Raw genomic sequence first — 460,278 nt, 5'->3', positions numbered from 1 at the left:
TTATTTCATTTTAATTTGGGACAAAAATAGTGAATATCGCTTTTGCAGTTTGAGTTGCGTATCTGGAGACTTTATTTGCTCCTCTGTAACTTTATTGGCTCCTCACCACAATCTGGTGAGTGATTCCTGTTTAACTCCAGGGCCCACTGTGATGTTGAGAAGCTTAGGCAGGCTGAAAGGAACAGAGTAGGATTTTCCCCATGGATGTCTCCGCATAGGGTTTCTGCCCATCCCACTCATGTCCTCCCTAGGATTCTAACCACCTGATGCCCCCAGTCATCACTCACAGTCCAGTCCACAGTATAGACTACCAACCAGAGACTCATATAGCTGTGGCCACACCTAGGAGGAGATAGTCATGTCTATCGCCAAACCCTGAGCAGTAGTGTGCAGGTCTATCATATAGCATTACTGGAGCACCAAGAGAACCTATTATAAAGGAAACCTTAAACCCAGTCTTTCTCTTAGCTCCAGGCTGAGTATAGAAAAAAATAAATAAACTGCAACATAAATGGAAGTTTTGAACAGGTGCTGAGCACAAGAAAGTGTCAACAAACCAATTCACATTCAGGGAATAAATTATCCCTTAGATAATTTCCCTCTCACTGTAATTTCCGGGGCAGGTGGACAGTCTCCTCACCCAATTGGTCAACAGGGATATCAAGGAATCAAGGTGCCAAGACTCTTTCTGTGAGAATGACCATGAAATCTCTGTTGGACCTCAGTCAGTCATTTCCTCTTCTGAAAATAACAAAGACCTTTCTCTCCTGAGGTTATAGGGCATGGCTTTAATTCTCATCAAGCATCACAAGATTATTACCAAAGACGTGAGAGAAAAGAAGATTTCAGGTACCTATTTGCCATACTTTAAACACATATTGCATTCAGACAACATGACTCCCCACATGCAAGGTGGTAGTACATTTAAACAGTGGTTATTTTCGACACTTACCAGACCCTTTGGCACTCAAATTTCAGGGAAAATAAAAATGCATCTTGGATGACTTAATCACTTAAAAGAAACAGCATGAAGTATCCTCAAAATCTCTGAAATTAAAAAGTTCATTTCATTGAGTTTTTCATAGGTTGAATTTTCTGTGGAAGACAATTTAGTGAAGTTTTAACTTAGTTCCAATTTATTGTTCATAATTTCACAAATGGAGAATTATTACTGTTTTAAGGTATTTAATTAATAATGGAGAAGTTGACTACTTCTATTGTTTGTATCTCTAAAGGGGTTTAAGGATTTTCACAGACCGTATAATTAATCCAATGTCTTTCTATTATATATGAAGGTAAATATTCCTATTGTAAACATATTTCAAGAGAAGAAAACTAAAAATCAGAAAATGCCAAAATCTCTTATGTCCACATTTAAATCTGAAATATTTGAAGATGACCTAGTCCAACCTATTTATTGTAAGGTCTCAAAGCATCTAAGTGACTTACCCTAGTCACGAAGATTATTAGTGACAAATCTGGTATCTAGTCCCAGCGCTTCGGGATTCCAGCCTAGAATTCTTTGCTGTGTAATTTGTTAGTTGCCTTCCTAAATCCAACCTCATCAAATGCCAAAGAAAATTCAAGAAAAAGAAAAATCATCCAAGAATTTATATAGTCATTTGTTATAATTGAGGTGTGGAATGCAAACCCTAAACTCTCAGCCAGTATTGGCATCCTATTTGCTCTATTATTTCATTTACTGATCAAACAGTAATAATACACAGGGAGAAATCCATAAATGTTACTGACTCTGGGCCAGCTAAACCAAAAATATCAGGTCTTTTATACAGTTAATGATACAAATGAAATAGACTACAGTTATCAGTAGAAGTTTTCTCATTCTTTTATATCTCCCTATGCAATGAACCATCTTCAGAATACTCCTAATCACCTTGAAAAAAATCCTTTTACCTCTTTGGAGATAATAGATTTTATGTATATCCATCTTTTCTCTGTCAACCACAACTGAGGTTGGAAACATGGTGACGCTGAGGCAGTATGCAATCTAAGGCAAGATCAGTCTAGACAGGATGAAGCTGTCTTCCCCTATTTAAGCTGATCTTGCCAAGATTTTGTGGCTCATCTTTAGCAAAGTTTGTCACTGCATGTGGGAGACACTTGGGAGAGATGTTCACAGTGATTACTCTAAGTGGACCCTGAAGGAGCAACTAAAGTAAGTGCCTCTTTGCTGGGTAATTGGCTGTCATTGGTGTTCATACAAAGGCCAGTTCAGACTTCTGATCCAAATGTATCTAAAAGGGTGTAAACCTGAGCAGAAGGCAGGACCAAGTCTCTCTCCCAGTTCCAAGAATCTGGGGCAGTGCAGACCCATGTACAGGTGCTCAGAATAATGTGTTCACACATATGGACTAAGCGTAGAGTGTCAGGCAGGCAGTTAGCATTTATAGACTGTCTTCCTTGGAAGACTAGAGGCATGGAGCAAATGTCTCTGTGCTCCCCTGCATAAACCACTCCCCCCCAACAAAGCTGTCCCCCTCACTGTCCATCACTCACATTTTGGCTCCCCTACCAAGCTATCTTCCCTTCCCCATCCCCATATTTTCTCTCCCTATCCAATCCCACCCAGATCTAACTCCATCTCCTCTATCAAGCCTTTCTGACTCCTTAGAGGGAAACAGTCACTCTGTGCTGAATCCCTGTCACATTCTTGGATTCCTTCACCATGCTTTAGTGGTAATAACATGGGCTTTGGAGTCTTTACAGACCCAATCCGGAAACCTACTGGTTGTGTGACTTTGGATGAGTCTCTTAACCTCTCCAGGACTTAATTATAGTAATGATAAGACTTACCTCATTATCATGGTATCTAATACATTAAGGGCGCTTAGCAATATTTTATTTCCTCTTCCCCCAATTTGGCACCTATTTACATATATATGTTCTTCTGTATTAATTAGCACTCAGAGAACAGGCTAGATATTTCTCTATTACCTACTACCTATGAAAATTCCTGGAACATAACTGGCACTTAACACGTAATTGTTGATTAAGTGACTGATTAGATTTGTTGGAGAGGTGAGTGAGTTTGTTATTAAAAGGCGTGTCAAACAGTCCTAATTTCACTAAACAGCATGATATACTTGGAAGAAACAGTAAACTAACTAGTTCACAAATAGCTTTGAGACCTGACTCTGTTATGTAAGTAGCTGTGTGAATTTGTGTACATCTCATAATGTCTCTGAATCCAACTTTTTAAATCTATAGAATGGAAACAATAATGTCTACCTTTGGGATTTTTCTTTGGACTAATTCAGATGATGCATATGAATCCATTTTAGAAACCATGTTAGTTGTTATTATGGATGGGTCATCAATAGATACAATTATACAGACAAATTCTACCTTGGCAGCATTAAGCCCAAGTAGATTATCACTTTTCCAACAAATAAAAGATACATAAACAAAAAATTCCCTTCCTGTGATGTTAATGATACATTACCATTTAGGAATAAATGTGTATGTTGGGTCAAAGGCTAAATTGCTATAATGAAGAGACCCAAATATGTGGTGGCTTAATTTTTTTTCTTTCACTCAACAGTCTGAAGGTGTGCCTGAGTGGTGGGGTAGTTTCAAACTGGTGGGGTAGCCTTGCTCCATTAATTCAGTAAGGGACACAGGTTCCTCACAAGTCAATAATTCTTGATCTCCTAGGCTGTTATTCTCTTCACCATAATGAAAGTTGCCACAACCTCTCCGTTTCACCTTGTAGGAAGGGAAGAGACAGAAGCCTAGGGAAAGCAATTTATTTTAAGTAAGTGAGACAGAAGTTGCACCCACAAGTTATCACATTCTACTGGCAAACATTTCATTACATTGCCCCATCTAGCTGCAAGGGAAGCTGGGGAATGTAGTCAAGCTGGGAAATCATAGGTACAGAAAAAAGGGAGAATAAAATTTTGGAAAAAATTAACAAGGGGCTGGCCCAGTGGCGTAGCAGTTAAGTGTGCACTCTCTGCTGCTGGCGGTCTGGGTTTGGATCCCGGGTGCGCATCAACACACTGCTTGTCAAGCCATGCTGTGGCGGCATCCCACATAAAATGGGGGAAGATGGGCACAGATGTTAGCCCAGGGCCAGTCTTCCTCAGCAAAATGAGGAGGATTGGCAGATGTTAGCTCAGGGCTGATCTTCCCCACCAAAAAAAAAAAAAAAATTAACAATTGCCACAGATATGCAAGAGGAAACTAAAGATAGGAGATTACGAAAAGACTGGCAGTCAGAGGAAATTCTATCCCTAGAATAGAGATTCAAAAAAGAAAAGGGGAATGACTATACAGCTATACGGGAAGGAGGGAAAGGTCGAGGGAAGGTGAAAGAAGTAGAGAGGCTCACGATCAACATTGAAAGTTAAAAGATGAAAGTAAGGAAATTAATTTAAGAGTTCTAATATCCTTATGCAGTATCCAGATAGAGTCCTAAAGTGGTGGGACTCTGAAAATTTATGCATAACTCCAAAAAGATGCCATCTGATAGAGAAGAGTGCCAAGCAGAGGTGTGGCATGACTGAAAGAAAGTAGTATCTATGCTGTGAGACTTAGCAGACAGGAGAGGCCTTCTGGCAAGGAGGTGCTTGGAAACTTGTACAATTTAGGGATCTAGAGAAAGTCATGAGGAGTCCTGCCTGGGCAATACCATTGCCCACATTTTCCAGGCTTAAGCCCTAACCTCAGCTAGGACCAGCGATTAAAACAATCCAATTAGTTATATCTGGTTGACCCCTTATCACCCAGCTGTAGCCCTGAGCACACATCATACGTGTCACGTTCTTCCCCTTCTACTTCTCCCTCACACTCAAATGTTGGCCTTGCCTCCTACCTTCCTGAGAAGAGAAATACTATCCTATTGGAGCTCCTCAACTTCATTCCTCTGCAACTCAGTCTGTCTACATCTTTATCCTCAGTCTGTAGAATCCTGTCTTCTGTGCAGGTTCTATGAGACACCAGCAGAAGAACCAGGAAATGCTCATTTTTCCCTAAAACAAACTGTTGAACATTGCTATTTGCTTTAAGATGTCCACAGAATCTTAAAAATAATTCCCCACACCAGGCATTATTTGCATACCAGACATTGAAAGAAGTAGGAAAAATTACCCATAGTGAGAAAAATGAATCAAAACCATCTCAGAGATTGGTGTCAAGATGGCGGCATAGGCAGACTCTGAACTCACCTCCTCCCATGGACACAACAGACTTACAACTACTCTTGGACAATTACCACTGAGAGAGAATTAAAAACTGGATAAGAGGAACCCCTGCAACAAATGACAGTCCTGACTGAGGCGGAAGAGGCAGAAAGAGAGAAAAAAAGCCGCCTTAGCAAGCCACAACACTTCATGGCCACCCAGGAACAATCCAAAGGTCCACAGCCTTCCCTGGAGGAGTGGGGGAGCAGGGGAGCATTGCTGCTATAAGCATTTTTTTGGAACCAGCACAACCAAGACAAGTGTCATAATATCTGGCTTTGCTGGCTACTAACAACAATGGGGAATAACCCCAGAAAAGCTATAGGACATAAGGGAATAAAAGCCAGCTCTTAAAGGGCCAACACACAAATTCACCTATTTTGGAAAGCAACCCAGAATAACCAGAAAAAAGGTGCACAGTCCTTTGGTGGAAAGAGAATCACCTGATAGACTCTGGGTGCATCTTGGTGAGAGGTGAGAACTCTCCAGGGACTGGGACATTGGCAGCAGCCATTGTTGTGACCTGGTGCAGGTGTGCTGACACAGATACTGGCATACACCATTGGAGTTCTCCCTCTGTCAGGCTAGCCCAGGGTCTGCCCCACCCACTAGAGTGCTGATTTAATCTAGCTCAGCCAGGGCAAGCAGCCCACCCTAGGGACTTGCCCCATCCACAAACAAGTGCTCAGGGAACTTGTGAGCTGGCATAGGCTAGATGCCTGGATTACTCTGTAGCTGGGCAAGTCTGTCCACCTCTGTGGGGCAGGGCATGTGCAAGGAGCAGGTGGAGTGTGTTGGGCATCCATCGTGGGGTGACTGGGTCCACTTCAGGGGGTCGGGGCATGTGCTTGGGGCAGGACTCTATTGATGGTGTGTGTGGCCCTGTGGGCAGTGGGGCTTGTCAGCTGCAGAAGACTTGTGCTTCTCAAACAGCCACATAGGGGATTGGCCCCACCTTCCAAAGCCTGAAACAATTAAGTGCTCTCGAGCCTGGGGCCAGCCCCATCCAGCTGCAATACTCAGAGAGCTGATAAGAGCCTTATAGGCCAGAGGCCTACAGGAATTGTAAGCCTCTGAGCCTACCAGCCATGCTGGGGGCCTACTCACTTAACAGAAAAACTGCAACAGGGATGTGCTATTAGACCTTGCAGCCAACTGTGCTTGGGCCCTCCACATCCAATAAAGAGACTGAAGGGTGCACAGCAGCCACATGCAGCTGAGCATTACAGCTCACCAGCCAGGGGAACAGCTCAGCCTACCTGGCACCTATGGCAAGAGCAACCCTGCCACAACAGAAGGACACATGTAGCCCACATGGGGGTCACTCCTGGAACATTTGGAACTGGTGATGAGAGGGAAGCACACTGCTGCACCACAGAAGGCATCACATATATAAGGTCAACCTCTCCAAGAACAGGAGATGTAGCTGGCCTACCTAATACACAGATACAAGCACAGAGAAAGAGGCAATATGAGGAGGCAAAAGAATATGTTCCAAGTAAGGGAACAGGACAAAACCCCAGAAAAAGAACTAAATGAAACTGAAATGAGCAATCTACCTGACAAAGAGTTCAAACAAAGAGTCATAAGGATGCTCACTGATCTTGGGAAAAGAATCGATGAACTCAGTGAGAACATCAACAAAAAAATGGAAAATAAAAAAAAAAAGAACCAATTAGAAACGAAGAATACAATACTGGAAATGAAAATTCACTAGAAGGACTCAAAAGCGGAATGGAAGATACAGAAGAATGGATCAGCAAACTGGACAAAAGACTAGAGGAAATCACCCAAGCTGAACAGATAAAAGTAAAAAGAATTAAAAAGAATGAAGACAGTCTAAGGGACCTCTGGGACAACATCAAGTGCACTAACATCATGTTATAGGTGTCCCAGAAGGAGAAGAGAGAGACAAACGGGCAGAGAATTTGAAGAAATAATAGCTGAAAACTTCCCTAACCTAAGGAAGGAAACAGATATCCAGGTACAGGAAGCACATAGAGCACCAAAAAATATAAACCCAAAGAGGCCCACGCCAAGGCACATCATAATAAAAATGCCCAGAATTAAAGATAAAGAGAGAATCCTAAAAGCCGCAAGAGAAAGACAAGTTACATACAAAGGAAACCCCATAAGGCTATCAGCTGACATCTCAGCAGAAACCTTACATGCTTGAAGAGAGAGGCATGAAATACTTAAAGAACTAAAAGGAAAAAATCTACAGCCAAGGATACTCTACCTGGCAAGATTATCATTTGGAATGGTAGGAGAGATAAATAGTTTCCCAAACAAGGGAAAATTAAAGGAGTTTATCACTAAGAAACCAGTCCTTCAAGTAATGCTAAAGGGACTTACTTAAGGAGGAAAGAGAACACCACAAATAGGAAAAAATTACCTATTTCCATGATAAGAGGGTAATGGATACAAATGCACAAAAAAGAGGTTAAATGTGATATCAGAAACATAAAATCTAGGAGGAGGGGAGTAAAAGAGTAGAGCCTTTAGAAAGAGGTCAAACTAAAGAGACCATCAACTTAATATAGATTGCTTTATATGTAGGTTATTATACATAAACCTTGCAGTAATCACAAACCAGGAACTTATAATAAATACACAAAAAACTAAGAGAAAGGAAGGCAAACACAATATAAGAAGAGCTATCAAACCACAAGGGAAGAGAGCAAGAGAAGAAGAAAGGAACAAGGAAGAACTACTAAAACACCCAGAAAAAAAGTAAGAAAAAAAAGGCAATAAGTACACACTTATCAATAGCTGCTTTAAATGTCAGTGCACTAAATGCTCCAATAAAAAGGCCTAGAGCAGGCGCTGGCCCGGAGGCTCAGCGGTTAAGTGCACACGCTCCGCTTCGGCAGCCTGGGGTTGGCCAGGTAGGATCCCGGGCGCGCACGATGCACTGCTTGTTAAGCCATGCTGTAGCTTAATGATGTGTGTCCCATATAAAGTAGAGGAAGATGGGCACAGATGTTAGCCCAGGGCCAGTCTTCCTCAGCAAAAAGAGGAGGATTGGCATCGAATGTTAGCTCAGGGCTGATCTTCCTCACACACACACACACACACACACACACACACAGTCCTAGGGTTGCTGATTGGATAAAAAAACAAGATCCATATATATGCTGCATACAAGAGACATACTTCAGACCTAAAGACACTCACAAACTGAAAGTGAAGGGATGGAAAATGATACTCTGTGCAAATGGCAATGAAAAGAAAGCTGGGGTAGCAATAGTTATATCAGACAAAATAGACTTTAAAACAAAAACTGTAACAAGACACAAAGAAGGACATTACATAATGATTAGGGAACAATCCAAGAAGAGGATAGAACACGTGTAAATATCTACGCATGCAACATAGGAGCATCTAACTATATAAAGCAATCATTAACAGACATGAAAGGAGAAATATACAGTAACACAATAACAGCAGGGGACATTAACACTCCACTTACACCAATGGATAGATCATCCAAACAGAAGATCAATAAGGAAATAGTGGCACACTAGACCAGATTGACTTAGTAGACATATACAGAACATTCTATCCAAAATCCGAAGAATACACATTATTTTCAAGTGCACATGGAACATTCTCCAGGATTGATCACGTTTTAGGCCAAAAAACAAGTCTCAATAAATTTAAGAAGACGAAATAATACCGAGCATCTTTTCTGACTACAATGATATTAAACTAGAACTCAACTACAGGAAGAAAATCAAAAAAGCCACAAATATGTGGAGATTTAAAAAAATGCTACTGGACAACAATTGGGTCAATGAAGAAATCATCTGCTATCGCCATTCACAAAAATTAACTCAAAATGGATCAAAGACCTGAAGGTGAGACCTGAAACTATAAAACTCATAGAAGAAAATATAGGCAACACACTATTTGACATTGGTTTTAAAGGAATCTTTTCGGATGACATGCCTACCCAGACTAGGGAAACTAAGGAAAAAATAAACAAGTGGGACTTTATCAGATTAAAGAGCTTTTATAAGACAAATGAAACCAGAATCAAGATGAACAAACAACCAACCAGCTGGGAGAGAATATTTGCAAAACATACATCTGACAAGGGGTTGATCTCCATAATATATAAAGAACTCACACAATTGAACAACAAAAAAACAAACAACCCGATCAAAAAATGGGCAGAGGAAATGAACAGACACTTCTCCAAGGAAGATATACAGATGGCCAATAGGCACATGAAAAGATGCTCAACATCACTAATCATCAGGGAAATGCAAATCAAAACAACACTAAGATACCACCTCACGCCCGTTAGAATGGCTATCTAACCAAGACAAAAAACAACAAATGTTGGAGAGGATGTGGAGAAACAGGAACCCTCATACACAGCTGGTGGGAATGCAAATTGGTGCAGCCTCTATGGAAAACGGTATGGAGATTCCTCAAAGAATTAAAAATAGAGATGCCCTATGATCCAGCCATCCCACTACTGGGAATCTATCCAACGCACCTGAAGTCAACAATCCAAAGAGGCTTATGCACCCCTATGTTCATTGCAGCATTATTCACCATAGCCAAGAAGTGGAAGCAACCTAAGTGTCCCTCGACTGACGACTGGATTAAGAAAATGTGGTATATATATACAATGGAATACTACTCAGCCATAAAAAAAGACAAAATCGTCCCATTTGCAACAACATGGATGGGCCTGGAGCGTATTATGTTAAGTGAAGTAAGCCAGAAGGAGAAAGACAAACACTGTATGATCTCACTCATATGTGGAATATAAACCAACACATGGACAGAGAAAACTGAACTGTGGTTACCAGGGCAGTGGGGGTGGGGGGTGGGCACAAGGGATGAAGGGAGTCATATATGTGGTGATGGACAAACAAAAATGTACAACCCAAAATTTCACAATGTTAGAAACCATTAAAACATCAAAAAAAAATACCTGGATACAAATGAAAATGAAAATACAACTTGCCAGAATTTATGGGATATGGTAAAAGGGGTTTTAAGAGGGAAGTTTATAGCAATACAGGCTTACCTCAACAAATAAGAAAAATCTCAAATAAACAATCTAACAGTGCACCTAAAGGAACTGGAAAAAGAAGAACAAACAAAGCCTCAAATCAGTAGAAGGAAGAAAATAATAAAAATCAGAGCAGAAATAAATGAAATAGAGACTAAAAAAGCAAGAGAAAAATATCAATGAAACCAAGAGCTGGTTCCTTGAAAAGATAAACAAAATTGACAAACCTTTAGCTAGGCTCACCAAGAAAAAAAGAGAGAAGGCTCAAATAAATAAAATCAGAAACGAGAGAGGAGAAATTACAACAGACGGCTCAGAAATACAAAAGATTATAGGAGAATACTATGAAAAGCTATATGCCAACAAATTGGATAATCTAGAAGAAATCGATAAATTCTTAGAATCATACAACCTTCCAAACCTGAATCAAGAAGAAATAGAGAATTTGAATAGACCAATCACCAATAAGGAGATCAAAACAGTAATCAAAAACCTCTCAAATAATAAAAGCCCAGGACCAGACGGCTTGCCTGGTGAATTCTACCAAACATTCAAACAAGACTTATTACGTATCCTTCTTAAACTCTTCCAAAATGTTGAAGAGGAGGGAAGCTTCCTAATTCATTCTATGAAACCAACATTAGCCTGATACCAAAACCAGACAAGGACAACACAAAAAAAGAAAATTACAGGCCAATATCACTGATGAACATTGATGCAAAAATCCTCAACAAAATATTAGAAAATCGCATACAACAATACATTAAAATGATTATACACCACGATCAGGTGGGATTTATTCCAGGGAAGCAGGGATGGTTCAACATTCACAAATCAATCAACGTGATACACCACATTAATGAAATGAAGAATAAAAATCACATGATCATCTCAATAGATGCACAGAAAGCATTTGACAAGATACAGCATCCATTTATGATAAAAACTCTGAATAAAATGGGTATAGAAGGAAAGTACCTCAACATAATAAAGGTCATATGTGACAAAACCATAGCTAATATCATCCTCAATGGTGAAAAACTGAAAGCTATCCGTCTAAGGACAGGAACCAGACAAGGATGCCCACTTTCCGCACTCTTATTTAACATAATATTGGAAGTCCTAGCCAGAGCAATCAGGCAAGAAAAAGAAATAAAAGGGATCCATATTGGAAAGGAAGAAGTGAAACTGTCACTATTTGCAGATGACATGATTTTATATATAGAAAACCCTAAAGAATCCACCAAAAATCTTTTAGAAATAATAAATGAATACAGTGAAGTTGTAGGATACAAAATCAACATACAACAATCAGTTGTGTTTCTATACACTAAAAACGAAGTAGCAGAAAGAGAAATTAGGAATACAATCCCATTTACAATTGCAACAAAAAGAATAAAATACCTAGGAATAAACTTCACCAAAGAGGTGAAATATCTGTACACTGAAAACTACAAATCATTGTTGAAAGAAATTGAAGAAGACACAAAGAAATGGAAAGGTATTCCATGCTCTTGGATTGGAAGAATTAACATAGTTAAAATGTCCATACTTGCTAAAGCAATCCATAGATTCAATGCAATCCCTATCAAAGTTCCAACAACATTTTTCACAGAAATAGAACAAAGAATCCTAAAATTCATATGAAACAACAAATACCCCGAATACCCAAAGGAATCCTGAGAAAAAAGAACAAAGCTGAAGGTATCACACTCCCTGACTTCAAAATATCCTACAAAGCTATCATAACCAAAACAGCATGGTACTGGCACAAAAAACAGACACACAGATCAATGGAACAGAATCAAGAGCCCAGAAATAAACCCACACATCTATGGACAGCTAATTTTTGACAAGGGAGCCAAGAACATGCAATGAAGAAAGAAAATTTTCTTCAATAACTGGTGTTGGGAAAACAGGACTGCCACATGCAAAAAAATAAAAGTAGACCATTATCTTACACCGTACACAAAAATTAACTCAAAATGCATTAAAGACGTGAATGTAAGACCTGAAACCATGAAAATTCTAGAAGAAAATATAGGCAATCCACTCTTCGACATCAGTCTTAGCAACATATTTTCAAGTACCGTGTCTGACCGGGCAAGGGAAACAATAGAAAAAAATAAACATATGGGACTACATCAAACTAAAAAGCTTCTGCACAGCAAAGGAAACCATCAACAAAATGAAAAGACAACCTAACAACTAGGAGAATATATTTGCAAACCATATATCTGATAAGGGTTAATATCCAAAATATATAAAGAACTCACACATCCCAACAACAACAAAAACTAACCCAATTAAAAAATGGGCAAAAGGGGCCGGCCCAGTGGCATAGCAGTTAAGTGCGCACGCTACACTTCAGCAGCCCGGGATTTGCAGGTTTGGATCCCAGGTGCGCACCAATGCACTGCTTGTCGAGCCATGCTGTGGCAGTGTCCCATATAAAAAATAGAGGAAGACAGGAACAGATGTTAGTTTAGGGCCAATCTTCCTCAGCAAAAAGAGGAGGATTGGCATTGGGTGTTAGCTCAGGGCTAATCTTCCTCACACACATACACAAAAAATGGGCCAAAGACCTGAACAGACATTTCTCCAAAGAAGAGATACACATGGCCAACAGGCACATGAAAAGATGTTTAACATCATTAACTATCAGGGAAATGCAAATCAAAACTACAATGAGATATCACCTCACTCCCATCAGAATGGCTATAATTAACAACACAGGAAACAACAAGTGTTGGAGAGGATGTGAAGAGAAGGGAACTCTCATACACTGCTTGTGGGAGTGCAAACTGGTGCAGCCACTATGGAAAACAGTATGGAGATTCCTCAAAAAATTAAGGATAGAACTACCACACGATCCAGCTATTCCACCGCTGGGTATTTATCCAAAGAACATGAAAACACGAATGTGTAAAGATACATGCACCCCTGTGTTCATTGCAGCATTATTCACAATATCCAAGACTTGGAAGCAACCTAAGTGCCCATCAGTGGATGAATGAATAAAGAAGATGTGGTATATATACACAATGGAATACTACTCAGCCATAAGAAATGATGAAATCCAACCATTTGTAACAACATGGATGGACATTGAGGGTATTATGCTAAGCGAAATAAGTCAGAGGGAGAAGGGCAAATACCATATGATCTCACTCATAAGTAGAAGATAAAAACAACAACAAACAAACACTTAGAGGCAGAGATTGGAGCGGTGGTTACCAGAGGGGAAGGGAGGAAGAAGGAGGGTAAAAAGGATGATTAGGCACATGTGTGTGTTGATGGATTGTAATTATTCTTTGGGTGGTGAACATGATGTAATCTATGCAGAAATAGAAGTATAATGATGTACACCTGAAATTTATACAATGTTATAAACCAATGTTACTGCAGTAAAAAAATAAATAAATAAAGATTAATCAGTGAAAGGGATACTACAATAAGCTACCTTGTGCAAATATAAGCCCACAAAAATATAAATTAAATAAGATATAAATAACTAAAATAAATAAAAAATAAATAAACTTGTGGAAACCTAAATTAACAACACATTACCATTTACAATAACTCCAAAGGAAATGAAATACTTAGATATAAATCTAACAATATTTGTACATAATCTATATGTGGAAAACTACAAAACTGTAATGAAGGAAACTACAGAAGCCTAAAAAGATAGGGAAACATACAGTGTTCATGAGTTGGAAGACTCAACATGGCAAGGATGTCAGTTCTCCCCAAACTGATCAACAGCTTTCATGCAGTTTCTAATAAAATCCCAGCAAAGTTTTTGTAGACATAGATAAGCTTATTCTAAAATTTATGTGGAAAGGCATAGGTCCTATGATAGATTTTTAAAATCTTGAAAATATAAAAAGAAAGTAGGAGGAATTCTATTCAATATTAAGTCTTAATATGTAGTTAAAGTAATCAAGACAGTGTGGTATGAGTGGAAGGATAAACACATAGATCAATGGAAAAGAATAGATAAACCAGAAATAGACCTATACGGTTATACCTACCTGATTTTTGACAAAGTTACAAAAGGAATTCGATGGAGGAAAGATAACTTTTTCAACAAATGGTGCTGGAGCAATGAGACATCCATAGGCAAAGAAAGAAAGAAAAGAAAACCCCAATCTAAATCCAACAATTTATACAAAAACTAACTCAAAATGGATCACAGACTTAAACATAAAACATAAACTATAAAAATTTTTAGGAAAAAAACAAGAGGAAATCTTCAGGATTTAGGGCTAGGCAAGATTTATTAGATTTAACACCAAAAGTATAATCCATAAAAAGAAAAACGGGTGAATTAGAACTCAACAAAATTAATAACTTTTGCTCTGAGAAAGTCTGTGTGAAGAGGATTAGAAGACAAGCTATGGACTGGGAGAAAGTATTTGCAACCCACATTTCTGACAAAAGACTAATATCTATAATACAAAAAGAACTCTCAAAACTCAACAGCAAAAAAAAAATCCATTTGGATTATGGGCAAAAGACTTGAATAGACATTTCACCTAAAAGGATCTACAAATGCCACAAAAGCAAATGAAAGATGTTCAACATCATTAGTCACCAGGGAAATGCAAATTAAAACAACAATGAGATATCACTATACACTTAATAGAATGGCTAAAAAAATAATGATAACACCAAAGTTTTTGAGGATGCAGAGAAACTGAATCCCCCATGTATTGCTGGTGGGAATATAAAATGAGACAGGCACTCTCAAAAGCTGTTTGCCAGTTTCTTATAAAACTAAACATGAAACTACCATAAAACCCAACAATTGCAGTCTTGGGTGTTTATCCCAAAGAAATGAAAACCTATGTTCACACAAAAGCCTCTACATAGACATGAATGTTCATGGCAGCTTTATTTGTAATAGGCAAAAACTGGAATCAGCCCACATGTCCTTTACCAAGTGAACGGGTAAACACACCATACCATCCCACCAGTGCATACAGCTCAGCAGTAAAAAGGAATGAAATATTGATATGTTCAATAGTTTAGTTGAATCACAAGGGAATGGTGCTAAGTAATGGAAAAAACCCTCAAAGATTACATATTGTATGATTCCATTTGTATAACAGTTTTGAAATGAGAACATTTTAGAAATGGAGGACAAAATGGTAGTTGCTCCGGGGTAGGAGGTTGGGAGGGTGAAGTGAGTGTAGCTATAAAAGGCAACAGGAGGGATCTTGGAGGTGTTGGAACTGTCCAGTGTCTTGTCTGTCATGGTAAATATACGAACCTAGACATCTGATAAAATTGTGGAGAGGTAAACACACGCACGAGTACAAGTAAAACTGGAAGAGTCTGAAAAAGATCAGAGGATTGTCTTAGTCAATATCCTGATTGTGATATCACACTGTAGTTTTGCAGAATGTTACCATTAGTGTAAAATAGGCAAAATGTATACACGTTTCCCTATTTCTTACAATTGCATGTGAATCTACAATTATTTCAATAAAAATTTCAATTAAAAAAAGATAGTTTGAGAGGTTTCAGTGATGAGTTTCATAAAAAGTAGTACATTCCTGATCTTTAAAAAATGGATGTTTAATTTCTAATTGTAGTGAAACAAAAATAGTAGCTCGAAATGCTAACGAGAACGCAACGAAACTGGGTCACATACGCATTGTTAATGGGAATGTAAAATGGTACAGCCACTCTGGAAAACAGTTTGTCAGATTCTTGTGAAACTAAACATACAATTACCATACAACCCAGCAATTGCCTTCTTAGCTATTTATCCCAGAGAAATGAAATCTTATGTTCATACAAAAATCTGTACACGAGGGTTTAGAGAAGCTTTATTTGTGATAGCTAAAAACTGGAAACAGGATGTCAGCAAGAGGGCAGAATAGGACATAGCTGACTTTCCATCCTCCCACAGACCCACTGAATAAACAGCTACACACAGATCAATTCCCTCTCAAAAAAATCCAGAAACTAGCTGAAAGACTCCTACATACCAGGCAACTGAGAAAATAGCCACGTTGAAATGGGTAGGAAAAGCTGAGCTGCACTCTCACGATAAACCCTACCCCCAGTACAGCACCTTACAATCAGGAGGGAAACCCCAACTCCCAGATTTTCCCTGAGGAGCAAAGGGTTTCGATCACACATTACCCCAACTTATAGGGTTGTCACTGGAGGAATTGGCTCCTAACTTGCCTATTTCTAGGAGCTGACAAGGCCCAGCATTTGCTAGTCCCACGTACACTAAAATCAAAGAGCCAGTATTAATGGGCACCCAGCACTTCCCACAGCTACTCCTCCTGGATCAGCATAGAGTGAGCAGGCAAAAACACCCAGCTCTCAGCTTCTCCCTGGAAGGGGTTAGACTGCACATCTGAAGTCCCAACTTTTCCAGCTGCTATCTGAGTGTCTGGCTTGTAAGTAGCCTGCATCTGGGAGCTGACAGACAGGAAATCATTCCTCTGCTGGGAGTCTGAATGAGCAAGTAGGCACTTCTGCAGTTCCTTCTCCCCGTCTTGTTCCACAGGTAGAACCAAGCCTCCACTAACCTGCCTGTTTCTGAGAGCCAGTGCCCCCTAGCATTCATTAGGCCCTCGGGGGCAACAGAGAGTAAAGCAACGGTTTTAAAGAGTGTGAGGTCTGAATGAGAGTGAGGACATTTGCCACAGATTCTCTTCCCAACTCAGTGCAGAGGGAGTAGGTGATAGACTCCAGCTCTCTGCTTCTCCCAGAGGAGACAAGGAATTGGACCACACATCTAGCATCCCAACTTTTCCAGCTGCAACTAGAGGGATTGACTCTATCTCACTGGTCTCAAGGCACTAACAGGACTTGGCACTAACAGGACTTGGCTCATCTTAGTCTCCTGGGGAACACTAAGAACTAAGACAGCAGTTCGGACAAGCACAAAGGTTTGAGAGGTTCCAGAATCTCTGGCTGGGCTGACTGGTGGGGTCTATCTCCTGCACTAGTCTGGTTCACAAGGCCAGGCTGTGAAGACTGGCAGAGGTGGCTGTTGTACCTAATGCACAGAAACCAACACAGAGAACCCTCAGGAGTTCCCTACCTTTAGATTAGGCTCAGAAATTATCTCCCTAACTTCTTGTTTGGAGAAAGGAGGGACATAGACACAGCTGTCCTTGGAAGACCATAACCCCCAGGACAGTGTATAAACATACCATCCCCAGACATAAAAGTCTAAATCACCTGGCACTCTTTTGACAGTGTAAAATTCTTCCTAACCGGATTATGCCTTAAATATAATTAATTCTCAAATCAAACAGGAAAGGAAAATATGCACTCAAATCAGACATACAAAAAATCAATACACACCATGCACATGCTGTGTCAGACATGACAGGACCTACTTCCTACTAAGGCCCATGGTCTTCAAGTGGGAGCCACAACCTCAGTGAAAGCTGTAAACACCATATCTGATTCAATTCTAATCCACTTTTTTATTATTAATGCACTCATTTTCCTTGCAAACTTTTCTAATTATGACTTCTGTTAGTTTTTGCTGCATAAAACGTCAACCAAAATTTAGCTCAACCTGGAAGACACTGGCAGCTCCTACACCTAAAGTCACATGAAGAGAAAAAATCTCTTATGTGGAAGGAGAAAATTTGATACTGGGATCACCTACCTTTCAGCAACCTCTTTGGTCCAGGGCTTGGCAACATCAATTACAGAAAAAAAGCGCATAAATTTAAAAGTTCTGCATTTTGTTTATGTTTCAAGAAAGAGTTAAGGGCAGTTTTATTAATCACATTTGGTACAGCTGGAAGATGATAAAGTGAAAGTGCCCATCTTAACCACCTGGAGTTATACTGAGCTATATGTACCTCTAAAATCAACAGACTCAAAGAGAGAACTTAGTGAGCTTACTGCTGATTTCTTTATATAAACAGATGCAATTAATGAAATACTATTAATTTTCATAAGGCTACTGTATGATGACTTTATATAATTTTCAGAAACAATTTGTTTCTGAAATTCCAAACTTCGAATAAAGAAAATGGTAAAGAAGGATTGCCATCTACTTTTCTTATGTATCAGAAAATTCCAGCATAACGATGTGTCATGAACAGCAATTATTAAATGTGATTGGCAACTTTTTTATTCTTAGCTTAAAGTCTTTGTATTATTTATGTATACTAGGCTTTCCATAAATGTTGTTTGAATTGAATTCATACAAGATCAAATGAGTAGAAAAATCAAAGAAGATATTCCTTAGCACAAGGTAGGTAACTAATACGAGTTTTCAAATAGTGGAAGGTATTGAGTTGCAAAATAAGATAGTACCCATCGAGCTGAAAATTACCGTAAACTAGACCACCATATGCAGAGAGTCTGTAGAGGAAATTGAACTAGAAGAGCAAGAAGATCCATTTACCCTCCAAAGCTCTATGATTCTATTTCTGCAGTCTCACCCTGGACTGAGTGACCCTCAGAGCCTGGTGGACCTGCTTGTTCCGCAGAGTGTAGATGACAGGGTTCAGCAGCGGGGTCACCGCCGTGTTCACAAGGGCAGCCTCCCTGGTGGAGTCCAGCCTGTTCGTTTGCTTTGGTTTCACATGTATAAAGACACAGCTGCCATAGGTCAGAGCGAGGACAATGAGGTGAGGTGAGCAGGTGGAGAAAGCTTTCTGTCACTCCTTGGCTGACGGGAGATGCACGATCGTGACTACTGTCTTGCTGTACGCAATGAGGGTTATGATGAGGGATGTCAAAAGGATACGTAAAGCGAGGACAAAGGCCAACATTTCAACACATCTGGTGTCAGAACAGGAGAGATGAATCAGGGGGCCAAGGTCACAGAAGAAGTGAGGGATGACATGGGGGCCACAGAAGGAAAACTGGGAAACCTGGACCACCAGTCCAGTGGTGAAGATGAAGGACAAGGTACAGCAAAAGAAAACCAGAAGGAAACTAACCCTCAGGTTTATGATGGTCGGATAGTGCAGAGGCTTCCAAATAGCCAGGTATCCATCCAAGGACATCACAGCCATGAGGAAGAAAATTACTGACCCAAGAAATAGGAAAGAAAAGGCTTGCGTGAGATAAGAAGTAAAGGGAATTGTCTGCCTTCCTGAAAGAAAGATGGACAGCAGTTTAGGAATCACTGTGGTGATAAAACAGCATTCACAGGAGGAGAAAAGTGGCAGGTAAAATATACATTGAAGTCTAGAGGCGATGATCAACCCAGGTGATGACGATTTTCACCATGTTTCCCGTGATGGAGGCCAGGGGCCAGCAGATGCACCAGGAAAAGAACGTTCCCCAGGTACTGGAGGGCAGGAAACCCCTCCAGAATGAACTCCGGAATTGTCGTCTCATTCCTCACCTCCAGAGTTATTTCTGTTTTTCTGTCTGTCATCAACTGCTTGATCTGTGAAGCAGAAAATACTATCACCAAAGAATAAAGAATTTAATTGAAAAATTATTTAAAAAACACTACTTGCAGCTAGAATTCTGAATGAGGAATCATTTTATATTTTTAAAATATTTTATTATAAATGATTTTGAATTTTTCCCATTATTAAACTGTAAAAATTGAAGGTTTATTTCTTGTTTTTGAAAATAATTTTTAATGTTCAACTTAACTCTTCTGAAATAATATCTTTGAATAATAATCCATAAGGTAAACAATGCAAAATGAAAATGATTGTTTTCAGACAACATATACAACTAACAGATAACAATGAAGGCTGTCATCCTACAGAAAATATTTTTTAATGGGTCACAGTGTTAATTTCTCTACTTCAGATATGATATGCAATGTATGAAGCCCTCCTAAGCACTAACTTTAGCCCTCTGGAAATAGAAGGTATGAAAAAGCCATTTGCAAAAGCCATGTTCCAAAGCAGTTATTTTCCTGAAGTACATTCAGCCTGAGTTCTTTACCCAAGACCCTAGAGTGAGAAGGAAAGTTAGTATATCATAGTATCTCATAACTACTCAGTCCATGGGTTTAAGAGCATCCATGTCTAAAGATGGGGAAAAAGTGGTTACATGACTTGGTTGTTCGGACTCAATGAATAAACATTTAATGGGTGAATCAGTATCCCTCTCACTATACCAGCCTAGCAGAATGAAAGTGTTTCATTCTCCTATTAGTCATAAATTATCCTTCAACATTCTTTTTTCTGGGAATATTTTTGTTACATTGGAAGATTTTGGTGTGGTGGAATTACACCTGTATTCCCATTGCAATCACTAGAGGAAAATTCATTTATTTCTAAAAAATGCCAATGCCTTACTAGAAACCAGATGAATTGATACATAATCTTTGAGGAAGGAGTTTTGGCATCTGTTGGATATCAGTGCTCTAGTCAATAAGTCACCAAAATTAATTTGTATTTTACTTAATTTTTTGACTTGGCCAATCCTATTACGTTAACTATGCATGATCCACAATACAAAATTAAACATAGCCAGTCTCTGGTTTTAATATTAGATCACAAGTCATCCCCATGATCAAGTGCTCACCAAGAAGCAGCTCACAGGAAACAGAGATTCTTTGATAAGTGCTTCTCTTTTCTTCTAACAAACCAGGATCTTTCTCTCAGGCTAAAGGAAAAGGAAAAAAAGAACACTTTTAATTGAGATGTACCTTTCTTCGACCTATTAAAAAGTCAATGGATTCCTTATGTCTTAAATTAGTAGGAAATTATTAAGGCTAATTTTTTTCAAGGAAGACAGAGATGTCCAAACTCTCTAGGATTAACAGTCATAGTTTTCTCCACGACAATCTGACTGATAAATCCTAAACCATTAAGAAAATACAGACTACCCCAAATATGCACTGGCATTTGCTGATGTCACTATTTACAATTCCTGAACACATTTATATCCATTCTACTGGACACAATGACACAGTCCATCATGAACATCACTGGTTGGTTGTGCCTCTATCCCAGAAGGGAATCAGAAAGAAGAGAAAACAGAGGCTAATTTCCTTGTTCGTGGACCTTGTTGTTATCCAATTTCCCATCAGCCAGTTTCTCTCCACCTCTCAGAGTAGGTGAGAATCATTGCCGTCATAAATGAGAACACATTCAAATGTCCTTATGATATATTTACCACAGGCTTATTTACCACCACCAATGAGGACACACAAGGTCCAAAAGGACAAACTTCTGGAACATTCAGAGTTCATTAGAGGAGAATGAAACAAGGGAGCAGGAACGAAAAGCACAGCAGAGTCCCAAGGAACATTTAATTGTTCGTATTTGGAAATAGAGAATTTCAGCCGAAATATATCATAATTAGCATTTCACTGCATATGGTAACATACTGCCATCATTCTCAATAGTCTACACAGTCTTCTGTGAAAGTCTTCAAAGGTAGATTTGGCATGACTGCCCTAGAGTTGTAAAATTTACCAAATCCTGAATTATATATGTCAAGAAATACTGGCTTAAGCAACAGAAACACATTTTACAATTAAATTCTTTGCTTTTTCTTTCTTTTTAACCTGGTATTTTCTTTACTGAGGTATAATTTCCATACTGTAAAGTGCACAAATTTTAATTGTACAGGTCAATAACTTTTTACATATATACATAGCCATGTAACCACTATACAAATCAAACAACAAACATTTCCATCTCATCATGTTTCCTTGTGCCCCTTACCAGTGAATAGCCCACACCAAAAGAAAACAACTATTTTGATTTATATCATCAAAATTTACTTTTGCAAGTTCTAGAAATTCATATAAATGGAATACAGCATGTGTTATTTTTGTCTGGCTTTTTTTTCTCTCAATATGTTTCCCAGAGTTATCCAAGCTGTTTCATGTATCAATAATTTATTCTTTTATATTGCATTGTAGTATCCATTATATATGTACACTACAATTTTCCATTCTTCCTTTGAAGGACATTCATGTCCTTTCCAGTTCAGGGCTAATATGAATAAAGCTGCTGTGAATATTCTTGTATAAGTGTTTTTGAAGACATAGCATTCATTTCTCCTGAGTATATAACTTGGAGTGAAAGTACTGGATTAACTATAGGATAGGTCTTAACACTACAAGAAATTGCAAAACAGTTTCCAAAATTGGATTTAGCAGTAATGCCTGAGAATTCAAAATGTTCCACATTCTCACCAACATTTAGTCTTGTAAGTCATTTTTAATTGGAGGCATTCTCTGTAAATTTGTTTTGCCACTATGGAAAACAATGTGGAGTTTCCTCAAAAAATTAAAAATAGAACCACCATATGATCCTGCAATTTCACTTCTGGGTATATACTCAAAGGAAATGAAAACAGGGTATCGAAGAGGTATCTGCACTTCTGTGTTTATCACAGCATTATTCACAACAGTCAAGATATAGAAACAACTGATGAGTGGATAAAGAAGATGTTGTGTATATATATATATTACAATGGAATATTATTCAGCCACGAGAAAGAAGGAAATCTTGTCATTTGCAACAACGTGGATGGTTCTAGAGGACAGTATGCTAAGTGAAATAACTCAGAGAAAGACAAATACTGTATGATATCTTTTTTCTTGATCAGTCTTGCTAAGAGTGTAACAATTTTATGAGTCATTCAAAGAACTAAAGTTTGCGTTGTTAATTTATTTTATTTGCTTTTGATTTCATTGATTCATATATATGTGCTTTCATATTTATATGCATTCATATTTATATGCGTACTTTGAGTATAATTTCCTTTTTTTTGCTACCCTCTAAAGTTGGAAACTTAAATGATTAATTTTATACCTTTGTTTTGTTCTAATATAAGCATTAATGCTATAAATTTCCCTCTAAGCATGGCTTTAGGATGCATTCCGCAAATTTTAATATGTTGTGCTTTCATTTTTGTGTGTCAAAAATATTTTCAAATTTCTGTAGTGATATTTTCTATAATCCAAGAGTTTTTTAGATATATGTTGTTTATATCCAAATATTGAGAAATTTTCTAGATAAATTATTGTTTTTGCTTTCTTATTTAATTCAATTGTGGTTGGAGAACATATTTTGTATATTTTCAGTCTTTTGAAATGTTTTGAGATTTATGATCAAGCATAAAATCAATCTTGGTGAGATTTCCATGTGCACATGAAAAGAATGTGCATTCTGCAGATGCTAAATGTAATAATCTGTAATTATCAATTAAGTCCATATAGTTGATACAGTCATACAAATCTTCTACATGCTTAGTGATTTTTTTTTTGGTCTTTTTGCTCTATTAATTACTGAAATTATGGTGTTAAAATATCCAACTATTGTTGTGGATTTTTAAAATTTCTCCTTTTAGTTCTTTCACATATTTTTAATCTCTATCATATATGTAAAATTATGACTTCTTCATGATTTCATCCCCTTATCACTATAAATTTACCTCTTTATCTCTGAAAATACACTTCGCTATGAGTCTATTTTTTTTATATATTACTATAGTCACACAAGCTTGATGTTTGTTTGAAATTTCTACTCTGTCTGTGTATTTAAATGTTATTCTTATAACCAGCTCATAGTAAGATCTTCCTTTTTACCCACTGTATTAATATCTCTCCTTTTTAATTTGAGTGCTGAGTCCATTTACATTCAATGTCATTATTGTAAAGTTAGGTTTAACTCTACAATCTTTATGTTTCCTGCTATTCATCTCCACCATCATATATTCCTTATTTTCTCCTTTCTTCTTTTGAATTAATCAAGCATTTTTAATATTCCGTTGTAATCAGCTCTCTTGTCTTTTTTTTTTATTGATGTTTTAATAGTTTTTAACATTGTGAAATTTGGGGTTGTACATTTTTGTTTGTCCATCACCATATATATGACTCCCTTCACCCCTTATGCCCACCCCCCTTGGCTCTGGTAACCACAGTCCAGTTTTCTCTGTCCATGTGTTAGTTTATATTCCACATATGAGTGAGATCATACAGTGTTTGTCTTTCTCTTTCTGGTTTATTTCACTTAACATAATACGCTCCAGCCCCATCCATGTTGTTGCAAATGGGACGATTTTGTCTTTTTTTATGGCTGAGTAGTATTCCATTGTATATATATACCACATTTTCTTAATCCAATCGTCAGTCGAGGGACACTTAGGTTGCTTCCACTTCTTGGCTATGGTGAATAATGCTGCAATGAACATAGGGGTGCATAAGCCTCTTTGGATTCTTGATTTCAGGTTCATTGGATAGATTCCCAGTAGTGGGATGGCTGGATCATAGGGCATCTCTATTTTTAATTCTTTGAGGAATCTCCATACCGTTTTCCATAGAGGTTGCACCATAAACAGCTTTATTCAGGTATCATTGATACACAATAAAATGGACATATTTAAAGTGTACAATTTGATAAGTTTTGACATATTTAAACACTGTAAAATCACCACCACAATGACCATAATGAAAATATCCATCAGCCCAAAAGTTTCCTACTGCCCGATTGTGATGACTCCATTTTATGCCCTTTGTTAGGTTCTTAGCTATAACTCTGATTTTTATTTCAGTGGTTGGCTTAGGGTTTACAGTATACATCTTTAACTTCATTGTCTAGCTTTAAGCGATATTCTACCACTTCGCTTATAAGAAACTTACAATAGTCTACTTCCTTTTCTACCCCCTCAGCCTGTATGCTATTCTTGTCATACGTTTTCCTTATACATACATTATAAACCCCACAGTGAATTGTTACTATTTTTGTTGAAAGAAATTTACATAATTAAAAAATATCTTATATACCTACCTACATAGGGCTCTTCATTCCTTTGCATAGATCCATATTTCCATCTGGTATAATTTTCTTTCTCTTGGGAGGACTGACTTTACCAATTATTATTATCTAGATTTGCTTTTATCTTTTATCTTTCGTATGATTTCATTTTTGAAAGTTATTTTCATGAGTATAGAATTCTAGGTTGGCAGATTTTTATTTACAGTCCCTTAAAAATTGTGCCATTGTATTCTCATTTACTTATTTTCATAGAGAAATCTTTGTTAGCTTTATAGTTATTCCTCTGTATGAAATGTGTCTTTCTTTCTTCTGGCTGCTTTGAAGATTTTCTCTTTACCACTGGCTTTGAACAATTTGATTATTATGTGCCTTGGTATGGATTTTTTCATGTTTCTAGTGCTTGAGTTATGCTGAGGTTTTTGGTTCTGTTTTCATGAAATTCAGAAAAATTTTGGCCATTATTTCCTTAAGTCTTTTTTGTCCTCTCCCCTCCACACATACACTTCTCTGTCAGAAATCTAACTATATGCATGTTGGGTTGCTTGAAGTTGTCCCATACCACACTGATGCTCTTTTCAGTTTTAGATGGGTTATCTTTTTCTTTGTGTGTTTTTAAAAGTTTCTATAACTATATCTTCAAATTTACTAATCTTTAATCTACAATGTCTAATATTCTATTCATCCCATCCAATAAAGTTTTCATCTGAGACATGTAGTTTTGACTCAGAGAAGTGCAATTTGCTTTTTAAAATTTGCTTTATTGAGGTTTGGCTGACATATAAAAAGCTGTACATATTTAATGCCTTCAACTTGATGAGATTGAGATAAGTATACACTCATCAAACCATCATCACAATCAAGGCCATAAACTTATATGTAACCTCCAAAGGTTTCCTCCAATCTCTTTACTTTTGTGTTCTTTTGTGGAAAGAGCATGTAACATAAGATCTACCCTCTTAGCAAAATCTTAACTATATAATATGGTATTGTAACAATAGGCTCTATGTTGTACAGAAGATCTCCAGAACTTATTCATCCTGCCTTACTGAAACTTTGCATAGTCTGATTGACACCTCCCCCTTTCTGTCTGCCCCCAGCCCCTGGTAACCACTATTCTACTCTCTGGTCCTATGAGTTTGAATATTTTAGATTCCTCATAAAAGTGAGATCATGTAGTATTTGTCTTTCAGTGTCTGGCTTATTTCACCTACTACAATGTCCTCCAGGTCCATCCATGTTGTCACATATTTTAAGATGTCCTTTGTTTTTAAGGATCAAAACATTCCATTGATGTATATACCACATTTTCTTTATCCATTCATCCATCAATAGACACTTAGGTTGTTTCTATATCTTGGCTATTGTGAATAATGCTGCAATGAACATGGGAGTGCAGACATCTCTTCAATATCTGGACTTCAATCCATTTGGATATATACCCTGAAGTGGGATTGTTGGATCATATGGTAGTTCTATTTTTAATTTTTTGATGACCAGCCATACTATTTTCCCTAGTGGCTGCACCAATTTACATTCTCATCAACAGTGTACAAAGGTTCCCTTTTCTCCATATCCTCATCAACACTTCTTGTCTTTTGATTTTTTGATAATAGCCATTCTAATAGATGTGAAATGATATCTCATTGTGGTTTTTATTTGCATTTCCCTGATGATTAACCATGTTGAACATCTTTTCATGTACCTATTGGCTGTTTGTATGTCTTTGGAAAATGTCTATTCAGGTTCTTTGCCCATTATTTTATTTGCATAATTTTGGCTTTTTAGTCATTGATTTGTATGGGTTCTTTATATATTTTGGATATTAACAGCTGCATGTGAGCCCAGATTCAGCCCTGACTCCTGTCACTAGCCTGCACAACTGGCCTCACCTTCAGCAAAACCCCCCAGCTGTGCACCTGCATGTCCCCAGGCCAGCTGCTGTCACCAGCCTCCACTGCCATGTGCACTCCTATGCAGAGAGCCTGCTGCCAATAACCACACAGTTTATTGGTCATTCTGGGAAAAAATCATTGACAATATAATACCGTGAACAAAGAGAATATCCCAAATGTCAGAAAAAGAGACAAGCCTACACAAAAAAATCTATGGAAATTTTTATACATGGATAGGGTGGACAAAATGTGTTCTGTTAGTTGGGTAAAGTCTAGTCTCCTAATTCTTACATAACTACGTGCCCCAAATCTTCACAACACAGTCATTTATCATCCCTGCAATCACAGAATAATGTGGTCAGAGCAAAGCACAGTAATAGCCATTAACCAACAATGCCAAGAACACTCCAGCCCCAAGGTTTTTTCTCACAGTATTTTGTCTCCAAATCTATCATTTCCTATCAAAATCTTGAATAACTAAATTACAGTTGTAATTTTTCCATTAAAACATCCCATCACCTTCTCTCTGCCTGGCTCAAATTATTACTATGTGCCTCATGTGTCATATTAGGTAGCAATAGTGTGATTAGTACCAACAATGGACACCCAGAAGTTATCACACCAAGCCTCTCATTCTACAAATGAAGATACTTGTTTATAGATTCATTTGAAGAGACTTTACAGTCACAATAAGTCTTCTTTCTACCTCTGATTAGATACCCCCAAATTTCTTTAAATTTTTTTTGTAGTAGGGAAACAATCTTAACTATTCAATTCCTTATTCCAGAAATTATAGTGCCTCTCTTCCTGTGGTACTTCATTTTCAGATGTTTGGTACTGAAATCAACCTGGCAAACCAGTTAAACCAATGGCAATGTTCAATTTCAACTAGAGATATTTATACGTTTTCATCATAGTGGGAACTAGATTTAAAGATTTATATTCTATTTATATACAGAATAGTCCAAACAATTGTATTGCATTATTTTAACTAATTTTATTAACATCATAACAGATGTGTCCTTCAAAACTCAATATAGTGACCACGTTACATCTATCTTGAACCAATTTGATATTCCTAATACTTGTGAATTTCATTCTCCATCCTCTTGTGCTTACCACAAGTAGACACTTGAAACCACATCTTCCCAATTTTGTGATTCCACGTGCATCAAACAAAATCATATATATGAGGCTCTTCATTAAAATGTGTTGGATGCTATTGATCTGAAACTAGTGAATAGAAGATCTAGGAAGACATTTTCATCTCAGTCTAAAGAAGAATATTAGAGCTTTCAAACAGTGGAATATATTAGATTGTAAGATAAATTAGCCCCTAGTCTAAAAATAAAAAAAGCTGAACCTTTAAAAACACATTTGTAAAGTCCATATAGGAGATTCCAGAAATAGGAGGGAGATTGCTTTAGATGAAGAAGGTATATTCTCCTTCTGAGAATCTGTAGTTCTACTTCTACACTCTAACCCTGGACAGAGCATCCCTCAGAACCTGGTGAACTTGCTTGTTTCATAGAGTATAGACAACAGGGTTCAGCAGCGGGGTCACCACTGTGTTCACAAGAGCAGCCTCTCTGTTGGAGTCCAGCCAGTTTGATTCCTTTGGTTTCACATATATAAAGACACAGCTGCTGTACATCAGAGACGGGACAATGAGGTGAGGTGAGCAAGTGAAGAAAGCTTTCTGTCGCTCCTTGGCTGTTGGGAGATGCAGGATTGTGACTACTATGTTGCTGTACGCAATGATGGTTACGATAAGGGATGTCAAAAGGATAAACAAATCAAGGCCAAAGGCCAACATTTCAATAGATCTGGTGTCAGAACAGGAGAGACTAGTCAAGGGCCCAAAATCACAGAAGAAGTGAGGGATGACATGGGGGACACAGAAGGATGACTGGGAAAGCAATATAACTGGAACCACCATGAGGAGGAATCCCAAAGCCAAGCAGGCAGTGACCAGGAGGAAACACATCCTTGGCTTCATGATGGTTGGGAAATACAGAGGTTTGCAAATGGCCAGGTACCGATCCAGGGCTAATACAGCCATAAGGAAGAAAATCTTTGCCCCCAGGAAAAGAAAAACAAAGGCTTGTGTGAAGCAGGCAGCAAAGGAAATTGATTTCCTCCCTGACAGAAAGATGGCCAGCAACTTAGGAATAACAGTAGTTACAAAACAGCACTCAAAAAAGGAGAAACTGCTGAGGAAGAAGTACATAGGTGTCTGGAGGCGATGGTCGGCCCAGGTGATGGTGATAATGAGTGTGTTTCCCATGATGGAGGCCAGGTATGCCAGCAGATGCACCAGGAAGAGAACCTTCCCAAAGGGCTGGACAGTGGGAAACCCCTCCAGGGTGAATTCCTGGACTGCTGTCCTATTTCTTGCATCCCCCATCATTGAATTTTCCATTTTTTCAATCAACTTTCTTTGAGATATTTTGCAGTGTCATGACTGAAAAATGAAGAACTCTGTGTAGGCATGGTGACTGGATTTGTTTATTATCTTAAACATTATATTTTATGTGTAGCTTTTGCCCATTATCAAGTAAAAATAAGTGATTTTAATCTTTGAATACGTTTACGTTAAATACAGCCTAAAATCCTGGATAAATAAGAACTGTGCTCGTGGCTCCAAGTTTTCATAAAGGATAATGTAATTTTAACAGTGCTAGTTATTTTCGTATATAGTCTATTGCCAAGCAGGAAACAAGTCCTTCTTTTAGTTATATATCTGATCATGAAACACATTCCTGGTAAGGTACTACTCGTATCAGGCGTCCAAAGGTGAATATTGCAAAACGAAAATTGTAGCCTTCAAAAAAAATTTATAGTCATGGAGTCTGTCATCTCACACACACAAAATATTCCTCCATGATGTCTTTAGGATTTCTCATCCATATTTGAAGTCATAACATCACTTGTAGGAAAACTTCCTGTGGCTCCCGTTGCAGCCCTCTAAAGTGAGTTAGATTAGAAGAGTAGAAGACGGACTCTAATCAGATTGTTGGAGACACAGCCCAAGCCATTTTCTACAGAGCTTGAGACCAGTGAGTAGGAGAGGAGAGTTTTCCTTTGCCTCTGTGACAAGTGGTCAGTCTAGTGGAGAATCTCTATCTTTTGACTCTTTCAGTCCATATATTTAGGGAACATCAGCCTGAGGATAGAAAGAAGGATTGCATGCCTTGACTTTAGTGATTGTTTTCTGATTCATTCTCTCTCCTATTTTCCACCTAAATAAAATATTATCTTTCACTCTTTAAATCCATAAACTTCTCTTATGTAAGCCTTCGTCACTCTGGTCAACTAGCGTTCATCTCAGGTCCCTGAATTAGCTGTCTGATTTAGCCAAACCCTCACTCTTAGTGTGTGAGATCAGCTTGAAGAGGAGCAGACTCTGCTTCAGTTTACAATAGATGAATAGCAAAATGATCCAATCACACTAAGGCCATGTACTCACCCAGATGCAGCTGTGGGAGATCAAGATTTGGCCACCCTGAAATACATCTCTTTACCTTGATTGTTTTCTCTGAGGGACATTTGACCTCCCCCACTAATTGCCTAAAGAATTTGACATGGTGGCTCCTTCCTGGAACAGATCTTCTATCATGATGGCTGTAAAGATAATGTAGGATAGAGGTTACAATAGGAAAGGCACCAAGCCCCTTTTATCAAACACTCTGTCTCTCCCTGACCACATTACCTATAGATGACCCTGAAAAGAATTATCTTCCTGCCCTCTGAAGTCCCAGGCCACTACCCACCCCCAACACGCTCCTCGCCTTTAGCTGCAATACTTAAGCAAGCAGCTTAGACAGAGGGACGAGTTGCTCATTTCTGAGTTTCTCCCATGTATACATGTTGTTAAACTTGGTATTATTTTCTCCTGCTAACCTGTCTTGTTGATTATTTGGCCAGCCATAAGAACCTTAAGGAAAAGGGCAGAGGGAGATTCTCCCTCGTCCCCCGACAGTTTTAGCATAGTCGCCAGGAGCCACACTGGCTGGCAAGTTGCCTTCTCTGGCTGGAAGACCTGCCTTCTCCCTGGACTACTGCAGATGATGAGATATGGGAACGCCTGACGAAAGCCGGCAAAAGGTAAGACTTCTTACCACGTCAGCCTCCCGGAATCTCTATCTGTGGGGTCCGGCAGAAGGAAGTGGTGAGAATTTTTTCTCTTTCTAAATTTAGATTGGCAGGAGAAAATATTTGGGAAACTAGTTTCTTGTGCTTTTAGTGACTCTTGGTTTAAATTTGGTAGAGTACTCTTGGTTTTGATCTTGATCCCTTTTCCTCCCAGAGTAGTCTCTGTCTTGTTCTGTGTCCTGAGAAAACTTGGCTTTGTGACCAGTGAGAATATTCTCCCTGGTCTCCACCATATGGAAGGTGCATTTACCGGAGTGCACCTTGGTGGTCAGTCGAGTAGACTGGGGTTCCGAACTATCTCTTTGTCCGGCTGTGCCAAGCTCTCAGGGGAGTATGTCATAAAAGGCCCAGTCCATGAGGGCTTTTGTTGTCTTAACCTTCGTTGCTTGTTAGTGCTGGAAAAATCCCATTCCAGTATCGCCTGCCCGGTGTCACAGATTAGCGGGTCTGTGACTGGAGGCGTCCCACACTATTGTGGGAGACTGGAGACACCATCCTTACCGCCTGTGCAACGAAGGTCTTTACTTTCTCTGAATATCTTTGGGAGTGAATTCTGTGGATCATGGGGGCTACATCATCTGCGCCCTCACCAGGGACACCTCTTGCGTCCATGGTAAAGATTTATTCTAAGCATGGAAAGTTACCTCTGGGTTTTTCCTTAAAAAGGCTTATTGGATTGAGTCACTATTGGAATAAATATACAAATGAAGATCCTACTCGTCAATGGCCAGACGACGGATCCTTTGAATTGGGAAAACTTCTAAATTGGGGGAAAAAAATTGTTTTGAGAGCTCTCACATAATTGTTTAATTGGTACCTAAGAAGAGGCCAGAAAAAGGAAGGGAAAAATTTGACTAGCTTTAAGACCTTGACTCAGGTTACAATTGAATTCAGAACATGTAAAAGTGTAAGTGTTGATAAGATTATAAAGGTTGGAATGTTTGAGCTAATTTTATGTAAAGAGGTTACATCAACTTTGCCTGAGTATGTTTTAAAACGTCTGACTGGGAATGCTTCCCTTGTCAAAAATTAGAAGACCAAGACCTATTGATAAAAATCTTAATGATAACTATGTTTAAAGGTATAAGAGGTGATGAAATTTACATGAAATTTTGTAGGAAAAAACTGATGTTATTTCTATTACAGAACTGGTTAACAAAAATAGTAATTTAAATGATGGCTAATTTTATCTAATGTCTTATGAAGTCTTGTAGGCAATCTAAATAATTATTGGGAATAAGTAACTAAATAGTTGTGAAAAAGATGAATGTTGGATAAACTTTACACAATAATTATGTGTTATGGTGGTTACAGCTTCCAAACTCTTTTTGGTGACTTAAACCTTTAGAGTTTTGCTAAATTTTATGATAAAAATTCTCTGAGTATCATCATTTCCAAATAACATAAGATATTAGACATTGATTGCTAAATGTACGTTTGTCTACTTTTGGCTTTTCATTACAGGAAAACTAAAAGGTGTTTTGGGTCTATTGGTAAACATGTGTTTTATTAAAAGATTGTACTATAAAGTAACATATTTCTAGAAGTTATGAAGTGTTTATAAATTTATCAAGCCACAAGATGCTAATGTAAAAAAAAGTTGATAATTGTTTACTTAGTTTTTACTTACAAATTAAGGTTTATAAGGGTTAAAATTTCTAATTAGTATATGTGATTGAAGCTACTAAAAATTAAGAAAAATATGTCTGTGTACAAGGAAAGTAAGATATATTAAAAAAAATACAAAAAATGAAAATATTTTGTTTGATTAAGAAAGATAAATTTGTCCTCAAGTACTGGAAGGGAAAAGAAAGACATGGGACAAATTCTGAATGTAAAAAGAAAGTTATACGTTTGTGGAAGAGGAATTCTGGAAAAGGAGTTTTGCATGGTCAAGTTGGCTAAGATTGAAATGAATTTAATTAAGTAAATGAGTTTTAATAGCAGAAGTAAGCTGGTGCAAAATTAAAATTTGGTCTTCTGTCTCTTAAAAGGATAATTTGCTTAAACTTGATAAAGAAGTTACAAAAGATTTTTCTTTACCTTTGAGTAAGTCTACCTAAAAGACAGAAAATCTATGTTTTGTTAAAATAATTTCCTGTGTTCAAAAGACTGAGGTCTCTCTATTAAGGCTTTTTGGACTGTTAGTGCTCTGGTTGCATTGACTTGACTGTTTATATTTTTGACAAGCTGCCCCAAAATTCATATCTTAAATAAAGTCTTTTTTTTACTTTTTTTCTTTGAGAATTTTCAAAGGGCGCTGGAACTTCTCAAAGAAATTTGCTCTCTTCCTATAAGGAGAAAGATACTTAATGTATTAGGCTTATTCAGTAGGTTAAATTACATGGAAAGCATTGCCAGACAAGTGATGATAAGCCTGCTTAGGTGGTATTTTGTGGGTAAATGTTATTGATATAGGTGTTTTAAAATTGTATAACATTACTAGAATTCTGATCTCTCCTGGTTATCAGTCATAATTCTGGTTATTATTTTAAAATGTTGTATGTCACAAAATTAACCAAATTTCTCTGTCAATTGCCATTTTGAGGTCTTGTTGTTCACACACTTATTTCTTTGCTCTAATGCTTTTGCAAAATATGTTTCAACTTCAGAAAAATTCATGGAAAGGACTCTGACATTTACACTGGAACACAGGTTTCTGACAAACTTTCTGAGCATAAAACTGAACTGGGTAAGAAATTACAGAAATCTGATGGAGAGACTGATAACTTCATGAAGCTGCTAACAAAAAGATTGGGATCAGGGATGGATTACACAGGACTGAATGAACTGATAAGGAAGATTATAATTTTTATGATTTTTCATTTGAAGTATTGCTGAATTTTTAATGTTTTGTTTTTTTCAGATTTAAGGAAAACTTTTTCTCTTTTCTCCCGAGCTAGCTATGACTTATAGCAATTTGGTAAATGATACTTTTGTAAGCAAAATTGAAATATCTATCTTTTTCTCTCTACCTGATCCCTCCAGGATTTAGAAACTCTCAGTAAGTGAATATTGTTGTTTTCATGGCAATATAGTTATTTGCATAAGTTCAATAAGAATCTGTTCTCCTTATAACAGGACACAATTGGAAACACTGGTTATATTACCAAGATCGTGACTGGAACATCATATTTGCAATATAACCATACAGCTTTTGAGGAATGAAGATTGGACTTTATGGAATAAAGCCACGTGGAAATATTGGCCTGGTACCTTATGTTCCAAGCAGCACTTACCAGGATAAGTAAAGAATGTCACTTATCTGGCAGGCACAAGGAACCTTGAAATATTGTGGGGGAACCTCAGAAGAGAGGAATTCACCCAAATCTGTAGGTATTACAGGCAAAGTCTGATGACAAAAGCCTTGGCTTGGCTTTCTTGGCCTGGAGAGGCCTTTAAAGTTCAATTTGAGATTCCTTATAAAAAGTTCCAGCAAAGCAGATTTAAAAGAGCCTATGTGATCAATTGCTATTCTTGCTGTATTTATGTAAATAATTGGGCCAACTCTATTGGAACTAGACTTATTTTGCAAACTAGTTAGTTTTAATTTGGCTATCTTAATGAAAATGAGGGTGATTTTAGAGAGAAAAATTATATTTCAGTAAAAACTATAGTATACATTTGCAGATATTAGATCCTAGTTTTATTAATTGTCTTTTGAGGTTTTTGTTTTATATCTGTTGACTGGACTGGATCCTGATTTCTTCTAGTCTCCTGAAATATCTGGCTACAGATATCCAAACTAACGTTTTTGATTTTTTCCATCATTTTCATTTGGAATCACTGAGAACTGAACCTGCCCTTTTTCCTGAAGCCTTATAAACTGAAGCCAATGGACTTGATATAAACCGGAGAGATTACCTGATGACATCATCAGGGACATTTAAACTGCAAAAGATACTTTGACACTGACATCTAAAATTCTTCTTAACTGGCTGTCCTCTGAACTCAGAAACTCGTTTACAATTTGCTCCAACCATTAACCTTGTTTTTCTTTTGTTTACCTAGAAATGCTTCCATTAAATACTTGATTGCTTGCTTCCACAATATAGGCGTAATCTTGAGAGCCCACCTGCATCACCACCTTCTGAAATGAACTTAATTGAACTGATCTATTATCAGGACTAAGAAATGTGTTCAGTGAGATGAAACAATCTACCAACTCAGCTTCTGGACTATGAAACTTCTTTAAGTTTCAAAAGGACTGTGAAACTTTTAGTTTCAAAGGCAGGACTGTGTGAGATCAAGATTTGGCCACCCTGAAATATATCTCTTTACCTTGATTGTTTTCTCTGAGGGACATTTGACCTCCCCCATTAATTGCCTAAAGAATTTGACATGGCAGCTCCTTCCTGGAACAGATCTTCTATCATGATGGCTGTAAAGATAATGTAGGATAGAGGTTACAATAGGAAAGGCACCAAGCCCCTTTTATCAAACACTCTGTCTCTCCCTGACCACATTACCTATAGATGACCCTGAAAAGAATTATCTTCCTGCCCTCTGAAGTCCCAGGCCACTACCCACCCCCAACACTCTCCTCGCCTTTAGCTGCAATACTTAAGCAAGCAGCTTAGACAGAGGGACGAGTTGCTCATTTCTGAGTTTCTCCCACGTATACATGTTGTTAAACTTGGTATTATTTTCTCCTGCTAACCTGTCTTGTTAATTATTTGGCCAGCCATAAGAATCTTAAGGAAAAGGGCAGAGGGAGATTCTCCCTTTTCCCCTGACACAACTCACAGTAACCAGAGCTCTGTTCCCTGATCTTTCGCTCTTCCAACAAACCAAGATGTTGGGCTAGGCAGTTAGAGATGTTAAAAAAAAGAAAGATAGAAAGAAACTCTTGCATTTGAGATGACCCTAATTTGTCCCAGAGACAAGTTCAACATGTGCACCATATCTGCTAAGCACCCTTCTTCATAAGAATGCAGAGCTTTCCAAAATTGAGATAAACCAAAGTGATAGCTCCATGGCAATCTTGCCTGATGAACTCCTGGGAAAGAAAGGAGAGCACACACTGCCTACATGTTCTATTGGAATCTTGGAGTGAGTTTACTTGGAATTCCAAAAAGCTTTCATACCCTCGTTGCAGCCTCCAGGGTCCCCAGACTCCCAGTCTACTCCTGCATGAGCCACCACCAGCAAGAGATCCTGCTTGCTAGGCAAATGCCTCAGGGCATGGTAGGAGATGATAGCCTCCTCACTCAAACTGGTCACTTGTACACAGTCTTTTTCTAAAATGCATTCCAGGGCAGGTAAAATGCATTACCACTTCCCCACCTCTCCAGATTGAGAGGAATACACATGTCACTGAGAGAAGGGATGAAAGTGAAATTAATTTTCCCCAGAATATACTTCATATTTGACTGTCTCTTGACACCAATCAGGATCCACTGGGACCAGTGGGCCGACATCAGACACACCAGACCTCATTAGAAGAAGATAAAACAAGACCTTCTAGAGATCAATTTCCCTGGATCCCTGGTGGCTGCAAATTGGGCACTGTCAGAAATAGAAAATTATAATACAAACATCACAGTTACTCTTTCATTATGTATGAAAATATAGTAATATGGACTCCCAAATGTCTGAGTTGTCCTCCATGAAAATCTTCAAAGTGGAGTATATATAATCCTCCCAGAGTTTATAAAGTCTCAAATTGCATTATGTTACTAAGGTGGAGTTGACAGGTCAAGTGGGGAACTTACCTACCTGGTGGTAATAAGGTGAAGCTCTCCCTTATTCTGCCAAAGCAGTGTCAAAGAACACCAGATAAAGCACAGAGTTTAAGTACAGGCTAGAGTCTCATAACATAATATCCAAAATGTTCAGGTTTCAGTTGATAATAGCTTGTCATACCAAGAACAAGGAAGATCTCAACTTGAGTGAAAAAAGACAATCAACCAATCACCAACATCAAGATGATAGATATTAGAATGATATGACAAAAGTTTAAAGCAGCCATCATAAAAATACTTCAATAAGCAATTATGAACATACCAGAAACAAATTTTAAAAGTAGAACTTCTCAGTCAAGAAATAGAAGACATAAAGAAGAATCAAATGGAATTTTGGAGCTGAAAAATACAATAACTAAAATTTTAAGAAAATTAATGGATGGGCTCAATTTTAAAAAAATTAATGGATGAGCATAATGGAGGGGATAGAGGGAAAAATCAATGAACTAGATGATAAAACAATAGAAAGTACCCAGTATGAACAAGAAAAAGAAAACAGACTGAAAAAATAAATAAATACAGACTCGTGGACCTGTGGAAGTATAACAAAAGATCTAACATTCATGTCACTGGAGTCTGAAAAAGAGGAGAAACAGAGTGAGGCTGAAAAAGGACTTGAAGAAACAAAGGCTGAAAACTTCTCAAATTTGGCAAAAAACATAACATACAGATTCAAGAAACTGAGAAAATTACAAATAAGAAAAATCCAAAGAAGTCCACATCAACAAACACCATATTCAAACTTCTGGTAATTAAAGACAAAGAAAAAATTTTGAAAGCAGCAAGAAAGACACAACACATTACCCGTGGGAAAGAAAAATTCAAATGACAGTACATTTCTCATCAGAAACTGTGGAGGCCAGAAAGAAGTAGCATAATATTTTTTAAATGCTGAAAGGGAAGAATTGTCAATATCTAGAATCCTATATCTAGAATCCTATATCCAGTGAAAATATCCTTCAGGAATGAAGAGGAGATAAAGACATTCTCAGATGAAGGAAACCCAAGAGAATTTGTCACCAGCATACCTATCCTAAAAGAATGGGCAAAGGAAGTTCTCTAAACAGAAAGAAAATTATATCTAGAGCAACCACTAAAAACGCTATACAAAGAGATACACTCAAAAGCATTATAGATAAATCAAAATGGAATTACAAAAAAAGTTCAAGTAACTGACATGAAGGCAGGAAAAAAGAAAACAGAGAAGTAGAAAACAAAACATAAAATGGCAGACTTAAGCCCTAAGTCATAAAAAATTACATTGTTAGAATAAATGTAAATGGTCTAGAGACACCGATTAAAAGACATTGATAAAGTGGATTAAAAAATACAATCCAAGGCCTGGCTCCATGGCTGAGTGGTTCAAGTTCCATGCTCTCTGCTTTGGTGGCCCAGGTTCACAGGTTTGGATCGTGGGCGTGGACCTACTCCACTCACCAGCCATGTTGTGGCAGTGTCCCACATACAAAAAAAATAGAGGAAGAAAGGCACAGATGTTAGCTCAGGGCTAATCTTCCTCAAGCAAAAAAAGAGGAGGATTGGCAACAGATATTAGCTCAGGGTGAATCTTCCTCAGCAAAAAAATAATAATAATCTGACAATGCAATGTCTACAAACACTCACTTTGAATATAACAATATAGGCAGTTTGAAAGTCAAAAGATGGGAAAATATTTTTCATGCAAATTTTTATCAGGCGAGGACAGGGGTGGCTATATTAATGTCAGATAAAGTAGACTACAGAGCAAAGAAAATTACCAAAGTCAGAGAGGGACATTATACAATGATGAAAGGATCAATCCACCAAGAATACTTAGCAATCCTAAATGTGTGCACCAAATAACAGAGCTGCAAAATACGTAAAGCAAAAACTGATAGGACTGAAAGGAGAAAAAGACAAATCAACAATTATATTTGGAGACTTCACCATCATTCTCTCAACAATTGATAGAACAAGTAGACAGAAAATCAGTAAGTAGAAGAATTCAACAATACAATCAACCCAAGGTCCTAAGCAACAATTATAGAACACTCCACCCAACAACAAAGAATTTACATTCTTTTCACGTGCATATAAAATATATACTGATCACACTGATTGTGCTCGGATTCTGGTGAGAGCTCCCTTCCTGGCTTGCAGATGGCTACCTTCTCCCTATGTCCTCATGTGGTAGAGAGAGATAACTCTGGTGTCTCTACCTCTTCTTATATGGGCATTAGTTCTATTTAATCAAGGCTCTACCCTTATGATCTCATTTAATCTTAATGACCTCCTTAAATGCCCTATATCCAATATAGACATGTGGGGTGTCAAGGCTTCAACATATGAATTTTGGGGAGACATAATTTAGTTCATATTGTGCCAGGATACCAAAACCAGACAAAGACAGTACATAAAGAAAATTACAGGTTAATGTCCTTCGTGAATATAGATGCAAAAATCCTTAACACAACATTAACAAAAAGAATTCAGCCATATATACAAAGAATTCTACACCATGACAAAGTGAGGTTTATTCCAGAGATGGAAGGCTGGTTCAATATTTGAAAACCAATCTATGTAATCTCCCATATTAAGAGGCTAAAGAAGAAAATTCACATGATCATATCATTTACGCAGAAAACTATTTGTCAAAATTCAACACCTATTAAAACTCTCAGAAAAATAAGAACACAACATAACTTACTCAACTTGCTAAGAAGCATCTATAAAAAACCCACAGCTAACATACTTAATAGTAAAACATTGAATGTTTTTCCCCTGAGATTACGAACAACACAAGAATATACATTCACTACTCTTATTCGATAGAGTACTGGAAGTCTAGCCAGTGCAATAAGACAAGAAAAGGAAATAAAAGACATGCAGATAAAAAGATTTTCTTAGATCAAAGGAAAAATGAAACTGCCCCTATTTGCAGATGACATGATTATCTGGAAAATCCCAAGAAACTTACCAAAAAAAAAAAATTTAACTCCTGGGATGATTAAGTGAGTTCAGCAAGGTTGCAGGATACAAGATCAACATACAAAAAATTAATTGCATTTCTATATACTAGCAATGAACACATGGATGTTGAAACTAAAAGTACAATACCATTTAAAGTTACTCAATAAAAATGAAATGCTTCAGTATGAATCTAACAAAACATGTACAGAGCTTGTATGCTGAAAACTACAAAATACTAGTCAAAGAAATCAAAGAAGATCTAAATAATAGAGAGATATACCATGTTCATGCATTTGAAGACTTGATATAGTAAAGGTGTCAATTCTTCCCAGATCAATATGCAAGTTTAATGCAGTTCTTATCAAAATTCCATGAAGATTTTTATAAATATAGAAGATTATTCTAAAATTTATATGGAAAGGCGTAGGATCCATAATAGTTAAAATAATTTGAAAAAGAAGAATTAGGTGGGAGGATTTCATTTCAAGACATTGTATAGCTACAGTAAGCAAGACTGTGTGATATTAGTGGATGGATGGACACACAGATCAATGGAACAGAATAGAGAACCCAGAAATAGACCCACACAATGTGCTCAACTGATTTTTGACAAAGATGCAAAAGTAATTCAATGGAAGAAAGAGCTTTTTCGACAAATGGTGCAGGTGTATTGAACTTCCAAAGGCAAAAAAAAAAAAAAAAAAAATTAATCTCCACCTAAGTCTCACACTTGATACAAAAATTAATTCAAAATATGAGAAAATCTTCAGGATTTATGGCTAGACAAGGAGTTCTTAGAAGACACCAACAGCACAATCCATAAAAGGAAAAACTGATAAACTAAACTTCATCAAAATAAATAACTTTTGGTCTGTGAAAGATCTTGTTAAGAGCATTAAAAGAAAAGCTACAGATTGGGCGAAAATGTTTGGAAATCACATATCTGACAAAGGATTAGTATCTAGAATAGATAAAATACTCTCAAAACTAATGAATAAAAAATAATCTAATTAGAAAAAGAAGAGACAATTCACTGAAGAGGATATACGTATATCAGACAAGCACATGAAAAGATGTTCATCATTGGCTAACAGGGAAATGGAAATTCAGACCACAATGAGATAACAGCTACACATCTATCAAATTGACTAAAATAGAAAATAGCAACAAAACCAACAGCTGATGAGGATGTAGAGACACTGGATCTATCATAAATCACAGGTAGGGATGTAAAAGAATGTAAGGTGGTACAGACACTTTAGAAAACATTTTGGCAGCATCTTTAAAAACTAACCATGCAACTCTCATACAACCCAGCAATTGTTCTCCTGGGCATTTATTCCAGAGAAATGAAAACCTATGTTGCAACAGAAAGTTGTACACAAATGTTTACAGAAGGTTTATTTGTAATAACTAAAAACTGGAAGGAACCCAGATGACCTTCAATGGGTGAATGGGGTTAAACAAACTATGGTACATCCATACCATGAAATACTACTTAGCAATAAAAAGGAATGAATTATTGATAACACAGAACTTGCATAAGTCCCCAGAGAGTATGCTGAGTAAAAAAATATATGCCATTCCCCAAAGCTTATATATTGTTTGATTCTTCTTATATAACATTCTTGAAATGATCAAATCATAGAAATGGCGAACAGATTAGTGGTCGACAGTGTTTTAGGAGGGGGTAGGGTGAGAAAGAAGTGGGAATGACTATAAAAGTGCAACATGAGGGATCCCTGTGTTTGGAAATGTTCTGTATCTTGACTCTATCAATGTCAGTATCTTGGTTGTGATATTGTACTGTAGTTTTCAAGCTCTTACTATTGGAGGAAACTAGATAAAGGGTATATGGCATCTATCTGTACTATTTCTTACAATTGCATATGAATCTATAAACAGAAGTTTTACGCCAAAATAAAATTTTAATTTAAAAATCGCAGATAATTAATGTATTTGTAATATATTTTACTGTATATTCCTCCTACCCTTTCTTTTATATTGAAATAAAAATAAATTCATTCCCCCTAGCATATACTCTTAAAAGTCCAGGAATCGTTCTATAACATATCACTTAGCATCTTTGGCTGCTAACAAACCAGCCCAAATTTTAATGGCATGAAAACAAAATCAATTACTTATTACTTTTATTTCTCATTGTTCTGGGAGTTAACTGGGATCAGCTGAGTGGTTCCCACTCAGGGTCTCTCATGCAATTGCAGTTAGACAATGGCTGGGGCTAGAGTCATTCACAGGTTTCCTTACTCACATGTCTGGTGCTTGAGCTAAAAGATTCAAAGAGCTGGGGGTTCCTTAAGTATCTCTCTCTGTCTCTGTGCAGTTCCTCTAGGGATCTCTCACTATAGGGGCTTCAGAGCAGCTTCAAAGTGAACTTCCCAAGAGAGGGAACCAGGTGGAGGCTATGTTGCTTTTTTTCACCTAGACTTGGATATCATGCCACATCACTTCCACCATATTCTATTCTTTCTCTTTCTCTGTCTTTGATTATCTTTCTTTTTCATAGCCCTTTTCTCACCCCACTCAAGATTCCCTCTTCCATCCACTAGCAAACAACCAAATTCCTCTTATATTCCTAGACAAAGAATTCACTTTTTTCATTTATTCTTTGTGGATTTCACTTGGGGCAAAGGCAGAGGAGCTAGGAGGCAGCATTCACTTTGCACAACCCAAAGAGTGTTATCGTGGCAGATCAGAATACTGTTCCCAATTCTTTACTTCTTCCCTGTAATAATTATGCATCCATGCCCTTTGCTGTGTGACATTGCAGTGCTTGTCACTAAAATAAGCCGAGTATGTTTCCCCACCCCGCTGATGTTGGGCTTGGCCAATGGAATGTTAGTAAACATCATACAAGCAGAGGCTTTAAACGGATTTGGGTGGTTTGGCTTAGTTTCTCACACGACCTCCATCAGCCATCAGAAGATCATGCCCCAGTTAGCCACAGATCCCTGAATGAGAAGACATGAGGAGCAGACCTGCAGCTAATCTTCAGTCAGAGTCACAGCCATTCAATTCTAGCACATCCCAGCTTATCCACCAACTGTGAGTGAGGAAAAGATGTATTTGTTCTCAAAAGAAATTCTCTCTGCTGAATTAGGGGATTGGTATGCAGCATTATCAAAGAAAAAAATTACCAAAAACCATGATAACTGTGGGGCTGTAACTCCTCTAAATGCAAAAGAGGATGGATCAGTTTGTGTTTAAATTAGCATTTTTTCCCGTTTGTGGGTAAAAAGTTAACAAAATCCTTTTCTTTTATGCTTGATGATTTGAACTTCTGATTACTTTCTTGCTCTGCCTCCCTGGAAATCTGATAAATATGGAAAGCCCATCCTGAGTGGATCACAAATAATGAGAAACAATTAATACCCAATAAGAAGCCATAATTTGAGGCTTCCCTTACCTTAGAAGTCGCCTGTATTAGTTTGCGAGGGCTGACATAACAAATTACCACAAACTAGGTGACTTAAAACAACAGAAATTTATTTTCTCATAGTTCTGGATTTGAACTATGAGAAAATTTGAAATCAAGGTGGAATCAGAGCCACGCTCTCTCTGAAGGCTCTAGGGGAGGATCCTTCCTAATGCCTTTTATAACTTGTGGTAGTTGCTGGCAATCCCTGGCCTTCCTTGTCTTGTATATGCATCCTCTACTGTCTGCCTCTGACTTCATATGGTCTTCTTAGACTCTGTGTGTCTCAATATCTGTGTGTCATCTTTTCTTACAAGGACACCAGTAATATCGGATTAAGGGCCCACCCTACTCCAATATCATCTTGTCTTAACTAATTACATCTGCAACAACCCTGTTTCCAAATAAGGTCACATTTGAGGTTCCAGGATGAACATGAATTTTGAGAAGACACTATATAAGAAATATTGGCCTTTGTGGGACATAGGACTTTTAAGCCAAGGTGTATGCCAAGATGTGGATCCGCCTGAGATGTCACCTGGGGAGCCAAAGATAAGAGCTCCTGAATAACTATGTAGACTATTGCAAGGATAACTCCCACTAAAGAGGGATGCCTAATACTGTCCTTCAAGTAAGTTGTGGTTCCTGTTATGTCCTCTAGGTGGATTCAGCCAATGGTCTCGATGCCTAGTGAGTCCTAGTTGAGGGCTTATTTGGGCACTGTTATGTCCTTAACTTAACAATATCAGTAAATTTCCATTTTGCCTTCAGTGGTCCAATGTCCAAATTGATCACAGACCAATTTAAGGGTATATATGTTGGGAATGCATTGGTGAGAGGTTGAGTGTGGACCACAGTAATATAGAAAACCAATTCTATTTACAGAGAAGTAACAATCAACTCAAATTTTGTGTTTTTCTCTTAAGAGGCCACATATCTGAATATAAGAACAAGACATCATTATAGATTGGCCTTATTTGATTGCACTTCATGGATAGTGTTAGAACATATTCATCCTCCATGGGTAAAGGAAATATAACTTGCATGGTAAAATGATATCCCGATATGTACACACACACATAGACACAAAAAGAGAGAAAGAGATCATCAGTTATGAGAGCATCATTTATTCATTTACATTTGAGAGGCCCAAGAGTATCCACCATGTAAAAGCTCCAAGTGATCATCAGTAAGACAGAGACTGGGCTCCAATGCCATCAACAAAAATAAATATGATTAATAAATGAAATGCTTTCCTTTGCTGGTAAATTGCAGATGCAAGCATTCTTTTTTTTTTTTTTTCTTTTTTGTAGTTGTCAGGGATATAATACATTTTCCAAATGAGTAAGGAAGGAAACAGGTGAAATATATGCCTCCCAATATTCATTGCATAAAACTGTTGGTGATGGTCATTTTTCCACCATTTTCATCTGTATATTGATTTTTTATCCTGCAACTTTACTGATTTTGTTTATTAGTTCTAACAGTTTTTTGGTGGAGTCTTTAGGGTTTTCTATATATAATATCATGTCATTTGTAAATAGAAAAATTTTTATTTCTTCCTTTCCACTTTTGATACATTTTATTTCTTTTTCTTGCCTAATGGCTTTGGCTAGGATTTCCAGTACTATGTTAAATAGGAGTGGTGAGAGTGGGCACCCTTGTCTTGTTCCTGATCTTAGAAGAAAAGTTTTCATCTCTTCACCACTGAGTATAATGTTAGCTGCGTGCTTGTTAGAAATGGCCTTTACTATGTTGAGGTATGTTCCCTCTGTACCCACTGTGTTGAGAGTTTTTATCATAAAAGGATGTTAAATTTTGTCAAATGCCTTTTCTGCATCTATTGAGATGATCATATGATTTTTATCCTTCATTTTGTTAATGTGCTGTATCATGTTGATTGATTTGCGAATGTTGAACCATCCTTGCATCCCTAGAATAAATCCCATCTAATCATGGTGTATAATCCCTTTACTGTGCTGTGGAATTCTGTTTGCTAATAGTTTGTTGAGGATTTTTACATCTCTGTTCATCAAGGATATTGGCCTATAATTTTCTTTTCTCGTAGTCTTCTTGCTTGGTTTTCATATCAAGGTAATGCTGGCCTCATAAAATGAATTTGGAAGTATTCCCTTCTCTTTAATTTTTTGGAAGAGTTTGAGAAGGATTGGTGTTATTTCTTCTTTAAATGTTTGGTAGAATTTACTAGTGAAGCCATCTGATCCTGAACTTTTCTTTGTTGGGAGGTTTTTAATTATTGATTCAACCTCCTTACTAGTAGTAATTGGTATGTTCAGATTTTCTGTTTCTTCATGATTCAGTCTCAGTTAAGTTGTGTGTTTCTATGACTCTATCCATTTCTTCTAGGTGGTCCATTTGTTGGTGTATAATTGTTCATAGTAGTATCTTATGATCCTTTGTATTTCTATGGTATCAGTTGTAATGTCACCTCTTTCATTTATAATTTTATTTGAGTCCTCTCTTTTGCTTGGTAAGTCTAGCTAAACGTTCATCTATTTTGTTTATCTTTCCAAAAAACCAACACTTAGTTTCATTGATCTTTTCTATTGTCTTTTTATCCTCTATTTCATTTTTTTCTTCTATAATCTTTGTTATTTCCTTCTTCTACTAACTTAGGGCTTAGTTTGTTCTTCTTTTTCTAGTTCCTTGAGGTGTAGCTAGGCTATTTATTTGAAATCTTTCTTTTTTTAAATATAGGTGTTTATCACTATAAACTTTCCTCTAGACCTGCTTTTGCTGCATCCTATAATATCCAGATATTTGTGAATTTTCCAGTTTTCTTCTTGTAATTGATTTCCACTTTTATACCATTGTGGTCAGAAAAGATGCTTGATATGACTTCAATCTTCTTAAATTTATTAAGACTTGTTTTATGGCATAACATACAATCTACCCTGAAGAATGCTATATGTGTGCTTGAGAAGAATGTGTATTCTGCTGCTGTTGGATGGAATGTTTTATATGTGTCTGTTAGGTCCATCTTTTAAAATATGTAGTTTAAGTCTAATGTTTCCTTATTGATTTTCTGTCTGGATGATCTATTCATTGTTGAAAATGGGGTATGGAAGTTCCCTACTGTTATTGTATTGCTGTCTATTTCTCCCTTCAGATCTGTTAATACTTACTTTATATATTTAGGTGCTGCTATGTTTGGTGTATAGATATTTAAAAATATCATATCTTTTTGATGGATTGACTCCTTATTATTATACAATGACCTTCTTTGTCTCTTCTTACAGCCTTTGGCTTAAAGTCTACTTTGATATAAGTATAGCTATGCCTGCTTTCTTTCAGTTTCTATTTGCATGGAATATCTTTCTATTCCTTCAAACTCAGTCTATTTGTGTCCTTGACATTGAAGGAGTCTCTTATAGGTAGCATATAGATGGGTTTTGTTTTATTCCATTCATCTACTCTATGTCTTTTGATTGGAAAATTTATTCCATTTACATTTAAAGTAATTATTGACAGATGTGGACTTACTATTGCCATTGTGTTCATTGTTTTCTGGTATTCTGTAATTCCTTTGTTCCTTTCTTCCTCTCTTACTCTCTTCCTTTGTGATTTGATGGATTTCTGTAGTGGTATGATTACATTCCCTTCTCTTTATCTTTTATGTATCTACTACAGGTTTTTGCTTTGTGGTTACCTTGTGGCTTACATAAAACATATTTATAAAAGTCTAATCTAAGCTGATAACAACTTAACTTTGAACACATACAACACTTTTACTCTCCCACACACACGTTTTATGTTTTTGCTGTCACATTTAGCATCTTTTCATATCATGTATCCAATTAATAAAGTATTGAAGTTATAGTTATTTTTAATACTCTTGACTTTTAACCTTCATACTAGAGTATAAGTGATTTATCCACTACTATTACAATATCAGAGTTTTCTAAATTTAACTATATATTAACTTTTATCAGTGAGTTTTATATTTTCATATATTTTCCATATTTTCCTATTGCTAATTAGCATCTTTTAGTTTCACATTGAATAGCTCCTTTTAACATTTCTTGTAAGGCCAGTCCAGTGATAATGAACTCCTCCAGTTTTTGTCTGTCCAGGAAATTTTTTTTCTCCTTCAATTCTGAAGGACAACTTTGCTGGGTAGAGTATTCTTGAGTGGCAGTTTTTTTTCTTTCAGCACTTTGAATATATCATGCCACTCTCTGGCCTGCAAAGTTTCTGCTGAAAACTTTTCTATAGTCTTATGGGGGTTGCCTTGTACATAACAAGTTGTCATTCTCTTGTTGCTTTTAAGATTCTCTGTTTGTCTTTAACTTTTGACAATTTATTTATAATGTACTTCAGTATGGGTCTCTTTGGATTCATCTTATTTGGAACTTTTGGAGCTTCCTGGGTCTGGATAACTGTTTATTTTTCCAGGTTAGGGATTTTTTCATCCATTATTTCTTTGAATAATCTTTCTGCCCTTTTCTCTCTCTCTTCTGGTTCTAAAACCTTTATAATATGTGTGTTGTCTGCTTGATGGTGTCCCCTAAGTCCTTTAAGCTATCGTCACTCTTTTTCATTTTTTTTCTTTTTGCTCTCTGTTTAGATGAATTCCATGCCCTGTCTTTGAGTTCACTGATCCTTTATTCCACTTGATCTAGTCTGCTGTGGAACTCTTCCATTGAATTTTTCAGTTCAGTTATTATATTCTTCAGCTCTCTGTTTTCTGTTTGGTACTTTTTAATATTTTGTATCTCTTTGTTGAAATTCTCACTTTGCTCATGCGTTTGTCTCCTGACCTCAGTGAGCATCTTTAGGACCATTATTTTGAACACTCTCTCAGGTAAATCACTTATCTCCATTTCATTAAGGTCTGATTCTGATTATTTACCTTGTTCTTTTGTTTGGAACATATTCCTTTGTTTTTTCATTTTCCTTGACTCTCTGTTGATTTCTGCACATTAGATAAAACAGCCACTTCTCCCAGTCGTGACAGTGTGGTCTCTTGTGGAAGATAACTTTTTCAATCACTGTGCCCAAGCTTCTGGTTGTCTCTCAAACCTTTGTGATTGTCCAAGTCACCTTCTTTGTTCTTAGTGGCTCCCAGTAGTGGAAAGTGTGCCAAGACCCACCCGTGTCCCAAACAGGAGGATTGCAGTCAGCACCAAGATGCAAGCTGATTTGACCCTCACATAGCAGCTGAAAAGTATGTAGTTAACACCCTCCAGGGAGAAACTGGAAGACAGGCATTTTTGCCTGCTCCCTCTGTGCTGAGCTCAGGTGTATAGCTATGGGGAGGGTGCAGGAGTATTTGTTTAAACACTGCTTCTTTGTTTGCTATAGTCCTGTGGGACTCATGAACGCAAACCCTGTTGGGTATTAGAGCCAGGCAATCCAGGGTCCATCCCTTATGCAGCAACCAACAGGTAAGGTGCCGGACATGTGTACAAACTCCTCCCAGGGAGATACTGGAAATTTGGTTTTATTGCTGGAGCAGGCCATAGGAAGAAGGCAGAGGAAGAGTCTTCCAGCTTCCCCAGTCTCTGGGGAGATCACAGCCAGCCCCTAGATGTGTGCCAAAATTAGAAGCTAGACCCCCAGAAAGCAGATTATAATGTATGCAGTTAGACCCCTTTCAGAGAAAGACTGCAAAATGGGCCCTTTTGCCTGCTCTGTATGCACTGAGCCCTGAAGGGGTAGTCACAGAAATGGCACATGAACCCATTAAGAAATGCTTCTTGGTTTGCTATAGTCTGTAGGACTCACGGACACAAGCTCTATTGGCTTTCAGAGCTCTTGGATGGAAGTCTTAAAAGTTGGGAACTAGATGTACAATCCAAACCTTTCTCATCAGGGAGAAGCTGGGAGTTGGAGATTCTCCCCCAATTATATGGCACTGTGCTCTTGGTGGGGTTTATGGTGAGAGGATGTCTTAGCCGTTCCCACATGTTTTGCTGTGGGTATTGGCTCAATGTGTAGGAGTCATGCAGCTAGTTTCTGGATTTCTTTCAGAGGGAATTGCTCCATGAGTAGCTGTACATTCAGTGTGTCCATGGGAGGAGGTAATTCAGGAGCCTTCTGTGTCACCATCTTGGTCAACTTCCACCATTTTTAATCTGGACCATTCTTATTTCTTTCAATTGGTCCTATGTGCCACACTCACTCTTGCCCCAATGCTCTTGCCAGAAATCTCTAAGCCTAGAACTCTCTCCTTTCCTCACTCCCACTCAAAATTAGCCTATCTCCTCCTTATCCTTTAGATATGAACCAAAATGACCCTATCTTAGATCTTTTTGACCCCCCCCCCAAGTAAGTGAGGTTCCCTTGCTGCAGGTGTGCTCCTCCATGATGACATTTTATTTTCGTTACTTGTTAAATTGCCTTCCCAACTAGATGGTAGGACAATTTTTACCTGTCTTGCTCACCTTCTGCTCCTCAGCAGGTATTACAGGGATTGATGAAGGCAGCATAATTATCTAGGGTAAGAGGGAAAGAAAGAACAGAAATCTACAAGGAGATAGTTAGAACTGAGATAATGATCTGGTAGATCCTGGCCAAATAGTCATACCAGCAGGAAAATAATATTTTCAGGAGTAAATTTTGTAGGCTTTGTAACATATATTGATCCCATTAATAGGTTAATGTCTTGTCTTACTTTCATTTTGTTTATACACACTGCATTGTAATCTCTGAGTCCTCTCAAAGCTATAATTAGCCTCCATCAATATGAGGACAATGGCCCTCAGTCTTTGACTAGAGAGGTGACTAAGAGCATTGATGTGTGATCATGTAACTGGACCTCAAGATCCAAGAAAGCTGGTGTGTATACCCACCTTAGGAACTCTGATGTATTAGGAAGGGGTGGGATTGAATGAGTTTTACAGGGGTCCTTAGGACCTCCAGAAAGGATAATGAAAGGGACTTTAATGCACAAAGGACCCCTAAAATGTACATGCTTAGATTTCCAAACACCAAGATAATTATGTCTATAAAGGCTCCTCTCCCTAAACTCAGTGGGAGGCACACTAGGAAAGCAAGGACGTTCATCCTGAGATGGGAGAATAGGCTATAAGCACTGCTCTGAAACCAAGAATCGGGTCAGGAGAGAAAGTTTTCTAGAGCAATCAGAGAGATTCCTTTCCAGCCCAGTGGCACAATGAGAAACATGTTAGCCTCTTTTTAAAAAGGATCCTATAAATCTGGAAAGGGATGTCTGAAAGAATGTTTACCTTTTATAGAAGACATGATCTAAGGTCATCAGAAATGTCAACAAACTCAGAATTGTGGTCTCCTCGCTCCTGGGGCAGAACGTGCTCTGGCCCTTGACAGGCATAGATTCAACCAGTTGTCACTGCCTGAGACAGAAATAGATGCAACAGGGCTTAGATCTATCAAAGCTCTCCTACTGGAGAACACAGGAGCAGCAGCAGCAGCATTAAACCAAAGACCCATTGAAGGGAGCCTGCATCCATCAGTGTCCAGGAAGGAAAAGAGAAACCACCTCACACATCTTAGAGAGAATTCAATGTAGAAATTGATTAGATAAGTCTTGGAGGACTGTAAGGGCATGAAGGGAATGCTGAGGTGATACAGAGACAGAAAGTACAGAAAACACCTTCATCTTCTGGAACTGGAGGAACAAAGAGAGCTTGAGGCCACTGTAACTGAGAAGCCCAGAGAAGGGGCTCCACTGATCTGGGTCAGAGATGGGGGTGTCCTTACCGGGAAGCCCAGGTCTTCCTGAGTGTGAAGAGACACCACAGAGCTAGGGCTCGGGCCTCTGAGGAACACACACTGCCAAACGGGTGCTGCTTCCTCAGGATCTTGGAGGGGAGCCCCTGCTGGGCTGGGATTCAAACCTCTGAGTAGGCAATACTGATGACCACATGCTGACGTCTCTGATAGGCCCAATGAGGCTGGCCCTGCAAGTGTGAAAACTGCATCCAGTTGCTGCCACTGGCCCCAATCACTGCTGCAAAGTTAAAGAACAACACTGGGCGATGCTGACAGAAGCAGGAAGCAAGTGAGACAGAGCACGTCCCAGCTCCCTCCTCCAGTCCTTCAGTCTCCCTCTAGGGCCACCTCTGGGCAGAGACTAACAGAAATCCAACTGCAAAGGCAAAATATGGTTTGCAGAACCCCAGGCCCAGAGTTCCAGAGCTGGGTTTGGAGCTGAGAGACAACAGGTTAATAATGAGCCGGTTGCTACCCACTCCATCCAGACTAGCTCTGGTAGCTACTCCAGCACAGAGAGAAGCAGGAGAATGTGGTGTGCTCCCTAACAAGCAGATCCACACAAAAGTTATGCTGGGCAGCTTAATTAGCATCCCAGGGAATCTAAGTAGAGGTTGGATTATAATTTGGGCTCTGAGTTTTCCCACTGTCCAATATAGGAAACAGGAGTGACAGTTCTGTCTTAAAAAGCACACGTTTATGGTGCTACCTAATCACATCTGTTGATTATAATTGATCATAATTCAGAAAAATGAAGCATTCTGATCGGTCTCATTCTTCTGATTAGTCTATCACAGTCTGAATCCAAGTGTTTAAGAAGGAAAAGACAGCATATGGGAGTACACAAAGGCAGATCAACTCCGTATCATACTACCAACAGGTTCAGACTCAGGTACAGGGAATCCAAGCCTACCAAGACATGAGGCTTGCTTACCCCCCAAGAAGGACAAAGCAAGACCAAATCACAATTTAGTTCTTGAATGTGACGTAGGGCTAGTGTTAAAGAGACATCCTCAAGAGTCCAGGCTCCCTCCTCATCAACAACATGTTTTTCTAGAGAATGTCAGGAGCGCTCTCTAGCTACAGGACCCAGCTGCAGCGCCTGGCTATTGGGTACAGCTCTCATCCAAGGAGGTTATGGGGCTCACCCAAGTTAGTGGTGGAGGACTAAGAAATCCACATCTGGGATTTGGTTGGGTCTCCCATCTCTGTTAATTAAGTAGCAGACATTATTGCACCAATTCAGTAGCTCTAACAAAAGTTAGTAGGATCTAAATCTTGTGTTCTCTGCTGAGGCCAGTGTAACACTTTCAAACCACTTTCGTATAGATCCCTCTTCCAGACCCACTGGTCAGATTGGGCCGGAGCAGCAGTGGGCTTACAGCTTGTTAACAAAGTCCCTTGTTGTCCAACCATGGACAGCACCAGAAGCTGGAGTGTGTGACAGACTATAACATACTTTGGTGGTTAAGAGCTTATTCTCTGGATTCATAGAGCTTCCATTCAAACCCTACCTCTACCTCCCACTCATTGTGTGACTTGGAGACATTACGTAGCCTCTTGCAGTGTTACTGGGAAACTAGAGACAAATCGTGGGAGTACTTAGTCCCAGACTTGACATATAGAAGCTCTCCTGTTAGCTGGAGCCCCTAGTTATAGTGGCAAAAGTGGCACAACAAAAACCTCTAATCCTTCCAAATGTGAGGCCATCTCTGGTTTGTTGTAGTTCAGTGGTTCTCATCCAGGGACGATTTTCCTCCCCCTGAAGATATTTGGCTATGTCTGGAGACATTCTTGGTTGTCACCACTCAGGTGGTCCTACTGGCATCTAGTTGGTAGAGGCCAAGGATGCTGCTAAGTATCCTACAATGCACAGGACAGCTCCCACAACAATGGCCCAGCCCAAATGTCAATAGTGTTGAGGTTGACAAACCCAAGGATTAACTCCTAAACTGAAGAAAAAAGAAAGCCAATATAAAACACAGGCATACAACTACCTTATTTTCCAGGACCAAAGGACAAGAATGTGGCTAAGACTTCAGTTCTTGAAGACTTCAGTTCACAGAAAGGGAACTGGATGCACCACAGGCTCATGTCTTATCTGTATCAGCCAGATTCTTTATTGTATGGCTGCTGGTGCTGGCAGACCAATCTGGTTCTGTCCATGTACAGGAGGTCGGCTTGAGCCAGAGAGGCCAATAGGGTAAGACCTGTGGTTGGAGAATCATTTGAAGAAAGGATGTGCTTTCCTTGACTGATATACATTATCAAAGACAAAAAGCAGGGAAATAGGGGAAGAGGAAGTTCTATCAGTTCCTCTCTGTGGCTCTTCAAAATATTGATAATGTGAAGTCATAGTCAGCCAGTCATAGAAAGGGCTTCCTGGTGGGCGCTTGTGGAGGTCATGAGTTTGTCTGCGTTAAATCACAAGGACTAATTTTAAGAGATAACATTATGAGGAAGCAAGTGCTGCTTCTCTGTCTCAGCTAAGGAAGCCAAATTTGTGCCAGTTCCTGCGAAAGCAGCCACAAAAAGAACAAAGTCTCAGTTGTCAGGTTAGTTAAAGGAAAAAAAGGCATTTGTTCATGAGAAGGAAAACCCAAAACAAGACGGAACCCCGGAGCCAGCCCTGATGGCCCAGTGGTTAAATTTCGGCACCCTCCGTTTAGGCGGCCTGGGTTCTCTTCCCGTGTGCGGAACCACACCATTTGTCTGTCGGTAGCAATGCTGTGGTGGTGGCTCATGTAGAAGAAGTAGAAGAATTTACAACTATACACAACTACATACTGGGGCTTTGGTGGGGGAGGAAGAAAAAGGAGGAAGGTTGGCAACAGATGTTAGCTTAGGGTGAATCTTCCCCTTAAAAAAAAAAAAACTCTCCATGTTTAGGCAGGCTACAAGCTACCTCTTGGATACCTTTAAAAAAGGTTAAAAAAAAAAGACGCACCGCAGCAAGGAGGGATGCTCTACCTGGACCAAGAGGGCTACAGAACCAAGGACCAGCTGCTCATATAGGGCTCAAAGGGACAAGACGTTAGAGCCTGAGATGGGGCTCAACTGAACAGGGAAAAAAAGAAGTGATCTGAGAACTAAAATGGCCCTGTATGAGTTTGAAGAGCAGGAAACAAGTGTTGGGCCTGAAAGAAGATGGGGTTTGGGGAGCTGAGAGAGAATCTAGGATTAAGGAAAGGTTGACGGTCCATCTCTGTCAGGAAACTCCCTTATGTGGCCTTTCCTGCGTAGAGATGGTGTCACTCATGAGCCTGAAGCTTCCTGAGATAAACAGGATCCACTTTACATCAGGGACCATCGAAAAATGGTTTCTCATTTACCCATACCAATTGCTTCTCCTTGCTAGGTCATTTTAGAGAATCGAATCCACAACAGCCCCTTTCAGTGTGGTCCCACGCCACTTGGCCCTAACTTCCCCTTTCCAGCTAACCACCGCAAACAGCACCCTGGAGCCAGGCAGCGGTGAGGGGCTGTGACATCCAGGCTTCCTCGGCTGCTCCTGTCCTCAGTGATCACTCACCAATAGTAACATCTTAAACTTACACAGCACTTGATATCACTGTCTTCAGTTCTCTCTTTCAATCTTGGCAACATCTCTAGGTTGATTTATTGTCCTCGTTATACTTAGAATGAAACTAGAGCTCAAGTGGGTTGAGTGCTCTGAAAGAGTCTGAATTTGAACCCAGATCTTCTCCCCCCACCCTCACTTCAGGCACTGCACACATCTCTGTGCATCCACAACACAATGACACCACATCCTACAACACAGCACTCTTCATGCCTTTTCTTTTTTTATTCATCATCACGGGTTTTAGTGTCTTCTCCACTGGATTCCCAGTTTTCTAAGAACAGAGGTCAAGTCTCATATTTCTGTTTTGTCAAATGCATAAAGCTCTCTAAAACACTTAATATTCATCTAAATATTCTTAATTTTTTTAAAAAATCCATTACAAAATGTAGAAGATATAAAATTATAAGAAATCAATATGAATATAGTAATACAATATACGCTCTTCCTGGCATATTGAAAATCTATTAGTAATCATACTGATTCATTAGTGGTAGTTTTCAAAGACTTATTCATCGGGAAGTCTCTGAGACCACTGGGAGCTTCAACTAGTTATTTGGGTGTCAAAATTCTGTTAGAAAAGACTAGATGTGGTCCATACCAACCTATGTGAAACCAGTCACCCTATGGTTCATCAAATTCTTGAATTTCATACCCAAAATCAATGTGTTTTTGATGAATGATAATGAGAATACTGAATGAAGAACCATGGACCATTCATCCCTTCTAAATCAATATCAAACTCTATTCTCAGCTTCCATCTCAAGAGCAAACAATATGTTTTTATTCAACCCCAAAGATTCAGTTAAACATTCACAACTTGCTTCTGTCATCTTTAACAGATCATGATAAAGATAATCGATTTTCCAGTCTAGTTTTCTAACAGCACAGAGCCAAGTTCAAGACCTGTCTTCATTAGACATGGAGGGTTTGTCCATCTGGTTGTATTCTGAAACAGTGGGAGGGTAGCATTGCCTTCTTATAATGCTGTACAACTTTTACAGCTAAATCAGAGCAGCTGTCCCCATTCCAGGTCAATGAGGTAGTCAGATCCTCATGGCCTGAGGACAAAGTAAAGGAGGAGTGAGAAATCTCAGGCACTGTCTAGAGGCACAGTCCATGCATCAAGTGTTAAAGCTGAAATTTCTACATGCAAAACAAAGTGGTGATTGCGTATGTCCATAGCCATCAAACTGTACACATTAACTATGTGCAGTTTTTTGTATATCAATTATACCTCAATAAAGCTGTTAAAACAAATAAAGTGGTGATCCTAATAATATATTTTACCTTGAGTGTTAGTGATAAGAAAAGAAAAAAACAGAAACAACTGTTTTCATTGCATTCAGAACTATTTTTGAAGTCTAAGTGGCTCGAGAGAAAAAACACTTGAGGTAAAATAGTAGGAATAGAAGTTTCTTCAGGGGACAGTGGTCACCTTAAAGCAATACTTCCATCTGGCAATCATCCAAGAGTTGTAAGGTCCACATATCCTGCCTAACTCTTTTCAGGCCCACACACCGAAATTCTAGGTGTGATTTCAGGATTTACATGCTGAACGTTGTACATACAAAAGTAAAAGGAAACAGGAAAACATTTTCATACAGCTGTAAGTCTAAAACACAAGAATATTTTCTTCTCCTAGAAAGCTTTGTTTCCCTGACAACTCAGCACTGACATTACTTTGGAGTCAGACCGTGAGACCCCATGTCTCAGAGGCTCACGTCCAACCACAATCCTCACATCAGCCAGCCTCAGGGCACCAGAGTTCCAAACTCATCCATGCAGACATTCTGCTGGGTAGAAGATAGGTTTACTTACCTTCAGAAAATTGCTCATCAGACCCTTCACAGAAAGGTCAATTCCAACCAAAACTGTAGTTTCCAAGAAGAGTTTCAGAAGACATAAATTAATTTCTAAAGAAAGGGTAAAGATTCCCGAGGGCTGCTTTGATGTCCTTGTTTCTCAAAGTATAGATGAGGGGGTTGAGAGTAGGTCTGAACAGACTGTACAGCATGCCAGCCGACTTGCTCTTCTCTGAACTATAGCTGGAGATAGGGCTTATGTAGGCATAGAAGACAGCAGTGCAATACATGCATGCCACAATAAGGTGGGAAGAGCGGGTGGAAAAGGCTTTCTTCCTCCCCTCCGCAGTCTGCATCTTTAGGATGCTAGAGATGATAAAGCCATATGACACGATGGTCATCAGGAAGTTCATTATGCCATAAAAGGCAGAAGCCAGGACAATCGTGATGCCGTTCACATAAGTGGAGCTACAGTAGAGAAGTAACAGTGGAGAAACCTCACGGAAGAAATGGATAATGACATTGGGGCCACAGAAATGCAAGCATCAGCCCAGTGTGGATGGCCGTGTTGAAGGTGCAGAGCACCCACACACCTGCAGCCAGCATGCTCTGCAGAATGTCTTGCTCATTATGGTGCTGTAATGCAGGGGGTGGCACATAGCTGCATACCTGTCATAGGCCATGACTGTGAGGAGGAACAGCTCAGAGGAAGCAGCCCATGTGAGGAAATAAAGCTGGACCATGCAGCCCCCATAGGAGATGGAGCTTTCCTCTGATACCAGACCCTCCCCTGCTTTGGGCATGATGAAGGAGGTGCAGATGATGTCCACAGTAGCCAAGTTGAAGAGAAAAAAGTACATGGGGGTGTGCAGCCCGGGATTGAAGGTGATGGCCAAAATGATGAGGATATTACCTGTGAAGGCCACAGAGCAGAGGGAGAGGAAACAGTGGAACAAGAGCACACAGTGTTCTGGGTGCTCCAAAAAGCCCTGCAGGATAAATTCTGTTAACAGAGTCTGGTTACTCATGGCCCTCAGGGCGAGAGTGGTTTCTGGGACTATCAGGTGACTCTCCACCCACTGCTGCATGTCATTTCAGGGCTAGAGAGGGAAACGAGAGGTGTCCTAAGGAAAGCTGCTACCATGTTTCATTCATTCCTGACATCATGGCACCAGCAATATTATATAGATGCACTAGGACTTATAATCAAGATAAACACACACACATATGACAATAGGAAGAGAGTATGAACACTCAGTTCATAAAAAGGAGGTATAAATGGAACATCCTCAACCTCAGTCAAAGAAATGCAAGTTAAATCCATGATCCATTCTATCAGCCACAAGTTGGCAAAGTTAGAAATGCATGATATTGACTAATGTTAGCATGGGTGCCAAGGTGCAGGTCTTTTAAAATTCGTATTCCATTTGAGCCAGAACTTGCACTTCTCAGAATTTATCCTACGAAAATAATTAAGAGCATCTTCAAGGTGTCATCACAGTGTTATTTATGACAGTGAAAATTTAAAAGCAACCTATACTCTTAAAAGTAAGTATATTATGATATATTGATATAATATAATGCTGCGTACTTATCAAAATGATGCTTTAGAAGTATTTGACTGATGATTATGAAAACAGAATGAAAAAGTTTCAAAAGTAGTCTGCACAATAGGATCTCATTTTGAGTTAAAAAAAAAAAAAAAAGCATATTTGCGTATGGACCTGTGGAAAAACAACTGAAGCGTGACAGACCAGAATTTGGGGATGGATTATAGATGATTTCGTTTTCTTGTTTTAGCTGCTCTGTGTTTTCTGGTTTTCCCATTTAACAACCTTTCTAAAAGGCAGATCTCTCATGTAAGTCTCCTGACAAGTCTTCCGCGGCTCCCCACAGCTGACAGAACAGGGGCTTCCAGCTGCTGCTCCTGGATCCACCTCCTCTCCGGCCAATGTCTTCCCACTCATCTTACCCCTCAAAGCCAGAGCTCCAGACACACTCAGAACTCCCCGTCTGGCCAACAGGCGAGCCACGCCAGGGTTTCGTGGTTTTGTTCTCGCAGCCCCTCAGCCTGGAATGCCCTCCTTCTCAAGAACCAGGTTGATCGTCAGCCCCCTCTTTTTCTAACTCCCCCTCCCTAGAGAGACAGGACCACTCTGTCCTTTGTGGCCCCACAGGATTCTGTACTGACTTCTATCCTAGAACCCATTACACGTCACATCATGATCATGGTACCCAACCGTCTCCCCTAAGGTTGGTATGTTTGCCTCGTTCATGTCTGGGCATCTCTTCTTGGCATCCAGCCCTGTGCCTGGCATGGAACAGGTGGGGCCTCAAATATGTTTGTTGAAATAATGCTAAAAAACAGTCTAGTACAAATAAAAGCAGAGTGCTTTCTATTCTCAAGACAGTGGTCTTTGTGTATTATTTCACATAACATCAGCATGGTACCACATTTGCTTTTTCCTTCTTTTCAATTCTTTATTCATTCAAAGAAGATGCTCATTTTCAATTAAGAATTCTGTTTTTTCTCAAACTTCAATAAATGTATTTACCACTGAAGCACTAAAAGGTTTATGCAAAATGACTAAACATCATCTATGATCAGGTCATATCACCATTTTATAAGGTGAAGACTGTTCTTTGAAGAGAAAAGCATAAGATTCCTCTGACTCGGAGCAATAGGCTGTGTTAGTGTGGAGTCTGACCAGAGCTGATGCAAGCGATGGAGTTCCATCTCTATCTTCCAGGCAACAAGGTATCAGTTCAACTCAGTCACTTTGGTGCATATAATAAATACAATATGCTCTAGCTTATTTCCCTTTTGTTTGGGACAAAAATAGTGAGTATTGCTTTTGCAGTTTGAGTTGGGTATCTAGAGACTTTATTTGCTCCTCTGTAACTTTATTGGCTCCTCACCACAATCTGGTGAGTGATTCCTGTTTAACTCCAGGGACCACTGTGAGGCTGAGAAGCTGAGACAGGATGAAAGGAACAGAGTAGAATTTTCCCCATGGATGTCTCCACGTAGGGTTTCTGCCCTTCCCACTCATGTCCTCCCTAGGATTCTAACCACCTGATGCCCCCAATCATCACTCACAGTCCAGTCCACTGTATAGACTACAAACCAGAGATTCCTAATGCTGCAGCCGCACCTAGGAGGAGACAGACACATCCATCACCAAACCCTGAGCAGTAGTGTGCAGGTCTATCATATAGCATTACTGGAGCAACAAGGGAAGCTACTATAAGGGAAATCTTAAACTGAGTCTTTCTCTTAACTCAGCTCCAGAGTGAGGATAGAAAATATAAATAAACTGCAACGTAAATGGAAGGTTTGAACAGATGCTGAGCACAAGGAAGTGTCAACAAACCAATTCACATCCAGGGAATGAATTATCCCTCAGATAATTACCCTCTCACTGTAATTTCCAGGGCAGGTGGACAGTCTCCTCGTCCAACTGGTTGACAGGGATATCAAGGAATCAAGGTGCCAAGACTCTTTCTGTGAGAATGACCATGAAATCTCTGTTGGACCTCAGCCAGTCATTTCCTCTTCTGAAAATAACAAAGATATTTCTCTCCTGAGGTTCACAGAGCATGGCTTTAATTCCCATCAAGCATCATAAGATTATTACCAAAGATGTGAAGGAAAAGAAAAAGATTTCAGGTAGCTATTTCCCATACTTTAAACACATGTTGCATTCAGACAACACAACTCCCCACATGCAAGGTGGTAGGACATTTAAACAGTGTTTATTTTCCACACTTACCAGACCCTTTGGAACTCAAGTTTCAGGGAAAATAAAAATGATCTTGGATGAATTAATCACTTAAAAGAAAGAGCATAAAGTGTCCTCAAAATTTCTGAAATTAAAAAGTTCATTTCATTGAGTTTTTCATAAAGATAGGCTGAATTTTCTATGAAAGACAATTTACTTTAGTGAAGTTTTATCTTAGTTCCAATTTATTGTTCATAACTTCACAAATGGAGAATTATTACCGTTTTACAGTATATAATTAATAATGGAGAAGTTGATTACTTCCATTGTTTTTATCACTAAAGGGGTTTGAGGATTTTCATAGACACCACATAATTAATCCAATGTCCTTCTATTACATATGAAGGTAAATATTCCTATTGTAAACATATTTCAAGAGAAGAAAACTAAAAATCAGAAAATGCCAAAATCTCTTATGTCCAGGTTTAATTCTGAAAGATACTTTGAAGATGAGCTAGTCCAACCTATTTATTGTAAAGTCAGAAGATGCCTAAGTGACTCACCCTAGTCACAAAGAATATTAGTGACAAGGCTGGTATCTAGTCCAAGGGCTTTGGGATTCCAGCCTAGAATTCCTTGCTGTGTACTTTGTTCATTGCCTCCCTAAATCCAACCTCGTCAAATGTCAAAGAAAAGTCAAGAAAAAGAAAAATCAACCAAGAATTTATGTGGTCATTTATTATGATTGAGGTGTGGAATGCAAACCCTAAACTCGCAGCCAGTTTGGGCACCCTATTTGCTCTATTATTTCATTTACTGATCAAACAGCAATAATACACAGTGAGAAATCCACAAATGTCACTGACTCTGGGTCAGCTAAACAAAAAATAGCAGGTCTTTTACACAGTTAATGATCCAAATTAAGCAGATTTACAGTTATGAGTAGAATTTTTCTCATTCTTTTATATCACCCTATGCAATGAACCATCTTCAGAGTACTCCTAATCACCTTGAAGAAAATCCTTTCACCTTTGTAGAGATAATAGATTTTATGTATATCCGTCCTTTCTCTGTCAACCACAACTGAAGTTGGAAACATGGTGACATTGAGGCAGTATGCAATCTAAGACAAGATAGTCTAGATGGGATGAAGCTTTCTTCCCCTATTTAATCTGATCTTGCCAAGATTTTGTGGCTCATCTTTAGCAAAGATGTCACTGCATGTGGGAGACACTTGGGAGAGATGTTCACAGTGATTACTCTAAGTGGACCCTGAAGGAGCAAGTAAAGTAAGTGCCTCTTTGCTGGGTACTTGGCTGTCATTGGTGTTCATACAAAGGCCAGTTCAGACTTCTGATCCAAATGTACCTAAAAGGGTGTAAGCCTGAGTAGAAGGCAGGACCGAACCTCTCTCATAGTTCCTGGAATCTGGGGCAGCACAGACCCAGGTACAGGTGCTTAGAATTATGTGCTCACACACATAGACTGAGGAGAGTGTGTCAGGCAGGCAGTTAGCATTTATAGACTGTCTTCCTTGGAAGACTAGAGTCATGGAGCAAACGTCCCCATGCTCTCCTGCATAAACCATCCCCATCAACAGAGCTGGCCCCCTCACCATCCCTCACTCACAGGTTGGGTCACTTACCAAGCTATCTTCCCTTCCCCATCCCCATATTTTCTCTCCCTATCCAAATCCCACCCAGATCTAACTCCATCTCCTCTATCAAGCCTTTCTGACTCCTTGGAGGGAAATGATCACTCTCTGCTGAATCCCTGTCACATTCAGGGGTTCCCCCACCATGCTTTAGTGGTAATAACATGGGCTTTGGAGTTTTTACAGACCCAGGGTCAAATCCCAACTCCAAAATCTACTGGTTGTGTGACTTTGGGTGAGTCTCTTAACCTCTCCAGGACTTAGTTATAATAATGATAAGACTTACCTCATTATCACAGGACCTAATACATGAAAAGGGCTTAGCAATACTTTATTTCCTCTTCCCTAAGTTTGGCAACTATTTACATATATATCTTCTTCTGTATTAGTTAGCACTCAGAGAACAGGCTAGATATTTCTCTATTACCTACTACTCTATGAAAATGCCTTGAACATAACTGGCACTTAAAACATAATTGTTGAGTAAGTGACTGATTAGTTTTGTTGGAGAGTTAAGTGAGTTTGTTATTAAAAGACACTTAAAACAGTCCTAATTTCACTAAGCAGCATTATATACTTGGAACAAGCAATAAACCAAATAGTTCACAAATGGCTTTGAGACCTGACTCTGTTATGTAAGTAGCTGTGTGGATTTGTGTACATCTCATAATCTCTCTGAATCTAATTTTTTTAATCTATAGAATGAAAATAATAATATCTACTTTTGTGATTTTTCTTTGGACTAAATAAATGATGTATATGAATCCATTTTAGAAACCATGTTAGTTGTTTTTATGGATGGTTCATCAATAGAAACAATTACACAGAAAAATTCTACCTTGGGAGCATTAAGCCCAAGCAGATTATCTACTTTCCAACAAAATAAAAGATACATAAACAAAGAATTCCCTTCCTGTGATGTTAATGATACATCATCATTTAGGAATAAATGTGTACATTAGGTTGAAGGCTAAACTGCTATAATGAAGAGACCCAAATATGTAGTGGCTTAATATTTTTTCTTTCACTCAGTAGTCTGAATGTGTGCACGAATGGGGGGGGTAGTTTCAGACTGACGGAGTAGCCTAGCTCCATTAAATCATTAAGGGATCCAGCTTTCTCGCAAATCAAAAATTCTTTTTTTTTTAAGAGTTTGATAGCTTTATTAAGTCTATATATGTTAGACATACATTTTGGCAGGATTGAATTCGATACAGAATAGAGTTATTTGTCAATAAGGATATAGGTAGTCTCCTAAATGGGGCATTTGAATATCCTTTTTCCTCCCGAAAACTTTAAAATAAGGTGGTCACCCAGCCAGGTTGCCTTAAACGAGACCTTCTCTAAATGTTGAGCGATGTTCTCAGCCTTCCTTCTAAGGGTTTAAAAGTGGCATCGAACCTGATTCCCACTTATGGCTTCTTTTTTTTTTTTTTTTCTAATTTCAATATTTATTATAAAACTAATCAAGACAATGGAAGATTAGCAAAAAATAGATATGTAGATCAATAGAACAAAATAATCCTGAAACAGATCCATAAAGGTATGGTCAATTGATATTTTCATATAATTATTTCTTTTTTTTTCCCAGTATTTTTTTGTTTTGTTTTGTTTATTGCAGTAATCTTGGTTTATAACATTGTATAAATTTCAGGTATACATCATTATACTTCTTTTTCTGCATGGATTACATCATGTTCTCATGTTCACCACCCAAATACTAATTACAATCCATCACCACACACATGTGTCTAAACATCCCTTTCGCCCTCTTCCCTCCCTCCTTCCCCTCTGGTAACCACCAATCCAATCTCTGTCTCTATGTGTTTGTTTGTTGTTGTTATTATCTACTACTTAATGAGTGAGATCATAAGATATTTGACCTTCTCCCTCTGACTTATTTCGTTTAGCATAATACCCTCAACGTCCATCCATGTTGTTACAAATGGTTGGATTTCATCATTTCTTATGGCTGAGTAGTATTCCATTGTGTATACATACCACATCTTCTTTATTCATTCATCCGCTGATGGGAACTTAGGTTGCTTCCAAGTCTTGGATATTGTGAATACTGCTGCAATGAACACAGGGGTGCAAGTATCTTTACACATTCGTGTTTTCATGTTCTTTGGATAAATACCCAGTGGTGGAATAGCTGGATCGTATGGTAGTTCTATCCTTAATTTTTTGAGGCATCTCCATACTGTTTTCCATAGTGGCTGCACCAGTTTGCACTCCCACCAGCAGTGTATGAGAGTTCCCTTCTCTTCACATCCTCTCCAACACTTGTTATTTCCCATGTTGTTAATTATAGCCATTCTGATGGCGTGAGGTGATATCTCATTGTAGTTTTGATTTGCATTTCCCTGGTAGATAATGATGTTAAACATCTTTTCATGTGCCTGTTGGCCATCTGTATCTCTTCTTTGGAGAAATGTCTGTTTAGGTTTTTTGCTCATTTTTTATTTTTTTTTATTTTTTTATTTTTTATTTTTATTTTATTTTTTTTAAATTTTTGTTTATTGCAGTAACATTGGTTTATAACATTGTAAAAATTTCAGGTGTACATCATTGTACTTCTATTTCTGCATAGATTACATCATGTTCACCACCAAAATACTAATTACAACCCATCACCACACACATGTACCAAATTATCCCTTTCACCCTCCTCCCTCCCCCCTTCCCCTCTGGTAACCACCAATCCAATCTCTGTCCCTATGTGTTTGTTTATTGTTGTTATTATCTACTACTTAATGAAGGAAATCATACGGTATTTGACCTTCTCCCTCTGACTTATTTCACTTTGCATTATACCCTCAATGTCCATCCATGTTGTCACATGGGTGGATTTCATCGTTTCTTATGGCTGAGTAGTATTCCATTGTGTATATATACCACATCTTCTTTATCCATTCGTCCCTTGATGGGCACTTAGGTTGCTTCCAAGTCTTGGCTATTGTGAATAACGCTGCAATGAACACAGGGGTGCATGTACCTTTGCAAATTGGTGTTTTCAAGTTCTTTGGATAAATACCCAATAGTGGAATAGCTGGATCATATGGTAGTTCTATCCTTGATTTTTTGAGGAATCTCCATACTGTTTTCCATAGTGGCTGCACCAGTTTGCACTCCCACCAACAGTGTATGAGAGTTCCCTTCTCTCCACATCCTCTACAACACATGTTGTTTCCTGTCTTGTTAATTATAGCCATTCTGACGGGCGTGAGGTGATATCTCATTGTAGTTTTGATTTGCATTTCCCTGATAGTTAGTGATTTTGAACATCTTTTCATGTGTCTGTCGGCCATCTGTATATCTTCTTTGGAGAAATGTCTGTTCAGGTCTTTGGCCCATTTTTTAATTGGGTTGTTAGTTTTTTTGTTGTTGAGATGCATGAGTTCTTTATATATTTTGGAGATTAAGCCCTTATCAGATGTATGGTTTGCAAATATTTTCTCCCAATTGTTAGGTTGTCTTTTTGTTTTGTTGATGGTTTCCTTTGCTGTGCAGAAGCTTTTTAGTTTGATGTAGTCCCATTTGTTTATTTTTTCTATTGCTTCTCTTGCCCAGTCAGACATGGTGCTTGAAAAGATGTTGCTAAGACCGATGTCGAAGAGCATACTGCCTATGTTTTCTTCTAGAAGTTTCATAGTTTCAGGTCTTACATTCAAGTCTTTAATCCATTTGGAGTTAATTTTTGTGTATGGTGTAAGGTAAGGGTCTACTTTCATTTTTTTGCATGTGGCTATCCAGTTTTCCCAACACCATTTGTTGAAGAGACTTTCTTTTCCCCATTGTATGTTTTTGGCTCCTTTGTCAAAGATTAGCTGTCCATAGATGTGTGGGTTTAATTCTGGGCTTTCGATTCTATTCCATTGACCTGTGTGTCTGTTTTTGTGCCAGTACCATGCTGTTTTGGTTACTATAGCTTTGTAGTATATTTTGAAATCAGGGAGTGTGATACCTCCAGCTTTGTTCTTTTTTCTCAGGATTCCTTTAGCTATTCGGGGTCTTTTGTTGTTCCATATAAATTTTAGGATTCTTTGTTCTATTTCTGTGAAAAATGTTGTTGGAACTTTGATAGGGATTGCATTGAATCTATAGATGGCTTTAGGAAGTATGGACATCTTAACTATGTTAATTCTTCCAATCCAAGAGCACGGAATATCTTTCCATTTCTTTGTGTCTTCTTCAATTTCTTTCAACAATGTTTTATAGTTTTTGGTGTACAGATCTTTCACCTCTTTGGTTAAGTTTATTCCTAGGTATTTTATTCTTTTTGTTGCAATTGTAAATGGGATGGTATTCTTAATTTCTCTTTCTGCTACTTCGTTGTTAGTGTACAGAAATGCAACTGATTTTTGTATGTTGATTTTGTATCCTGCAACTTTACCATATTAGTTTATTACTTCTAAAAGTTTTCTGGTGGATTCTTTAGGGTTTTCTATATATAAAATCATGTCGTCTGCAAATAGTGACAGTTTCACTTCTTCCTTTCCAATTTGGATCCCTTTTATTTCTTTCTCTTGCCTGATTGCTCTGGATAGGACTTCCAATACTATGTTAAATAGGAGTGGTGACAGTGGGCATCCTTGTCTGGTTCCTGTTCTTAGAGGGATAGCTTTCAGTTTTTCACCATTGAGGATGATATTAGCTGTGGGTTTCTCATATATGGTCTTTATTATGTTGAGGTACTTTCCTTCTATACCCATTTTATTCAGAGTTTTTATCATAAATGGATGCTGTATCTTGTCAAATGCTTTCTCTGCATCTATTGAGATGATCATGTGATTTTTGTTCTTCATTTTATTAATGTGGTGTATTACGTTGATTGGTTTGCGAATGTTAAACCATCCCTGCATATCTGGAATAAATCCCACTTGACCATGGTGTATAATCTTTTTAACGTATTGTTGTATGCGATTTGCTAGTATTTTGTTGAGGATTTTCACATCAATGTTCATCAGTGATATTGGCCTGTAATTTTCTTTTTTTGTGTTGTCCTTGTCTGGTTTTGGTATCAGGGTAATGTCAGCTTCGTAGAATGAGTTAGGGAGCTTCCCCCACTCCTCAATTTTTTGGAAGAGTTTGAGAAGGATCGGTATTAAGTCTTCTTTGAATGTTTGGTAGAATTCACCAGGGAAGCCGTCTGGTCCTGGACTTTTATTTTTGGGGAGGTTTTTGATTACTGTTTCGATCTCCTTACTGGTGATTTGTCTATTCAAATTCTCTACTTCTTCTTGATCCAGTTTTGGAAGGTTGTATGATTCTAAGAATTTATCCATTTCTTCCAGATTGTCGAATTGGTTGGCATATAGCTTTTCATAGTATTCTCTTATAATCTTTTGTATTTCTGAGGTGTCTGTTGTAACCTCTCTTCTTTCATTTCTGATTTTACTTATTTGTGCCTTCTCTCTTTTTTTCCTGGTGAGTCTAGCTAAAGGTTTGTCAATTTTGTTGATCTTTTCAAAGAACCAGCTCTTGGTTTTATTAATTTTTTCTATTGTTTTTTTAGTCTCTATTTCATTTATTTCTGCTCTGATTTTTATTATTTCCCTTCTTCTACTGATTTTGGGCTTGGTTTGTTCTTCTTTTTCCAGTTCCTTTAGGTGCATTGTTAGATTGTTTATTTGAGATTTTTCTTGTTTGTTGAGATAGGCCTGTATCGCTATAAACTTCCCTCTTAGAACTGCTTTTGCTGTATCCCATAGATTCTGGCATGTCGTATTTTCATTTTCATTTGTCTCCAGGTATTTTTTGATTTCTTCTTTGATTTCTTCATTAACCCAGTCGTTGTTCAGTAGCATTTTGTTTAATCTCCATGTATTTGTGGCTTGTCTGATTTTCTTCCTATAGTTGATTTCTAGTTTCATACCGTTGTGGTCAGAAAAGATGCTTGGTATTATTTCAATCTTCTTAAATTTATGGAGACTTGTTTTGTGGCCTAATATGTGATCAATCCTGGAGAATGTTCCATGTGCATTTGAAAAGAACGTGTATTCTTCGGTTTTTGGATGGAATGCTCTGTATATATCTACTAGGTCCATCTGTTCTAGTGTGTCATTTAAGGCCAATGTTTCCTTATTGATCTTCTGTTTGGATGATCTATCCATTGGTGTAAGTGGAGTGTTAAAGTCCCCTACTATTATTGTGTTACTGTCTATTTCTGTTTTTATGTCTGTTAATAATTGCTTTTTATTTTCGGTGCTCCTACGTCAGGTGCATAGATATTCACAAGTGTTATATCCTCTCGTTGGTTTGTTCCCTTGATCATTATGTAGTGCCCTTCTTTGTCTCTTGTTACAGTTTTTGTTTTAAAGTCTTTTTTGTCTGATATGAGTATTGCTACCCCAGCTTTCTTTTCATTGCCATTTGCATGGAGTATCTTTTTCCATCCCTTCACTTTCAGTTTATGGGTGTCTTTAGGTCTGAAGTGTGTCTGTTGTATGCAGCATATATATGGGTCTTGTTTTTTTATCCATTCAGCCACCCTATGCCTTTTAATTGGAGCATTTAGTCCATTGATGTTTAAAGTAGCTATTGAGAAGTATGTTCTTACTGCCATTTTTTTAACCTTTTTTTCTCAGTGTTGTAGTAGTTTTTCTCTGTTACTTTCTCCTTATCTTGATCTCTTCCCTTGTGGTTTGATGGCTTTCTTTAGTATTATGTTTGGGTTCCTTTCTCATAGTTTTTTGTGTATTTATTACAAGTTTGCGGTTTGTGATTAGCATGAGGTCCATATACAGTAACCTATGTATACTGGAATCTATATTAAGTTAATGGTCTCTTTAGTTTGACCTCTGAATGCTCTACTCTTTAACTCCGCTCCTCCCACATTTTATGTTTTTTTTTTTTTAAAGTACTCCTTATTTTATTTCATTTTTTTGTGAGGAAGCTCTGAACCAGCCCCGAGCTAACATCCATGCCAATCCTCCTCTTTTTGCTGAAGAAGACTGGCCCTGAGCTAACATCTGTTCCCATCTTCCTCCACTTTATGTGGGATGCTGGGATGCCGCCACAGCATGGCTTGACAAGTGGTATGTAGGTGCGTGCCCGGGATCCAAACCCCGGACACCAGCAGTGGAGTGCTCCCACTTAACTGCTATGCCATGGGCCCGGCCCCCACATTTTATGTTTTTGATATCACATCTAACCTCTTTTTTGTGCATTTGTATCCATTACCTTCTTATCATGAAATAGATAATTTTTCCTATTTGTGGTCTTCTCTTTTCCCCTTAAATAAGTCCCTTTAGCATTTCTCATAGTACTGGTTTCTTGGTGACAAACTCCTTTAATTTTTCCTTGTCTGGGAAACTTTTTATCTCTCTTTTCATTTTGAATGATAACCTTGCTGGGTAGAGTATTTTTGGCTGTAGGTGTTTTTCCTTTTAGCACTTTAAATATATCGTGCCAATCTCTTCTAGCCTGTAAGGTTTCTGCTGAGAAGTCAGCTGATAGCCTTATGGGGTTTCCTTTGTATGTAACTTGTCTTTCTCTTGTGGCTTTTAGGACTCTCTCTTTATCTTTAATTCTGGACATTTTAATTATGATGTGTCTTGTTGTGGGCCTCTTTGGGTTTATATTTTTTGGTGCTCTCTGTGATTCCTGTACCAGGATGTCTGTTTCCTTCCTTAAGTTAGGGAAGTTTTCATCTATTATTTCTTCAAATAGATTCTCTGCCCCTTTGTCTTGCTCTTCTCCTTCTGGGACACCTGTAACATGGATGTTAGTGCACTTGATGTTGTCCCAGAGGTCCCTTAGACTGTCCTCACTCTTTTTAATTCTTTTTTCTTTTACTTGGTCAACTTGGGTGATTTCTTCTAGTCTTTCGTCCAGCTCGCAGATCTGTTCTTCTGTATCTTCTACTCTGCTTTTGAGTCCCTCTAGTGAATTTTTCATTTCCAGTATTGTATTCTTCATTTCTGATTGGTTCTTTTTTATATCTTCCATTTCTTTGTTGACGTTATCACTGAGTTCATCCAGTCTTCTCCAAAGATCAGTGAGCATCCTTAACACTCTTTGGTTCAACTCTCTGTTGGGTAAGTTGCTCATTTCTGTTTCACTTAGTTCCTTTTCTGGGGTTTTGTCCTGTTCCCTTACTTGGAATGTATTCCTTTGCCTTCTCATTTTGCCTCTTTCTCTGTGCTTGTCTATGTATTACATAGGTCAGCTACGTCTCCTGCTCTTGGAGAGGTGACTTTATATAAGTGATGACTTATGAGGCCCCACAGTGTGCTTCCCTCAGTTCTGAATGATCCAGGAGTGACCCCTATGTGGGCTACGTGTGTCCTTCTGTTGTGGCGTGGTTGCTGTCCCTGTAGGTGCCCAGGGAGGCTGAGCTATGCCCCTGGCCAGCTGTGGTAATGCTTAGCTGCTTGTAGTTGTTGTAGGCCCTTCAGTATCTTTATCGGGTGTGGGGTGCCCCAGCACCGTTGGCTGCAAGTTCTAATAGCACATTTTTGTTGCAGTATTTCTTTTAAGTGAGTAGGCCCCCACCGTGGCAGGTTGTTAGGCTCAGGGGCTTACAATTGCTATAAGCCTCCAGCCTTCAGGTTTCTTGTCAGCTCTCTGAGGACTGCAGCTTGGTGGAGCTGGCCTCAAGCGTGGGAGCACCCAATTTTTTCAGGCTTTGGAAGGTGGGGCAAACCCCCTATGTGGGTCTTTGAGAAGCACAAGTCTGTGGCTGACAAGCCCTGCTGACCACAGGTCCACACACACAGTCAACACAGTCCTGCCCTGTGTGCGCGCCCCAACCTCCTGAAGTGGACCCAGTCTCTCCAAGGTAGGAGCCCCACACACTCCACCACTGCCCCACACTCTCCACCGGCTCCTTGTGCATGCCCTGCCCCACTGAATTCGGCTCAGTTGCCAGGCTGCTGAGAATCCAGTCACCAATCTATGCAAGCCCACAAGTTGCTGAGGGCTTGTTGTTGGGTGGGGCCAGTCCCTAGGGTGGGCTGCCTGCCCTGGCTGAGCTGGATTAAATCAGTGGTCTAGTGGATGGGGCAGACCCTAGGCTAGCAGGCCCCAGGGAGAACTCCAATGATGTCTGCCAGTGTCTATGTTAGCACGCCCACACCAGGCCACAACAATGGCTGCCGCCAATGTCCCAGTCCCTTGATAGGTCTCACCTCTCACTGAGATGCACTCAGAGCCTATCAGGTGAGTCTCTTTTCACCAAAGCACTGTGCACCTTTCTGGTGATTTTAGGTTGCTTTCTGAAACGGGTGAATTTGTGCATGGGCCCTTTAAGAGCTGGTTTTAATTTCTTTGTGAACCAGCTTTTCTAGGGGTACTCCCCAATGTTTTAGTAGCAAGCAAAGTCAGATCTTATGCCACTCATCTCAGTTGTGCTGGGTCCAAAACATGCCTATAGTGGGAGTGCTTCCTGGCTCAGGGCCCCACTCCTCCAGGGAGGTCTGTGTACCTTTGGGGTGCTCCCAGGTGGCCGTGAAGCGCTGCAGCTTGTGAAGGTGGCATTTTTCCTCTCCAGAAGGGAATTTCTGCATCTTCCACCTCAATTAGGATTGCCATTTGTTGCAGGAGTTCCTCTTATCTAGTTTTTAGTTCTGTCTCAGGGGTAATTTTTCCAAGAGTAGTTGTAAATTGGCTGTGTCCATGGGAGGAGGTGAGTTCAGAGTCTGCCTACACCACAATCTTGACTTCTCTCCAAAAATTCTTGATCTCCTAGGCTGTTATAGTCTTCATCACAATGAAAGTTGCTACAACCTCTACATTTCAGCTTATAGAAAGGGAGGAGACAGGAAGCCCAGGGAAAGCAAATTATTTTAAGCAAGTGAGGCAGATGTTGCACATACAACTTCTCACATTTTACTGGCAACAATTTCATTACACTACCTCATCTAGCTGCAAGGGAAGCTGGGGAATCTAGTCAAGCTGGGAAGTCATAGGTACAGGATACATTTTTGGAAAAAATTAACAATTGCCACAGAGATGCAAGAGGAAACTAAAGATAGGAGATTACAAAATAGACTGGCAGTCAGAATGAATTTTACATGTTACTCCTTAGAATAGAGTCTCAATAAAGAAAAGGGGAACGATTATACAGCTATACAGGAAGGAGGGAAAGGTGAAGGGAAGGTGAAAGAAGTAGAGAGGCTAATGATCAACACTGAAAGTTAAAAGATGAAAGTAAAAAAATTAATTTAAGAATTCTAATATCCTTATGCAGTATCCAGAAAGAGTACCAAAATTGTGGGACTCTGAAAAGTTATGCATAACCCCAAAAAGGTGCAATCTGAGAAAGAACAGTGCCAAGCAGAGGTGTGGCATGACTGACTGAAAGAAAGTATTATCTGTCCTGTTAGACTTGCACACAGAGAAGGCCTTCTGTCCAAGGAGATGTTTGGAAACTTGTGCAACTTTAGGGATGTACAGAATGTCATGAGGAGTCCTGCCTGGACAATATCACTGCCCACATTTTCCAGGACTAAGCCCTAACCTCACCTAGGACCAGCTTTTAAAACAATCCAATTATTGAGTTTTGGTTGATTCCTTATCACCCAGCTATAGCCCTGAGCACATTTCTTACTCTTCAAGTCCTTTCCCTTCTACTTTTCCCTCACACTCAACTATTGGCCTTGCCTCCTACCTTCCCAAGAAGAGAAATACTATCCTATTGGAGCTCCTCAGCTTCATTCCTCCCCATCTCAATCTTTCTGCATCTTTACCCTCTGTCTTTTTTGAATCCTGTCCTCTGATCTGGTTCTATGAGAAACCAGCAGGAAAAACAGGAAAGGCTCATTTTTCCCTAGAACAAACTGTTGAACATTCTTATTTTCTTTAAGATGTCCACAGAATCTTAAAAATAATTCACATTCCAGGAATTATTTGCATACCAGACTTGCAAAGAAGTAGGAAAATATACCCTTAGTGAGAAAAATGAATCAAAACCTACTCAGAAATGACAAAAATAATAGAATTAGTAGACAAGGATATTAAAAGTCATCATAACGATATTCCATATGTTCAAGAAGCTAAAGAGAAGTATAACAAATGTACACAAAGAAGATAAAAAAAGATTCAAACTGAATTTCTAGAGATGTAAGTTACAATATCTGAAATTAATAATATACTGGGTGCAAATAACAGCAGATTAGACAATGCAGAAAAAAAGATTAGTGAGTTTGCACAGTAGCCCATGTGACTGTGAGTGAAGGTGAGGGTGGCCTGGCCTGCATGCATGAATGCTTGTGGCCCCACCCATGCAATGGTCAGCAGAGTGTTGGCAGCAGCAACAGCCTGATCCACACAACTTGCAAGCAGTCAGGGCAGGAGCAGAGAAAAAAACACTGCCCCTGCCCAGAGATAGCATGTGGAACCTGTGACCAGAAGCATCAGAAACCACAACAGAAATGATGACTCAGCCCTCAATGGCAGCACCGCCTACAACAGCTCTGCCAGCAGTTTGGGCCACAGGCCCCCATCAATGACAGTAAAACTTGTATACCCAGCACCCCTGGCAGTGATGCAACCAGCACCCCAGACAACCCAGGAACAGCAACACACGTGGTGCATAGGACAGAAGCATCCAAACCCACAGAGAAGCAGTGGAGGAACACGAGACCCAGGTGACCCTAGGAGCAGAAGAAGTGCCCACAGCCTGGTGACCCTGGTAGGATCATCTGAGACTGTGCAACATCTAAGAAGCAAGGCACCAGCAACCCAGGGGCACAAGCAGCACAAGGAGGGCACTGATGATGCTTCTGGCAGAGGCAGTGGAGGGTGGAAAGTGCAGGCTGTCAAATATAATCAGAAGCAGCTCAGAACCAAAGTAACAAAAACCATAACCAAATAAGAAAAGGTGATTACTACAACAAATGTGCTGGCAGAGGACCAATTCATTGAAAACCATGAAGAACTACAGTAACACTGCAGAACAGAAGGAAAATGACAACTCTCCAGAAATCAGACCTGAAGTCACAGAAGATTACAATCTAACTGACAGAGAATTCAAAATAGCTGTCATAGGGTCGGCCCCGTGGCTTAACGGTTAAGTGCATGCGCTCCACTGCTGGCAGCCCGGGTTCAGATCCCGTGCGTGCACCGATGCACCGCTTGTCCAGCCATGCTGAGGCCACGTCCCACATACAGCAACTAGAAGGATGTGCAGCTATGACATACAACTATCTACTGGGGCTTTGGGGGGAAAATATAAATAAATAAACAAAATAGCTGTCATAAAGAAACTCAACGAGTTACAAGAAAAAATAAAAATACAGTTCAATGAGTTCAGGAATAAAATTAATGAACAGAAAGAATATTTCACCAAAGAGATTGAAGCTCTAAAGAAAAACCAAACAGAAATTCTGGAGTTGAGGAACACAATTAATGAGATAAAGAATAATGTAGAAAGCATTAAACACAGAGCAGACTTGATGGAAAAGAGAATTAGTGAGCTTGAAGACAGAAACCTAGAAGTGATTCAGGTGGAGGAGGAGAGAGAACTAAAATTTTTTAAAAATTAAAAAAGTATTTGATAAACATCCAACTCAATAAGGAAAAGTAACATAAAGATCATAGGTATCCCAGAGGGAGAAGAGAGGAAGAAAGGAGCAGAGAGATCATTCAAAGAAATAATAGCTGAAAACTTCCCAAACCTAGGGAAAGAACTGAACATGCAAGTACATAAAGCTAATAAACTCCTAATTACCTCAATGCAAAAAGACCTTCTCCAAGGCATATAATATTAAAACTGTCAAAAGTCATTGACAAAGAATAAATATTAAAGGCAGCAAGAGAGAAGAAAATAACCTACAAAGGAACTCTCATCAGCCTTTCAATGGATTTCTCAGCATCATTCTCAGCATCATCTCTTACAGGCTAGGAGAGAATGGAATGATATATTCAAAATACTGAAATACAAAAACAATCAGGCAAGAATAATCTATCCAGTGAAGTGATCCTTTGGATATTTTGCAGAAATAAAAGCTTTCCAAGACAAACAAAACCTGAGGGAGTTCATCGCTACTAGACCTTTCTTAAAAGAAATGTTGAAGAGGGCCCTCCTACCTGAAACAAAAAGGCAAAAGTTTACAAAGCTTTGAGCAAGGAGATAAATAGACAGACAAAATCAGAAAATTGCAACTGTCTATCAGAATAGGTTAGCAAACAATTATAACATAAAGGATAAAGGGAAAGAAAGCACCAAACATACACATAATCACTTCATTTTGGTCAGAAACTCACAACACACAAAAAATAATTTGTGACAACAAAAACATAGAAGGTGAAGAAGAAAGGGATGGAACCTGCTTAGGCTAATGGAGATGAGAGGCTGTCAGAAAAAGGACTATCTCATCTATGAGATCTTTTATATAAACCTTATGGTAACCACAAAACAAAAAATCAGAGAAGAGTCACAAATCGTAAATAAAGAGAAAATAATCACAGAAAACCACCAAACTAAAATGGCAGTCAGAAACACAAGGGGAAAGAAACAATGGAAATATGGAACAACTGGAAAACAAAAGATTAAATGGCATTATTAAGTCTTCATATATCAATAATCACTCTAAATGTAAATGGACTGAATTCACCAATCAAAAGACACAGAGTGGCTGGATGGATTACAAAACAAGACCCAACAATGTGCTGTATCCAGGAAACACATCTCAGCTCTCAAGACAAACATAGGCTCAGAGTGAAGGGATGGAAGATGATACTTTTCAAGCAAATGGTGAGAAAAAGGAAGAAAGTATAGCCATACTTATATCAGATGAAGCAGACTTCAAGATAAAAAAGACAGAGGCCTGCCTGGTAGTGTAGTGGTTAAGTTCAGCATGCTCAGAGTCAGCAGCCTGGGTTCACAGGTTTGGATCCTGGTCACGGACCAACACCACTCATCAAGCCATGCTGTGGTGGCATCCCACATACATTATAGAGGAAGATGGGAACAGATGTTAGTTCAGGGCCACTCTTCCTCAAGCAAAGGAGGAAGATTGGCAACAGGTATTAGCTCAGGGCCAATCTTCCTCAGCAAAAAAATAATAATAATAATGAGAGACAAAGATGGGCATTATTTAATGATAAAAGGGACATTCCACCAAGAAGACATAACACGTATTAATATAGGTACACCTAACACAGGAGCATGAAAGTATATAAACCAATGATTAATAGATCTAAAGGGAGAAATTGACAGCAACACAACAATAGTAGGGGACCTTAACACCCCACATACCCCAATGGATAGATCATCCAAACAGAAAGTCAACAAGGAAACAGCAGCCTTAAATGAAACTGTAGACCAGATGGACTTCATATAAATATATCTATAAAACATTCCATCCAAAAACAACAGAATACACATTCTTCTCAAGTGCACATGGAACACTCTCAAACATAGACCATATGTTGGGAAACAATTCAAACCTCAATAAGTTTAAAGATTTAAATCATAACAGGCATCTTTTTCAACTGCAGTGCTGGGAAACTAGAAATCAACTGCAAGAAAAAAAGCTGGAAAAGTCACAAATATGTGGAGACCAAACAACATACTAGTAAACACCTATTAGATCAATGAAGAAATCAAAGTAGAAATCAAAAACTACCTGGAGACAAATGAAAATGAAAACACAACATACCAAAACTTATGGGATGCAGCAAAAGCAGTAGTAAGAGGGACATTTATAGCAATACAGGCCTACCTCAAAAATAAGAAGAATCTCATATAAATAAGCTTTCACTGTACATAAAAGAACTAGAAAGAGAAAAACAAACCCAAAAGTCAGTAGAAAGAAGGAAATAATAAGAATCAGAGCAGAAATAAATGAAATAGAGACTAAGAAAACAATTGAAAGGATTAATGAAACTAAGAGCTGGTTCTTTGAGAAGTTAAACCAAATTGACAAACTCTTTGCCAGAATCACTGAGAAAAAAAGATAGGAGATTCAAATAAATAAAATTAGAATTGAAAGAGGAGAAATTATAGCGGACACTACAGAAATACAAAAGATTATAAGAGAATACTATGAAAATGCCAACAAACTTGAAAACCTAGAAGAAATGGATACAATCTTAGTATATTACAACCTCCCAAAACCGAATCAAGAAGAAACAGAATCTGAATAGACCAATAACAAGCAAAGAGATTGAAACAGGAAACAAAAACTTCCCCAAACCCAAAAGTCCAGGACCAGACACATTCTCTGGTGAATTCTGACAAACGTTCAAAGAAGATTTAATTCCTATCCTCAAATTATTCCAAAAAATTGAAAAGGATGGACACTTCCTAACTCATTTTACAAAGGCAACACTACCCTGATATGAAAACCATAAAAAGGACAACACAAGAGGAAAAATACAAGCCAATACTGCTGATGAACATAGATGCAAAAGTCCTCAACAAAATGTTAGCAAATTGAATACAATACATTAAAAGGACCACACACCACAATCGAGTGGGATTTATTCCAGAGATGCAGGGATAGTTCAACATCCACAAATCGATCAATGTGATACACCACATTAACAAAATGAAGAATAAAAATCACATGAACATCTCAATAGATGCAAAGAAAGCATTTGAAAATATCCAACGTCGATTTATGATAATAACTCTCAATAAGACGAGTATAGAAGGAAACTACCTCAACATAATAAAGGCCATATATGACAAAGCCACAGCCAACATCATACTCAATGGACAGAAACTGAAAGCCATTCCTCTGAGAACAGGAACAAGGCAAGGATGCCCACTCTTGCCACTCCTATTGAACACAGTACTGGAAGTTTTAGCCAGAGCAATCAGGCAAGGAAAAGAAATAAAAGGGATTCAAAATGGAAAGGAAGAAGTAAAACTCTCAGTATTTGCAGATAACATGGTCCTATATATAGAAAACCCTAAAGAATCCCCTAAAAGAACTATAAGAAATTATCAACAAATACAGCTAAGTTGCAGAGTACATAGTCAACATACAAAAATCAGCATTTCTGTACACCAATAACAAACTAGCAGAGAGTGAAGTCAAGAATAGAATCCCATTTACAACCTTAACAAAAAGGATAAAATACCTAGGAATAAATTTAACCAAGGATGTGAAAGACCTATACACTGAAAACTAGAAGACATTATTCAAAGAAATCGAAGAAGACATAAAGAAATGGAAAGATATTCCCTGCTCATGGATTGGAAGAATAAATATAGTTAAAATGTCCATATGAGCTAAAGCAACCTACAGATTCAGTGCAATCCCAATCAGAATCTCAATGACATTCTTCATGGAAATAGAACAAGGAATGCTAAAATTTATATGGAACAACAAAAGACCCTGAATAGCCAAAGCAATCCTGAGAAAAAAGAACAAAGTTGGAGTTATCACACTCCCTAAATTCAAAATATACTACAAATCTATAGTAATCAAAACAGCATGATATTGGCAGGAAAACAGACACACAGACCAGTGAAACAGAACTGAGAGCCAAGAAATAAAACCACTCCTCTATGGACAGCTGATCTTTGACAAAGGAACCACGAACATACAATGGAGAAAGGAAAGTCTCCTCAATAAATGGTGTTTGGACAGCCACGTCCAAAAGAATGAAAGTAGGCAATTATATTACACCACACACAAAAATTAACTCAAAGTGGATTAAAGACATGAATGTAAGACCTGAAACCATAAAACTTCTAGAAGAAAATATAGGCAGTACACTCTTTGACATTGGTCTTAGTAGTACCTTTTCAAATGCCATGTTTACTCAGGCAAGGGAAATGAAAGAAAAAATAAACAAATGGGACTACATTAGTTTAAAAAGCTTCTGTATAGCAAAGGAAATCATTAACAAAAAAGAAAAGACAACCCACCCACTGGGAGAAAATATTTGCAAATCATATATCTGACAAGGGGTTAATTTCCAAAAAATATAAAGAATGCACACAACTCAAAAACAACAAAATGAACAACCTAAACAAAAAGTGAGCAGAGGATATGAAGACATTTTTCCAAAGAAGATATACAGATGGGCAAATGGCACATGAAAAGATGTTCAAAATCACTAATTATTAAGGAAATGCAAATCAAAATCCCAATGAGATATCACCTCACACTCGTCAGAATGGCTATAATTAACAAGACAAGGAATACAAAGTGTTGGAGAGGATGTGGAAAAAAGGGAACTCTCATACACTGCTGGTGGGAACGCAAACTGGTGCAGCCACTCTGGAAAACAGTATGGAGATTTCTCAAAAAATCAAAAATAGAAATACCATATGATCCATCTATTCCACTACTGGATATTTATCCATAGAACATGAAATCAACAATTCAAAGAGATTTATGCATCCCTACATTCACTGCAGCATTATTCACAATAGCTGAGATGTAGAAGGAACCCAGGTGCCCATCAGTGGATGAGTGGATAAAGAAGATGTGGTATATATACACAACGGAAGACTACTCAGCCATAATAACATAAAAAAGACAGAATTGTGCCATTTGCAACAACATGGATGGATCTTGAGGGTATTAAGCTAAATGAAAGAAGTCATACAGAGAAAGACAAATACCATACGGTTTCACTCATATGTGGAAGATAAACAAACATATAGATAAGGAGAACAGATTAGTGGTTACCAGAGGGGAAGGAGATGGGGGTAAAGTGAAAAGGATAAAGGGGCACATATGTATGGTGACAGATAAAAACTAGACAATTGGTAGGGAACGCGACACAGTCTATTCATAAACTGAAATATAATAATACACACCTGAAATTTATACATTGTTATAAGCCAATATGACCTCAATAAAAAAAAGATTAGCAAGTTTGAAAAATACAATAGAGCCTAACAAATGAAACATAGACGAAAAACCGAAAAACATAATACTGCATCAGTGAACTATAAAACACCTTCAAATAGCCTAATGTATGTGTGATATATGTGTAATTTATATTTGTGTAATTAAATATATGAGTATTTATATGTGTAATTAAACCCCTTAAGTAGACAAGGAGTGGTGGTAGAACAGAAAAAAAATTCAAATGAATAATGGCTAAAATTCTTTCAAATTTAAGGAAAAATACAAACTCACAGGTCTAATAAGTTCAATAAACCCCAAGCACAATAACCAATGAGAAAACCACACCAAGACACATGCTTAAAAGCAGTGATAAAGAGAAAATCTTTGAAACAGCCATAGTAAAATAGACACATTAAATATAGAGAATGGAAGATAAGAATTATAGAACACTTTCTATAGAATCGATGCAAACAAGATGACAGTGAAGAAATATTTTTAAAGGATTGAAAGAAAAAAAACTGTCTAGGTAGAATTCTATATCTGATAAAAATTTTTTCAAAAATAAAAGTGAAAAAATATTTCAGAAATATAAAAGTTAAAGGAATTCATCACCAGTAGACATGCACAACAAGAAATATTAAAGTAAATCTTCATTGAGAAGAAAAATTATACCAGATGGAATTCCAGATTTACTCAAAGGAATGAAGGGCACTAGAAATGGTAACTCTAGGAACAAAAGTAATACTGTTTCTTATTATTTAAATCTCTTTAAAAGATAACAAACTATTATTAAACTATATTTTACAAAAATAATAGCAATGTATTAAGGTGTTTATATATATTCAAAAGTAAAATAAACAATAACAATTATACATAGGCCACCTGGGAAGAAATGCAATTATGCTACTGCAACTTCTTATGCTATATAAGAAATGGTACAATATCACTTTAGGTACATTGTGGTAAGTTAAAGTTGAATATTATAAACCCAAAAGCAACCACTAAATTTACTTAAACATAGAGTTACAGTTAACAAGCCAAAATAGGTAATCAAATGAAATAATAAAAAATACTCTATTAATACAAAAGAAAGCAGAAAAAGAGAATAACAGGAACAAAAAATAGATGAGACAAAACAAATAGCAAAATAGTAAATTTAAATCCAACCAACTTTAAAACTAGTAGAGCAGTCTCAAGAACAGTGGTTGTTGTGGTGAAAGGCAATTGAGAGTAGATTTGTGGATATAATGAAGATATAGCGGAGATTGTATGACATCTAATTCACAAGGGAGAACAAGGAATAAGACAGCTGGGAGGACCTCTCCTGGGGTCATAACAAATATCAAATATAGACCTCACAAACTATTGCTTCCAAGGAGCCTCAACTTCGCTCAATCAGTGTGTGGGAGCACTTATGCCCTGGGGCATTGTTGAAAACAATACAGCAATCAGCTTACAACTAATGAAGTTCAACAGCTGGGTATGTTTAGGGAAAGAGTGGAAGAGAAAACTACCTGTACCACTGTCATCCCAGAGTAACAGTGGGCATACTCAAAGCTGTGCCTCCCTGAGGCTTATATCAGAGACTCACCACTGTGGGTAGGAAATAGACTTCACTAAAGTGATCCAGCCAGTCACCAAATAAATAAACAAGCAAGCAATAATAACAATCCCTGGTGGGGGAATCAGTACCCAGAGTTGATATAAAATATTATCTAAAATTTCGGTTTCAAACCAGAAATTACTAGTCATGTAAAGAAAAAAGAAAGCATGACACACTAACCAGAAAAAAAAGTAGGCAACAGAAACTACCTGCAAGAGCAACCAGATGTCAGATTTAATGGAAAAAGATTTCAAAGTAGCCATTACAAATATGTTCACAGGACTAAAGGAAAACATAACTAAATAAGTAAAGAAAGGCATGATGGCAATGTTGCACCAAATAGAGAATATCAATAAAGGGATAGGAACTATTAAAAAAACCAAGTGGAGGCAGTGATGTCAGAAAGATGATGTACTAGGAAGTTCCAGGTCCTTGTTCTCCCATCGAGACACTGAATAAACAACAGTATATGAACCAAAACGACTCTTTGAGAACTCTAGAAACCAGTTAAGAACCTGCAGCAGCCAAGCAAACACACAGCCAAGAAAGAAAACTGCACAAAAAGGGTAGGAAAGTTCATAGCATTTTGCTCCCCTTTGCCCCTCCCCCTATCCATCACAGTGTGGTACAATCAGGAGGAAACCTCCCAATTTTCACCTTGTCATGTGGGATGGAAAGAAAAGAGTGGAACTTGTGTTCAAAGTTTTTCTTGTCAGGGAGCTGCCTGAAGGACTGGTTTCTGTCTTCTCTGATTTGCAGTGCTGATGAGAATAGATTGGATACCAGGTTAGAAGCCACCTAAAACAGAGATGATTAACATGGCACATTAGAGCAACAGGGAGTCTACAGTTCCACAGACAGAAGCCAGAGGAGCAAGAAATTACGGGCAGAGGAATACAACAGAAATCAAAACTGAAATCTCCTGAGAAGAAGCTGGGGCAAGGATATTCAGGAAATTAAGACAGATAAAAGCAGTCATATATATTTTGGAAGAAAAGCACAGAAAAAATCCCACAGAAAATACATCCCTAGAAAAAGACTGAGAGGTCCTAGAACCTCAAAGTGGACCGATTGGTGGTCTTCCTCACACAGACACAATCCATAAAGAATGAAAGATGTAGTTGTTTTTTTTTTAAATGCCTAAATATCAACCAAAGATCACAAAGGATACAGGGAAATATGGTCCAATCAAAAGAACTAAATAAATCTCCAGGAACTGACCCTAAAAAACCCAAAGGTCTCTGAATTATCTGACAGAGAGTTTAAAGTAATTGTCTTAAAGATGCACAATGAGCTAAAAGAGAAACAGACAGACAACTAAATGAAATCAGGCAAACAATGTATGAATAAAATGAGAGTAACAATAAAGAGAGAAAAACTATAAAAAAGAAACAAACAAAAATTCTAGGGCTTAAAAAATACAAGAACTGAATTTAAAAATTTGCTACAGAAGTTCAGCAACAAACTTGATCAGGCAGAAGAAAGAATCAGTGAACTTGAAGACAAGTCATTTGAAATTATCAAGTCAGAACAAGAACAACAATAAAAAGAATGAACAAAAGTGAAGAGAGCCTAAGGGACTTATAAGACACCATCAAGCAGACCAACAAAGGCATTAAGAGAGTCCCAGAAAGATAGAGAGAGAGATAAAGGGGCAGAGAGCATATTTAGAGAAATAATGGATGAAAACTTCCCAGTTGCAAGGAAAGAAATGGCATAAAAATTCCAGAAGCTCAACAAATTCTAACTGGGATAAACTCAAAGAGACCCACATCAAGACACATTATAATCAAACCGTCAAAAATTAAAGACGAAGAGAGAATCTTGAATGCAGCAAGAAAAAAATGACTTGTCACGTATCAGGGAGCATCTATAAGATTATCAGTGGATTTTGTCAGCAGAAACCCTGTAGGCCAAAAGGCAGTGGGATGATATATTCAAAGTACTGAAAGAAGAAAACCTATCAACAAAGAATACTATATCAAGCAAAGCTGTCCTTCACAATAAAGGAGAAATTAAGGCTTTCCCAGATAAAGTAAAGCTGAGGGAGTTCATTACCACTACACATACTCTACAAAAATGCTAAAGGGAATCCTTCAAGTTGAGAGAAATGGATACTACACAGCAACATACGGCCATGTGAATATATAAAGTCCTCCAGTAAAGGTAAATATATGGATATTTAGAGACCTGTATTATATAATTTTGGTACATAAATACACTTTTATTTCTTGTATAGAATTTAAAATTAAAAATCATAAAAATAACTGTAAATGGCTAATGGCTAACGGATTTACAATATACCAAGATGTAATTTGTGACATCAGTAACATAAAGGGGGAGGGGCAGAGCTGTAAAGGAGTAGACCCTTTGTATGCAATTGAATTAAAGTCGTTATAAGTTTAAAATAGATTGTTAATACTTGAAGATGTTTTACATAATCCCCACAGTAACCACAAAGACCTTATCTGTAGAATATGCACATGGAGACACAAAGGGCATCAATTCATGTCATTACAAAAAAAAAATCAATAAAACACAAAAGAAGGCAGTAAGAGAAAAAAAGAGGGTAAAAAAAATTATAAGAAAATAAGTAATAAAATGGCAAAAGTAAGTCTTTCCCTGTCAGTAATTACTTTAAATGTAAATGAGTTAAACTCTCCAATCAAAAGATATAGATTGAAAAATGGATTTAAAAAATAAGATCAAACTTTATGCTGTGAATGATAGATTCTATTTAGATCGAAGGAAACACATAGGCTGAAATGAAAGAATGGAAAAACATATTCCATGCAAATGGGAAAAAAAAGAGAGCAGACTGGCTACACTACTATCAGACAAAATAGATGTAAAGTTAAACACAGCACAAGAGACAAAGAAAGACATTATACAATGATAAAAGGCCAATTCACCAGCAAGATATAACTATTCTAGTATATATGCAGCCAACATCAGAATTCCTAAATACATGAAAGGAATATTGACAAAACTGAAGGGAAAAACAGACAGCAACACAATAATGATAGGAAACTTCAGCACCTCACTTTCAACAATGAATAGAACAACCAGACAGGATATCAATAAGGAAATGTAGGACTTGAACAACAATATAGACCAATTGACCTAACAGACATATACAGAACACTCCACCCAACAAGAGCAGAATACACAGTCTTCTTAAGTGCACACACTGAAGGACAGACCGCATGCTAGACCACAAAATAAGTCTTAACAAATTCAAGAAGATTGAAACCATACAAAGTATCTTTTCTGATTACAATAATGCAAACCTATATATCAATAGCAAAATGGAAACTGGTAAATCCCCAAATATGTGGAAATTAAACAAACATAATCTTAAAGACCTAATGGGTCAAAAAAATCACAAGGGAAATTCGAAAATATCTTAAGACAAAGAAAAATGAAAATACAACATCCCCAAAATTATAGGATGCAGTGAAAGCAGTGCTAAGAGGGAAGTTTATAGCTGTAAATGTGTACATTAAAAAAGAAGAAAGATCTTAAATCATCAACCTAATTTTAAACCTCAAGAAACTACAAAAAACAAACTAGCTAACTAAACACAAAGCTAACTGAAGGAAGAAAATACTAAAGGTTAGAGCAGATATAAATGAAATATAGAATAGAAAAACAATAGGAAAAAATTTAAAAAAATAGAAGTGAGTTTTTTTAAAGAAAGAACAACAAAATTGACATATTCTTAGCTAGATTAACTAAGGGAAAAAACTCAAATAACTAAAATCATTAATGAAAGAGAGAACATTACAACTGACGCCACAGAAATAAAAAGGATCATAAGAGAATATTATGAACAATTGCATGCCAACAAATTGGATAATATAGAAAAAATGGATAAATTCCTAGAAACACAAAACCTACCAAGACTGAGTCATGAAGAAATAGAAAATCTGAAACAGACCTATAACAAGTAAGGAGATTAAGTAATCAAAAACCTCCTAACAAAGGAAAACCAAAAGCTTCCTGACAAAAATAAGCCCAGATGGCTTCACTGGAGAATATTACCAAACATTTAAAGAATAATTAACACCAATCCTCTTCAAACTCATCCAAAAAATTGAAGAGAAAGGAACATTTTCAAACTCATTTTTGAGGCCTGCATTACTCTGATACCAAAGCCAGACAAAGACTTTACAAGAAAAGAAAATTACAGACCTGATGAATATTGATGCAAAAATCCTCAACAAAATACTAGCAAACTGAATTCAACAGCACATTAAAAAGATTATACACCATGACCAAGATGAGCTTATTCCTATAATAAAAGGAGGGTTCAACATGTGAAAACCAATCAATGTAATACACTGCACTAGTAGAATGATGGACAAAAACTATATGATCATTTACAGTAATGCAGAAAAAACATTTGACAAAATTCAACACCCTTTCACAATTAAAAAAAAAAGCACTGAACAAACTAGGAATAGAAGAAAAATACCTCAACATAATGGCCATATATTAAAAGCCCACAGCTAACATCATAGTCAATGCTGAAAGACTGAAAGTTTTTCCTCTAAGATCAGGAACAAGATCAGGATGCCTGCTCACACCATTTCTATCTAACATAGTACTCGAGGTCCTAAGAAGAGCAAGTAGGTGAGGAAAACGAATAAAGGACATCCAAATTGGAAAGGAAGAAGTAAAATTATCTCTGTTTGCAGATGATATCTTATAAACTCTGAAGACTCCAATAAAAAAAAGTTAGAATTAATCAACAAATTCAGCAAAGTTGCAGGATACAAAATCAACACATAAAAATCATTTGCATTTCAATACACTAACAACAAACAGTCCAAAAGGAAATTAAGAAAACAATTCCATTTACAATAATATCAAAAGAATAAACTACTTTGGGATAAACTTAACCAAGGAGACAAAATACTTGTACACTGAGAACTACAAAACAATGCTGAAAGAAGATACAAGTAAATGGAATGACATCCTATGTTCATGGATTGGAAGATTTAATATTGTTAAGATGTCAGTACTACCCAAAGCAATCTATAGATTCAATGTAAACACAATAAAAATCCTAATAATATTTCTTTGGAGAAATAGAAAAACTCATCCTAAAATTTATATTATAGCTCAAGAGACCGTGAATAGCCAAAAAATCTTGGAAAAAAAACAGAGTTAGAAATCCCACACTTCTTGATTTCAAAACATATTACAAAACTACATTAATTAAAACAGTGTGGTACTGGCATAAAGACAGACATATAGACCAATGGAATAGAATAGAGAATCCAGAAATAAAACCTGGCATATGTGGTGAAATGATCTTTGACATGCATGTCAAGACCACTCAGTGGAGGAAGGATAGTCTCTTCAATAAAGGCGTTGGGAACACTGGATATCTACATGCAAAAGAAGGAATTTGGTATTTTACCTTGCACCAAATAGAAAAATTAAGTCAAATTGATCAAAGAGAGGCCAGCCCCGTGGCTTAGCGGTTAAGTGCGTGCGCTCCACTACTGGCGGCCCGGGTTCAGATCCCGGGCGGGCACTGATGCACCACTTCCCCAGCCATGCTGAGGCTGCATCCCACATACAGCAACTAGAAGGATGTGCAACTATGACATACAACTATCTACTGGGGCTTTGGGGAAAAATAAAGGAGGAGGATTGGCAATAGATGTTATCTCAGAGCCAGTCTTCCTCAGCAAAAAGAAGAGGATTAGCATGGATGTTAGCTCAGGGCTGATCTTCCTCCCACACACACACAAAAAATAGATCAAAGATCTAAATGTAAGATCCAAAACTATAAAACTCTTAGAAGAAAATATAGAGATAAATCTTCACAACATTGGATGTAGTAATGATTTCTTGGATATGACACCAAAAGCACAGGCAAAAGAAGCAAAAATAGACAAATGGGACATCAAACTTAAAAAATTTTATGCATCAAAGGATACAATAACAGAGTGAAAAGGCAACCTACAAAATGGGAAAAATATTTACAAATCATATATCTAATAAAGGATTAATATCCAGTATATGTAAAGAATTCTTACAACTCAACAACAAAAAAGGATAACCTGATTAAAAAAATGGGCAAAGGGCTTAAATAGACATTTCTCTAAAGATGATATACAAATGCCCATATGAAATGCATATGAAAAGATGCTCAACATTACTAATCATCAAAGATATACAAATCAAAACCACAAGGAGACATCACCTCACACATTAGGATGGCTACTATTAAAAAAAAAAAATTGGGGCTGGCCTGGTGGCACAGTGGTTAAGTGTGTGTGCTCTGCTTCAGTGGCCCAGGGTTCGCAGGTTCAGATCCCGGGCATGCACCAACACACCTTTTGTCAAGCCATGCTGTGGCAGGGTCCCATATAAAGTAGAGGAAGATGGGCATGGATGTTAGCCCAGGGCCAATCTTCCTCAGCAAAAAAAGAGGAGGATTGGCATCAGATGTTAGCTCAGGGCTGATCTTCCTCACACACACACACACAAAAATGGAAAATAAGTGTTGACAAGGATATGAAAAAAATGGAAACCTTGAGCATTATTGATGGGAATGAAAAATGGTGCAGCCACTATGGAAAAGATCATGGCAGTTCCTAAAAAAACTTAAAAATAGAATTACCATATGATCCAGCAATCCCACTTCTAGGTATATAACCAAAAGAATTGAAAGCTGAATCTTGAACAGATATTTGCACTCTATGTTCATTACAACTTATTCACAATAGCCAAAACATAGAAGTTCCTCAAATGTCCCTCAACAGATGAATAGATAAACAAAATATGGTATATACATACAATGGAATGTTATATAGTCTTAAAAAGGAAGGGAATCCCGTCACATGCTACAACATGGATGAACCTTGAGGATATTATGTTATGTGAAATAAGCCAGTCACAAGAAGACAAATACTGCTTGATTACACTTATATGAGTTATCTAAAGTAGTCAAATTCATAGAAGCAGAAGTAGAATGGTGTTTGCCAGGTGCTGGGGGGACACAGAAATAAGGAGTTGTTTAAGGGGTATAGAGTTTAAATTTTGCAAGACAAAAAAGTTCTGGATATCTGTTGCACAACAACTTGAATACACTTAAGACTACTAAACTGTACACTTTAAAACGGTTAAGACAACAAATTTTGTTATGTATTTTTACCAGAAGTAAAGTTTAATAAAAGAAGTGGAAATTCTGGAGCTTAAAAATGTAATAACTAAAAAAAAAATTCACTAAATGGACTGAACATATATTTAAATGGATAGAAGAAAGAATTAAACTTGAAGATAGATCAATACAGATTATGCAAGACAATGAACAGAGAGCAAAAGAATGAAGAAAAATGAACAGAGCTTCAAAGAAATGTGGGACAATATTTACACATAATGGGAGTACTAGAAGTAGATGAAACAGAGAAAAGAGAAGAAAAATTATTTGAAGAAATAATGGTTAAAAATATTGCAAACTTATTGAAAAACAATACCCTACATATCTAGGAGGCCCAACAAACTCCAAGTAGACTCACAAACAGACAAAGCATAGTAAAAATGCTGAAAGTCAATGATAAGGAAAAAATCTTGAAAGCAACAAGAGAAAAAGAACTCATTACTTACAAGGGATTAATAAGATTAAGAGCTGACATCTCATCAGAAACAAGCAGGCCAGAACATGATGAGATAACAGATTCAAAGTGCTCAAAGAAAAAAACTCTCAACCAAGGATCCTATATCCAGCAAAGGATATTTCAAAAATGAAGGTGAAATACTTTTCTAGATAAACAAAAACTAAGAGAATTGGTTGCTAGCAAACAGATTAAAAGCAAGTGACCCCAGATAATAATGAAAATCCACATGAAAATAAACAAAGAGCACTGGTAAAAGTAATTATATAATTATAAAAGACGATAGAGATGCATTTTTCTCCTTTCATCCCTTAACTGATTTTAAAAAACAACTGTATAAAGTTATGTGTATAATTTTCTCATATATTGTTATATACATAGCATGCATATAATTTAGTATTGGGCCTATAACATTCAATAATGTGATACATGGTTAATATAATTGGTAATAGCACAAAGGAGGTAAGTGGGAGCAAAGCTGTAATGGGCTAAGGAAATGATTACAGATGGTAAAGTAATAATTAAAACAACATATTATTGAGTTTGTAGCACTAATACATGTAATGTGTATAACAATAACCACAAAAGGGTGAGGGAAGGAATAGAGTTACAAAGGAGTATCATTTCTATATATTACTAGAATTAAGCTAGTATGAATCTGAAGCTGATACTGCTAAGTTAGGGTGGATATGATAAATCTAGAGCAACTCCTAAAAAATTCAAAAATATAGTAAAAAAATCACTAATGAAATTAAAATGCTTCATTAAAAATATTCACTCAATGAAAAATAAAGAAGCAAAGAAGGAATAGAAAAACAAAAAAAAGACAAGATACATGCAGAAAACATAAGTAAAATTTACAGCCATAAATCCAAATATATCAATACTAATATTAAATATGAATGGAACAAACAATCAAAAGACAGAGAAGTTAGGCTAGATAAGAAAACATAACCCAACTGTATGTTGTCTACAGAAGACACCCTAGAGCCCAAGACACAAATAGATTGAAAGTAAAAGGATGAAAAAGATGTATTTTTAAACAGCGACCACAAGAAAATTTGAGTGGTTATACTGATATCAGACAAAATAAACTTTAAAACAAAAAATGTTACTTGAGATAAAGAGGGACATTTTATAATGATAAAAGAGTCAATCCATTAGGAAGATATAACAATTATAAACATATATGCGGCTAGTAACAGAACACCAAAATAAATGAAGCAAACATTGACCCAAATAAAGGGAGAAATAGACAAGTCAACAATAATAGTTGGAGACTTCAATACCCCACTTTCAACAATGGATAGAAAAACTAGACTGTAAGATTAATAAGAAAATAGAAGACTTGAATAACATTATAAACAAAAAAGACCTAAAACACACCATAGCACATTCCACTCAACAGTAATAGAATATACATTCATCTCAAGTGTACATGGAACATTCTATGGGTTAAACTATATACGAGACCATAAAACAAACCTCAATAATTTTAAAAGAATATAAATAATACAAAGAATGTTCTTTGATAAAAATGGAATGAAACTAGAAATCAACAACAGGGAGAAATTTGTGAAACTAACAAATACATGGAAATTAAAAAACATACTCTAAAACAACCAAAAGGAAAATCAGAATATACTTTGAGCTGAATAATAATGAAGACACAATATATCAAAACATATGGGACACAGCTAAAGAGGTGCTTAGAGTGAAATTAGTATTTCTAAATAGCTATATTAAGAAAGAAGAAAGATCTCTAATCAATAACGTAAGATTCCATCTTAAGACACTGAAAAAACATCAAACTAAACTTAAGTAAGCATAAGGAGGAAATAAATAATTACAGCAAAAATTAATGACATAAATAATAGAAAACAATGAATCCAAAAGCTGATTCTTTGAAAAAGTGGACAAACTTTTTTTGACAAAATGGACAAACTTTTATCTGGTTTCACCAAGAAAAAAATAGAGAAGACTCAAATTATAGAATCAGGAATGAAATAAGGGACATTACTCCTGAATTTACAGAAATAAAAAAGGATTATACAATTGCACACCAACAAATTAGATAGTTTAGATGAAATGGACAAATTTTCCTAGAAAGACACAACCACAAAAACTGACTCAAGAGGAAATAGACAGTCTGAATAGATCTAAAACAAATTATGAGATTGAATCAGCAATCAAAAAACTACACACAAAGAAAAGCCTAGGCCAGATGGCTTCACTGGTGAATTTTACCAAATGTTCAATAATTAATACTAATTCTTCACAAATTCTGTCAAGAAAAAGATGAGGAGAGAACATTTCCCAATTCATTTTATGAGGCCAACATTACCCTGACACCAAAACCAGACAAAGATAACACAAGAAAAGAAAACTACAAACCAATATCTCTTATAAATACGGGCTCAAAAATCCTCAACAAAATACTAACAAACCAAATCTAGCAATATTTAAAAAGAATTATACACCATGACCAAGTGAGATTTATCCAACAGATACAAGGTTGGTTTCACATCCAGGAATCAACTAATGTAATACATCATATCAATAGAATAAAGGACAAAAACCACATGATCGTCTCAACAGACACAGAAAACATATTTGGCAAAATTCACCCTTTCATGATAAAAACGCTGAGCAAACTAGGAATACAAGGAAATTTTCTTAACATAATAAAGGGGTTTTCAAAATAACCACAGCTAACATCATACTCTATGTTGAAAGACTGGAATCTTTACCCCTAAAATCTGAAACAAGGAAAGGATTCTCCTTTTCATGACTGCTATTCAACATTGTACTGTAAGTCCTAGCCAGAGCACATAGTCAACAAAAAGATATAAAAATCATATATATCTGAAAGGAAGAATTAAAATTACCTCCATTTGCGAATGACATGATTCTATATATAGAACACCCCAAAGAATCCATCAAAAAACTACTAGAGTTAATAAACAAATTCAGCAAAGTTGCAGGGTACAATATCAGCACAGAAAAATCAGTTCTGTTTCTATACACCACAGTGAACAATCTGAAAAGGAAATTAAGAGAACCATTCCATTTACAATAGCATCCAAAAGGGTAAAATTTCAGAAGTAAATTTAACCAAGGAAGTAAAAGACTTGTAGACTGAAAACTATAAAATACTCCTGAAGAAGACCTAATTAAATAGAACAATTCCGTGTTCATGTATTGGAAGATTTAAAATTGTTAAGATGGTGAACTTTTCCAAAGATATCTATAGATTCCATGTGATCTCTATCAAAATCCCAATGGCCTTTTTTGCAGAAATGGAAAAGTCAATCCTCAAATTCATATGTAATTGCAAAGGGTTCCAAATAGTAAGAACAATATTGAAAAAGAAAAACAACATTGAAGGACTCATCCAATTTCAAACTTACAACAATGCAGTCCTAATCAAGACAGTGTGGAACTGGCAGAAGGATAGATATATAAACCAATGGAATATAATTGAGAGTCCAGAAATAAACCAAGACATCTATGGCTAATTAATCTTTGACAAGCGTTCCAAGACCATTCAAGGAGGAAAGAAGAGACTCTTCAACAATTGGAGCTGGAACAACTGGATAACCACATGCAAAGAATGAGGTTGGGCCCCTACCTCACTCCATATACAAAAATATACTCAGAATAGATCAACAACCTAAATATAAGAGCTAAAACTAAAAAACTCTTACAAGAAAACAGAGGAAAATCTTCACAACATTGGATTTGGCAATAGATGCTTAGATTTGACACCAAAAACATGGGTAACAAAAGAAAAAACAAATTAAAAAATTTAAAATATTTGTGCTTCAAAAGAAATTATCAAGAATGTGAAAAGACAACCTAAGGAATGGGAGAAAATACTTGTGAATCATACATCCGATAGGAGTTTAATATCCAGAATATATAAGGACTCATAACTCAACAACAAAAAAACAAACAATGAAATTTTTGAAATGGGCAAAGGACTTGAATAGATATTTCTCCAAAGAAGATATACAAATGGCCAACAAGAACATGAAAAGATGTTCGACATCATTAGTCATTAAAGAAATGCAAATCAAAACCACAATGAGATACCACTTCACACAACTGGGATGGCTAGAATCAAATAGTGAAACAACGAGTGTTGGCAAAGAGGTAGAGAAAACGGCACCATCACACGTTGCTGGTGAGAATGTAAAATGGTGCAACTGCTTAGGAAAACAGTTGAGCAGTTCCTCAAAAAGTTAAACATAAAATTATCATATGACACAGAAATTACAGTCTTAGATATATAACCAAAATAAATAAAACATATGTCCATACAGAAACTTGTACATGAATATTTATAACAGCATTGTTCAGAATATCCAAAAACAATATGTGATATGTCCATCCAACGGAATATTATTCAGACAAAAAAAAAGAATGAAGTACTACACACGCTACAACATGGATGAACCTTGAAAACATTATGCTAAGTGAAATAAGCCAGTCATAAAAGACCACACAGTATATGATTCCATTCACATTAAAGTCCAGAATAGGGAAAACAATAGAGACAGGAAGTAAAGAGTACTTGTTCGGGGCTGGGGGTGGAGGCAGAGCAGGTAACGGGGATGTAGGAGAGTAATAGCTAAAAGGTACAGAATTCCTTTCTGAAGTGATGAAGATGTTTTAAAATAGTGGTGATGGTTACACATATCTCTGAATATACTAAAAACTATTGAACTGTACATTTTATGTGCGTGAATTGTACAGTATGCAAATTATATCTCAATAAAGGTAATAAAAAATTTAAACCCAACCACATTAACAGTCATCTTAGCTATAATAGGTCTAAACACACTATTAAGAGGCAGACTGACATATTGGGGAAAAAAGGGAAGACCCAACTACTTGCTGCCTACAATAAATGCACTTTAAATACTAAGATAAAAGTAAAAGGGTAGAAAAAGATCTGTTGTGCTAAAACTGATCAAAAGAATTCTTGAGTGGCTATATTAATATCAAAGTAGATTTCAGGGCAGAGAATAATACCAGGGATAAAGTGGTCATTTCATAATGTTAAAGTGGTCAGTTAATCAAGAGGACATAAAAATTCTAAATCTTTATCTATGTAATAAAAGAGCTACAAAATACATGAAGAAAAAACTGATAGAACTGCGAGGAGAAACAGACAAACCAGAATAATAGTCAAAGATTTCAACAACCCTCTTTCAGCAATTGATAAATCACGAAGACAGAAAAAGAGTAAACATCCTTGTGACCCAACTTGACCTAACCGACAATTTCATAACACTCCAAGCAAAAACAGCAAAATAGACCTTGTTCTAAAGTGCACATCATGTTTACCCAGACAGTTCAGAGTGTAGGCTTCAAAACAAGTCTCAATAAATTTTTTTTAAAAAATCAAATAATACAAGTAGGTTATCTGACCACAGGGAATTAAATTAGAAATCAATAATAGAAAAATATCTGGAAAATTCTCAAATATTTGAAAGTGAAAAAAAATTTTTTAATTTAATTAATTTTTACTGAGGTAACATTGTCTACTTCTGTGTAGACTACATTGTGTTCACCACCCAAAGTCTAATTGCCATCTATCACCATATAAATGTGCCCCTTTACCCTTTACACCCTCCTCCCTTCCCACTTCCCCTCTGGGAACCACTGATCTGTTCTCTGAGTCTACATATTTGTTTGTTGTTTTCTCATCTTCCACATATGAGTGAAATCATACAGTGTTTGGCTTTCTATGTCTGACTTATTTCACTTAGCATAATACCCTCAAGGTTCATCCATGTTGTCGCAAATGGCAAGATTCTATCTTTTTTATGGCTGAGTAGTATTCCATTGTGTGTGTGTATATATATATATATATCACATCTTCTTTACCCATTCATCCACTGATAGGCCTTTAGGTTGTTTCCAAGTCTTGGCTATTGTGAATAATGCTGCCATGGACATAGGGGTGCATAAGTCTCTCTGGATTGTTGATTTCAAGTCCTTTGGATAAATACCCAGTAGTGGGATAGCTGGGTCATATGGTATTTCTATTTTTAATTTCTTGAGGGATCTCCATACTGTTTTCCATAGAGGCTGCACCAGTTTGCATTCCCAGCAGTGTATGAGGGTTCCCTTTTCTCCACAACCTCTCCAACATTTGTTATTTTTTATCTTGGTGATTATAGCCATACTAACGAGTGTATGGTGATATCTTAGTGTAGTTTTGATTTGCATTTCCCTGATGATTAGTAATGTTGAACATGTTTTCATGTGCCTTTGGCCATCTGTATATCTTCTCTGGAAAAATGTCTGCTCAGATCCTCTGCCCAATTTTTGATTGGGTTTTTTGTTTTTCTGTTGTTGTTCAGTTGTGTGAGTTCTTTATATATTATGGAGATTAACCCCTTGTCGGATTTTTGATTCGCAAATATTTTCTCCCAGCTGGTGGGTTGTCTTTTCATTTTGATCCTAGTTTCCTTTGCCTTGTAGAAGCTCTTTAGTGTGATGAAGTCCCACTTGTTTATTTTGTTTGTTTGTTTTCCTTGTCCAAGTAGACATGGAATTCAAAAAGATCCCTCTAAGACTGATGTCAAAGAGTGTACGGCCTATATTTTCTTCTAGGAGTTTTACAGTTTCAGGTCTTACCTTGAAGTCTTTGATCCATTTTGAGTTAATTTTTGTGTATGGCAAAAGATAATGGTCTACTTTAATACTGTTGCATATGGCCATCCAGTTTTCCCAGCACCACTTATTGAAGAGACTTTCCTTTCTCCATTGTATGTTCTTAGCTCTTTTGTCAAAGCTTAGCTGTCCATAGATGTGTGGTTTTATTTCCAGGCTTTCAATTCTGTTACATTGATCTCCATGTCTGTTTTTGTACCAGTACCATGCTGTTTTGATTACTATTGCTTTGTAGTATATTTTTGAAGTGAGGGATTGTGATGCTTCCAGCTTTGCTCTTTTTTCTCAGAATTGCCTTAGTTATTTGTGGTCTTTTGTTGCCCCATATGAATTTTAGGATTCTTTGTTCTATTTCCGTGAAGAATGTCATTGGGATTCTGAATGGGATTGCACTGAAGCTGTAGATTGCTTTAGATAGTATGGAAGTTTTAACTGTGTTTATTCTTCCAATTCATGTGCATGGGATCTCTTTCCATTTCTTTATGCCATCATTGATTTCTTTCAATAATGTCTTATAGTTTTCATTGTATAGGTCTTTCACCTCCTTGGTTAAATTTATTCCTAGATATTTTATTCTTTTTGTTGCAGTTGTAAATGGGATTGTATTCTTGAGCTCTCTTTCTGTTAGATCATTATTAGAGTATAGAAATGCAACTGATTTTTCTAAGTTGGTTTTGTACCCTGCAAATTTGATGTAGTTATTGATTATTTCTAATAGTTCTCCAATGGATTCTTTAGGGTTTTCTATATATAAAATCATGTCATCTGCAAGCAGCGAGAGTTTCACTTCTTCATTGCCTGTTTGGATTCCTTTTATTTCTTTTTCTTGCCGAATTGTTCCAGCCAAAACCTCCAGTACTACTTTCAATAAGAGTGGTGAGAGAGCAGGCACCCTTGTCTTGTTCCTGTTCTCAGAGGGATGGCTTTCAGATTTTCCCCATTGAGTGTGATGTTGCCTGTGGGTTTGTCATATATGGCCTGTATTATGTTGAGGTACTTTACTTCTATACCCATTTTTTTTGAGAGTTTTTATCATAAATGGATGTTGGGTCGTGTCAAATGCCTTCTCTGCATCTATTGAAATGATCATGTGGTTTTTATTCCTCATTTTGTTAATGTGGTGTATCACATTGATTTATTTGCATACGTTGAACCATCCCTCTGTCCCTGGTATAAATCCCACTTGATCGTGGTGTATGATCTTTTTAATGCATTGCTATATTTGGTTTGCCAATATTTTGTTGAGTATTTTTATGTCTATGTTCATTAGGAATATTGGCCTGTAATTTTCCTTCTTTGTATTGTTCTTGTCTAGCTTTGGTATCAGGGTGATGTTGGCCTCATAGAATGTGTTAGGAAGTGTTCCATCTTCCTCTATTTTTTGGAATAGTTTGAGAAGCATGGGTACTAACTCTTCTCTGAATGTTTGCTAAAATTCTCCAGAGAAGCCATCTGGTCCTTGACTTTTATTTTTTGGGAAGTTTCTGATTACTGTTTCAATCTCTTTACTTGTGATTTGTCTATTCAAATTCTCTATTTCTTCTTGATTCAGTTTTGGGAGGTTGTATGAGTTTAAGAATTTATCAACTTCTTCTAGATTGTCCAATTTGTTGGCATACAGTTTTTCATAGTATTCTCTTATAATCCTTTGTATTTCTGTGGTTTCCAATGTAATTTATCCTCTTTCATTTCTAATTTTATTTATTTGAGCCTTGTCTCTTTTTTTTATTAGTGAGTCTGGCTTAGGGTTTGTCAATTTTATCTTCTCAAAGAACCAGCTCTTATTTTCATTGATCCTTTCTAGTGTTTTTTTGGTTTCAATTTCATTTATTTCTGCTCTAATTTTTATTATTTCCCTCCTTTTGCTGACTTTGGGCTTTGTTTGTTCTTCTTTTTCTAATTCTGTTAGGCATAGTTTAAGATTCCTTATTTGAGATTTTTCTTGTTTGTTAAGTTGGGCCTGTATTGCTATGAATTTCCCTCTCAGGACTGCTTTTGCTGAATCCCACATGAGTTGGTACGGTGTATTTTCATTTTCATTTGTCTCCAGATATTTTTTGATTTCTCCTTTTATTTCTTCAATGGTCTGTTAGTTATTCAGTAGCATGTTGTTTAGTCTCCACATCTTTGTCAGTTTCCCAGTTTTTTTCTCGTAGTTGATTTCTAGTGTCATAGCATTATGGTTGGAAAAGATGCTTGTTATGATTTTGATCTTCTTAAATTTATGGATGCTTGCCTCGTTTCCCAACATATGGTCTATCTTTGATAACATTCAATGCTCACTTGAGACTAATGTGTATTCTGCTGTGTTTGGATGGAGTGCTCTCTATATATCAAGTCCATCTTGTCTAGTTTTTCATTTAAGTCCACTATTTCCTTGTTAACTTTCTGTCTGGATGATCTATCCATTGATGTAAGTGGGGTGTTAAGCTCCCCTACTATTATTGTGTTGTTCTTAATGTCTCCTTTTAGGTTTGTTAATAGTTGCTTTATATACTTTGGTGCTCCTGTGTTGGGTGCATACATATTTATAAGTGTTATGTCTTCTTGGTGGAATGTCCCTTTTATCATTATGTATTGCCCTTCTTTGTCTCTCATTACCTATTATATCTTAAAGTCTACTTTGTCTGATATAGGTATGGCAACACCTGCTTTCTTTCGTTTGCCATTAGCTTGGAGTATTGTCTTCCATTCTTTCACTCTGAGCCTGTGTTTGCCTTTAGAGCTGAGATGTGTTTCCTGGAGGCAGTATACTGTTGGGTCTTGTTTTTTAATCCATCCCAGCACTCTGTGTCATTTGATTGGAGAATTCAGTCCATTTACAATTAGACAGTTATTGATATATGAAGGCTGAATGCTGCCATTTTATCACACAATTTCTGGTTCTTCTGCATTTCCTTTGTTTCTCATCCTGTGTGTTTCAGATTACCAATTCACTTTAGTAGTTCTCTATGATGGATTTCTTAGTTTTCTCTTTATGTATCATTTGTGTCTCTCTTCTGATTATTTGTTTAGTGGTTACAATGAGGCTTGTATAAAAAATCTGATAGATGAGATAGTCCATTTTCTGATAGCCTCTTATTTCCTTAGACTAAGTCAATTCCATCCCTCTCCTCTTCCCCTTCTAAATTATCATTGTCACTACTTATTCCATCTTGTGAGTTTGTGGTTAAAATGATGAGGTTATATTTATTTTTGGTGTTTTCCTTCCCTTTATCTTTGATGTTATAATTATGTGTTTGCTAACATGTTCCAAGAGAGAGCTGCAATTTTTCTGATTTTGTCTGCCTATTTTTCTCCTTGCTCAAGGCTTTGTATCCCCTTTCTCTCTCTCTCTCTCTTTTTTTTTTTTTTAGGTATGAAGGCCGTCTTGAGCATTTCTTGTAGTGGGGGTCTTGTGGCGATGAAGTATCTTAGCTTTTGTTTATCTGGGAAAGTTTTTATTTCTCCATCATATCTGAAGGATATTTTCACTGGGTAGAGTATTCTTAGCTGAAAATTTTTGTCTTTCAGAATTTCAAATGTATCATTCCACTCTCTCCCAGCCTGTAAGGTTTCTGCTAAGAAATCCAGTGAAAGTCTGATAAGAGTTCCTTTGTATCTTATTTTCTTCTGCCTTGCTGCCCTTAATATTTTCTCTTTGTCATCGACTTTTCCAAGGTTTACTACTATATGCCATGGAGAGGGTCTTTTTACGTTGATATAGTTAGGAGATCTACTGGCTTCATTCACTTGTATTTCCAGCTCCTTCCCCCGGTTTGGGAAGTTCTCAGTTATTATGTCTTTGAACAAGCTCTCTGCTCCTTTTTCCCTCTCTTCTCCCTCTGGAACACCTATAATCCTTATGTTGCATTTCCTAATTGAGTCAGATATTTCTTGTAGAATATATTCATTTCTTTTTAGTCTTAGGTCTCTCTCCTCCTCCATTTGGACCATTTCTGCATTCCTGTCCTCTAGATTTCTAATTATATCCTCCATATTGTCAGCTCTGTTATTTAAAGAATCCAGGTTTTTCTTTGTCTCCTCCATTGTATTTTTCATCTCAACATTTCTGATTGGCTTTTCTTTATAGTTTCAATCTCTTTCGTGAAGATGTTCCTGATTTTAAGGAACTGTCTATCTGTATTTTTCTTGTAACTTGTTGATCTCTTTTATGCTGGTTATTTTGAATTCTCTGTCATTTAGATTATAAATTTCTGTGCCTTCAGATTGATTTCTAGATGTTTGTCATTTTCCTTCTGGTCTGGAGATTTAATATATTTTTTCAAACTGTTCCATGGCTTGGATTTGTGTCTCCACATAGTGATAGTATCTAGACGCAGCCTTCACCTGCCGCCACTGGGTGGGGGTCAAGAGCTGTGTATTCTGAGCCCACTGCAGGGTGGGAGTCAAGAGCTGTGTATTCTGAGCCCACTGCAATCTCCGGCCTCTGTAGTTGCTGCTTTTCTAAGGAATGCATGGGTGCTCTGGCTGGAGTGCCGGGCAGGGGGAGGGGCACTTTCTTTCACTTGCCCAATCCCAGGGGCTTCTCACTCTTCCCTCAATATCTGCCATCCTTGGGTGCTAACTTGATGAAGACACCCCCACAATAGTTCAGTCATCTCTGTGTGGGGCTTTCCCCTGGGCTGTGAGGGAACTAGAAGAGGAACAGTGTTCCCATGGAGGGCCACCCTTCCACCCCTCCTCTCAGAGCCATGCATGTGGTCCCAGCGTCACTGTCAGGGAGGGAAAGGAGCTCTCCTTACCTCCTTCCACTTCTTCTGGAGGCTACAGCACCTCCACTTTCAGATGTATGGCTGCGTGGGTCTCTCAGATGTCTTTTGTGTTGTGTGAATGTCCTCCATCAGTACATGAATGTCCTTTTGGTTGTATCTTAGTGGGGAGAGTCTAAGGGGAGAACTCACTCCGCCATGATGCTGATGTCACTCTCAAAATAACAAATTTTTAAGTAACACATGAAGAAAGAAGAAACCAAAGGGAAACTAGAAAGTATTTTAACTTAACGAATGTGAAATAAACTATATCAAAAGTCTAAAATGCAAATTCAAACAATACTTAAAGGAATATTTATAGCAATAAATGCATATATTATAAAAGAAGAAAGGTCTCAAATCAATTATTTCAGTCTCATTTTTTTAGAACTAGCAAAAGGAGCAAATTAAATCCAAAGTAACCAGAAGAAAGGAAATTATTATTAAAGATCAGAGCAAAAATCAATAAAATCAAAACCAAAAAATAGAGAAAAATCCATTAGACAAAAACGTTTGATTGAAAAAAATCAATAAAGTTGATAATTCTCTCATCAAATTAATTAGGAGAAAAGAGAGAAAACACAAATTTCAAACAAAAGGAATGAAAGAGGGGTATCACCACAATGTCTAGAGATATTAAAAGGATAATGAAGGAATAGAGTGAAAATTTTATGCCAATAAATTTGACAACTTAGATGAAAAGGACAAACTCCTTGAAAGATACAAACTTCCAAAGTTCATTCAAGAAGAAATAGAAAAGCTGAATAGTCTGATGTATACTAAATAAATTGAATTTGGAGATTAAAAACTGTGCCACAAAAAACTCCAAACCCAGAAATCTTCACTGGTAAATTCTATCAAACATTTAAGGAAAAAATAATGCCAATTCATTAAAAACTTTAGGAAATTGAACATGAAGGGATATTTTCTAACTCATTGTATGAAACTAGCATTACCCTAGTATCAAAGTTGGATGAAGCCATTATAAAAAAAATTCCCTACTATTATCCTTCATGACGATAGACACAAAAATTCTAAATAAAAACTTGGTCAATCAAATCCCAACAATATATAAAAAGGATAATATATTATGACCAGGCAGGGTTTATCTCGGGAATGCAGGGTTGCTTTAACATATGAAAATTAATCAACTGTCATTGACCATATAAACAAACTTAAAAAGAAAAACTATATAATCATCTCAATAGATGCAGGAAAAAAATTGACAACATGCAACATCCATTGGTGATGAAAACCCCCAGCAAACCAGGAACAGAAGGAAACGCCTTCATCCTGACAAGGTGCTTCTGTGAAAACAAACGGCTAACATCATACTTCTTGGTGAAAGTCTGAATGCTTTCCTCTGAAAATCAGGAAAAAGACAAGGATGTACGTGCTTTCATAGACAACTTGATTGTATATGCAAACAAGACTATGGATTTAAAAAAAAAAAAACAAAAAACAAGCTGCTAGAACAAATAAGTGACTTTAGGGCCTGGCAGGTACAAGATCAATATATAAAAATCAATTTTATTCCTACATGCTAACCATGAACAATTAGAAATTGAAATTACAAATTTAGGGGCTGGCCCCGTGGTGTAGTGGTTAAGTGTCTGAGCTCCGCTGCTGGTGGCCCGGGTTTGGATCCTGGGTGTGCACTTATGCACTGCTTGTCAGGCCATGCTGTGGCGGCATCCCACATAAAGTGGAGGAAGATGGGCACAGATGTTAGCCTAGGGCCAGTCTTCCTCAGCAAAAAGAGGAGGATTGACATGGATGTTAGCTTAGGGCTGATCTTCCTCACAAAAAGAAAAGAAAAAGAAATTACAAATTTATTCCTAAATATATAAAGTATTTAAAATATATATATATAAATATATAAAATATTTAGGAATAAATATGACAAAAGATGTGCAATATACGTACCCCCAAAACTACAAAATATTGGTAAAAGAAATAAATAAGATCTAACAAAACGAGGAGATATGCTATGTTTGTGGATTAAGAGACTCAATAGTGTTGAGATGTCAATTCTCTCCAAATTGATCTATAGATTAAAGTAAACCCAATCAAAAGCCCAGCAGATTTTTTTGTAGATATTGCTAAACTAGGTCTAAAATTTATATGAATATGCAAAAGACCTAGAATTCCCAAAAGAACTTTGAAAAAGAAGAAAGTTGGAGGACTACCAGTACCTTACTTCAAGACTTATTATAAAGCTTCCATAAGCTTCCATAAGTCTTGGTGAAAAGACAGGTACATACATCAATGGAATGGAACAGTTAGTCCATAAGAAGATCTATTTACATATAATCTATTGATTTTGGACAATGTGCAAAGGCAGTTTAGTGGAGAAAGGATAGTCTTTTCAAGCAAATGGTGTTGGAAAAATTGGACATCCAAATGCAAAGAAATGAACTTTGATTCACACCATATACTATACAAAAATTGACTCAAAATGAATCCTAGACATAAATGTGAAAAAACCTAAAACTATACAATTTCTAGAAGAAAACATAGGAAAATAGTTTTTTTTACTAGTGCTAGGCAAAGATTTCTTGTATGCAATACCTAATAGAAGAAAAAAATAATAAATTGTACATCATCAAAATTATAAAGTTCTACTCTTCAAAAGAAAACCATTAAAGACAAATCCCAGACTGTGATAAAACATGTGCAAATCACATACCTGATAAAGGACTTTTATATAGAACATAAAAGAATACTAAAATCTCAATAATAAGAAAGCAAACTATCCAATTCAAAAAAATGAGCAAGAGATGGGGCCGGCCTGGTGGCATAAGCGGTTAAGTGCACGTGCTCCGCTGCAGTGGCCCGGGGTTGCCAGTTCGGATCCTGGGCACGCAGGGACGCACTGCTTGTCAGGCCATGCTGTGGCGGCATCCCGTATAAAGTGGAGGAAGATGGGCATGGATGTTAGCCCACGGCCAGTCTTCCTCAGCAAAAAGAGGAGGATTGGCACACATGTTAGCTCAGGGCCGATCTTCCTCACCAAAAAAAAAAAAATGAGCAAGAGATTTGATCAGATACTTCACCAAAGAAAGTATACAAATCACAAATGAGCACTTAAATTAGGAAAATGCAGATTAAAACCACAATGAGACACCAATACACACATAAATGGCTAAGATGAAAACAATTATACTAAGTGTGGAGGACAAGTGGAGCGCTCGGAACTCTCACACATTGCTGGCAGGAATGTAAATGGTATCACCACCCTGGAAGACAGCTCGTCAGTTTCTTAAACAGACACTGACCGTCTGACCCAGCCATTCTACTCCTGGGCATTTACTCAAGAGAAATGAAAATGTATGTCCTTACAAAGACTTGTATGTAAATGTTCATACAGCTTTATTTTAATAGCCCAAAACTGGAAAAAACTGAAATGTTCATCAACAAGTGACTGGATAAACTAACAGTGATATACTCATACCATTAAGCAGTTCTCAAAAATAAAAAGAATGAACAATTGATACATGCAGTAACGTGGATGAATCTCAAAGTAACTACCCTGAGTGAAGAAAAACTCCAGAAAAAAGGAGACATACGATATGATTCCATTTAAGCAAAATTTCTAGAACATGTATACTAATCCGTAGTGACAGAAAGCAGATCAGCGGTTGTCTGGGGAAGGCAGGGGGAGTGATTATGAAAAACCATGAGGAAACTTTTGAGAGGGACGAATATGTTTGTTAATTGTCTTGATTGTGGTGACGATTCCACACGTGCCCAAACTTTTCATATCGTACACTTTAAACATGTGCAATTTGCTGTATGTCAATTATATCTCAATACAGTTGTTAAAAATTTATTTTTAAGCAAAAAAAAAAATTCCTACCTGACAGCAAATTGCAGTCATTTAAAAGATGAATCAAAACAAATGGCTCAGAATGAAGAAGGTGTGGTAAAAAAAATACTGATAGTAAGCTTTGACTCCATTTAAATATAGAACCATCACTAAGCAACGGTGGAATTTATGGTTACAGGACAGAACAAACATAGTGATATAAGGTCTAGAACTGAAAACACTGTGACAAGGAATTTTGATAAATATTGCCTAATTGCCAACCAAAGAAATGTTTTTACAACCACACCCGTACTCTTTTGGCGTTTCATCTTTGCAAAGTGAAAAACACGTTCTTGTTTTATATTTTACTTCTTTAACTAGAGAAGTCGAACAGCTTTTCATACATATTAAATTTCCATGATTACTCCTTCCTCAATTATTTGCATGGGTTCTTGCCATATTAAGAAATTATTTCTTCATCTACCACACATTACAAATAGCTTTTGTTTCATGTGCGTATCTATGTGTGTGTCTGTGTGTGCAGAAATTTTGAATTTTTATGTAGTCAAATTAATAAGTCTTTCTTGTGATGGGTTTTGGCTTTCTGTCTTGCTAAGAAAAGCCTTCTTTATAATGTTAAAAATATGTAGTGTTTTTACTTAGTAATTTAAGGTCTAATATTTTATACCTAAAACTATGAATCAGCAGTTCCTCAAAAATTTAACAAAGGATTATCATATGATTCAGTAATTCCAGTTCTGGGTATATACTCAAAAGAATCGAAAGCAGGCACTCGAACAGATATTTGCACACACATGTTCATAGCAGCATTATTCGCAATAGCCAAAAAATGAAAGCATCCCAAGTGTCAACGGATAAACATCTGGTGCAGACATACAGTGGAATATTATTCAGTTGTAAAAAGGAAGGAAATTCTGGCACATGCTACAGCATGCATCAACCTTAAAGACATTATACTGAGTCAAATAAGCCAGTCATGAAAGGACAAATATTGTATGATTCCACTTATATGAGGTACCTAGAGTAGCCAAATACATAAAGATAGAAAGGAAAATAGTGGTTATTAAGTTCTGAGGGAAGAGGGGAATGAGGAGTTATAGTTTAACAGGTATGGAGTTTCAGATTTGGAAAATGAAAAAGTTCTGCAGATGGATGGTGATGATGGTGGTACAGCACTGTGAATGAACTTAATATGACTGAACTGTACACTTAAAAATGGTTAAGATGATAAATTTTGTTATGTATATTTTACTACAATAAAAATTAACTCTGATTCATTTGGTAAATATTAAGATTGGAAGAGGGCAGCCATTGTTCTAACTCATTTATTGAAAAATCTCCTTTTCACAACTGCTTTGAAATGCAGTATTTATCTTACTTCACATTCCCACAGTTACTTGAATCTATTTTGAGACTCTCAATTCGTGTCTGCCTGTTCCTGCTTCATTACCAAACTCTTTTAATTATTGTAGCTAAATGATGTTTTAGTATAGTTTCCAGAACTTTTTTGACTATTACCTTATCTTTACCCCAAGTGAACCTTAATATCAGCTTGTACAGTTCCAAAATAACCTTGGTATCTTTACTGATATTATATTGACTTATGGATTAATTTATGAGGATTAGACATTTTTACAATATTTATCCTCCTCTCTAAGAGTCAGCCATGTCTTTCCATTTTAATGTCTTGTTTCATAATTCTAGCAAAAGATCAAAAATTTTTTACATATAAATCTTGCACATATGTTACTAGGTATATTTCTAGTTATTTTATCCCTTTTTTGGCTCTTATAAACAGGTCTTTACTATCGTATTTGTTTAATTTTGCAAAGATTTACATCTCTTAATTTTTCTATTGTTTCTAATAGAAATTAGTTAAACTTATTTGTTTATTTGTGCCTATATTTCTTGCAGTTTTTGCCTTATGAAATTTGGTGTTATATTAGCATGTTGTATTATTCAGCTAGGGCTACCACACAAAATGCCATAGACTGGGTGGCTTAAACAACAGAAGTTTATTTTCTCACAGTTCTGGAGTCTGGGAAGTCCAAGGTCAGAGTGCCAGTCAATTCCGTTTCTGGTGAGAATGCTCTTCTTGGCTTGCAGATGGCCCCCTTCTCAGTGTGTCCACACATGGCAGGGAGAGAGAGAGATCTTTCCTCTTCTTATAAGGTCACAGTCCTATCGGATTAGGGCCCGACTCTTGTAACATCATTTAACCTTAATTACCTCCTAAAGACCATATTTCTCGATACAGACACATTGGGAGTTAGGGCTTCAACATATGAATTTGGGGGGGACACAATTCAGTCCATAGCATACATCAAGCTTCAAAAATGTTAGATCTTCAATGTTGATTATACTCCTTATAATCCAAACGGTGATAATATGCCAATTTTATGAGTTTTCTCATACTTTTTTATTTTCAATATGAGAATAATAATAGTAGTGTTATTATTAGGATTAAATACAATAATTACTGTAAGTAAAAATAGCAAACCCAAAACAATGAATTTTCAGGGGAAAACAGCATAAGACTAATGTAAAAATTTCAGTCAGAATATTAAGGAAAAGGACATAGTGTACAAAAGATATATTTAAATATTTTGAAAGAAGTTTCATTCTAGGCACAAAAGAAAGTTTTTGACAAAAAATTGTAAAGAAATATAAACTCTACGAAACCACACATCAGAGAATATATTCAAGAGATCAAAGAAGGAATAATAAAACTGTGTTACAAGAGAAAAAAGGAGCCAACAAACATAAGGAGAATTTTTAAAAAATAAAGCCATGCAGATCCTAATTAAGAAGCAGTAAGGAGTAGAATTGCCATACAGAAAAGTGAAGGAGTGACATGGAGAACAACCTTGAGAAAAATGTGAAGAATGTGGTTGAGATTATCAAAGAAATGAAATTTATTAGAAAAGTGACTGACATAGGGAAGAAACAATGGAGATCCAATATGTGAATACTTGGTGTTCCTGAAAAAGGAACCAAGGGGAAGAGAACAAATTTAAAGACATTATTGAAGAAAAATTTCAAGAATCAAAAGAATACCCAAATCTTTAGCCTAAAAATGTTTGTCAAGTCCAAACTTGGTGGTAGGCATCTCTCCAATAACTTCAGATGCTAGAAGATAATGGAGCGAGGTCCACAGAGTTTTGACTCAGGAATTTAATACATAGCCAAGTTATTACTCAAAGATAAAGGTAACATAAAAACAGTCTCCGTTATTCAAAAACTAGTAATGGCATCCAATTACCCTTACACAGAGTATATGCTTACATACATAACAGACTAAATAAAAAACAAAAATAAATTTTAAAATCTCATGGATAAGGAAATCAAGTTGGGAAAGAGCTGACTATGAGCATGAGATGAATTCATTTAGACATGGACTTATATTTAAAAAACAATTACAATTCAAAATGCAATTCTAATAATTCTTAACAAAACGTCATAATTTAAAACATTATAATAAACTAGCAGACAGGGGAAAGATCATTCAGTGTCTAGTAAGTCATTTTAAAGATTTTGCACTTTACACCAAAGGAATGGTGAAAACTTTGCAGCATTTTAAGCAGAAAGAGTTGGTGGTGGGGGTGATGAGGTAACATAATGAGATTCTCGTGTTTAGAAGATCAATCTGGCTGCAGTTGGAAGAATGGATTAGAAGGAGCCAAGAACAGCACGGTGGTCTCGTTAAAAATGGTGGATTTCGGGGGCCACCCGGTTGTGTAGTGGTTAAGTTCGCATGCACCACTTTGGCGACCCCGGTTCTCGGGTTCAGATCCAGGGCCCCGACCTACACACTGCTCATCAAGCCATGCTGTGGCGGCATCCTATATACAAAATAGAGGAAGATGGGCACGGATGTTAGCTCAGGGCTAATCATCCTCAGCAAAAAGAGGAAGATTGGCAGTGGGTGTTACCGCAGGGCTAATCTTTCTAACCAAAAAAAAAAAAAAAAAAATGGTGGAGTTGTAGCAGTAGGGATGAAGGGACATGGGCAATTTTGAGCATTATTTAGGAAGTGGAATCAACCATCATTGGTGACTGATTGAATATAGTAGGCAGGATGGGACAGGCAGAATGTTAGGTTTACTCACATAATTCTGGCTTGAGCACCTGAGCACCTGTGTAAGTGTTGGTGACTTGTATTGAGATAAGACAGGATGGAGAAGTTGATGTGGGGACAAAGATCATGAGTCTAATTTGAGCATGTTGAGTTTGAGATGCTTCAAAGACATCTAAATAAAAATGACAAAGATGTCATGCATTACACACAGACAAAACACACTAATTAATATGAATGCAACATCTCAATAAAATTAGCAAATAAAACTGCTTTGTAGTACAGGATTTCAAATAAGCTTCAAAATTAGGAAAGCTATTAATAAAATTCACCATTTTAATCACCTAAAGGAAACCTCCTTTATATAACCTCCATAAATTTACAAAAGTTATTTGCTAATATTTAACAAGACTCGATTTTAAATATTTACTAAAATGCACGAATATACATTTTTCTTTAACATTGTTACAAATAATATGTGGAAATGATATGTATTATAAAAGTACATAATTTATATTATATTTGATGATAGCATGCTCTTCTGCCACCACTTTTTCTCTTTCCTATAAGAGTATCAATGTCCAAGATAAAGAATGCTCCTTTAGCCCATATTCCAAAGTAAAAAGGATGTGGAGCAGAGCTGTGGCCAATCTGTTGCCAACATGTAAAATGAATGAGAAATCATCTTTTGTTATCATATGCCATTGAGATTTTAGGCTTGTCTGTTGCCACAGCATAACCCATGAAAGCTGACTAATATCGACGTTGTTACCTAAAAATGCAATGCTGCACAAGAGCAAGAACAACAATGACAACTGCCTAGGCATCAGCTCTAGGAGTGAGCAATGAGGAGACCGTTGTTGGAGACTGGAATGATGGAAACCCCTGTTCTGCAGTGGTAAACATAATTGGGAAGGCAAATAATGCACTCAAGATTCTGTACTTTCAGGTGAAGAATTAGGGGAACAGACTGTTAAAAGTGTGCCTCGAGTGCTGTGGGTGCATCTTAAACAAAGTACTACAGGAAAGAAACAAGCTTAAGAAACAATTGACCAGGTTGGCAGTGGGGTGAAAAGGAATAGAGGGAATCCAGCAATTCCAGGGCTTGCAGTGTTGAAAGTTGCAACAATCTCTCATTTGCAACCAGGAAAAGATGAAACTTAGAAGAGCTGTGAGCAACAAAGTCGCCTTAAAACCAAGTCTCATGTGAAGTGCCAAGTTAAGGGGCAGCTGTGACATTTTGTTAAATTCTGAATTAAAGAGTCACCCAACAAATCCTTTCAGTTGGACAAAATGGCTCAGAGAAAAAGACCAAGGATAGAGAACCTGATTCACTCAAGACACTCGTAATTAAGTCTAGATGGGAGGCATGTCTCAATGAAGTGTTTGTGGCTACAAGCATGAGTCTGACATATCAAATAAATTAAAAGCTGACTAAACTTTTGAGAGATTTGTACTGCAAAAATATTCCATTAGCCTCGACTAAAAGAGTCTGTGATTATTTGAGGTTTGAAACAACCCTTAAGTCTCCAACCCTCTATGGGCAAAAAACACAGGCTGAAAAAGCTGCTCATCCCCCAAGGAGGTCATACTTTCTAATGAACAGAAGACTTAAACACCACTGCATGGTTCCCACAAATTGTATCCTGTCAGGAAAATAGTAGTGTTCCAGATAAGGCTGCTCCTTCAGCCTCGATCCCAGACTGAAGAGGACACAGACCAGAGCCGTAGACCATCTGCAGGTGAGGTAGCCCCTAGGTAAAATATCAGAGTTTTTAGACAAGATTAAATGAGAGGTGAGAAAATGCAGAATAATCAAAGGAGAGAGGGGTTTGCCTGATTACAAAAATCAGGACTTAAACAAGTAGAAAATTCACCGATTCAACATGTATTAGGCATCTACCAAGTGTAAATCCTAGTGCTGAGCACCGAGAGGTTGGTGATGGAGTCAGCCTCCTCTCAAAAGGCAGGAAGCCTCAGAGACATTTCTGACACCTCGCAGAGGGATCTGCTTGGTGAGGAAACCTGGTGGCCCATGACACTCTAGATTCACCTTCCACATTCTGCCCCTTTTGCTACCACCACTTGGGGGCCTACTACTGAGATGAAAACCAGGAGGATTCCTCTTCCTAATCTCGTTCTTCCCTCCCCCTCCCCACTCACTCTGGAGCAGCTCTTCACTTTGCCACCAGCCCAGCACTGTAGGGCCCTGACTACATCAGCCTTCCAAGGCCAAAGAAGTAAACTGTTTGTCCCCAAAGCTGGGTGAGGAAAAGGGTGTGCCCCCCCTTATCCACTTCCTCCCACCTCAGGCTTCCCTTTTCCCCTCTCCAAGCAGGACTTTTAGATCCAGACTTTGCTGCAGGGCAGCTGGCATCTGGTGTCTAGTCCCACCAGCCTCCAGTCCTGGACAGGTGAGAAAATGAAAAAGAGCCATCGTGGCTACCTCATGGAATACACTTACTGGGCAAGTCACTTCACCTTTCTGAGCTTCTCTTTCCCAACTGTCGGCTGAGAATAACAACACTCACCTCTCCTGCCTCCCAAAGCCATCGTGAGAAGCACAACGAAGTCATGTGCAAGAAAATGCTTTGTAATGTACGAAGTGCTACGCAAATGTTTGTTGATACTATCATCATTAGTCTCGTGGATCAAAAAGGATTAAAATCTAAGAAGTGGGGGCCGGCCCGGTGGCGCAGGCGGTTGGGTGCGCGCGCTCCGCTGCGGCGGCCCGGGGTTCGCTGGTTCGGATCCCGGGTGCGCACCGAAGTACTGCTTGGTGGGCCATGCTGTGGCGGCGTCCCATATAAAGTGGAGGAGGATGGGCACCGATGTTAGCCCAGGGCCGTCTTCCTCAGCAAAAAAAGAGGAGGATTGGCGGATGTTAGCTCAGGGCTGATCTCCTCACAAAAAAAAAAAAAAAAAAAAAAAAAAAAATCTAAGAAGTGGCTTTTTTTCAGTCATTTTACAAATCAGGCCTCCCTTCTCCCCCGCATCTTTGGTTAAGAGCTAGGGCCCTGAAGTTAGACTGCCAAGATTCAAGTCCCAGCTCCACCACTTACTAGCTATGTGACCTCGAGAATGTTACCTGGTCCCTCTTTACCTCAGTTTCTCCATTTGTAAAATGAGGGTCAGAATAGTACCTGCCCAGATAAGATGCTCGCTACAGTGCCTGGCAGTAGGAAGCCCCCAGTAAAGGTTGGCTAAAATCACACGCATAATTGACATTTTCGGGTATTGCATTTTTATCATACTGGAGCATTTTTCTTCTCTAAGATTTATTCACTCTAAGTGGCACTTCCTTGGATACTGATTGCAGTTCTCACATACTGGAAACATTTAACGACACACACGACACACACACGCACATAGACACACACAATGCCATTCAGATGTTTGAACTTGGTCTTCCTTCTCTGTAAAACTGAGTAACAATGTTTACTTCCTGGGGGTGTTGTAAGAATAAATGAGACAGACTATGTAAAGTTTCTTAGCACAGAGGGTCTAAAAAATTACTAGCTCCCTTTCTCCCCACCTTCGTGTCCCCTCAAATCCTTGTTGTGGGGACCACACACGTGAAAGTGAACGGAACTGGCAAGATCTCACAGTGCTCAGCCTCTAGCGGGAGATAGACAGCAAACAAGGAAAGACACAGGACAATGTCAGGTAGCGTGAAGAAAGCTTACTCGACTGAAGGGGGAGAGAACAACAGGGGCCCTTTCAGACGGGAGTTAGGGCAGGCTTCTTGGAGGACCGAAGAAGATGCTCAGACCCCTTGGAGTGACTATTTCTCTTGTGCTTTTTCAATCAGAGCTCGTAGAAATCATTTCTTGTGATTATATAGTCTTGGGATGAAAAATGTCAAATGGGTTTCAGTCTGAGCATGGGAATTGTTTTCCATTTTGAAAAAAAACACTAATAACAAATATAACAAGTCTATTTGAATCTTGTCCTTCATGGATCGAAAAGTGCCTGTGTACTCAGTCAAGAAATTCCAAAGGGAAGAACACGCGTTAGCTTTGTCTTCCTCAGTAAAAGAGAGTAGTTGAATTGAGCTCCAGATGGCAAACCTTCCTGGGTCTTAGAAGAGCATAAACCAAGGTAAGGTAGGGTGGGGTGCCCTGCCCAATTTCATATGTAACAGCCTTGAGAAAGGGGAGAGGGACCAACTGCAAAAGTCTGGTCTTATTCTGAAAGCACAGAGGAGGAGAAGGTGCGGGGAGGGGAGGTGCTCATCCAAAAGTGTCTGAGCTCTGACCACAGACTGAAGAAGCTGCAGCAGTTCTTTCATCATTGTCCTCTCAGCAGGATCCGTACAAAGATATGCAAACATCTTAAGATTTAGTCTTATTTCTCTTATTCTCCCTGGATGGGACAAATGGCAGCTAAACAAGTAATGGGGCTAGAAGGGTCTGGTAACATCCACCTGAGGACTATGAAGTCATCTAGGCTAGGGCAGGCGTGGGGAGATGGGGTTCCGGACAATTGATTACTTTTTCTTTCTCTAAATTCCCAATGAATGAGCATTTCTTTTTACTGCTCAGGGGTAGACAGTGCTTAATTTTGTTTAACTATGCAAATGGGACAGGAGAAACTGAAATGAGCTATAAATGCTTGGAGCTGGCCAAAAGAAGCAGTGGTCCTACAAAACACCTTCCAGAGGAAAATGACTACTTAGAAAGACCTGTCCCCAGTCACTTCCCTGGCCAGCTGTGTTGTCCTGCTGGAGGGGCACACTTCTTCTACTGCAGTTGTGAGTGCAGTGGCTGCAAGGCTTCCTGTGGACATGTCACAAGTTCCACTTTATGAGTCAGGGACATGCGACCAGCTAGAGGGGAAGTTAGAGCTGCTCTCATGAGCTTGGGCTCATGCTGCCTGTCTGCTTTGCCAAACACAAAAGCCATACTTGCCTAGCAAGTTGCAGGCTCTCTAGTAACTCAACCTATCTGGGATTTATTTACAGCTTCTCTGTGCCTGGCATTGTGCTAGAGACCAAGAGATGAATAAGATACAGTCCCTGCCCTCAAGTACTTCAGAATACGTTGGGGGACATGGAGACAGAAGCAAATACTGATGGGACAGAGTGGAAATGTGCCAAAACACAGGCGTGAGCAAAAGTTGTGGGAACTCAGAAGAGGTGCAACTAATTCTGCCTGGGGGAGTCAAGGAGGGTTCCCTGGAAGAAGCAACATTTGTACAGGTTTTTAGAGGAGGAGATCAGGAGACAGAGATGGAGGATAGGAATACTCCAGACCAAGGGTAGGAAATATGCCAAGATTTCACAGGAATGAGAAGATGTGGAGTGTTCGGGAGAAAGCACAGTAGACGAAGCGTGGTGTGATGGTCAGTTTCAAGTGTGAACTTGGTTAGGCTACAGTACCCAGTTATTCAATCAAACATTGATCTAGGTGTTGCTGTGAAGATATTTTATAGATGTGATTAATATCTACAATCAGTTGACTTTATGTAACAGAGGTTATCCTGGATTGTCTGGGTGGGCCTGATCTAATCAACTGAAAGGCTTTAAGAACAAAACTGAGTTTTTCCCTGAGGAAGAAGAAATTCCTCCTGTGGACAGTAGCATCAGCTCCTACCTGCGAGTTTCCAGCCTGCCCTTCCTGATAACCTGACCTACAGATTTCAGACTTGCTTTCCCAACTCCCACAATCACATAAGTCAATCCTTGCAATAAATCTCTTCACGTGTACACATATACTTCTGGTTCTGTTTCTCTAATGGAACCCTGACTTATACACAGGGTAAGGGTGGAGGAGTGAGTGGATGAGAGCAGAAAGGGCAAGACTGTGAAGGGCCAGTGCACAGAGTGAGTGTTTCATCCTAAAGGCAAGTGATTCTCAACAGTTTCCACCTGTATCAAGGTCTTGGGGGCTAGGGATGACAGCTGGGGATGAAACAAGAACATCCAGTCAATCAATACTTCCAGCCCCTGCATTAGTTCACTTTATGTTTAACAGGAGCATCTCCACTTTTATGTGCTTCCTTTCATTTGAAAAAAAGGATTCACTCTTCAGGTGTTAGGAAGCAATAACGCAAGAAGCATTTCCAGAATGATGGCATGAGGAGCTCCACACACATTCTTCAGAGTGAAACAACCATAACTGGTGAAAATTAAAAACAAAAGAAAAAACATTAATGTGAGTGGAAATCGTCCTAAAAGCATACAGCAAATGAAGAAACATTTACCCAATAAAATCTACTAATCTCAGTAAGAACAGTGAGAGTTTGTGGCATTTAAGCCTTGACCCACTCCCGCCCTCCCCTCTACCCAGCTCAGGGCAATAGAAACTCTTCTCTGGAGATGTGCAGCCAAGAAGATAGGGCTCCCTTGTCCCCCAGTTCCCAGTCTACAGCTATAGTTTCTCCCTGGATGGGGCAGACCAACACCATTTCTCATCTCATCTGGCTCTATGTTGCAGAAGCTCTATTCCAGGCAAGCTTGGCCAAGAGGTCTAAAGCTCCTTTCTGCCACCAGCCTCCACTCTTAGGGCACAAGTTCTATCCCAGGTGCAGCAAGCTGAGAATACTGGACCCCAAGTGCTTTCACCTCGGACCACTCATAGGGTAGAAATTCCATGTCAAGAGAGGAGGTTCCATGCCAAGAGAGAGGCAGAAGAACAGAGGCTACCCAATTCATAGAGAAGGGAAGTCATCTTAGAAAAGCATGCCACTGTCTCCAACGAATCTCCAGAGCAGTGGCAGGGAACACCTGCCCAGGGAGAGGGGCAGGCCATAAGAAAATAGCTCCATAGTTACCCCTGAGGGGACTGACTTTATTTGGAAGAGAGCATGGGGAAATTCAACCTTAAGGGTATTGTCAAAAACAGTGGAGATTTTGGTGGTAAGCAATTAGGAAGAGATGGAAGCTTAATGAGAGCAACCATTTAAACCATAAACCAACTAGAAGTATACAACAGAAACCAAAGAAGTCTCAGCTAAGAAGAGCCTTCCTAGGTTAAAACAATCTTCAATCACAGGTCTCAAAGACTACTCCTGTAAAGAGTCCAAATTTATTTGGATCAGACTATGGAGCAATTTATGCCCCAGGGAACTGTCAAAAACAACACAGCAATCAGCCAGCAACTAGTGGAGGCTAGTAGTGGGGTGTGATGCCAAAAGAGGCAGAAAACGTAACAGATCAGGGAAAGAGACAATCGAAGAGAGCACTGCTAAAACCCTTGTCATACCAGCTTGAGAATACACATGCCCAAGCCTGTGCCCCTGAGGAGTGACATCAGAGGCCCCCCACATTGCAGGGGAATAGACTTCACTATATAGTGCAGTCACATCAATAAAAAATAATCAAATAACAACAAGCTTGGGGGGGCGGAGGCAGGGAGCAGGCAGAAATGCACATCCAGAGTTGCTAAAAAATATAATCTAAAACATCCAGTTCAGAACAAAAAATTATGAGACACACAGAGAAACAGAAAAGTGTGACCCATACAGAAGAAAAAAGGCAAGCAACAGAAACCACCTTTGAAAGAGTCCAGATGTGAGACATAGCACAAAAACTTCAAAGCAACTGTTTTAAATATGTTCAAAAAACTAAATGAAACCCTGCTTAAAGAGTAAAAGAAAGTACAATGAAATGTCTTGTCAATTAGAGAGTATCAATAAAGACAGAAAATATTTTTTAAAAATCTACAATAACCAAATGAAAATTCTGAAATTAAAAAGTACAATAGCCAAATAAAAATTTCACTAGAGGGGATCAAAAGTAGACTTGAGCTAGCAGAAGAAATAATGAAAGAACTTGAAGACAGATTGATAGAGACTGCGCAATCTTAAGAACAGAAAGAAAAAAATAATGAAGAAAAATGAACAGAACCTCAAAGTAATATTGGAAATCATTAAGCACACCAGCACACACCTAATGGGAGCATTAGAGGAGAGGAGAGAGAGAGAAATGTACAGGAAAAAAAAAATTCAATGACATAATGGCTGAAGGCCCCCAAATTTGATGATAAATATTAATCTGTACATCCAAGAACCTTAATGAAATCCCAGTAGGATAAACACAAAAGAAATCCACACCCAGACACGTCATGGTCAAAATGTTAAAAGACAAAGAGAAAATGTTGAAAACAGCAAGAGAAAAGAATTCTTTCTGTCATACAAAAGGAAACCTCAATAAAGTTACAATTGACTTCTCGCTAGAAACAATAGAGGCCAGGAGGCAGTGAGATGGAAATTCAAAGAAATGAGAGGAAATAACTGTCCACCAAGAATCTTATATCCATTAAATGGATATAAGATTAATGGATATAAGATTAAATGGATATAAGATACTTTCTAGCTGAAGTAATTAGGCAAGAAAAAGAAATAGAAGGCATCCAAATTGGAAAGGAAGTAGTAAAAGTATCTCTGTTCACAGAGGACATGATTCAATATGTAGAAAATCCTAAAGATTCCACACACAAAAAAAACTGTTAGAATAAACAAATTCAGCAAAGTTATAGGGTACAAAATCAACACACAGAAATCAGCTGCCCATCTATACAGCAATAACAAACAATATGAAAAGGAAATTAAGAAAACAATTCCATTTACAATAGCATCAAAAAGAATAAAATACTTTTAGAATAAACAAGCAAGAAGACAAAAGGCTTGTACAAAGAAAACTACAAAACATTGCTGGAAAAAAAATTAGAGACACCCTGGGGCTGGCCTGGTGGCATAGTGGTTAAGTTTGCATGCTCCACTTCAGTGGCCTGGGGTTCGCTGTTTCGGATCCCAGATGCGGACCTACACACTGCTCATCAAGCCATGCTATGGCAGCGTCCCACATACAAAATAGAAGAAGAAGGGAACAGATGTTAGCTCAGGGCCACTCTTACTCAGCAAAAAGAGGAAGATTGGCAACGGATGTTAGGTCGGGGCTAATCTTCCTCACACACACACAAAAGAATTAAAGACGCCAATAAATGAAATGACATCTCTTGTTAATGGGTTAGAAAACTTAATATTGTTAAGATATCAATACTACCAAAAACAGTGTACAGATTCAATGCAATCCCTATCAAAAGCCCAACAATGTTTTTTGCAGAAATAGAAAGTCCATCCCAAAATTCGTATGGAATGGCAAGGAACCTTGAATAGCAAAATAATCTTGAAAAAAGAAAAACAAAGCTGGAGGCATCACACTTCCTGATTTTAAAACTTACTATAAAGCTATAGCAATCAAAATAGTGTGGTCCTGGCATAAAGACAGACATATAAACCAATGGAATAGAATAGAGAGCTGAGAAATAAACTCTCACATATATGGTCAGATGATTTTTAACAAGTGTGCCAAGACCATTCAATGAAGAAAGAAGAGTCTATTCAACAAATGGTGCTGGGAAAACTGGATATCCACATGCAAAAGAATGAAGTTAAACACTTATCTTACATCATATACAAAAATTAACTCAAAATGGATCAAAGACCAGAACTCAAGACTTAAAACTATAAAACTTTTGTAAGAAAACGGGAAAATCTTCATGACATTGGATTTGACAATAATTTCTTGAATATGATACCAAAAGCAAAGGCAATAAAAGAAAAACAGGTAAACTGGACTTGATCAAAATTCAAAACCTCTATTTTGTGCACAAAACGTTTGTGAATTAAAGAACACTGTCAACATAGTGAAGAGACAACCCATGAAATGGGAGAAAATACTTATGCATCATATATATAATAAGGGATTAATATCCAGATTATATGAAGAACTCCTACAACTTACAACAAAAAAATTAACAACAATTCAAAATTGGGCAAAGGACTTAAATAGAAATTTCTCCCAACAAAATATACAGATGGCTAATAAGTATCTGAAAAGATACATCAGCAACCACTAGGGAAATGCAAATCAAAACCACAATGAGATACCACTTCACACCCCTTAGGATGGCTATTATCAAAACAAAATAAAATAACAATATTGGTGAGGATCTGGAGAAATCAGAACCCTTGTGCATTGCTGGTGAAAATGTACAATGTTGCAGTCATTGTGGAAAACAGTATGGCGATTCCTCAAAAAATTCAACATAGAATTGCCATATGGTCCAGGCATTCTAGTTCTGGCTATACACCCCAAAAAATTAAAAGCAGAGACTTAGATATTTTACACCAACGTTCATAGCAGCATTATTTACAATAACCAAAAGACAAAAATAGCCCAAATGTTCATCAATGGATAAATGGGGTAAACAAAATGTGGTATATACATACAATGGAATATTATTCAGACTTAAAAATGAATAAAACAACAAATGCTATAACATAGATGAAACATGTTAAACATTATGCTAAGTGAAATAAGCCAGACACAAAAGGACAAATATTATGATTCACATATATGAGGTACCTAGAGTAGTTAAATTCATAAAGACAAAAAATAAATTGGTGCATATATGTTTACAATATATGTTTATAATATATGTTTACAATATATGTTTGTAAACCCCATAGCAACCACTAAGAAAATAACTCAAAATATAGCAAAAAAAATCATTAAAAGAATTAAAATATTACATTAGAAAACATTCACTTAATGGAAAAGAAAGCAGTGAAGGAGGAAGAGAAAAACAAAAAAGACATGAGACTTACAGGAAATAAGGAGTAAAATGGCAGACATAAATCCAACCACACCAGTGATGACATTAAAAGTGAATAGATTAGACAATCCCATCAAAAGGAAGAGACTGTCAGACTAGATTTAAAAAAAAAAAAAACAAGATCAAACTATATGCTTTCTACAAGAGACACAATTAGATTCAAAAATACAAATAGCTTGAAAGTAAAAGGCTGAAAAGAGATATAACACGCAAACAGCAACTATAAGAGAGCTGGAATGGCTATGCTAGTATCAGACAAAATAGACTTTATGACAGAAACAAATAGTGTTAGAGATAAACAGGGACATTTTATAACGGTAAAAAGGTCAATCCATCAAGAAGATAACAATTATAAACATATATATACTTAAGGCAGAATCTCAAGATACATAAAGCAAAAACTGAAAGAATTAAACAAAGAAATAGACAATTCGACAGTAAAATTTATAGAATTTAATACTTTCAATAATGGATAGAATACCAGGCAACAGATCAACAAGGATATAGAATACTTGAAAAATAGTATAAAACAACTGGACATAATGCACATCTCCAGAACAATCCACCCAACAACAGCAGAATACATATTTTTCTCAAAAGCATATTAAACTTTCCCCAAGATAGACCATATGCTCAGCCATAAAACAAGCCTCAAAAAACTTAAATGGATGAAATCGTACAAAGTATGTTCTCCAACCACAACGGAATGAAATTGGAAATCAATAACAGAAAGAAATTTGGGGAATTCACAAATACGTGGAAGTTAAACACATTCCTAAATAACCAATAGGTCAAAGAAGAAATCACAAGGGTAATTAAAAAAATAGTCTGAGCTGAATGAAAATAATGACACATAATACCAAAACTTACGAGATGCAGCTAAAGCACTACTTAGAGGGAATTTTACAGCTATAAACACCTATATTAAAAATGAAGAAAGCTCTGAAGCAAAAAAACTAAACTTCACCTTAAGACACTAGCAAAAGAAAACTAACCTAAAACAACAGAAGGAAGGAAATAAAAGTCAAGTGGAAATGAATGAAATAGAGGGTGAAAATTAATAGAGAAAATTAATTAAACCAAAAGTTGATCTTTGAAAAGATCAACACAACTGAAAAACTTTAGCTAGAATAATGAGAGACTGATTGATTGAGGGGGTTGAGGGAGAGAGTAAACTCAAATGTCTAAAATCAGGAATGAAAGAGGGACATCAGTACTGATCTTACAAAAATAAAAATGATTATAAGTAAATACTATGAACAACTGTATGCCAACAAATTATATAAGTTGGAAGAAATGGACAAATTCCTAGAAAACCACAAACCACCAAAACTGACTCAAGAAGAAATAGACACACACTCTGAATAGATCTATAACAAATTAACAGATTGAATAAATAAAAAAAAAAACTACCCACATATGACCCAGCCATCCCATTACTGGGAATCTATCCAACGAACCTGAAATCAACAATCCAAAGAGGCTTATGCACCCCTATGTTCATTGCAGCATTATTCACCATAGCCAAGAAGTGGAAGCAACCTAAGTGTCCCTCGACTGACGACTGGATTAAGAAAATGTGGTATATAATACAATGGAATACTACTCAGCCATAAAAAAAGACAAAATCGTCCCATTTGCAACAACATGGATGGGCCTGGAGCGTATTATGTTAAGTGAAATAAGCCAGAAAGAGAAAGACAAACACTGTATGATCTCACTCATATGTGGAATATAAACCAACACATGGACAGAGAAAACTGTACTGTGGTTACCAGGGGCAGTGGGGGTAGGGGGTGGGCACAAGGGGGAAGGGAGTCATATATATATGGTGATGGACAAACAAAAATGCACAGCCCAAAATTTCACAATGTTAAAAACCATTAAAACATCAATTAAAAAAAAAAAAAAAAACTACCCACAAAGAAAAGCCCAACCAGGAGACTTCACCACTGAATACTACCAAACATTCAAAGAAGTATTAACATCAATTCTTTACAAACTTTTCCAAAAAATAGAAGTGAAGGAACATTTCCCAACTCATTTCATGAGGCTGGTATTACCCTGATACCAAACCAGAAAAAGACATAATAGGAAAGCTAAAGATCAATATCTCTTATGAATATAGACACAAACATTCTCAGCAAAATACTAGCACTGAATGCAGCAAGATAAAAAAAAAAAAGTAGTATACACCATGATCAAGTGGGCTTTCTCTAGGATTGGAAGGTCCACTTAACTGAAAATCAGTTAAAGTAATACTCCATATTAATAGAATATAGGAGAAAAACTGCATGATATCTCAACTGATGCAGAAAAAAGGCATTTAATAAACTCCAACACCATTTCATGATAAAAACACTAAAAAAGCTACAGGAATAAGAGGAACTTTCTCAATTTGGTAAAGGGTGCCTATGAAAAATCCACAGCTAACATCATACTTAATGATGAAAGAATAAATGTTTACCCCTTAAATCAGGAACAAGACAAGGATGCCTGCTTTCACCACGTCTATTCAACCTTGTACTGGAGGTTCTGGTCAAGGCAATTAGGCAAGAAAAAGAAATCAAGGCATCCAGATAGACGAATAAGAAGCAAAACTATCCCTATTTTCACATGATATGATCTTGCATAAAATGAATACACACACACACACTCACATGCAAAACCATTAGAATTAGTAAATGAGTTTAGCAAGTTTGCAGGTTATAAAATTAAGAAATCAAATGTTTTCCTATACACTATCAATGAACAATTTGAAATTGAAACTAAGAAAACAATTCCATTTACAGTAGCATCAAAAAGAATGAAATGCCTAGAAATAAATTTAACCTGGGAGGTAAAAGATATGTACACTGAAAACTATAAGATAATGATGAAAGAAGTTAAAGACACAAAAAAATGGAAAGATATCCCACGTCCTTGGATTGGAAGAATTAATATTGTGAAAATGTCCATACAACCCAAAGTGATCTACAGAGTCACTGCAATCCCCATCAAAATTCCAGGACCATTTTTCATGAGAATATAAAAATAATCCTAAAATTTGTAGAGAACCATGAATAGTCAAAATGATCTTGAGAAAGAAGAACAAAGATGGAGTCATCACACCTCCTGACATCAAACTATATTACAAAGCTCTAGTAATCAAAACAGTATGGTACTGGCACAAAAATAGACACACAGACCAATGAACAGAATAGAGAGTCCAAAAACAAACCCACGTATATACAGACAGATAATCTATGACAAAGGTGCCAAGAATACACAACGGGGAAAGAAAAATGTCTTCAATAAATGATGTTGGGAAAACTGGATATCCACAGCAAAAGAATGAAATTAGACCTTTATCTTACACCATTTACAAAATCAACTCAAAATGGATTAAAGACTGAAACATAGACCTGAAACTGTAAAATTCCTAGAAGAAAACATAGGGTAAAAGATCCTTGACATTGGTCTTGGCAATGATTTTTTGATATGATGCCAAAAGCACAAGCAACAAAAGCAAAAATAAACAAGTGGGACTACACCAAACTAAAAAGCTTCTGCACAGCAAAGGAAACAATCAACAAAATGAAAAGGCAACCTACTAAATGGAAGAAAATATTTGCAAACCATATATCTGATAAAGGTTTAATATCCAAAATATATGAGGAACTCATACAACCCAATAGCAAAAACACAAATAAACCAGTTAAAAAATGGGCAAAGGATCTGAATAGAGAGTTTTCCAAAGAAGACATACAAACGGCCAACAGGTACATGAGAAGGTGCTCAACATCACTAATCATTGGGGATGCAAATCAAAACCATAATGAAATATCACCTCATGCTGTTAGGATGGTTATTATCAAAAAGACAAGAGGTAACAAGTGTTGGCCAGCGTGCAGAGAAAAAGAAGCCCTTATGTACTGCTGGTGGGAATGTAAACTGGTGCAGCAACTATGGAAAACAGTATGGAGGTTCCTCAAAAAATTAAAAATAGAACAACCATGTGATCCAGCAATCCCATTTCTGGGTATATATCTAAAGGAAATGAAATCAGGATCTTGAAGAGGTATCTGCATTCTGATGCTCATTGCAGTATTATTCACAATAACCAAGATATGGAAACAACCCACACGTCTGTCAATGGATAAGGGAAAAGGGTGTATCTATAACACATGCACATACGTATGTATATGTGATATAGATACACACACACAATGAAATACTATTCAGCCATAAAAAGAAAGAAATCCTGCCATTTGCAACAGCATGGCTAGACCTGGAGGACATTATGCTAAGTGAAATAAGCCAGACACAGAAATTAAATACTGTATGATCTCACTTATATGTGGAACCTAAAACAGTCGAACTCAGAACCAGAGAGTAGAGTTTACCAGGAGCTGGTGGTGAGGAGAATCGGGAGATGTTGGTCAAAGGGTACAAACTTTCGGTTATAAGATGAATACGTTCTGGGGATCTAATGCACAGCTATAGTTGTTCATTATATAGTTAATAGCTATAATATAATAATAATAATACAGTTATAGTTATTAACTATAGCTGTACAAGTATTGTACACTTGAAACTTGCTAATAGAGTAGATCTTAAATGTTCTCATCACACCAAAAAAAAAAAAAAGGTAACTACGTGAGGTGATGGATGTGTTAATTGGCTTGATGTGTTAATTGGCTTGATTGTGGTAATCATGTCAGAGTGTATTCGTATATCAAATCCTCATGTTGTACACTTTAAATATACACAATTTTTATTTGTCAATTATACCCTAATCTGGGGTGAGGGGAAACCAAAAATAAATAAATAGCTTTCCTTCAAAAAACAGGATAAAATATTTAGGAATAAATTTAACAAAAAAAAAGTGTACTGTAAACTACAAAACATTATTGAAATAAATTTTAAAAGATTTAAATAAATTGAAACATATCCTACATTCCTGGTTCAGAACACTTAATATTATTAAGATAGCAATACTCCCCAAATTGATCTACAGTGCAATCCCTATCAAAAGTCCAGCTTGCTTTTTTTGTTGCAGAAATTGACAAGTTGATCCTATAATTTATATAAAATATATATAGCCAAACATTTTTGAAATATAGCCAAAACATTCTTGAAAAATAAAGAACAAAGGCAGATTCACACTTTCCAATTTCAAAACTTACCAAAAAGTTACAGTAATCAAGACAGTGTGGCACTGACATATGACACACATATTGGTCAAGGGAATAGAATTGGAAGTCCAGAAATAAACACTTACATTGATGGTGAATTAATTTTTTTCTAAGTTGCTAAGATAATTCGATGGAGAAAGAATTGTCTTTTCAACAAATTATCCTGGGACAACTAAATATTCACATGCAAAAGAATGAATTTTTTTAATGGATCCCTACATCACCCCACACATAAAAATTAGTAAAATGGATCATAGGTCTTAATGAAGAACTAAAACTATAAAATTCTTAGAAGAAAACATAGGAGTAAATTCTTGTGATCTTAGCATAGGCAACAGTCTCTTAGATATGCTATTAAAATCCTAAGTGACAAAAGAAAAAAATACATAAATTGGGCTTACTCAAATTAAAAACTTATGTGCTTCGGGCCAGCCCCCTGGCTTAGAGGTTAAGTGGGCGTGCTCCGCTGCTGGCGGCCCGGGGTTCGGATCCCGGGCGCGCACCAACGCACCGCTCTTCCGGCCATGCTGAGGCTGCGTCCCACATACAGCAACTAGAAGTATGTGCAACTACGACACGCAACTATCTACTGGGGCTTTGGGGAGAAAAAAAGAGGAGGAGGATTGGCAATGGATGTTAGCTCAGAGCCGGTCTTCCTCAGCAAAAAGAGGAGGATTAGCACGGATGTTAGCTCAGGGCTGAGCTTCCTCACAAAAAAAAAAAAAAAAAAAAAAGAAGTGAATCTTAAAAAAAACTTATGTGCTTCAAACATAACCATCAAAAAAGTGAAAAGACAAGCCACAGAAGCAACAAAATATTTTTAAACAATACAGTTGATAAGAGACTTCTATCCAGGATGTATGAACACTTACAACTCAATAATAAAAAGAAAAATAAGCTAATTTTTTAAATGGGTCAAAGATCTGAATACATATTTCTCCTAAGAAGATATACGAATGGCCAATAAGCATCTGAAAAGATGCTCAGCATCCTTAGCCATTAGGGAAGTGCAAATCAAAACCACAATGAGATACCACTTCACAGAGAATATAATGTGTTGGCAGATGTAGAGAAAATGGAAACTTATATATTGCTGATGAAAACATAAAATGGTACAGCCACTTTTGAAAACAATCTGGCATTTCCTCAAAATGCTAAACATAGAGTTACCATGTGATCCAGCAATTCCAGTCCTAGTTATCTCCCCAAAAGAAATGAAAACATACATCTACACAAAAATGTATGCATGAATGTTCATAAAAGCCCCAAAGTGGAAACAATTCAAATTTCCATCGTCTGAGGAATGGATAAAGACAATGTGGTATATCCATAAAATGGAATATTATTCAGGAACAAAAGAAATAAAGTACTGATACATGCTGCAATATGGATGAATCTTGAAAATATTATGCTATGTGAAAGAAGCCCATCACAAAAGGTCATATATTATATGATTCCATTCATATGAAATGTCCAGAATAGGTTAATCTATAAAGACAGAAAGCAGATTAGTGTTTGCCCTGGCTGGAAAGATGAGGGGGATAATGAGGTGACAAAAATGTTCCAAAATTGATTGTGGCAATGGTCTCACAACTCGCTGAATATTACTAAACACCACCGAATTGAATACTTCAAATGAATGAATTGTATGGTACGCTAATTACATCTCAATGAAGCTGTACAAAGGAAGGGAGGAAGGAAGGAAACCAATGATGGCCATTAAGGAAGGCAGTGAGATGATCCCATCTATGTTACAGGGAAATAACTCTGATTAGACAATTGGAGGGGGAGGGGGCAGTTAGACTAAAGGTAGAGGGATTAGTAGGAAGCTGTTGTTAACAATCCATACAGCAGATGCTGAAAGCCTGAACCAGGAGAGAGACAGTGAGGACAAGATGTAGAGATATCTTGGAAACTATCTCATGATGACAAAGTTTCTATAAAACGAACATTCCATTTTCTGCATGAGAGTAAAAGGCATGAGTATAAATTACTACAGTCCTTGGAAAAGTAGCTTAACAACATGTTACAAAGGTCTCAAAATGTTCACACGTTTTGGCCTATTTCTAAGTCCTTATCTTAAGAAAAACTTTTTTAAACTTTTTAAGCACAAGATACATACTATATAGCAGTATTTATGAAGGAAAGCAACCTAACTGCCCAATAATAGTGGACTACTTAAGGAAATGGTGGTATATCTATATAATTGAATACTTTGCAGTCATTAAAATATTTAAAAAATGAAATTACATAGAAAAGATATGTTATAATATTAAGAAAAATAGAAATATGACATGAAATTGCACGTACAATGTGCTTTTAATGGTGTAAAACTGTCTAATGTAATGAATTTTCACTAATTGCTTTTTCTGCATGTTGTTATGAATTTGGTTTCTATATAAAATTCTATATTTTCTACATTTTCTACAATGATAGCTCACTACTTTTGTCAAAAGAAATATACTGTATTTTCTTTTTTAAAGAAAAACAATAGCCATTTTATTCTTAGATTTAAAGGACAAATCCATAGCCATCCTTTACACCTCCTCCAAGGTTTCCTGGAGCACATATCTTGCCTGGCAGGGGTCAGGTCCCACTTTTGTGCTATCTTCATCCCCCCATCTCAGCTGTGCCCCCATCTCAACATATCTTTCATGTTCTACAATTTGACTCCCAGAGAATCCCTTTGGTGCCTGTCTTTTGGTGAATAAAGCCAGTCCTACTGAAATCTGCCCTTGTCTCCCACCTGTAGAGGTGGAATGGCAGGTACCCTCTCTCTGCACAGAGTGGTGGTCCTGTCAGGCAGAGGAGGAAGCAGGATTTGCCATCAGGTGGAGCCCAGGCTCCCAGAAATGGGGAGCCTTCCCTTGGCCTGCCTCTGCCCATCACCAAAAGTGAGGGTACAAGGCAGGTGTCTTGACATACCCACCACCTCACACGGAATGAACTTATTTTTTAATTTTAGTTCAGCTCATTACTGAATGTGCACCACAGTCTGACCCAGTTCCGAAGTTGGGGGGTGGGAGGGTGTGGGGAAGGTGTAAGCGAATACAGAAGACTTTTGAGATCAGGTCGCAGCAGTGGGAAGCTTCCCTCTGGCGCACAACGCCTTCCACTAACATCCCTTCCAGACCTCTGCCCACTACAAGTTAGAAAGCCCAATGATTACTCTGCCAGGCAGCCCGTTCCCCAGGTACCGGCTCTAACTCCTGGAACGTACTTGCTGTGAAGTCCGTCTTCTTCCCTAGGACTTCCAGCCATTGGTCCACTCCCATGAGCTACCTCAAACATGCCTGACTCCTTTCCCACCACACGTGCAGCCTTCCCGCCCCCGACTTTCTTCAGCCCCTCGCCTCCCTAACCGCACTGACCTCTTCCAGACAACCTCTAGGTGTCCAGACCTGGGTTTCCTTGTCGTGGCCTCCCTCTCTCTGGGTGCCCTGCCTCCCACTCTACACTACCAATCTCACGACCCGAGCGTGGCTGGCATCTGACTCAACTCGGTGCCCCCCTGCGTCCGGGCCAGAGTGACATTCAGCCAACTTGTGGAAGAAGCCAATGCTGACAGAAGTCTCTGCGTTCCAGCTTCCACCCTCAGTGGCCTCCTCCAGGAAGCCTTCCTGACTCCCCAGGTGGGTTTCTCTTCCAGCCATAGACTCCCAGAGCACCCCTGCTCTAAGTAACCACAGCATGGGTAATTGTCCTGGTCGCGCGTCCTCCCCTCACACTGGGAACTTGGTGAGAGCAGGGACTATGTTTTATTTTCTAGGCGTCCTGGGAGCCCAACCCCGGCGCCCTACAGGAGCCTGGCACCGAGGGAAGCCAAGGCAGGAACGAAGGGTGAAGAGTGATAACAACGAATGAGAGACTGAGTGAATGAATGAATGGATGGATGGATGAGGGCATGACAGCTGAGGTTGCCCAGGTCCCCTGACACCAAGCCGAGGAGGTGAGACTCAGGAATAGGTGACACCTACCGCGTCAGAGGCGGGTCCCGAGCGGTCAGAGAGGCAGCGGGGCGGGGGCGAGGGCGGGGCCGGGAGGGTGGGAGTGGGGCCTGGGCCGGGGTGGGGGCGGGGCCGGGGCCCGGGGGGAAGAAGGGGGCGGGGCGGGGGGCCGGGGGCCGGGCCCGGGCGGCAGGAGGAAGCGGCAGCCTGGTCCGGCGAGGTGCGGACGCGCGCGGACCGGCGCCGAGGCTCCCGGCACTGGCTGCACCCACGGCCCGTGGCGCTTGCTGCCCGCCGCCATGCCCTCCTACACCGTCACCGTGGCCACCGGCAGCCAGTGGTTCGCTGGCACCGACGACTACATCTACCTCAGCCTCGTGGGCTCCGCGGGCTGCAGCGAGAAGCACCTGCTGGACAAGCCCTTCTACAACGACTTCGAGCGCGGCGCGGTGAGGGCGCGCGGCCGGGCCGGGGGCGCCTGGGACCCGTCGGGCGGCAGGGGCCCGGCTGGGGGAGCGCCCGGGATCCCCTCTTGGCGGCCGGGACCGGGTGGGGCGTGTCCAGGACCCTACCCGGACGGAGGGACCCAAGGTCGGGGGCGAGGGGCGTCCAGGGTTAGGTCTGCAAGGGGGCCGCGCTTCTCCCCCGGGAGCAGGAGAAGGTGCAAAATTTGCTCTCATTTCACAGATGGGGACCCGAGGCTCTGAGAGGCCTCTTAACTGGGCTAGTGCTGTGGGCAGCATTACTTGTGGCCCACTTCGTAGGGCTCCTTGTGCGGGTCGTCGGGGTGGAGGGATGTGCTCACGGACCCTGCGGGCCCTTGCCCTGCTGTGAAGCACATAGGGCAGCGCGGAGCAGCTGCGAGCTGTGGGGAGAAAGCGCAGGTCTGGGAGTCCAGAGGCCTGCGTTCCATCTGGGCCTGGCCCCTAGCTCACTCTGTTCCCTCTCTGGGCCTGAGTTTCCCCAAATGTGAAATGGAAGTGTTGGCTTCAGGCTGGCCCAGGAGTCCTGGGTGAGCCCAAGGCCAGCTGGTGGCCCAGAGTGGCACTAGCCGATTCTTCTCACCTGGGTAGCTCACATTCTCAGGACAGAGGAATTTAGAGCGAAAGAACAAGTGAACCTGCAGACCTGGAGGTTGTCACTGCCTGGCAGCAGAGTGCACACCAGGGAACACTTGCACCCGAGGTGTGAGGGCTCAGTGGATGAAGAAGAGGGAGGAGGGCTTCTCCTCTTCCCCTCCTCACTAGAGGCCCTGGAGCTGTGAGAGTTCAGGGAGCCAAGGAAGCCAGTGTTTATCACACTTCTAGTCTGTGGTGCCAGGTGCTGTGTGAGGCCATGCACAAGTGGCCCCATCTCCTGCTGGTGACCTGGCTGTGAATTCCAGCCCCATGGCTTTCTCCATGAACATGGCAGGTCATGGGTCCTCACCGAGCGTTCTGTGACGTGCCCAGCCCAGTGGCAAGCATATAGGAAGGGCTCATTAAATGACTATTGTAATAGTCCCAACATGATGCAGGTGCCCAGGGAATATCTGTTCCCTTCTACCACCTCCAGCCCCTGAACTGGACCAAAAAGATTTAGACTTTACAAAGCTGTCTTCTCACCACTTAGTTGATTATTAGATCGAACCATATGAAATTGTTCATAGTTGACTTTGACAAAGAAAACTGGCAACTTCATATGGTTCAATCGAATACCTCTTGGATAAATTTCAGGAAGTGTGTTTTAGGTCTGCAGAGCCTAAAGTAAGTAAATAATAGGAACTTTTAAAAGTAAATAATAGGAATTTTACAAACTCAAAGTGGGTTTGATCCCTACTCAGAAGCCTCATAATCTTGCTGTAAGCTGACCTGGCACTTAGCCAAGCTCAGCATATTGACTCGGCCTGAGCTCCCTTCTCTTCAAGGGAGTCAGGTGTTGAGTCTAAGAATATATTGTTTGGTTCCCCAGTCAGGGAACTGGCCCTGAGGACCGCCGTGCAGGAGGCCTAATGAGTCTTCCATTTGGGATGATGACAACGCCTGCCATTTCTGAAGCACCTTCATTTATTTCCGTCATTTCATGGACTCCCTCCACACCTCGGGGAGGAGGACAGGGTACAGACTACTTCCCCTTTATAAGTGGGCCCCAGTGGGCCCTGTTCTTCTCCACACACCACACAGGCTGGGCTCGCGCTGGGCAGCACAGGGCACCCCACGTGTGGCTTCTCCCCAGAGGAGACAGAGTGGTGTGGCCCTAACAAGTCGTTGGAGGAGGGGTGAGGCACTGTTCTGTTAATTATTCCCTCCCTCTGTTCTGGCTTCTGCACCCTGAGAATTCATTCAAATGCCACTGTGATTAAACACCTCAGTGAGAGTCCCAGAAGCAAATTTCAGGAGAGATTTGCATGTCACATTTCCATTGGGGTGAGAGAGGGCAAGTCAGGAGGGGCTGCTGCGCTGCAGAGGAATCAGCCAGCTCCCAAAGGCTCTTTGGAAAACCCAGCTTTTGAGAAAGTTCCTGTTGATGCAAAGTTACTCCACACTTTGTCTTGCACATCCCAGAGCTACTTCCTCATTGTCTAGCTAGTGCCTCTTAAAGGACAATCTGTCTCTTTTGGATAAAGGTGAAAAAGAAACCTTAGAGGAAATACTTGGTAAGAAAATAGGGCTATTTCATTTTACAGTCATGCGCGGCATAATGTTTCGGTCAAAGACGGCATAAACACAGTGGTCGCATAAAATTGGTACCATATAGCCTAGGTGTGTAGTAGGCGATACCATCTAGGTTTGTGTAAGTACACTCTATGATGTTCACACGACAACGAAATTGTCTAACAACCCATTTCTCAGAACATATGCCTGTCCTTAAGAGATGCATGACTGTACTCAGAGAAGTGTTACAATCAATATGATTAACAACAGTAACAGTAGCAACAATAAAGACTATTTCCAGGCAACCAATTCAATCATTTCCAGGTCATTGGCAGGTCAACACCCCTACTCCTCCATGCACAATTCAGTCAAATAATGCACAGGACTGATTTTTTCTCAATAAATTGGTCACAGATCCCTGATTATTCTCATCCGAGTTCTGCATAGTGATTCAGGACGGGACTAGGAATCAGAATCCCTCACAGGTGAGATTCCCCTGCAGATGGTCACCCTTCATTGCCTCCCCACTGTCTGCTGGGGAAAGTCCAGACTGTGGACCCGAATAGCCCAGAGACCAGCCCAAGTCTAGGCACGTTTGACAAACTGATTTGTTTCTTTAACTCGGTCAATTTAAAGTTATTCAAGTTGGATGGGATGACTTTAACAGAGCTGAAGATTTCTGGGAAATCTTACTTGACCCATTTTCATTCCATGACAGCACTCTTAGGAAAGCTAAAGGCAATAGAGTGATGTTTAATAAATTGTCCTTGAATATATTCAGTCAGTGTAAACAAGTCTTATAACTGTATATACTTCTTAAATATATTCAGTGAATATTCTTATAATATATTCATGAAGAATACATTCCTGAATACCTCCTTCTCAAGAATAAGAATATATTAATGAAGAATAAATATTTCCTTATGACTCTCAATCTCTCTCTCTATTCCCATCTTCCCTCTCTGTCCCATCTCTTCCCTGCATTCTGCCTCCTCTTCCTTCCTCTACTCCGTATTCCCCACAGTCCCCGAATGTCCCCCATTTCTCTCTGCTTTTCTGCTCCAGTTTCCTCCTGCCACTCTGTCTTCCAGTCTCCCCCAGGTCCCCCTCTCTGCTCCCTCAATCCCCAGGTCTCTGTCCCACATTTTCCCCTCTCTGTCCCTAAGTCTCTCTAACAGCTGCCCCCTTTTTCCCTCTCTCTGCCCCTTGGTCTCCCCTGTTCTTCCCCTTAGTCTCCCCTCTCTCTGCCCCACTCTCTCCCTTGTCCATCCCTTAATCTCCCTCTTTCTCTACTCTACAGCCTCCTCCTCTCCCCTCCCACCGCCCATCAGCCCCCATCAGTCCCCTCCAAGACGGACAGCCCAGGCTGGGCCACATCATGACTCTCCTCTGTCCTTGCTCCAGCAGAGAGGTCCCTCTCCCTGTCCCAGCAACAGCAGGGATCTGGGGCAGAGACAAATGAAACCTTTCTTAAAATGCTGATATAAAGATCAAATGAAAATTGACCAGCTAACACTTTGCTGAAATATTCAAAAGCCTTAAAACCATATATCCAATGTAGAATTGAGAGCAACAAGCAAAACCAGCAAACTAGCCCTTCTATGAAATGAGGCTGGTGAATTGCGTGTTTCCCTGGCTCCATGTCTCTCTCTAGCATCTGACCACTGCACTGGCCACCTCTGCCCCAAGGAACTCCATGCTCCAGCCACCTCCTCCCCTGTGTGAATTCCCCACCTGAGGGAACTGCTAAGTTCCCTTCATCTGAAATGCTCTGCCGACCCTCTCTTCTCTGCACTCACCTCACCTGTGAAATCTTACCAGCTCGCATGTCAGCTGCGTCACACACCATCTGTTATGAAGCTTTTCCATGTCCTTCCACCCCACCCCATGATGCCCTTTCATACTCTATCAAGAGGTTGAACCAGGACTCAAAGCCGGGTCATCTAGCTCCTAGTCCAGGGCTTTTCCCACGATGTGGCCACGAGGAACAGTGCAAGGAACCAGGGCTGGACCCTCACGCAGGTGTGGATTCTAATTGTGGGTCCACCAATTGCTCACTAGCACAGTAGCTGCCTGAACTCTCTGGGCCTTGGTTTCCATCTGTAAAATAGGATAATCATCCACTCGGCCACGCACATGTACTGTGTTTATTGTGGGCCTGTTATGGGCCATTCACTGTTGATACTGTCCACCGTGCAGAATGGACATGAGAATTCAACATGTCACAGCAAGTGGGCAACAGATACAGCATTTTCCCAGCATACTGGCCCACAGAGAGGCAGGACGGAGGTCGTCATGCCTTGTAGCTGGTGTACCTTCCTAAGACCTCACTTTGCTGTTTAATGTATGTGACCCTGAGATCTTCCTGGAGGCCTTTCTCAATCCTCTGTGACTCTCCAGTAATGGCTCCTTTGGATGCCAGAGCCACAGTTACCAGACTTTGTCCCTAAGACTTCCTGAATTGAGTTGGACTGAACTCCTCCAGGCATGGTTCACCTCCTATAGCAGCGGGCCTGAAGCCAGGGAGAGCCAGAGACAAGCCAGACTGGCAGGCCTGTCCCTCTCTTCCTGCTGAAGACCCCGTCAGGTGGCATATTGAGTCCCTGTAAGTCTGTCCAGTCTGTTCATCTTAGGTGAAACTCCAGTGTCCTCTGCCAGGTTCCTGCAGGGGTGGGTGGGGAAGGGGGACCTGGAGCATCCCATTCTCCTGTGACTGCATCACAGTCCTGTGACTGCACACACACTCCTGTGTGCCGAAGGGGGACCCCACTGTCCCATTCCCTCAGAGAAGTTGCTTCATCTCGTCCTTGTCAGTCACCACCCCCCACTGCACATCTGACCCTCCCTCTGAGAATCGCCCAGTCTTGGCTCGCTTAGCCCCATCCCTCTTCCCTTTGTATTCTCAGGTGCTGGGCTCCTCCCTTCCATAAGAATGTCCACCTCATATGCTCATGGCAGTTGTTACTCTAGAATGATTGTCCTCTCCCCGCTTGCCACAGCCTTCCTGGCATCAACCCCTGGGCACCAGCAGCCCCTCCAGCCTCTCAGAACCACAGGAAAGCCACTTCCCCTGGGGCAGCCACCCCCAGCCCAGGCCCAGGCCTCACCACACACTGACTTCCCTTTGTGCAACCTGCACTGCCAGCACCAAAAGTGCCCACCCCACCCCCCTCAGGGCCTCTTCTCCACCCTCACAGGAATTCCCTCCAGGTTTTGAGAGAAGAAGTTTGAGCTCATGGGCTCAGTTTCTTTCTCCCACATCTTCTTCTGGCTACTCAATTTGGCAGATGTAGTCAAGGATGGACTACAGTGCAGGGACCCGTGCTAGCTCACGGCTGCTCTCAGGCAGTGTGGGGCCTGATGCCCTGTGACCCCCAGGAGTCAGGGAGGGAGGACCACTTGGTTCTGATAAACATAGTAGCTGGTGGCCTGTGCCATTGGAGAAAGGAGGCCGCTCAGGCATCATGTCATTTGTATTTCTCAATGGTCCTGCAAGCTAGGCATTATCTCCCCTTGATAGATGAAGAAGCAGAGCCTCAGGGAATGAGGCTATTTTCCCAGGCCCATGGTCAGTCACTTTGGTGCTGGGATGTGAATTCAGAGCCCCTGAGGCTGGCAGAGCTGTCCTGACACTGGGCTCACCTTGTCCTCTGCCTCTCACTGCTCTCTCCCCACACTCCTGGGTGGGAATCTCTGTCTTGGCTCCACGGAGGGCCGAGGTCTCTGCAGATCCCCATGGCAGGCGAGGCCCAGAGTGGGGTGGGCCCTACAGTTATCCAGTCGTAGGCTACCCAGTCTGCACTCTGCTTTTCCAGATGGACATTGGGCCTCTTGTCTCGTCAGAACCTTCCTGTCCTGGCCCACTGATGCCTCAGCTCAGGGGTCTCCCTTCTCTCTCTGCCCCCAGAAGCTACCCAATAGGAGTTGCATCCTTCCTTTCCTCCCCCTCCTCCCAGCTCCTCAGGTTGTCCACCCCTCACGGGGGCTCCTCTCCCAACTCTGCATCTCGGGGCCTGCTGGCTTCTCCCCAAGGGTCAGCACCCCACGATACAGACAGGCCCCCTGCCAGAGGTCCCCTAGGCGCTGGGGGTCACTACTCTGAGGCTTCACCTGGCCTCACCTCACTGCTCTCCTGCAAGACAGGCTGTGGGGCAGGAAGGTGCTTTCATCCGGCTGGACGGGGCATTCTGGCAGGACAGATGTGCTTGCACACTTGTTAGAGCCAGCACAGGACGGGCTCCTCGGTCCTCAGAAACTGTTCCTAACTGAGGACCCAGGCCCAGACCACAGAGCACAGGAAGGAGGTTTCCGCTTTCTACCCACAGTGTCTGGCATCTTCGGCAACCACAACATGCAAGCTGCTCACCGTGCTCAGAGCCAAGAGGTTTGCTGAAATATGCAACTTCCCACTCCTCTTATGAAGCCCTCCCAGGGGTTGTTCTGGCAGGTTGGCGGGAGAGGGATGGAAATACAGATGCATGGGGTCACGTGCAGGATGACCACCCTTCCCCTCCATTTACTTCACTATCATGCTGAGAACTCTGGGTTCTGCTACAAGGAAAAAGTTCAAGGATTTGTGAAACCTGGCTTAGAAATTGCCTTGGGAGGGCATTGAGTCCAGGGCTTCTCAAACCTGCTTGTCTTTGGAACAGCCAAGGCAATGCTTGAGCCCTCATCCTTTCTTCCCACCTGCCATTGAGAGCTGCAGACACACAGATCTTCCAGAAGCCACGGGGCAGGGAGGGTTGCCCAGCACTGCCACTGTACTCGCCCATCTTCTGGAGGCAAGAGCGTGGCAGCACAGGGTGCTGAGCAGCTCCGTCCCAGGGGCCTGAGGGGCAGTGCTGCACATGGCCTGCGGTGGCGCCTTTTAGCAACAAGGCCAGCCTCTACCCACGGCCGTGCCACAGACGTAGGGGGAACTGATTGGTCTGAATTTCTCGGCATCACTGTGGCTCGAGGAACTGCAGATGCCCCAGGAGGACTTGAATCTGTGTGACTTCACTTGTACCTGAGCCTCCCCATTTTCACTCAGTTATTCACCCCACTGAGAACAAGAGAGAGATGAAGTGGCTGTGCTGGAATTCCAGCTCTGCCAATTAATAGCTGACATGAGACTTATTGAGCCTCACTATCTTCATCTGTGACACAAGTCATAACTCCCAAAGTTGTTGTGGGGAGCCATAGCAATTTTCAGCAAGCCCTTTGCAAGTTGTAATGGGCTGCCCCTGTGTGTGAGGGCCAGTTTGCCCCTCCAGCCTGGCAGGGTGGAAAGGCCAGCAGCCTACTGCCCTCATTGTGAGTGGAGGCAGCTGAAAAGGACCCTCACTGCACGGCCTAGCAGAGGGAACTCCTGCCTGGAGTCTCCACCTCCTCCAGCCTGAGCCACATGCAGACAGCAGAATGTCCCTCTCTGAGCAGTGCCATCCCTTACTCACTAGACTTCCATCTCTGTCACCCACGGCCCAGGACTTGTCCATCCATGTCACCCAGGGCACAGCACAGTGCCTTGCTAAGTGAACTAAGGGGTGATACAAAGGCTCATGGGACCCCAGATGGTCTGATTTGCCTTTTCTCCTTCTCAGGTTGATTCTTACGATGTGACAGTGGATGAAGAACTGGGCGACATCCAGCTGGTCAAAATCGAGAAGCGCAAGTACTGGCTCCATGATGACTGGTACCTGAAGTACATCACGCTGAAGACGCCCTCCGGAGATTACATGGAGTTCCCCTGCTACCGCTGGATCACCGGCAACGGCGAGATCGTCCTGAGAGATGGACGAGGTGAGCTGCTCAGGCCCCTTCCACTCCCTGGGCTTCCCAGGAACTGAGAGGGCTTGCAGACCCCCTTCCTCAAAGAACTGTATTCACAGGAATAATGATAATGCCATCGTGGGTTGAGCACCTGCTCTGTGCCTCGATGAACCTGCAGGAGGCATGACCTTCCTCAGGGTACTAAAAAGCCCCAGGCTCAGAGGGTGGAGTGAGAGGCCCCAGGCACATGGCCAGCCACATCTTCCCTCTGTGCTATGGTCCTTCTTGGGGATGATTATGACCCCCTTTTTGTGAGAAGATAACTAGGGTGCCTAGTAGCAAATACCCCTGGGATGTACCCCTAGATGGGCAGTGCTCTAGCTGTCAAGGTTGTGGCATCACTGTCCGGATTCACAGACACTCAGGCCCTGACTGCCCTCTGTGAGGTCACAGTATGGCTTGGGCTCCAGGGCACCCCATGCAGAGGGGCCATGGGCAGGCCTGAGGTTCACAGTCACCAGTTGTTAACCTGAAGTCCCACTTTTTGCTGAAAGAGAAAAAAACCTAAAACCTGCCCTCTTACACAAGACCCTCAAACATGCAGAATCCCATCTGGCCCTTCCTCAGGAGGCCATTCTTCGTAAGAGACACACAGCTGGCCTGGTATGGAAGAGGAGAGAAGAAGCAGACGGCAGAGATCAGCCGAGGCTGCTCTCCCTCTGAATAACTCCCCCTTGCACACTAACCGCTGAACGTGCATGAGTCACATCCAAGCCTTGGCAAAATTCTACCTTACTTCAAGTAAGGTAATCTTTTAATCTGCTCACACTCTCACCCTGGAAGGATGCATCTTCAGATGTCACGCATCCAGCAGAATAATGAGGAGGAGCACAGCTGCTTCTACCAGTGACACCACTGAACACTTCCTAGTTGACAGCGCATTCCCTATCGCTAGCCCATTGGTTCTTCACAGAATGTCGGTGGGGTAGGTAAAATGAGAATGATTATTACCCTCATTTTTTAGCTAAGAAAACAGAGACCAAGAACGGAAAAGTTCTTCTCTACCTGCTTTTCCTAAACTATCAGGCCACATCCCATTGTTTCTGACATGGAATTTAACTTAAGAAACCAAGTTCCAAGAATATTTCTGAACTGAATGATTGAGGCTAGAAGGAGTTTTGTCCCCTGACCTCATGGCAGGAAAAAGATCACAAAATTCACTCTGTCTTGTGGTGGCCAGAATGTGGAAGGTTGTAGATGGGGCACTTTTCCTTTTCCAGTGGTTGGGAAAATACTAGCCCCAAATCTCCCTCCTGGCTCCCTCACCCACAGTCTCGGTTCTGTAATCCTCCTTCCCACAGGCCGTGAATCTCTTTCCAGCAAAAACATATGGCACATTCAAATTGGGATATTTAGAAAGATGTGGGCCAGTGTGCACAGGTATATACCAGTGTGCAGGGCCATTAGCACTGCTAGTCCTGGTTGGGAGAGAGAGAATGCCAGAATAATCCAGAAGGAGAATGTCCTGGAGACAGAGCTCCCTTAGGAGGAGCTCTGGCCCTTGGCAGAGATGCAGACAGCCTAGGGAGACACTGCAGAGAGGAGCTGGGGAATGAATGTCCTCTTCTCACTCTCCTCATGCCACTCTCTGCCCGGGGTTCTCAGTGGCTGAACCCAACATGAAGCCCATTGATGCAGTTCGTTCTAATCGAGGACAAGATCAGGGACAGGGACAGGATAAGGTGAAGGGTGGGTCTGGAGAGGGGCACATGAAAGCTACCAGCATGTTCCACTTACCTATTGCTATGTAACTATCTTAGTAGCTTTAAACACCATTTTATTTTGCCTGTGATCTTATGGGTCAGGAATGTGGGAAAAGCTCAGCTGGGCAGTTCATCTGTGCGCCATGGGGCATTAGCTGGGGGGTGCGGTTAGGGCTAGAGGATTCACTTCTAGGCTGGTTCTTCTCTCACATGTCTAGCGCCTCCGAGCTCCTTGGCCTCTCTCTCTCCACATGGCATCTCATTCTTTAAGGCTGCTCCATGGAGCTTAGGCTCCTCCCAGCTGGTCGGCCTCAGGGTCGTTGCACTTCTTATGTGGCAGCTGGCTTCCAAGAGCAAGCATTCCAAGGGACAGGAAGTGGAAGCTGCCAGTTTCTTCATGCTTGGGCCTGGAAACTGGCACAGTGTAACTTCCACCATATTCTATTGGTCCAGGCAGTCACAGAGGCCACCCCGACTCAAGGAGGACATAGACCCCACCTCTGAATGGAAGGAATGTCAAAGAATTTGTGGCCATCTTTAATCCACCACATGGCACAACACCCAGTCCTTTAGACAACCTGGAAATAAGGGGGCCCAGCCCACAAGTGATTCAATCACTCACCACATGGTAACCTCTGAAATCTAATATTTCACCACTGCACCTTGGGTGAACATAAAAGTCAGAGGCTGTCACTGTGGTCCCAGGGATTCAGAGCATCTCTGTGAAGGGACAGCTTCATTAAGGCACTTGTATCATTCTTTTGGAATCTGCCCCCCTGAGCCCTCCTGCAGTCAGTCCAGGCTGTGTCACCTGCCATGTTCCTGTAAGTTCCATCAGTCACTGGAGTAGAATGTTCCAACACCCTCAGGGCCAGAAGAAACAGAACCATACGCCTTTTGAAACTTGGCATGTTGCAGTTCCGCATGTTCTGACTTGTTCATATCACTGAAGCTGAAGAGATTCAGCTCCTCAGAGCCAATGTGCCTGAGCAATAGGCCAGTTCTTAGAGGTGACACATGTCGAGTGCCTGCAACAGCGCCTCCTATGGCCAATGATAGCCGTTGTTGCAATTAATACTCATCTTGCCTTCAGGGGCCTCAGGCCTCCCCTACTGGTTGGTTTTATGCAGAGGTGCCCCATTAATCTTCCTCTTTGGGCCCCAGTTCCAAGCCTGGGACTGGAGCTGCCTCAGCCAGAGGGTGCTGTGGGCCAGAGTGCTCTGAGTGTGGGCTGAGAACTGTTGGGTGCTGGTCTGCGGTGAGGTAAGTACAGAGATTGAGAGTAGACATTTACAAACTTTTGTAGCAACTTGCTGGAATAATTCTATGACTGTTGCATCTGATAATAAAAACAGGGCCTATATTTTGAATGTCTTTTGATTGTTTTTCATTTCATTTTTCTAGTAGTTAATTTTAATCATATTTTACAAAAATATCAATCTGTGATGGAATAGAAGTTTTCAAAACCTGGCTCTTCACCACAGAGAGCTGGAGAAGCACTGTTACAGGCCCCCTTTTCAGGAGATGCTCTAGAGTCCTGCTGCTCAGGTCTCTGTCGACTCTGTTCGCTGCTTCCCCTTAAATAATAGTATAAAGGGTAATCATGAACCAAGCTCCCCTGTTCTAAAGACCCTGAGAAGCACGACCCTGCCCTTAGCCACCTGCCCTCTCCTGAAATGAGAGATGAGATGCCTTCGAAGTCTGGGCTTAGAAGGAGGAAGAGGAAGCTCAGGTCCGTTATGGTTATAAGGACAAAAATGATAACGGTTGTTCTCATTTATTGGGCACTTACTGGGTGCCAAGCACTGTGTGGGGTGCTCTACTGCATTCTCTCACTAAATCCCCACCATGACCCTAGAAATAGGCGTTATTGTCTCCATTTTACTTGTGGGGAAGCTAAGGCAACTTGCTCAAGGTCACACAGCTTTAAATGACACCGCCCAAGTCCACTCCCAAACCCAGGCCTGTCTCTTCTGAAGCCCACACTCTAGGAGACCACACTTTGTTTTAGAATCAAGCTTGGTTCTCAATCCTCTGTGTAGGCACCACAGGGAACTGGACAGTGTCAGCATCTGTATGTGGGATCTTAAGTCACACATTTCTCCAGGAAGTAACTAGTTGGACTTAGAAGCACCAGAGCTGTGAGTCGCTACTGCTCTCTTGGGCAGTATGGAAGCCTGCAGTCAGCTGCCATTTCTGCTCTGCATGAGTGTTGCGGGGGAAGAGGAATGATCTACTCTGCAGTGGCTTGAAGAAATCCACCAAGGACCACGAAATGCCTTTCCTCTGGAGTGGAAAGGCAGCTCTGTACCAGGGGCCCTGGGATTGTTGGCAGAGGCAGTGTCCTGGGGGACCGAGTCAAAAGTTAGAGCCCCCAACTGGAAATCCATAGGCAGGCCAGAGATGGGGATGCACTGTGCCTGCCAGAGAGAGGCAGAGAATTGTTGGTCTGCCCCCGTAAAGCCCGATGAGAAGCAAGCCTGGCTCATGTATCTGGATGTGATTCTCAGGGCCCTGAGGTGCAGAGCTCCCAGGCTTGCTGAGTGAGCAGGCAGGAGGAGGAGAAACTGGATTGTCTTTTATAAAGAGAGTGGCTAAGAGCATGGGATTTGAATCTTGTGTTGAAAATCCACTAATTAGGTATGTGACCTTGGGTGAAGTTCAAGGGCAAAGCCATTCAACCTCCCTAAGCACCAGTTTCCTGGGAATGTGCTGAGGCTTAAATGAGATGATGCATGTAAAGTACTGGGCATGGGCAGAGTGTCTGAGGGGCAACTGAATATTGGATGTTGTTATTGTTCTTCCTCAGGCTCTTCTCACACTTGTCCTTTCCTCACAGCAAAATTGGCCCGTGATGACCAAATTCACATCCTCAAGCAGCACAGACGTAAAGAACTGGAAACGCGGCAAAAACAGTATCGGTGAGTTATAACATCAGACCAAATGGCCATAGGGCCATGGTTTCTTCTATCTCAGGGGCATGGTATGAAATAAACCTGCCCACAGCTTCTGGCCCATCACTGCTGGTAAATGATGACCAAGGAACCAGCTCTCTGTGGTGCGCTCCCCCAGGATCCACCAGACTACCACTCCAGGCGACATGGTGAAGAGAGTTATGGAAAAAACTTGGGATCAACCATATTGGCATTTAGGAGGAATGGGACAGTAAAAGCTTAGGTTTACCTTAATGTTCTCCCACCTCCCATTGTAGGGATTACCCCTCACTTTTTATGTCTTCAGATAATTTGGTTATAAAAGTGATATGTAATCTACAAAAAAATTGACAAATCTTTAGCTAACAGACCAAGAAAAAAGAATGAGAGGACTCAAATTATTAAAATTAGAAATGAGAGGGAACATCAATACCAACCCCACAGAAATTAAAATGAATAAAAGACTATCCTATGAACAACTGTATACCAACCAATTAGACAACTTAGGTGAAACGGACAAATTCCTAGAAAGATAGAAACTGCCAGAACTGACTCAAGAAATAATCTGAATAGACCAATCACAAGCAGAGAGATTGAATTAGTAATTTTAAAACTTCCCACAAAGAAAAGCCCAGGCCCAGATAGCTTCACTGGTGAATTCTACCAAACATTTAAAGAATTCGTACATAGACTCTTGCAAAAAACAGAAGAGGAGGGAACATGTCCCAATTCATTTTATGATACCAGTATTATATGAAAACCAGATAAAGACATCATAAGAAAACTACACACCAATATCTCTTATGAGTATAGATGCAAACATTTTCAACAAAATACTAGGAAACCAAATTCAGCAACACATAAAAGGCATTATACAATGTGACCAGGTGGGATTTATCCCAAGTATGCAAGGTTGATTTAACATCCAAAATCAATTAATGTAATACACCATATCAATAGAGTAAAGAACAAAAAAAAAAACAGATCATCTCAATAGACACACAAGAAAGCATTTGACAAAATCCAATACACTTTCATGATTGAAAAACACTCAAAAAATAGGAATTGAGGAAATTTCCTCCACCTGATAAAAAGCATCTACAAAAAACTCACAGTTAACGTCATACTTAATGGGGAAAGACTGCATGCTTTCCTCCTAAGGTCTAGGTGAAAGATAAGGATGTCAGCTTTTGCCACTTCTATTCAGCATTGTACTAGAGGTTCTAACCAGGGCAATTAGGCAAGAGGAAAAAAATGGCACCCACGTTAGAGAACAATAAGTAAAACCATCACCATTCACAGATGACATGATCTTGTATATAGAAAATCCTAAGAAATGCACCAAAAAACTATGGGAACTAATAAACCAGCCAGGTTGCAGGATACAAGATCACTATACAAACTTCATTTGTTTTCCTGTATGCTAGTAATCAACCATCTGAAATGAAAATAAGAAAACAATTCCATTTACAATAGCACCAAAAGGAATAAAATATTTATGAATTTAACAACAGAAGTCCAAGACTTGTACAATGAAAACTACAAAACATTGTTGAAATTTAATTTTATTAATTAAAGAAGATCTAAATAAGGTGAAAGACATCTCATGTTCATGGACCAGAGGACTTCATGTTGTTAAAACAGCAATACTCCCCAATGCAATGTACAAACTCAACACAATCCCTATCAAAATCCCAGCTGACTTTTTTGCAGAAATTGACCAGCTGATCCTAAAAGTCATATGGAAATGCAAGGAACACAGAATAGTCAAGACAATCTTGAAAAAAAAAAAGTTGGAGGACTCACACTTCCCAATATCAAAATTACTACATTGCTGCAGTAATCAAGACAATGTGGTATTGGCATAAGGATGGATATACAGATCAATGAAATAGAACTGAAAGTCCAGAAATAAGCCCTTACATCTATGGTCAATTAATTTTCAACAAAGGCAGCAAGATAATTCAATGGAGAAAGAATAGTCTTTTCAACAAATGGTGTTGGGACAACTGAATAACTACATGCAAAGAATGAAATTGGACCCTTACCTCACACCACATATATAAATTAAAGTAAAATCGATCAAATATGTAAATGTAAGAGCTAAAACTATAAAACTTTGAAGACGACAAGAGTAAACCTTCATGACCTTGGATTTGGCATAGGATTTTTACATATGACAACAAAAGCATAAGCAACAAAAGAAAAATAGATAAATTGATGTCATCAAGTTTAAAAACTTTTGTGCTTCAAAGGATACCATCAAGAAAGTGAGACGACAACCCACAGAATGGGATCAACTATTTGCAAATCATATATCTGATAACGGACTTGTATCCAGAATTTATAAAGAACTCTTACAACTCAATAATAAAAGACAAATAATCCAATTTAAAAATGGACAAGGACCTGAATAGACATTTTTCCAAGGAAGATATACAAATAGTCAATAAGCACATGAAAAGATGTTTAACATCATTATTCATCAGGGAAATGCAAATCAACACCGCAATGAGATACTACTTCACACTCACTAGGATGGCTAGAATCAAAAAGTCAGATAATAACAACCATTGGCAAGGATGTAGAAAACTTAAAACCTCCTTACACTGCTGGTGGGAATGTAAAATGGTGCGGCTGCTTTTGAAAACAGTCTAGTAGGTTCCTCAAACTGTTAAATAGAGAGTTACCATATGATCCAGCAATACCACACCTAGGCATATACCCAAGAGAAATGAAAATACATGTTCACACAAAAACTTGTACATGAATGTTTATAGCAGCACTATCCATAATAACCAAAAGGTGAATACAACCCAAATGTCCATTAACTAATGAGTATATAAATAAAATGTGGTATATCTATACATTGGAGTATATTTCAGCCATAAAAAGGAATGAATAAACAGTTCTCCAGAGAAAATATATGAATGGCAATAAGCACATAAAAAGATGCTCAACACCATTAGTCATCAGGAAAATGCAAATCAAAACCACAAGGAGATACCACTTCACACCCACTAGGATGGCTAGCACCAAAAAGACAGATAATAACAAGTCCTGCCAAGGATGTGGAGAAACTGGAGCACTCATACATTGCTGGTGGAATGTAAAATGATGCAACCACTTTGGAAAACAATTTAGTAGTTCCTCAAAATCTTAAACAGAGTTACCTACTGGCAGTTTTACTCCCAGATATCTACATAAGAGTAATGAAAATATGTCTTGTACAAAAAATTTGTACACATATATTCATAGCAACATTATTCATAACAGCCAAAAAGTGGAAACAACCTAAATTCCATTAACTGATGAATGGATAAACAAAATGTGGTGTATGCATACAATGGAACACTATTTGGCATTAAAAAGGAATGAGCTATGGATTCATGCTAAACCATGGATGAACCTCAAAAAACATTATGCTAAATGAAAAAGTGATTTGCAAAAGACCACATATTGTATGATCCTATTAGATGAAAAGTCCAGAGTAGGCAAGTCTATGGACACAGATTAGTAGATTACTGGTTGCCTATCGCTGGAAGTTGGCAATGGGGCATAGGGAATGACTATTAATAGGTAAAAGGTTTCTACTTGGGGTGAAAATATTCCAAAATTAGATTATGGTGATGCCTGAACAACTCTGTAAATATACTAAAAACCTTTGAATTGGATACTTTTAAGGGGTGAATTTTATTGTATGTAAATTATATCTCGATATAGCTGTTTTTAAAAATAATACATGATCTAGACTGCTCATCTGGAAACTGGTGGTCAGTGGGCTGTATCCAGCCTCTACATATGTTTGATGGGTCATTGTGGAGTTCTGAGTCAACAGAGCTTTTATTCTCCGGGTGTCCCCTGTCCAACAGCTGTCTGTTGTCCATATGAAGGCTTCTTTCATTTCCTACTTTGGCCCCTGGAGACATTTGAGTTGGAGACTTCTTCCAAGGGAAAGAGTTGAAAGGAATCATGCTAAACAGTCAGCATGGTTACCTGGGCTGTGGAGGGTTTTGGGGGAGGGATGACTGTTACACTTTTCCACATCTTTCTCTATAGTTTAACTGCTTACAAGGGATACGTAGTATGTCAGGGTTTTTTTAATCTAATAAAGCAGAAGAAGAGAAATAATGTAGAAGGAGAAAAATACCTGTAATTCATCCATTTTAACTTTTACTTCTTTGGGATTAAGCTGTATATGCAACTTGGCATTCTCCTTCTTTTTCCCCCTTAGAAGTATAGCAGAATCATTTCCCCATATTTTAAAAATCTCATCACAAAAATATTATCACATTATTCTACTTTTTATAGCACCATAATTGTCAAACACCAGCCTGACTAGACATTTAGGAGGTTTCTAATTTTTTATTCTTATAAACAGTGTGAAAACCTTTGTGTGAAACTTTTTGTGCATTCTTAAGTATTTCCTTAGGATAGGTGCCCAGAAATGAAATTACTAAAGCAAATAGTATAAGTTATTCATAATAGTATAAGTATATATTGACAAATTTCTCTTCAAAAACCTTTAAGCAGTTTTCACGAGAAGTGTATGGGTACCCACTTCACCAGCACTTACCATACCTGGGAAGTATCTTTTTTTTTTTTAACTTTTCTGATTTGTTAAGGCGTCTGTCATCTCTCAGTTCCTTCTCCTTTCCCCCACTCTCAGGGACCCACTGCTGTCAGGTGGTTGAGAAATCCCCACTGAGACCACTGATCACCCCAGCCTCAAAACTATCTTTAGCTCTATCTTCCTTTCCATCAAAAACTTACATTATCATGAAACAGAATGAATAAATGAGAAACAGAGCCATACACACATGGATACTTGATATATTACAGAGGGCACCAATGATGAGCAGTGCCGGGGCCGAGAGGCATCTGTACAGAAGTGGGAGAGAGAGGAGGACAAGAAGAAATTGGACTCTACTTCATGTCATTCAGAAAACTCAGTTTTAGGTTGATTAGACTTAAATTTTAAAGGCAAAACTATAAAGCTTTTAGACCTAAACTTTTAGGAGATTACTCTTCATGGCCTCAAGGAAAGAAAGATGTTTCAAACAAGACTCAAAATGCACTAACCATAAAGGAAAAGAGTTAAGTTCACCTACCTCAAAATGAGGAACTTCTGTTCACTATGAGACACCACAAAGAGAGTGACAAGACAATTCACAGAGTTATGGACAAGAATTATTATTCATAATATACCAAAGACCCCTACACATCTATACGAAGAAGCTTGTCAGTTCACTAGAAAAATGGGCAAGGGATTTGAGAACAAAAAAGATGCTCAGCTTCATTCGTAATCAGGGAAACCAAAAGTTAGATCACAATGAACTACCGCTGTTACTACACACACACACACCAAAGTGTTAAAGAAGGTGTTGAAGGGTAGGAAAGCTCACGCACTGCTGTATAAATTGATACAACCTCTGTAGAAAACAATTTTGCAATATCTAGTAAAACTGAAGCTATGTTACAATCTATGACCCAGAAATTCTATTCTGGATCCAAATCTGTGTGCATGTGCCTCTGGATACATGTGCACAGCTGTTCACAACAGCAGTATTTATGAGAGCCAAAATATGGGAACCACACAATGTCCATCGACAGTAGAACAGATAGATAAATTGTGATGATCCTACCCTGCAAGGAAAATCAGCAAACTGCAGCCTCACAGAGCAGCATGGATGAACCTCACAAATACAGAGTTGAAGAACAGAAGCCCGACACAACATGTCTGGCCAATCCCTAAAGTTTGGAATTACGTTGTTTAGGGAAACTTATATAGCAGTGGACAATAAACAATAGCAAAGAAGTGATTATCATAGAAGTGAGGATGGTGATTGGGTAGCTTGAGTGGGAAGAAGAGTCTGAGGGTACTGGTAATGTTTTGCCTCTTGATCTGCATGTTGGTTATACAGATGTTTTGTGCATTTTTCTGCGTGTGTGTGTGTGCATATATACATGTACAAACATACATAGATTTATATGTTCTACTTCATAATAAACATTTAAAAGTAAAACTTTTATGTGTTTATACCAGGTGGGGGAGAGTAATCTGATCACGCTGTGGGCAGTGTTAAGGATTTATGAATTTGTGATTTGTTTTAGAATATTTGTGTGTGAGCCTCTCAGCTCAGGCAACATACAGTGCACAAGGCATCACCTGAGAGCTCTGCACCACCCTTTCCCATCCTAAAGAGAAGTTGTTCCCACGCTCCTTCCTCAGCTTTCCTCCCCACTCCACCCACCTGTGGTAAAGCCTGCTCAGTGAGCACTCCACGTGCTTCTGGCCTTGTGGAAGGAAGGAGCCCTACATCCCCGTGGTGATAGGAAACAGCTTCCAGAGAATCAGGCTAGTTCGTGTCCTGTTAGGTGAGTGGACAGCAAGTATTATCAGTTCCACACTAATTCAGACTAAGATGTTAATGGCTGATAAATTAGTCTTATAGACATTTTGTCTTAGCCCAGTATTTTCCAAAGTGTGCCCTGGAGCATTGGTCCCAAAACTTTCTCCCCAGAAAAGGGTCCCATGGTAAAACAAGTTTGGGAAACCGTTTGTCACATCTCCCTCCTGGAGGTTCACAATGCACATAAACACTGAGGATTCTGAGAAGGTCTGTGGTAATGGACCACAGTTAACTTTTTTTTTAACCCAGTGTTTCCCAAGAGAATTGAACATATGACTCTTAACGTCCTGCAGAGCAGGTGCTCTGTGGAACACCCTTTGGGAAACACACCTTTATCAGGGACAAGTAGTGTGTTTGTTTCACAGGGATGTGGCTTTGGGCAGAGCCTAGGGAGAGGGGCAGAGGGCTTTTCTCGTGCGATAATTTGCCCCTTTCTGAGATCTAATCATCATCTTTTCTTCCTCCTTCTACTTATTTATCCTTTTCAGACCCCCTCCTCTGCTTCCGTTCAGGAAACGCTGAACTTTGCACTGTCTGCATAATCTTGGAGAGTTCCTCTTTTGCATGAACTCTCAGGCTTCCAGATTAAGGTTTAGAAATAAAGTAACAACTAAGAATATCTCCAATATGTCAGAAAGCCAACAAGTCCAGCGGGCCCTTGTCACTCAATCAGCCAGGCAGAGAGATGGAGAAGTCAACACAGGTCATAACCCACCATCCATGTTCTCTCACTGTGACTGCATATCCTGTGTGACACACACACACAGAGAAACATATAGTGTAGTGGTTTCTAGTCTACATCATTCAATCTAATCACTCTGTGACTTGCTTTTTTCCACTCATCATTCTGTTTTGAAGAGCAACCACTTGACACAGACAGATGTCGTCCATTATTTTAGCTTCTGTACAGCGCACCATCTATGAATCTGCCATGTTCACCCACTCTCCTGCTGATGGGCACGGGAGCCATCTTTCATTTCTAGCTCTTAGAAGCCACACCATGCCGCAATGAGCTTCCTCATAGGTCTCCAGGTGCTCTCATGGAAGAGTTACTCCAGGGAACATTCCTAGAAGTAGATTGCAGCGTTGCAGACCACATTTTAAGTTTTCTAGATATTGTTGATTGTTTTCCAAAAGGGTTCTGCCGATTCTCACCCCAGCAGCTGTTTCTGAGAGTTGCCATTTCCCTACATCATCAACACACTTTGCATCTTGAGACGTTTCATTCTTGTCGATCTAAGGTGTGTGAAACAGTATCTCTTTGTTTCCTCTTTCTTAAATTGCCACGTATCTCTTGCTTTATGTGAATGTACCATAACTTATTCAACCATTCTCCTGTTGATGGACGTTTAGCCTGGTTCCCACTTGTGTGTTTGGTTGGTTTTGGTATTACAAACAGGGCTGCAAGAAGCAGCGTTGTGCAAACATCTTGATATGCTGGTGCGGTAATTCCCGTCAGATGAATTTCCAGAGTTAAACTCCTCTGCGTTGCCTATTCTTTGAATTGCCTATTTATATGCTCTATTTTTCTGTGTTTTTTATTATTAATCTAAAGGAGCTCTTTATATATTAGGATAGTATCCGTTTGTGATATGTATAACATATATCATTTGTCTTCTGTTGCTTTTGTCACAGAAGACTTTGGTTCTTTGTTTTCTCAACTATATGTATTGTCTTTCCTTTATAACTTTTGGGTTTCCTGCTTTGCTTAAGAAGGCCCTCCCCACCCTGATGTTACATAAATACTCTTATATTTTTGTCTAATACTCTTATAACTTTGTTTTTAACTTTAGGCCTTTAATTCATCTGCCATCTATTTTTATACACGATGTGAAGTAGTGGTCAAACATCCCGGGATCATTCATTAAATAATACGCTCCTTCCTACCGCCTTGGGATGACACCCCCAGCACCCAGAGCTGGCACAGGATGGCACCCAGAGCTGGCACAGGATGGCAGTCATATGCACGGGCTGAAGCTAGTGCCTGGGCTCAGCTCTCACTCACTGCCACTTACTCTGTGTCCTGCGAAAGTTGTTTCGTTTCTCTGTGCTTCAATGCCCTCATCTGTAAAATGGGGGAAATATTAGTGCTACCTCATAGGGGTTTTGAGAGAATTAAATAGGTGAAACCGTGAAAACGCATAGACCGGTATTTGGCACAGAGAAAGCACTCAGTAGGTATTAGCCAGTTTTTTATTATATTCACATTATCTTCTTGGGTCTGTTTCTGGACTTTGTGTGTTAGTGTGTTTTTCTACTCCACGGCCCAGCGCCATCGTCTGATTATCAGAACTTTTTAGTAAATGTGAATAGCTATTTTGTTATCTCACTGTTCTTTTTTAAGTTTTTCATGATGAGAACTGCTTTGAATTACATATAAATATGCTATGGACTGGCATTTTAATGACATTCGGTCTTTCCATCCAAGAACACAGTGTGTCTTTCCACCCATCCAGATCCTGTGTAATGTCCTGCAGTAGAATTTCCAGTTTTCTTCCATGCAGGCCTTTCACCTTCCTGGTTACTTTGTACCAAGGGAAATTAGGTTTTGCCATTCTGGGTGGGATATTTTTTCATTTGTAAATAAATATTGCTGGGGTAAAGATAAATTACTCATTTTTTTAAATATTTACTTTGTATTGACACTTTACTAAATTTTTTTATTGGATCTAATCATTTTTTAAGTGAGTCTTTTTAGTTACCTAGTTATTTGATCATGTTATCCAAATGGTAATAATTTTATCTCTTTTTTTATGTTATTTACATCACTGATATTTTTTCTCTTATTGCCCAAAAAAGTAACAGTAGCAATGATGAACATCCTCTCTGGATCTTGATTTTTGAGAAAATGCCTTTGATATTTTTGTTTGCTTAAAATTATACTTGTTATTGTTTTCTGATAAATGCTCTTTACTGTGTTTGGGAACATCTTGGTTCATTCTAATTTCATTTTTGTTTGGCTGAACTTGTTCAGTTAATTTCATCAGAAAGGTTATGTGGGTAATCTGAGTCCGTGCTTGTCCCTGCCCTCCCCCCCAAAAAATTCTCCTGCCCTCCTCGATTACTTGACTTGGTATAAGAGGCTTAGATGATGATATAAAAAAAGTCTATAAACACTTTACCCTGTCTCCCCATTTTCAGTATGGCAAATGAGAAAAACCTAATGATAATTTGATTATTTTTCTCTTCCCAGAAGCTCATGAGCTTGGGAAGCATCTCTCTCTTCTCTCTCTCCCTTCGTCCCTCCCTTTCTCCCTTCTCCTTTCCCCCCATCTCTCTCTCACATCTCCTCTCTCTTCGACATTTTAAAATTTAATCAGTATATATCTAGGTATGCCTTTTCTCTTTTTTTTATGCCTAGGATTTACTCAGAAAATTGAGGTCTTTTCAGCTTAAGCAAGTTTTTCATTATTTCTTTGATTTTTACTTCTCCATATATTCCTCTCTCTCCTTTTGGAACTCATACCCTCTGCATATTTTAAATCTTTTGTATCTGGCTTTCATGTCTCCCATGTTTTCATTCATGGCTTCCATGTCTTTGTGTTTTTGCTCTGTATCTGTGTTACATTTTCTTCCATTTTGCACAGAGCAGTGCCTGGCATGTAACGGGAACTCAATGATTAGTTATTGCATGAATACATTTTGTCTTCCTGGGGACCAATCAGATCCCATGGTGACCATTCTCTTTTTCCACTTCTATATTGAGTTTTCAATTCAGAGATAATGTTTTGTGGTTGCAGAAAGCCTTTTTACATTATAACTGTGTCTCCTTAAGCCTTCTCTCTCTTTATTTTTTTTAAGAAATTAAATGTCTTTTCTGCTTCTTCTGTCTTTCTGCCTGGTTGTTCAACTTGGTCTTCCTCATTGGAGTATGATTTTCTCTTTGCCTGTTTATCTGTGAGTATAAAGGCCTCTGGCCCCTGACTGTCAGGTCTCTCAGGCAACAGTGACCTGCTGTGGAAGGGACATGTGTGTTTGGTTTCAGGTGCCAGTAGCAAGTTAGCTGGCAAACTGTCCTATCTCCATGCACTGAGAGGTCATCATCTCCTGAACACCCGAGGTGGGGCGTTTCTGCCCATCAGTGCTGCCAAGGGGTTATGGGGTCCTTTCTGTGCAGAGGAAACGTGCCCATATCTCTCCAAGTAAACTCTACACTTCAGAAAATGTGAATGCATTTGCTAGCACATTCTCCTCATTGGGCTCAATGTTTACAGACTAAAAGAATCCAGCTCCACTGAGCTCTTAAAATTATTTAGAGGCCTTGGACTTCCCAGTGGCATGGAGAAAGTGGTTAGCAATATTTAAATTGATATGACTAATGATAGTTAACTAATTGATGTTAATACCAGTGGGGCTACCAGATAACTGCCTCAATTTTAGACATATATTGGAGATGCCTTGAATGATTTTCTAAAAGAAAGAAAAAAATCAATACATTAGTTGATGTTTGTACACCTGTCCACATTTTTATCCTTGTTAATGTACCAGCATTGGTGTTAATATGAACAACAAAGTAGAAGGTTTTCTTAAAGTCTAGGAAAATAGAATATTGTAAGTAAACTGATAGTGAGAAATGCAAGGTGCTATGTAACAGAAAACGCTTTTCAAAATGCATTTGCTCTAAGAGTGATCATATCCAATCCCTGTTCACCTCTTCTGCTCCTGATGAGAGGCTCACTGGGCCAACAGAACACCACAAAAAACAGTGTGGATTTTTGTGACAGTAGAAGCACAAGATGATATTAAAGAGACTCAAGACTTTTTAATCACCTAAAATCTCAATCTTTTACTTTCCTCTTATAAAGGAGATTTAAAGGGAAGGAGAACTAGGAATACAAAGGGAAAAGCTGAAATCCTAGAATGTAAATTTTGGTTTTTAAACAACTGTAAGATCTTTCTCCCTGCCCTAAAGAAACTAACAGGGTTTTGTTTTGTTTTGTTTTTGGAGTAAACAAAAGAAAAGTAAAATTAAAAAAAAAAAAAAAACATAAATACCCAGACTTGCAGGATAAGTTTCAAGGACACCAAGATCTACAGATTTTGGCTGCATAGAGTACATGGCCTGTCTGTGCAGAGAGCTAGTTTTATTATAACAATTTCTAAACTTGCTACTGGCAGTGGTCTCTGCCTGGAGATCCTCACCCAACCACCCTGCTGCCTTGTACACCCTACTGAGAAGGCATGACCACTGTCCCCTTTCCCCCGACCACCACACACAATACAGGGGCATGTTGACTGAGCCGCTGCAACACTGGACATCCAGGTCGGGTGTGGTGGGGCAGCCTCAACACTTCTACCTCCAGTGACCAGCAAGGCAGCTCTATGCCGGGGAGTCATTGCCATTGAGTGTTGCCTCAAATAACCGAGGCCTTCTGCTGCTTCCTTTCCAACTTCTTGTTACGCACTGGTGCACACCTACCATTTGCTCCCTCTCGGCTATAAGCCCAGTGTCTGGTGCAAGGGGCCTCAGGCCTCCCACTGTGATGCTCAGGCTACAGCAAAGTTGGCCGCCACTGGACCTTGGGAGGGATCCCTGAACCTCGCTAGATGCACGCTCAGCTCTAACGTGTTGACCTGGTGGGGGGCACATCCTCAGACCACGTGGGCAGCCTTCAGCCTGAGGGGACCAACCCAAAGGCCAGACATTTAACCCAGTTTTCTTCTCCTTCTTTTTCATGCTCAGATGGATGGAGTGGAACCCTGGCTTCCCCTTGAGTATCGATGCCAAATGTCACAAGGATTTACCCCGAGATATCCAGTTTGATAGTGAGAAAGGAGTGGACTTCGTTCTGAACTACTCCAAAGCGTAAGTTTACGAGAACTTAGGGACACTGGGCAGCCCCTCAGTGGCTGGGGCTGGAGGTGGGACCCTTACTCCTTTCCTCTTGGGGGCCTTGGGCTGGGGGAGCACCTCAGCTGAGCAACTCATCCCAAATTGTTTGATTATATCTTGGCCATAGAGTGACTCCTCAATGTACAATCACAGGACAACCTGTATCTAAACAAAGTTACAACCTGGAGGATTCCAGACACCAAAGCTGTTTCCAGCCCAAAGTAGTGGTCTTTACTTGGAATGCCCCGTCCCCACCCACATCTTATCCCCTCTATGGCCAATTCAAGGGTAGACAGGCTGTCACCTAGATGGCAGGGCTCTGCAGTAATAATGGCCAGCATGCCTGTGCTGATCCCTGGCATGCATTCCTGTCCCCATTCGTCCATCACAACAACCCATGAGGTAGGCACAGTCATTATCCCCATTTTGCAGTTGAGGAACCTGAGGAATACGGAAGTCAGATATCTTGCTCAAGGCCCCTGCTAATAAATGGCAGAGACCCCAGTTCTGTGCTCCCTCTTTGTGGTTAAATTACTGCAGAGTTTTTAAAGCTCACTGCACCCTGAGACTCTCTGGGTGCTTGTTAAAAATGTGGAGCCTCAGGGGGCCGGCCCGGTGGCGTAGTGGTTAAGTTCTTGTGCTCCGCTTCGGCGGCCCAGGGTTCGTGGGTTCGGATTCCGGGCGCAGACCTTCGCACACCTTATCAAGCCATGCTGTGGCAGGCATCCCACATATAAAGTGGAGGAAGATGGGCACTGATGTTAGCCCAGGGCCAATCTTCCTCAGGAAAAAGTGGAGGATTGGCAACAGATTTTAGCTCAGGGCTAATCTTCCTTGCCAAAAAAAAAAAAAACTAGAGCCTCAGCCCCACCCCAGGCCTCATGGGGGGGCCTTTGAATCGGCACCTTGACACTTCAGGGAATTCTCACAATCATGCAAAGCTGGAAAACCCTAAATACGTGATTCTGAAATCTGACAGAGCCTTAGAATGCCTTGAGGAACTTCAGCACCTCCGGGTGCCAGGCGACCCCACAGCCAGGATGAGGGTCTCCCAGGGTGGGACCCTAGGCCCAGGTGGGCATATCCAGGAACCAGATGGATGGGGTGGTGAACCACCAACCCAGTCAGTTTCTGTGGCAACATTTGCTTAGTTGCGTAGCTGCTTCCCTCAAGAAAGGCACGTCATTTGGTCGAACTTGTGAAAGGTAAGTGCAAGAAGCCACACACCCAGGCCTGAGCCAAGGCCTTCCTCCTTTGGACATTTTAGAAGAACTGTATACACACACACAGCCTCACAATCAGCCTCCACATCAGAACCACCATATGCATTTGTCTCCCTGAGGCTGCCTCTGAGTGAGAGGGAGGAAATAGTAATTGCCTGACACTCATCAAGCCTCTGCTAAGTGCCAGCTCACTAGGCGTGGGTGCTTTTACATAGACTCATCTATTTAACCTTCACAGCAATGCTGGGAGGCAAGTACCGTGTTTGAGGCTTTAATGGAGCCAGGTCGAGGAATTGGCAAAACCAGGATTTGAATCCAGGTCTATTTGGGTCCAAAGCTGGGGATTTTTTTTCCCTGCTACAATCAGGATCAACTGGAGAGAAAAATTGAAACCAAACATCTGGATTAGTAACACAGCAGTACCCAACATCTGGCTCCCTGGAAACATCATGGCAATTAAATGTCTCACTTCCCACCCAGGTATTGGCATTGTTGAATGAAAGGCATGTGGCTTTAGTAGGGCAGAGCCCATACCAGGATGGGACAGGTAGGATAGAAGGCCCTTGTAAGAGGGGCAGCTGAAGAGAAAATGATAAGGATGGCGAGGCAGTGAGGTCAGAGGAGATGATACTGCTCTGGGGAGTAGCACCACCTCTGCTTAGTGATGGTGGAGGGGTGGATGGATGGTGGGTGGATGGATGGATGGTGGGTGGATGGATGGATGGTGGGCAGGTGAATTGATGGGTAGATGGATGGATGGTGGGATGGATAGTGGAGTGAAGGCCAGGCTGTGCCTTTCTTGTGTCTGTTCAGTGTTCCTTAATTTTGTTGTCATCTTTGTATCTCAGGAGCCTAGAACAGCAGCTACCACAGAATAGGTGCTCCATAAAGTCTGTCACAATGAATTGAATGTGTCCCAGCTGGCCCCTCAGGGGCCTTTGTTGCCACCTCACTGGCTCTCACTTTACACACACACATTCTCTCTCACACACACACACACACACACACACACACAATTACCTTTTCCTTCTCATGTATCCCTGTCTTGGGTAACAGCAGTGTAGATCAGTGGTTCTCAATCCTGGCTGTGTGTTTAATATTACAGATTCCATGGCACCTCACCCCACCCCACCCTGCCCTGCTCAAACTGTTAAACCAGCATCTGCAGTCCAGGCACGCATATATTTTAAAAGCTTTCTGGGGTTGAAACCACTGGCCTAGATGACTCCCTTGGGCTCATCCTCCACCCAGTTGCATGTGGGGTCACGTCCATCTCCTGGGGTCTCAGGGTGCGTGTCCTCCTCTCCCAGCTCCACTTTCTCTCCCTGGGACGCCACCTCTCTACCTGCTCCCCCAGGCTCCATCTCACACAGCAATTGGAAGCTCATTCTCAAGTGCACGTATAGTTTGCTGGAGGCTCCTACTACAAAGGCACATATAATTCTTTTACTCTCCTATGTAAAATCCTTTGGCAATTGCCCCAACCGCAGGTGAGAGCCCAGGCACCTGCACAGCTCCCTAGCCGCCTCTCTTGCCCCCACATGCAGAGGACACTCCAGCCATGTGCATGCAGAACTAGTTTGCACAGCATCTTCGTGCCTCCTTGTCTTTGCATGTGCTGTTTCCTCTGCCTCAAAAGCCCTTCTTCCCTTCTTTGCCTGGCTAAGTCCAACTCATCATTTTTCAAGACTTGAGTGAGGTGCCCCTTCTCCCAGAAGCTCTTAGAAGCCCCTGGGCCTGAGTGAGGTCTCCTCCCTCTGCTCCCTGGGACTGGCCACACAGACCACCATCTCTCCAGTGACACTATCGCTCATCTTTGTCCATATCTTCCATGTCACTTGGCCCCTTGAGCTATGGACTGTTTGGTAGGAACAGAGCAAAGAAATCCTGAAATGGGCCCTCAGCCCCTCTTGGCACAGCACAGCTGGACGGTTAGCTGAGCACCACCTCTGTTGGCACAGTGAGCTGAGGACCGTGAGGTTCTAAGAAGGAGATAAGAGAGGCAGCCCCTGCACTTGAGAAGGTGCAGCCTGAGTCAAAGCGACTGGACCACATGGAGGCAGCTCAGAGGGACCCCACCCCGAGAGATGGAGGGGTACATGGGAGATGGCTCTGGGCCAGTGGAACGTGATCCTAGGGAAGACGTCTAACTTCTCTGAACCTCAGTGTCTTCTCCTGAAAAATGAGACCACAGCTCCTACTCAGGGTTGTTGTGAGAATATAACAGGCCACATATGTCAACCCTGCGCAGAGAAGTTTCTCCCTAAAGACAGCATTAGTCTTCATCCATTCTTGGTAATGGGGTCAGGCCAGCCAGGACCCACTCCTCCACCATCACACAACTGCTGAGCACCAGCCCCCTCAGATCAGCCCATGCCCTCAAGGGCTCCCAGAGGGACTCCCACTCTGTCTGGTGTTATCTCATTATGGGGTCCAGGAAGCCTTCAGATCAGAAGGGTATCTGGCCTGGCCTTGCTGCTGCCCAGGCAGACACAAGTGGGGGCCTAGAGAAGTGGGGCAAGGATGCTCTGGCAGCACGAGCATCATATACAAAGGTCGGACGTGGCTGGGCCTGTCACAGAAACAGACAAGTTGCGGAATTTCCTGGTGGATCAGAGGAGGAGCAGCTGAGTGTCTACTCCCCACTCCCTATCTGCAGATGAAACTGGACTGCAGAAGGTCAGCAGGGCTGATAAGGGAATATCCTCTTTAAAGGAAATTGAGAAAGAGAGCTTCCTTCCCAGTAGAGTAGAAAAGTGCAGAAATGTGACTGATTTCTGGGAGAGGGGACCGGCCTCGCGCAAGGACCAGGGTGCTTGGACCTTCACCCTCTACACATTTCCCATGAGATGAGATCCGATTGGGGCAGCTCCTTGAAGGGACATCCTTCTCCCCACAGGGGCTCCTCACCGGTACCAAAGACGTCTTCGTGGGATGGCAGCATCAGAAATGCTGCCATGACCCACAGTCAACCACTGTGGGTCTGGATTTGCAGTGTTCAGTGAGAAATGGGGAGATGTGAGAGAAATCAGAGCTGCATTGCAGAAGCTTGACGTGGCAGCCTTTGAAGGTCAGACAAGAGAGCCCAGAGGTGGGGTAGAAGCTGAATGAAGACAGGGAACGGGAAAGTAGGGAAGACTCGGGATGTGGTATAGATGGACCTGGGATCCGCTTGGAATTCAGGTAACAGTAGGGAGTGGCTGAGGGGAGAAGCCAAGGCATCCCTGACGTTTTGCATCTGGCTTGTAGGGAAAGGGGGGTGGTCATTAAAAAGGGAAGCTGGGGAAGAAGAGGTTTGGAGGGGAAGATGAATCCAGTTTGGGGGCATGTTGAGGTTAAGAGCCCTGTGCAGCCAGCCTCTGGTGGTGAGGCCCAGTGGGCAGTGGGACATGCAGCTCAGGGCTAAGCAGGAGCCCTGCAAGGGACACAGGAGGGGGTTCAAGGGTCAGATAGAGGCTTTGTTGGAGGGGAGGGAGAGGAGTGTGGTCTGACAGCAATAACTCCCCCCTCCTCTGCTCCCAGCCACACAGACTGGCCGCCTGATGCATGTTTGAGGTTGAGCAAAATTATGTATCTGGCAGCTCCCTGAAAGGAGTTGGTGGTGAAGCGAAGGAAAGAGCAGACCCCCGAGATGAAAGGCAGGAGCCCAGAGAGAAGAGATGGCATCACAATGGATGGGGCAGATTCTAGCGGGGGAAGGAAGAGACTACGAAGCAGCCCGGTTCCCAGTGATGCTGGGGCGGGGCCCTCGGAGGCTGGGAAGGAGCAAGAGAGGGTAAGAGGAAGGGGTGGAGAGGAGGGAAGTTGAGAGAGCCCATTCTCTTGGCTTGGAAACCAAAGCCATGGGTTTTGAGCGGGAAGAAGACCCCACACCCTCATATTGCCACCCAGCTCAGAAAGAAGTTGGCTCCACCTCACCAAAGCACTCATAGAAAATAGGATTCTCCCCCTTAACTTCACAAGTGCTACCCAAAAGCCCCCAATCTTCATGGAAATTTTAAAAGTCATCTCTTCCTTCTTCTAACTGATGCATATATGTCTGTATATCAATCCCATTTAGCTCTATTGAATTTTGTTATAAAATCAGAGATATGTCCCATTGGAAGATAAATTTGCTGGGAAAATGTAAGGGAAAAAAATCCCACCTAAAAGTTAGGCAAACGTGGAAAATTTTAATTATATTTACTAAAATAGCATTTTGTTGTTGTTGTTAAAAATGGGTCATAAGGGGCCAGCCCTGTGGTGTAGTGGTTAAGTTCGCACAGTCCCCTTCAGCAGCCCGGGGTTCACAGGTTCAGATCCTGGGCGCGGACCTGTACACCACATATCAAGCCATGCTGTGGCAGGCGTCCCACATATAGAGTAGAGGAAGATGGGGACGAATGTTAGCCCAGGGCCAATCTTCCTCAGCAAAAAGAAGAGGATTGGCAACAGATGTTCACTCGGGGCTAATCTTCCTCACCGAAAAAAAAAAAAAAAGGTCATAAAATAAGAGATAGTTAGGGGCTGGCCTGGTGGCATAGTGGTTAGGTTCGTCTGCTCCACTTCAGTGGCCTGGGGTTTATGGGTTTGGATCCTGGGCACAAACCTACACACCGCTCATCGAACCATGCTGTGGTAGTGACCCACATACAAAAAATAGAGGAGGATTGGCACAGGTGTTAGCTCAGGGATAATCTTCCTCAAGCAAAAAGAGGAAGATTGGCAACAGATGTTAGCTCCGGGCCAATCTTCCTCATCAAAAAAAAATAAATAAATAAGACATAGTTAACACAAAGCATAAAGTAGTGTTTCTCTAAAAAATGGTTTGTTCTATAGTCAAATCAATTTGGAAAACACTGCAACCTCTTCAGCAGTAGTTCTCAAACTATACGTTGCATCAGAATCCCTTGGAGGGCTTGTTCAAATCTGGATATCTGGACCCACCTCCAGAGTGTCTGGTTCAGGAGACCTGAGGGGGGGCCTGGGAATCTCATCTCTAACAAGGTCCCAGGGGCGCTGGTGCTGCTGGTCTGGGGACCACACTGAGGACCCCTGCTCTACGGGATTGTAAGGGCTTGAGAAACCCTACATAAGGAAATCTGCTTAATGTCGCTGCCCCGTGCTCTCCAGACTCCTCAGCTTGGCTTGCCTTTGGGGTCTGGAGGCCCCTCCCAGAGCAGGTGACCCTCAGGGCACAGGCGGGAGAACAGGGTTAAAGGTGCCTTTACCTTTTCCCCCTTCTTATTTTCCTCTCTTCCTCGTGTCTTTCTCTGCTCTTCAGTTTAGCTCAGCCGGCATTTATGGAGTGCCTACTGTAACCCTGGCCCCAGGGCTGTTCTAGGTACCAGCAATCTTGCCTTTTCTTTTCCTGTGCCCCTCCCCCACGTCTGCCTTAAGCCTGCCCTGGGACTAGAAAAAGAAAATGCTGATTCCCACCATGAAACAAACTCAGTAAAGGAAGGTGTGGTTTTAACTTAATGTGGCTATTTTTTCGAGGCCCATTCTAGGGCAGCTGGGCTCCTCCGGGACACTGGGCAGCTGCCCCAGGCCATTCTTACCTAGGGCAGCAAGGACAAGCAGCCAGGCTTCCCGGTGAGGGGATGTGGGTCCAGACAGCATCTCTCAAACATTCCCGTGCAGTTGGGTTACTGTTCACACAGGTTGTGATCAGTGGGTCCGAGCGGAGTAAGGGCCTGCATTCCCACCCAGTCCCCAGGTGACGCTGCTGCTGCTGGTCCTCAGACCACACTCGGAGGAGCGAGGTTATACTTTGCTTTCCTGGAAAAAAAAATCTACTAATCTGTTAAAATTATAGCAACAAGAATCAACTCGTGTCTAATTACCCTTTATAAGCAAAAGTTTGCCTTATTTAGAGACTGGTCGGCTGGAGGTTGATTCTAACTCTAGCTGCGCCCTCATGGGAGAGTTGTTTTCTGACCCCTAGTTTCCTTTAAAATGAGGCTGAAGATGCCCAACTGCTAGAATTGCTATGAGATTTACAAGAAGTTGTGTGTGCAATGCCCCGTGGTGATGTGCGGCACACCCTGGGTGAGCTCCTCTAGGCTCTCCGTTCTGGGAGGGCTTTCTCCTCATTCCTGAGCCCAAGGAAGGAGACCGGCCAGAGAACTGCCTTCTCAGGCATGGTCACTGCCTGTTTGCTGGCTCTTCTGGGCTCCCACCGCCCCTATGGAAGCAGGCCCAGAGCAGACCACCTGCTGCTCCACTCCTCTTTTCACAAATGCTTATGGAGCTCCTAGGGGCTGGGGACCCTAGATGAATCAAAACTGGCCCCTTGGTCCCAGCCCCAAGCAGCTCACAGTCTAGTAGGGACCGAGCTGTGGATAGCTCATCACAATAGCAAGTGGTAGATATTCCTTAGGAAAGGAGCCCTGGGGGAACTTGAGGCAGGGGAGAAAGTAAGTCTGGGGAGACAGCATCAGAAAAAAGCTTTCTAAGAGAGAGAAGAAGCCCAACCTGGGTCTTGAAGGATGCATAGGAGTTCACCATGTTGATTGGAGGAGCAGAGGGGATGGCATTCTGGGCTGTGAGAACTCCAGTGATCCAGGAGGACCAGAGTGGGGGCCTGAGAGGGAAGTAGGGCTGAGGCTGCCAATGCAGGGAAATGGGCAAGGAGCCCAGCCTTCACCTGGGGATGGGGGAAGAAGCATGGGGGTTTGAAGCAGGGATGAGATCCAAGGGCCTTGGCATTTTAGCGTCAAGGAGAAAGGGGTTGGTTGTCAGATGTGTCAGAGAGATCAGAGGAGTTTAAGGCTGACCAGGGCCCTTGGGATGCAGCCACTCAGAAGTCACTGGTGCCCTGGGTGGGAGCACTTTTTGGGGGCAGAGAAGAGAGGAAGTAAAGAGGAGTCAGAGGGTGAAGATTCTTCCATGAAGTGGATATGAAGGAAGAAAGGGGATGAGTGACTAGAAGGCCCCGGGGAAAGGGAGAGGGCAGAGTGCTGTGCCGTAGACTGATGATGAACTTGCCCACTGGTCCCCCAGAACACCGTGGCCTAAGGCTGCAGACCTGAATGTTAACACTGAGTGGTCATCATGGTGCTAGTCGCTAATATTTGTTGAACTCTTTTTACGTAATAATGCTTCCTATACATCATGTCAGCCCTGTGAGGCAGGGACAATTATGCCCATTTCATGGATGAGGAAACTGAGGCACAGCAAGGTTAGGGACTTGCCCAAGGCCACATGGCTGGGAAGCGATGGGGCTGGGATTTTAGGACAGGCCCGCAACACTCTGTGCTCACCAGCACCCGTCTCAGCTGCCCTCTCTCGCCTTGGCCTGGGCCTGCATGTGGACTCCCAGGCCCACCCAGGATTCTTGTGTCCAGACCCCAGCACATGGGTGGGGGCTCCGAGACCCTCTGGTCCAGCCCCCTAGTGGTCTGATGAGGAAACGGCGCTCGCCTCATGCCTGGCAGCCCGCTCTGCACTGCTGGTCCCTGATAGACAGGGAGATCCCACAGACCCAGGGCCTGGCCTGCGCCTCTGCAGCTCACGCCGTAGCAGTGCCACTGTGCCCGTGGCTAAACCAGTCCTGCCTGTGGAAAACTGAAATTCAGGCTGAGGTCACCAAAGGGGCCTTCCCCATCAAACCTCTGGCTCCAGGCCGCTCGGTTTCCACGCCACTTCTGGGTAACTCTGATGACTGGTTTCCTCCCAGCCACCTGCTCTGCCTGGAATGGGGCCAGCCCTCCTCAGTAAGCTTTGTCCCCCACTCCAAACAGCGAAACATGAAACGGAAAATGGAGAAGCTGTTAAAAGAAAGAAAGTGGCAGGGGAAGCAGAGGACACAAGCTCTCCTGCCTCTCCCGCCTCAGGGCCAGCAGCTCAGCGTGGGTTCCTGTCTGTGTTGTTACCTGACTGTGTGACCTTGAACGAGCCAGGTGCCCTCTCTGGGCTGCAGGTTCCGCTTTGTGCAATGACAGATCTTGGAAGTCCCTAATACCGTATTCTGGTTGTCTGTAGGTACAGTCACACATCGCTTAACGACAGGGATATGTTCTGAGAAATGTGTCATTAGGTGATGTCATTGTTGTGCGAACATCATGGAGTCGCTTACACAAACCTAGATGGTATAGCCTACTACACACCTAGGCTGTATGTACTAATCTTTTGGGACCACCGTCGTATACGTGGTCTGTCATTGATCAAAACGTCGTTATGCAGTGCATGGCTGTATGTAGAAATATTTTGCCTCTAGATAACATGCAAATATTTTCCTCCTAACCCCACTTCCTCCTGGATCTGTGGCTTCCTCTGAGTACTGCCACATCCTGTTTTTGGTGCCAACCTCCTGTTTGAGGTCAAAGAGACCCAGCTGGTGAGACGGACCCACGTGGGGCTGTGACTCACTCCCAGGTCCCCACAAGATCCCCCAGGGTCCAGGACCTCTTTCCTAGGCACCATCTGGTGCTGAGCCATCCTCAGGTCTGTGAGAATTGTACAGGCCTGGGAAGGCCTCTCTGTCCCAGAAATAAGTCCTTTCCACACCCAGCTGACACTAGAGGTCACGGTGAGGTTTACTCCTCTAGCTTAATAAGGGTTTCTGCCCAGGATACTCGCCTACCAAGGGAGGTGGAGGAGGAGGGCCGCAGATGCTGAGTGAGGAAGGAGGTAACAAGGCTGGAAGAAGCTTAGCTGGGGGCATTCCTAGGCCCTGGCCGCCTGCCCAACAGTGGTGAGGCTGCTACAAGCATGTGTGTAAAACAAGCATGTGTGTAAAAGCTCTTCCTTCCCCGTGAGGGGCTGGGATAAAAATGATGAAGATACCAACCAGAGACTGGAGGATGACACCAGCGTTATTCTCCAGCTCCCAGGTGCTGAGTGCCTACCATGTGCGGTCACCACTGCCCAGGCTGTGCTCCAGAACCTTCCAGGCATTACAGCCTCTCAGTAACCTGCAGGCAGCTGGTTCATCCAGCTCACGGAGGAGAAGTCGAGGCTCAGAGAGGTCACTGGCCTCGTGGCCCCAGGACCCTCTCCCAAGCAACGTGGGCTCCTAGGGGTCCCAGGGTGGCCAGTACAAAGGAGAGAAGCATTTGCTAAACTGAGGCGGAATCCAAAGGGGAGTCTGCAAGCCTGTGTCAAGTTCTGCCTCGGTGTCTTTCCCATGTCTGGCAGAGCAGGAGGGGCCCCAGGGTCTCTTGCTTCTCTGTCCAATTCCCACCTTCAGTCACTTGGACTTGCCACCCTCATGCATGCTCACAGGTGGCTCCCCAGGATGACAGAGCCCTCTGTCCCCATCAGCCAGGTTCACTCTGGACAAAACACCGAAACTTCAGTCCTTTGACTCTGCTGGCTCCGGAGGGCATGAGGAGGCTTCAGGATTCCCAGACCTTCCAGTGACAGTGCTCAGCCAAAACCAGTCCACTGCCCCCAGGAGTGAGTGCAAGGCGGGCACTGGGCCCTCCCTGTTAGGGCTGCTTCCTGGGGAGGGGCTCGGCCCTGCCCAGCACATGTGGTGGGGGAGGGCCGGAAGGGGAGCCCTCTGGAGGAGCATGATGGGCATGGTTCCCCGCCCCAGGTGTCTGCACTCCCCCCTCAGACAGTGGTGGAAGCTTCCTGAGCCCCTCTAGAACCTGGAGGCCTGGGCTCAGCGTGAGCATTGCAGACGCTCTTGCCCTCCTGTGCTTAAGGCAGAGGCAGGTATTCACACAAATGGGTCTGCACTTGATCTGCCTGCAGCGCTGCGGAGACAGCATCGCGGGGCCAGCCTGGTCTGGGATGGGGTGGCTTCCCTCAGATGGAAGGAGGAGTGAGGGTACGCTAGATGGGCCCACCAGATACACTCACCCTGTATGCTCAGGAGGAGAAGAAAGAGAGGTGCAGGGCATTCCAGGCTGAGGGAACCACGCATGCAAAGGCCCGGAGTCAGGCCTACAAGAAACAGAGCAGGTGGGGAGGCATGAACTTGGGAGGAGTGGGCAGCAAGTGCTGACAGTGGGGACAGGATAACTGCTCCTGACAGTCAGCCGTGCATGTGCCAGAGAGGGAAACTGAGGCAGCATGTGTCACGGTGAGCACTGGCCAGAATTCCCACACTTCTCTCCTGCACCTTGCCTGGGTTATGTAGGGAAGCCAGGGAAGCCTCTCCGCTTCTTCTCCACCTTTTCCAGAACCATCCCACACCCACCTCCTCCAGGAAGCCCCAGGGATTGCCCAGGCCCTTCAGACCTCACCCCTTACTGCCTGCAGCCCGCATTGGGGGTTCAGTGAGCTCCTGTCCCCGGTTACTTTGCTGTCCTGTGTAAGGAGCATTTGGAAACTGTGTCCCCAGCACCCGGCATAGAGCCAGGGTTAGGCAGAAAGTAAATAAGAAATAAAATCAGTGGGCTTGCTCACCGCCCCCCAATCCAGGAGACTCCATGGAGCAGCTGCAGAGGAGATAGGGTGCTCTGTCCCTGAAAGCCTGAGCAGGACCTGGCCCACTGAGTGGGGGCAGCAGAAGTTTGATGAATGAATGAATGCACTCACGGACGAAAGCATGCAGGAACGGGATTAGAGGCACCCCAGACTGTTCTCGAGGGCAGGCGGCCGGTCTTTTTCATGGGAGGGTGCAGTGGGAAGAGCATCGGGCGTGGGTCCTGGTTCCACAAGGCCCTCAGCTGCCCCCTCGGAGCTGCCCTGGGTTCAAGTCCCCGCTGCCCGGGGGTGTCTAGAGGCTCCGTCAGACCACTTTGTGAGGGGCTTTGCAGAGGGAGGCGAGGCCAGAACACGTGTGAGGGCTGACGCTGTCTCCTGGTCTGCAGGATGGAAAACCTGTTCATCAACCGCTTCATGCACATGTTCCAGTCTTCCTGGAGTGACTTCGCCGACTTTGAGAAAATCTTCGTCAAGATCAGCAACACTATTTCTGGTGAGTGTGCCTCTGGGGGCTCACTGACAGGGGCGACGCTTTCCTGTCAGAGATTTGCCAGGAATTGGAAAGGGCCACCCCACCCACTCCAGCACAGGGGCCGGCCCGCCAGGCCGAGCTACCCAGGCCTCCCCATCACCCAGGCAGGCACCCCTGCACCCCACGCAGTTTGCTTCACTGAGGGTCACCTCCTCCTGGGACATTCAAGGTTGGGCACCTTCAACCTCATTTCATCATCAAAAGTCTCAAAAATATCAGAACTTTTTGTTAATATACGTCAATCATTTATGATGTTTCTGAACAGAGTAAAGGCAGAACCTAGCTTGTTTGTTAAGCATTTACGTAAAAGCAACACTGGGTTCTTTTGGACGGGGATGTGTTTGGTAGAGCAAGAGCATGGTGATTGCCAGGGGTGGCACAGGAGGGACAAAACTGCAACGGAAAGACAAGGAGCCAGGAGTGATGGGACGAAGAATAGGTATTGAAATAGGCACCTGGGCGAAAACTGCCTTTGAACGCCTCTCCGGGGTGCCCTCCACTCCCCTTCTCCCTCCATCCTGGGCAAAAGCACTTGAGTTCTCTTTTTTTTTTTTTTTTTTTTTGCTATAGGTATGATGTTTTACAGCAGCTCTCTAGAACTTTTTCATCTTGCTTAACTGAAACTTTATGCTCATAGATAATAACTTCCCATTTCCCCCTCCCCTAGCCCCTAACAGCCACCATTCCACTCTTTGATTCTGAGTTTGACTATTTTAGAGACCTGATATAAGTGGAATCATGCAGTATTTGTCTTTCTGTGTCTGGCTTATTTCACTTGGCATGATGTCCTCCAGGTACATCCGTGTTGTCACATATTGCAGAATGTCCTTCTTTTGTGTGTATATACCACATTTTCTTTATCCATTCCTCTGTAGATGGACATTTAGGTTGTTTCCACACCTTGGCTCTTATGAATTGTGCTGCAATGAACATGGGAGTGCAAATATCTCTTCTAGATTTCAACTCTTGTGGATAAATACCCAGAAGTGAGATTCCTGGATCATATGGTAGTTCTATTTTTAATTTTGGGGGAACCTCCATACTGTCTTCCATAGCGGCTGCACATTTTGCATTCCTACCAACAGTGTACAAGGGTTCCAATTTCTCCTCATCCTCGCCAAAATTTATCCTTTTTTTTTTTTAATAATAGCCATCCTGACAGGTGTGAGGTGATATCACATTATCGTTTTAATTTGCATTTCCCTGGTGATTAGTGATGTTGAGCATTTTTCCTTATACCTGTTGGCCACTGGTATGTCTTCTTTGGAGAAATGTCTGTTCAAGTCCTTGGCCCACTTTTTAATTGGGTTATTAGTTTTTTTTGCTATTGAATTGTAGACGTTCCTTATATATTTTGGACATTAGCCCCTTATCAGATATATGATTTGCAAATATTTTCTCCCATTCTGTAGGTTGCCTTTTCACTCTGTTGATTATTTCCTTTGCTGTGCAGAAGCTTTTTAGTTTGATGCAATCCCACTTGTCTATTTTTGTTTTTGTACTTGAGAAAGGGGTTTCCCAGGAACCTTCTGAGCCACTAAAGGCCAGCTCAGGGAGGATGGGATGGTGCCATGGCCCGACGCAATTGTCAAGCAGTTGGGCACAGTGGGTGGAACCAGTGGTCAGCTAGCTGTCAGGTGAATGCCTGGAAGAGGGAACCCAGCAGGCACTCTGGCCCTTGGCCAGCATCAGGAGGGCGATGGCCCAGGCTGCCCCCACTCCGAGCTCAGGCTGGGCTGCGATTCTCTTCCCTGTAGAGCGAGTTATGAATCACTGGCAGGAAGACCTCATGTTCGGCTACCAGTTCCTGAATGGCTGCAACCCCGTGTTGATCCAGCGCTGCACGAAGCTGCCCGAGAAGCTCCCAGTGACCACGGAGATGGTGGAGTGCAGCCTGGAGCGGCAGCTCACCTTAGAGCAGGAGATTGAGGTAGGACCTGGTTGGCTGGGGATGGTGGCCCAGGCCGGAGGCCCAGCTCAAATGGCCCAGCTCAGACAACCAAGTCACCCTCTACTGGGCGGAAACCACTTCCTGCTGGCCAGTGCTTGCTGTCCCCAGGCCGCTCTCTCCAGGCTTGTTTGTCTGGCTGATGGTGAGATCAGCTGCCCTCAGTGAAGCAGCCTCTTCCTTTTCCTGGCATTTGTGAAGACTGTCTTGTCCACTGCAGGAGGAGGAATTGAGGGTGATATTTCCCCATGATGCTCGGGTCTGGAGCAGAATCTCAACATGTTCAATATCAATAATTGAAAGAGCTCCCTCTGACTAGGGCCTGGTATGGGCCAGGCATTGTGAGAGGTGCTTTACACACACAGCCATCAAATTGTCCTCACCTCTGCAAGGTGAGGAAACCATAGGGAGAAGCAAGCCTTGCCTCAGAAGAAAAAAATGGGAGAAAACTGATGGAATTTTTGACTTTCTAATTAGAAATGTTCGTGTCATCACTTCTGCTCTCCCCCCTCCCCCTTCTCTCGGCCTCACCTGCAGGGTCAGCCCTCTCCAGGTCCAGGACAAACCTCGTCTTGAGACAGAAAGGGTTCAGACCACCTGTGCCGTGGACCTGGTGGGACTCGGTGTCAGACCCCTTCCATGCCAGGGACTGGAGGCCCTGGGAACGGCCCTTTGTCTCCCATCAGTTGGCCTCTTCCCACCAGAGCTGGGATGACTGGGCCTCCTGCCACCTTCCCCCAGGTGTCTTGGTGGCCTTCTGCTGTTTCCAGTCACCTTAGCTCACCTTGGGGCCCCAGCCGGAGAGGGACGGTCAGTGCCATCTGTGGACAGACTTCCCATCCCCCACACCCTGCCCACCTGACTCTGAAGGGCCACCTGCCCAGCGGAAGTCCCAGGACAGGCAGTCCTGGCCCCTCCTCACGGACCTGCCCAGGCCCCAGGACACTACCTGATCATGTAGACAGCTTACACCACCACCCACGCAGGCACGCTCACAAGCACGCACACACGGCAGTATTCCTCTGTGGATTCTGTTCCTGGATGTATTACCATTGATTCTGTGGCTGTAGGTTTCCAACTTCAAATCAGAAAATCAGAGAAACTTAAAAGCCACAGAATCCTAGAATTGGAAGGGACTGAGCAGCCATCTGTGCACCCAACCACCTGGGCAGTGTGACAGCCTCTGCTCAGAAGTCCTTGCCACCTCCAGGACTGGTGGGTTATGGGCATCTTTGTCACAGCGGTCATCTTTCCTTTGAGTGATGGTCTTCATGCTCAGCTGTGGTTTTGGTCGTGAAGCAACAATCCATCAATGCCATTGACTGGACTCTCAAACACACACTGCCCCATCTCTCACACACACACCGCCCCATCTCTCACACACACCCCTCTCCATCTCTTACACACACTCCACCTCATCTTTTACACACTGCCCCATCTCTTACACACACATACATTGCCCCATCTCTTACACACACACTGCCCCATCTCTTAGACACACACACACTGCCCCATCTCTTACACACACACCACTCCATCTCTTACACACCACCCTATCTCTTACACACACATACATTGCCCCATCTCTTACACACACACTACCCCATCTCTTACACATCACCCCATCTCTCACACACCACCCCATCTCTTACACACACATACATTGCCCCATCTCTTACACACACACCACCCCATCTCTTACACACACATACATTGCCCCATCTCTTACACACACTGCCCCATCTCTTACACATACATCACCCCATCTCCTACACCCACCAGCACAACTCTTAATTCCCACAGTCACTTGTGCTACCTCTCTTTGGCAGCATCTTAGTGATCTATGTGAAACTTGTGGCCTACTAAAACTTCTACGCTTTTTTCTTTGTCTTCACCTGTGCAGTTTATTTTTTTAAGGAAATTCTATCCCTATTGGTTTTGATTCACTGTTTTAACTCTTCAAGACTGTTTTACTTCATAGCCTTATATTAAGAGTTTTTGGTTTGAAGTCACAAATATCAGCTCCATCTGGCTTACTGGAAGAAATGCACTGGCTCAGGCAATAGTAGGAAGCAGAGCTGACAGCTCAGGCAGAGCTCAGTCCAGGGCTCGGATGACCCACTGGCATCACATCTCCATTTCTCAGTTCTCTGCCTCTGTTGGATTTTGTTTCTCAGGAGGGTCTCCTTATGTGGAGATAAAGATGACCACCAACAGCTTCAGACTTACCTTCCACCAATTTAGCAAACACCACCCGCTCCCAGAAAGGAAGTCCCTATTTCCTACACTTCCAGCAAGCGTCAAGGGCCTAGCTTGAGTGGTGAGATAATTCCCTGAAGCGGTCGCTATGGCCAGGAGAATGGAGCATGCTGACCAAAAGGAGAGGACAGGTACACCAGACAAGCAGGAACACCAGTGTCTACTACAGACTCCTGCACTGTCAGAACTGAGAGACAGGGTTGACCCCCTCACTTTCCACAAGGATGAAACTGAGACCCAGAGAGAGGAGATAGCCGGGAATAACAGAGAAATGCCCCAGACGCAGGCTCAAATCGCAGGCCTCTTGGTTCCCAGGCTTGGGTTCCCAGGCCTCCCATTAGCCCGTCATTCATCACATTAACTAACCTGGGTTGTCTCAAAATTTGATTGGCAGCCATTCCTTCTGCACAGTAGTCACTGATGGTCATGTCCACTGTGAAAGTGCAGTTATCCAGCCCATCACGGAAGCCCAATCAACCATGACCCAACAGTCCCAACACTCCACCTTCTTGACAAGGTGTCCCAACGGGCCCTGTCACAGCTCTCCTGGCACCAGCCTCTCCCCACCCTCCCTCTGCCCTGGCCAGCTGGGACAATCCTTCAGTCCCCACCCCTGCCCCACACACATCGCAGTCAGACTGCTCAGAGTTCATCACTGGTATCAGACCACTGCCAGGGTCCTCCACGTCTGAAAAGGAGGAACATGGAGGCCAGGCTCTGAGCTCCTCTCTCATCTGTGGTCCCCCTCAGCCCAGGTTCGAGAAGCGCGTCCACAGTTGCCACAGCACGCCCTCTGCAGGCAGAGTTGTGGGCACGCATCTCACCTGAGCACCTGTTGACCCGTCTCTGCCACATCGCAGACCCGCACCCCTCCCCAGCCAGGCCACGCCCCTGCCTCCATTACTCACTGAAAACGAGAAAGGCCTCAGAAGAAGCGCTGCTTGCCCTCTACCCGAACTCCAAATTCTGACCTGAGCAGGCCCCATCCTTGTGAAAGGAGCCCTTGCTGAGCTGAGGTAGGGCTCCCTCTAGAGGACTCAAGAGTAGTCTGAAAAGGACAGACTTTCTATCTTCCCCAAATCCCAGGCACATCCGTTTTGTATTGAAGTATGACTACAGAAAAAGGCAAGAATCAGGAGTGTCAGCAAGCTCAGCGAATTTGCACCAAGTGACCCCACCTTGCCACCAGCCTCAGACCAGGAGGGACATTCCACTCTTGTGGACCACCCCCAGCCCTTGCAGACCCCCTCACCCCTGAAGATCCCCCAAAGACCTCCGCCAGCCTTGCTGACCACCTCATGACCCTGTAGACCCTTGCCTCTGTAGACCCCTGCCTCTGTAGACCCCACCCCTGCAGACCCCCCTGCAGACCTCCCACCCCTGCGGACCCCCACCCCTGCAGACACCACCTGCAGACTACCCCCCTGCAGACCTCCCTGCTGCCCTCCATCTCTCCCAAAAAGTGATGCTTGTCCTGACCCTGACAGGGTTTTCCCAGTTTTGAACATGATGTCAGTGGAGTCCTGCAGCATCACTCTTTGATATTTGACATCTCTCGTCTATTTCATCTAAACATTGTCTCCTTTCTTCTTACTAAACTGCCACTCTGGGTGGTTTTTCACCATCTTTCATGAGGGTCAAGCAGATTTCCGGTACAACAAATGCGGAATTGGCCACTGCCATCCCTTCACCTTACCGAAAAAACACAGCCTGTGAAAACTCTTGATGTGAATCAGCCTTGGAGTCAGAGGACAAGAGAACTATAAATTCTGAACTCACTGAGTTGCCAGGGGCCTCCAGAGCCAGCTATCCCTCCCTCTGGGACTGACTCTTGGGTCCCTCTCTGGCTGAAACTGATTTGGACCTATTTCCTCTTGCCTCCTGAAGCAAGGGAACATTTTCATCGTGGACTTTGAGCTGCTGGATGGCATCGATGCCAACAAAACAGACCCCTGCACACTGCAGTTCCTGGCCGCGCCTATCTGCCTGCTGTACAAGAATCTGGCCAACAAGATTGTCCCCATTGCCATCCAGGTAGGTGGCCCAGCCCTGCTCCTTTTCTGGGTGGCTCCACCCAGACCTCCAGGAGGAGGCAGCTCTGCTCGCATCTCCTAAGGAGAGTGCTGAAAGCTGGACAACAAGAACTTAGGGCTTCCTGCCAGCCGGAGGAGGGTTGTCCATGAGGGAAAGGGCTCCACTCCTCGAGACACAGTTGAGAAGTCCCTGGCAGGCCGAGGCACTCGCAGAGCACCTGCCCTGGGATGATATGTTGTGCCCCCCAGGCCAGCATCCTGACCAGGGCCCCAAATCAAAACGCCAGCAGGGGCCAGGCCGGTGAAGCTGTGAGATGAGCTGCAGGCTGAGGCAGCATGGTGGAGAGGCACCGTGGGGGTTGGCGTCGGGAACCAGGCCAGCCCTGGGATGCTGCCTTCACGTGCCCACGGGCTCTTGTTTCCACCAACGACAGTGGAGAAGGAGAGAGGGGAGCACTTTAGGGACCAGGCAGGCAGAGCTTCATCTCCTCCCAATTCCTGGCTGCCCTCTGCTTCCTCAAAGCACCAGGCCACTGACACACTGTGGGATCTGGTACACAGACAGCAGGACACGACCAGGTGTAGGTCCATGAAAGGGAGGGGCTCTGCACAGAGAGGGGCCTCCATGGGGACAGGCAGACAAGCATTCCACAAACATTACTGGGAGCCAGCCGTAAACTAGGCATTGGGCGCTGTGGGCATAATAGCAGCTGGTTTTGGCAGATGCTAACCACATGCAAGACCATCCTAAGGCTTAACCTGCACAGTCCACAATCCCTTACCACCAATTCTGAAATCTAAAAAATTCTAACACTGCTAGGTTTTTCAAAAATTTGCAGCAAATTCATTGGCAGCAACACTTTCTCTGATCCAATAGGAGAGGCTGTTTGGAGGTTCTGCCCCATTCACTGTGATAGGCATGTGTATCACTGCAGAAATACTAATACATCTGATTGTAAGATACTACGTTGCCCCAGACGCAGGGCGGGGAGAGAGGCATCACATAATGAAGTATACACACTGCTAAAATCCTTAAAATCCTGGATTCTGAAACATTTGGCCATCAGGGTTTCAGACTAGGACTTGCCTTTATTCATGTGATTGTCACTACAACCTTCTGAGGTAGGGGGGCACTGCTAATATCATTTTACACAGATAAGGAAACTGAGCCACAGGTGCACATAGACAGCGGCAGAGCTGGGATTCACGCCAGGCTGTCTGGCTCCAGAGTTCATACCCGCCCCACCCCATCTCCACCCCTGTCTCCCAGCCTCTGGGGCTTGTCTCCCCCAGGGACGTTCCCAGCCTGTTATCAAGGGAAGCTCTGTGCTATGCTTAAGACACTGAAGCAAAAGGTAAAGGGACAGGTGGTGTGAGGGAAGTCAACAGAGCTAGGAGACCCAAGGGGAGGAGCCATTTACCACTGGCGGGGGCCTCTGAAGCAGCCTGTCCCCCAGAGACCTCCTGGAGTGGCCTAGAGTCAGGGCCTGGCTGAAATCCCAGCCCTGCCACCTGCTAGCAGGCTGTGGGACCTTGGGCCAGCCACGGAATGTTCCTGAATCTCTTCCTTCTCCTGAAAATGGAAACTTTGCAAACTGTAAAGAACCGTGCAAATGAAAGCCAGAGGATAATAATCCAAAATCGGGTCCAAGAAAATAAATAACCCTCTCGTGAGGCTGATGAAAGAAAAAAAGAGCAAAAATATGCAAGATTAGGAATAAGAAAGAAGACATAATCACAGATTTTAAAAAAATAATAATGTGGCAACAATCTGAAAAGCTAGTGGAAATGGATAAAAACGTAGCAAAATATAAATTCTAAGAAGAAATTATAGAAAATAGGTCAATTTCCATATCAGAGGTTGGAAAGCTGATTAAATGTCTAGACTGTTGAGAGGCCCATATGATGAACAGCTGAGTTTTAGCCAATCTTAGCAGACGTTTCCAGAGCTCTGTAAGGTCTGTCGGCCCATGAATTCATTCTATGAAGTTGGCATAACCTTAGTGCTGAAACCCAATACAGGCAGGCTCCAAACGAAAGCTGAAGACCAAACCAAGTTACAAATATCGATTGTAAAAGAAATCTAAAAATAACATTAGCAAAGTGAATGCAGCAGGGTAATAAATGACTAATATGTTGTAACCAAGTAGGGTTTATTCCAGATGTTTCAATATCAAGAAAACTATGAGCGTAATTCATTACACCAATAAGGAAACATCTTCTGATTCTATCAATCGACACTAAAAGTGAATTTAATAATATTTAATAGGCACAATTAATAAAAATTAAAATAGTAATAGAAGCAGTAATGCTTACGTATGATAAAAATGGGAAATATCATTCAAAAATGGCAACTCTAGGGGCACAGCCTGGTGGCGTAGCAGTTAAGTTTGCATGTTCCCCTTCGGTGGCCTGGGGTTTGCTGGTTTGGATTCTGGGCGCAGACCTACTCACCACTTATCAAGCCATGCTGAGGTGGCATCCCACATAGAACAACTAGAAGGACCTACGAGTAGGATATACAACTATGTACTGGGGCTTTGGAAAGAAAAAAGAAAAAAGAGGAAGATTGGCAACAAATGTTAGCTCAGGGCCAATCTTTCTCAAAAAAAAAAAAAAAGCATTAAAAAAAGAAAAAAGACCTAGCTTTAAAAAAAAGAAAAAATAGCAACTCTAAAGCCATTTCTGTTAAAGTCATAAACAAAAATGCTAATATCATGATTGTTTTTTCGACATTGTCCTGGGGGTCCTAGCACGTGTGATAAACAGGAAAATAAAATAATCAATAAACATGTAAAAAAACGGAGAAGACTATCTTTTGGTAATGATATGATGGTGGATCTAAAAAACCTAAGAGACTCTAATTTTTTAAAAAAGTACTAGAATTAATAAGTGTATTTAGCAGTGTCGATAAATATACTCCTCAAAAACACCATTAGCTTTTCTCCATGCTAACAATAACACATAATATTCATATAAAGAAAAACTATAAAATTAAAGGAGGTAAAATGAAATCTTAACAAGTGCTTTGATATTGAATGAGAAAACTTTGTATCATAAAAATGTCAGTTCTACCAAATTTTATCCTAAAACCTTAGTGCACTTTCAGTTAAAATTTCAATCAGGGGGCCGGCCCGGTGGCATAGCGGTTAAGTGTGCATGCTCTGCTTCTACGGCCCAGGGTCCGCGGGTTTGGATCCCAGGCTCGCACCAGTACACAGCTTGTCAAGCCATGCTGTGGCGGCATCCCATATAAAGTAGAGGAAGATGGGCACAGATGTTAGCCCAGGGCCAGTCTTCCCCAGAAAAAAAAAGAAGAAGAACAGAGAGGAGGATTGGCGTCGGATGTTAGCTCAGGGCTAATTTTCCTCACACACACAAAAAATTTTCAATCAGATTTTCTCTCTTTTGGGGGGGGGCAGTGGGGAAGAACAGGAAGGTGAGAAAACTGAATAAAAGAGTTTAAAGAGTCGTATAGGAGAAGAAATGTTCAAGGATAGCCAAAATTTTTTTGAAAAAGAAAAAACAGGGAAGAGTTTCTTTGCTGGTTGTTAGGAGTACCTTGTCACTGTTCAAAGCAGATGCTGCACATGAGAACAGACAGTGTACAAATAAAGAGTCCAGAAACAGCCCCCTATACACAAGAATTCAGTGTATGACAACGGTGGCTTTTCAACTCAGTGGAAAGGGATGGAATTTTAGTGGTGCCATCACGACTGCCTTTGCATAAGCAAAAAATTAAATTGGACCCTTATGTCATACTATTTACAAAAATTAATTTCAGATAAAGATTAAAATATAAAAAAAGAGAATTTAAGAGAACAATGTATAACGTGGGTGCTAATGAGACTTTTTAAAGTAAAAAACAGGAAATCAAGAAGTTATAAAGAAGATAGGCATCTTTGATTCTATAATGTTTTAAAAATTGAATGGTGAAATATACCATAAACAAAGCCAAAAGGCAAATGATATATTGGGGAAAATAACTGCGACATAGTGACAGATAAAAGATGAATATCTGGGGCCAGCCCCGTGGTGTAGCAGTTAAGTTCACATGTTCTGCTTCGTTGGTCTGGGGTTCACGGCTTCGGATCCTGGGCTCGGACCTATGCACTACTCATCAAGCCATGCTGAGGCGGCATCCTGTGTAGAAGAGCTACAACTTTACAACTGTGAGACACAACTATGTACTGGGGCTTTGGGGAGAAAAAAGAAAAAGGGGAAGATTGGCAACAGATGTTAGCGCAGGGCCAATCTCCCTCGAAAAAAAAACGATGAATATCTATAATATACAAATAGCTCCTTCAAATTGATAAGGAAAAGACATATCCCAACAGAAAAATGGGCACGGACTATGAATAGGCAGTTGATAGAAGAGGGATGATATCTATCAACAGATGGAAAATTCTCCACCTCACCAGTAGTTAAGGAAATGCAAATTAAAGTTACAGTGAGCTGTCACTTCTGACCCATCAGGTTGGAGGAAAAAAAGTGGTAACACCCAACCTCCAGCAAGGACGGCGCCCCCACGCGCCAGCCTGAGTTGTTGCAGCTGTCATGGTGTGGGGTATGTGCACACTCTCGTAACTGGGCGGACCGGGCCATCAGTACCTGGGCCTGCACCTGAGCAGGTCCCACAGCACCTGCCACACCAGGTGTGCCTCTGGAGGTTCGGGATTGCAGAGTGGGTGGTTGGAGGGTCCTGGGGGCGGGGCTGGCGTGGCCAGTGCGATAGGAAGGACACTTGGGGGCTCCCAGCCATGACTTTACCGTTTAAGTGTTCTGACAACCAGTACCGCTGAAGCGGTGCATCCCAGCTGAAGGAGCCGGGCAGTAGGGCGCCGTCTACTCACGTAGCACATCGGCATCCCTGCGGCTCAGCAGGCTCCCTGGTGCCCAGTCGGGAGAGATGAAAGCACAAATACGCACGGGCGAGGATGGCTGTGCAGCGGTGTTTGTGGTGGGGAAAGCAAACCTGAAGCCAGTCTGAAGGCAGTAGAGGATTGATTGAATGAAGCCTTCGTGTCCGAACATGAAACGTGATGCTACCTTTAAAGCAAATGAATTAGGTCTATCCCAGCTGACCTGGAGGGCTTTCCACAATGAGTTAAAGCAGAAAGCAAGATACAGGGGAGAGATTATATGATCTCTTCCATGTAAACCGAATGCAAGGACGTGACCAGATACTCGTGTGGGCATGGGGAAGTGCAGAAGGACACAGGTCACTGGGTTGGGAACATTGGGATGGACTGGTTGGGACACAAGTTAGCAAAAGAAGGAAGAGACAGACATTCATTACAATACTGTTCAATCTAAGGAAAATCAAACAGATAATATGCACATGTGAAAAGAAGCTGGATTATGAAATGATGTTTTCTTTCTTATGATCTTCCGTAATGACTGGAATTTTTTTTTTTACAATAAGTACATATTATTTTCTAATCAAAAACTAAAAGCTACTTCCTTACCCAAAAAACAAATTGAAAAAACAAGAACACAAAGCTGTTCAGGGCACGTTCTGGAGTTTCATGGTGTCACTAAGAGCCTGGACAGGAGTGGGGAGGATGTGAAGGATGGGTAGAAGGGGGGGCCCAAATTGGAGTGGCCTGTGAGGCCTGTGTAAGAGTTCAAGGCAGAGAGCAAGTGAGCGTCTGGACTAGGCAGTGGGAGTCGAGAGAAAGGCCCAGGATGCTGCTGGGGAATGGGCAGAGCACTGGGTCCTATACCAGCTCAGCTCTACCCACTGTGTGACTTGGGAGAGCTGCTTAACCTCTCTGAGCCTCAGTTTCCCCCTCTGTAAATTGGGAATGGCAAGGAACCTGCTTTGCAGGGTGATGGTAAGGATTAAATGAGATAGTACAAGTAGAGCCCCTAGCACGCAGCAGAGCATGTCCCAGAGGGCGGCAGGCATCCCATGTGCTCTGGGAGGCACAAGATGTGGAGCTAGGCAGTTAGTGCAAATGAGTGAAGCACGGGAGATGAGGAGAGGAAGGGCAGTGGGAGGGGTAGGGTATTGGGAGGGGTGGGGATGGTGGAAGGGGTAGGGTGGTCGGAGGGGTAGGGTATTGGGAAAGGTGGGGACAGTGGGAGGGGCGGGGTAGTGGGGAGCCTGAGAGCTGGGCCTGGAGGGAAGGAGTGTATTTCTATGAGAATATGGGTGCAGAGTTCACAGACCTAAGTTTTCAGGAAAAGCTAGTAATCCAAATTTTTATGTGAAATTATCTGATATTTAAAGGTTGACAACTAATTGCATTAATAAACAAATAACGAGAATATTGTGAAAGTCAAACCCTGCTCTCCCCTCCTCCCTGCACTGGTCCACCCTGAGTGAGCACACTGGGGCTGGCTGTCTAGAGCAGCTCCGCTAGTGCTGGAGCCACTGGCCACTCGTGGCTCTAGAACACTTGAGATGCGGTTAGTCCAAACTGAGGTGGGCTGTAGTGCAAAATACACATCTGACTTCAAAGACCCGTAAAGAGAAAAAAAAGAGTGTAAAATATCTCAATAATTTTACATTATTTTCATGGTGAAATGATAATATTTTGGATATACTGGGTAAAATAAAATTATATGTTAACGTAAAATTCACCTGTTTCTTTTTACTCTTATTACTGTGGCTACCTAAAAATTTAAAATTCTGTGTATGGCTTGCATTATATTTCTACTGGACGGCACTGTTTTCGAGGGAGAGACAGGGAAATTACCTTCTGGAACACTCAGCCTGACCTTGAGGAGCCCACTGGGTCTGGCCCCTCCTTGTAGCTCTTGTGTCCTTGATCACTCTGCTCCGGCTACACTGGTCTCAAGGGAGCCTAACGCCCAGCCCAGCCCCAGCCCTCACCCGCAGTTCCACTCTTCTCTGGTCTGGACAATTGGTCTGGAAAGTGCTGGAGACCAAAAGCAGCAGTGAGAGAAGTGGGTGGAAACCAGCAGGGAGGGAGCAAGGCACCGAAGGCAGGAGGGAAGATGGGGCGGGGATGGGAGACCTCAGCAACAACCCTACGCACCTGGTCTCATCCTTAAATGTTCACCCTCCAAGGCTCTGTGGCCTCCTCTGAAAGCTGGGATGATGACAGCACCTACCTTGCAGGCTCATGTGCCATCACGCTGTGGGTCCTGAAGCTGTGCCGGCGCCATGAATGCGAGTGGCTGTTGTCATGGGCCAAGTGAGGGACCAGGGGCTTGGTGGGCAGGGAGGGTCAACGTAGGGATTCACTGTCAGCATCCAGATCACGGAGCGTGGGGGCTTTATTTTCTGGTATTAAGAGGTGACTGAGCGTTTTTAAAGAGGGGATTGATTTGACATGATTTGCATTTTAGAAAAAAGTGTCCAGTGTTGAGTTGAAACTGGAAAGGGGAAGACAAGCCTGGCCTCTACTGAGGAGGCACCTGGCTGCAGGTCTGGGCCAAGGGACAGTGACCTGGGACACTGCATCCTGAGGGCCCTGGAGCCCTGGGAACTGGCGGAGCAAAACTAGGGCAAGAAGGGAAGTCAAGAGCACCAAGGCAGAGCCTGGGGAACAGCAGCATTTAAGGGAAGAGCAGAGGGAGGGAAAGTGCTGGAGACCAAAAGCAGCAGTGAGAGAAGTGGGTGGAAACCAGCAGGGAGGGAGCAAGGCACCGAAGGCAGGAGGGAAGATGGGGCGGGGATGGGAGACCTCAGCAACAACCCTACGCACCTAACGGTGCTCACTCCGTGCTGGTACTCCATGCTCTCATATTCACTTCCCTGAAGCACTCTGTGAGGGGAGGAACTATCTTCCCCTTATTCCAGGTGGTGAATCTGAAGCTCAGAGAGGCTTAGAAAGTTGTCCAGGGTCCCACAGGTAGTCGTGATGTAGCTGGAATGAGAAACACAAACCTTGGACCCTCTCCCCTCCTCCATGATCCTCTCATGATTCATGAGTCGCTGTTTAAGAAGTTTGGATTCTTCTGGAATTTCCTGAGAGGCCAGGCTCTCCTATAGCTATAGTCTGGAACAAAATATTGCAATGTATTTTCTTTCTCCAATGTATCAGCTCAACCAAGTCCCAGGAGAGGAGAACCCCATTTTTCTCCCTTCGGATGCAAAATATGACTGGCTTCTGGCCAAAATCTGGGTGCGCTCCAGTGACTTCCACGTCCACCAGACCATCACCCACCTTCTGCGCACACACCTGGTGTCTGAGGTGTTTGGCATCGCCATGTACCGCCAGCTGCCTGCCGTGCACCCCATTTTCAAGGTACAGCAAGCTGCTGCCCCACCTGGTGAGGGAGGACATCCGGATATGGGGAGGGGAGAGAAGGGAGGGAAAAGGGGCACTGACATCCTCACGGGGAGTGGCCAGCAGAGAGGAACCCCTGGAGAGATGCTCAGGGGCTGTAATACCCCTGAGGAGAAAGCAGCTCGGAGCCTGTTGCTTCCTCAGGACGCAGGGCCTGGGCCTGACAAGTTTGAAGAGGCGAATGAGTTCAGTGTGACCCTTGTCTGATCCCAGGTGGCAGCCACCACGATCACTGCCATCCTCTCTTCCCGAATCCTACAGGCACTGGCTGCTGGGGTGACCGTAGGCGAAAAATACCTTTATGTGCCTCAGTTTCTTCATCTGTAAAACAGAGATCAAATAGTACACCTGCCTTATAGGATTGCTGTCAAGATTAGAGTAGTTAATAAATTCAGAGAGGTTAAAACAGAGCCTAGCACATGGTCAAGCTCTAGACAAGCCTAGACTATATCATTTTTATCATTATCCTTATGGCTAAGCATCCAAGCCGCTCCCCCAGGCCTCCAGCAACTACACAGCATTGGAGGTCAGCACACCCACCTTCGCTTCCTCCCGGAGCCCTAGCATCGCCCCTCCACGCTGGGCCGGGGTGGGGGTGTTGAGGGTCCCTGGGGCACCTCAGGAGGTTCAGACCTGGCCAGGAGGCCCTGCCCGGGCCTTCTCTGAGGTCTTCTCCTGCTCCACCCAGCTCCTGGTGGCACACGTGCGGTTCACCATCGCTATCAACACCAAGGCGCGCGAGCAGCTCATCTGCGAGTATGGCCTCTTTGACAAGGTGGGTGCCTCCCGCCCTCTCCGTGCAGGGAAGAGCACAGCCCGGCAGGCACCCACTTCTCAGAACCTCAGTGGCCTCCCCCCGCAACCTGAGGTCCAGGTTTCCTCTCAGGAGACCAGGCCCCTGGCGCCGCAGGGATGGAGGCCTGGGAAGGGCGGGATGCTGGAGGTGCTCAGTGTGAAGACTCCCCAGGTTCTCTGGCCAGTGTCTGGCCCCTCCCACCCAGCCCCTGGGCGAGCTCTCCGCTTCTGAGCATTGCCTGCTGCTCACCAACAGTTCTTCCTCCTCCCCTTTGACTCCCTGTCACCTCCTCCCGCCCCTCCCCTGCCCCACCCTCTGGCATGTGGGTGTTTACCCTGCCTCCTGGCACCCACTCCTCACCTGTTACACACTAGGGACCTGCATCTCCTCTCCTACTCTGCTGCCCATCACTCTGAGCATAGCCTCCCACCCTCTGCCCTTCCAGGCCCTCAGTACTCCTAGCCCACTTCCCCTCAGCAGGGCCTCAGGTCCCTGCCCCCTCCTCATACTCTCTCAGACAGCACCCCACCCGTTTTGACCGCTCTGTAGCCTTACCACGCCTGGTCCTCACAGCAGTCCTCACCCTTGACCTTGCTGCTTCCCCACCTCCCATTAGTGAGCTGCCAGATGATCACGAAGGTTGAGCCGCTATTTGGGTTGCAAACGAAAAAACCCAACTGAAACCAGATGCAGCTGGGAAGGAAATGTATTCTTTCATCTGCCTGGACATAACAGGAGTGAGGGCGCCTCAGACCAAAACAGACCAGGGACTCAGATAATGTGCCCAGGGTACAAGCACACTGGTTCCCAGCCTTGCTTTAAACCATGTTGGCCTCATTCTCCCAGACAGGCTCTGCAGACACGCTTTCCCCCATGGGAGGGGGACGGGACCTCGTCACAGCAAGCTCCAGACTCATGTTCCTCCCAGTGACCATCATCTCCCATCCAAATAGAAAGTACTAGGGAGCACCTCTGATTGGTCCTGCTTGGGTCCAGCAACCACCATGGACCAGTGTCTGGCACCCCAGCACCCAAGTCCTTCCTTTAAGATTCTGTGTCCTGACTGCCAGCCGTGCACGGCATGTGCCCGTGCATGCCTGCGAGCATGTGTGTCTGCCTCTCAGCTGCTGGGATGAGGACCAGGGTCCCTCCTTGAGCATCTCTCCAGCCCTCACCTAAGCACACAACAGGCCCTCAGCGGAGTTGTGTGGGTCCTGGGGGCTGGCATCTGCCCCTGTCTTCAGCCCAAAGATCAGGTCACCAAGAGCAGTGCTTGGACCCTGGGCAGCCTGTGCTCAGAACTAGAGCAGGCCCGAGGGCTGCCCCCGCCCAGGCCCCACACTGCCAGCTGTCCCTGCTGTGTTCCTCGGGTTGGGAGCTCGCCCCTCCCTCCTGCAGCTGCCCCCAGTCTCTGCATAGAGCCCTCCACTTCAGCCCCTTGCATTAGATGGGGCAGAGGCTCCTCCCTGTAACCTCCTCATTGGGCCGCCCTTGGCATTCTCTGAGTTAACCTTCCCTCCTAGCCTGCCTCACAGGACATAGGTTTGCCCCTCTGCATGCCTGGCGGTGACCCCACTGCCGCTCACAGGTTCTCATAGTAAGCTCTGGGGCTAGAAGGCTGGAGAGGAGGAGCCAGCTTCAGCTCATAGCACTCTTTCCCCTCTCACTCAAGGCCAATGCCACAGGGGGCGGTGGGCACGTGCAGATGGTGCAGAAGGCCATGCAGGACCTGACCTACCCCTCCCTGTGCTTCCCTGAGGCTATCAAGGCCCGGGGCATGGACAGCACAGAGGACATTCCCTATTACTTCTACCGAGACGACGGGCTCCTGGTGTGGGAGGCCATCAAGACGTGAGTGCACGTGGGCTGTGGGACGTGCTCTGCGCAGCAGGAGCAGAGGTCCTGGAGGAGTGGACGTGGGCATTGATGGACCAGGCCCAATGCCTAGATAGCTGACGCAGTGGCCAGGGGCCTGGCTGCGTTGTCAGGGCACTGATGGAGGAAGGGGGGTTTGTGGGGGGAGGTGGGTGTGTGACTTGAATATGGACATTAAAGAGTAAGCAACAGGGTCACCAATGGGGCCCTGCCCTGGGGCCCAGGGCTCGGCTCTGCAGACCCTGGCTGGATCAGCCACTCCCAGCTGGGCCCGTCCTCCTGAGCCAGGTTCACGGCCGAGGTGGTGGGCATCTACTACGAGAGCGACCAGGTGGTGGTGGAGGACCAGGAGCTGCAGGACTTCGTGAGGGACGTGTATGTGTACGGCATGCGGGGCAGGAAGGCCTCAGGTAGGGCCTGGCCCAATTCTCCTCCCGGCCTCTTCTGCTCTTCCCTGGACCTCTGACTTTCCCTGTGCAGCGCTGGCCTGTGGCCTCCACTTTAGCACCGGGGCTGGAGCTGGAGCCCCCAAGGGACCCCTGCCCACCAGTATGCCTCATGGGAACATCTCAGAGGCTGTCTGCGGCTCTTGAGAGGCTGGGTCAGAAATATCCGGAACACTAGGCCAAGCTGCTCTCCCCTCCCAGTGTGTCTTGCAGATACCTAGGCCCTCCAGCACTTGTGTGGGGAACCCAGGGACGAGGTAGGGGTGGAGTGGGTGTCTGCTGGTCAGGGGTCCCTCCCTGGCGGTGGGCCCTCAGCCAGCCCGTGGCTCTGCCTCAGGCTTCCCCAAGTCCATCAAGACCCGGGAGCAGCTGTGTGAGTACCTGACGGTGGTGATCTTCACAGCCTCAGCCCAGCACGCAGCCGTGAACTTCAGCCAGGTGGGCAAGGCCAGGGTGAGCCCTGCTGGCGGGAAACTGCCAGGGTCACCTTGACCGCTCCTGATGGCCGGGTCCGACCCTCTTCCTAGTCTTCCTGGGGGGTTGTGCTGGGGGGACCTTGGCAGCCTCAGGGCCAGGAACTGGGTGTTCCCGGGACAGTTCTGCCCACAGAGCCGAGGGCTTTGGCCGCGGAGAGGGGGCTGTGGCCAGACTGCCCGGGCCCTGCTGCGGCGGGAGGAGGGGACAGAAGGAGGAGACGCGGGTGGCCTGGGCTGCTGCCCTCCCCGTCGGGCAGGTGCGGGCATGGCCGGCTGCAGTGGGCGGCAGCTGGCTGAGGAGGGGCCCCACGTGTCTGTGGCTGTCCCCACAGTACGACTGGTGCTCCTGGATCCCCAATGCCCCCCCAACCATGCGGGCCCCGCCGCCCACAGCCAAGGGTGTCGTCACTGTCGAGCAGATTGTGGACATGCTGCCGGACCGTGGCCGCTCCTGCTGGCACCTGGGCGCAGTGTGGGCGCTGAGCCAGTTCCAGGAAAATGAGGTGAGGCCGAGAGGCGATTCTGCCTCCTCTGGCGGGCAGGTCACCCCGGTTTAACCCATTCCTCAACCTCAGGGGTTTGTGATGCGGGCTCAGACTAGACACTTGCCAGCCAGGAATCCTGACTTCCAAGGCTGGTGGGGCCCAGGAGGTCCTCAGGCCTGAGCCTGGACAGAGCTCAGGGTGGGTGGGGCAGGAGAGCACAGGGGACTCTGTTCCACTGGTGACATTTCCCACAAGGGCACACCCACCCCTCCCCAGCTATTGACAAATCTGTTTCATGTGAGTTCCTCCCTGACACCCCAGAGGTAATGACTAAGAGTTTCCTGGGTGTCCTTCCAGGCATTCCATACACATACATCTTGTTTAACCTAATCCCGAAGCGGGTATCCCAGTAGACACAACCCCATGGCATTATGTCAGTGCTGCACAGAATGACTGTGCCAGTCCAACCAGCCCCAGACCCGTGGGCATTTCAGTGGGTGTTTAAGCTGCTTTAGGGCCTTTGCTAATGTGTTGGTCCCTCACTAACATCTTTGTATATGTGTTCAATAGGACCAGAGGATACATTCCTAGTAGAGGAATTTCTTGGTCAAAGAATGTTGAAACTGAACTGCCCTCCACAAGCTACATCCAAAAATCCCATCAATAGCATATGTTTCTCCCACCCTTTCCAGCCCTGGGTATGAAACTTTCCGATTCTAACAATCCAACAGCTTTTTAAAAGATATGTCTAGTTTTAATTTGCAGACATTTGTGCGAGTGTGCAAATGAGCACACCACCCAGGGCCTGGCCGTGGCTGTTCTGGGCTGGAGAGAAGGCCAGCACTGGCCCCTGAGCCCCTGTTACCTGGAGCCCAGATGGGAAGGCAGGATACTGTGTAGGATGGGGCCGAGCAGGACTCCACAACCACGTGCCCCCTACAGCCAGGACCACCACCAACCTCCACATTCCCCTGCACCATTACACGTCCTTATAGCCACCCTGCAGTGGGGCAGTCATTTTTCCCATTTATCTGTAAGGCCCCAGCCCAGGAGCATTCCCAGGGCACTCTCAGCAGGCAGCAGAGGGTGGAGATGGGAAAATGAGCATATACTCCTTCCCTCGCTTCCCAAGAGATGGTCTCTAGGCATGCTCAAGGCCTGTCTGTTGGTGTTTGGGCCCTCAGCTGTTCCTGGGCATGTACCCAGAGGAGCATTTCATCGAGAAGCCTGTGAAGGAGGCCATGGCCCGATTCCGCAAGAACCTCAACGCCATTGTCAGTGTGATCGCCGAGCGCAACAAGAACAAGAAGCTGCCATATTACTACATGTCCCCAGACCGGATTCCCAACAGTGTGGCCATCTGAGTGGCTGTCTGAGCCAGTCTCACTTTATGACAGCCAGCTGCTCAAGGCTGGGCTGGGCACCCAGACTCCAGCCTGCCTGGGGCCAGCGGGCTCACAGGGCGGCCACAGGGCAGGCCCCCTGGCAGCTTGCTCCTCCGAGGCCCGCCAGGATTCCTGGGAATTGAACCCTCAGGCCCCAGGCTGACTGGCTTCAAACCAAAGGCTGCCCCGTGTTGGGCCACGTTATAGCTAAGCTTTGGTGCATTTTCCTGTTTGTTCCTCAGTCTTTAGTGAATCTCATTCTTTGATGAAAGTGTGTAAACACTGCAGAGACTCCTCCTACACAGGGCAGGACTGGGTAGCTTCCTGCCCCATGCCCAGCTCAGCACTTCCACACCAGGCAGCTACAGCAAATCAGGATAACTGATAGATGTTTGTTCTTGTTGGAGATGTGGAATGATTATGTTCTGTTCCTTTTCTGCTTAGTCCAATTTATTGCATATGGTAGGTGCCCAAATAGATTTATATTAAATGACTTAAGAATTGGTTGTCATAAAAATAAAGGAGTGCTTTTCAAACAGATCTCCTTCCACATGCTACATTCCACTCACCTCAGACAGCTCACATCCCCTCCCCTCCACAAAAAAAAGCCATAATCATTGTGATTCCATCTAGGCAAAAGTCCCTCCCTGCCCAGTCTGGATATAAGGTGCTTTTCTCCTTTTCTTTGCCCAGAAAGCTCCTACTCTTTCTTCAGGGGAAGGGGGAGGGGGAGGAGGAGAAGGAGAGGGTGGGGAAGGAAGAGGTAGAAGAAAGAAGGAAGAATGAGGAGGGGAGGAGGAGGGGAAGAACCACTACCAAATGGAAATTCTAGAAGTACAAAATATCTGGAAAAAAAAATAACTGAATGGGCTTAATGACAGAACAGAGATGACAGAGCAAAGAGACAGTGAACTTGAAGATAGATCAATAGAAATGATCCGATCTGAAGTACAGAGAGAGTTTTTTTGTTGTTGTTGTTTTGCATGAACAGAGCCTCAGAGATCTGTAGGCAATATCAAAAAGTTTAACATACATGTAATTGGAGTCCTAGAAGGTAAGGGGAGGTGAAAGAGAATGAGACAGAACAAATATTTGAAGAAATAAAGGCCAAAAAATTCCCAAATTTGATGAAAAACATAAATTTTTAGCTTCAAGAAGTTCAGCCAAACCCAAGCAGAATAAATACAAAGAAAACCATACTTCAGAGCCAAACTCCTCAAAACCAGAGTTAAAGAGAAAATCTTGAAAGCAGTGACACATAACATATAATGGAATGATTTGAATTATAGATGACTTTTCATCAGAAACTGTGGGGGCCAGAAGACAATGGAAAAACTTTTTAAAGCGTTGAAAGAAAACAATCACCAACACAGAATTCTGTAATCAGCAAAAATGTCCTTCAAATATGAAAACAAAATACAGAAATTTTCAGGTAAAATAAAACTAAGACAATCTATCACCAGAAGACCCACACTACAAGAAATGCTAAAGAAAATTCTTCAGGCTGAGGGGAAATGACTCTAGAGGGAGACTCAGATCCTCAAGAAGGATAGAAGACTGTCATAAATGGTAAATATTTGGTAAATTAAGAGTCTCCCCCCTTAATTCCTTTAAAACATATATGATTATTTAAAGCAAATATTATAACATTGTCATGTGGCATTTATAATACATGAGCCTAATACATATGAAGATAGTATAAAAGACAATGGGTATTAAATGGACTTTCTCAGTCTAATGGTTTCTACATCTTATATCAAGTGGTACAATATTAATTCTAAGCAGTTGGTGAAAATTTAAGTAGATAGATTATAATCCCTAGAGCAAGCACTAAAAATAATGTAAAGAAGTATAGCTAAAAACCAATAGATGACTTAAAATGGAATTCTAAAAATACATAAATAATTAAAAGAAAATAGGAAAAGAGGAACAAAGAAACAAAAACAGAGGGAACAAACAAATCAAATAATAAAATGATAGACACAGAACCAACCATATCGATAATTACATCAAATGTTAATGGAGTAAAAAATCCAACTAAAAGGCAGAGATTATCAGAATAGATGTAAAAAATCAATACCCAACAATATGCTTTATACAATTAAATACTTTAAATACACAGCAGGGTCAGCAAATTTTTTCTGTAAAATATTTAGATTTGGTAGGCTGCATATAACCTGTTGCATTTTTTAAAACAACCTTTTAAAACTGTAAAACACATTCCTAGTTCAAGGGCCTTACAAAAATAGACCATGGGCTGGATTTGGCCTGTGGGCTGTAGTTTGCCAGCCCCTGGTGTAAAGAGACAGATAAGAAGATTTGTGAATGGCAAACAAGCACATAAGATGTACATAAATAGATGCTCAACATCATTAGTCATTAGGAAAATGCAAATTAAAACCACAGTGAACTACAACTACACATCTATGAGGATAGATAAAATTCTTGTATTTTATGTTGGTGACTGACAACACCAAATGTTGGCAAGGATATGAAAGAACTGGATATGAAAGAACCCTCGGAGCCAGCCCCATGGCCTGGTGGTTAAGTTTGGCATTCTCTGCTTTGGCAGCCCAGGTTCGGTTCCTGGGCGTGGACCTACACCACTTGTCAGCACCCATGCTGTGGCGGTGACCCACGTACAAAATAGAGGAAGATTGGCACAAGTGTTAGCTCAGGGCAAATCTTCCTCAGCAAAAAAAAAAAGAACCCTCACACATTGTTGGTGGGGCTATAAAATGGTACACTTGCTTTGGAAAAACATCTGTTTAGTTTCCTATAAAACTAAACATATCCCTACCCTCTCTGAAACAGCATTCCACTCCTAGGTATTTACCAAAGAGAAATGAAAACATATGTCCACAAAAATTTTCTTAGCAGTTCTATTCATAATAGCTAAAAACTGGAAACAGCTCAAGTATCCAGCAGTAAAAAAATGGATGAAGAGACTGGTATATTCATACAATGGAATACTATTCAACAATAAAAAGGAATGAGCTAAATGATAAAATAGCATAAATGAAACTCAAAAACATTCTGCTGACTGAAAGAACCCTTACACAAAATAGTGTATAATGTATGACTCCGTTAAAATTAAGTTTTAGGGCAAGGCTAAAACCAAAAATTGAGAACAATGTTTGCTTTGGGAGATATGGGACAGGGGTAGACTGGAAAGAGGTATAAGAATTTTCAGGATTGAGATAATGTTCTATATTTAATAGGGGTTTGGGTTACATAAGTGGATACCTTTGTCAAAAGTCATCAAATGGTACACTTAAGATGTGTGGATTTCACTATATGTAAATTTTACCTAAGAACAAAAAGAACCGAAAACAGATAATCTAGGTGATGATGCACAGACTGAAGTGGTTGGGGTGAAGTATACTTACTGCTCCCATTTACTCTGAAATGCATGAAAAACAAGAAAGTTGATAGATGGATGATAGAGTGATGAACAGAAGGAGATGTTTAGTAAAGCATATATAGCAAAATGTTAATTGCAGAATCTAGGATATATGTGTTCTCACTGTACAATTAGTTAAACTTTTAGTCAATTATCTCTCAATAAGAAAGATAAAAATTAAAATAGTAGCTGCCATTTGTGGAGAGCCTACTATGGGCCAGGAACTTGATGGATATTCCTTTATTTGATCCTAACAACAACCTTTCAGGATTGAGATTATCATTCCTAATTTTTTTTCTATTTTTAATTTTTTTTATTGTGAATTTTTTGTTGTACATTATTGTTTGTCAATCACCATATAAATGCATCCCTTCACCCCTTGTGCCCACCTCCCCACTCCCCTAGCCCCTGGTAACCACCAAACAGTTCTATCTGTCCGTGTGTTGGTTTATCTTCCACGTATGAGTGAAATCATGCAGTGTTTGTCTTTCTCTCTCTGGCTTATTTCGCTTAACATAACACCCTCCAAGTGGATCCATGTTGTTGAAAATGGGACGATTTTGTCTTTTTTTATGACTGAGGAGTTTTCCATTGTGTGTATATATATATCTATACACACCACTTTTTCTTTATCCAATCATCAGTCAAGGGACACTTGGGTTGCTTCCATGTCTTGGCTATGTGAATAATGCTGCAATGAACATAGGGGTGCATAAGCCAATTTGGGTTGTTGATTTCAGGTTCGTTGGGTAAATACCCAGTAGTGGGATAGCTGGATCATAAGGTATTCCTATTTTTTTTAATTTTTTGAGGAGTCTCCATACTGTTTTCTATAGAGGCTGCACCAGTTTGCATTCCCACCAGCAGTGAATTAGAGTTGCCCTTTCTCCACAACCTCTCCAGCATTTGTTGTTTTTTGTCTTGGTGATTATAGCCATTCTAACAGGTGTAAGATGATATCTTAGTGTGGTTTTGATTTGCATTTCCCTGATGATTAGTGATATTGAGCATCTTTTTATGTGCCTATTGGTCATCTGTATATCTTCTTTGGAGAAGTGTCTGTTCATTTCCTCTGCCCATTTTTTGATTGGGTTGTTTATTTTTTTTGTTATTGAGTTGTGTGAGTTCTTTATATATTATGGAGATTAATCCCTTGTCAGATATGTGGTTTGCAAATATTTTTTCCCAGCTGGTGGGTTGCCTATTCATTTTGATCCTGGTTTCATTTGCCTTGTAGAAACTTTAATCTGATGAAGTCCCACTTGTTTATTTTTTCTTTTGTTTCCCTTGTCTGAGTAGACATGGAATTTGAAAAGATCCCTTTATGGCCGATGACAAATAGTGTACTACCTATATTTTCCTCCAGGAGTTTTATAGTTTCAGGTTTCACCTTCAGGTCTTTGATCCATTTTGAGTTAATTTTTGTGTATGGCGAAAGAAGATGGTCTACTTTCATTCTTTTGCATGTGGCTGTCCAGTTTTCCCAGCACCATTTATTGAAGAGACTTTCCTTTCTCCATTGTATGTTCTTAGCTCCTTTGTCAAAGATTAGCTGTCCAGAGATGTGAGGTTTTATTTCTGGGCTTTCAATTCTGTTCCATTGATCTGTGTGTCTGTTTTTGTACCAGTACCATGCTGTTTTGATTACTATCACTTTGTAGTGTGTTTTGAAGTCAGGGATTGTGATGCCTCCAGCTTTGTTCTTTTTTCTCAGGATTGCTTTAGCTATTTGGGGTCTTTTTTGCCCCATATGAATTTTAGTATTCTTTGTTCTATTTCCATGAAGAATGTCCTTGGGATTCTGATTGGGATTGCTGTGAATCTGTAAATTGCTTTAGGTAGTGTGGACATTTTAACTATGTTTATTCTTCCAATTCAAGTGCATGAAATCTTCTTCCATTTCACTATGTCATCATTAATGTCACTCAATAATGTCTTATAGTTTTCATTGTATAGTTCTTTCACTTCCTTGGTTAAATTTATTCCTAGATATTTTACTCTTTTTGCTGCAATTGTAAATGGGATTGTCTTCTTGAGTTCTCTTTCTGTTAATTCATTGTTGGTATATAGAAATGCAACTGATTTCTGTAAGTTGATTTTGTAGCCTGCAACTTTGCTATAGTTGTTGATTACTTCTAATCGTTTTCCAATGGATTCTTTATGGTTTTCTATATATAAGATCATGTCATCTGCAAACAGCAAGAGTTTCTTCTTCATTGCCTACTTGTATTCCTTTTATTCCTTTTTCTTGCCTAATTGCTCTGGCCAGAACCTCCAATACTGTGTTGAATAAGAGTGGTGGGAGTGGGCACCCTTGTCTTATTCCTGTTTTCAGAGGGATGGCCTTCAGGTTTTCCCATACTCCTTTTGAGTATGATATTGGCTGTGGGTTTATCATATATGGCCTGTGTTATGTTAAGGTACTTTCCTTCTATACCCATTTTGTTGAGAATTTTTATCATAAATGGATGTTGGATCTTGTCAAATGCCTTCTCTGCATCTATTGAGATGATCATATGGTTTTTATTCCTTGTTAATGTGGTGTATCACATTGATTGATTTGCGGATGTTGAACCATCCCTGTGTCCCTGGTATAAATCCCACTTAATCATGGTGTATGATCTTTTTAATGTATTTCTGTATTTGGTTTGCCAATATTTTGTTGAGGATTTTTGCATCTATGTTCATCAGGGATATTGGTGTGTAGTTTGCCTTCTTAGTATTGTCTTTGTCTGGTTTTGGTATCAGGGTGATGTCGCCCTCATAGAATGTGTTGGGAAGAGTTCTATCTTCCTCTATTTTTGGAATAGTTTGAGAAGGATAGGTATTAAATCTTCTTTGAATGTTTGATAAAATTCTCCAGAGAAGCCATCTGGTCCTGGACTTTTATTTTTTGGGAGGTTTTTGATTACTGTTTCAATCTCTCTGCTTGTGATTGGTCTATTCAGGTTCTCTATTTCTTCTTGATTCAGTTTTGGGAGGTTGTATGAGTCTAAGAATTTATCCATTTCTTCTAGATTTTCCAATTTGTGGGCATATAGTTTTTCATAGTATTCTCTTATAATCTTTTGTATTTCTGTGGTATCTGTTGTAATTTCTCCTTTTTCATTTCTAATTTTATTTATTTGAGCCTTCTCTCTTTTTTTCTTGGTGAGTCTGGCTAAGGGTTTGTCAATTTTGTTTATCTTCTCAAAGAACCAGCTCTTTGTTTCATTGATCCTTTCTACTGTATTTTTTTTTAATTTAAATTTCATTTATTTCTGCTCTTATTTTTATTATTTCCCTCCTTCTGCTGACTTTAGGCTTTGTTTGTTCTTCTTTTTCTCATTCTGTTAGGCGTAGTTTGAGGTTGCTTATTTGGGCTTTTTCTTGTTTGTTAAGGTGGGCCTGTATTGCTATGAGTTTCCCTCTCAGGACTGCTTTTGCTGCATCCCATATAAGTTAGTATGGTGTATTTTTGTTTTCATTTGTCTCCAGATATGATTTGATTTCTCCTTTAATTTCATCATGATCCATTGGTTGTTTAGTAGCAGGTTGTTGAGTCTCTACAACTTTGTCACTTTCCTGGTTTTTTTCTTGTAGTTGATTTCTAGCTTCATGGCGTTATGGTTGGAAAAGATGCTTGTTATGATTTCAATCTTTTTAAATTTATAGAAGCATGCCTTGCCTCCCAACATATGGTCTATTCTTGAGAATGTTCCATGCACACTTGAGAATAATGTGTAATCTGCTGTGTTTGGATGGAGTGCTCTCTATATATCTAAGTCCATCTTGTCAAGTTTTTCACTTAAATCCATTATTTCTTTATTGACTTTCTGTCTGGATGATCTATCCATTGATGAAAGTGGGGTGTTAAGATCCCCTACTATTATTGTGTTGTTGTTAATATCTCCTTTTAGGTTTGTTAATAGTTGCTTTATGTACCTTGGTGCTCCTGTGCTGGGTGCATATATGTTTAAAAGTGATATGTCTTCTTGGTGGAGTGTCCCTTTTATCATTATATATTGCCCTTCTTTGTCTTTCATTACCTGTTTTATCTCGAAGTCAACTTTGTCTGATATAAGTATGGCAACACCTGCTTTCTTTTGTTTGCCATTAGCTTGGAGTATTATCTTCCATCCTTTCACTCAGAGCCTGTGTTTGTCTTTAGAGCTGAGATGTGTTTCTTGGAGGCAGCATATTGTTGGGTCTTGTTTTTTAATCCATCCCACCACTCTGTGTCTTTTGATTGGAGAGTTCAGTCCCTTTACATTTAGGGTAATTATTGATATATGAGAGCTTATTGTTGCTATTTTATCACTCATTTTCTGGTTCTTTTGCATTTCTTTTGTTTCTCGTCTCATGTGTTTCGGACTACCAATTCAGTTTGGTCGTTCTGTGTGGGGGTTCTCTTAGTTTTCTCTTTATTTATCGTGTGTGACTCTGTTCTGATTATTTGGCTAGTGGTTACCATAAAGTTTGTATAAAAAATCTTGTGGATGTGCTAGTCCATTTTTTGGTGGCCTCTTATTCTCTTAGACTAAGTTGATTTGATCCCTTTCCTCTTCCCCTTCTAAGTTATTGTTGTCACATCTTATTCCTTCTTGTGTTGTGAGCTTGTGTTTAAAGTGATGAGGTTGTATTTATTTTTGGTGTTTTCCTTCCCTTGATCTTTGGCTTTATAATTAAGTGTTTGCTAATCTATTCTGATAGCTGCAATTTTTCTGGTTTTGTCAACCTATTTTCCTCCTTGTTCAAAACTTCAAATCCTCTTTCTCTTTTTTTTCTCAGGCACGAAGAACTTCTTGAGCACTTCTTGTAGTGGGGGTTTTATGGCAATGAACTCCCTTAGCTTTTGTTTATCAGGGATAGTTATTATTTCTCCATCATATCTGAAGGATATTTTTGCTGGGTAGAGTATTCTTGGCTGAAAGGTTTTGTCCTTCAGAATTTTGAATAGATCATTCAATCTCTCCTATCCTGTAAAGTTTCTGTTGAGAAATCAGCTGACAGCCTGATAGGAATTCCTTTGTATGTTATTATTATTATTATTATTATTATTTGTCTAGCTGCCATTAATATTTTTTCTTTGTCATTGACTTTTTCCAGCTTTACTACTATATGCCTTGGAGAGGGTCTTTTCATGTTGATATATTTAGGAGATCTACTTATTTCATTCACTGGTATTTCCAGTTCCTTCCCCAGGTTTGGGAAGTTCTCAGCTATTATTTTTTTGAGAAAGTTCTCTGCTCCTTTTTCCCTCTCTTTTCCCTCTGGAATACCTATAATCCTTACATTGGATTTCCTAATTGAGTCAGATATTTCTCGGAGAGTTTCTTCATTTCTTTTTAGTCTTAGTTCTCTTTCCTCCTCCACCTGGAGCATTTCTGCATTGCTGTCCTCAATATTGCTAATTCTTTCCTCCATATTGTCAGCCCTGATGCTTAAGGCTTCCAGATTTGTCTTCATCTCCTCTATTGTGTTTTTCACCTAAGATTTCTGATTGCTTTTCTTTATAGTTTCAATCTTTTTTGTGAAGAAATTCTTGATTTCATTGAATTGTCTGTGTTTTCTTGTATTTCATTGAGCTTTTTTATGATGGCTATTTTGAATTCTCTGTCATTAAGGTTATACATTTCTGTGCTTTCCGAGGTTGACTTCTGGGCACTTTTTTCCTTTTGGTCTGGAGATTTAATATATTTTTGCATAGTGCCTGTCAGTGTTGGCTTATTTTTCCTCGTAGTGAAAACATCTGGTCACAGTTTCCTCTTGCCACCTCTGGTGGGGGATCAAGGGCTGTGTATTCTGTGCCTGCCTTGATCTGCGGGTGCTCTGGTCAGCCCCTGGCTGAGCTGAGGTGCAGCTGAGCTGAAGTGCCACTGATCTGAAGCACAGCTGAGCAGAGGCTCTTGGGGGTGAAGAGTGGGAACAGCTGGAACTGGAACATGGGAACAGCTGGGACTGGAGTGCAGCTAGGCTGAAGCAGCTGGGGCTCAGTTGCAGGTGGGTTGAAGCAGCCACAGCTGAAGTGTGGCTGGGCTGAAGAAGCAGGAGCTGGAGTACCACTGGGCCAAAGAAGCTGGAACTGGAGTGCAGCTGGGCCAAAGTTGCTGGTGCCAAGTCAGCTGGAGCCTGAGTGCAGCCCAGCCAAAGCAGCTGGGGCCAGGGGATGGTAGAGCCAAAGGAGTTGGGAGTGGGGCATGGTTGAGCTGATGCAGCTGGGGCTGGGGCACAGTTGAGCCAAAGGAGCTGGGGCTGTGGTGCGGTCAAGCCAGAGAAGCTGGGGCTGTGGCACTGTGGGGCTTGAGCTGCCACCACCTCTGGTGTAGGGGCATGGGCATGCCCCACCACTGGTGGGGCCGGGGCACTGTGGGGTCACTGAGCTGGGAGGTTACTGCCGCTGGTGCCTGGGCACTGGGGGCCTGCCACCTCTGGGGCCTGGGCGCAGGCGCACTGTTGCAGCCACTGGTGCCCGGGCACCTGGGGGCCACTGCCTCTGGAGCCAGGATTTGGGTGCACTGCCGCCACAGGTGCCGGTGCTTTGGGGAGCTGCCACCTCTGGAGCTGGGGCCGAGCTGAAGCACCGCTGTACCGAGGCTGCAGGGCTACTGTGCTGAAGCGCCGGGTGGGCAGGTGGGTGAGGGGCACTTACTTTTGCCTCCTCGATCTCAGAGGTTTCTCACCTCACTGTCAGTGTCTGCTCTCCTGAGGGGCTAGCTTGTTGAAAGTACCCTTGACACAGTGCTGCTCCTTCCATAGGGGGATTCCCCACCGGCTGTGAGGGGTCTTGGAGAGTGCTGGTTTTCCCGCTGAGAGCCCCCCTCTACCCCGCCGAGAGCCGCGTGGTCTCAATCTCAGGGTTGCAGTCCTTGGGGAAGGAAGGGAGCTCCTCTTACCTCCTTCCACTTACTCTGGGGATTCCAGCACCTCAGTCCTCAGGTGTATGGCTGCCTGGGTGCCTCAGATGTCTCCTGTGTTGTGTGACTAGCTTCTTTTGGAATATGAATGTCCTTTTTGTTGTGTTTTAGAGGGGGAGAGTTCAGTGGGGGGAACTCACTCTGCCATGATGCTGACATCACTCCTATCGTTCCTAATTTTTGAATAAGAAAAATCGGACTGAGAGAGAGATTAAGTAAATTGCCTGAGTTCATCCAGCTGGTAAATAGCTGAGGCTGGATTTAAACCTAATATGACAGGAATGTTGAAAGACTGAAAAATATGCCTGGATTTGTTTTTATCTACAATGAAAATAGATCTATTGTGGGTTTTTTAGAAATTAAAAAAACTTTATTTTTAAAGCAAAAAAACATTTTAAAATTTTCATAATGTTGAAAAAACTCATGAACTGCACTTATTATTTGCCACTTATATAAAAACAAAGAGTTAATGTTCTTATATCATAAAAAGCACCTATGATTAATGTAAAAATACCTAGAAAATATAAGAGAAATGGTCAGCGCATGGAAATTCACTAAACAGACATGGCCAGTAAACAAAAGATGCTCAATCTCATCTATCTGAGAAATGCAAAGTAAAACATCAATGAGATATGAAGGAATGACAATCATTTTAATAACAATTTAAAAAATAACAGCCACATGAGGCAGTGTAAGGACAGACATTCATGTTCTCACAGTGGGAAGATAAGTGAATAATTCTGCAAGTCAGTTTTGCAACTTCAAAGTTAAAATGTCTCTACCCCTTTTTTCTACTTCTAGGAATTTATCTTCAGAACTACCCCTCCCTCCTACCCACACACCCCCAAGTGTGCAAAGATAAATATCTTGGTTGTGGATTTCAGCCTTGTTTCTAATACCAAAAATTAGTAAGCAACTTAAAAATCTATATCAATAAGAATTTAGTAAACTAAACTCTGCATTAGTTAGAATAAGGTCAATACGTATGTTCTGTCACAGAAAAATATTAGACCAGTTGTTAGGTGAAAAAAGCAAACTGCGAAGTGGTGTGTCATGTGTCTGCAGCACGCATCGTGCTTCATTTATATACAAAAATACACGATGCCTCAACTACCTGACTGTGGCTCAGAACCCCCTGCCTGGGCCCTCATCTGCGCCCTGCCCACCCAGCAGGGACCCAGCGCTGCTCCTGCTCAGGGCCTTCCCCCTAGAAAGGGACTGAGTTTGATTTCCTTCCTCTTTTGCTTTTATTATGCTGACAGCTTTGACTGTTATATGCCTTCCCCTCCCCTCTTAGTGTTTACTCAGACATTTCATCTTTTCCAAAGAGAGGCCAGCCACCCCTGGCCGTCTGGTCAGCTCGATTTTAGCCCCGGGGTCTTCCTCCTCCCACCAGCCTGACACCCCAAGTAGCGAGGAGCAGTGAGTGCATCCTTGGCAGAGCCAAGGGCAGAGTCACCCTGAGCCCCCGGTCCCTGGGCCCTCGGTCCCCTCTTACATCCATCTGGCCTGCTGTCCTTCCAGGCCTGGAGGAAGGAACATTGAGTAGATCCTTTAACAAGGGAACCATGGAGACTTATTAGCACTGCCTTGATCTCTAAAAGCTACCCTCGAAGGGGCACAGCAGGGCTGGTCAGCCCCATTCCACAGATGAGGACACCGAATGAAGCTCAGCAAAGATCAAGAACTCATGAGAGGCTGCCAGCCTGAGGGGAGCTGGGCCCACCAGGCCAACCTGAGGCTCTCCTGCAATACCTCCGGGTGAACCCGCACCAGAGGACCTTTCATCTCCAACATTTTAAGAATCTACCTCAAGTGCCTCTGAAGCAGTGAAGCCTTTGCCACCAGGTCTCTGTGGGGCAGGACTGCAACAGAACAGGAGTTGGTCAGGTAGCTGCTAATTCAACCCAGCGGGCAGCACTGCTCCCAGGAACTCAACATCTTCCTCCACTTCCTCCATCTTAAATGGTGGGATGAGCCCAGAGATGCCAACACTGATCCTTGGGCCTGGGCCTCTGCAGGGCTGAATCAGAGGGGGTGGGAGAACTGGAAATTGGCTGCATTTCCTCCCAGACACCTCAGAAACTGGCTGAGATCTCGAGGGTGGGTTGGGAGGAGAGCCCTGAGTCAGAGCATGACTAGAGCAATGCCCTCGCTGGGCCTCAGTTTCCCAGCTACATGCAGGGGTCAGACTAGTGTAGCTGTTCTTAGTGTTGGGTGAGAGATGTCGAGGGGAAGCACAGACCACTTTGAAAATCAGATAAAAGCTATGGGCATTTCCTCAGGAGCGTAATACAGCACTCACACGGTCCTTGGGGGACCGCACACTTCCTGTGGCTGAGGAAAGAGCGCCTGCTCCAGGGTGCCCAGAAGACTGGATTTTATGGGCCAGAAAAGTTTAGAAAAAAAATCTTGAGGCACCTTGTGGGTTACCAAGTTTTTGTTGGTAAGAACCAAGCAATCAACAAAAAACATTCCCACCAAGGGCTCCATCTACTATCATCACTACTTCATAACAGGACATTTTAACAACAGAAAAAAGAATAATACAATTAATGGACAACTCAACTCTTTCTCGCATACAACCTATGTTGCCTTTTTTCCTATCTCCCCCTGGACCCCTGCCAACTATGCCACAGCAGTGCTGGGAACCACACCCAAGCCAGCTCATTTCAGGGGGAGTGCCTGATACTATGCATCTCGCCTAGAGATGGAAGGTGGAACAGGAGGACCAAAGTGGAGCCCAGGCTTGGCTCCCTGAACCTCTGGACTTCCAGACCCCTCCCCTCACGTGCAAGTGACAGAGGTCACACCAGCAGAGTCTGGATTCTGCTCCTTTCATTTTGGCTTCAAAAGGCAGCTTGGGAGAGGCAGGGCAGACATGGGCTTCTCTGATGGCTGAGGGGCTGGGCCCTGCCACCGCAGAGGAACTTTCAGCTCAGGAAAGCATGCTCTTCCCCTCTTCCTCTTACCCTCCTGAACTGCCCCTCTCAGCTCCTTCCAGACCCAGCAATGTAGAGGTGTAGCAGGACTCCTGGTCACTGTGGCACTTCTGAGCCTGCAAACAAGGACAGGCCTTGGAAAGGGGCTCATCTACACCTCTGACACCACACGGCCATGCACCAGGAACTCTAGGGGCACCATTCACACAGACCAAGGGTTGGCAAACTTTTTCTACAAAGGGCCACAAACATTTCAGGCTTTGCAGGCCATATGGCCTGTCCCTCTATTCAGGTTTGCCATTGTAAAAGGAAATCAGCTGAATACAATAGGAAAATGAATGGCGAAGGCTGTATGCCCGTAAGTTGACTTGCAAAACAGGAGGCTGGCCTGCAAGCAGTAGTTTGCCACCCCCTGACACAGAGGATTGAAAGTGCCCCCTAGAGGTGTGCCATGCAGCAGCCCTACAACACCATCACTTTGTGGCCAGTGCCAAAGGGCAGAAAGGGCTGGGGGCAGCATTGTCTTAAGCCTGCCTGCAACAAGACCGCATTTGATGTCCCTTTAGCCAAACTCATTAAATTTATTGGGTCCCCAAAGCACAGAAGCTCCTCTCCGGAGCCCCCCACTTCACTTTCTTACAGAAGCCGGTTCCCCTTTCGGCTCCACCCTCCTCACCACTCCCTCCGACAGTTGAGCACCCGAGCTCAGGGCGCATCCTAGCTTCCCTCCTTCCTAGATGCACGCGCCTAAGCAGGTTCAGCTGCTCTGTGGTCACGTCCTCCTCTAGGAGCGTCAACAGCTCCACTCAGTTCTGGGGACCTTTTCCCTGCAGAAGGCAGGCAAGGGGACACTTGGCAAACTACCCTCCTGCTTAGCTCTCAAGTCTCCTGGCAGCCTACCGTGGTGCCCTTAGCTTGTGGATAGATTCTCCTGGTTCATCAAGGGCACAGTGTGTCCCAGGACAATCCTGGCCTCCCTCTTTCCACTCATGCACAGGTGAGGCTGTGTGCCCACCCTCAGCACTCAAAGCCTGTGAGTGGTTTGCAGTCTTGAGACCAGAGGATCAATGGCCCTAGCATTACTCAGGGAAGCCTGTCAGGAGCCAGAAGATGCAGCCAGGCAATCCTGCTAGTCCTCCCTGCTTCTCTCTCAGCTGGGCTGTGGTTCAGTAAACGTTTCAACAGATAAGGCTAGTTAAGCAATCGACTATTCCAACGGTCACGCTGCCATACATACCCTGAACTTGAGTCTGGCTTCTCTCAGGGCAGTGAGTCCAAGCAAAGCCTGGATGTTTGAAATAAGCATACCTGGGGCCGGCGCCGTGGCTTAGCGGTTAAGTGCGCGCTCCACTGCTGGTGGCCCGGGTTTGGATCCCGGGCGCGCACTGGCGCACTGCTTGTCCGGCCATGCTGAGGCGGCGTCTCACATACAGCAACTAGAAGGATGTGCAACTATGACATACAACTATCTACTGGGGCTTTGGGGAGAAAAAGGGAAAAAAGGAGGAGCATTGGCAATAGATGTTAGCTCAGAGCCAGTCTTCCCCAGCAAAAAGAGGAGGATTGGCATGGATGTTAGCTCAGGGCTGATCTTCCTCACAAAAGAAAAAAATAAGCATACCTGTGTGAGCTGCTTCAGTTTTCACTCTCACGCCCACACCCCCTCCAGAACCCTCCCTCCCCACCAACCACCTGGGGGATCCTCCCTCCCTTACAGGGACAGACTGAGGAAGACACCCCTCCAGAGGTGGCATGATTTTCTTCCCTGATGTGCAGGCCAGAGGAACCTGGGAGGGGATCAAGACCACTGGAGTGCCTGCCCATGGTCCCAGCCTCCCTGCAGGAAAACGCTTACATGGCGAAACTTCTTTTTAAAGAAATGCTTTATTGCTGCAATTAGACACCCCATGTACAGCACAAATGACCCCCCAGTACAGAGAATTATTCAAGTGGTAATACTGAGAAACAGTGAGCATACACAAAAGGATAGAAAACTAGACATTTAGGTAACTAGAAACTTCCTAAGAAAAACTTCAAATGTGAAGTGCCTTTTAGAAACTACACCACACATGCCAGTGTAAATTTGGTTTTTATTAACAATCAACTTTCTATAAACATTGCATCTAAATAGGTGATGAGCCACACAACTTAATTACTTCCACAACAAGGATAAATGCTTTTACTTCCCTAGGTTTCAGTCTTTCCTTGAGCTAGAGATAGAAGCTGCATATTTCAAATCAGATCCAAAGGGGAAATTATTTCAAAAGTGTACTTGCATCAGGCCAAATCCACTGCATTGTGGACCCTCACCCTGCTGTTCCTGGCCTCCTCCACCCTGCAGTCTCCCACTGGGCAGCGGACACAGCTCCAACCCTGTGGCGTTACCTGAGGTCCTGGAACCAGCCCAACTGCCTGGGGCCTGCATGTCTGTAGCCAGGTAGGGCACACCCACAAGTGGGGAAACTAAACCCATAAGATTGAAAAGAGTAGACTGAAGCAAAAAAGGAAGAGACACTAGAAGCCTGGAGTAGGAAGAGACCTTTTACAGTTTCCAAGAAAATCTTAAACAAGGGCACAAAAACCAAATTACTGCTGGCAGCCAAAGTCAGAAGCCCTTGAGTTGTACTGTAACTTTTGGGGGAGTAAAGGCCAAATCAGAGAGGGCTGGCTGGTGACACTCCAAGGCTGCCTGCCTCCCTCTCCCCCTTGCCTGGCCCACAAGTACCAGCCCTCCTGGCCCTGAGACGGGCAAGCTCATCTCACGTTCCTATGTGGTTCAGCCAAGTGCCATCCTCCCACTAAAGCCAGGTGAAAAATGAAGAGAAACTGGGGAATAATTAACCCCCAAAAGAACCTAGAGGGCAAGGTGACACAGACTAAAGGAACATCTGGCACATCCGCTGCTCCCACTAGGTGGCAGGACAGCACTACCTTGCCAGGGCTTCATGCTCCAGTCAGTCCCTGGAGGGTAGAGGTTAGAGCTGGGGCTGAGAATGCGGTCAGAGGTGCTCAACTAGAAACTGCAAGAAAAGAGAAAGGCAGGGGGACAGCTGTATGCCGTTCCAGGAGAGGAAAGAAGGCCATGAGACAGACTGTCCACAGGCAGAGGGCTTTTAGGAGCTCAGCTGGAGGTGATAAGATGGTGTTAGGCCTTCATGGAAAGCCGTGAGAGGGCTTCACAGGAGCATCTCATTGGGTGTGGGGGCAACAGAATAGTCGTGGTTGTAAAGGCACCTTTGCCATCAAGGGTGGGCTGCCCAGGTGCTACCCCTCCCTAAGCACGCTTTCCTCTCCAGAGAAGGTCTCAGAGCTTTTCAAGTTCAGCATAACGGATTCCATTGGGGGAAGGGGAAGGATTCCCATTTAAAACTTGATCCCAGTCTTCACTTGACCACTCACCTGCTGTTAGAGGGTGGCAGGGACAAGGGGGCCTTGTCTGATTCAGCTCCCCTAAGTGGACAGTCTGTAGCTGCCAGGTGTCGTCAGGCTGAGAAGGGGTGTGGGTAATTGCACTTTGGGGCACAGTGGACACAGGCACGGGGCTGGATGTGGCCTGAAAGACAGAGCGAAGGCAGGCTGACCTATTTTCAGGGGTTGGCTGTGGCTGGACAGTGCCTGCCTGGCCAGAGGAAGGCCACGGCAGAGCAGTTCCTTACACTAGACAGTGATCCTGATGAGTCAGACTCGGGGTGGGAGGAGATGGTAGAGGAGCCCGCTACCACATGCCCTGCCCCCACAGCTTAGAGACCCTGCAGCCTCGTCCTGGTTTTCAAAACAAACCACAGGGTTTCCACTGTGAAAGGCAAAGGAACTATCTTGTGTTTGCTTCCTCCTCTTCACAGGGGGTGGATGAAGCACCTAAGGCTCAGGGGACAGAGGACAGGACCCTCAGGAATCTCGCTCCCTAGAGGAGGCTCTGCAGGTGTAGAGTTGCCCGAAAGTAAGGATCTGGGCATACTCATGTTACACTGCAGACCCTCCTGGCCTATTTTCCTGGAATAGACTCTTACGTGCCTAGTGCAATGAAACTGGTTTTTAAAACAGAATTTTTGAGCAGACTTTTTAAAGGGACAAAGGCCATTTGATGGTGGTGATTTTGGTTTTGTTTGTTTTATGAAAAATAGTACAGGAGATAATCCCTGATGACAGAACAGACTAATAGCAGGGCCAAGGGCCCCCTAAAGGATCCTCTCTGTTCAGTCCAGTTAAGGCGACAAATGGGTGGGGGTGTGGCTGGGGGCAGTGACACAGGGGACCACAGCAGTTTGCTGCTCACTCCTGGCCCTTGTCTCAGAGCCGGACTGTCTGCCTCTCTGCCCTGGGTAATGATCCACAGACTCTCCCAGGAGCAGAAGCTGGCCAAGGTGGTGGGCACCCTGGAGCACCACAGTGTGCACACCCCAGAGCAGGGCAGTGCACACTCACTCTCAGCATGAAGCCAGCACACCCTGGAGAGGTTTGTCTGTAAAGGAGTAGGTTTTAAATATTCAATTTTGTTCTAATTACTCTTTTCCTTTTGTTTAGTTCTCATAAACCCATCTTTTTCAGTGGCGACAAAAAAGAAACTTTGAGGGCAAGCCTATGACATAAAAACTTATAACACAGGCTGGAAACCACTGGAATTATGCTTAAATTGCCACTTAGCATCCATTAATTCCCATGAAATGTTATGAAAAAGCCTCACATCTGTTTGTCCTGCTCTATACTCACAAGTCCCTTTTATGGCCACAGAGTGGATATAGACTATATAAGGCAAAAAGGTTTTAGATCTATTATAATGTAAAAGAGATAATCAGGGTCATGAAGGGAAGGTTTCTAAACGAGACGTTCTTTTAAGTGTCAATCCCACTGGACACACATATTACAAAATAAAGATTCTCTTTTCGTAAAGTGCTGTTTGCTTAGTGAATCACTTGCCACCATGCACAGAGCACCACGGCCCGTCTGCTCGGGAGAACTGTCGGCGGCAACATCAGCAGAGGAAGCTCATCTCCCTGGGCTCTCCTCAGGGAGGAGGTAAATCGTCTCATCATGACCAGACACTCCCGAACACTCCGCTCCAGGGTGGGGACTGCTGCCAAGTGGAAGAGGCTGTGCGTCAGGGCCTGGGTGCCACCTTGCTCCTGTTCTTCCCTCAGGTTTGGCATTTTATTCTCTCATTCTGCTCAAGACCACAGGCCAGAACCCAGCCAGCTCCCCATCATGGTGTCATGGGGTCTTCCACCTTCCCTTCCCACAGACATGCTGGCAGAAGTGGAAGCTAGCTGTGCACAGCTGATGTGAGGGCTTGCCAGGAGATTCACTAAGGAGGGTTTAGAAAAAGAGAAGACATTAAAAATAGTCACCTGCGCAGTCTATGCTATTAAAGGACATAAGAAAAGGTACACAGTTGGCAGTAAACAATTTCCTTCAGCTATTCATGGATGTCCAGGAAAACTACACCCTTCACACAATCAGATGTGAATGATTTCTGCTCCAGTGTCTTCAGGGTCTGTGCAAGAAGAGCTTGTGTCGGAATGACAGACTCCACGTCCATCTTTATTTTCAAAGTTGGGCTCTGTTAGTGCAGATTTTTCAAAAGTACTCCTTTTGCTTGTGTCTGGACAGTTTTGAACATAGATTACTCTGTTATAAGCCTTGAGTCTCTTCCATAATTGTACATACACTTTGCACTGAACATACATAAAAAGAAGTCCGCCGGTAAAGCCGATGGCCACGACCACCAATTTAGTCCAAAAGGGCCACTCTAGGATTCCTGGAAGGGAAAAAACCTGGTTAGCCTATGAGCAGATCTTATTTAAGACCTAAAGTAAATAAAACACAACTTCTGAACTTCCCATAACCAGCGTATTCCTAACTCATCGCATCTTGCTTCGTCATAGGAGGGATGGAAGAGGGTGTCTGCTCCCTCTTATCCTGCTCTTCTAGAAGGCAGTCTGTGGCGAGTCTCACTCCCCATGGTTTGATCCCTTCTGACTGGGCTTTAAAAACTACCACCACAGTAAGAGAAACATCCAAAAAGGATGCCTGGTGCCTCATAATTGATGCCTCCCTCCAGAAACCCAGACAGTTGAGGTCTGACTTGAAAATCAATCTGGAATATTGTTCCAATCCTAAGACCCCAGTGTGTTACCCAGGACATCTGTGCTGAGCTCACCTTTCATTCTGAGCACATACCTGTTGCATGCCCCTGCTTGATCTCCTCAACGGTGCGGTCGATGAGCACGTACAAAGACCAGACCACACAGATGATGGCGATGACATGAAATATCACTGAGCACATGATCTTCCTACGCTCACTGCCCGTCATCTGCAAGTTCTCCCACTGGAAAGACAACACGCAGAGCGTGAGGTGCAGGCTCACAGACGTTAAGGGCTACAATGGGGTGAGAGCACTGTAGATGAGTAAGATTGGCTTTCCTCCCCCTCCCCCTTTCCCGGACGATTCCCCAAATACTCAAAGTTGTTCTCTTTAAACCACTTGGCTTCAACCAGGTACCAGGCACTGGTATTCTGTCAACAGCCAACTTTCTATGCAATGAAAAGAAGCTGGGACTGAGATGAGCTATGAACTACCACCAGCAATGCCCTTGTCTGCTTATTCTTGCAAGCAGACATCAAACAGCTTGATAAAGGATTCTGTGGTTTCAGTCCTGATGAAAACAGCTTGTTGGCCCAAGACCCAGGTGGCACATTTTAAATCTCCCTGACTTGCTGACTGGCATGGGCAGGGCAACAGAAGGGTTGATGACGCCACAACACACTAGCAGATGGGTCACACTACATCGTGAAGGTGATGGCGGAAGGCGCTCACTCTTTGGTCCTCTGCTACTTTGGGAGCAACAGCTTGAAATCAATGCTAAGAGTTCCTGGTACAAGCAGTCTCTGCCAGTCCCATCTCCTCTAGGAGCTCATTAATTTACTCCAAATAGCCACTTTTTCTTTTTCATTTACTGGTTTCGGAATCAGAAGAAAACACATAAAGGTAGAGAAAAAGAACAAAGTGTAAACACTCTGCATATCCTATGCCAGCCCTAGTCACAGCCTCTTTCCAGATGGTTCTATGCAGGATAAGCTGAAAGCAGAGTCTCATGGATTATCTATATTGGCCAAAGTGCCATAAGACTCATTTGAGAGACCAGCATAGAGTAGGTACCAAATAAATTATAAGGCTTTTATGGGGCAAAACATTTTTTAAGTAGTTTGCGCCTGCCTTCTCTAACACCCAGATTGCTTTCTGCTATGGTTTCATACCGTATCTTCATTTGGCTTCCTTCCTAAAACGCTCCCCTGCTCCCTGATTTCCTGCTATTTCCTAAGACACCTTAGTTCCAGCCCTTTACACTCCCTGATATGCTCACCCTGGCCTTTTTGGTGGACGCTTTTCTCTAGACTAGACAATCTAACCTCTCTAAACTCCTTTCACTTCACCTCCACATCCTGCTGATCCTGCAAGAACTGCTTCAACACCCAAACACCTTATGATGCTACCACCACTCTACTTCCCCAGCACTCCAGCCCACACTGAATATTCCTTCTCTGAATGTCTGACATGCTCTACTGCCAGGTAAGTTAGCAGGTAATTGGCATTGTCACGTGCTATTATCTAATTATGTGATTCCTTTTGCAATTTACATATTAAAGTTTTGAGATAAGAACAAGTCTTTTATTCTTCCAAACAAAACCTTATGTGCTGGGCATAGAGAGAGAGACATTACATGAACAGTTAATATTTACAAAGGAGGTAAGTGCAGGACGAGGCTCCTCTCAGGAGCAATGACATGGGGCCTGATGACAGTTGTGTTTCCCCTAATGCCTGAGGTTCTTTTCCTCTCCCATCCACCTCCCATCGTCCCATCCAGCAAATACTTATCACAGGTATATACAAATAAATCTACTATGTTATGCTGTGCTTTGTGCTGAGGAGAGAAACTAACCTCTAATATACAGTCCTAATGAGACGCAAGACATGAACAGTTAATAAATATAAAGTAATAGGCTGACTGAGATTTCACAAGAGTCTGTGGTCAAGGGGCAAATGACTGACAGACAAGCAAGCAGTCTAGTTTGAAGAAGGAAGAAAACATTATGACTGAATGGTCAGAAAGAGTTTCTTCCTGAGAAGAGGGACCTGGAAATCGGCACCAGAAACAACAATCTCTACAACATGAACATATGCACCAGCCCCTACTTCTTCAAGAACTACACACAGGCACACCATGGCTGCATCCAGTCCAAGGAGCTAACTCTGGCAGGGACTCTCATCTCGGCAAGGTGGAAGCACTTCCAGGGAGTCCCTACACGTACTTTCCTCAGGGGCTTCAGCTTGGTCTCCATGATGAACTCGTACTTGCACAGCTCGCAGCAGCGCGTGTCAGAGCTCTTGATCCACTGCTGTAGGCAGGCCTGGTGCACGAAGTGGAGGCTCCCCGTGCAGTGGCAGGGGGTGATCAAAGGGCTCTCATCATCCCCTTCACAGTGACAGATCCTACAGCGGGAGGAAAGCCAGTCATTACGAGGAGGGCCACACAGCAGGGAAGATGACGCTTCAGTGGAAGGTCCATCTCCCCAAAGAAAACTTTCAGAAACAGACATCACAGAAATGACTACAAGCACAAAAACACACAAACACAAATGAGAACAATTACTACAAACTAAAAGTGTCTATCTTACCGTACCAACATGGAAAGTCTGGATGGCATTTGGCATCAGAAAGGAAAAAATGATATAAGAAATGACAAAAGACTCATTTTTGGTAAAACTTAAGAACTTCATTGATAGATGAATTTAAGGCAACATGGAAGCATCTTTCAGAACTTAAGAAATTAAAATAACCAGAGGAAAAATTTCTGTGTGAAACAAAACCAGTATTCTCCTTCCAAAAATACCAGTGACTTAAAAAGACGATGAAATTTGCTTTTTGGCTATAATCACTGACCTCACCTTCACACACCACAACTACACATTTCTGTCCTCTCTCAGAGAGTAAACATAGAAATCACAGGACCTCTCCTGGGCCTAAGAAAACCAGTATAAGGTGCTGCAATTTCATTTCTTTTTTCAGGACCACTTATAGCAATAAGTAAGAATTTTAAATCATTCATTATTTCTAAGGGTGCATGCAACAGGATATAACTGCAAACCACAAGGAACATAATAGACTTCTGAGAAACAGAAAGGTCTTTTCCAGCAGCTGGAGAGGAGGTAAGAACATCTGGCCTGAAAGGAGCTGGGCTCTGGCCCTGGCCAGGTTCTCAGCTGTCTGTTTCTATGAGAGGGATTTCTGAGCCAATTGCTAGGAATGACAGCTGGCCTGAGGAGGGACGACAGGGGAAAGGTTAAAATGGGGAAGGCATAAGACAAAAAGTGAATTCTGAAAGATTCTGGAGGCCAGATAAGGATGCTACATACAGGAAAATAAAGGTGGGAAGTGGAGTTAAGATCTGGGTAGGAGTGGCTGTATCCAAGATAAAAAGAAGGACAGAAGGAGCTGCTGAAGCACAGCCTCTCCCCACGCACATCATGTTGCAGGTGGAGCAAGGGGTAAAAATAAGGCCGAAAGGGGCAGCCAATGCTTAAAATCTAGACCGTCAAACTGGAAAACTGGAGACACTATTTTCTTTCTTCCAATTTCTTTATGTCAAGTCTACTTATTTTTAGTTGAAAAGAGTAAGCTTGGCCTTTAATATGTGTAGCTTCTTCTTCTTTTATCATCTGTGAAACTAACTTGGGACCCACGTCCTAAAAAATGATTTTTCAAATTATATCAATACTTTATTCTTCTGGAGAAAATTATTAACCCGTAATTGTCTACAACTGCCTATTACTTCATTTTCCTGAAACTTCACATATTAAAGCAAGATGAGGCTATGGAGGTATGATGCAGAGATGGCCAGAATGGTGGTTCTTGGCAAACCAACCTGCAGGCATCCCCTGACGTGGACACAGGAGAAATGGGAGGGCATTTTTCAGAGAGGGGAGAAGGACAATCCAGGTCACTGTCCTTCTCCACTGAGCAGAGGGGCGCCCGCAGGACCCTGCTCTTCAATTTTGCAGAAGTGCTGTCCTCAAAGACATCGTCATCTCCCATTTCGTCGGAGCAGAAGCCCACGCTCCCTGCCAGCCCGCTGGAGGACTTGGCAGTGTGCAGGTGAGCGGCACAACCCTCCAACTCGTGGAACCTGTGCAGGCTGCTGGCACTTGAGCCGTGCGAGAGTGAGAACAAGTACCGGAGCAGTCGTCGGCCTCTGGACACAGCCTCGCCATCTGCTTTCTCTTCCAAAAGCGGGACGTGCATACCCCTCTTGCCAGCTTCCACCTCTGAGGCAGTTGAATGAATGGCAGAAAGGGATGAAACACAAGAATGTTTGGAATTGCCAAGAGGTTTGCAATTCAGTGTTCTTTTTTCTTTATGATGGAACCTGTTAATTTTGAGACACAGATCCTGGGGGAGTATCAGTTTCCCTTCAGAGCAAGTTCTTCCCACATAGTCAAAACTTTTCAAAGTATCCTGGGCCTTTTCACCCACATCATTTAGAGATTTTGAGAACTTCAGTGTTCTTCTGGCTTTGGTATTCTTAGCAGGCTTCAAGGCCTGGACCCATTCTGAACCACAGGAATTTCTCTTTGATGCCTGTAACGTGTCTTTACAGATAACTGTCACAGTGAGCCCTTGTGTCAGAGAATTCTGGCATTGAGGAGTTTTCAAGACAACAGCAGACTGCATAGGACTGTGGTGACAACACTCAGAAAACACTGCACTGGAACTGCATGCAGAGAACAGTGGAATAAAAGCACAGAAAGTAAAAACAATTTTACAAGAGAATAGACATCGAAGTGAAGAAATGAGACTCGTGTGGTAAATTGGTGAGCAAACAGCACATAAAACTGGGTCAACTGTTTAGAGCAAAGGCATACTGACCACGCAAATGGGAAACTGAGAACCTACAGACACTAAGGCCTATTTCTGGGAATCACATGAACCATCGTAGCGTCTGAAGCAGCGTGTTACCTGCAGATGTCCTGATGGGATGGCGTGACAGAAGTGCGAGGGAAGATGGACCCTGGAGCTGACGCCAGCGGAGGACCCCCAGCCTGCAATGACACACGTCCAGTCAGTTTTCAGGTAAGAGTCAAGGGGACCATGAACACCATCTCCTTCTGAATGGCAGTGGGTAGAGAATCTAAGAATGTCTGCTATTTCCTATTGCTCAGTGAGTAACAGTATTAGGTCCCTACAAGCCGAGGTAAAGACAAATCAAACAGCATTCTTCTTTTCTTATTTGAGGTGAAAGTGTAGCCAAGAAATATTTGAGACTCTGGAACAGCACCACCAATCTGCAGATTCAGTGGTCATTTATTTCCTAAGCATCTAAATTTAATTAGTTCACATATAAGTCAAGAAACCAAGGATTTACAAGGTGTATGCAAATACAAAAGAAATGTGAGGTACCATCCCTGCCAGCACTTGCTTGCCCAACCCAGCACTCTTTAACCTGGTTCCTGGGATAATCCTAACCAAGGCTGGCAGAAGGTGAGAGCTCCCTCCTACTCACACCTCATGCTGGTCCACAAAACCTAGCTACCCTCCCAGAGCTCTTCATACAAAAGGGAGACTATCTGACCACAGGGCCGCCAATCCATAGCTACCCAGGGCCCAGGAGAGGGCTGAGCACAGAATGCTCCCACAAGTTCTAATCTCGGGCTTGTGAATTAAGAAAACAATCAAGAAAGTGTAAATTTGAAAGAAAGTATAGCAAGAGGTCATGAGATAGAGTAGGGGCTCTGAGGGGTCGTGAACAAGCCAAAATTAGAGAAAAGATCTAGAAGGGTGAGGAAGCACCATGGTGGGAAGAGAAGAGGATGGAGAGAAACAGGAACAGGGAGTACAGCTGACCTGAGGATGTAAAACCACCACTAGTGGGTCCCCCAGCCTCCCACTCCAGCCTCTGTGGGACCCTTGCTATGTCTTGTCAAGACTCAGATTCCTGCGTTTCCATGGCCCTCACAGACCCATGCATATTCACATAAATGTGTTCTTCCCGCCTTAGGACAGTCAGCCTGAGTGAGTACCTGCTCCATGCAACCCAAACAGCCACATGACAACAGTGCTATGAGTCTGTTATCTCTTAAGAGCAAACCCACATCACCTCCCCCTCTTCCCCAGGCCCACTCAAGTGGCCCTTAGTCCTACTCCTTGATTCGGGGAAGCCCCACTCTGGTCCATAACTCCTCAGCTTAGGCCTAGCCCCAGCTCTTGCTAAGTGCCACCTACTCCCATCCTTGACCCCCATGCCCCAGGATGGCATACTCCCATCCTGCACTCCAGCTACGGGACCCCTGACACGGGTCAGCCACCAGGACAGGTAGCACCACTGTCCAGAAACTCTCCCCATCTTCTGCCTCCAGCAAATGCACCAGCCTAGAGAGAGCCAGGAACGGCAGTCTGATTGAGGTGTTCATTGGACTGTTCTTCCTGCTTCCCAGCACGGGGATTAAATAGCATTTTAAATCCAACTCAACCTAAAGAAACCTGATCTAATAGGTTACACGTTATCATGTCACATGTGTATACTAAAATCATGCTGCATTACTCAATCAGCACATCTTCTGAGTTACCAAAGAATCCACATTTATTTTCTAACTGAATGTGCATACAAACACATTCTTTTCTTTGAAAGCATTACAGGTCAAAGTTCTTAAGAATCTAAAGTTTAATTTATTTGGAGACATGAAAATGACATCCCCAGGGGCTGGCCCCATGGCATAGTGGTTAAGTTCAGTGCGTTCTGCTTCGGTGGCTCAGGTGTGGATCCCAGGCGCGGACCTACACCACTTGTCAGCCATGCTGTGGCGGCGAACCACACGCAACGTAGAGGAAGACTGGCACAGATGTTAGCTCAGGACCAATCTTCCTCAGGAAAAAAAAAAGGACATCCCCAAAATGATCTGTCACTACTTTGTCACGATTCTTCCTAAATTTTAACAAAATGAGAGGGCTCTTGCGACTCACATGGACATTATGCTGTTACATTCCCAATGCATGAGCACCCTCATCCTGGGCACCCATCACAGGCTCTACCCCTGAGGGCTCCTCTGCCCCAGCCTGGCCAGAGTTCTGCTGTCTAGACTCCTGAGATGAGCACACAGGGCCTTTACTGTTAATCACTACAGGAAAGCAGGCTGAGGGTCGCCACACTATGGTCCCAAACTCCTACACTCTGCCTGTTCTCTGATATTCAGTTCTATCCCCATTCTGAGATAGAAAGGGTTCTTGAACTTCTTTCTCCCATCTTTTACTGCTGAAGGTGACCAGCTCTGTTCAGCATCTGTAGGCAAGGTCAAAAATGTATCACGAAGACCACAAGCTGGTCATGGTGTACTGTAGAGAAATGTGAGTTGTCACCATGCCTCCCCAAGTAGACCCTGGAGGAAGGGAGGACAAGAGTGTCCACCTATCTTCATATCCTTGCCCCCCTCTATGAGCTATGAGGTCAGCTCTCCTTTCTGTATGTTGCTGGGTCAAGTTTAGTGGCTCAGACTGAGGTACAGAAGGAAGCCACCTCCCCACACAAAGGATAGAAAAGTGCACTGCTCATGCAGAAGACAGGGGGAATTACCTAGTTATCTCCCTCCCTATTATCTTTGTAAGGACATGATCCTCCTGAAACCATGCATACTTGCCTGTATTCTAAAGGGAAGGCAAACCCTATGGGAGGAAAGTGGGGTCTTATCTGAAGAATGAGGCCCTCTCAAGGTCAGAGTCCTGGGAGGAGGGAGGTCTCAGAAGGGAAGCTAAAATCAAGACAAAACAGCCTCTCACTCCTTGAACTTGAAGTAATCCACGTCAAAAAGGGAAGTCTGGGGTAACAAAAACATTATCACACGCCTGTGATGGGGGGATCGCTCAGAGGTAGGAGGGAAGAGCCTCAGAGCAGAAAAAGCCTACATTGAGGAAGCAGCCAGACTGTCCACACACATGACAGGTCTTGTGATCATGTCCCCACAAAATTTCCCATCTCAGGTGTATCATGGGGAACTCACACACAGTCGTGTCTGTACTTGCAGCAGAGCATCAAGCCTGCGAGACAGTGGCAGCAGCCCCAAGCCCCTGCTCTCTGTTGATTTAACAGGAACAATGTCAGCATCCTCTATCTACATTCCTGTTCTCATTTCATCCTCTCCAATCTCACAAAAAACATCACGAGACACTCTCAGCAGGTAATGTCCAAGCCTCAATAAGCCTCCCAATAACAGATAAAAAGTCTCTCTTCTTCTTAGATTATAAGGTTTCAAGGAAATTTTAAAAATCTACTTACTGTTGTTTTACATAAATACAAACGAACAAATGCCTTATCCTGGCTGACTCCTTTTCCAATAAGAGAAAGCAAGCAAGATTCATGGGGCCATCACAGCTCCCAGAAGAGGCTCCTTCTGTCACCAGCTAAAGAGGACCACATGTTCCAAAGTTCAGAACCAGTTCACATGTACAGGATTTAGGGCTGGCCTGATCAATAGCAGCAAAGACAAAATGAAGCGAATAGCTTCAAATACAGTTCCAGGGTCCAACTGGGGAAGTTAAGGTAAGTCAAGGGGCCGGCAGGTCCCTCTCAGAGGTTCAGAGCAGCAGACAGCTCTCCCGCTCTTCCTGACAGCAGTGGGCAGGGTGGGATGGGGAAGGCCATGGGGCAGTACTAGCCTCAAGGGAAAAGGAGACTCCGTGCCACACAAAACTACGGAGAACACCCTCTCCCCACCAAAAGGGTCAGACCACACAGGACTGTTACTGATAGAAAGTGTAAATGTTTATAATGAGAAAATTCAAATGTATGGAGAGATCTTAAGCCCTCTGTTTCTTAAGTTCTTTGTTGGTTCTCAAACAAGAGACTTTCCGGTCATGAAAAGGAATGTAAGGCAATCTCACTACAAAAAAATTTTCCTAAAAATCCCCTCTTCTTAAGATGTTGTAATCAATTATGCCAAATAAACCTCTGGATTGTGTCTAGGCCTAAATCCCAGTTGCTCTCATTTCTTAAGAATGACAAATACTTTTAGGCAATTTCTTTTGCTGTACTCAAGTCACTTAGTGGTTGCCTTTCCTATCAGATTCATTGTTTTAAATAATTTTATCAAGGCTGCCAAAAATATATAAGGAAAAGAAAACTTTTCATTTATCCTTGGTAGAATTTGGCATTCACCCTTTTTTTATTTCCTTTTAAGAGAACTTACTGCTGTTGGAAGGGCTATCATAACAGACTCATCAAGTAGATTCCTCAGGAACTTGCCAATTTTCCATCTTCTATTTACATTTTACCTCAGAGGGACTTTCTCATTGCAGGACACCAGCTGTACCTTCCTGACTTACTTTCTGCTTCACTTCCTTCCCTTGCTCCTTCCACTTGGTTACTTCCCAACTTCTCTCTCTACCACCTCCTCCTTCTTCTCTGCTGCAAACCTCCACTGGGCCTTCTTTTCATTTACCAGCAAAGGTACTTTTCAAACATTTTGCTCTCTCACAAAATTTGCCCATCTGATTTATATCAACAGGTGCAGGGCCACAAGAAATGGTTTGGTTGGGTTCATTTGCTTTTAAGCCAAGAGGAATTTGAGGAAGGACTAGATAAGGAGAGCAAGATGCAAGTAGGGCTCATGTTTACAACTGACCTCAAATTATAGTATATCAAATCAATGACAAAAGAAAAAATGGAAAAGGAAGTACAGATGGCTCTTAAAATATGAAAAGATGCTTAACCTCTCTCACAATGAGAAATATAAATTAAAACTACGAGATGCACTATTATCAACAAAAATTTTTATTTAAAGAAATCAAATAATACCTGTGTTGGCAAAAGCATGGGGAAACAGTGATGCTTACACACTGCTGGTGGGAAGGAAACTGTAAACTCCTATAGAATACAATTTGGAATTTCTCTCAGAATTACAAATGCACATACACTTTGTCTCAGCAATTCTTCTTTTAGGAATTCATCCTCACCCATATGCACAAAGAGCTTTGTACAGCATTGTTTGTGAGGGCAAAGGGCTGGCATAACCTCAATGCCCATGGGCTTGGAGCTGACTGAGTCAATACTGGTACACCAGCAGAAGGGAACACCAGGCAATCATTAAAAGAAGGGAAAGCTCATTAGGCCCTGTAACGGGTACTTGGAAGGAACAGGCAGAGGGGAGAGCCATGTCACGCACGCTGGTATGAGGAGACTATCACTGGAAGAGTACACACTTCCAAGTCCTAATAGTGGTTTCTTCTGAAACATGGAAGGAGAGCAGGGACCTTGGGCGAGAGGGACACTGACTTTTCATGGAGACTCTTCCCAACCATTACACCACTTTTATCATGAACAAGTATTTCCTAAACGTAAATTCACTTTAAAATAACATGTAACTGAAAGTTTAAGTAAAATAAAACTACAGAAGCACAACCAACTGTAACGATTTTCCAACTCTGGGAAAACTGGTAAAGAAATTGATGTAACCGGTCATGACCTACATTTAAAAAAAGAAGAAAGAAAATAGAAGATGTCAGCGTGCATCTGACATAATGAGGATTAAGTCTTTTGGGGGGAATTTCTTCTTTCTGTTGTGTGTGTGTGAGTGAACTGAATTTAGACGTAAAAACTATTTCTTACAAAGGGTCATGGTCAAAATAATTTGAAAGTCATTGCACTACTGTATTTCTACAAAGAAAATAAAAAATATCAAAATAAGTAAAAGAAGAAGATGGCTAAATCAAGAAAGCACAATACATTGTCAGCACAGAGATTTCAGAAGTGAAGAGTTCTGACAGCTCCCAAGAGAAAAGGTTCTTCCTCTACATAGATAGCATTTGCCACCTGTATTCGATTTCTATTGATGTGTAACAAATTACCACAAACTTAGTGGCTTGAAACTACACAAATTTATCATCTGATGCACAGTGTGACAGGATCCTCTGCTCAGGGTTTCCCTCCTTTCTGGAGGCTCTGAGGAAGAATACACACTCATTCAGGTTGTTGGCAGAATGCAGTTCCTTGCAGCTTTAGGAATGAGGACCCCATTTCCTTGCTGGCTGTCAGCAGGGGGGGCTGCCTGCATTCCCCACCGATCTCTCCTCATGTTCAAGTCCATTCTTTCTTCCAATCTCACATCCTCTTCTGCCACGAGCCAGAGAAAGCTCTCTGCTTTTAAGAGCTCATGTGATTCCATTCATGCAATATAACATGATCATAGGGGCAATATCTCATCATATTCACAAGTTCTGGGCATTAGGGTGAGATATCTTTGGAGGGTCACTTTAGAAATTCTGCTTACCAGACCACCTTACATTCACTTCCTGCTCAGGTTACTAAATGCTACTGCACTCCTACTCCCAAACCAAAAGAGAGTGATCCGCTCCTTACTGCCAGCTCAGCAGGCCTGACTTCATATAATAAAGCCAAACAAAGTCTCACTTGGTGTTTAGACACTGCAATGTACAGATCGACATTGCATTTCAGCAAACTTTCTGCTTAGCACAGAAGTTACTCTGTGAAAACAAATGCTTCCTTATGAGAGACTCTGATTTCTATAAATAAACACCCAGTTGTATTCAACTTCAAAAATGAGCTACAATTAAAGGAGGAGAAGCCATTTCTGTGGCTGCTCTGATAAATACATGTTGACTCTTGATGAAGGGCTGTGCCAAGAACGAGCTTTCACAACAGCAATTAATTAAAACTGACCATTAAAAAAGTCAATATAGAATATACACAATATAAGATTCATGAAGAGTGTGCACTAAAACTACTGAAGTTCTAAAATGATTTCCATTATAAATGACTCTCAGCATTGCCTAGCAAGTAGCACTAACACGAATTCTTTGGTGGCCTTTTAGAGAGTTAGAACAACATGAATAGTAACAGATCCCCAGCAAAACAAGGGGCATACATCACCGCACTGCTAGAGGCAAGGCAACAGCTCAAAAGACCTTCTCATGGCTTATCTTCCAAAGCAGGTCTTTAAGCTCCTGTTGGGGATCTTGCAAATATAACTAGTTTTCAATAAGTTACTCTGAAGGCAATAATTTCTGAGCAAAGATGGCTTCACGTTCCTAGAAACTACAAGTGTAATCATATAAAGATCCAAAATCACCAAAAATAACATGGCGAAAGGGCTGTTTCTGAGTTATTTACCACTCAAAAGAACTCTTTACTACTATAGACTTCCTTCAAATGTTTAACTTTTCAAATATAATCGAAATGTACTTTCATTTCCAAGAATTCTTTGAGAAAACTCTGGGGTGGTGGCAAAAGCACTAGCTTTTGACTCCAAAGTCCTCATTCTGTGTTCTGGGGCCACTCCACTGAGCGCACACCACCTCCCAAGGGCTTACCCTCTTGGAAGAGGAGTTTAATCATTTAAAAATCAGGTCAGTAATCCACAGGGCTGCTGCAAGGATCAAATAAAATCAGAGGAGATGCATAAATGCAACACACACCATTCCAAGAACACCTCCACTGTGAAGCAAGGCTACCATGTGAACTACTACTACAGGATGATCTGCAGAGTAAACCTGCAGGTATCTCTACTATGAAATGCCCTAATTTCAAGAGAGGTTACCACTGTCCACTCAACTTGGGATGAAAAGAGTTTCTGCCCAGGCTACTCATCTGGCGGGTAAACCTAGAGCCTAGGAGAATGCAACTGACAGGAACACAGGAGACAAGAAGGATGACCCCAAACTTAATGTTAAGGCTCCTCCTCTAAAGCCAAATGAGTTAGAAGGTGACAAATGAAATCAGTAATCTTTTTAGGCACACGTCCTCTCCCTACAATCTAAAAGAAGGTTCAGAGATCTGCTTGAAACCCCTTCGAAGGCCCCAACACTCCAGCTGGGCCACCCTCTCTGCTCTGCCACGTGCTGTTGGTCACTCTGCAGTCCACACCCTATTGCTCCTCCTGGGGATGTTCCCACACCCCACCCAGCACAACTGGCCCTTTCTAAGGTTTCTCCTCAAAAAGGGCTTTTTATTCCTATTATTCACTGTCCTCATACCTTGTTCATTTTTTTTCATAGCACTTAGCAAGGTTTATGAAAAGATGTTTCTGAAACAATATGTTAACTCAGAAGTTGCTGCTGTTTAGCCTAGCATAGTGCCTGGCATACAGTAGGTGCTCAGTGAACACTTGTTGAATGAATAAAACAAGTACACTCTGGAGGGACTATCTCTCTATTAACAGATCTAAAACAGAGGCTCTCAAACTTGTTGGTCTCAGGACCCCTTTACACTCTAAAAAATTATTGAGGCCCCCAAAGAACTTGTGTTTATGTGGGTTACATCGATCAAACTTCACTATATTAGAAAATTTCAAAACACAAGACCACCAGCACACATTCCATTAGCGTCAGAGAGAAGATGGGGTCTCGTATGTCACTTAGCCCCTGGAAACTCCACTGCATACTCGTGAGAGAATGAGAGTGTAAAAGGCAAATAATGTCTTAGTATTATTGTGAAACTGGTTTTAATCTTGCCTCCCAACTCCAAGAGAGACTGAGAACCAAATTTTGAAAACTGCTGGTCTAAAGCTTTAACCAAAAACTAAACTGTAACCAGTAAGAAGAAAAAATATACGAAAATATAGTCAAACTTGGCAAAAGGGGAGCCAAACAGCCAAATATTTCCCATGGTGCTCCATTAGGATCCAAAGTGAGGCTACATAGTGTTGGCGACACGCATGAAGCTGGCTGTCACTACTTGATGCCATTCAACTTCTCCAATTCATTCCCTTTGTTTCTGTCATATATAAATAAGTATCCCGTCTTTAGGACAGTTATTTTCTTCAGTATAAATTAAGAAAGGCACATTTTGCCTTATACTTAACCCATAAGCCTGAGTAAACTAAGTGTGTCACTGGTCAACTTTGTATTCAGAAACAGAAAGAAGCAGACCCTGGTCTTGACAACCCCGCCAGGGTGTGTGGCCAGCAAGCCTCCCTCCTAAGGCTGCATTTACATCTGACATGTGACATTCTGCTGTATCTCATTCCTATCTAATGGCAACAGTAATTAGAAAATACTCAAGAGATCTAAGAGAGTGAATGCTCAAATTCATTGAGATTTGCCTGCCAAACAACAGAGCAGCAATAATTTTAAGTACTCATTAAACATGTCCAGTCTGACTTCTACCCAGGAATATTTGATTAACCAGAGGCACATAATGCTTATGGTATCTGAATAAAATTATGCAGAGCTCTAAAATATCCTACCAGGTAAGAGCCTTCAGCAATTAATGGAGCCTGATGAGCCTGCTGGCTGCAGGGAGGAGGGCACCCATGCCTCAGGCTTCATGATGGATGTCTAGCCTACCACTGCCGTATTCCTGGGGTAAGTGCTGCCAGGGAGTGCTTACTCGAATTTGCTCAAGAAACTGTGTCACCTAGACCAAGTGTAATCCCCAGGGTTGAACGAAAATGCTTTCCTCATTTCCTCAGTTTACATGGTATAAATTAACACCGTGTCTGTTTGCCGTCCCTTCCTGCACATAATCCTCCCGAGAGGCATCAGCAGAGGCTTTAGAAAGCCCAGCCCTTACGATGAGCCTAGCCTAGGCCAATTCCTGGTATCTAAAAAAATTTCAGTGGAATGGAGTGAGTTCAAGCTTCCTCAGGGAATTCCAATCTTCCTCTAAAGGACTTTAGGCCAAAGTACAGTGGTCCTCACTGGAATGGCCCCAGCCAACACAGTCCCACAGTTTGCAGGCACCCTGGCACCCTGCAATCCCACAGCTGTGACAGCCATCACTTCCACTGACTAAGTCTGCAAATATCTGCCTTTCCTCTCTAAGTATTGGATTTCCCAAGGAAGTGACAGTTTTCTACTATAGTTTAACCCCATCCTGGCTGGCTCCTTTTCACCTTTTTATATCCTGCTTTAAGTTTCCCCTCCTCAGCCACACCTCTCCTGAGTAGCCCTTCTAACTTTGGTTCTTTGTATTTCTTGACCTCCGCCCCCCATCTTTTACCTTCATAGTAATTCTTTCCATCTGCGGGTGTTTTATGGAGGTCTGCTTACTCCTCTCTTCTCTGTTTGGTTCAGCATTCAAAGCACAATGTCTGGCACACAGTTAAGTGTTAGACAAAATCCAAACTCATGCAATCCTCATAAACACTGCACTGGGCCTCCTTGTCTACATTTCAGACGAGGATTCCTCGTGCCGAGCAATGAGACAGCCTGTAGGTGGGGGGCAGCGGTGGTACAATCCCCTGGACAGGGAGTCACCTCACCTTATCCTAATGTGGTGGGCCTTCCATAAGCAGCCTCCGTGATCACCTGAAGTCCACCCTGAGGCCGTGCTCAGTACCTCACTGCATTCCCCTCACCAGCCCATGCTCCAAGTCACCCTGGGAGTGATGGCCACCTCACAGCCAGAGGCTGTACATCACACTCTTACAGCAGAGACCCTCACCTCCACCCCTCCCTTCTCTCTACCGCACAGCCTCCCAAATCCCCTTGCCTATCAGAGCCCTAGTTCACAAAGGGCAATATCAGGACCAGTGGTGGGTGACAGAATAAGAGTTTAGAGGACGTACTGAAGAACAAATTTTTTAAGTTATGTTGTAATTTCATGTCAGCAAACTAGCAAATCAAAAATGTGATTTCAGATAAATGATATAAAATTTTTGTTGCAAACAAATTTGTTTAATTAAATATAGTGAGTTGGTTTAAAGAAAACGATTGAGCAAACAGCAGCATGGGTAGTGCATGGGGTGAGGGTGGGGTGTAGATGGCTCACATCTGGGGAACACTGCTCCAGGATGGCTCTGCTGGCCCACATGATCAAGGACCCCTCAGCAAGGGAAAGGGCAGAGCAGGGCTGCACAGCAAGCTGTATTCAAATGCCCATCTTTCTGCAAGCATGCCCCCTGTGGGTTTCATCCTTCCTCAAACAGCTTCTCCAGGCACTCAGTCAACACAACAGGTCTTTTCCTAGGGGACAATTCTGCTACTTCTTAAAAAAAAAAAAGGTTTTCTACACATCGCTACAAGATCATTATAAACTGTAACAGGTGCTATAAATGGATGAAGTTACAACTGGCCAGGACCAGATCATCTTAGATCTGGCACATTGAGGTAGGGAGTTGGAATCTTATTCTAAATATGATGAGAAGCCAGTGAAGGCTTAACAAGAGAAGCATTAGGATTCTATTTACCTGGTTGCTGGGGTGGAGCATGATTTGGAAGGCGGTAAGAATGTAGGCCGATTCTTGGAAAGCTACTGCAGTAGCTGAGAAGGCTTGAGCCCAGGAGGTGGCTATGACAATGAAGAGGAACAACGGGCTGGATATAAAGCATCTAGCACAACACCATGAAAACACTGGCTCAACAGACACGTACTGACCACCTCCAGAGCTAGATTCTACTCCTGGCTCTGAAGATTTAAGGGTAAACAAGACACAATTCTGTGCTCATGGAGTATACATATGGGGTGAAGGGCCAACAGAAAAAATTCAATAAGAACTCAGGCAATTACAAGTGCTCTGTTGAAAACAAAACAGGAAAAGGTGACCAGGGGACCACTTAGGTGGTCAGGATGGGCCACTAGGAAGAGGTGACAAATTTCATGAAACTTTGCTCTTGTAACAGAGGCTCAATAAATGATCATTACTATTAATAAAAACAGTACCGAGTGAAGACCTGGTCATCAGAATTGCTTAAATGTCCCAATATGCTTCCTTTATTAACTCTCCAAGAGGATCACACCTGACCCCATTTTAAAGACAGGTAAGCCACCACATCTAGCAGCCTCTTGCACATCCCATCAAATTGGCTGAAAGGGAGTATGGTTTTTGAGGCTAAAATGAAACATGGGGAGCCTCCAATAAACACTGAACCACTCCATCATTTTGTAACGAAATCTAGCTGCAACACTATGAGAGAGACTGAAGGTTTACTTTTACCCGTTCTCAACCTCTAACTTCATGAGTGGGAACCACTAAGTGGGAAACTGCAGGAGCATAATGCAGACTGCAGTTGACTGACTGACATGAGCACAGACCAGCTCTGAACCCAGCTGGAGGCTGAGTCAGCAGAAAAAGTCTCCTGACAGAGACAACAGAGATTTCAGGTAGCTTAAAACATGTCTGTGGTCTGACCTTTCTTTGTATTTTTGATCTCAAGGGTATGGAAGCATCTGCTTAAGTATGTCTGCTACACCGAAGACAGAGTTTTACATGTCATGGCCTAAAAGTGGCTTCCAACAACAGGCTCATTTTATAAATACTGCAATAAAGAACTGTATTTTCAAAAACACAGTTACCTTTCACAGTAGTGATTTAACTAGTTCATGCCTGACAACTCCATATTATACTAACTTTCCTACTTATGGAGGGGTACATTTTTGCAACAAATTTCATGCTGATGGGTTCACTGAGAAGTGATGTGAGCACATGCCACTCCTGATATTTTTCCTCTGATCCCAGTTAAGTGCACAGGAACTCCTGCTTTGAAAATGGAAGAGGCCCAAATCTTTTTGGCCCTGCTCTGAGGCAGAAAGCTTTGAGGCTTCACAGTTCCCCTGCTCCTAAGAGGGTTAGAGTGTGGAGATAAAACTGCTGTTTAAGAAAATTCCAACGCTGCCCACAGGAAAGCTCCACATCAGCGGCCATGTTTGTTTTGCTCTTCACTTTAGGCCAGTGCCTAGCTCAGTGCCCGGCACAAAGAACACGCGATAAAGATGTGTGCAAGAAGGAAGGAAGGAGAGGCCAAAGTTTTGATCAGATTTCTTCATTTTCACCCCCAGGTGATATTTATTTTAAAGCACATAGTTCTGCCTTTGATCAGTAATCAAAGAGTAACAGCTACTGTCAAGGACTAGCCTGACCTAGTCAACCTAAGACCATCAGAGTTCCACAAAGGTTGACAAGAGTCCGTTTACTGACTGACTGAAGGAGCTGACCCACGGCTCCTTGCAAACATCATCCCTAAGACTCACAACAACCCTGAAGGCTGTAAAATTACCCTACTTTACTCATCAAGAAATTAAAGCTCAGAGAAGTGTCTTTCCTCAAAGTTACATGGCTAATAAATCCTTGTCCATCTAGCCCCCAAACCCTCACAGAGCAACTCGGAACACCCACGCCCCAGGCCTGCGCCAAGCCCATAAAATGTTCCTCTAGATACTGTAAGCCAGTGGTTTAGAAACTTTTTTTTTTTTTTAACTATAAGAGGAAACTTTCCTTCAGATAAAATCTGATTAAAAGCATAAACAAACAGACACGTATCTGAGGCATAGGACGATGCCCTCCTTCAGAACTGCCCTCAGCCACTGGAGCAAAGCAATGAGTGCCACCGCGTGCTTTCAAAATATTGAGTTCAACTCAACCAGTCACGCCATCTGGCTCTACATCTCCTCACTTTTCTTGGTGCTTAAATGTTGGATAGCTCCTTCAAAAGGTGGTAGGGCAAAACCGGACATGTTACTCAAACAGTAATGACCTACCACTGCACAGTTCTATAGCTTCAGCTCCATGCCTGGCTGAAGGAACAGCAAAAGAAAAGAAATGGAGGTTGGAACAGATGGGAGCATTCAGTAAAAGGTATTTATATGAAGTGGCCGATGCCCATGGCTTGAAGGACTGGTCTGGGGGGAGATCAAGTCAGGAATGAACTGAGTAGCACTCTGTAAACGGCCTTCAATGTTATAACTGAGCACTGTGGACTTTTCTTTTTATGCAAAATCAAGTGGAAGAATGATATGATTAGATCATAAATATGCCTAAGAACAGACTGATTAATGTCTTAGAGGATTTGCTCTTGATTCAAAAAGAAAGGGTGATAGGAATGAAAATATCTGTGTAGTTGGTAAATTAAAACGGCATAAAATATGACTGTTTGTTTCAGAGTACTTAGGAGGCCTGAGACAGCAGGACAGGTTTTGTCACGTTGTTCAGATCTTCCTGTCAGGATTTGTGTCAGTGTTTGGCCAGCTGACAGAGACATGGGGAGAAGGTCCATCTCTGCAAGAAACCTGCATGGACATACCAGCATGGACAAGGGGTTGACCAGAGCCTGTGTCTGGGCTGAGAGATGAGCAGTGCATGGGAACAAGCTTACCGAATGTGAGACACTGCCTGCTGCCCCCTGGGTCACCCCTAGCAGCTGACATGCTCCTGGCAGGCTACTCAACTGACTATACCACAGGTCTATCAGGTGCTGTTGGATGGCCAATTCACCCCCTCAGCTCTCCTCTTCCTGGCCACCTTCTAGCCGGAGGTGGCCTTGTAATCCAGTTCCGGACAGTGAGATGTAAGCACAAGTCAGGCGGCTGGGTGGGGCTTCTGGGAAAGCTTTTGCCTTCCTGTTGTAAAGGGTCACTCAGCTGATGGACCACTCCATCCTTTATCATTCTTCTTATTCCTGCCAAGGCCACAGCCATGGTGCCTAGAGGTCTAGCTCCCACCTTGAGACCATAAGGTGCTAAGCATGAGGATAACAACATGCTAAGGAAGGTGACACAGAGAAAACAGAAAGTGCCTGGGTCCCTGGCAACATCTGTGAGCAACTGCATCAGCTTTGAACCACCTACCTCCAGATATCTTGTCATCGGAACCACATAAAATCCAGAATTATTTAAGTCACTAGAGTTGGCTTTTTGTTACTGTCAGTCAAATGAGTTCATAATTGAGGTGACAGTTTCTCTGGTGACTCTCTGAGATTTCTTTTACCTGAAAGTAAATTACTTCTACTGGAAGCAATGGGGTTTTCTCCTATTAGTCACCCCCTCAACACACTCAGAATTGCCTCACTAGAAAAACATAACTGCCATACACCTCATTGTATTGGTCCCAGAGCAGATTAAAGAAGTGTATCATGAACTGTATGTCTTTAAAAGAAAAGACTATAAACACATGCAAGGTATAAGAATATAAAAACCCCAAGCTACAAAAATAACATATTTCAGTGGCACTCTACCTTAGAAACGTTACTTGAATGACTCATGGAACGTCCCAAAGTCTTCTCATTCTGTAAGAAAACCAAGCAGGTGTTAAGTATCAAGCTTTAATTAAAATGTGCAAAGAAGTAATTGATCATAACAATCCTACTGACAAATCATTCTGTCAACTAGAATTTGCTGAGCACAAACTACTATGTACTGGGCCAGCTATTAGATACTGGAGAATTTGGCAAAGATGAATAAAACAATAGTTCTTGCCCTAAATGAACTTAAGTTAACAAGAAGAGAACAGGAATTTGGAATTAACTGTAAAAATAAGAGGGTAAAAAGTGTCTTAAGACACATTCAAGCGGAGGTTCAGAGGTGAGAAATTGCATGTTCAGTTATATGTCGTGTGGTCCACGCTGTGAGGAGCCACTGAAGAATGCGGAAGGAGAAAAAAGGACAGCTGACCCCATCCAGGTCATTTGGCTGCAAAGTGTTGACTACTCAGCAGGCACATCACACAGCTCACATCTACTCCCTCAAGCCTGTTTCTCCTCCTGGATCAGAGAAATCTGAGAGTCATGCTAGCCTCCTCCCTCTCACACCCTTCCGTCTTCAGTCACCAGGTCTTGTATCAAATTCTTTCTCCTTAATGTCTCTGAATCTCAAATCTCATCTCCATTTCTATCATCAATGCCTTAGTTTAGGTTCTCTTCCTTTCTTACTTGGAATTCTTGAATAACTTTCTACCTGGTCTCTCTGCTTTTAAGTTGACCTCCTTGATACATAATTGTTATGGACTGAATTGTGTCCCCTCAGAATTCATATATTGAAGTCCTAATCCCCAGTACTCAGAATGTGACTATATTTGGAGATGGTGTCTTGAAGGTAATTATGTTAAAATGAGGTCTTTAGGGTGGGCCCTAATCCAATATGAATGGTGTACTTTTAAGAAGAGGCTATTAAGACACAGACAAGCACAGAGGAAAGATACAGGGAGAAGATGGCCCTCTACATGCCAAGAAGAGAGGCCTCAGGAGAAACCAAACTTGCTGACACCTTGATCTAGGACTTCTCCCTTTAGAACTGTGAGAAAATAAATTCCTGTTGTTTTAACCACCCAGTCTGTGGCACTTTGTTATGGTAGCCCTAGCAAACGAATACAATAATCTTCCACACTTTAACTTTCTAAAAAAAGTGAATGTTCCAAATGTAAATCTGATTTTTAAAAAGAAGAAAGTAACGTTTCTTGAACCCATTCATCCTTGCTCTAAACCAAATGAATAAAAAAAACTATTACAAATGGAAAAGATGATATTTTAAAGATTACCTATTCTCTATTCAGTTCACATGCCATGTGATAATCATGAGGAAGACCAAAGAAGGCTGAGATGTAATTAGGAGGTAAAATTCGTTGGTCAATGAGAAGTACAAGTAGAGCTAGTGGATCATTTAAGAACTCCCTTGAGGAAGAGTTGATTCCATTCCACCAAGGCTCTCCTTAAAGAAAGCTAGCCATCAAGAAAGTTTTATTTTCTACTTCCCCTCAACCCACCAAATTACAGACTGCCTTGACTTTTGTATACTTGGCTTTTGAACACCTGATATCCCTAAAATGCTGATGAAGAAATGTTTCAAGATCTCCTAGGTGGCCTGCCAGCCAGCACTTGTTTTGGCAATGTTGTCTTCTTTGTCTTTATAGCAATGCTGTTTGTGCAATTTTTTGAATATTTTTATTATATTCTCACCTTATTTTATAAGTCTAAGTAGAAATAAAAATTCAGGTCTCTTAAGTGTTATTAAGTGTTCAGTCTCAATGGAATGTCTCTTGGTCTTAAGCTAGTCAATTAGACAGTTAAAAAGGAAAAGAATAAAATTATAAAGTATGCTCAAAGTGTTGGCAATATATCATCAAAGACTGTTTCTAAAAGACCAGATTTAATTAGGCATTTCATTCAATCACCTTATTCACAAACTGACTCACTGGGAATGGAGAGTTCCCCTGTCCACACAACAGATAAATCTATTACCATTCAGGTTTCATTCATGAGTCAAGAATGTATTATGGCTAAACACAGGGTACTGCTATGAATCCAGGCTTAAAGGCTTACCTACACGAGATTTACTACTAAACTTTAAATTAATCTACTAAATTAAAACAAAGTACCATATGCCTTGGATTATTTGTACAGAAAACCAATTATAACCACTATCATATTACCTGCTACCTTACAAGAAATGGCCAGTTGAACACCATCTGGAAATCTACAAAAAAGTTCTGAGGTACTAAGAGCAGCAATAATTCACATCCTAGATCTTTCTGACATTCATTATTTCATAGAGAATGAATATTGGGGTGGAGAGAGGCCTACCCGCTAAACTCGATAACATTATAAATCCTGACTGGGATCTAAAAGTTGCTCTTTACCTTACTTATGAACTTGAGAAATAAATTTAATGCTGTAAGCCTTTATTCTGTTTCCCTTGTTAGAACAATTCAATATTGTACATTGGTAAAATCAAACAAATAACTAGCCCCAGAAGATACAGATGTTTTAAAGCCTGAAACCTGTCAATATTTAGGATTGCTTCTCCACTACCTGGTAGGAAGTTAACAATTCAGTTCCAACAGACCATGTTTTGTTTTGTTTTATTCCGTACATACTGCTGCTTATCTGAACTTACTGAAAAATCCAAGAAGTTCAGCACCATAACAGATCTACTTTTCAGGAAGCAAATCCCAGGGTTCATTCAAATCAGTTACTCATTCATTGCATACTTATTTACTATGCAGCTACCATAGGCAAACAACTGTTATCAGGCACAAAATATGGACAAAAATAAATCTGACTCCTAGGCCTGTGGCAATGATAATGTTACCTCAGAACTGCTTTGAAATAGTGTTTTGATGAGGAATGTACCTCTAGGGAAAAGTTGAAGAATGACATAAAAAACCACATACATAAATTATATCAGGGTAGAGTGGGTGATACCATTCTCTCCTACAGTCAGAACAGCATGTTTCTGAATGAGAAAAAGGAAAGTTTACCAATGGTGGTTTATCAAACACCAATGTCAAGAACTGGAATTAGGAATACCAAAGAGAAAAAGAGTTCCATTCCAGTTCAAGCTGAAACTAAGCTTCAATGCCCAAGTGATAAAAACTTTGGCAAATTATTTTCATATAATCTTTAATACATTCAGTCACTGCTTAATGGGGGCCACCATCTTGTAGCCCTGGGAGAGATGAAAGCCTCACTGCATCCTCTGTCCTCAGAGAAGGCATCGGGGGATGTCACAGTGTGCTACCACACACTTCCCTAGCTTGCTCTCATCTCTTTGGTGGGCTCTTTTTGTCTACATTGAACATGAGAGTTCCTCAGAACACAGCCCCATGCCCTCTTCTCCTTTGTTGTCTCCCTTAGACCACTGCTTCTGAAACTTTGTGCCCTTGAATCATTTAGGGATGTTGCTAAAATGCAGTCTGTGATTTGTTAGTAGATTGACAAGTAGACTGAGATTCTGAAATAGATTGAGATTCTGCATTTCCAATAAGCTCCCAGGTGACTCCCACGCTGCTGGTTCCCAGACCATACTTTAAGATGCAAATTTCATTCCCAATCCTGGGCCAGAATAATCCATAAAGGCTATGACTCATTTTTTAAAAAGCAAATCATGACTACTGTAAAAGTAAATTTCTGGGTCAAAGATGGCAGTGAGCTCACAATTGAGTTACTACAAATAAATCCATCAGGAAACTGGTATGTAGATTGGGAAAGAGTGAGGGTGTGAGAAAGAAAAGTTTTGTTAATGTAAGAAGTTACCAAGTCACAAAGATAAAGAGAAGCTCTGTGGAACAATAAGGGACGTTTCACAATTCAATCTTGTCAATGATGTTTTGCAAGTCCATGTGTGGCTCCAATAGATTGTACCTCAGGGGTAGAACCAAGATGCAGAGCCCACAGAGACCAAACACACTCTGGAAAGTAGAAGCCAAGAATTAACAGGAAGACAATGAGGTGAGATGTCTAAGCAAGTTTCTGGGATTCTGTATAAAGGAATCAAACAACAGAACTTCATATGGGAGTTTCCTTGAAACTCTGACCAGGACTGGTCATTAAAAACAAACAAACAAAAAAAAAACCTATGCGTAACAGACATAGCTAACTGTCTACCCAATATCCATCCTTACCAACATAACTTCAACTTTGTTCTGAGCAGCAATGGATCCAACTAAAAGTTCTCACTTTCTCACACTATTTTGCAGTTAAGGGTAAATATGTAAGAAAGTTTTCTTTAAAAAAATTAGCCTTGAGGTTTTCTGGGAAAACATTTTGCTTTCCTGATATAGCCATGGCTGCTTTCTCCAGTATTCTTCCTTCCCTCATCTACCCTGGAATATAGATGTCATTCCAGGAGGTACAGCAGTCACATTGGGACCATGAGGAGAAAAAGCATACGCAAAGAAGTCTCAAACTGTTTGGTCTCAAGACTCCTTTACAATGTAAAAAATTATTGAGGACTCCCCAAACTTTTTGTTTATGTGGGTTATATCTATTGATATTTTCCATATTAGAAATTAAAATTGACAATTTTAAGAATACAAATCTCAGGGCCAGCCTAGTAGCATAGTGGGTTAAGTTCGTGTGTTCTGCTTCGGCGGCCCACGGTTTGCAGGTTTGGACCCCGGGTGCAGACCTACGCACTGCTCATCAAGCCATGCTCTGGTGGCATCCCACATACAAAAAAAAAAAAAAAAAAAAAGAGGAAAGTTGGCACAGATGTTAGCTCATGGCCAATCTTCCTCACCAAAAAAAAAGAATATAAATCTCTTAATTCATTTAGACTTACCAATAATAAACCCAGTTAATATAAATAACACTTCTATGAAAAATAAATATTTTTCCAAACAAAAAATATAAGTGATCACAGTAGCATGGTATTACATTTTTGTAAAGCTTGTTAATGTCTAATTAGTAGAAGACAGGTGGATTGTCATATCTGCTTGTACATTCAATCTCCTCTGATATGTTGTTTTGATTGAAGTAAATGAAGAAAATTTGGCTTTATATAGTTAAGTAGTTAGAAAAGGAACACATATTTTAATAACCATTTGAGACAATTGTGAATATTATTCTTTGTACTACACAAAAACTCAACAAGTAATTAGCTGATGTGGACTCGAAATGATATTAATAAACTTTTAATACTCTATTAAAATCAACTGGCCCATCTTTTACTTTGAATTGATCTCTTAACCAGGCATGACTTTATAACATCACATCTTGGCCATTTAAAAATTACTGGCTCATTGACCTATGCAAATTGCCCAAGATTGACATATTCCATTATGCAATATCAAACAAAGCCACACTCATTAATATGACCACCAATTGAATCAGAAGAGACTTTAATTATTGAAAAGCTAACAAGCACACAATGGAGGATACAAGTTTTCCAAAATTCTAATTTTTGCTTAGAAACCTCAAATTTTATCATGGGCAATAAAAACTGTTACTTGCTTTCCTTGAAGTGAAAGATCATTAGCTCACTCATTCAATTTTGAGAAAATGTCTGCCAAATATCCAAGTCAGAATAACTATAGTTTGACTGTCAGTCATTCTTTCAAGTAAAAATTATATCCCATTTGAAAAAAAAGTGACTAGTTCAGCTAGCAACTCAATCATAAAGTGCTTTGCCCTGAGGCAACCACTGAACTTCGGTATGCAGTAGAAATGATTTATACCAGATATGCAAAGAAGGAATAACACATAATCTATAATGAGGAGAAGAGTCAATTAAAACTGAAACACATGTTAAAATTAGCAGAAAAGGACATCAAAATATTATTATGACTGTCTTCCAAGTGTTGAAAAAGTTAGAGACATAGGATATAAAAAACATTCAAATTAAACTCCCAATGATAAGCAAGCACTAAAACAGCTATTCAAAGAGATACACTCATTAACATCATAGATAAAACAAAAAGGAATTCTTAAAAAGTGTTCAAGTAGCCCACAGGAAGGCAAGAGAGAGGGGGAGAGACAGCGGGGGAGAGAGGGAGAGAACAAAACAGAAAACAAAAAGTAAAATGGCACACTTAATTCCTAAGATATCAGAAACTATCCTAAAGGCATACAGCAAATGGAGAAACATTCATTCAGGAAAATCTACTATATCTCGGTAAGAATAGTGAGAATCTGTGCCATAGCCCAGTCCCTCCTCACTTCTCCCCACTTCAGGTTGATAGAAGCTCTACTCTGGGCAGATGGCGCCAAGAAAAAACGGCCCTTTCGCCCCAGCTCTCAAGAAAATAGAACAGGATTTCTCAGAGAGGGGCAGGCCTCAAGAATTACACATCCCACTCCCCTAGCTCCATGTTGTAGAAGGCATGTTCCAGGTAAAAGTGACTTAGAAGTAGGTCTGAGCTCTCTTCTTCTGCATGGTGCCTACTAGCAGGGCAGAAGCTCTACCCCAGGCCTGTCAGATGAAGAGTAATAGGGCCCCAATTGTGCTCGACTGAATATGCTGATAGGGTGGAGGTCCCACACCAAGAGAGGTGAGCCAAGAAAACTACAGGCTACTGCCCTGCCAGCATACTGCTCATAAAGCAGGTGTGTCACTCCAAAAGAAGAGGGCCACTGTACCTGTCCCCACCTCTGGAGAACAGGTTCCGATTCTACGAAGGTGTAAAGGCAGGCCAAAAGAACAGAGAGCTCCCAAGCTCTCTCAAGGAAACTAACATTATTTGGAACAGAGTATATAGAAGTTCAAGCTTAAGGGTACTGTCAAAAATGATGGTATTTTAGGGGCTGGCCTGGTGGCTTAGTGGTTAAGTTCGGCGCACTCTGCTTCAGCGGCCCAGGGTTCAGTTCCTGGGCACCGACCTACACCACTCATTGGCGGCCATGCTGTGGTGGCAATCTACGTAAAAAAGAGAGGAATACTGGCACAGATGTTAGCTCAGGGCGAATCTTCCTCAGCAAAAAGGAAAGAAAAAAAAATGATGGTGTTTTAGTGGTAAGCAATTAAGAATAGGCTGATAGCTCGTAGAACAAGCTAAACCATAAAACAACTAGAAAGATAGCACAGAAAACCAGGGACAGAGACAGTTAAGAAAGTCCTCTGAGGTTAGAAAGAACCTCAAACATTGGCCTCAAAGACAAATACAGTAAAGGAATCTGAATTTACTTGGATCAGACCATGGGCATTTTATGGCAAAGAGAACTATCCAAAATAGCAGAGCAATCAACTACCAGTTAGTGGACGCTAAAAACTAAGGGTGAAATCAACAGAGACAAGAAAGCTTCGCAGAGAGATCAGGGAAAGATACAGTCAAAAAAAGCACTGCTAAAAACACAGTCATCCCAGCTTGAGAGTGTGCATGCCCAATGTTGCCCCTCTGAGAAGCAACATCAGAGGCTATACGTCGTGAAGAAAACAGACTTCACTACATAGTCCAGCCAAGTCTCTAAACAAAGAAAAACCCCCAGGGGGTGGGGGATGAAAGAATCATAATTCAGAGTTGCTCAAAAGTATTATTTAAAATGTATAGTACTGAACAAAAAAAAATTACAAGAGATGCAGAGAAACAGGAAAGGATGGCCCACACATAGGAAAAAAGGCAGGCAATAGAAACTGCCGTTGAGAAGGTCCAGAAATTGTACTTAGTAGACAAAGGCTTCAGAGTAGTCATTATAAATATGTTCATAGAACTAAAGGAAGCCTTACTTAAAGAGGCAAAGGAAAATATGATGACAATATCTTATCCAATAGACAATAGCAATAAAGAGACAGAAACTGTAAAAAATGAACAACATGGAAAATGTGGAATTGAAAAGTACAATAATGGAAATGAAAAATTCATTATAGGTACCAACAGATTTGAGCTGGCAGAGGAAAGAATCAGTGAACTTGAAGATAGATCATAAGAGATTATGCAATCTCGGAAGAACAGAGATCAAAAAGAATAAAGAAAACTAAAGAGAATCTTAGAGAAATGTGGAATATGACTAAGTGCACCAATACATGCATAATGGGAGTACCGGGAGAAAAGAAGAGAAAAAATATTCGAAGAAATAATGCTGAAAACTCCCCAAATTTGATGGCGACATTAAGATACGTATCCAAGAAGCTAAATTAAATTGTAGTATAATAAAAGCAAAGGAATCCACACTCAGACATCAAGTTAACATGTTGAAATATAAAGACAAAGAGAAAATCTTGAAAGCAGCAAGAGAAAAATAACTTGTCTAGTATAAACGAACTCCAAAAAGATTAACAGCTGACTTCTCATCAGAAACCATGGAGGCCAGAAGACTGAGGGAGGATATATTTAGAGAACAGAAAGAAAAAGAATGTCAACCAAGAATATTAAATCCAGCAAATCTATCTTCAATAAAGAAGGTGAAATGAAGATATTCCCAGAAAAACAAAAACTCAGAGAATTCACTGCTAGCAGATATACCTTCAAAAAAATATTAAAGAGAAGTTCTTCAGGCTGAAAGCAAGTAACACCAAATAATAACTATAAACCATATGATAAAAACAAAGAATGCCAGTAACACTAACTATATAACTATAAAAGACAATATACATATATATTTCTGCTCTTAAATGATTTTAAAAGGAATTACGTATAAAAAATATGTAATTGTATTGTTGGACCTATAACGTAGAGAAATGTAATATATTTGACAATGACAAACAAAAGAGGTGGGTGGGTACAAAGCTGTACTAGCAAAAGGAAGTGACACCAGATGGCAACTCGAATCCACAGAAATATATGAAGAGAAAGAGAAATGGTAAATAACTTTAAAATAATACAAACTCTATAAATATATACATGCTCTCTTTTACTTCTTTAAAAGATAGATTTATATAAAGTAGTAACTGCAACCATGTATTTGTTGGGTTTGTAACATAAATAGATGTAAAACGTATAACAAAATTAGCAAAGAAGGGGAATTAGCATTCCCCTTAGAATTAGCCATAGAATTCCCCATAGAATTAGCAAAGAAGTACATGAGAGGAATTTTTTATATCTTACTGGAATTAAATTAATATGAATCTAAAGTAGTTTCTGTTAGGAAAAAATGTCTATTGTAAAACCTTGAGCAAACACTAAGAAAATAACTTAAAAAAATCAGTGCAAAAGAAAGCAGTAAAGGAGAAACAGAGAAAAAAGACATAAGACATATAGAAAACAAAAAATGAAATGGCATACAAACCAAACCATATCAATAGCTAAATATTAACAATACAATCAAAAGAAGAGTTGTCACAGCGGACAAAAACAACAAATCAACAAAACCTAAAGTTAGTTCTTTGACAAGATTAAAAACAAAAAATCAACAAACCTTTATCTAGCTTTACCAAGTGAAAAAAGAAATACAACTCAAAATTAGGAATAAAAGAGTATTACTAACCTTACAGAAATAGAAAGGATTACAAAGAAATACTACAAACAATTTTAACCAAGAAATTAGATAACTAAAATAAAAGAGGAAAATTCCCAGAGAGATCCAAACTACCAAAAAATGATTCAAGAAGAAATTCTGAATAAATTAGTAATTAGACTGAATTCAGCTAGTAATTCAATTAGATTGAATTAGTAATCTAAAAACTTCCCACAAAGAAAACACCAGGCCCAGACGGCATCACTGGTTAATTCCACCAAACATTTAAAGAAGAATAAATATCAATGCTTCATAAGCTCTTCCAAAAAAAAAAATAAGAGGAGGGAACACTTTCCAACTCATTCAATGAGACCAGTATTACTCTGAAAACAAAACCAGACAAAGATATCACAAGAATAGAAAACTACATACCAATATTCCTTACATAGGCTCAGGAATTTTCAACAAAATACTAGCAAACCAAATCCAGCAACAGATAAAAAGGATATACACTATGACCAAGTGGGATTTATACCATGAATGCAACGCAGTTGCAACTCAATATAATACACAAGATCAACTGAATTCAAACAAGACACAGAATAAACATTTAACAAAATCTAATATCTTTCCTGATAAAAACACTCAACATCCTTTAGCTTTGTAAGATGTTATCATTGTATATTAGTAAGTAAGGGTACATGAGATCTCTCTGTATCATTTTTTAAAAATGTGTATGACTGTACAATTACCTCATAATATAAAAGTTTAACTATATATAAACATACATGTGTAGTATTTATATGCGTGTGAGTATGTGTGTGTGATGGGTACAGTTTAAACAACCTAATTAAAAGGCAGAAATTTTCAGATTGGATATAAGACCAAGATAAAACTACATGCTGCCTATAAGAAAACAAGAAAAACATTTTAGAGAGATATATATATAAACTTTATATAAATATATAAACTTATATAAATATTATTATTAAAAATAAAAGATAAGGGACTGGCCCAGTGGCGCAGTGGTTAAGTTCACATGCTCCGCTTTGGCGGCCCAGGGTTAGCAGGTTCAGATCTCAGAGAGAGACAGGGAGAGAGAGAGAGAGAGCGAGGGAGGGAGGGAGGGAGGAAGGGAGGGAAAGAAAGAAAGAAAGAAAGAAAGGATGGGACAACAACACTAATAACAAAATGCTCTGGCAAAGACTTAATGACTATAAAATAAAAATACTCAATGAGCAATCACATCACTCTTGAAACAAAACCAGAAAATGGACTCGATGGCACAGAGATGACAGGAGAAAAGAATCAAGAACTTGACAGAAAAATAAAAAGTATTCAATCTAAACAACAGAAGAAAAAAGATTTTTAAAAAATATGGACAGAATCTCAGGGACCCGTGCAGCAAAAACAAACAGTCTAACAATCATGTTGCTGGAATCCAAAAAGTAGAGTACAGTGCTGAAAAATACTTGAAGAAATATTTGCTAAAATTTTCCCAAGTTTGGAGAAAGACATAAACCTACAGACTGAAGAAGCTGAGTGAACTCCAAACAGGATAAACTAAAAAAAAATCCATGCCCAGACACATCATAATCAAACTGCTAAAAACTAAAGACAAAGAAATCTTGAAAGCAGCCAGAGAAAAATGCATTTTTTAGGGGAACAATGATTCAAATGACTGTGGGTTGCTCATCAGGAACCACAGAGGCCAGTAGGAAGTAACATGAAGTTTTCAAGTGCTGACAGAAAAGAATTTAGAATTGGATATCTGGTGAAAATATCCTTCAGGAAATAAAGATATTGACAATAAAGAATAACTAAGAGGATTAACAGCCAACAGATCTACTCTAAAATAACTGCTTAAAGGAAGCTCTTCATATGGAAGGAAAATGATACCAGAAGAAAATGTGGAACATCAGCAATAAAAGAAGGACAACAGAAAGGCTAAGTATTGGGGTAAAAACAATTGACTATTATTCTTCTCTTGATTTCTTTAAAACATGTTTGATAGTTGAAAGCAAAAAATACAACACTCTATGAGGGGTTTTCAAAGTATGTATACGTAATACATAAGATAACTATAACATAAAAGGGGAAGGTAAAAGTTGTGGTATATTTTCTATACTGTGGTAAAGTTTCTACATTCTAAATGAAGTAGCAAAATATTGATTCTAAATAGACTCTGAAAAGTATGTATTTTGTAAATCCTAAAAAAAAAAATACAAAGAGATAGTCAAAATCAAAACAGAGAAACACGGCAATAATTACATTAAGTGCACATCTTGTAAACAAAACAAACATCAATGTGCAAAACTGATTTTTTTTTAAATGACCCAATTATATGCTGTCTACAGGAAATTCATTTCAATGATACAGGTAGGTTAAAAATAAAGGAATGGAAAAAGACATACCATGCAAACACAAGTCAAAATATCCAAAATGTAGAAACTACCCAAAAGTCCATTAATGGATGAATGGGTACACAAAACATAGTATATCCATACTATGGAACACTATTTAGTCATAAAAAGTAATGAAGTACTGATACATTCTACAATATGGATAAACTTTGAAAACATTATGCTAAGAGAAAGAAGGCAGACACAAAAGGGTACATATTGTATGATTCCATTTATATGAAATGTCCAGAACAGATAAAACTACAGAGTTAGAAAGTGGTTGCCAAGGGCTGGGGGAAGGGAAGATTGAGGAGTGAGTGCTAATGACAACATGCACTTACATCCTGAGTGCAGGAGCTTCTGTTCCTGTGGAGTTGGGGTGTGCCACCCTCCTGGCACGTGGATGTGTTCACCAACTCGGAAGCTCCTCAAACCCTGTTCTTAGAGGTTTTTTATCAGTTTCATTATATAGGCACGATTGATGAAATCACTGGCCATTGGTGACTGACTCAATCCCCAGCCCCTCTCAACTCCCTGAAGGCGAGGGAATGAGGCTAAAAGTCCCAACCTTCTATTCATGTGGTTGGTTTTTCTGGTGACCAGCCCCCATCCTGAAGCTATCTAACAGCCCACCAAGAGTCATCCCATTAGCATAAATTTAGGTATAGTGAAAGGGACTCGTTATGAATAACAATAGACACTCCTATCACTCAAGAAATTCAATTTTAGGAGCTCTGTGCCAGGAACAGGGTACAAAGACCAAATATTTACTTTTTATTATACCATACATGGCAGAAAAAATGGAGCACAGCCTGTGATCTGAAATGCAGAGTGTAGAAAGTGCATCATAAAAAGAAGGAAGAGTAATGTAAAGAAAAAAAAGAAAAGACAAGGACTGCCTAATCAAGTAATAGCTTTCCATTTCCAGACGTCCAAGCAGAGGTTCACAACTCTCTATCATGGATGCTGAAGAACAGATCCCTGTATTTGGTAGACTAGACTGCTGGGATTTTTGCAAATCTAAAGGGCTATACTATCGCTACAGTCTCTAGATCAGTGACTCCTAGACTTTTGGATTTCATGGACCAATCAAATTTCAAAAAACATTCGGGAATGGACATAAGAATGACAACTTTTACTCTGCCAAATTAGGACAATAAAAAATAAGCATCACCGTGTCAAAAAAGGAAAAGAGATTTCATTTCCCCACAAAAAGACATCAATTAAAAGCTACATGAAAAATTATTTTAGTGATCTGATTTTTCTCATTTTACATTGGACTGGCACCACTCTGCGGACTGCCACTTGGGAACCCTCCTCAGAAAGCTCACAGTACCTAGATTCTTCGAGATTCATTCAAATCCCACTGAATAAAAAGAAATCCACATCTTTATAGCTGACTTCACAGTTTCATCCAATGAACTGTAGAAATAATGGAAAGGAGATTTCTGAGTGTGGAAGAGGACTTGATCCATTTAGCTCAGAGAGTTGTATTTGGGAAAGAGTACAAGAACATTCAAGTTTAACATTTTACTTAGAATATTTGCATAAGGGGAATATTACGAAGTCCTGATATTTGCTTTCATCTAGACACCTTTGCCTTACTTTAGCTTTGGGTCTCCATTTATCAGTATACTTATCTGCTTCTGGTCAATTCCTTGGACTAGTAGACAGCCTGATCTTTAAGTCTGGGCATTTCTGTCTCTTGGCATCAAATTGCCAGGTTGTACACATACTTACAGCCCTTTAACTGCTTCCAGCCCCAGGCAGAGGGCATCAAAAACTGCCTCATGAACTCTCATCCTGGTCCCCAGGTCATGTGCACAATGAGAATGACTGCCCCTCTGTCAGGCAAATGGGGACCTAACCAGAGGTCCCTGGGAGATTTGGGGGTGGAGAGGAAGGTGGCTAGGCTTTCACAGGGCCCCAATCATACTTCCCTGCCTTTGTGCAAACCTTGCTTTGGAGCAGATAATTTAGTTATTCCAGCTCTGCAAAGCTCTGGATCCCTGGATTACAGAAAATGAGATTTTCTTAGCAAATCCATATTTCCCCTCTCTCCCCCATTCGGACAAGGTTTCAGGATTAGTTTCTCTCTCTTTTTTTTTCTGAGGAAGATTAGCCCTGAGCTAACATCTCTTGCCAATCCTCCTCTTTTTGCTGAGGAAGACTGGCCCTGGGCTAACATCCGTGCCCATCTTCCTCCACTTTATATGGGATGCCGCCACAGCATGGCTTGACAAGTGGTGTGTCTGTGCGCGCCAGGATCCGGCCCCGGGCTACTGCAGCAGAGCGCGCACTTAACCGCCACGCCACCGGCTGGGCTCTATCTCTCTTTTTACAGGCTCAGTGAAGAGTGCAAGCTGTATACAAGATAATCTAATACCTTGAAGTCTTCTTAACAAGTCCTGTAATGCTACAGTTTTGACTGGCAAATGAGCCAACATAAGGTGCAACAGGAGACAGCCCCCCAACCATCTCACAGCAGCATAACAAGGACTACCAACCTGACAGCCCAGAGCCAGAGACGGGCCTCAACGGCTCCCTCCATAGCTCAGTATCTCCATTTTACAAATCAGACTCTCCAACATCCGTTCTCTCCTTTTCCTTTCCACAAGAGCCCTGAATTTCCCAGCTTGCCCTTCAGTAGTATTGGGTCCCTCTCTCAGCTCCAGGGGTGAGGGCTAACTGGCATAAAACAATCACTGTGACAAGAGACTATCACCACTTATACCCATTTGGTCAATTCCACAATTGCACACACATACAACTCCTCAGTTCCTGGTGCCAAATTCTGTTGCAGTTAAATTGCTATCTATTTATTTGTTTCTAATCAACGCCACAGGCTAGTAACTAATGCCAGGTATCTGGTCTAGCCACTGTCTGAGCCAGGAAACTTCTGTTTCCTAGCAACATTCTGTCCCTCCTCCTTGCCACAGTGATTGGCTGAAGGACAGGATAACATTAATTGCTTTAGGCCAATCAAAGCCATCTCTTACAGCCATCCTTTTCAAACCACATGGTTCTATCCTATTCAAATTTCTTCACTGGGCAGAAGAAAAGATCATTGGAGTCTTGAGAAAAGATCACGGCATTGAGAAGCCAAGGTATTGAAAAAATCATTTATGAGGATAAAGAAATCTCTAAGAATTATGAGAGGATTAATGTTGAGGGGAGTGATAAATTAGGTGCTAAATTCTTCACGGAATAAGAAAGAATTACACAGGGGTATGGAGAAGTCTTGAACAAAGAGAGTTGGTAAGAAGGGCTGGGACTAGGGTGAGGCTGATGACTCAATCGCCTCAAGCACAAAATTTAAGGGGGTGCCAAAAACCTCAATCAACAAGATGAATAACATTTTAATACTATATTATAAAAAATAAAAAATTATGCAAAAAATCCATGACATATAAAGTATCAAAATTTAAAATTACGATAGGATCATAGTAGGTAGAATATTCTGATGATTTGAGATTCAAAGATCACGAATTTAGCTACCACCTCTATCTGAGATTTCTTCCCTAAATTATTCAAATGTGTACTCATCTCTCCATTTGTATGTTTAATGGGCATCTCCATATGTAAGTGTATGTGTATCCCTATCTATCTATCTATCTATCTATCTACCTATCTATCTATCTATCTATCTATCTATCTATCTATCTATCTATCTATCTATCTATCTATCTCCTGGCTGGGAAGCTTGAGATCTGCTTAGAAGGGGGAGAACTTTTTGTTCTGTACTACATTTGTTTTGGTTTGTTTACCTCTGATATATTATTCTCCAATGGGAAATTGGTTTTATGGTCTCACCATTTTTATAACCTCTATACTTTCTGTAAATGGGTAAATGGGTGAGAGACTACAGATAATCTAGTTTGTTAGTCTTCTCTGTTTGTTCTGAGCTCAAATCAAATTAAAATTCTCTTTGGGATTTCCCAGAGGGCCCTGAAAAAAATCACAAAGATTTGGATCTTTTCATCCTGTAAAAGGAGAGATACTGGAAATAACTAGGTTTACTTGATTTGTTACTATTTATGAACTGTATGGGAAGAGTTATGAAACGAGAAGAGATTTGTCAGTACTCTCGCTGTCATGATACATTTCTATTTATCAGAGTCCTGATGATGCTCTGCACTCTATAGTTATCAGTCATGAGTTGTTATTTTCTTTTAATGTTAACTTGGTCACAAATTTACTTTTAAAATTTGAATCTAGCATCTTCTAGATCAATGATTTTAAATTAAGGATTCACGTCATTTACTAATGAGTTACATTAATATACAGAAGTTTAGGACCTATTCCAGACTTACTGAATCTCTTGATAGTCCTGATATTTTCTTGGTATATTCATGGTACACTAATGTCTCAGGATTATTATATCTCAAGATTTTTTCTCTGCAAAGTTTATGCTCGTCCATTTTTATAAATCAGATGTAATATTCATTGAATTCTTTGACTAAGGAGTTAATTATTATGTTTATAATTATTTTGTCTAAAACTTTCTTGGACTGACTTTATTATCTTATTTTGCATGTCATAGAAACAACCAAATTTCTCTGTCATTTTTCTTGAAATAAACTCTCATCAGATCTTTCATTTTTTACAATTATCACTAATAAATTAACCACAGCCATTTTAAGTCTTTTGTCATCTACAGATATGTTCTGTTTAAGTCTGTTGCTTCCCTGAAAGCTCTTGCAATCAGCTACAGGCCAGAGGGCTGTGTCAGAGCCCCACGGAAAAGGACTATGCCAGGTACTTTTGGGTATAGGCTTCCGACGGTGTGCTTTAAACAACTTTAAGACCACACCAGTGGACTAGGTCAGGATTTCCAGAACTCCTATCAAGATCCAGTGGAATCAGAATTAACTAAAGAAGGCTAAATGAACTGATGAGGGATGTTTGTAGGTTTTGTTTGGAATACTGGTGACATTGTTTGAATGTTCTATTTTCTAAATATGTAAGGAAGCCCTTTCTTTTTCCTCTTAAAGCTATCTGTAACAATTTAGTAGACTCTGCTTTCGTAAACTGAAATGACACCCTTGTAAATGATATCTTATTCTCCCTGCCTGAGCCCTCCAGCATTCAGAAACTCTTATTGAACATTCTTATTTTCATAGCAATAAAGTTATCTGCATAGGTTCACTAAGAATCTGTCCTCTTTTTTACTACGACATAATTGGAAACATTGGTTTGCAACCAAGCTCACATTTGAGAATGGTGTTCATTCAATCAGATGGGACCCAATATTAGAAACTTAGGTTGACTTTTCAGAGTCATGCTTGCAAAGCCTTCTTGGGAAAAGTGGCTTACAGGGGTCCCAGCCTTACAGACAAGTAAGGAAAGCTACTTCCTGGCAGGCCCAGGAAACTTAAAATATTTTGGGGACCTCAAGAAATTAGGAATTCTTATAGGTCCTACAGGTGAAATTTGATAGCAAGTTCTTGGCTTGGCTTCCTAGCCTTAGGACCACAAATAACAAGAGGCTTTTAAAAACCCAATCTGAGATTCCTTATAAAAACTTCCATCAAAGCAAACTCAAGAAGGCCCATAGGAAATTAACACCCTTGCTGTGCCTACGTAAATAATTGGGCCAAATCTAATAGGGACTTATTTTGCAATCAAGAATAATTTTTCTATGAGATTATTTCTGATCAAGAGAGGAGACTATAGGAAAAAAAAACACTTTGGGTTTCAATGGAAAATTATGAGCTATGTGCAATTCTTTGTAACTTGTAGATACTTGATAGATATATAAATGATGTTCTGTCTGAGAATGATTTTAATTGACTTCCGCCCCCCACATACCCACCTCTCCTAGTTTTAGCTCCATTTGCAACTGTCTCAACAGTCCTTTACATAAATTGGTGCTGTTTGACTGTTCCCTTGAACATGTTCAACATCTGCTTAGTTCTCTCATACCACATGAGTAAAATCAATTCCTTAATATTTGTTCATGAGAATCATGATTTTACCTTTTCCTGAAAATTGTCGTGTATTATTTTTCTGGTTGTAAGCTTGTCTTTTTTGTTTTTCCTTGTGGTAAAACACGCATAACATAAAACTTACCATTTCAACCATTTTAAAGTGTACAATTCAATGACATATAGTACACTTAACAATGTTGGGCAACCATCATCACTATCTAGTTCCAGAACATTTTCATCATCCTAAAATGAAACACCATACCCAATAGCAGTCATCCCCATTCCACTCTTCCAAGCCCCTGGCAACCACTAATCTGCTTTCTGTCTCTATATTTCACATAAATGGAATCATATAAAATGTGGCCTTTTGTGTCTGGCTTCTTTCATTATCATAATGTTTCCAAGATTCACTGATGCTGCAGCATGCATCAGTACTTCATTCCTTTTTACGGCTGAATAATATTCTATTGTATGGATTTACCACATTTTGCTTATCCAGTCATCCACTGATGGACATTTGGGTTGTTTGCACCTTTTGGCTATTGTGAATAGTACTGTGATGAACACTCATGTACAAGTTTTTGCTCGAACACCTGTTTTTAGTACTTTGGGGTATACACTTAGGAACAGAACTGCTGGGTCATATGGTAGTTCTATGTTTAACTTACTGAGGCACTGCCTATTTTCCACAGCAGCTGCACTATTTTACATCCCACCAGCAATGTAAAGGTCCCAATTTTTCCATATCCTCACCAACATTTGTTATTTTGATTTTACCCATCTTAATAGGTTTGAATTGGTATCTCATCGTGATTTTTTGATTTGCATTTCCCTAATGACTAACAATGTTGGGCATCTTTTCATATGTGTTTGTTGGCTATGAAAATTATCTTTTAACACATGAATGTTGGAGAACTAGCCAGCCATTTCCCTTGCAGGAAGTGTAATCTTCAATTGTAAAAAGCAGAAACCTAAACTCAGAGAAATTCAGTAATTTCCCAAGATCCCCCAGCTAGTAAATGGTAGACTTGGAATTCAAACACAGTTGTGTCAAATTTCAGGCCTATGCTTTCTTCTGGGACAACTCTAACTGGATGCTACCTGTAACCACTGATTCTGAGCAGGACAGACTGAACACCTCTATAATCCCGACTTGAGGAGTGAGGTAGGGAGAAGATGGAATAGGAAAGAGTAGTACAGCTTCTCAAATTTTTAAATAAATTTCAACACAGCGAGCGGAGGGAGAGGTTCAAAACTAGAACTGTTCTGTTTACAGATGCTTTACATAACTTGGAACTTTATGCTTGAATTATTTAAAACTTTATTTGATTGAAAAAGATGAAACCAAAAAAAGTATTAGAAAGATTACTTTAAAAAATATTGCCTTGGTTGGTGCTATGGGCTGAACTGTGTACCACCAAAATTCATATGTTGAAGCCTTAATCCCCAATGTGACTGTATTTGGAGATAGAGCATTAAGAAGTAATTAAGGTTAAATGAGGTCATCACGGTGGGACTCTCATCTGATAGGATTGGTGGCCTTATGAGAAGTGGAAGAGAGAGAGATATCTGTTTCCATACACATACCATTTTGTTATGGCAGCCAAAGCTGACTAATACAATCAGATTCAGAAAAATTATGAAACAATCTACATCTATCTCAAAAATAAAAGCAAAACCCAGGTAGTTTTAAGGAATAACAAAACTGGCACAAAATATAATTTTACAAGAAGCTCAAATTAGGAATAAAATTTAGGGCACATTTAGTCATTACAACTTTAACTTAGGAAAAGAAAACAATTGTATCACAAAAGTTTAAGGGGAAAAGCCTACAATTCATAAAACTGTATTTCAACAAATGGACTAAGGCAATTTATTTAAAGTAATGCAAATGCATCAATAATTGTCTTCAGTAAAACAGTATAGTCCAAATTTATAGTAATGTGATTATCTGCTTCATTTTTTTTAGCTTTAATATGGCAATAATGAAGTGACAAGCAACTAGAAAACAGACGAACAAGCATAAGACCATAACAGCTAACCATTTGCTCTTGGCCATTCATCTATATTCTCCGGATTTCAGTTTTGTCCTTTATAAAGTGGGCTTGTGTGAAGGGGGGCGAGTATTTAAGAGATGACTCCTTTGGTTTCTCTGAGCTCTAAAATGTGGTGTATCGATGGGGAATATGTTGCCATGCTTAGTTCCACTCAGCACTACACATATTGTAGTTTTAAATTTACCCCGAAGTTATGAAAAAGGAATTTATAGTTCCAAAAACCCTTCTGACAGACTGATAAATGAAACATGTTTTAAAATGCTACCTGTAACATGGTATGATTAGAATGATAATCTTAAGTAATGTATTAATGAATACAATTGATAATCTTAAGTAATGTATTAATGAATACAATCTTTTTCAAATGTGTTTTCCATTAAGTAATTTTCATTTTTTGAATATGAAATAAAGTTATGCTGAAAAAATTAAAGGTCTTTGTATATATTCACTGTTGATTTTTTAAAAACTTTAATTATACAAACAGTAAAATGAACAGATTTTAATTTCTGCCATTTTAAAACTCTTTATATATTCAATAAATACATAAACCCTTGAAGTTAGCTGAAAAATCTTTATCAATACAAATCAGAACACATTTGTTATAAAAGTTATTATAGAAACTGTAACACTGTAAATACTTCCTATAGTGCTGTATAAGCAAGTGACCTTTGTAAAAAGACTATTCAATTTCTTTACTATACCATGTATTCATTCAGGGAACACATTTATTGACTACTTACTATGTGCCAGGTACTGTTCTAGGCCCTTGGGAATAATGATTGAACAAAACAAAGATCCCTTCTCTTAAGGAGCTTAAGAAAATGGTGCAGAAGGAGACTGCTAGTCTTCTATGGTTGTCCTAGAGCTCAGAGTGTATGTGTTCAAGGGTGTTTGTTTACTTAAGAGTTTCAAAACTATAAATGATATTTCATGATGAAATATGTATATCCAATATGGCCCAGATCCCTCGAGGCTCTGATTCTTTTCATCTTTACTATTTTTGTCCCTACAGCTCAAGAGCATCTCACAACCTCAGCAAAGTTAACAGAAACAGCACCCATACAAAATAAGACACGCAAATAACAACATTAGAATGTCCCTGCCAAATGAAATTACACGTCTGACTTAGACACACACACACACACACACACACACACACACACACACAGTAAATAACACCAACAAAGAGAACAAAGACCTTTGCTACTGTTCCATTTTTTATGCATTTTTCCATCCTACGAGAAGCTAAAAGATCTTCCCAGAATGAGTGCTCCAGCAGAAGGATCCAAGGTGCCTTCTAAAAACAATACTTCCTCTAGAAAATACAATGGAGCCTGCAGCTGTGTTCATTCAAATTATAAACTAAGTTGTCTTTCTTAGAATTTTTCAGAGCTATAATTCCATGATTTAAAATTATATGGGCAATATTACATCAATAAAAAAGATTTTTTTTACACCAACAGCAGGAGGATATCATTAAAAAATATGCTATAATTTATATACTTACATACTTATTTGGCTTAAGAATACTTCTCACAATTTCAAGGAACAATTTTGTTAGACGCAAAGTACATCCTTGAAAATGGAATTAAACCACTAACCTTCTCTGGTTTGGAACCTCAGTAGTGAGGCACCCCTGAAGAACTCCAGTTCTATATATATTTGTTCCATAAGGCCTAATGGCATCCCTAAAATCAATGAGAAATCCAGCCACTGCTGACAGGGCACTTCTCCTACCTGAAGCTTCATTTTCGAGCAAGATGCATCGGTGAGTCTTCAGCGCAGCTAGCCCCAGCAGCATGTTCCTAGGTTCTGCATACACAGTAGCTGCCGCCCTATAGCAGCCAGCAGAAGCACATCCTGGCCACTGGACTTGTAAGGGCGTGCTGGAGCCCTTAGCATACCACTCTTGTGATCAAACTGGATTAACTACTTCCTCCAGCTGATTTCCAAGGAACCAGGTAGTGAATGAGTAATTCATAAGTCCATTCCAGCAACCAATTTCTGCTCTATGGTTTACTCCCCACAGCAATTTGCAATGTAGATTCTAAACCATACTTGCTGGCATGCAAGGAATGAAACTTCAATTTTCTAGGCAATGACAATAAATGTTAGTGGATCTTTTTGCTCTTCTTTCATGCTAACTTATCACCCAGACCTACTTGAGACATTTAAAAAAATGTAGGAAAGGTAAATGATTAACCACAGATGTCTAACAGAACAAAAAAAATTTTTTTCTCCATAAAACCTATCCTACAAAGTGGGTTCTGGATGTAGGAAAAGCAGCAAAGTGCTTGCCCTGAGACCAGCAGGTCAGTTGTTACATATAGCAAAAGACCAGTTCCTGCAAAGCACAGAAAATCATCAAGTGGTGGGGGAGGGGAGCTTTCAGTATCAATGCCAGGAAACAAATGGCTTCAAAGGGGAATTTTCCTGGTCTCGCAGGCTATAAATAAAACTTTCATCTCATTGGTATTCTTCTAGGAAAAAAATGAACATTCATTTTAACCAATATGTCAATGCTTACATATTTCCAAATGAGTGATGTCTAAAGTAGTCAATTCTCTACAACCAAAACATACTTCCGAAAGGAACTTGAACAAAAAAACGGAAGGCCCATACATCTACTATCTCAGCTCTGCCTCCAGGAAGTCCAATCCTACACCTAGCATTTTTACCTAACTGCTTCAATCTTTCTTTCTTTTTCTTCTGCACTCACTATGAATATCTCAAGCTTGTGCTCTGTTAGTAAGTTATTTTTTCAGCCAACAGAATAGAACTATTCTGTTCCTAGCTGTTTCTAATTTATCCATTCTCCAAACTGGTTCCCTATGTGTCTCCTTGGCCCTGTATTTTTCCCTTTTCACTTAATTCTGTTATTTTATAATATCCTTTCTGGGCCTGTGTTTTATGAAACTCAGGTTCTTAATAGCTTACTCCTTAATAGCTTCCTTGGGAATACTCTTCTTTTTCGAAGGGAAATGATTATTTCTTCCAGAATAGACTCTGTATCCTTCTTCCGCACACAGCGTGCCTTTCCCTCCATTTGTCGTGTGTGCAGGGTCCTCATCATATCTTCTCATTGACTTATGCTTCAAAGGGACATTCTGTGGAGTGCCTCCATGTGTAGTCTAGGGGAACTCTTCCCCATCCAGCTACATTCTAAGCTGGTGCTGCATTCTAGCAGCTTTGTGTAGGTGTGTTGAAGGAGGGAGGTTCATGGAGTGTGAAAAAGGGAAAAGAGAACCAGCTTATCTGGGGTTAAGGTTACAAGCAGTCTTAACTCTGCTCTCTTCTCCTGGAGATATATTCTTTTCCTCCCCAACATTTTTTCATTCCCTCAATGCTTGTGAGATTTCACTTCCATCAGAAAGAGTCAGACCAGGTTGTTCCTTTCCTCCTTTGCAGTCATTCCTTTTCCTCCAAATCCTGACTACCCATTCCCCACCTCCACCCAACCCAGGAGTGAGAGATAAGGGAGCCCTGTCACCTGCAGCTCACTATGTGCCCCTTCTTCCACTTACTGCTCTCCAAAGAGACTTGCTTTATAGACGTTCCCTTCCCTCAGGTGTTCTGCTAACTCCCAGTTTACGAATAAAGAGCATCAGCTCTAGGGTTTATTGCTATCCTAACTTTCTTCTCTACTTCTTTCCCAGTTTGGACATAGAATGGTGATCTTCAGTATGCTTTTCTTTGTCACATGAGAGAAGCATTCAGGGAAGGGCTTCCAATCACCTGGAATTCCCAGTGCTCCTACAGGACTGCCTATATCCACCCACTCTCCTGCCACAGCGATTAGGGATTTTTCAGTATTTTGCTCACCATCCTTTTCTCTCATAGAGCCTTTTAGCTCTCTTGGGTTAAGAATGACTCTGAGCCAAATCCTCTGAATTCTTGGAAACTTTTGGGGAAATTAACGAAAGAAACTTTAACTAAATTGGAGTGTAGAAGGCCTGTAGGGGGAGCTCTCACACCCTTTCACACATCGTCAATTACACAAACAGGAAGAGACACACACTTACATCTTGGACAGGAAGTATGACTACTTTACTGTTGAAGGAAGATTTCTCTTACCACCTGGCAACAGCCCAGCCAATGAGAAATGCCGCCCTGAACTATTCTTTTCCCCCAATGGACTTGCATTTAGAACAGTTCCTCTCTACTCCCCCTTTTCTTCTATAAAGGCAGCTCCTCTTCTTTGTATTCTGGATTTGCCTACGGTTTGCCACAGCATGCACATCCTGAACTGCAATTCTTTTGGCTATTCCGAATAAACTCATTTTGAGGATAAAATAACAGGTGAATTTGCTTTTTAAGTTGACACTTTCATTTCTCTCACTGACCATCAGATGTTTTCTTTGAATCTGCTGTTGGTATCTTTCTGCCAGTTTTTATTCATTTGCTGTTCATATTATTAAGTCTAAAAGGATGGATATTTCGAAATTTGACTTCACTCTGCCATCTTAAAACAGAAATTACACTACTTAAAAAAAAACTCTGATATAACCACATCAAAAATAGTTCTAACTCAAAACATTTACAGCAAAATAGACACCAAAACAGTAGCATTATAACAAAACAACTACAGTGGATATTGCTGGTTACCTTCCCTTCTTCCTCTTCCTTAGCAGAACTCTGATTCTCTTCAGTATTCCCCTCTCCCCAGAGTTACCACATATCTCAGGATGCTGACCTCACCCTTGCTCTCTGGAGTAGGTTGACTAGCAAGAGCCCACTTCTGGCTCATGAGGTGAGATCTGCTGGAGGCATTCTCACCCTTAGGGAGCGACAAGCTTCTCTTTCTCTCGTGCAAAAGGCCATGTACAGCCCTGAATGCTACTGACAACCACTTACAACGGTAGAGGGACTCTGCCTTGAGATGAAACAAACCCAATGAATGGTAGAGCGGAAAGAGAGAAAGAAGCTGGGTCCTTGAGTATGCCTCTGATATGCTGGATCAACCACCCCTGAAGCTGATCCCTCCTTTTTATATGGACCTCCTTTCATATGAGCTAGTAAAGCTTTTCCTTATTTAAGCAAGGTTGGGTTGGTTGGTCTGTTACTTGCAGTTGAAAGCATCCTAACAGATGGCATTTGGACTATTTATTTACAATATTAAACCCTCTTATGTTAGCATGTGCATTTTTAAAATTAACATAGAACTTCACACTGATTATTAAGAATCAAGTGTGGCTGAGGATGCTCAAAAAAATCAATGATTCTCAGAATTAACAGAGACATAAAGATCATCTAGTCCAACCCAATCCAGAGCCTGAATCTTTGTATAATATTGCAGCTCTGGCTGTTTTTCCTCAACACTCCTAGTAACAGAGAGCTCTCTAGCCGCCTCCCGAGGCAGCCAATTCTATTCATTCTGCTGAAAAACGTATCCTTCTTACTATCAGGCTCATCCTGTGGCCTGAGGTGTCTATGGGAACACTGGATTTTAAGAAGAAATTAAAAGGAGGGCAGGCAGTTTGGCACAATGGTGGCAGCAGCAGCAGAGCAATGATGAACAGGGCACACTACGGACACCAATTTTCCCTGGAGTATGTTAGCTGGCAGCAGAATTGTGAATCCATTAGCACTTAACCAGGTTATTAAAACTCTTTCTTATGAACTATACACATGCACAATTCTACCCTGTGTTTTAGGGCCTCCTTCCAGTCCCCACTCTGAGAATGATAATAGGAATATAATGTAAAAGGAGAACCTCTTCTATAAGAAGGGTTTATAACTGTTGTAAGCAACAAACTTTACAAGGGAATATTTTGGACCATAGTGTCATTCACATTTTCCTGTATTCTCCATGTCCTCCTTAGCCGACTGAAGTTTGGGTGAACATATCTTAATAATATAAACAGGCAAAGGTTTTCAACTTTTTTTCCCATGACAAACCATCAGAGAAGTATAAGGATTGCTGGGTAATACATCAATTCTAAGTGATAAACTAATTCTCCAATTTTAAGATAATCACCACCTTAGTCACCAATCTATTGCTTTTTATATATTTTAGATTATAATTGAAATTTGAGTTATCACTTTGTTTTTTTCTTACTGTCTCTCAACTATTGTCATCTATTCTTTGACTCACATCCTTTTTTCAAGTATCTGTGTGCTCTAGGTTTAAAATTCCTACTCATAGAACCATTCTTGAGGACCTTAAAACCTATATACATACTGGTAAAGGTATTTCTCCAAAGAGTAGCCTCCCTGGCAGCTGACACAACAGGTGATGGACTCACACCATATTCCAAGCGTCTCATAAAGAATTCTGATTCCTTCTGCGTGTCTGAGGTGAAAGGCCTGATTATGGAGGGCCAGGTTTTCCTAAGAATTCTGAAATAGGGCAAGGCAATGGTTGTCTGGCAAGTTCTTCCAACTTTCATAAAAACTCTGCATCAAAGTTGGACTGCCCTAGAGTACTTCTGATTCTATGATCACAGTGCCACATGAAATGCAGAGAAGAGAGGCCCAAGTAAGACAGAATGCAGAGTTTGCAGCTTGATTCCATGTGTACTCTCCCCATTGCTAACGTTCCAACCAAGACCTTTAAACTCTTAAGACAGCTGCAATGACATGTCCCTGAGGCAGCAGAAAGTATAAAAGGAAAGTACCAATAACCCTGCCTGCCTACAGTCAACACTCATTCGTGAATTTTCTCTGCCACTGCCACTGCTCTAAAGACCCTGACCTGATGAACTCTTGCTTCCCATGATCTTAAAATCTCCTCCCTCAAATGTTGCCCAATACTCTAGATGAGACATCTGGTTTGCTATGACCTTTACTGTATGCTTGTTTGGGCCTTTCAGGAGGACGAGCCTTCCTCAGCTACTAAAAGATTGCCCAAGGAAGCACCTTGTGGGGACCTATCAACCCTTTCCACATTATTTATGTAATGCCAGTCCTGGCCTAGTCTGCTAATCCCAGCTCAGCAGCAAACCGTGCCCTCAGACACTGGTATAGTTTTCTACCTAGAACCCTCTTCTCACTCATATGCCACATTCAAGAGCACTCCTGAAGCTACCAGTATCATATCATCGGTTTAGACCAGAATGCTTCTAATAAAGCATGCATCATACAGTAACTAAAATGACTTAGCTTTCAAACCACTGTACTTGTCAGAGGACCTGGGGATCTTGCCAGTTTTATAACAGAAGCATTGAGGATCCCACAGCTATAGAAGCTCTAACAGATACGCTGGAAGGGAGTTTGAACAAGAAAATTTTTGCCAGACTTTTTCAACTGCCACCTTATACTTTTTTGACCTGCTCTTAAAAGGAAAATATAAATATTTGAGTAAGAATTACAATAATCATTTACAAAAGATTGAGTGTGTCTTCATTCAAACATGGATAGCTTCATCCTATATGCTACAAGGGAGTTCTGTTGATGAGTAAAATATTATCCCTATCCGTAAGGAATTCATACTCTATTATGGGATATAAACAAGTAAACAACTAACAGGTAACAACTATGTGGTAGAATTAAATAAATGCCACATTAGAGATACAGATGATAGTTTCTTGCTCTCTTTCACATATCCACCCACTACCACCCACTCATAGAGGAAGAGAATGGAGATGGAGAGGAAGAATGGATTTCCTAATGGACATATAAGTTAGAAGTATAATTTATAAATACCTTATGTGGATCTACTTTAAATATAGGAAAAACATAGTATTCACAATAACAATATTCTTAAACATTTAAGCAATCCTTGAATACTTGACATAATACAGAGCATAGTTAATCTAAAGTATAATCAGATTAAATTCCTTCAATGATGGAAAAATTAATGCTGAAGTAGTGTTGGCCAGGATAAAAATTACAAATGAAGATAAGTGTGGTTTGGGCAAAGCAAAGTCAGACTTAAGACTAAGATTGGGACTGGGGTAAAACAGATGTCAAGTAGGATTCTGGCCTGGGCCAGTCACCAGGTTTCAGGGAACTCAATCATGTGCTTTTGTTATGTTCTAAATACTTATATAGGCTATGAATTCCATTCCACCACACAGAGAGGATGTGAAGCAAATACCAAGGTAAGATTACCAAAACCTACTGAAATTACTATACTGCTAAAAACAAATTAGTCTGGCAGCAAGAAAATATTTTCATTTTTTATTAGTAGGAAGTAGAAAATACAAAATATTTTATGAGGATTAAATATAAGTGAAATAAATATTCATGATATGATTCAATAAAAAGAGGCATTAACTACTTTGTTGAATGATACACATTTTATCTGAAAGAAATCACAAAATATTTTTGTCCTCATATTTCACCTGGAATATCTTGAAAAATTGTATAGTCCAGGAAAATATTCCAATCACATTTGAAACAATCAGCTTCACTAAGAAGTACTACTTCAGCTGTTCAAAGATGCATTACTCTATAGCTAATGACCCATCCTAGCAACTGAGAATAGGTGAAAAATGAGCTTATCTTTAAATATGTTACTTTTTTTCAAGCCATCTTGATCACTTGAAACTTACTTTGCTTTGCTCTCAAAGGTTTCCCCCTCAAAAGTTCTTCTGGAAGAGGTGAAGTCACTTGTATCAATCTATATATAATATATATGAATTTAGAACGTGTAATCACAGGCCAACATACCCTAGTTCTGAAGCCTCAGAAATACAGTTTGAATAAGACAGGAAAAGATAAACTGCCTGGGCAGGTATACAGTGATTTGATTATTTCTTAAAAGAAGATTTCCCAAAACCAGTAATGCCAATTGCCCCTTTGTTTTATGACCTGAGATTTTTATTCCTAGTACAATGCAGCAGAGTAAAATTAAGGGGCAAGTCTTTCTTCTTCAGAGTAGAAGGAGAGCTACTGTGAGAGGAGATGCAGGTGGACAACTTGTAGAAGCAGTTTGAGGCTCAAGTATACCTGGAAGGGGAGGATCTGAAAGCAGATTCCCTTAAGCCCACCCATGTTTGCATACCCTTTGGAAAGTCTGCACATAACCTCCCAGACACGGGTCCACCAGCTTGAAGACTATTCTTTAATATATCAGAGAAGAAAGGCCAAAGAAAGACAGAGTAAGCCACCCATTTGAGAACACCTGAAGTATAGATATTTGATACACAACATGCAAAAACCTAAACAAAGGAAGAAAATCTCCTAAAATACAACATAGACAAAACCTAATCTAATCACACTTTTATTTTGGATTTTCTGCTACTGTGATGGGGAAGGAATATCATCAATGATCAACAAATAACCACACTTTAAAAACAGAACTCTTTATTTTAACAATTGAGCATAAACATCGACCAATGTTGCATAATCCTAAGAAATCATAAAAAATTTGGAATCAGATTTAAAAATATATGAATACCTAGGAACATTTCATAAGATAACTCACCCATTGGCCTTCAAATTGTTTACAGCTGTTTACTATTTATCATTGTTTACTGCAAAGTCAGCTTTACCTCACATCAGACAACAGCATATTCTTTTATTTCCCAAAACTTTTTATTTTGAAAATTTTTAAATCTACAGGAAAGCTGAAAGAATAGTACAATGGATACCCTATGTCCTTCACCTAGACGCATCAACCGTAAAATATGTCAAATTTGCCAAATCTGTCTCTTTCTCTGATACACACACACACACACACATATATTTTTCTTTTCCTTGTTATTTTTCTTTTCCTGCCTGAACCATTTGAAAATAAGTTGCAGACATTATGCATGTTACCCTAAATATTTCTGTATGCATTTTCTAAGAATAAGGACATTCCCCTATATAACTATGGTGTCATTTTCACATCTAAGAAAATTAACCAAAGTACTGACATTATCCTGCTGAAAGAAAATCTTGTGTTGATCATTTTTGATTTTGCCTTTATGAGGGTAAAATAACGACAGATTGACATGGACAATTCTGAGAAAAAAGAAAAAAAAATAAGAAAATTAACCATAACTCTGTAATCATCTAATACACAGATGATATTCAAATTTCCCAGTTGTCTCAAAAGCACAGTTTATAGCTGCTTATTTTTCCTAGCAGGTTCCATCAAGGTTTACATATTACATTTGGTTGTTATGCCTGTTTAACTCTAAAAGAGTCCCCCCCCATTTTTCTGTTTTTCACAGCGAACAATTTTTTTAAGTGAGGGGTTCAAAGTTCAAATTTTCCTTGAAAAACTCTTAGTATTATCCTGATTTAATGGAATAATTTTTTCAAAGGTATTATCAAAGTTCACTAGGTAAAAGATTCTAGTCTCTGTGCCTGTGAGTTAGATTTGGGACGACAATGGCTATCAGAGGTACGGGAGGGCCTCTGAGGCCAAGAAAGGAGGATGGTGACTCACTGAGTGGCCACAAGAACTATGCTGGTAAGCAGAATCCTAAGTCACACAGCTATTTGAAAAGAAGACCTTTGCTCTTGGAGAACAGACATCAATGAATCTTGGGGTATGAATCACTTGAGCGTGTCTTTCACAAATTGGGTGTGTGACTCTACTTACAAGTGCTAATTACACAGCCAATCATACACAAGCATTATAGCTTAGTCGGCCTAAGCCTAATTCAAAACCAAAGCCCTGAAGCCAAGGATATTATTAAGACTCCTTGTAACTGCAACCACTACTAGTTATTCACATATTACCTGAATACTGTGAATCCAACAGCAGTTCCCTGCTATGTAAAAAAGATAGGCTTCTTAAATGTGATAAACTGAGTTTTCGTAAGCAAACACAAAAAGACGCACAATCTCAGCACTAGGATGACCGAGGGGTGATATTTCATCACCTATGCAAAAGTGACATGGAAGATAGATATAAAATATTCCAAAATACAGCAAGCACCAAAAGTAACTGTCAGCATGGGGTGCTTGCTGTCATGATAAGGGGTGTCTATGAGACAGTGACTTGAGATGGTGACTCCTTTTCCTCAGTGTCCTGTCTCACATACCTTTTTCTTCTCAGGCTATTCATTCTGACAATTTTATCTATTCCTAGGGCCTCTTTTACTATCTATATGCTACCAACTCCAAAATTTCTATCTTTCTATCTCTAGCTTAGACAGACTTCTCTCTAGAGATTCAGATACAACTGAATTCTGGACATCTCCAGCTGGGCCACCCACAAGTATCTCACACTTGCATGTCCACCACCAGTCTCACCATTTTTCCCGCTAACCTGTCACCCCTCTTCTGTCGAAGAGAATGATGTCACTCTGTTGTCTAGGCCAGACCTCACCTATCCTTGACCACTACAATCCATTTTAAGTAGCCACCAGCACTGTCATCAATCCCACCTCCTGTCCATCTCCCTGCAATCTGCTCGTTTCTCTCATCCCCAACACCACCTCTGTGGTCCAGGCCATCACCAAGCAGACTGTTGCAACAGCCTTCTAAGTGGTCTCCTCTCCGACTCCCCTCAACAAACCACAAAGTGACCTTGGTAAAATAGAGCTCCAACTGTGTAATACCTGCTCTACATCTTCATTGATGTCTCAGTGCCCTTAGCATCAATGTGACTGCTCCTGGCCTCATCTCACTATTCCTACCTGCACACTTCAAGTTCCAGCATAAGGAGTTTTTTTCAGTACCTCAAACATACCATGTACTCTTCTCTTCCCTAGGAATTTTTGCCTTGTACTATTCTCTCTGCCCCAACACTCTCCTCCTCTATCTTCACCTAACTCCTACTTCTTAAGGACTCATCTTTGACATCTCTTCTTCCAGAAAACCTTCCCTGTCCCCATCAGACAGGGTCAGGGCACTTCTCTGGACCACGGCACTTAACAAACTGAACTGTATAATTTTCTATTTTCCCTGCCAGCAGTGCACAGAGCAGGAAGAAGGAGATGGAAGCAAGGAGACCAATATGTAGGCTGCTGCAGCAGCAGAGATGATGAGGGCCTGCCCTACTGTTGCAGTGTGGGGACTTACAGAAGCACATGGCCTGGGAGAGATTTAGGCAGCACAGAGGGTTATGCCACATTTATGCTTGATGCCTGACACAGCACCCATCATGTAATAGGTGCTTAATAAATATTTGTTCAAAGAATGAATATATTAATGAAGACACAAGATAAAGACATAAGGAAGCAAAAAGAAGAACATTTGAATCCAGCTCAGTATAGACTCACTAAGGGCTGCGGGAAAATGCAGACACAGAGGGAGTGGAGCTGGGCGAGGTTCATTAGGAGGGACATGTCATTTGAAGAGATAGAGCCCAGTGGCTGGCTGAGCAGCCTGCAAAGAGCAAGCAAGTAAAGAGCACGTGTGCAGGTTGGGTCTGAATAACAGTTCTACCACTCACCAACCGCCAACTGGGGAAACCTGGGCAACTCACCCAAATTTTCTGTGCCTCACCTATAAAACAAAGATGACAATGATAGTACCAACCTCATAATGCTCATATGAGGATCAAATGAATTCATTGAGTTAATATTTGTAAAGCCCTTAGAAGAACAGTGACTTGCATAGAGTAAATATAAGTATATGCTATGTTAAATTAAACAAAATCCTCAGTGGTAGCTAAAAAAATGGCCACATGTAAAGTGAATAATTAATGGAAGACTGCATACCTTTACTCACTAGAGGGAGATGTATCGAGCACATTTATTGCAAAATGCGAAAAATGTTCATATCTAGAGTTTTACGTAATATTTACAACAGAATTGTTTTTATACATATACACACAATTCATAGTAGACTGGGAAAACTGGAACTTCTGAGCTGCGTCAAACAATGCAACACCTCACTCCCATCTCCAAACACATAAAAATACTGGATAAAACATAGCAAAATAATTTTTAATATATAGCCAAGCTCAAAAGGAAGAAAGAAAAATTCCTAGGGGCCAAGAGCAAGAAAAAAATTTAAAATCAGAGCATTAAACAAGAGGCTAAAGCTAAAGGAAAGAAAACTTGAATTATATGTTCAGAGATAGAAGGAAAAATTTAAAAACATAATGTGAAGACAGGAAATTATGGAAAAAAATTTATGCAATGAAAATATGTAGACATTAAAATCTCAATGACAGGACTAGACCTGGCTGAGGAGAGAGTTAGTGAATAGAAAGAGAACCCTGAAGAAATCACCCTGAGTGCAGCACAGAGAAAAGACAGAAAGCATGGCAGAAGACAGAATGAGCTTTATGCCCAGAGAGGGAGAATGAAGAGAATGGGGGAGAGAAGATATTTGAGGAAATAATGGGTGAGAATTTTCCAAAAGTAAAGAAAGGTGTGGATCCTCAAATTCAAAAATTGAAACAGACCACCTAAATCCAAAGCAGAAATGAGATAAACAAACACAAAAGCATAACTAACCACATCATAGATCAAAAAAGTTCTGGTTGCAATACACTGGGGAGGCTGCCATCAGAGCATTCACTGTGGTCTGTGACATGGCCCTTTCCTGTCTCCCTGCTACATTACAGGCTCCTTGAGGGCAGGAATCTTTCCAGTACATAATACAGTTAATATCTGTTTGATGCATAAATGAATGAAAGAATAAATGTGTACATTTATATTCATGTGAAAGCATTTTTTAAGAGGAAACAAAATATTATGGAAAAAATATCACACAAATTCAAGTGATCATGGGTAAAGCATTTCTCTTTGGACTTGTTTCTTCATTTGTGTAAAATAAAGGAGCCATCTTGATGACGTCAAATATAAAGCCACTAACAATTATTATAGCATACTATGACTATAGTATTCTTTTTTGGAATCTCTGCATTAAAAAACAAATTTGGGTGGTTTTCTGCCTCCTAGTTGTTTAATTCACATTGAACAGCTGTAAGAGAATAGTGACAACCAACAAACCATAATCACTGAGTCCTGTAGTGGGACCAAGACAAATGTATTCATGCACCACCTTCACTTGATTTATATTCAACATACTAAAGCCAACTGCAAATGCTTTACTTACCATGTAACCAAACTAGACTCTTGGTTTTACCCACATCACATGGACTCCTATCTAGCAAACTCTCACTAGACCAACATCACAAAGGTCAGCTACATTCTGTGCATTCTTCCATCACCGTACCTTAAATAAGTAAACAGCAAACGGTTACCAGTGCAAGACTTATGTGAGAATTGGTTGGGAAACGTAAGCTGCTAATATATAAAACAGCCAGAACCAATACTGTTGGCTTTTGACTAAGAATATTTAAAATGGCAGAACCTCCAAGTCGTATATAATTTTATCCGCATTTAAGCTTCAAAATCTATGTATGCAAAAGAAAATGTAGCAGTTCAAACTGATCAACTTGTATTTAATGTTTGATAATAGCATGCTCTTTTTTTTTTATCTCTAGAAAAACATCTAAGCTTATTTCTTCATTCTCAAAAAAAACAAGCCTTACAAGGCAGAAAATAACCATTTAGAAAAGAATTAGTCATATTTGGTTCTTAAACAGCAAGCACGCTACAACTTTCTATGTGTGCGTGAGCAAAATAGGAAAAGCTCCCCGTATATTACAGTGATAGATTTGATTACCAGACAGGAAAAACATGCTTAGAAGCAAGTCTGAAAAAAATCACTCCAGAGACTAAGGAAAGGTAAACAAATGACAAAAGAAATCCTGGTTTCTAGGTATAATAATATTAATCTCTCGGCACTCTCACAGGTGAAGTAGATGGGTGATTCAAGAAGCCATACGAATGATCTCACGGAGGATGACGCCTAACCAAAGACAGTAATTTGGGATAGGTATATTTTAAAGACGCATATTCGTCTCTTCATTTAAACATACTTCTATGAAGAAACTAGGAATGGTCTAAAAGAGAACAACCAGAATGCTGAGAGACTCAAATTTGTAATACACAAACAAGGGATTTTTATACTGCAGAATAAGACTGACAGTTTCTAGAAGAAAAAAGTAGGACTGTCAGTAAGTGAAAGCTACAGTTTGTTCTTATACTGGATCTCAAATCTGATAACCCCCCAAAAAACAGAAGTGCCTTTGGAAGTAATGGGTCAGCACCATGGGAGGTGCCCTCACGGGCCCCTAAGAACAAGCTAGCCATGATGATACACAGCAGGGTCAAGCATTAAACTGGGAATTGGGCTATATGGCTCTGGAGATTCTGGGATGTTAAAATACAGATTGTTTTCTCTTATGTTAGGTTTTTATTATTTAAAAGGGAATAATTTATCTAGTAGAGAAAAGAGAATACTTATTAAGAGGTAAAAGTGTGGTGGTTATGCCTTCAAAATACTGTTATCACTTAAACAATTGTGAGGCCATCTTTTCAGAAGATGTCAGTTAAAGATGAGTCAAGTATTAGCTGCCAACATTCATATATTTTCATAGCAAATACAAATGTGTTTAGATGATCATCATCCTGATGGTTCATGGTAAAATCCCCTTATTGACCTCAGAAGCAAGATGGTGAAGCGAATAGGGCCAGAAACAGGACTGTTTGTAAATATATAAAAGAAAATACCACTTTCATTTTCCATGGAGCTTACTGTTTAAATGTAAGCTAATCACTAAATTACCTTTTTGTTTATCGTCAAGGGACACCACAATGTAGACTGGTTCTTTCAGTATCCACACAAATTTCATTTTAAAGGAGTAGAGGGAGAAGGTTAAAAAATGCATTTTCTGGATAACTTTGCAACTTGGGTTCCAAGTATAATTAGGTTGCACTAATGCAATGCATTCACACACAAAGCTTTCATTTGGAGATGAGGCATGGGGAGAACAGCAGAGAGCAGAGCATCCACCTTGCTTATCCAGATAATGGCAAAAGCGATGTGGTTTTAGAGCCAGCAGCATCTTCCTAATTTAGCAAAGTCTGTAGCAGCAGTGCCAGCTTTTCCAACCATGGTAAAGATAGTGATTTTTTTCAGCAAAAGTGGCAATAGCAACTTTCTGATTTGTCACCTCCTGATCTTAGCAGAGCAGTCCAGGGGCGCTAGGAGTTAGACATTCCTGGAAACTCAGTGAAGGCCTGCTCCTCCAGCTCTTCCAATTACTTTGGAAGTATCCACTTCCTTGCATTAAATTCTTCTCCTCAAACTAAATGGAAATGATCGTGCTGCTTACAGTGGACCCTGGAACCCTGTTATTAACAGAGTTCACCTGTTAATAACAGGGTGAAATGGACATTATTCTGAGACGGAAAGTAATTTATAAATATTGTCAAATGAAATGTGGATTTCTATATACTAATTTGATGGCCAAATACAAAATTGTCTTTTACACTTTTTTAAATACACTTAATTCTACTTAAGTGCACAGAAGGATGTTTTAAAATAGGCCTAAGGATTAGCAAAGACATCAAACAATGGGGAAAGAGGACAGAAGAATATAAGAAAAATACAGATTAAAAAAATGTTGAAATTGTGTGAAAAAGAAAAGAGAACTGGGAAACAAATGAAAAAAATCTCAGGATAATCAAATGGAAACATTTAAGATACTACAACCATGCTGAAATTAAAAAAAAAAAAAAATCTACAAAGATACCCATACCAATTGGTATCTTAAGTCAGTTTTATTTTTAAATAAATTTTTAGAAGTTCAATTTGGATCTTATGATCAAAAGTTGAATAGAGATATGGAAGATATAAAAAAAGGATCCAAATTAAATTTCCAGAGATGAAAACTATACCACGTCTGAGATAAAAAAAAAAAAAATACACTAGATGGAATTAATGGTAGATTAGACATTGAAAAATAAAAGATTAACGAACTTATAAACATAGCAACTAGAATTATCCAAAAGAAAACACAGAAAGAAAAAATAAAATTAAAAATAATTACAAACACAACACTGGACAACTTCAAGCCAGTTAATGTGTATAATGGAGTCCCCAAAGAAGGGAGCAGACAGACAAAATATTTGAAAAATACTCCAAATTCAATGAAAACTGTAAACCCACAGATCCACAAAGCTCAACAAACCCCAGACACAAGAAATGAAGGGGAAAAAAAAAAAGAAAAAACCTAAAGCTGAAACAAGTCATTACTAGTCAACTCGCACCACAAGAAATGTTAAAGGAAGTCCTTCCTTTCCAGAAGGAAAATGACAGACGGAAATATAGGTCTACTCTAACAGATGAAGAACACCAGAAATGGTAGTTACATAGGTAAACAGATATAATTCTTATTATTTTAATCTTTTTAAAAGGAAAAGTGTTTTAAAAATAATTATATTGTATTCTGGGGTTTACAACATATATATAAGAAAAATATATGACAACAATAGTATAAAGGCCAGAAGGGGAGAAGCGAAAGTGTACTATTGTAAGGTTCTTAAAGTATACTTAAGTAGTATAATATCACTTGAAGGTAGATTGACAAGTTAAAGATGTATACTACAAACCCTAAAACAATAAAATTAATAAAATTAAAAAAAACACTAAAATAAAAAACCACTGAAACAGTTATAGCTTATAAACCAAGAAAGAAGAAAAAAATTAAATCTTAAAAAATTCTCAATTTTTAAAAAAGCTGAAAAGGGGAAAATAGAACAGATGGGACAAATAGAAAACAAATAGGAAGACTTAACCTAAGCATATCAATAATCTCATTAGATATAAATGGTCTAAATATCTAAATAAAGAGCAGATATTGTCAGACTGGATAAAAAGGACCTAACCATATGCTGCTTACATGAAGAGCACTTTAAATATAAAAGACACAAATAGGTTAAAAGTAGAAAGATGGAAGGGGTGATACCATACTAACACTAATCAAAAGAAAGCTGTAGTGCCTATATTATTATCAAAGTAGACTTTAGAGCAAAGAATATCATCACCAGGGATAAAGATAATCATATCATAATAATAAGGGGGTTAATTTATCAAGAAGACCAAACATTCCCAAATGTTTATGCACCTAATAACAGAGCATCAAATACATGTAGCAAAATTGGTATAACTATAAGGAGAAACAGACAAATCCACAATTATAGTCAGCAACTTCACTATCACTCTTTCAACTGGACTACAAGGATATAGTAGACTTGAAAAACACTATCAATCAACTAGACCTGATTGACATTTATAGAACACTCCATTCAACAATAGCAGAATACACATTCTTCTAAAGTGCACACAGAACATTTACCAAAAGACCACATTCTGCACCATGAAACAAACTTTGATAAATTTAAAAGGATTTAAGTTATTCAAAATATGTTTTCAGACCAAAATGCAATTAAATTAGAAATCAGTAAGAGCAAGATATCTGGAAAGTCCCAAAATTTTGGAAATTAAATAACACACTTAAAAATAACCCACGGATGAAAGAAGAAATCAAAAGGGAAATTAGAAAGTATTTTGAACTGAATGAAAATGAAACTCAACATAGCAGAATTTGTGGGACGCCACGAAAGCAGAACTTGGGAAATTTATAATCACTAAATACCTAAGTTAGAAAATAAGAAAGGTCTCAAATAAATAACCTTGGCTTCTACCTTAAGAAGCTAGAAAAAGAAGAGCAAATTACACTCAAAGGAAACAGAGAAAAGGAAATAAATACGAAAGGAGAAACCAAAGAAATAGAAAATAGAATGACAATAGAGAAAATCTATGAAACCAAAAGAACTCTTTTAGAAGATCAGTAAAACTGATAAACCTCTGGTCAAATGATCAGGAAATTAAAAAAAAGAGAAGACATAAATTACCAGTATCAAGAATGAAACTGATGTCATCACAACAGATTCTAAAGATATTAAAAGGCTAATAAGTGCTATCGGCTGAATGTTTGTGTCCCCCCAAAATTCACATTCATATGTTGAAATCCTAATGCCCAATGTGTGGTATTAGGAGGTGGGGCATTAGGGAGGTGATTAGGTCATGAGGGTAGAGCCCTCTCGAATGGATTAACATCCCTATAAAAGAGGCCCTAGAGATATCCCTCACCCCTTCCGTCATGTGAGGATGCAATGAGATGTCTTCAACCCAGTAGAGGGCCCTCACCCCATCTTGCCGGCACCCTGTTCTGGGACTTCCAGCCTTCAGAACCGTTAGAAATAAATTTTTGTTGTTTATAAGCTATCTAGTCTGAGGTATTTTGTTATAGCAGCCCGGAACGGACTAAGACAATAAAGGAACATTACAAACAATTTATGCCAATAAATTCAACAATGAACCAACCAAGTCCATGAACAAACTATCAAAGTGCATTCAAGAAGAAACAGATCACTTGAATAGCCTTACATTAATTAAAGATATTGAAATTGTAGTTAAAAACCTTTTCACAAAGCATTTCCAGACCCAAATGGCTTCAACGGTTGATTCTACCACACCTTAAGGAAGAAATAATAATACCAATTCTATGTAAACTCTCCTAAAATATTGAAGAGGAAATAATTCCCTAATCATTGATTGAGGGCCTTATAACATTATCCTTATAACAAAATCAGACAAAGGCATTATAATCAAAGAAAACTATGGACCAATATCCCTTTTGAACATAGATTCAAAAATTCGAGACAAAATTTTAGCAATTCAAATCCAACCATATACAAAAAGAATAATACAGGGCCAGCCTGGTGGTGTAGTGATTAAGTTCCTGCGCTCTGCTTTGGCAGCCCAGGGTTCACGAGTCTGGATGTCAGGCGCAGACCTACACACCACTCATCAAGCCATGCTGTGGCAGCGTCCCACATACAAAATAGAGGAAGACCGGCACAGATGTTAGCTCAGCGACAATCTTCCTCAAGCAAAAAGAGGAAAATTGGCAACAGATGTTAGCTCTGGGCTAATCTTCCACACCAAAAAAAAAAAAAAAAAAGATAATACATCATAACCAAGTGTGGTTTATACCAGAAATGTAGGGTTGGTTTAATATTCAAAAAAATCAACCAGCGTACTTCACTACACTAACAAAGTGTGATGGTTAATTTTAAGTGTCAACTTGACTAGGCTAATGATGCCCAGAGAGCTGGTAAAACATTATTTCTGGGTGTGTCTGTGAGTGTTTCCAGAACATATTAGCATTTAAATCAAAAGAAGATAACCCTCACCAATGCAAGTGGGCATCATCCAATCCACTGAGGGCCTGAATAGAACAAAAAGGTGGAGGAAGGGTGAACTTGCCCTCTTTGCTTGAGCTGGGACATCCATCTTCTATTGCCCTTGGATATCAGTGCTCCTGGTTTTCAGGCTTTCAAACTTGGGCCTTTGGAACCAAACTGGGACTTATATCATCAGCTTCCCTGGTTCTTAGGCCTTTGGATTTGGACTGAATTACACCACCGGCATTCCTGGTTTTCCTGCTTGCATATAGCAGGTGGTAGGATTTCTTAGCCTCCATAATCCATGAGCCAATTCCTATAACAAATCTCCTCATCCATCTATCTATATATCTATCTATCTATATGTATAAAGATATGTAGAGAGATCCTATTGGTTCTGTTTCTCTGGAGATCCCTAACACACAAAACAAAAAATAAAAACCATATGATCATCTCAATAGACTGAAAACTGCAAGAACTCTTGGCACATAATGACTCCATCCAAACCCCTGCACTAAGAGACTTCAACACACACTAGCATAGTTTCTAACTTCTCACAGCTATGTTCCTAGGATGATGACTCCAACGCTCCTAAGTTCCTGTCTGGGAAAATTCAAAGTTGCCAAAAAAAATTTACTGTTTGTTCTAGTCAACATGTGAAGATAGAACCCCTGTCTCCCAATCTCTGTGGGAGAGTAGGAGCCTAACTTCAATAAGCACCAGTTAGCAAACCCAGGTGGCTTAATCACACTAACCAAATTCCTTTCCAGCTTCTTATAAATTTCTACTTTGCTGACTCTGCTCAAGCCCCTACTCATTTCCCCATTTGTTCTTCCTCCCTGCTCCCTCATTCTCCTTTTAAAACATCCAGTCACCTCTACACAAAAAGAAGCAGAGTTCAGTTCACACTGCACTCTCTTCCCTATTGCAATATTTATTACTGAATAAAATCTGTTCTTATTGCTCTAACTAGTCTACAGCTTTCTCTTTGACAAAACACAGAAAAAGCATTTGACAAAACCCATGATCCATTCCTGATAAAACTCTCAGAAAACCAGAAACAGAAGGGAACTTTCTCAACCTGATAAAGGGTATCTACAAAAAACATACAGCTACCATCATACTTAATGTTGAAAGAATGAATGCTTTCCCTCTAAGGTCAGGAACAGCACAAGGATGTCTGTTCTCACCACTTCTATTCAATATAGTACTGGAGTCTTCACTGGGACAAGAAAGAGGGAAGGAGGCATCCAGATAGAAAAGGACAGCATAAAACTATCCTTATTCACAGATGACACAATCACCTATGTAGAAAATTCAATAGAATCTACAAAAAAGCTATTAGAACTAATAAGTAAGTTTGGCAAAATTGCAAGATACAAGATCAATACACAAAAGTCAATTTTATTTCTACGTACTAGCAATGAACAATATGAAATTAAAATTTTAAAAACAATATCATTTACAACAGTATCAAAAATACAAAATACTTAGGGATAAATCTGATAAAAGGAATGTAAGACTTATACACTGAAATCTACAAAACACTGTTGAAAGAAATTAAATAAGACTTAAAGAGGAGACATACCTTGTTCATGGGTCAAGACCCAATATTGTTAAAATGCCAGTTGTCCCCCAAATTGAACTATAGATTCAACAATTCAAATAAAAATTCCAGACTTTTTTTGTGTAGAAACTGACAATCTGATTCTTAAATTCATACAGAAATGCAAAAAACTAAAATAGGCAAAACAAGTTTGAAGAGGAATGCTACCTGATTTTCAAGACTTATTATAAAGCTAGAGTCTTCATGACAGTGTGGTATTGATGTAAAGATGGGCAAATAGATCAATGGAACAGAAGAGAGAGTCCAAAAATAAGCACACACAGTATATGGCCAAGTGATTTAAGGTAATGCAGCGGAGAAATGACAGCCTATTCAACAAATGTTACTGGAACAATTGAATATTCATATACACGCAAAAAAATGACACTGGATATATACTTCACACAACATACAAAAATTAATTCAAAATAGATCATAGACATACACATAAAACCAAAACTATAAAATTTTTAGACTAAAACATAGAAGATATTAGCTGCAGCCTTAGGTTAGGCAAAGATTTCTTAATAGAACACCAAAAGTACAATGCATAAAAGAAAAAATGGATAAATTCGACTTCAAACTTAAAAACTTCTGGTCTTTGAAAGACACTGGCAGGAGCATGAAAAGACAATCCAGACACTAGGAGAAAACAGACACAAAACATATATCTGATAAAGGACTTTTATCTCAAACATATAGCAAATGCTCAAAACTCAACAATAAGAAAACAAACCACCAATTTTTTTAAATGGACAAAAGATTTGAACAGTCACTTTACAAAAAAGATACATGGATGTTAAATAACCACGTGAAAAGATGCTCAACACCATTACTCACGAGGGAACTGCAAATTAAAACAACAATAAGATACTAACATATACCTATTGGATGGCTAAAATTAAAAGGCTTGACTATACCAAGTGTCAATGGGCATGCAGAAGAATTACAACTCTCATATTCCAGGTAGGAATGTAAAATGGTGTAATCACTTTGGAAAACAGTTTGCCAGTATCTTAAAAAGTTACACATACATCTACCACATGGTTCCACTCCGAAGTATTTGCCTAAGGAAAAGGAAATACATGTCCATACAAGGGCTTGTACAAATGTTCACAGCAGCCTTATTTGTCACAGCCAAAAAACTGGAAATAATCCAAATGTCCATCAACAGAAGAATGGATAAACAAATTGCAGTATGTCCATGGATACTTCACAGCAAGAAAAGGAGTGAACTATTGATACACACATCTTGGATGAATCTCAAAAGAATTAAGCTGTGTGAAAAAAACTGGACAAAAAAGAGTAGAGAATGTAAGATTTCATCTATATAAAACTCTAGAAAATGCAAACTAATCTATTGTGAAAGAAAGCAGATCAATGATTGCTTGAGGAAAGGGTTGAAGAGGGGTGGGAGGGAGGGATTACAAAGAGGCAAGAGGAAACTTTTGGGAGTGATGGAAACCTTTACAACCTTGATTGTGGAGACAGTTTCATGTATGTACATATACGTCATAACCTACCAAATTGTACATTTTAAATATGTATTGTTTATTGTATGTCAATTATACCTCAATAAAGCTGTTTAAAAACAAAATAAAACATAACAAAAAATAATCTTGAAAAATATAAAGGGACTTATCAAACCACAAGACAAAGAATATGTCCAGATAAGAAATTAATCAAAAAGCAATCAGGATGGCAATAGATCAATTAAGAATCTCCTTGGGGGTCGGCCCTGTGGCTTGGTGGTTAAGTGCGCGCGCTGCGATGCTGGTGGCCCGGGTTCGGATCCCGGGTGCGCATCGAGGCACCACTTCTCCGTTCATCCTGAGGCCGAGTCCCACATACAGCAACTAGAAGGATGTGCAGCTACGACATACAACTATCCACTGGGGCTTTGGGGGGAAAAAATAAAATAAATAAAAAAAAAAATCTTTAAAAAAAAAAAAAGAATCTCCTTGGACATAGAAAGATGCAAAAATCAGCAGTGTTGAGTCAGCAAAATAGGGCAATTTGGAAAAGGTCAATCCCAAAGGACCACAGCATAGAAATAAGGGAACAAATCTGAGAAAATACAATAGCCCAGAGAATATGGAAATTTAACCTCCAGCAGCAATCCCTGATAACCAGAGTACAGAGTTCATCATTAAAGGTAGAAGAAAAGGTTTCAGAATTGAAAGAAGATTGAAAAGCTCAAAAACCTCCCACAAAAAACAAAGAAAGCCACCAAGAATAGCAAGACATTAACCAATAAATCCTTAAACTATAAGGAAAAAGAAAATATTCTCCAAAAAAACTATAAAGAATACATTTCTTTTGAAAGAATGCAAATAACCACCACATCAGATTTCTAAATGCACACCAGAGTCTGGAAGGCAATGGATCAATACTTATAAAACGCTAAGAAAAAAAAAAAAGCTGGGGCTGGCCCCCTGGCCTAGTGGCTAAGTTGGTCACGCTCCGCTCTGACAGCCCAGGTTCGGTTCCTGGGTGCAGACCACCACCACTCATCCTCAGTGGCCATGCTGTGGCGGCGACCCACAAACAAAACAGAGGAAGGCTGGCACAGATGTTAGCTCAGGGCAAATCTTCTTCAAAAAAAAAGCTCTTCAAGAAACACTTACCCAGTTCATGAGCAACAGCAGAAATCCTTTTATGGATTACAAAACATTCCTCTTACCTCCACAGTGGTCTCCATACCACTAAAACTGAATTAATTCATTTATTTATCAACTGTACTGAATACTGTGTAAAAGTCATTAACTCTCCTTAGAACTACAGATATGGGCTCCTGCAATGGGTGCTAGAGAGAATCATGCATCTGATAAGCGTAGGTAAAACTGCATCAATATTAATGGTTGAAATATTTGATTCTGAGGAAACCGTAACACTTCTCTCTTCTTACAAGATTCAGAAGGAAAAAAATTCTTATCAATATAATGAACCGTCTCATGTTATCCAGAGGTTGTGAGATAAATTTCACCTTTGCAGTTTTGAGAACAGTGGATGATGGGATGGAAGGAAGGATGCCCCTGCATAGCTTCTCTTTCCCTCCTCTCCTGCTCTCCCAAGCACAGGAAGATCAGAAATCATACCAACGGATTTTGTTTTGAACTCACTGTGCCAGGGAAACTGGATAAAAGAAAACAGCCTCCACTGAACAAAAATTTACCTTCCAAACAAATTCTGACACTACATTTCAGGGCCTAGAAACCTACAACAACCATTTTCAGCACTGTGCCAGCTGCTGCCAAAACTCTTATGGGGCCCTTCAAACTCCTGTCTCAGCAGTCGCTTTTTCAATACCTGCTGCCCCGCCTTGGTGCCACCATTCCCAGAACTGTCACACCGCCATCAGGTCTTCAAACTATTCCCCACACTAAGGTAGGACAGGATGATTCCTCTTCCCAATACCAATTAAAATCCCAATTCCATGAATATAGCTGTTTAATGATACTTATTTAAACCTTAAAAGCCCCATCAAATAGATCAATTCAATAAGTATTTATTGACTACCCACCTATAATGAATCCACAAGTAGGGTTTTATATCAAAAAGAATCTCTCTTCCTGGCCTAAAATGTTGGACATCTTCCTTTCAATATTCCAAAGAAGTAAGTACAGCTTCCTCATATACATACCAAGAAATTCTTGCCATCTGGTGTACGAATTCAACACTTCAATGAATATGGAACTAGCAGCCTCAAATTGGTATAGGCAAGTACCCTAGACTAAGGAAATGTTCTATTTAGAGATCTTGAAAAATATATCTAGGCTAAGAAGGATTACAAGAAAAAACTATTAATTTAAATGAATCTTAAATGAAGACTATTAACTTAAATAAAATTGATAGAATATGAAAATGATATTTTGGGGTATTCCCCCATTCCCAGCAAGTTGAGGAAAAACTAAAATACTGAAAATACTACATCCAGAAACCATCTACCCTACCAACAGCCCTAGTCGGCCTTTCAACACTGGCCACGCCTCTCCTCCCAAGAGCTCAGCAAAATAGAAAGGGTGCAGATTGACAACACAAACAACTAAAAAAAGGAAAACACCAACTAAGAATATGGACACCTCTTTTAATTTATATGACACCTTTTCATTTTCCATAGTCCATGTATTTCAAGAACTATGATATGATAGATTTCTTTTTTTAAATTCTTTATGTAACAATGGAAAGAATGGTGTCCCATCAAGTATAATGATTCAACTTCAAACAAGACACACGGATTCTTGATTTAACAAAGATTCTTTAGAGTCTTGGGCAAAGATTAAGTTTGACTATAAAATAGGAATGCTATGAGAACTAATGAGCAAACGTTTGTAAAGCACATTGTAAAGGCACGGAAGAAAGCAGGAGTCACCCTGGTTCCTCCCCGTTCCTCTGTACACTCCATCATCAAGCCCAGTGGATTAATAAACTAAATACCTCTCTATCCCCATTACCCCTATCCTAGATGAAGTCACCATCACCTTTTCTCTAGGCCAGGGATTGGCAAACTACAGCATACAGGCCAAATCTGGCCTGTCACCTGTTTTCGTAAATAAAGTTTTATTGAAACAGAGTCATGCCCATTCATTTATATACTGTCTTTGGCTGTTTTCTTGCTACAAATGGCAGAGTTGAGGAGGTGTGACTGTTATGCTTGCAAGGTCTAAAATATTTATTATCTGGCCCTTTACAGAAAAAGTTTGCCAAACCTGGCCCAAGTAGGCTATTGAATGATCCTCTAACTAGTCTCCCTACCACCCATTCAACTCACTCTCCAAACCGCAGCATGAGTGAAAGCTTTAAGAACACAAATCTGATCAATCATTATTCTGCAAAGATAAACCCAAGCTCCTTAAGGTAACTCCTCTAACTTTTCCATCCTCCTAACTTCCCACTACTCAATTCGATCTTTATGTTCCAGTTATTCTATTTTAAGCTCTTCAAACTCACCTTGCTCTAACCTTTGGGCTTTCAGCATGCAATATTTCCTCCAACTGGGACACTCTACTTTCTCCTAACTAACTCTGGGTCACCATTTGGATTCTCCATGTAAATGTCATTTTCTCCAGGAAGCCATTCCTGACCACTTGGGCTGGGATTCGGTGGTCCTGAACTTCCTCCATCTCTGATCTTACTAGATTTTAATGCATATTTGTCAGGCCAGATCAAGAACCACGTGAGGGCAGAGACAGGCTCTATGATGTTAACTATGATAACTTTGCAGCAAGCAGAGACTAGTATGTAAGAGGCATACATACATTTTTGTTCAAATAAAGTTATCCTTTGCATTATGTTGTGAGAATCCACAGAACTTTTTCTCAGCAATTTACCAGAAATAATCAGGTAGATTTAACCAATGAAGATAAATAAGTCATGTATGACCACGGCAGAATAAGTAGATACCAAAATGTGAAAACTAAGAAACCTACAAAAAGACAACTTGTTCTGAATACAGCTATTTACAACATTTACTTTTTAGTACATTACTAGAGAAAATCTTGATCTTCAGAGCTTATCATTCTAAACCATATTTAATGAAAACAATAAAAAAATAATGAAACTAAAAAGGGTATTTCTCATTACCTGCTCTTCCCTCTCCTTTTCTTTGGTCTTATTTCTGTAGACTCTAGCAGAGGTGGCATCCTGGGATGGAATGGCAGAGATCTGATGCAGTGGCATGCTCATCCCAGCCTCCTGTCTGGTCTTCTTCTTTACGGAAGAGAGTCTCCAGTGGTAGAGTCATTTTGGGCCATGGACTTGAAGCTGAGAGAGAGAAAAGAAGTCAAGACATAACTGAGCTAAAACACTTCTCAAATTTCCAACAGTGAGGATTAGTATTTTACATTTATATTCATATTTATATTCAAATAAGTTATAATGTCTGACATAAACACTTGGTCTTAAAAGATGATAGAAGATAAATGTCTATGAGGGAAATTGTAACATTTTTCTCATGTAGTAAGATGGCAGCACCTGAAGAAGGCTGGTGGATCAGGGACATGTATAATCAGATATTAATTTTCCATTGGCTACTTAGGTTTTAAACATAGTACTGTCATCCTTTATTATAAGAATATTTTTGAAGTTAAACTTTTTTTCTTGAACAAGCATTCATCCTAATATAAGCTGTGATCTTTCCTTAAAACTGCTGCCCTTGAGTTCACATAACGGTAAGATTAAAGGTTAAGAAGTCTAAAATAAATTTAAGGTATCTATGATCCATGCTTAACCTTCCAAAAGTCTAGATTCTCTAGACCAGTTGTTGGCAAACTTTTCCTGTAAAAGGCCAGATAGTAAATATTTTAGGCATCCTGCGCCATATTTGTTACAACTACTCAACTCTGCCCCTGTAGCATGAAAGCAGCCACAGTGAGTATATAAACGAATGAGAATGGTTATGTTCTAAAAAAACTTTACTTACAAAAACAGGTGGCAGGCTAAATTTGGCCCATGGGCCTGTAGTTTACTAACCCTTGCTCTAAAGGATCTCCCAGGGAAGATGAGGGTCATCATGGACATTCCTGGGACCATGAAAATGCTGAGCTTAAGTAAAATAATAGTGTCTGAATAAGCTATATTCAATGATTCCAGGCATCCCTGCCTTTTTTCTGCTTTTCTCCTACATCCCCCAAAGTGCCTAGTAATTGAATTGTTCTCTGCCTCTCTCCCCCTACCTCCACTGAGATCTATCAAACTCTGTATACAAAACCAATTAAATATAAATTATCCAAATTATCTACAAGATTTAATGTAGTAATGTTTTATGCTGTTCGAATTTTAACAAAGGATGGAAGCCTTAAACCAAAAGAACAAATCTCTAATTTGGGGATTTTCACTTATTAACCATGCATTTGGGAGATGGGATGGTAGGCAGGGAGGGTAAACAACAGGGCCTGACAACCCTAAGGTCACATTTGACAAGCAGCCATTTATTCCACCTCTACCAAAATTCTGCTCTGGACCAAAGGTAGGTGTTTGTGTGGCTGGTCCCACCTCTGACAGTGTTACTAACCAAACTAAGAGCAACAGGACGCACAAAATGGATTTCTCTCTGATCAACAAGCAACAGGAAGGAACAAGAAACTGGAAGAGATCAACACATATAAGAAAAGGAGCTCAAAGAACATTCTGTTTTAAAACGTCTAGTTTTATGATAGGTGGGTGATCACTGATAACCAATAAACCAGGAAAAGGGAGTAGGTGATATTAGTGTCTAGATATAATCAATAAAAAATAAAATGTTAGTGTCTAGATATTATATACATCATCCACTCTACTTCAAGCCTTTGATGAGGATGACACAAGATGGGGCACTGTGCCCAATAAATGGTCTAAATACTTGTGTTCACATTACATAAGACAAGAGGCACGCACTTACTGCTGAGTTGTCTTACACTCTCTGGGAGATCACAATAGTCACTGGCAAGCAGTTTTTTCATCACTATCACGTTAAAGTCCTCTGTCACAGATGACAAATTCCATGTGGTCTCTTGGAATACTTAATCAAACTAACCATGCCCAGAGTCCCACCACATATCATGCCAATAGCTGCCTTTGGTGCTTCTGGTATAATCATCATTATTACATCATTGGTACAGGACCATGACAAGCATGAGGAGGACTATTTATGCCAGAGAAACACAAATCTGAGAGAGTTTTAAATTTTTTGCAGAATTTTAAAGGACCTCCCTCATTACAGCCATTTAAGCTACTCTTCGGATATGCAGCCCCCATCTCCAGGTAAACGACCTGAAAGTTTGCCTGAAGGAATCCCTGTCCTACATTAGACATATTTAGGATAAAAGTGATCATTTTAAAAACCAAACTACAAAACAGACCATGCCACTTTTTATGTGAAGGCTCATATGAAAAGCATAAAGCAGTATTACTCATACAATTTTCTTTGCATAATTTCTAAATATCTGTTTTATATCAATTCAATTCATCTTTAATCAAGAGCAAAAGTTAAACCTCTACACTACGCCTGCCAATCCAGGCATGAGGTCTTCAATTCCACTAATGCTAACTTACAAAATACAACACACCTAATATGAACATCCATATTAGAAGAACTAGACTGACAAAGCTGGTTGTTTAAGAGTATGGAAATGGACACGCCATGTTCATGGATCAGAAGACTTACTATAGTTAACATGGCAATTCTCCCAAAATTGATCTACAGATAAAGAAATCTCTATCAAAAACCAGGCTGACTTCCTTGTAGAAATTGAATAAGCTGATCCTAAAATTCATATGGAAATTAAAGGGATCCAAAATATCCAAAAGAATCTTGAAAAGGAACAAAGTTGGAGAACTCACACTTTCCAATTTCAAAACTTACTACAAAGCAATAGTAATCAAGACAGTGTGGAACTGGAATAAGGACAGATACATGGATCAATAGAATAGAATTCAGAGTCAAGAAATAGACCCATGTATCTACGGTCAACTGATTTTTCAACAAGGGTTCCAAGACCATTCAACGGGGAAAGAAGTCTTTTCAACAAACGGTGGGGACAACTGGATAGCCACATGCAAGAGAATGAATTTAGATCTCTACCTCACACAAATAAAAAAAAAATTTTTTTGAACCTAAATAGCATCAAAATAAACTTTTGAGATTCAATAGATGCCACGAAAAAAGTGAAAAGACAACCATAGAACAGAATAAATTTTTTGGCAAATCATATAATAATAAGAGACGTATCTAGAATATATAAAGGACTGTTACAATTCAATAACAAAAAGACAGATAACTCAATGAAAAATGGGTTGCTCAACATCATTACCCAACAGGAGAATGCAAACCAAAACCATGACATATCACTTTAATTATGGCTATAATTAAAGACAGATAAGTGTTGGCAACAATGTGGAGAAACTGAAACCCTCACACACTGCTGGTGGGAATGTATGCAGCTGCTTTGGAAAACAGTCTGGCTCTTTCCCAAAATGTGGAAATAACTCCAATGTCCATAAATTGATGAATGGATAAATAAAATGTGTCATCTATACAATGGAATATTATTCAGCAATAAAAAAGGAATGAAATATGAATACACACTATAACACGGATGGCCCTTGAAAACATTATACTAAGTGAAAGAAGGACCACATATTGTATCATTACATTTCTATGAAGTGTCCAGAGTATACAAATCCATAGAGATAGAAAGTAGATTAGTGACTGCCAAGGCCAGGGCCAGGGACGGGGAGGGCAGTGACAGCTAAAAGGATTTGTTTTTAGGGTAATGAATATGTTCTAAAATTTATTATGGTGATGGTTGCATAACTTTTAAGTATACTGAAAGTCATAGAATTGCACATTTCAAATGAGTAAACTGTAATGCGTATGAATTATATCACAATAAATCTGTTTAAAAAAAGAATACGGAAATAAGTAATATGGATTAAGATAGATAAAATTTTATTTTTCCTTTGTGCTATCCCTAATGTAATTTATCCAGGTGACAAGGAGATAGGATATTACCCTATCACTCTTCCAGTTTTGGGAAAGGTAATAAGGAAGAGTGCAAAACCAGCAATCAGAAATCTAAGGTTCAGGGCCGGCCCGGTGGCGCAAGTGGTCAAGTGCATGTGCTCTGCTGCGGCAGCCCGGGGTTCGCAGGTTCAGCTCCCAGGTGTGCACTGACGCACCACTTGTCAAGCCATGCTGTGGCGGCGTCCTATATAAAGTAGAGGAAGATGGGCATGGATGTTAGCCCAGGGCCAGTCTTCCTCAGCAAAAAAAAAGAGGAGGATTGGCAGATGTTAGCTCAAGGTCGATCTTCCCCACCAAAAAAAAAAAAAAAAAAAAAACTGTAAAATAAATTTCCATTATTAAAAAAAAAAAAAATCTAAGGTTCAAGTCTTGACTCTACTAAACACTAACAGTGTGATGTTGGGCAAAGTGATGAATTTCAAAGATTCTGTTTCTTCGTTTGTAAAACAGAAAGGTAATAACAGTCATGCACCACATAACGATGTTTCAGTCAACGATGAACCACATATATGACAGTGGTCCCATAAGATTAGTACCATATAGCCTACGTGTGTAGTAGGCTATTCCATCTAGGTTTGTGTAAAGCATACTCAATGATGTTTGCACAACGACAAAATCCCCTAACGATGTACTTCTCAGAACATGTCCCCATTGTTACAAGACACATGACTGTAATCTCTACTCAGTTCACCAGGTTATTGTGAAGACCAAATAAGATTGTGGCCCATATGCACAAATGTAAGGATTCTTAACATCAGCACATTTTCCAGCCTGCTTTTTCAGGAATCTGCAATGATTCCTCTCACCGCCTTACAAAGGCCTGTTTGTTTGCTGCGTCTTTCCAGCACCGTTTTCTCTCCTCCTATGCCTCGGTCTGACACATGATTTACGCAACTGGGACCTCAAATACTTTCTGATATTTATTTAGTACCTCTAGCAGCATGACTCTGAGGGGAAGCAAGGCTGACAATGCTATCCCCATAAGGGGAGAGATAAGTAGGTCCGATCCAGAAGACAACCAGCATGGCTTAACAATCAAGCTGTTCTATGTGCTTTCCAGATGGTCAAGATAAATGAAGGATTCTGCCCATTCCAACACAATGCTAGGGATAAATACAGACGACAAAGAGGCAGCCAGCAGAAGACAAAGATGCTAGTTGCAGCCTCCCTGAGGGACAGTCACCCCGGGTCTGCATGCCTCCCTGCACCCTTGCTCACAGGGTGCCAGGCTCCAGCAGCACCCTGCTCCTCCCCATTGTGAGTTGTTGAATCGTAACGTCTTGACTGGCAGTCAGAAGAAACAACTTTAAGTTAAGCCTGTTTTTATCAGAAGCACATTTCATACAAAAAATGAGAAGCCTGTGCACAGCAGCTAGCAGATAACAAAAAGAAAAAAAGCAGGAGGAGGAGCGAGGAGACCAGTTGTAATACACAGCACTGAATGATCAAGGCCAGAATTACAGCAGTGAACGTGGAGAGAGGAGAGAGACCATTTGAAAAAGGAGGACTGACATAATCTAGTGAGGGGTCTAAAGCGTCCCCTGATTTCTGGCTGTGTATTCACAAGACCAGGATGCACAGAGGAGTGGGGGATAAGAGGAGACTCGCCATGGGCACACTGAGCTTGACATGCCTGTGGGAAACCCAAGACTGTGCGCACTGGGAGTCACCAGCATACTGTGACACCTGAACACACAGGAACAGAATCAGTTTTCCAAGGAAAACCTGCAGAATCAGTCGTTTACATCGTTAGATGCTATAAACAAAGGATAAAACTCAACATCAATAGAGAATTTTAAAACCTTTTAGAAAACAGCAATGCAGAAAAAAAACAACTATCTCAACCAAAATTAACATTACACTAACACAGTAAAACTCTTAGAGGCATTCTAATTAAACTAAAAAGCAAAATAAGCACATAACCCCTGCTATTACTTAACATATAGTTAGATTTTTCCTGCTAATGTGCTAAGACAAAAATAAAAAGAGAACTTCATAGAATGATGGAAGAGCTCAAGTTCACAGGAATTTTCTAAGAACTGGAATCAGTTAAAAACACTTGTATAAAACTGGTAATGTATTCTAGTGTAATAAACAAGTATATAAACATATTAATGTCACCAACATTCCTCTACACCAACAAAACAAAAAGCATGAAATAATTAGAGATAAATGATACAAAAGCTACTTAATAACTTTTAATGAAAAACATTTAGTGATTTTAGAGTATATTTGAATACATTAATAAGTTCTGTTCTCCCCAATTACAGCATATATTTAAAATGTAATCCCAAAGTCTAAACGAGATTTTTTTACTTGACAAAATGATTCTAAAATTATACATACAAATAAATGAGATGATCAAATAAAAATGATGGAGAAGAAGCAATTGAGAGATAAGTCCTCTAAAATATTAAAACATTGTAAGGTAATAATTATTATTGAACAGCAAGGTACAGGTACAAGACTGAAAAGACAGTTCAGAAACTGACTGAATTATAGAGAAGAGTATAATAGCCATTAGAAGAAGCAGCCCAAAATTATAAGAAAGGGACAAGTTACTCAATAAGTGGTGCTGGGATAACTCTGGTTAACAATTTGGAAAAAAAAAATCAATTAAGACACACTTCACTCATCAAAACAAATTCTGATGGATATAAAAGTTAAATGTAAAAAGAAACCACATAAAAACATAATAAAATACAATTGCAAATGAATATATTAAGGAACTAAAGGGAGACTAACTTTCTAAAACTAGAATTAACAAGAAAAAAATCACAAAAGAAAAAGGTTTGTAGATATGACTCTATCATTAAAAGCAAAGATAAATAAAGAGGCAAAAAAGACTAAAAAAATATTTGTAGCATATAGGACAAAGAGTTAGTATCTTTTTTATACAAAGAAGTTAATACAAATAGCTTTAAAAAAAATATTAAAATCCCCATAGATAAATGGGCAGGATTAGGAAGAGTTGATTCACAAATGAGGCCATAGGATGGGTCCTCATTTAACATTTTAATAATCAAGGAAAGGCAACAGCTCAGGGAACCATTTTTTTTCCCTTTACAAAACTCTACAAAAATATGGCAAAACCTATCATTGGCCAATATGTGCTGAGCCTGTGTTCTCATGATCCTCCAGTAGCATCATAAACTCAGAAGGCCCATCGAGAAACTGTGGAGCAACAGGGCTCCGGAAACTGCAAGAGCTTATCTTTGGGAAGCTTAGCCTGAAAAAATAGGCAAAACTCTACAAGCTCCAAGACTTTCCAACATAACATTATTTACAACAAAGGAAAACAGAAAGTACCCTTAATTTCTCCAAACTGGGGAAAAGCAAAGTAAACTGTGGTACTAATACAATCAAAAGAATATTATATGGGTATTAGAAGCAAGAAAAACATGACTGTGATAAAAAGCAGGTAAAAATTATACACACATTATAATTACAACTATGTTAATATATACACACACAAAAATCCTAGGAAGGAATTCATAAAAATGCTAATAGCAGTTTAATGATGTGGCAATATAAATGATTTTTCATTTCTCTATTTTCTAAACCTTTAGTAACAATATATTACTTTTATAGTTTAAATATATATTTTTAAAGAGCTAAAATTAAAAGCTCAAGTCATTCCACATAGATTGGTAATAGAATTTTATGTTATCAATGAATATACAACCATAAAAGGACTAATTTTCTGTGAGGAGTACATTTCTGAAGCCTCACAGAATTCAAGTCTAATTTTCCTACAGGAATAAAGTACAGGGATGCATTCTCAGGACACAGATGTTTACAACTATCACAGTGTTTGTTTTATGCTCCTTTTTAAGTTTTTTCAGTATTTCTTCTAATATTTTGTTTAGCGCTCTCCCTCAAAAAACAGCACAGCGCACCAAAAGAATAGTTCGCCTTTCTTCATGGTGTTTTATTACATCTGACTTTCATTCCAAAGTTACTGATTTTGGAGACTGCATTACTTCATATTTTACACAGAGTAAGATTTTATTAATATTTTCATGTCATATTATTTCCAGTTTGCATACTTTCTACAAAATACGACTGCACTGGAATGGTCTTTACACACCAGCAGAAATGGAGGCTCAGAACACGAACTTCTAGCAAACAGGAATATAGCATTATAACATCGCGGACAAGGGAAAGTTTGTACTTGTCCACTATCAATAAATCTCAGCATCTGCCCAGCGCTTAGAAGGCTGTCTGTTGCTTACACCACTTTTTTTCAGTATATGTTTGTTCCTGTTATTATGGCAGAAACAGATCTATGGCAGGAACTATTATCTTTCACAGAACACAGAAAAGAATAATAAACATGAGCTATTAGTAAATTTTTTTTCTTTTAATCATGGTTATAAAAGAAATCTCTTATTCCAAAATAGCAAAAGTCTTCTTTCCACCAGAGGAGAGCGGACTGTTCTCTCTTAACGACAGATTTCCTTGTACGAAAGAAGCCCACGTGCCCAGGATCTGACCATGCGATCAGGCACTTCCACTATTTAAATGATATTTACTGTAAAAGTTTCTCAATTTCCTGCCACCAATCATATAAACTTGCCCACAGCCCCCAACTCTTTCATGAATTATGTAAATTATATTACACAGTTCAGAGGAAGAGATGACCTCAGTTCTAGGAGTGTATCTGGGCTCTTTGCCCTCCTCCTCACCTGCCTATTCAGGGTCCTCACTCTATGAGCCATCCTCCTACCCTATATTTTCACCCTCTCCTTCCTATAGACTCCTTCACATCAACAAAATAATAGAATCATTTCCAAGGAAAATGCATAGAATAAGTAGTTATATCACTAAATATAAAAAATTATAAAATTCCACACTGATACAGAACTTTAAATGTCTCTCATCTTTAAAAACAAAAATAAAAATGCTTTCAATGCTCCTATCCTCTTTTCCTCTATAACCAAATTTTCTGAGTTGTCTACAATGTTCTTCACTTTCTTGCCTTTCACAACTCAATTCAATGAAATTTCCCCATTTTACAGAAACTATTCTTGGCCTTTCTTATTTACTGATCAAATTTAGGAGAAGAGCTCCAAATGAAAGGAACCAAAATAATACATCAAAAAAAGGAAAACTAGGGGAAATAAAGATAATTTTCTAAACTTTTTTCAACTCTTTAAAGTCAACCAACATCCTCTTAGATGTACAGATGATATACCATTCATAAAGCCAAAATATGATAATATTAAATAGAAAAAAAAGCACTCTTGAAAATTACAAATTATAAGTAAAATTAGAAATTCAACAGAAGGGTTAGAAAATTAAGTCACAGAACTTGCCAAGAAAGTAGTACAAAAATATGCAACAGAAAATAAGAGATAGGGCCGGCCCGGTGGCTTAGTGGTTAAGTGCGTGCGCTCCGCTGCTGGGGGCCCGGGTTCGGATCCTGGGCGTGGGCCAACGCACCACTTCTCCGGCCATGCTGAGGCCGTGTCCCACATACAGCAACTAGAAGGATGTGCAACTATGACATACGACTATCTACTGGGGCTTTGGGGGAAAAAAAAAAAGGTGGAGGATTGGCAATAGATGTTAGCTCAGAGCCGGTCTTCCTCAGCAAAAAGAGGAGGATTAGCTCGGATGTTATCTCAGGGCTGATTTTCCTCACAAGAAAAAAAAAAAGAAAGAAAGAAAATAAGAGAGAGAAGATAGAAGGATTTGAGGATATAAGACTACCTGTAGATCAGTTCAGGAATTCCAACATATGTCCCAAAAGGAGTTCTGGAGAGAAGGAGCAGAGAACACAGAAGGAGGAAAATAATAAAAGAAACGATACAAGAAATTCCCCAAAACTGAAAGACACAAGTCCCCAAATTGAAATGGCCCAGTAAGCACCTAGCATAATGCATTTTTAAAAAAAACTTAAAAAGGTCCACACCAAAGCATATTCATTATCATAAAATCCTAGGACATCAAGGACAAAGAAAAAATCTGAAAAAGAAAATGTCCGAGCTGGGGGTGGGGTGGGGTAGGGTGGAAGCATTACATTGCAAAGGGATATAGAAATCAAAATGGAATTAGACTTCTCAACAGCACCAGTACGAATGGATCCAAATGACAGAGGCACAACGCCTTCAAAATTCTGAGAGAATATTTTGAGATGGAACTTCATACCCAACTAAACTATCAAACAAATGAGAAGGGAGAATAATGGTATCTTGGGGGCATGACTGAAGTCAGAAAATAAATTTCCCATGCACCTTTTTAAAGAAAACTCTCGGAAGATGCACTCTAGAAAAATAAAGGACTAAATAAAGGAAGAGAAAAACACACACTGCACGAAACGGTCATTATAACAGGAGAGGCACAAAGTGAAGTTCCAGGATTGTAGCTGCACAGCAGGCCTAGAGAGTACTGGTACAGAATGGAGGAGATGTATGGAACACTTCCAGGGGCAGGTTTCCAGAACACGAGAAGTCTCAACAGGGAAGATGGAGGAACAGATAATATCATGGACATCTTAGAAGAACTAAGGATAAGCATAATAAAAATCATACAAGTGAATATATAAAGTAATTAACAACAACGAGAAAAGCATAGCAGAAAGAAAATGTAATCATTTGGCTCTAAAATGAACAATATTTCAATACTGATAATGGAGTCAACATTATAATGATATAAGCAACATTGTGACATAACCGAATTAGGAGGATGGGGAGAAGAAAGGGAGGGTATAAATGGAAGTCAATAGATAATGTCCAATATTTATAAGTCAAGAAATAGTATAAGCATATCATTTGAAAACATGGAGGCAACTATCACAAGACACAACTATGAAATATATGCAGCTGCCCCTATGGAGCAGGACAAGCGTGGAGGGGTGGAGCAAAGGACTGCTGTTTTTCATTACAGGACTTTAGGTAATACAATCTCCTATCCACAGCTCTAAAATTCAAAAAACTACCAAAACAAAACAACAACAACAAAAACCCTAGTTTTTCTTTACTTATATCTAACAATAAGACCTGATCTTACATGAACACTTTGTGGGCCACAACCTGACCTAAACTGACAGAAAGCTATTCATAGTATTCACTTATGCGACTTAGTGTAAATATTATCTTCAATGTAGAAATATTAATGTGTTTGATTAAGCAGTGTTACCCCAATGGGGGTAATTCAATAATACATACTATGTATAGATTACCTTTATAAATCTGAAAATTTCTAAAGTCAAAAATATTTCTGACCTAAGGGTTTTGGATAAGAGAATTTGGGCCTGCATTTCATTTTTCAAAAAGCTATGTGCATTAATTACTTTTTTTTTTTAATTTTGAAAACATTTTGAAGAAATAAATGGAAAGAAAGTATAAAGAGAATAATAGGCAGGAGACTCACGAGACCTTAAACAGATCAATACCTATTCCACATATTTTCCAAAAGTGGCATTATATCTGGGTCACTTTTTAGGTGCTGAATAAGGAAATTCCCTTGTCTCATTAAAATTTTTAAAAAGAAAGGGAGAAAACTTCACTTGATTCCTCATTCATCTCCTGGGATTGTTCCATCTATCCTGCTTTTCTAAAGCAAGACAGAGCTACTTGCTACTCTAGAGCTCTTCTACGCTCACCTTTGACATTTCTTCACTTTCCACACACATTTCATCTCACTGCAATCTGCGTTCTGTACAGTAAGGTCAACAATGCTCTCCATGCTGTAAAGCCTAAAGGACATTTTCTAGTCCTCATGTTATTTGACTTGACACATTTATTCTCTTTCTAGTTTTCAAATATTTCCTTCTTCTGACTTCCACGATACTACATTCTCCTAGTTTTCCTCCTACTTCTCTTTTATCTTTGCAGATCTGTCTCCTCTGGCACGACATTAAATGTTAGGATTCCTCAAAGCTCCATTTTACCCTCTCTGCTTCTCGTTCGGTATTCCCTTTCCCTGGGTTATCTAATCCATAACTTTGGTTTCAATGACCACCTTTGAGCACGTTACTCAAAAAGAAAATATTGATAAATCAGACGATCAAATTTAAGACCTTTGTGCTTTAAAAGACATTATTAAGAAACTGAAAAAACAGACTGGGAAAAATATATTTGACAATCATGTATCTGAAAAAAGACTTGTATCCAGAATACATACAGAACTACAACTTAAGAAGACACACAACCCAATCTAAAAATAGGCAAAAGATTTTAAGAGACATTTCACCAAAGAAAATATATGAATAGTTAATAAGCTCGTGAAATGATCTGCAAATTAAGACCACAATGAGATAACACTATATCCCCACTAGAATGGCTATCATCAAAAAGACAGTCAATATCAACCGTAGGATGTGGAGAAATTAGACCTATCATGTATTGCCGAAGAGAATATATAGTGGTATAGACACCTTGGAAAACAGTTTGGCAGTTTCTTAAAAAGTTAAATATAAACTTATCATATGATCCAGCAATTCTACTCCTCGGAATTGACCCAAGAGAAAGAAAATATAAGTTCACATAAAGACACATATAAGCATATTCATAGCAGCATTATTTCAGCAAAAACTGGAAACACGCCAAATGTCCATCAACCGATAGATAAAATGTGGCACATCCATACAATAAAATTGTACAGGAATTGAAAAGGAACAAACCAATGATACATGCTACAACATGGATGAACCTTAAAAACATTATGCAAAGTGAAAGAAGTCAGATGCAAAAGATTACAAATTGTATGATTCTATTTTCATGAAGTTTCTTGAAAAGGCAAATTTATAGGGACAGAAAGCAGATCAGTGGTTGCCTAGCATTGGGGGTAGGGGCAGGCACTAACTGCAAATGGGCACAAGGGATTTTGGGGGCCAACGGAAATGTCTCAAAAAGAGTGCACAACTCTAAATTTTTAACCTCACTGAAATGTACACTTAGAATGGATATTTAAATTATACCTTAAGATGCTCGTGTAACAAAGCCTACATGGCCCTATGTGGTTTGACCCCTATTTATCTATCCAATCTCATTTTGTACCACCGTCTCCCTCTACAGTCCAGCAACAGTGGCCTTCTTTCAGTCCCCTCAGACTTCTCAGCTCTTTGTTACTACCAGGGCCTTTACACATGATGTTCTCTGCCTGCAATGCTCTTCCTTCCCCTCATGATCTAATTAACATCTGACCATCCTCAGGAAATCCCACATTTACAGGTCTTTATGGCATCAGTGAAGAACCTCTACTTCATTAACAATTATCCCAGCTGGAATTTTACATTTGTAAAATTCTTTAATTAATGACTTTCTCCCTTATTGGGCTCTTAGCTTCCCAAAGGCTGAGATCCTATCTCATTTTGCTTACCTTTGTGTCTCTTCTCTCTAGCCAATGCCTATCACATAAAATCCATTCAATAAATGTTGGTTGGATCAATCTCTCTCAGACAGGAGCCAGAACTGGCTGGGAATTTTATTTGTAACTCAAACTATAACCAACACTGTTTACTGCCTCAAATGCTGATCAAATACCATAGCGGAAATTTAGAAAACACTAACAAAAATTCAGTATTTTTCATTCGGGTACAATTCATATCAATTGGGAAGAAACAATTGATTTTTAAATATCTGCAGCAGTCTGATAACATCAGACTAAGTTCAAAATTGTAATGGAATTCAAATATAATGAAATGTGATCCAAGTTTCTCTAAGAATAATTCTAAAAGGCCATAATTATAAGTTGTTAAGAATTATTGATAAAAGCTCTTTTAAGACAGAGGAAAAGTTTCATAAGTTACAGATGAGAAATTTCAATCTTTGAGTCAAATCCAATGAGGAATAGGTAGTAAGTTAACTGAAGACATATCTACACAGTCAAATAAGGGCACAAAACATGCCATCACACTAACAGTATCACTTCAAAGCCTTATTCCCTTCACTCAGCCAGGGAAGAAAGCTCTTCCACAAGCAGCCCACATCTGGGCCACTGTCTCACCCTCACTAAGCCACTGTATAGCAAGGCACAAACCTTAAGATATAAAGTTTACCCCACTCCTACCCTTTACTGAAATGAAGACCAAAGTTAACTTCAAAGTTATGAGAATTTTAGAGAAGATGGTAGAGCTACACCACAAGGTCTCCATATGCCACACACCAAAAAAGAAGTCTGAGACAAAGCTTTGTTATTTAGACTTGGCCTGTTAACACTATGCATTTCAAGAACAATGAGCTTATTAAAAAATATCAAAATGAATTAAAAATTTTAAATGCAACAGGATAAAGCAATAACTACCAGAAAATACATATGCAATTCCCAAAAGTGAAGAAATCATAAAACACACAAACATATCCTCAGACTAGATAAAGTTTACGCAGAAACAAATAAAACACTACAGTTTGTGAGTCCCCTAGAATAATTCAGAGCATGACTAAAGGTAATACAGAGTAAAATCAATGTTACATAAAAGAATAAGAAATAAGCAATGCTGGAGATAAGTAGAAAATGAAATCCAAAGTATAAATGGTTTAAACAGATGACAAAGCAAAAGAACTAAACTGAAAAGTATAGAAATACCACTTGTGAATAAGAATGCTGGAGGAAAGAGAGCAACAAATGAAAGCATCTGCAAGTCCTAAGTGCTCTACACGCATTATCTCATTTAATTCTCACAGCAGTGCCAGGAGGTAGAGAAACTGCTTTATCTCCATTTCACACATGGCTTAGAGAAGTTAAAGAACTTGCCAAAGGTTTCATAGCCATATTTCACTAAACGTGGTAGCCTGTGGCAACTTACAAAGTGAACCTAAAATATATAGGTTTTTTTCTTTTTTATCTCACTGTGACACTGCTGTTGGAAACACAAAGATAAAACCTGGTGTGTTGCTGGCTTTGTTATGTAAAGAAGAGTTATTAAAATCACCATGGATACAGAAGGTAACATGGAATCCACATTTGAAGTATTAAATAGTAAAATGCTTTTTACTGCACTGTTGTCTATATGGAGGGACAACTGACCAACGTAATAGATATACTTGCTAAAAATTTGAGAAAGATAATAATTTAGATATTTCAAAAATGGATATTTTAAGGCAGTAAGATGTGCCTCAAATAGTTGGGTCCAATTTATAACAGATATTTTAACTTTATCATTTTGAGTTCACTTGCAAATTTATATCACAAGCCACAGAAAAATATTGCATTTTAAAACCATAATCCATAACCTTAAACTATTATAACTATATAAAACTATAGCCATATCTTTAAACTATTCAAAATTATTCAAGGTAAGTTTCCAACATGCAAACTCAAAGGTTGGAGCCAAGAAGAGGGGCAGAGGAGACTCCAGGTATGCCCAACAATGCTGCCCAGTGGGAGGAGAATGGCCCCTAAAGAACTGATGGAGCCTTATGCTAGAAGTCCTTAGCCAAATCCAAGTGCTTCACCAGGAGAGAGGAGACGTGCTGCAGACTGAAGGCCAGTGTGTGCAATTTAGAATCCCAAAAAGCAGAGCAACAGAGAGGAGCCAAGGCAGATCACAAGTGAATGAGAAGATAATTCAGGGCAGGAGGGACTCAGCATGAGACAGTGTATGGCATCCTTGACTTCTCCATTGACTCGGGGAAACCTCAGTAGAATCACTCCACTATGTGTGTGAATTAGGTGAACCAGGCATGATTACTTGGAAAAGAGCGGGGTCTAACATCTAGATTTTCTAGAAGATTCTGAACCTGAGGAAAGTTAAGGAATAGCCATGTGTATTCCTTGCTAACAGGACAAATACAAGAATACTGAAAATATCAGAGTCAACAAAACGGAGAGAGGAGATTTGTTGGTGTTCTTTCAGCATTTCACTCCTGAGAAAGAGCAGTGTGAGTCTGACTAAACTTAGAGACGGAAAACACCTTTAATGAGGTACAGAAATAGTCTACTTTCTTTAGTTCCTCCAAGTGCTCTTCAATGCTTTCCTGCAGACAACAGTGTCTGATTCTTACAGAAGAGGACAGGAGAACGGAGGAGAGGTCAAGGCCGCAGCAGCCCAGGGGTCTTCCTGGGCATTCACCACACTGTAACAAAGTGACCTGCATACATTTCTCCCTCCCTCACAGGACTGTGGGCTCCTTGAGGGTTTAGTAATGAGGCCATGATTAGAATTACAGGCATAGATTCCAGCCATTTATCACAGGACATTTCCGTTTGCTATTGCTGGGTAAGAAACTTCCCGAACCTGAGTTGCTTAAACATCAAGAATTTCTTATTTCTCACAATTCCATGGGTTGGCTGGGCAGTTCTTCTGCTTCTCTTATCTCACTTACTCATGCTGCTCCACTGGGCCCAGGTCAGCTGGGGGGATGGGCTTAGTGGGGAAGGCTGGGCCTCCCTTTCCATGTGGCCTTCCTCCCAGGCTTCTTCACATAGTGGCAGCAGCTTGCTGAGAGGTGAAGTCACATGACAAAGCCCAGAGTCAAGGGTGGGGAAACAGACTCTACCATTTGATGGGAGAAACAAGCAGAGTCACATTGCAAAGGGACAGAGACATGGGGAGGTGATTCATTAGGGGTCATTTTGTACCAATTTACCACACATTGTTTTCGCTATTTTTCTCTCTGATAATAATTATTATATTTATTGGTAGAGTTTTTTTTTATTATAAAGTGTTATTACACTTATTACATCTAAAAAATTAATTATTTCTTTAATTTGTAATGTGAAAAAAAGTTACTACACTCTATTTCTAATTCAGAATAATGGACCTAAAAATATTTCAAGACTTAGAGACGAGAAATTACTTATGGCAGCAATTTACACCATTTGAAGATCTCATGTTTGTTCACAAACACATGGATCTTTTGAAGCAGCTTTACTAAGGTGATAGAGGAAGGAACTTGGGCCACATTTTATAATAGAAAAATCTAAGTAATTATATTTCATTTAAGTGCTTCCTACAAAAGGAATTCTCGGCACATAACACTATATAATGTAGCATATAATGCTGGTAGTGCAGACAGCCCTGTGCCAACCCAGTCATCCCAGGCTGGAGCAAGCATCTTCTCTACTTACTGCAGTCAAGCGGAGAAACAGAATGGGGCTTCCCTCACCTACTACCTCCCTCACTGTCCGAGATATGACTGTTCAGCCAGGACAAATCTCAACGACCCCTGTACATGCCATGGTCAACTCTACCCTTGTTCATTTTTCCACCCTCTTGGGATGCTCTCCACACTCTGCCCACCAGACCAAAACCTCCCTGGGCCTTAAGAGCACATCTCAAAGTTTATCTCCTCTTCAAGCAAATAAACAGCAAGACAAGTTCCCCCTCCCCTTTCTTACCACCCATAGCACTTACCCAATATTCTTTACAGTTTAATCACATACAAAATGGTCCTTCAATATATGAGATGGCTAATTTTATGTGTCAAGTTGACTAGGCAGCAGTATCCAGATATTTGGTCAAACATTATCTAGGTGTTTCTGTGAAGGTATATTTTTAGATGTGATTAACATTTAAATCAGTAGACTCTGAGTAGAGCAGATTACTTCCATAACATGGGTAAGCCTCATCTAATCATTTGAAGGCCTTAATAAAAAAAGACTAACCACCCCTGGAAGAAGAAAGAATTCTGCCAGCAGACTGTCTTGAGACTCAAACTCAGGAGTCAACCCTTTTCTGGGTTCCCAGCCTGCCAGCCTATCCTACAGATCTTGGACTTGCCAGCCTCCAAAATTGCATGAGCCAATTTCTTAAAATCAATCATCAAAATCCCTCTCTCTCTCTCCACGTATATATAGATAGATACATAAATATAGATAGATAAATAGATATCTTATTGGTTCTGTTTCTTTGGAGATCCCTGAACTAATACAATATACCATATTTTTTAGATTATTCCCTGCAGCATATACAGCTTGGTCTACTTAAAAGGCTGAATTCTCTTTGGACCATTACATATTTCTTTAGGATTCCCCACAATGTTCTGGATCATCATATATTTCTTTAGTGTTCCCTACAGTGTTCTATATAGAGCAGGGGTGAAATATTTCTGGAACTTTACTTGGTGTTTCTTTATGACAAAACTTTGCTTCCTTCCAGTTTCCTAACCTTTCTGCCCCACTGATTGTGATATGCAGAGAAATGCATAACAAAGCAGTAAATTGAAAGAAAGCAACACTAGCCCCATTTTCTTATGGATAAATCCCAAAGGTAGTTAAAGTCTATTAAGAATTGGCAATTTTAATATTATATTAATTTGACCATGGGTGGTAAATGTGACAAAACTTTGGTTTATTGTTTGCTCTATAATCCTGGAACCCATTCTTTTTAGTTTTTTTCCCTCTAGATAGCACTCTCTAGTGAAAAAGCTATAGTTACAGAAAAAATATTTCAGTCAATCATCAAAATAATAACCCAAGACCTAATTTAAAAGTAATATAAATGCAAATCAGGAAATAGTTATTTGTTTTTAAAGTCAGCTATCACTTCTCAGAGATTTTTAGCTCACTGTAAATCCCTTCTCTTTGGGAAGACATAAAATATATGAATCAATTAATCTAATCAAACAAATGGACAGGCATCTATTTTCATAAAGATAAGAAAGCCAGTCTGACTCAAACATTTGAAATGGCTCATCCAACATTTTCTGAGCACCTTCTAAACGCCAGGCTCCTATGGGGAACTGGGAAGTTTTAGAAGGACACTGATGCTATCCATTCCCTCCCTAAAACATATTAGCTAATGCCCAGGACATATAGAACGCTCACATTTAGTAAGCTACTCTCAGCGATGAGTACATTTCTGCTCCCACCAATTGACTTACGTGCACATCAAAAATCTACTGTTTATACCTGTTAAAAGTATCCAGATTAGGCCCAAGATGGACTTTCTCATGCTAAACCCCACATCAACAAACCAAAACTGAACGAAGTTTCTATGCTTAAGTCTCCCAGAAAGGAAGGCCTAGAGGTCAACCAATCAGCACTTGCCTCATCAGCAGTTACCTTATCTGGCTCCAAGACTTCCCTTTGCTCCAAGACTTCCCTCTGCTCCATATATGGAAAGTAACCCTGCTTCAACTAATCAGCAAATGCCCAGTATAATTTCCTTATTCCTGCTCACTTTGGTCTATAAAAATCTCTCCTGCCTTGTACAGTGTTCAGAGCACTCTTATATCTGCTAGATTGGATGCTGCCCAATTCATGAATTGTTGAATAAAAGCCTACTAGGTCAGTAAATTGTCTGTGGAAAATTTTCTTTTAATATACCCAAATCCATTTATGTCAGTTGTACCCGTTACTGCAATTGTATAATTTAATACTATGCTACCCAATCACAAATGAGTAAAAATGTGGCTACAAAAAGAAAAAGTTGTTATTTTTATAAAAACTAAGTTGACTACTTCGGAAATTATCCATAAAGGCATATTATTTTCCTTAAAATTTTTTGACAAATTGGTTATAAGTAAAACAACTACAAAAGACTAGGAAAAAAAATCCCAAAACACTAGAATTCTGTGCTCAGATTGCTTCAAAAGTTTCTCAAGTTTCAATCTACTTTGAAGAAACTGAAATTATAAAATATCAAAGTTACTGTATGGATATAGTTTATACAAGAACAATAATCTGGAACTCTAATCAGTGGACCCACACTCAAAGAAGACTCCTACCCTAGGTCAAAAGATTGGCTTCTCACATTCCCCACTACTACCAGAACAATCCACCAGTAGAAGTAACCTTGAATCTGAATGCTTCCTAAAGTCAAGTTATTCTACTTAAAACCAAAACCCCCTTGAAGGGTGGCAAAATTTCAAAAAAATATATATGTACCAACTACTTACTACAGCACTATGTGTAACAGCAAGAGACTAAAAACAACCTAAATGTCTATCAATATAGGACTGGATGAATAAACTACAGTACACTCACACAATGGAATGTGATATAGCTGCCAAAAAAGCACAAAGAATGACTCTATATACTTGTGTTGCGTGATCTCCAAGAAATAATAGGAAGAGTAAAAGCAAGGAGAGAAAATTATATATATTGTGCTACCATTCAACTAAGATGGGGTTGGGAGGCAGCAACAAATATGTACTTGTGCATGCACATGCGTGCACGCCCACTTGCTTATGTGTTTTAAATGAAGTAAGGGGGAGAGAGGAACAGAATGGAGGGAACAAGGATCTAAACTAGCCTTTTTTGATTCTGCCTTGTCCTGCAGACTTGGCTCTGGGACATGTACATGTTTTCCACAATTATTAACAAAAATTTAAAAATCAGAAAACTTTTTAATCTCTAAAATTTAAAAGCAAAATGAAACAAACCTAAATATTTATTGAATCCGGTGGTGTAACCACGCAAAAAGGAATTATTTCAAATGACTTAAAACACAAGTTCACCAGGCCGTCCCGGTGGCACAAGCGGTTAAGTGCGTGCACTCTGCTGCGGCAGCCCCGGGGTTCACCGGTTCAGATCCCGGGCACGCACGGACGCACTGCTGGGCAAGCCATGCTGTGGTGGTGTCCCATATAAAGTGGAGGAAGATGGGCATGGATGTTAGCCCAGGGTCAGTCTTCCTCAGCAAAAAAGAGGATTGGCAGATGTTAGCACAGGGCTGATCTCCTCACAAAAGAAAAAAAAACAGATGTTCACCATATATCCCTAGAGGAATCTCTCCTAAGAATAAAAAGAATTAATTGGAGAAAAATGTTTTTTAATTATTAAACCATTTTCAGTAATCATATTGTTACTAACAGTACTGATAAATAAGTATGGTATCAATATTGCTAGGAATCAAGACTTTTAGCATGAGATACAAATATGAAATCAAAGAAGTTCAATAAAATCCTTTATCCTAAATTTGAAATGGAAAAATCAGTATGAAACTCATGAAGTGTTTTCTTTTAAAAACAACATATTTCCTAGCTCTGTCCACTCAAAAAGCCAAGAAGCAACGAGCAACCTGTGGTATCCTAACTGTGGTCTCTAAACACAACTTCCACTAAAAGGAACCAGGGCTCATTGAAGAAAAGGCTGAAACCTAGATCTACACTTGGAAATGTATAAGATGAGCCTGGACATCTTGTCACACCAGAAAGCAAGAAGCCATCAGAGGCGTTCATGTCAAAAAGACCCAAGAGCCAACCTGAGGGTGCTCTCACTGGCCAAAGAAGGGACAACTTGTTCATCAATAAAAATAACTGTGATGGACTTAAAGAAAATAATCAAATATGTTAAAATTCATGTGTTCATAATGATATTTTTAAAAATAAAGAAAAAAATCATTGGCCATCTTTGGAGATATTAAGGACCCTCCAAGAGTTATAAATAACAGCAAAGAATCACTAACTTAACCTGTTTTCGCTATATGAACTGTACCTCCGGGTAATCAAATAATTGATAAAGAGAAACTTCTCTACAAAAGTATTACAGCTAATAAATGAAGAAGGAATGATGAAATTAGGATAGCAACATCTTACAAACCTTTGATTAAATAATGACTTTATGCAAATTATGTGGCCACTAATATCACGAAGAAAAAAACAATCAGACATTATGTGCTATTGGAAACCCACCCTCTATGAAATATTCTTGCAACAAAAATGAACCTAAATCAAATCAAACCTCCAAAATTAACATTCAGTTTACAGGAGACATGGGGTGAGGCTGGAGGATAAACAAGTTAAATGACACCACTGGGATGCATTCAGCAAAAATTCATAGTATGGGCAACTCCACAAGATAAATGACAAGATTTCTTCAGCAAATACATCTGAAGAACAAAGAAAATAACTAACAAGGGGAACCTACATGTTAAAAGAAAACATAGTAACTGAATGTAATATGTGGATGGACCTTGTTTAGATCCTGATTCAAAAAATCATCTGCCAAAAAAAAGGTATGGAATAACTTCCGGGTGATAGTGGTATTGCGATCAATTTTAAGAAAACAGCTCTTATCTTTCAGTGAAAGTACTGAAATATTTAGATAAAATGATATAATAACTAGAATTTGCTTCAAAGATGCAGCGTGAGGGGGGGTATTAAGGAAACAAAGGAGGCTGTGAGTGGACACCAGCTGGGGGATGGACACAGAGCAGTTCATTGCACTATTCCTCTACTTTTGCATATATTTTCAATTTTTCCTAATTAAGTTTTAAAAATTCGATGAACGACTTTACATCTATATGCTTTAAGTTAATAATAACATGTTCATGATATACACAGTTTTCCCATTCTACAGTTCTTTCAGTGTAAGTGGCAATACTTGTACTCTTTCATCTGTCCTCTGGGGCACATGCCCCTTATTTCTCTAAACTATAAAATAAAAGCACAGAGCCTGCTACACAGGAGGTGCTCAATAAATGTTAAAATGAATAAATTCTGTTTGCTATACATCACCCGTGCTCTGGTAAACCTTCCAATAACGCTAATCTGTTGATTCAGTTTGTGGTAAACAATGAGTAAATAGAACCAAGTATAAAAAAATAAGGTAAAAAATCCAAAACCCTGTACTTAACCTTTAAATCTATATTCCACAAACGATGCTTATTCTTTTTTTTTTTTATTGTGGTAAAAAACACATAACAGATCAAATTAACCATTTTTAGGTGTACAGTTCAGTAGTTTTCACAGTGCTGTGAAAAGATCTCCAGAACTTTTTCAACTTTGAAAACTGAAACTCTATACCCATTAAACAAAAGATGCTTATTCTTAATACTTCCTACTCATTGCCTATTCTATCCTATACATCCCTCTAGCTACCAGAACAGCTTTTAAAGTATAATCCTTCTGACAATAAACTTTATGGATCACTAGCACAATAATAGCATATTTACAAAAAAACAGGTGGCTAGCTCGGTGGCGTAGTGGTCAAGTTTGCACGCTCTGCTTCGGCAGCCTGGGGTTTGCAGGTTCGGATCCCGGGCATGGACCCCCACACCACTTATCAAGCCATGCTGAGGCAGGGGTCCCACATATAAAATAGAGGGAGATGGGCATAGCTGTTTGCTCAAGGCCAATCTTCCTCCGGAAAAAGAGGAGGACTGGCAACGGATATTAGCTCAGGGCTAATCTTCCTCACCAAAAAAAAACAAAACAAAAAACAAAAAAACAAAAACTAGTCCTTAAAGGAAATGGGAGAGGTCAGAAGTATGACGGTCAGAAGATCCATATGAATTCCTGTGCAGAGAAGAGTACAGGGCTGGAATGTGGCTTCAGGGTCACTCTGAATGGGAGTGAGGGGCCAGAAGAGGCAAGCCCACAGCTAAGAGAAGTCAAACGAGGCAGCACTGCTTACAGAAGTAGTAGTCCTTTCGTGGATACATTACCACTCCTCCAGCTCCTCCACAACAAGGATGGCAAGACCATTGATAAGTACAAGGCACCAATCTAACAGATGCTTTACATCGTGTACTTAGGAAAGCACTGTGCCAAGCCTCATTGAATAGACTTTTAGTTAAATACCCCTTCAGGCCCACAAGAGAAATAAATAATAATAATGACTTGGCTATAAATTTGGTAACAATCACCAACCATGGTGTAAATATTTAACAAATATGTAAGGAAAAAGATCACTGATACTTTTCTGCCTGTTACTACAGTTTTAATTAACTTTGGTATTTCTATCTTACAAAAATGAATCCTGAGTCAATCACTACCTCTGAAAATCACTTTCATACAACATTATTCTTCTGAAGCACAACTCCCAGCTCAGCTGCACTGGGACCACTCCAGGAAAGACAGAGAAATTCTGCACATGACTGAGGATATTCGCAGGGTCAGACCTGACAAAGGCTGGTTTACAAAAAAAGACCAAGAAATCTCCAGTGGCGGGAGGGGGGAGGTTACGATTCACCCTAAAGCAAGAGTCCGGGTTTAATCCAAAGAAAGTCATAGAACATGGGAACAGGGTAGTGGCTTGGAGGACAACATGGTGTCCGTCACTCACACTACGCTGCTTAAAACAAGGGAACTGTAAACAGATTTAGACACATCTCAAAAAGGCTCTCCATAACAACAAAATTTCCAGGAATCAGCAGCACAGGAAGTATCAGCTGTTAGCCACAAAACTGATAGTAGCATGGGTGATAATGACCATCCTGGTGGCCCAGCCACGGCGGTTGCCCTGTCAACACAACTACGTTTGCACTGGAAACAGAGGCACAGGGGTGGAAGCTCTCAGTTCAGCCTCCAGCACCAGCAGGCTGTGTGCGGGTGTGTGTGTACACACAAACACACATATGTATATGTGTGTCTAACACCCAATTATTAACAGTGCCGCTGGAAAGCATCCAGGGAGAAAATGGGGGTGGAATCACAAGGGAACTTTCACTTTCGCTATATTGACTGTTTTTTACAATTATGTAGTACCACAAATAAAACTTATATTTTGAAGAAATCAAATCTACATAAAGTAGAGCATTTTGATGCCTAAAGGGAAGAAAATATGTAGTAAAATTTAATACAGAATTTATAATCAATCCCCATTTGTGCTTTGACAATTCCTGACTTTTTAAATCAAATAAATATTCCAAGCGAATATACCTTACAAAAGGTGTGGTTTAAAAAGTAATAATTTCCTGGCAATTTCAGTTATTCAGGAAGAACCTAAATTTTAGGAAAATAATGAATAACTTTAGCCTTGTTCTAATCATCTGGAAATTGGAAGTTAGTAAACGTCTCATAAAGTTAATAGGCCCTTGGAGGCAGCACAATATAAAAGTACAAGGTTCAGAGTCAGGGAACCTAGTCTGAGACCTGGGTTTGCCACCACTGCTGGTGAGCCTGTGCCAGAACAAACATTAACAGAGAGTGTACTGCGCCACAGGCTGGTTCCACACACTTTACATATATAGTAGTCCCCATCTTATCCAGGAGGGATATGTTCCAACATCCCCAGTGAATGCAAACCCTACATATACTATGTTTTTTCCTATACATACTTGCCTATGATAGAGTTTAATTTATGATAGAGTTTAATTTATAAATTAGGCACAGTAAGAGATTAACAACAACAACTTCTCTTTGGCATATCCAAATTGCCAGCATCACTACTCTTGCGCTTTGGGGCCATTAGTAAGTAAAATAAGGGTTACTTGAACACAAGCATTGCGATACCATGACAGTCGATGTCATAACCCAGAGGGCTACTAAGTGACTAATAGACGGGTAGTGTATACAATGTGGATATGCTGGACAAAGAGATGATTCATGTCCTGGGTAGGATGGAGCAGGAGGGCGCAAGATTTGATCACGCTACTCAGAACAGCAAGCAATTTAAAACTTACAAATTGTTTATTTCTGGAATTTTCCATTTAATATTTTCGGGACTGTGGTTGACCACACGTACCAAAGCACAGAAAGTGAAACTGTGGATAAGGGGGGACTACGGTACTAACTATATCAATCCTCACAACTCTATGAGACAGATCCTATAATTATCTCCATTTTATCCCTGGGGAAACTGAGACACAGAAGAGTGGACTGGCGTGCTCAAGGTCCCTCAGCTGGAGAGGGCTAGTCTAGATGGCATCAGCGAGCTAGCCCCAGAGTCTGTGCTCTGAATCAGTGAACTGTGAAGACTGGCCCAGGCCTTTCATAGTTTCCTCATTTAGCAGGGATCCTCATGTCCCTTTGCCTTTATGCATTTTAACTTATGGCTCTTAAAAAGAATGAATTACATAACAAATGTGGATAGTGTTTTGCAAATTGTACAGTGGTATAAAGATGATAGTTAAATGTCTACCATCCACAAACATGCTATGATTTTTCATTTGACTTTGTATTATAGAACACAATATAAAGGATTTTTAAGAAATAAAATAGTCCCTAAAGCCATTTCTTGCATTACTGATTCAAACACATAAAAATTTGTTTTCATTTAATTGGAGATGCTCTTATGGATAATGATATTTCAATAAACATGAACATTAAATCTCTGAGATTAACACCTCCATAAATATGACTGGAAATCTGAATTTCTTCCTTGGCTAAAATCTCAAAAGCAAAAAAATTCCAAGTGTGCATTACATTCACCACAGTTCTCACATGAGAATAAACAGGATAGGAATTTTTAATTCGCCAAATTTATTTCTGCAACAGGATCATTAGTTTTCTAGGTTAGAGAGCTTTTATTTTTATATTCTTCATGGTTCCAAAAAGAATTTTAAACAGCTTAGAAGGATACAGGCTAGACATGTCATCAGGGCACCCAGCTGAGGGAGGGGCCATAGGCAATCAGGGTTTGATCACATGAGCCTTCCTTCCTCCAACACACAGATCAGGCCCCAGGGATAACCATTATGCTGGCTGGGGAGAGGCTAGTTAGGTAAGCTGGCATGTGGAATCTGGACACATGGGGCCAGAATCCATACTAGGAATTAGGCACTTAATAAAAGGAATTGAAGCTGAAAGGATACATGGAGTAAGGGAAGATCCTCAAAGATTCACAAGCAAGGCCAAGGTCAGCTGAGTTGAGAACTGTGAACAAACGATATGAAATAGAGAAAAGATACCACAGAGGATGAGGAAGCCTTCTAGGCTCAAGGAAAAAATGAAGCAGACACGAAGAGAACAGAAGAGATGCAATGAGCTACTAAACGTATCTGTCCCTAGAATTATGTCAGATCCTGATAGCCCTTCGCTCTAGTTTCCTTGTGGCCTTTAACACTTTTTTTAAAAAACACTTAAGTGAGAGTCTATTCATTAAAATCAAAAAAGCCTTATACACAATGCATACAATGATAAGATATATTTAAATACGCAAGGGAAATGAGGCAAGGAGAAAAAGGAATAAGAAAAAAGTAACATAGTCCCTTTCCTAGTTCTTTATGATAAAACTGTCTTCTGCACACACAGGAAAGCATTCCAAATTTCTATGATGGCAGGGCATTTTTCCAGCTCATTCAAAAATGGTAACAAATAACTAGAGAATATGTTTAGAACAAGGGAAACAAAAATTTCATCTTTTATTTATTTAAATAGTTCATATGTAGTTACTCTTTGATTAGACGAGATTAGAGAAGACCCTCACTCTTTAGATAGTATGACAGTACAGGCTTAATTTGAGCATTTTGCCAAGAGTTAGTAATACAAAGTCTGGTTCAATTACTTATAGTTTCAATTCCATGCTGCTTAATTTCATCATCATATCATAATGTCATTTCTGTCAGGACAGTTGAAATTACATTAATGAGCTATCTACTTAAATGTATTGATTTCATAGAAGCGCTATCTAGTATGTGAAGAAGGTAGTCTTCATTCATGACATCATCAGTAATTAATTCAGAATATAAAAATCAATATATCGGGAGAATGAGAAGACAAGCCTGGGAGAAAATATTTGTAAAAGACACATCTGATAATGGACAATTATCTAACATACACAACTCAACAATAAGAAAACAACCAACCTGATTAAAACACAGGCCGAAGACCTTAACAGACACCTCACCAAAGAAGATATATGGATGGCAAATAAGCACAGGAAAAGATGTTTCACATCATATGTCACCAGGGAAATACAAATGAAAACAACAATGGGATACCACTACACACCTATTAGAATGGCAGAAGTCAAGAACACTGACAACACCAAATGCTGGTGAGTACGTGGAGCAACAAAAACTCTCATTCAATGCTAGTGGTAATGCAAAATGGTACAACCACATCAGAAGACAGTTTGGAGGTTTCTCACAAAAGTAAATTTACTCTTACCATATGATCCAGCAATTGCATTCCTTGGTATTTACCCAAATGAATTGAAAACTTATGGCCACACAAAAACCTACACATGGATGTTTATAGCAGCTTTATTCATAATTGCCCAAACTTAGAAGAGACCAAAATGTCCTTCAGGAGGTAAGTGGATAAATAAACTGCGGTATATCCAGACAATAGAGCAGGGCTATGAATAGTAACTAATTTAGCAGGCCCCAAAATGCTGAATTCTAAGCTGGCAGTGGGGAAGCCATGAGACAGCTAATTCATACTGTAATACTCCTGCAAAAGGCTGAGGAACTGACAACATTAGGTAGTTCCAGAAGGATTGGGGGCTTAAGGTAAAGTTAGAATCAGGAGGATAATGGATAAACTAATCAAGAAGTTGTTAGTACCCCTTCCCACTCACAAGGCCAGGTGAATAAAATGTACCTGTAATGAGTACTAAGTACTGGTACTCTGAAAAGTAGATGACGTCATCCAGGACAAAAGTGCTCCCTACTTCCTAGCAGAATTCACATTCAAATGGTCGCTTGAGGAAAATATCTCCAATTGACATCCTTTGGACTTTCCCAGACTAAATCTGAAAAAAAAAAGCTCATGATCAAAATTTACCATATACACAAAGAAATATGTCTCTATGAGTGAGAGACAGCAGAAACAACAAACAACAGAAACAATATCTGAAGAGATAAGAGCTGAGAATTTTCAAAAACAGATGAAAGACTTGGATCAAGATTCAAGAAACATAATATATACCAAGTAGCAAAAATACAAAGAACTCAACACCTAGACACATTGTAGTAAAATTACAAAATAAAGCCAAAGATTTTAAAACAACCAGAGAGAAAGGATAGATTACTACAATTAGATTTGGCTAGAGAATTCTCATCAGCCACAACAAAAGCCAGAAGACAGTAGGATATCATCTTCAAACTACAGAGAAAACATTAACTGTCATCTAGCATTGTATGCCCAGCAAAACTATACTTCAAGAATGCAAATGAAATAAAAACATTTCCAAATAAACAATAACAGAGAGAGTTTATTACCAGCAAACCTTCACTAAAAAAAACTTTGAAAGAATATACTGCAGAAAATGGAAAACTATCTCAGAAAGGAGATATGAGATGCCAGAAGAAATAATATACAAGTACTGGTAAACATGCAAGCAAATGTAAACAAATATTTCCCAGGCTAAAAACAATAACAGTTCGCAAGTTATGTGTTTAAACAAAAAAGAGAAAACAGAAATCTGAAAAACCAAAGTGTTTAAGTAAAGGCATGAGGGAGGAGAGGTCATTTGAGTTAAAATATTTTAAAGTCTTTACATTTTCTTGGAGGACAATTAAGATATTGATAACTTTCAGTTTTGTTAACTTAAAACTCTATGGTAATATTTCAACAATAAACCATGAAAAAACTCTCAAATCAATACAGAGGGAAAACACCATAAGAAAAGTGCAAAAATCTTTTTTTAAAGGAGAACAAACAAGAAAAGAGAAAAAAGAGACACAGAAAAGTGCAAACAGCATAAAATAAAATGGCAGGTATCACTGCACTGCACGGTTATATCAATAATCATAATATACATAAATGAATTAAAATTGCCAATTAAAAGATTATAACGTTACTTTATAAAATATAAACAGCTCCAGTTATATACTACCTATATAAGACATACCCAATGAATAGTAACACAAGAAGCTGAAAGTAAAGGATTAAACATGTCAACCAGCTATTAATCAAAAGAACCAGAACAGCTATAATATTACCAAAAAAAATAGGCTTATCTCAGCCGTTACCCACTGTAAGTGAGAGATAGTTGACAAAACGTGGTCTTAATGAGTGGAAATCTCAACCAAGAAATGAAAATTATGAAATAGAACCAAATGGAAATCCTAGAACTGAAAAGAATAAAAATTAAAATAAAAAACTCACTGGATGATATTAACAACAGATTGAAGATGATAGAAGAGTCAGTGAACTAGCAGACAAACCAAAAGAAATTATCCAAACTGAAAAATGGAGGAAAAAAATTGGAGAAAAATGAACTCTCACAAACCTGTCCATATAACTGAAGACACAGATGGCAAAGAGAGCAAAACAAGAGCAGAAAAAATATTTGAAGATACAACAGCCAAAAACTTTCCAAATTTGATTAAAAAAACACTGATTTACAAATCCAAGAAACTCAACGAACACTAAGTAGGATCAATATAAACAGAATTGTACCTGAGCATATCATAAACTGCTGAAAACCAAAAATAAAGATAAAAACTTCGAAAGCACCTAGGAAGAAACAACAATTACAATAACAGTAACAACAATATGAATGACAGCTGCCTTTTTATCAGAAAAAAAGCCAAAAAAAAACAATGAAACAACAGCTATAATGCTGAAAGAAAAAACTGTCAGCCCAGAATTCCACATGCAACAAAAATATCCTTCAAAAACTGAGGCAAAATAAAGATGTTCAGATAAACAAAAACTAAGGAAATTCATCTCCAGCAAATGAAACCTGATAAAAACTAGGATCTACAAAAAGGAATGAAGGGTACCAGAAAAGTAAATACGTGGGTAAATATAAAGAACTATCTTTCCTTTTCTCCTCTTAATTTTTTTAGAAGACACTGGTTGTTTAATGCAAGAAGTATAACACTGGGGCTTATAATGTAGGTATATGTAAAACATACGACAACAATAGTACAATGAATGAGGCATCAGTGGAATTATATTGCTTCAAGGTTCTTATATTTTATGAGAAGTGTATAATATTAACTCTAAGAGTAGGATAGACTGGGATAAGTTAAGGATGCATGCTGCAATTGCAAATGCAACCACTAAAAAAATGCTGTTAAATGGAATACTAAAAAATAGTCAACCCTATAGAGGAAAAGAGTAACAGAAAAACAAAAGAAAAAAAAAAGAGATCTAAACCCAACTACAGTCAATTCTCATTATTTCCAGTAGTCATATTCTATAAAGTCATCACGAACACTCAATGAAGACAGAACCACTGCTCCTAGGGGAAATAAAGGGTTAGGTTCCTGCGAGGCTCTGGTCACAACACTTTAGTCAACCAATCAATACATAACCTTGTTTTATGTTTGCTTCTGTTTAAAGACACCTTATTTAGCAAATGTACATTGTTGATTAATTAACACTGAACTCATGACCAATAGCATCATAACTCATGCCTGAAGAAAGTTTATCTAACAAGCCTATCTTCTCCATAAGGCACATCACAGTGTTCTTGAACTGAGGAAGACCAGACAGCACCTCAGCACTATGCTTAGGGGCAATTTTAAAGAGTGAAATCATCAACAAAAAAAGTATAAAAATGTGAAAAACAAGGCACTAAATAGACCACAGAAAAGACACGTTTACAGTATGAGAGCTGAAACAAGAAAGCAGAGTATGGATTTGTTCAACCTCACCCAGGGGTGTGCATGTCAGATGACTCAAATTTTTCACTGCTCTCTGCATGTCTGTGAATGACCACGAGAGCACCACAGGAGTATTGATTTTCAGGTTACAAAAAAACTTTAGGAAGCAGGCAAAGTTGCAGATATAGAATCCATGAAGAATGAGGATCAACTGTGTATTGATAAGTATATTAAATATAAAGGTACTAAACAGTCCAATGAAAACACAGAGACTGTCAGACTGGGGAGAAAGAAAAAACAAAAACAAAAAAACCAAGACCCAAAAAAAAAAAAAAACCAAGACCCAACTATATCGTGTCTACAAGAGATACACTTTGGATAGAAAGACACATGTTAAAAGTAAGAGGATGGAAAAAGATATACCATATAAACACCAATGATAAGGAAAACACAACTGACACAAGATGAAACTTTAAAAATCGGAATAGCCATATTTCTATTAGATAAATTGAACTGGTTGCCCTACCCTTTCGCAAAAAGAAAACTTAAAGCTCATATGGTTTCACTGGTGAATTCTATCAAACATATGAGGAAGAAAATAAAGGAGGAAACACCTCCCAATTCATTCTAGATGCTTTGCATAAACCTATTAGCAAAACCTAAAAAAAATGACAGAAAAACTACATATCATGAACATAGTTTTTGAAACCAGATGAAAACATCCTTGGCAAACTAATGGAAAAATCAAAATCAGTAACTTAAAAAAGAGTAATATAGGGGGCAGGCCTGGTGGCGCTGCAGTTAAGTTCGCGCGCTCTGCTTCGGCGGCCCAGAGTTCGCAGGTTCGGATCCTGGGTGCACACCGAGGCACTGCTTGCCAAGCCATGCTGTGGCTGTGTCCCATATAAAGTAGAGGAAGGTGGCACAGATGTTAGCCCAGGGCCAATCTTCCTCAGCAAAAAGAGGAGGATTGGCAATGGATGATAGCTCAGGGCTGATCTTCCTCACACACACACACACAAAAAGAGTAATATATCACAACCAAGTGGGGTTTACCCCAGGAATATAAAATTAGATTAACATGTGAAAGTCAATGTCATTTAACATAGTAACAGATACAACAAAAGCACTTGACAAAAATCAACACCCATTCAAGGTTTTAAAGAAACTCTCAGCACACTAGAAACAGAAAGAAATTTCCTCAATCATATAAACTTACAGCAAATAACATATTTAATAATGAAATCCTGAGGATTTTCCCTCTATGACTGGCAACAAGGCAAGGATGCCCACTCTTACTACTACTACTCAACAAAATACAGAATATCCTAGCCAGTGTAATATGGCAGGGAAAAGAAATACAAGGCATAAAAATTGGAAAAGATGTTTCTTTTCACAGGCTACATAATTGCTAACAAAGGAATTCCTAAGAAATCTAAGTCAGTTTAGCAAGATTAATCTAAGTCAATTTAGCAAGGTTACAGGATGCAAGGTCAATATACAAAATTTAAATGTATTTCTAGAAACTAGCACCAAAAAGAAAATGAAACTCTAAAAACTTATCTTAATGTCAAAAAGCAGAGTAATTATGAATAATTTTAACAAAAGACATACATGTCCCATATACTGAAAACTATAAAACACTGCTGAAAGAAATTAAATATCTCAATAAATGGAGATATACACGTTCTTTGAAATTTGGAAGATTCAATACAGTAAAGATGTTGATTCTGCCCAAATCAGAATTCCATTCATATTCCTACTAGGTATTTTTATAGAAATTGGCTATTTGATTCTAAAATTTATATGGAAATGCAAAGGATCTAGAACAGCCAAAACAATCTTGAAAAGGAATAAAGTTGAAGGCCTTACAGTATTTGACCTTGAGACTTATGAAGCTACAGTAATCATCAAAGTATAGTCCTGGCCTAAGGACAGACAAATAGATCAGAATAGAGTGTCCAGCAAGAGACCCACACTTACACGATCAATTGATTTTCAAAAGAGGCACCAAAGCAATTCAAAAGAGAATGGAAAGCCTTTTCAACAAATGGTGCTGGAGCAACTGGATATCCATATAGAAAACAAGATGAACTTCAATTCCTATTTCACCATAAACAAAAAATAATTTGAGATGGATCACAAATCTAAACCTAAAAGTATAAAACTCCTAAAAATAAAAACTATAAAACTCCTAAAAATAAACGTAGAATATCTTTGCACCATGAGTGTAAACAAGATGCAAAAGCATCTGACAAAATTCCACATGAGGAGGGACACTAGAATGTATCCCCATGGTGTTGGATTAACATTGGTAACATATGAAATCACAGTTTTTAATACATACATATGTATATACACAGATGTATAAGTAAAAACAAAGGTGTGTGTGTGTGTGTAGGCACACAACAGGAACAGAGCTCCTCGGAGAAAAGTTGATTCAAGGGTTGAGGCACCAAAAGGAGCCCAGAGCATCCTGTTGCACCTGAAAGCAAATAAGTGCTCAAAGAATTGTGGAGACATAAAAAGGACTTGAGAGCCAGCTTGAAAAGGTTCACATGGACCAAGTCTTGGACAATTTGAGTATCAAAATAATTAGAATAATGAATTACAGGCCACTAAATAAGAATATATCTATGAAACACTCAAAAAAATAAATGGAGGGAGAGGGGGGAGGAAAGCTCTTCTCTAGAGCAGAATCTCAATAAATATAGAAGGACATACGGAGCTGGAAAATTATCATTGGATGCTAAAACCAGTGAGTGAAAGTTTGATGAGGAACAGGATATTTATATAGGATCAATACTTATTAACTTCAAAGGGAAAAATTCTATCTTGGCAGTAGAGAAATCTGGCAGGTAGCAACTTAACCAAGTGTCCAATGTTATCATCAATATTGGAACTATTATCAGATGGCTCCTAAATGTTGTACTGAGAAAAATAAAAATCACTTTTGTGTTATCCCTGTCTAAAATGCATAATCTGAATCTAACCATGAGGAAACTTCAGACAAGCACAAATTGAGAGAAATCCTAGAAAATAACTGGCCTGTACTTTTCAAAAATGTCAGTGTCAAAAATGACAAAGACACATTGAAGAACTATTCCAGATTAAAGGAAACTAAAGAAACACGAGCTCCCCTTGTCTGTTATTCACCATCCCATTTTCCCGCAAGGTCGGTAACTCAGCTGTCTCACAGTCTTCATTCAGAGAGCTTCACTTGTCAATTACCAATTATATCACAGCTCATTTTATTAACTATACCAACTTGGTATTTTTACATCATCCAAATAGAGACAGCATGTGGCCATGCTGTAAAGATAAGAGTTTGTGATCTCCACCCATTCCAGATGGTTGCGTTAGTTTGGCACACGGTCACATAATTCTTGACAAAGGCAATAAAAATGATGCATGCAGAGCAAAAAAAAAATTCAGCGTAATTCTGTACAAGTACCGTGCACTAACCAACTGTGCCACTGGAGCTCCCTCGGTGTGATTCTGGATTGGAAACTGAACAGGGGAAACTGAAGAGCAATAAAGGACACTACAGGGACAATTGTTGAAAATGCACTGTGAACTGTGAATTAGATAACAATACTCTATCAATTATTAAATTTCCTGGCAAATAATTTTACTGTGATTATATAAGAAAATGCCCCGGCTCTTAGGAAATATACAACTTAGACTCAAATGAATCAGAAAAAAAATGCATTTATATATATGCATAGAGAGTGTATGATAAAGCTAATGGGGTAAAATATAAACAACTGGTGAATCTTAGTAAAGGATATGTGGTAATTCTTTGTATTCCTCTTATACTTTTTCTGTAAGTTTGAAATCATATCAAAATTAAAAGTTACACATAAGGCAAAAGACATAATTGAAAAACTGGAAAAGTGTTTCTGACAAATATGACAGACAAAAGGTTACTTCCTTTAATATATAAAGAAACTATATAAAGGAATCAGAAAAAAAAGGCGGTAACACCCCAAAAGATTAATGAGAAAAGGACATGAACAGTCAATTTACAAAAGAAACTAATGAACTTTTAAAGGAAAAAGAAAAACAACAAAATATCAACTTCACTCATAATTTAAACAGGCAAAGACAGACAACAATGAGATGTTTTCCACCTGTTAAATCAGTTTTCTATTTTAAAAACACCCAACATTGGCAAGGATGCCCTAAAATGGCCACTTACCACCCTGCTAATGGGCATGTTAATTAGAACCTTTCAGTAAGGCAGTTCAGGAACCAAAATATCCACACCATCTCACCCAGTGATTCTAGTTCATGACACTATCCTAAAATAAATCATCCAAACTGTAGATTAAAATGTATGACCAAAGATATTCATTCATTAAAGAATATTGACAGTAGCAAAATTCTTTAAAATCAGATATATGTTAAACAACAGGGAAATAGTTAAGTAAACTATGATATAATCAAATGCAATATGCAGTCATGAAAAGTTATTAAAAATGGGAAATGTTATGCAATAAATGTTAAGAGAATAAAGCTTATAAAAACAGGCATTCTGGATGACCTTGACTAGGTAAAAAACAATTCATAAAGCCCAGAATAAAAGTACTAATAACGAACATTGATTGTTTGAAAAAGGATACAAAAAAGGACTGTGAACACCTGTTCCAAGACTTGACTTTATCTATGAGATCTCTCCTCGCCCACCTCGCACCACCTGCCCCCACCCAAGACACAGCTACCATTGCTTACGTGGTGGTATCATTCGCATTTACCTGCCTTGCTCTCTCAGCACTCTGAGCATTTCTTGAGGACATGGCACCATCCCCAGCTACACTCATTAAACATTTGCTGCTTATATTTACAAATTTTCCCACCTCATTTCATACATGTAAAAAAATCATTGACTCTATCTAGCTACTAAAGGCAACCCAAAAATGAAATCTAAATTGAACACAGAAGTTCATCAAGGAGTTTCTCTTCTTTTTTTTGCTTCTTTCAAATAAAAACATTAAGGAGAAAACATCCCTGGGGCTTTCTTTCAAAACCTCAGACTCTCAAGGTAGGTTTCAGACAACATGAAGATGGCACATACCTGATTAGTGTTGTATCCTAGGACCACCAGTGTCATTGCCAGCTCACTTGCATGTGAAAGAACATTTGTTTTTAAGTCTAATCATTAGCTGCCACCAAAAAACACACCCATCTGTGTGCTGCAGTGCTCAGCCACTACCCAGGGCCACACCTGACTCCAGCTCTGCCCTATTCCCCATCGACTCCACCTTCTACTTGGCAACTTTCCACCTAATTAGCTCAGCAGAGTACAGTCAGGGGGAGGAGGTTGTGAGCAAGGCTGCCAACATGGAGAAACCAGATGGGAGGAGGATGATAACTACGGCAGAGGGCTGGCTCAGAGGCATCCATAAGTTAGTGGTTCTCAACTGAGGTGATTTTGCCGCCCAGCGGACTTTTTGCAATGTCTTGGAGAAATTTTTGGTTGCCATAACTGGGGGGGTGCTACTGGCATCTAGTGGGAAGAGGCCAGGGATGCTGCTAAGCATCCTACAATGCACAAGACAGCCCCCACAACAAAGAATTACCCAGCCCCAAATGTCAATAGTGCCAAGGTTGAGAAGCCTGCCATCCACTGATTTGTCCACTAGTACAGCAGAGTCTAATCCCAACCCAGCAGAAACAGGACACCCAGTGAGTAAAGGAGACCTGAGGTAGTTTAGGAAATGTAAACACACACACATACACACACAACCTCCTCAACCAGATGCTAAGGCAGCGTGAGAGAACTGCTCCTTTGGTGACTAAAATTCTACCTCAGGAATTGGGGAAAAAAGCATTATAATTTAATAAAAGTAATAAGAATACCTTTTTCCCCAAGGGCTTGCTCCCCACATATCACATATTTCTTCAAAGACTGCTTCACAGCAGAAACTGTAAGAAGATAATATTATCAAAACTGCCCAGACTGGTAAACATCTCCAAAGAAGTTGGCAATGTACCCACAGTCGATGACAAATTTAGCTGCATATCGCAACAGGACCTAAGAACCCAAACTCACAGTTTACAGCTTAGCTTAAAAGAAAAGTGGCAAGCATTCAAAGATCACGCAAAACAAAGAAAATAATAGTGCTGCTTTTCTCAGATGAATCATCAAAAACTACACAAGACTTAAGAGGAACAACATTTTCAAAACTGAGAACAAATAGTACTCAGTCTGCACTTCAACCAAAAAAAAGAAATTGCAGATAAAAAAGAATTTAGTATATGAATCGTCATTATTATAATTTAGTTAAAGTCAGTGACCACTTTGCCACACTATAATATGTTTTTTCTTGATTATTTTAACAACTTTATCACGTCATGATATCCACTCACGGGAGGCCAGAAAGTTAGAGAAGTCATCCAGCACCATCCCTGGCTGAGGCTTAAATAACTTCAACCTGACTCTGAAGCATCATTTGCCATGTTAGGAAGTATCCAGCACTTAAGGTGGCTCATTTCAATGTTGGACAGGAGTAACTGTTAGAAATGTGTCCATTATGCCAAGTCAAGAGTGTCTCTCTTCCAACTGTGTTAGTTTTTCCCCAGATTATAATCACGTGAAACAAACCTAATTATTCTCCATGTATCAGCCCTTAACATTTCTGTAAGATTATCATGCCCTCCCCATCCCAAGCCTTTTTCCTCTCCAGATTGTAAAATGTGCTCTCCTCATGAACTGTCATAGCTAGCTCAACTATGATTCAGTGCGAGACCAAAAGCCAGAATGGAAGAACTAGAAGGAATCTTAGAGATCACCCAGTTCAAACCCAGCCCCACTTTTATAGGTGACTAACACAAGGCAGAGAGAAAAGAAGCAAGGCTGGTCAAGCAGCTACTCAGGCAAGTCGGGAGTAGAACTCAGGTTTCCTAACTCTTAAGTCTAATGCCCTCAGAGCTATACCAAGTTGTATAAGATGCTGTTTAAGTAACAGAATTGACAATATTTTAAGTCTTATGAAAAAAAGGAAAAATATTTTCAGTTTTAACAAGTAAGAAAAAACCTTACATCATCACAACCACTCTACGAAGTAGTGTAATTGTTATCATTCCCACCAGGCCCAAGGTCATACAGCAAGCACTGAAGCTGGCTCCAGAGCCCATAATCTTAACTACTATCTACCTGGGTAAGTACTAGAACATACCTAACATTATCAAAACTGAATTAACAAACTTAAGACTTACAGTAATGCTTTAAAATTTTAATGCTTTGATAGAATCTAATATACAAGTTATCCTTCCTAAGGATAAATTTAAATTATTTTTTAACAAATCAAGATAAATTTAAAGATTTACAGTACGTAGCCTCCTGGCATAAAATAAAAGCTCATTTTAACTTAAAAATCAAGTTATAGTATTAAAGTATCATCTTCTACATCAACTACTCTGAAGAAATTCACCTAAAAGCAATCTAATCTTTCTGGGAGTAACACAGAAAGAACTCATTTATGGCATGGAGCTTTTACAGAAACCTTAGTCAAGCAGAGTTTCACGCTCTCAATCATTTCCAACAGGCTCTTCCACTTAAGATTATGTGCCATGAACAAAACAAGCACTAAGCAAATAAAATATTTAATCGGCCTAATTCATACAAATGTAATAAAACATTAAGAAGTAATAATGGTGTGGACTGAACACTTAAGTTTAGTTCCTCTTCCACCAAGACTCTATTAAAATGATAGTAGAAGGATTTTTTAAAAAGAAGCAGGTTAAATTTCAGGGAAGATGGAGTAAATGTACTTTTCCCTATTTGTCCAATTAAGTACAACTAATGACTCTGGACATTATATGTACAACAAATATAAGACCCTTGAAGGCAGAGAGAAGAAGGAAGACCATCTAGGGACCTCAGGATTCAAAGAATGACATGGTGTTGAGTTCCTGGATTTTCTTTTTGCTTCATATAACCCAAACTTGGAGCTGAAGAACTGGTAACCCAGAAACACCACGGGGTGCAGACAAAAAAAAGTTCCAAGAAAAGCCTGCTCTTTCTAACCAAAGGACTAGGAAAGGGTTAGCCTAGAAAGACAAAAAACTTTTAGACAATAAAACTTTTAGACACCCTACTCCAGCCAAACATCACAGAAAAAACTGTGGCCACACCCCCACTCACGCCAGCAAAGACCAAGAGTAGACTAGACTTCTACTCTCACCAAGATGTAACAAAGCATCCCAACATCCCCATCAGGTTGGCATCAGCGAAGGGCAAGTAGGTAGCTGGGGCTTTCATCCCCATTGCTGCTGTGTTTTGGTAAAAAAAAATAGAAAGTCTCAGCAAAGAAATATAAGATATAAAGAAGAACCAAAAGGAAATTACAGAACTGAAAAATACAATTACCAAAATACAAAAATCAATAGATGGCTCAGCATCAGAATGGTGGGGACAGAGAAAAGAATCAGTGAACCAGAAGACAGAACAACAGAAACCACCCAATCTGAATGACAGAAAACAGAGCCTTAGGGACTTGTGGGATTATAACTAAAGATCTAATATTCATGTCATCGGAGAGGGCTAGGCTGAAAAAGTACTTGAAATAACAGCTGAAAATGCCCACATCTGGCAAAAGATATATACACTTAGAGACTCAAGATTCTGAGCAAACCCCAAACAGAATAAACTCCAAGAAATCCTCACCAAGACATGTCAGAGCCAAACTTATGAACACTAAAGACGAAGAAAACATCCTCAAAGCAGAGAGAGACAAAGAAAACCTTACCCATAAGGGAAAAATCATTTAAATGTCAGCCAATATTTCATCAGAAATCACAGAGGCCAGAAGGAAGAGACATCATACCTTTCAAGGACTGAAAGAAAAGAACTATCAACTCAGAACCCTATATGCAACAAAATATCCTTCATAGAGGAAGGAAAAATCAAGATATTCTGAGATAAAAGTAAACTAAGAGACTGTGTCACCAGCAGATGTAAAACCTAAAAGAATGGAATGCCTACAGGAAGTTCTCTAAACAGAAAAGAAAAAAGAATCATTAACAAAGTATTAGCAAATATAACTCGGCAAATAGAAAAAGAATTATAAACCATGCCCAAGTGAGGTTTATTCCAAGGATGTATGGTTTGTTCAATTTCTGAAAATTAAACAATGTAATCTACAATGTTAAGAGTCTAATGAATAAAATCATGTGATCATATCAATGGATGCAGAAAAAGTATTTGACAAAATTCAATACCCATTCATGATAAAAACTCTCAGAAAGATAGGAATAAAAAAGAACTTCCTTAACTTGATAAAGTGCATCTGCAAAATAGACCCTACACTTAACATACTCAATGGTGAGGGACTAATTGCTTTCCCTCTAAGATTGGGAAAAAGGCAACTCTTATTTACCATAGTGCTGGAAGTTTTAGCCAGTGCAATAAAACAAGAAAAGGAAATAAAAGACATGCAGATTGGAAAGAAAAAAATAGACCTGTACCTATTTGCAGCTGACATGATTGTCTATAAAGTCCCAAAGAATCCACCCAAAAACTCCCAGAATAAATGAGTTCAACAAAGTTGCAGGATATAAGATAAACATACTAACATTAGTTGTACTCCTATATACTCGCAATGAAAACAAGGACATGAAAATTAAAAATAAAACACCATTTTCAATCCTAAAAAAGGGGCATACTTAGGTGTAAATCTAACAAGGGTCTTTTATGCTGAAAAGTATAAAATGCTAGTGAAAGAAATCAGAGAATAAATTAAATAAATTAAGATGCATACTGTGTTCATGGACTGGAATACTCAATAAAGTAAAGATGTCTATTCTTCCCTTATTAATATACAAGTGTAACAAGAATCCCACCAAAATTTCATAAAGATTTTTTGTAGATATAGACAAGATTGTTTTTAAATGTATATGGAAAGACACAGGACCTACCATAGCTAAAACACTTTTGAAAAAGAAGAAGAGAATGGGAGGAATCAGTTTACTGATTTCCAGACTTATTATAGAGTTATCATAATCAAGACTGCGTGGTATTTGGCAAAGGGAGACATAAAAATCAATGGAACAGAATAGAGGACCCGTAAATAGACCCACACAAATATGTCCAAATGATTTCTGATAAAGCAATTCAATGGAGGAAAGACAGCTTTTCAACAAATGGTGCCAGAGCAATAGGAAAAAAATGAACGTCAACCTACATTTCACACCTTTTACAAAAATTAACTCAATAGTTCACGGATTTAAATGTATAACCTAAAACTATAAAACTTTTAGGGAAAAAAAAGCATAGGAGAAAATATCTAGGATCTAGGGCTAGGCAAAGACTTCTTAAATTTGACATCAAAGGCATAATCCCCAAATGGAAAAATTTATAAAATGGACTTCATAAATATAAAACCTTTTGCTCTGCAAAGGATGAAAAGACAAGCTACATACTGGGAGAAAATATATGCAAACCACATATGAGACAAAGGACTAGTATCTAGAATATACAAAGAACTCTTGAAACTCAACAATAAAAAAATCCAATTAGAAAAAACAACAAATGTTGGAGAAGATGTGGAGAAACAGGAACCCTCATACACAGCTGGTGGGAATGCAAACTGATGCAGCCTCTATGGAAAACGGTATGGAGATTCCTCAAAGAATTAAAAATAGAGATGCCCTATGATCCAGCCATCCCACTACTGGGAATCTATCCAACGAACCTGAAATCAACAATCCAAAGAGGCTTATGCACCCCTATGTTCATTGCAGCATTATTCACCATAGCCAAGAAGTGGAAGCAACCTAAGTGTCCCTCGACTGACGATTGGATCAAGAAAATGTGGTATATATATACAATGGAATACTACTCAGCCATAAAAAAAGACAAAATCGTCCCATTTGCAACAACATGGATGGGCCTAGAGGGTATTATGTTAAGTGAAACAAGCCAGAAGGAGAAAGACAAACACTGTATGATCTCACTCATATGTGGAATATAAACCAACACATGGACAGAGAAAACTGTACTGTGGTTACCAGGGGCAATGGGGGTGGGGGGTGGGCATAAGGGGTGAAGGGAGTCATATATATGGTGATGGACAAACAAAAATGTACAACCCAAAATTTCACAATGTTAAAAACTATTAAAACATCAATAAAATAAAATGATTTGGAAGAATTATCCAAAGGGAGTACCCCATTTCAAATTATGTGCAGTATTTTTTAGTGTTTGCTAGAGTCTCCTCTAAAAAAAAAAAAAATCCAATTAGAAAATGGGCAAAAGACATAAAGAGACTTTCACTGAGAGGATATACAGGCGCCAAATAGCACATGAAAAGATGTCCATCTTCATTAGCCATTAGGGAAATCCAAATTAAAGTCACAATGAGATACCACTACATATCTATCAGAATGACTAAAATAAAAAATGGTGCCAACACCAAATTTGTGAGCAAGGATAAGGAGAAACCGGATCACCCTGACATTATTGGTTGGAAGGTAAAATGGTACATCCACTCTGGAAAACACTTTGGCAATTTCTTAAAAAACTAAACACATGAATATCATATGACCCAGCAATTGCACTCCACGACATGTATCCCAGAGAAATCAAGTCATACGGTCACACAAAAACCTGCACACAAATGTCTGTAATAGCTTTATTCAACTAGGCATCCTTCAGTAGGTGAATGATTAAACAAATTTTGGTACATCCATACCACGGAATACCACTCAGCAATAAAAAAGGAATAAAAAGGAACTATCTGGACATGCAACAACCAGGATGAATCTCCAGAGAATTATGCTGAGTAAAAGAAGCCAATCCAAAAACGTCACATAATGTATGATTCCATTTATATAACATCCTTGAAAAGACAAAATTATAGAAATGAGGGAACAGATTAATGGTTTCCAGAGGTTAAGAAGGCAGTGGGTGCAGGGAGAAGCGGGTGTGGCTATAAAAGGGGAACATGAGGGATCCCTGTGGTGACAGAAATATTCCGCATCTTGACTATAACAATGTTAGTGTCAGTGTCCTGGTCTTGATATTGTACTTTAATTTTGCAAGATGTTAACTTTGGGGGAAACTGGATAAAGCTTAAACAGGATCCCTCTGCATTATTTCTTACAACTGCATATGAACCTACAGTTATCTAAAAATGGAAAATTTAATTTAAAAAAAAAAGGAAAGAAAACAGATATAAATCACAAGGCCACAAATGAGAAAGGGCACCCAAGCAGACAAAAATGATTTCAACATGTTTTTTGAAGAGAGAAAATATGAAAATAGTAATTAATTTAGCAAGGTGGAGAAACCGACAATAGAAAATACACGAAATGAGGAATTAAGATACAAAACGAGCTAATTTGCCTACAGGACACCAAGGGGCTCAGGCCTCAGGTTATGAGTAGTAGTAAACTTCTGGCTAAAAAACAGACATAAAAGTCTACGAATAAAACAACTGGTCTCTTGTCCACCTCCTCAAGCAGAAACTGCTACCAGAAGTGAGGTGCTGTCATAAAAAAAACCTGAACAAGTTGCATTTGCTTGGTCATCACTCTGTAGGCAATGAGGAACTTTATATTAAGCGAACGAAAAGATGATGATCCACTTTATGCAGTGGAAAATAATTAGAAAATCTGCTGATGGCTCCAATTCAGAAGGCAAACCACACACCTGATGAACTAGGATTTACGGGGGAAAAAAACTGGAAAGTGAAACTTTATAGTAGTGTGTGTTGGTTACTACTAGCTGTTTCTAGCAAAGTATTAAAAGAAAAGAAATAAGCTCCGAGAAGATCAGATTATAGTGTGACTTTATAGATGGCTTCCACTGAGACAAGACAGAGGTGCAGGATCAAGAAAGCAGAAGAGTAAAGCAGATTTGAGAACTACGTCTCAAAAATAAGTTTGGTTATTAGCACTCTGAATTGACTGGAAGCAAATGGATAAGAAGTCTGCTAATTCTAATACATTTCTGAAGCAAATGTATTGGCAGAAAAACCATGAGCGGAGATTAAGAATGTCTGACTGTTCAAGACTAAAAACAATCTCTGGGAGTCCAACCTTCCACAAATAGGCAAACTTCACAGTACCCAAGGAGAGCATGCTCTCGACATCAATTTTGGATGTGGGATGTGGCCAAATAAGACAATGGAAAAAGAAGAACCTCCTAGAGGTTGGTCCCTGGGGCCATGGAGAAGAAAGGATGTGAAAGTTTCTCCCAAGGAAAAAATCAGAGTCTAATCAACAAACATTCTTTCCTTCCAGAGAGGGGAACCTTCCTTTAGTCTGTCCATAAAGATTAAAGAACTGCTACAGAAGAGTGACTACTGTGTCTCTATGCTTCACCTTCCAAATGAGATTGTTTACTAGTCATGTTTCGTTCTTATTATAATACTGGGGGGTGGGGGATACATAATGTGTCTTCTTAGTTCACTGGAACAAGAAAGGCTGATGTGGACCTGATAGACATCCAGGCATCACTCAGAGATCCTGTACTTTGAACTGAAGGCAATGACTGAATACATAGGGGGTTAGTGTCCTCTAGATGTAGAAAGAAGAATGAAACAGTTTGGGGATCAGAATGGCCAGCTGAAGCAGAATCAGTGCTACTTATCCACTATACAGTTTCCTGTTCCTGGGCAAATCAGAAGACTGTATTTTCCAGCCTCTTGCAATTATGTTAGAGGCCATGTGACTAATTCCTGGCCAATATAATATGGGGAGAGTAAAGTCAGACACTTGCAGGCCTGTTCTTTAAAAACACTCACTGAGATCCTCCTAACAGCTCTCTCTTCCGCTGCCATCTTGGAGGCCAGATGGCATGGCTACAGATGGAGGAGTTACATCCACTTGTGTCAGATTTTGCATGACAATAAATATTTTGTTGTTGCTATTGTTGTTGTTACCACAGCACAGCACAGCGCAGTGCTTTCAAAATTTGGGGTGCATATAAATCATCTTGTTCTGATACAGGAGGTCTGGGATGTGGCCTGAGATTCTACATTTCTAACAAGCACCAAGACGATACCAATGTGGCTGGCCTATGGAATACACTTTGAGCAGCAAGAGCCTAAACTACCAAGCCTAATACACAGTGGGAGAACAGATGATTCTTTGGAGAAACTTAATGGCCCAGAGAAAAGGTCTTCCACACACTGAGCAGCAAGTCTAGAGAATTCAGGTTCACATTAAAGCAGGATGATGGAAAGCTCTAGGAGGAAGGACCTGCAGAAAAACATAGAGATTGATAGAAAAGATAATATTGTAGACAACATCGCAAAACTGAATAAAGGAAACCTCATTAAAATGGAGTGAGGAGGCCAGAAGGGGGAGCTCTCTGGGAGTACCCAGCACTACCACTTGAAGTCAATTACAGGAAAGATCATCAATTACAGACGCCAACTGAAGAGATGTACACTATATGCCCAACAAGAAATGGACTACCCCTGCAACTCAGCCAATGAGAAACCATCACTGCCCTGAACTCGCACTTTCCACCAATGGACTTTTGTTCAAAACAACCCCTCCCAACTTCCTCCTTTTTCTCTATAAAATAACACTCCTTTGCTTATGGGATTTGCCTATAGCTTTTGCTATAGCTTGCTTGTCCCGAATTGCAATTTCTCTGCTACTCCCGAATAAAACCATTTTGCTGGTAAAGTAATTGGCTGTTTTATTTATTTAAGACAACATTACAATAGACCATCTGGTAAAAATTAAGAATTTGTATATGAAAAGTTATATAGGTGAAAAAATGAGGTAATTTAACTTTAAAAAGACACATAAGAAAGGAAACGTAGTCACAGACTACTACTTGGCCCTGTCGTTGAACAACAGTTAAATGGTCACTGACTAAATACTCATTATTGATTTCAAAGAAAACAAGGCTATAACCATAGCTGGAACGGAGAAAAGGTAAGTGGGGAGTTTAAGACGCCCAAATCCTCAAAACAGGAAGACAATGCAATAACATCTAAAGTGGATAAATCAGTCATAGTGGTAGAAGCATTAAGTTTTAGAACTACGGATGTAACTACCATAAGAAATAAGAAAAGAGAAGTTGTGTCTGTTTTTCATTACAAGCCTTTATGTTCACTATTTAAAATTGTGAACACAGTACTATCCAAGTACTATTTTGATAAAAACTTAAACATTAATTTTAAAATACAGAAAAATAGAGATTGGTAATAGATAATACGGGCAAGGGAATGGAAGAAAGCATACCTAAACATTATTAGAAGTGTGGATTGTAATAAAAATTGGGACAACAATTGCCACTACCTGATTTAAATCCCCTGTGACCAGATAATTCTACTTTTAGGACTCCATACTATACTAATTTTCCCACAAATTGCTCAAAGACATATATACAAGATCAGTCACTGCAACACTGTTAGAGAAAAACCAGAGCACACTAAATATCCACTAGTAGGGGAAGAGCTGAATGAGTTATGAATATACGTGCACACCTGATTTCAGCCTTCTAAGACCCAGAGCAGGTAACACAGGCAAACCTACCACACTTCTGACCTATAGAACTATGAGATAATAAATTTGTGTTGTTTTAAGCCTCTAACTTTGCGGTAATTTGTTACAGAGCAATAGAAAATAAATACTTGAAAAGTTGAAGAAATGCATAACCCTACAACTCAGCAGCTATACTCCTAACTATATACCCAGTATTTACTATATTTATTTATAGTGTAATTTTGGCAAGTTTTCACAAAAGTATATGTAGTGTAACCACTATCCAATCAAAACTCACACAGAACATTTCCATCACCACAAAAAGTTCCCTCTTGCCCCTCTGCAGCCTATTCGCCCCACCTCTGACCCCAGGCGATCATAATCTGCTTTATTATAGGTTAGTTTTGTTGGCTCTGGGATGAATGTGAATGGAATTATACAGTATGTATTCTTTTGCGTCTGGCTTCTTTTGCTCAGTATAATGTTTTTTAATTTCATGCCATGACATTATTCACTGCTGAGTAGTTCCACTGTATACTTGCTGACAGACATTTGGGCTATTTCCCATTTTGATCTCTGAACATTGGGGTATAAGTCATTTGTGACGTAAGTTTTTATTTTATAATCAGGGATGGAATTGCTGGGTCATAAAGTAAGTGTATGTTTAAGTTAACAGGAAAATGCCAAACTGTTTTCCAAAGTGTCTGTATCATTAATAGACTCCTACTAGCAGTTTATGTAAGTTCTGGTTGCTCTACATCCTCACCAACACTTGATATTGTCAATCTTTTCAATTTTAACCATTCTTATAGGCAAAGAGTTGTTTATAATTTTGATTTACATTTCTCTAAATGATTAAATTCGTTGATAACTTTAAATGTGCCTACTGAAAATTCAAATATCTTCTTTTGTGAAGTGTCTGTCCAAATCTTTTATCAATTTTGTAATTTGGGTTCTCTGCCTTCTTATTAATGATTTATAAAGGTTCTTTGTATACACTGGATAAAGGTCCTTTGTCAGATATATGAATTGCAAATATTTGTTCCCAATCTGTAGCATATCTTTTCTTTTTCTTAACAGTGCCTTTTAAAGTGCACAAGTTTTACATTTTTATTAAGTCTAATTTAAGGTTTTAACTATTTTACAATTAGTGCTTTTTGTATCATGTATAAGACTGAATGCCTTCCCCCTCAGACTGGGAACAAAACATGAATGTCTGCTTACCATTTCTGTCATAACAGTGGATTTGAGGTCCTAAGCCGTCCAGTAAGGGAAAGAAAGGAAGGAAGGAAAGAAAAAGGAGGGACAGAGGGCAAGTGGATGAGCAGAAGGAAAGAAAGCACAGAGGGAACGAAGAGAGGGCATACCGATTAGAAAGAACTACAATTGTCTTTATTCAATGGTTGTATGTGTAGAAAATCCAAAAAAACTAACCAAAAGACTATTAGAAGTAATAAGTGAATTTAGAAAGGCTACAAGATACAAAGGTAATATACATAATCAACTGTATGTCCACATATTAACAATGAACAAGTAGAAAACAATTTTTTTTGGTGGGGAAGATTGGCCCTGAGCTAACATTCGTCGCCAATCTTCCTCTTTTTGCTTGAGGAAGATTGTCCCTGAGCTAATATCTGTGCCAGTCTTCCTCTATCTTATATGTGGGGCGCAGACGAACCCCAGGCCGCTGAAGCAGAGCGTGCAAACTTAACCACTACGCAACCAGGCCAGCCCCAGAAAGTGATTTTTTACATCCCATTTATAATAACATCAAAAAACATAAAATATTAAAATATAAATTTGACAAAATATGTGTAGGACCTGTACACTACACAACTAAAAAAACATGTTGCAAAAAATTAAAGAATTAAATAAATGGAGAGATAGATCTCATTCACAGATTGCAAGATTCAGTGTTAAGAAAGCAATTTTCCACAAATTGATCTAGAGGATCAAGGCAATCCAAATTGAAATCCCAATAAGTTTTCTGAAACTAAAAAGCTGATTTTAAACTATTTATGAAAATACAAAGGACCTTTGAAAATAAAGAACAAAGTTGGAGGATTTATACTAACCAATTTCAAACCATGTATAAAGCTACAGTAAGAAAGACAGTATGGTACTGACATAAGGATAGACATACAAATTAACAGAAGAAAAAGTCCAGAAATAGACCCACACATTTATCACAGTTGATTTCCAACAAAAATGCTAAGTAATTCAATGGGCAAAGGATAGAAAAAGGACAAGAAATTCAATAGGGAGAGGATAATCTTTCAATAAATGAGACCAAAATAACTGTGCATCCAAAAAGGAAAATAATGAACCTAAACCCATACCTCACCCCACACACCCTATGAGCCCCTAACACTAGATCATAGACCTAAATATGAGAACCTAAAGTATAAAACTTTTATAAAACACAGGAGGAAACTTCTATGGTTTGCTTTTTTCATACAACAATATTTTGGATATCTTTGTTAATATATATACATCTTTTGCATTTTTTAAAAAGGTAAGAAAAAGGACAGAGACAACTCTTAAAACTTTTGAAACAAGTCTTCATTTTTAAAATCAAATTTCAAAACTGTCAGTTCATTATCCATACAGTTATACAATCTTTCTTCAAACAAAATAAAGAAATATTCAAAGGAAAAGAACAAAAATCTTTTTTAACCTCCTTTCATATGGTTTCAGTAAGAGGAGGCTGCCTTCTAGGGAACTGCAGTTTGCCTCAATAATTATTTGTTTTTTGTTTTCTTTCCTGAGGAAGATTCACTCTGAGCTAACATCTGTGCCTATCTTCCTCTATTCTGTATGTGGGCTACCACCAGAGCATGGCTGACGAGTGGTGTAGGTCCACGCCTGGGATCCGAACCCACGAACCCTGGCCACCAAAGCAGAGCATGCCAAACTTACCCACTATGCCACAGGGCCGGCCCTCAATAATTATTTTTGAGTGCCTTTGCTAAAGCCATAAAAAATAAATAAATCTGCCTAAGATATATTATAATAACAACTTTATTATAATAACAACCTAATTATAAGTGTAAAAAGTCATAGAAAAAAATCCACATAGCATGATGCCATTTATATAAAGTTCAAAAACATGCAAAAGTAAACAATGTTTTTTGGGGATGTATACATATAAAGTAAGATTATCAAGAAAAGCAAAGAAATGGTAGACGTATAATTCAGTATGGTGGTTACTTCTGAGGGGAAGGATGGGGAGTCTAATCAGGAAGGGGCACACAAGTTTCAATGGTATGGGTAATATTCTATTTTTTGAGCTTTATATATGCAAATTACACATTTTTGTACATGTGAAGTATTTTATAAACGTTTTTGCAAAGAGCTACACTGACATCTGAAGGTGTTTCTAATATACACACTGAAGTTGTTCCAGCCCAATATAATTAACACAGATGAGAAGCATCATAGTGAACCAAAAACTACATGGAAACAATATTATCAACCATTTCTAACCCAAGAAAGCATATGCTTTGTAGAACTGAGAATATGGATTGTCTGACCTTTCCTGCTTCTTCCCACCTTTCTGTAAACCTGGCTTCCTGACACCACCTTTACCACTATGATCTGGATTAAATACCACTACCTCCAAAACATTCTGCCACTCAATCTGTCAACTTGATGGGCACTCATCCTCCTCTCAATTTCCACAACATTCGTATCACTTCCAGACCCTCATCACATCCTTGCATTGCACGTGATTTAACTCCTCTATCAGAGATAAGCATGTGAAGAACTACAACACTGATCACATCAGCCTGGCTCACAGAAGGCACTCAGTTTTGCTGACTACTGAATGAACAAATGAATTAGAAAATTCAGGCAATTCAGAGTGAGTTAAGAAACTGGATCTGGCCTAGTTAAAAAAAATTCTCCAAAATGAGGAATTAGAAATTATACTCCTTGAAAAAGAATTTCAACATTGAAACTCTTCAAAATATAGCAAAGACATGATTGATAACAGTCAGTTAAAATATAAAACATTACAGTGCACACACTGATCGTTTTCCATATTCACAGGGGGCTGAATCAAAAGGCATAAGAACTTTCTGAAAGATTATTTACCATAAGAACAGTCCACTGCTTTAGAAAATGTCTTGAAGTCAATCACAAAACTGGAGAACAAGTAGGGTTGTAAAGTAACTTTTATTGGGGGAAAAAAAGTGTATGCCATTTCAAGACTGAAATGTATTACTTTTAGAAATTTGGGCAACTTCTATTTTTTTTGCTTTCAGATATTTAAATTGCTAACCACCAAAAGTACAAATCTAAGCATTGTGATTATGGCAGAAAAGGAACTGCTACATGGGGGTGGGGGGGGTGGGCACAGAGAGAGATCACTATTCCTCAAGAACTAGACACTACTACTGATAACAAATAGGGGGGCCTGACCTGTTGAATCAATTCATTCCCATCTATGCATCTATAATTTCATCCTAGAGCTAATTTAAAGGAGACAAAATGTTGGAGCTAGGGTTGCCAGATATAGCAATAAAATACAGCAAGCCCAGTTAAACTTGAATTTCAGATAAACAATTTTTTTTAGTAAAGCATGCCCTACGCAATATTTATACTAAAAACGTATTCACTGTTTATATGAAATTCCAGTTTAACTGGATGTCCTGTATTTTACTTGGCAACCCTAACTGAAGCCAAAAGATGGAGCAGTAATCAATCCAATTTCCTCACTTTGTAGCAGAAACAGAGACGCGAGGAAGGGAAGTGACTTGCCCAAACCTAAACCAAAGATCAAGGAAGCGAGTTTGTTTTGAAAAGAGAAAATATATTCCACTAGGTCACCTTGGGTTCCACTCATAGTTCATTCAACCTCCAATTATGGCTCACCTTACAGAAGCACCAAGCGGACAACCTATAAAAGGGTATAGTTTTCCTCTTTAAATATCAAACTTGAAGTTTCAGAAAATCTCTGATCTACTCTGGTCTTCAAAAACAACAAATTAGGAAAATAAGCATTTCTCTTAACTTGAAAAAAAAAAATCCTCCTGATAATTTTTTTGGCCTACACACCAGCACCTCATTCTGCTTATATGTCCACTCACTATGTGAAACAGGACCTCCTTTTCTCCTAAACCCAGTTCTCTCAAAATCCAAAATTCTCTTGCTTCAGAATCTGGCGGACGTTCACATTACTCCATGACCCTAAAGATTTAGTTCATACTCTCTCCCCACTCTCATATTTTTCAGAGGAAATGTCCTAATCCACTCAGTTGGTCTCAAATAAAAGTCTTGCAACAAGTCTTCCACTGTCATTCTGTGCCTGAGCAACTGAACAGCCCTGAGGCATGTGGTCTCGCTGCTATCAACATACTCGTAGTTCCCCTGGGACTGGGGTGCAAGAAAAGATGAAAAGAGAAAGGTCTTTATAGGAAATTTGGGAGCCTTTTTCCAGTACATATGAGAAATATAGTAAATGTCTAACTGCATGACATACAATCGGACAAAATCAAAGGAAAAATATAGAAAATTCTACATACGCAAAGGATGCATATTCCGAATCTCACCAAATTAACACACAAAACACGTCCTCAACTCCATAACACCACTTCCCAACCTGTGCTCTCTGCGGGCCCTTAAGGGTAAGCGGGGAGGGGGCCAGATAAAGGTTTCGTTTTTCTCTTTTTTTACAAAGCGGGCTTCCAGATAAGGTTTTAAGAAAAAAGGTTCCGATGCATTTAAAAAGCCTGAAAAAACAGGAATGGAAACCATTATGACTCTCTCTACTATGTTTTCTATTAAAAACTTCACCCCGGGGAACAAGAATCCAAATCGTGTCAGATGAAGAGACACACAGAAACTTGGCAATTAAGATACAATCTCTACCTATGCTTTCCCTGCTGCAGCTCCAGTGTCTGCAGATCTCTCTCGAGATCAGCCACGTCAGAAGTGGAAGGTCCTCGCAGGTCACCCAGTCCCGACTGTCATTTTACAGAAGCGGAAACTCAGGCCACGGGCGAGGGCTGACTGGCCCAAGGTCTCGCAGCCCGAGAGGGCAGGATTCGACGGGGACTCCACGCCGGCCGCCCAGGGCCCTCAGCGCCCAACGGAGGCTGCTGCGGCCCCGGGGGTGGCCCAGCTCCAAGAGCAGCCTGGAGCACCGGGGCGGACGGGCCCACGGCCCGGGGTCGCTGCCGCTTTTCGGCCGGCTCCGCGCCGGGCCCCCGGCCCAGGGCGGAGCGGAACCCGGGCCTCGGCGGCCGCCCCCGCCCAGCCCACCTGTCGCGGACCGCAAGCCAGCAGCCACACCCCCGGCCGGGGGCTCGGGGGGCTTCGGCGGCGGCCGGCGACAGCGGCTGCGCGCGGCGTGGGGACCGCCCGTCCCGAGGCCGCAGGAGTTACCTCAGGTGGGCGCGGAGCTCGCGGCTTGGCCGCCCCGGCCCGCCGGGCGCATGCCGGAGACGCGGACGCAGCAGGGCCGCAGCTCCGCCGCCGTGGAGCCTGTTTGCGCCCTCCGCCAGATGAAGCTGACTGGCCCGTCACGTGACGCGCGCGTCACGTGCTCGCTCGGGGGTTGGGCGGAGGCGTTGCCCTGCGACGACGGCGCGCTAGGGGAGGGACCGCGGCGGCGCGGCGGGGACCCTCTGCGCTCACACGTCTCGGCGGTGCGGAAGGAAGAGTCGCCGCAGCCTGCCCAATCTGGGTGAGGAAGGGGAAAGCCTCCCGCCACCCCGGCTTCGTCCATTAGTGACCGCCGAGTCTGACCGCATATATTATTAGGGGTTTGGAAGCAGAAGGGAACTTGGTGTGGCCTTGCGATGTTGAACTTGGAGGAAAAAAATGGGAAATACTTCGTTACCGAAAGCTAGCACACGAAGGGAGAGCAGGTGAATAAGCAATAATAGTTTGTTTGCCTTAACGAACACTTTTGTTTGCTGTAGCTCTCTAATCTGGAGTGAATGGCTGTGGCCACAGCCTACCTCCGCATCCACATCCCACTGTGAGGAAGGACTTCCAACTTTTCTTTTAAATTATATTTTATTATAATTTGCAAGGAGATTAGTCTTTGTACGTATAAATACAAACAAATCTAAGTGAATATTTGATTCAGCGTCCAGCTTTTGTCCACATCAAACTTTCCTGATCATAGCTCTGTCACTTTGTTTTTAATGACTATTTCCTCCAAGTCCAGTTTTCCTAGATCAAACTTTGCAGAAGTAAAGATTCAACCACTGCCAATTTCTCCCATAATATTCATTATAAATTGCTTAAAAGACTAATAGTTTGTATTATTTGTTAGTAAATTCATGAGTGAATTGTGAGCAAATACCCTCAAATATTCCAGAATTGTTCTGTTGTCCAGGAGTGATGTGTTGGATAATAAAGTTCCTCCATACAATTCTGATCACTTTGCATACTTGGCTAAGAGCAAATTGACAAGGTCAAAATAGTGGGTTGAAAATATCCTCCAGGACATTTTTTTTTTCATTTCTATAACACACCTAGAATGCAACATTACAAAGAGTAAAAAATACAGTGATACTTTTGTCCATTCTCATCTTTTACTATGGAAAATAGGCAAGGTAAGTTGCCACAACCTAATTGACTTTTTCTGCTGCTTCTGGCAGCAGATGTTTCATGAAGGCAAGAACAATATCTTCCGTTGGTATACCTTATGCCTAGACCATGCCTGGGAAGCTAAAAAGTTGGTTGATCTGTGGATGTGGAATCCTGCCATCCTTCTGTGGGAAGTGGCAAAGACCTTTGGTAGATCCAGAGGGATCTGTGAGTTAGTCAGTACTCATGGAGGCAATGCTAGAGTGAGGCCTGGCTCAGCCATTACTATCTAGGCAATTTACTTAACCTTTCTGAGCCTCTTTCTTCATCTATCTAAAAGAAATATCTGCTTAATAGAATAGTTATGAAGATGAAATGAAATAATGCTGGCACAACACTTTAAAGTGCCCAACACACACAGTGCTCAATAAATGTTAACCATATATGGCCTTTGGCAAGAGGGTATTGGAGATGTTTCAGGTTCAGTTCCAGACAACTGCAATAAAGTGAATATTGCAATAAAACAAGTCACACAAATTTTTTGGTTTCCCACTGCATATAAAAGTTATGTTTATACTATACTATAGTCTATTAAGTGTGCAATAGTGTTATGTCTAACAAAAACAATATACATACTTTAATTAAAAAATACTTTATTGCTAAAAAATGCAAACCACCGTCTGAGCCTTCAGTGAGTTGTTATCTATCTGTTGGTGGAGGGTCTTGTAAAAAACACAATATCTGGGAAACGCAATAAAGTGAAGAGCAATGAGACAAACTAGGCCTGTGGTAGTCTAGGAGTTCAGAGTCCTGAGGGAAAGGGAGCTGACAAGTCGAATGTGTCCAGGTCCTGGATCTGGATTCTGGCCACCTGGACTGGAGTTGAGGGTAGGACTGCCGGCAAGGAAGCTAAGCACAACTGGGAAGTCTTTGCCTTTAGAATGGAAGGCTGCTAATAAGGGAATTGCTCATAGGTGACCAGCTGCTCACTCCAAGGGGAGTACTAGCCTTGTGGCAGCAGGTTAATTCCAAACCCTGTTTGTGGTGATGAGGACTCCTAATATACTACCTTTCCATTGCCTCAGCCCACGTAAGGAAATTGCTTGCCCTCTCCTAGAGTTTGTGGGAAAGAAAGAAGTCAGGCCTGAGCCAAGTGACCAGTGTTACCCCAAGAGCCATTCAAACCTGACTGTCCACCAAATGCCTGAACATATCTAACCATTTCTAGTTTTTTTGTTTGGGTTTCACTGCAAACAACAAAATGTATTGGTATGTATGAGAAGATATACTGCAAATGTATAGAACTCTATAATGGCATTCCATCTAACAGTGGATGTACTAGTGTTCCCACTAGAATGATGAATGTTAGGAATAATGCGGGACCTGCAAACAAAAAAAGAGGTGAACAATAGCCTACTAAGGTGCTGCAAAGCTATGATGTGGTAGAGCCAGCTTTGAATGTATGTTTTCTGATTCTAAGTCTAAGTACTTTTTCCTTTTTATTAATAATCATAAAAATGTGGTTTCACTATATTTCTTTATTCTTTCTTGATTTTGGCCTTCCTGTGGTATTAGTGCTGACAATTTTCCTTCACATAGTGTTTGGTATATTTCAAAAGTAGAGCCAACAGGATTTGCAGATTGATTAGAGGTGGATGTGAAAGAACAGAGTGCAGGATGACTGTGAGGTTTTGGCCTATACAACCAAAAGAATGGAATTGTCATTCAGATGGAGAAGAAGGAATATATAGTATATTTTGGGGGGGGGGGGGAAATCAAGAATTTGATTTTGGACGTGCTAAATTCTATATGCCTATTAGATATCCAAATGAAGATGTATAGTTAGCAACTGGATGGAAGACACTGGAATTTCGAGGAGAGAGATAGAGATATACATTGATTAGCCATTGGTATTTAAAGCCATAGGATCTCTGAGGTCACACAGAGCAGTAACTTTCATAGCTCTGACCTCAACCCAGGACAAAATACGTTTTACACACTGACCAAATACATGTACATAACTTTAAAGTTTCAAGAAGCAGATTTACCCTGCTTGTGTGTAATGCTCTATTTCCTCTTCTCTTCTATTTTGTTGCCTTTTTAAAAACTTCTCCTCCCAACTCAATTGATTTTTTAACCGAGTAATGGTTGTGACCTACAGTTCGAAAATCACTGAAAGTCACTGACCTAGGACATGAATTGCATAATTGCAGGGGTAAAAAAAGATCCAAAGGCTAGTCATGTGGCACTGTAGAGTAAGACTAGCAAAGAAAATTTAGTAGAAGCAGTGAGAGGTAAGAGCAGAAACAAAACAGAAGAGTCCTAAAAGCTAAGGGAAGAAAATGTTTCAGGGAGAAGGAAATGCCTAAGCGTGTCATTTGCTACTGAGATGTGGAGTAAAATGAGAATCCACCTTTGGATTCAGCAGCGTACACATCACTGAGACCTTGAGAACAGAGCAATTAAAATAAAGTGGTAGGGATGCAAGCCTGAGCGTAGAGATAATAGATGGTGACAGCAAGTAGATCTATTTCCTTTTGCTGTGAAGAGGAGCAGAGGAATGGGACAACAACAGGCAAGAGGGGGTTTCAGGTTTTCTGTTTAAATATTTACACGCTAATAGAGATGCTCCGGTGATGAGGAAATACCGATGCAGAAGAGAGTGACAACTGTAGGAAGGACATCCTTGATTGGCTGGTGGGTCATCCATAGGGAGGTGAATAAGGGGAGGGGGCAGGCAGAGACACAGCTGGCTTGGCAGATTTGTTGTTAGATGCATGTGGAATTTCTTTTCTGATTGTTCATAGTTTAATAAAATAAGAAGGTGAGAGTGAGGAGAGGGTTTGAGGAGAGAGGGGGTGAAGATCATTCAGGAGAGTGCTACATTCCAGCCCCAGCTCCAGCCCCAGGATTTCCCACATGGGTGATTGTGTGCACATCTTTCTGTCTCCAGACTTCCATTCTTGCCTCCTACAGTCTTTTTTCTACACAATCACCAGAGTGATTTTTCAAAACTTAAGTATGAAAATGTAAACCCCCAATATTTTCCCAATTCAGAATAAAACCCCAAGTTCCTGCTTATGAAGTCCTCGATGATGTAGCCCCTTATTTCCCCTTGTGCCCCTCACGTGCTTTGCTCCAGCCACCTGGTTTCTTTGCTATTTCTTGGTTTTTTCGGGCATAGAACACTTTCTCCCAGGTCCTCACTTCCTTTGTGACTTTACTTACATGTAACTTTCTCATAGTGGCTGTCTTTGACCACCCTTTCTGAAACAACCCTTCTATCTCTGTCACCCTACTCTGCTTGGTTTTTGTTCTTAGCACTTATTACCATCTGTGGCAGAGACATTTACAGCTCATTAAACATCCATTCCCCACCCCGATAACTGTTGCACGTGACTAGCTCTGACCGATGGGCTGTGAGCAGAAGGGCGCATATACACTTCTAAGCAAAAGCATTTAAGAGCCAAAATGCAACCCTTCAGCTCTCTCTTCCCCTGCTGCAGCAATCTTGGAGACCACATGTTGCATTGGCAAATCCACACCATGGAAATAGCCTGAATCACTGAGTTGTCCCATCAGGCAGCTGCCATGGGAAGTTGCCTGGCCTACTGGATTTTGCATGAGTGAGGAATAAACTTTATTGTGTTAAACCACTGAGCTTTTGTGGTTAATTTGTTACCATAGCATAATATAGCATTTGTTATGGTCTGAATTATGTCTCCCAAAAATTTATATGTTGAAATCCAAAGCCCCAGTACCTCAAAATGTGACTGTTTTGGAGATAGGCCCTTTAAAAAGGTAATTAATGGGGCCAGCCTGGTGGCGTAGTGCTTAAGTTTCCATGTGTCTTGACATGAGTGCAGCCATGTTTGGCCGTTCCATTAACCTACAGCCACCAGCACACAAAGAAATATAAAGCTGCTTTCTGTGTGGTGGGAACTGGCCTTTTTCCTGGGAACTGGCCTTTCTCCCACAGAGATAGTTACAATTTGTAAAAATTTCAAGGTCCTTTGGGCGTCATAGCCTGGGACAGACTGGCCATCTGTGCCGGGCTGGGACGATAACCAGGGTAAACAATGCACGTACACAACTACTGGGCTGGGGCGATAGCCAGGGGTCTCAGTGCAGATACGCCACTGATAACCATTTGTGCATGGGAACACCGAATGCTTGCTCTGTAAACTCTGTGACTGCTTATATAAACTGCTGGAAACTGAGGCCTGGTGAGAGTTCCACTTGTGGAAGGGACACCTTGCCCAGGACGTGTGATCCCAGCTGTGTTGATTGACAGGACTCTCCCAGCAGTGGGGCATGGATGTTGTGAGTAACCGATCTGATGTGTTCTCTTTTCAGTCAACCTGGTGTTTCTCTTTTCAGTTGATTTGTGTCATTTCCCTTCAGTCGATCTAGTGTTTCCCTTTCCGATCGATCTGATGTTTTTCCCTCTTATTATATGACCTATTTGAATCTTCCACTATCTCAGCCGATCTGGTGTTTCCCTTTCCGATGGAGCTGGTGTTTTTCCCTCTTATTATTTGAGCTATTCGGATCTGTTTGGGGACTATCACCTTTACTATCCTCTATATAATAAAATATACCTTCAGTCCATTTGTTTGGAGTGGAAAGTTTCTTTTACGTCTCTGATCGAATCCTTGAACCTCTCATAACAGTGTGCTCCACTTTGGCGGCCTGGGGTTCTCGGGTTTGGACCCCGGGCACGGACCGATGCACCACTCATCAAGCCATGCTGTGGCAGCATCTCGTATGCAAAATAGAGGAAGATGGGCATAGATGTTAGCTCAGGGCTAATCCTCCTCAGCAAAAAGAGGAGGATTGGCAATGGATGTTAGCTCAGAGCCAGTCTTCCTCACACACACACACACACACACACACAAAAAGGTGATTAAGGTAAAATGAGATCATTAGGGTGGGCTCTAATCCAATATGATTGATGTTTCAGGATAAGTGCAATTTTATACAATTTCCAATATTCACTATTTTTCTTTTCTTGATTTCCATTTTCTCTTTTCTTTTGGTTTTCTGAGTTCTTTTCCCACGTTTTAGATTAGATATAGTTTGTTTTTTTCTCTTTCTTGGTAACATAGACATTTCTGCCTTAAGTTATTTCTAGAAAAAAGAATATAGCACTATTTTCTAGTAATTACAGCTTTGACTGTGTTGTGAAAATTTTAATAATTACTGTTTATAAGTGTTAGTGTGCAAAATAATATATTCTAGGATTTTTAAATTTAAGTATGAAGAAGTTATTAGTCTTCAATTATTGTTACAATTTAATGACAGCATTTTACAATACAGTAGTTCTAAGAATGTAGTGTTTAAATTTTCTTTTTCTATTTTACATGGATTTTCTTGCTCCTAAAGTGAAATTTTTATAGAAGAATCACATACTTGAGAAAATATATATTCCCTATTATTTGTCCCATTTTATTCTCTACAAAAATGTTAAATCCATCTTGTTTTTCACTGTTGACTTCTCCTGTTATGTCTAGTTAAGGCATTTACTACCTAGTCTATTACACTTCTTTTTGCATATATCTTTTTAAAGTTTTTTTTTACATAAACTATTTTTTGGAATTGTTATAGATTTAGATTTTTAATCTAAATAGTTTTAGATTTTGCATAAGATTTGCAGGTACTACAGAGTTCCCATATATGTCACACCCAGTTTCCCCTATGAATATTTTACTATAGTATATTAATATCCATGCTTTATTCAGATTTCCTTAGTTTTTACCTAATATCCCTTTTCTGTTCCACGATCCCATCCAGGATACATTACATTTAGTCATCACATGTCCTTAGGCTCCTCTTGGCTGTGATAGTTTCTCAGACTTTGTTTTTGATGACCTTGACAGTTTTGAGTACAAGTCAGCTATTTTGTAGAATGTCCCTCAGCTGGGAATTGTCTAATGTTTTTCTCATGGTTAGGGGTTGTGGGATTTTGAGAGGAAAATCACAGAGGTAAAGTGCCATTCTCACTACATCATATCAAGAGTACGTACTATCAGCATGACATATCACTGTTGATGTTGACCTTGATCACCTGGCTGAGATAGTGTTTGTCAGGTTTCTCCACTGTAAAATTACTTTTTCCCCCTTTTCCATACTATACTCATTGGAAGGAAGTCACTAAGCACAGACCACAGTTGAGGCATGGGGAGTTATGCCCCTCCTCCCTGAGGAAGGATTATCTACAGAATTCTTCTGCATGAAAGACACGTCTCTTCTCTGTCATTTTTAAATTGATTTAATCATTTATATAAGTATAGACTCAGATATTTATTTTGTATTTTGAGTTATAACCCAATACTACTTTATTTTAGTGCTCAAATTGTTCCAGGTTTGCCCATTGGAAGCTCTTTCAGTTGCCTGCCCTGTCCTTCTGACATATCCCACTATTTTATCTGACATATCTCACTATTTTAGATTTTCGGTGTGGGCTTTTGGGTTTTTTAGTACTTCTTTAATTTCTGGCTCTACAAGAAGTCTTATATATTTCCTGTCCCAGTCCTAGAATCAGCCATTTCTCCAAGGAAATATGGTATTGTCCTTTTATTGAAGTATGGTATTAGAAATCAAGATCTGGGTGCTAGTGTGCTCTTTGCTACTAGAATGTTGTTGCTTCTAGGTCCTCTCAGCTGACACAGCAATGAAATAAATCCATACAATTAAATATTATTCAGCAATAAAAAGAGATGAGCTAAAAGTGAAAGATTGGTGTAATATTTGTGTATATCTTTCTACTTCAGGTGTTTCCTACACAGCAAGATGTTGGATTTAATTTTTTGATTCTACCTGTAACTTTCTTTTCATGACTTGTCTATTAGTATTCATTCCCTCCTTTATCAACCCTTTTCTTCCCTTAATGTCTTTGTTTTAAACATCTACTATAAGTACTTCTATAGGCAAACATTGGTTTTGGTAAAATAGGACTGAATATATTTAAATATTAAGAATGTGATTATAGGGGCCGGCCAGGTGGCGCAAGAGGTTAAGTGTGGGTGCTCTGCTGCAGCAGCCCTGGATTCGCCAGTTCGGATCCTGGGCATGCGCCAACGCACCGACTGGCAAGCCACGCTGTGGTGGCGTCCCATATAAAGTGGAGGAAGGTGGGCACGGATGTTAGCCCAGGGCCAGTCTTCCTCAGCAAAAAAAAGAGGAGGATTGGCAGATGTTAGCACAGGGCTGATCTCCTCACCAAAAAAAAAAAACAAAAAAAAACAAAAGAGAGAATGTGATTATAACAAAAAAAAGCTATATAGACTAAAATCTCAACCTTATTGTTTATTTCCTATTCTATGTATATAATAAAATGTTTGATTCTCTTCCTGAGCAGATATGAGCTTTTGGTCTGATCTACTATCCCTGCATTCTCTTCATTAGGATTTTGTCCTTTACATTTTCCTTCCACCCCAATAAACCTTAAATTCTCATCTCTTTTGGAATCTAATCATTCTTTTCAGCAGACACTATAGGTAGTGGACCCAATCTCCATTTCCAACCTTTTTCTTCCTTGCTTTAAACTGTTATAATGAAAAGGCTAAAACCTTGATCTCCCTGTTACTCTTGTAATAGGGTTCTGGTCAAAGTGTCTGAGCAGGGAATCCCTTCCTAAATAAAGAGGTAAAGCCCAACTGGGAAAAAATACATACGTATTTTCTCCTAGGCATCTCTCTCATCATTTCCCCCATGTTCCTACTAATTACCACTTGTTACTCTTTGAGAGGTTTCAACTTAAAGAGCAGTGGAGTAGATCAGGTGCCTCTGTTGCATACTTGCATAGCTCCACGTACTTTTCCTTTATAATATTTATCAAAATTATAATTAAATAATGACATGGTTAGTTGTTTCAAGTCTACCTGCATTGCAATGTAATCTCCATCTGTCTAGTTCACCTGTATTCCAAACAACTAATTACAATTCCTTGCACATGGGAGGCATTCAATAAATATTTGAATGAATGATTTTGCAAAAGAGGATTACCTGATAAAGCACTATCACCAAGTACACAGAAATTAAGCAATACTTCTACTTTTATCCTTGGCCCCTACCCACGCTAATCAGTCACATCTTTACTTCATAGCCATGTACAAAATCATCAAATATTTGAAGAAAATCAGCAGCACAAAAGAAAGAGGTTAAGAGTGAAAAATCCAAGAAAATGACTTGAAAAAAATTCAATTAAAAACAAAAATTTCAGTTTCCAGAAATAAAGCTGACTAGGTTGTTTGAGCCACTCCTCAAGCTGAAACTGCTGGATAAGAATTTTAAAATATGTATTCTTAAAGAATCAAAGAACTGGCAAGATGCTCAGGAATCACTGGGCTAAAATCTAAGTGAAAGCACACATCCAAAGAGATAAGCAGAGCCCTGAAATCCTGTCTGTACTAAGTGCATGTGCCAAAGTGATGGCTTGGCAGGGCCAGGGAGGCAGAAGTCCAAGCTCAGTGTCATCCAAGGGAGACCCACTCCTCCCCAAAGCTGGGATCTTACTCCACCCTCTCCCCAACCCCTAAAGCTTCAAAGAAAAGTACCTTGGAGCTGGCGGGGAAGAAGCTGAGGAGGGCATGAACATGAGAGAAGTTGTCAACTAAAGCCAGTCACTGGAATGACTCAAGTAGAGATAGTAAGCACTGGTAAAGACATGAAACAGAGGAGGACTCGCAAACTGTTATGGGTAGAGATAAGTTGGTAAAAATCACTTTGGAAAATTTGTTAGTATTATCTAGTAGGTTGAACAAACACAATGATCATCCTACGATACAGCAATTCTACTCTTAGGTATAGACTCAAAAGAAATGTGTATACATGTGCTCCAAGAGACATGTACACAAATGTTCATAGCAGCATTATATATAATACCCAAAGCTAGAAACAACCCAAATGTCCACCAACAGTGGATGGACGAATAAACTGTAGCACAGTCATACAAAAGAATACCACAATAAAAATTAAATACAACTATATACAACACCAATAAATCTCACAATTAACACTGAATGAAAAAAGCCAGATAAAGACTAATACATACCACACAATTCCACTAGGTAAAGGATTTTGTTTTTGTAAGGCAGAACTGTAGGGATACATGTTTAGGTGCTAAAACCATAAAGAAATGCAAGAAAATGACTATCATAGAAAGGCAGGATGGTGTTACCTTTATAGAGGAGGGGGTTGGGATTGGGAAAGGGTAGGAGGTAAGAATGGGTTCTAGGGTGCTGGCAATGTTTCATATTTCTTACCCTGGGCAATGGTTACACAGAGATTTGCTTTGTGATAAGTCACTGAGCTGCACATATTTTGTGTACATTCACTTCTCTGTGTTTTAAATTTTTTAAATGGTTAAAAGTGAAAAAAAATCACAAATAGAAGATCTGTCTAGGGGACCAAACATCTAACAGAATTTCGATAGGAAGAGAACAGAGGCAATGGAGAGGAGAGATCAAATTCTTTTTAATGGAAAAAAATCCCTGAGCTGTAGAAAACGTTGAGACTTCAGAATAAACAGACACACCAAAGGTCAAGAAAAATGGATGAAAAATGAATGAAATTTCAGAAGCCCAAAAACTATGAGAAAAAGCTTTAAAGTCTCTAGAAAACAAAGAAAACAACAAACCACATTACTGACAAAGATATAAGTATTGGATTGGCATTAGGATTCTATCAGCAACACTGTATATATAGAAGTCAGTCTTCAAACTTTTGAGGGAAAAGACTTCTAGACCCAGCCAAACCACCAATTAAATGTGAGGGCATATGAAGAACAATTTTATACACGCCAGCAAGGACTCAGAGTTTCTGTCTCCTAGGCTCTCTATGAAATTTTGCTCAAGGATCCTGAACCAAAGAGAAAAAAGAAATATTGTTGTGGAAGTTGGTGAAATTTGAGTGGGGTCTGTAGACCGGATGGTAATATTGTATCAATCGATACTGATTTCCTTTTTTGGAGCATTGAATGGAAGTTGTATAGGAGAGTGTCCTTGTTCAGGGGAAATACACTGGAGTATTTTATGGATGGATTGGCAAAATGTCTGCATCCTACTTAGAAAAAGACTAATGATAATGGTTCTATACTCCCATAGAGAGTATAAATATGATAAAATATTAATAGGTAAGGAATCTGAGTTAAAGGACTTATGAGAGTTTTTACTGTGCTTATAACTTTTTGTAAATTTGAAGTATTTCAAAATAAATTATAAGATAATTAAAACAGACTAAATTAGAACAGAAAGCAAGTGATTACATGAAGAATATCTTCAAGGAGAATAATTCCCAATAAACAAACTATATGATTAAGAACCCGCACATTTTTAATCTAATGATAAGATGCAAGTACATTTTATTTATGACATTAAAAAAAAAGCAACTGAAACAGAGAAAAACAGGAGCTGTACAAAAAAGGGATAAAACATTAAATATGGCATAATTTTGAAGAAATGAAAGAAAGGAAAATTCATTTTATCTATATATTCAATGACATTGGATTCTGGAAAAGAAAATATCATACCATCACACTATTTGGATCTTCAATCAATATTATTTCTATAAATGTTAATATTTTAACTTATTTGTTGCTTTCAACTTTTAAATCAACCTAAAAACAAGGCAGAAAAGACTATGACAACACTTAAAGTTGATAGATCACTAAAGAGACTTAGCACATTCTTAAAGTTTTTTCATTCATTCAACAAATATTTATTGAGGGCTTACATGCAATGTTTGGGAACAAGGATGGATAACAGACGGACAGGACAGCAACTGCTGCTCTCATGGACTTGCCATCATGTGCAATTCACACAAGGATCACACAAATGTCAAAATAATACTGTGGTAGATTTCATGAAGGAAAAGAATATGGTATGAAGAGGAAGGGTACTGACTTAGGGATACATCAGAAAGTAATGATGGAGTTAGTATCTGAAAAAAGAGTGGGTGTTAACAAGGGGAACTAGCTGGGAAAACTAAAAGTCAGGATGGGCAAATCCCAGAAGGCCTGTGGAAACAGTGCAATATGAGGCTAGAAAAGTAGGGGTGGCCAGACCACAGAGGCCTCATGAGGAAGAAGGGTTAAGGATTTGGGTATTTATTCTAAGAACACAAGAAGTCACTGATATATTTCAAGCATTGATGTGCTCTATTTTTTGGTTCTGCAAGCTCACTACAGTTAAAGTGTAGAAAACAGGTTATGAAGGGCATAAAACTAATTCAAGGAGCCCAGTTAGGAAGCTATTGCAATAGCTCAGGTGAAAGCTATGGTAACATAGACTAGGGTAACTGCAGAGGAGTGGGTGAATTTGAAATAACTACTATAACTAACTGATTGTTATAGACTAAATGTATGTGTCTTCTCCAAATTCACATGCTGAATTTGTGACTCCCCGTGTGACTATATCTGGAGTAAGGAAGTAATTAAAATTAAGTGTAAGAGTGTGGCCCTGATCTCAGAGGATTAGTGTCCCTATAAGAAGAGACACCAGAAAGCTCCACATGTGCACACACTGAGGAAAGGCCACGTGAAGACACAATGAGAAGGCAGCTCTCTGAAAACCAGGAAGAGAGATCTCACCAGAAACTCACTCTGCTGGACCTTAATCTGGGACTTCTAGTCTTCAGAACTGTGAGAAAATTAATTTCTGTTGTTTAAGCCTCCCAGTCTGTGGTTTTTGTTATGGCAGCATGAGCAGACTAATACACTAATATAAATGCGGAGTAGACTATTGAGGTAATGTGTTATCACACTGAATTCCTCACCTGTAATAACGGGGTGTCAAAAAATAATGTCTAAATATATTGGCTAGTGTTATGATGATAACCACCAGAGAAACTAAAATAGAAATTATTAACAGAGATTGGGGGGAGGTCTATGGTAAAATTTTTACTTTCATTTTTTATCCTTATATAGTTTTTCTAAAACCATATAATTTATTTTCCTCAACCATTTTCAAAGAAATGAGTTTAACATAATTTTCAAAGAAAAATGAGATCATATTTTTATTTCCTAAATTTCATTCACATCTCCTTTTATGATTTTTGTTACATGTACTCTTGTTTATCAATTTTCAATCAAATTTTTTTAAGCTACATCAATTTATTTTCGACTAAGCTACTTAGAGTTATATTTTTTCTGATCCACATTAAAAACATATAATTATTAAAAAATGTTCATCCATGTACCACTTAAAATCATCTCATGTTCCAGCAGTGGTAGAGGAGTCATACTTTGGAAGACACTGCTGGACACAAGACTGGATTATCTATCATGATGGTTTAAGACCCTATTAAACATATACCAGGAAATTAATCCCTGTCTTCTTTTTCATAATTAAATCCCTCCACAAGTTACAACACTGACAAAATTTTAAAAATCTGAGTATTTGAAATTCCCATGTTAGAATGATTAAAATGCATGAAACTTAACTTGAAAATATTTCACATAGCTAAAAGTTAAACATTTTAAGACTTTTAGTGTTGCTAAAACCAAATGCTTCCTGTTTAAAGAAATCCAAAAACTGAATTTTATCACATAAAATTAGTTTAGTTATATAAAACAATATAAATGCCTTTGTTTTTTATCATGGTTAAGCCGTCCAATACAATTAATTTATTTAACTAATGTTTAACCAGTGCCTATATGCAAGGCACTTTGCTAATTACTGGGAATGCAAAGACAGATCTAAGGTCTCTAAAATTACGACTGCTTCTCTATAAGAATTTAAAGCATAAAGAAACGCCTCCCAATAATAGTATAATTTCTTGAATTAAACTGGTTTCTTTCTCAGTGACTTGGAAATTAGTAAAAAGACTCAACTTTGACCAAAATCTTTGGTAAACTTAAAACAAGACTTATTTCTACATGGTCTTGATTTAAAAAGCATAGTGTACTAAGTATATATCAAGCATGCCCTAAGCATTCATATTTATTTAGAGAATAAATGTTTTGGTCCATTTTTCAGCAGGCGATCTAGTTCTTAAAAATGTCTAAAGAACATGTTGTCTTGAAAAGGGAGGAAAAACCAAACTGCTCAACACAGATGGAAATATTTTCATTAGCCTATATAGCCCCCCTTAAAAAGTATGCCTTCAACCCCTAATGGCGTTACTCCTCCACTAATTTCTCGCTGTTCCTTCCTGTAAATGTATTTCCCTCCTGCTCTGAAGGAGCATATTCAGATGTCTTCAGAAGATAAAGGCATCTCTCACCATTCCATATTCAGTCTCTTATAGGAAGTAGAGGAAGGGTAACAGAACTCTTCAGTTCATTCAACCTTGTGTGGAGAAAGAGGCCCTGTGGAGCACCTCAATTAGCCTTCTGGTACCGCTGCAGATCTCACTAGAATTGCAGAGTCTCCTTGGGTTGCCTGCCAGCTGTTTACCAGGGTTTAGCATCAGCCTCAACTAAGCTTCCATAAGGTGAGTGGCCTCCCAAAAGCTTGAATGATATATTGGTTACCTCTGGGAGGCAGGGCCCTTATACCCTAAAAGAATACCTTTATACTGATAGTCATTTTTTCCAAGTTGAATTAAATTAATTAAATGGTTTTACTTAAAAAGTATTTTTAAAAGAAAAACTATTGTAAATAACCAAATAATCAAACTCATAATGAAATTAATTTATTTATTTGAATTTCTCCTGGTAATAGCACTCAACATATAAGAAAGACAAACCAAGCTGTGAGATTTTGTTTTAAATGTAGCCATTTCTCAAAAAGTAAAAAGTTGGGTTCTGTATTTAATGGTAACAAGTGGGACATCTTCTATTTTAAAACTACCATTCAAAAAGTAGTATTAAAAAATATATATACTATGATTAACATGATGTGTTTTATAGAATGGATATATATCTGAATGTCAATCTGAATATGGAATATATATGTGTGTTAAAACCACACTGGGAAACCAAATGTTCTTTTTTATAAAAAGTCGCTTGCCATAAAAAGGAACTTGCTAGTAAACTCAATGAACTTTCAAACATGGGATTTTTTTTAAAAAAATCCCCCCCATCCCCACACAAAAAAAGTGGTAGATTTGAGTAGAGCCATCATCACATGACTGCTCATTTCTGTACAATGTGGAAGCTGGTTAATAGTCAATGTTAACTTCCTAAAGTGCACCTTTTGAAGACCTATATAGTAAAATTGCAATATAAAATATTTAACACAAGACATGTGATAACAAAGCTAAATCATTATAGTTTATAGTTTTTAAAACTCCTTTTAAAAATTCTGATCCACCGAAGAATAAAGATGTCAAATACAGTAGCATTCTCATTCTCCAACAGTATGCACTGAATGCTTTTGTTATTTGGCAAATCTTTTGGAGTCGAACAAAAATAATGCAGTCTAAACAATATTTCTTCTGTCACTGTAATACGATTCCTCCAGCAGAACAGTTAGGCGCAGAGCAAGAGTTAGATTTTTGGAAGTTTTGGTGCGTTAACCACAGGATTTGCCTCCTGTAAATATCTTCTCCCTGCACTCTTGTAATCATAGGTGCAGCTGTGAGTTTCCGCATAGCGATGAGATGCACAGAAGTTGTTTCCACATCTAAAGCACAAAAAAAGTTTATGTGAGTAGTCACATTTCTGTTAGAGGCTCACCTCTGGGAGATCAGAGCTTGACTTCAGGTAGTCCAACAGGAGCCCTGGGATTCTCTTCAGCAATTTCAGCACTGACATTTCCCTTCCACTCATAAACAAGCACAAGCACCCCCACAAAGCACACGTTAATTGTCCATAAATAGGCGAGTTTATAAGAAAGAATCCACCATGGATTGAAACAGGGTATAGACCTTTATGAAGCAGTAAAATGGCAAAAGCTGATAAATATGTCTATCATTTCTGTTATATCTAGTAAACCCGGGAGAACTCTGAATTTCTGAGAAATTCAGTCTTACAAGAAAATTATGTAAACCTAAATATGCCATGAAAGGATTTTAAAAATATTTCTAGCAACAAGATAAGCTGTTTCCATTTGAATAGAATATACTCTAAAAAGCAGTGGTTATTTTTAATGCCTGGCTTCAACCTAAGAGCAGACACCATCCTTAGAGTATATTAATCAATGCTAATAAAAGAAATAATTATGGGTAGAAAAAATTCATTATTTTTTGTAAATATATTATTCATCTGTTTTGAAATAAAAGTGTACCATAAAATTGTTAAAATTTATAGTACATTAACTTTAAATTTAGTCTTTTTTTTGTTCAATTTAAAATAGAATCTTGGAGGAGGCATTTTTCCAAGCTATATTCACACAAAAGTATATCTATCATAAGACAAAGAAAGTACAGTTGTCCTTTGGTATCTGCAGGGGATTGGTTCCAGGACCCCCGAGGATACCAAAACCCAAGGAGTCCATTATATAAAATGGCATAGTATTTGCATATAACCTATGCACATCCTCTTGTATACTTTAAATCTAGATTACTTATAACACCTAATACAATGTAAATGCTATGTAAATAGTTGTTATACTGTATTTGCTTAGGGAATAATGACAAGAAAAAAGTCTGTATGTGTTCAGTACAGACGAAACCATTGTAGCCCTTTTGATCCGAGGTTGGTTGAATCCACGGATGCAGAACCTGCAGATACAAAGGGCTGACTGTACACTCTCTCATTAGTTTAAATCTCCTAATTTAAAGGGCAGGGGAGGATCTCATGAGTTTGGAAATTCATGAGCTGTCTACTTGCTCTTTACTTCAGCCAATTAGGGGTTCAACTGAAGGCTGCTATTTGAACATCATCTTGATGTTATGAATAGTCAATTTAAAGAACATTTTATATTGTATCCCCCAACTGGATCACCACAAAGAAAGTAGCTCAGTTTTTCCAGCTAGGCAACCTGCCTGCATTCGTAGCTAGTAGCCAGTCCAGTTTTCTTTCCACAAAGAAAACAATGCTTTGCTGTTTTCTTCTTTGTTTGAATAGGGGCTTTCACAGGTGGGAGGTGATGAGTACATTCTCCTGTTTAGAGAAAGGACACCTTGATTAATACAGGCATAAAATTCTAAATGTGAAATACTATTAAGGAAAACACATTCCTGTCACTGCAAACTTTTATGCCGTAAAAATTAATTTATGCTACTTTTATATCTAAAATTATTTACAGAATCTGCAAGTGAAGATACGGTAGAACTGTTAAATTTTTAAAGATGTGGTAGGTTTCTATTGAATAGGACTTATATTTTTAGGACTTTTTGTACACACCAATACTTTTCTGATTATTTCTAAGGGTAATCAGTACATGTAAAGTACACCAAACTTTGACAGAGAATCAAGAAAAATGTCTGATTCAAAATCATATTTATGAGGCCTCTGAGAAACAACATAATATGTCATACAATCATCCTGTTCTTTAACAACAAGAAGGAGCGCAGAGTATCGTGAAACTGGTCTTTTAGTCCTGACATAGAAATTAAATTCATCAAACCACGAGTAAGTTATTTATTCTTTCAAAACTTCAATTTGCTCACTTTTAAGATAAAAGAACATGTATTTTTCTCTGTAGGTTTTTAAGTGTTTTAAGGTCAACTGTTATCACATGTAAAAGCATTCTGAAAATTTTAAATGTTACAATTATATAAAATATCATATTATCAATAGTAACTAATATGGTGCCCTGCTCGATTTCACAGTACTACTATCTTTTCAAAAAATGTTTACTAAATTCCGTACTATTGTAACAATTTGTTTTTTTACCTTAAAAGTAAGAGCACATCTGTTATTATATAGGAAAGAATTAAATCAATTTCTTGAATTTCTAAGTGAAATGCATTTAGAACTGAGCAAAACAAAACGCACCCCTAAGCAGAGAGGCTCAAAGTTACAGTCCATAGTTGTTACAATAACAGTACCAGTACACAGTGCTTGGTGGCGCTCAAAGGCCAAGAAGCAAGAGATAAACAAAGAAAACAAAAACACAAGAAAGGAATGAGAAGAAAAATGGGAGAATGTGGTGGTACTGGCACCTATTCTATACTACTGAAAAAGGTTTGGGAGGCCTGGCTTCATGTTTATCTGACAGCTAAAAGTCTCTGAAAATCCTTCAAGGGTTCAAAAAATTGGAATTACAATTAATTGGTGCTGTGCCCTTTGCCACAACCCAGATTGAGTGCTGGGATACAAGCCCAGCAAAATTAAGTATGCTTTATTACCAGTCTAAAATATATTCCCAGATCTTACCCAAAACTGGAAACAAAATTAGAAACTACTAACTGAATGACTCCTAATGGTGCCCGAGCACCAACTCAGTTAATAAGCGCTTTCCTCTTCCAGCGTACTTGGAGTTATCAAGAACATTTCACAAAGGTGATGGTGTAATTTCCACTTCTTAAAAAATAAAGATAAGCATTTGCAAAGGACACAGAGGAAAGGCATATACTACTGGATATCCTCTGGAAGCTCATCTAATTGCAATTATCTTTGAAATTCAGGCTTAGAATATTGTTCCTCAAACAACAGTAGAAAAATCTGTTGATGATAATTTAGTTCAGTGTCGTCATATTTTCATTTTTTTTCCTTCCTTAGGGGTGCTTAACTCAATGTTTCCCAAGATTTTTTCATTCAAGAACTCTTATGAATGTGCAGAGACAGAGAACACAGTAGTGACAGGAATGAGGTGACAAGAAACATAACTGCAGTCTTCTCCTATGAGAATGGTTTCCACATATCCTTCTACCCACCAGAGAAAACCATTTATTAGTCATGTACTCCAGGCTAGGAACCATCACTAATATGCAGGTTCCCTACTACCAACAGGAAAAATTCAAATTCCTTGGACTGGCATTCAAGGCCTTATATGTCCAATATGATACCTTTCTAACTGTCAGAGTCATTTTCTGTCATTTACCACATCATACCCACCCTGAATGATGCACAAGACCCATTCAGTGTGCAATCTCTTCTTCTAAAATGCTCTACTCCACCTTGTCAACCTAGTACAACTCTACTTATTCTCTAAGAAGATACCATCAATCATCAACTCCTCTCTGAAGCCTTCTCTCAAATGTGTATTAAACATAGGAATAAAGAAAAAGTCAACAAAATAATGCCAATGTGAAGAGTTGCTTTTCAGAACAAGATTAAAGATATTTGGATTAACTCACTTGTTCAGCATTTCCTAGTCTAATATTTGATCTAACACAATGATCTATAAAGACTCACCCAGCAGGAAAGGCAGCCAACAAAGTAACATGAGTAGTGTTCAAGATGCAACTTTGGTAATCATCTGCCTAAAAATGATGATTAAAACTATGAAGATGGATAAGATTTCTAAGGGAGATCCTATAGTGAAAACCAAAGAGGACCAATGGAGGAACTTGGTCAATTAAATTTATACCAAATTATACCAATTAAACTTATACCAAAACTTTCACAGACTCCTCTAGGTAATTCAGAATGATATACTTACTACTGAAAGGAAATGGAAACAAGTTACACAGCTCTAGTTTGGGGAATCATCACTGCAGGTAGCAGCTGATGGCTTGACCTAAATGAAATCAACTAAGAGTATATATACAGGAACAAGCAGAAGGCTGGTAAAACAAGTAAAAAAGAAAACTGAGGTTAAAAACAAAAACAATAAAATAAATAAATAATTAAAAAAAACAAAAACAAAAATCTACAACAATGAGATAGCCCAGAATGAGGAAAAAACAAAAAAGTGAGAGAGAGAAAGAAAGGAAAAGAAGAGAAACTATTTCAAGAAGGAGGGCTACAACAATCAAGTAAGAAAAAGATACAGAAGCAGACACTAGATTTGAAATTATGGAGCTCTTTGGTGACCTCAGCAATAGCAATTTCAGAGGAGCAGTGCGAAGAGAAGTGAAGAAAGCACTGTGAAGCCTGAATTAGAGATAAGAGTAGAGATACATACAACACAAACCTCCAAGAGGCTGGGCTGTGGGTTAGGACAGGACAGACTTGAGTATGTGTCAAGGAAAAATAATTATAACATTAAAACTAGATATATTACAGTAATCAAAACAGTGTGGTACCGGCATAAAGACAGACATATAGATCAATGGAACACAATAGAGAATCCAGAAGTAAACCCTCACATATATGGTCAAATAATTTTTGACAAGGGTACCAAGACCATTCAATGGAGAAAATACAGTCTTTTTAAAAAATGGTACTGGGAAAACTGGATACCCACATGGAAAAGAATGAAGCTGGACCCTTATATTACACAGGATACACAAATTAATTCAAAATGTATCAAAGACCTAAATGTAAGAACTAAAATTCTAAAACTCCTAGAGGAAAATATAGGGGAAAAGCTTCATGACATTGGATTTGGCAACCACTTAACGGGACATGACACCAAAGGCACAGGCAACAAAGAAAAAATAGACAAACTGGACTTCATAAAAATTAAAAACTATTGTGCATCAAAAGACAATACTGTGGCTGGCCCAGTGGTGTAGTGGTTGGATTCGCACACTCTGCTTCGGCAGCCCAGGGTTTGCAGGTTCAGATCTGGGGCGCAGACGTGTGCACCGCTTATCAGGTCATGCTTTGGCAGCATCCCACATACAAAGAAACTGAGGAAGATGGGCACAGATGTTAGCCCAGGGCCAATCTTCCTCAGAAAAAAAAAAAAGACACTAGCAACAGAGTAAAAAGGCAACCTACAGAATGGGAGAAAATACCTGCAAATCATATATCTGATAAGGGATTAATATCCAGAATATATAGAGAACACCTAAAACTCAACAACAACAAAAAACTTGATTCAAACATGGGCAAAAGATTTGAGCAGACAGTTCTTCAAAGAAGATATATGAATGGCCAAGCACATAAAAAGACACTCAACATCACTAATCTTAAGGGAAATGCAAATCGATACCACCTCACACCTGTTAGGATATCCACTATCAAAAAAACCAGAAAATAACAAGTGTTGGTGAGAACATGGAGAAACTGGAAACCTTGTCCACTGTTGGTGGGAATGTAACATGGTTACATTCAGCCACTATGGAAAACAGTATGGCAGATCCTCAAAAATTAAAAATAGAATTACCATATGAATTAGTAATTCCACTTCTGGGTATATACTCAAAAGAAGTGAAAGCAGGGCCTCAAAGAGATATTTGTACAACCATGTTTATAGCAGCATTATTCACAATAGCTAAAATGTAGAAGCAACACAAGTCTCCATCCACAGATGCATGGATAAGCAAAATGTTGTACAGTAGGTCCCCCTTATCCGCAGTTTCACTTTCCTCGGTTTCAGTTACCCATGGTCAACCACGGGGTGAAAATATTAAATGAAAAATTCCAGAAATAAACAATTCATGAGTTTTAAATTGCATGCCGTTCATCATCCTTTTGTCCAATGTATTCACACTGTGTACGCTACCCACCCGTGAGTCACTTAGCCTTCTTGGTTATCAGATCCACTGTCACAATATCACAGTGCTTGTGTTCAGGCTGCTTTTTTTTTTTTTTTAATTTTTTGTTTATTGCAGTTACATTGGTTTATAACATTGTAAAAATTTCAGGTGTACATCATTATACTTCTATTTCTGCATAGATTACATCATGTTCACCACCCAAATACTAATTACAACCCATCACCACTCACGTACAGAATTATCCCTTTCACCCTCCACCCTCCCCCCTTCCCCTCTGGTAACCACCAATCCAATCTCTGTCTCTATGTGTTTGTTTATTGTTGTTATTATCTACTACTTAATGAAGGAAATCATACGGTATTTGACCTTCTCCCTCTGACTTATTTCACTTTGCATTATACCCTCAATGTCCATCCATGTTGTCACATGGGTGGATTTCATCGTTTCTTATGGCTGAGTAGTATTCCATTGTGTATATATACCACAGCTTCTTTATCCATTCGTCCCTTGATGGGCACTTAGGTTGCTTCCAAGTCTTGGCTATTGTGAATAACGCTGCAATGAACACAGGGGTGCACGTACCTTTACAAATTGGTGTTTTCAAGTTCTTTGGATAAATACCCAACAGTGGAATAGCTGGATCATATGGTAGTTCTATCCTTGATTTTTTGAGGAATCTCCATACTGTTTTCCATAGTGGCTGCACCAGTTTGCACTCCCACCAGCAGCGTTATGAGAGTTCCCTTCTCTCCACATCCTCTCCAACACATGTTGTTTCCTGTCTTGTTAATTATAGCCATTCTGATGGGCGTGAGGTGATATCTCATTGTAGCTTTGATTTGCATTTCCCTGATAGTTAGTGATTTTGAACATCTTTTCATGTGTGTGTTGGCCATCTGTATATCTTCTTTGGAGAAATGTCTGTTCAGGTCTTTTGCCCATTTTTTAATTGGGTTGTTAGTTTTTTTGTTGTTGAGATGCATGAGTTCTTTATATATTTTGGAGATTAAGCCCTTATCAGATGTATGGTTTGCAAATATATTTTCCCAATTGTTAGGTGGTCTTTTCGTTTTGTTGATGGTGTCCTTTGCTGTACAGAAGCTTTTTAGTTTGATGTAGTCCCATTTATTTATTTTGTCTATTATTTCTCTTGCCCGGTCAGACATGGTGCTTGAAAAGATGTTGGTAAGACCGATGTCAAAGAGAATACTGCCTATGTTTTCTTCTAGAAGTTTCATAGTTTCAGGTCTTACATTCAAGTCTTTAATCCATTTGGAGTTAATTTTTGTGTATGGTGTAAGGTAAGGGTCTACTTTCATTTTTTTGCATGTGGCTATTAGTTTTCCCAACACCATTTGTTGAAGAGACTTTCTTTTCCCCATTGTATGTTCGTGGCTCCTTTGTCAAAGATTAGCTGTCCATAGATGTGTGGGTTTATTTCTGGGCTTTTGATTCTATTCCATTGATCTGTGTGTCTGTTTTTGTGCCAGTACCATGCTGTTTTGGTTACTATAGCTTTGTAATATATTTTGAAATCAGGGAGTGTGATACCTCCAGCTTCGTTCTTTTTTCTCAGGATTTCTTTAGCTATTCGAGGTCTTTTGTTGCTCCATATAAATTTTAGGATTCTTTGTTCTATTCCTGTGAAAAATGTTGTTGGAACTTTGATAGGGATTGCATTGAATCTATAGATTGCTTTAGAAAGTATGGACATCTTAACTATGTTAATTCTTCCAATCCAAGAGCACAGAATATCTTTCCATTTCTTTGCGTCTTCTTCAATTTCTTTCAGAAATGTTTTATAGTTTTCGGTGTACAGCTCTTTCACCTCTTTGGTTAAGTTTATTCCTAGGTATTTTATTCTTTTTGTTGCAATTGTAAATGGGATTGTATTCTTAATTTCTCTTTCTGCTACTTCGTTGTTAGAATTTGTTAAATGCAACTGGTTTTTGTAGGTTGATTTTGTATCCTGCAACTTTACCATATTCGTGTATTACTTCTAAGAGTTTTCTGGTGGATTCTTTAGGGTTTTCTATATATAAAATTGTGTCATCTGCAAATAATGACAGTTTCACTTCTTCCTTTCCAATTTGGATCCCTTTTATTTCTTTCTCTTGCCTGATTGCTCTGCCTAGGACTTCCAGTAATATGTTAAATAGGAGTGGTGACAGTGGGCATCCTTGTCTGGTTCCTGTTCTTAGAGGGATAGCCTTCAGTTTTTCACCATTGAGGATGATATTAGCTGTGGGTTTCTCATATATGGTCTTTATTATGTTGAGGTACTTTCCTTCTACACCCATTTTATTCAGAGTTTTTATCATAAATGGATACTGTATCTTGTCAAATGCTTTCTCTGCATCTGTTAAGTGATCATGTGATTTTTATTCTTCATTTTATTAATGTGGTGTATCACGTTGATTGATTTGCGAATGTTAAACCATCCCTGCATAGCTGGAATAAATCCCACTTGATCATGGTGTATAATCTTTTTAACGTATTGTTGTATGTGATTTGCTAGTATTTTGTTGAGGATTTTTGCATCGATGTTCATCAGTGATATTGGCCTGTAATTTTCTTTTTTTGTGTTGTCCTTGTCTGGTTTTGGTATCAGAGTAATGTCAGCTTTATAGAATGAGTTAGGGAGCTTCCCCCCCTCCCTCAATTTTTTGGAAGAGTTTGAGAAGGATAGGTATTAAGTCTTCTTTGAATGTTTGGTAGAATTCACCAGGGAAGCCGTCTGATCCAGGACTTTTATTTTTGGGGAGGTTTGTGATTACTGTTTCGATCTCCTCACTGGTGATTGGTCTATTCAAATTCTCTACTTCTTCTTGATCTAGTTTTGGAAGGTTGTATGATTCTAAGAATTTATCCTTTTCTTCCAGATTGTCAAATTGGTTGGCATATAGCTTTTCATAGTATTCTCTTATAATCTTTTGTATTTCTGAGGTGTCTGTTGTAACCTCTCCTCTTTCATTTCTGATTTTACTTATTTGTGCCTTCTCTCTTTTTTTCTTGGTGAGTCTAGCTAAAGGTTTGTCAATTTTGTTTATCTTTTCAAAGAACCAGCTCTTGGTTTTATTAATTTTTTCTATTGTTTTTTTGGTCTCTATTTCATTTATTTCTGCTCTGATTTTTATTATTTCCCTTCTTCTACTGATTTTGGGCTTTCCTTGTTCTTCTTTTTCCAGTTCCTTTAGGTTCCTTGTTAGAGTGTTTATTTGAGATTTTTCTTGTTTGTTGAGATAGGCCTGATTGCTATAAACTTCCCTCTTAGAACCGCTTTTGCTGTATCCCATAAGTTCTGGCATGTCGTATTTTCATTTTCATTTGTCTCCAGGTATTTTTTGATTTCTTCTTTGATTTCATCGTTAACCCAGTCGTTGTTCAGCAGCATTTTGTTTAATATCCACGTATTTGTGGCTTTTCTGATTTTCTTCCGATAGTTGATTTCTAGTTTCATACTGTTGTGGTCAGAAAAGATGCTTCGTATTATTTCAATCTTCTTAAATTTATGGAGACTTGTTTTGTGGCCTAATATGTGATCAGTCCTGGAGAATGTTCCATGTGCATTTGAAAAGAACATGGATTCTTCAGTTTTTGGATGGAATGCTCTGTATATATCTACTAGGTCCATCTGTTCTAGTGTATGTTTTAAGGCCAATGTTTCCTTATTGATCTTCTGTTTGGATAATCTATCCATTGGTGTAAGTGGAGTGTTAAAGTCCCCTACTATTATTGTGTTACTGTCTATTTCTGCTTTTATGTCTGTTAATAATTGCTTTATATATTTAGGTGCACCTACATTGGGTGAGGAGATATTTACAAGTGCTATACCCTCCTGTTGGATTGCTCCCTTGATCATTATGTAATGCCCTTCTTTGTCTCTTTTTACAGTTTTTGTTTTAAAGTCTATTTTGTCTGATATAAGTACTGCCACCTCAGCTTTCTTTTCATTGCCATTTGCGTGGAGTATCTTTTTCCACCCCTTCACCTTCAGTTTGTGAGTGTCTTTAGGTCTGAAGTGTGTCTCTTGTATGCAGCATATATATGGGTCTTGTTTTTTTATCCAATCAGCCACCCTATGCCTTTTAATTGGAGCATTGAGTCCATTGACGTTTAAAGTAGCTATTCATAAGTATGTATTTACTGCAATTTTTTAACTTTTTTTTTCTCAGTGTTTTAGTAGTCCTTCTCTGTTCCTTTCTTCTTCTATACAGAATTGATGGTCACTTTAGTTTGACCTCTGTCTGAAAGCTGTACTCTTTAACTCCCCTCCTCCCTCATGTTTTTGATATCATATCTAACCTCTTTTTTGTGCATTTGTATCCATTACGTTCTTATCATGGAAATAGATAATTTTTCCTATTTGTGGTCTTCTCTTTTCCCCTTAAATCAGTCCCTTTCACATTTCTTGTAGCACTGGTTTCTTGGTGACAAACTCCTTTAATTTTTGCTGGTCTGGGAAATTTTTGATCTCTCCTTCCATTTTGAATGATAACCTTGCCACGTAGAGTATTCTTGACTGTAAATTTTTTCCTTTTAGCACTTTAAATATATCCTGCCATTCTCTTCCAGCCTGTAAAGTTTCTGCTGAGAAGTCAGCTGATAGCCTTATGGGGTTTCCTTTGTATGTAACTTGACATTCCCTTGCGGCTTTTAGGATTCTCTCTTTATCTTTAATTCTGGACATTTTGATTATGATGTGTCTTGGTGTGGGCCTCTTCGGGTTTATCTTGTTTGGGGCTCTCTGTGCTTCCTGTACCTGGATGTCTGTTTCCTTCCTTAGGTTAGGGAAGTTTTCATCTATTATTTCTTGAAATAGATTCTCTGCCCCCTTGTCTTGCTCTACTCATTCCGGGACACCTATAACACGGATGTTAGTGTGCTTGATGTTGTCCCAGAGGTACCTTAGACTGTCCTCACTCTTTTTAACTCTTTTCTCTTTTATCTGTTCAGCTTGGGTAATTTCTTCTAGTCTTTTGTCCAGCTCACAGATCCATTCTTCTGTATCCTGTACTCTGCTTTTGAGTCCCTCTAATGAATTTTTCATTTCCAGTATTGTATTCTTCATTTCTGATTGGTTCTTTTTTATATCTTCCATTTCCTTGTTGACATTCTGACTGAGTTCATCTATTCTTCTCCCCAGGTCAGTGAGCATGCTTAACACTCTTTGTTTGAACTCTCTGTTGGGTAGGTTGCTCATTTCTGTTTCACTTAGTTCCTTTTCTGGGGTTTTGACCTGTTCCCTTACTTGGAATGTATTCTTTTGCCTCCTCATTTTGCCTCTTTCCCTGTGCTTGTGTCTACATATTAGGTAGGTCAGCTACGTCTCCTGCTCTTGGATAGGTGACCTTATGTAAGTGACGCCTTAGGAGGCTTCCAGTGTGCTTCTCTCAGTTCTCAATGTTCCAGGGGTGACCCCTATGTGGGCTACGTGTGTCCTTCTGTTGTGGCCTGTTTGCTCTCCCTGTAGGCGCCCAGGGAGGCCGAGTTATGCTCCTCGCCAGCTGTTGTAATGCTCAGCTGCTTGTAGTTGTTGTGGGCCCTTCAGTCTCTTTATCAGGTGTGGGGAGCCCCAGCACAGTTGGCTGCAAGTTCTAATACCACATTTGTGTGGCAGTATTTCTTTTAAGTGAGTAGGCCCCCAGCATGGCAGGTTGTTAGGCTCAGGGCCTTACAATTGCTGTAAGCCTCTAGCCTGTTAGGTCTCTTGTCAGCTCTCTGAGGATTGCAGCTGGGTGGGGCTGGCCTCAGGCACAGGAGCACCCAATTGTTTCAGGCTTTGGAAGGTGGGGCAAACCCCCTATGTGGGTCTTTGAGAAGCACAAGTCTTCTGCAGCTGACAAGCCCTGCTGCCCACAGGTCCACACACACAGTCAACACAGTCCTGCCCCGTGTGCGTGCCCCGACCTCCGGAAGAGGACCCAGTCTCTCCACGGTGGGAGCCCCACACACTCCGCCACCACCCCACACTGTCCACCCGCTCCTTGTGCACGCCCTGCCCCAGTGAAGTGGGCTCAGTTGCCAGGCTGCAGAGAATCCAGTCACCAATCTATGCAGGCCCACAAGTTGCCTGAGGGCTTGTTGTTGGGTGGGGCCAGTCTCTAGGGTGGGCTGCCTGCCCTGGCTGAGCTGGATTAAATCGGTGCTCTAGCGGGTGGGGCAGACCTGGGCTAGCAGGCCTCAGGGAGAACTCCAATGGCGTCTGTGTCAGCATGCCCACACCAGGCCACAACAATGGCCGCCGCCAATGTCCAGCCCCTGGAGAGGTCTCACCTCTCACCGAGATGCACTCAGGGCCTATTAGGTGAGTCTCTTTTCACCACAGCACTGTGCACCTTTCTTTCTGGTGATTTTAGGATGCTTTCTGAAACGAGTGAGTTTGCACGCGGGCCCTTTAAGAGCCGGTTTTAGTTTCTTTGTGAACCAGCTTTTCTTGGGGTACTTCCCAATGTTTTAGTAGCAGGCACAGTCAGCTATTATGCCGCTGGTGTCGATTGTGCTGGGTCCACAAAATGCCCACAGTGGGGGCGCTCCCCGGCTCGGGGCCCCACGCCTCCAGGGAGGGCTGCGGACCTGTGCGCTGCTCCCGGCAGCCGTGAAGCTGGCGGCTTGTGAAGGCGGCGTTTTTCCTTTCCAGAAGGGAGTTTCTGCCTCTTCCACCTCAATTAGGATTGTCCATTGTTGCAGGAGTTCCTCTTATCCAGTTTTCAGTTCTGTCTCAGGGGTAATTTTTCCACAAGTAGTTGTAAATTGGCTGTGTCCACGGGAGCAGGTGAGTTCCGAGTCTGCTTATGCCGCCATCTTGAGTTCGCCCCCCAGTGCTTGTGTTCAAATAACCCTTACTATACTTAATAATGGCCCCAAAGCCAACTTTATTATTTGTTATTGTTGTTAATCTCTTACTGTGCCTAATTTATAAATTAAACTTTATCATAGGTATGTATGTATAGGAAAAAATGTAGTCTATATATAGGGTTTGGTACTATCTGTGGTTTCAGGCATCTACTGGGGGTCTTGGAATGTATCCCATGCAGATAACGGGAGACTACAGTATACATAAAATGAATATTATTCAGTCTTAAAAAGTATGGAAATTCTGACACATGCTACAACATAAATGAATCTTGAAGACATTATGCTAAGTGAAGTAAGCCAGATAGAAAAGGACAAATATTGTATGATTCCACTGATATGAGGTACTTAGAGTAGTTAAAATTAGAGAGACAGAAAGAATGGCAGTCGCCAGGGGTTGGGGTGGGAGAAGAATGAAGTGTAGTGTTTAATGGGTACAGAGTTTCAGTTTTTCAAGATGAAAAGAGTTCTGGAGATGCATGGTGGTGATGGTTGTCCAACAGTGTGAATGTACTTAATGCTACTGAATTGTACACTTAAAAATGGTTAAGATAGCAAATTTTATGTTATGTGTATTTTACCACAATAAAAATTTTTTTTTAAAAAATGGATATATTAAGACTTTAGAACCTTGAGCCTTAATAGTAGTGAAAAACAACCCTAAGTATCTCTTTAAAGACATAAAACTCACATGACAACCATAATATATAAAGTATCCTTTAAAACCTTGGGGCTACAAAGGTGGTACCTCTTTGGTAATGAGTTTCCCATCTCTAGTCTGGGTATTAAAACATAAAAGATGATGACAGTAATGGCTTCCTTGTAAATAATGACTGGCCAGTGCACCTTGAAGGTTACTGGTAGAAGGGAGTGCTAATGTTATAGTCATTTCTGTTATTGTGCCTTAGCAAAGGCTGGTCCTAGAGACTGTCCCTTTCTTTTATCCAGAAACAACCAGTTTATTGAAAGGAGCTCCTACTATCATCCCTGATACTGAATTATGATGTTAAGAAACACATTTCTAGGGTATTTCCTCAAAACCCATCCAGCAGCACAGCATGGCTCTGGAGCGGCCAGTGACTAGGAGCGTTGGGAATAATATGTTAATTCTTCATTTATCTTATCTTTTCACATAGACCATATCTCTTCCCAAACAACAGAGACCTCAGTTAGAATTTTTGTTTTATTCTTCAAATATATCCTACAGTCAGTTCTCATAATCATTTTCTTAAGTGGAACAAAGTACTCTGTACATAGCACAAAGAATATTCTTCTCATTTCTTTTTGAAAATTCAACAGTATGCATAATAATATGATTATTAGCCTTCTATTGTTTTCAAAATTATCTGTAGCTTACCTACTCTTTTCCCTGCTGCTGTATTATTTCCATTCATTCCAATACCACGGGCAGACTACAATTAAAACACAAAACATCTATAGAGGTGAGTTAATGGAGAACAGAAGAAAAGATCACCAAACATGAAATACTTGTATTTTATTACAAAAATGCTGTTGGGCTTTCATTTAAAATTATTTAATCTAATTTTAGTTAAATTAACTTGGAACCTGATTCTCACATCCAGCAATATTGTACTTATTATTTATCTTTAAGAGAGTAAAATTTGATGGCTCAAATAAAAGTTCTTATTTGGGAAAAACATTAATAAAAATATTTAGCATTTAAAAATATATGATAAATTATTTACACGAAATTATTTTCAAATTCCAGTTTTCAATTTAGGACTAAACATTATTTAAAATTCAACAGTCAAAAAGATTTTCTACAAACTAGATGAACATTTTAAGAGAAATTTATGAAAAGAATTCAACCTTAGGCCTCCTTATTTATGTAAACAATAAAAAACTTAAAATATGTGGAATCACTACAAGGATATAGTTATAGAACATATTGAAAGGCAAATACTTACTAGAAAAAATTCTGTAGGTTCTAACTGCGGGGAGCTTTGCCTAACGCTTTCTTCCTGAAAATGCTGGAAGTTTGCAGACAACCCAATTCCAGAGGTCCGAAGTCTGCCTGTCCCACGTGTACTCTGTAAGCTATCTCTGCTTGCACTCCGGGCCAGCGAAGCGAGAAAATCTATATTATTTACACAACCAACAGGCTCTTTGGAAGCCTTGTTAGCCATTTCTGTGATATCTCGAGCCTCAACTTTAGAAATAATATCAGATCTTTTCCCAGGTGAATCAACTTTAACAGCTCGAAAGCGAGTAGTTCTAGAGAAAGAAGAATCAGTTATATTTCGAACATCCAATGACCGGAGCACATTTTGTGAAGCAGAAGACTGGAGGTTCCCAGACTCAAAATATTTGGACTGTCTCTGTGGTTTCACCAGAGAATTATTGAGTGACATTGGTGTAGAACAGCGAAGAGGTGACAAGAGTCTATTCTTGTGAGGACTTAATTCACAGTGGTTGAGAACTGTGGTCTCTACTGATTCACCACTCAACACTCTTGCAACACGTTTAAGATGCTGCTCTGTATCTTTCATCCCTTTATCACCATTAGTGAGTAAGAACTCTGGATTTACCTTCCGTGTGCCTTCTAAGCCACTGCTCTGTTCATCAGTGTTTCCTTCTGTAAACGAAGCAAATGAACCCACTTCAGGTAAAAGTGATTCTTCAGTTACACACTCTTGTGAAGTTGGAAATAAAACAGCATCATCCTCATTATTAGATGACAAATTTCCTGAAAACTGTTTTGTCCGCCTAGGCAGGGATAATCCAAGATGGAGAATAGAATCAGCAAGCTCTTTGTCATTTTCAAACTCCATATGGGGTAACTGAGGTGGTAGTTTGGTGCTACTATTGGATTGAGACAGTGTGCTGCTCTCCCAGTTATCAAATTCCTTAAGAAAATCACTAGCGACGGATGGTATGGGTCTATCAGCAGGGGGCAGAGTTGCCAAACTTGAAATTGCATTGCTGGACATTTCAGGTCGATATGTATTCCCAGGAGAAGGTAAACAGGACTGCCCAATGTGGGGGAGAACCCTTAACAATCTGTGGCGAGCAGCTGCTGTGGAACTACTAGAAGGTCGAGGAGCTACAGGTGGATGAGGTTTTACCTTGACAGCTTTCTTAGGCTAAAAGAAAAGAGCGAATATACAGTTCCTTTATACAGTCATTTTCTCTGCCCATCAACAAAAATTAATGAAGGAAGAAAATGTTACTTACTGTAACATATTGGCATTTTGATTACTTCAATTTAAAATGTTTAAAAAGATTAAAATCTTAAGCTTATGACTTAGAAGTATTTTGCTATCACCCTTCTTTGAGTATAATTTCCTGAGAATGTTAAAGAAAAATAATTTTGTTTTATTTATTTTCTTCACTACTGATTATTTGTCAGAGTTTGGCTGTAAAGAAAACTCATTGATTATATTACATATGGCATTGCTGACCTATTTTAGATCCCCAACAACTTTTCCTAGTAAGATAAGTAAGTGTTGAGGGCCGGCCCCGTGGCTTACCAGTTAAGTGCGTGCGCTCTGCTACTGGCGGCCCGGGTTCAGGTTCCGGGCGTGCACCGATGCACCGCTTGTCTGGCCATGCTGAGGTGGCGTCCCACGTACAGCAACTAGAAGGATGTGCCACTATGACATACAACTATCTACTGGGGCTTTGGGGAGAAAAAGGGGAAAAAAAAAGGAGGAGGATTGGCAATAGATGTTAGCTCAGGGCCAGTCTTCCTCAGCAAAAAGATGAGGATTGGCATGGATGTTAGCTCCGGGCTGATCTTCCTCACAAAAAAATAAACAACACCAAAAAAAGATAAGTAAGTATTTGGCTAGGTAGGTATTGCAGAAGAGTTCACAGGCCTAAACTACTATTCTTGAAAAGGCCGGCTTACAAGGTTGGCCCTTGGCTGGCTTCTGGGAACATGTATTTCAAGAGGGTTCCCACCACCCTAACTGATAAGAGTGGCTCATTGTGCCTAACCTATTTGTGCAAACAATATAGTTCATACTAACACTGGCTTTCCTTCTGGGACTCTGGAATTTTGGTACATACCAGGCAGAAGGTGCCTACATCATCAGCCACCAATAAAAACCCTGGGCACAGAGTCTCTAATGAGCTTCTCTGGTAGACAACATTCTACATGTGCTGACACAATTCATTGACAGAGGAATTAAGCACAACCCATGAGACTCCGCTGGGAAAGGACTCTGGGAAGCTTGTGCCTGGTTTTCTCTGGAATTCACCCCATGTACTTTTTCCCTTTGCTGATTCTGCTTTGTACCCTTTTGCTGTAATAAATCTTAACCATGAATACAATTATATTCTAGCCCTGTGAGTCTTCCTAGCAAATCATCAAACGTGGGAGTGGTCTAGGGGTCCCTGATACAGTAGGCTTTAATAAAAGTGTCACGATTCATGATGTTATGAATAAAGTTGAAAATTAAAGATAAGAAGCCTTTGCTCTTATCTTAAGATATGTGCTAATATGACCATCAGGATGGCATGGAATACCTGATGACATACCAACACTCCCAACCTAGAAATATAAGAAAAGCTAGATAATTCAGTAGATACCAGTTGAGGCAAGAACTAGAGGAGTTAAAATCCAAAGAAAGAAGAACCTTTGAAAGATATGCTGGCTCCTATAGCTGCTTTTATCCTAGGACCATTGTCTTACCAACCTGCAATTCCATACTTAGCAAAAACAGTCTTCAAAAATGAAGGTGATGACTTTTGGGCTGTAGAGATTAGTGGTGGTTGCCTAAATGTGAATTTTTCCGTGCATCCTCCAAAGAACCATACAGATTAACAACATAAGCAAATAAAATTATCCATAACCATACCTTCATCAAAACCAGGGGACAGATAAAATTAATTTCAAATTACCTGTAGGTAGGGAAATACTAAGTCCAGGAGACTCATCTGCAAAGCCTATGCCTGTGGTGAGAGACAAGCAAGAGTGTGGAGCAAGAGAGGAAGGAAGGAAGGAAGGGAGTGAGGGAGGAGAGGGAGGGAAGAGTGGGAGAAAAGGGAAGGAAGAAAGGAAGCAAAAATTGAGATGTGATAACCTAGAGTTGATGGAACAAAGATAAAATAAACCCACAAAAGAGAAAATCCCCACTTGATTATGAAAATACAGAAAACACATTTAAGATATAGGATATTAAAACACAGGCTATGAGGATATAAAAAGCCAACTGACTTGGAACTGTTCAGGACCTGAGGAGAGAGCTTCAAGAAGGCACCACTTCTTGGGGAAGAAGGAGTAAGTTGGAAGGAAAAGGCACTCAAGAACTTGATAGTGAAGGTCAAGAAGGCAGCAAGAAAGTGAAAGTAAGGATCCTATAGACACAAGAGGTAATCACAAAATCAGAAAACACACCACCCCTACCCTCCAATAAAAGAATGCCATTGATTTTAAAAACTGCATTTCACTATACTGAGAGAAGAGGGTGCTCTTGAAATAAGAAACCTACTTTGCCACACAAAATCCTCACTTTTGTCTACATACAACTGTTAATATTTATTTGAGTAAATAAAAATTACCCCCCCAAAATCAGAAAATAAACAGAAAAAGGTAGACCAAATCTATACAAAGCTATTATAAAAATAAAACAGAAAATGAGAATCGGAACATTTCAGCTAATGAAAATTTCCCCCCAAACAATGAAGCAAAATAAACATGCATCACAACACTCCAACCTGAATTAATATCCTTAAGTTAGCATTGGCAGATGTTTTTGTAAAAGCCACATCACATCAGAAATCTAAAAACTCAAGACATAATGGACAAAAGAAAAGGGAAAGATATGAAATGAGAGTTGACCAAACCCAGAAAATAATCTGAAAAGCACTAAATCATCTTAGAAATTAAGACTAAATTACAAGGTGCCCAAGGGAGATCAGATTCTACTGAACATTTAATAAAAACTACTGAAGAAGGTATGAAAACAGCCAAGAGGATGGAAATGAAATAGAATTAAAAAGGAGAGGTCCCAGATGGCAGCATAGGAAGATCCTGAAATCATTTCCTCCCACTGACACCCAAATTTACACCTACATATAGAGCAATTCCTCCTGAAGAAGAATTGAGGGCTGACCTGGACAGCTGCTGCACAACACATGACAGACGAAACACACAGAGATGGATAGGAGAGAGGGAGATACAGTATGGATGGGAACCCTACCCCCACAACACTGTGACCAACAGCAGGAAGGGATACCACAGAGAGGTCCATGGGCAGGGCTGCCCACTCTGGGGCACAGTGAAAAAACAGCAGTTTAAAAGGCACCTAGAGGGCCGGCCCTGTGGCTTAGCGGTTAAGTGCGCGAGCTCCGCTGCTGGCGGCCCGGGTTCGGATCCCGGGCGCGCACAGACGCACCGCTTCTCCGGCCGTGCTGGGGCCGCGTCCCACATACAGCAACTAGAAGGCTGTGCAACTACGACATACAACTATCTACTGGGGCTTTTGGGGGAAAATAAATAAATAAATAAAATATTTTAAAAAAATAAATAAAATAAAGGGCACCTAGACTATAGGGAAGGAAATATATTCACTAATCCTAGAGCATCTGCCAAACAGGCAGGGAACTGCTGGAACTTCCTCTGGGGTCAGAGGTGCTGGCCAGCACCATTTTTCGCATCCCCCCCCCTCCTCAATAGTGTGAGTGGGAGATGATCTAGCTGCTCTAGCTGGCCTGCTAAGGCTGCCCCAGGGTACCCTGGGCCCCTGGTCCACACCAGCTCCAGCTGTTCCCCCAAGGCAGCCCAGGTACAGTGAGCCCCAGGACCCCACACCCTGCATCTCATCCAGCGTCAGCTGTCCTGCCAGGGCAGCCCCAGTGTGGTGTGCCCCAGGACACACCTGGCCCGTGTGTGAATCAGCTCCAACAGTCTGGCCAGGGTGGCCCCAGTGCAGTGTGCCCCAGGACTCCCCTGGCCTACACCCATGCCACCTCTGGCCAGCCTACCAAGGTGGCCCAGACACAGCACACCTCAGGAATTCCCATACTGCTCCTATCCAGCTCTAGCCAGCCTGCCAAAGCCGTCTGGCACATGGGGATACTCCTATATAAGGCCACTCTTTCAGGACCAGGAGAGGTAGTTCTTGTACTTAATATAGAGAAACAATCACAGAAAGTCAAACAAAATGAAGTAGAGAAATATGTTCCAAATGAAAAAATAAGATAAAAATCCCATAAAAGAATACTAATGAAATGGAGATAAGTAATTTACCTGATAAAGAGTTCAAAGTAATGGTCATAAAGATGCTCACCGAACTCGGGACAAGAATGAAGGAACACAGTGAGAACTTCCACAAAGAGTTAGAAAATATAAGAAAGAACCAATCACAGCTGAAGAATACAATAACTGAAATGAAAAATACACTAGAGGGAATCAACAACAGATTAGATGATACAGAAGAATGGATTAGTGACCTGGAAGACAAAATAGTGAAAATCACCAAATTAGAATAGCGAAAAGAAAAAAGAATTTTAAAAAATGAGGATAGTTTAAGGGACCTCTGGGATGACATCAAGCATACTAATATTTGCATTATAGGTGTCCCAAAGGGAGAAGAGAAAAAAGGGCAGAAAACTTATTTGAAGAAATAATGGCTGAAAACTTCCCTAACCTGGAGAAGGAAACAGACATTCAGGTCCAGGAAGCACAGAGAGTCCCAAACAAGAAGAACTCAAAGAGACCCACACCAAGACATATTATAATTAAAATAGCAAAAGTTAAAGATAAAGAGAGAATCTTAAAGGCAGCAAGAGAAAAACTACAAGTCACATACAAAGAAACCCTCATAAGACTATCAGCTGATTTTTCAGCAGAAAATTTATAGGCCAGAAGGGAATGACATGATATATTTAAAGTGTTGAAAGGAAAAAACTTACAAACAAGCATACTCTACCCAGCAAAGTTACCATTCAAAATCAAAAGAAAGATAAAGAGTTTCCCAGATAAGCAAAAACTAAAGGAGTTCATCACCACTAAACTGGCCTTATAAGAAATGTTAAAGGGTCTTCTTTAAGCAGAAAAGGCCATAACTAGAAATAAGAAAATATATGACAGAAAAAATCTCACTGGTAAAGGCAAATACTTAGTAAGGGCAATGGATCAGCCACTTAAAAAGCTAGCATGAAAGTTAAAAGAAAAAGTAGTAAAATCAACTATAACTACAATAAGTAGTTAAGGGAATCACAAAATAAAAAGATGTAAAATATGACATCAAAAACACAAAATATGGAAGGAAGGCAGTAAAAATGTAGTGCTTTTAGAATGTGTTCAAACTTAAGCGATTATCACCTGAAAATAGACTGCTATTTATATATATATATAGGTCGATATATATGAACCGCATGATAACCATAAGCCAAAAACCTACAATAGACACACAAAAAATAAATAGAAAGGAACTCAAAAATAACACTAAAGAAAACCATCAAACCACAAAGGAAGAGACCAAGAGAAGAAAAAAGGAACAGAGAAGAACTACAAAAACAAGCAGAAAATAACTAACAAAATGGCAATAAGGAGGCCAGCCCAGTGGTGCAAGCAGTAAGTGCGCATGCTCCGCTGTGGCAGCCCGGGGTTTGCCGGTTCGGATCCCGGGCGCACACCGACACACCACTTGTCAAGCCATGCTGTGGCGGTGTCCCATATAAAGTGGAGGAAGACTGGCATGGATGTTAGCCCAGGACCAGTCTTCCTCAGCAACAAAGAGGAGGATTGGCAGATGTTAGCTCAGGGCTGATCTTCCTCACACACAAAAAAATTGGCAATAAGTACATACCTATCAATAATTATTATAAATGTAAGTGGACTAAATGTCCCAATCAAAAGACACCGGGTGGCTGAATGAATAAAAGAACAAGACCTATCTATATGCTGCCTACAAGAGACTCACTTCAGAGCTAAAGAGACACGCAGACTGAAAGTGAAGGGATAGAAAAAGATATTCCATGCAAATGAAAAGCAAAAGAAAGCTGGGGTAGCAATACACATATCAGAAAAAAACAGCCTTTAAAACAGACTGTAACAAAAGACAAAAAAGGGCATTAAGTAATGACAAAGGGGTCAGTCCAAAAAGAGGATATAACATTTGTAAACATTTATGCAGCCAACATAGGAGCACCTAAATATATAAAGCAAATATTAATAGACATAAAGGGAGAAATTGACCAGAATATAATAATAGTAGAGGAATTTAATACCCCACTTACATCAATGGATAGATTATCCAGACAGAAAATCAATAAGGAAACACTGGCCTTAAATGACACATTAGACCAGATGAACTTAATAGATATATAAAGAACATTCTATCCAAAAACTGCAGAATACACATTCTTTTCAAGGGCTCATGGAACAGTCTCCAAGATAGATCATGTTAGGCCACAAAACAAGTCTCAATACATTTAAGAAGACTGAAATCATATCAAGCATCTTTTTCACCACAATAGTATGAAACTAGAAATCAATTACAAGAAGAAAACTGGAAAAAACACAAACACGTGGAGACTAAACAACATGCTACTAACCAACTGATGGGTCAACAAAGAAATCAAAGAGGAAATCAAAAAATACCTTGAGACAAATGAAAATGGAAACACAACTTTCCAAAGTCTATGGGAAACAGAAAAGCAGTTCTCTGAGGGAAGTTTGTAGCGATACAGGCCTTCCTCAAGAAACGAGAAAAATCTCAAATAAGCAATCTAATTTTACACCTAAAGGAACTAGAAAATGAAGAATAAACAAAGCCCAGAGTTAGCAGAAGGAAGAAAATAATAAAGATCAGAGAAGAAATAAATGAAATAGAAACTAAAAAAACAATAGAAAAGTTCAGTGAAACTAAAGCTGTTTCTTTGAAAAGATAAACAAAATCGATAAATCATTATTAGCCATATTCATCAAGAAAAAAGGAGAGAGGGCATAAATGAATAAAATCAGAAATGAAAGAGAAGAAGTTACGACACCACAGAAATACAAAGGATCATAAGAGACTACTATGAACCATTATATGCCAACAGGTTGGAAAACCTAGAAGAAATGGATAAATTCACAGATAAACACAACCTGACAAGACTGAATCATGAAGAAAAAGAAAATCTGAATAGACCAATTACAAGTAATGATATTGAATCAGTAATTTAAAAACTTCCATAAAAGCAAAAGTCCAGAACCAGATGGCTTCACAGGTGAATTCTACCAAACATTTAAAGAAGTATTAATACCTATCCTTCTCAATTTATTCCAAAAAATTAAAGAGGAGGGGACATTTCCTAACTCATTTTATGAAGCCAGCATTACCCTGATACCAAAACCAAACAAAGACACCACAAAGAAAGGAAATTATAGGCCAACATCCCTGATGAACACAGATGCAAAAATCCGCAACAAAATATTAGCAAACTGAATTCAACAACACATGAAAAAAAAATCATACACTACGATCAAGTGGGATTTATTCCAGAGATGCAAAGATGGTTCAATATCTGCAAATCAATCAACTTGATATACCACCTTAGCAAAATGAAGGATAAAAATCATATGATTATCTCAATAGATGCAGAAAAAGCATTTGACAAAATTCAACATCCATTTATGATAAAAACTCTGAAGAAAGTGGGTATAGAGGGAACATACCTCAACATAATAAAGGCCATATATGACAAACCCATAGCTAACATCATACTCAACAGTGAAAAGCTGTACTCTTTTCCTCTAAGATCAGGAACAAGAGAGGGATGCCCACTCTTGCCATGTTTATTCAACATACTATTGGAAATCCTAGTAACAGCAATTAGTCAAGAAAAAGAAATAAAAGGCATTCAAATAGGAAAGGTAGAAGTAAAACTGTCACTATTTGCAGATGACATGATACTATATATGGAAAACCCTAAAGACTCCACCTAAAAAGTACTAGAACTAATAAATGAATTCAGTGTAGTTGCAGGATACAAAATTAATCTACAGAAATAGGTTGCATTTCTATACACTAATAATGAACTATCAGAAACAGAAATTAAGAAAACAATCTCACTTACAATTGCATCAAAAAGAATAAAATATCTGTAAATATATTTAACCAAGAAAATGAAAGACCTGTACTCTGAAAACTATAAGATATCGATGAAAGAAATTGAAGACAACACAAATAAATGTAAAGACATACCACACTCGTGTACTAGAAGAATTAATATTGTTAAAATGTCCATACTACCCAAAGCAATCTACAGATTCAATGCAATCCCCATCAAAATACCAATAGCATTTTTCACAGAACCAGAACAAAGAAATCCTAAAATTTGCATACAACCACAAAAGACCCCAACCAGCCAATGCAATCTTGAGAAAGAAGAACAAAGCTGGAGATATCACGTTCCCTGATTTCAAATTATACTACAAAGCTATAGTAATCAAAACAGTATGGTACTGGCATGAAAACAGACACACAGATCAATGGTATTGAATAGGGAGCCCAGAAATAAACCCGCGCATATATGGTCAATTAATTTATGACAAAGGGGGCAAGAGTATACGATGGGGAAAAGATAGTCTCTTCAATAAATGGTTCTGGGAAAACTGGACAGTTACATACAAAAGGATGAAATTGGACCACTATCTTACACCATATATAAAAATAAATTCAAAATGGATAAAGACTTGAACATAAGACATGAAACCATAAAACTCCTAGGCAGTCAGCTCTTTGACACCCATCTTAGCAATATTTTTTTGGACCAGTCTCCTCAGGCAAGGGCAACAAAAACAAAAATAAACAAATAGGATTACATCAAACTAAAAAGCTCTTGCACAGCAAAGGAAACCATCAACAAAATGAAAAGGCAACCTACTGAATAGGAGAAGATATTTTCAAGTCATACATCTGATAAAGGGTTGATAACCAAAATATATAAAGAACTATGTAACTTCATATCAAAAAAACAAACAATCCAATTAAAAAATGGGCAGAGGACTTGAATAGACATTTTTCCAAAGAAGACATAAAGATGGCACATGAAAAGATGCTCAATATCACTAATCATCAGGGAAATGCAAATCAAAACCACAATGAGACACCACCTCATACCTGTCAGAGTGGCTATTATTAAAAAGACAAAAAATAACAAGTGTTGGCAAGGATGTGGAGGAAAAAGAACCCACATATACTGTTGGTGGGAATGTAAACTGGTGTAGCCACTGTGTGAAAAACAGTATGGAGGTTCCTCAAAAAATTAAAAATAGAAATACCATATGATCCAGCAATTCCATTCTGGGCATTTATGTGAAGAAAATGAAAACACTAAATTGAAGAGATATATGCACTCCTATGTTCTTTGCCTCATTATTTACAACAGCTAAGACAAAGAAGCAACTTAAGTGTCTATTGATACATGAATAAATAGAGATGTGGTATATGTATATAATGGATTATTACTTAGCCATAAAAAAAATGAAATCTTGCCATTTGTGACAACATGGATGGACCTAGACTGTATTATGCTAAGTGAAATAAGTCAGACAGAGAAAGACAAATACTGTATGATTTCACTTGTATGTGGAATCTAAAAATCAAAACAAATGAACAAATGAAACTAAATAGATTTATAGATACAAGAAACAAACTAGTGGATACCAGTGTGGGGAGAGGTTGGAGGGCAAGTGAAATAGGTGAAGGGGGTTAAGGGGTACAAAATTCCAGTTTTAATAAGTCATGGGGATGTAATATAAAGCACAAGAAATATAGTCAATAATATTATAATAACTTTTAGGGTGACAGATGGTAACTAGACTTATCATGGTGATCATTTTGTAATGTATATAAATATAAAAATCACTATAATGTACACCTGAAACTCACAGAATATTGTATGTCAATTATACTTCAATTAAAAAAAAGAATTAAAAAGGTAAGAGAGAACATGGTTGTATAGCAGAAAAAGAAGATAGAACACATGTACAAAGGAAGTCCCTAAAGAAGGAAACAGAGAAAAATAAAAAAGCATTTTTTTAATAAAAATAAACTATAAGAAATCATTCTGAAATAAAAGAAAACTTGAATCTTCATGTTGAAAAGGCTCAAGTTTATAGTGAAAATTGATCCAGAATGGTTAATCCCAAGACATATCCTAGTAAAACCATTAGACTTAAAAGGGAAAAAAAAAAATCCTCATTTTCTCCAGACAAAGAGATCAACTCATTTACAAAGAATAGAAAGTCATATTTGCAATTGGATTTCTCATGACAATATATAAAGACACACAAGAGCAGAGCAACTTTTTAAAGAAACTAAAGGAAAGAAGTGTGAACCAAGCACTTGAAATCCAGCCAAACTGTCCTTTAAGTTTCAAGGCTAAAGAAAAAGTTTTAAACCTCCAAGAACTCAGGAATTACTGAGCCTTTCCAGAGGAATTTACTAGACACGAGCTTCTTCTAACCAAAAAGTATGGGTAAACTTCAGTAAAAACATTGATAGTAAGCATGGGGTATATTTAATTAAAGTTCTGAAACTAAAATAAGAGTGAGGACAAGAGTAGAAAAATTATTTGTGTATGTTTTATTTTCTAAAAAAGTAGAAATACGCAAATTTTAAAAATGGAAGGAGAAAAAACGTAAAATAAGTTCGTTGATTGTAACAGGTAACAAGTAGGAATCAAAAAGACTTCTTTTAAAGATAGAAAATAGAGTAGAAGGTTAAGTAAGGAAAAGGCAGATCAAGAACATGATAAAAGATATTAATATAAAGTTAAACAATAGGAAAAGAAAGTCTCTGAAATACCAAAAAGTACACACACACACCCCTACATATCCATACACATATAAAAGAAAACAGACCATAAAGAAACTGTAGATATAACAAAATAATAAGACATTGGAAACTAAACATACAAGTCATACCAATAAATGTAAATGTGATTAAGCTACCTATTTTTTAAAATTGCAAATTGGTTCACAAAGCAAAAATCAACTCTATACTGTATATAAAAGTTATATCTAAAATAAAGTAATTCAAAAGTTAATTAAAAAGATAAGGGAAAAAGAACAAAGCTAGCGGTATCACACTCCCTGACTTCAAAATATACTACAGAACTATAGTAACCAAAACAGCATGGTACTGGCACAAAAACAAACACACAGATCAATGGAACAGAATCAAGAGCCCAGAAATAAACCCACACATCTATGGACAGCTAATTTTTGACAAGGGAGTCAAGAACATACAATGGAGAAAGGAAAGTCTCTTCAACAAATAGTGTTGGGAAAACTGGACAGTCACATGCAAAAAAATGAAAGTAGACCATTATTTTACACCATACACAAAAATTAACTCAAAATGGATTAAAGACTTGAATGTAAGACCTGAAACCATGAAACTTCTAGAAGAAAACATAGGCAGTGCGCTCTTTGACATTGGTTTTAGCAACATATTTTCAAGTACTGTGTCTGACCAGGCAAGGGAAACAATAGAAAAATAAACAAATGGGACTATATCAAACTGAAAAGCTTCTGCACAGCAAAGGAAACCATCAACAAAACAAAAAGACAACCTAACAATTCGGAGAAGATATTTGCAAACCATATATATGATAAGGGGTTAATCTCCAAAATATATAAAGAACTCATACATCTCAACAACAAAAAACTAACAACCCAATTAAAAAATGGGCAAAAGACCTGAACAGACATTTCTCCAAAGAAGATATACAGATGGCCAACAGGCACATGAAAAGATGTTCAAAATCACTAACTATTAGGGAAATGCAAATCAAAACTACAATGAGATATCATCTCACACTGTTCAGAATGGCTATAATTAACACAGGAAACAACAAGTGTTGGAGAGGATGTGGAAAGAAGGGAACTCTCATACACTGCTGGTGGGAGTGCAAACTGGTGCAGCCACTATGGAAAACAGTATGGAGATTCCTCAAAAAACTAAGAATAGAGCTACCATACAATCCAGCTATTCCACTGCTGGGTATTTATCCAAAGAACATGAAAGTGCCAATGCATAAAGATACATGCACCCCTGTGTTCACTGCAGCATTATTCACAATAGTCAAGACTTTGAAGCAACCTAAGTGCCCATTAAGGAACAAACGGATAAAGAAGATGTTGTATATATACACAATGGAATACTACTCAGCCATAAGAAATGATGAAATCCAGCCATTTGGGACAACATGGATGGACATTGAGGGTATTAGGCTAAGCGAGATAATTCAGAGGGAGAAGGTCAAATACTGTATGATCTCACTCATAAATGGAAGATAAAAACAACAACAATCACATAGAGACAGAGATTGGAGTGGGAGTTACCAGAGGGGAGGGGGGAAGGGAGGAGGGTGAAAGAGATGATTAGGCACATGTATGTGGTCACGGATTGTAATTAGTCTTTGGGTGGTGAATACGATGTAATCTATGCAGAAATAGAAGTACAATGATGTACACCTGAAATTTATACAATGTTATAAACCAGTGTTACCACAATAAAAAAAAAGATAAGGGAAAACGTATACAAAGCAAATGAAAACAGTAAGATATCAAGGGTTGTGGGCCTGATATCAGGAAGGAAAATCAAGCTGAAAGTCAGACAGAGATAAAACACTTTATAACATCTAGAATTAGCAGTATAATGAAAATATAACAGTTATCAATATTTGTGTACCTAATCACACAACCACCTTAAAGCATAAACTGTGGGAGATGAAAAGAGAAATACACAGAAACCCACTAGTAATAGACTTTGAAGTACCGTTATTCTCATTCCAAGAGAGATCAAGCTGACAAAAAAATAAGAAAATACAGGACCTAAATAACTGATCAATAAGGTCAATCTTATATATATCTATCAAACTTTTACCCTGATGATAGAGAATGAACCATCTTCTGAAGTATACATGGAACATTCATGAAGAGTGATATTAGAACACAAGTAAACTCGATAAAGTAGAAATATAAACAACATTCTGATTTCCATGCCATAAAACTAGATATTAAAAACAATGAAAAACAAAAGAGCCTCTCACACTAGGAATTTTTCAAATTCTATTAAACAACTGTTGGATAAAAGGGGAAATATCAACAGAAATTGCAAATTTTCTTTAAAAAATAGTAAAAATACTACAAATTGACATTATGTTCCTCCTGATGTGTTGCACTAAGAAAAATACATAATCTATGTAATATTCCTGCCAAAAATGTTTAACCTGCATCTAATCATGATGAAACTCAGATAAATACAAACTGAAAATATTCTAGAAAACAACTGGCCTACACTCTTCAAAAACATCTGACATGAATGTTCAAAAAAAGCTAAGAAACATTTCTGTATAAAGGGAAATGAAGAAGATATTACAACTAAATGCAACGCATGATTCTTGATGGGATCCCAGAGTGAAAACAGAACAAAAATCAAAACAAAACAAAATGTTCTCAAGTACATTATTGAGACATGGAGAAATATGAATATAGAAGACATAATGTGTATCAATGATAAATTATGTGTGTAACAACTATATTATGTTATATAGGAGGAGGCCCTTGTTCTTAGGAGATATATGCTGAATGAAGTATTTAGGGGGAAATGTCATATCTGCAACTAACTCCCAACCGAATCAGGTAAAAAAAAAAAAAAAAAAAGGGAAAGAAAGCAAATGTGGAAAAATGTTAATTGGTGAATCTAGGTAAAGTGTACCTGGGTGTTCACTGTACTAGTCTTATAACATTTCTGAAAGACTGTACATTTTTCAAAATAAAAAACGTAAGATAAGTTTTCAGACAAATGCTGAGAGAATTCATTGTCAGGAACCCCAACGGAAAGAAATACTAAAAGAAATGATTCAGAGGGCTGGCATAGTGGTTGAGTTCTGAGCTCTCTGCTTTGGCGGCCGGGGTTTGCAGGTTCGGATTCTGGGTGCAGACCTACATCACTAGTCAGCCATGCTGTGGCAGTGACCCACATATAAAGTGGAGAAAGACTGGCACAGGTGTTAGTTCAGGGCTAATCTTCCTCAAAGCAAAAAAAAGAGGAATATTGGAAACAGATGTTAGCTCATGGCTAATCCTCAGTAAAAAAAAAAAAATTAAATTACGGGCCAGCCCGGTGGCGCAAGCAGTTAAGTGCTCGAGCTCCGCTGTGGCAGCCCAGGGTTCGCTGGTTTGGATCCCGGGCGTGCAGCAATGCACTGCTTGTCAAGCCATGCTATGGCGGCATCCCATATAAAGTGGAGGAAGATGGGCACGGATGTTAGCCTAGGGCCAGTCTTCCTCAGCAAAAGACAGAGGGGGATTGGCAGATGTTAGCACAGGGCTGATCTCTTCACACACACAAATTAAATTAAATTAAATTAAATTAAATTAAATTAAATTAAATTAATTCAATTAATTTAATTAATTTAATTAATCAAATTAATTAAATTAAATTAAATTAAATTGAATTAAATTTGTTGAATTAAATTAAAGGTTCAGGGGCCGGCCCAGTGGTGCAGCGGTTAAGTGCATGCTCTCCCCTTCGGTGGCAGGGGTTCACAGGTTCAGATCCCGGGCACGCACCGACGCACTCCTTGTCAAGCCATGCTGTGGTGGCGTCCCATATAAAGTAGAGGCAGATGGGCATGGATGTTAGCCCAGGGCCAATCTTCCTCAGCAAAAAAAGAGGAGGATTGGTATCAGATGTTAGCTCAGGACTGATCTTCCCCAGAAAAAAAAAAAAAGAAATGATTCAGACAGAAGGAAAATAATCCTTAAAGGAAGTACATAATTGCAGGAAATAAAAAAGAACAACAGAAAAGGTAAATATGTGGGTAAATATAAATAACAATATTGGCAATATGAAACAATTTGAGGGGTTCAAAATATATATAAAATTAAAATGCGTAACAACTATGACACAAAAGGTGTTTGGATGTACAAATGGAGTTAGTGTTCTAGGATTCTGGCAATGACACGAAAGTGGTAAAAATAACTTTTAATAGACTATAAGTAGTCAAGGATGCACATTATAATCTCTAGGGTAACCACTTGATAAAACCAGTGTAGGAATGTATAACTAACAAAGTAATGGAGGACAAAAACTGAATAATGAAAAAATAAAATCATCCCAAAAAGAGCAAAAAAAGAGAGAAAAAGAAACATAAAATAGGTGGCTAAGTAGAAAACAAATAGTAAGATGATAAAAATCAAATATATCATAATTACACTAAATAAAAGTGGAACAAAAGACTTAAGCTTGTCAGTGTGGATAAAAAACATAATAATAAAGCCAACCACGTACTTTACAAGAGACAAACCTTAAATACAGGAACATAGAGAGACTGAAAGTTATAGGATGGAAAGGAAATACAATAGAAACACAAACCAGAAGAAAGCTACATAGCTATACTAATAATAGACAAAGTAGATTTTAAGACATGTACGTTACTAGAGATAAAGAAAAACATTTTATAATAATAAAGATCTAAACTACAAGGAAGATATCACAGCTCCTTGGATATCACACAAATCCGTGCTAGATCAAATGAGAGAGTTTCAAAATATATAAGGCAAAAATAAACATCTAAAATGAGAAACACAAATCTACAACCAAAAAGAACGATTTCTCATAAACCTCTCTCAATAGATAGAAAACCTTTGTTTTCTACCAGATCAAAAAAAATCAGAAAAGATACAGAAGATCTGAACAACAATACAATTAACAAACTTGATCTAACTGATATATATAGAACACTATATATAGTGACAGATTACACAGTTTTTTCAAGTTCACAAGTGGCATTTACCAGTATGCTTTGTCACAAATCAAACCTCAACTAATTTCAAAGACCTGAAATCATTTAGAGTATGTTCTCTGACACCAGTGAAATTAAACTACAAATGAATAACAAAAAAGTATACAATATTCCAAATCTGGAAACTAAGGAGCCCACTTCTATTTCTTTCTTTATTTTTTTCCCCCAAAGCCCCAGTAGATAGTTGTATGTCATAGCTGCACATCCTTGCTGTATGTGGGACGTGGCCTCAGCATGGCCGGAGAAGCAGTGTGTCGGTGCACGCCCGGGATCCAAACCCGGGCCACCAGCAGCAGAGCGCGCACACTTAACCGCTAAGCCATGGCGCCGGCCCAGGAGCCCACTTCTAAATAAGCCATGAATCAAAGTGATATAAAGATTTAATGTAATCCCTATCAAAATCTCAGTGGCATTTTTTCAAAAAATAGAATAAGCCATCCTAAAATTCATATGGACTCTCAAGGTATCCTAAATAGCTACAATAATCTTGACAAAGAAGAACAAAGTTGCAGGTCTTACACTTCCCCATTTCAAAATTTATTACAAAGCTACGGTAATCAAAACAGTGTAGTACTGGCAATAAAGACAGACATATCCACCAACGCAATAGAATAGAGAGCCCAGAAATAAACCCTTACACTTATGGTCAAATGACTTTCAACAAGGTGCCAAGACCACTCAAGGAGGAAAGGACAGTTTCATCACCAAAAGGAGTTGGGAAAATTGGATATCCACATATAAAAGAAGGATGTTAGACACACAGCATACACCATATACAAAAATTAACTTAAAATGTATCAGAGAACTAAATGTAAGACCTAAAACTATAAAACTCTTAGAAAAAAACCTAGCAAGAAAAACTTCGTTACATTGGATTTGACAATGATTTCTTAGATGTGACACCAAAAGCAAAGGCAACAAAAGTAAAAATAGATGAACTGGACTACATCAAAATTTAAAACTTCTGCGCATCAAAGGACACTACCATCTGAGTAAAAAGGCAACCTATGGAATACGAGAAAATATCTGCAAATCATATATCTCATGAGGGGTTAATATCCATAATATATAAAGAACTTTTAAACCTCAACAACAAAAACAAATAACCTGAAGCAGAAATGGGCAAAACACTTGAATGGACATTTTTACAAAGAAGATATTCAAATGGCCAACTAGCACATGAAAAGGTGTTCAACCTCACTAATCATTAGGAAAACGTAAATTAAAACTACAATGAGATGTCATCTCACACCCATTAGGATGGCTACTATTAAAATATATATATATATAACAAAATATCAAGTGTTGGTGAGGATGCGGAGAAACTGGAACCCTTGTGCACTGTTGGTGGGATTGTAAGATGGTACAACTGCTATGGAAAACAGTATGGCAGTCCCTCAAAAAATTTAAAATGGAATTACCACATGGTCCTGAAATTATGGGTACATATTCAAAGGAACTGAAAGCAGGGTCTCAAAAAGATATTTGTATACCGATGTTTATAGCAGCATTATTCACAATAGCCAAAAGGTGGAAGGTAACACAAATCTCCATTGACAGATGCATGGGCAAGTAAAACATTGTATATACGTACAATGGAATATTACTCAACCTTAGAAAGTATGGAAATTGTGGCATATGCTACAACATGGATGAACCCTGAGGACATTGCTAAGTGAAATAAGTTAGTCACAAAAAATCAAATACTGTATGATTCCACTTATATGAGATATCTAGAAAGTCAAATTCACAGAAACAGAGAATAGAACTGTAGTTGTCAGGGTCTGGCCGGGAGCAGGGAAATAGGGAACTGTTTAATGAGTATAGAGTTTCAGTTTGCAAGATGCAAAGTTCTGGAGATTGGTTGCGCAATAGAGTGAATGTACTTAACACTAGTGAACTGTAGTTAAAAATGCACTTAAAAATGATTAAGATGGTAAATTTTATGTGTATTTTACCATAATTAAAAATTTAACAACATTAATTGTAGAATCGAGGTGGTGGATAAATGGGTGTTCACTGTAAAATTCTGTCAACTTTGCCGTTTGTTGGAAAAGAAAGAAAATTACAGACCAATTTCTCTGATGAACAAAAATCCTATATAAAGCATGAGCAAATTAAATCTAAAGATGTAAAAAGGAAAATTCATCACAACCAAGAGTGGTTTATTCTAAGAATGTAAGAATGATTCCATATTTAAAAAAAATTCACCACAATATCAGAATATTTTTATTCAGTGCAAAATACTTCTTAATTTCCCTTTAGATTTCTTATTTGACCCATGGGTTACTTTGAAGTGTGTTATTTCCATATATTAGATTTTCTGGATATCTTTGTTATTGACTCCTAACTTTATTCCACTGCAATAATAGAGCGTTGTTTGTATGATGTAAATCTTTCAAAATTTATTGGGACTTGTTTGATAGCACACAACATGGTTTATCTTAGTAAATGTTCAGAGTGTATTTGAAAAGAATGTGTATTCTGCTGTTGTCATGTGGAGCATTCTGTAAATGTGAATTGGACAAGCAGGTTGATAGTGTTATTCAAGTCTTCTTATATCCTCTCTGATTTTCTATCTTTCCTATCAATTTTTGAGAGTGGGAGTATAGAAATCTTCTAACATAACTAAAACTTCTAACATAACTATCTTCTATCTATTTCTCTTTGTACCTTTTGCTTCATGTATTTTGAAATTCTGTTATTTGGTACATAAACATGTAGGATTGTGGGGAAAGGATTTTTTTTTTTTTTTAGTAGAGCTAGGTCAACTTTCTCCATCTGAAAAACATTATCTTCACCCTACTTCACATTATATATAGATATTTTTGTGTGTGTGAGGAAGATTAGCCCTAAGCTAACCTCTGTTGCCAATCCTCCTCTTTTTGCTGAGAAAGATTGGTTCTGGGATAACATCCATGCCCATTTTCCTCTACTTTATATGTGGGACGCCTGCCACCGCATGGCTTGATGAGCGGTGCGTAGGTCCGTGCCCAGGATCCGAACCAGCAAATCCCGGGCCACTGAAGTGGAATGTGCGAACTTAACCACTACACCACTGGACCAGCCCTTCACATTATAATTTTACAAAGGGTTTTTTTCCCAGATGAATTGTAAATCTAAATGAGAAAGGAACAATCATAGAGCTTTTGGAGAAAAACACAGAAGCACATCTTCAAGACTCTGTAGTAGGAAAAGACTTCATTACAGGGTTATAAAAAGCAGTAACCATAAAAGGAAAACTGATAAATTAGAATACATTAAAGTAAAGAATATTTATTCATTAAAATAATAAAGTGAAAGAGCAAGATGTGGAGTGTTAGAATATCTGTAAATCATATATCTGACAAAGAACCTGTACCCATAGTATATAAAAATGCCTACAGATCAATGAGCAAAAGGCAGACAACCCAATTAAAAAAATGAGCAAAAAAATGTCATTATCTTAAAAAAAAAATTCTGATGTATTTAAACAGTGTGGATCACATGATATAAAGACTGTTGATACAAAAGTCAGTATTTTAATGCCAATAAGCATATGAAAAGCTTAACGTTATTCCTCATCAGAGAAATGTAAGTTAAAACCACTACACATCCACCACAATGGTTAAAATGAAAAGACTGACAATATCGGGCATTGGTGAGGATGTGGCACAAACTGGAACTCTCATGTTGCTGATGGGAGTGTAAATTAGTTTAGACACTTAGCAAAATTGTTTGGCATAACAACTAAAGCTACATACACACATACCCTATTACTTTACAAGTCCATTCCTAGGTATATGTCCCAAATAAAAGAGTGCATATATCCACCAAAAAGATGTATAAAAATGTTCAAAGCAGCTTTACTGATGAAAGTCAAAAACTAGAAACAATCCAAATGTCTACCAAGAGGAGACAAGAGGAACAAATTGATGTATAGTCATACAATGAAATAGCACACAGCAGTAAAAAAGAATGAACTACATGCAACATGGATGAATCACAAAAATATTAAGATGAGCAAAAGAAATCAGACTCCCCCAAAAAAAGAGAGTATACTCTATATGATTTCATTTATACGAAGTCCAGGAACAGGCAAAACTAATTCATGGTGACAAATGTATGAACAGTTATATTGGGGAGAGGGGAAATGTAGATCCTGACTGGAAAAGATTATAAGAAAACCTGGAGAGAAAGACAGGTCCTATTTTAATTTGGGTTGTACCTACATGAGTATACATAAATGTAAAAAATCATCAAGCTATACATCAAAGACTTGTGAACTTCATTATATGTATTATAGTTCAATAAAGAAAAATGGATGAGCTATTAATAGAGTAAAAAAGCAAAGTAATAGAGTGGTAATACATATATGACAAAGGACTTATATCCAGAATATATAAAGATCTCAAAAAAATCAATAAACAAAAAGCATACAACCTAATAGAAAAATGGGCAAAAGATTTAAACAGCCATTTTACAAAAAAGCATATCCAGGGCCGGCCCCGTGGCTTAGCGGTTAAGTGCGCACGCACCGCCGCGGGCGGCCTGGGTTCGATCCCAGGTGCGCCCGACGCACCGCTTCTCTGGCCATGCTGAGGCCGCATCCCACATACAGCAACTAGAAGGATGTGCAGCTATGACATACAACTATCTACTGGGGCTTTGGGGGAAAAAATAAATAAATAAAATTATTAAAAAAAAAAGAGGTAAACATTTAAAAAAAAAAAAGATATCCAAATACCCAATAAACATATGAAAGGTGCTCAACTTCATTAGCCAGAGAAATGCAAATTAAAACCACAATGTGATGCCACTACACATCAACCAGAATGACAAAAATAAAAAAAAGACAATACAAATACTGGCAAAATTGTGTAAAAACTGCAACTCTCATTCCCTACAGAACAGAATGAAAATTGGCTCAATTACTTTGAAATCATTTTGAAAAACCAACAATATCTAATAAAGGTGAACACAGGCATACTCCTTATCAATGCCCAGATAGAGGAGATATCCTTAATAAGTAAATATTAGCAGAGCATTTAAAAAAGTAATTATTGCAAGATTAAGATTAGGTTATCTTTATTATTCTTCTTAGCTCTAGAACAATGAAATTTAAAAAAATTATGAATTATTTTAAACGCAGTATAATCACATTAGATGTGTTGCTGGCCTAAAGAAAACAATTCATCACTTTTAAGATCTCAATAAATAACTGAGGACAGACACTTGCAATGAATAATATTTTACAATTTTTTTTTTTTCACAATTACCAACAGACCTCAATGCTGTGAGCCCTGCAAGGATAAACTAGAGAAATGCCGGGCCAAGAGCCAACAGCTTCACCTTTTTGCTGAGATTCATGCTCTCCATCTTAGCCTTCAGCAGCTTCATCTTATTCATAGTTATTGAATTTTCAATTATCTGTTGCCCAGAAGGAGAAGGCTCAATTTCTTCATCCTCATCAGTGTACAAATTATACACGGAACCACCACTGCAAAGAAAACGATAATTACTATTGAAATGTGCCTGATACTTCCCCAATGACTAAAAATACTCTATGTGCAATAAAAACTACAGATGCTGCTAATGATAAAACAATAAATATATCTTGTCAATGTAAGTTTAAGGCAAATTTATTTCAAAAATACATTTCTTAGGAGAAAAAAAATGAATGGGGATAAATATCATTATCTAGCATTACTGACAATCAAGTACAGCTGAGCTTTTTTGAAGTCAGTATACCATAAGTGAAGATCTTTTGGCACCTGCTGTATCATTCCCACAGAAGCAAAACCCATTTCCACAAGAATGTTCTGATTTCATTTTATCTGCTAAGGGTAATAACTGTGAAACCTAGACTACAGGCTGATCAGATTTCCATTAACCAGAATAAAAAAGAAATTGACAAAGAAAAGTCTAGATTTTGATTCACCCTGTGAGGATTCTCACTAAAAAAGGAACTCATATATAAAGTGTCATCAGAACATTTTCTGTTCTTAAAGAACAACAACAACAAAATAAGGATAATTTAAGATTTTTTTCAGCGTGTTTGGAAATGTAACCACCTAAAATAGCATAGATTTTAAAATGAAAAAAGACATTCCAGTCAAGTCATGACACAAATTATTAAACATGTAAAACATTTCAATTACTGATCAATCACTATGACATTTATTCATACCTTAACATAATTATGATTTGGAGGCCCTTCTCTTTGCATAATATAACAGCACTTATCACACTATCCTCACATTTATACTTATATATCTATCTTTACCTCTTACTGCCCCATATGTTAGCAAGTTGAAAGCAGATAATAGGCCTTATTCTTCTTCCTAGTTTTAGCACCTGGCATAGTGCTTGGCACATAGTCAATAAATATTTGTTGTACTGAACACAACCATTATTGAAATTTCAGTCAGCTTTTTCAATAATGGGAAAATTAGAACGGTAAGGGTTTGAAAAAAACACCAGCTCACCATATTTGAAAAATGACTAAAATTTTAAATAGAGCAGATTAAGAATGTGTATTAGTCACCGTGCCTGACTTATAGGAAAACTGAAGTACGCATCTATGCTAATAAAGTATGAAGGTTAATAAGATTTCAATATGGTTGTAAGAAATGGAAACGATTTAGGATAGCCTTAAGAGGGCATATTCCATAATACTTCTGAAGCACATACTACCACCACACAATGGCAAAGGAGAGAGTAGACAGCCTCATTCCTGAATTTTACATGGTGAACTGATGACATTTTGAAATCATGGGTTAATTACATGCACTGCAGGGGTGGGTATCAGAAAGAACAATGGCAGGAATTGGTCTCCATAACCAATTCAGTCCCTAGTGCCTGACTCCTGGCCATCACTTCTACCCATTATAGATGCCTACCACAGCATGAAAATTGAGACAACAGACATTAACATTGTTACCATTTACTGAACACCTACTCCGCCAGGCACTTTCCACATATTATTTCTAATCCTTACACAAAACATATAAGGCAATATTATATCCCATTTTATAAATGAAGAAAGTACAGTTGAGAGAGTTAATTGATTTTGTTCAAGACCAGAGAGCTAGTAAACGGTAAACCTAAAATTTAAATCTCCCATCTGTCTGGTTCCAAAGTCTATTCTTTATACTGCTTCCTGTTGCTTTCCCAGGCACCAAATAACAGACTTTACTTGTGTACCCAAATAAGTGACAAAACCTATATATGTGAAGGCTCTTGTCTTGAGATTAACTATATCTGAAAAGGAGGGTTGAGTGAAGATTTTTGCCAATTCACTCTTGGAGTTGGAAAAAACGATTCAAGTAAACTCTCTATTCTTGGTTACCTTGCAATATTTTAACTTGGAGTACTTCTCTGTTATATCCTGTTGCATTTTAACTTTAAGTACCCATACTGAATACAGAAAGAGGTTTCTGACTCAACCTTTCTGTCATAAAAAATTGGTCCTTTACTGTCTTCCCATGGAGAACAGTGTGTGTGTAAGTACATAAAAAAGTACAATCATGATAAATATTTCATCAGATGCATTTTAGAGGATTAAAAACACTTAAATTCACCTAAGTTTTTTCAAAGAACCACATTATTGTGTTTTCTCTTACAAAGCATAGATTCATGAGATCAGTTAGACGCCAACCACAATTTTTTTCTAAATGGAAAAATATGACTAGACTAGGATAACATAGTAATTTTTAAACAATCCAAAAATGTCTTTCTTTATATTTAAATATTCTAAATATTTTCTTGAATGCTATATTTAACTTTTTATAAACCTTTAAATCTAATATGATTAAATAATAAGAGATGGGAAAATGTAATATTTATTTCAACATGAATATTGTTCATGCCAAAGCTAAGTCTTCATGCGACTTTTACAGACAAGTTACCATTTGACAGAGATTGGATTGGTGGTTACCAGAGGGGAAGGGGGGAGGGAGGAGGGCGAAAGGGCTAATTCGGCACATGTGTGTGGTGATGGGTTGTAATTAGTATTTGGGTGGTGAACATGATGTAATCTATGCAGAAACAGAAGTATAATGATGTATACCTGAAATTTATACAATGTTATAAACCAATGTTACTGCAATAAACAAAAAATTAAAAAAAAGAAAAGTCTTTCAATGCTTCCTTTTATTTCTTTCCGCTTAAAAAAGCAGTAAGGTGGCACAATTAACTAAAAAGATTTGAGATTAAAAATGACTGATACTAGATTTTGTATCAGAATTAATCAAATAAGCACCCAATTCTCAATGTTTCTTCTTAGAGCACGAATTGGCAAACTACGCCCACAGCCCAAATTCAGTCTACCACTTATGTGGCCCACAAGCTAAGAATGGTTTTTACACTTTTCAATGCATGAAAAAAAAAATTATTTTATAACGTGAAAATTATATGAAATTCAAATTTGTGTCCATAAATAAAAAGTTTTATTGGAATATAGCCACACTCATTTGATCACATATTGCATATGTCTACTTTTGCACTACAATGGCAAGAGTTGAGTCGCCACAACAGCAATTGTATATGGCTCTCTCACTGCTTTGCGCTGTAGCTTGGCACACTACAAATCACAGTGGCACAGCCATAAATCAACAGCATTTTGAGTGCCAAGTGTAACACTGTAGTGTGACTTTTTTTTAAATTAACAATATATTTCACAACATATCAACACAAGAAGAGTGGACTTGGAAACTTGCGGTTTTAAGGCACTATATAGAGTGGATTATTTTGTTATCTGTTAAATGGCAAAGCATTGTGTTCTCATGCAATGACACTACAGTTATCCTAAAGAAAAAACAACATATTTGGACATTGCCAGACTAAGGACTCATCACAATATTCCCAACTTGCAGGTCAGAAAAATTAGAAAATTTAAAATAAAAAATGAAAATGAGACAGCAACCAAAATAAGTTTCTGAGTGGCTTATTTACTAGCCATGGAAGGAAATCTGTTTACCAATAGTGAATTAATTAAACCATGTTTAATCATAGCAGTTGAAGAAATGTGTCCAGAGAAAATAAATTTGTTTAAAGACTACTCCTTTAGCAAGAACAGTTTCCCAAAGAGTTGACAACAATGGAAGCAACATCAGTAGTCAATTAAAAAATAAGACAAATGATTTGGAGTCATTTTCCTTGGCTTTTGATGAGTCGACATAAATTATCGATACTGTTCAGCTATTTTTCTTTATTCAGGGCATCAATACCAAGTTTGAAGTGACTGAAGAACTAGCTCCTATGAATAGTCTGCATAAAACACCTACAGGTAAGACGATTTTCAAAGAAGTTCCTAAAACACTAATTCAGTACAACTTGAAGCGAATTCTGCTACAATTGACGGAGTAAAAAATGTGTGGAACAGAAAAAACATTTGGTTGGACAAATTTACAAAGCTAATGAAAATGTAAAGTGTTTAAAGCCTATGGTTACTCATTGTATTATTCATCAGCAGGTATTCTGCAGTAAATATTTGAATCTATCCTGTATTATTGAACCAGTAGTGTCAACAGTAAACTTCATTTGTCTCAAGGACTTAACCATCAGTTCAATGGCTTGGCAGTAGTAGTAGTGTTGTGATTTTTTTTAGCTCAGGGCTGACATTTAATTTTTCTGAACGAGAAGAACCACTCTCAACTGCTAATATCAAACACTGAATACCTTTGGAAATTAGTTTTTGCTGTGTACTTGACAATGTTTCTTAATGAATTCCACCTAAAATTAAAAGGCAAAACAGTACTTACGTGAGAAATTTATACTGCAGTAATGTCATTTTAACAACATTACTTTGAATCACATGTAATGGCACACTTGTCAAAAGTTAAAAACAAAGCGAGATCTCCATTCCCACACAAATTTGCAGCAGATGTACTTTCCGAACTCCAACTACACTCCCAGCACCATTTTCATACCTCGTTGCTAGTTAAAGGAAATTCCCATATTTCAAAATCTATTTAAATGTGCAATTGAGGAGTTCCACCTATCTTCAATTGGACGTGATTCATCTTCAATGTAATGACACGCTAAAGGCAAACAGCAAGAGAAGACTCTAATAGAATTCTATAAATGCCATCCAAGTAATGGACATGCTCAATTAAAATCATACGCTCATGGACTGATATCAGTGTTTGACAGTACCTATCTGCGTGAAAAGAAATTTTCAAAGACAAAATACATAAAATCTCATTACAGATTAATATTAACAGGTGAACTTTGGCAAATGATTTGCAAATTTGATAGGCAACACTAATTTTCAACCCAATTAAGTAAAATATTACTCCCACAAAAAAGGATTCCATTCTTCTCATTAGTAGACCTGATTTACATATACACACACAAAAGTACTCAATTATTCTTCTTTTATTTTGAATTTTGTCGGTAAAAATTTTGTGGAAATTTGTTTTCTCTCTTATTATGTAAGCACCTGCATAGTATCTTTGACTTTCTCTCTTGGCCTAAAATCCTAAAATGGTTACCATCTGGCCCTTTACAGAAAAAGCTTGGTGCCCTCTGTTGTAGAGGTAAGAAAGCCTCCCCTAGAATAGGCAAGATAAATGTCCTTCAAGGTATTACCAGAAAAAGTTTTCTACTCCCCTTTCTCATCCATCCTATCCCTTGTCCAATTCTAGAAGGTGAATAGAAAGGAACAGAAAAATTCAAAAATTATCTTGAGAGGAACAATAATACAATTTTAATTGAAATCCACAGCAACATTTTGATTATGTCTTAAACACAAATAGAAGTTGGCTGGGGAAAAAATGGAGTAAAAGGAGGAAATGACATTTCAAGCAAAGGGAAAAAAGATGTGCAAAAACATGGCATAATGAAAGAGACCTGAAAAACTGATGCTAAGTTGTAAAGGGCCTTACATGCTAAGCTAAGGAGCTCAGGTTTTCTCCCTTAGGAAAGGAGACCCAAAAGTAGATGTGTTAAGGAAGAAAACCGAAACAGTGAGCTAACACATGGAGAGACTGGTATGAAAAAGCTCTACTCACAGTCCAAGTGAGAGACACTGGATTAAGGCTATAGCCTTCACTGCTCCCTCTTCCCTAGTTCTAGCCCACATGTTTATGCCACTTTTGAAGTGCTAACCAGATCCTGACACGTTAGAGTTAATAGTCAACAGCCATTTGTCACCATCTGCTCTCTGACGCCACAAAGAAAAGGTCTGATCTTTCTTCCACATAACACTCTGTGGGGGGCAGAATCCAAAAGCAATCCCCACGACTCCCACTCCCCGGTGCTCACACCCTGGACATTCTCCTACCCTTGAGTGTGGGCATGACCTATGACTTGCTTCTAGCCAACAGAGTATAGCAAAAGTAAAGGGATTTTGCAGATGTAATTTAGGCCCAAATCAGCTGATTTTGAGTTAATCAAAATGGAGCTGAGGGCAGCCTCTAGCCAATAGCCAGCAAAAAATCAGGGCCCTCAGTCATATAACTGCCAGAAAATGAATTATGCCAACCACGTGAATGAGCTTGAAAGGAGATCCTCTTCCCCAAACAAGCCTCCAGACAGGCGTGCACCTTTGCAAAAACCTTGACTGCAGCTTTGTGGGGCCCAGAGCAGAGCACCCAGCTACACTGTGCCTAGACTCCTGACCCACAGAAACTGTTCTCCAGACTGTAAGGTATTTTTTCTATGAATGGTTTTGCCACTAGTTTTTTATATTGTGGGATTAAATTTAGTTATCTGTAATATCTTTCCTTCCCTCATCTGCTTGGCAAACTCCTACTTCTCTTCTAAGGTTGCTACTTCTCAGAGGTTATCCCTAACTCTCCACCTTTCAGGCAAAATGAAGGCCCTCTCATCTGCTTTTCCAGAGATGTTGATACCTTTTTATAACAATTGTTGACATTATATTACAGACACTACTTTTAGCAGATTACACGCTCCATGAAGGAATGGACAATGATCTTTATAACCCAGTGCCTAGTGTAGGGACTATCTATAAAAGTTCAGTAAATGTTTAGTGACTTAAAGTGAACGGAGATGAAGAGTCACAGTAAGACAGTGCAGAGAAACTTACAGGTGACCTTGTCCAATTCCCTGTTCTATTGCCTAAGTACCTTGAGGTTGTTTCCCTCTGATTTTAGAAGTAATATAACAATTCCTCCCCTTTATATAGAGTAGGAAAACAAGACTAGAGAAGTAAAGAGATTTATCTACTTTTAAGCAGCAAAGTTAAATTCTGAAAAAAGATAGCAATTTTAGGTTCAACCCTTTCTATATGCCAAGGTTGTATAATAACACACTATTATAATAAGACTCTATAAGTAGGCATCTTAGAGTTTCATGAAGTGACAGAAATAAATCTTTTGTATGAAAAAATCCTACTCCATAAAGAAATTTCAGTTTTAGAAATTATTCTCTAAGTTAATCAGTCATATGAAGGACAATTTCAAAATCACATACCTGGGGCAGGGGGTTGGGGGAGAATGCATGAAATTTAGTCATTCTTGTGAATATAAGATTACTTTGACAACATAAGGTAAGCATAAAGGTTTATGGAATGTATCATACAATGTTCTGCTTTTCTAAGTGAGACATGGAAATGAAAACCTATTTACCTTAAAGATTCAGATAATGGTGTTAAAGTGCCATCTCCCCTATCTACTACACGAAAGAAATTCAATTGATCTCCTTCTCGGTATACCAAAAATGTAACTTTTTTGTTGCAGGAGGTCTTCTCCCACACCTCATCTCGACTGGAATCCATGTACTCAGCCATCTCCCTAAGTGGATCTTCCATAGGAACTACAAACGGAAAAATTGATAAACAAGCTTTCAATTTATATCAAGTTTTACGCATCTTGATACAGTGACAGAACATAATGTGCTGAATTTGAAAAACAACCTGTGCATACAATGTATACATGATATTCTTCAAATAAGTTTCTGGTCTTTTTACAGTTAATACAGAATTCCCTATGTTCTATTGATACGAAAGAAATAAAATGCATTCTTATGACGTTATGTACAAAGACAGGGCTTAACCAAATACATGAGGTCTTTCTTGTGCCACTAGAGTCTATGTATTTGTGGATTCTATGACATAATTTTCTGTGACTGTTTTCACTTTATACCTTCTGCTTCCTGTATTTTTCCAAATATTAGTTCCAACAATCAATAAGTAAAAAGCAATATAAATCCCACTTAATTTAGATTAAAAAAATAAACACACACACACACATAATTGGGAGACATATGTTAGAAATTAGAAGCCAGTGAATTCCTCTTTTTCTTTCTGATTTTATATAAAGGCTGATTCTTCGTCATGTGGAGTTAGGTAGTTAAAAGTACACAATAACTCAGAACACAAGAGGGCCACTTAGTGTACTAAAACTGCCACGTGTGTCATGGTCAGTATGTTGTTTCTTGAAAGCACCCTCCCAGGACCCCAACTGTCCTGGTGTGTATCCCTCCAGTCAGAGAACAAAAACGAGGGCAAAGCCCCCAATACTGGTGGGCTCTAGAAGCCTGGAGTTGTCCTTAGGTTTGAATAATATTGAAGCTATCACTACAACCCACTCTCGTCCACTGCAGCCACAGATTCTGCTCCTGTGGTGGAAATGGGCCTCAAGAGATTGCTAGCTCACAGGGTGAATGTTCTAAAAGCCCCTGAACCCCAGACTTGGGAGTCTAGGCAATGGTTACAAGGAAAAAAAAAGTTTGCTCCCAAAGACATTCTCATGTCAAGCTGCAGAAACATTTGCTCTTTCCTAAAAGAAGCAACAATTCCTCAAACTCCATAACTTTCCTTCAAGTAGCTTATATATTAACAGAATCACAGTGCTGTACTACCCTTTAAAAAGTTACAGCAAAAAGGGCCGGCCCCGTGGCTTAGCGATTAAGTGTGTGCGCTCCGCTGCTGGCGGCCAGGGTTCGGATCCTGGGCGCGCACCGAAGCACTGCTTCCCCGGCCATGCTGAGGCCGCGTCCCACATACAGCAACTAGAGGGATGTGCAGCTATGACATACAACTATCTACTGGGGCTTTGGGGGAAAAATAAATAAATAAAATTATAAAAAAAAAAGTTACAGCAATAAGAAATATTAGACTCTCAAAGTAACAAGGTAAAAACAAGAAAGATGTTCCCATATCCTAAATTTAATACCACCACTACTAAAACACAAAAACTTTAGAATATAAGATTTAGCTTATTTTATAAAAATATTTGGATGTTTTGATAGACTCTTTCATAGGCACAAAATGTGTAAATATTAAAAGATATTTTTAAAACAAGTTCTTGTCATTTTTAAGTTAATGCTACACTTTCCACCTTACATTAATAAGAAACAAAAACTATGCTACTGCCATTACTAAAGCCACATGACAACCTTGCTTAAACCAGCACAGTGTGCTTTACTTAGGGAGCCATTGGGATTGCAAACATATAAGCACATATGTGTATGTATGCACACACTTTTTCATAACAGAAAAATCATTTAGATTTCTTCAGGTATAAAACACTGTATATATAGTTTGGGATAAAGTTTAGTTTTAGAAAGTATTTTCTATGCTGTTTTGATAATGGTTCATTCATAAATAATTGTAAAAGCTAAATATTACTGGAACTCACATGATAAAGGTACTTTCTAAATCATAATTTTCAAGTAAGACTAAATAGCTAAAAAAATACGGTTTCTCATACACACCATGGAAAAGTTCTAGATCTGGGTACAGTTTTTCTTTTCCACAAAGTTTTAAATGATGTAAGGTAGACAACAGCAAGCTTTTAATTTTAAAAAAGTTGATTTAATAAAGGCAAAATTATTAAGAACAATTTAAAATATCAAACAAATAGGCAAGTTCTAGGTACTGATTTTTCAATTTACCAACAGAGCACAGAAAGTCGTAGAGAAAAACAGTGGTACAAAGTACACCAAAGGGTAGTGATGCCCTGCATTTTCATTTTTTAAAAAAAGTAAAAAAAATCCAACAACATATATAATATATTTGGTGAGGAAGATCAGCCCTGAGATAACATCGGCCAATCCTCCTCTTTTTGCTGAGGAAGACTGGCCCTGGGCTAACATCCATGCCCATCTTCCTCTACTTTATATGGGATGCCACCACAGCATGGCTTGACAAGCGGTGTGTCGGTGTGCGCCCGGGATGGGAACTGGCGAACCCCAGGCCGCCGCAGGGGAGCGTGTGCACTTAACCGCTTGCGCCACCGGGCCGGCCCCAACAACATATATTTTTAACTCAGAAGCTGTAGCACTTACACTCCTCCTCATAAATATAAAATAATTGTGGTCCTAGTAAGAAAAGTAGATGTTCTGATTAAACACCCTGGTTTAAAGATAATACAATACAAAAAATAACCAACTTTCAAAAATATAATACAATGGAATTCACACGTCATTAAACACTATAACATTCTATCTTCCTATAATGGCTCTGTAAACACTTGAGGGTTCTTGCACTACCCTTAGAATTGGTACTATAAACATCACCTTATGTCACATAGGACAATTTCACAGGCCCAATTAACAGCAAGTCCCTGATATTAGGAGCACTAGTTAATCAGCTCTTACATTATCTTTGTTTTTTTTAACCTATCCAAAACAGTTCAACAGCCAAGTAACATATCTCACAAAATCCTCTTCAAGTAGCTAGGAAAAAGACAGTTAACAACCCTATTTTCTAACCAAAATTATGAAGGATAGAGATAAAATTTGACTTGTGGAAGAAGTAAGCCAGCAGTGGAATTAATCTTCAGTTTTCTGGTTAGTGAAGGATCAAATAAATATGAAGGCCTTTTCCAAAATGAGGCCCACAGAGCAGGACTGCTCTGAGCAGTCTCAAGATGCCTCTACTTGGTGGGGATACATGTGACATACCTGAATCAGGGACCAATGTGAACAATTCCAGTTCTTTCCATCCTTAGAAATTTCTTGCTAATCAAGTCTCTGCTCACATCATCTTCTCTGTGGGCCCTTCCACAATTGTCCTCCTAGTACCCTACCTCCACAGACTCTATCACGCTACCCTATTTCCTCCACAGCACTTAAGACTGAAATGATGTTGATTCTCCACACGTTCAGTGTGGGCACTATCATGAAGCAGGGACTTTTTCTCCCACGGAACACTGCACTGAACGTCTAGTAGTTGCTCAAAATGTATTTGTCGAATGAATGAAGGGACTCCCAGAGACCATTTACATTCTGAAAAAGCATTCAACAGGGCCATGATAATATCCATGAAACTCAAATGCATCACAAACCAGGCTAACAGGCATCTTTGGAATTTTCTATAACAATCATTAAAGGTCGAAGACTCAGTGGATAAAAAAGGCAACAAGACTGGTATGAACCTACACAAAATGATAACAACATAATATTAATACTACGCCATCCCATTTTCATTCCCTATACTGGTGAGGTTTATTTTTAAATCTCCCTGAATTGAATCAGGAATTATGAGATTTTCTGGAATATGAGTTCCTACCTCTGTGCATTCAGGCTTTAAAGAACAATGCCTAGATAAACAAATGTGGTTCTTCTAAGACCTTATAGCAGAAAGAGAAACTGACTAAAACTTGAGGCTATAAAAACACCAACTGGCTTGAAGATTATTTTTGTCAAATTACTTTAATATACATAATTTTAACATATGCCTACCTCTTCTAGTATTTATAGGTCCACCACGCATAGCCAATACCAGCTTCAAGGTACAACCTTCTGAAATGCTGTGGATAGTTAACACAAAAATAAACCATCAATCATCGATAAACCACAATGCATCAATCATGCATTCAGTGTTAAATATACACATAATTATGTGCTGGTTTATCAAGCATAGTGCCTACCCTCTGAAATATAAAAAAAGATACAGCAATGTGCATAAACATAAAATGTTAACTTATTTACTTGTATAAATAACAAAAAAGTAAAGAAGTTCTCATAAACCTTAATATGACATGAAATCTCAGAATAAAAGTACTGTAAAGGGCCTCTGTGATCATGTGGTTTAGTCTTTTCATTTCACATGTAAGGAACAAGAGGCCCTAAGAACAGAAGCTTGTCCAAGACCCAGTGTTAGAAAATAGCAGATCTATTTAATAAAAGAGAAAAATAGCAAATCTACAAGGTCTCCTGACTCCCAGTGCTCTTCCGGCTATTCCACATGGCTTCTGGCCCTTTTGCTCTTTCAGAGTGAAGAAGTGAGAGAAGGGAGGGAGAAAGACAAAAGGTCAGACAGTATATCTGCAATCACTGCTCACAGCGTCACTTAGTAACAGAAGGAAGGCTGATGAAAAATGAAAGACTTGGTGAAGAACAATACTGTCTCACCCAAAACTACTGTGAAATGGAAAGAAAAGGAATGTAGCCACGTGGGAATGGGTCAATATTCCAAAAAAAAGAGTAGAGAAGGCAAGATCAGAAGAGGAAGATCTAAAAAGGCGGGGGTAAATAGCTTGGTGTGAATAATGGAAAGGTAAAACAAAGAATCGGAGGACAGAAATGAGATAGTATGGGGTACTGAGCCAACACATCTTAAAGTTCAAGTTGTACACTGAAATCTAGGGATGAGAACTATTCAGAAGAAGAAGAGACATGAACCAAGGATTCAGAAGAAAAACACTGGTGTACGGAGTCATAATACTGAGCATCTATAAAACAGCTAATATGCAATTACACTCACTTGTAATCATTCAAGCAATATTCATCTTCAAGTTCCATGTTATTCCAAATTAAGTGCTGCTGACAGATGGGAATACCTTAGGGGAAGGTTATAAAAAAAATGGTTAAAAATTCAACAGAATCTTCAAATGAGTATGATACAAAGCTATTTTATTAAAGAACTACTACTACTAATAATAAATTAAACACATTTCTAAATTGAATGCTAGGTGCTTAAATTTGCCTTTTCATTAATTTACCTTCTCATTATTTTCATTATTAAATCAAAATTTACAGAATCATAGGTAAAAGCATGGCTAAAAGTACATGTAGTCCAACCCACTCACTTTAAAAAAGAACAGTGTATTTCAGTAACTCTCTGGCCTTGAAACAAAGTATGACATTAGGGAACCCTTTAAAAGATAATTTATCATGAAATCAGCCCTGAAGAGTTTAAGATTTAAGGCCTAGAAGACAGTTCTAAATGCTGCAAAGTACAGACTTGGTTCAGTTATATTCAGCGTTACAAGTATATTATGGGGAGGGGTGGTGAAGTGGGTGAAGAGGGTTAAAATGTACAAACTCCCAGCTATGAAATAAGTCATGGGGGTGTAATGTACAACATAGGGACTATAGTTAATAATATCATGTGGTATATCTGAAAGTTACTCAGAGAGTAGATCTTAAAAGTTTTCATCACAGGAAAAAAAATTTTTGTAACTATGTATGGTGATAAATGTTAACTAGACTTACTATGGTGATCATTTCACAATACACACAAATATCGAACCATTATGTTGCATATCTTAAAACTAATATGTCAATTATATCTAAATAAAAAAATATGGAGCATTTAATTTAGTTTACTGTCCTGAGGAATTTATATTCTAAAAATTTGTTCCCAGAGTAACATGCCCACTTGGAATAATGATTGTTTATATGTGAGTTTATTTAGTGATTAAGATGGCATCTTTCATATATCTTCTGAATAGAAAGGTCAATAATCTTGAAAAGGGGCAGAAAATATAATTTCCAATTAAAAAACATTAATATATTAGAAAATTCTTTCAACTTAGGTGTTTGTATGTGATTACAGTTCATTATTGTATATTAACATGCTTTTTTGGAGAGCCTGACCACTAACTACGGAATAAGTCAACCTTGGGGGAAAAAAAAAGTATATTATGGACAATTTCCAATGCTGAAAATTATGGTCTACAACCCTGTTTCTTTACATTTCTGAGATGTTAAAGGAATATAAGGCAGATTCCATACTCCAGCATAACAGACCTTTTTTTTTTGGCACACTGCACATTTGAATGTCCAAAGAAAATCTGGACCATGCTAGCCAGAGAGCGACCATTATCTACTCAATAGAACATTTAACGGACACCGATATTGATGAAAGTCTTTTTCAAATATCTCACATACTGCCTTCTCAAATTACTTTTGCTTATGATACTATAAAATAAGTTGACTAGAATAATAACAGTAAGTGGTATATGTGCTAGCATTTATTATTATAAGTCAGGCATTGTTATAAGTGTTTGACCTATGTTATCATAATGCAACTGCAGCAACAATTTTGTGAAGTGGCATCAATATTATGCTCATTTCACAGCATAATAAAAAAACAAAACTGAAATACTGAGAGATTAAGTGACACACAGAGAGCATGTGGACTAGAGATGTCAAGCCCCAGCAGGCTCACTCCAGAGACTGCACTCTTAACCTTTATGCTAATCAGTCTCCATAAAGCATAAGTAGCTGTCTGGGGGATACATTTCAGTAGTGTTGCCTGTTAGTAGACCTGAAGGTCAACTAAATGTTCAACAAATGCTCCAAAAGATCATCATGGAGTACAGCCCACAGGGGTTCAGCAGAGTAGATGTACATATATTTCCCAAGTGGAACAGTTTATTTCTTTTGCTTCCAGCTAAAAAACAATGCCAGTAAGGAAAGGCTTTTAAGCTAGAAATTATTAAATGTTAAATGTATTTTAATATTTACAAAAGTATTTAAATGTGCCTAGGTCATCTTTGCAATCAAAATTATAGGATTTTACCAGCACAACTAGATAAAGCAATTTGGGCAGGTAATACCATATGTACATTCAACCAACACTGTATAGTATTTTTCTGTAATAGAAATTTTAGAACTGGGCTGAAGACACAGTAACAACACGGCTTAGGCACAACTCTTGTAATTACTTTTACTGAACTTAGCCATCATTTAGCAGGCTAAAAAACAGATGGTTGGCAGGCAAGACAGTATGGCAAGAAACATCAAGACTGAGCTGTGGTCCTGACAGCTACTTGAGTTGCTGGATGACTTCAAGGAGGTCATCAACCTTTGTGAGTCTTAGTGCCCTCTCCTGCACATTAAAAAAGACTAGGGTTTCTACCACACACACTTTCAGAATCTCAAATATATAAAGCAAATGCTCTTTGCTTTAAGATAGGGTTGCCAGAGTTAGCAAATAAGAATCTGACAAACCTATTTAAGGGCGGCCCTGTGCCTTTAAACCTGAACTTTTATTTCTTGCACAACTAAATTCAGAAAAACTAATTCCTATATACAAATTTTCTATTCAATGTCTGAAAACTTTTTACAAATTAAAATATTTGTGTATTATAAAAATAATGGTCATTTGTGAAAAACAGACAACACATAAATATATAAAAAAAATAAAAACTACATGTAATCCTAAAGCCAGTAGAATCTATTCTTAACACTTTGGATATATTTCCTTTTAAAATTTATTTTTTTAATAAAAAGGGATCACACTTTGTGAGCTGTTTTATAAACTTCTTTTTTCACTTAATATATTGTGTATATTTTTTCACATCAATAAATAAAAATATATATTGTGTTTAGTGACTGGATAGTACTCCAATATATGTTTCTGTCATAATTTATTTACCCAGTCCATGAAGAGATATATTCATCTATCCAATTTTTCACTATTATAAACAAAATTGTGATAAGTGATATAAGAGTGTGAGTATATTTGTGAATATATATACATATATGTGTGTGTGTATTCATCTGTTCGGGCTGCCATAATACCACGTAATACCATAGACTGGGTGGCTTAAACACAGAAATTTATTTTTCACAGTTCTGGAGGCTAGGAAATCCAAGATCAAGGTTCCAGCAAAGTAGGTTTCATTCTGAAGCTCTTGGCTTGTAGGCAGCCACCATTTTCCTGTGTGCTCACATGACTTCTTTGTGAGTGTGTACAGAGAGTGGGAGCTCTCTGGTGTCTCTTCTCATTAGGGCACTAATCCCATCAAGGGAGTCCCACCCTCATGACCTCCTCTAACCCTAATAATGACTCAAACATGTTTCTTTTGTCTTTGTTAGAATTTTCACACAGATATGTGTGTATTTGAGAACATGATCATATCTGCATTTAGAAAATAAACCAGAATCAACAGGACTTACAGATAATTAAAGACAATGGTGAACCACAGCTCCCATCTCCCAATATTTCCTCCAAAACAACATAGAACAACAAGAAGGGAAATGAATCTACATAGAAACCATGTCCTCAGCCCTCATAACTTGAAGACAGAGAATGTCCAAACTTCAAAATAACTGGGAATAAAAAGGGGCAATCACTCAATCCCAGTGGGCAGTCTCATGCTCCTGCCTCTGCAGGGCTGACTGAGAAAAATCTCAGAGAAGATAGAAAGGGAAGCTAGTGATGATACAAAAGCTCGATATAAAACCATGATGAGGAAGAAGAAGGCCATTCTAAGTCTGAAAAGTCTACAAAAAGGACTCAAGTAGATCAGAGCACTGACTGCATTGAAGGGACTTTAAAGCCAAGCAATTTGAAGGAGCTTTTGTGGGAGACAAAAACAAAAGAGGAAGATTGTCCTTTAGTGATTCAGTGGTCAGAGGGAAAAGGAGCAAGGGGTGAAAACTTAAGAGTCCTGCAAGACAAAAGAGAACTACAGAATTGGAGGACTCACAACCCGCACCACCCCCCCATCACTGCAAAACAAACATAAAACATTTACTAAAATATCTGGACATTGCTATACTGAAAGAGAGAGCACCACTATCTGTAAAACACTCCAATACTGAAAAAATCAACAAGAGAAAAATAAAAAAATCCAAACAGACTTAATAGTAAAAACTAGTAAACAAAATTCCATACCTATCAACCAAGGTCAATTTTACCCAGAAAAATAACTATGAAGCAGAAGCAAACTGTAAGGCCATACAACAAAAAGAGTTAAACACGCTCAAGCATTTGAAGGTATCAAAAAAACCCTATGAATCAGAAATTCAAAGACAAGAACAAAAAATGTCAAAGGAAAAAAAAAAAAAACCCCAGGGAGAAATAAAAAAGTGAGCTGCCTGAACTCAGAAAAGAAATGGAGGAAAAAGACAAAATCACCTCAAAAATGAAAAAAAGAAAATTACAAGATACCAAGAGATAATAGACTCAAATACATATTTAGTAAGGGACAAGGTAGGAAAACAACCAAGAGAATGGAAATGACATAAAGAAATAAGAAGGGTCAGAGAGAAAGTAGTAGAAATGGGAGACAGGCCAAGAAGGAATAATATTCATATTTTCAAAGTCCCTGAAAAAGAAAAACAGACCAGTGGACCAGAACTAATATTTAGAACTATAATCCTGGAAACTTCCAGAAATAGAAAAAGACCTGAATCTACACATTGAAAGGACCCCCTAGGTACCTGGGAAAATTAACCCAGAACTATTAAGCCCAAGACACATCTGAGTAATAAGTCTATTTAATTTCAACAATAAAGATAAAATCCTCAACAGTCACACACACACACACACACACAAAAATCAAATAAGTTATAAGGCAAAAGAATTAGACTGAACTCAACAACAACAAAACAAATAATCTGATTTTAAAATGAGCAAAGGACTTGAATAGACATTTCTCCAAAGAAGACATACACATGGCCAACAAGCATATGAAAAGATAGTCAACATCACTAATCATCAGAGAAATGCAAATCAAAACCACAATAAGATATCACACCCATTAAGATGTCCACTATCAAAAAAACTCAGAAAATAGCAAGTATTGGTGAGGAGGTAGAGAAATTTGAACCCTTGTGCACTGTTGGTGGGAATATAAAATTGTGCGGTCATAATGAAAACAGTATGGAGGCTCCTCAAAACATTAAAAATAGAACTACAATATGATCCAGCAATTCCATTTCTGGGTATATATTCAAAAGACATCAGAATCTGGAAGAGATATTTGCATACCTATGTTCAATGCAGCATTATTTATAAAAGCCAAGAGATGAAAAGAACCTAAACATTTATCAACAAATGAATGGATAAAGAAAATGTGGTATAAACATATAATAGAATATTGCTCCGCCTTAAAAAAGAAGGAAATCGTATCACATGCTACAACATGGATGAACCTTGAAGACACTATGCTAAGTGAAATAAGCCAATCACAAAAAGACAAATATTGCATGATTCCACTTATATGAGGTATCTAAAGTAGTCAAACTCTTAGAAAGTAGAACGGTGGTTGCCAGGGGTTGGAAGGAGAGAGAAAAGAAGAATTGTTCAATGGGTACAGACTGTGCCTACCATAGCTACAAAAAAAGTTCTCAACTTACAAGAACTTACCAGAGAATTCTGCATCCATGATTGCTTCCTGAGGAATCTATTAAGAGGATGAGCTTCATCCAAACCAAGATATGACCAGAAAAACTTTAGCAAAAAGATTAATGGTAGGCATTTAAAAACATATAAGTTTACATCTAAGAATAAAACAAAAGTGGGAATGAAGGTTGGAAGGCTAATATAAAAATGTCATATGTTGTGACAAAGTAGTATTTTCAATTTGCCACACTACGCAACACCCAACTATATGCTGTAGACAAAAAATACACCTACAAGAAAGTAATTCAGAAAGGCCAAAATAAAGGGATGGACAAAGGTACACAAGCTAACAATCAAAAAGGGAGAAGGTGGGGATCCTGATTAACAAAGTAGAATTCACACCCCAAAGCATCATATGTGACAATGAGGGATATTTTTTAATGCTAAAATTCATAATGAAGATGTAACACATGGATATTTTTACGTATGAAATAACACAAGTAATCACTTTATTAAACAAAAGCTATAGAAGATGCAAAGAGACAGAGAGAGAAACAATAATAGGAAACTTTAATATACTTTTCAGTACACAACAGATCAAGCATGGAAAAATACATAAAAAGACAGAACACCTAAACAACATAATCAATGAGATAGATCTTTATTATGCTTAGATAGTAAGAATACATCTACTCAAGTGTCCATGGCACATATGCAAAAACTGATCACATATTAGGTCAAAAAGAAAACATCAATACTTTCCACAACGTGTAAATATTACAAACAACATTCTCTGCTTGCAATGCAATAAAACTAAAAATTACTAACAAAAACAAAACACAGAAAGGCCCTTCCATCTAGCACTTAAAAGACCTTCTGTTGGGCCGGCCCTGTGGCTTAGCAGTTAAGTGCGAGCGCTCCGCTGCTGGCGGCCCGGGTTCGGATCCCGGGCGCACACCGAGGCACTGCTTCTCTGGCCATGCTGAGGCCGCGTCCCACATACAGCAACTAGAAGGATGTGCAACTATGACATACAACTATCAACTGTGGCTTTGGGGGGAAAAATAAATAAATAAAATCTTTAAAAAAAAAAAAAGAAGACCTTCTGTTAAAGAACTCTTAGGTGAAAGCGGACATAAAATAATTACAGAATTTTTTCAAAGCAACGACAATAATCTAGGGAATACAGTTAAATCAGTTATTGGAAGAGAATTCATAGCACCAAACACATAAATATAAATAAAAGGATGAAAATAATTCTCATCTTGAAAGAAAAAGAACAAGGTAAATCAAAAGAAAGCACAAGAAAGTATACAATAAAGACAAAAGTAGAAAATAATGAGGTAGAAAATAGAACAGCAGTAATAAATCAAAATCCTAGTTTTCTAAAGACATTAACAAAGTAGAAAAACCACTAGCTAACTTTATCAAGAAAAAAAAGAAGAAAATCACAAATATACAGAAATGAAAAATGATAAGGGCATAATTTCCTAGGGAACAAATAGATTAACAAAATTGATGCTATTAAAGTTAGAAAGCTTAAACAGATCAATTTCCACAGAAGAACTAGAGAATGTTATTCAGGAACTACTCCATAATAAAAAGCACCAGGGTAGATGGATTCAAAAGAATTCACCAAACTTTCAAAGACACAAATAAACCTTATGATCTACAAATTTTTCCAGAGCACTGAAAATGGATGAAAACATTCTAATTTCTTAAAATGAATGAAAATTTCCTAATTTCTTTTAAGAAACAAGCACAGCATCGACTCCTAAACCTAATAAAGACAGTACAAAAAAGAAAACTACAGACCAGTATCACTCATTCATAATGATATAAAAATCTAAATATTAGCAAACAGAATCAAATAGCACATCAAGAAAAGAATTTACTATGACCAAGTGGGATGTATTTCAGGATTGTAGGTTGGTTCAATATTAAGAAATCGATTAATATCATCCACCACATTAACAGTTCTAAGGAAAAAAACACCATAGATGCTAAGAAAACCTGCAACAAAATTCAATATCCCTTCATGATATTAAAAAAAAAAACTCAAGGGCCAGCCTCAGTGGCCTAGTGGTTAAGTTGGGCAGACTCGTCTTCAGCAGCCCAGTTCAGTTCCCAGGTGCAGACTTACACCACTCATCAGTGGCCACACTGTGGTGGTGCCCCACATACAAAATAGAAGAAGGTTAGCAACAGATGTTAGCTCAGGGTGATTCTTCCTCAAGCACAAAGAGGAAAACTGGCAACAGATGTTAGCTGTGGGCGAATCTTCCTCAACAACAACAACAAAAAACACCTCAAGAAAGAAGGAATTGAGAGATATTCTCTTAACATGTTAAAATACTACTAAATAGTCCTAAAGACAGGATCTTATCTAATGAGGAAATACTAGAAGTATTTCCACTAAAATCAGGAACAAGGCAAGGATGTCCACTATCTCTGCCACTACTGAACACAACACTAGAGGTACTAGTCAATGTAACAATTAGACAAGAGAAATCAATTGAGGCCAAAGAATGGTTAAAGAAGTAGTGAAACTATTGCTATTGCAGATGAAATGATAGATAATATGTCTGAAAAACCCTAGAGAATTTATGAGAATAACTAAAAAAATAGTAATTCAGTAAATTAGCAGTATATAAAATTAACATACAAATATCAATAGCCTTCAAATAAACAACAATAAACCATTAAAGGACACAACAGTAGAGAAAACTCCCTTTATAATAACAATAAAGATTTAAAGATTATTAAATACTTAGAAATAAACTTAACAAGAAAGGTGCAAACCTCTACAAAGAACAAAACACTCCAGAAAGACATAAAAGTAGGCTTGAACAAAAAAGACAAGTCTGGGGCCAGCCCCGTGGCTTAGCGGTTAAGTGCGCGTGCTCCGCTGCTGGCAGCCCGGGTTTAGATCCCAGGCGCACACCGACGCACCACTTCTCCGGCCATGCAGAGGCTGCGTCCCACATACAGCAACTAGAAGGATGTGCAGCTATGACATACAACGATCTATTGGGGCTTTGGAGGGGAAAAATAAATAAATAAATAAAATCTTTAAAAAAAAGACAAGTCTGTTTTTGGATAGAATGATTCAACATTATAAAGATATCAGTTCTACCTAAGTTAATTCATAAATTTAATGTAATCATTCTAAAAATACCAATCTTTTAAAAAGAGACAAGGAAAAACTAAAGTTAAAGGAAAAACAAATATGCAAGAATAGCCAGAAAAAAATACCAAAAAAGAAAATTGATGTGTACTAGCTCGACCAGACAGGCAAACATACTATAAAGCCTCTATAATTAAAAGTGTAATACTGACACATAGAAAGCCCAGAAACAGACCCAACTACAAATGATAAAGATGGGATCTCAAGTTACTGAGCCAAAAATGGACTTTTAAAATAAATGGTGTTGGAATAATCAGGTAGTCATTTGGAAAAAGATACAATTAGGTTCATATCTAATGCCATACATAAGAATAAACAAATGGATTAAAGATCTAAATGTAAAAAATGAAACTATATAAGTACTAAAAGAAAACATGGATGAATTCCTCTTTAACTTTGTTGCAAAGAAAGGCTAATTCTAACTATGACTCAAAATGCAGAGACAATAAAACACTGATAAATTTGCTTTTACAAAAAAATTTTTAATTGCATGAGAAAGAAACCACTATGAACAAAGTCAAACAGGAGAAAATATGTGTAACATATACCAGAGACAAAAGACTAATATCCCTAATAAAGAATAAACTCTCAAAAATTGTGGGACAGAGACCAAAACCCAATAGAAAAACAGGCAAAACACATGAACAAAAAATTCACCATAAAAGATGTAAAAATAGCCCTTAAACACATGAATAAAATGTTCCAATTCACTCATAATTAGAGAAGAGCAAATTAAAACAACACATTAGACTGGCAAAAATTTTAAAGTATGATGACACTTTCTCTTGGCAAGGCTGTGGGTAAACAGGCATTTCATACATTGCTGTGGGAATACAAACTGGTTACAACCATTCTAGAGAGGAATTTGACAATAACTAACAAAACTACATATGCACTTATCTTTGGCCCACTAATCACAATTTTAGTAATCTACCCTGAAGATATACCTACAACGCAGAAAAATATATATGCACAAGATTATCCATTGTAGCATCATTTAAAATTGCAAAATACTGGAAACAACCTAAATGCCATACATAGAAAAGTGGTTGAATAATCTATGGTAATTTTCACACAATGGAGTACTATACAGATGTAAAGAAAAAATTGCTATAAAGAAAAGTGAATGAGAAAGACCTCTATAAATTGACTTGGAGTGTTATCCAAAATATATTAAGCATAAAAAGCAAAATACAAAGGGTTGTCTATAGTACGCTACCATTCATCTTAGAAAGAAGTGAATATATGAAAATATACATTATCTCCCCATTTGTGCAAAATAAAAACAGGGAGGATATATCAGAAACTAATGATATTCGTTATCCACAGGAGATGGGGTGGAAAGAATGTGGGAAAGGGATCAAGTAGTAGGGAAGGGTAGCAACACTTCCAAAAATTTTTTATAGCTCTAACTCTTAGAACCATGTTGATGTTTCACAGCAACTCATCCCCCCTCCCAAATGAATAATTAAAATCATTCAGGATGTAAGGAATCCTCAAAATAGAATATAAATAACAAATTAATATAACTATATTACAAATGAAGGTGCGAGAAAGAAAACACTAACCTAAGTAACTTTAGAAAACAATATTTTGACTGTATACTGTAGGCTAAGGACAAAAAGAACTGTAATGAAATATTATATTCTAGTTAGTAAATTTGTTTCTTACAGAGATATGGGTTAGTGATTCTAAACTAACTTATACCTAGTAAGTTTGAGCAAATAAGTAGATACATTACGGATAACGTGAACCAAGTTTCTCATTGTGAAAGAAAAGAGGTTACAAATGAGGAAAAGGAAAAGTCTAGAATGAACACTGTGGTGACATCGGAATTGGAGGTATCTGTATGAATTCATGGTTTTTTAAATATAAATTTGGACTGATACAGAAGTGTGTGTATATGTGTGTAGTAAATATACATATGTCCTATCTTTGTCCATTGTGAGGGCCTAGAAGCAATGACACCACAAGAGCAATGAGCACACTCAACACTTGGATCTTGGTTTCTAAATACCATTCCAATAAAAGTAACCTTAGAGAAATGGCCAGGACTGAGGCAGGGAAAATACACCATGAACATGCAATATCTTGTGGTGCCAGGCAAGGCATGGATATGCCTTAAAAATGATGGGAGCATTTCAAAAGGACATACAAACCAATTTGAAGATACTCCTGATAGTCAAATTTGGGACAATTTCAGCAATAAAATAACGACAGTAAGATTAGAACCCATAGAATAAAATAAATATCCACAGGTCCATGCTGATATAAATAAATAATTGGATAAATAGATAAGAAGGGATAAAAGACAGCCTTTCCTTACAGTAGAATATCACTAAATGCAACAGAAAAATCACCATTAGGTAAATACTCCAGTAACATCCGTTGCTGGCAAGACTATCAATGGACGTTAAAATGATTGGCTGAAATGATAAGAAAAAACAGGATGTTTGCATAGTATCAAGGTAGCTTCTCACAAGATACTTATTAATTATTACCTTAAGATAAAAATAGTAACTTTACATTGTAGAAATCTGGCTGATACCAACTTAGTCATGCAATCAAAGTCATCAATTAACTCTTTGCTACAATGAGATGGCCAATAAATTCCCTTCCTACTCGGCCTATCAAGGCAGCTGATCATTCTCTCTTCCTGGAAACATTTTATTTACAAGGTACCACCTTTTCTTGGTTTTGTTATTACCTCTTTGGTCACTCCCTCTCAACCTCCTTGGTTGCTCAGCTTCAACTCCCTGAGCAGTACCCTTGGATCTCTTCTCTTCTTCAATGTACACTTACTCTCTTGGAGATCTCATCCTACCAGCTAAACATTGAAGACTCTCAAATTGCTCTCCCTAGCCTAGATCTCTTCCCTGAATCCTAGGCAAGCATATCCAACCTATTCAACACATCCCCCTGGATGTCTAATAATTATCTCAAAATTAATATGTCTAAAACCAAGCTCCTCCAAACCCCTGATTCTGCTCCAGACTTACCCATGTCAATTAATGGCAACTCCATCCATCCAAGTTGCTCAGGTCAAATACCACAGAGTCACCCCTGACACCTCTCTTTCTCTCACACCCTACTATTCAATCTGTCAATAAATCTTGCTGGCTGTATGCCATCCAAACATCCAAATACAATTATTTATCTCTCCACCCACCATTCCATAGTTGAAAACAGCACATTTCTCATCTGTATTTTGCAACAGCCTCTGCTTCTGCTTTTGCCTTCCCTTCCTCCCTCTACTGAGTATTCTCAGCACAGCAGCCAGAATGATCCTGTTAAAATATAGACTTCTGTTTTCCAGTCCAGCATGTAAAGAGCTTGGAAGTCACTACTCCATCCTAACAAGCAAAAAGCTGAACTAAAAAATCAACAACTCTTCTTGAACCCATCAAAGAAATAAGGTCAGAGAGTAAACCACTACCCCCAAAACTGGAGAGACAGACTGATGAATACAGAAAATCACAACAAACCAGAGTAGAAACCTCTGCTAGGAACCAGTGGGTAAGAAAACGTAAACTATAATTGATGAACTGCTGGAGGCTCAGTGTGGACACAAGTTAAAAACTCCAGGGGACCCAGTCATAGGGGGGCCCCACATTTTGTGAGTTTTACCTCCAGGAGCTTGACCAGGTTCTCACAGTGAATATCAGAGAAAAATCCCCTAGTGTTTCCAGCAGGGGGAGGGAAAAAGTAACCAGCTTGAAATATGCCAGAGCATTCTCTTCTTCTTAACAAGGCCTGCCCTCAGGAGAAACTATTTTGCCAGAGCCTAATCTGCTAGGGTTTTATCAGAGCCTAAGTGACTTGAGGAAAAGGAAATATCTAACTCCACTCCACTCTAACCTTCCACGTGAGGGAAGGCAGATACCCAACTCCAGCCTGCTCTAGCATTCCACGTGGAGGAAGGGAAATTCTCAACCTCAGCTCACTCTAGTCATCCTGTGCCACGTAATGGTGAGGGGAGGAAGGGAGAGGATGAGAAGCACTGGTCAACTTCTAAGTCCACGGGCACACGTTCAGTAGAAGACTAAGACCTAAGCATAGAACTGGAGAAAGGTTTCCCATCCCCCACCTTACACCACACCTTACTAAAGGTAAATTAACAGCAGTTCCTTTTACCAAGTACATCACATCTGGCTATCAAGAAAGAATAACAAGGCATACTAAAGGCAAAAAACACACTTTGTAGAGACAGAGAAAGCATCAGAACCAGACTCATATAGGCAGGGAAGTTGGAATTACCAGAACGGAATGCAAAACAATTATGATTAATATGCTAAGGGCTCTAATGCATAAAGGAGACAGCATGCAAGAAGACATGGACAATGTAAGCAGAGAGAGAAATTCTAAGAAAAAATTAAAAGGAAATGCTAGAGAGATCAATAACACTGTAACAGAAAGGAAGAATGCCTTTGATGGGCTCATTAGTAGACTGGACATGGCTAAGGAAAAAATCTCTACAAATTTGATAATCTAGATGAAATGGACCAATTCCTTGAAAGACACAATCTGTCAAAACTCACACAAGAAACAGACAATCTGAATAGGACTTTCTCTATTAAACTGAATCAATAATTAATAAACTTCCAAAACAAAAACCAATGGGGCCAGATTGTTTCACTGGTGAATTCTACCAAATATTTAAAAAATAAATTATACCAGTTCTCTACAATTGCTTCCAGAACATAGAAGCAGAGGAATACTTCCTAACTCATTCTATGAGGCCAACATCACCCTAATACCAAAACCAGACAAAGACATTACAAGAAAAGAAAACTACAGACCAATATCTCTCATGAACATACATGAAAAAATCCTCAACGAAATATTAGCAAATCAAATCCAACAATGTAAAAAAGAATTATACACTATGACCAAGCGGGATATATCTCAAGTATGTAAGCCTTGTTGATCATTCAAAAATCCGTGTAGTTCCTCACCTCACCAGGCTAAAGAAAAATCACATGATCATATCAATAGATGCAGAAAAAGTATTTGATGGAATCCAACATTGATTCACAATAACAATTCTCAGAAACTAGGAATAAAGGGGAACTTCCTCAACTTGACAAAAAACCTACATACTTAATGGTTTGAAATTCAAAGCTTTCTCACTAAGATCAGGAACAAGCCAAGGATGTCCCTCTCACTACTGCTTTTGAATATTGTGCTGGAAGTCCTAGATAATGCAATAAAGCAAGAAAAGGAAGTAAAACATACACATATTGGGAAGGAAGAAATAAAACTGTCTTTGTTTGCAAACAACCTGATTATCTGTATAGAAAATCCAAAACATTCAACAAAAAAACTCCTGGAACTAATCAGCGATTATAGCAAGGTTGCAGGATACAAGGTTAATATACTAAAGTCAATCACTTTTTTATATACAAGCAATGACCAAGTAAAATTTGAAATTAAAAACACATTACCATTTACATTGGCACCCAATAAAATGAAAAACTTAGGTATAAATGTAACAAAATATATACAAGAGCTCTATGAGGAAAACTATAAAAGTCTGATAAAGGATATCAAAGAAGAACTAAATAAATGGAGACAGATTCCATGTTCATGGATGGGAAGACTCAATATTGTCAAGATGTCAGTTCTTCCCAACTTGATCTGTAGATTCAACACAATCCCATCAAAATCGCAGCAAGTTATTTTGTGGATATCAAGAAACTGACAGTAAAGTTTATATGGAGAGGCAAAAGACCCAGAATAGCCAACTCAATATTGAAGGAGAAGAACAGGGTTGGAGAACTGACACTACCGGACTTTAAGACTTACTATAAAGTTACAGTAATTGAGACAGTGTGGTAATGATGAAAGAATAGACAAGTGAATGCAACAGAATAGAGAGCCCAGAAATAGACCCACATAAATATAGTCAACCGATCTTGGACAAAGGAACAAAGGCAATATAATGGAGCAAAGATAGTCTTTTCCACAAAAGTGGTGGAAAAACTGGACATCCACATGCAAAAAACAAAATGAATCTAGACACATACCTTACAACCTTCACAAAAATTAACTCAAAATAGATCACAGACTTAAATGTAAATGCAAAAATGCAAGACTATAAGACTCCTAGATGATAACATGCAAAAAAACCTAAATGACCCTGGGTATGGCAATGATGTTTTATTTTTGTTTTTTATTTTTTTGCTGAGGAAGATTTGTCCTAAGCTAACATCTGTGCCAATCTTCCTCTATTTCTTATGTGGGTCACTGCCACAGCATGGCCGTCGACAAGTGGTGTAGGTCTGAGCCTGGGAATTGAACCCGGGCTGCTGAAGCAGAGCGTGCCAAACTTAACCACTAGGCCATGGGGATGGCCCCATGGCGATGACGTTTTAGATACAATACCAAAAGCATGATCTATGAAAGAAATAATTGATAAGCTGGACTTTGTTAAAATTAAACATCTCTGCTATGCAAAAGACAATGTCAAGAGAATGAGGAGACAAGTGATAGACTGGGAGTAAATATTTGCAAGAAACATATCTGATAAAGAATTGTTATCCAAAATATATAAAAAACTCTTAATAAGAATATGAACAACCCAATTAAAAATTGAGTTAAAGACCTGAACAGACACTTCACCAAAGAAGATATACAGATACCAAGTAAGCATTTAAAAAGATGTTCAACATCATATGTCATTAGGGAAATGCAAATTAAAACAATGACATACCACTACACACCTATTAGAATGGCCAAAATCCAAAAAATTGACATCATCAAATCCTGGCAAGGATGTGCAGCAACAGGAACTCTAGCTCACTGCTGATAGAAATGCAAAGTGATACAGCCTCTTTCGCAGTTTCTTAGAAACTAAACATATTCTTACCATATGATCCAGCAATCACACTCCTTAGTGTCTGCCCATAGAGTTAAAACTTATGCCCACACAAAAACCTGCAAACAGATGTTTATAGCATCTTTATTCATAATCGCCAAATCTTAGAAGCAACCAAGATGTCCTTCAGTAGGTGAATGGATAAATAAACTGTGGTACATGCAGACAATGGAATATTATTCAGTGCTATAAAAAAAATGAACTATTGGGGCCGGCCTGGTAGCACAGTGGTTAAGTTCACACACTTCACTTTGGTGACCCGGGGTTCATGGGTTCGGATCTGGGCACAGACCTATGCAGCACTCATCAAGCCACACTGTGGCAGCGTCTCATATACAAAGTGGAAGAAGACTGAGACAGATGTTAGCTCAGGGACCACCTTCCTCAAGCAATAAGAGGATGATTGGCAATAAATGTTATCTCAGGGCCAATCTTCCTCACTAAAAAAAAAAAAAGAACTATCAAGCCACGAGAAGACATGGAGAAAACATAAATGCATATTTCCAAGGAAAGAAACCAATCTGAAAAAGCTACATACTGTACGATTCCAACTATATGTATGACATTCTGGAAAAGGAAAAACTGGAATAGACAAAAAAACGATTGTGGTTGCCAGAGGTTGGAGGGAAGAGGGAATGAAAAGGCAAACAACAAAGGATTTTTAGGGCAATGAAACTATTTTGTATAGTACTATAAGGTGGATACATGTCACTATACGTTTTTGAAAACCCCTACAACGTGCATCAAGAGTGAACCCCCAGGTAAACTACAGACTTTAGGTTAAAATGATGTATCAATGTAAGTTCATCAATTGTAACAAATGATGGTGTGGGATGTTGATAGTCGGGAAGGTTGTGTGAGGGAGTGAGGGGGACAGAGAGTATATGGGAATCCTCTATTTTTTGTTCAATTTTGTTGTGAACCTAAAATTTCTCTAACAAATAAAGTTTATTAATTTAAAAAAGCCTATTTTAAAAAACATTGAGAAAATCAACATATTGAAAATTATTTCCACTCCTGGTTTCTTGCTATACTGAATATATTTATGCTCCACATAACAACATTTCAGTCAATGACAGACTGCATATATGACGGCAGTTTCAAAAGATTAGTACCATATAGCCTAGGTGTATAGTAAGCTATTTCATCAAGGTTTGTGTAAGTACACTTTATAATGTTCACACAACGACGAAATCACATAACAACACATTGCTCAGAATGTATTCCTGTCATTAAGTGACGCATGACTGTACACATACTCTACTCAACATTGCCAATTACTACTTTAACTCTTTTTGTTTTTTTTAATTTTATTTACTTATTTTTTTTCCCCAAAGCCCCAGTAGATAGTTGTATGTCATAGCTGAACATCCTTCTAGTTGCTGTATGTGGGACGCAGCCTCAGCATGGCCGGAGAAGCGGTGCGTCGGTGCACGCCCGGGATCTGAACCCGGGCTGCCAGCAGCAGAGCGCGCGCACCCAACCGCTAAGCCATGGGGCCGGCCCACTACTTTAATTCTTAAGGTTACATTATGTGATAAGTACACATATTACATACAAACTTTTAAAACAAACATCTTGAAAGTACTTTTGAAAACACTGTAGGAATGTAGTCACTTCAGAAAAAGCAAAAAAAAAAAAAATGACAGAAAGATGGTTATGAGAATGAACTACAGAAGGAATGGTATATAAAGAACATTACATATTTTAACATCACAAATAAAAAAATAACCTACACCAGAAGACCATATTTCAATTATATACAGTTAAGAACTATTGGAACTCCAGAGGTAAGCATGTGCAGAGGGGAGAGGGTGGGGGAAACTCCTCTGTCTGAGGGTAAGCAAGTTATGCCAGATGTTTTGTTGCTGTGACAAATCAGGCTAGTCATAATTAGCCCCAATTAACTCTCAGTGGTGAGTCACTCTCTCACACACACATGCCAGGGTGAGAAATTTGGTGCATTAAGTTATCCAAGAAAATAGCTGGTGAATTTGATTCCTCAGATCCATTGCTCCAGCTGGGCAGGAGCAAAGATAGCCACAACAGAAACAGAATTTGGAAAACAGTGATTGGATGCTGAGGGCAAATGATTTGCAGTTTATTCACCACTGACTGATGTGAGTGAATTCAGGTAAACAACGCTCCCTGATAAACTCCTTGGAGAGTGATGTCAGCATCATGGCAGAGTGAGTTGTTCCATTTGTCTCTCCCCTCTACATTACAACTATACAGACATTCACTAACCAAGAGAGGATTCCCTACACAGCACAATAGGACTTTTGAGATCCACGCAGCCATACATCTGAAGGTGGGGGGACAGGATCCTCAGGAAGCAGTGGAACTAGGTGAGCAGATCCCTCCTCCGTCCTGGCAGGTTGCAAGTCCTCACACAGTGGCCAGTATGACTGTAAGAGGAGGTGGAAACAATCCGGCCTGCCATAAACACTTTTGGAGTGGTAGCTCAGCCTGTGGGAGCGCCCACCATGCCATGGAGGCCCAGCCCGTGGGAATGCTCCCCACAGAGTGACGAGGCTCAGACCCCACAAAGGAGCCACCACCAAGTGCAGCAGCTCAGCCGAGCCGCCTGCGAGTGCAGCAACGGCCCGCATGTGAAAGAAAGCACCCCTCCCTGCCTTCTAGTGTACCAGCTCAGCTGGTTCCCTGCCAAGCACAGCAGTAACACACCAGAGTGACCCTCTAGCAGAGCACAGAGGACACACCTGCGCATGCATGTGTGACCTACCAAGCATCTACAGCCAGTGCACAAACACAGAGGAGCCCTACCAGGACAACTTCCAACAGACAGGGCGGGATCAGAAAACACAGCTCCCCACTGACCCCAGTGGTGGCAGGTGGAATCTGTGACCTGATACTACCAGAAATGCACTGGCAAAAGATCAATTCATCAAACACCATGAAGAACTACATTAACAATTCAGAGCAGAAGGAAAATGACAAGTCTTCAGAAACCAATCCTGAACCACAGAAATATACAATCTAAATGACAGAGAATTTAAATAGTTGTCATAAAGAAACTCAATGAGTTACAAGAAAACTCAGAAAGAGAGCTCAATGAGCTCAGGAATAAAATTAATGAGCAGAAGGAATACTTCACCAAGGAGATTGAAACTCTAAAAAAACCAAACAGAAATTCTGGATATGAAGAACACAATGAATGAAATAAAAAATAATCTAGGACACATAAAAAATAGAGCTGACATTATGGAGGACAGAATTAGTGATTTAGAGGATAGAAATATAGAAATGCTTCAGGTGGAGGAGAAGAGAGAATTAAGACTTTTTAAAAATGAAGAAATTCTTTGAGAAATATCTGACTCAATTAGGAAAAGAAACATAAGGATTACAGATATTCCAGAGGGAGAAGAGAGGGAGAATGGAGCAGAGAGCTGTTCAGAGAAATAATAGCTGAGAACTTCCCAAACCTGGGGAAGGAACTGGACTTACAAGCACACGAAGCCAATAGAACTCCTAATTACATCAATGCAAAAAGACCTTCTCCAAGGTATACGCTATTAAACTGGCAAAAGTTACTGACAAAGAAAAAATATTAAAGACAGCAAGGCAGAAAAAAATAACCTAGAAGGAACCCCTATCAGGCTTCCAGCAGATTTCTCAGCAGAAACCTTATAGGCAAGGAGAGAATGGAATGATACATTCAAAATACTGAAAGACAAACACTTTCAGCCAAGAATACCCTATCCTTTGAAACTATCTTTCAGATATGATGGAGAAATAAAAGCTTTCCCAGAAAAACAAAAGCTGAGGAGTTCATCGCCACTAGGCCTGCCTTATAAGAAGCATTGAAAGGAACCCTCCCATGTGAAACTAAAAAGCAAAAGTTTACAAAACCTTGAGCATGGAGATAAATAGATAGAATCAGAAAATTGTGGCTCTATATCAGAATAGGTTAGTAAACACTTAAAGACAAAGGGAAGGAAAGCATCAAAAATAACTATAAACACTTCAATTTAGTCACAGACTCACAACACAGAAAAGAACAATTTGTGACAAGAGGGGAAGAGGAAGGGATGGAACATGCTTAGGTAAATGGAGATAAGAGGCTACCAGAAAATCGACTATTTCATCTATGAGATCTTTTATACAAACCTCATGGTAACCACTAAACAAAAAATCACAGCAGAGCCACAAATTATAAATAAAGAGAAAACTGAGAAAACCATCATAGAAAACCACCAAATTGAAACGGCAGTCAGAAATACAAGGGGAAAAAGAACAACAGAAATATAGAACTACTGGAAAATGAGATAAAATGGCAGCATCAAGCTCTCATATATAAATAATCTCTCTAAATGTAAATGGATTGAATTCTCCAATCAAAAGGTACAGAGTGGCTGGATAAATTAAAAAACAAGACCGAACAATATGGTGCCTCCAGGAAACACATCTCAGCTCTAAAGACAAATACAGGCTCACAGTGAAGGGATGGAGGATGACACTCCAAGCAAATGGCAAGCAAAAGTACTTTGCCATACTTATATGAGACAAAGCATACTTCAAGATAAAAAAGACAATGAAAGACAAAGAGAGGCAGTACATAATGATAAAAGGGACATTCCACAAAGAGGACATAACACTTATGAATATATATGTACCTTACACAGGCACACCGAAGTATAAAAGCAACTATTAACAGATCTAAAGGGAGAAATTAACAGCAACACAACAACAGTAGAGGATCTCAACACCCCACTTACTCCAATGGATAGATCATCCAGACAAGGAAACAGTGGCCTTAAATGAAATACTAATGGACTTAATAGATATATACAAAACATTCCATCAAAAACCAGCAGAATACATATTCTTCTCAAGTGCACATGGAACATTCTCAAAGATAGACCATATGTTAGAAAACAAGGCAAGCTTCGATAAATTTAAGAAGACTGAAATTATATCAAGCATCTGTTCTGACCACGATGCTATAAAACTAAAAATCAACTACAAGAAAAAGGCTGGGAAAGTTACAAATATGTGGATACTAAACAACACGCTATGAACAACCACTGAGTCAATGAAGAAATCAAAAGAGAAATCAAAAAATACCCGGAGACAAACGAAAAGGAAAATACAGGGGGCCAGCCCGGTGGTGCAAGCAGTTAAGTACGCGTGCTCCGCTGCGGCGGCCCAGGGTTCGCCGGTTCGGATCCTGGGCGCACACCAATGCACTGCTTGGCAAGCCATGCTGTGGCGGCGTCCCATATAAAGTGGAGGAAGATGGCCACGGATGTTAGCCCAGGGCTAGTCTTCCTTAGCAAAAAAAAAAAAGAGGAGGACTGAAAGATGGCAGATGTTAGCACAGGGCTGATCTCCTCATACAAAAAAAAAAAGGAAAATACAACATACCAACTCTTATAGGATGCAGCAAAAGTGGTGCTAAGAGGGAAATTTACAGCAATACAGGCCTACCTCAGCAAACAAGAAAAATCTCAAACAAGTAATCTTAAACTACATCTAACTGAACTAGAAAAAGGAGAACAAAACCCAAAATCAGCAGAAGGAGGGAAATAATAAAAATTAGAGCACAAATAAATGAAATAGAGACTAAAAAAACAATAGAGAGGATCAATGAAACTAAGAGCCGGATCTTTGAGAAAATAAACAAAATTGACAAACCCTTAGCCAGTCTAAGAAAAAAAGAAAGAAGGCTCAAATAAATAAACCTTAAAATGAAAGAGGAGCAATTACGACAAATATCACAGAAATACAAAGGATTATAAGAGAATACTATGAAAAACTGTATGCCAACAAATCAGACAACCTAAAAGAAATGGGTAACTTCTTAGACTCATACCATCTCCCAAAACTGAATCAAGAAGAAATAGAGGATCAGAATAGACCAATCACAAGCAAAGAGATTGAAACAGTAATCAAAAAACCTCCCAAAAAACAAATGTCCAGGACCAGATGGCTTCTCTGGAGAATGCTACATTCAAAGAAGATTTATGATTTTTTATTTATTTATTTATTTATTTCCCCAAAGCCCCAGTGGATAGTTGTACGTCATAGTTGCACGTCCTTCTAGTTGCTGTATGTGGGACACGGCCTCAGCATGGCCCGACAAGTGGTGCGTTGGTGTGCACCCGGGATCCGAACCCGGGCCGCCAGCAGCAGAGCACGCGCACTCAACCGCCAAGCCACGGGGCTGGCCCTCAAAGAAGATTTAATACCTATCCCTCTCAAACTATTCCAAAAAACTGAAGAACACGGAATGCCTCCTAACTCATTCCATGAGGCCAACATTACCCTGATACCAAAACAAGACAAGGACAACACAAAGAAGGAAAATTACAGGTAATATCGCTGATGAACATGGATGCAAAAATACTCAACAAAATACTGGCAAATCAAATACAGCAATACAATAAAAGGATCATACACTACGATCTAGTGGGATTTATACCAGTGATGCACGGATGGTTCAACATCCACTAATCAATCAATATGATACACCACATTAACAAAATGAGGAATAAAAATCACATGATCATCTCAATAGATGCAGAGAAAGCATTTGACAAGATCTCAACATCCATTTATGATAAAAACTCTCAATAAAATGGGTATAGAAGGAAAGTACTTCAACATAATAAAGGCCATATATGACAAACCCAAAGCGAACATCACACACAATGGAGAAAAACTGAAAGCCATCCCTCTGAGAACAGGAACAAGACAAGGGTGCTCACTCTCACTACTCCTATTAAACACAGTACTGGAGGTTTTCACCAGAGCAATTAGGCAAGAAAAAGAAATAAAAGGTATCCAAATTAGAAAGGAAGAAATAAAACTCTCGCTGTCTGTGGATGAAATGATTCTATATATAGAAAACCCTAAAGAATCCACCAGAAAAGTATTATAAATAATCAACAACTACAGCAAAGTTGCAGGGTAAAAAATCAACTTACAAAAATCAGTTGCATTTTTATACTCTAATAACTAACTAGCAGAAAGAGAAGTCAAGAATACAATCCCATGTATAATTGCAAACAAAAGAACAAAATATTTAGGAATAAACTTAACCAAGGAGGTAAAAAACCTATGCAGTGAAAACTATAAGACATTATTGAAAAGAATTGAAGAAGACATAAAGAAATGGAAAGATATTCCATGCTCATGGATTGGAAGAATTAACATAGTTAAAATGTCCATATTACCTAAAGTAATCTACAGATCCAATGCAATGTCAATCAGAATCTCAAAGACATTTGTTCATGGAAATAGAACAAACAATCCTAAAATTTATATGGAACAACAAAAGACCCCAAATAGCCAAAGCAATCCTGAGAAAAAAGAACAAAGCTGCAGGCATCATAATTCCCAACTTCAAAATATACTACAAAGCTACGGTAATCAAAACAGCATGGTACTGGCACAAACACAGACACACAGATCAATGGAACAGAATTGAAGCCCAGAAATAAAACCACACATCTATGGACAGCTAATCTTCGACAAAGGAGCCAAGAACATACAGTGGAAAAAGGAAAGGCTCTTCAATAAATGGTGTTGGGCAAACTGGACAGCCACATGCAAAAGAAGGAAAGTAGACCATTAGCTTATACCATACACAAAAATTAACTCAAAATAGATTAAAGACTTGAATGTAAAACCTGAAACCATAAAACTCCTGGAAGAAAATATAGGTAAGTACACTCTGACATCGGTCTTAGAAGCATCTTTTTGAGTACTATGTCTACTCAGGGAACAGAAACAAAAGAAAAAATAAACAAATGGGAATCCATCAGACTAAAGAGCTCCTGCACAGCAAAGGAAACCACGAACAAAACAAAAAGACAACCCACCAACTGGGAGAAAATATTTATAAATCATATCTCTGACAAGGGCTTAATTTCCAAAATACATAAAGAACTCATACAATTCAAAACAAAAAAAACCAAACAATCTGATCAAAAAATGGGCAGAGGATATGAACAGATATTTTTCCAAAAAAGATATACAGATGGGCAACAGGCACATGAAAAGGTGTTCAACATCACTCATCATTAGGGAAATGCAAATCAAAACTACAATGACATATCACCTCACACTCATCAGAATGGGTATAATTAACAAGACAAGAAATAGTAAGTGTTGGAGAGCATGTGGAGAAAAGGGAACCCTTATACACTGCTGATGGGAACGTAAACTGGTGCAGCCACTATGGAAAACAGAATGGAGATTTCTCAAACAATTAAAAATAGAAATACTATACAATCCAGCTATCCCACTACTGGGTATTTATCCAAAGAAGATGAAATCAACAATACAAAGAGATGTACTCCTACGTTCATTGTAGCATTATTCACAATAGCCAAGACGTGGAAGCAAGCCTACCAACAGATGAATAAAGAAGATGTGGTGTATGGAATACTACTCATCCATAAAAAAGACAAAATCGTCCCATTTGCAACAACATGGATGGACCTTGAGGATATTATGTTAAGCAAATTAAGCCAGACAGAGAAAGCCAAACACCATATAATTTCATTCATATGTGGAAGATAAACAAACACATGGATAAGGAGAACAGATCAGTGCTTACCAGAGGGGAAGGGGGTTGGGGGGTAGGCAAAATGGGTAAAGGGGCACATATGTATGGTGACGGATAAAAACTAGATTACTGGTGGTGAGCACGAGGCAGTCTATACAGAAACTGATATAAAATAATGTACACTTGAAATTACACAATGTTATAAACCATTATGACTTCAATAAAATAATTTTAAAAAATATATTCCTTGAAGGCAGAGATTATCTTAATTCAATTTTGGACATGATACATCACAAATAATCCAAAAAAAAAAGAACTATTGAATGGCACTCTGGATTTCCTTCACTAAATCATTCATCAAGTATTTGAAAGCTTATTCTATATCAGGCATTATTCTCTAAGTAAAAAATATATTGGTGAATAAGAAAAAAGACTTTGCCCTCATGAAGCTTAGATTTTACTTAAGACAGTTAAAAATAAAAATAATAATGATAATAAATGCAACCATTCATTCCTATACTTATCTATAATATAATGCCAGACTACTCAATGCAATGAAAACCAATATAGCAGGTTAAAGAGATAAAGAGTGATTGGCACAGGTGAAGGTAGGGAGTGCATTTTTTATAAGAGTGGTCATGGAAGACGTGAGGAAGTGACGTGAGAATTTCAGTGAAGTAAGGGAAGAAACAATAAGGATATCTGGAGGAGGAAATACCTTCAGGCAGGAAGAAGCTGGGCTTGTTGAAGAAAGAGCAAATAGGCAAGTGTGCCTCAAGTAGAATTACTAAAATGGAGAGTAATGAAAGATAGGATTAAAGATACATGTAGGAAAGACTTTAAATGCAACAGTAATGAGTTTGGATTTTATTTTGAGTGTGATGGGAAGCCACTGGAGGGTTTCAACAGAAGACTGACATGATCATCTTTGGTTTAAAAAAAATGGTATATTACAGCCATGCAAATAACTTCAAAATTTTGCTCTTGACATCCTTTAGCTATCCTGTTCTAGGGATTTCCCATTGGTCCATTAATACATGTAGTATGCCAGCTTCACACTGTCTGTATTAGGGTTCTCCTGAGAAACAGAACCAACAGGGTATGTGTGTGTACGGAGAGGTGGGGAGAAGGGGCAGGAGAGGTAGTGGGAGAGGGAGGGAGAGAAAGAGAGAGAGAGAGAGGGAGAGAGAGGGAAGGAGGGAGGGAGAGAGATTTATAAGGAACTGGCTTATGCAACTGTGGAAGCAGGCAAGTCCAAAATCTACAGGGTGGGATGGCAGGTTGGAGACCCAGAAGAGATGATGCTACAGTTCTAGTCTAAAAGCCAGCAGGGTGGAGACCCAGGAGACCTAATGTTCCAGTTTGAGTCTGAAGCCTGTCTGCTGTAGGACTAAGAAGAGCCAATGTTGCAGACCAAGTCCGAAGGCTATCTGGAGAATTCTTTCTTGCTCGAGGGAGGCTGGTCTTTTTGTTCTATTCAGTTCTTCAACTAATTTGATGAGGCCCACTCACAATACGGATGGCAATCTGCTTTACTCAAAGTCCACCAATTTAAGTGTTAATCTCATCCAGAAACACCCTCATAGAAATACTCAGAATAATGTGTGAGCATATAAGATATTATTGAGTGAAATCAATGATGACATAAAGAAATGGAAAAATATTCCATGCACTTGGATTGAAAGACTAAACATAGTTAAAATGTCCATACTACCTAAAGCAATTTATAGATTCAAAGCAATCCTAATCAGAATTCCAAGGACATCCTTCATGGAAATAGAACAAAGAATACTAAAATTCATATGGGGCAACAAAAGACCCCAAAGAGCTAAAGCAATCCTGAGAAAAAAGAACAAAGCTGGAGGCATCACAACCCCTGACTTCAAAACATACTACAAAGCGATAGTAATCAAAACAGCATGGTACTGGTACAAAAACAGATACACAGATCAATGGAATAGAATTGAAAGCCCAGAAATAAAACCTCATACCTACAGGCAGCTAATCTTTGACAAAGGAGCTAAGGACATACAGTGGAGAATGGAAAGTCTCTTCAATAAATGGTGTTGGGAAAACTGGACAGCCACTTGCAAAAGAATGAAAGTAGACCATCTTCTTTCGCCATACAGAAAAATTAACTCAAAATGGATCAAAGACCTTAAGGTGAGACCTGAAACTATAAAACTCCTGGAGGAAAATATAGGTAGTACACTACTCGTCATCAGCTATGAAGGGATCTTTTTGAATTCCATGTCTACTCAGACAAGGAAAACAAAAGAAAAAATAAACAAGTGGGACTTCATCAGATTAAAGAGCTTCTACAAGGCAAATGAAACCAGGATCAAAATGAATAGGGAACCCACCAGCTGGGAAAAAATATTTGCCTATTTTTTTCCCCAGGGAACCATATATCTGACAAGGGATTAATCTCCATAATATATAAGGAACTCACACAACTGAATAACAAAAAAACAAACAACCTGATCAAAAAATGGGCAGAGAAAATGAACAGACACTTCTCCAAAGAAGATATACAGATGGCCAAGAGGCACATGAAAAGATGCTCAACATCACTAATCATCAGGGAAATGCAAATCAAAACCACACTAAGATATCATCTTACACCCGTCAGAATGGCTATAATCACCAAGACAAAAAGCAACAAATGCTGGAGAGGCTGTGGAGAAATGGGAAGCCTAATCCACTGCTGGTGGGAATGCAAACTAGTGCAGCCTTTACGGAAAACAGTATGGAGATTCCTCAAAAAATTAAAAGTAGAAATACCTTATGATCCAGCTATAACACTACTGGGTATCTACCCAACAAACCGGAAATCAACAATCCAAAGAGGCTTATGGACCCCTATGTTCATCGTAGCATTATTCACTATAGCCAAGACGTGGCAGCAACCCAAGCGTCCCTCAACTGATGACTGGATAAAGAAGATGTGGTATACATATTCCATGGAATATTAGCCATAAAAAAAGACAAAATTGTCCCACTTGCAACAACATGGATGGACCTGGGGGGTATTATGTTAAATGAAATAAGACAGAAAGAGAAAGACAAACAGTGCATGATTTCACTCATATGTGGAAGATAAACCAACACACGGACAGATAGAACTGTTTGGTGGTTAACAGGGGCTAGGTGGGTGGGGGGTAGGCACAAGGGGTGGAGGAATGCACTTATATGGTGACTGATAAACAATAATGTACAACAAAAATTTCACAATAAAAAATAAAACGATGACAGATTTCTGGTCAGAAACAATTCCAGAAGACAGCAGAACAACATATTTAATGTACTGAAAAAAAAAGTCAAGCTAAAATACTTATCCAGCTAAAATAACTTTAAAAATGCACAGGTGAGGATGTCATGAAAAATGGCAAAGTAAAAAATTCCAAGAGTACATCTGCCCATAAAAGAAACTAAAAAAAGGTAAAAACTGTCAAAATCAACTCTTATTTTACTCTAATGCTATCCTCCACCCCGCCGCTCAGCAGCAGCCTGCAAAATAACACCTTGGTTCTCAGCATCAGTCCCAGGGGGAACACAAAGACCCTCACTCACAAAATTTAAAATTATTTGTTTTGACCTATCTGGTGCTTTACTGGAGGACCCTTTCAAATGGCTTGCTTTATGTTACCTAATTCAGAACTTACTCAGCACTAAAGCCACTACCAGGGAGGCATTTGTTGAAAACATGCCCAGGCAAATGTCTTAGTTGCTGCTGCCTGAGACAATGAAAAAAGTTAGGGAAATCAAAAGATTAATCAGAAACATTGGGAGGGAAAGGATGGAGAATAACTTCTGGGAGCCTAGAAGGCAACACATACGCACAAGGATGTGCACATGCTCAGAAAAGAGCTGAGAAGGCACTAAGCCCTCGTCCCTGTCCAACCTTCAGGCTCTGAATAAGCAGGATGCAAAGGCTAAAACAGAGTTGTCAACTGCCTGGCTGAGTGCTGAAGGTGTGCCCCAACACACATACACACAGAGTCCCCATGCAAAAATTGGGAGAACGTTTTATTCCAGTCATTTAAGGAAATCTCTGTTCACTCATCTGACCATATGCTAATGGAAGAGAGACTCCATGGCCACAAAAGTAAAAGAACACAGATTTTACAAAATGAATTAAAAAAAAAAAAACTTGGGGGGGAATTTAATCATCTGATATCCAGAGTTGTCACATTGTAATCAAAATGTCAAAAACTGGACAAGTTTCAACAAAAACTACAAGGCATGCAAAGAGACAAGTCAGTATGGCCCACACCAGGAAAAAGTAAATAATAGTAACTGTCCCTGAGGAAACTGAGAAGTTGGACTTATTAGACAAAGACATTAAAATCAGCTATTTTAAATATGTTCCAAGAGCTCAAAGAAACCAAAGACGAAGAAAGAAAGGAAACCACACTGATATCTCACCAAATAGAGAATATAAATAAGGATTTAGAAATAATAAAATAAAACTAGAAATTCTGGAGTTGAAAAGTACAATAACCAAAACGCAAAATTCAATAGAGGGGCTCAACAGCAGATTTAAGCAAGCAGAAGAAGGAAGCAGCAATATTGAAGATAGGTTACTTGATTACCTAGTCTGAGAAACATAAAGGAAAAAGAATGATGAAAAACGAACAGTGCTTTGGAGACTTGTGGGGCAGCATGAAGCGTACCAACATATGCATAATGGAAGTCCTAGAAGGAAAGAGATAGAAAAAGGGGCAGAAAGAACATTTGAAGAAATAATGGCCAAAAAATTCCCAAATTTGATGGAAAACATTATTCTACACATCCAAGAATCTCAAGGAACTCTCCAAGTCAGAAAAACTCAAAGAGACAGACACTGACATACAGCATAATTAAACTGTCAAAAACAAAGATGAAGAGAGAATCTTGAAAGCAGCAAGAGAGAAGCTACTTACCACATAAAGATAAGATTAACAGCTGATTTCTAATCAGAAACCATGGAGGAGAGAAGGCAGAGAAATGACACATTCAAAGTGCTGAAAGAAAAAAAACCTTTCAACCACTAATTCACATACAATAAAATCATCCTTCAAAATGGGGAGAAATTAAGACAATATCAGACAAACAAAAACTGAGAGAGTTAATTGCTAGCAGACCTGTAACACAACAAATGCTAAAAGGAGTCCTTCAGGCTAAAATGAAAGGACACCAGAGACTAATTTAAATCCCACAAAGAGATAACACCAGTAAGGACAACTACATAGGTAAATAAAAAGACAGTATCAATAATTTTTTTGTTTGTAATGCCTTTTTTCCTGTCTCATTTAAAAGACAACTAAATAATGCAATAATTATAAATCTAAGTGGATGGACAATGTAGAAAGATGTAATTTGTGACAATAACATCACAAACAAAAGGATAAAGCTATTTAGCAGCAAAGTTTTTATGTACTATTAAAATTAAATTGGTAGTAATCTGAACTAGATTGTTACAAATTAAGATGCTAGTTGTATTTCCCAGGGCAACCGCTAATAAAATAACTCAAAAATATATAACTAAGAAAAAAGATAAAGGAATTAAAATGATAAATTGGAAAATGTTCACTTAATACAAAAGGCAACAGTGGAGAAAAAGAGCAACAAAAAATATAACAAATATAGAAAACGAATAGCAAAATGACAAAAGTCCTTCCAACCATTAATTATATTAGATATAAATGGATTAAACACTCCAATTAAAAGACAAAGATTAGCAGAATAGACAACAAATCAGGACGATGAAACCAAAAAGGATTGAAAATATATACCATGCAAATAGTAACCAAAAGAGAACTAGATAAGCTATACCAGCATCAGGAACATAGACTTTAAGAAAATAATTGTTACAAGAAATAAAGGACATTATATAATGATAAAAAGGTCAATCCATCAGCAAGCCATTACAAATATATATGCACCTAACAACCAAGCCCCAAAATGAATAAAAACACAAAGACAAAACTGAAGGAAGAATAGTTGAACAATAATAGTTGGAGACTTCAATATCCCACTTTTAATAACGAATAGAACAACTAGACAGAAGATTAGCAAGAAAAGAGAAGAACTGAACAGCACTTTAAACCAACTAGATCTAACAAACATCTATAGAGCACTCCACCGAACAAAGATAGAACTCATATTCTTCTCAAGTGCACATGGAACACTCACCAGAAAACATCATATGCCAGGCCACAACAAGTCTCAATAAATTTAAAATGACTGAAATAATATAAAATATGTTCTCCAACCAAGCAGAATGAAAGTGAAAATCAACAGCAGAAGAAAATTTAGAAAATTAACAAAAATTGTAAATTAACACACTTCTAAAATCCCAGGGGCCGGCCCGGTGGCGCAAGCGATTAAGTGCACACGCTCCACTGCAGCGGCCCAGGGTTCACCGGTTTGGACCCTGGGCGTGCACTGACGCACTGCTTGGCAAGCCATGCCGTGGCAGAGTCCCATAGAAAGTGGACGAAGATGGGCATGGATGTTAGCCCATGGCCAGTCTTCCTTGGCAAAAAAAAAAAAAAAAAGAGGAGAATTGGCAGATGTTGGCACAGGGCTGATCTCCTCACAAAAAAAAATTTTTTAAACATTAAAAAATAAAATCCCAGTGGGTTGAAGAAGCAAACAAAAGAGAAATTAAAAAATATTTTGGGATGAATTAAAACGAAAACACAACATAGCAAAACTATGGGATTGAGCAAACACAGTGCAAAGAAGGATATTTATAGTTGTAAAGGCCTACATTAAAAAAAAGAAAGATCTCAAATCAGTAATTTAAACTTCCACCATAAAAACTAAAACAGAAGACCAAACTAAATTCAAAGTAGAAAGGAGGAAAGAAATAATAAAGTGGAGATAAACAACAGAGAAAACTAATGTAACCAAAAAATGGTTCTTTGAAAAGAGTAACAAAATTAACAAAACTTTAGCTAGACAAAGAAAAAGAGACAAGACTCAAATTACAAAAATCAGAAATAAAAGTGGAAACATTACTATCGACTCTACATAAATAAAAAGGACTATAAAGGAATAGTATAAACAACTATATACCAACAAATTAAATAACCTAGATGAAATGGAAAAATTCCCAGAAACTCACAAACTATGAAAACTGAATCAAGAAGAAACAGAATTATAAATCTATAGAAAGTATAGGTTGAGTCAGTAACTAAAAAACTTCTGACAAAAAGAGCTCAGGACCAGATGCTATATTCTACCAAACATTTAAAGGATTACAACAAAGCTTCACAAACTCTTCCAAAAAATAAAAGAGGATGGAACACTTACCAACTCATTCTATCAAGCCAGTATTACTGGAATACTAAAATCAGACAAAGATATGACATGAAAATAAAACTACAGACTAATATCCCTTATGAATACAGTTGCAAATATCCTCAACAAAATACTAGCAAACAAAATCCAACCGCATATTAAAAGAATTACATAACATTACCAAGTGGAATTCATCTGAGGATGGCAAGGTTGGGTCAAAATACAAAAATCAATCAATGTAACACATCATATTAATAGAATAAGGGATAAAAACCCCATGATCATCTCAATAGATGCAGAAAGTGCATCTGGAAAAATCCAATGCTCTTTCATGAGAAAACACTTAACAAACTAGGATTACAAGGGAATTTCCTCAACCTGGTATAGGGCATTTATGAAAAACCAATAGATTACCACCATATTTAACAGTAAAAGAATGAAAGCATTCCTCCTAAGATCAGAAATAAGACAAGGATGTCTACATTCACAACTTCTATTCAACACTTTACTGAAAGTTCTAGTAAGGGCAATTAGGGAGCAAACAGAAATAAAAAGCATTGAGATTAGAAAGGAAGAAGCAAAATTATATTCATAGATGACATGATCCAAGTATATGGAAAAGCCTAAAGAATCCACCAAAAACAAACAAACAAAAGAGGATTGCAGCAAATAAATGAGTTTACCAAGTTGTAGAAAAGGATATCAATATAAAAAATCAGTTGTGTTTATATACACTAATAATAAATAATCCAAAAATAAAATTAAGGAGACAAATACATTTACTGTAAAATAAAAAAAGATAAAATGTTTAGGAATAAATTTAACAAAACAAGTGCATGACTTATACACTGAAAACTACAAAACATGGTTGAAATTAAAGAAGACTTAGGTTAATAGAAAGATATCCCATGTTCATGGATTAGAAGACCTACCTACCATCATTAAGGTAGCACTACTCTCCAAACTGACCTTACAGATTCAATATAATTCCTATCGAAATTCCAACTGCATTTTTTGCAATAATGGACAAGCTTATCCCAAAATTCACATGAAAATGTAAGAGACCCCAAATAGCCAAAACAATCCTGAACGAAGAACAAAGTTGGAAGACTTACCAGTTCCCAATTTCAAAACTTACTACAAAGCTACAGTAATCAAGATAGTGTGATACTGGCATAAGGCTAGACGTATAGGTCAGTGGAACAGAACTGAGAGGCCATAAATAAACATATGTGTTCAACTGATTTTTGATAAGGGTTCCAAGACAATTCAATGGAAAAAGAATAGTCTTTTTAACAAATGGTGCTGGAACAACTGGATATCCATAAGCAAAGGATTGCATTTAAACTCCTACCCTATACTATATACAAAATCAACTCAAAATGGATCAGGGAAAACAGCTGGGCAGTGCCTTAAAAAGTTAAATGTAAAATTATCATATGATCCAGAAATTCCATTCACAGGCATATAACCAAAGAATTGAAAACCGGTACTCAAATACTTGTAACATATATGTTCATAGCAGCTTTATTCATAACAGACATAAACTGGAAACAACATCAATGTCCATCAACTGAAGAATGGATAAACAAAATGCAGCAAAGTCCATACAATGCAATATTATTCAGCTATAAAAAGGAATGAAGGACTGATACATGATACAACATAGACAAACCCCAAAAACATTATGCTAAGTGAAAGAAGCCAGACATAAAAGGTTGCATATTGTATAACTCCATTTATATGACATATCCAGAATAAGTAAATCTGTAGGGGCAGAAAGTATACAAGTTGTGGATAGGGGCTAGGAGGAGCAGGGAATGGGGAAGGACTACTTAATGGGTACATGCTCCTCTTTCAGGTGATAAGAATTTCTTGGAACTAGATAGAGTTAAGATTGCACAATGCAGTGAAGTTACCAAATGCCATTGAATCATATGCTTTAAAATGGTTAGTTTTATATAATGTAAATTTTGTCTCAATTTAAAGAAAAGATGAAAGACCTAAATATAAGAGCTAAAACTATGAAACTCCTAGAAAAAGACAAAAGTATAAACTGTGGTGACTTTGGGTTCTTCTTCAACATAACAGCAGCTTCTCCTGACTTCTCTGGATCCTCTGTGGATGTCATGCCCTGTGGCTGTCCCCCCTCTCTGACCCACATCAATACAGAAGTCACTTTTGGTTCTGGTTCAAGGTAGTTACATAGGAGGCTCCTCCTATGGACACACTGAATCTACAACTACATATGGAACAATTCCCTCTGAAAGAAATCCAGAAACTAGCTGATGACTCCGACACATCAAGTGAACAATAAAACATCCATGTCTAAATGGGTAGGAAAGGCTGAGAAACAATCTCACCATAAACCCCACCCCTGACATAGTGACATGCAACCAGGAAGGAACTCACAACTCCAGCTTCTCCCTGAGAATCAGAAGGTATGGACCTCACATCTGGTACCCCAACTTAAGACTTTCTGAGAGATGGGCCCCCAAAACATCTAGCTTTGAAAGCCAAAAGGGCTTATGTCCACCAGAATGACAAGGCCACATGGAATGAAGAGACAGCACTCAAGGGGCTCACACAGACTCAACTGTGGCTAATGCCCCAGGCCTAGCACAGAGGCAGTGGAGAGAAATTCCCAGTCTTTCCATGAAAGAGGCCTATTTGCTTATCTTAATAGCTACAGCCCAAGGTGAAAGCTTCTAATTAACATTAGGGGAACAATTGCAATACTCTCTGGAGACCAGGGAAGCCAGTGGGTGCCATCTTTGCGCTCTCCCTCTGCCTTGCTCCAGGTCGCTGGTATCTCCCAGAAAGAAGCTTATGCACATGTTTGGCACTCTGGTTTTTGTAGCAACTGCCCAGGGGCCACTTCTTGATTGCCTGGCTCTGGTGGCCAGCAGGGCTTATGTCGATGGGTACCAAGGGATGGTGACAAACAGATAAACAATTCTTAACCAGCTATCCCCCTATAGCACAGTGCAGAGACAGCAGATAGAAACACCTTTCTCCTTTTCAGTCTTCCCCTGAAAGAGGTATATTTGCATATTTTAAAAACTGTTGCCTAAGGGTCTAGCTTCCAAACAGTCTGCATCTACATGATACATGAGATCTTCCCCTTTGGGACACCGACAGGTAATGGCAAACCCTCAACTACTGGGAGCCACTAAGTACAAATAGTCTGCTTGGCCAATCACAAAGGTTTGAGAGACAACCAAGAGCTAGGGCAGAGTTGAACAATAAGGTTCACCTCCTATACAAGACCACTTCAAGACTGGGAGAGGTGACTATTTTATTTAGTGCATAGAAACCAACACAGAGTCAAGAAAAATAAAGAAACAGAAGGGTATGTTCCAAATAAAAGAACAAGATAAAACCTCAGAAAAAGACCTTAATGAAATGGTGATAAGTGATTTACCCGATAAAGAGTTCAAAGTAATGGTCATAAAAATGCTTGCCAAGTTCAGGAGAACAATGCATGAACAAAGCGAGAATTCAACAAAGAGACAGAAAATGTAAGCAAGTATCAAACAGAAATCATAGAGTTGAAGAATAAAATAAATGAATTGAAAAAATTCAATAGAGGGGTTCAACAGCAGACTAGATGAAGCAGAAGAAAGGATAAGTGAACTCAAAGACAGGGCAGTGGAATTCACCCAATCAAGAGAAGCACTAGGAAAAAAGTGAAGATAGCTTAAGGGATTTATGGGACAACATCAAGCAGACAAATATTCACATTATAGGGGTCTCAGAAGGTGAAGAGAGAGGGGAGGGGGCATAAAACTTAGATAAATCCAAAGAGACACATTATAATTTGTTTATGTGTGTGTGAGGAAGACTAGCCCTGAGCTAACATCCATTGCCAATCCTCCTCTTTTTGCTGAGGAAGATTTGCCCTGGGCCAACATCCATGCCCATCTTCCTCTACTTTATATGGGATGTTGCCACAGCGTGGGTCGACAAGCAGTGCATTGGCCTGCACCCGGGATCCAAATCTGCAAACCCTGGACCGCCAAAGCAGAGCACACGAACTTAACCGCTATGCCACCAGGCCATCCCCAAGACACATTAAAATTTAATTGTCAAAAGTTAAAGATAAGGAGAGCACCTTAAAAGGAGGAAGAGAAAAACAACTTCTTAAGAACAAAGAAACCTCCATGAGACTATCAGCAGATTTTTCAGCAGAAACTTTGTAGGTCAGCAGGGAGTGGCACAACATATTCAAAGTGCTGAAGGAAAAAAACTGCCAATCAAGAATACTATACCCAGCAAAGTTATCTTTCAGAACTGAAGCAGAAATAAAGAGCTGTTCAGAAAAGCAAAAGCTAAAGGAGTTCAGCAACAGTAGTCTGGCCTTACAGGAAATGTCAAAGGGACTTATTTAAGCTGAAACGAAAGCTGAAACTTATTTAAGCTGTTACTAATTATCCCGCACTATGATTAGTAACGGGAAAATATTTGAAAGTATTTGAAAGTAAATCTCACTGGTAAAGGTAAATACACAGTTAAATTCAGAATAATCATCACAACAGTAATGTTGTAATGGTGGTGTGTTAATCACTTATAAATCTAGTGTGAAGGTTAAAGGGCAAAAGTAGCAAAAATAACTATTAACTACAATAACTTGTTAATGGATATACAAGATAAAAAGAAATAAGTTGTGACATCAAAAACATAAAATCTAGGAGGGAAAATAAAAATGTACAGCTTTAGAATGCTTTAAAATTTAAGTTTTTATCAGCTTAAAATAGACTGGTATAAATATGAGATGTTTTATGTAAGCCTCATGGTAACCACAAAGTAAAAACCAATAATAGATATGCAAAAGATAAAAAGAAAGCAATCTAAGCACACGACTGCAAAAAATCATCAAATCACAAAGGAAGAGAGCAAGGGAAGAAGAAAAGAACAAAGAAATTCTAAAACAGCAAGAAAACAATTAACAAAATGGAAATAGGTCCATACCTATCAATAATTACTTTAAGTGTATATGGACAAAATTCTCCAATAAAAAGACAGAGTGGCTGAATGAATAAAAAACTAAGACCTAAGTATATGCAGTCTAAAAGAGACTCACTTCAGCTTTAAGGACACACACAGACTGACAGTGAAGGAATGGAAAAAGATATTCCATGGCAATAAAAACAAAAAGAAAGCAGGAATAGCTACACTTATATTAGACAAAAGAGACCATTAAGACAAAGACAATAACAAGAGACAAAGAAGGCCATTATAGAACAATAAAAGGGTCAATCTATGAAGAGGATAAAATATTTGTAAATACTTATGCACCTAAATATATAAAGCAAATATTAATAAACCTAAAGGTAGAAATACACAGCAGTACAATAGTAAGGAACTTCAATATCTTAATTTCATTAATGGATAGATCATCCAATCAGAAAATCAATGAGGAAACATTGGACTTAAATGACACGTTAGCACAGAAGGTCTTAACAGACATTTACAGAACATTCCATCCAAAAGCAGCGGAATACATACTCTTCTTAAGCACACATGGAACATTCTCCAGGACAGATCACATGTTAGGCCACAAAACAAGTCTTAATGAATTTAAGAAGACTGAAATCATATCAAGCATCTTTTTCGACCACAATGGTATGAAGCTAGAAATCAACTGCAACAAGAAAACTAGAAAATTCACAAATAAACAGATATTAAACAACATGCTACTGAACAACTGATACGGGTCAAAGAACAAACCAAAAGAGAAAATTAAAAATACCTTGAGGAGAGAAAAGTCAAGATGGCGGCGTAAGCAGACTCTGAACGCACCTCCTCCCATGGACACAGCCAATTTACAACTCCTCATGGAAAAATTACCCGAGACAGAACTGAAAACTGATTAAGAGGAACTCCTGCAACAAAGGACAATCCTAATTGAGGTGGAAGAGGCAGGAACTCCCCTCTGGAGAGGAAAAATGCCGCCTTCACAAGCCGCAGCGCTTCAAAGCCACCAGGGAGCAGCCCAAAGGTCCGCAACCCTCCCTGGAGGAGCGGGGCCCTGAGCCGGGGAGCGCTCCCACTGTAGGCATTTTGTGGACCCAGCACAATTGAGACGAGTGGCGTAATATCTGACTTTGCCGGCTACTAACACATTGGGGAGTACCCCCAGAAAAGCTGGGTCACAAAAAATTAAAACTGGCTCTTAAAGGGCCCATGCACAAACTCACCCGTTTCAGAAAGCAACCTAAAATCACCAGACAGAAAGGTGCACAGTGCTTTGGTGAAAAGAGACTCACCTGATATGCTCTGAGTGCATTGCATTGAGAGGTGAGACCTCTCCAGGGGCTGGGACATCGGCAGCGGCCATTGTTGTGGCCTGGTGTGGGCATGCTGACACAAACACCACTGGAGTTCTCCCTGGGGCCTGCCAGCCCAGGGTCTGCCCCACCCACTAGAGCACAGATTTAATCCAGTTCAGCCAGGGCAGGCAGCCCACCCTAGGGACTGGCCCCACCCAACAAGTCCTCAGGCAACTTGTGGGCCTGCATAGATTGGTGACTGGATTCTCTGCAGCCTGGCGACTGAGCCCACTTCAGAGGGGCAGGACGTGCACAAGGAGCGGGTGGAGAGTGTGGGGTGGTGGTGGAGTGTGTGGGGCTCCTGCTATGGAGAGCCTGGGTCCACTTCAGGAGGTCGGGGTGCGCACATGGGGCAGGACTGTGTTGACTGTGTGTGGGGACCCGTGGGTGGCAGGGCTTGTCAGCTGCAGAAGACTTGTGCTTCTCAATAGGGGTTTGCTCCACCCTCCAAAGCCTGAAACTATTGGGTGCTCCAGTGTCTGACGCCAGCCCCACCCAGCTGGAATCCTCAGAGAGCTGACAAGAGACCTAAAGGCTGGAGGCTTATAACAATTGTAAGGCCCTGAGCCTAACAACCTGCCACACTGGGGGCCTACTCAGTTAAAAGAAATACCACAACACAAATGTGATATTAGAACTTGCAGCCAACTGTGCTGGGGCTTCCCACAGCTGGTAAAGAGACTAAAGAGCCCACAACAACTACAAGCAGCTGAGCATTACAACAGCTGGCCAGGAGCATAACTCAGCCTCCCTGGGCGCCTACAGGGAGAGCAAACAGGCCACAACAGAAGGACACATGTAGACCACATAGGGGTCACCCTGGAACATTGAGAACTGAGGGAAGCACACTGCAGGCCTCCTAAGGCATCACTTATATAAGGTCACCTATCCAAGAGCAGAAGACATAGCTGACCTACCTAATACACAGACACAAGCACAGGGAAAGAAGCAAAATGAGAAGGCAAAAGAATACATTCCAAGTAAGGGAACAGGACAACACCCCAGAAAAGGAACTAAGTGAAACAGAAATGAGCAACCTACCCGATAGAGAGTTCATTAAACAAAGAGTGTTAATGATGCTCACTGATCTGGGGAGAAGAATAGACGGACTCAGTGAGAATGCCAACAAAGAACAGGAAGATATAAAAAAGAACCAATCAGAAATGAATAATACAATACTGGAAATGAAAAATTCACTAGAGGGACTCAAAAGCAGAGGAGAGGATACAGAAGAACAGATCTGTGAGCTGGACGAAAGACTAGAAGAAATTACCCAAGCTGAACAGGTAAAAGAAAAAAGAATTAAAAAGAGTGAGGTCAGTCTAAGGGACCTCTGGGACAACATCAAGCACACTAACATACGTGTTATAGGTGTCCCAGAAGGAGAAGAGTGAGACAAAGGGGCAGAGAATATATTTGATGAAATAATAGATGAAAACTTCCCTAACCTAAGGAAGGAAACAGATATCCAGGAACAGAACACAAAGAGAGCACCAAACAAGATAAACCCTAAGAGGCCCACACCAAGACACATCATAATCGAAATGTCCAGAACTAAAGATAAAGAGAGAATCCTAAAAGCCACAAGAGAAAGACAAGTTACATACAAAGGAAACCCAATAAGGCTATCAGCTGCCGTCTCAGCAGAAAGCTTACAGGCTAGAAGAGAGTGGCACAATATATTTAAAGTGCTAAAAGGTAAAAACTTACAGCCAAGAATACTCTACCTGGCAAGGTTATCATTCAAAATGGAAGGAGAGATAAAAAGTTTCCCAGACAAGCAAAAATTAAGAGTTTGTCACCCAGAAACCAGTGCTACAAGAAATGTGAAAGGGACTGATTTAAGGGGAAAAGAGAAGACCACAAATAGGAAAAATTATCTATTTCCATGATAAGAGGGTAATGGATACAAATGCAAAAAAAGAGGTTAGATATGATATCAAAAACATAAAATGAGGGAGGAAGGGAGTTAAAGATTAGAGCTTTCAGACAAAGGTCAAACTAAAGAGACCATCTATTCTGTATAGAGGACTACTAAAACACTGAGAAAAAAAAGAAGTTAAAAAATGGCAGTAAGTACATACTTATCAACAGCTACTTTAAACGTCAATGGACTAAATGCTCCAATAAAAAGGCATAGGGTGGCTGATTGGATAAAAAAACAACACCCATATATATGCTGCATACAAGAGACACACTTCAGACCTAAAGACACTCACAAACTGAAAGTGAAGGGATGGAAAAAGTTACTGCACGCAAATGGCAATGAAAAGAAAGTTGGGGTAGCAGTACTCATATCAGACAAAATAGACTTAAAAACTCTAAAGAGAGCCAAAGAAGGGCATTACATAATGATCAAGGGAACAATCCAACAAGAGGATATAACACTTGTAAATATCTATGCATCCAACATAGGAGCAACTAAATAGATACAGCAATTATTAACAGACATAAAAGAGAAATAGACAGTAACACAATAACAGTAGGGGACTTGAACACTCCACTTACACCAACGGATAGATTATCCAAACAGAAGATCAATAAGGAAACATTGGTCTTAAATGACACACTTGAACAGAGGGACGTAGTAGGTACATACAGAGCATTCCATCCAAAACCCGAAGAATACACGTTCTTTTCAAATGCACATGGAACATTCTCCAGGATTGATCACATATTAGGCCACAAAACAAGTTTCCATAAATTTAAGAAGACTGAAATAATACCAAGCATCTTTTCTGACCACAGTGGTATGAAACTAGAAATCAACTACAGGAAGAAAATCAGAAAAGCCACAAATATGTGGAGATTAAACAAAATGCTACTGAACAATGATTGGGTCAACGAAGAAACCAAAGGAAAAATCAAAAAATACCTGGAAACAAATGAAAATGAAAATACGACATGCTAGAATTTATGGGATACAGCAAAAGCGGTTCTGAGAGGGAAGTTTATAGCAATACAGGCCTATCTCAACAAACAAGAAAAATCTGAAATAAACAATCTAACAATGCACTTAAAGGAATTAGAAAAGAAGAACAAACAAAGCCCAAAATCAGTAGAAGAAGGGAAATAATAAAAATCAGAGCAGAAATAAATGAAATAGAGACTAAAAAAAATAGAAAAATTAATAAAACCAAGAGCTGGTTCTTTGAAAAAATAAACAAAATTGACAAACCTTTAGCTACACTCACCAAGAAAAAAAGAGAGAAGGCTCAAATAAGTTAAATCAGAAATGAAAAAGGAGAAATTACAACAGACACCTCAGAAATACAAAAGATTATAAGAGAATACTATGAAAAGCTATATGTCAAGAAATTGGACAATCTGGAAGAAATGGATAAATTCTTAGAATCATACAACCTTCCAAAATTGGATCAAGAAGAAGTAGAGAATTTGAATAGACCAATCACCAGTAAGGAGATCGAAACAGTAATCAAAAACCTCCCCAAAAATAAAAGTCTAGGACCAGACGGCTTCCCTCGTGAATTCTACCAAACATTCAAAGAAGATTTAATACCTATCCTTCTCAAACTCTATCAAAAAATTGAGGAGGGGGAGAAGCTCCCTAACTCATTCTACGAAGCTGACATTACCCTGATACCAAAACCAGACAAGGACAATACAAAAAAGAAAACTACAGGCCAATACCACTGATGAACATTGATGCAAAAATCCTCAACAAAATACTAGCAAATCGCATACAACAATACATTAAAAAGATTATACACCATGATCAAGTGGGATTTATTCCAGGGATGCAGGGATGGTTCAACATTCGCAAATCAATCAACATGATACACCACATTAATAAAATGAAGAATAAAAAACACATGATCATCTCAATAGATGCAGAGAAAGTATTTGACAAGATACAGCATCCATTTATGATAAAAATTCTGAATAAAATGGGTATAGAAGGAAAGTACCTCAATATAATAAAGACAATATATGACAAACCCACAGCTAATATCATCCTCAATGGTGAAAAACTGAAAGCTATCCCTCTAAGAACAGGAACCAGTCAAGGATACCTACTCTCACCACTCCTATTTAACATAGTACTGGAAGTCCTAGGCAGAGCAATCAGGCAAGAAAAAGAAATAAAAGGGATCCAAACTGCAAAGAAAGAAGTGAAACTGTCACTATTTGCAGATGACATGATTTTATACATAGAAAACCCTAAAGAATCCACCAAAAAACTTTTAGAAGTAATAAACGAATATGGTAAAGTTGCAGGATACAAAATCAACATACAAAAATCAGTTGCATTTCTATACACTAACAACGAAGTAGCAGAAAGAGAAATTAAGAATACCATCCCATTTACAATGGCAACAAAAAGAATAAAATACCTAGGAATAAATTTAACCAAAGAGGTGCAAGATCTGTACAGTGAAAACTATAAAACATTGCTGAAAGAAATTGAAGAAGACACAAAGAAATGGAAAGATATTCTGTGCTCTTGGATTGGAAGAATTAACATAGTTAATATGTCCATACTTCCTAAAGCAATCTATAGATTCAATGCAATCCCTATCAAAGTTCCAACAACATTTTTCACAGAAATAGAACAAAGAATCCTAAAATTTATATGGAACAACACAAGACCCCAAATAGCTAAAGGAATCCTTAGAAAAAAGAACAAAGCTGGAGGTACCACACTCTCTGATTTCAAAATATATTACAAAGCTATAGTAACCAAAACAGCATGGTACTGGCACAAAAACAGACACACAGATCTATGGAATAGAATCAAAAGCCCAGAAATAAAAAGAACAAAGCTGCAGGTACCACACTCTCTGATTTCCAAATATATTACAAAGCTATAATAACCAAAACAGCATGGTACTGGCACAAAAACAGACACACAGATCTATGGAATAGAATCAAAAGCCCAGAAATAAACCCACACATCTATGGACAGCTAATCTTCAACAAAGGAGCCAAGAACATACAATGGAGAAAAGAAAGCCTCTTCAAAAAATGATGTTAGGAAAACTGGACAGCCAAATGTAAAAAAATGAAAATAGACCCTTACCTTACACCATACACAAAAATTAACTCAAAATGGATTAAAGACTTGAATGTAAGACCTGAAACTATGAAAATTCTAGAAGAAAACATAGGCAGTACGCTCTTCGACATCAGTCTTAACAACGTATTTTCAAGCACCATGTCTGACCGGGCAAGAGAAACAATAGAAAAAATAAACAAATGGGTCTACATCAAACTAAAAAGCTTCTGCACAGCAAAGGAAACCATCAACAGAATGAAAAGACAATCTAACAATTGGGAGAAGATATTTGCAAACCATACATATGATAAGGGGTTAATCTCCAAAATATATAAAGACCTCATGCATCTCAACAACAAAAAAAACTAACAACCCAATTAAAAAGTGGGCAAAAGACCTGAACAGACATTTCTCCAAAGAAGAGATGCAGATGGCCAACAGGCACATGAAAAGATGTTCAACATCATTAAGTATCAGGGCAATGCAAATCAAAACTACAATGAGATATCACCTCACGTCCATCAGAATGGCTATAACTAACAAGACAGGAAACGTGTTGGAGAGGATGTGGAGAGAAGGGAACTCTCATACACTGCTGGTGGGAGTGCAAACTGGGGCAGCCACTATGTAAGGCAGTATGGAGATTCCTCAAAAAATTAAGGATAGAACTGCCATATGATCCAGCTATTCCACTGCTGGGTATTTATCCAAAGAAGTTGAAAACACCAATGCATAAAGATACATGCACCTCTGTGTTCACTGCACCATTATTCACAGTAGCCAAGACTTGGAAGCAACCTCAGTGCCCATCAAGGGACGAATGGATAAAGAAGACGTAGTATATATACACAATGGAATACTACTCAGCCATAAGAAACGATGAAATCTAGCCATTTGTGACAACATGGATAGACATTGAGGGTATTATGCAAAGTGAAATAAGTCAGAGGGAGAAGGTCAAATACTGTATGATGTCATTCATTAAGTAGTAGATAATAACAATAACAAACAAACACATAGAGACAGAGATTGGACTGGCGGCTACCAGAGGGGAAGGGGGGAGGGAGGAGGGAGAAAGGGATGATTCGGCACATGTATGTGGTCATGGGTTGTAATTAGTATTTGGGTAGTGAACATGATGCAATCTATGCAGAAATAGAAGTATAATGATGTATGCCTGAAATTTATACAATGTTATAAACCAATGTTACTGCAATAAACAAAAAATTAAAAAAAAATGTAACTACTGAGTTTACACAGTAAAAAGAAAATACCTTGAGACAAATGAAAATGGAAACAAAACATATCAAAATTCACTTTATGCAGCAAAACCAGTTCTAAGAAAGACATTCATAGCAATAAATAACTACATTAAGAAAAGAAAGATCTCAAACAACCTTACTTTATATCTCAAGGAACTAGAAGAAAAACAAACAAAATCCAAAGTTAGTAGAAGGAAGGAAATAACAAAGACCAGAGTAGAAATAGATAAAATAGAGACTAAAAAGACCATACAAAAGATCAATGAAACTACGAGCTGCTTTTTTAAAAAAATAAACAAAATAGATAAACCTTTGGACAACTCACCAAGAGAAGAATCAGATAAATAAAATCAGAAATGAAAGAGATGTTACAACTGATACCACAGAAATACGAAGGATAAGAGACTACTATGAACAATTGCACGCCAACAAATCGGACAACCTAGAAGAAATGGATAAATTCCTAGAAAAATACAACCTGCAAAGCCAGAATCACGAAGAAAGAGAAAATCTGAACAGGCCAATTAGTAAGAAGAGTGAATCAGTTATCAAAAACCTACCAACAAACAAAAGCCCAGGACCAGATGGCTTTACTGGTGAATTCTATCAAACATTTAAAGAAGAATTAATACCAACACTTCTCAAACTCTTCCAAAAAATAAGAAGAGGAGAAAATGCTTCCAAACTCATTTTACAAGGCCATCATTACCCTGACACCAAAGCCAGACAAGAACACTACAAGAAAAGAAATACAGGTCAATATTTCTGATGAACATAAAGGCAAAAGTCCTCAATAAAATATTAGCAAACCAATTTAAACAATACATTAAAAGGGTTATATACCATGATCAAATGGGCTTTATTCCAGGGATGCAAGGATGGTTCAACATCTGAAAATAAATCAATGTGATACACCACATTAAAAACTGATGGCTAAAAATCATATGATCATCTCAATAGATACAGAGAAAGCATTTAACAAAATCCAACATCCATTCATGCTACAAACTATCAACAAACTGGGTATAGAGGGAATGTACTTCAACGTAATAAAAGCCATGTATGACAAGCCCACAGCTAGCATAATACTAAAGGGTGAAAAACTGAAAGCTTTTCCTCTAGGATTAGCAACAAGACAAGGATGCCCACTCTCGCCAATTGATTCAACATAGTACTGGAAGTTGTAGCCAGAGTAAGTAGGCAAAAATAAATAAATAAATAAAAGGTATCAAAATAAGAACAGAACAGGTAAAACTGTCTCTATCTGCAGATGACACATTATACATAAAAAGTTCTGAAGACTCTACCAAAAAGCTGTTAGAATAAACAAATTCACTAAAGTTGTAGGATATAAAATCAATACACAAAAATCAGCTGTGCTTCTATATACTAATAATGAACTATCAGAAACAGCAATTAAGAAAACAATCCCAGGGCTGGCCCAGTGGCTTAGCAGTTAAGTGCACACGCTCCGCTACTGGCGGCCTGGGTTCGGATCCTGGGCACACACCAATGCACTGCTTTTCCGGCCCTCCTGAGGCTGCGTCCCACATACAGCAACTAGAAGGATGTGCAACTATGACATACAACTATCTACTGGGGCTTTGGGGGAAAAAAAGGAGGAGGATTGGCAATAGATGTTAGCTCAGAGTCTTCCTCAGCAAAAAAGAGGAGGATTAGCATGGATGTTAGCTCAAGGCTGATCTTCCTCACAAAAAAAATAAAAGAAAAAAGAAAACAATCCCATATATAACTGCCCCAAGAAGAATAAAATACCTTGGAATAAATTTAAGCAAGGGGATGAAAGACCTATACACTGAAAACCATAAGAATTGATGAAAGAAATTGAAGAAGACACAAATAAATGAAAAGATATTCCATACTCATGGACTGGAAGAATTAGTACTGTTAGAATGTTCATACTACCCAAAGCAATCCACAGATTCAATGTAATCCTTATCAAAATTCCAATGGCATTTTTTGACAGAAATAGAACAAACAACTCTAAAATTTGTAAGGAACCACAAAAGACTATGAATAGCCAAAGTGATCTTGAGAAAGAACAAAGATGGAGGCATCACTTTTCCTAATTTCAAACTATGTTACCAAGACATAGTAATCAAAACAGTATGGTACTGGCAGAAAAACAGACAGGTAAGTCAGTGGAACAGAATAGACAGCCCAGAAATAAACCCATGTATATACGTCAATTAATTTGTGACAAAGGAGCAAAAAACATACAATGGGGAAAAGACAGTCTTTTCAATAAGTGGTGTCAGAAAAAGTGGACAGCCACATGTCAAAGAATGAAACTGGACCACTATCTTACACCATACACAAAAATCAACTCAAAATGGATTAAAGACTTGAACATAAGACATGAAATCACAAAACTCTTAGAAGTAAATACAGGCGGTAAACTCCTTGACATTGGTGTTAGCACAGATTTTCTGAATCTGACGCCAAAAGCAAATGCAACAAAAGCAAAAATAAACAAGCGAGCCTATATCAAACTAAAAAGCTTCTGCACAGCAAAATAAATCATCAACAAAATGAGAAGGCAACCTAGAGAAGGGGAAAAAATATTTGCAAATCATACATCTGATAAGGGGTTAATATCCAAAACATATAAAGAACTCATACAACTCAACAGAAAAAAAGCAATCTGATTAAAAAATGGGCAGAGGATGTGAACAGACATTTTTCCAAAGAAGACATACAAATGGCCAACAGGTACATGAAGATGTACTTGACTAATCATGTCACTAATCATCAGGGAAATGCAAATCAAAACTACAATGAGATATCACCTCTCACCTGTTAGAATGGCTATTATTATCAAAAAGACTAACAAGAAATAAGTGTTGGTGAGAATGTTGAGAAAAGGGAACTTTTGTGCACTGTTGGGAATGTAAATTGGTGCAGCCACTGTGTAAAACAGTATGGAGGTTCCTCAAAAAATTAAAAATAGAACTACCATATGATCCAAAATTCCACTTCTGGATATTTAACTGAAGAAAATGAAACCACTATCTCAAAAAGATATCTGCAATCCCATGTTCACTGAAGCATTATTTACAATAGCCAAGACAGGGAAACAACCTAGGTGTCTATTGACTGATGAATGGATAAAGAAAATGTGGTGTATATATATAATGGAATATTATTCAGCCAATAAAAGAAGGAAATGCTGCTATTTGTGATAACATTGATGGACATTGAGAGCATTATGCTAAGTGAAATAAGTCAGAGAAAGACAAATATTGTATGATATTACTTATTTGTGGAATTTAAAAAAACTCATCGATACAGAGAACAGACTGGTGTTTGCCAGAAGTGTTTGCCAGAGGCAAAATGGATGAAAGTGGTCAAAAGGTACAAACTTTCAATTATGAGATAAATAAGTCCTGGGGATTTAATGGACAGCATGGTAACTAGAGTTAACAATACTATATTGTATATTCGAAAGTTGTTAAGAGAGGAGATCTTAAAAGTTTTCATCAGAAGAAAAAAAACTTGTAACTATGTGTCGTGATGGATATTAATTAAAATTACTGTAATTATCTCACAATATATACATATATTACATAATTATGTTGTACACCTAAACCTAATACTATGTTCTATGTTAATTATATATCAATTAAAAATAACTTTAAAAGATGACAGCAAAAGCACAAGCAACAAAAGAAAAAAACCTAAGTTGCACTTCATGAAAATTAAAAACTTCTGAGCATCAAAGGACAACATCAAGAAAGTAAAAAGTGAGGTCGGCCCAGTGGCGCAAGCGGTTAAGTGTGTGCGCTCTGCTATGGCAGCCCGGGGTTCGCTGGCTCGGATCCCGGGTACGCACTGAGGCACCGCTTGTCAAGCCATGCTGTGGCAGTGTCCCATATAAAGTGGAGGAAGACGCGCATGGATGTTAGCCCAGGGCCAGTCTTCCTCAGCAAAAAGAGGAGGATTGGCAGATGTTATCACAGGGCTGATTCTCCTCACACAAAAAAAAAAGAAAGTAAAAAGAGGGGCCAGCTCAGTGGCATAGTAGTTTGGCACCCTCCACTTCAGCGGCCCAGGTTTGTGGGTTCGGATCCCGGGCACGGACATACACCACTCATCAAACCATGCTGTGGCAGCAACTTATATACAAGATAGAGGAAGATGGGCACAGATGTTAGCTCAGGACCACTCTTCCTCAAGCAAAAAGAGGAAGATTGGCAACAGGTGTTAGCTCAGGGCCAACCTTCCTCACACACACACAAAAAGTTAATAAAAAAGATAGTGAAAAGATAACCCACAGAAGCAAATGTTTTCTCCTATTCTGTGGTTTGTTTTTTCATATATCTGATGAGGGTCTAGCATCTCATGTAAAGAACTATTATAACAACACAATAAAAAGACACATAATGCAATTTAAAAATGGGCAAAGGATCTGGATAGACATTTCTTCAAAGATGTTGGCTAACAAGCACACAAAAAGATGCTCAACATCTTTAGTCATTAGGGAAGTGCAAATCAAAACCACAATGAGATATCGATTTCACATCCCCTAGGATAGTTATAATAAAAAATTGGAAAACAACAGGCAACGGTGAGAATGTGGAGAGTAGAACCCTCATACATTGCTGGTGACAAAGTAAAATGGTGCAGCCACTGTGAAAAGTTCAGCAGTTCCTCAAATTGTTAAACATACAGTTACCATACGAGCCAGCAATTCCATTCTTAAGTATATACCCACCTGAACTGAAAACATATCTTCACACAAAAACCTGTATATAAATGTTCATTACAGCACTATTCATAATAGGCAAAAAGCAGAAACCAGCTAAATAGCAACTGATGAGTGGTTAAATAAATGTGGTAATATGCATATAATGAAATATTATTGAGACATAAAAAGGGATTAAGTACATGCTACAATGTGGATGCACCTTGAAAACATTATGCTAAGTGAAATAAGCCACATATTGTGTGATTCTATTTATATGAAATGTTCTGAATAGGCAAATCCATAGAAAGAGAAAGATTAGTAGATGCCAGGGCAGGGAGGGTAGAGATAAATTGGGAGGTACAAGGTTACTTTTTGGGGTGATAGAAACTTTCTGGAATTAGATGGTGGTGATTAATGCACAACATTATGAACATACTAAAAAGTACTATACTGTACACTTTGAAACGGTGAATTTTATGTTATGTGAATTTTATCTCAATTTTTTTTTTTTTTTTACGCTGGGAAAGATTCACCCTGAGCTAACATCTGTTGCCAACCTTCCTCTCTCTGTTTTTTTCCCCTCCCCATAGCCCCAGTACATAGTTGTATATTCCAGTTGTAGGTCCTTCTAGTTCTTCTATGTGAGCCTCCACGACAGCGTGGCTACTGACAGGTGAGTGATGTGGTTCCATGCCTGGAAACCAAACCCAGGACACTGAAGCAGAGGGCGCAAAACTTTAACCACTAGGCCATCAGGGCTGGCTCTTATCTCAATTTTTAAATGTTAAGAAAGAGAAAAATACAAACATTTCAGACATATAAAAGTGGAAAATTCATTACCAGCAGACCCACACTACAACAAATGTTAAAAGAAGTCCTTCAGGAAAAAGAAAAATGATACCAAAAAATGAAAATCTGGATCTATGAAAAAGAATGGAGAGCATCAAAAAAGGTAAATATACAAAGAAAAGTTTTTCTTATTGTTTAAACTTTTTAAAAAGATAATTGAATGTTCAAACAAAAATAACAGTCTATGTGGGGTTTATAACATATGTAAAAGCAAAATGCATGACAATAGCATAAAGGCCAGGAAGGGAGAAATGGAAGTATACTACTGTAAGGTTCGTATAAGATATGTGAAGTGGTATACTATTAGTTGAAGATGGAGAATAATAAGTTAAAGATGTCTATTACAGACCACCAAAGCAATACCTAAAATATCAAGACAAAGAGTTAGAGCTGATAAGCCAACAAAAGGGAATAAAATGGAATCATAACAGAGCCAGCACCGATGGCCTAGCAGTTAAAGCTCAGCGCTCATCACTTCAGTGACCCAGGTTCGCTTCCTGGTCACGGAACCATACCACCTGTCTGTCAGTTGCCATACTGTGGCGGTGGCTCACATAGAAAAACTAGAACGACTTAAAACTAAGATATACAACCATGTACTGGGGCTTTAAGGAGGGGAAAAAAAAGAGAAAGATTGGCAACGTATGTTACCTCAGGGCAAATCTTTCCCTGCAAAAAAATAAGGAATTGTAACAAATACTCAATTAATCCAAAACAAAGATGGAAAAGAGGAAAAAGGAAAGAAAGAACAGATGGAACAAATGGAAGACAGTAAAATGACAAAGTAAAACCTAATCACATCTATAGTCACCTTAAATAAAATAGTGTAAAAACGGCAATTAAAAGGCAGAGATAGAGAGAGAGTGGATTAACAACAACAACAACAAAAAAAGACGAGCAAGACTCAATTATATGCTGCCTACAGGAAATAGGCAGCTTAAATATAAAGACACAAATAGATTAAAAATAAAAGGATGGAAAAAGATATTTTATGCTGACCACTAGTCAAAAGAAATATGGAGTGACTATATTAAATTCAGCTAAAGTAGATTTCAGGGCAAAAACTATCACCAAGGATAAACAATGTCATTTCATAATGATGAAGGGGTCAATGAAGTCAAGAGGACATAAAATCCTAAAAGTATATGCACCTAATTACAGAGCTTCAAAATACATGACACAGAAAATCACAGAATTGGAAGAGGAAAAAGACAAATCCACAAGTATAGTTGGAGATTTCAATACCCTTTTCTCAACACTTGATAGAACAAGTAGATAATTAATAAGAACACAGTATAACAGAACACTATCACAGAAATTGACCTAATTGACATTTATAGAACACTCCATCCATCAATAACAGAATGCACATTCTTCTCAAGTGCAAATTTACCAAGACAAACCATATTCTGTACCATAAAACAAGTTTCTACAAATTTAAAAGAATTCAAATAATGCAGAATTAAATTATAAATCAGTAACCAAAAGATTACTAGAAAGCCTCTCAATTTTTAGAAACCAAACACCATATTTCTAAATAACCTGTGGATCAAAAAAAGACATCAAAAGAAAAATTATAAAATATTTGAACTGAATGAAAATGAAAACACAACATACTAAAATGTGTGGAATGCCAACAGGCAGTAATCAGGAGGAAACTTAAAGCACTAAATACCAATATTTCATAAGAAGAAATGTTTCATATTAATGACCTTAGTCTCCCTTAAGAAACTAGAAAAAGAGCAAATTAAACCCAAAGTAAACAGGAACATAATAAAAATCAAAACAGAAATAGATGAAATAGAAAACAGAAAAACAAGATAAAAATGAAGGCAAAATTCATTGATCTGATTCTTTAAGAAGTTCATTAAAATTGATAAAAAGACATTTAAAAAAGAATATGCAAATTACCAGTATTAGGAATGAAGACGGGTGACATCACTACAGATTCTACAGATACTGAAAAGATAATAAGGGAATGCTATAAACTATGTCAATAAAATTCAACAACAGATGAACAAAATCCTTAAAAGACACAAGCTACTCAAGCTCACTCAAGAAGAAAAAGATAACCTGAATAGCCCTATATTTATTAAAGAGATGGCTTCATAGGAGAGGATATAATACCAATTCTACTCTCTTCCAAAAAATTGCAGAGAAAGGAATAGTCCCAATTCATTCCATGAGGACAGTATTACCCTGATACCAAAACCAGACATTACAAGTTAAAACCAGTAAAACCAGCATCCTTCATGGACACAGATACAAATATTCCACACAAAGTTTTAGCAAACAGAATTCAACAATATATTAAAAGGATAACACAACATAATCAAGTAAGGTTAATTCCAGGAATGCTGGTTTAATATTTTAAAAAATCAATCTATGTAATTGAAACATTAGAGGAAAATACAGAAGAAAATTTTTTGACCTCAGATTACTCAAAGATTTCTTAGATATGACATCCATATCCATAAAAAAAGACTTTTTTTGACAAATTGGACTTTAGCAAAATTAAAATTTCTGCTCTTCAAAAGACACTGTTAAGACAATAAATAGCCACAGCCTGGGAGAAAATCTCAGCAAAATATGCATCTGATTAAAGACAGGTATTCAGAATATATAAAGAATTCTCAGAGGGCTGACCTGGTGGCGTAGTGACTAAGTTCACGTGCTCTGCTTTGGTGGCCTGGGGTTCGTGGGTTGGGATCCTGGCCACAGACATGCACACCACACATCAAGCCATGCTGTGGCGGCATCCCATACACATAGTAGAGGAAGGTTGGCAAGGATGTTAGCTCAGGGACAATCTTCCTCACCAGAAAAAAAAGAATTCTCAAAACTCAACAGTAAGAAAACAAACAATCCAATTTTTGGGGGGGTAAAGATTAGTCCTGGGCTAACATCCGTGCCCATCTTCCTCTACTTTATATGTGGGACACCTGCCACAGCATGGCCTGATAAGCAGTGCATAGGTCAGCAGCCAGGGGTTCGTCACTAGGCCGGCCCCAAACAATCCAATTTTTAAAGGAGTTGAATAGACACTTCGACAAAGAATATATAAGGATGGCAAATTGGCTCATGAAGATGTTCAATCTCATTAGTCATGAGGGAAATGCAAACTAAAACCACAATGAAATATCACTACATACCTATTAGAATGACTAAAATTAAAAAGACTGACCATACAAAGTGTTGACAAGCATATGGAAAAAATACTCTTGCATGCTTCTCCCCAGCTGCACTCTCTTCCCTCTACCTAGGGGTAATCACATCATTCTTCTGCTTTTTGTTATTGCTCTACTTCAATATGTGGTATTGTTTCTTTTGCCTCTTTTTGATCTTTATATAAGTGGTATCATAGTGTATGTGTTTCTCTATGATTTGCTTTTTTTATTCACCATTGTTTTTAACTTATCCATGTCATGCATGAAGCTATTATTCCATTATTTTTCCATGTTGTGATCTATTCCATAGAATTTGATTCCAATATATGACATATACATTTACATATACCACAATTTATCCATTCTAGTGTATTCATTTGAGTTGTTTCTAGAATTTTCACATTATCAATAAAACTACTATGAACATCCCTCTACGTGACTTATTCACGTTTCACTTTAAAATGTAGTTTACATAATGACTTTATCAATACAGAAACACCTTTCTGTATTGGTATTTGCCTGGTGTATCTTTTTCAATCCTTTTACTTTCAACATTTTGGTGTCCTTATATTTTAGATTAGGTCTCTTTAAGCAGCATTTCATATGGATTTTTTTCTAACCAGTCTATCAACTGTAATCTTTCAATTAGAGAAGTTTATCCATTTTACATTATTGGGATTACTGATATATTTCTATGCATTTTTACTATCTTATTTTGTGCTAATTGTTCTGCTTTACCTACCTGCTTTATTTATGTATTACTTTAGATACATGGAAGAAGGTGAGGCACTCCTATCGTTTGGAAATTATACAACTCTATTTCTAATCTCTAGTAATTACTCTAGAAATTCAAATGATCATATTTAACAAAACAAAGTCTAAAGCTAATCACGTCTTTATCCTCCTCAGGAACAATGCTAAGAGCCTTAGCATTCTCATTACAAACAACTCCACCTTAACTTATATGTCATTGCTACCAGGATTTTAATTCGATTTTTCAAACCTCTATATTTTATTTTTTTATTAAGTAAATGTTTATTTCGATTTACCCACAAATGTGCCATTTTGATAACCATTCCATCTTGCATCACCAACTTTCTTTAGACATCATTTGCCTTCTAAGATATATCCTTCACAAGTTCCTTTGGCAAGAGTTTGTTGTTTAGGAAATTCAAGTTTGCTTTTTCTGGAAATGTCTTGATTTTGCCCTCATCCTTGAAAGATAAAATCAGTTCTAGGGAGAGACTGTTATTTCTCTTAGCACTGTGAAGATAATATTCCACTGTCTTCTAGTTTCTATTATTGAGGCTGAAGAGTCAATTGTCATGCTCACATTTGGTTTCTAATGCCATACTCCAATAAAAGGAACCAGTGCTCCTTGGAAATATGGCTGATTCTAAGACAGGGCAGGAAATACACAAGATGATACTAGAGCATCTTATTGTGCCAGAAAGTAGGTGAGAAAACAAAACAAAACAAAAACACCAAAAGCATGGTGGTTGTGTGGCTTGGGGAACAAAGAACTATCTCTGAGCCAACTTCCCAGTGTGCTTAGGTACCAGATTTTCTCTCCTTCCCCCTTTGTCTTAGGCTGCGAGGTCACCAGAGATTGGGAGAGGCTTTTGGAACAAACGTCTGCTCCACTGACTGTTCTTGAAGAATTGTATTTTGTCATTTCAGGCCTCTTATTGTTTTCATTATATTAATACAAGTTGAAAGAGACAATGGAAAAAATATTTTTCAAAACTTACCCAGAATTTGTGTGTTCTGTTAGGAAGGGTTTCTACCTTCCTAATATGGTAGAATTAGGAAGGCCAGAATCAGAAATCTGTTTGATTTTACTTTTGAACAAGTTACACTTGAACTTGTCACATCAATAATTCACCTCACCAATTTTTTTCTTCCTGTTTCTTCTACACCACACCTGAATTTTTAAAGAGCCCCCGGCTGCTATAAGACTCAAAGACAATTGTATATAACAATATCATATTTACCATAAATATTCTATTTACTCTGACCACCTGCATTAAATTAGTGATTAATAATAAAGTGAAATTTTAAAAATTCCCCTAAGTATGGAAATAAAAGTACACTTTTAAATAATTCAAGGGTCAAAGAAGACAAAGAAACCATAATGAAAAGTTTAGGGGCCGGCCCGGTGGCGCAAGCGGTTGAGTGCGCGCGCTCCGCTGCGGCGGCCCGGGGTTCGCTGGTTCGGATCCCGGGCGCGCACCGACGCACTGCTTGGTAAGCCATGCTGTGGCGGCGTCCCATATAAAGTGGAGGAAGATGGGCACGGATGTTAGCCCAGGGCCGTCTTCCTCAGCAAAAAAAAAAGAGGAGGATTGGCGGATGTTAGCTCAGGGCTGATCTCCTCACAAAAAAAAAAAAAAAAAAAAAAAAAAAAGTTTAAAAACACCAGGACTTTCAAAACACAATAACAAGAAAACAAACAACTTAATTTAAAAATGGGCAAAGACTGAATAGACACTTCATTAAAGAAGACGTACAGATGATCAATAAGCAAATAAAAAGATGTTCCTTATCATTAGTCATTACGGAGATGCAAATTAAAACCACGAGATATCACCGATATCTATTAGAATGGCAAAAAACAAACGAAAACAACCCAGACAATAATACATGTGCTGATGAGGACGCAGAGCAACTAGAACTTTTAGACATTACTCACAGGAATACAAAATGGTACAGCTGCTCTGGAAAATAGTTTGGTAGTTTCTTATTAGTTAAAGATACACATACAAGTAAATATACACTTACTACACAACTCCTAGGTATTTACCCAAGTGAAATGAAAACATGTGCTCCCATAGAAGGCTGTACATCAAAGGTTATAATGGCTTTATTCATAATCACCAAAAACTGAAAACAACTCAAATGTTCCTCAACTTAGGAATGAATAAGTGTGGTACATAACAGAATGAAGTATTGATATATGTAACAATATGGATAAATCTCAAATGAATTGTGTATTATGCATAAGTGAAAGAAAGTAGACTCAAAAGGCTATATACTGTGTGATTTCATTTATATGAAATTCTGGAAAAGGCAAAATTATAGGGACAGAAACAGATTAGTGGGTGCCAGGAGCTGGGTTTACAATAAGAGGCTGACCACAAAGGCAGAGGAGAATTTTGGTGGCTGATGAAACTCTTCTATATCTTGATTGTGGTGGTAATTACATGACAGTAATGTTTACCAATAAGGACAGAACTATATACTAGTCATGGGTTGAACTGTGTCCCCCAAAAGTTCATATGTTGAAGTTCTACTCCTTAGTACCTCAGCATGTGACCATATTTGGAAATAGGATCTTTACAGATATAACAAAGTTAAAATGAGGTCATTAGGGAGGGGCCTAATCCAATTATGACTGGTGTCCTTATACAAAGGGGAAATTTAGAGACAGACACACACATACACAAGGAGATTATCATGTGAGGAGACTGGGGTGATGCTTCTACAAGCCAAGGAACAAGAAAGATTGCCAGCAAACCACCAGAAGCTAGGCAAAAGGCATGGTACAGATTTTCTCTAAGAGCTCTCAGGAGGAATTGACAACGCCAACACCTTGATCTTGGACTTCTAGCCTCTAGAACTGTGAGATAATAAATGCCTGTTCTTTTAGCCACTCAGTTTGTGATACCTTGTTATGGCAGCCCTAGAAAACTAATACAATACTAAAAATGATGAATTTTATAATATGTAAATTATACCTTCATTAAAAAAATGGAATTTGCTAGAACTTGGAGATAAATGAAAACATGTACAATTATTATTAGTCAGAATATTGAGAGTCTGTATAAACTACGAAAGTGATTAAATCTACCTAATCCTATATATTGCTATGGTTGCAGAGCCCCTAACTATTATAATTTTTTAAACACTAAAATAAATACTTTCGCAAAACAAACATTTAGAATTTAATGACAATGAAATTCAACTTAACAAAAACTTGTAGGATATAGCTAACACAATTCTTGGAAGGAAATTTTAAATCATAAATGGTTACATTAAAAAGAAAATTGAGACTTCCAGTTTCCATTACAACACGTAAAGAGCTTGTAAGGTACCACTCCCATCCTTATAACAAGAAAAAAGCTGAACGAACTGAAAACCAACAACTTTTCTTGGAGCCATCAGAGAAATGAGGTAGGAGGGAAAGCCACCACCCCAAAATCTACAGAGATAGGCAAATGGAGAAAGTTACAGCCAAGACCTGATCACCTGAAGCAGAAGAGAGAGACATAAACTGGAAGGAACACTTAAATGGTAACCTTGATGAACTGGTGGAGGCTGAGTATGGAGTAGCATGAGCTTGGGGAATTCCTGGGGTCCACCGTCACATGGGAGCTCCCATACTTTTGAGAGTTTTATCTCTAGGAATCCCATCAGATTCTCACCTAAGTGTCAAGGAAGATCCCCTTGTAGCTCAGGCAGATGGAGGGGAAACACACACATTATGAAAAAGCCCAGAGCATTCTCCACAATAAAGGCCTACTCAATTTATCGGAGCCTTATCCCAGCTGGCAGAAAGATATTTCACTGATTCCAGACCCCTCTAGTTTTCCTATCTCACGTAAGTGATTACAGGGTGGAGGGAAGGGAGAAACTAAGAAACACTTTGAAGGTCACAGCCCCAGGGCACAGGCCCACTAAAACACTGAGATTTAATCATAGGATTATAGATGGTTTCCCTCCCCAATACTTTACCACCACACTAATAGGGCTCTAGTATAATAACAGTAGATCATAGATAAAAGAGCTACAAGACACAGACTCTTTCTGAGGAGGAGTTCTTAGGGAAAGCCAAAGACAACAGGGGAGACAAAACAAGGAAACTAGAGGAATTGGAAGTCTCTGGGACAGAATGTAAAAACTGAAATGTAAAAAGGAAAAACCCCAGAACATCCAAGAACTGTGGGAAAATTTGAAAAGGTATAACTGGAATACTAGAGGGAAGAGAAAATGGAATAGAAGAAATATTTTAAGTAATAATGGCCCAGAATTTTCCAAAATTAATGAATGAGATACATCAAAGCACATATTGGGAAGCTCAGAGAACACCAAATAGGATAAAAATTTTAAAACCTACACCTAAGCATATCATATCAAACTGCAGAAAAGCAAAGACAAAGAGAAAATCTTTAAAGAAGCCAGAGGAAAAAAACACATGGATAATAATTACAGGGAACTTCTCACCAGAAATACTGTAAGCAAGATGAGAGTAGATTGAAATATTTAAAGTGATGAAAGAAAAAGACCACCAACCCAGAATTCTGTACCCTATGAAATCATCCTTCAAAAGTGATGGAGAAATAGACTTTCTCACATAAACAAAAATGGAGGGAATTGTTGTCAGTACACCTGCCTTGCAAAAAACATTAAAAGAAGTTCTTCAGAGAGAAGGAAAATGATATAGGTCAGAAACTCGGATCTACATAAAGAAAGGAAGAGCACTGAAGAAGGAATACATGAAGATAAAATAAAAACTTTTATTAGTTTTCTTACTCTTAATTCATCTAATAGATAACAGTTTGTTCAGAATAACAACAACAACAACAATGTAGTCAATGATCATGGCTTATGTATAAGTGAAATGAATGACAGCACTGATACAAGGGACTAGAGGGAGGAATTAGGAATACTTAGTTCTTATAAGGTAGTTGCAATACCTGTGAAGAGGTATAGTATTATTTGAAAGTAGACTTGGATTAGCTATAAATGTATATTGCAACTCAAATGCAACCACTAAAAAAATGAAAAAAGAAGTAGAACTGATGTTAAGAAAGGAGATAAAATAGAACCATAAAAAATGATTAAAGCCATGAAAGGCAGAAAAGAGCGGAAAACCAAAACAGGAACAAAGAACTAGGGCAACAAATAGAAAACAGTAACAAATATGGTAGTCACTAACCCAACTATATGAACAATCATTTCAAACATTAATTGCCTCAATATACCAATTAAAAGACAGAGATGGTCAGATTGGATCTAAAAACAAGACCCAACTAAATGTTGTATAGAAGAAATCCACTTTAAATAAAAAGATACATACAGATTAAAAGTATAGGAATGGATACAATTTTATTAGTCAATCGTTCCTCAATAAAGCTGGGAAAAAAAATAAAAGAATGGAGAAAAATATGACGCTAACACTAATCAAAAGAAAGCTGGATTAGCTATATTAATTGCAGACAGAGCAGACTGGAGAACAAGAAAAGTTATCAGAGATAAGGAGGGGCATTATATAATGATAAAGGGGTCAATTCTCCAAGAAGACATAACAATCCTTAGTGTGTATGGTCACCGTCAGCTATCAAAACTTAAATTATATCATAATAAATAAGACAGTGTAATATTGGCATAGCGAGAGATAGACACACATCAGGTGATCAAGAGTTGTGTGTATAAAAGAATGTAATACATAACAGGTATGAAATTATTTTAGTGAGAAAAGACTAGATTAATCCAGTAAGTAGTACTTAGACAACCAATTACCTATATAGTGAAAAAAAAAGACCCCTATTTGATACTATATCAGTCAGAATAAAGAAAGCTATGCTGAACCTATCCCAAATCACCCCAAAAACATCAGTGGCTTAAAACAAAGATTTATTTCTTGCTCAAGTTACATGTCCACTGCATGTCGGCAGGAGGCTCTGCTCACTATAGTCACTCAGGGACTCAGGCTGATGGAGATTTCCATACATAGCTCATTGGCCAGAACTAAAACATGTCCCACCTAGTCATAAGAGGGCACAGAAGAGCAATTTTTATTAGGGAGCAGTAATGCCAAGGACTAGACAGCAAGTCCAGGGAATCCACTGTCCATGGCAATAAAGAACCAACTGACAATGATCCCTTACACTTCTTGGGAAATTTTTTCTTTCCAAATTCCACTGGATTATTTTTCATATCCTCTGAGTAGTACGTACCGTCCTTCGCAGACCACTGCTCTAAGTAATGATAAACTCCAAAGAATTTGCCTTCTCTGTAAACTCAGAGAGCTAAATCACATCTCCTCCCAAGGGCACAGCTCTTATATTCTTGGGTACATATTGCACTAGCTCCACAGACTTAACCATTTTCCCCTGATAAAGAACACAGATGCTCTGCTAAATGTTTTACATTTATCAACTCATTTAATCCTAAGAACTCTTTGAGATAGGTACTACTATTATTCCCATTTTAAATTAGTGCAACTGAGGTAAAGAGAAGTCGAGTAATTTAATCAGCTAGTAATTTGAAATCAGGCAGTCTGGCTTCAGTGCTCCTTTCCTTTCAAGGCCCATTTCAAGTCCCCTTATAGGTACTGCTCCTTTCTTGCTACAGTCCCATCACTCCTAATCCAGCACACTCCATCATTGACCCTCCTATCTCCTACTAGGCTCTAGTTCTGAACTTATTAAAAGCTGCCCAAAAGGAAAAGCAGTCTGGCAGAGCAACCACTTCCCCTGAAGGATTAAACCGAGTAGTGTCACCTTTGACTTCCTATCCTCTCTATTCCATATCCCTCTATCTTAGAGAGTCATACCCAACATGTTATCCCCAAATGTCTTCCTGGATAGGAATAAAAGATCACCCATAAAAGAATTAAAATTGATTTTTCATGAAGGATGCCCTCTTGAAGCCTCCTGAAGAACAGAATGACTTTTACTGCCCATGGACTGCAAGAAGTTACAAGAAAGCGTGGAGAATTAAGATCTATTGACCACTAGTGGTAAGTGCTATGGACTGAACTGTGTCCCCCAAAAATTTACATCTTGAAGCCCTAACCCCCAATGTGATGGTACTTGGAGATGGGGCCTTTAGGAGATAATTAGGTTTAGATGAGGTCATGACGGTGAGGCCTTCATAGTGGGATCAGTACCCTTATAAGAAGAGACGCCAGAGAGCTCGCTTGCTCTTTCTTTTTCTCTCTGCCACATGAGGACAGAGGGAGAAGGTGGCTGTCTACAAGCCAGGAAGAAGGCCCCCACCAGAACCTGACCATGCTGGTACCCTGATCTCAGACTTTTCAGCCTCCAAAACTGTGAGAAAATAAACTTCTGTTGTTTAAGCCACCCAGTCTATGGTATTTTGTTATGATAGCCCAAGCAGACTATAACAGCAGGCATTTTACATTACTTCATCTAATTTCCCAGTAACTTATTTGTCTTAAAAATGTCTAAACTAGGATTCAACTGTCTAATAACTACAAAAGCCACTGCTTTTACCCTGACAACACCTCCTTCTACAGAAGATGAGAAGTCTGCATGTTGGCTCTGGTCCCAACTCTGTCAGCAACTAAATATTTCCCTTAGACAAGTCCCCAATCCTCTTTAAGCCCAAATTTACTCTTCTGACATTAAGAAATCTAAACAGGATGCTCTCTAAAGTGCTTTTGCTGCATGGAGATTATTCAAAATGCATGAAAGGGGGAAAAAATACATATTATTTAGAACACAACAGGGTTTCATCTTCCTGCTCCTAAAAAGATACCATTACACCATGATATAAATAAAAGAGCAGAACAAAGTCAAAATAAACTATTCTGATTCCGTATCTCACCAAATCATTTGGGGGGACAAAAGCTTCATGTGCCGTTACTGGATGTACTGATGTGGTCACTGGACTCAGCCGGCCATTAACCTCAATAGAAGTTAGTTACTGGAGGAACAGCAAATATTCAGAAGCTCAGATACCAGGATCCTTGACTTTACAAAGATAAAAAATTCCAACCCTCCTCATCCTTCTACAATTCTGAACTTAAACTGGGCTGGAAAGCAATGTTAGTTACTACCTTTATATTACAAGCAAGTTCCAGCTGGTTCGAAAAGCAAAGATCCATTTAGTGTTACACAGAACCATTTAATTTTCTAGTCAATATTGGATTTTAACAACAACAAATGGTAAATACCACTTATTTCAGAAATCTGCAAAGTATAAAAAAAAGACTAATTTTCAGAAAGTAATTTATGAGCACTTTTCACAAATACACAAAACACAAAAGACATATTGCACAATATTCAGTATCCCTACCATACTGAGGAAACTTCCAATACACGTAAATGTAAACCAAGAAACTCATTTCAGAAAATCTCCACATTAAAAAAAGAAAAAGTATCCACAAAACAGTATAAAAAGGTAAGCAAGGGCACTAAAAGGTAACTCAATTACTATTTCCCATTAAAAGTGTAAGGTAGTTACAGCAAAATCTGCATTTCATCATAACTTGTTGAAAAATTAGTTTAAAATATTATTTCACACCATTAACTTGATGCCAGAGATTTGCTTTAAAAGAATCTGGTAGAAGGAGAACGAGGTGGGGGGAATGCAGGAATGGAAACAAGATAGTTCACGAATTGGTAACTGTTGAAGCTGAGTAAAGGACATATGAGGGTTCATTATCTTATTCTTTCTAATTCCATGAAGGTTTGACATTTTCTCTGTAAGAAAAGTTAAAGTTATTATACATTCTTGATGAACAAATTTAATCCTCATATCCTAAAAATAAAGCAAGACTAGTACCTTCCAATCTTTGAATTTTTGCTTTCACAGAAATAACAGCTTCAAAAGGTGAAACTCTCAGCTCAAAACATGTTCCAGTCAATGTTTCAATGAAGAGCTCCATGGTATCATAGAAAGGAAGTTTGTAGTAAAATGGTCCTACGTTATCTTCATTGAAGAATGGAGGATCTTTTCTGTTATCCATTACTTTGACTTTTCTAATTCCTCTGGAATATGGCAACTGTATTCCAGTTCTAGCCAAATCAGCTTTGAACATTGGTAATATATATCGTTGTTCATGTTTTGAGTTTTGTACCTAAAAAACAAGAACAATTTTTTTAACAAGCCTATCTGAAAGTCTCATTCTTCCAAAAAGATTTTTCTGAACAACTCTGGCCCATATCAATCCTCTAGACAACCCTAAGATTCATTTTAGTGCTTAATATGTCTAATCCTGAACTTTTCATGTTTGTCTCTGAAATCACTCTCCCAATGAGACTGTACGTTTATTAAGAACAGGTACATTTGCCATACTTTTCTGTATCTTACTAGAGCTCAGGACACTTACTTATATATAGTACATGCTCAACAAGTATTTATTTTGTTGTTAATGATATTTAAACCAATGGATTCAACACATAGGTATACATTAGACTTCGAAAAACTTATGCACATCCTTTTCTAAAATATGTAAATTGTTTTCTAACCCATACAAAGCATAACTCTATAGCCATTGTACATTTGAATCACACTGAATAACGGGAATAGCAACCATCTTAACAGGTTCCTTAATAATAGGACTCACTAAATAATCAATCGGTATTTGCGTTTCCAGAGGTTATCTATCAGTATAGCATTGAGATGAGGTCAATACTGATAACAAACACTAGACATAATCTCTACACACAAACATACAATGGCTAATGAATATGAGAGGCAAACAACTGACAGAAGACTAAGAAAAATTACAAGTGTATAATTAGGAGAACAGAAATAACCAAACTGATATGAATTACTATTAATCACTGAAAACTTTGTAAAGGGGGATCTTGAACTTAAGCCAGAAGGACAGATGATACACATCTTCCTGGAGAGGTAGGTAAATCTTTTTAATATCTTGAGAAATAATTAACATACCATAAAATTCATCCATTTAAAGTCTAAAATTTACTGTTTTTTAGAATGTTCACCAAATTGTACAGCCATCACCACAATCATTTTTAGAACATTTTCATCATCCCCAAAAGGAACCCCATACTCTGTAGACATCACTCTCAAATTCTCCCTTTCCCTCTGTGCCCTAGGCAACTACTAATCTATTTTCTGTCTCTATAATTTTGCCTATTCTGGAGATTTCTCATAAATAGAATCATACAATATGTAATCTTTCGTGACTGGCTTCTTTCACTTAGCAAAATGTTTTCAAAGGGCATCCATATTCTAGGATGTATCAGTACTTCATTCTTTTTTATTGCTGAATAAGAGTCCATTGTATGCATATACCACACGTTGTTTATCCAGTAAGCAGCTGATGGGCATTTTGGGTTGTTTTCAATTTTGGGTTATTATGAATAATGCTATGAGAACATTCAATTACAAATTTTTGTGTGGACATATGTTTTCTTCCTGGAAGACCATATATATCTAGGAGTCGAATTGCTGGATTATGTGGTAACTCCATGTTGAGCAATTTGTGGAACTACCAAATTGTTTTCAAAAGTAGTCTGAACCATTTTACATTTCCAACAATAATGAATGAGAGTACTGATTTCTCCACATCCTTGCCAATAATTTTTATTGTCTTTTTGATTAAAGCCATCCTAGTGGGTGTGAAGTAGCATCTCATCGTGATTGTGATTTGCCTTTCCGTTGAGCATCTTTTTATGTGCTCACCGGCCATTTGTATATCTTCTTTAGAGAAAGGTCTATTCAGATCCTTTGTCCATTTTTAACTGGGTTGTCTTTTTATTACTGAGTTTTAAGGATTTTTTTTATGTTTTCTAGATACAAGCCTCTTAACAAATATGATTCACAAATATTTTCTTCAATTTTGTGGGTTGTCTTTGAACTTTCTTAATGCTGTCCTTTGAAATACAAAAGTTTTTAATTTTAATGAAGTCCAATTTGGCTGTTTTTCTTTGCTTGTGCTTTTGGTGTCATATTTCAAAAGCTTTGCTCAATTCAAGGTAATAAAGATTTACTTGTATATATTTTTCTAAGAATTGTATAGCGTTAGCCCTTATATTTAGGTCTATAGTCCATTTTGAATTTATTTTTGTGGATGGTGTGAAACAGAGGCCCAGCTTTATTCTTTTGCAAGTAAATAACCAGTTGTCCCAGCACCATTTGTCAGCAAGACTGTTCTACCTCCATTGAATTGTCTTGGCACTCTTATCAAAAACCAATTGATCATAAATGTGAGGGTTTACTTCCGGTCCCTCAGTTCTAATCCATTGATCTCTATGTCTATCCTTATGCGAGTACCACACTGTCTTTGTAGCTTCATAGTAAATTTTGAAATAAGGAAGTGTGAGTCCTCTAATTTGTTCTTAAGATTGTTAGCTATTCTGGGTCCCTTGAATTTCCATACGAATTTTAGGATCAGCTTGTCTATTTTGCAAAAACAGCAGTTGGGATTTTGATAAGGATTGTGTTGAGTCTGCAGATTAACTTGGAGAGTATTACTATCTTGGCAATATTAAGTCTTCTAATCCATGACCATATGATGTCTTGCAGATTATTTATAACTTCTTTAATTGCTTTCAACAATGTTTTATAGTTTTTAAAGTACAAGTTTTGCATTTTTTAAAAAATGTATTCCTAAGAATGTTATTCTTTTCTTGTGTGTGTGAGGAAGATCAGCCCTGAACTAACATCCGTGCTAATCCTCCTCTTTTTTTGCTGAGGAAGATTGGCTCTGAGCTAACTTCTATTGCCAATCCTCCTCCTTTCTTTTTTTTTTCTCCCAAAAGCCCCAGTAGATAGTTGTATGTCATAGCTGCACATCCTTCTAGTTGCTGTATGTGGGACACGGCCTCAGCACGGCCAGAGAAGAGGTACGTCGGTGCGCGCCTGGATCCGAACCCGGGCCACCAGTAGCGGAGCGCATGCACTTAACCACTAAGCCATGGGGTGGCCCAGAATGTTATTCTTTTTGATTCTACTATAAACTAAATTGTTGTCTTAGTTTCATTTTCAGATTGTTCACTGCTAGTGTATAAAAATACAATTGATTTTAATATATTGATCTTATACACTGCAACCCTGCTGAACTCTTTATTAGTTCTAGTAGTTTTTTTTAGTAGATTCCTTAGGATTTTCTACACACAATATCATGTCACCTGCAAATAGAGATTTTTACTTCCTTTCCAATCTAGATGCTCTTTATTTCCTTTTCTTACCTAATTGCCCTGCCTAGAATAGAAGTGGTGAGAGCAGACATTCTTGTTTTATTCCTCATTGTAGGGGGAAAGCATTCAGTCTTTCACCATTAGGAATGATTTTAGCTGTGGGGTTTTCATAGATAATCTCTTATCAGGTCGAGGATGTTCCCTTCTATTCCTACTTTGTTTAGGTGTCTGTTGGTTTTTATTTCCTTATCATGAAAGGTGTTGGATTTTGTCAAATGCTTTTCTTCCCAGTGTCTACTGAGATGATCATGTGGTTTTTGTCTCTTATTCTATTAATATGGTATATTACATTGACTGATTTTTATATCTTGAACCAACCATGCATTCCTGGGATAAATCCCATTTGTATATAGTGTATAATCCTTTATATATGTTGCTAGATTTGGTTTGTTGGTATTTTTTGAGGATTTTTGTGTCTATATCCATAAGAGATATTGATCTAATTTTCTTTCTATGTCTTTGTCTGGTTTTGGTATCAAGGTAATACTGGCCTCAAAGAATCAGTTGGGAAGTATTTCCTAGAGTTGGGTAAACTTTTGAATGTATTTCAGAATGGGTAAAGCCTCAGAGTGGGAGAAGGATATCACTAAGTAAGCCCAGGTGAACGGAAAGTGAAAACAAGGGAAGCGCAATAGTCAAGAAGAAAAATGAGTGATAAATAAATTTTTTACATTTTTTTTGCCAAAGGATATGCAATATCACTGAAGTCACAGCAATTTTCATAGCAATGTGTTTAAAGGAGCAGTTTTTAAAAAAAGACTGTGGTTTGATTAATAACCTACACCTCCATTCCACAGGCATGATATTCCATAGGCATCTGAAATGTGGACACTAGACACATACCTGAAATCCAACATATCCAAAACTAATCATCTTTCCTACAAATCTCCTTCTTGTCCTACAGTCCCCATCTTGGTAGAGTACCACCATTAATCTAGTCACTCAAGTCAGAAATCTAGGAATCATTTTAGATTTTTCTTCTATCCCTAAGATATCTAAGTGTGACCCATCCTAACAATACAACTTCTTAATATTTCTGTAATCTTTCACTCTCTCCATCCACACTGATTAGGACTTAGTTCAGGCCTTCATTACCTAGATATAATCCTTGACTCCTGCCCTTCACTCTTCCAATCCATTCTCTATGAGGCCAACAATTATCTTTTTTTTTTAAGGAAGTTTAATGAAAACTGGATTAGGATATCATATCACATAGTTCAGAAATTATTTTACTCTCAATATTTATCTTAAGCAGGGGAGAGGTCACACAAAGTTCTAAAATTATTTTGTATTTGACTTTAGAATGCATAGCAGTGAAACGACCAATTCAGACTAAATGCTGGAAATGAATCTAAGTTAGTCTGAAGCCTGAAACTTTTTTTCCTTTTAAATACACTTTAGAGCAGTTTTAGGTTCACATCAAAATTGAACAGAAAGTACAGAGAGTTCCCATATACTCCCTACCCCCACACACCCACAGCCTCCTCCACTATCAACATCCTATACTAGAGTGGTATATTTGTTATAATTGATGAGCCTACATTGACACATCATCACCGAAAGTCCATGGTTAACATAAGGGTTCATTCTTGGTGTTGTACATTCTACCGGTTTTCACCAATGTATAATGACATGTCAACACCATTATAGTATCATACAGAATAGTTTCACTGCCCTAAAAATCCTCTGTGCTTCGCCTATTCACACTTCCTCCCCCAACACCTGGCAACGACCCGATCTTTTTACCGTCCCTATAGCTTTGTCTTTTCCAGAATGTCATATAGTTGAAATCATACAGTATGTAGCCTTTTCAGATTGGCTTCTTTCATTTAGTAATATGCATTTAAATTTCTCCATTTCTTTATGGCACTGAAGAATATTCCATTGTCTACATGCACCACAGTTTATTTATCCATTCCCCTACTAAAGGACACATCTTGGTTGCTTCCAAGTTTTGGCAATTATGAATAAAGCTGCTATAAACATATACTAAGGTTTTCGTGTGGACTTAAGTTTTCAATTCCTTTGGGTAAATACTAACAAGCGTGATTGCTAGATCTTATGGTAAGAGTATGTTTGGTTTTGCAAGAAACTGCCAAAGTGTCTTCCAAAGTGGCTGTACTGTTTTGCATTCCCACCAGCAACAAATAAGAGTTCCTACTGCTCCACATCCTCCCCAGCATTTGATGTTGTCAGTGTTTTGGATTTTGGCCATTCTAATAGGCGTGTAGCGCTATCTCATTGTTTTAACTTGCATTTCCCTAATGACATAAGATGTGGAGCATAGTTATCTTCTTAAAATGTAGAACTGATCATGTTATTTCTTAGCTCAAGGCCCTACAATGGTTTCTCATTGTCTACAGAATAAAATTCAGACTCTTTAGAAAGGTTCCTAAGATCATGCAGCTCACCTTCCAGCCCCATTTCACTTATCCATATACCTCATCCCACCCTGCAACACCTCTGGTACTTCTGTCTTCTAATCATTTGCACCTGCAGCTTTGGAACACATCAGCATCTATATCGTTGCTCCTGTTTTGCTCCACTCACCACCATCCCCACACTTGGCTACCTAACAAGCACCTAATCACCTTTCAATACTCAGCTCAAATAGCAACTATTCCACAAAGCCTTCTATGGTTACTCTCCTTTGCACCCTAACTTCCATCATATATTGCATCCATTACAATCAATTTCACTTTTTACAGGGCTTTCTTATTCTACTAAACTGTAAGCAACTTAAGGGAGTGACCAGATCTGATTTACTGTCCCATTACCTAGCACAGTGTTTTGTACACATTGGTACCCATCAAGCGTTTGTTCAATTAAAAAGTAAAAAAATATTCACTCTCTCAATTGATCCTTGGAACAAACCTGTGATATACGTAAGATATTATCCCTGTTTCAGAGATGAAGAAATGTTTGGTTATGCTCCAAAAGTTTGGTGGAGGAATGCTGGTTTCCCATGGGAATCATGTTATGATTCACTTCAAACTAAGTCCACCAAAGTTTATCCAATTCATAACAGACATGCACATACAAGGGTTTCTACTACAGTGTGAATTTTATAACACTAATTGGAAGTATAATTAATTAATTAGGGAAGCTGAATTGCACTGTGGAGACTGCTAATGGTCCTAAAGAGATGGCATCACAGGAAGAAAAGTTTTGTTGGCAGCACAGTTGCTTTTTTTTTTTTTGTGAGGAGATCAGCCCTGTGCTAACATCCGCCAATCCTCCTCTTTTTTTGCTGAGGAAGACGGCCCTGGGCTAACATCTGTGCCCATCTTCCTCCACTTTATATGGGACGCCGCCACAGCATGGCTTGCCAAGCAGTGCGTCGGTGCGCGCCCGGGGTCCGAACCAGCGAACCCCGGGCCGCCGCAGCGGAGCGCGCGCACTTAACCGCTTGCGCCACCGGGCCGGCCCCAGCACAGTTGCTTTGAGTGCTGTTACACTATTTCTCAAAATAAGGAGTACCAAATATAATAATACAAAGTACTGTGCTAATAATACTGCTAGTGATAATGGCAAAGGCCATTACTCTCAAATAAAACCCAAATGACTATATTGCTCAGGTTTTTTTTTCTAGTATCTTTAATACATTGAAATGCCTGTAGGAAAAATGACTTTGTATGAAGCTAACCCCTAACCTCTTTTTTTCCCCTCACTGAAACAACTGCTTTTATAACATGATTTTGAATAACACATGGATTCTTAAGAACAGATTTACCATGCTATATCAAATAAGAAGGTACTACAGAATTACCAGTGTCTGTTCCCCCAAAGCACTCCTATCTACACTGTAGCAGCTCTAGCAACAGAAGTCAGGGGCCAGGAAGGCTGAAACGAATGTTACAAAAATAAAGGCATGGATGACCAGTGCCTGTCCAAGGAATTTAGAGACAGAAGATATAAGGAGCATTTCCTTCACCACAGCACTCTTCCACAGCGACACCTCGAATATAATAAACAAGCTGGGAGTAGGAAGGTAACAGAAAGACAGATTTGGAAGTCCTTCATCTATGAAAGTGGATAAAGTAACTATGGGCTAAAAGAAAAATAGCAACCTAGTACAGCACTAATTGTGCTGGAACACGCACTGTAAATTTGGGCCCTAATCAATGGAGTAATTTCCAATATCCAAAAAGAAGCAAGGTTGGTAACCAAATTCAAAACTGAAATATATTCCCAGAGAAAATAGTTATACTTCTCAGCCGTAGAAATCACTGTAACACAGGACAAAATGAGGCCATGAAATCTAGTTCAGCCACACTGGAGGACCAGATAACGGCAGAGGAGCAAACGGAAGCTCCAGCAGGCCAAAGACCCAGCCAGCACTCAAAGCTGGGTCCACAGACACCTTCCAAAAGCGGTGTGTGGTCATGCTCGACTGAGCATACTACGCAACCCTATGATGTTGGAAAATGAGAGGCAAGAAGACTCAAAGACAGGGTGGGAAATGATGCAAGAACAGCTAAAAAACAGAAGAAAGGAAGAAGGCAGGTAGAGAAAAAAGTACTTCCAGAATTTTTACCAGTAGTAAAAAAACATATTTAGCTATTAAGAGTAATGGCATCAAAAAACATTTCTAAATCAATTCTCAAAACATTTCTCTCATCTCCTCTGAAAAAGTTCTAAAAATCACAACCAAAGATGAAAGGGAAGTTAAAAATAGGTAAAGCAATAATCGCGCTGGGTTAGTAGTAACTCGGAATCAGCTTTATCCTCTGTTCTACAGAATAGGAGCCACATAAGAGCAGTTATCTTTTAAACTGTTCCCCCAACATTAAGAAATCCAGAATACTATGCAGCGATTAGAAATATTTACTTTTAATGAACTGTTTTTACTAATGTGTGAAAATATCCCTACGTTTTAAATACAATCTACAGAATTAGATCCACCACACCATGCATCTGTACCCTAAATTCTAGCCCGGAATCAATTCTCTAGCGAGACAGGGAAATCTTCGGAGCCCACGTCTAGTGGAGCCGTCAAAGTGCAGACCCTTGAAGACCTCTGCGTCACCTGCGCCGCCCGTGCTCCTCCAGGAGAAACTCTGGCTCCCCACACGCACCGGCTCGATCTGGAGGGCAGTGGTCGGGCTCCGCGTCAGAATCGGCGACTTGGAGATCAGCACCCTTCGGGCGGGCAGGGCACCCGCGTCGCGCTCGCGGAGGGACGGAAAGTGGAGGCTGTGTCCTCGGCGAAGGCGGCCCGCCGCACCGGTCTCAGGGCAGCGGCGGCGGCGGAGGGGGCTCGGCGCGGCTGTCCTGCTCCGAGAAGCCAGCGGGGACAACGCGGCCCGGCTCAGCAGCCCGCTGCCCCGGAGGCCCTCCCCATCGGCCGCTCGCCCTCACAGCCCGTCTTGTCCACTCGCTCGCCCGCCCGCCCGCAGGCGTACAGAGAGGCGCGGCTCCACGAGCGACGCCACAGCCCGCACACATGAGCAACGCTCGGCGGCCGCCGCGCCCCCGCCCCGTTGTGACACCGCGAACCAATCGCTCGCCGGCGCTCACGTCGCCCTCCAATCAGCGGGGTGGGGCGGGGCCTGGCCGCCGGACGCCGGCGGTTGCTCGGCAGCTGGGGCTTCCCTTGCGCTAGGTGATGATTGTCGGTTAGGAGGCCCGGATGTTGACCCTTCATTACTAACAGTGGACACCTGACTCGGGCCAGAGCGGGTGAGCTGGAGACCAGCCGCACGGGCTGCTGGGAA

General features: G+C 39.3%; 4 protein-coding genes, 1 non-coding gene and 2 pseudogenes across 16 annotated transcripts; 2 read left to right on the top strand and 5 right to left on the bottom strand.

The window, feature by feature from the left end:
* Window positions 1–18,659: 18,659 nt before the first annotated feature.
* Window positions 18,660–19,624, bottom strand: LOC131406889 (olfactory receptor 6C74-like; annotated as a pseudogene).
* Window positions 19,625–28,364: 8,740 nt separating this feature from the next.
* LOC131406772 (olfactory receptor 6E1-like) lies at window positions 28,365–29,261 on the bottom strand. The gene has a single exon (XM_058542653.1). The coding sequence runs from the start codon at window positions 29,259–29,261 to the stop codon at window positions 28,365–28,367; it is 897 nt and encodes a 298-aa protein (XP_058398636.1).
* A 27,067-nt stretch (window positions 29,262–56,328) lies between these two features.
* On the bottom strand, window positions 56,329–57,312 carry LOC131406771 (olfactory receptor 13A1-like; annotated as a pseudogene).
* A 70,618-nt stretch (window positions 57,313–127,930) lies between these two features.
* Window positions 127,931–185,643, top strand: ALOX5 (arachidonate 5-lipoxygenase). Of its 5 annotated transcripts, none has more exons than XR_009220411.1 (15): window positions 127,931–128,139; window positions 135,909–136,107; window positions 140,650–140,761; window positions 152,870–152,992; window positions 164,991–165,097; window positions 166,894–167,066; window positions 171,231–171,377; window positions 179,395–179,598; window positions 180,329–180,415; window positions 182,109–182,287; window positions 182,600–182,721; window positions 183,095–183,195; window positions 183,566–183,736; window positions 184,289–184,416; window positions 184,903–184,986. XR_009220411.1 is itself a non-coding variant. In XM_058542892.1 (15 exons), exons 3-15 carry the CDS (start codon window positions 136,044–136,046, stop codon window positions 185,080–185,082), a joined length of 1,770 nt encoding a protein of 589 aa, XP_058398875.1. In that variant the 5' UTR covers window positions 128,068–128,139; window positions 130,738–130,808; window positions 135,909–136,043; the 3' UTR covers window positions 185,083–185,643. The 5 variants fall into 5 exon arrangements, 4 of the variants coding, with proteins under 4 accessions (XP_058398872.1, XP_058398871.1, XP_058398875.1 ...); XM_058542892.1 differs by lacking the exon at window positions 184,289–184,416 and adding an exon at window positions 130,738–130,808 and having other exon boundaries at window positions 128,068–128,139; window positions 184,903–185,643; XM_058542891.1 differs by lacking the exons at window positions 127,931–128,139; window positions 184,289–184,416 and adding exons at window positions 128,946–129,786; window positions 130,738–130,808 and having other exon boundaries at window positions 184,903–185,643.
* A 14,777-nt stretch (window positions 185,644–200,420) lies between these two features.
* Window positions 200,421–324,061, bottom strand: MARCHF8 (membrane associated ring-CH-type finger 8). 5 transcript variants are annotated; one of them, XM_058542887.1, is made up of 9 exons: window positions 323,472–323,875; window positions 299,194–299,344; window positions 271,174–271,353; window positions 224,290–224,340; window positions 209,356–209,438; window positions 208,265–209,110; window positions 206,652–206,832; window positions 204,522–204,669; window positions 200,421–204,099 (listed from the first exon to the last, which is right to left on the bottom strand). In XM_058542887.1, exons 3-9 carry the CDS (start codon window positions 271,273–271,275, stop codon window positions 203,798–203,800), a joined length of 1,713 nt encoding a protein of 570 aa, XP_058398870.1. In that variant the 5' UTR covers window positions 271,276–271,353; window positions 299,194–299,344; window positions 323,472–323,875; the 3' UTR covers window positions 200,421–203,797. The 5 variants fall into 5 exon arrangements, with proteins under 5 accessions (XP_058398870.1, XP_058398868.1, XP_058398866.1 ...); XM_058542885.1 differs by lacking the exons at window positions 208,265–209,110; window positions 323,472–323,875 and adding an exon at window positions 323,988–324,051; XM_058542883.1 differs by lacking the exon at window positions 208,265–209,110 and having other exon boundaries at window positions 323,472–323,861.
* LOC131407762 (small nucleolar RNA SNORA69) lies at window positions 253,799–253,935 on the top strand. The gene has a single exon (XR_009220628.1). It is a non-coding gene; the product is annotated as a small nucleolar RNA SNORA69 (small nucleolar RNA).
* A 14,706-nt stretch (window positions 324,062–338,767) lies between the features above and the next one.
* On the bottom strand, window positions 338,768–460,002 carry ZFAND4 (zinc finger AN1-type containing 4). 4 transcript variants are annotated; one of them, XM_058542879.1, is made up of 10 exons: window positions 459,591–460,002; window positions 451,173–451,467; window positions 388,816–388,891; window positions 387,792–387,859; window positions 383,732–383,918; window positions 376,491–376,638; window positions 354,308–355,483; window positions 353,737–353,791; window positions 341,013–341,130; window positions 338,768–339,709 (listed from the first exon to the last, which is right to left on the bottom strand). In XM_058542879.1, the coding sequence occupies exons 2-10, from the start codon at window positions 451,426–451,428 to the stop codon at window positions 339,574–339,576; spliced, it is 2,220 nt and encodes a 739-aa protein (XP_058398862.1). In that variant the 5' UTR covers window positions 451,429–451,467; window positions 459,591–460,002; the 3' UTR covers window positions 338,768–339,573. The 4 variants fall into 4 exon arrangements, with proteins under 4 accessions (XP_058398862.1, XP_058398863.1, XP_058398864.1 ...); XM_058542880.1 differs by having other exon boundaries at window positions 459,640–460,002; XM_058542881.1 differs by lacking the exons at window positions 451,173–451,467; window positions 459,591–460,002 and adding an exon at window positions 394,438–394,526.
* Window positions 460,003–460,278: the final 276 nt, after the last annotated feature.

Source organism: Diceros bicornis, chromosome 6, assembly GCF_020826845.1.
Source record: "Diceros bicornis minor isolate mBicDic1 chromosome 6, mDicBic1.mat.cur, whole genome shotgun sequence".
NCBI lineage: Eukaryota > Metazoa > Chordata > Mammalia > Perissodactyla > Rhinocerotidae > Diceros > Diceros bicornis.
This window is presented reverse-complemented; position numbering and strand designations above follow the sequence as displayed.

Excerpts from the sequence above, each read along its gene's own strand:
- LOC131406772 (XM_058542653.1), bottom strand. The coding sequence starts at position 29,261 with ATGGAAAATTCAATGATGGGGGATGCAAGAAATAGGACAGCAGTCCAG.
- ALOX5 (XM_058542888.1), top strand. The coding sequence starts at position 127,990 with ATGCCCTCCTACACCGTCACCGTGGCCACCGGCAGCCAGTGGTTCGCT. Across the intron at positions 180,416-182,108 it reads AGTATGGCCTCTTTGACAAG|GCCAATGCCACAGGGGGCGG; the intron begins GTGGGTGCCTCC and ends CTCTCACTCAAG. Across the intron at positions 182,722-183,094 it reads GCGGGGCAGGAAGGCCTCAG|GCTTCCCCAAGTCCATCAAG; the intron begins GTAGGGCCTGGC and ends GCTCTGCCTCAG.
- MARCHF8 (XM_058542887.1), bottom strand. The coding sequence starts at position 271,275 with ATGAGCATGCCACTGCATCAGATCTCTGCCATTCCATCCCAGGATGCC. Across the intron at positions 224,341-271,173 it reads AAAAGGAGAGGGAAGAGCAG|AATGAGAAGACTTTGGGACG; the intron begins GTAATGAGAAAT and ends GTTTTCTTACAG. Across the intron at positions 209,111-209,355 it reads TCCCATCAGGACATCTGCAG|TTCCAGTGCAGTGTTTTCTG; the intron begins GTAACACGCTGC and ends CTCTGCATGCAG.
- ZFAND4 (XM_058542879.1), bottom strand. The coding sequence starts at position 451,428 with ATGTTCAAAGCTGATTTGGCTAGAACTGGAATACAGTTGCCATATTCC. Across the intron at positions 383,919-387,791 it reads ACCTATAAATACTAGAAGAG|TTCCTATGGAAGATCCACTT; the intron begins GTAGGCATATGT and ends TTCCGTTTGTAG. Across the intron at positions 353,792-354,307 it reads AACCTACAGAATTTTTTCTA|TCTGCCCGTGGTATTGGAAT; the intron begins GTAAGTATTTGC and ends TTTTAATTGTAG.